The sequence below is a fragment of the Bacidia gigantensis genome (assembly GCF_019456465.1).
Source record: "Bacidia gigantensis strain McMullin 20006 chromosome Unknown contig_125, whole genome shotgun sequence".
Classification (NCBI taxonomy): Eukaryota; Fungi; Ascomycota; class Lecanoromycetes; order Lecanorales; family Ramalinaceae; genus Bacidia; species Bacidia gigantensis.
The window spans coordinates 436233-999111 of record NW_025408591.1 but is presented as its reverse complement, the minus strand read 5'-3'; the positions used below and the strand labels follow the sequence as shown (position 1 = coordinate 999111).

At 41.3% G+C, this 562879-nt stretch overlaps 145 protein-coding genes across 145 annotated transcripts; 74 read left to right on the top strand and 71 right to left on the bottom strand.

Annotated features, from left to right (window-relative positions):
- Window positions 1-91990: 91990 nt before the first annotated feature.
- RAC1 (Rho GTPase protein rac1) lies at window positions 91991-92850 on the bottom strand (the record flags this gene model as incomplete). Its single annotated transcript, XM_044809627.1, has 6 exons — window positions 91991-92057; window positions 92109-92469; window positions 92521-92573; window positions 92627-92685; window positions 92735-92767; window positions 92818-92850. 6 exons carry the CDS (start codon window positions 92848-92850, stop codon window positions 91991-91993), a joined length of 606 nt encoding a protein of 201 aa, XP_044673534.1.
- Window positions 92851-131053: 38203 nt separating this feature from the next.
- Window positions 131054-133398, bottom strand: KY384_001094 (uncharacterized protein; the record flags this gene model as incomplete). The annotated part of the gene is made up of 8 exons (XM_044809626.1): window positions 131054-131159; window positions 131210-131280; window positions 131329-131423; window positions 131470-131613; window positions 131661-132204; window positions 132256-132452; window positions 132503-133166; window positions 133216-133398. The coding sequence occupies 8 exons, from the start codon at window positions 133396-133398 to the stop codon at window positions 131054-131056; spliced, it is 2004 nt and encodes a 667-aa protein (XP_044673533.1).
- Window positions 133399-136154: 2756 nt separating this feature from the next.
- On the bottom strand, window positions 136155-140169 carry KY384_001093 (uncharacterized protein; the record flags this gene model as incomplete). The annotated part of the gene is made up of 3 exons (XM_044809625.1): window positions 136155-138255; window positions 139161-139496; window positions 139550-140169. 3 exons carry the CDS (start codon window positions 140167-140169, stop codon window positions 136155-136157), a joined length of 3057 nt encoding a protein of 1018 aa, XP_044673532.1.
- Window positions 140170-141069: 900 nt separating this feature from the next.
- Window positions 141070-145408, top strand: KY384_001092 (uncharacterized protein; the record flags this gene model as incomplete). Its single annotated transcript, XM_044809624.1, has 10 exons — window positions 141070-141252; window positions 141307-141327; window positions 141381-141392; window positions 141454-141459; window positions 142123-142240; window positions 142363-142437; window positions 142497-142589; window positions 142653-142786; window positions 144516-144715; window positions 144973-145408. 10 exons carry the CDS (start codon window positions 141070-141072, stop codon window positions 145406-145408), a joined length of 1278 nt encoding a protein of 425 aa, XP_044673531.1.
- A 608-nt stretch (window positions 145409-146016) lies between these two features.
- On the bottom strand, window positions 146017-146645 carry KY384_001091 (uncharacterized protein; the record flags this gene model as incomplete). The annotated part of the gene is made up of 2 exons (XM_044809623.1): window positions 146017-146055; window positions 146205-146645. 2 exons carry the CDS (start codon window positions 146643-146645, stop codon window positions 146017-146019), a joined length of 480 nt encoding a protein of 159 aa, XP_044673530.1.
- A 2291-nt stretch (window positions 146646-148936) lies between these two features.
- KY384_001090 (uncharacterized protein) lies at window positions 148937-151298 on the bottom strand (the record flags this gene model as incomplete). The annotated part of the gene is made up of 8 exons (XM_044809622.1): window positions 148937-149514; window positions 149570-149852; window positions 149899-150086; window positions 150150-150240; window positions 150287-150416; window positions 150462-150561; window positions 150614-150946; window positions 151217-151298. The coding sequence occupies 8 exons, from the start codon at window positions 151296-151298 to the stop codon at window positions 148937-148939; spliced, it is 1785 nt and encodes a 594-aa protein (XP_044673529.1).
- Window positions 151299-154075: 2777 nt separating this feature from the next.
- KY384_001089 (uncharacterized protein) lies at window positions 154076-156698 on the top strand (the record flags this gene model as incomplete). The annotated part of the gene is made up of 4 exons (XM_044809621.1): window positions 154076-154807; window positions 154961-155398; window positions 155525-155589; window positions 155984-156698. The coding sequence occupies 4 exons, from the start codon at window positions 154076-154078 to the stop codon at window positions 156696-156698; spliced, it is 1950 nt and encodes a 649-aa protein (XP_044673528.1).
- A 1571-nt stretch (window positions 156699-158269) lies between these two features.
- Window positions 158270-161896, top strand: KY384_001088 (uncharacterized protein; the record flags this gene model as incomplete). The annotated part of the gene is made up of 7 exons (XM_044809620.1): window positions 158270-158347; window positions 158485-159162; window positions 159210-160126; window positions 160617-160729; window positions 160867-161275; window positions 161673-161698; window positions 161751-161896. 7 exons carry the CDS (start codon window positions 158270-158272, stop codon window positions 161894-161896), a joined length of 2367 nt encoding a protein of 788 aa, XP_044673527.1.
- A 356-nt stretch (window positions 161897-162252) lies between these two features.
- Window positions 162253-163460, top strand: KY384_001087 (uncharacterized protein; the record flags this gene model as incomplete). The annotated part of the gene is made up of 2 exons (XM_044809619.1): window positions 162253-162423; window positions 162495-163460. The coding sequence occupies 2 exons, from the start codon at window positions 162253-162255 to the stop codon at window positions 163458-163460; spliced, it is 1137 nt and encodes a 378-aa protein (XP_044673526.1).
- Window positions 163461-164274: 814 nt separating this feature from the next.
- On the bottom strand, window positions 164275-168016 carry KY384_001086 (uncharacterized protein; the record flags this gene model as incomplete). Its single annotated transcript, XM_044809618.1, has 10 exons — window positions 164275-164361; window positions 164416-166847; window positions 166897-167081; window positions 167128-167185; window positions 167241-167321; window positions 167408-167565; window positions 167652-167727; window positions 167782-167799; window positions 167860-167906; window positions 167976-168016. The coding sequence occupies 10 exons, from the start codon at window positions 168014-168016 to the stop codon at window positions 164275-164277; spliced, it is 3183 nt and encodes a 1060-aa protein (XP_044673525.1).
- Window positions 168017-168467: 451 nt separating this feature from the next.
- KY384_001085 (uncharacterized protein) lies at window positions 168468-176782 on the bottom strand (the record flags this gene model as incomplete). Its single annotated transcript, XM_044809617.1, has 4 exons — window positions 168468-168573; window positions 168607-171306; window positions 171609-176490; window positions 176542-176782. 4 exons carry the CDS (start codon window positions 176780-176782, stop codon window positions 168468-168470), a joined length of 7929 nt encoding a protein of 2642 aa, XP_044673524.1.
- Window positions 176783-177261: 479 nt separating this feature from the next.
- On the top strand, window positions 177262-178692 carry SLU7 (mRNA splicing protein; the record flags this gene model as incomplete). Its single annotated transcript, XM_044809616.1, has 1 exon — window positions 177262-178692. One exon carries the CDS (start codon window positions 177262-177264, stop codon window positions 178690-178692), a length of 1431 nt encoding a protein of 476 aa, XP_044673523.1.
- Window positions 178693-178921: 229 nt separating this feature from the next.
- RPS9 (40S ribosomal protein S9) lies at window positions 178922-179734 on the bottom strand (the record flags this gene model as incomplete). The annotated part of the gene is made up of 4 exons (XM_044809615.1): window positions 178922-179102; window positions 179162-179395; window positions 179450-179532; window positions 179702-179734. 4 exons carry the CDS (start codon window positions 179732-179734, stop codon window positions 178922-178924), a joined length of 531 nt encoding a protein of 176 aa, XP_044673522.1.
- A 189-nt stretch (window positions 179735-179923) lies between these two features.
- On the top strand, window positions 179924-180574 carry KY384_001082 (uncharacterized protein; the record flags this gene model as incomplete). The annotated part of the gene is made up of 4 exons (XM_044809614.1): window positions 179924-179959; window positions 180028-180095; window positions 180148-180195; window positions 180247-180574. 4 exons carry the CDS (start codon window positions 179924-179926, stop codon window positions 180572-180574), a joined length of 480 nt encoding a protein of 159 aa, XP_044673521.1.
- A 1940-nt stretch (window positions 180575-182514) lies between these two features.
- On the top strand, window positions 182515-183524 carry KY384_001081 (uncharacterized protein; the record flags this gene model as incomplete). Its single annotated transcript, XM_044809613.1, has 2 exons — window positions 182515-183020; window positions 183080-183524. The coding sequence occupies 2 exons, from the start codon at window positions 182515-182517 to the stop codon at window positions 183522-183524; spliced, it is 951 nt and encodes a 316-aa protein (XP_044673520.1).
- A 783-nt stretch (window positions 183525-184307) lies between these two features.
- KY384_001080 (uncharacterized protein) lies at window positions 184308-185480 on the top strand (the record flags this gene model as incomplete). Its single annotated transcript, XM_044809612.1, has 2 exons — window positions 184308-184495; window positions 184550-185480. The coding sequence occupies 2 exons, from the start codon at window positions 184308-184310 to the stop codon at window positions 185478-185480; spliced, it is 1119 nt and encodes a 372-aa protein (XP_044673519.1).
- Window positions 185481-186321: 841 nt separating this feature from the next.
- KY384_001079 (uncharacterized protein) lies at window positions 186322-188803 on the top strand (the record flags this gene model as incomplete). Its single annotated transcript, XM_044809611.1, has 8 exons — window positions 186322-186529; window positions 186619-186771; window positions 186818-187053; window positions 187129-187238; window positions 187432-187535; window positions 187593-187663; window positions 187715-188486; window positions 188550-188803. 8 exons carry the CDS (start codon window positions 186322-186324, stop codon window positions 188801-188803), a joined length of 1908 nt encoding a protein of 635 aa, XP_044673518.1.
- Window positions 188804-189152: 349 nt separating this feature from the next.
- RPS4 (40S ribosomal protein S4) lies at window positions 189153-191219 on the top strand (the record flags this gene model as incomplete). Its single annotated transcript, XM_044809610.1, has 7 exons — window positions 189153-189230; window positions 189320-189641; window positions 189727-189751; window positions 190238-190375; window positions 190443-190727; window positions 190809-191103; window positions 191163-191219. The coding sequence occupies 7 exons, from the start codon at window positions 189153-189155 to the stop codon at window positions 191217-191219; spliced, it is 1200 nt and encodes a 399-aa protein (XP_044673517.1).
- A 922-nt stretch (window positions 191220-192141) lies between these two features.
- KY384_001077 (uncharacterized protein) lies at window positions 192142-193209 on the top strand (the record flags this gene model as incomplete). Its single annotated transcript, XM_044809609.1, has 1 exon — window positions 192142-193209. The coding sequence occupies one exon, from the start codon at window positions 192142-192144 to the stop codon at window positions 193207-193209; it is 1068 nt and encodes a 355-aa protein (XP_044673516.1).
- Window positions 193210-193289: 80 nt separating this feature from the next.
- Window positions 193290-195017, bottom strand: KY384_001076 (uncharacterized protein; the record flags this gene model as incomplete). The annotated part of the gene is made up of 1 exon (XM_044809608.1): window positions 193290-195017. The coding sequence occupies one exon, from the start codon at window positions 195015-195017 to the stop codon at window positions 193290-193292; it is 1728 nt and encodes a 575-aa protein (XP_044673515.1).
- Window positions 195018-195902: 885 nt separating this feature from the next.
- KY384_001075 (uncharacterized protein) lies at window positions 195903-203814 on the top strand (the record flags this gene model as incomplete). The annotated part of the gene is made up of 5 exons (XM_044809607.1): window positions 195903-198359; window positions 199998-200454; window positions 200508-201100; window positions 201151-202582; window positions 202631-203814. 5 exons carry the CDS (start codon window positions 195903-195905, stop codon window positions 203812-203814), a joined length of 6123 nt encoding a protein of 2040 aa, XP_044673514.1.
- A 455-nt stretch (window positions 203815-204269) lies between these two features.
- Window positions 204270-205016, bottom strand: KY384_001074 (uncharacterized protein; the record flags this gene model as incomplete). The annotated part of the gene is made up of 2 exons (XM_044809606.1): window positions 204270-204686; window positions 204753-205016. 2 exons carry the CDS (start codon window positions 205014-205016, stop codon window positions 204270-204272), a joined length of 681 nt encoding a protein of 226 aa, XP_044673513.1.
- A 1003-nt stretch (window positions 205017-206019) lies between these two features.
- KY384_001073 (uncharacterized protein) lies at window positions 206020-207341 on the bottom strand (the record flags this gene model as incomplete). The annotated part of the gene is made up of 2 exons (XM_044809605.1): window positions 206020-207078; window positions 207138-207341. The coding sequence occupies 2 exons, from the start codon at window positions 207339-207341 to the stop codon at window positions 206020-206022; spliced, it is 1263 nt and encodes a 420-aa protein (XP_044673512.1).
- A 570-nt stretch (window positions 207342-207911) lies between these two features.
- On the top strand, window positions 207912-209726 carry KY384_001072 (uncharacterized protein; the record flags this gene model as incomplete). The annotated part of the gene is made up of 2 exons (XM_044809604.1): window positions 207912-208232; window positions 208722-209726. 2 exons carry the CDS (start codon window positions 207912-207914, stop codon window positions 209724-209726), a joined length of 1326 nt encoding a protein of 441 aa, XP_044673511.1.
- A 1043-nt stretch (window positions 209727-210769) lies between these two features.
- Window positions 210770-211762, top strand: KY384_001071 (uncharacterized protein; the record flags this gene model as incomplete). The annotated part of the gene is made up of 3 exons (XM_044809603.1): window positions 210770-210832; window positions 210882-211639; window positions 211720-211762. The coding sequence occupies 3 exons, from the start codon at window positions 210770-210772 to the stop codon at window positions 211760-211762; spliced, it is 864 nt and encodes a 287-aa protein (XP_044673510.1).
- Window positions 211763-212105: 343 nt separating this feature from the next.
- Window positions 212106-214220, bottom strand: KY384_001070 (uncharacterized protein; the record flags this gene model as incomplete). The annotated part of the gene is made up of 3 exons (XM_044809602.1): window positions 212106-212378; window positions 212446-213565; window positions 213613-214220. 3 exons carry the CDS (start codon window positions 214218-214220, stop codon window positions 212106-212108), a joined length of 2001 nt encoding a protein of 666 aa, XP_044673509.1.
- A 1167-nt stretch (window positions 214221-215387) lies between these two features.
- On the top strand, window positions 215388-217690 carry KY384_001069 (uncharacterized protein; the record flags this gene model as incomplete). The annotated part of the gene is given in 6 exon segments (XM_044809601.1): window positions 215388-215520; window positions 215574-215761; window positions 215773-215954; window positions 216011-216171; window positions 216225-216532; window positions 216959-217690. The coding sequence occupies 6 exon segments, from the start codon at window positions 215388-215390 to the stop codon at window positions 217688-217690; spliced, it is 1704 nt and encodes a 567-aa protein (XP_044673508.1).
- Window positions 217691-217844: 154 nt separating this feature from the next.
- KY384_001068 (uncharacterized protein) lies at window positions 217845-218999 on the top strand (the record flags this gene model as incomplete). Its single annotated transcript, XM_044809600.1, has 1 exon — window positions 217845-218999. One exon carries the CDS (start codon window positions 217845-217847, stop codon window positions 218997-218999), a length of 1155 nt encoding a protein of 384 aa, XP_044673507.1.
- Window positions 219000-219497: 498 nt separating this feature from the next.
- Window positions 219498-222002, top strand: KY384_001067 (uncharacterized protein; the record flags this gene model as incomplete). The annotated part of the gene is made up of 4 exons (XM_044809599.1): window positions 219498-219613; window positions 220193-220387; window positions 220446-220917; window positions 220980-222002. 4 exons carry the CDS (start codon window positions 219498-219500, stop codon window positions 222000-222002), a joined length of 1806 nt encoding a protein of 601 aa, XP_044673506.1.
- Window positions 222003-222446: 444 nt separating this feature from the next.
- KY384_001066 (uncharacterized protein) lies at window positions 222447-224497 on the bottom strand (the record flags this gene model as incomplete). Its single annotated transcript, XM_044809598.1, has 4 exons — window positions 222447-222493; window positions 222545-223508; window positions 223760-224125; window positions 224264-224497. 4 exons carry the CDS (start codon window positions 224495-224497, stop codon window positions 222447-222449), a joined length of 1611 nt encoding a protein of 536 aa, XP_044673505.1.
- Window positions 224498-225501: 1004 nt separating this feature from the next.
- On the bottom strand, window positions 225502-227121 carry KY384_001065 (uncharacterized protein; the record flags this gene model as incomplete). Its single annotated transcript, XM_044809597.1, has 2 exons — window positions 225502-226954; window positions 227111-227121. 2 exons carry the CDS (start codon window positions 227119-227121, stop codon window positions 225502-225504), a joined length of 1464 nt encoding a protein of 487 aa, XP_044673504.1.
- Window positions 227122-228780: 1659 nt separating this feature from the next.
- On the bottom strand, window positions 228781-229996 carry KY384_001064 (uncharacterized protein; the record flags this gene model as incomplete). The annotated part of the gene is made up of 2 exons (XM_044809596.1): window positions 228781-228915; window positions 229313-229996. The coding sequence occupies 2 exons, from the start codon at window positions 229994-229996 to the stop codon at window positions 228781-228783; spliced, it is 819 nt and encodes a 272-aa protein (XP_044673503.1).
- A 155-nt stretch (window positions 229997-230151) lies between these two features.
- KY384_001063 (uncharacterized protein) lies at window positions 230152-231759 on the bottom strand (the record flags this gene model as incomplete). Its single annotated transcript, XM_044809595.1, has 1 exon — window positions 230152-231759. The coding sequence occupies one exon, from the start codon at window positions 231757-231759 to the stop codon at window positions 230152-230154; it is 1608 nt and encodes a 535-aa protein (XP_044673502.1).
- An 814-nt stretch (window positions 231760-232573) lies between these two features.
- Window positions 232574-235045, bottom strand: KY384_001062 (uncharacterized protein; the record flags this gene model as incomplete). Its single annotated transcript, XM_044809594.1, has 1 exon — window positions 232574-235045. The coding sequence occupies one exon, from the start codon at window positions 235043-235045 to the stop codon at window positions 232574-232576; it is 2472 nt and encodes an 823-aa protein (XP_044673501.1).
- A 2140-nt stretch (window positions 235046-237185) lies between these two features.
- Window positions 237186-239569, top strand: KY384_001061 (uncharacterized protein; the record flags this gene model as incomplete). The annotated part of the gene is made up of 2 exons (XM_044809593.1): window positions 237186-237923; window positions 237980-239569. 2 exons carry the CDS (start codon window positions 237186-237188, stop codon window positions 239567-239569), a joined length of 2328 nt encoding a protein of 775 aa, XP_044673500.1.
- A 316-nt stretch (window positions 239570-239885) lies between these two features.
- KY384_001060 (uncharacterized protein) lies at window positions 239886-243212 on the top strand (the record flags this gene model as incomplete). Its single annotated transcript, XM_044809592.1, has 2 exons — window positions 239886-240021; window positions 240079-243212. 2 exons carry the CDS (start codon window positions 239886-239888, stop codon window positions 243210-243212), a joined length of 3270 nt encoding a protein of 1089 aa, XP_044673499.1.
- Window positions 243213-247492: 4280 nt separating this feature from the next.
- On the bottom strand, window positions 247493-248300 carry KY384_001059 (uncharacterized protein; the record flags this gene model as incomplete). Its single annotated transcript, XM_044809591.1, has 2 exons — window positions 247493-248246; window positions 248296-248300. The coding sequence occupies 2 exons, from the start codon at window positions 248298-248300 to the stop codon at window positions 247493-247495; spliced, it is 759 nt and encodes a 252-aa protein (XP_044673498.1).
- Window positions 248301-248502: 202 nt separating this feature from the next.
- On the top strand, window positions 248503-249112 carry RPS12 (40S ribosomal protein S12; the record flags this gene model as incomplete). Its single annotated transcript, XM_044809590.1, has 3 exons — window positions 248503-248505; window positions 248591-248921; window positions 248988-249112. The coding sequence occupies 3 exons, from the start codon at window positions 248503-248505 to the stop codon at window positions 249110-249112; spliced, it is 459 nt and encodes a 152-aa protein (XP_044673497.1).
- A 1770-nt stretch (window positions 249113-250882) lies between these two features.
- KY384_001057 (uncharacterized protein) lies at window positions 250883-254760 on the top strand (the record flags this gene model as incomplete). The annotated part of the gene is made up of 2 exons (XM_044809589.1): window positions 250883-254351; window positions 254402-254760. The coding sequence occupies 2 exons, from the start codon at window positions 250883-250885 to the stop codon at window positions 254758-254760; spliced, it is 3828 nt and encodes a 1275-aa protein (XP_044673496.1).
- A 251-nt stretch (window positions 254761-255011) lies between these two features.
- Window positions 255012-255553, bottom strand: KY384_001056 (uncharacterized protein; the record flags this gene model as incomplete). The annotated part of the gene is given in 2 exon segments (XM_044809588.1): window positions 255012-255505; window positions 255523-255553. 2 exon segments carry the CDS (start codon window positions 255551-255553, stop codon window positions 255012-255014), a joined length of 525 nt encoding a protein of 174 aa, XP_044673495.1.
- A 769-nt stretch (window positions 255554-256322) lies between these two features.
- Window positions 256323-258365, bottom strand: KY384_001055 (uncharacterized protein; the record flags this gene model as incomplete). The annotated part of the gene is made up of 2 exons (XM_044809587.1): window positions 256323-257001; window positions 257044-258365. The coding sequence occupies 2 exons, from the start codon at window positions 258363-258365 to the stop codon at window positions 256323-256325; spliced, it is 2001 nt and encodes a 666-aa protein (XP_044673494.1).
- Window positions 258366-261504: 3139 nt separating this feature from the next.
- On the bottom strand, window positions 261505-262142 carry KY384_001054 (uncharacterized protein; the record flags this gene model as incomplete). The annotated part of the gene is made up of 2 exons (XM_044809586.1): window positions 261505-262013; window positions 262064-262142. 2 exons carry the CDS (start codon window positions 262140-262142, stop codon window positions 261505-261507), a joined length of 588 nt encoding a protein of 195 aa, XP_044673493.1.
- Window positions 262143-262383: 241 nt separating this feature from the next.
- KY384_001053 (uncharacterized protein) lies at window positions 262384-263484 on the top strand (the record flags this gene model as incomplete). The annotated part of the gene is made up of 1 exon (XM_044809585.1): window positions 262384-263484. The coding sequence occupies one exon, from the start codon at window positions 262384-262386 to the stop codon at window positions 263482-263484; it is 1101 nt and encodes a 366-aa protein (XP_044673492.1).
- A 3484-nt stretch (window positions 263485-266968) lies between these two features.
- Window positions 266969-268169, top strand: KY384_001052 (uncharacterized protein; the record flags this gene model as incomplete). The annotated part of the gene is made up of 3 exons (XM_044809584.1): window positions 266969-267377; window positions 267476-267951; window positions 267984-268169. 3 exons carry the CDS (start codon window positions 266969-266971, stop codon window positions 268167-268169), a joined length of 1071 nt encoding a protein of 356 aa, XP_044673491.1.
- Window positions 268170-269300: 1131 nt separating this feature from the next.
- KY384_001051 (uncharacterized protein) lies at window positions 269301-272905 on the top strand (the record flags this gene model as incomplete). The annotated part of the gene is made up of 2 exons (XM_044809583.1): window positions 269301-272514; window positions 272607-272905. The coding sequence occupies 2 exons, from the start codon at window positions 269301-269303 to the stop codon at window positions 272903-272905; spliced, it is 3513 nt and encodes a 1170-aa protein (XP_044673490.1).
- Window positions 272906-273479: 574 nt separating this feature from the next.
- Window positions 273480-276424, bottom strand: KY384_001050 (uncharacterized protein; the record flags this gene model as incomplete). The annotated part of the gene is made up of 5 exons (XM_044809582.1): window positions 273480-274296; window positions 274346-275306; window positions 275349-275582; window positions 275635-276039; window positions 276250-276424. 5 exons carry the CDS (start codon window positions 276422-276424, stop codon window positions 273480-273482), a joined length of 2592 nt encoding a protein of 863 aa, XP_044673489.1.
- A 448-nt stretch (window positions 276425-276872) lies between these two features.
- Window positions 276873-278079, top strand: KY384_001049 (uncharacterized protein; the record flags this gene model as incomplete). The annotated part of the gene is made up of 3 exons (XM_044809581.1): window positions 276873-277040; window positions 277150-277425; window positions 277471-278079. The coding sequence occupies 3 exons, from the start codon at window positions 276873-276875 to the stop codon at window positions 278077-278079; spliced, it is 1053 nt and encodes a 350-aa protein (XP_044673488.1).
- A 473-nt stretch (window positions 278080-278552) lies between these two features.
- On the top strand, window positions 278553-279632 carry KY384_001048 (uncharacterized protein; the record flags this gene model as incomplete). The annotated part of the gene is made up of 2 exons (XM_044809580.1): window positions 278553-278621; window positions 279168-279632. The coding sequence occupies 2 exons, from the start codon at window positions 278553-278555 to the stop codon at window positions 279630-279632; spliced, it is 534 nt and encodes a 177-aa protein (XP_044673487.1).
- A 95-nt stretch (window positions 279633-279727) lies between these two features.
- KY384_001047 (uncharacterized protein) lies at window positions 279728-280245 on the bottom strand (the record flags this gene model as incomplete). The annotated part of the gene is made up of 2 exons (XM_044809579.1): window positions 279728-280102; window positions 280159-280245. 2 exons carry the CDS (start codon window positions 280243-280245, stop codon window positions 279728-279730), a joined length of 462 nt encoding a protein of 153 aa, XP_044673486.1.
- A 435-nt stretch (window positions 280246-280680) lies between these two features.
- On the top strand, window positions 280681-282137 carry KY384_001046 (uncharacterized protein; the record flags this gene model as incomplete). Its single annotated transcript, XM_044809578.1, has 3 exons — window positions 280681-280721; window positions 280788-280796; window positions 280928-282137. The coding sequence occupies 3 exons, from the start codon at window positions 280681-280683 to the stop codon at window positions 282135-282137; spliced, it is 1260 nt and encodes a 419-aa protein (XP_044673485.1).
- Window positions 282138-283638: 1501 nt separating this feature from the next.
- KY384_001045 (uncharacterized protein) lies at window positions 283639-285110 on the top strand (the record flags this gene model as incomplete). The annotated part of the gene is made up of 3 exons (XM_044809577.1): window positions 283639-283650; window positions 283734-284155; window positions 284351-285110. The coding sequence occupies 3 exons, from the start codon at window positions 283639-283641 to the stop codon at window positions 285108-285110; spliced, it is 1194 nt and encodes a 397-aa protein (XP_044673484.1).
- An 876-nt stretch (window positions 285111-285986) lies between these two features.
- YTA12 (Mitochondrial inner membrane m-AAA protease component) lies at window positions 285987-288749 on the bottom strand (the record flags this gene model as incomplete). Its single annotated transcript, XM_044809576.1, has 2 exons — window positions 285987-286786; window positions 286850-288749. 2 exons carry the CDS (start codon window positions 288747-288749, stop codon window positions 285987-285989), a joined length of 2700 nt encoding a protein of 899 aa, XP_044673483.1.
- A 582-nt stretch (window positions 288750-289331) lies between these two features.
- KY384_001043 (uncharacterized protein) lies at window positions 289332-291337 on the top strand (the record flags this gene model as incomplete). Its single annotated transcript, XM_044809575.1, has 3 exons — window positions 289332-289334; window positions 289530-290184; window positions 290235-291337. 3 exons carry the CDS (start codon window positions 289332-289334, stop codon window positions 291335-291337), a joined length of 1761 nt encoding a protein of 586 aa, XP_044673482.1.
- A 1116-nt stretch (window positions 291338-292453) lies between these two features.
- On the top strand, window positions 292454-293665 carry KY384_001042 (uncharacterized protein; the record flags this gene model as incomplete). The annotated part of the gene is made up of 1 exon (XM_044809574.1): window positions 292454-293665. The coding sequence occupies one exon, from the start codon at window positions 292454-292456 to the stop codon at window positions 293663-293665; it is 1212 nt and encodes a 403-aa protein (XP_044673481.1).
- A 4999-nt stretch (window positions 293666-298664) lies between these two features.
- KY384_001041 (uncharacterized protein) lies at window positions 298665-299261 on the top strand (the record flags this gene model as incomplete). Its single annotated transcript, XM_044809573.1, has 1 exon — window positions 298665-299261. The coding sequence occupies one exon, from the start codon at window positions 298665-298667 to the stop codon at window positions 299259-299261; it is 597 nt and encodes a 198-aa protein (XP_044673480.1).
- A 410-nt stretch (window positions 299262-299671) lies between these two features.
- On the top strand, window positions 299672-302167 carry KY384_001040 (uncharacterized protein; the record flags this gene model as incomplete). Its single annotated transcript, XM_044809572.1, has 3 exons — window positions 299672-299717; window positions 299778-300329; window positions 300384-302167. The coding sequence occupies 3 exons, from the start codon at window positions 299672-299674 to the stop codon at window positions 302165-302167; spliced, it is 2382 nt and encodes a 793-aa protein (XP_044673479.1).
- A 1006-nt stretch (window positions 302168-303173) lies between these two features.
- Window positions 303174-303995, bottom strand: KY384_001039 (uncharacterized protein; the record flags this gene model as incomplete). Its single annotated transcript, XM_044809571.1, has 1 exon — window positions 303174-303995. The coding sequence occupies one exon, from the start codon at window positions 303993-303995 to the stop codon at window positions 303174-303176; it is 822 nt and encodes a 273-aa protein (XP_044673478.1).
- Window positions 303996-304281: 286 nt separating this feature from the next.
- RBG1 (GTP-binding protein rbg1) lies at window positions 304282-305689 on the top strand (the record flags this gene model as incomplete). Its single annotated transcript, XM_044809570.1, has 7 exons — window positions 304282-304302; window positions 304357-304495; window positions 304543-304650; window positions 304702-305039; window positions 305091-305447; window positions 305495-305615; window positions 305670-305689. The coding sequence occupies 7 exons, from the start codon at window positions 304282-304284 to the stop codon at window positions 305687-305689; spliced, it is 1104 nt and encodes a 367-aa protein (XP_044673477.1).
- Window positions 305690-307905: 2216 nt separating this feature from the next.
- KY384_001037 (uncharacterized protein) lies at window positions 307906-309755 on the top strand (the record flags this gene model as incomplete). The annotated part of the gene is made up of 3 exons (XM_044809569.1): window positions 307906-308422; window positions 308481-308502; window positions 308555-309755. The coding sequence occupies 3 exons, from the start codon at window positions 307906-307908 to the stop codon at window positions 309753-309755; spliced, it is 1740 nt and encodes a 579-aa protein (XP_044673476.1).
- A 2253-nt stretch (window positions 309756-312008) lies between these two features.
- Window positions 312009-313396, bottom strand: KY384_001036 (uncharacterized protein; the record flags this gene model as incomplete). Its single annotated transcript, XM_044809568.1, has 2 exons — window positions 312009-312841; window positions 312892-313396. The coding sequence occupies 2 exons, from the start codon at window positions 313394-313396 to the stop codon at window positions 312009-312011; spliced, it is 1338 nt and encodes a 445-aa protein (XP_044673475.1).
- A 350-nt stretch (window positions 313397-313746) lies between these two features.
- On the top strand, window positions 313747-316497 carry KY384_001035 (uncharacterized protein; the record flags this gene model as incomplete). Its single annotated transcript, XM_044809567.1, has 1 exon — window positions 313747-316497. The coding sequence occupies one exon, from the start codon at window positions 313747-313749 to the stop codon at window positions 316495-316497; it is 2751 nt and encodes a 916-aa protein (XP_044673474.1).
- Window positions 316498-317530: 1033 nt separating this feature from the next.
- On the top strand, window positions 317531-319303 carry KY384_001034 (uncharacterized protein; the record flags this gene model as incomplete). Its single annotated transcript, XM_044809566.1, has 1 exon — window positions 317531-319303. The coding sequence occupies one exon, from the start codon at window positions 317531-317533 to the stop codon at window positions 319301-319303; it is 1773 nt and encodes a 590-aa protein (XP_044673473.1).
- A 643-nt stretch (window positions 319304-319946) lies between these two features.
- On the bottom strand, window positions 319947-323906 carry KY384_001033 (uncharacterized protein; the record flags this gene model as incomplete). Its single annotated transcript, XM_044809565.1, has 1 exon — window positions 319947-323906. One exon carries the CDS (start codon window positions 323904-323906, stop codon window positions 319947-319949), a length of 3960 nt encoding a protein of 1319 aa, XP_044673472.1.
- A 603-nt stretch (window positions 323907-324509) lies between these two features.
- KY384_001032 (uncharacterized protein) lies at window positions 324510-325757 on the top strand (the record flags this gene model as incomplete). Its single annotated transcript, XM_044809564.1, has 2 exons — window positions 324510-324700; window positions 324752-325757. The coding sequence occupies 2 exons, from the start codon at window positions 324510-324512 to the stop codon at window positions 325755-325757; spliced, it is 1197 nt and encodes a 398-aa protein (XP_044673471.1).
- Window positions 325758-327068: 1311 nt separating this feature from the next.
- Window positions 327069-328316, bottom strand: KY384_001031 (uncharacterized protein; the record flags this gene model as incomplete). The annotated part of the gene is made up of 6 exons (XM_044809563.1): window positions 327069-327104; window positions 327149-327287; window positions 327337-327770; window positions 327821-327857; window positions 327918-327993; window positions 328058-328316. The coding sequence occupies 6 exons, from the start codon at window positions 328314-328316 to the stop codon at window positions 327069-327071; spliced, it is 981 nt and encodes a 326-aa protein (XP_044673470.1).
- A 699-nt stretch (window positions 328317-329015) lies between these two features.
- KY384_001030 (uncharacterized protein) lies at window positions 329016-333236 on the top strand (the record flags this gene model as incomplete). The annotated part of the gene is made up of 1 exon (XM_044809562.1): window positions 329016-333236. The coding sequence occupies one exon, from the start codon at window positions 329016-329018 to the stop codon at window positions 333234-333236; it is 4221 nt and encodes a 1406-aa protein (XP_044673469.1).
- Window positions 333237-333480: 244 nt separating this feature from the next.
- Window positions 333481-336651, top strand: KY384_001029 (uncharacterized protein; the record flags this gene model as incomplete). The annotated part of the gene is made up of 1 exon (XM_044809561.1): window positions 333481-336651. The coding sequence occupies one exon, from the start codon at window positions 333481-333483 to the stop codon at window positions 336649-336651; it is 3171 nt and encodes a 1056-aa protein (XP_044673468.1).
- Window positions 336652-337146: 495 nt separating this feature from the next.
- On the bottom strand, window positions 337147-337468 carry KY384_001028 (uncharacterized protein; the record flags this gene model as incomplete). Its single annotated transcript, XM_044809560.1, has 2 exons — window positions 337147-337218; window positions 337241-337468. The coding sequence occupies 2 exons, from the start codon at window positions 337466-337468 to the stop codon at window positions 337147-337149; spliced, it is 300 nt and encodes a 99-aa protein (XP_044673467.1).
- Window positions 337469-338186: 718 nt separating this feature from the next.
- On the top strand, window positions 338187-338740 carry KY384_001027 (uncharacterized protein; the record flags this gene model as incomplete). The annotated part of the gene is made up of 1 exon (XM_044809559.1): window positions 338187-338740. A coding segment is annotated over one exon (554 nt), but the record flags the coding sequence as incomplete, so codon positions are not given.
- Window positions 338741-344139: 5399 nt separating this feature from the next.
- Window positions 344140-345342, top strand: KY384_001026 (uncharacterized protein; the record flags this gene model as incomplete). The annotated part of the gene is made up of 1 exon (XM_044809558.1): window positions 344140-345342. The coding sequence occupies one exon, from the start codon at window positions 344140-344142 to the stop codon at window positions 345340-345342; it is 1203 nt and encodes a 400-aa protein (XP_044673465.1).
- Window positions 345343-347835: 2493 nt separating this feature from the next.
- KY384_001025 (uncharacterized protein) lies at window positions 347836-349540 on the bottom strand (the record flags this gene model as incomplete). The annotated part of the gene is made up of 2 exons (XM_044809557.1): window positions 347836-347965; window positions 348030-349540. The coding sequence occupies 2 exons, from the start codon at window positions 349538-349540 to the stop codon at window positions 347836-347838; spliced, it is 1641 nt and encodes a 546-aa protein (XP_044673464.1).
- A 738-nt stretch (window positions 349541-350278) lies between these two features.
- On the bottom strand, window positions 350279-350779 carry KY384_001024 (uncharacterized protein; the record flags this gene model as incomplete). Its single annotated transcript, XM_044809556.1, has 2 exons — window positions 350279-350655; window positions 350704-350779. 2 exons carry the CDS (start codon window positions 350777-350779, stop codon window positions 350279-350281), a joined length of 453 nt encoding a protein of 150 aa, XP_044673463.1.
- A 955-nt stretch (window positions 350780-351734) lies between these two features.
- KY384_001023 (uncharacterized protein) lies at window positions 351735-353927 on the top strand (the record flags this gene model as incomplete). Its single annotated transcript, XM_044809555.1, has 6 exons — window positions 351735-351821; window positions 351872-352251; window positions 352308-352495; window positions 352543-352865; window positions 352911-353831; window positions 353892-353927. The coding sequence occupies 6 exons, from the start codon at window positions 351735-351737 to the stop codon at window positions 353925-353927; spliced, it is 1935 nt and encodes a 644-aa protein (XP_044673462.1).
- A 1195-nt stretch (window positions 353928-355122) lies between these two features.
- Window positions 355123-356816, bottom strand: KY384_001022 (uncharacterized protein; the record flags this gene model as incomplete). The annotated part of the gene is made up of 2 exons (XM_044809554.1): window positions 355123-355472; window positions 355586-356816. The coding sequence occupies 2 exons, from the start codon at window positions 356814-356816 to the stop codon at window positions 355123-355125; spliced, it is 1581 nt and encodes a 526-aa protein (XP_044673461.1).
- Window positions 356817-357436: 620 nt separating this feature from the next.
- KY384_001021 (uncharacterized protein) lies at window positions 357437-358021 on the top strand (the record flags this gene model as incomplete). Its single annotated transcript, XM_044809553.1, has 1 exon — window positions 357437-358021. One exon carries the CDS (start codon window positions 357437-357439, stop codon window positions 358019-358021), a length of 585 nt encoding a protein of 194 aa, XP_044673460.1.
- A 157-nt stretch (window positions 358022-358178) lies between these two features.
- Window positions 358179-359272, bottom strand: KY384_001020 (uncharacterized protein; the record flags this gene model as incomplete). The annotated part of the gene is made up of 2 exons (XM_044809552.1): window positions 358179-358591; window positions 358957-359272. 2 exons carry the CDS (start codon window positions 359270-359272, stop codon window positions 358179-358181), a joined length of 729 nt encoding a protein of 242 aa, XP_044673459.1.
- A 415-nt stretch (window positions 359273-359687) lies between these two features.
- Window positions 359688-361367, top strand: KY384_001019 (uncharacterized protein; the record flags this gene model as incomplete). Its single annotated transcript, XM_044809551.1, has 1 exon — window positions 359688-361367. The coding sequence occupies one exon, from the start codon at window positions 359688-359690 to the stop codon at window positions 361365-361367; it is 1680 nt and encodes a 559-aa protein (XP_044673458.1).
- Window positions 361368-361681: 314 nt separating this feature from the next.
- Window positions 361682-363719, top strand: KY384_001018 (uncharacterized protein; the record flags this gene model as incomplete). Its single annotated transcript, XM_044809550.1, has 4 exons — window positions 361682-362371; window positions 362428-362877; window positions 362926-363337; window positions 363538-363719. 4 exons carry the CDS (start codon window positions 361682-361684, stop codon window positions 363717-363719), a joined length of 1734 nt encoding a protein of 577 aa, XP_044673457.1.
- A 720-nt stretch (window positions 363720-364439) lies between these two features.
- On the top strand, window positions 364440-366676 carry KY384_001017 (uncharacterized protein; the record flags this gene model as incomplete). Its single annotated transcript, XM_044809549.1, has 3 exons — window positions 364440-365316; window positions 365368-365796; window positions 365835-366676. The coding sequence occupies 3 exons, from the start codon at window positions 364440-364442 to the stop codon at window positions 366674-366676; spliced, it is 2148 nt and encodes a 715-aa protein (XP_044673456.1).
- A 399-nt stretch (window positions 366677-367075) lies between these two features.
- On the top strand, window positions 367076-368014 carry KY384_001016 (uncharacterized protein; the record flags this gene model as incomplete). Its single annotated transcript, XM_044809548.1, has 2 exons — window positions 367076-367089; window positions 367513-368014. The coding sequence occupies 2 exons, from the start codon at window positions 367076-367078 to the stop codon at window positions 368012-368014; spliced, it is 516 nt and encodes a 171-aa protein (XP_044673455.1).
- A 480-nt stretch (window positions 368015-368494) lies between these two features.
- Window positions 368495-369592, top strand: KY384_001015 (uncharacterized protein; the record flags this gene model as incomplete). The annotated part of the gene is made up of 1 exon (XM_044809547.1): window positions 368495-369592. The coding sequence occupies one exon, from the start codon at window positions 368495-368497 to the stop codon at window positions 369590-369592; it is 1098 nt and encodes a 365-aa protein (XP_044673454.1).
- Window positions 369593-369945: 353 nt separating this feature from the next.
- On the top strand, window positions 369946-370638 carry KY384_001014 (uncharacterized protein; the record flags this gene model as incomplete). The annotated part of the gene is made up of 2 exons (XM_044809546.1): window positions 369946-370127; window positions 370182-370638. The coding sequence occupies 2 exons, from the start codon at window positions 369946-369948 to the stop codon at window positions 370636-370638; spliced, it is 639 nt and encodes a 212-aa protein (XP_044673453.1).
- Window positions 370639-371542: 904 nt separating this feature from the next.
- Window positions 371543-372488, bottom strand: KY384_001013 (uncharacterized protein; the record flags this gene model as incomplete). The annotated part of the gene is made up of 2 exons (XM_044809545.1): window positions 371543-372172; window positions 372405-372488. 2 exons carry the CDS (start codon window positions 372486-372488, stop codon window positions 371543-371545), a joined length of 714 nt encoding a protein of 237 aa, XP_044673452.1.
- Window positions 372489-378840: 6352 nt separating this feature from the next.
- Window positions 378841-379972, bottom strand: KY384_001012 (uncharacterized protein; the record flags this gene model as incomplete). The annotated part of the gene is made up of 2 exons (XM_044809544.1): window positions 378841-379677; window positions 379946-379972. The coding sequence occupies 2 exons, from the start codon at window positions 379970-379972 to the stop codon at window positions 378841-378843; spliced, it is 864 nt and encodes a 287-aa protein (XP_044673451.1).
- Window positions 379973-380128: 156 nt separating this feature from the next.
- Window positions 380129-381872, top strand: KY384_001011 (uncharacterized protein; the record flags this gene model as incomplete). Its single annotated transcript, XM_044809543.1, has 2 exons — window positions 380129-380415; window positions 380519-381872. The coding sequence occupies 2 exons, from the start codon at window positions 380129-380131 to the stop codon at window positions 381870-381872; spliced, it is 1641 nt and encodes a 546-aa protein (XP_044673450.1).
- Window positions 381873-382107: 235 nt separating this feature from the next.
- Window positions 382108-382872, bottom strand: CRP15 (40S ribosomal protein S7; the record flags this gene model as incomplete). The annotated part of the gene is made up of 3 exons (XM_044809542.1): window positions 382108-382474; window positions 382545-382627; window positions 382708-382872. 3 exons carry the CDS (start codon window positions 382870-382872, stop codon window positions 382108-382110), a joined length of 615 nt encoding a protein of 204 aa, XP_044673449.1.
- Window positions 382873-383369: 497 nt separating this feature from the next.
- On the bottom strand, window positions 383370-384548 carry KY384_001009 (uncharacterized protein; the record flags this gene model as incomplete). The annotated part of the gene is made up of 1 exon (XM_044809541.1): window positions 383370-384548. One exon carries the CDS (start codon window positions 384546-384548, stop codon window positions 383370-383372), a length of 1179 nt encoding a protein of 392 aa, XP_044673448.1.
- Window positions 384549-385861: 1313 nt separating this feature from the next.
- KY384_001008 (uncharacterized protein) lies at window positions 385862-387229 on the top strand (the record flags this gene model as incomplete). Its single annotated transcript, XM_044809540.1, has 1 exon — window positions 385862-387229. The coding sequence occupies one exon, from the start codon at window positions 385862-385864 to the stop codon at window positions 387227-387229; it is 1368 nt and encodes a 455-aa protein (XP_044673447.1).
- Window positions 387230-389209: 1980 nt separating this feature from the next.
- Window positions 389210-390038, bottom strand: KY384_001007 (uncharacterized protein; the record flags this gene model as incomplete). The annotated part of the gene is made up of 3 exons (XM_044809539.1): window positions 389210-389535; window positions 389609-389905; window positions 389969-390038. 3 exons carry the CDS (start codon window positions 390036-390038, stop codon window positions 389210-389212), a joined length of 693 nt encoding a protein of 230 aa, XP_044673446.1.
- A 657-nt stretch (window positions 390039-390695) lies between these two features.
- On the bottom strand, window positions 390696-394466 carry KY384_001006 (uncharacterized protein; the record flags this gene model as incomplete). Its single annotated transcript, XM_044809538.1, has 1 exon — window positions 390696-394466. The coding sequence occupies one exon, from the start codon at window positions 394464-394466 to the stop codon at window positions 390696-390698; it is 3771 nt and encodes a 1256-aa protein (XP_044673445.1).
- A 364-nt stretch (window positions 394467-394830) lies between these two features.
- KY384_001005 (uncharacterized protein) lies at window positions 394831-395328 on the bottom strand (the record flags this gene model as incomplete). Its single annotated transcript, XM_044809537.1, has 2 exons — window positions 394831-395029; window positions 395288-395328. 2 exons carry the CDS (start codon window positions 395326-395328, stop codon window positions 394831-394833), a joined length of 240 nt encoding a protein of 79 aa, XP_044673444.1.
- Window positions 395329-397845: 2517 nt separating this feature from the next.
- On the bottom strand, window positions 397846-399576 carry KY384_001004 (uncharacterized protein; the record flags this gene model as incomplete). The annotated part of the gene is made up of 1 exon (XM_044809536.1): window positions 397846-399576. One exon carries the CDS (start codon window positions 399574-399576, stop codon window positions 397846-397848), a length of 1731 nt encoding a protein of 576 aa, XP_044673443.1.
- Window positions 399577-401012: 1436 nt separating this feature from the next.
- Window positions 401013-402114, bottom strand: KY384_001003 (uncharacterized protein; the record flags this gene model as incomplete). The annotated part of the gene is made up of 5 exons (XM_044809535.1): window positions 401013-401399; window positions 401454-401595; window positions 401650-401846; window positions 401901-401942; window positions 402004-402114. The coding sequence occupies 5 exons, from the start codon at window positions 402112-402114 to the stop codon at window positions 401013-401015; spliced, it is 879 nt and encodes a 292-aa protein (XP_044673442.1).
- Window positions 402115-403480: 1366 nt separating this feature from the next.
- PDH1_1 (ATP-binding cassette transporter CGR1) lies at window positions 403481-405253 on the bottom strand (the record flags this gene model as incomplete). Its single annotated transcript, XM_044809534.1, has 2 exons — window positions 403481-405144; window positions 405247-405253. The coding sequence occupies 2 exons, from the start codon at window positions 405251-405253 to the stop codon at window positions 403481-403483; spliced, it is 1671 nt and encodes a 556-aa protein (XP_044673441.1).
- A 358-nt stretch (window positions 405254-405611) lies between these two features.
- KY384_001001 (uncharacterized protein) lies at window positions 405612-407042 on the bottom strand (the record flags this gene model as incomplete). The annotated part of the gene is made up of 2 exons (XM_044809533.1): window positions 405612-406884; window positions 406939-407042. 2 exons carry the CDS (start codon window positions 407040-407042, stop codon window positions 405612-405614), a joined length of 1377 nt encoding a protein of 458 aa, XP_044673440.1.
- A 1114-nt stretch (window positions 407043-408156) lies between these two features.
- KY384_001000 (uncharacterized protein) lies at window positions 408157-410197 on the top strand (the record flags this gene model as incomplete). The annotated part of the gene is made up of 2 exons (XM_044809532.1): window positions 408157-408227; window positions 408274-410197. The coding sequence occupies 2 exons, from the start codon at window positions 408157-408159 to the stop codon at window positions 410195-410197; spliced, it is 1995 nt and encodes a 664-aa protein (XP_044673439.1).
- A 1372-nt stretch (window positions 410198-411569) lies between these two features.
- KY384_000999 (uncharacterized protein) lies at window positions 411570-413772 on the top strand (the record flags this gene model as incomplete). The annotated part of the gene is made up of 6 exons (XM_044809531.1): window positions 411570-411889; window positions 411940-411997; window positions 412046-412529; window positions 412821-412972; window positions 413022-413215; window positions 413265-413772. 6 exons carry the CDS (start codon window positions 411570-411572, stop codon window positions 413770-413772), a joined length of 1716 nt encoding a protein of 571 aa, XP_044673438.1.
- Window positions 413773-421686: 7914 nt separating this feature from the next.
- Window positions 421687-425543, top strand: KY384_000998 (uncharacterized protein; the record flags this gene model as incomplete). Its single annotated transcript, XM_044809530.1, has 2 exons — window positions 421687-421710; window positions 421770-425543. 2 exons carry the CDS (start codon window positions 421687-421689, stop codon window positions 425541-425543), a joined length of 3798 nt encoding a protein of 1265 aa, XP_044673437.1.
- A 461-nt stretch (window positions 425544-426004) lies between these two features.
- Window positions 426005-427673, bottom strand: KY384_000997 (uncharacterized protein; the record flags this gene model as incomplete). Its single annotated transcript, XM_044809529.1, has 2 exons — window positions 426005-426097; window positions 426183-427673. The coding sequence occupies 2 exons, from the start codon at window positions 427671-427673 to the stop codon at window positions 426005-426007; spliced, it is 1584 nt and encodes a 527-aa protein (XP_044673436.1).
- A 694-nt stretch (window positions 427674-428367) lies between these two features.
- KY384_000996 (uncharacterized protein) lies at window positions 428368-429837 on the bottom strand (the record flags this gene model as incomplete). Its single annotated transcript, XM_044809528.1, has 1 exon — window positions 428368-429837. The coding sequence occupies one exon, from the start codon at window positions 429835-429837 to the stop codon at window positions 428368-428370; it is 1470 nt and encodes a 489-aa protein (XP_044673435.1).
- Window positions 429838-431848: 2011 nt separating this feature from the next.
- KY384_000995 (uncharacterized protein) lies at window positions 431849-435199 on the bottom strand (the record flags this gene model as incomplete). The annotated part of the gene is made up of 8 exons (XM_044809527.1): window positions 431849-433210; window positions 433259-433630; window positions 433688-434034; window positions 434078-434138; window positions 434187-434367; window positions 434671-434887; window positions 434934-434985; window positions 435050-435199. 8 exons carry the CDS (start codon window positions 435197-435199, stop codon window positions 431849-431851), a joined length of 2742 nt encoding a protein of 913 aa, XP_044673434.1.
- Window positions 435200-436481: 1282 nt separating this feature from the next.
- Window positions 436482-438992, bottom strand: KY384_000994 (uncharacterized protein; the record flags this gene model as incomplete). Its single annotated transcript, XM_044809526.1, has 8 exons — window positions 436482-437573; window positions 437621-438163; window positions 438212-438272; window positions 438317-438485; window positions 438533-438600; window positions 438646-438712; window positions 438762-438816; window positions 438864-438992. The coding sequence occupies 8 exons, from the start codon at window positions 438990-438992 to the stop codon at window positions 436482-436484; spliced, it is 2184 nt and encodes a 727-aa protein (XP_044673433.1).
- Window positions 438993-439295: 303 nt separating this feature from the next.
- On the top strand, window positions 439296-439925 carry KY384_000993 (uncharacterized protein; the record flags this gene model as incomplete). Its single annotated transcript, XM_044809525.1, has 2 exons — window positions 439296-439345; window positions 439400-439925. The coding sequence occupies 2 exons, from the start codon at window positions 439296-439298 to the stop codon at window positions 439923-439925; spliced, it is 576 nt and encodes a 191-aa protein (XP_044673432.1).
- A 214-nt stretch (window positions 439926-440139) lies between these two features.
- Window positions 440140-441894, bottom strand: KY384_000992 (uncharacterized protein; the record flags this gene model as incomplete). The annotated part of the gene is made up of 1 exon (XM_044809524.1): window positions 440140-441894. The coding sequence occupies one exon, from the start codon at window positions 441892-441894 to the stop codon at window positions 440140-440142; it is 1755 nt and encodes a 584-aa protein (XP_044673431.1).
- A 1079-nt stretch (window positions 441895-442973) lies between these two features.
- Window positions 442974-445343, bottom strand: KY384_000991 (uncharacterized protein; the record flags this gene model as incomplete). The annotated part of the gene is made up of 1 exon (XM_044809523.1): window positions 442974-445343. One exon carries the CDS (start codon window positions 445341-445343, stop codon window positions 442974-442976), a length of 2370 nt encoding a protein of 789 aa, XP_044673430.1.
- Window positions 445344-447158: 1815 nt separating this feature from the next.
- Window positions 447159-449525, bottom strand: KY384_000990 (uncharacterized protein; the record flags this gene model as incomplete). The annotated part of the gene is made up of 1 exon (XM_044809522.1): window positions 447159-449525. The coding sequence occupies one exon, from the start codon at window positions 449523-449525 to the stop codon at window positions 447159-447161; it is 2367 nt and encodes a 788-aa protein (XP_044673429.1).
- A 588-nt stretch (window positions 449526-450113) lies between these two features.
- KY384_000989 (uncharacterized protein) lies at window positions 450114-452631 on the top strand (the record flags this gene model as incomplete). Its single annotated transcript, XM_044809521.1, has 3 exons — window positions 450114-450274; window positions 450508-451717; window positions 451768-452631. The coding sequence occupies 3 exons, from the start codon at window positions 450114-450116 to the stop codon at window positions 452629-452631; spliced, it is 2235 nt and encodes a 744-aa protein (XP_044673428.1).
- Window positions 452632-453827: 1196 nt separating this feature from the next.
- KY384_000988 (uncharacterized protein) lies at window positions 453828-455894 on the bottom strand (the record flags this gene model as incomplete). Its single annotated transcript, XM_044809520.1, has 1 exon — window positions 453828-455894. One exon carries the CDS (start codon window positions 455892-455894, stop codon window positions 453828-453830), a length of 2067 nt encoding a protein of 688 aa, XP_044673427.1.
- Window positions 455895-456718: 824 nt separating this feature from the next.
- DBP8 (putative RNA helicase) lies at window positions 456719-458311 on the bottom strand (the record flags this gene model as incomplete). Its single annotated transcript, XM_044809519.1, has 1 exon — window positions 456719-458311. The coding sequence occupies one exon, from the start codon at window positions 458309-458311 to the stop codon at window positions 456719-456721; it is 1593 nt and encodes a 530-aa protein (XP_044673426.1).
- A 458-nt stretch (window positions 458312-458769) lies between these two features.
- KY384_000986 (uncharacterized protein) lies at window positions 458770-460741 on the bottom strand (the record flags this gene model as incomplete). The annotated part of the gene is made up of 3 exons (XM_044809518.1): window positions 458770-460103; window positions 460178-460496; window positions 460556-460741. The coding sequence occupies 3 exons, from the start codon at window positions 460739-460741 to the stop codon at window positions 458770-458772; spliced, it is 1839 nt and encodes a 612-aa protein (XP_044673425.1).
- A 2315-nt stretch (window positions 460742-463056) lies between these two features.
- KY384_000985 (uncharacterized protein) lies at window positions 463057-464191 on the top strand (the record flags this gene model as incomplete). Its single annotated transcript, XM_044809517.1, has 2 exons — window positions 463057-463276; window positions 463404-464191. 2 exons carry the CDS (start codon window positions 463057-463059, stop codon window positions 464189-464191), a joined length of 1008 nt encoding a protein of 335 aa, XP_044673424.1.
- Window positions 464192-464486: 295 nt separating this feature from the next.
- KY384_000984 (uncharacterized protein) lies at window positions 464487-467794 on the top strand (the record flags this gene model as incomplete). Its single annotated transcript, XM_044809516.1, has 5 exons — window positions 464487-464845; window positions 464901-465282; window positions 465343-465842; window positions 466799-467683; window positions 467737-467794. The coding sequence occupies 5 exons, from the start codon at window positions 464487-464489 to the stop codon at window positions 467792-467794; spliced, it is 2184 nt and encodes a 727-aa protein (XP_044673423.1).
- A 150-nt stretch (window positions 467795-467944) lies between these two features.
- Window positions 467945-470008, bottom strand: KY384_000983 (uncharacterized protein; the record flags this gene model as incomplete). The annotated part of the gene is made up of 2 exons (XM_044809515.1): window positions 467945-469160; window positions 469215-470008. 2 exons carry the CDS (start codon window positions 470006-470008, stop codon window positions 467945-467947), a joined length of 2010 nt encoding a protein of 669 aa, XP_044673422.1.
- A 1002-nt stretch (window positions 470009-471010) lies between these two features.
- On the top strand, window positions 471011-473287 carry KY384_000982 (uncharacterized protein; the record flags this gene model as incomplete). The annotated part of the gene is made up of 1 exon (XM_044809514.1): window positions 471011-473287. The coding sequence occupies one exon, from the start codon at window positions 471011-471013 to the stop codon at window positions 473285-473287; it is 2277 nt and encodes a 758-aa protein (XP_044673421.1).
- Window positions 473288-473707: 420 nt separating this feature from the next.
- On the bottom strand, window positions 473708-475791 carry KY384_000981 (uncharacterized protein; the record flags this gene model as incomplete). Its single annotated transcript, XM_044809513.1, has 3 exons — window positions 473708-474029; window positions 474090-475040; window positions 475160-475791. 3 exons carry the CDS (start codon window positions 475789-475791, stop codon window positions 473708-473710), a joined length of 1905 nt encoding a protein of 634 aa, XP_044673420.1.
- Window positions 475792-476092: 301 nt separating this feature from the next.
- On the bottom strand, window positions 476093-479072 carry KY384_000980 (uncharacterized protein; the record flags this gene model as incomplete). Its single annotated transcript, XM_044809512.1, has 7 exons — window positions 476093-476862; window positions 476909-477001; window positions 477054-477253; window positions 477303-477312; window positions 477365-477443; window positions 478236-478730; window positions 478782-479072. The coding sequence occupies 7 exons, from the start codon at window positions 479070-479072 to the stop codon at window positions 476093-476095; spliced, it is 1938 nt and encodes a 645-aa protein (XP_044673419.1).
- Window positions 479073-481513: 2441 nt separating this feature from the next.
- KY384_000979 (uncharacterized protein) lies at window positions 481514-483109 on the top strand (the record flags this gene model as incomplete). Its single annotated transcript, XM_044809511.1, has 1 exon — window positions 481514-483109. One exon carries the CDS (start codon window positions 481514-481516, stop codon window positions 483107-483109), a length of 1596 nt encoding a protein of 531 aa, XP_044673418.1.
- A 909-nt stretch (window positions 483110-484018) lies between these two features.
- Window positions 484019-484865, top strand: KY384_000978 (uncharacterized protein; the record flags this gene model as incomplete). Its single annotated transcript, XM_044809510.1, has 2 exons — window positions 484019-484778; window positions 484825-484865. The coding sequence occupies 2 exons, from the start codon at window positions 484019-484021 to the stop codon at window positions 484863-484865; spliced, it is 801 nt and encodes a 266-aa protein (XP_044673417.1).
- A 1214-nt stretch (window positions 484866-486079) lies between these two features.
- KY384_000977 (uncharacterized protein) lies at window positions 486080-487496 on the top strand (the record flags this gene model as incomplete). Its single annotated transcript, XM_044809509.1, has 2 exons — window positions 486080-487157; window positions 487426-487496. 2 exons carry the CDS (start codon window positions 486080-486082, stop codon window positions 487494-487496), a joined length of 1149 nt encoding a protein of 382 aa, XP_044673416.1.
- Window positions 487497-487878: 382 nt separating this feature from the next.
- On the top strand, window positions 487879-489969 carry KY384_000976 (uncharacterized protein; the record flags this gene model as incomplete). The annotated part of the gene is made up of 3 exons (XM_044809508.1): window positions 487879-488395; window positions 488447-489225; window positions 489283-489969. 3 exons carry the CDS (start codon window positions 487879-487881, stop codon window positions 489967-489969), a joined length of 1983 nt encoding a protein of 660 aa, XP_044673415.1.
- A 3329-nt stretch (window positions 489970-493298) lies between these two features.
- KY384_000975 (uncharacterized protein) lies at window positions 493299-494026 on the top strand (the record flags this gene model as incomplete). The annotated part of the gene is made up of 2 exons (XM_044809507.1): window positions 493299-493929; window positions 493950-494026. The coding sequence occupies 2 exons, from the start codon at window positions 493299-493301 to the stop codon at window positions 494024-494026; spliced, it is 708 nt and encodes a 235-aa protein (XP_044673414.1).
- A 322-nt stretch (window positions 494027-494348) lies between these two features.
- KY384_000974 (uncharacterized protein) lies at window positions 494349-498634 on the bottom strand (the record flags this gene model as incomplete). The annotated part of the gene is made up of 4 exons (XM_044809506.1): window positions 494349-495511; window positions 495565-495651; window positions 495704-498543; window positions 498600-498634. The coding sequence occupies 4 exons, from the start codon at window positions 498632-498634 to the stop codon at window positions 494349-494351; spliced, it is 4125 nt and encodes a 1374-aa protein (XP_044673413.1).
- A 255-nt stretch (window positions 498635-498889) lies between these two features.
- On the top strand, window positions 498890-500898 carry KY384_000973 (uncharacterized protein; the record flags this gene model as incomplete). The annotated part of the gene is made up of 2 exons (XM_044809505.1): window positions 498890-499076; window positions 499124-500898. 2 exons carry the CDS (start codon window positions 498890-498892, stop codon window positions 500896-500898), a joined length of 1962 nt encoding a protein of 653 aa, XP_044673412.1.
- A 423-nt stretch (window positions 500899-501321) lies between these two features.
- On the top strand, window positions 501322-502682 carry KY384_000972 (uncharacterized protein; the record flags this gene model as incomplete). The annotated part of the gene is made up of 6 exons (XM_044809504.1): window positions 501322-501372; window positions 501435-501456; window positions 501546-501622; window positions 501767-502012; window positions 502064-502441; window positions 502497-502682. 6 exons carry the CDS (start codon window positions 501322-501324, stop codon window positions 502680-502682), a joined length of 960 nt encoding a protein of 319 aa, XP_044673411.1.
- Window positions 502683-503287: 605 nt separating this feature from the next.
- On the top strand, window positions 503288-503920 carry KY384_000971 (uncharacterized protein; the record flags this gene model as incomplete). The annotated part of the gene is made up of 1 exon (XM_044809503.1): window positions 503288-503920. One exon carries the CDS (start codon window positions 503288-503290, stop codon window positions 503918-503920), a length of 633 nt encoding a protein of 210 aa, XP_044673410.1.
- A 624-nt stretch (window positions 503921-504544) lies between these two features.
- Window positions 504545-507629, top strand: KY384_000970 (uncharacterized protein; the record flags this gene model as incomplete). Its single annotated transcript, XM_044809502.1, has 2 exons — window positions 504545-505650; window positions 505700-507629. The coding sequence occupies 2 exons, from the start codon at window positions 504545-504547 to the stop codon at window positions 507627-507629; spliced, it is 3036 nt and encodes a 1011-aa protein (XP_044673409.1).
- Window positions 507630-509905: 2276 nt separating this feature from the next.
- Window positions 509906-510667, bottom strand: KY384_000969 (uncharacterized protein; the record flags this gene model as incomplete). Its single annotated transcript, XM_044809501.1, has 2 exons — window positions 509906-510230; window positions 510288-510667. The coding sequence occupies 2 exons, from the start codon at window positions 510665-510667 to the stop codon at window positions 509906-509908; spliced, it is 705 nt and encodes a 234-aa protein (XP_044673408.1).
- A 355-nt stretch (window positions 510668-511022) lies between these two features.
- KY384_000968 (uncharacterized protein) lies at window positions 511023-512636 on the top strand (the record flags this gene model as incomplete). Its single annotated transcript, XM_044809500.1, has 4 exons — window positions 511023-511044; window positions 511220-511393; window positions 511443-512488; window positions 512598-512636. The coding sequence occupies 4 exons, from the start codon at window positions 511023-511025 to the stop codon at window positions 512634-512636; spliced, it is 1281 nt and encodes a 426-aa protein (XP_044673407.1).
- Window positions 512637-512644: 8 nt separating this feature from the next.
- Window positions 512645-514678, bottom strand: KY384_000967 (uncharacterized protein; the record flags this gene model as incomplete). Its single annotated transcript, XM_044809499.1, has 3 exons — window positions 512645-514093; window positions 514144-514414; window positions 514506-514678. 3 exons carry the CDS (start codon window positions 514676-514678, stop codon window positions 512645-512647), a joined length of 1893 nt encoding a protein of 630 aa, XP_044673406.1.
- Window positions 514679-515145: 467 nt separating this feature from the next.
- Window positions 515146-517353, bottom strand: KY384_000966 (uncharacterized protein; the record flags this gene model as incomplete). Its single annotated transcript, XM_044809498.1, has 1 exon — window positions 515146-517353. The coding sequence occupies one exon, from the start codon at window positions 517351-517353 to the stop codon at window positions 515146-515148; it is 2208 nt and encodes a 735-aa protein (XP_044673405.1).
- Window positions 517354-518046: 693 nt separating this feature from the next.
- KY384_000965 (uncharacterized protein) lies at window positions 518047-519678 on the bottom strand (the record flags this gene model as incomplete). Its single annotated transcript, XM_044809497.1, has 2 exons — window positions 518047-518230; window positions 518624-519678. 2 exons carry the CDS (start codon window positions 519676-519678, stop codon window positions 518047-518049), a joined length of 1239 nt encoding a protein of 412 aa, XP_044673404.1.
- A 3500-nt stretch (window positions 519679-523178) lies between these two features.
- On the top strand, window positions 523179-523781 carry KY384_000964 (uncharacterized protein; the record flags this gene model as incomplete). Its single annotated transcript, XM_044809496.1, has 1 exon — window positions 523179-523781. The coding sequence occupies one exon, from the start codon at window positions 523179-523181 to the stop codon at window positions 523779-523781; it is 603 nt and encodes a 200-aa protein (XP_044673403.1).
- Window positions 523782-523875: 94 nt separating this feature from the next.
- On the bottom strand, window positions 523876-524891 carry KY384_000963 (uncharacterized protein; the record flags this gene model as incomplete). Its single annotated transcript, XM_044809495.1, has 2 exons — window positions 523876-523920; window positions 524004-524891. The coding sequence occupies 2 exons, from the start codon at window positions 524889-524891 to the stop codon at window positions 523876-523878; spliced, it is 933 nt and encodes a 310-aa protein (XP_044673402.1).
- Window positions 524892-525855: 964 nt separating this feature from the next.
- Window positions 525856-526132, top strand: KY384_000962 (uncharacterized protein; the record flags this gene model as incomplete). Its single annotated transcript, XM_044809494.1, has 2 exons — window positions 525856-525862; window positions 525912-526132. 2 exons carry the CDS (start codon window positions 525856-525858, stop codon window positions 526130-526132), a joined length of 228 nt encoding a protein of 75 aa, XP_044673401.1.
- Window positions 526133-527065: 933 nt separating this feature from the next.
- On the bottom strand, window positions 527066-529993 carry KY384_000961 (uncharacterized protein; the record flags this gene model as incomplete). The annotated part of the gene is made up of 7 exons (XM_044809493.1): window positions 527066-528290; window positions 528341-528848; window positions 528910-529271; window positions 529330-529516; window positions 529568-529592; window positions 529647-529665; window positions 529719-529993. 7 exons carry the CDS (start codon window positions 529991-529993, stop codon window positions 527066-527068), a joined length of 2601 nt encoding a protein of 866 aa, XP_044673400.1.
- A 644-nt stretch (window positions 529994-530637) lies between these two features.
- On the bottom strand, window positions 530638-531840 carry KY384_000960 (uncharacterized protein; the record flags this gene model as incomplete). The annotated part of the gene is made up of 1 exon (XM_044809492.1): window positions 530638-531840. The coding sequence occupies one exon, from the start codon at window positions 531838-531840 to the stop codon at window positions 530638-530640; it is 1203 nt and encodes a 400-aa protein (XP_044673399.1).
- Window positions 531841-531989: 149 nt separating this feature from the next.
- On the top strand, window positions 531990-532886 carry KY384_000959 (uncharacterized protein; the record flags this gene model as incomplete). Its single annotated transcript, XM_044809491.1, has 1 exon — window positions 531990-532886. The coding sequence occupies one exon, from the start codon at window positions 531990-531992 to the stop codon at window positions 532884-532886; it is 897 nt and encodes a 298-aa protein (XP_044673398.1).
- Window positions 532887-533124: 238 nt separating this feature from the next.
- KY384_000958 (uncharacterized protein) lies at window positions 533125-534961 on the bottom strand (the record flags this gene model as incomplete). Its single annotated transcript, XM_044809490.1, has 4 exons — window positions 533125-533786; window positions 533848-534305; window positions 534393-534554; window positions 534609-534961. The coding sequence occupies 4 exons, from the start codon at window positions 534959-534961 to the stop codon at window positions 533125-533127; spliced, it is 1635 nt and encodes a 544-aa protein (XP_044673397.1).
- A 359-nt stretch (window positions 534962-535320) lies between these two features.
- Window positions 535321-538130, bottom strand: KY384_000957 (uncharacterized protein; the record flags this gene model as incomplete). Its single annotated transcript, XM_044809489.1, has 4 exons — window positions 535321-535468; window positions 535501-536496; window positions 536558-537797; window positions 537887-538130. 4 exons carry the CDS (start codon window positions 538128-538130, stop codon window positions 535321-535323), a joined length of 2628 nt encoding a protein of 875 aa, XP_044673396.1.
- A 403-nt stretch (window positions 538131-538533) lies between these two features.
- KY384_000956 (uncharacterized protein) lies at window positions 538534-540251 on the top strand (the record flags this gene model as incomplete). Its single annotated transcript, XM_044809488.1, has 3 exons — window positions 538534-539187; window positions 539237-540131; window positions 540181-540251. 3 exons carry the CDS (start codon window positions 538534-538536, stop codon window positions 540249-540251), a joined length of 1620 nt encoding a protein of 539 aa, XP_044673395.1.
- Window positions 540252-540338: 87 nt separating this feature from the next.
- On the bottom strand, window positions 540339-541388 carry KY384_000955 (uncharacterized protein; the record flags this gene model as incomplete). The annotated part of the gene is made up of 1 exon (XM_044809487.1): window positions 540339-541388. The coding sequence occupies one exon, from the start codon at window positions 541386-541388 to the stop codon at window positions 540339-540341; it is 1050 nt and encodes a 349-aa protein (XP_044673394.1).
- A 2070-nt stretch (window positions 541389-543458) lies between these two features.
- On the bottom strand, window positions 543459-546630 carry KY384_000954 (uncharacterized protein; the record flags this gene model as incomplete). Its single annotated transcript, XM_044809486.1, has 2 exons — window positions 543459-545143; window positions 545199-546630. The coding sequence occupies 2 exons, from the start codon at window positions 546628-546630 to the stop codon at window positions 543459-543461; spliced, it is 3117 nt and encodes a 1038-aa protein (XP_044673393.1).
- A 5692-nt stretch (window positions 546631-552322) lies between these two features.
- On the bottom strand, window positions 552323-554700 carry KY384_000953 (uncharacterized protein; the record flags this gene model as incomplete). The annotated part of the gene is made up of 3 exons (XM_044809485.1): window positions 552323-553592; window positions 553640-554375; window positions 554466-554700. The coding sequence occupies 3 exons, from the start codon at window positions 554698-554700 to the stop codon at window positions 552323-552325; spliced, it is 2241 nt and encodes a 746-aa protein (XP_044673392.1).
- A 2657-nt stretch (window positions 554701-557357) lies between these two features.
- On the top strand, window positions 557358-558905 carry KY384_000952 (uncharacterized protein; the record flags this gene model as incomplete). Its single annotated transcript, XM_044809484.1, has 3 exons — window positions 557358-557465; window positions 557622-557820; window positions 557869-558905. 3 exons carry the CDS (start codon window positions 557358-557360, stop codon window positions 558903-558905), a joined length of 1344 nt encoding a protein of 447 aa, XP_044673391.1.
- A 220-nt stretch (window positions 558906-559125) lies between these two features.
- KY384_000951 (uncharacterized protein) lies at window positions 559126-560370 on the bottom strand (the record flags this gene model as incomplete). Its single annotated transcript, XM_044809483.1, has 3 exons — window positions 559126-559452; window positions 559604-560031; window positions 560340-560370. The coding sequence occupies 3 exons, from the start codon at window positions 560368-560370 to the stop codon at window positions 559126-559128; spliced, it is 786 nt and encodes a 261-aa protein (XP_044673390.1).
- Window positions 560371-562879: the final 2509 nt, after the last annotated feature.

The window sequence follows — 562879 nt, the reverse complement described above, 5'->3', positions numbered from 1 at the left end:
GAAAAAATAGCTAAAGTATTTAAATATATTTAAGTATTAAAAGTATTAAATAACCTTTAGATTAAGTAAGCTTAAAATAATCAAAAATTAAGTATTATTAAATAAATTAAGCAAAGTTATATATATAAAACCTTTTATTCCTTTCTTTAGATAAATTTTTTTATATTTAATATAAGTTTTATTTTTTATTATAAAATCTAAGATAATTATAACTTAATTCTATTTTATTATCTTGCTTTTACTTACCTTTTAACTATTATTTATATTTTAAGAGAATTAATTTATTAATTTATAATTAAATTAATTAATATTTTTTATTAATTTAAATATTAAAATTATAATATATTAAATACTTTTAGGATAAATATAATTAAATTTATTATAAATAAGTAATATTCTTAGTAAAAGTATATAATATATTAATTAATTATTATTAAAAAAGATAAAATTAAACTTTTAAAACTTAATTTTTTTTATAAAAAAAGGAACAAATTTAATAACTAACTATTTTAATTAAATCTTTATTTTAAATTAATATTTAATATTAAAAATAAAATTAAAGTAACCTTTATAATAATATATATAAAAGGTAAAATATTATTATAAATTAATTTAAACTTTAAAAAATATATATATAGAACTATTAATATAAAAACCTATAAATAGATTAAAAACTATTTTAGATTTAAAAAATAAATTTAATAAATATTTAAACCTACTAATAAAGAATAATTAATTAAATTAATAATATAATAATTATAATAAATTAAAAAAGTAACTAATTATATAATTATCTTCTAGTATTATATAATAATAATAAAATAAAATAATAAAGCTTAAATATTTATATTTAAGTAAAGACTAAGAGATATAATAAAATATTAAAAATATTATAACTATAAAGTAAGATAATTAAAAAATACTAATTTATAAAATAATTTTATAAAGCTAAATATATTAATATTATAATATAATAATAAAAGCAATTATAAGAAGCTTAACTAAAGGAAGTATTATAGATATAGTAAGATAAAATATATTATATATAATTATTAATTAAAAAATTAAGTATAAAGATAATTAAATATTTTATAAAAACTTTTATTATTATACTTATTATTAATTAATAATAAAGAAGCTAAAAGCTTAATAAATAATATAAATATAATTATATTACCTTTTATAACAATAAATAATAATATTTAAAAATAAATACTAATTAAATATAAAGAATAAAAATAAATTAATATAATAAATAATATTTTATAAAATATAGAAAAAATATATAAACTATTTAATATAAACTTTAATAAAATAATAAAATAACTAAATAAAAATAATAAATATATAAATAATATAATTATAAATAATAATATTTTAAAAATAAGCTATAGAATTTTTTTAATAAACTAAGATAATATAAAAATATAAAACTAAAAATAATAATAAATAACTCCTTAAAAAAGTATATTATATAAAATATATTAAAACGAAAAACTATAATAAAAAATACTATTTAAAGTAATAATTAATAATCTTAGTAAAACGCGAGATATTAAAGAATATAACTTATATATTATAATAAAGATTAACCTAATTATAAAAAAAATTATATAAATAATAATAGTTATTTAATAATATAATAAGAGTATAATATTTAATATACTTAAAATAGCTATTTATAATATTATATTAAAATACTTTAGTTAAAAAATAAAACCTAATTATTAACTAGCTATTTAAAAAACTAAAGTTTAAAGATAAGCTTATTATTAAAGCCTAAAAACCTAAATAATCTATAGTTATAACTTTAAATAAAAAAGTTTAATAAAATATTATAAATATTTATATATTTTAAATTTTAAAAAATAAATAGCTAAGTAGTATATTAATTTTAGTAAATATAAAAGAAAAGTTAATTAATTATAAAGTTAAAAAAAAGAATATTAATAAAGCTTTTATATTATTAAAATATAAAAAATAAATATACTTTTTTAAAAAAATATAAAAAGAAAAAGTATTATTATTATATTAACTTTAAAATTATTAAATTAAATTAATTAATAATAAATAACTAATATTTAAATTTATATATTAATTATTAAAAATAAAACTTAAAAATTTTAAATAAATATTTAAAAAAAAACTTTATAAAAAGATTTATAAAGCTATTATTTTTTTTAGCTAAATATTTAATTCTTTTTATTTTATAAAAAATATTATAACTATATATAAATTATAAGAAATTTAATAAAATTATAATAAAAAATTAATATTTATTATTAAATATAAATAAACTTAAAAATTAACTATAAAAAATAGAATAATTTTTAAAACTTAATATATATAAAGTATATAATTTAATATAAATAGCTAAAAACTATAAATAAAAAATAGCTTTTAAAATAAGATATAAATTATATAAATATATAATTATACCTTTTAAATTAATTAATATATTAGTATTATATTAAGAATTAGTTAATAATATTCTAAGAAACTTATTAAACTAATATATTATTATATATTTAAATAATATACTAATATTTTTAAAAATAATATAATAATATATAAAAAATATTAAGAAAATATTTATATATTTAATAAAAATAAACCTTAAACTTAAACTAGAAAAATATAAGTTTTATAAAAAAGAAATATTTTTTTAAGATATATTATAAGTATTAAAAGCTTAATAAAAAGTTTAGAAAAAGTATAGGTAATACTAGATTAGCTAAAACTAATAATAGTTAAAAAATTATAATTATTTTTTAATATAATTAATTTTAATTAAAAATTTATATAAAAATTTTTATAAATTATACTACCTTTAATAAAGCTAATAAAAAAAGAAATAAAATATAATTAAATTAAAAAATAATAATAAATATTTAATTAATTTAAAAAAAAATATAAAAACTCTAATACTAAGGACTTTTTAATTAAGAAAAATAATTTAAATTAAAACTAATATATTAAATATAATAATAAGGGTATACTTATAAGAAAAAATAAATAATAAATAATAGTTTATAATATATTATTTATATAAAATAATAAATATAAAATAAAACTATAATATTTATAGTAAAAAATTAACAATAATAATTAATATATTTTAATAATAAAAAATATATATAGAAAAAATAAAAAATATTAAAGTATTTATAAATTATAAAAACTTAATATATTTTATAATAATAAAATAATTAAATTAATAATAAATAAAATAAATAAAGCTATTAATATAATATAAATTCTAAATTAATTATATACTAGGAAAAGATAATATTATTATTAATAAACTTAATAAATAATTAAATCTATATTAATAAAAATATAAATATTTAATAATATTATTTAAATAAAATAATAATAAAGTATTATATTTAATATAAATTAATATACTAATAAAAAACAACTTTATTAACTAAATATAAAAAATATATTAAAATAATAAAATAACTTAAAAATAGATTAATTTAAAATAGAAAAAGCTATTAAAATATTAATAATAATATTATATACTAAAGGAGCTTTTATAGAAGCTAATATAAAAATATTATAATATTTTAAAATATAAATATTTAAAAATAATTAAAATATATAAACTTATTAAATAAAATTAATTTTTATTAAATATAAAAATAGTAATTAATAAATATATTAAAGAATACTTTTTATATAAAAGAAATAAAACTAAAAATTATAAGAAGTATAATTATCTATAAAAAATATACCTATTAAAGTTTCTATAATAATATATTATAATAGATTTTATAATAAAACTATTATTATTATAAAATCTAAAAATTAAAGAAATATATAATACTATAATAGTTATAATTAATAAGTATATAAAATATATTATAATAATATTATTTAATAAAATATGTAATATAATATAGCTAATATATATATTCTTAAATAAAATAATTAAAATTAAAAGATTTCCTAAAGAGATAATTTTAAATAAAAATAAATTATTTATATCTTTATTTTAAAAAATAATTATAATAAAAATTAAAATAAAATTAAAGCTTTTTATAATATATTACTTAGAAATAGATAGTTAAATAGAAAAAATAAGTTAAATACTAAAAATATATTTATAATATTATATTAATTAGAATTAAAATAATTAAATAAAACTTTTATTTATAATAAAACTAATATTTAATAACTTAATATTAAATATTATAAAAATAATATTATTTTATATAAATTATAAAAGAAATTTAAATATAAATAATATATTAAGAAAATTACTAAGATTATAGAAGGCTATTAAATATATATTAAAATTTAAATAAATATATAAAAATATTATAAATTCTTTAAAAAAAGAATAAATTAAAATAAAAAAATAAGAAAATAGATATAAAATAAATAAACTTTAGCTAAAAAAAGGAGATAAAATATAAATTTATATAAAAAATCTTAAAATAAAATAACTAAATAAAAAATTAAATTATTTATAAATTAGCTTATTTAAAATTTAAAAATAAAAAAAACCTATTAACTATAAATTAAAACTATTAAATAATACTAAAATATATTTAATATTTTATATATTACTTCTTAAAAAAGTAAAAAATATTAAACTAATTTTAATATTATTTAAATATAAATTTAAAAAAAATAATACCTTTAAAATTAAAGAAATACTAAAAAAACAATATAGTTAATATTTTATTAAATAGAAAAATTACTTAGAAGAAAAAAATTTATAAAAATTAAAAAAATATTTATTATTTAATTATATAAAGAAGCTTTAACACTGCTATTAATAATAATAATAAAAGTAAATAAGACTTCTATTTATTTATTAAATTAATTAGGAAAAAAAAGTTAAAATTATTAAAGAAGAAAAGATTATTAATTATTAAATTTAATTTAAGAGTTAAAGTTAATAAGTATATATTATTAGATTATTAGTTTTACTCTTTTTTATAATACTTATCTTCTTTTATTTTTAAAATATTTTTTATATTAAAATTATTTAATTAATATAATAAATTAAATTAATTAGTTTTTATATATTTATAACTTTAAGAAATATAGTTTTTATAATAATATATAATAATATAATAACTATAATAATTTTTTTCTTAGAAATATAATAATAATATTAAGTATTATTATTAAAGGATTATATAATATAATTAAAAGAATTATATAATAAAGAAAATTAATAACTAAAAATAATTATATTAAAAAGGAAAATAATATTATAACTTTATATAATAAATATAGTTAAATAACTATTATAAAATAGAAATTATAGCTATACTAGGTTATAAAAAAATAATTAAAAAAAAGAAAAAATAGCTAAAATATTTAAATATACTTAAGTACTAAGAATATTAATTAACTTTTAAATTAAATAAGCTTAAAGTAATTAAAAATTAAATATTATTAAATAAATTAAATAAAGTTATATATATAAAATCTATTATTCTTTTCTTTAAATAGATTTTTTTATATTTAATATAAGTTTTATTTTTTATTATAAAATCTAAAATAGTTATAATTTAATTTAATTTTATTATCTTGCTTTTATTTGCCTTTTATATTATATATATAGTATATTACATAATACGCTAATAATATTAGCGCCTATATATATATTACTTTAATTAGTTTTTAAAGAAGAATAATATAATACCTTTTAACTAGATATAAGCTCTTAATAATTAATAGTAACTTTTATAAACTTATTAGTAGTTTTATAAGATTTAGAAGAAAATATATTAGTAGTTTTCTACCCTTTTTACTAAATATTTAATAGTAGTTTTATAGCTTACCTAATGCCTAATAGTGGTTTTATAGCTTAAGCTAAACTTCTAATATACTATGCCTATTTATAACTATTAGCTTTTATTTTATTATTTAGTAAAATAAACTTCCTACTAAATAAGTATTCCTGCTAACTATAAAATAAAAATTCTTACTAGCTAATAAAATAGGAATTCCTGCTAGCTATAACTTTTTTACTAGCAAGAACCCTTTTAAGTAGCCTCCTAGTCCCGCTTAATAAATATTTTTAAAAAGAGAACTATAAAGGAATACTATATTAATAGATATTTTAAAAGTATTTTTAATACTATTTCTATCTAATAATTTCTACTATATTAGAGGTAAATAGCTATATAGTACTTTCCTGCCTAGCTATATACTTTTTTATTCTAATTACTATAATATTAAATATAAGTAACTATGAATTTCTATTTTCTTTAAAAGCTTAAAATTATTATATCTTTATCTATTAATAAACCTATTACTTATTATATATATATTTATATCCTATTTTCTTAAGTCCCTTATATACTTTTATACCCTTAGTTTTTAAAGTTAAAATATAGCTAAGGAATCTAGTAAAGCAATAGATATAAAGTTTTTATTCTAGCTTCTTATAAACTTGCTATTAGATATTATTAAAAAATAAAGCTCTCTATAGGGAGAAAAGGAAGATACTATTAACTATATTTTAAAAAGGATTAATATAGTTGAAAAGAAGAGCACCTTAATAGCAAAATATATAAAAACTTTTTATTAAAGAAATATAGTTTATATTTTGCTTTTACTAGGAATAACTAGAAATAGTAATTTGCTAGCTAACTATTAGGTTTTATATTATATTACTAAGCTAAATATTTATAATATATAGTCTTTCTATAGGCTTATAGCTAAGACTAAGAGAGAAACTTACTATTAAGTTATTATAAATAATCTATTAACTTTAGAATATTCTAGCTATATTTTTTATATAAAAATTGATTTTGATAGCTAGCTAAACTTATTTTAAGTAAGCCTAAATATATTACTTAGAAATTTTAATATTAATAGTAATATAATATTATATATTTAGTTAAATAATAGTTAAACTTTACTTTTAATACTATAAAGTTAGTAAAAAGATAATATTTTACTTAGTTAAAAGCTTTTTTAAGTGATTCTATCCTAACAAATACTACTTTTACTTCTATAAAATATTAAAATTCTATTAGTATTTATTTAGAAAGGGAATTTTGCCCTATATTTTCCTAAGGCTTATATATCTATTATTAGCAAGAGATAATATTACCTTTATAATATATATAAAGTAAAGTAACTTATTATTTAAAATAAAAAATATAATATAGATAATAAAATATTATTTTTTAAACTATTTTATTAAAAACTAAAAGCAAAGATATATAGCTTAGTGCGGGCGCCTATATACTTTAAAATTATTAATTATTATTACTTTAATATAGTACCCCTAGTAGATAATATAATACTTCTATATTATTATTTTAAAGAAAAAAATACTAAGATTTATTAGCTTTAATAATTATAAAAACAATAATTGCTAAAGCTATAATTATAAAAGCTACTTTTTACTTAGCTTTATAAACCCTAGCAAGCTTATAAACTAGACTTCTATCTAAAAATTCCTAGAAAATATTAAAAACTTAAAATAGTTTTAAATTTAAATAATTGCTAGCCGTAATGTAAAAGACTAGAGAACTTATAACTCTACTAGCTTTATTAATACCTATTATTTAAGTAATTTCCCTAGGTAAATAATTAAAAACCTTTAAAAAAGCGCTTATTTTAGTAGGAAAAGTTGCTCTACCCTATTAATATTAATACTCTAGGATCCCTTAAATATAGAAGGCTATAGAATAAATTTTTTTATTTAATACTTTAAATATATAATAGAAATCAAGGGAAATATAATAGTTTTTTATATTCTTCTATTATATTTTTAAAGTTAAGCAATTAAGTAATATAATTATTTTTCTAATATAATTCGCTATAATTTAAATTCTAGCTTAGTATACTAGGAGGATAAACTATTAAAAGAATATTAGCTAAACTATTTTAAAAATATAAAAAAAATAGAATCCCTTTACTTTAGCTTTAAAAAAAGCAATATACCTTTATAGTAATATTTTTTATTAAAAACTAATCTCCTACTTAAAGTAGAAATTATAAATAAATATATAATAATAAAATATCTTTAATAAAAATTAAATATAAATTTAGCCCTAGCTACCCTAATAAATAATTTTAATATTATTAAAAGTTTTAGTTATTATATTAAAAAAAATAAAAAAGTAATAAAGAAAATTTTTATAAAATTAAAATATTAAAAGGCTCTAGCTCTAGCTAATTAAAAAAGCTATTTTTTTTAAAACTATATATAATATTTTTTCAACTTTATATTAATAGGTATAAATCTATTAAAAGAATAACTTAGTAATAATATAAAAGATTTTATTAAAAAAGAGACTTTATATTATTTATATAGTTTAAATTATAAACTAAAACTTAATTATTAATATAATTAAAGCCTAATACCTATTAATTTATAGATGCCTGCTAGCGCACTTTAGATAAAAAAGCTTTTAGCTTATCTTTATTATAAATATAAAAGAAATTATTAAAATATAGACTATATAAGTCTAGAAACTAAAAAGATACTTTAAGTTAAATTATAAAATAAAGAAAATATAATAGATATAAATATAATAGATTAATAACTAGATTCTTATAATATAGAAACCTTTAAAATACTTGAAAATATCTTTATTAATAAGGAAGAAACTTACTAATAAAAGGAAGTAGTATAGGGATCCTAGCTAATATAGCCTTTATAATTATTAGTATTAGTAATAATAATTTTATATTATTTATTTCTAACAAATTTACTCTAGTTTTTAATATTTTAAATTTTATTATAGAAATATTTATAGCTAAGCTACCTTCGTCTAAAAATTTAAGAATATACTTTAAAAACTTTTTTAATATTTATTATTAGTATTATACTACTAATAGATAAATTATAAATTTCTATTTAAATATTAATTCTTTAATATTATTAATATTAGAAACTTTCTATAATACTTTTTTTATAATTACTAAGCTATATATAATATTATAGGGCTAGCGACTCTAATATTAGGGTATAAGCTTAAGTAATATACTCTCTTAAATATATATTTAACTAAATATTAATTTAAAAATAAATAATAAAGAAAAAATTTATATTATAAAGGAACTATATATTATCCCTTATTTATTATATAGTTTTTTAGTTAGAATAGATATTATTAAGCTAAATAAGCTATATATACTATAGGGCGATAATAGCGACTTTATTCTTATAAGTAAAAATTTAAAAATTTTAATTTAAGTTTTATTATTAGTTTTACTTTTTTTAAAATTGTTTTCTTTAAATATTTTTTTATTTATTATTAAAAAAGTAACTAATACTTTATTAATTAAGTTAATTATTTATTGCTAATTTAAAAAGAAAAAAGTAAACTTCTATATTATATAAATATATATAATATTAATAGAATATAATATAAATATTTTACTTAAGTATAGACCTTTAGCGAAAAATAATATATACCTTCTCTCTTTTATATCTTTAATAGACTTATCTATTATTACTTTCTATTCTTTAATATAAAGTATAGTTTTAAATAATCTATAATTAGTTCTTTTAGCAAATTTTAGTAAATATAATATAAAAGTATATAAAAGTTAGTTCCTTAGTTAAATATTTCCTTTAAAAAACTTAAAAGAAATATTAGTTAACTTTAATTTTATTAAAATTTTTACTAAAAGATTTTAAAATAAAGCTAATATACTTTATATTGTTAATTACCTAGAATTACTAATAGTTTTAGCAGATATTTTACTATACTAAGGTAAAGAATATTCCTAGTATATTTAATTTATTTTAAATAAGTATTATAATTTCTTTTAACTTAAATTAAATAAATTTAATAATAGTATTAAAATACTAATCCCTTTCTAAGATAAGTTTAATTTAAAAGGTTTTAAATAAAACCTATATAATTTATTAATATACAATTATAAAGCTATTAATAGCGTTTTTAATCTTTTTATTAAATAAAGTTAAATAGAAAGAGTACTACTAAGTATACTTTTCCTAGTGTTTTCTCCTACTTTTATAGTATAGAAAAATAGTAAATTATATATAATAGTTAATTTAAAAAAAATTAATACTTAGCTTTATTTAAATACCTACTCGCTCCTTAAATAAAATATTATTTTTAAAACGTTAAGTCGTTTAATAATTTTTTTTGTTAGTTAACTTAATAAAAAGCTTTTTCTAATAACTAATTAAAAAATTAGACTAGTAGAAAACTATATTTATTATACTTTATAGAAGCTAAAAATAGCTTACTATCTCTATTATAAGCTTTGTAAATATACTAGGATTTTTTTAGTATTAGATAGAGGATTTACTTTCCTTTTATTTATAAGAATTTATATTAATATATATAGACAATATTTTTATTTAGTCTTTTTTAATAAAAAAATATCTCTATTATCTTAAAAATATCCTTAGTATTTTAAAAGAAAGTAGAATTATATTATCTTTTAATAAATATTATTTTATATACTTTAGTATTACTATATTAAGCTATTATATATTAAAGTTTAATTTTAATATAATAAAGGAAAAAGTTGAAGCTATAAGAAAAATAAAATTTCCTAGGATTTTTTATAAATTAAAGGTTAGTATAGGATTTTTTAAATATTATAGGAAATTTATATACTATTTTACTTCTATTACTAAACTGCTAGTACAGCTTAAAACTAAAGGTTTTAAATATATTATTATTAAAGAAAACCGCTAGAAGAAATATATATAATATACTAAAATTAAACTATTTACTTAAAGCTCTTACTCTAAATTACTTTCCCTATCGCTAAAGTAGAAAGTTTGCAAGCCTAAAAATCATAAAACCTAAGATAATCCCTAACTTAAAACTCTTTTAGATATTAGTTTTATATACTTTAAAGTATAGGATTTCCTTAAATAGAAATTATATAATACTTTAACCCTAGCCTTTCCTAATTTTAATAAGCTTTTTATTTTATATATAAATAGTAATAGAGAAAAAGGCTATAATATAATATTATATTAAAAAGGTTTTAATAATATTAAAAAACTAATTCTTTATTTCTCTAAGGACTTTAACTCTATTAAGACTAGATATTAAGCTATTAAGCTTAAAGTAGGAGCTTTTATTTAGGCTCTTTTTAAATTTCTATAATATTTTAATAGTAATAACTTTATAGTAGTTATAGACTATATTGCTTTAAAGTCTATATTATAAAATAAGACTATTAGGAGAAAAAATACTAGATTAAATAAATAGGCGTTTTACTTATTATTTTTCAACTTTTAGATAAAGATAATATACTACAAAGGAAAGTTATATAGAAATATAAATAGCTTTTTTTAAATTCTTTTAGATAATTACCTCTCTATTAACCCTTTAAAAGATATAGTTATATAAATTTTTCCTATAAGCCTTATTTTAGCTAATAGTAACTTCCTAATATAAATATTAAAAATACTTTTTATAGATTTTACTTTTTTAAAAATATATAAAAAATTAGAAGAAATTTTAAAAGTTTTTATTAATAATAAAGATAGGATTTAAACTATATATTAATCTTTTAAATTAAATATTAAGAAAAAGCTTCTATATTATATTAATAGAAATTTAGATTATCTCTATATACTAGCTAAACTAGTTAAGCTAGTTTTAAACTATAAATATAACTTCTATATTTATAAAAGTATTACTTATACCTATTAATAGTTTAAGTACTTGGTTTTCTTCTTTAAACTATATAAAGCTATTAAAGAATATATTAAAAGTTATCTTTTATATTAACTTTCTAAGATATTAAGAAAGCTTTTATATAAATAACTTTATTTTATTAGCGAAGCAATAATATTATTAGAAGAAATTTTAATTAACTTTATTATTAGATTACTTTTAACTTTTAAAAACTATAATATAATACTTAATACTATAGACAAAATATTTAAATTTATTAAATTAGTTCTTAGTAAAAAAATATAGATAGCAGAAGAATAGGTATATATATACTAGGAGTATATCTATAGATTATAAAGCTAGTTTACTAGAATTTTCTCTAATAAAGATTTAAAATTTATTAGCAAATTTTAGAAAGCTTTATTTAAAAAGTATAAAGTCGCTCTAAGTATAATAATAGTATACTATTTATTTATAGATAGTTAAGTAAAAAAAACTAATTAAACTATTGAAATAGTATTATACTATCTACTTGTAAAGCAATATAAAGAAAATTAAAATAAATATATTATAGAAGTTAAATATACTTTTAATATATTTATTAGTTTTATAATAAATATAACCCCCTTTAAGACATTTTATAGAGTTCCTCCCTATAAATTACTTAATCTTTTATTAGCTTTAATAATAAATAAATTAATAGAAGACTTTTTATATTATTATTAATAAATTTATAAAAATATTAATTTTATTATTTATTTAATATAGATTAGAATAGTAATTATATTTAATAAAAAATATAAGCCTTATAATTTAGAAGGCGTAATATATATTAAACTAGTAAAGACTAGAACCCCTAGATATTACCTTCTATATTTTTTTTTATTTTTAATAAAAAAAAATTTTTTTTAAAATTGCTAGTAAAGTAGAAAACTTACTTACTAACTTAAACTTCCCCTTCTATAGGATAAATATATTTTATTATTTTAGTTATTTACTTTAAATAAGCTTATAATAATGTTTATAAAAGGGAAATCCCTTTCTTTAAACCTATTATAATAGATAGGAATAATAATTATATTATTAAAAAAATACTTTATTATAAAAAATAAAAATATATCTATAGATATAGGGTAAAATAGAAGAATTATAAAAAAACAATTTTTAAACCTACTTAAAAACTAAAAAAAAATATCTTTTAAATTATTAAGTATTTTAAAAAAAGGCATTAAAGTTAAATATTACTTTTTAACTTTTATAAATAAATTTAATATAAATTTAATTAATTATTGCTTTTTATTTTTTTATTAGTTTTATCTCCTATTTCTATTAGTATTATTTTTATTTTTAAATAATAATTTTAATAAAAATTATTATTTTAATATATTTCTAATATTTTATATATTTATAAATTATAATAATAATAGTAGAGTCTAAGTAACTAATACTAGGAAAAGCCTAGTATATAATTTAAAGCGTTTGCTTAATAATAAGGCCTTTACTTATTATAATTATATAAGCTTTAGACTAAAAGACTTTATAAAAGTAAAAATCTAATTTAAGGTAAAGAAGCTTTTTAGAAATATTAGGGAAGTTTAGCTTTCTAGCTAGGGACTCTATATTAAAAATCTTTTAATAAAATTAAAAGCTATATAACTCCTTATATTATATTAAATATTTATTATTTAGAAATAGTTTAACTATTTTAGATATAAAGGTTATAAAATTAATATTAATTTTAATAGAAGTAATTTATTATAAAAACTATTTATAAAATAATTTTTTATTATTTTATTAAACTAAGTGTACTTAGCTAAATATCTTTAAAAATAATTAAATAGGAATAGATAGGTAAAGCTTTTATAAGACTATACTAATAATTTTAATTTTATTATAAAAACTAAGCTTTAATAGTAGCTTAACTTTAATCTTTTTAATAAAGATAATTTAAATAATATTTCTAACTTAAACTTAGTTTTAAACTTATACTTTATACTTATAAGTAAGTATTAATATAAAAAGATATTAATTGTTATTAAAGCTACTAATTATAATAATTAAGATTAGCTAAATATAAATATTTTTAGTTATACTAAAAAATAGGTTTTAGAAAAGGCTAAAGTAAAAGTTCTATAAAAGCTTTAATTAGAAAAAAGCTACTAATTAAATTAGTTTAATACTTTTAAAGATAATTATATATATTTTAAGCTTTAGTAAATTATTAGAAGCTTTAATTATTTTACCCTTTTAAGCTATTCTACTTTATCTAAGTATTTTAACTATTTTAATTAGTAGTTATATTATAATTAAATTGCAAATTTATTTAGCTAGAAAAGTATAAATAAACTTTTTTTTAATAAATAAAAAAATTAAAATTACTATTATTAGAAAAGATAAATAATAATACTAATAGTAGTTTTTTTTAAGCTTCTACTACTTAATATTAAATAATTAATACTACTTATAAATAACCTCTTAAAACGCTATAATAAAATACTATAATATTATTAGTAAGTAAAGCTTATTATAATTTTAGATTTCTATAGTATTAATTACTAGAAGATTGCCACGCTATATATATTGTAAAAGCTTTAGATTTAAAAAAAATATCTTAAAAGCTAGGCAGCAAAGGGGGAAAAGGCTTAAAAAATATTCTTAAGTAAAAATAGCTTAAAAACTATAGTAAAATAGTAGGGAAAAAGAATAATTAGCTATATAGTATTGTAAGCTATTTATAAGCCTATTTTTTAAGCTAGATTAGGCTTAAAAATAATAGGAAAAAAGCTATATAGCTAGCTAATAATATAAGCTATTTATAAGCTTATTTTTAAGCTAAATTAGGCTTAAAAACAATTAAGAAAAAGCTATATAAATATATATTACTATAAGCTATTTATAAGCCTATTTTTTAGACTAAATTAAACTTAAAAATAATAAAAAAGGAGCTATATAGCTAGCTAGCAATATAAGCTATTTATAAGCTTATTTTCTAAGCTAAATTAGGCTTAAAATTAGCTAAGAAAAAGTATATTTTATAAACTATTTATAAGCTATTTGTAAAGCTATTTTCTATATATTTAAACTCTTTTCTAATTAGCTAAAAAGCTATTTAAATTTGTTAGCAGCTATATATAATTAGTAAGCTTATTTAAAAAGGAATAAAAATAAAAGTAAAAATAAAAATTGAAGTAAAAATAAAAATAAGAATAAAAAAAGGAGGAGTTTAAATTAAAATAATAATAGTAGCTTTAATTCTATATTGCTTAACACTTACTATAAGCTATTAAAAAATAATCCTTTTATTAATTAGTAATAAATAGTTGGAATTATATATAAATCTATATATAAATTTAATAAAGCTATATAATAAAGTATTAAAAGTTTTAAACTAATATAAACTATATTAAAAGTATTATAAAACTATTAAAATTTAATAGTTAAATACTATTAAAAGCTAAAATTAAAAGCTAATTAACTTTATATAAATCTTTTTTAACTAATTAAGAGCAGTAGGGGCTAATAGGGATAGGGCGTAACATTAGTATATATTAGATAAAGGATATTGTCCCCTATTTGAAAATCTTAAAAATACTTTAAAAAAGTTAGTAATTAAGAAAAAAAAGTAAGTAGAAGCTATAAAAATAGTGAAAACGCTTTTACTTACTTTTTAACTATTCTTAAATATAAGCTTAGAAATTATTAATAAGTTTTATAATATTTTAATTAATAACTAAATTATATATTGCCTAATATATAATGTAACTAGTATTTAAAAAATTTACTATCTCTATTTTATTAGTAATAATAAATTAATACTTACTAAGCTTTTTATTAGTATTAGCTATATAGCTAAAGTACTAGGAGTAGATAGAATATAGTATTATCTCTATTATAATACTTATTAATACTTTAGAGATAAAGGTATTCAGGCTAAGAAATTACTACAAGTAGCTGCCCCCTTATAAAAGTATTAGTATAATAGCTAGTATCTAGGCAAAAGTTATATTATATAGTATAATACCCCCTATTTCTATATATATTAATTAGATAGCTATACTTAGATTATAAACTTAATATTATTTTAGCTATAAAAGTTATAATTACTATTAATACTTTAAAGAAAAAAAGTAAGAAAAAAATTAAAATTAAGTAAGTAATTATTACCCTAGTAAAGATACTATTAATATAAAAAAACCTTATTATAGTTGAAGATATTCTTATAGATTTCTTAAAAGATAATAAAAATATAATAGATAATATAATTAATAAAGGTATTTTTATAAATTTATTAAAAGCTAGCCTTAAAGATAAATACTACTAGGATAAGAAAAAAGCTACCCCTCTAGACTTATTAAAATTTTTCCTTTATAAGTATTTTAATAGCTAAGTCGTTAGAGTTAAAAATACTTTAATATATTTCCTAGAAAATAAAAAAAATATAATAAATAATATAATTAATAGAACTGCCCCTATAAACTTATTAAAGGCTAACCCTAAGTACAACCGCTATTTTATAAATAAGTTAAGGGTTTTACTTTTTATAAATTTTAATAATAAAGTATAACTAGTTTAAAAATATATACTATAAGATATAGAAACTTTATATTAATAGAATTCTTTACTTTAAAAGAGCTAAAGCTTGTTTTTTAAATATATAGAATATATAATACCCTAATAAGTAGCTATAAATTATCTAACTTTAAAATATCCTATTTCCTAATTTTTATTAGAAAATCTAAATTTTATTATATTCTAATTTCTGCCTAATAATCCTCCGCTTTTAGAAAAGCAAAATCTATATTTCTAATAAAGATTAGTATTCTAATAAGTAGCTATAAATATATAATATAATTCCTTAATTCTTTTAGCATAGAGTTTTTATATAATTCTAAAGTTTTTAATAAGTATATAATTTATAATTACTTTTATTTATAATATAAAAAAGTTTTAAAATATAAATAGAAAAAAGTTAGTTAGAATAATTTTATACTTTTTAAGTATAGTAAGATACTTAGCTAAAGCTATAGATAGAAATAAAATAAATAATTATATAGTAAAAATAAACTTAAAATAATTTATAAATACTAATTTTAAAGTGCTTTTTCAAAGCTATAAATATTTTTTTAAAAATTAGTTTAATAATTACTTAAATAAGTTATAAAAGGATGAAGCTAGTAGTTTATAGGCTAGGAAAATACTTATTTAAAAATTTCTATAGCTTAGATTTATATTAAAAAAGTATAATAAATAAGATCTTTAGCTAGAATCCTTAGCTATTTAAGAATAGCTACTATAATCTAACTATTATCTACTATTACTACCTCCGCTTCTATAAAAATTAAATAAATTTAAATATTAGTAAAAACTTAGGATAATAATTAAAACTAAACCTATAAAGGATATATTTAACTAATAAAAGATAAAAATTCTTACTATTTATTATAAATAATACCCTACTATTAATTTTTCTAGCAAGGTAAATACGCTATTAACCCCTTTTAAAAGGAATTTTTAATATTTACCTTAATATCTCTTATACTTGCAGATAAGCTCTTTTTAATAGGGGTAATTATTATATATATAGCGTATTATATAATACGCTAATAGTATTAGCGCTTATATATACATTACTTTAATCAGTTTCTAGAGAAGAATAATATAATACTCTTAAACTAGATATAAGCTCTTAATATTTTAATTACTATTTATATTCTAGGAGAACTAACCTACTAACCTATAGTTAAATTAGCTAATACTATTTACTAGTTTAAATACTAGTAAATAGCAATAATTAGCTATATAGTTCTTTTAGATTAATATTTACTTTTTTATATTATTTTATATTATTATACTTAATTTTATCCTTATATTACCTATTATAAATAAAGATTTTAAGTATATTATATTAGTTATTTATAAGCTAAGTAAATATATTATACTTATTACTAGCTTTATTAAGTGGAATACTACTTAATAAGCTATTATACTTCTTAAATAGCTTTAAATTATAAATTAAAATATTTTATAAATTATTATTTCTAACTATAATTAAAAGTTTTTTTTAAAAATATAGATATTACTTTTTAAATATCTTAATATTAAGCTATTTTACTTTACTATTTATTACTTATAAATAGATAACTAAAGTAAGTATATTAACTAATTTATTAAGATTACTTTTTAATTTTTTTTATTATAATAACTAATTTAATAGATTAGTTAAAAGTATTATTTAAGCTATAAATACTTTTTAATAATTTAATCTTAAAAGCTATAAATAAAATATTAAATAAGATTATTTAAAGATTTTAATTATTATAATTAATTAACTTTTTTATTTTAGCTTTTAGTAATATTAATTATATTTAGTCTTAAATTAAAGCTAAAAATATTATTAATTTTATTAATATAATTTATAAGTTTTATTATAATTATTAGTATTAATCTCTTTATATATAAAAGAGAGAATATACCTTTTTATATTTATATTATAGCTATAATATCCCTTTTACTATATTTAAGACATATAATTAATAATATATTAATTTTTTTAAGATTATTAAAAAAATTAAAATATTTATTTATTAACTTAATATACTTAGTTATTAGGGAGTATATAATATATTTACTATTATTTAGCTTAAACTAGTACTTAACCCTTAGACTAATTTATATAAATAACTATATTCTAATTATCTTAATTTTATCTTTATTAAAGGCAATACTAATATTTATTATTTACATTAGTAAAAATTTTTGGCCTGTATTCCGCGCAGAATACGCGGAATGCGGGAAAGTATATATCTGCTTTCATGCGCAGTTTGCCCGCAGATTGCGCGCAAACGGTAAGCAGTTTGTAAACTAAAAAAATAAAACCTTTTTAAAAACCCCTCCTTTAATATAGGGTATTATAGCTTAAGAAATTACTTACTATGGCTACTTTTAGCGTAGATTTCAAATCTTCTAAAATATCTTAAATACGTGTAATATTGAGCGAGATATAAGCGTTTTAAAATAAAGAAAAAGTTTGTTTTTACCGAAACTCTATAGTTTTTCGCCAAGCCTGCGCATGCAACCGGCTAATCGCGGCACCTTGCAAAATGCGTATTTTATAAGGCTGTTGCACCTCTTGGCACTAGAATTTTTGCTAATATATTTATTATTAAATAACTTATTAATAAGTATATTATTCTATATAATTATAAATAAATCTTTATTATTTAATACTTTATTTAATAATAAGGCTATAGGCTTAAAGATAATATATAGTACTTAATAAAGGACTTTATTAACTTTATAAAACTAATAAAAAACTATAAAATAAAAATAAAGAATAAGTTTATAACTAATAGATAATAAATTTATTTTTACTTTATTAATATATAGTAATTAAATAAAAAGTACTTTTAAACTAATAATATTAATATTTAGTAATAAGTATAAATATATATAAGTATATAATATAAATATTTATCTTTTTTATTTTATTAGTATAGACTATTATAATATAGCTACTAGCATTATATAGTTAGCTACTAATACTATATAATAAAGTATATATTACTTATAATAGGTCTTAGTTCTTAGGTATAATTAATATATATTATTATTTTAGTTTTTTACTTTTGTTTTTTACTTACTTTTATAATAATAATAATATATAATTATTTAAAATAATATTTTTATTAAAAAAGAGTAGTTATTATTTATAAATATTATATATAATAAGCTATAATTATAATAAAAACCTAGTTTATAAATGGTTTATTATATTAATATTATCTTAAAAAAATTAGAATTTAGTTATATTAAAAGGCTTAGTTAAGCTATTAGCTAGTATATTAATAGTTAAAATCTATTAAAAGTTTATAATATTAATAATAATCTTTTTTTATTACTATTTTAACTAAATTTAAATATATTTTATATACCTAAAGTATATTAAGTCTTTAAATAAGATAATAGTATTATTATTATTACTTTATATAATAATAAGTAAAAATATTTAAAAGCTTAAATTAAATTTTAATATAAGTACTTTAAGCTAAATAGCTTCTTTAGCTAATTATATTTAGTTAAGGTATTCTATTTTAGTTATAAATAAAGCTATAATTACTTATTATTTTAAAAACTAGTTAATAGCTATACTATTAATTTTAAATATATACTTAGATACTAAATAGTAAGGATTAATATCTTTAATATAATCTAAATTAATAAAGTCTTTAACAAGTATAAAGCTATTAAAGAAGTAGAAATAATAATAAAAAGTCCCTTTTAAGTAGTAGAAAATATACTTTACTACTTAAATATATATTAATAAAAAGTTAAATATAAATTAATTAATAATTAAAATAGAAAAAGCTAAATTATTATAAATTTTTTATATTATATATATTAATAATTTAATAGCTAATTAATATTATTTAAAATCTTAAATAAAAGTTTAATAACTTTTAAAAATTAGCTTTAATTTATATATCATTTTTATTAAAGTATTTTATAATTTATAGTCTTATATATTAAATTATTTTAAAATATATTTAATATAAGCTATTTAGCTAAATCTAAAAATATATTAAACTTAATTTTAAATAATTATTATATTTAAATAATAGCTATAAAAGCTTAAATCCTTTATTTTAAACTTATTATTTTAGTAGCTTTTTATATATTTAATATTTTTTAAAAAAAGTTTAATAACTAAGATATTATTAATATAGAAAATATATAAGTTTAATACTAGTAGTTTAAAGCTTAAAGTCTAGATATAACTAAAAAAAATATTATATTAAATATATAATAATTATTTTAAGCTATATAGGGCTTTATTAAGTTTATAAACTATATTTAAGTCTTTATTAATAAAGCCTTTAAGCTATTAAATATAGATTTCCTTATCTATATTACTATAAAAAAATAAATATTATATTTATTTATTCTAAGTTTTAATTATAAGCTATAGCTAAGGTAAAAACTATTTTATAGCTTATAAGCTTAACTATTAAAGTGAAAATATTAGTATAGTCTAACTTTTAATATTATTTAAAACTATATATAATAAAATATATTTTATATTAAAGGACTTTACTAGAAAGGCTATATTTTAATATAAAGGTTTATCTACTTTAAAGAACTAATTAGTTAAAAAAATATTAAATTAAAGTTTAAATTTTATTATCTTTTAAAAACTTAATTTTATTTTATAAATATTATTTTTTATAGTTTATATATATATCTTAGAGATAGTAGGCTTTATATTAATAGTAAAGGTACTTAAAGCTAAAAGATTAAATAAGAATACTTACTCTCTAAGTATTAAATATTATTAAAAGATTTTATTTTAATTTATAAAGAAAGGTTTAATATTTTTATTATAAGATAGCTTATTACTTTATAAAAAAAGTATAGTCCCTAATATAAGCCTAGGACTAAAGGTTACTAAATATAAAGTTAATAATATAATTAGCTTTAAGTAAAAAGAATATTATAAAAAAAGTTTAACTTCTATCTTAAAGCTAAATAAAGCTAGAGAACTACTAGTAGATATATCTTTTTAATAATACTTTTCCTTCTTTATTATAGTTTCTATAGGCTTTAAGTTAATGATATTACTATTTAATAATAAGCTACCCTTTTTCTATAGGAAAATTATTTAAAAATAGACTTAAATCTTATTATTAAATATAAATATAATATATTAATACTTATTATAATAGCTAATAAATATATTAAAATAAGCTCTCTTCTTTTATAAAAATAAAAAAGTATTTAATACTTTCTAATTTAAAGTATACTTTTTAGTTTTAACTTTTTAAAAATATAAAAGTTTAGGTTTAGCGCCTATAACTATTTTATATAGTATTTTCTTTTACCTTATAATAAGAATATAATTATAGATATAAACTATAGTTATAAATAAATTTTTTTAATATTTCTAATTAAAGTTAAAATTAAAGTATAATATCCTTAATATAGTTATTAATATTTAATTTATATATTTTATAATATTATTTATCTATAGTTTATAAAATACTATAGGTTTAATAGTAATTAATATAGTAGTAAGCAGCAAGAGTAGTAAAAGCATAATTATAGTATTAATTATCTTTAATATTTAAAGCTATAAAGGCGCTTAAGTAGGATATAAGTCCTACTTATATTAAGCGCTATTCTACTTCTACTAAGTATTTTTATCTCCCTTTATTAATACTTCTAAATAATAAAAAAGTAATGCCCTTATTATTTACTATATATATATATATTATTAGACCTATATTATATACTTACTAGGAGATCGCCACACTATATATAGCGTAAAAGCTTTAGATTTAAAAGAAATGTCTTAAAAGCTAGGCAGCGAAGGGGGAAGAGGCTTAAAAAATATTCTTAAGTAAAAATAGCTTAAAAACTATAGTAAAATAGTAGGGAAAAGGAGTAATTAACTATATAGTATTATAAGCTATTTATAAGCTTATTTTTTAAGCTAGATTAAACTTAAAAATAATAGGGAAGGAGTTATATAGCTAGCTAATAATATAAACTATTTATAAATTTATTTCTTAAGCTAGATTAAGCTTAAAAACAGTTAAAAAGGAGCTATATAAATATATATTATTATAAGCTATTTATAAACTTATTTCTTAAGCTAAATTAAGCTTAAAAATAGTAAGGAGAAAGCTATATAACTAGCTAATAATATAAACTATTTATAAAGTAGTTTTCTTAGCTAAATTAAGCTTAAATTAAACTTAAAATAGTAGGGAAAGAGCTATATAGCTAGCTAGCAATATAAGCTATTTATAAGCCTTATTTCTTAAGCTAAATTAGGCTTAAAATTAGCTAAGAAAAAATATATTTTATAGGCTATTTATAAGCTATTTATAAAGCTATTTTCTATATATTTAAGCTCTTTTCTAATTAGTTAAAAGGCTATTTAAACCTATTAATAGCTATATATAATTAATAAGCTTATTTATATAAAAAGAAAAGTAAAAGTAGGAATAAAAGTAAAAGTAAAAATAAGAGTAGAAATAAAAAGAAAAGGAACTTAAATTAAAATAATAATAGTAGCTTTAATTCTATATTGCTTAACACTTACTATAAGCTATTAAAAAATAATCCTTTTATTAATTAGTAATAAATAGTTGGAATTATATATAAATCTATATATAAATTTAATAAAGCTATATAATAAAGTATTAAAAGTTTTAAACTAATATAAGCTATATTAAAAATATTATAAAACTATTAAGATTTAATAGTTAAATACTACTAAAAACTAAAATTAAAAGCTAATTAACTTTATATAAATCTTTTTTAATTAATTAGGGGCGGTAGGGGCTAATAGGGATAGGGTGTAATATTAGTATATATTAAATAATTTATAAATAAAAATATTATAGGAAGCCTTTTACTAATAAGGCTATCTATAATAGTAAGGTTATTTAAGGTATATATTATTATAGGCTTTTACTAAGTTTTTAGCGTTATTAAAGTCTTTAATATTATATTAAATATTATATTTATAACTATATCCTTTTTATTTAATAAGATAGTAATAATAACCTTATCAATTTATATACCTATTAAATAAAGCTTTAATTTTATAGATTATATTGTTTTTATTATCTTCTTTAATATTTAAGATTTCTACTTATTATAGTTTATAATACAAGTCTTATTTTAATATAATTACTTTCTTAAGTTATATAATTAAAACTATAGGGTAAATATATATAGTAAGTAGGAGCTTAAGTTTATATATTAAATTACTTATATATCTTAGAATATAGAAAGGACTAATACGTTGTTACTCTAGCTTATAATTTATAAGACTAAGTACTTTATAGCTATAAAAAAGGGTAAAATAAATTATATTATCTTTCTTAAATATAACTTATAAATATTTCTAATTATATTATATTTTTATTATTAAATTAATATAAATAATAGTATTAATAATAGTTTCTTAATATATAGCTTAAAGTTTAATATAGTTTTTAGAAAAGAGGTTCTTTAGGAAGCTTAATAAATTATTTATTTTAAAGCTATATATTATCTTATTTAAAAATAAGCTTATAATAAAATTAATTAAATTATTATATAAAGAAGAGATAAATAAAAGTAGCTTAATCTAGTTTATATTTCCTTATATAAATAGGAAATAAAGCGCTATTTCGATTATTTAATTAGTTTTCTCTAATTAAACATTAGTTTATAAATAATATACTATAAAAGCTGATAAGTCTACTTTTAAAATAATAAACACTTAATATTAAAAAGATAATATAAAATAAAGGTTTTAATTATTAATAATTAAGTAAAGTATTCCTTAGTTATATTTAATAGCTTTAATATAAGAATATTAGCTTATTTTTTAATACCCTAGTTAACTTTCTCTTCCTAAAGAATAATATATTTATAAAACTTATTAATAATACTAAAGATTACGTTAAAGCTATTAATTATAAGTAAGTTAATAATAAAATTAATTATAATAGTATAGAATAAGATTGCAGGTACTTTAATTAGATATATCTTTCTATAAAATATATAATACTTAGTTTAGAATAATTAATAATTAAGATAATAATAATAATTATAATTATATAGAGTTTTATTAAACTAATAGATATAAAATAAGTTAGGTAATTAATTATATATTCTATAAAAGCTATTATAACTACTAAGATTATATACTATATAGAATATATTTTTATAAAGTATTTTTAAAATTATAAGATATTCTTTACTAATAATATTATTTATAAGATAAAGAAGCTTATCTCTTAAAATAAACTTAATATTATTTTTAATATAGTATAATAATAAATTCTTATTTTAAGAAAATTATAAGTTTAATGATTTTAGATTTTTAATTATTATTTACTAATTAGGGGTATTTATATAAGCCTTCTATAAACAATCTTTAAAACTAGGATTTAATTTTATTAAAGTTATATAAAAAACTATTATAGGCTCTATTTAGAGGGTATTAAGCTTTTTAAAACTAGTATTAATATTTACTTTATTAATTAGTTTAGAAAAAGCATTTAATATAGTATTAGCTTTTCTAGGCTTATAGTAAATATTAAATTTAAAACTTAATAGATACTAAGAAGCGTAGATAAAATAAAGATTAAATTTATTTATATTTAAAGTTTTAAAGGTAAACTAATATAATATTACTATTAATATTAAATAATTAATATAAATAATAACTAATAGTATTTTAGTAACTTTAATAAAGTATTATATCTTTTAAACTATTTATATAATAGTTATAGTTTTAAGCTTAATTAGCTAGTAGTTTTTCTTTATAGCGTTTAGACTTTTGTTATAGAATAAGATAGGCTTTATTAATATTCTTAAGAATAGCTTACTTATATCTAGCTTAAGGTCTCCCTTTATATAATAAACTATAGCTATAAAGCCTTATTCTTTAGATATATTAATATTAATATATAAATACTATAAAATATTATAATATATAAGAAATAAGGGGCTTAAAAGGTATCCTATAGAATATAAAAAGATTTATATTCTATAGTAAAAAGCTCCTATAATATAAGATATATTATATCCTTTTTATATTTTAGTCTATTAAAAGTAATATTATATATAAGTATTGTTTTTCTATCTTAGAGCAATTATATTATTTAACTATAATAATAAATTAATAATTAAAGCTATCTTATAAGACTAAGGTAAGTTTTTAGTTTATAAAGTATATATAAGAACTTTAAATTTTATATTACTTAAATTTTCTTAGCTATAGTAAATAATCTTAGTTTATTAATATATTGTCCTAGAATAATAATTAAAAAGTAAGTTAAATAAAACTTTATAGGGCTTAAAATAACTTTAATATATTTATAAAGCTAGAAAAACTAATATAAATATAAGAAATATTCTTTTAATAACTTAGAAAAGATAATAACATTATTAATATAGCTTCTAGCAAAATTTTTAATTAATTATAAAATAGTATTTATCTATTTTTAAATATATAAAAGCGATCTTTTATATTTTATTAGATAGATATTAAATTGTTTTTAACTTTGATATAATATAATTATAAATTTATATTTATCTTCTTCTTTAATAAAAAATTAATAAAACTAAGCTATAATATTAATTACTATAATATAGGGGTAACCTACTATAGCTTTAATAATTATTAATTAGAGTGGTAAAGGATATATATTAAGCTTTAATATCTTATTTAACCTTTTAATATTAATTACTATGTGGCCTTTTAGCTCTAATAATATTTCCTTTTAAATTATAAATATTAGATAAGTAAAATTAATTAGCTTTTTAGCCTAAAATATTTTACTTTATAAATAAAGCTTATTATATATTTTATCTATAGTAGTATAATCTTTTAAGCCTAGTGAATAAGGTTTATAAAGGACTAGTACTACTCTAAGTTTAAGAGGTAATAGTATATAATTAATAATATTAAAATTAATTATATCCTTTATATTAATCTAAATATTAAGAAATTCGTTTATAATATTTTTAATTATATTTACTATAAAGGGCGTTCTATAGATAGTAACTTTATTTGATAAAATATACTTAAATATAAAATGAATAATAGTAGTTATAAATAAGTCTAATAAAGACTTTAATAAAAAAGGGAGGTCTATAAAAGGCTTTCGTAGACTACTTTCTTTTAAGATTAAATTAATTTTTATATTAAGAATTAAAGATTTTATATTTATATAATTTGTTAGTATTAATAATAAAGCTAGCGTCGCTATTAACGCTACTATACCTACTACTATTTTAGTTTTTTATAATTAGTAAGGTTTTTATTAAAGTTATTTAAAAGTAGTAAGGGATTTTAATAAAGCTTCTATTAAATAATAGCTTATTTATTAATATTTAATAATAGAACTTAGCGTAATATAAGTAAGGATAAATATAGTATTAGTATTTAAATTCTTAATTATTATAGATAATATAGTAATATTAATAATATAGGCGTAAATACCTCTATTATAATTAAGATTACCTTAATATTATAACTTAAATAAGAAGTCCCTACTAGATAGCAATTCTTTCTTTATAATAATAAGGATTTCTATTATAGTTATAGTAGGGATTATAATTAATCCTTTTAATTAAATATAGTATTTTACTTAGCTACTTTTAATATTAGAAATAATAGTATTAAAAAACGCTATTATATCTTAATAAATACTAATTATAAAATATTATATAGCGGGGTTAAAGCGTATCTTCTATAGAATAATAATATTGTTTTTAATAAATAGGTTAGTATTTAGCTTTTTAATAACATATATTTTTATTAAAATCTTAGCTTTAATATTATATTTTCTAATATAATTATAAATGAAAATTATTATGTTTATATATTCTAATAATTAGTAAATATTATCTTTAATACTTTATATAAGAATAGCTAATAGGAAGGTAATAAACTTAATATTAAATAAAACCCTAAGAAGCTTTTTATAATTAATTAGAGAAATAGTATATCCTAAATTAAGATAAATATTAAAAGTACTTTTATTAATTATAATATTTAACTTTATATATAAGTAGCCCTTAAATATAAAGCTAGGTAGGGCTTAAAATAATAGAGTTAAAGATTTAATAATATTTAAATAGTAAATAAATAGTATATTAGTTAAGCTATTATTGTTTTAGAAAAGCTTTTTTAAATAATTTATAGATAGTAATATTATTATTAATAAAGCTTAGGTATAAAAAAGATTATGTTTTTAGCTTTTTTTTAAATATAAGAAAAGCTTATTTTTTGAAGAAAAGCTAGTTATATAGTAATAGTACTTATACTTAATAGAAGTAAGACTAATAAAGAATATATATAAATTTAAATTAATAGTACTATCTTAATCTAAAGCTTCTAATATATTTATATTAAAGTCAAATAATTTAAAGCTATTATATTTATTAAAAGCAGTATAATAAGTTTTTTAACTATTATTATATTCCTTATTAATTTATTCTTAAGATAGCTTATTATTATTCTTATTATTTATATCCCTATAATAAGTCTTTTACTTATAAGGTTGATATTAGTTTTAATTTTAGTTAAAACAAGGTCCTTAATTAAAATAGTTTAATATATTAGTATTAATATTATTTCTTAAAAGAGAATTTAATATATTTATATTTAAAAGTTTTATAAAAAGTTAATAAAAAAGCAGAGGTATTAGACGCTAGATAGGAGTATTTAAAGCTTAGTTTATATTTTATTAAAAAGGTAGTTAATAACTATATTAATTTCTATAAATATAGTTCTAGGAATTATAATAAAGAGTTTATTAATATAGCCGCTAGAAATTTAGCTATTTTATATTATAATACTAATTAAGCTAAAAGTTTTTTTTATTTAAATAATTATTTAATTAATAATCTAGTTAATAATAATTTAAAAAAGTAGGCTATTGCGGGGTACTTTATAGTATATATCTTATATATATTTATTAATTATATTTTAAGTTATTTATATTTATAAGAAAAGTTTTTATAAATATATCTTTTAGTTATTATAAATTCATTTATAGCTTTATATTAATACTATTATAAATAATATTTAATTAATTATTTATATTATTTAATTTAGTATCCTTAATAGTATAGAAAATATATTATATATATTCTTAAAGCTTTTAATAACTAGTAGCATCCCTATTAGTATACTATTCTTTAAATAGACTATTAATAATAATTTTAATAAAATATTAAAACCTATTTATAAGAATTTTTAATTATTTATTAATTTTTTATCTATAATATATAAGTTTTTTAGTGTTTTTATTAATTTTAGTTAACTACTACGCTAATATATTGCTTTTAAAATATATTTATAGATTAATATATATAAGATCCTCTCTTTTTATTAATATTATATCCCTAGCGTATTTGAGAAATAGATAAATATTATAAAAGTATATTTCTCTAAATATATATTTTATTATAAGCGTTCCTAATTTAATTATTTTATTATTATATTATAAGTTAAAGAAACCTATATCGCTAGAGTTCTATTAAAAGTTATAATTATTAATTACTAATAGAAATAGTAATTACTTTATAAGAGGGCTAAGCAATAGATTACACTATAGAAGTTAATTAAAGATTGCTCCTATAATATAGGCAAAATCTTTATTTAATAGTAATATATTATTTATTATTATAAATAAGTTTTAATAGTGTTTAGTTAGTAATAAAAAGCCTAGTAGGTATTAATAAATAGTTTCTTTAGTTAATATCTTAGTTAATAGCTATCTATCTAAGCTAAAAAGAATATTATTAGATTTGTTATAGGAATATAATATTAAAAGTAGGCGTTAGCTATTCTAGGATAATAATAATAATCGCTAAGTAAAAAAAGCTTTTTTTAAACTATTTATTTAAAGTATAAAATTCTTAATATTTATCGTTAAAGATAGCTTATTAATAGACTATTAAGGTGGAAAAGGTAGATTATTTAATAAAAGATCTAATAATAATCTTTTAGGCTATATTAAAATAGAATAAAAGGTGTATTTAATTAAATAATAGCTAAGCTTAGCTAGATATAGATTATTTAAGGTAATAATATAAATAAGGTCCTTAATTTTATTTAAAATATACTTTACTTAGTTATATTTATTATTAAAGAAAGATTATAGTTAGAAAGCTTTTTTTATAATATATTTTTTATAAAGATATTCTAGCTTATAGATTATCTATAAAAAGCTTCTATAGATAGGAAATATTAATAGAGTATAAATAAGTATTTTAGTAAATAGATAATATATTATAAGGAAGAAAGTAGGAAAAGGATAAATAGTCTATTATTAAAATAACTAATTATATAGAGTAGCGCCTACTAAAACTAGTAGTAATTAATAAATTAATAATAATTATATTTATTATAGTAATAGTAATAGTAGCAGTCTATAAATTAAGGCGTAAAACGTTATCTAGCTTTATAAATATATTTTTACTCTTAATTATAATAATTATAATTAAGGTTTTTAATCTAAACGTTTTTAATATTATAATATAGAAGCTTTTCTAAAGGCGCTAATAGAACATTAATATTTAGGTATAGAAGCTTTTATAGATAGTAACTTAAGATAAAATAATAAAAAATAAACTAAATATTAAGCTAGTAATAAAGCTATTAAGTATTACTTATTATTTATTATTAGTAGAAAATGTTAATTTAGTAGTTAATAGTTAATAACTAAGTCGATTAATTAATCAACTAGTTTATAAGCTAAAAAAGTAGTAATAATCCTCTACCTAGATTAGTAAAGTATTAAATAACGCTTTATACACTTAAAATAGGTATTATTATTATTAATATAGTAATAAGTAATAAGAGTAGTAAAAGCGTAATTATAGTATTAATTATCTTTAATATCTAAAGCTATAAAAACGCTTAAGTAGGATGTAAGTCCTACTTATATTAAGCGCTATCCTACTTCTACTAGGCATCTCTATCTCCCCTTATTAGTAATACTATTATTATAATATTAGTTTTTAATTTTATTTAATTTAAAAGTATTTTTTACTTAAATTTAATAAATATAGAATTTAGTATATTTAAACTTTTACTTAAAGTTATTAAAATAACTTAACTATATTTCTAACTTTTTATTTTTAATTAAATAGGTAATAATATACTTTAATTAATTATCTATAAATAAAACAATATATTTATTCTTTATATAGCCTTTTTAGAAAGGCTTTTTAATATTACTATAAATAAAGTTTATATAAAAATAGCTAAGCTAAAAGTAATTTTTATATAAATATATATATTTTTTAGAAAAGATATAATAATTATAAATATTTATAATTTTAGGCTTCTTCCTAAGTTTAATACTTTTAAAAGTATATATAAAGTACTTAATAGTATTTTTATTAATATAACTAAGTTAGCTATATTAAAACTTTAATACTTTTTTATTATAAATATAAAATAACTCTTTTTCTAAGCTATTATCCTTTTTAAAAGCTTTATATAAATTTAGTTAAATACTAATAGAAAGTATATTTATATTAGTTATTTTAATAATAAAAAAGGCTATTAGCTCCTCTTAGTAATTAAGTAGGAAAACATTATTTTTTATCTAAGTAGTAATACTTTTTAAACTAATTTAAATATTATGTTAGCTATTTTTTTAAATAAGTTTTAATAAGTAATTACTATTTAATAACTAGCTTTAAAAAATAAAGTTAATAAGTATTATAAAAATATATAGTATATTTAATAGTTTAAATATATATTTCTTTTTATTTATATTATAATAAAGCTTAATTATACTTATTTCTTAAAGTATAATAGTATTTTCAATACTATTTATTTAGCTAATATTATCCTAGGGTATAAAGTATTAATATTTAATAAAAACTAAATAATTAGTAATTAAATATTTTATTATTTAAAGCCTATTTTTAAAAAATAAGTTTTATAATAAAAGTTTTATTAATTATTATATAGGACTTTAAGTTCTTATACTTATTATCTAAGTTTATATTTATATTTTTATATAAGTATTTATAATCTAAATTATTATTTTTATTATTTTTAAAATAATTATAATTACTATAGCTATTTCTACTTTTTTAATTATATCCTTTATAATTAGATTTAGGGTTCTAATAAGTTTAAAAAGTATAGTAATCTTTTCTATAAGTTTTATAATACTAAATTAGTTTTTATACCTAGTAGATATTAAAGCTTTTATAAATAATTTCTTAACTTTAAATAATAAAAACTTATTATCTAATACTTAATTTAGGTAGGGTAATATAAGCTTTAATAATATAAAAAAGATAACATTAGCTTCTTTTTAGCTTAAAAATAGATTTATTAGAATTTAAATAAAGTAATTAATAGTATAGTCTAGGGTAAAAGTAGTCTTTATAAAGACTTAATTATTAAGTATAATTATTTCTTTAAAAAATTTATAAGTCTATATATATTAATTATAATAAAGGCTATACTTTAAGCCTAAGCCTATATAGAAATAATAAATTAAGTAGTTTAGTTCTATTTTTAGTATAGTATATATCTATATAATATTAATTATAATAGCTTTAAACTATATTTTATAATTAATTATATTTTTATAATCTTTAAGCTTAAAACGCTTTAATTACTGATATAAATTATTAAAAGTTTTTAATCTTTAAAGCTTATAGTTAGTTTCAATTTCTAGCTAAAAAGAATTAATATTAATAAAGTTTTTAAAGTCTATTATATAGTTTCCTTCTAATATAGTTTTAATAGTATTAATAGCTAGCTTTTAATTAAATATCTATTTAGTAAAGTATTTTAATTTCTTTACTAGTAGTATAAGCTTAAAAATAGCTTATAATAAAGTATTAGCATATTTTATATTATTAAACTTAATACCTTTTAAGGTTTTTTAGCTTTTTAATATATATAGGTTAGCTTATAACTTTAGTAGTAGCTATTACTTAGTTTCTAAATTTTTTAAAAGAAAATATTTTAAAAAACAACTTTATAAAGACTAAATAAATTAATAGTATATATATCTAAAAGAATATAAGTAAGTAGTTCCTAGTTAGAATAGCTTAAAGATAGGCTAACATTTATAAATCTAAAAGTTAAAACTCTAAATTAACTTTATTAAATAGTAGGTTAAAACTAATATCTAAATAGTCTTTAAATAGTAAATTATTTAGTAATAGTTTTTAAACTAAAGTATAGTACTTAGTATTTAAAAATTAATTATAATATAGGAAGTTTTTAATAAAAGTATATTAGTTCTTTTAAGTCTTAAAGTTAAAAAAAAGTTTACTTAATAGCTTTTTTACTAGATATAAATATAGCCTTTTATCTTAGCTATTTAAGGGGGCTAAGACCTTAAGCTTTTAAATAAAATAAAGTAATTAAATAACCTTAATCTTTAATTTTAAAATTACTTAAAAAGGCTAAATACTAGCCCTTTAGCTATATTATTTATAATATACTATAAGGTACTTAGATTATTTATAATACTTAAAACCTATAATAAGATAAATAAAAATAGTAGATAAAAATACTATAATAATTAAGTATTTTATATCTATAACTACTACTAACTCCTAGCTTAGTAATAGCTAAGGGAGTACTAAGTTTTATAATAGAAAAGTACTACTCTAAGCTTTCTACTAAGCTATAAAATTTTCTATAATTAAAAGCTAATATATAATATAATCCCTATAATATTAAAGGTTATAAAGTACTAGCTAGCTATAGAATTATATATAGAAGTTATAAAAAACTATTTAAATATAATTGTTAAATATAGGAGCTTAGCTCTATATTTAAAGATTATAAGTATAGTATATAATAGTATATAGCTTTAAAGTATAATAAGGCTTAAGTAGATTTAAATTAAATATTTTAAAGCTTAGAATAAATTTATAGTACTTTCTTTAGTTATTAAAATATTTAAATTACAATAATCTAGACTTATAACCTATTAAAATAATATATTAATTAGTTACTATAAGAGTAAACTACTAGCCTAGATATCTAAGCGCTAGGCACCTAGTATATAATACTTTAATATTATAAGCTATAAATTAAAAATATAATATAAAAAGTTTTTTAATATTTATTATTAATATTTTATTAAAAATAAATAAGTTATTAATTTCTATTTTAATATAGGCTTATTAATATTTTTAATCTTAGAAGATTATTATAATTTAATTTTTTTAAATTTTATTTATATTCTATAATATAAAGTTAATATTTTAACTATTAAAGGTTAAAGGGTAGAAATTCTATATTTTATATATATACCTTATTTAATTTATAATTAATTTAAGAATAGTTAAAGAATCTTATTATAGTATAGCTACTAGCGCTATATCTATACTACTAGCGCTATATAGTTAGCTACTAGTACTATACAGTAGAGTATATATTACTTATAATAGCTCCTAGTTCTTAGGTATAATTAATATATATTATTAATTCTATTTTTTATTTTTATTTTTTACTTACTTTTATAATAATTTAATAGTAATACAATTAGTATAGGCTTTAACTAGTTTATCTAGTATGTCTTTGCTTAGCCTCTTATTATTACTATTAATTAACTAACTAATAGGGCTATAAATAAAATATAACTAGCTTTCTAGTAACTAGCTTTATAGTAACTAGCCTCTTAGTAAACTAATACTCTTCTTTTAAAATATTTAAAAGAAATAAATATATTATAATAAAGTTTTTATTCCTTAATTATCTTCTATTATATAATTACTAGGAGATCGCCACGCTATATATAGTATAAAAGCTTTAGATTTAAAAGAAATGTCTTAAAAGCCGGGCAGCAAAAAGAGAAGAGGCTTAAAAAATATTCCTAAGCAAAAATAGCTTAAAAACTATAATAAAATAGTAGGAAAAGGGAGTAATTAGCTATATAGCATTATAAGCTATTTGTAAGCTTATTTTTTAAGCTAGATTAGGCTTAAAAATAATAAAAAGGAGCTATATAGCTAGCTAATAATATAAGCTATTTATAAATCTATTTCTTAGGCTAAATTAAGCCTAAAAACAGTAGGGAAAAAGCTATATAGCTAGCTAGTAATATAAGCTATTTGCAAAGCAGTTTCCCTAGCTAAATTAGGTTTAAATTAAGCTTAAAATAATAAAAAAGGAGCTATATAGCTAGCTAGCAATATAAGCTATTTATAAGCCTATTTCTTAAGCTAAATTAGGCTTAAAATTAGCTAGGAAAAAGTATATTTTATAGGCTATTTGCAAGCTATTTATAAAGCTATCTTCTATATATTTAAGCTCTTTTTTAATTAGCTAAAAAGCTATTTAAACCTATTAGTAGTTATATATAATTAGTAGGTCTACTTATATAGGAATAAGAATAGAAGTAGGAGTAGAAGTAGAAATAGGAATAAAAATAAGAGTAAGAAAAGGAAAAGCTTAAATTAAAATAATAATAGTAGCTTTAATTCCGCGCTAAGCTATTTAAAGATAATCCTTTTATTAATTAGTAATAAATAGCTAGAATTATATATAAATTTATATATAAATTTAATAGGGTTATATAATAAAATATTAAGAATTTTTAAATTAATATAAGCTATATTAAAAGTATTATAAAACTATTAAAATTTAATAGTTAAATACTACTAAAAGCTAAAATTAAAAGCTAATTAACTTTATACAAATCTTTTTTAACTAATTAAAAGCAGTAAAAGCTAATAAAAATAAAGCGCAATATTAATATATATTAGACTAGGAGATCGCTACACTATATATAATGTAAAAGCTTTAAATTTAAAAGAAATATCTTAAAAGCTAGGCAGCGAAAAAGGAAAAGGCTTAAAAAATATTCTTAAGTAAAAATAGCTTAAAAACTATAGTAAAATAGCGGGGAAAAAAGTAATTAGCCAAATAATATTATAAGCTATTTATAAACCTATTTTTTAAACTAGATTAAATTTAAAAATAATAAAAAAAAAGCTATATAGCTAGCTAATAATATAAACTATTTATAAGCCTATTTCTTAAGCTAGATTAAGCTTAAAAATAGTTAAAAAAAAGCTATATAAGTATATATTACTATAAGCTATTTATAAGCCTATTTCTTAGGCTAAATTAAGCTTAAAAATAGTAAAAAAGGAGCTATATAGCTAGTTAATAATATAAGCTATTTGTAAAGCAGTTTCCTTAGCTAAATTAAGCTTAAATTAAGTTTAAAATAGTAGGGAAAAAGCTATATAGCTAGTTAGCGATATAAACTATTTATAAGCCTATTTTTTAGGCTAAGTTAGGCTTAAAATTAGCTAGGAAAAAGTATATTTTATAAGCTATTTATAAACTATTTATAGGGCTATTTTCTATATATTTAAGCTTTTTTCTAATTAGCTAAAAAGCTATTTAGACTTGTTAGCAGCTATATATAGTTAGTAAACTTATTTATATAAAAGTAAAAATAGGAGTAGTAAAAGTAGAAATAAAAAAAAATAAAAAAAAAAAAGCTTAAATTAAAATAATAATAGCAATTTTAATTCTACGCTATTTAGTGCTTACTATAGGCTATTAAAAGATAATCTTTTTATTAATTAGCAATAAGTAGTTAGAATTATATATAAATTTATATATAAGCTTAATAAGGCTATATAATAAAGTATTAAAAGTTTTAAGCTAATATAAACTATATTAAAAGTATTATAAAACTATTAATATTTAATAGTTAAATATTATTAAAAGCTAAAATTAGGAGCTAATTAGCTTTATATAAATCTTTTTCAACTAATTAGGGGCAGTAGGGGCTAATAGGGATAGGGTGCAATATTAGTATATATTAGATATTATTATAGTTATTAAACTAATAATTAAATAGTTTTTTAGAAAACTAATTAATATATTTAGCTATAGTAGAGATAGTAATAATATTAATAATTAAGAGTAGACTCTTATAGTATAGGTTTTAATATAATAGATTAATTATATAGTAAGCTATCTAAGAATATAATATAGAAGCAGAGTTAGATACTAAGCTAGGTAGGGCTGAGCTAGGCCTAATTAGGCGATTAGACTTATCTAAGCTCCTAGAGGCTATGCTAACAATAATTAAAATAATACTAATTTTAGTTAATAGTAATAAATAGCTTTATAAAGGCTATTAGCTTAAAGGAATTAACCTCTTATAGAACTAAGACTAGGAATTAGCTTTCTTAATACTTTACTAAATAGTATCTTAAAGCTTAATAATATTAATTATTTTAATCTTAAGCTTAAAAATATAAAAAATATAAAAAATATAAAAAATATATTTTTAATAAATATTAGCAATTATGTTTTTTATTATAATATTTATATATTTATTAATTATATTAAAGACTTTATTACTATTTATAAAGAAGCTAAAGTTAAATTAATATTAATAACCTACTTCTATAGTAAATCTTTTATTTAGTATTTATTATAGTTAATAAAGCTTAAGAAAAATCTTTTAAAAAAAAAGTCCTTTAATATTTAGTATTATACTTTAATATATTAATTTAAAGAAAAAACTCTTATTACTAAGTAATATATTATAGTTAATACTTAAGCTTACTATTCTCTTTATACTTATATTTAATATATTTTTGATTTTATAAAGTTAATTAAAATAATATTTATATATAACTAGCTTTTAATTACTTAAAATAACTTAGCTATTAAGTTTTATTATAATATTAATAATATTAAACTAGTTTTTTAATAAGATTAATTTGAAAATAAATATCTAATTTAAGCTAGTACACTAGTATTAAATTCTGTGTTTAGATATTAAAAAACTAATATTTTTAAATTAAGGTAAGTATTAATAATTACTTTTTTTCTAGCTATAGTAGCTATATTATACGCTCCCTAATTAATATAAATAACTATATTGATTGGGTAACTAATACTAGTAATAGCTTTTTTATTTATTATATAATTAGAATTATAATATTAATATTTTTTATTAATAATAACCTCCTTAACTACCTTAGTAGTAAGTATTAATTACTCCTTAAAGGCCCTTATTACAAATTACTACTAGTAATATATTAGGAAATATATCTTATTTATTATTAAATTACTATCTTACTTTTCTTTAAAAAATAACTTTAGTTAATAGATTATTTATATCTAGTCTATAAACTAAAAATATTTAGTCTATAAATAATTAATATTTAATTAAAATAATATCTTTATATCTAAAAACTTAGCAAATCTAGGTTAAAAATATTTTAATAGCTTATAAATAGTTAATAAACAATTAATAAAAAATTAATAAAAAGTTTATAAAAAGTTTATTTATTAAATACTATTAGTTTATTAGCTAGATATATTATTATATATAAAATATAAACTCTTAAAGTTTACTAAGTTAAACTAATAGTATATAGTCTTTAAATAAAATTTATATATATAAAAATTTTTAAAATTTAAGAATTTTAAAAATAAAAAAGTTAGAAGTTAAGCTTTTTTTATCTAACGCTAAAAAACCTTAATAATTTTATTTAAAAAGTTTTATCTAATTTTATTATAAAATCTATAAAATCTATTAGCTAGTTAATAGCTAGCTAATAGCTAACTAATAGCTAGATAAAAACTAGCTAATATCTAGTTTAATAAACTAGATATTAATAATATATAACTTAAAACTAGTTAAATACTATATATATATATAGATTATAAATAGTTTTTATATTTATAAAAGGGCTTAAATAGTACTTACTTTAATTTAATTAAAAATATTTAAACTATAGTAGTTATTAAAACTAAAGTAATTATTTATAATATTTAAAGGCTACTAAGGCATATTAAGCTAATATTAAAGAAAGTAATTTTTAATAAAAAATTAATAAACTTAATAAATTAAATTAGGAACTAGATAATCTTTTACTATTAATAAATAATTCTTTTTATTATACAATTATTAAAAATAAGAACCTAGACTATTATAATTTATATAATTATTTAGATAAGTTTAAGAAAGTCTATAGTAGGTTTATTATTACTGCTCCTAAAAGCAGATATATATATTGCTATTATAAAAAGTATTCTCTAAGTAATAATAAGTTATACTAGTATATTTATATTAATTATATAAAAGGAGGCTCCTTAAAAGATACTATTAAAGTTTCTATAATAATAAATGTCTTTGCCTTCTAGACTATAGCTAAAGATATATAATATATTATCTATAATAGAATTTTATTAATAAAGAAAATAAGACCTTTATTAGTTTATTCTACTACTAAAGTATTTAATAAAAAGGGATATAGATTTTAATAATATTACTATATTTTTACATTCATTTAACTTATATTAAATATTAAATTAAAAGATATTTACTTCGACTTAGGCTATAGTATATTGCTTATTAATTATTTATTCTTATACTTATAAATCTTAAATCCTAAAATCTATTAAATAGTATTATTTATTATAGTAAAAAGATTTAAAAATAGTTACTATATTATTAATTAATATATTAACCTCTTAGTCTACGTTCTAGCTTAAAATAATAACAGAGAGGAAATATTTATAGTATTTATTAAAGAGTACTATATTATAGATAAGTTTAAAGTAAATATACTTATTAATACTAATATAATAGGACTAAAAAGGATTAATATCCTTATTTTTTAGTAAAAGGTTTATATTAGTAATTATAAAGTATATACTTTAATTACGTTATATATTAATAGTTAGAAAATTAAATAAATAATATTCTTATAAAAAGTTATTATAATCCCTATTAATATTTAGCTTATAATACTAATTATATATAATAGTAAGAAATCCTTATTAGTATAAAACCACTTTTTTAAGCTTATTAATTAAAGTAATATTACTTTATTTACTTATATTATAGATAAGAATATTAATATTATTTTTATTTAAAATAATATTAATTTTTTTATTATAGTCCTATAGAAAGTATATTTAGGAAATATTTATAATATAAAATATAACTTATATTATATAATATTAGGATTTAAAGATCTTACTTTTAAGTTTCTAAAATAGGTATATTATATTAATTAGGCTAAATAAGCTATTATAACTATAGTAGCTATTACTACTATACTTTCCTTAGCTTATTATTATTGAAAACTTTAATAAATAATTTAAAAATACTTTCTAGCTTAGCCCCCTTTATAAATATATTATTTATTATCTTAGAACTTATTACTATTCCTAAGATAAAAACTACTAATAGTATTATAACTTATAGAAGCAATATTACTATATTTAAGTAAATAGTAAATAAGTTTCTTATTATTTAAACTAATTAAGGTTTTGTAAATATTTTTAAAAATAAATAGATAAAAATATTATTAAAATTAAATTAAGAATTAAAGATATTATTAAAAGCTAAAGTTTATTTTATTAGCTTAAAAGACTATATTATTATTAATATAATATTTAATAAACTATATAAATAAAGAAGGCTTAAATAAATAAAAGATACTACTTTATTTAATTATCCTATTTTTATAATATAGAAAACTAATATAAATAATACTTAAAAAAGCTATATTATTATAGATATTAAAGGCTTTAATAAGCTAGTTTAAACTAATATTTATTTTATATTATTATAAAAGGATATTATAGCTTTAATATATAGTTACTTTTTTATTATTATTATAAATATTATATTGTTTTTTTATTAATAGTATATATATCTTAATAATTAAAATAAGCTTATAATTATATTATATTAAAAGTAAAAAAGTTTTTAAATTTTAGTAATAAGATATAAGAATTTATTTATATATATATAATATTAAATTAATTATATCCTATTTTTATATTATAACTTTATAAAAGCTTATATTAATAATATTGTTAGTACGCTTTGGATTAGTGTAGGTTAACCTAGTAGTTTAACCCAAACTAGTAGGATTAGGTTAGGTTAATAAATTAGGTTATAGGGGCTTTAATTTAACCTAACTAGGATTAAGTTAGGTTTAGAAACCTAATAGTTTAACTTAGTAGCAAATCTATATATAGAAAAATCTAGTAAAATCTAGTAGAAATATATATAACTTAAGATAATTACCTATTTATTTATATTTATTTTCTAAAAAAACTAAGCTTTTACGTAATCTATACTTAAAGTTTTAAAGAATTTAAAAAATAAGAAGCTTAAAGCTTTATAGGTATTTATAGTAAAGATAGCTCTTTAAATAGATTTTAAGTCCGATTATTATTATAGTTATTATTATCTAATTCGTTAGAATTATATTCGTTTTTTTAAGTTTAATTAGATAAAGATATTATTCTAGTTTTCTTTTGTTTTAAAGTTAAAGACTATAATATAGATATTTGTTAAATATAAGTCTTTTTACCTAACCTAGAAGTATACTATAAAAAAGATTAATAGAAATTAGATAATATATTTTATATAATTAATAGAATTAAGCTTTAAAACTTATTAGGATTAATAGAAAAGAAAAATTTATTTACTTTACATTTAATAATTTAATAATGTTAGTTAGCTATTATTAATACGTTAAGCTATATACTTTTACTAATCTTAGATTTTATATAAAGTAGCTAATATCTTCCTTATTTTTAATATTACTTACTTGTCCTTATTTTTTTTTATACTATTGTTTTTCTTTAAGATTAGTTTAATAAGCTTTTTCTTCCTATTCTTTATCTACTTTAGCTATATTCTCTATAAGAAGATTATTTATATATATTACTTTATAAGAATTTTATTGCTTTCGTTTCTAGTTATATTTGTAGAGCAATATATAAGCCTAAAAAGTAGCTAGGGCTTAATACTTATTACTATATAGCCTAAAGCTATATAAAAAGAGTTTTTTAACTTTAACTTTATTAATTATTATAGCTAAAATATCATAAGCGACTTTACTTAAGATTAGATAATTAGGTATTAATAATTTCTATTATAATAAAATATTATTATTTAGAAATAACTTCTAAAGTACTAGATTATAGTTAATATTATAGTTTATATCTTTATACTCCTTTAGAATAATATCCTACTACTTTTATAATAATATATAAACTTGCTCTTATTTATACTTTTCTTTTTATTATTATTATTGTTTAATATAAAAATTAAAGCTAAGTAATTATCTACTCTATACTATATTCGTTTAACTAGGCCCCTTTGCAAATACTTAATATAAAGTAAAGACTGCTTTTTATTTTTAAATTTTTTTTCAAATAATTACTAATATCGAAAGGCCTATAATTTATATCTATTATAAATATCCTAACCTACGCTTTTAAATATTTTATTGTTATAAGTTAGATTTAAAAGCATAGCCTTACTATAAAAAAACCTAAAGCTTTCTTTAATTTTTATATAATAAAAACATAATTTCGTTTTAGCTACTTATAATGCTTTTTTTATTTCGGGTTTTTAGGGTATATATTTATACTTAAAATATCTTTATATATCTTTAAAATAATCGAAAAGCTTATTATAGATTAAGAATACTTAATATACAGTTATTATCTTTATATAGCTAATAATACAAGTTAATTTTACAAACTAGTTTATAATATTTATTAGATAAGTAATAATTGTTTATTTATTTATAGAAAGTTATAGATAGTTATAGCTTTAGTTTTTAAAAAAAAGCTTAAAATTATAGTAGAGATAAAATATATACACTATTATATAAAACGTTAAATCCTATTAGGTAGCAATATCTTAAATAAGCTTTAAAAGTTTTAGTCTTATTTTTAATCTAGTTTTATTTTTAATTAGAAAATCAGGAGTTTTATTAATTTATTCCTATTATATTGCGCGGAATTTAGACTTGCGTTAACTGCTTGCAATTATATATATAAATGACTTCCTTAACTAAATAATATTTAATATTAGCTAATAAGGCTAAAGCTTAAAATTAATAGAATTATTATAAAGATTAATAGAAATTTTAAAAAAAAGAAAAACGTTTTTTTATTTTAGCTAAAAGCTATAGTAAAGTTTAAAAGTCTATTAAATATATTAATTCTATTTCTTGCGTATTTTATTTATTATCCTAGTTTTTTTATAACTTATTATTTAAAAGTTTAATCTTTATAGTGCCTAATATCTCCTTTAATACTAGTTAAATAATATAAGTAAAATACGAAATATACTTAGTATTTTAAGTAATAGATATCTACTTAAATTCTTTATTTATTTTATAATATTTAGAAACTATTTTATAAAATAAAGTACCTATATTTCCTATATTATTAATAATAATAATATAAATATAATCCTTAATATAATAGCGTTATATAACTTTAGCAAAGTATAAATAGAAATTAATACTAGAATAAGGCTTTTTAATATATTTAAATCTAATTACTACTTTATAATATATTTAATTAAAATTAATAAAATACGCAATAATCCCTATATAGGCCGATTAATTATAAGGTAACTAGCTATTTAAAGCTAATAAAACTTTTGTCCCTTTTATTAGTAACGCACTTAATAAAGCAGGTTTAAAGCTTTTTTATTTAATAAGTATCTTATTTCTAACTATAAATACACTTAGCAGCCATATACTAGGATTTAAGTATAGAAATAAATATTAAATAAAAATACTATTAGCAGAGTTATAGGACATTTTAATAGTAATAACTATTCATAAGAATATATTTTTAAAATTAAATTAAATTAATTTATAATTATTAATTATAGCTTTTTTAGCTTTAGCTTATAATTTCTAAGATTATTATAATATTAGTCTTTTTTTATTAAATTGTTTTAGACTTTTTATTATTTTTTTTCAACTTTTTTATTAGGCTTAATAAAAGAAAGTAAAATATAATTAATTTGCTCTAGAATATTAATGTAGATCTTAAACTGCTTAATCCCCTAATATTTATAGATTTCTTATATTTATTTATTTTAAAGTAGTTTAACATTATTATATTACTAGCCGACTTATATTAAAAATGCGTTAAAGATTTATTATATTATATATAAATTATATAAGATTTACTATTATATACCTTTACACTTTTAATATATAATTTCTAAATATTAGACTCCTAATTTTAAAAGCCTTAATAGATTTTTACTCTCTATTTAGGCTTTTTTCGAAACTAAAATATAGTTTACTACTAAGTCTAGAAAGCAGTATTGTTTTCTTTGCTTTATTAATAGACTTTAATACTATTGCCTTTATATAAAAGATTAATAAAAGTAGTTAATTAACTAGTAGTTAATTAACTAATAGAGGAAGTATTTTTTATATTATTGTTAGAATCTATATTTAAACTTTAGCTAAGTATTAAAAAAAATTAGAAAGTAATAAACGTATCTAGTAACTAACAATAGAATATTCTAATAATTAAGTAATAAAATATATAATTATAAATTTAAAGCTATATTATATTAAATAATAATATATATAAGCGCTATTATATCTTATATTTAGACTTCTAAAAAAAAAACTTTAAATTTTTTTAAGCTTAGCTTATTTATTTAAAAGTAGAAACTACTTTTAGAGGCTAACTATCTTTAATAGATTTTGCGAAAATTTTAATTCTACTTTCTTTAATACCTAGTTTTATCTTTTAAATTAATTTTATTTTTAATTTTATTTTAAATATATTTAGATAATAATTAAGTATAGATCTGTAGAATAAAAAAACCTTAGGTAGCTTAAGGCATAGTCTAAAACGTCTACTAATAACCTAATATTAAGCTTTAAAAGCTTTATATATATTATTATTAAAAAATATATATATAAAAAAAAGTAATAAAGAAATAAACTAGGTAGTAAATAGGTATAAACAAAGGAATTTTATAGAATAAATTTTAAAATAATAGTATACGCTTTACGAAAGATCCGACGCTTCTAAAAATCTATTAAACTTTTAATTTATAAAGCTTTTTTTAGCTATCTAGTAAAAGAAATCTTTATATAGTTAGGATTTTATAGGCGAATTTAATCTATAGTTTTATTTGCTCTTTAAAAAGCTATAGAAGCTATACTTGTTTAATATTTTAAATATAAGTATCTAATAGAGATTAATTAAAATATTATATTAAATTAATAGGAAAATATAGTTAGCTAGCTTATTGTAATATATACGAAAAGGATTATAATTATAAAGAAAATTTTAAATTATTAGATACTTTATCTATAAAATTATTTAATAATTAGATTAAATAGCTATAGATTTATAATCTTATATAAAATAAAGATATTTCTATTAATTTATATTTTTATTAACTATTGCTTTCTATTAAACTAATTTGAATAAAATAGGTAGCAATTGCTACATCTATTAAATATAATTATATATATTTCTATTTTAATTGCTTCTAATTTTCTAAAAGCTTTTTACTAAACTTTATAGTTATTAATTTATATATTTATTTAGCTATTTCTAGATTTATATTATTTAGGATCTACTTATATAATTAATAATTATATTTTTACTACTATTTTATAAGTTTAAGTAAGTAAGGGTAAAGCTTATTAAGCTAGTAATATAGTATTATATTTTGCTAAACAATAATTTTTATTTTAATAAAATATTTATAAAGTATTTATTTCTTTTTAAACTTAATCTATAGATAGTTAAAAATAATAATTAATAAAAAGAATTAAGTATATCAATTAAAATTAATAGAATACTTATATATTTTTTATAATTATATATAATAATATTGTTATATTTTTCTAAATACTTAAGTTTAGCTAGAAAAGTTATAATTAGTTTGCGCCAAATACTCCTAATTGCAATAAAAGTCTAAGTATTATAATATATACTATATTTATAGCTATAGCTTTTAGCCTTTTTATATTTTTTGCTTTAATTAATAATTATTGTTTTAATATCTTATTTAGCAGAATCTAGATTAAAAGCTTCTATATATTTATTATTACTAAAATTACTAGAATTATACTTAATAAAGTTATTATTAGATTTTTTAACTTAGTCTACCTACTATATTTGTAATATAATGTTTAGATAGTTATTATAGATTTTTTATAGAATATTAAGTATATTATATGTTAATAGGATATTCTTAGCTCTAAACTTGAAACTAGTTCTTTTAGCTTGCCTAAAGGAATTAAATTAATATATATTATAAAAAATAATAAATTAAAAGTTTTATAAAAAGCTTTTAGGTTATACTTTTTCGCAAATAGAATTAGTTTTACTTTAGTTTCTAGACTAGATCTTATTTCTATATCTAAATTAAGCTACCTTTTAGAATTATATAATTTCTTTAAATATATAAATATTGCTAAATACTTAGTATTCTATGCTTTTTTAACTTTATATTTTTATAAATTTATATTCTTTAGTCGCATTTAAGCTTTAACTATGCTAAGCTATATATTAAATAATAATATATCTTTCTAAAGACTTTATACCCTAATTAGGTAGCCTAGATTAATAATATTAGATATAGCTTTTATTACTTCTACTTTTTCTTAAATATATAAATTATAGAGAGCTATAATTTCTTTTTTAGAATAATATAATATATAAAAAGTAAAGTCTTTATTTTATAGAAATAGAAATTAACTAAATAAAGCTATTAAAATAAATTAATAGAAGGCAAATAATTAGATTTAGAGCTTTAATCAACTTATAAAAGCTTTATTACTTACTAAACTATACTATTTACTTTGTGATTAGTTTAGTTCTTTTTATATTTATTAAGAAAATACTTTTAAGCTTAAAAGACTAAAATAAAAGCTAGATATAGAATATAAACTAGTTTAAGAGTAGTTTATAATAAATTATAAAATAGAAAGATAAAAAGATAATTGTAATAGTATATTATATAAATAAAGGTTTTATTTACTAGATAAATAGATAGGGGATATAGTATAAATATAAAAGTAAATAAAGAAAAAGAAATAAAATAAAAAGTAGGGTAAGCGGGGTAAAAAAAAAGGGAGGGGCTAGGGGCTATATATATACTAGCTTAAATAAGTACTATTTACTTTAGCATTACTTTAAGCTGCGAAATTAATAGAATTCTAAGTATAAGTAGCAATAAATTAATAAAACTCTATACTTTTTTTAATTAAAGGAGAATTTTATATATATACGTACTTTTTAGATATAAATCTTATATTTTAAAACCTACTTTTAAAGGAATACTTAGTTTTTATTATTTATTTAATTTAATATTTTGTTTAATATTTTATTTTTACTTATTTTAGTTTTTTTCTTTTTCTATTTCTATTATTATATTTATACTTTTCTATTTTTTTTAAATTTAGAATTTCCTTAAGTAATAGCGTAAAAATAGCTTCTATTAAACTTATTATTATTACGCTATTATTTCTTTATTGTTTCTATTAATCCTTATTATTATATATAAAAAGCATTAATTTTCTATTTCTAATTTTTTAAAATAGGTATTATAATACGAAATTTAAAGTCTTAGCAAGCTGCTTATTAGAAGCAAGCAAATAAAGATTAATAAAAGAAAAAAGTAATAATAAAAAAAGGAAGCAAAGTATAAACTAGTATTAAATTAAAAACCTTTATTAAGCTTACTAATATAAAATGTATTAGGAAGACAACTAACCTGCTAGCGGCTTATAAATAGAAAGCAAAAGCAAGAAGTAAATCTACTATATACGTATTCTATTAATCTTATAGTTTTTATTATATTTTTTCTATTAATCCTATTATTATAAAATTATTTAAAACTTTGCTAATATATTAAAATAGCTAAAGCTTTGTAGGATATTAGGTGCTATTAGAAGGAAATAGGCTTATTGCTTAGTAAAGTATTATTTATTTACTTTATTAAAAAAATGTTAAAGATTTTAATAATAACTTTAAATAGTAACTAGAAACTATAAGCGCTTTATAAAAAGCTTATAAAACAACTATAATGAATTTTTTTAAAAGTAAATTAGCTATATTTCTATTAATTTAAATAGCTTAACTAACTAGGTTTTATTAATTTATAGCAGCTAACTTATATACTATTTATATAAAATATATTATTATATAATTAAAAAATATTTAGCTTATTCTTTTTTTATCTAATATATTAGCTTATTATAATTTTAGAAGTAATATATTAATATTATATATAGACTATAATATTAACTTGCTTAAGCTTACCTATAATCTATTAGAAAGTTAATTTAGATATAGTATTACTTTATTGCTAAAAAGTTACATTTTATTATATTAGTAAAAAAGGAAAGAAACTAAGGCTATAAGTATAGACAAAAACAAAGGGAAAAGTAAAAATAAAAGCAAGACTATTAGCCCTAAAACAGTAAGAAAAACTATACTCAAACTTGCTTTGCTTCTTTCTTTTAATAATAATAGTAAAGATTCTGCTACTAGGGGTCCTCCTCTTAGTAAAAAAGGTAGTCTTATTAGGGGTCCTCCTCCTAGTAAAGAAGGTAGTTTTACTAGGGGTTCTCTTTTTAGTAAAGAACGTAATCCTGCTAAGGAATATAGTCCTAGTAAAGAACATAGTCCTAGTAAAGAACATAGTCCTAGTAAAGAAAGTAGTCCTAATAGGGAAGGTGATTCTAGTAGAAAAGGTAGTCTAAGTAGAGAAGGTAGTCCTAGTAATAGGGGTCCTCCTGCTAATAATAATAATAAGCCTAGTATTAGGGGTTTTTTTGTTAGTAGTAAAAATAAGCTTAGTATTAGGGGTCTTCCTATTAGTAATAAAAATAAGCTTAGTACTAGGGGTCCTCTTACTAGTAAAGAAGGTAGTTTTAGCGCTAAAAGTCTTAGCGCTACTAATAATAGTAACCCTATTTAGAAAGATAGCATTATTAGTAATAGTAACTTTATTTAAGAAAATAGCTTTATAGATAATACTGCTTTTAAAGGTCCTATTACTATTAAGGATTTTTATGTTAACTTTTTTTGTCCTTAGTATACCAATTCTGTTATTAAGCTAACAATTCTAAAGAAGACTTAATTAATTAATAGTTATAAGTTAAAAAACAGTTAAGATAACAAGGATAAGCATTATTATTAAAAGAATTATAATAAAAAGAAAAAGGAGAAAAGCAATATAAATTATAGGAAAAAGAGATAATATTGCGTATAGTAATAATATAAATATGCTAGCGGATTCTAAATAATTAGGATATTATATTATAAGCTTATATTTTTATTTAAAATAATAGCAATAAAGCTTTTGCTTTAAATATATTATAAAAATAAGTCTAGTAATAAGTAGAAATAAAATTTAATTTTTAAAAATTTTTAAAGTATTAAATATAATTAAAATACTTTATATTATATAGATTAATAGAATTAAACTATAAGTACTATTTCTAATTAATAGAAATATTAGCTTTTAATATAACTAATCTTTGTTACTAGGTTAATTTAGCTTATAACTTAACCTAACTTAGCTAAGTTAGGTTATATACTAAGTTAGGTTGGTTTAAGTCACTAGGTTAGGTTATAGCCCTTATAACCCAACCCAACCTACACTAATCCTAAGCGTAGTTGTCAGAGGACAGATTACGTTCAAGCGGAAGGAGTTAAGGTTTTTTGACAAAATTGAGTTTTGGAAAAATGTTGGAGCTAGCCTGATTGAGATATATAGTCTGGGACTTATATTGTAGGAGGGGTTATTGGTATAGGGTGTATATTTGAAATCTTGGACGATTGTATTGAAAGACAATTAAGTATTATTGGATTAATTGGTGTTTGAGGAGGGGGAACCTCCTTATTTATAAACAAAAAACTATCTAAGGATTTGTAATCTTTGTATTTCCAATCATAGATTACAAATATAATTACTAATATTACCATAAGCTTATGTTACAAATCTGAGGGATTTATAATAAAAGCTCGTAATCTTATATTAGATTTAAGGCTTATGCTCGTATTTGAAATCAGTTTTGCTACTAGTTTACTATAGTGGCAATTTAATTCCAAATACATTTATTAATAGTTTTGATTACTAAGCTTACATAATATATATTTTATTATATATATTTATGTTTTTTAGCTTGATTACGTAATCAACTTATTTTAAGTTAATAAGTAATTACTTTTTTAACAAGTTTATTTACTTTTAAAGAGAAATTAAAAGCGATTAGTAAATTAATATATTTAAAAATATTATAAGACTTTGAAACTTATTTAAGTATAACTAGCTAATTAAGAGGCTATATTCCCTTTTATACTTAAATTAAAGCTTTTTTATAAGTAATTAAAACCTTACTTTTAAAAAAGGCTTTAAAAGCAAAGAACCTTTATAAATATTATTCCTTATTAACTTATATTAGATTCTTAAGCTTATAAAGAATTATTTTATAGTTTATAGTTATTATTATTATATTTTAGCTACCTAATTTATGAAAATTTTATAAAACATTTTTATATTATATTTAATACTTTTAAGGAGTTTAAGTTTAGCGCTATAGTTTTCTATATTAAAGATAACCTTAACCTATTTAACTTTAAAAAAATTAATAAGATAAAATATTCTTTATTAATAAAAACTTTAATTAAGTTTATTTTATTTTTATTATATTTACTTAAGTTACTAAAAACCTATTATTAGCTAACTAAATTAGAAGTAGTTAGCCTTATTTAAGTTTTTAAGAAAATATATTATATAGTTAAGATTACCCTTTAAATGATAATTTATACTAATTATATTACGATTTTAGGAATCGCTAAATAGATTATTTTTTCTAGCTTTTTTATAAATAAGATAAATTTTTATCTAATATAAGCTTCTAAATACTTCTTTTATTTTAAGCTTAAAGTAAAATATACTTTTAGTAAAGAGTATATTGTTTTTAATATACTATTATAATTAGCTAGTATAAATTAGAAAAATACTTTTAATAAAACTACTAATAATAATTCTCTTAGCGCTTTTCTTAAAAATATTAAAGGAGAACTTAATATTTAGTATATTTATATTACTATAATAGTTTATATAAATAAGGACTTTATTTCTTAAAAGCTATTAAAAAGATAAAGTTTAATAAAATATATTAGCTATATTAAATACTATCTACTAAAAGTTAAAGTAGAAAAGCTAATTAGTAATCTTATTTACTATATAAATAAGGAAATAGAATATTAATACTTTTATATATTAAAAGTACTTTTTAAACTTATTTTTAATATAGTTTATAATAAGTTTTACCCTAGTTTTAAATAACCTTTTAAGAAGGCAGCTATTAGCTTTTATATATATTGCCTATTAAAATACTTTAAAGTTTATTTTAAGTATTATTTAAAGTATTCTATTAGCTATATAGTTTTTTTAGATTAATATCTCTACTTTTTATATCTTTTTATATAATTATAATTAATTTTATCTTTATATTACCTATAGTAAATAAAGACTTTAATTATATTATATTAATTACTTATAAGCTAAGTAAATATATTATATTTATTATTAGCTCTATTAAACAGAGTACTACTTAATAGGCTATTATACTTCTTAAATAGCTTTAAACTATAGATTAAGGTATTTTATAAATTATTATCTCTAACTATAATTAAAAGTTTTTTTTAAAAATATAAATATTGCTTTTTAAATATTTTAATATTAAGCTATTCTATTTTATTACTTACTACCTATAAATAGATAGCTAAAATAAGTATATTAACTAGTTTATTAAAATTACTTTTTAATTCTTTTTTATTATAATAACTAATTTAATAGACTAGCTAAAAGTATTATTTAAACTATAAATACTTTTTAATAATTTAATTTTTAAGGCTATAAGTAAAATATTAAATAAGATTATTTATAGATTTTAATTACTATAATTAATTAACTTTTTTATTTTAGCTTTTAGTAATAATTATATTTAGTTTTAAATTAAAGCTAAAGATATTATTAATTTCGCTAATATAGCTTATAAGTTTTATTATAATTATTAATATTAACTTTCCTATATATAAAAGAGGGAGTATACCTTTTTATACTTATATTATAACTATAATATCCCTTCTACTACATTTAAAAAATATAACTAATAGTATATTAGTTTTTTTAAAATTATTAAAAAAATTAAAATACTTACTTATTAGCTTAATATACTTAGTTATTAAAGAGTATATAATATATTTATTATTACTTAGTTTAAACTAGTACTTAACTTTTAAACTAATCTATATAAATAACTATATTTTAATTATCTTAATTTTATTTTTATTAAAAATAATATTAATATTTATTATTTATTTATTATTAATTAATTTATTAATAAGTATTTTATTCTATATAGTTATAAATAAACCCTTATTATTTAATACCTTATTTAATAGCAAGGCTATAGGCTTAAAGATAATATATAGTATTTAATAAAGGACTTTATTAACTCTATAGAACTAATAGAAAACTATAAAATAAAAATAAAAAATAAGCTTATAGCTAGCAAATAATAAGTTTATCTTGACTTTATTAATATATAATAATTAAGTGAAAAATACTTTTAAACTAATAATATTAGTATTAAATAATAGATATAAATATATATAAATATATAATATAAATATTAATCTTCTTTACTTTATTAATATAAACTATTATAATATAGCTACAAGCGCTATATAGTAGAGTATATATTACTTATAATAGTTTTTAGTTCTTAGGTATAATTAATATATATTACTATTTTAGTTTTTTACTTTCGTTTCTTACTTACTTTTATAATAAATATACTAGATTTTTATAATTTATAAATACTTTAATATTTTTTATTTTTTCTATATATACTTTTTATTATTAAAATATATTAATTATTATTCTTAATTCTTTATTATAAATATTATAGTTTTAAATTACTTTTTTTAATTAAAAAGTTCTTAATATTAAAGTTCTAATATATTTTTTTTAGTTAACTAAATATTTACTATTATTCTTTAATTTAATTATATTCTATATTTTCTTTTATTAATTTTATTAAAAATAATATAATTTATAAAAATTTTAATATAAAATTTTAATTAAAATTAATTATTTTAAAAAATAATTATAATTTTTTAATTATTATTAGCTTTAGCTAATCTAGTATTATTTATAATTTTTTTAAATTTATTACTAATTTTTTAATATTTATAATATATTTTAAAAAAAGTAATTTTTTATATATAAAATTTATACTTTTTTAGTTTAAGCTTAAAGTTTATTTTTATTAAATATATATATTTTTTTTAATATTTTTTACATATTATTATATTATTTTTAAGAATATTAATATATTATTTATATATATAATAATATATTAACTTAATAAGTTTTTTAAAATATTATTAACTAGTTTTTAATATAATACTAATATATTAATTAACTTAGAAAATATAACTATATATTTATATAATTTATATCTTATTTTAAAAGCTATTTTCTATTTATAGTCTTTAGCTATTTATATTAAGTTATATATTTTATATATATTAAGTTTTAAAAACTATTTTATTCTTTATAATTAATTTTTAAATTTATTTATATTTAATAATATTATTAAGTTTTTTATAGTTTATATATAACTATAATTTATTATTCTTTTTAAAATAAAAAGAATTAAATATTTAGTTAAAAAAGATAATAGTTTTATAAATTCTTTTATAAAGTTATTTTTTAAATATTTATTAAAAACTTTAATTTCTATTTTTAACATTTAGTATATAGGTTTAGATATTAGTTAATATAGTATAATATTTATTTCCCCTCTATAGGGTATAGCAAATCTATCTCTTAATCCAACTTAAATATATATACTTTTAATTACTAGTAGCTAAGAGGACTTTTAAATCTTATTTAAGGCTAAAGGGTATTTTAATATATAGGTTAGATTATATTTAAAGTATAAACTAAAAAGTAATTTTATTTATATATAGTATTACCTAGTAATATAGCTATAGCTATTATAATAATTATTAATAGCTACTACTACTATTACTATTAATACTAGTAGACTTCTATATATTATTTTTCCCTTCTTTACTTTAAGTTCTAAATAGATTAATTATTATTTAAATTTAAATATATATATATTATTATTCTTCTTTTATTAAATCCTTTTATTATATTTTAACTTTTTATTTAATTATCTTATATATCCTCTTAATATTTTATTAAATATATTTTTCTTAATAAAACTAATATTATTTAATTACTTAGATTTCTATCTTTTATTATTCTACTTATATCTTTAAGTTCTTATCTTCTTCCCTTCTTTTAAGTAAAAAAGAGATATTATTTACCTTATATATTTTTCTATAATTACTTCTATAGAGTTTAAATAAATATATAACTAGGCTATTAAGTTTATTACTATTATATTCTATAATAACTATAAAGATAAATATTATATAATTATATACTGTTAGAAGGATATTAACTCTATAAATAGTATATTTAAGATTAGAGGTATTTATTAGCTCTATAGCTATATATTATATAAAGATCTTAGGTATTTTTAAATATTTTATTAACTTTTTTTAATATTTAATTCTTAATAATATCTTTTTAGTTATATTTTATTATTACTTTACTACTTTCAACTATAAATATTAATAAGTTACTTAATAAAGTAATATTAATATATATAATAATAATAGTAAAAGTATAGCTTTAAGAAACTGCTTTTAAATCCTTTAATAGCTACTCTTTTTAAGTATTAAAATCCTTACTTAAGTAGTTATTTAGAATCTAAGTTTTAAAAAAATTAAAGAAAAAAGGGAAGAAATTATTAGTACTCTATAATGCCTTTACTTTTTTAATATAATTAATTATAATTATTTATTTAATACTATATTATATTAATATATAAAATAAATATTAGCTTTTTTTAAAAAAGATTCTATATTATAATTATATAGCTTAAGGCTAATATAGTTATAAATACTATATTTACCTTAGCTTTATAAAAAGAGAGTTTTAATATAATTAATAAAGTATTTAATTAAGCAAAGTAACTTTTAAAATTATAAGCTATTAATATATATATTAATTTATAAAATATTATCTTAGCTTATATTTTTAAAGCTAAATATTTAATAAAGCTTTATCTTTAATTAAATAGGTTTTATATCTATATAGATACTTTCTTTATTAATATAATATTAGCTAGTAATTAGCTTTATAGCTTTATCTATATTTTTAACTATTTTATTAATATTTATTCTTTTTAATAACTTATTTAATTAGCGAGTTTTATTAAGCTTATCTTTTTTAATACTACTTACTTAATTAATATTTTTTTAATAGCTTATTTAATTAGTAGGTTTTATTAAGCTTATCCTCTTTAACACTATAATTAGTTTTAATATTAATATATAATATATCTAGTATTAGGTTAATATTATTACCTTTAATAATTATATATATATCCTTAGAAAATAATAGCCCTTTAACACTAAAAAAAGGATTAATATTCTTAAAGAATACTTTATTTATTAATAAAAATAATAGCTTTTTTAACTTTAATAATAATATAGATATTTTATAAAATTAAAGAAAGTTATTAATAAATATATTAATACTTAAGATATTTAAGTTAAAGTTTAACTAGTGAAATAAAAGGAAATAACTATTATATATATAAAAAAAGTTATTAATATAGTCTATATTAATTTTATTAATTAATACTTATAATTTATATTAACTTTATTATTTATACTTTAGCATTTTATATAATATTTATTAATATATTTATAATATCTTTTTATAATTTATAATTTATTTCTTTTATTTATATTAATTAGTTATATAATTATTAAGATTCTTTTTTACTAAAGACTACCTTTAAGGAGTAACTTATATATTAGTATTATATATATATTATAATTATCTATATAATTATTATTTAAGACTTAGCTTTTTAAATATAAATTTGTTTTTTAATATTAGCTTTACTTTGCTTATTAAGTTTAAACTTATAGTTATAAAATTATAAATAATATAAGTAATATTTTTAGCCTATTTTGAATTAGATTTAATATTATTAATAATAAGTATATTAAAGTAATTTTTTAATAGTAAGTTTACTATAATAACTATATAATTAGCTATATAGCTTTTTATTTATAAAATATATAGTTAATATTTTATAAATATTATAAGCCTAACCTATTATAAGCGCTATATTTATAAGAATTAAGCTTTTTATTTTTACTTTTATTATAATTAAATATTCTTTTATTAAGATTATTTATTTTAATACTTTTAAAATTATAAATAAAAGAATATAAATATTAATACTATTAATCTTATCTTTATTATAAAGGTAAATAGTATTACCGCCTTTTAAGATTTTATATTAAATTTTATTTTAGAATTTATAAAATATAATTTTTAATTTTTTAAATAATAATAAAAATTTTATAATAAGTATAACTATATTATCCCTAGGATACTTTATTTATTTTATATTATATTATTATTTCCTTATTTTATAATTTAAATAGAAAATATAATACTATAACTATATTTAATAAAGTTAAAACTTAAGATATTTATAACTAGGCAGGTTTCTTTTAATAAAAGAAATAATATTATTTTTTATAAAAAATACTTTAATAATTAAAAGTAATTATTACTTTCTATAAGTATATTACTAATAAAATTAAATAATATTTTATAATATTCTAAAGTATTTCTTTCCTTATTAATATTATAAATTAGCTTAAGAAGGATATAAAAAAATTAAAAGTTATAGTAACTATATAATATTTATAAAATAATAATAAATATATTAAAAATTATTATTTTAAAAAAATTAAGTTACTATAAGTATTACTTTATAGTATTTAATAATAGTTAATTATAATAGTTAATTATAATAGTTTTTTTAAATTAATATCTTTTAAAAACTATAAATATAATAAAAAACCTTTATATATAAGCTATATATATTAATATACTAAGAGTATATTTAGCTTTATTTAAAAAAGTATTTAATATAAATTATAATAAAGTATTATTTTTTTATATAAATTAATAGCTAAATAAGTATAATTTATTTATATATTAATATACTTAAAAGCTTAAAAAATATAATATTAATAATAGTTTTCTAGTTATATTTTAATTTAATTTTACTTATAATATCTCTAATAGTTATTATAATATTATTATTAATTTAAGTTTTATATATTTAAAGATATATAATAAAAACTTCGCCTTTAGCTAAGTCTTAGAAATAAATATTATAATAAAGCTTTATAACTAGTTAATAAAGAATTATTTAAATTTAAAAATCTTTTTTTTTCTATAGCTTTATTTATATAGTAATAAATATATAATTAAAGCTTAGCTTAATAATATTATAGTTTTAAAATAATTATTATTAGCTATAATAAATATATTTTTAAATTAAAGCTTATTAGATTTTTTAAAATATAAATTAAATAATATTTAATTAAAAGCTTTATACTTTTTATAAATAGTTAATAATTAATAAAGATATTATAATATTAGTTTTAGTATAAATTAAAATTAATTAAATATATTTTATTTAAGCTAAGTTAAGAATTAATACTATAATAAATACTATTAGCCTCTTATAGTTATTTATTATTATTATATTTTCTAAAAGCTAAAAATTATATATAAAAATTATATATTAAATTAGAAAATATATAAATATTTTAAGTAATTACTCTTAGGAAGTAATATAATATTATTATAAGTAATAATACTTTATTAAAGTATATTTCTTATATAAACCTAAAGTAAGTAAGTTTAAAAGACTTATAAATATAATAAAATAATATAAATTCTAGAACTAAAGTACTATTTATATATATTTACTACTTTAGGTTAAAAAATTAATTAATAAAATAATTAAAAAAAACTTTATATATACTAATATTTCTAATTTTATATATAAGCTAAAGCTTTATACCTTAATACTTTAATTTTAAATATATACTTGCTAAGGAGATTTATATTATAAAGGACTATTATAATATAAAAATCTTTACTAGAAAGGCTTTCTAATTATAATATTTAATTATATATTTAAAGACAAAGATAATAAATATTATATATACTACTATATAAAAGCTAAAAACGCTTAAGTTATATTATATTCTCTATAATTATTATTTATTTAATAAGCATATATTAATTTTTAATATATTATATCTATTAGTTTAGTATTATATATTAATAAATATATTATTAAAGCTAAGTTAAAAAGCCTTTTTTAATATTAATTTCTAGATACTTTATAAAAATATTTTATTAAATAGTAGATAGGATTTATAAAAGTTATAATACTTTTTTTTAGCTACTATATATTCTAATATAGCTATAAATACCATTATTTTAATATTAATATTCTTAATAAATATATTATATAAATTAAGCTATTATATTTACTTAAAAAAATATAATATTATATAATATTTTAAGTATCTTTAAAATTTTATTTTTAACTATTTAATATATTTTTAATACTTCACTAATTTTAACTTTAAGTATTAGAGTTAAAAGGCTATAATAAGAGATATAAATAGAAAAAGTATTATTAAATATTAAATAATATATAATAGCTTTAACTTTTTAGAAATAATAATCTTAATACTTTATATTTTACTTTATTATTATTAATTATAACTTGTTTAAGCTTATTTTAATTAAGTTACTATACTAGTATTTTATTAATAAAAAAGTTCTTTTCTATATTAAACTTTTATAGGAATTTACTTAGTAATTAGAAAATAAATTAAAAATTATTAAAAAGAAAAGTAATAATTATTTTTATTAAAAGCAATATTTATAGCTTACTTTGGAGAAGTTTATAAAGCTAATAAGCTAAAATATATAATAATAATATATTTATATATATAATATTTATATAATTTATTTAGAAGCTATAAAATAATTAACTAATAAAACTTAAATAAATATTACTAAAGTTATTTAAAAATAATTAAAAATTATATAATAAGCTTTTAAGCTAAATATTATAATTATAATAGTCTTATAGCTAGAAAATAACTAATATAACTATTTTTATATTATAATATAAATAATTAATCCCTTATATATATAAAGGTAATTTAAAGTTTAATTTTTTATTATTAGTTTTAAAAGTATTAACTAAGATTACTATAAATATTATTAATAAGAAAATAATTTATTTTGCCTTAGGGATAACTTATATTAATAGCTTATAATTATTAAATATAACAATAAGTATTTTTAATATAAAGGAAATAATAGTATATTTTTATAAAATCTAAATATTAATTATAAATAAAATTTCTATAGTAAGTATAAAACTTCTTATAATAATTTCTATAATTTTTAGCTATTTTTATAGTAGTATATTATTATTTAATAAAGTATATATAATAGCCTTTAGCAATCTAATATAATTATTTTTTATTTATAATTTATAAATATTTAAAATAATAATATAAAGAGTATTTTATTTAATTTTCTTAATTATATTAAGATAATATAAAAGTAATAATAAATTTATATAACTTTATAAAGCTTTTTAAATAAGATAATTTTAAAATAAGTATTATAATATATTATTAATATAATTATATTAATTTTAGCTAAAGAGTATTACCTTTTAATAAATAGTTTTAATATTATTATATATAAAAATAAAGAAGTTAAATTAATTAATTTTATAAAAGTATTATAATTTTAATAGTATTAAATTTATAGTAGTTAATAAAGAATAAAAGTAAATTCTTTATTATTATTAAAAGTATAAAGACTTTAAGTATAAAATAAACCTTTTTAATATTATAATATATGTCCCTAGGGTATATATTATATGTTTTAATAATTACTTTTTTATTAAAGGATATTTAAATAATTTATATAAGTTAATTATTAAAGTTAATATTTAAAGTTTATTAGAAATTACCTTTTTAATAGAAAAAAGTATTAAAATAAGTCTTTATTTAAGATTTTAAATTAAATTATTTAAATATATATTAATAATTATTAAAAGTATATTTATATTTAAATAATTACTAACTATTTTATAATTAATAAGATACTTTATTTAAAAATTTAATTCCTATTATAAAATATATTTATTTTAATAGTTTATAAAACTTAAAAGCTAACTTTAGATTATATTATAATTAATTTTAATTTATTTATATTTATTCCTAACTATACTTATATAATAATTAGCTATACTTATTAGTAGAAAAATATTAATATTATTATATTAAATATATAAGCTTTTTACATAAATATAAAAGTAATTATAGAGTACTTTATCTATAAAAGGTTTTAACCTATAAAACCTACTAAATATATGCAAATACATGCGAATATATATAAAACCCTATTTTTATAGCTACGTAATAAATATATAAGATATTTTAACTCTTAATAGTAATTTTTTTTAAAAATAAGCTTTTTTATTAAAGTTTTTAAGCTTTAAGCCTAAATTTAGCTTATTTATATTAAGGTCTATTATATAAAAGCTTTAAAACTTTAAATATTTTAAGTTTAAATACTTAAAATACTTAACTAATTAAGAAACTTAAGTAAAAAATAAGTTTTTTAAATAATAAATTTCTTAAATTACTTAATAAGCTTTAAATATAGGTCTATTTAAAGTTTTAAAGTTTAAATCTATTAATCCTTATTATAAATAGGCTTAATATAGTTTAAAGTTTTAAAACTTATTTAAATTAGCTTAGTTATTAAGTAATTAATCTTTATTTTTCACTAAGAAAAAATCTACTACTAATCTATATATTTCGCGGCTTTCGCGCCTAAAATCTTTTGCAGATATTATAGCTATAAAAATATATAAAGCTAATATTATAAATTATTTTATAGTCTTAGAATTATTAAAAATATATTTTATTAAATATTAAAATAGTTTTTATATTTAGGACTATTAACTCTAAGCTTATTATTATTTAAGCTAATACTTATAAATATAGTTATCTCTACTTATATTATATAAATTATATAAAATATTTATAAATTAATTTTTTATAAGAAAGCTATTAGCTTTTTTTTTATATTTATATTAATAATTATATTTATATTATAATTAGCTTAGCCTAAAGATAATATAATTTTAAAATAATATTATTATAAATTTACATTTCTAAAAGGAGCTATAAAATAATAGTAAGATAAATTTACCTTATAAATTAAGTAATAATATTATTAAAATTAAAAACACTTAATTATAAAGCTAAAATATTTACTTTAGTAGATTTATAAGTATTATTTAGCTTTTATATTACTAATATTTTAACTTTATAAAAAGTAAACTATAAGTAATTTCTTTTATCTATATTATACTTTTTATAAAGAAAGCTTTAATAAAGTATTTTTAGTAATTATAAATATAGAATTATTTTACCTCTATTTCTAGTATTAAAATATAAAACTATAGCTTTATATTATAAATAATATAAAATTTAATTAAGCTTTTAAATTTTAGTCCTATAGTAGCTTTTTCAATACTAAGTAAAGTTACAAGTTATTATTACTTTTATACTTATTATTAATATATTTTTTAATTCCTTTTATAGTCTTTTTTTTATTATATATATTTTTCATTAATTTCTTTAACTTAATAATTAATTTATATAACTTATAATAATACTATTAATACCTAACTTAAATAATTCTTATAAAGAATTTATAACTAACTATAATTTTAGCTCTAGAACTAAATCTTAAGTTTAAAGCCTTACTATAGAAAATCTTTTTATATTTATAATATAAATATTTCTAATCTCTATAGTAGTCTTTTTTATAGCTTATTAAAAATATTAATAATATTAGAAACTATATAGCTATATTATATAGACTTTAATATAGTTAAGTACCTTTATAATACTAGACTTAATTATTATAGTTATTACTATTTAATATCTTTCCTAAGGAAATCTCTTAGTTATATAATAAGGTAGTTATATTTTTATATATAATTATAAATTCTTAAAGTTAAATTCTTAACTAATTATATTAATTACTCTATCTTACTTTATATTTAATATAATCTATTATATACTTAAAAGTAAATATCTTTATATTTTTTTAATATAATATTAATATTATATAGATCTAGTAATTATAAATAAGAACTAAGATATAATATCTATTATATATATAATACTTAATTTAATATTTTTAATAGAAGAATATTATTTAATTTATATAAGCTAAGATAGAATTATAGATAATTAAATATATTTAAAATTACTATTAATAATACTATTTATTTTATATATATATATATATTAAAGGAAAAGTTATTTAGTATCTTATTAGCGGCTTGGCGGAGATTGTCTTTGCGATCATAGCTAGTTATATTGTAATTAACTAAGTTACTTACCTACTTTTAAAAAATTATGAGCCTAGCTACGCTAGCGCTATATTTATAATTGCTAAATAATTATATTTAATTATTACTAACTATATATATAGACTTATTATATTATAGACGCTTAAGTACCCTGTAGTTACCCTTTATTATATATATTACATTGGAAAATTAGTAGCTAAAGGCGTTAAAGCTTACTAAAATCTAGTAGTTAAAAGCTAGAAATCTTTCTACTATAGATTTAGTTCTAAAGGGACCGCGCTTTTAGTATATTATAATTATTTAAAGCTTTATCCCTTAAATTTATTTAAAAATAAATACTTTAAATCTATTATAAACCGACTTTCGCTTAGCTTATTAAAAGCTATAAATAATATTAATTCGAGGTATAATATTTAAGTATATTTATCTTAAAACTTTATAATTTAAGCTTTTAACTAGTTTTTAAGTTAGAGCTTATAACCTTCAGCTAGCTTAATAGCTAACTAGTCCTAAAGATTTATACTAGGCTAGCTTTTTGGCATTTAAACTAAAAAGATTAATATTTAAACTAACTATAGCTAATAAGTTAATTATAGTATTTAAACTATTAATAAAATAGAAATATTTATTTATAAAGCTAGCTAGCTACTAGAAACTAATAGTAGGCTAGCTACTAATATAAAAACAAATAAATTTCTAAGGGATAAATACTTTTAAAAGATTATATTATAGATTTTATTCTTTTTATAATTAAAAAATACTTTTTTTTATTATTTTAATAGGAGATATTTAATTTAATTATTACCTTTACTTATATAAGCTTTTTAAATTATTAGATTTGCTTGCTAGCGCTATATTTGCTACAATTGCTTATAAAAAAGCTAAGCCCCTATATAAGCGTTTTTTTATTTAAGCAATAGTATACCTTGCAGTATCTAATCGCCTAGAATTAAAGGATTTTAAAATATATAATAAAGTTATAGCTAATATTTACTAAAAAATAAACTAATAGTTTACTATAAAAAAAGAGCTTAATTCCTTTATAAAAAATAAGATTTAAAATCTAATTAACCTTTTAAAAGGGATTAATATCTTAGGTAAATACTAAATATATACTTCTAAAAGAAGGCTTACTAGTAAGGTTATTTAGTATAAAGCTTACTAGGTTTTAAAAGGCTTTTAATAATATAAGGGTATTAATTTCTATAATACTTTTACTATAGTTATTAAACTAATAAGCTATAAAGCGCTCTTCGCTATTACTGCGGCTTATAATCTTAAATTTAAATAAATAAATATTAAAACTGCTTTCTTTTATAGTGATATTACTAAAAATATCTATATTAAATAGCTTAAAAGCTTTAAAAATAGGATAGAAAAGGTTTATAAGCTTTATAAAGCTTTATATAGCTTAAAGTAATTACTGCGGATCTAGTATTAATATTTATTTAACTTCTTTATAAATGTTAAAATAGTAATTACTTATTAACTTAAAATAAGTTGATTACGTAATCAAGCTAAAAAACATAAATATATATAATAAAATATATATTATGTAAGCTTAGTAATCAAAACTATTAATAAATGTATTTGGAATTAAATTGCCACTATAGTAAACTAGTAGCAAAACTGATTTCAAATACGAGCATAAGCCTTAAATCTAATATAAGATTACGAGCTTTTATTATAAATCCCTCAGATTTGTAACATAAGCTTATGGTAATATTAGTAATTATATTTGTAATCTATGATTGGAAATACAAAGATTACAAATCCTTAGATAGTTTTTTGTTTATAAATAAGGAGGTTCCCCCTCCTCAAACACCAATTAATCCAATAATACTTAATTGTCTTTCAATACAATCGTCCAAGATTTCAAATATACACCCTATACCAATAACCCCTCCTACAATATAAGTCCCAGACTATATATCTCAATCAGGCTAGCTCCAACATTTTTCCAAAACTCAATTTTGTCAAAAAACCTTAACTCCTTCCGTTTGAACGTAATCTGTCCCCTAACAGGTTATGAGCCCGGCCTAGCTCGTTAAATACCGGCCTAAAATTCTGAAATAAACAGAATAAGTCAATCACGTGACGCCCGTTTAGTAATAAAAATCTTATTATTAAACCTTAAAAAATCACGCTAAAAACGTATTTTTAAGACGTTTTTTGACAAAAAACAACAACCAGCTCCTAAAAAAATCTAAAAACTAAAAAATCAAAAAACAATTAATAAAATGGATTCTTAGTCAAATAAGATTACCGTTTTTATTGAGCCACTAAAAGGGGAGAAAAATTACGAAATATGGTCTATAAGGGTGGACCAGCTACTAGCTAAAGAAGGCTTAGCGGAATATATTAATACTGAAAACCTTAGTATTAATTTCCAAAAAAAAGGTCACGGAGCCTATACTATGACTAAAGAAGCAATAAAAACTACTTTACTTATAAAGCTTAATTTAAGTGATAGGCCTCTATTGCAAATCAAATATCTTAAAAAACCTTATAATATTTGGAATGCTTTAAGCGATCTTTACAGCCTAAAGGAGTTTAGCTCGGAATTTCTTTTAATAAAAGAGCTTTTTAATACAATTCTCCAATCTACAAATAAGATGGAATTGTATTTAAATCAAGTTAAACGTCTTTATAACCAATTAACGGCTAAGGACATAATAATACCTAAAAAAGTTATATACGCCTGGGTATTAAACAACTTAAGGCCTAAATATAAAACCCTAATTATGACAATTACCCAAAGTATTAGGGTAAATGGTTCTAAATTAATTAAACTAAACGATTTATTTAGTAATTTAATTGACGAATTAAAACGCATTAAAAGTAATAATACATATGAAAATACATTATATTTTAATGCTAAAAAACCAAAGATTAGCCAATACCGTGTTAAAAAACCGGAAAAACAAAACACCTATAGCAAAAGCTATAAAAAAACATTTAATAAAAAATTAGACAAAAAATGCTTATACTGCAATAAAAAAGGATACAATGAAGCTAAATACTAGATTAAAAATCTAGATTTAAAGCCTAATTTTGGGACTAGTAAGGAAACTAGTAAGAGTAATTTAGAAAAATATACAATAATTTTAACCCCTTAAGCTAGTAATAGTGATTTTGATATATTAAATATAGCTAGTAATAATGAAGATTTCTTTTTTTACTCCTACTTACCTAATTTAAACCTTAAAATGTTTATTTTAGATTCTAGCGCTACTGCATATATATACTTAAATAAAGCTTATTTTAGCGATTTATTACCTATTAATAAAATTGTTAATTAGGGTAAAATAAGCAAAATTAGAGCTAATAGAATAGGAAACGTTTTTATTTTATTTAAAGACTTTAATATAAAAGTAATATTAAGAAATTGCTTCTTTATCCTAGAATTAGAAATAAATTTAATTTCTATTGGTTAATTAATAGTTAAAAGCTATAAAGTATTATTTAATAATAATACTTATAAAATTTTAAAAAAAAAACAAAAGTATTTTAAAAGCTTATAATAAAAATAGTCTTTATATTTTTAATATTATAAGTATTAATAAGGAAACTACTTTGAATATTACTATAGAAAATAGTAATATTAAACTATAGTATAAAAGATTAAGCTATATTAGTCCTAAAATTTTATATAAGCTAGGATTAATTAAATTAGATAAATATAATTTAAAATGTCAAAATTGCTTATTAGCTAAAGCTAAAAATAAGATAAATTATAATATTAGCTCTAATAAAGCAACTCAGTATTTAGAACTAGTTAGTTTAAACCTATTTAGGCCTATTCAAATTCTTAGTTTAGGAGGTAATAAATACTTTATTACTTTTTTAGACAAATATTTTAAATATTTAGTAGTTTGCCTATTAAAAACTAAGGACTAAGCTTTAGAAGCTTTTAAGCAACATGTTAGAACAAAAGAACAATCTAATAATAAAGTATTAAAATATTTAAAAATAGATAATAGTCTTGAATATAATAATATTACCAAATATTATTTAGAAAAAGGAATAGTATATGAAAAAACAGCTTTATATACTTATAAGTAAGCTGGACTAGCTAAATATATTAATTTAACTTTATTAGGTAAAATACGAGCTATATTGTTTATAGTTAAGCTAAATATTAATTTATAGGCTGAAGCGTTAGAGGCCGCCGTATATATATATAATAGAATTCTTTATAGTTCTTTAAATTTTAAAACTTTTTATAAAATAAAGTTTAATAAAATTTCAAACTTAGACAATATATATATTTAGGGTAGCCTAGCCTATACTAAAAATTATAAAGCTAAAAAGCTAGATTTAAAGTCTAGACCAAGCATTTTAATTAGTTATAATTAAAATTAATTCAAATTACTGAATTTGAAAAATAAGTGTATATAATTTTCAAAAGATGTTAAAATATTTGAAGGCGTATTTATCAATTAGCTTGAAAATTTTAATATTATAGGAGCTAGTAATACCCTAGCTAATATCCAAATCTCAGACTATATAAATTAAAATTATGGTTTTAATAAATTAATTTTAATTAAAAATAACAAAAAATCTTTATTTAACGATTTGGATTAAAATAACTAAAATTAACCTGAAGCTAGTAATAATACTAGTAATTTAAACGCTAATTACTTAGAAAATTTAACTATAAATAATAGTTATATTATAGATGATTATTTTGGTAATGAGCTGGCGCTAGCTGTTTTTAGCAATACTAGCGAACTAAATAGCTATAAGTAAGCAATTAAAAGCTTAAAAAATAAGTTTTAGTAAAAAGCTATAGAAATTGAGTTAAATAGTTTAAAAAATTGTAATACCTAGACGCTAGTAGACCCTCCTAATAATATTAATATATTAAAAGGAAAATAAATATTTAAAGAAAAGCTAAACTAAAATAGGAATATTTAAAAATATAAAGCTAAATAGGTAGCTAAAGGTTTTTAATAACAATATAGAATAGATTTCTAAGAAACCTTTAGTAATACTATAAAACCTATAGTTTATAGAACCCTATTTGCACTAGTAGCAAATTTAAACTTAAATATAAAACAATAGGATATAATATTAGCGTTTCTAAACGCTCCTTTGTCTAAAAAAATCTATATAATATAGCTAAAGGGCTTTAGCGATAGTACTAACAAAGTTCATTCATTAAATAAAACTTTATATAGTTTAAAATAAGCTGCTAGAGAATTTTACAATTTCCTATCAAAAATATTAGCTAATTTAGGATTTAATCCTATAAAAGCAGATAAGTCTGTTTTTATAAATAATAAAACTAATATAATAGCAGCTTATATTGACGATCTACCAATTTTTTCTAATAATAAACATGAAATTGATTTATTAAGAAATAATATAAAATCAAAAGTAGATATTATCGATTTAGGGGTATTAAATACTACCTTAGTATAGAAATAAAAAGAAATAAAGCTAAAAGTAAGCTATTTTTAAGTTAAACTAAATATATTAAGAAATTACTTAATAAATTTAATATAAAAGGAGATAAACAAGTTTTAAATCCTTCTTTATAAAGAATTAAATTTAAAAAATCTACAGAACAGGTTAGCTTAGATAAAATAAAATATTACTAATAGATAATTGGTTTATTAATTTATTTATCTATATATACTAGGCCTGATTTGACTTTTTTAGTTAATAACTACACTCGTTTTATAAGCAATCCTAATAGCGATTATTTTAAAGCTTTAAATTATATTTAGCTTTATTTAAAAAGTATAATAAATTATAGAATACTATATTATTAAAGCTAAGACGCTAGACCGCAAGCGGCCTAGCGGCTTAGCAGAAATTATCTTTATAATTTTAGCTAGTTATATTATAATTAACTAAGTTATTTATCTACTTTTAAAAAGTTATAAGCCTAGCTATACTAGCGCTATATTTACGATTACTAAATAATTATATTTAATTATTATTAATTATATATATAAACTCACTATATTATAAACGCTTAAGCACTTTATAGTCGCTTTTTATTATATATATTGCGCTAGAAAATTAGTAGCTAAAAGTATTAAAGTCTACTAAAATCTAGCACTAGAAATTTTTCTACTACAAACTTAGTTCTAGGGGGACTATACTCTTAATATATTATAACTATTTAAAGCTTTATTTTTTAAACTTATTTAAGAGTAAATATTTTAAATTTATTATAAACTAACTCTAGTTTAGCTTATTAAAAGCTTTAAATAATATTAATTTAAGATATAATATTTAAGTATATTTACTTTAAATCTTTATAATTAAGTTTTTAGCTAGTTTCTAAGCTAGAGTTTACGACTTTTAGCTAGCTTAATAGCTAACTAGTTTTAAAGATTTATACTAAGCTAGCTTTTTAGTACTTAAACTAAAGAAATTAGTATTTAAATTAACTATAACTAATAAACTAATTATAATATTTAAACTATTAATAAAATAGAAATATTTATTTATAAAGCTAGCTAGCTATTAGAAACTAGTAGTAAGCTAGCTACTAATATAAAAATAAATAAATTTCTAAAAGATAAATATATTTATAAGTAATATTCTACCCGCTTTACCTTGTAAAATTATTAGAAGTATACTACCTCTAAGCTTATTCTAAAACAAGAATAAGTATATTATTATTAGTTAGAAAATATTTTCTAGTATTTTTAAGCTTTTTTTCAATATAATTATACCTTAAAAAGTACTATTAATTACAAGTATATTTTATTATTAAGTATACTTTCTACTTTAAAGTTTTAATTTTTAGATTATATTTCTATTTTTTTACTAATTAGTAATACTAATCTATTTAGTTTAAAAGTATAAACGCCGCTTAAATAAAGATTATTTTTAAGCTTTTTTTAGGAGCTTTTATATCTTTTAAAGTCTTTTTAAAGCTTTAATTATAGCGGACTTTAAAAATTTTAATTTAACTTTAAAAAAGATTAAAAAGCTTTTTTTAAATAGCGAAAACTATATTTTTTAAGCTAAATTAGTTAAGAATAAGCTTTTTATATTAAAGTTTTAATAATATATTAATAACTTTAAAACTATATAGCTTATTAATAAAAATCTGCTATTCCTTAATAATTTGCTAATTAAATAAAAAAAATAAAACTTTTATAATAATATAATTTATACTAAGGTTTAAGAAATTATTAACTCCTACTTAGCTAATTAAATTAAAAACAAGCCTATAGCTAGAAATATTTAGTTTATAATTAAATTTTTAACTATCTAAAAAAAGAAAGTTTTTTTAGAAAAAACTTTTATTAAATAGGATAATTTAAATAATAAAAAAATATAGCTCTTTAAAAAAGTATTATAAATAGTTTTATAATTTCTATAAAGTTCTTTTTAAGAATTATAAAATATTAATTCTATTAGATAATAATTATTTTATTTATAAGCTTTATAGTAGTTTTAAGCCTAAATATAAATACTACCTTAACTTATTTAATAAAGACTATATTCTTTTTACTAAAGTAATACCTATAAAAACTAAATATAATTTACTTTATATAATTATCTATTTCTTAGCTTATAAGGCTTTAGATTCAACTTATATATAAACTTTTATATTTACTATAAAAGTAGAAGCTTTTATAGTTTAACTATTTAATCTTAGTAAACTAATTTAAGTTAAACTTTAATTTAATTTAAAAAATAAATAAGTAATAGATATTTTTAAACTTATAAAGTTTTATAAAAAAGTAAAATACCTAAATCTTTACTTCTATAATATAATAGCTTATACTTAAGGGGTTAAACAACCTTTCTAAGGCAAAAGCTAAAGCAATAGCTAAAGGGATAAGAAACCCTAGCTAAATAATAATAAAAAAAAGAATAAAAAGGATAACTATTAAAATAAGTTAAAAAATATTATTAAACTTTCTACTAATATTGCTTTTACTAATACTAATAAAAATATATTAATTTAAATATTCGTGGCTAGCTTTATTTTTAGAATAAAGCCTATATAGCTTTTTAACTATAGTGTTTCTTATTATATTATTAGTAATTTCTTAGTTTTATTAAAATTAAATACTTTATTTAGCTTATTTTAATTATGAGCTAAGCTAGTAATAAATATATAATTGTTTATAAAATTTTTTAGCTTTTATTAACAGGTTAAAATAATATATTCCCGCTTATTATTAATAATATTTTCTATATACTAAATAATTTTTTGAATTTAATTTCCTCTTCATAGCTCTAATAGCTAAACTATCTATTAGAATTTATACTTAAAGGCAATGAAATTAGCTATAATAATATACTAATATATCTTATAAACTATAATTTTTATTACTTTGAGTTGAACTATCTAGAAGTTAATTTATATTTAAAAGTATTTTTTACTTAACTAAGAAATATTAATAAAAAGAGTATAGCCTTTTAGTATAAGCTTATAAGCTATATAAAAAAGTAGAATATTGCCCGCCTATTAAGTATAATAAATAGTATTAATTTAATTAAGTTTTTTACATTTTAAGACTATTATTATATTATTTATATTAAAATATAAATAAAGAATTTACTTTATAAAAACTATATCTTATTTAGCTAGTACTAAAATAAACTTATTTATATAGATATTTTTAGACTAATTATAGGGGCACCTCTTAAATAAAAATACTTTTATATATTTATTAAAGATATTATTAAAAATATAAAGATCTATATTATAAAGGATAAGTCTAGGCTAACTTTCTAATAGATTTTCGCTAGCTATAAAAAAAAATTAAAATTAACTTAAATATATTTATTAAATATTTATATAGCGATTTTAATATTTATAATAATAATTTATTTAATAATTACTATATTAAATATAATATTATTTAAAAACCTATTATTTTAAATAACCTTTAAAAAAATAGAATAGCTAAAAAAAACAGCTAAACTATTATAATGCGCGCCTACACTTTACTTAAAAGTAATAGGCTTCTTAAAACTATAATTATAAAAGCTATTTACGCCACAGTTTATATCCAAAACTATTGCCTAGTTAATAAGCTAAATATAATATTTTATAAAGCTATTAAAGGAGGTTAACTAGATTTTAGTTTGCTTAGGAAATTTAGTATTTATAGTATATATTAAAATCGAAATCTAGTTAATAAAAACTAAACTAAGTTTAAAGTTAAAGTTATTTAAAGGAAGCTTATTAGCTTTAAAAGTAATAATTTTTACTATATATTAATATTTAATAGTTTTATTTAGTATTATTATTATATAAAGTAACTTTTTAATAAGAAAAAACTAGCCTAAAAAAAATATTTTTCCTCTTTTTTATATTTCTACTATAAATAAAAAAACTTTCTATAGTATTATTAGTATTAAAATAGCGTTGTTTAAAAAACCTTAATATAGAATATATTAATTAAAAAGATTTCTCTTCTTTATTTACTAGAAATAATATACTACTAGCTAGGTTTAACTAATTAACTTTATATTATTTAATTTTAAATATAAATACTTTAAGATTAAAATATTTAATTTTTAATTTATTTATATTTATAAAATTAAACTATATACTTGCGGAATTAGATTATATTAAAATATTTTTTTTTACTACTTTAATAGAAAATATTTAATTTAATTATTATTTTTACCTATATAGGCCTTCTAAATTCTTAAATCCGCTTACTAGTATTATATTTGCTATAATTATTTATAAAAAAGCTAAACCCTTATATAAGTATTTCTTTATTTAAGTAATAATATACTTTATAATATTTAATTACTTAAAATTAAAAAATTTTAAAATATATAATAAAGTTATAACTAATATTCACTAAAAAATAAACTAGTAGTTTATTATAAAAAAAAGCTTAATTCTTTTATAAAGAATAATACTTAAAACTTAATTAACCCCTAAAAAAAGTTAATATTTTAAGTAAATATTAAATATATATTTTTAAAAAAGGCTTATTAATAAAATTATTTAGTATAAAGCTTACTAAGTTATTAAAAGCTTTTAATAATATAAGGGTATTAATTTCTATAATACCTTTATTATAGTTATTAAACTAATAAGCTATAAAGTACTTTTCGCTATTACTATAACTTATAATTATAAATTTAAATAAATAAATATTAAAATTATTTTTTTATAGTAATATTACTAAAGATATTTATATTAAATAGCTTAAAAGCTTTAAAAATAAAATAGAAAAAGTCTATAAGCTTTATAAGGCTTTATATAACTTAAAATAATTGCTATAGATTTAGTATTAGTATTTATTTAATTTTTTTATAGAATTAAGGTATTATTTATTTATTAAAAATTATAGTATATTTTTATACTTAAAGCTAAATATTATTATTATTATATATATAAATAATCTTATTATTATTAGCTTAAATATAAAAACTATTTTATAGCTAAAAGCTTAACTAAGTAAAAAGTTTAATATAAAAGACTTAAGCTTTTTTAACTATTACCTAAATATAAGTTTAGTCTATAATCACTTAAATTATATTATTTATTTAAGCTAAGAAAGTTATTTCTATAATATTTTTAAATAGTTTAATATACTTAACCCTAATATAAAAAAAAAGTATAAGTATTTTAATAAAAACTACTTAGCTTTAGCTAGCTATAAATAATTATATAGCTATTATAATATTTATATAAATATACTAATCTATTATTAGCTTTTTTATATACTTAATACTAGGTATTTACTTTAATATTATATATATAGTTTCTATTATTAGTTACTATTTATTAAATCTAGATAAATTTTATTAAAAGGCTATAAAGTATATCCTCAAGTATTTATATAATATTATAATTTTTAAATTTATTTTTAAAAAGCTATTAAACTTTTTATTTAGTTTTTTTAATATAAATTACATTAGAGATTTTTTTACTTATTATTTAATATTAGGTTTTATTTTCAACTTAGGGAGTATTACTATTAGCTAGTCCTTTAAATAATAGCTTATAATAGCTTTGTCTACCTATAAAGCTAAATATATTAGCTAGGTTAATATAATTAAAAAGGTTATTTAACTAGAATACTTACTTAGCTAGCTAACTAAGATTATACTTAATTTTATTATCCTATTTAATATTAATTTAAAAAATATTATTTTTAATTATATACTCCTAATAAAATAAAAGCCTATTAAAAATACTTTCATTTTTATAATAATTATTTTTTATAATAATTAGGGTATTATTATTCTTATAAAAAACTTTATAAACTATAGTAAGATTAAGTATATATATATTAAATATATTTTTTTTAAAAAATTTATTAATAATAAATAAGTTAAGCTAAAATACTACTTAACTATAAATATAGTTACTAATAACTTTATAAAGCCGCTACCCTAGGACGCTTTTAAGATTTTTTACTATAATTTAAATTTAAAATAATATTTTTAATACTTTATTATTTAATTTTAATAAGTAATAACAAATTAATATTATATATTTTTAAGCATTTTCTAAAAACATTTACTAATAGAACTTATTTTAGTATTATAAAAATTATAGTTTTATAATTTAATATTTAATTACTTTAATATTAAAACTACTTTAAAAATAGTTTTATTATTACTAGTAAAAAATTTACTTTACTTTTATATTATAGCTATTATATAAAATATAGTTTTTTAATTTATTATTTAAGTATTTAAATAGTCTATTCCATAAAGTTTAGCTTTTTTATTATTTATAAGAAATTTACTTTCTTTATTATTTTATTATTAATAGGGAGTACTTAAGTATAATCTTACTTAGAATTTTTAAATTAGATTAAAATTTAGTTTTATAACCCCCTTACTGCTATATTTATTATAATATAATTTATTTAAATAATATTTATATATAGCTTTAATAGGAGCTTTCGGTTTAAATAGTTTTAAATATATTTAGTTTTAATAGTTACTAGATTTACTTTTATTTTTTTACCCTTATTAACTCCTACCTACTTTAAAAGAAATTAAGCTTATAAGCTATTTATAGTTACTTTATCTATAATAAAAGTTTATCCTTCTAATATTTAGCTATTTAGATTGCATATTTTAGCTCTAAAACTAGCTTATATTTTAAAATAGGATAAACTTACTTTAAGTTAAATTATTTTGCCTTTAAAGGCTATAGGGGCTATAAAGGGTTTAGCTTTAAACTAAACCCCCTAAAGCCACTTATATCTTATATAAAGTACTTAGATATATTTTAATATAAAAAATATATATATATATTAAGCTATAAAAAAAATTTTAAAAAACTATATTTTAATAAAAAATAATATTTACCCTTATAAAATATAGAACTAATTCTATATATATAAAGGGATATAGTAATAATTTAAATTATATTTCTAATTACTTTAAGTATAAATAATATAATAAATTATAATATATATAGTAATTAAATAAGAATATTAAAGCTAAGACGCTAGGCCGCTTATAGCCTAGTAGCTTAGCAGAGATTATCTTTGCAATTATAGCTAGTTATATTATAATTAACTAAGTTACTTACCTACTTTTAAAATATATAAAGAAAAATTTTCTATAATTATTATTAATATATTATATACTAGTATATATATTATTATAAGGGAAGAAATTTAGTTTAAGGTTATTAAAAATAATACTATACTTTATTTTTTCTTTTTTTATTATATTAATAATTAAATTAATCTTTAACTAATATTATTAAATAACCTCTACTATTATAAAAAGTTCTTAAAAAAATATAATTTATAAGATACTTAGAAAAGAATATTATATATTCTAGCCCTATATAAATAAAAAGCTATTAAATAAATAAGTTTAATTTAATATAAATAAATAAAAAATAGTTAACTTTATAAGTTTATAATATAGTTATTCTTTAATATTTATTAACTATAAAGCTAACTTTTATATATAGGAATATAAAATAAATAAAAAGGAAAAAAAAAGAAGATATTAGTTTATTAAGGAAATATTTTTTTAAAATATAATTATTATTAATATTAATTATATAGCTATAATATAATAGTTAAAGAAGTTTCTATAAGCTTAGTAATAATAATAAAAGTATTATTATTTATAAAATATATAAAAATAAATAGTAATTTTATAAAAGTATATATATATTTTTTAAATAAATAGTATTATATTTTATCTATTTTTATTACTTTTTTATAGTAATAATTAGTCTAAATATTATACTATAGTTTGCTATGTACATAGAAGCGTAGATTAGTAATCTAGCTTGCTAAGGAGCGGGGAAACGTTTTAGAAACTTGCTACTAGAAGTAGAGGAGCTTATATTAAATAATAGAGATCCCTACTTTCTTATAATAAAAGTTAGTTCTTCCTTTATAGTTTTCCTAAAAAATCTATAAAATTAAGTACTTATTAAAAACTTGTTAGAATCTAATAAGAGCCTTTATATATATATTTTTAATACTATTTTATATTACATTATCTAAATCTTAATAGTTTTAACTTTTTCCTATTTTATATAATCTAAAATAGATTGAAGTATAACTTTAGATATATAAAATTAAATAATAGCTATAATATATATATTAACTACTAATATAATTCTTATATAAAAATATATATAGGACGTAGGTAATATACTATAATAGTGACTATTATACTATTTTAAAGCTAGTAATTTATTTTAAAGTATTATAATAAAGATATAAAATATTTATATATAAGGTAATAGTCTTCTAATAAACTCTTAAAAAAATTCTAATAAAAGAGTATTAACTCCCTTAAATAATCTAAGTATTAGTAATACTTAGTAAAATATTAAAAATAAGATTAAATAACTTAATTAAAATATTATATAGTATAAGTAATAAGCTAGACTAGAGTAAATATATAGATAAAATATACTAGCTTATAGTTATATTAATAAAAATAAAAACCCTTTTAAGTTATTAAATTATAATAATTTAATAAATAAGCTAAGTTCTTATCTTAATTATTATAGCTTAGCTAGTAATAAATTATAGGATAAATCTTTATACTATAGTTAATTATTATTATTTATAAGTATAAAATAAATAAGTATAGAGATTTTAGTAGTAATATTTATAATATTTAAAAAGTAAGCTTTAAATTAAAAGTTTATTTTAAGTTAATAGCTTACTTAAGTAAAACCTCTTTATTATAATAAGCTAAAATTAAGTAATTACCTATTATATAAAAATAATTTTATAGTAAAGTAGTATTAATAATAAGTATATTAAATTAATAATTAGCTTATAATAGCTAATATTAATTTAAATAATATTAAGAAGGTTTGTTAAGCGAATTAAGCTTTTTAAGGCAAGGTTTTAATAGCTTATATAGGGTATAAAAAATATATAAAAATAATATAATATAGGAAAAGTTTTAGAACTATTTTTTAAATCTATAATTTATTAACTTTATTTAGGTAGATAATACTTTAGATACTTATTTAATTATTTATTAAAAGTTTAATTAGTTTATACTTAATTATAATTTTTATATAAAGAAATTAGAAACTTTTATAAAGGACTTTTTAATAGAAAAGTTTAAAACTTAGAAGTTTATTAAAAGGATTAAAGAACCCCTATATATATTTTCTTATTAAACTTAAAAGAAATTTCTAAAAATAATACAAAAAAATAATTAGAAATAATATTAAATTTAGAAAATATTAATCCTTTTATTAAAAGTTAATTAGGTTTTTTTGACTTAAATTTATAAAAATTAAATTAGAAACCTTAGGTTAATTCTAATCTATTAAATTTAAAGAAGTATAAATTTAATATCTTAGCTTCTTTAAGACTTTAATAAATACTGAGTAGAAAGCCTATAGAAAAAGGTAATAAATTATAATATATATATTAAAATTATAGAAAATTTAAGTATTAATTTATAAAATATAAAAAGCTTAAAAATATAGCTAAAATTAAGGCTATATAGGCTATATAAACTATAACTAAAGGCGAAGCTAATAATACTTCTAAAAAGTTAGGAAAAGATAAAAAAATAAAAAAGTAGTCTTATTATTAGACTTTTATTTCTATATTAAAACTATTAAAAAAGTTAAATTAATTATTAAAATAGCAATAGAAATAAAATATAGAAATAGTAATATATATTTAGACTTTAAATTAAAATTAAACCTTATTTTAAGTGTATTTATACTTAAACTTAGTTTTATAAAAGCTAAGAACCTTTAACTACTATTAATAATAGGCTTTAATAAAAAATATATATATTATAATATTATATATAATATCTACTAAGCTGCTATTAATATATAAAATTATTAAAAGTATTATAAAAATTGCTTCTATACTATAGATAAGCTTAAATAAAACTTATTTATTAAATTATTAGTTAAATATTTATTAACTATTATTTTTAATATAAAATATTTAAAATAATACTTTAACTAAAATATAGATATATAAAAAAGCTATATTTAGAAATCTAAAGCTTTTATTAGAAGTTTAAAAGTAGAGCTATATATTTATATTTTAATATTAATTAGGATAAATAAAAAAAAAGGGCCTTATTTAACTACCTTATTATTATAAATCTAAGAATATAAGGATATCTTTTTTAAAAAAAAAATAGATAGACTCCTTAAGCTTAAGGTAAATAATTATACTATTAACCTAGATAGATAAAATCTTTTATATAAACTTATCTATAACTTATTAAGTAATATATTAATTGAATTACACTAGTATATTAATAATATTTTTAATAAAAAATAAATTAAATATTTAATCTCTTTTACTAAAGCTTTTATTCTTTTTATATCTAAGAAGGATAAAAGGTTATATTTTTATATAAATTATTATAAATTAAATAAAATTATTATTAAAAATTAATATCTTTTATTATTAATAATAAAAACTTTTAATTAGCTAAGTAATATAAAATTTTTCTTAAAATAGATTTAAAAAATACTTATTATTATATTAAAATTAAAGAAAATAATAAATAAAAAATAGTATTTAAAACTAAATATAGTTATTTTAAATATATAGTTATACTATTTAATTTAACTAATGCTTTAACTATATTTTAAGCCTATATTAACTAAGCTTTAACTAGTTTAATAAATATTTTTTTATATAATATATTTTAATAATATTTTAATATATTCTAAGTTTAAAAGATAGTATTAAAACTATATTAAAAAAGTATTAAAATATTTTTATAAGTATTTCTTATTTATAAACTTAAATAAATATAAGTTTATAACTAATTGCTTAGAATTCCTAGAATTTATTATTTCTATTAAAAAAATATTAATAAATTTTAAAAAAGTTAAAGCTATTATAAAATAGCTTATCCCTAAGAGCTATTATAATATTTAAATATTCCTAAACTTTATAAACTTTTATTATCGCTTTATTAAAGTTTATTCTTAAAAGTTAATCTTATTAATAAATTTATTAAAAAATAATAAAAATAATAAAAAGCCTAAGCTATTATAATAGTTAGATAAAGCTAATACTGCTTTTAAGAATCTTTATAATACTTTTATAAAAGTATTATTTATATAATATTTTTATATATAGAAAAAAATTAAAATAGAAATTAATACTTTTAATTATAAAATAATTATAATTATATTTTAATAAAATAATAAGGATTATTAGAAGCCTATAGCTTTCTAGTTTTAGAAAATAATTAATATTAAGTAAAACTATAAGATATATAATTAAAAGCTACTTATAATTATTAAATATTTTAAGTAATAGCGCTATTACCTTAAAAGTACTCTTTACCTAATAGAGATATACTTTAATTATAATAATTTTAAAAGCTTTATAAAAATTAAAAAACTTAATAGATAATAATATTATTAAGTTATAAAGCTAGCTATTATAAACTTTAAATTTTTTTATAAACTAGGGAAGATAAATCTAGTAAATATACTATCTTAGTATTTTAATTATAAAGAATTAAGCTAAAATATATTACTAATTTTATAGAATAAATTAAGTTTTTTAAAAGGGCTAAATAATATATTTATTATAGTATATTCTTTTAAAGTTAAGTATAAAATTAAAAGTAAACCTTAAAAAAGACTTAAGAAATCTTCTATAGTAAAGTTAAAAAATATTAATAATTTAGTATTTATTTAATAATTAAATAATATACTTTTAATAGAGTTTTATAAAATTAATCCTATTATTAAAAGTAATTGTTATAAATATTACTTTCTATATTCTACTATATAAGAAATTATAATAAATAAAATAGTTTATAATAATGTATTAATTTTTATTAGTTATATAATTTAATAGCTTTAAAGAAGGGATACTTTTTTATTAATAAAGCTAGAAAAGCTTAAGTAAGCTAATAAACTAGGCAATTAAAGTGCAAATACTAGTAAGAATTTATTATTCTTTAGTTCTTTATATATACTAGAAGAACCTATTTTTAAAAAGAAGTTTATTATAAAATATTATAATAATCCTATAGTTAAATATTTTATTTATAAAAAAATATTAAAGCTTTTTCGCTAGAGTTTTAATTAGTTTAGTATTTTAAAAAATATAAAAATATATATTAAAACTTATAATATTTATTAAAAAGTAAAAATATATAAGTATAAACTATATAATAAAATATAGTTATTCCTTAATTTAGATAAGCTTTAGAGAGAAGTTATATTAGACTTTATTATTAGTTTTCTATTAAATACTTATAGTAGTATTATATATAATATAATATTTATAATTATAAATAGATTTATAAAGATAGCTTATTACTTCCTATATAAGAAAACTATTATAGCTTCTAAGTTTATAAACTTTTTTATAAATTAAATATTCTTTAAGTATAAAAACTTAGGTAGAATAATAAATAATTATAGCTTTTTATTTATTAGTACTTTCTAGTTAGAAATGTACTATAATCTTAAAATTAAGAGATAGTTAAGTATAGTTTTTTATCTATAAATAAATAATTAAATAAAAAAGTAAAATTAATCTTTGAAATAATATTTATATATATATATTAATAAAGAGTAGAACAACTAGGTAAAGATTTTACTATTAGTTAAATTTATATATAATAACTTAATTTATAATATAATTAATAAAACCTTTTTTTCCCTTCTTTATAAATATTGCCTAAAAATAGAAATATAAGCTAAAAATAGCCCTTTAAAAAGGAAGATATTTATAGTAAAGTAATATATATAAAACTTATAAAGAATTTATAAAGATTTTAAAATTAAATAGTATAATATTTAAAAAAGATTAATAAAGTATTATAACTAGAAACATAAGCTTATAGAATATTATATTAGCAATATAATTCTTTTATTAATAAAAAATTTAAAGTTATAAAAGCTTAATAAGAAGCTATTTAAATACTTTATAAGATTATTGTAACAGTCGTTTGCCTATGCAAGGGCCGTGCAACGACTAGCTTGGGTTGTGTACAAGCTAGGTTAGCTTAGCAGGTAGTAACGAGCCACAGACGCAAGAGAAAGTAAACTCTGAACGGCGAGCCTGAACACTGCAACAGTAATGCGATTTATACGTAGAGCTTTATTAGGGTATTTAGTAATAAATATATTAACAACTAAGGAGTAAACTATCTATTATAAAAGGAATATTATTATATATTTAAAAGTGCTCGCACTATGCGGGCTATTCGCAGTTAGCAGAACTGCAAATACTGCGTTCGCTGCAAGCGCTACAAGCAATATATAGTTAGTTACTTAACTGAGCTAGTAATAAGTATCTATACGCTATAAATCCTATAGGGCGTAATATTACCCCCTTATAGCACTGCCTAACCTTATAACTTAGGCTGCTCCTATTTTTCTATGTTGCAAAATGCTTTCCTTTTTTTACTAACGTTGTCTTCGCTTATATTAAGTAATATAATATAAAAGCTAAATTATACTTTTCCCTTGCTTATCTTATTTTTGTAATAACTCGAAGACCTATAAAGTGTTAGAGGGGCAAGATTTTTGTAGTAAATATATTTGCGCTAGTTATCCCAGGAAGTGCGATATTTTTATCTCAGAGTTTATCTATAAGTAAAAGCCTTGTTCTAGAACTTCCTATACTAACTAAACCCTTCTAAGGGAAAAACTTTAAAATAAAAAGAAAGAAATTCGTTCTCAGATTGACTTTACTTTTAAGGAGTATAATTTTAAATATAAAGAGGCCGCCCGCTGTTATTATAAAATGCTTGCTTTTTTGTCTAAGCAGAAATAGCTTTTTAAAATATACTGTTCTCTCGATAAAAGAGAAAATAATTATATTAAGCAAGAGGTTAATATTATAAAGAAGCTTAAAAAGCTAGATCGTTCTAATATTATGATAACTAATACCTCTGTTGTCGGTAATTCGTTTAGTGTTTAATTCCTAGTAATGTCTTTTAAGGAGATTAATTAAGTAATCGCCGATTTTAATTTTAATAACCCTCTCCTCCTGTCTAAGGCTGTATAAATTAAGGCTTAATACCTTTTAGAGGGCTTATTTAAAGGTTCTAATCAGGATAATTACTGACTGCGTCGGGTTGATTATTTATTTCTTTAATATTTAATTATAAGTATTCCCAATTAATAAAACCTCCTGTAATATCAAGGTAGTTTTTCTTAAGTGTTTGCTTCTTATTCTCTGTTTTTTTAAACTGCTTAAAGTTGCTTTAAACCAACTTATCTAGTTTTATTTCCAGTGTTTCTTTTATTGTTTTTTTAACTAGCTTTTAAGGTCTATTAACGTTTTTCCCTTTTAGTGTTTTTTCGTTAGTAAAAGATTTCTCCTTTTTTACTATTTTGTCCCAAGACAAAGAGCTAGGCGTCGAGTCCTATAAATTATCCTCTTTGTCTATTAAGTACAGCGATGGTTGCTATTAGGCACTTTTTACTGGGTTAAGGATTAATTTTTTGTCTATATTATTAATTAGGTCTTCTTTGGAATATATCGAATAATTGCTTTCTTTTAAACGCAGTATATAGTATTTTTAGACTTTTTTCGTCCTAGAAATATCCCTTTTATAGGATTTTGTTATTAATTCCTGTATTATTTTAAATTGTTTCTATATTATAGTTGCTGTTATATTTGTGTTTTTTTTAAATACTGTATCGACTTCTAGGATATCGTTCTATATATAATTGGCGTTTTTTAGCTTTTGCTAGTTTGTTATTATAAAGTTTTTATATACTAAGAAATATATTGTCTGGTTTTCTAACAGTATTTTTCTTTTAAGTTTTGCTTCTTTTGTCTTGAGCAAAGCTCCTGTATCCTAGTTCTATTTTTCCCCTAGAACAATATAACTTTAGTTACTATTGATAACTTAAAATAATGTTGTTCTTATTAGTCTATATTTACTTTCGACATTGATATCTTATATTAAACTATCCTTGCAGATGCTTTTTATGGCTTTAAGGTATCCTCTAATTCTGTTAAATATTTTTTTTAATATCTTATTTCTTTGTTCCCTATTGATTAAGGCTATCGTCTATTTTTCTCTAATTTTCATTTTTATAGCTGCTATTATAGGCTTCTTAATAAAGAACAGTAAATACTGAATCCTTAGCTATTTAATTATTCTTTTTCCTAGTTTAGGTATCCTTAGGTACTAACCTAATTTATCCTTTTCTAATTAATATATTCTGCAGCTATTCTCTATGCAAGCTATCTATAAAAGTCTATTATAATTGTTCCCTGTAGCTAGTATAATTTCCTTAGTTACTTCAATCTATTATTCTGTTACTTTAGCGGCCTTTTTTAGGCAGTTTTATTTAATGTATCTGGCTTTGCTATAAGTATAATAAGTCTTAATTCTTAATCCTTTTTCTAAAATATCTATTTCTATTAGATCTCCTATAGACTGTTGTCCTTTTATTATAGGCCTTTTTCGCTATACTTATTTATTGAAGTACTTTTCTTGTTGTTTATTATTAATCTAAACTGTAATTTCAATTATTAATTCTAGTAAATTTAGTCTATCCGCTATTACTATAGTATCTTTAACTTTGTTGTATAAACTTTAATAGAAATAGGCTATTAAAGCTGAGTTATCTTATTCTATTTTATAGGCTAGCGTTCTGAATACTGCTGCGTAAACTAACGCTAATGCTCTTTGCTTTAGGTTTTGCAGCTTTTTCTTAGTTGCCCTATCTTTATTTACTTCCCCGAAAGCCGTCTTAATATATATTATAAAGTTACCTAGGTTATAGAATATTTATTTTGTTTCGCTTTCTTAGTTATTGTCTATGTTTGTAAAATAGTCCTTTAGATAGGGTATTATTTAGTTAAGGGCTGCATCCGCAAGGTATAATATAGTAAATATTACCTTAGCGGTTTCGTTAGGAAACTTAAATATATATATCTTTATATAAAGTTGCACTATAACTATCTATCGTTTTAAGGTACCTTGGTCCCTTTTAAAGTATTCTGGGGTAGCATACTTAATAGAGTCCCCTAGTTTTAAGTTCGATACTAGGGACGGCATAAAGGTCCTAGGCGTTGAAATAGATCCTATATTATTTATAAGTTATTAAAGTATAATAGTTATTTGCCTATACAAAAGCTATGCAACAACTAGCTTAAATTATATATAAGCTAGGTTGGCTTAGCAGGTAGTAACGAGCTATAGACGCAAAAGAAGGTAAGCTCTAAACGGCGAGCTTAAACACTGCGATAATAATGCAATTTATATATAAAGCTCTATTAAAGTATTTAGTAATAAATATATTAATAACTAAAAAGCAAACTATCTATTATAAAAAGAGTATTATTATATATCTAAAGGTGCTTGTACTGTACAGGCCACTCGCAGTTGGTAGAACTGCGAGTACTGCATTTACTACGAGCGCTGCGAGCGATGTGTGGTTGGTTGCTTAACCGAGCCAGTAATAAGTGTCCGTGCGCTGTAAGTCCTGCGGGGCGTAACAATTATATAAAATATTTAAAAGAATAAATAAATAGGTTTATAAGTTTATATTACTATAAGAAATATAAATATATAATATATTTTATATATTATTATTAGAGTTATATTATGCTTGCAAGAATTAAATTAATTTTAAATACTTTTTATTTAAACTTTTATATAAAGAAAAAGAATAAGAAATAAAATTAATTAAAAACTAAAAAAGTAGATAAAACTCTTTAAATATTAATAATAAATAATATTTAATTAAATAAAAGGAATAGCTATTTAAGTATAATTAATAAATATATAAAAATAATTTATAATATTTTTTATACTTAAAAAAGTATATAATAAAAAAAATCTTAAACTAGCTAAAAAGTATAAAATATACTATCCTACTTAAAAAGTAAAAAAATAACTTAAGACTTTAATAAAAACTTATTAAAAAGCTATTAATCTTTAAGAAGTATCTTTAAATAATAAAGTTTTAGATTTTAATTATATATATTATTTATAAATATAAAATCGCAAAAAAATAATAATTTAATAAAATTTTATTAGAAGTTATATAGACTTATAAAAAAGGCTTTAAGATATTTATAAATAATATATAATAAAAAGAAGTTTTAAATCTAAGGAGCTTTATAAAAAAAATAATAATAAAAAATAAGACTTTTAAAAAAAGTTTTAAAGATAGTTAAATACTAAGGAATATATTAAAAAAGTAATAATATAATTTAAAGAAGATTTAAGTTATAAAAAAATATTAAAAACCCTTATTACTATTAGCGTAGTAACTCTAAAAGCTATAGCTATAAGAAGGTATTTTATAGCTAAGCTTCTAAAATATAGTATATAAATATTATAATATATAAAGGGATTATTAATAGAGTTTATATATAAATATACTTTATTTTATACTTTTAATAATAATATTCTAAGATATATACTTTTTATTTAATATTAATACTTCTCTACTCCTTTAAGTATTATTATAAGGTATAAACTATTTAACGCCTAAGAATTAAACCCTAGTAGCTTTATATAATTAATACTTTTTTTAAAGCTATAAATAAATTATAAAAGCTTATCCTTTTTTTTCTTTAATAGCTTTAAAAGCTAGAATAACTAGCTATTAGTAATTAATTTAAAAAAACTTATAATAAAATTAATAATAAAGGCGCTTAATTACTATTAAATCTTAGAAGGAGGTTTTTAAAGTAGAAGTAACTTATAGACTAGAGTAAAGGCAATATAAGATATTTATATTAATAGTATTATTATATAAAGATTATATTATAGGGGATTAGCCTTAAAGAGTTTAAGCGGAAGCAATTCTAGCTTAAGCTCTAGCTTAGGTTCTAGCTTTAGCTAAGGGTCTAATTATTATATACTATAGTTAGGTTTAATTATATTCTTAGATTCTTTATTATAAGAAGAGGCAAAAGAACTACTTTAACTAATAAGAGTAGGACTATTTTAACTAAAAGGAGTAAGACAACTAATATAAAAAGCAAAGTTACTTTAAGTAATAGGAGTAGAACTAAAATTATCCCTACTATTAAAGCTAGTATTAAAGCCTAATCCTTTTAAGGAAATAAAAGGAGGAAAGTTTTAATAAGCTAGGGCTAGCCTTATATTAACTTATTATAATATAAATATAATATATCCTAAATTAAAGCCTAAAATATTATATTAAAAAACTAAATAATTGCTACTAAGTTAATAGATATAGCAATACTTTATAGCTTCTTTTTTATCTTCTTTATCTAAGACTTTATTAAATAACTAGAAATAAATAATAGTATAATTATTAATAAGTAGTAAACATTTTTTATAATATAATTCTAATAAAGATTTAATATTAATAGATTCTAGTACTTTTTAAGGCTATTTTAAATAAAAATTTATATTTAATAAAAGGGAATAAACTTTTATAATAATAAACTAAATTAGTATAGGTAAGTATTCTCCTTTTCTAACTATTAAAAATAGTTAAAAGTACTAGTTTTTCTAATAAAAAGCTTATTAATATAATAAAACTTATTATAACTTTTAAATTAAATATAATAAAAACTAAAAAATAAAATAATCTTTATCTTAGTTTTATATTTATATTATATTTTTATAATACTAATTTAAGTTTTAGCTTTAATAGTAATATTAATTATAATAGTTCTTATAAAAAACTAAAAAATTTAAATAATATAGCTAAGAAAAATAAAATAATTTATTAAGTTTATTAATAACTATTATATAATTAGAATTAAATATAAATAAAATTTTTTAATATTTATAATTTTATATTACTTAAAACTTTTATAGTTCTTATTATTATAAAGCTTATATATAATATTTATATTTAAATTTTTATAGTAATAATATTATAAACTTAAGTCTAGCTTTAATTATTAAATTTTATAAAAATATTAATTATATAGAAAGAATAATAATTTTATGTAAATTAATATTTAATTATTTTTTTAAATTAATATAATTACCTAAAAAAGGTATTAATATATTATTAAAAGATAGTTATAATACACTATTTAAAAGTATAGATTATATTAAAATAAATATAATAATTAAAAATAAAAAGTAGGTATAATACTAACTTTAAATTCTTATAATAAATAGTTATAAAAAAGAAAAAGACTTAAAACTAAAAAATTCTATTTATTTTAAGAAAAGTAGTAAATTTTAAAACTTAGAATAATTAAAAGCTAAATAAAAGCTAAAAATAAAGTAATTAACTTTTATTTCTATAAAGTAATATTATAATCTTAGAGTGCGCTAGCGTAAACAATATAATATATATATTTACTTTTAATATATTATATATTTATTATTTTAATAATAATAAAAACTTAGTTTTGCTATATTATAATATAAAATATATTATTAAAATATAAGGTTTAGTAGTATAGCTATTATATTAGTAACTAAGCTATAGATAATTATTAGTAATATTATATTTAAAGTATTTAAAAATAAAGTAATATATAACTTTTTCCCTTTTTTTTTCTTATAGGGTTTTAAAATTTTTTAATAAAATATAATTAAAAAATATAAATAGTTTAAATCTAGATATAGAAGCTATATATCTAAGTTTAAAGGTTATATTACATTTATTTATATAATAATATATATTATTATATAAAATATAAAAATACTTTTATAGTATATTTTATTATATTTATCTATATAAGTTAATATATAAATATAAAACTTTAAATAATAGTTTACTATTAGAAAAGTAATAAAGCTTTAGCGGAACACTAGGGATAACGCTCCTTAGAAGAGAAGTAATTATTATATTATAGTTTACTATATATATAGAAGCGTAAATTAATAATCTAGCTTATTAAAAAATAGGGAAATATTTTAGAAATTTATTATTAGAAGTAAAGAAGCTTATATTAAATAATAGGGATTTTTATTTTCTTATAATAGAAATTAGTTCTTCCTTTATAGTTTTCCGAAAAAATCTATAAAATTAAGTATCTATTAGAAACCTATTAGAATTTAATAGGAGCCTTTTTATATATATTTCTAATACTATTCTATATTACGCTATCTAAGTCTTAATACTAAAAGTACTTTTAATACTTAGATTTATTAATATTTAAGAGTATATAATTATTTTCTTTATTTAATTTTAAGAAGTTATAAAGTAGCTCTAGTAGTAATTTTAGTATAGACTTTAGTTACTTATTATTAATTAATTTAATCTAATAATTTTAAAGTTAATATAATAATAATAATTCTTTTTTAAATTTTTTTAAAAAAGTATTTTTATTTTCTATATTTTAATAATATAAAAGTTTTATTAATATTTTTCCTTTTAGCTTTATAATTAATTAACTTTTTTTCTATATTTATTAAAGTTAGTATAGGTACTATTTAGTTATTTATTTTTTAAGATTTAAGATATATAAGTACTTTTAATATTCTATTAAACTCTTTTATTTAAACTTATAATTATAAACTATTTAAGTTTTTAGACTTTAATAATAAGTCTATTTTTAAACTTTAGTTCTCTAGATAGCTAGTTAATAACTAGATTCTATTTCTCTAACTAAAATATCCTTAGTATAATATTATAAATAGCTATTTTAAGTATATTTAATATTATCTTTTTATTATACTATTAAATAGCTATTATTATTTATATAATTTCTTTTGTAATTAAGTTAGTTCCTCTTATATTCTTTAAAGCTATTATAATTTTTTCTAGTTCTTTTATTATTAATATTTTAATTTATATTTTTTATACTTTTTATTTTAAAATATAGTTTTTTTTATTTCTATATTTATAAATATAATTATTAATATATTATTAAGCTATATAGTTATTATAATATATAGGTTATATCCTATAGTATTTTATATTTTATTAAAATTATTAATAATTCTTTTAAGTAATATTCCTTATTATAGTTTTTTATTTTAATATATTTTATATAATATATTTTTATAATATTATTATATAAAGTTCTATTATTATATTAGAAGCTAGTTTTTTTTTATAAAATATATAATAAATATATTCTATTTTTTTAGTTTTTTTTATTAAAGATTAATAATATAATTTATATTACTTATTTCTATATTTTAGAAAAAACTTATTTTTATATTTATTAATTAAATAAAATATATATTAATTAATTATATAATTAGTTTATATAGTTTTTTTATAAAGTTCTTAATAAATAATTTATTATATTATTATTTTAAAAATTTTATTTTTTAATATATATATAATATTACTTTTTTAGTATTTAAGCTAAAAATTAATATAAAAGTATAATATCTTTTTAAAAAGTTATTTATTATTATTTTTTAATTTTATATTTTTATATTATTTTAATTTATTAAAAAGATTTTATAACTTATTTTTAAAATATTTTTATTTATAAATATATTATTTATATATTTATTATTTTTATTTAAGTTATTTTATTATATTATTAAAATTTATATTAAATAATTTAAATATTTTTTTATATTTTATAAAATATTATCTAATATATTAATTTATTTTTCTTTTTTATATTTAATTAATATTTATTCTTAAGTATTATTATTTATTATTATAAAAAATAATATATTTAAGTTTATATTACTTTCTAAGCTTTTAGCTTTTTTATTATTAATTAATAATAAATATAGTAATAAAAGTTTTTATAAAATATTTAATTATTTTTATATTTAGTTCTTTAACTAATAGTTATATATAATATATCTTATTTTATTATATTTATAATACTTCTTTTAATTAGCTTTTTTATAACTATTTTTATTATTATATTATAATATTAATATATTTAACTTTATAAGGTTATTTTATAAATTAGTATTTCTTAACTATTTTACTTTATAGTTATAGCGTTTTTAGTATTTTATTATATTATTATTATATTCTATAGTATTTTATTTTATATACTATCTTTATTATTTATTTTATTTTATATATTATTAATATAGCTTATTATTAATTTTAATTATTATTTTTATAAAATTATTAATATTTTCAATTTCTTTATTATAGTATATAAGCTTATTTTAAATATTATTTTTTAATTTTTATTTTTTAATTTTTATTTAAATATAGATATTTAAGCTTTATTATTCTATTTTATTATTATTATATAATACTAGAAAATAGTTATATGATTAGCTGTTTTTTTAATTTATTATAGTTATTATATTATTAATTTAATATATTGTTTTTTATTAATAAATTTAAATATTTATTAGATTTATTTTTTAAATTTAGAATAGTTTTTAATCTATTTATAGGTTTTTATATTAATAATTTTATTTATATATTTTTTAAAGTGTAAATTAATTTATAATAATATTTTACCTTTTATATATATTACTATAAAAGCTATTTTAATTTTACTTTTAATATTAAATATTAATTTAAAGTAGAAATTTAACTAGAATAACTAGTTATTAAACTTATTTTTTTCTTTATAAAAGAAGCTACCTTAAGTTTTAAAAGTTTAGTTTTATCCTTTTTAATAGCAATTAATTAATATATTATATACTTTTATTAAAAGTATTATTTATTTATAATATATTTAATTATATTTATCTTAAAAATATTTATTATATTATACCTTAGTATTTAAACTAATAAATAATATTAATTAATTTTATTATAAACTAGTAAGTTAGTTCTTTTAGAATATAATAATAATTAAAAAATAAATAAAAGTAAAATAGTAAAATAAAATTAAGTTATAATTATTTTAAATTTTATAATAAAAAATAAAACTTGTATTAAATATAAGGAAATTTATTTAAAAAGAGGAATAAAGGGTTTTATATATATAACTTTATTAAACCTACTTAATAGTATTTAACCTTTAATTATTTTAAACTTATTTAATTTAAAGGTTATTTAATATTTTTAACACTTAAGTATACTTAAATACTTTAGCTATCTTTTCTTTTTTTTAGTTATTTTTTTATAACCTAGTATAGCTATAGTCTCTATCCTATAGTAGTTATCTAGTCACGCCTATTATATAAGATTATAATAGTATACTTAAATACTTTAGCTATTTTTTTCTTTTTTTAGTTATTTTTTTTTATAACTTAATATAACTATAGTTTCTATTCTATAATAGTTACCTAGTTATACTTATTATATAAGATTATAATAATATATTACTTTTAAATAAAAGAGGGATTATATATATTTTAAGCTATTAATAGTCTTTAAATCTAGAATAACTCTAGTATATTTCTAGTAGAACTTAACTACTTATTAAGGAATAGTAAAGTATTTTTAAGTATAAAAGTTTATTATTTAAATATAATTTTTATTTTATTTTTTTTAGTTATTTTAATTAATTAATACAATTTAATAATATTATATTATAATATACTTTATTTATTATTTTTAATTAAAAATCTTTAAATTAAATATATTTATATATTTTATTTAAGCTTTTTATTTATAAGATAAATTAATATTAAATAAAAATTCTTTTAATAAGTTTTTATAAATAAAAATATTATAGTTTATTTACTTTTATTAATATATAATATAATTATTATAATAATTTATATTATTTTTAAATATAATTATTAAAATTTAATAAATCTATTAACTAATTTAAGAATATAACTTATTATATTTAATTTATATAAATTAAAATAATTTATATTTAATAAAATTTATAAATTATTATATTTAACTTAATATATTAAATAATTATATATATAATTAATCTTTAATTATTATTATTAAAGCAAAGATTAGCTTAATAGTATTTTACTTTAAAGGTAAGTTAATCACTAAATACGCTAGCTACTTTTTCCAAGGCCTAGATCGAAGGATCGTAACACGGATTTAACGATTTTCTGCGGGACATTCTGATAGCTGCGCATGAAGGATGATAGCTTCGAAAAGCCCTCCCTATGGCGTGTCCCTAAAGCTGAGAAATCCGCCAAGATAGAAATTACGTGAAAATATTTACGTGGAGACTTTGGCCCACATTGGTATTTCCGACTTCTCATATAAAGCTCTTCTCACGCATTGTTCAACTCGTGACCCAGCGCTTAAAAAACGAATGGGCAGACATGGATGTCGTGGTATGAATTGAGTCTGATCATGGGGGCCGATCGTGCGCGAAAAGAAGCCAGAAGGCGAAGATTTGGAGCCATGGAGGCTCATGTTGATCCACATAGAGTTGGGTCTGAAAAGCCAACAGCGCCAGCAGAGCCCATCCACCATTCAAGTTTCGAGTATTCACAACCTGCCAAAATCAAAAGGCAAAGATTTATAGTCTTCGTGGGTCTGGACTATCCACCATAGGTATTGTGGCGCGGCACAAGACTGAGAAGCGATAGGTAACCTCCCATATATAGCTACCGACGCTTCAATTCGCGACCACTTTGCTAAAGTACGACCTGATCAAGTTCGCCATCGTGTTGACAAAATGACTGGCAAATCCAAGGGATTCGCTTTTCTAGAGTTCGAACGCTACGACCGTATGAAGACCTGCCTGCGGCTATATCACCACTCGATTTTCAACGATGGCGAGAGTGCGGAACGCAAGTTAAATGTAGAGCTCACGTGCGGACCCACACTTGGACATCATGCACTCTTTGCTAACGAGAAGCTTTAGTGTTGGAGGAGGCGGGTCGAAAAGCAAAGACCGAAAGCTGAAGTTGAAAACGAAGAATGAGAAGCTCCAGCTCGAACGCGAGAGACAGGCCGCAGACACCAACGAGAGTCAGAATGTCCCATCAGGACAAATGGACGAACAGCATAGGCGTGTCGCAAATAATTCACAAATACACCCAAGCCGAGCAGGTCGGGTTCCCACGTCATAGGACTCGATTCTTCATACAGGAAGGATGCTTCTGGCCGAAGAGTGGTGCTCAAAGTTCCATTCTGTTCCTATCTGCAAGCGTGCATCACTCTATTACGCGTGCAGGTTCTAGGCCCATAGAGCCCCTTAAAGAGTTCAAGACATAGATTCCTGTCAAGCTTTACGCCCAATTGCGTATCATTCCTAATAGCCCATATCTATGCAGGTTGTCCTTAATATACCTTCCAATTGGCTTTTGCTGAGAAGGGTCATGTGACCGACTTTGGCAGTCTGCTTGCAAGATTGCCAAATGTGAAGGCCAGCTTGCACCATCACAATTCAAAGAATCATGTCCACGGGAGGGGCTTAAATTCCACTGTATCAACCGTATAAGCTCCGTCATATTATAGCGCATTTGCTCTTCTTTTCCTTGGTTTTGCCTAAAGGGCGAGGATTCAAGACAGCTCTGCAATAATTAGAATGACTAAGGCGAAATGAATGGTAGAGCCAATCTAACCTGATAGCTTCATCAAAGACGCTTTTCAAATTGCGTTGTGTCAACGCGGAGCATTCCAGATACTTGTGTGCCCTGATCTCCTTGGCTGCGTTGAGGGCTTGCTCATACGGTACCGGTTCCATTCGTTTTGACCGCAAGCCATTGATGGTCTTAGCATCATCTCTTAAATCCAATTTTGTTCCAACTAAGATGATAGGTACATTGGGTGCGTGGTGCTCGATTTCCGGAAACCATTTCGACCTCACGTTGTCGAACGACGGAGGACTAACTATTGAAAAACAAATCAAGAAGACATCTGTTTGCGGGTATGAAAGCGGGCGAAGTCGATCGTAATCTTCCTGTCCTGCTGTATCCCATAGACCTAGACAAATCAATCATTGTGGTTTTGTTCTCTCGTGACACCACCACCGACCTAGACTTATCGGTTTCCCGTCTACCATGACGCTCGCGGAATAATTGTCAAATCTTGTAGCCCGTATCAACGAACGTGAGTCACGACACTTGGTTGGAGTTCTTACACCGTAGGTATATATTCTCCGGGGAAGGCGTTGGTTGTGTAAGATATGAGAAGACAAGTCTGGGCACCGTTAAGGTCATTTTCTTGCAGGTTCCAGCAACATACGAACCTTTCCGACAGCTCCGTCACCCGTCACCACGCACTGACGAGAATATGAGCCCTAACTCCATGTTGCGAAAACCAGCGACGTACTTTCAGCGACTGCGTCCCAGGCGCTACCGCCATCTTTGGGCGCGCCCCCGTATCGGAGCTCTCAGCGTGTGCCTACAGCACCCGCTTCTTCGCCAACTCGCTTTCTGGTATGCGGCCTTTGGGCGATGATGCGTGAGGTACAGGGGCTAACGATCGAGCGGACGAAAAACAGGGGCAAGCAGGGCGAAGTGCAACATCAGAATGTTGAACTACGGCCAAACGCTTGGGGATCAGGGAAAGATGGTAGCGTACAGCGAAGGGGCGTGAGTTGAGGTCTCGCAATAGTAACTTGCTTCTGTGCAAGTGCTTGTGCAGCCAAAGATGCTATCAGTAACGTTGTTCAAGACTCTTGGGACGTTCTCAAAGTGGTTCGAGATATGAAACGAGACGCGGCTACGCTAGAGCACTGATAACACTTGAAACCAGGTAGGTAGAATAAGTTGGCCCACTAATTAGCAATGGAGTCTTTTTGTTTTTAGTAACTTTTCTAGACTAGTGAATCTTTACTATTATTAATAGCTTATTTAAAAATCTCTTAATTATTAAAGCTTCTTTTATTAAGAGTTAATCTATATAATTACTTATTAAACTAAGTATTATTATTTATCTATAATATATAATAATAATTTATTAATCTAGAAGATATATACCCTAAAGTATAACGTACTAAGAAAACGCTAGCCTAATAGAGCTAGCCCTTAGCCTAGCTAATAGGCGAGCTAAAAGGTAATTAACTAATATATATATATATATATAAAAATACTTTAATAATTTATTACTTTTAAAAAATACTTATACTTATAGAGGTTTACTTTATTTAAAAGTAAAAAAAAGTTAATATTAAGTATTATATATATAAAAACTCTATTTACTAAAGAGGTATAGCTTAAATTAAAGTTTAAATCTATATTTTAAATTATTTTTAAATTATAATATTAAGATTTTTATTTTATTTTTATATATAATATATTTAAATTATATTATAATATAATTTATAATTATATTACTTTTATAAAAAAAGGGAAAAAAAAGTATAATTATAAATAAAAATTAAAAAAAAGAAAAGTTATATTTTAAAAAAATTTAAAAATTTTTAAAATTTATTTAATATAATTTAATATAATTTAATATAATTTAATATAATTTAATATAATTTAATATAATTTAATATAATTTAATATAATTTAATATAATTTTAAAAAAATAAATAAATTTTTTTAAAAGCTAAAATAAAAATAAAAAAAAAATTTTTATATTAAATTTTCTTATATTTTAATAATTTTATCTTTATTATAAATTAAATTAAGTTATAATTTTAATAATTTTAATATATTTTTTGAATAAAACTATTAATTATAATTAATTTTTAATTTTTTAAATTCTATAAAATATTAAATTAAAAAACTTATTATTATAATAATATTATATATATTTTTATAAAATAGTTAATAGCTAATATATAAGATTTTTTTCTATTATTAAAATAAGTATTATAGAATTCTAATAATATAAATTAAATATTAAAAGTAAAGTAAGCTTTAAATATATAATAAAGATTATTTAATAAATTTAACTTAAAGAAAATAAGAATTATAAATAATAATAAACTAAATTAATTTTCTTAACTATTTTATAAAAATTAGTAAACTATTATTTAATTTTTATATTTTAATTCTTTAAACTAAATAATTTATAACTATAATAAAAATATAATAATACTTAGTTATTTACTTTAAAAATTTTTTAAATATAATAATTATTATATTATTTTTTTATTATTATTATAATAAGAATAATAATATTTTATATATTTATATATATATAATAATAAAAAAAATTCTTCTTTAATAAATAATAAAAAAACTAGAACTATAGAATTTAATTCTATAATCCTATAGCTAGTAGAGTACTAGTGTTCTAAGAAATATAAAGTAATATTTAAATTATTTAAAGAACTAATTACTAAAGATTCTTCTCTAAGGGTAAAGACTCCTTATAACTAAATTTGCTAGTAGGTCTTACTAACCCTTAAGGCTCTAGACTTACTAAGGTAGGCTTAATAATAAAGTATAAGGGGAGTAACCTACTAAGCTATAAAAGCCTTAGCTCCTTAGCCCTCTTAGTACTACTATAGCGCTAGCCCCTAATAAATTCTTTAATTTTAATTATTTAAAATAAAAGTAAAACTTATATTAAATCTAATACTTTATAAATATAATAATTAAATAAGACTTAAATTAATATAATTTTTATTATTTAAAAAGTAAAGTTATAAACTAAAATAGAAAGCTAGCTAAAAATAAAAAACTATAATTTAATATTTTTTGAAAAATAATTATATATTAAAAAGTAATTTCTATTATTTAATTAAATTATTTTAATTAATTATTAGTCTAAGAGAACTAAGTAGTAATAAATATAAGTTTAATTTTTAATTAAAATATAATAACTTTTTAAAAACTTATAATAAATTTTTTATTTTAATTTAAAATAATTATAAATAAAATACTTTATAAAATAAAGTATAACCTTTTAATAAATATAATAGTCTATTACTTACTTATTAATATAATTTTCTTAACTATTATTATAATTATTTTTAAAAATTTATTTATAATTAATATTATATAATTAAAATTATTTAATTTTAATATAAATAAAATAAAAATAAAATTAATAGTTAAAGTATTAAAAAAATAAAAAGGTAAAAAAATAGGTTATAAAGCTTTAAAAAGAATATAATATAATATTTTATTATTTAAATATAAAATATAATAAAATAATTTTTTTTAAATACTTAGCTATATTAAAGAAATAAAAAAATTTTATAAAAATTTTATATATATTATTAAACCTTAAATACTTTTAATTATTATATACTACTTTAAAGATTTTTTATTCTAGACTTAAAAGTAAAATAAAATAAAGTTTTCTAATTTTATTATTATTATAAATAAAGTTATTTAAAAGTTTATATAAAAAATATATTATATTTTAATTTTTAATATTATTTATTTTTAAAAGATTTAAAATATAAATATATTTTATATTATCTTAATAATTAGCTTTAATTTAAGTTTTAAATTTTAAAGATATTTTAATAATTTACTTAGATTTAGTTTCTAAATAATTATATATATTATTAATAATAAATAATCTTAATAATATATTAAATATAATATTTATTTTTCTTATTTTATATTAAAATATTAAAATAAAAGTATATAAAATACTTTAATAACTAAATATTATATAGATTTAATTTTATAATAAAAATTATATTTAAAAAACTTTATTTTACTATATTTACTATTATATAATAATTTATAAAAATAATAATAAAAAAAATTATATTTTAATAAAATATTATAACTTTTTAATTATTTATATTAAATATATAACTTTTAATTCTATTAGCTAATATTTTATTTTAACTTAAGTTAATAATTTAAAAAAAATATAATAAGTTTTAATAATTTTTATTTAATAATAATTATTTTTTTATAAAGATTAAAGTTTTTAATATAATAAATATTAATATTAAAATTAACTTTTAATAATATATTAATATTAATAAATAAAATTTTATAAAGATTAAAATATATAAAGATTTCTAAATATATAAATAGCTTTTATAGAATTTTAAATAAGTTAAACTTTAATTTTATTAATTTAAGTATTTAAGTTCTTATTATGTCTTTTTTCTTAATATTACCTTATATATATCTTTTATATAAGGTTAATAAAGTTTTATTTTCTGTTTTTAAAAAGATATTATAATATTAATATAAAATAAAATATATTAATATAAATATTTAATTAGTTTTAAATAATAATTTAAATAGTAAAAAGTTTTTAAAAATATAATTTTTATAAATATAGCTAGCTTATTTTTATTAAAAGTAAAGCTAAAAATATTTATATATTAATTTAATAATTATATAAATAAATATTTAAAAAATAACTTTTTAATTAATAATAAAATATTAAAATTTAATAATTCTTTAAAGATATTTTAAAGATAATTTTTATATTCCTCTAGGGAATTAAAAAATATTATAATATTATTTATATAAACTTTAATATATATATAATAAGTATATAATATATAGTTAATTATATATTAAATATAAATTAATAAATTTCTATATTTTATTAAAGTATATTTAAAAGTTTTTTATATATAATAAAATAAAATTATAAATTATAAATTAATAATTAAAATTAATAAAAAACTAGTAAAAGAAATTAATATAATTTATTATTAAGATATATTTATATTTAAAAACTATTATAAGAATATCTAATTATATAAATATAAAATAAATATTAAAAACTATAATCTAATTTAAAATTTTAATATTAATTACTATTTAATCTTTATAGCTATTTAATATATTTTTCTATATAACAAAGTATAGAAATAAGAATAAAATATAAATTTTTATTTATTCTAGATAATTTTATTTATAAAATTTATTAAAAATAAAATTAATAACTTTTCTAAGCTAATAGATTTAAGCTTAACCTAGCTTATAAATTTTTTATTAATTATTAATAAATTTTTTTTATTATTTTTTAAAAACTTATAACTTTTAATAATACTTTATATTTATAATATAATATTATAAATTATAAATTATAATGTTATTTTAAATAAGTTTTTAAATTTAGTTTTTTAAAATTTTCTTTAAATAATATAAAATGAATTTCAATATTATTAAAATATAATAATAAAATAAACTAAACTATAAAATTTAATATAGTAATAAGTATTTTAATTATATATAATATTAATACTATACTTAAAGCTTTTTTTAATATTAATTTTTTTTAAAAATTATATTTTTCTTTAAATATAAATAGCTTAAAATTTATTATAATAGTAAATATATTATTTATTTCTATATTATTAATAAAATTAAGTTTTAGATTTTTAGAAATTATAATTAATATTAATATAGAATTTTAAATAAAAATATTTATAGCTAAAATATTTATTAAATATATAAATAATATAATAGCTATATTAGTAGGCTTAAATAATATATTTTTCTTTTTAATTAAAATCCTTATTAAAATTAGATATTAATATTAATTTCTAATTATAGGGAAGGGTAATTATTTTATTTTTTAAAAAAATTATATATTATAATTATAGTTCTTATTTAATAACTTTTAGTTTAATTTTTATATTAAAATTATAAATTAAAATAGCTATTTCATTAAATAAGTTAAGAATCTAGCTTTTTAGAAAAAGAATATTTAAACTTAATAATATATTTATATTAAAATTATTAATAATATATATTTTTCTTTTAAAATAAGCTATTAGCTTATTAGTTATTAAAAGTTAGAAATTAGATTCTATTTATTAATTAATATTATAAAGTTAATTTCCTATTCTTTTAACTTTTCTAAATATAAGTATAGTTTTAATTTCTAAAGTAAAAAAATAATATTTAAGAAACTTTTTATTAATAAATAATATTATATATTTACTATTAATATATATAATAATTTATAAGTTTTATATATTATAAATTAATATAATAGCTATAGTATAAATATAACTTTTAAAGTTATATTTAGGAGTATAGCTACTTATAAAAGCTAATAATAAAACAATTAAAAATAAAGAAATATTAGTTTTATTAATAAATAAATTTTTTATTAAATTTTTCTTTTTAAAATTTTTAAAATTTTAAAGTAGCGAAATAGCTTAGTATTTTTAATTTCTTTATTTTAATAAAATTATAAAACTATTTATTATAATAATAAACTATAAATTTAATAATTTCTTATACTTAGTAAGGTTATCTTATTTAGTTTATTTATTTAAAATTTTTTAAAAAACTTAAATTTATAAATTTTAAAAGAATTAAAAAAGATAAAATCTTAGTTAAATTTCTTTAAGCTTTTATATAAAATAGAAAATATTTTTTTTAAATAATAATAAAAGAAGGTACTTTCTCTTTTACTTAATAATTTTTAAAATAAGTAAAAGAAGATTTATTTTAATAAAAATAAAATTAAAGATATTTATATAACTTATTATTAAATAAGAATCTAATATTATATTTTTAATATAACTTTATTAGAATATTACTAAGTTTTTTAAGCTATAAAAAATTAATATTTTTTATATTATTAATAATTATAAAAAAATAATTTAGAATTTTATTTTCTTTAGAAAATAAAATATTTAAATTATTAATAAAATTCTTATTCTTATAAAATATATTATAATAATAATCTAAATTATAAGTATTATTATTATTTTTAATAAAATTATTATTATTTTTAAAATTATTATTTTCTTTTTTATTAATATAAAATAAATATTTTATTTATCTTTTATTAATATTATATTTTCTTTTATTAAATTTGCTTTAATCTTTTAATATAGATATAACTTAATCTTAATATAATATATATTAATAGCTTTCTTTTAGCTTTATTTTTCCTTATATAATTAGTTTATTAAAGTTATTATATAAATATATAAAAATAAATTTATAATCTTTTATAGTTTATTTATTATTAAATATTAATTATCTAAATAAATTAAAATAGGACTTTAATAAATTAAATTACTTATTTCTATTTTATTTATTATAAGAATTTAATAAAATATAGCTACTATAAAAGTTTAACTTAAAGAATAGTTTATAAAGATTAAATTAGTTAGCTTTTATTAATTAAATTTATTAAAATAGATTAGAAATTATAGAAATAAGTATTAGCTACTATAATAGTAGGATCTATAGCTATATATCTATATAGTTATATATTATTATAACTTAAATATACTTTAAAGTTATTATTTTAGATTTTCTATTATTAAAAATAATTTATTTAATATAATCTTTTAAATCTTTATAATTTTAAATATTAATAACTATATATTTTATTAGTTTTAAATAAATAAATATAATATTAAAAAGATTATAAAATTATTTTTTTAATTTAAAGTATTAAAGTTTTATAGAAGTCTATAAATTAGTATAAACTATATTTAATAATTCCTTAGTATATTATTTCTTAGCTTTTCTTTAAAAATATTAATTTAAGTTTTAAGTAATTGTTATTATATTATTATTTATAGCTTTAACTTTTATCTTTAAAGTAAAAAAGAAGATATTATAATATATAGTTTTTTTATTTAATAATTTTATTAAGGAGATATTATTTATAGGCTTAAATAAACTAACATTATAAATATAAAATTAATTAAATCTTTAGAAACTTAGAAAAGGAATAAAATACTTAGAAAGTATAAATTAAAATAATACTAAAAGTTATTAAAATTAATTATTAATAAAAACTATTTAATTTAAAAGTTTTTAATCTTTTATAATAAAAGATATAATTATAGAAAGAATTTATATTATAGTTATTTTTAAAGCTTATTATTTAAGAATTAAAGGCTAATATAAAGAGAAGATATAGGCTTCTTTTTTTATATTCTAGATATTAATTCTTTTAAAATTAATTTAAATTTAGCTAATTTTAAAGGCAAGGTTCTTATTAGTTAGAATAAAAGCTTATTACTTAAAATTTAATAATAATTTAGGTAAAATTTAAGGTAAAGATTTATTATTAAGCTTAAATATTTTAATAATAAGATTAAAATTAAATTTATTTATATTTTAAGCTTTTAAATAAAAAGATTAAAAAAAGAAATTCTTATTTAGAATTTATAAAAATAAAATAATCTAAAGCTTTATTTCTTAATAACTTATATAATTAAATCTTTAATATTATTATTAACTTTTCTTTTAAATAAATATTTTAAAGATATAAAATCTTAAAGATTAAAAGCTAAAAGAATAATATATTTAACTTTTAAAAATACTAATATTTTAATCTTCCTCTTTAGATAAAAGAAGTTAAAATCCTAATATATTTTATAGTTATAAAAAAAGGTTATAATAAAAAGCTAATAGCTAAGAAAAATAAAAGTAAAAAAAGTAATAGATTCTAAAAAGTAAAAAACTTTCTTAAAAATAAGAAATAAAAATAAAGTTTAAGTATATATATAATATAGAGCGTTTTTACTATATATTATAATTATGTAGGGTAACTATTGTTTTTACTTAACTGTTATTTTATTAGTTTATTTTAATTTTAAAAAGGTAAGTATATTACTCTAAAATTAAGAAATTTTAAAATCTTAAAATTTAAAAACTTAAAAAGAGATAATTAAATAGAAAGAAATAAATTATAATAGATTATAATATATATTATAATAAGTTCCTCCTTTTTTAGAGGAATTATAGTAGAAGTCTAAAGGGAGGTATTAAAATATAATTAAATTTTTCTAAATTATAATAGGATTATAATAAAATAAACTAAAGTTAAAATATTATTTCTTAAGCTTAAAAAATATAGATATATACTAGTCTTACCCTTTAAATAAATAAACGCTATAATAAAAATATATATAAGTATTATAATAGTATAGTATTTTAATATAGAAGCTAGGGAGCTTCTCTAGTCTAATAATAAAAAAGTAAGTTCCTCTTTAGTTAAAGCTTTAATAACTAGTATATTATTTAAAGAATAAGATATAAATATAATAATAGTCTTTAAAATTATATAATAATATTTTTACTAATTAATAAGTATTTATTTATAGTATATAATAATTATTTATTAATCTAGAAACTATATACTCTAAGATATAATACGCTAAGATAGCGCTAGCTTAATAGGGCTAGCCCTTAGCCTAGCTAACAGACGAGCTAAAAGGCGGGTAGCTAATATATATATATATATAGAAGAATACTTTAATACTAAGTTATTTAAAGCCTTAGTAAATAGAAAATTAAAGATAATAAGAGAATTTTAAGAATATATATATTTCTTATATAAATATATAATAAAGGCGCTATATATTAAGTTACTTATATATATATATAAAATATATTAAGTTAATTAAAATTATAATAATAACTTTTCTTTAAACTTATCTATATTTTTAAGAATAGTTTTTAAGTTTATATTAATAATATAATTCTTTAATACAATTATAACTAGCTTTAAGAATATAATTTTTACTAGTATATTCTCTTTTTATATTATAATTAACTTTAATAAAAGGTAATTATAGTTAGTAAATAATTATACTTAAAACTAGAAAGTAATATAAATTAAATAACTAATATTTTAATTAAGTTTTTATTTTAAAAGTATTAATATAATAAAAATATTTAAATTAAATACTTTAAAGCTTAGTTTAATAGTATTATAAATACTAATAACTTATAATATATTATAAAACTATTAATATTCTAGTAATAATAAAGTAGTTATTATTTTTTATTATAATATATTTATTAATAGTTCTTAACTAACTTAATTATAGTTAAATTTTAAATAAATATATTTTAATAAAATAAAGAGTTTAATAATAGTTTCTTAAATAAAATAGTAATATTAAAGAATTTATTCAAATAAATTATAATTAATATTAAAAAAATTTATTATTTATATTAATATTTATTTCTTTATAAAAGTAGAAAAGATTAATATTAATTTTATTATAATTATTTTTTAATTTAGTTTTATATTTTAATTTCTATTAAAATACTTAAATACTCTTTTTATTAATTATAAATACTATATTTTTAAAGAATTAAAGCTATAGTAAGAGCTATATATATATATTCTATAGAATTCTATTAATTAGATTACTATTAATATTAATTTAAAAGTAATTACTATTATTATTTATAGTATTATCTTTTGTATATAGCTTTTAACTTAACTACTTATAATTAAATCTAAATAAGTATTTAATTATTATATTTAAAGATAATAATATATTAAATTTTAAAATTAATTCTTAACTTATAAACTAATATTCTTAACTATTATACTATTAATAGATGTTTTTACTTTTATTCTTAGCTTTAATATATCTTTAAATTAATTAAGTAAATTTTTTTACTTATTATATTAAAAGTAATCTTAATTAGTAACTAAATAATAATAAAAAAACAAGTATATTAATTTAAAACTAATATTAAAGATAGCTATATCTTAGAAGAATATTTAACATCTTAGAAAAGTAATTAAGATTTAAATTAATCTAAATATATTTATATTTCTTATTGTTCTTAATTTAAGTTAAAAGATTATTATTGTATTAATATTAAGATTTTAAAATAAGCTAATAATATATTTTCTTTATAAGTTTTAAATTTAAATGAGTATTATTTATTATAAAGAATTAACTATATTATTATAATATAAGTATAGATTCTAATAATATAATTATTCTAATAACTTCTCTTAATAGCTTTCTAAAGTATTTTTATAAAATAATTTAAGAACTACTTCTAAAAATTATTATTTAGTATTTAGCTTTACATAACTAAAGCTTTATTTAAATATAAATAATAATTATAATTAGTCTATAAAAAAGCTAGTAGAGACTCTACTACTATTAATAAGTATTAAACCTTAGAGAAAGAATTATATATTATAATATAATTTATTTTAAAGACATAAAAAAGAGTTAATTATTTTTATATCTAGACTTATATATATTATTTCTTTATTAAAGTCTAAAGAAATTTACTATAATAAAATATATAATATAATTATAATAAATTATAAGAATATATAGTTTTAGTTTTTAATATTTTTAATATAAGTAAAATAAGTATATAATATTATCTTAGAGGGAGACTAAAGTTTCTTAAATTTAACTTTAAGAAAGCTTAAAAAGAACTTAAATATAACTTAACTTAAAGATTAACTTAAGATTACTTTAAAAAATCCTTTAATTAATACTTAAGTATTACTTCTTAAAGAGAGTTTAGCTTAAGCTTTATTTAAAGTTTATTTAAGATCTAATTAAGGAAAACTTATTTTAAAAGAGTTTTTATATAAAAAGTAATTTTATAAAAAAGATTACTTTTATAAAAATTTCTATAAAAAGTATCTTTAAGGTAAGCTTAAGGTCTCTTAATATTAATATATATCTTAAGTTAATAATTAAAACAAAATAATATTAAGTTTATATCTATACTTACCTTTTAGGGCTAGGGTTTTCCTATTTATAGTTAAAACTTTGAAAAAAATATTAAAAAATTAAAGTTTAAAAGCTATATAGCTACGCTTACATAATATAAACTTTATTTTCATATAATTTAGATAACTATATTTATATTTCTAAGTGCTTATATTTGTATAGCTTTATTAAACCTTATTTATTAAGAAAAGTAAAAAAAAAAATCTTTTTTTTATTAATTATTTTATTAATAATAAATTTTTTAGAATTTATCTTTAGCCCTAATTAAATATAGATTAAGCCTATCTTAAGTATATGTTAAGTGTACCTTAAGTATATCTCTAGTATATTTTTTAAAGTAAGTATACTTTAAGTAATCTTTTTTAAAATCTTAACTTAGTATTAAAAATAGCTTTTAAAACTAATTAAGGATTAAGCTTTTAATAATATATCTAAGATATTTTATTTAAAGTTAATTTTAGTACTACTAGAGTTTAGCTTAAGACTTTATAACTTTCTTATAAAGTAATATTTAAAGTTTTTATAAATTAAGAATAAAATATTAAAAAATATTTTTCTTATTATATAATTACAATTAATTTAATATAAAACCTAAAAAAATTTAATAATCTACTAATGTTTATTTAACTTTTTATAAAAGAAAAAGTTATATAATATTTATATAAAAGCTATAATAAAAATTAACAAAAAAAAAGTTTATAAGTAATTAACTTATTAAATAATTTTAAACTTATTTATTATTATTTAATTAAAGTACTTATAAGTAGTATAAAAAGTTATAAAATTTTAATATTTTAAACTTTAAAGAAGACTATATTTATTTTAAAATAATAGCCTTTTTAATAAAGTTTATCTTATTATTAAGCTATAGTATTTTAATAATTAAGAATATTTAATAATAAAAATTACTTTTTAAAGAATCTACTTACTTTTTAATAATACTTAAAGGAAAAAAGTAATTAATATGTATGAAAGTACTTAAAAAATAAATTATAAAATTTTAAAGTAAATCTAAAGGCTTATAAACTTAAAGAAAATAATTAAAATAATATAATTAATAAGTAAAAATTTTAGAAATTTTTTTACTTTACTAGTTTTATAAGTTATTAAACTACTAGTTTAATAACTACTTAGTAAAATAAAAAAAATAAAAAAAAAAAATAAAAAAATATAACTACTTAATAATATTACTTTTTTAATAAACTTCTTTTTAAATAAATATATAATATAAATATTTAAAATTTAAAATCTTTAAAGTAACTTTAAAGTATTATAAGCTTTTCCCTCTAAGCTATTTTCTTAACTAAGTTAAAATAATATTAATATTTATAAGCAATTTAATTACTTAATATAAGTAAAGTCTACTATTAAAAAGAAAGTAATATAAATAAAAAAAAGTAGAAAAAGTAGAAGATATTAAGTTTAATACTAAGGTTATTAACTTTTATTTTATAAATAAGAAATAAATATAATATAATTTTATAACCCTAATAAAAAATATTAAAATAAAAATAACTTTTTAAAAGTTATATATATATTTTTATTTATAAAATTAATTATGTTTATATTAAAAAATTTTTAAGATTTTATAACCCTTCTATACTTAATAATAAAAAAAGAAATAAAAATATAATAATAAAAATTATTATTCTTAATTTTTAAAGCTTTTTTAATTATATAAAAAGTTATATAAAATAACTAAACTACTTTATATCTTAATAATATTTAAAAACTTACTAAGTTAATATAATTTTAAAATCCTTATAAGTAAAGCTAGCTTTAATTATAAAAGTCTATATATAATAATATTTAAAGTAGTTAGTATAACTAAAATATATATAATTTAATAAAGTAATTATTTCTTTAAAAAGTATAGTTATTAAAAATAAATATATATATATATAAACTTTAAATATTTTATACTTAAAATAAAACTTTTAAAAAAGAATTTATAAAATATATATAATAATATTAAAATTATATTATTATATATTTACCTTATCTTAAGCTTTACTTAGTTTAAAGTAATATATATTATACTTAATATAAATATTAAATATTAATATCTTATTACTTTAAAAGACTAGTTTATTAAAAACTCTTACTTTATACTATAAAAACTAGTATTCCTTTATTATAATTTTAGCTAACTACCTTAAAAAAGACACTTAATAAAACTAAAAAAGTAATTAATTATAATTAATTTTTATATCTCTTTAAAGGTAGTTAAAAAAATAAATATATTATATATAAAAATACTAAGAAAATAATTATATATTAAATTTAAATAAAGAATAAGAAAATAATAATTAAATTTATTTATATTTTAATTTTAGTTAATGTTAGGTTATAATAGCTTATATAAATAAAACTAATACTTAAAGTTAACTTAATAACTATACTTTATAATATTATTAAAAGAAATTAAAACTAAGTTCTTATAGCTATAAATAAAAAATTTTAAATTTTTTTAATAAATATATATTAATAAGTTTTTTATAAACTATTATAAATATTTAGTAAATTTAATAATATATTAGTTAATAACTAAAAAGCTATTAACTTTACTGTATTTAATATAAGTTATAATAATTTTATTATAAATATAATACTTATCTTAAGAATAAATATAATATTTATAAGAAACAACTAAATAAGAATAATAAGAAAGTAAGTTATTAACTTAATTAATTTAAAAATTAAATATAAAGCTATATTAATATACTTATTTTATTAATCTAAACTTAGTATAGTCTTAAAAAGTAAAAGTTAAACTTTATAATTTTAAAAAAAAACTAATTAAGAAAATTTATATAGAATTTTTAAAATAGCTTCTTTATAGAAACAAAGTTTAAGAATAGCTAGCTTATAAGTTTTATATTAAAGTAATATCTTATAAAAAAAACTTAAAATCTTTTATAAAATCTTTTATAAAATTTAAGTAATAATTATATAAATACTAAGTAATAGTTTTAAAAAAAAGTTTTAAATTTTTAATTAAATATTAGAAGAGATAATTATAAATATTAAAATAAAAAAAAAACTTTATAGAAGCTAAAAACCTAATATATACTTATAATATTTTAATGAAATATTTATTAATTAATAAGAAATTAATCAAAAGTAATATAGTAATAAGTAATAAAAGTAGTAAAAGTATAATTATAATATTAATTCTTACTTATTTAGAGCTATAAAGACACTTAAATAGGATATAAGTCTTATTTATATTAAGTATTATCCTACTTTTATTAAGTATCTTTATTTCTCTTTATTAATATCTTTAAATAATAAAAAGGCAACACCTTTATTATTAGTTATATATATATATTATTAGACTTATATATTATAATATTAAACTATTAAGACCTATATTATATATTTATAATTTATAAATAAAAATATTATAAGAAGCTTTTTATTAATAAGGTTATATATAATAAAAAAGTTATTTAGAATATATATTATTATAAGCTTTTACTAAATCCTTAGTATTATTAAGGCCCTTAATATTATGTTAAATATTATATTTATAACTATATTCTTTCTATTTAATAAAATAATAATAATAATTTTATTAATTTATATATTTATTAAAGAAAATTTAATTTTATAAATTATATTATCTTTATTATCTTCTTTAATATTTAGGATTTCTACTTATTATAGCCTATAATATAAGTCTTACTTTATTATAGTTATTTTCTTAAGTTATATAATTAAAATTATAAAATAAATATATATAATAAATAGGAGCTTAAGTTTATATACTAGATTATTTATATATCTTAAAATATAAAAAAAACTAATATATTATTATTTTAACTTATAATTTATAAAACTATGTACTTTATAGTTATAAAAGAAAGTACTTTATAATTATAAAAGAAAGTAAAGTAAACTGTATTATCCTTCTTAAATATAATTTATAAATATTTTTAATTATTTTATATTTTTATTATAAAGTTAATATAAATAATAATATTAATAGTAGCTTTTTAATATATAGCTTAAAGCCTAATATAGTCTTTAAAAAAGATCTTTTAATAAATTTAATAAATTAACTATTTTAAAGCTAAATACTATCTTATTTAAAGATAAGTTTATAATAGAATTAATTAAATTATTATATAAAAAAAAGATAAATAAAAGTAACTTTATTTAGTTTATATCTCCTTATATAAATAAAAAATAAAGTATTATCTTAATTATATAATTAGTTTTTTCTAATTAACTATTAAAAAAACTAATATATTTACTTTTAAGATAGTAAATATTTAATACTAGAAAAATAATATAAATAAGGGTTTTAATTACTAATAATTAAGTAAAATATTCCTTAGTTATATTTAAATAGCTATAATATAAGAATATTACTTTACTTCTTAGTATCTTAGTTAACCTTCCTCTCCTAAAGAATAATATACTTATAAAACTTATTAATAATACTAAGAAATATATTAAAGCTATTAATTATAAGTAAGCTAATAATAAAGTTAATTAAAATAATATAAAATATATATTATTTAGTTTAATATAATTAATAATTAAAATAATAATATATATAATTATATAAAGCCTTATTAAACTAATAAATATAAAGTAAATTAGCTAACTAATTATATATTCTATAAAAGTTATTATAACTACTAAGATTATATACTATATAAAATATATTTTATAAAATATCCTTAGGATTATAAAATACTCCTTATTAATAATACTATTTATAAAATAAAAAAGCTTATCTCTTAAAATAAATTTAATATTATTTTTAATATAATATAATAATAATTTATTATTTTAAGAAGGTTATATATAAGTTTAATAATTTTCAATTTTTAATTATTATTTATTAATTAAGGGTATTTATATAAACTTTCTATAAATATTTTTTAAAACTAGGATCTAATTTTATTAAAACTATATAGAAAACTATTATAAGCTCTACTTAGAGGGTATTAAATTCTCTAAGACTATTACTAATATTTAACTTACTAACTAGCTTAGAAAAAGTATTTAATACTAAAAGGTATAGATAAATTAAAGGTTAAATTTATTTATATTTAAAGCCTTAAAGCTAAATTAATATAATACTATTATTAATATTAAATAATTAATATAAATAATAATTAATAATATTTTAATAGCTTTAATAAAGTATTATACCTTTTAAACTATTTATATAATAGTTATAGTTTTAAGCTTAGTTAGCTAATAATTTTTCTTATAATATTTAAACTTCTATTCTAAAATAAGATAAGCTTTATTAATATTCTTAGAAATAGCTTACTTATATCTAGCTTAAAATATCTTTTTATATAATAAATTATAGTTATAAAGTTCTATTCTTAGATAATAAATATATTAATATTAATATATAAATATTATAGAATATTATAATATATAAGAAATAAAGAGTTTAAAAAGGTATTCTATAGAATATAAAAAAATTTATATTTTATAATAAAAGGCTTTTATAATATAAGATATATTATATTCTTCTTATATTTTTATCTATTAAAAATAATATTATATATAAATATTATTTTTTTATTTTAAAGTAATTATACTATTTAACTATAATAATAAATTAATAATTAAAGCTATTCTATAAAATTAAAATAAGTTTATAGTTTATAAAATATATATAAAAACCTTAGATTTTATATTACTTAATTTTTCTTAGCTATAATATATAATCTTAGCTTATATTATTTTAGAATAAAAATTAAAAAGTAAGTTAAATATAATTTTATAAAGTTTAAAGTAATTTTAATATATTTATAAAGCTAGAAAAACTAGTATAAATATAAGAAATATTCTTTTAATAAATTATAAAAGATAATAATATTATTAATATAGCTTTTAATAATATAAAAGCTAAGGCGCTAGGCTATAAGCGGCCTAGCGCCTTAGTAGAGATTATTTTATAGTTATAGTTAATTATATTATAATTAACTAAGTTACTTATTTACTTTTAAAAAATTATAAGCTTAGCTATACTAATATTATATTTATAAATACTAAGTAATTATATTTAATTATTACTAACTATATATATAAATTCACTATATTATAAATAACTTAGTACTTTTTAGTTACTTTTTATTATATATATATTATACTAAAAAATTAGTAGTTTAAAGCACTAAAGCCTATTAAAATTTAATAGCTAAAAGCTAGAAATTTTTCTACTATAGACTTAGTTCTAAGGGGATTATATTTTTAATATATTATAACTATTTTAAAGCTTTATCTCTTAAACCTATTTAAGAATAAATACTTTAAATTTATTATAAACTAATTTTAGTTTAGTTTATTAAGAGCTTTAAATAATATTAATTTAAAGTATAATATCTAAGTATATTTATTTTAAACTTTTATAATTAAGCTCCTAGCTAGTTTCTAAGCTAGAGCTTATATTTTATAGCTAGCTTAATAGTTAATTAGTTTTAAAGATTTATATTAAGTTAATTCTTTAGTATTTAACCTAAAGAAATTAATATTTAAACTAACTATAGCTAATAAACTAATTATAATATTTAAACTATTAATAAAATAGAAATATTTATTTATAAGATTAGTTAGTTACTAAAAACTAGTAGTAAACTAGTTATTAATATAAAAAAAAAATTCTAAGAGATAAATATTTTTAGAAAATTATATTATAAACTTTACTCTTTTTATAATTAAAAAATACTTTTTTTATTTATATTTATAAGTAATATTCTATTTATTTTATTTTATAAAAATATTAAAAGTATATTACTTTTAAGTTTTTTTAATATAAACTTACTTTAAAGTAAAAATAAATATATTATTATTAATTAGAAAATATTTTTTAATACTTTTAAACTTTTTTTAATATAATTATATTTTAAAAAATATTATTAATTATAAGTATACTTTATTATTAAATATATTTTCTATTCTAAAGTTTAAACTTTTAAATTATATTTCTATTTTCTTATTAATTAATAATATTATTTTATTTAGTTTAAAAACATAGATTTTACTTAAATAAAAGCTATTTCTAAGCTTCTTTTTAAAAGCTTTTATATATTCTAAAGTTTTTTTAAAGCTTTGATTATAATAGACTTTAAGAATCTTAGTTTAACTTAAAAAAAGTTAAAAAACTTTCTTTAAATAGTAAGAACTATATTCCTTAAATTAAATTAATTAAAAATAAACTTTTTATATTAAAGCTTTAATAATATATTAATAGTTTTAAAACTATATAGTTTATTAAAGATTTATTATTTATTAATAATTTATTAACTAAATAAAAGTAATAAAATATTTATAATAATATAATCTATACTAAGCTTTAAAAAATTATTAACTTTTATTTAGCTAATTAAATTAAAAATAGACTTATAGTTAAAAAGGCCTAAGGTATAATTAAATTATTAAAAAAAACCTTTACTAAATAGAATAATTTAATAATAAAAAAGTATAGCTTTTTAAAAAAGTATTATAAATAGTTCTATAATTTCTATAGAGTTTTTTTTAAGAATTATAAAATATTAATTTTATTAAATAATAATTATTTTATTTCTAAGCTTTATAATAGTTTTAAGCTTAAATAAAAATATTACTTTAATTTATTTAATAAAAATTATAATCTTTTTATTAAAGTAATATTTATAAAAGCTAAGTATAATTTATTTTATATAACTACTTATTTCCTATCTTATAAAGTTTTAAATTTAATTTATATATAAGTTTTTATATTTATTATAAAAATAAAAGCTTTTATAATTTAATTTTTTAATCCTAGAAAATTAATTTAAGTTAAACTTTAATATTATAACCCTAGTATTTAAACTAGTAAATAGTATTAGCTAATTTAACTATAGGTTAGTAGGTTAGTTCTCTTAGAATATAAGTAATAGTTAAAAAATAAGTAAAGGTAAAATAGTAAAATAGAATTAAGTTATAATTATTTTAAATCTTATAATAAAGAATAAAACTTATATTAAATATAAGGAAATTTATTTAGAAAAGGGAATAAGAAGTTCTATATATATAACTTTATTTAATTTATTTAATAATATTTAACTTTTAATTATTTTAAGTTTATTTAATTTAAAGGTTATTTAGTATTTTTAACACTTAAGTATATTTAAGTATTTTAGCTATTTTTTCCTCTTTTTAATTATTTTTCTTTATAACTTAATATAGCTATAGTTTTTATTTTATAATAGTTATTTAGTTATACCTATTATATAAAGTTATAATATTATTTTCTTTTTTAATATAATTATTTTTAGTTACTAATTTCCTTTATTATATAATTTTCTTAGTTATATTATATAATCCTTTAATAATAATATTTAATACTATTATTATATTATTATATATTATTATAAGAACTATATTTCTTAAGGTTTTAAATATATAAAAACTAATTAGTTAATTTATTATATTAAATATAATAAATGTAATTAAAAGTATAATTTAGCTCCTTTTAAAAAAGAAATAAATAAGTAGTATAATATTTTTAATATTTTAGATAAGTAAGAGCTAGCTATAAAAGCTAAATTAATTAAGTAATTTTAATATAAAAAATACTTTAAAAATAAAATAAAAATATTATAAAGAAAAATAAAAATAGTAATTTAATAATATATACCTATTAATTTTAGCTCTTAGATTAAATCTAATAATTAATAATTTTTTCTTTTTTTAATAATTTTAATTTTTCTTTTTCTAATTAGTTTAATAAATAAATAAAAGTTTTATTTATTTTTACTATTATTACTAGTAGAAGTACTAAAGCTTCTTTATATAATTAAATAATAAGTATTTTTTTAGTTTTTATATATTTTCTTCTTCTAAATAGTTCTTTTATTTAATAAAGTATTAACTACATTATTTTTTTAGTATTTTCTTAACTTTAAAAGTATTATCTTTTTTAAGTTTATATTTAAATAATATTAATATTAATTTAATGTTTTTTACTTTTTTAAAAATAATATATAAAATATTAAATATATTTTAGTATTGTTTAATAGTTCTAGTTTATAGTTAATAAGTCTTTTTTATTTTTATATTTTAAATAAACTAACTTATAAGTAGTCTAGTTTTTTATTTAGTTATTTTATTTTTAAAATTTTTTATATAAAGCTATATTTTATTTCCCTTTTTTAGCTAAAGTCTATTTATCTTATATTTGTTTTCCTATTTTTCTATTTTAATTTATACTTTTTTTAAAGAATTTATAATATTTTTATATACTTTTTTAAGTTTTAATATATATTTAATAGCTTTTTATAATTTTAATAATTCTTTTAGTATATTATTTATATTTAAGTTTTTTTATAGTTTATATAAAATAATATTATCTTTATAATACTTAATATTAAATTTTTAAGTACTAGCTTTATTATAAGTAAAAACTTTACTTAATTATTTTAATTTTAATTAATATAATATTATAAATATATTTTTAATATTTAATTTATTTTTTCTATTTAATTATTTATCTTTAGATAATATATTATAAAAAGCTTTAGCTTTATTTTAATCTTTATTATAATTATTTTTTAAAATAAAAATATAAATAATTTATTTTTATTTAAAATTATTTTTTAAAAAATCTTTTAATTCTAATTATTTTATTTAAAAATATATATATTAGTTATATTATATTATATATTTTATTAAATAGTATTATTATAGTATATTTTATATATTTCTTAACTATAATTATTATAATATTATATATCTTTTTAGTTCCTAGGTCCTATAATAATAATAGCTTTATTATAAAATCTATTATAATATATTATTATAGAAACTTTAGTAAATATATTTTCTATAGATAACTACCTATATTTCTTATAGTTTTTAACTTAATTTTTTTTATATAAAAAGTATTCTTTAATATATTTATTAATAACTATTCTTATTAATAAGTTTATATATTTTAATTATTTTTAAATATCTATATTTTAAATTATTATAATACTTTTATACTAGCTTTTATAGGAGTTCCTTTAGTATATAATATTATTATTAATATTTTAATAACTTTTTTTATTTTAATTTAATCTATTTTTAAGCTATTTTATTATTTTAATATAACTTTTATATTTAGTTAATAAAATTATCTTTTATTAGTATATTAATTTATATTAAATATAATATCCTATTATTACTTTACTTAAATATTACTATTAAATATTTATATTTCTATTAATATAAATCTAGTTATTTACTAAGTTTATTAGTAATAATTTTATCTTTTCTTAATATATAATTAATTTAGAAAATATATTATATTAATAGTTTTATTTATTTAATTTATTATTAGTTTAATTATTTTATTATTATAAAATATATTAAGTTTTTATAGTTTATAAATACTTTAATATCTTTTACTCTTTTTATATATATTTTTTATTATTAGAATATATTAACTATTATTATTAGTTTTTTATTATAAATATTATAGTTTTATTTTATATCTATTATTTTATATAAATAATATATTATAAAGTACTATTTATTATCTATTTTCTATTATAAATATATTTTTATTACTATATTTAATATATTAATTTTAATTTTAATTGTTTTTTTTAATTAAAAAGTTTTTAGTACTAGAGTTTTTATATATATTTTTTTAATTAATTAAATACTTATTATTATTTCTTAGTATAATTATGTTTTATATCTTTTTTTATTAATTTTATTAAAAGTAATATAATTTATAAAAACTTTTCTATAAATTTTTAATTAAAGTTAATTATTTTAAAGAATAATTAGAATTTTTTAACTATTATTAATTCTAGTTAATTTAATATTACTTATATTTTTTCTAAATTTGTTATTAAGCTTTTAATATTTATAATATATTTTAAAAAAAGTACTTCTTTTTTATAAAACTTATATTTCTTTAGTTTAAATTTAAGGTTTATTTCTATTAAATATATAAATATTTTTTTAATATTTTATATATATTATTATATTATTTTTAAAAATATTAATATATTATTTAAATATATAATAATATATTAATTTAATAGGTTTCTTAGAATATTATTAATTAGTTCTTAATATAATACTAATATATTAATTAATTTAAAAAATATAACTATATATTTATATAATTTATATCTTATTTTAAACATTATTTTCTATTTATAGCTTTTAGCTATTTATATTAAGTTATATATTTTATATATATTAAGTTTTAAAAATTATTCTACTTTTTATAATTAATTTCTAAGTTTATTTATATTTAATAATAAATATTAATTTTTTATTATAATTTTATTAAGTTTTTTATAATATATATATAATTATAGTTTACTATTCTTTTTTAAAATAAAAAAAATTAAATATTTAGCTAAAAAGGATAATAGCTTTATAAATCTTTTTATAAAGTTTTTTTTTAAATATTTATTTAAAGCTTTAAGTTCTATTTCTAATAATTAATATATAAATTTAAATATTAGTTACTTACTATTAATTAATTTAATTTAATAATTTTAAAATTAATATAATAATAATACTTTTTTTTTTATTTTTTTTAAAAAAGTATATTTATTTTTTATAATTTAATAATATAAAAGCTTTATTAATATTCTTTTTTTAGCTTTATAATTAGTTAACTTTTTTTTTATATTTATTAAAATTAATATACTACTTAGCTATTTATTTTTTAAAATTTAAAAGATATAAATATTTATAATATTTTATTAGATTCTTTTATTTAAAGTTATAGTTATAAACTACTTAGGTTTCTAGGCTTTAATAATAAGCTTATCTTTAAATTTTAGTTTTTTAAATAGCTAATTAATAACTAAGTTTTATTTCTTTAATTAAAATATTTTTAATATAATATTATAAATAGTTATATAAAATATATTAAATATTATACTTTTATTATATTATTAAATAGCTATTATTATTTATATAGTTTCTTTTATAATTAAGTTAGTTTTTATTATATTTCCTATAGTTATTATAATTATATATAGTTTATTTATTACTTATATTTCAATTTATATTTTTTATATTTTTTATTTTAAAATATAATTTCTTTTGATTTTTATATCTATAAATATAGTTATTAATATATTATTAAACTATATATTTATTATAATATATAGGTTATATCCTTTAATATTTTATATTTTACTAAGATTATTAATTATTACTTTAAGTAATAATCCCTATTATAATTTCTTATTTTAATATATTTTATATAATATATTTTTATAGTATTACTATATAAGGTTTTATTATTATATTAAAAGCTAATCTTCTTTTTATAAGATATATAATTAGTATATTCTATTTTTTAGTTTTTTTATTAGAGATTAGTAATATAATTTATATTACTTATTTTTATACTTTAAAAAAAATTAATTTTTATATTTATTAATTAAATAAAATATATATTAGTTAATTATATAATTAGTTTATATAATTTTTTTATAAAGTTTTTAACAAATAATTTATTATATTATTATTTTAAAAATTTTATCTTTTAATATATATATAGTATTACTTACTTAGTATTTAAGCTAGAAATTAATATAAAAGTATAGTATCTTTTTAAAAAATTATTTATTACTATTTCTTAGTTTTATATTCTTATACTATTTTAGTTTATTAAAAAGATTTTATAGCTTATTTTTAAAGTATTTTTATTTATAATTATATTATTTATATATTTATTATTTTTATTTAAGTTATTCTATTATATTATTAAATTTTATATTAAATAGTTTAAATACTTTTTCTATATTTTATAAAGTATTATTTAATATATTAATTTAGTTTTATTCTTTATATTTAATTAGTATTTATTTATTATAATCTAGATTATATCCCTCCTAGTTATATAGAAATAGTAGTGTTAAGGGCTTAGTAAGTATTATAAACTACTTTTATATAAGGGTAAATATATATAAACTAGAAAATTAATATATAATAATATTTATTAAGTATATAAATAAGGTTTCTACTTAAGATAAAACTAATTCTTTATTTTAGTTTTCCTTATATTTCCTAGGCTTTAAAAGCTAGTTTTTACCCTTAAGTAGATTTTTAATATTAAAACTAAAATTATTATTATTATTATAATATCTAGGTAATAATATTATAAAACTAAACTTTACTAAAAGTTAAATAATAGTTAGTTTTTATTTTTAATCTTAGTTATTACTATATAGCTAAATAAAAAAATAATTATAAATAATTTTATATATTTTAAAAAAAATAATAAAAAAAATAATAGTTATATTTAAAAGAAATAGTAGTTAAATAATAAACTTAAATAAAATTAAATAAAGTTCCTAAGCTTAATAAATACTTAATATATTAATTAAAAAAAATAATTAAATAAATAAAATAATTAAATAAAAAAGTAATTTATAAAAAGTAAAAAGCTAATATTATTTATAAATAAGTATATAAAATATTAAAACTAAATAAAAAGAAGTTAAAAATATTCTTTATTAAAATATAATCTAAAAAAATTAAAAAACTTAATATTTAAAGTATTAATACTTTTAAAAAATAAAATAATTTTATTAAAAATATAAGATATAATATTAGACTTTATATTAAGTATAAATCTTTTTAAAAAGTATTTATATAAGTTAATCTTTTTTTTAAAAAATATAAAAAAATAATATTTAATATTATAGAAATTAATAAATAGTTAAAAAAAAACTTAGAAAAAACTCAAAAAAATAAAATAAAAAATTAATAATTTATAAACTTTTACTTAGAATAAAATTTTTTTTTAAAGTTTAAGTTAAATCCTTAGTATAGAACTATATTTAAATAAAAAATAAAATATAAAATAATAATAGCTAAAATTATATTAAGCTATTATAGAAAAATTATTAATTTTAAATATTTTATAGTAATATTAAATAGTAAAATTATTTATTAATTATAAAAAAGCTTATTACTAAATAAACTTAATTATAATATAAATAAATATTTTAATATAAATAATTAGATTAAATATATTAAAAGTTAGTTAAATAATAATATATTTAACTATATTATTACTCTTTTAAATAATAAATATAATAATTCTATTTTTCTTATTAAATTAATAAAACTATTTAAATATTTTAATAACTTATATTATAATTATAATTATATTAATATTATAAAATAAAAATATATTATTTTTAAATAAAGTACTTATTCTTTTTAAACTTTTTATATAAAATTTAAATAAATAATATATAAATTAAAAAAAATAATTTAAAAAAGTATTTATTATTATAACTTATAAACTATATTAATTACTAATTATTTAAACTTACTTAAAAAAATAGTAATTTTCTTTAAAAAAATAGATAATAAAATATATAAATATAATAAATACTTCCTAATTAAGATTTATATTTTATTATTATAAAAATTTATATCTTATAATTACTTTTAAAATTAATAATTAATTTTAAAGCTATTTATTAAAATAGAATTATATATAATTCTTATAAAATAAAATCTTTTTTAAATAATTTAAGTTAAAAAAATAAAAATATTAAAAAATATTTTTTATAATAAACTTAGTTATATTACTAAAAAATATAAATAAGGAAAATCCCTTTATAATCTTATTATTAAAATTTAAAAAATTAATTTAAAAAATAAAAAATATTAAAAAATATCTAAAGAAAAAAAGGATAATAAGCTTAAATAAATAGAAAATTAAAAGCCTTTTCTAAAAATATAAATAAAGGTAAAAAAAAATTATAATTTTATTATTAATTAGTTTTTTATATTAAAATTTTAACCCTTTTATATTTAAGCTATTTATAAAAGTTTATATACTAAGTATTATATAAAATAAAGTTAAATATAATAAGTTAAAAAATATTAATATATTAAGCTATACTTTTATTAATTTATATTTTATATAAAAACTAATAAATTAGTTTTTAATTATTATTATTTTATTATTTAAATTAAAATTAATAAAAGCTTTTAATAAAATAAATAAAAACTTATTATATATAAATTATATTTATTATTTATAATTTAAAAAAAAAAATTTTAATATTATTTTTAATTATAAAGCTTAATAATTAAAAATAAATTAAATATTTATTAATAATTTTAAAAATAAAATATAATTTCTATTAAAAAGAATAAAATAGCTAATTATTAGTAAAGTACTAATATAATAACAATTCCTTATTATTAGAAAACTATTAAAATTATAAAAAACTTTTTTATAATACTTTAATTAAAATTAAAAAAGTATTTAAAAAATTTATAAAAAAGAAATAATTAAAAATTAATAATTATAAAAGCTTTTATATTATTAAAAATAATATTATAATTAAAGTTAATCTTAAAATAATTAATAGTAAAAGAAAATATAATACTTAAAAATAACTTTAATATTATAGTAATTAAGGTAGTATTAAATTTTTTTTTTAATTAAAATAAAAAATTAAAAATAATTAATAAATACTATAAAATATCTATATTAAATATCAATTATTTAATTAAAATAATAAAACTATACTTAAAAATTTTAATAAAATTAAATAAAATAGTTTTAGCTTTAATAAAAAAAACTTAAAGCTAAAATATTAAAATAATTATATAATATATTAAAGGCTTTTAATAAGAAAAAAGCTAGTTAGCTACTATTTTATTAAAATTATAATTATAAAATTAAGTTAACTAGCCTTATTAAAAAACTTTTTAAAAATAAGCTTTATAATCTAAGTTATTTTAAATTATAAAAATTAAAAGAATATATTTAAAAATAAAAAATTTTTTTTTTTAAATATTTTATATATTAATAATTTTATTTATACTTAAAAAAAACAAATTATTAAAAATATATATTAATTATTAGAAATTAAATAAAATTATTAAAAAAAATAATTATCTATTCTTTTTAATTAATAAAATAATAGCTAAAATAGTTAATTATAAATATTTTATAAAGATTAATATTATTTTAATTTTTAATAAAATATATATAGATTTAAATAATAAAAATTATACTTTTTTTATAATTTATCTTAAAATATATAAATATAAAATACTTTTTTTAAACTATTTAATAAATTAGCTATCTAGTAAAGCTATATTAATAATATTTTATTAAAATATTTAATAAACTTTTATTAAATATATATAAATAATATTTTAGAAAAATATAAAAAGTATATTTAGAGTATTTTTATAAAATTAAATATTATTAGGTTATAAATAAATATTAGTAAATATAAATTTAATATAAAAAAAATTAAATTCCTTAATATTATTATTAATAATAATAATATTTATATAGATTTTAATAAAATTATTATTATTTAAAAATAGATAACTCTTATAATTATTAAATAAGTATAAAGCTTCTTAAACTTTTATAATTTCTATTAATATTTTATATATAATTTTAATAAAATAGTTTAAACTTTAAATATATTAATAAAAAAAAATTTAAAATTTAAAATTTAAATAAATAAAGCTTAAAGATATAGCTTTTAATAAACTTAAAAAATAAGTTATAAAAGTTTTAATATTATAATATTTTAATTTAAGTTTAAAATTAATTATTAAAACTAATTTTTTAAATTATATTAATAAAAAGATTTTAATAAGTATATCTACCCTATAATATTCTATAATAAAAATTTCAATCTAGTTAAATATAATTATAATATTTATAATAAAAAATTAATAGCTATTATTAAAGTATTTAAGTTTTAAAGACTTAAACTAAAAAAAAATAAAGATTTTAATTAAAATCTTTAAAATTCTAAAAATTTAAAATACTTTATAGTTAATAAGAAGTTATCTTAAAAATAAACTAAATAAGTTAAAATATTTATAAATTATAATTTTAAAATTAAATATTAGATTAAAAAAAGTAATATTAAAATTAATATATTAACTTAATAAAGCTATAAAAATTAGGCTAAAAAAGATAATATTTAAGTTTTATTATTAAAAAAATATTTAATTTATTTTTTTTATAGCTTAAAAAAGAACTTAAAAATAAGTCCTTTTATTAAATTATAAAGAAAGTAAATTATAAAGATACTAATTTTAAATAGTATTATATTACTATTTATAATAATATTATTAAAAATAAAAATATAAATTTTAAAAAAGCTAATACTAAAAAGAAAGTTTTCTATTAAAAAAATAAATTATAAGTTCTATTAATATAAATATTTACTTTAATTAAAAAAGTTTATAATTAAATTTTTACTAATTACTTAAAAGTTTAAACCATTTTAATAATATTATTATTAGTTAAAAATAATAAAAATAATAAAAATATATATTATTAATTATTATATTTATAAAAAAAGTAAGTATTTTTAAAATAAATAATATAATTTATTATATTTCTTATTTATTTTTTTATAATAATAGAAAATAATTAATATTAATTTTATTATTAGCCTTCTAGAATATAATAAAATAAATAGTATTTATATTATTATTAATTTCTTAATTAAAAACTAAAAATATATATTAATTATTTATAGTAGAAATAAAATCTTTATAAAAGAAATAACTATTATTTTTATTAAATATAATAATTTTAGATTAAAGGGGATAATTTATTTCTAATCTATAGAAATTAATATATAAAAAACTAAAAATTAATAATAAATTTTTAATAGTTTATTATTTTAAAATTAATAAATAAATAGAATAAATAAATTAGGAAATTAAAACTTATTTTTAAATATTTATTAATATTTATTAAAATAATTAAATTAATTTCCTATTTATAATAAAATTTATTTATATTAATATAGATTCTATAGCTATAAGTATATTATTATTTTTTACTTCTAATAGTTTTTATTTATAAATAAACTTCTCTCTAAATAATATTAAATATATTAATTTTTATAGCCGCTTATAAATAGCTTATATAAAGAATATTTTAATAAAAATAAAAGCTATTATTTAAAAAATATTAAGATTATATTATTAAAGCCTAAAAATAAATAATAATTTAAACTAATTATTATAAATAAGATATAGAATATAAAATAAATAACTATATTTAATTAAAAATAAATAATTTTAAAACTACTTAAGTTAATAAAAAACTGGATTATAAATAAATTAGTTTTTTTAAAATACTTTATAAAATTAAATATTTATATAAATTAAATTTACTTTTTTTAATAAAGTATAATAAAATATTTTATATAAAACTTTTAAAAAAAGATCCTAATAATCTACTCTTTAAATAGATTAATTTAAAGCCTAAACCTATTATTATTAATAATAAAAAAGAATATAATATAAAGTATATATTATAATCTTATTATAGTTATAATATATTATAATACTATATTAAATAAAAAATATTAAATATAATAATTAATAATATAATATATATAGCTTTAATTATTTATTTAAACTAGTAATAAAATTTTATTATTATTATTTTATAACTATAAATAATTTTAATAAACTACTTTACTATTATATAAAATACTTTTAAAAATTATAATATTTTAATTTATATTATTTTAATTATATATATATATTATTTGCTTTATTAATATTTTTTATTAATAATATTATAATATAATAAAATAAAGTAAAAAAGAAAATAATTTTATTAAATTTAAATTTAAAGTTTTTTTAAAAAGTAGGTAGCTAAAATAATAGCTACTTATTATTAATATAAATTGGTTTTTAACTTAGTTTAAACTGCTTTTTTCTAAGAAATATATTATTATTATATTATAGGACTTAGTAAAAAAGACTAGTAAAAAAAACTTATAAATAGTAAAAAAATAGCTTTATTAAAATTTAAACTTAGAATCTATAGGTTCTATAGACTAGAATAATAACTACTTATTATTAATATAAATTAGCTTTTTATTAAGTTTAAGTCCTAAAACTATATATATATTACTAATTATATTATAAAGCCTATTATTATAAAAAACTATAAAAAAAGAATATATAAAATAACTTTTAAACCTAAAATATAAAAGTACTTAATATATATACTAATAAAAATTTAATTTAATAATAGTTATAGCAAAGTTTATATTATAGTCCTACTTTTTTAAACTATAAAAAAGTAAAATTTTAATTATAAAAATATATAAGCTAAAAAACTTAATAGTAATATAGTAATAATAATAAAATCTTAATATTCCCTACTTATTATAATTATAAGCTTATTACTTAATAACTTTTTAATATAATTTCTAACTATTTTTAACTAATTTAAATATTATTTTTCTTACTAAAATAAGAATATAAAATAAATATTAAAATAAAAGGAAACTATAATTAACTTAATTTTAAATTAATTTTTTTTAGTAAAAAATTAAATAAGAAATTAAGCTATAATTATTTTTAATACTAATTTTGAATTAAACTATTTATTTTTTACTATTAATAAAAAAAAATATTATAAAATAAAACTTATTAACCCTATTAAAATTTAAACTTAGTCCCTTAGTCTTAATTATATAAAATATTAATTAATAAATATTTTACTTATAAGACTAGGATATATTTAATTATAATATAAAATTGCTTAATAAAATTAAAAACTATTAAAAAGATATTTAAGTTAAATAAAAAAGTATAATAAAACTAAAAAGATTATTAATTAAATTATTTAAATATAATTTCTATTGTAGTTTAAATATAATTTCTATTGTAGTTTAAATACTTTAAAAATATAGTCTTTATAATTAATAATAAAGCTATTTAGTTATTTTATTAAAAAACTAGGATATAAAAATAAAATATATAATTATTAAATTTTTAATAACTATTAAAAAATTTAACTCCTTAATTAATATAAAGCTATACTTATATTTTAAACTATTTATAATTAATATAAAAATATATTTTAATAGAAGGGGGGTACTATTATAATCTAAATTATATCCTTTCTAGTTATATAGAAATAGTAGTATTAAAAGCTTAGTAAATATTATAAACTACTTTTATATAAAAGTAAATATATATAAACTAGAAAGTTAATATATAGCGATATTTATTAGGTATATAAGTAAGGTTTCTGCCTAAGATAAAGTTAGTTCTCTATCTTAGTTCTCTTTATCTTTCCTAGGCCTTAGGAGCTAGTTTTTACCCCTAAGTAAACTCTTAATATTATTCTTAAATATTATTATTTATTATTATAAAAAATAATATATTTAAGTTTATATTACTTATTAAGCCTTTAGCTTCTTTATTATTAATTAATAATAAATATAATTATAAAAGTTCTTATAAAATATTTAATTATCTTTATATTTAGTTCTTTAACTAATAGTAATATATAATATATTTTATTTTACTATATTTATAATATTTCTTTTAGTTAGGCTTTCTATAATTATTTCTATTATTATATTATAATATTAATATATTTAGCTTTATAAAATTATTTTATAAATTAATATTTCTTAGCTATTTTACTTTATAGTTATAGCGTTTTTAGTATTTTATTATATTATTATTATATTTTATAATAACTTATCCTATATATTATTTTTATAATTTATTTTACTTTATATATTATTAATATAACTTATTATTAAATTTAATTACTATTTTTATAAGATTATTAATATTTTTAATTTCTTTATTATAGTATATAAGTTTATTTTAAATATTATTTTTTAGTTTTTATTTAAATATAAATATTTAAGCCTTATTATTCTATTTTATTATTATTATATAATACTAAAAAATAATTATATAATTAGCTATTCCTTTAATTTATTATAGTTATTATATTATTAATTTAATATATTATTTTTTATTAATAAGTTTAAATATTTATTAAATTTGTTTTTTAAATTTAAAATAATTTTTAATTTATTTATAAATTTTTATATTAATAGTTCTATTTATATATTTTCTAAAGTTTAAATTAATTTATAATAGTACTTTACCTTTTATATATATTATTATAAAAGCTACTTTAATTTTACTTTTAATATTAAATATTAATTTAAAATATTAATTTAATTAAAATAATTAGTTATTAAATTTATTTCTTTCCTTATAAAAGAAAATAAGTTTTAAAAGTTTAATTTTATCCTTTTTAATAATAGTTAATTAATATATTATATACTTTTATTAAAAATATTATTTATTTATTATAGATTTAATTATATTTATTTTAAAAGTATATAATATATTATAACTTTAGTATTTAAACTAATAAATAATATTAATTATTTTAATTATAAATATATAAGTTAATTCTTCTAGAATATATATAATAATTAAAAAATAAATAAAAGTAAAATAGTAAAATAGAATTAAGTTATAACTATTTTAAATTTTATAATAAAAAATAAAACTTATATTAAATATAAAGAAATTTATTTAAAAAAGGGAATAAAAGGTTTTATATATATAACTTTATTTAACTTACTTAATATTATTTTACTTTTAATTACTTTAAGCTTACCTAATTTAAAGGTTATTTAATACTTTTAATATTTAAGTATATTTAAGTACTCTAGCTACCTTTTTCTCCTTTTAGTTATTTTTCTTTATAATCTAATATAGCTATAGTTTCTTTCCTATAATAGTTATCTAGTTATACTTATTATATAAGGTTATAATACTAAAGTTCTTTTTAATTTAAGAAATATATTTAATTATTTTAATAATAATATTAAAGATAGTACTCCTAGATAAAAACTTATTTAAATAAACTTAAAAAGAGCTTTTATATTTTTAATATAATTTAAAGATAATAATAAAAAGAATAAAATTAAAATTCTTTTTAATTAAAAAGTTATAGGATTTTAATAATAAAAAGGTAAAAATAAAAAGTATATATAATATTTTATAAAATAGAAAGGGTTTAATTTTATATATAATATATAATATAATAAAAGTAACCTAAGAAGTATAAAAAACTTTATTAATAACTATATTAAGAAATTTAATAAGTAATTGTAATTAGAATTTAAAGCTAACTATAGGTTAATTATTAAAAACTAGCTTCTATAATTAAGCTTAGAACTATAAATAAATATTTACTTATTTTAATATTATTATCTAAACTAATATTTATTAATATCTTATACATTAATATAAGTTACTTAGAACTTTATTTATTATTAATTAATAATAATAATATTTACTTATATAAAATTAATAGTATTCCTACTTTATAATATTTTATAAATTATAATTAAAATATTACTTTATTTTATAATTTATTAGCTTTTAATATTAGTAAATAATATATTATAAATAGTAAGTATTTCTTAAACTAAAGTTTTTATAATTAAGAATATTAATATTATTTTTTTATTTTTTATAAACTTAAATAATAAAAACTTTTAAAATATTTAATTTAAAGAAAAAAACTTAAAGTAGCTTATTAATAAAATTTTAGCTAGTAATTAAAATATAAAAGAAAAATTATATTAATATTTAAATATAATTTAAAATACTATTAAGTAATATTTATATTATTTAAATAATTTATTTATAAAATATTATTTAAAAGATAATAAAATAGAAATAAATTTAAATAATTTAGTATTTAATAAAGATTTATTAAAGTAAGTTTTATAATATTAAAATTATAATATCTTTAGCTTTAATTTAAAGAATAAAAATATATAACTTTTTAAAGATTTTTACTTCCTTTTATAATAAATAATAGTTTTTTAATTTAGTAATATTAATAAGAAAAAGCTTTTTAATTAGTATTTAATAGTTTTTAAGACTAAAAAAGAGCTAAAAATATATTATTACTTTTATAGTTAGGATTTTACTTAATTAATAGGAAATAAGCTAATAAAATTTATAATAGTAAATAATATATATATAATATATAAATATAAGTTTACTTTAAATATTATTTATTTAAAGAAAATTAAAACCTTAAATATTAAATATATTCTAAGTTAAAAACCTAATATCTTTAGAAAATATAATTTATTTATTTTTATTAAAGCTAAAGTAAATAAGATTCAATATTATAAAAATAATATAAATTATATAGCTAAAGTATTAATAAATATTCTTATTAATTTAAATATTAAAATAATTTAATATATTCTATTTATAATACTACTTTATAAATAAATATATATAAATAAAAAGTAAATAAAAGAAGGAAAATAAAAATATTAATAAATATTAAAACTATTAATAATTAATTAAATAAGGTAAAAGAATTTATATTTAAAAATATTATTATAAAAGTAATAATAAAAATAAATTTATTTATAAGGAATATATTTATAATAAATTCTATTTTTAAAAAAAAGCTATTACTACTTATAATAATAATTAATAAAAATAGTAAAGATATAGCTTTTATAGTTTTTAAAAGAAAGCTATTATTATTTTTATAAAAGATTAATTAAAATATAATAAAGAAAATATTATTTTTAAAACTATATTAATTAGAATCTACTATTAAAATTAAAGATTAGTTCCTTTAAATAAATTTACTTAAAGCTAATTATATTATTATTTATTTACTTTTATAAGTAAATAAAAAATAATAAAAAAATATTTATTAATAATATTTATTATAATAGCTAAAGGCTAGTTTATATATTTAATAAAATTATTTAATATTAATTATATAAATTTTAATATAATATAAAGTTTAATAAAAGTTTAAATATAATATAGAGACTTTATTAGCCTTTAATTTAATTATAAAGTTTTAAATAATAAAAGAGAAATAATTAACTTAAATTAAAATAAAAACTTAAGAAATATATATATTTAATTAATAATATAAAAGCTAAGAAATCTATTATAGGAAAATAATATTTTTAGTCTTTTAACCTTAATTAATAAAAAGTTTACAAGTATATAAAAATATTAAAATTAATTAAAAACTAAAATAAGATTTATAATTAAAATAAAATTTTTTAAAAAGATTTTTTTTATAGAAAATATAGAATAAATTAATAAAAGCTATTTTATAAATAATTTTAAATTATTAATATTTAATTACTAAGTAATTAAATATAAAATAAAAGTATTTTATAATATAATTAAAAAATAAAAAATAATAGTTTATAATTATATTTAATACTTAAAAAAGTTATTTATAATTAAAAATAAAAAAAAAAGTAGCTTAAAAGAAAATTAAATATAAAAATAAGTTAGTTTTATAATATTTTAAAAAGCTAAAAAATCTAATCTATAATAAAGAAATAAGTAATAAAACTTAGAAAGTAATATCTAGTTTTAGAATTAAAAAAAAGTAGAAAAATATTTTATTTAAAATAAATTTAACTTTATTAGTATTTAACTTAATAAAGAATTCTTAATAAATAAATAATTAGATATTAATTATTAGTTAAATTAAAGAAAAAAGAATTTTTAAATATATAATAAATAAAGATATAAGTATTAAAAGTAATTTTAAGTAAAAAGTATTAATATTATAATTAGGTTAAAATATACTATACTTTAAATCTTAATATTTTTTATTAAAAGTTATAATATTAAAACTAAGTTTAAATCTTAGTATTTAAATACTTATTTTAAAGTTTTTAATATTAAAGTAATAATTCTTATTAAAAGGTAAAAGTAAATTAATAAAGAAAATAATTTAACTAGAAAATAAATTAAGTAAAAATAAAGAATATTAGTTAATAATATAGAATTTAAAATAAATATAAAAATAAAGCTTATAATAAAAAATTTAAAATATAAAAAAAGAATATTAAAAGTAGCTACATATACTATTTATTTAACTATTAAATATTATAAAAATTAAAATATTATAAAAAAACTATTAAATATAAATAAATAAATAATAATAAAAAAATATAAGTTAAACTTTAAGTTTTAAATAAAATTAAATAATATATAAAAATAGTTAAAAAGTTATTTAAAAAAAGAGATAATACTATTAAATAAATTAATAAATATATTTTAAAGCCTAAATTTATTTAAAAATATAAATTAAGTTAATATTTATAAAATACTGTTTCTAACTATAAAAAAGATTATAATAATAGAAAATTAACTTAATTTAAATATAAAACTAATTACTAAGTATAAAATTTAAGTTATAAATATTTTAAATAACTTTAATAAAGATAATCTAAAGTATTTAATATATAGAAGCTTTATTAAAAAAAAAGAATTTAAAGAAAAAGCTATTTAATAATAAATAATTATAAAGATATATATTATTATAATTAATAGTAAATATTATTTAAAATAAATAATTATAATAATATAATAATCTTATTTAATAAAGATAAACTATTATATAATAAGGGTAAAGATAACTTAAAATAGATTTTAAGAAACTTTTTTTAAAATAATAAATATAATAATACTTACTATAACTAATATAATAGAAAATTATAATAAATTAAAGCTTTTTAAAAAGTTTTAATTAGAATATAAAAGATTAATAAAAATATTTAAATTAAGTTAATTTAATAAGCTAAACTTTAATTCTTATATTATATTTTTAAGAGATATTTTAATATATATAAATATTATAAATAAGTATTTCTAATGCTAAGTAAGTATTATTATTAGTTATTAAGCTATTAAAGTAATAAGATTAATATATAATTATATTAATTAAAGATATAAATTATTTTATATATATTAAGTGAAGTCTTACTTTTATTAAATATTTCTAATAAAATTTAAGTTTATAATTAAAGTTAAAATTTATTTATATTTAAAATTATTTCTAATTAATAAAAAAATATACTTTAATAGAAAAGAAGAATATAATTATATTTTAATTATATTTTCTTTAATAATATAAATTTATTAATATTAAAAACTTAATTAATTTTAAAAAACTTAATAAATATTAAAAACTTAATAAATATTAAAAACTTAATAAATATTAAAAATTTAATAAATATTATAAAATCTTTATATATAAATAAAAATATATTTAAAAAAAGAAAATTATATATAATAGTTTTTATTAAGTATTTAAATAAGCTTTTTATTTTTAAAAAATTTATTTCTTAGTAAAAAACTAAGATATTCTAGAAAAAGTTTTTAAAAAAACTTATTATAAAATTATTTAATAATTTAAAATATAAGTAATTTCTATTTAAAATAATATAAAATAAATTTAAAATTAAACTTAAGATAATTCTAAGATAAACTTAAGATTTTTTTTTATAAATCTTTAATAAAACTTAAAACTCTTTTTTTAAAAGATTTTTTATTATTTAAAATAAATTAATAAGAAAATAATATTTATATATATATTTAATTAAATTATATATTAAATTAAAAGTTTATATTATATTAATATAATTATATTATTTTAAAACTTTAATTTTTAATATATTTTTTTAAAGTTTTAATTATATACTTTTAAATTAAATCTAGGCTCTAGACTTAATTAAGTTAAAATTTTTATAATTTATAAACTTAAGATAAGTTAAAAATAAATTTTTTTTAATAGTTTTTAATTTAAATTTTTTTTAAAAAATAAATTTTAAAATATTTTAAACTTAAATATATTTTATATTAAAATATATTTTAAAAATAGTTTAAATAAATTTTAAGTTTAACTTTTTAATATAATATATTTAAGAAAGTCTTTTTCTTATATATAAATTTTTTAAAATATTTTTTATTAAGTAAATTTTTAATAAAAGTTATATTTTTATATTTTATTTATTAAAAATAAATACTTTTATATTATTTTTATAATATTATATTTTTTTTATAAGTAAAGTATTTATATATAATAGTTTTAATAAACTTTATAAATAAATATAATATTAATATAATTAAACTTATTAATTAATTATAATTATAAAGATAATTTTAATAAAATTATTTAAGTTTTATTAAGCTTAGTAACTAAGCTTTAATAATTAATTAGTTTAAAAGAATATTATAGTATATTTTATAATTTAATTTAATTTAAATTATATATATTAAATAGGGTAGTTTAATTATCTAGAAGTGATATAGCTTTAGTAACACAACTAAATCACGAAATAGACACCTAATAGGAAAGCATACTGGAATCGAAAATACGAGATCGCATCACTCACAGTGACATCCTCGTAGAGTCTTTGCTTAATCGTTAGATGGTCTTATGTCCTATCCACCTATCTACTTTCAGCTGTCTTTGCTTACGTCGTGCGCAATACTGTCTGGATTATTTGTAAAGTCATGAGAGGTATCACAAGATGTAGATTCAGGTTTGTCGAGCGGATGAAGATTTAATTAATCGTCATCGAAAATTTGATAAGTGTTTTGCAGGATAGTATCGATGGCTCTTACTTGCCAGCCAGCATCCGCAACGTCAGGGCCACTACCCATCAACGTAGGTCTATTCGCATAGTCAGCTCACGCGATCTCTGGGACGACAGGTTGTCTGACCCAAATATTATCGCTAAATTGCTCGCATTCATTCTATTTGCTGCAGAATGTTCCTGCACTCGATTCAAGTGCTACGAAGCTTTAGCGGGGTATCATAATCTCGAAACATCGGCACTCACAAGTGTAAGTGCACGCAGGGTTGCATAATTTGGATCCGGTAATGCGTTGATGATTGCATGTATGGAATCACGCCGCATGATACTATCATCGATGCCTTAGATGAATCAGTTTTGCAATAGAACTGCTCTTGGAGAACTCACGAGCCGCATCAACAAAACCTTGATAGTGCTCACGAGTTAAAAGGGGGTCTGGCAAGTCCCTGAAGAATTGCTTCAGAAGCCCCGCGACGCTATTGACATCATGGTAGAAAGCCTCTGGATTACGGAAATCCACTTGGGTAGAATCTCAAACTTATCAGCAAAGCCTGCCTTGGAGATCACAGTCATCTCACCATTGTCAAAGATCCCTTTAAGCTTGTTGACGTGGGTTGATGAGCCTGAAAGACGATAGATACCCTCCACCTCGAGGCCAAATAGGTCAATTGCTTGGATGCATTGGTAGATAACCAATGGTACTGCAGATCCGTCACGCTTCAAAAGATCGTCGAGTGAGAGGCCGAAAACAGGGCGCAAAGCGGGCAGACTGGTATTTGAGATATTATTTTGGAAAGTTCCGAGTGAGGCAGGTGGCTGTGGATACAATGGGCTTTTGATCTGAGCTGGGGGTAATTGAGGTGGTGCGTTAGAAATGCTTGTCGGATAATTCGAGGTTTGCGGAGAGCTAGTCAGCCCGCTTTGTTGTCCGGAAAGAGCTCCAAATGGCACCACTGGCATAGGGGCTTGAGTAGGAACCGTACCTCCAGGTGCTGAAGGGGTTGGCGTGGATAGAGAGGGCCTATGTGGACCACCACCCATCACTGCAGGACCTGGGCCTTGCATGGGTGGGGTCGTCCGATTGGCCAATGAAGGAGGGTTAGCCTGCTCGGGCTTGAGAGTCTGCACTTAGATAAGTAGAAACTCCGGACCATGTGCCGAATAGAGGCTTACAGGATGGCGTTCGTATTTGATGTCACCCCCATCGCTAACCTTGGAAGCGTGGCTAACGATGAACGTCCTGAGATCTTGCGGGTTATCAATCTGTGATATAACCTCTCGTAAACTCCTCGATGCAAGGCTGTCTGGCTGGCTTGGAAGAGGGCACACACAAAGTCCATTACCTAGCAAGAGCCGCTCGTTGAAGGAAGCTAGCGAGCCATCAGTAATATTTTGATTGTTTTGGGGTCCACACTCTTACCGAATTTTTGTAATTGCAGGGTCAAACCATTGTCGCACTCATTGATGAGTTCTTGAAGAGCTTTTGTTGCCTGTGGTCTGAGTGTGCTTACTAAATCCTGACGTTGGGCCTTCGCAGTCTGAACTTTGGAAGAATAGTCCGCGTCGGCTTGTTGGACTTTCCTCGAGAGGTCCTCCTCATGCTGAGCGGCAGACTTTGGTCCTTTCAAGCCGAAGACACGCCCCGATCCTTTATCGCCCGTGCGGGCACGATCGTAGTCCTCTGCGAGAGAATGATATTTCGCTTTTGCTTTCTCCATCAGAGCTTCCGAATCTTGAACTCTCTTCTCAGCGGCTAGACCGTTCTGCTTCCACATCTTCCGACCTCGCTCTATGTTTACGGCTAGCTCATTGAGGTCTTCATGCATGTGATGTAGGGATAACGCAAATTGTATCCCGTTGTCCGCCATCCGATCGTGTACTCGAACCGTCTCCTCGTAACTCCGCGCATAAGATCCTTGGCGGTTGTCTGGCCTTCTGACTGCATCATGACTACCTCGACAAAGCTTTTTGAGACCTTGTGCTTGATCCTCCTCAAGCGTCGATCTCTTTTTCAGAAACGTTGCAAATTCCCGTGCAGACGCAACGCTTTGTTTCAGCCGTGTGAGCAGTGTGTTCACCCCTATCTAGCAACGACATCAGTGCCCGCGAGACAGATCAGGGTGCACGACTTACATCAGATCGGAGGACACTGTCAACAACAGAATTGTTTTCATTTGGACTGCCCGTGGCCGTCTCATCGTGACCGTTGTACATGCCTGAAGCGGCTGGATTATCCGGCAGGCCATTTGTGGGAAAGGTATTGGGAAGATTCGAGATGTCAGCCGATGAATTCCCAGGATGGTTCTCATCTTCCATTGTATGATTCAGAGCTAGATTAGGAAGAAGAATATCATGTATATAGTGCTCATGGCCTACAAGATCCAAGGTCCCATTAAGCTAACCCGACTAGCCGCCGAGGCTTGGCGTTCTTTGGCTACCCTTAGCTAGTACTATAATTAATGTACATTGCTTGGCGGTCTATTTAGAAAACGATAATAATAACTATTATTACTTTATTAATATATTATATAAAAATTCTATATAATATATATAGCTTTTTTAAACTTTAAAAAAATAAACTATTTTATAATATTAATTAAAATTTAAATTTAAATTTTTTTTTAAAGTTTTTTAAAAACAATTAATATTATTAAAAGTCTTTAATTATTATTTTTTTTAAAAAAACTTAAAATAATAAATAGAAATTTATTTAAAAAAAGAAAAAGAAAAAGAAAATATAAATTATAATTAATAATAAGCTTAATATTAAAATAATATTTTAAAAGTTTTTAATAAAAAAATAAAATTTTCTAAAAAAAGTTTTTAAAAAAACTTATTATTTAACTAATTAATAACTTAAAATATATATAATCTCTTTTTAAATAAACTTTAAATAAAGTTTAAACTTATCTTAGTATAATTCTAAGCTAAACTTAAGTTTTACTTTAGTAAATCTTTAAAAAAACTTTAAAAAATTACTTTTTTATATAAATTTCTTATTATATAAATTTTAATACTTAAAGTAGACTAGTAGAAGAATTATATATATATATATTTAATTAAATTATATAATTTTAAGGTTTATATTATATAAGTATAATTAAATTATTTTAAAACTTTAATTTTTAATTTAATTTTTTAAAGTTTTTATTTTAAAAAAGTCTTAAATATATATTTTTAAATTAAATTTTTACTTTAAATTTATATTAATTAGATTTCTATAGAATCTAAGCTTAAGTTAAGCTTAAGATAGTTTCTAGATATTTTTAAATTAAGATTTTAAATAAAAAAATTTTAAAATTACTTTTTAAAATTTTTTTTTTAAAAAATAAGCTTTTTATTAAGTTTATATTATAAAGGTATAGGATATATAGTATAGTAGTAAGGCTAGTATAGGGAAAGTAGGAGGGTATATATAGTAGTTTATTTAATTAATAATAATATAAGTATAATAAAGGAATTATAATATACTTAAATATATACTTTTAAAGAAACTAATTTTTAAAAAGGTAATAAATAATTAATTCTTTACTCCTTATACTAAGTTTATTTATATTCTATAAATTAATTAAATTATATACTTAGGGAGCTATATTATAATAATATAAAATAAACTTTCTATATTTTATAAACTTAATTTAATTTAAAATAAATTTAATATATACTTTTTAATTAAACTTTCTTAAGCTAGTTTTTACTTTTTATATATATTTTTTAAAATATTATAATTTTTAATTATTATATTAATAAAAATTAATTTAATAAATAAATATTATTTATAAATAAAAATATATATAAATAAATTATAATTATTATAATAAAGTTAATTTTAAGATAATAAAATTAAATATTATAAAATATTATAAAATATTTATCTTATATTTTAAAGTAATTTAAAAAATTAAAAAATTATTTTTTATTAATAAAAGTTATTTTTTTTAAAATTATAAAAAAACACTTATATATTTAATAAATATATATATAAAATTATAATTTTAATATAAAAAAAAGAAAATATTTTTATATATAAATAATAGTTAAATATAATTTTATTTATTTATTTATTTTTTATAAAATTAATAAAAATAAAAATAAAAAAATAAATTATAATATATATATAAAATAAATTAATAATAATTATATTTTTATTATAAAAAAATAATAATTTTAAATATTATAATATAATAAAAATAAAAATATAAATTATAATAAATATAATAATAATTATTATTAAAATATATTAATTAATATTATAATAATAATATATTTAATAACTTAATTTTAAAAAAATAAAATAAAAATAATTAAAAAAATATTAATAAAATAATATATTTTATATTATAAAAACTTTAATAATTCTATTTAATTTAAGTTATTATATATTGTTTAATAATAGTTATAGTTCTTACTATAGTATTCTTAGTAATAGAGCTAATATTTAGTACTATAGTATATATTAATTTAAATACCTAAGGGCTACTATATAAGGGGTACCTCGTGGGTGTAATAACTTTCTAGACACAAATTCAAAGTAACTAATTAAACCCTAACTGAACTCTTAACTAAGGGAGGTCGTTGCTAATAAGCTATAAAAGACCCTTTCATGCTCAAAGTTTCTGGGAAATATTCAAGAGGTGTCTAGGGAGGTATTGGCCCTGAAGAGTACTTATAGGCGGGAACATGGGGATAGACCCGCCTAAATCATGCACGCACACATCGAAGACTGGCCCATAGGAGCCTGCTAAGCTTTCCATGACTCGATGCACGGCATTGCCTAAAGCTAGCTGCCTAGGGATGTGGGAACGATATTTGAATCTAGGCAGATGGATGCTGTCAAAAAGGTTTTACGTCACCAGCAGAATGCTCAATCCTGGATTGGGAAAATGCCTCTTCACTGAGAAACACGCACCACTGTTGTAAAGACTTCTAGATTTGTGAATATATCCAATCGCGGCGCTGAACAACCCTGCCCTGTACTAAGAATACATTTCCCGTATCTTCCAAAGGGTATCATGTCGTAAACTCATCAACCATCAGTCCATGCTATCATATGGGTTGCGTTGCCGACAATGTTAAAGTACAGATCTTTTAGTGCCGAAAAGAATGAGGCTTAGGCTGCTATCGTTCTCTGCAATAGCAGGGGTAGCCTCGGACATTAGCTCCCACCTGCGGAATGTAAAAGGCTTTTTGACAGATTGCCTGGTCGCCGGTAGGCCCTTGTTGTCCCCATGCTCTACAGAAATCGCAATGTGTATGTTGTGGAATCGCTTGCGGCTGTCGATCTCCAAAGACTGAATGAATACGTCAGAGAACGCATGGCGCGTTTGATTAGTACCTATGACTCGGACACGGGTGATATCAGGTAGGGAGTCAAGAACCTTGCAAAGCACACTTCGAAGCTTGCCTGACATACGTAAGAGGTTGCAAGAGTCAAGCCGCTGTGCCACCAAGCCAAGTGATGCAATGATCTTGCACAGGTTTTCTTGCGCCGTAGGTAGGTCCTGAAGGAATGGCCAGTACAGAAGGATCAAGGCCAGCAACGAGTCAATTTGATACAAGATAGGTTCCGGTAACTGACAGTCCTTTTGGGCGTCGATTTTCTTTTGGACCAATTCCAGAGATACCAAAATCCTTTGACCCATAGCTAGGTGGTCGGATGCTGAAACACTGAATGCTGAAGCGTCCAAAATAACCAAGAGACCGTACGTTATGTTCCCAGTTGCTCTGGAAAAAGTCAAAGGACTGCCGTATATGTGGTTGATCAGAGCAGACTCGATATCTTCCCGAACCAACTTTGCGTTCTCAACAGAGAATCTGGACACAAGCAATGCCCAGGAGTTAAAATGATCTAGTGGGGTGTCGTCCGGAAGTCTGATCACGGTTTTTGCAAAATTGTAGACAAGCTCGGCCGTGTCTTCAGCTCTTGAATTAAGAGGTGCAATCAGTTCAAATTGGCGAGTAGGTGGGTCGAAACCATCGAGAACATGCCTAAGCTCACTAGCGTCCCGATTGCGATCCTCATCAGTATTATCAAGCTGAAGAAGCAGATTTCCTATCTGATTCTGGACGTCAGCATCGGTCGGTAGAGATGCTGGGTGCTCATTCGCTGTCGTATGCAAAATGCTGCCTATGAAAACACGCAACCGTTCTTTATCTAGACTAAAGTGTTTGAGTACGCTATTGGAGCCTGCCACAGGTTCATAGCTTTTAGCTAGAAATTTGAGTATCCTAAGGATTGATTGGCTAGAAAGCGAACGTATGGACATCTGTTGTTGACGCATTCGATAGGAGCGAAATTCAGGACCTAATGATGGACATTTATCGTCTTTCGACACGAGGTCCAAAAGGTCAATTGCTATCATGAACTGCCGTGTTGATGATTCCGTTCTTTGTAGAGTTGCAAGTCCGGAGGAAATCACCGCATCCATCGAAACCATTCGAAGACAGATAAAGGGCGATAGAATAGTAAAGAGGCTCGGTCTTCCCTCTGTTACTAGTAAAGTATCCAACCAGCGGGAGATGAGCTTTCCAAAAACCGCATCGTCAAATTTCTGCAGGCGAGAAAGTAGATGCGCAACTCGCAAGAAGCCTTTAGAATCGCTACGTTTTAGCTCCTGGCGGGTTGTGAGCATGCCAAATATTCGTGTCAATGTCTGTCCATCCATGCTTGTGCCGCCAGTAGCTAGCATTTGGTCAAGCTCATCAAGGAAAGAGTTCTCTCCTGCGTAAGATGGCTCAACAGTTGTGTCTGATATTGGCGAGTAAGCGAAAGACACTGCTGAGCCGGCAGACAACTTCAAGAGCTGTTTTCGAAGCACTTTGATTTCTTCATCAGTATTGGAAACACGGGCTGCCAGGTCGATTGATGACTCAAGTAAGTGCTGGTCTAGCTCAGAATCCTTTGTGCCCAATACACGTCGATAGGCAAGTTCGAAGAGATGGCGTGCGGCATCAATGGCTAAGAAGACCTCGACGTAGCAATTGACCGTGTCAACGATAGCCAGTAGCGTGTCATATGTCGCACACTCCAGAAGCCTTCCCATGACTTTAGCGAAAATCGGAAATTCATCTAATGCTAGCATGATTGTTGAGATGGTGGCAAATTCAGAAAGCGTCATTCGATTCAATGGTGGGCTTGGTGCTCTTTGCAAGGTAGCTTCAGCCTCGCCATGGCTTTCATTGCGAATTAGGCATGAACATAACCATCGAGCGCTTTCGTATTTGATAGGTAGACTCAATGTACTAAAGTCGAGTCCATCTGAGGTTCTGATTTCTCCTTGCCCGTAGCCAAGGAGCCCAGGTAGAGAATTTGAAATGAACGACTTCGCGGCTTCTAAATCAGTGGCGTCATTTCGATGATTCAAACCAGCTCTAGATATCAGATAACCGCGAAGATCAAGGCTATGAGCCGGGAAAAGCGATGGTGGTAGCTCTAATAGTAAGCTGACGTTTCGATGCTATTATCGATTGCTTCAGCATACGCGCTATCCTGTAGATGTCTGGAAGACTTACTGAAGTGCGCGTGGATTGACGATGTAGAAGTCCTTTAGCCATGAGCCACTGGAGATACTTTCCTATTAGAGAAAATCCCCAGAAGAATAAGCTCTAAGATTACCCTGTAGACAATGGTTTCGGAACAGTCGTGAAAAGATATGTCGTAACCGATGCAGTCGAGAATGTGCGTTTGGATGTTAGCACCGTCTTTGCTTAATTCGGCTATAAGCCTTGCAGCTGCGTAGACTCGATAGCGCTCATGCGAATCCTGGTCGGAGCACCAATGAAGACAGCACCGAATTATGCTTTCTCTATCGGTAGTTAATTGGAGACATCGATCTGCAACGAGTGCGTATGCTGGGTTTGAGAAAAGTACATCGAGGATGGTAAGCATCTGCCTTCTTAGCTCCAAGCGTTCTTGGAACGAAGGCTGACACAAGTGGTGTTGTAGCATCGTGTTTTGTTGGTGTAGACTGGCGTAAGTAGGCTGTAAAGTGGGCCGGTTGTTAATCAAACCGGTTCGAATTAGCGTTTCAAAAGTCACCCAACGTTCAGGAATTAGAAAGCGCTCGGTAGAGAAGAACATGACAAATTCAAGGATTTGGGTGACAGCGTTCGTGATCGTATGTAGTCCGTCATATATGACTGCCCTTGATATCTGCAGATCTCTGGTATTAGCGCGGAATGAGGTGTATTGGGCGCCCAAAGAATTTACGTTGTCAAGGTGGGAGAGCAAAAATTCGACGAGTCTTTTCCCCCGCCAGCTTTGGAATACGAGATCATGCCGATGTGCTCCAATAATTACTAGCCACAGTAGCAGTCGGTCAAGGTCGCTTTCACCGGTTTTCTGAACCAAAAAATCGAGATATTGCCCACGATCCATCAGCTGCTCGGAGTACAGCTGTTGCGTCACTTCAAGTCTTTAAATGTAACGTTAGTGATACCTTCGACGAATGTTCGAATAGCCACATACACGTAATCTGTTTGTGCCTGCTGCTTATTTCCATCGTTTGCAGCGGAAGTGAAGACCGATATCACAAATTGTTCAATGGCTGTTGTCCATTCCTTGATCCATTTCACTTCCCCACCCACAGTGAACACCACCCCGGCGCCTTTCCTCTTGAAAGCCCTGATTTCGTTCGCGCCAACACACTTGACAAGCCACACTGCCCTAGGCACGGGAACATATTTGGCAAGGCAATGATCGAGTAGCATTTTGCCGCGTATTCCATGGGGTATAGTTCGACTTAAACGCCGTAGAGAGATGGAGGGATTCGAGAGGTCGTTAAGCCAGGCCTCTCGCTTCGTGTCTGTCAATGTTACCCTTGGTGGCAATTTAAAGGTGCTGTCGCCTAGAACTCTTCCGCAGAGTTGACGCTGGCGAAGTGTAGAGGCCAAAAGTGAGGACAATATTCGAGCACCTGCCTTGTGCTTCACACTTTTCCACAAAGAAGGCTTTGCCGTACCCAACTCGTTGTGGTTCGTCGGGAGTTTGTCGTAATACCCATTCCGCGTTGTCACCTCGTCCAGGGCATCCTCTGGATGATCTCCACTCCATGGGAAGAAATCCGAGGGCACTACTTCAATTACCATACATATTTCGCAGAGCAGTCAAGACGCCACTTACAATGGCTTGCGTAAAAAGGGATTGAAGGGGGGGCTTGGATATATAAGCTTTTACAGACACCTCTGACTGCTTTGAGAATCCCTTGCGACCGTCAGGAAAAGGTGCGGACAGGCCACGATGATTCGAATTATGAGTGGGGCGGGATGGATGGAATGTGTTGGTTGAAGTTCTACCGTATTTGGTAGAGATGGCAGGTTTGGGATTGTGTGGGTCCACCAATTGAGTCCTGGAAATCAAGCTGGGCAGGGCTGTTGTTACTGTTGGGTAACGCCTCTTCTCTCCGCCAATCTTTCTCCTCTTGGTAGGAGGCTCGGGAGCAGAATTGGAAGTCCACGAAGAGATAGGGATTGAGTGAGATGATGATGCTGGCGAATGCTGCTGGGATGTGGCGCAGTGGGCAAGTAGAAAGCCCTTCAAGGCGCTGTCCCGATCTTTGCATCTTCTTTCCTGCACAGCGATTCCCATGATGTTGCCATCCTCACGTTCGATTTGGTGGTATGAGGTGACAGGCCATCTGCGGGGAACGAGGTCCTTTGTGGACCACTAGGACTCTGCTGAGAGGATATGGGAGCTTACAGACCCGGATGGGAGTGGTGCAACTCGGTCACGTTGTAAGCAACGACAGCCAGCACTCAGGCTTGTCCAGGGAAGCGGAAATCAACCGGGCTGCTCGGGCTTATATTTGCCACATCTCATTGGTCGGCTTGACGGACTTGAGTTTAGAAACTTCGGGTCTGCGCACTCGCAGACGAACGGCCCGATGCGCAGGACATTGGGCTGGCGCTATTGAGAACTAGCCAATCAGCAAACCTCCGTACTATCACTCAACTGCGGAGTGCTTTCGCCATCCACAATAGTATTCCACGATGTCTATAAAGAAGGATATGCGAAGACCAGAGCTCGGTACATCCCTCTTGAGCTTTTGTAACTGGTATGGATCGTTCCTGACGAATCTTGTTACAGTTATCCCATACAAAGATACCGCAAAAGACAAGACAGAAGGCGGCGACGTCGCGTCTACAATGTCGACCACTCTACCAATGGTTGCAGTGAGTCTATCTTCGCCTCACTAATGGTGCCACAACTAATAGCGTTCTCCTTAGATGTTCACTAGAAACAAGCATGTTCGGAACGCCCTGGATAGGAAAGCTTCGCTAACACTCAGGGTGACCTTTAGGATGATTGCCTGGTATTCTACGCCAAACCGGGCGTTCTTCCCCACTTTTGGCTTCCCTGATTGACTTTTTAAGGGCATCGTTTGTCTTTGCGGTCCAGACAATGTTGGCGCAAAGCCCTGATCAAGCTGAGAAAAGCGGCGCTCCTGGTTGGATGAGCGTCGGCATGTCTTGTACGTAACCAAGTCATGAGGTGTTGAAAACCATTGATTGGCTGACCGCTCCCGTACCAGTACTCGCGGTAGGAACAGTACGTCCAGACATCAACCCCGGTGAATGCTTCGTATCTGACGGCGATGGTGATTTTTGCAGGCCTACCTACCTCTGTTCATGCCCCCCGGCCCACAGAATCGAGCTACAGGCACAGAAGCTCCCTCAGCGGTACCTCCGTCATAGTTGTCCGCGACAGTTCTCTCAAAACACCGCTACATCGTCTTAGTAATACGCACATTTACTTCCCGACGGCTACTTGCCAGACTGTCACATGGACGAGGGTTGATTAGTCTGAACATGGAAATTCTAGTGCCTTAGCTTTAGGGGCTGTTATGGGGATGGGCGCCCGGGAGTCCCTTATAAGCTGGTCTTCCCCAGTGCATAGTTTTTAGCGGCCAATCTCAGCCTTATCAGCCTTGGCGTAGTCTTAAAGCCCCGCCCACTCGATCGTCGTACTTACCAAATCCTACACTCCAACGTTCTCCATCACACAAATATCATTTCCAAGCCACTCCATATTGCCTTTCGCAGAACCTTGCTGCTCGTGCACAAGTCTCGTTGCTAGAGCTGCCTACTCGACCATATCTCCTTGCAAACATCTCCGCAGAGACAACGGGTTTTATGTCCATCGAAAATCTCAAAACCTTCGGTCTGTCATTCTAGCTCCTTATCCTTGCTACTGTACAAAATGTAATCGCTGTGTTATCGCTCATTGGGCGCGAAACATACCACCAGCAGACTGCGGTTGGCTAACTTGCATCTTTCATTCAGACCCCTTCGCCGAAGCCGACGAAGACACAGGCGAAACCAAGCAGAGCCAGAATTATATCCATATCCGAATTCAGCGTACGTAGAAACGTACGGCCCTTTCTCAACCGATTTTGACGAACTAAATACGTTTGCAGAACGTAATGGTCGTAAGACCTTAACGACCGTGCAGGGCCTGCCAAAGAAGTTCGACCAGAAAAAGATTCTCAAGGTGATCAAGAAGAAGTTCGGTAAATTAATATTCCGTTGGGAATGATCTGCAAAAACGTTGCGAATGCTCACATTTGATTCAGCTTGCAATGGAACCATTGTTAACGACACCGAAATGGGGGAAGTGATTCAGCTTCAAGGCGATCAACGCAAGGATGTCCAGGAATTCCTGGTCGATAAAAAGGATGGACTAGAGCTTGACGCCAAAACCATTAAGGTATGTTGCAAACATGGTCATTTCAACACAAGCTAGATACTGAAACGAACTCGATAGGTCCATGGGTTCTGAGGCATAACCTCCGATGCCCCCTATCTTTCCCTTCAACTCTTCCGTGACCGCTGGCAATAACTCAAACGGAAGGTTGCGCTTTCATTCCCTCGGTCTCGAAAGTACGGAAGGCCGGCGTCGGGGCACATTCTCAGGATCTCTTAGATACCCTTTTCTGAGCGCAAAGAGACACTGAGGCGTAGAAGCACGCTCGTTTATGTCATTGATCATGCAAACGATGTGTGAAGACCGTGGGAAGAATGATCTATCTATTTTAAATGATAATATGAATTGATGGTAGCAGTCAGATCCCCTGAGATTACTGGAATTATAACTGATCAAACACAATGCGAAGTCCTCAGCTTCATGAATTCTCTCTTTACTTGATATGAAGTGCTTTCCAGGCGTCTCCCAGTAGCATGAGCAGGGGGACCTCTGGATCATTCTCACGAGTGAGATGGAGTTGAAGAAGCAAGGAGCTTAAGCTGATGAAGCTTGCAACGGAGAAGACGCCAATCGACGCCGTTGTCTCCTTCCGAATGTTAATCTTCCTGTGCGTCAGGTGATACAAGACTGTCAATGTCTGCTCATTTGTCACTTGGGGTGTCTCGAATCCGACAGACGATGAAGCTCTGAAAAATTGGAGCACATACTGTAGAGATAGAGACCCACGCTGGAAGAAGCATACGAGGATCCTTGGAAGCGCCAGACAGATGCAAAACCCAAGAAGTAATGTATGTAAGGAGAATGTTGGTGGTCAGAAGCCGGACAAGCGTCGCAGAAGGAGTATAATTTAGCAGCCTGAAATATATCAGAGTAGTCAAAGGAGTCAATTGCCGTCATGAAGGCGCACCATCGGGACATCAAACAGTCAGTGAAGAAGTAGGAAAGGTAGGCGGCCGCCGAACACTATGGCCAGTGGTGAGCAGGATATTGCCCGCGCGCACAAATCCACAACCTTTAATAATCATACCCATAATATAGCAAGGAAGACCTCCGTAACCCTGAAGCGCTTCTCCACGGTCCACTGCCCGTCATGCATGACACTCGTCTCCTGATTCAAAAGTAGTTCCGCCAAAAAGGTCAGGGCGCAGCGCAGACCCCACCATACCGCTGGAGCAGTACTGAGTGCTCGGCTTATAAGTAATGGAATATGCCAGCGGTTGCTGACTCCAAGGACGACGGCAACTCGCGGATGAAGTAGGCCTTTGCATGGCGGAACCTGAGGTGTAGTCGGCAAGGCACTCTCAGAGTAGCTTGGGGGATTTGAGGACGCCAGATGGGCAGCGACACGGCATATGCTGCCGCATCAGCAAGGCTTGAAGATTTGAAGGCTCTCCTGCGCGCAAGGGCAAAGAATAAATCCGGGTGAATCGATTTCGGCTCTGATTTAACGCGTGTGACGGAGATAGCACCGGAGATATACTGGTGGGAAATCTCCAGATACCTTTCAAAAGACATGAAAGAGACCGCACACTCACTGCGTAAGACTGAATACGTTCTAGCCAAACGCGTCTTGCTTGGAGCTTATAGTGATATGGCTTGGTGCCACCTTCGTACACCTTTCTGCTCCTTGCCACACGGTCCCTCCTACCGTTGTCTTGCACGAGCACCCATTGTCGTCCAAGTACGCCATGCCGCCCAAATGCGAACGCCCCGACAAAGACAAGCTATCCAGAGGGAGGCTCGACAGGACCCTAATGCCATTCCAGAGGAGAAGTTCCCTCACGATATGGGGCTCTTCCAAGGTAAAATCTTGGCCAACTCCAAAGCTGTACCAAACGTCTCATCAAACCTTGCAGGCACACTGATAATGCCTACTGGCTCGCGAAAACCCTCGCTGTTCTTTTCGCCTTCCAAACGAGCAAAGCTTGAATGGTACCGGCTGAAACAGCGAATGAATGATTTTAGATCGTGAGAAGAGTCAGTCGAGCAATGCGCCTACCATTGACTGAACTAGACGCTCAGGCTTGCATCATACAAATATGGCACGAACATGAAGCCGAGACCAAAGATTGAATTCAGAAAGATCAAGTCCACAGCGCTCGCTCTACACCAGAGGTTGTTTGGTGCTGTTGCGGAGTATGATACAATGCTCACTCTTTCCGTTCTGTACTCATACTTACGCTTAGTAGGGGCGATGTGGCAGCCATTGAAGAGATGTGCTGCGAGGGCCTCAAGGGCCAGCTGGAGAAACAATTTGTTGCCCGCTCACGCAAGGAGAGAGTTCAATGGGACGTGAAATATGTTGGACTCTCTCAGGTTCGCGTCGTAAGCAACCGAGGTAGTATGCTACCTCGCAAGAACTCGGCGCTACGCCAAGCAGTGGTGAGGATTCGCTCTCAGCAAAATTTGCTACGATCGAGAGTCGCTGAAAATGACGGATCGCAAGTCCTCAATAATCGCGAAGGTGGGAGGACAATGCAAGAGTACTTCGTCTTGCAACGGAGAATCTTCGATGGTGTGGAAGGACCTTGGAAGGTCTGGGGTACTACAAAAGAAACCGACATTAAACATGTCGTGCCGCAGAAGCAGAAGGCGGAGATTCTCACGGCGCCACAGCCACTATGATGGAGAGTATAATGGGAAGTATTTTGCAATATATATGTGCTGTTATTGTACATACCATCCTTTCAAATCATTAAAGAAGTTTGTCAATCTTATAAAAGCCGAGGAGCTTGTCCAGCGCAGTGAATCGTATTAAACTCACGTCTGTCCTACTTCTCAGTAGAATTTTCCCTTTTGAGCATTGGTGTACGTTACTGGCTCCTGTTCGACAGAGGAGTCGCCTTCAGTCTGATCATGGCTGACGTACGTGATGGGGCTCGGTAGGGCAGGCCGATCGAAAGCATCGAATCTGTGGCCCCTTATTCTCGAGAATATCCACTGACAGCCGACTCGCAGCGTAAAAGCGCCCAAGGCCCACAGTAAGCCTCCTAGTGAGGTCGCGACGAATGCCCCTGCCAATTGATTAGCTCTGATTGGCTCAATAAGTTGACACATGCAGAATTTGCTGACCGAAAACACTCCAGTCATTCGCATACAAACCTCCTTCTAGAAGTAGTAGGTTTGCGCCACTTTGGGTATCGCCATAATACACCGTGCCAAAGATGAAAACAGTCAAGAGCCCGCCAAGGCCACCAACGACTACCTCAAAACCTCGCCACCAATAACATCGATCACTCAAGCCGATCACTAGTGGCGGAATAGAGCTCGCGCTGACCAAGTCTGAGATGAGATAAACCTGCAAGATGTCCGGACTCTTTAAGGCAACAACTACGACAGGGAATATGATCAAGACAACAGCAGCTCTTATCCACCAGAGGCTCAATCTATTACGAAAGATATCATTGCTACCGGTGCTCACCATGGCCGATTGAAAGCTGTCGAAAGCAGCAGTGGAGAGAGCAACAACCATGACAAGTACAACGCCAACGGCCCATGCAGGCAGCTGCTCGAGCAGGAGAAATAAAGCAATGCTGCCGTCCTGGGGTGGATCCCCAGGCCAAGCTCCTGACCACGCGGCCAAGAGCCCAGTGACGCCGACCAAAAGTAGGATACAAGTGACAGCCACAGTAGCAATGGAGACACCCATTCGAAGATCTCTGTCTGTCTTGCTGGCAAAGGTTCGCATCCAGAAGCCCGAGATAAAGAAGTCATTGGTCAGGATAGCCACCGGAAGAATGAAGATGAGCTGCCAGCCTAGTAGACTGGCATTCAGTAGTCCGGAAGAATCAATCAAACTTCGGTCAATATGTGTCTCGACGCCAATAGCAATGACGCCGAGGACGATCAGTCCCAGGACCATAGCACCTTGAACCGTGTCTGTTACAAACGAGATGCGAAATCCACCAAGTGCTATATCACGTTAGGCTATGATGCGATCAAAGGAGGCCGAGCACTTGCACGTATAGATTGTAGTAACCGCGCACTCAGCAATGATAACTGGCAAGCCATTTAAACCAGTCAGTGCGCTCACAATTTGCTGCAACGCCGAGAGCTCTGCGACCATGTACAGAAAAATAGTCGTTAGTCTGCACCTACTCATCAGATCCCTAGTAACCACTTGTTAAGTGTCGCCACATACGTCAGAAGGCTTAAGTAGAGCGCCGCGATCACGCCGTACCTGAGGTACATGAGCAAATTTTTTTGGAGATTCTGTGCGAAACCAATACCGTTGCCGAGTCCTTTACGACAACTGAATTTAGTTTGACTCTTTCAGAGGACAAGAGCTGACTTCTGCTCACCATTCAGTCAGCACAAATCCATGGGGGCATTTCTCGCGAATGATGGGGCCAAGAAAGCCAAACACCAGTAGAGGTAAAGATGATGATAAGACGTAAATGACTAGTCCTTGTAGTCCTGCAATGGTCGAGATCTCCGGATAGGAGAAAAGTATGCCAGACCCCAATGCTATTTGCCGTCAGCTTAGCGAGACAGTCTCCCTTTATGAGAGTGAGGTGAGGGAAGACAGCGGCAACACGTTCCCCACGCAAGCATTATCTTGATCGAGTATTTACGGTGTACTCTCAGCTTCATGCATAATGGCAAGCAGTGACGTCCAGCAATACATGATGCCCGGACGGATCAAAGCAACCAGAAGCAATCTGCACCCGTAGTGTAGCCGCACAGATATACCGTAGGAAAGCCCTCAAAACCACTGCTTATGTGCCGAAGCAACGAGCAGATAGTATCGAAGGACCTCCACAGCCATCTGCGTTGAGTCTATACATACGAACCTGTTTATGAGACTTTCTCAAATCCACGTATTCTTACACTTTTCCCGTCGATCATCCAGTTGTCAAGAACTATGCCTTGCTTGCGTCGGGACTCAACTGCTGCAGGTGTACGAAGGCCGCGTAGAAACAATAGCCGCAGCACTCACCCGAAGCGATAAAGTTCAATGCAAGAGGGATTGCTATCTCACTGTCAGCCTCTGACCCCAATATATGGACCTTAGTAACAAGCAGAGGCGATGCTCTTCGCCTTCTAGCTCCGCTTTGATGCTGTGCTAACCCTTCTGTGTGCGATTGGCGGCCAGGAACTCCGACTTTGACTGATGTCGCCAACACCATGCTATGTACAGTCCAAGCATTCTGTGGGCGTAGCAGACCTCTCAGTATTTCCATGGACTCAAAGGAGGGAATGGCGAAAGCGGCTACCTACAAGAAAATGCCGTAAGTGACATACAATATGGCATTGCTCGCTGCGAAAGATGGTTGGCCCATGACGAATCCTTTTTGCCAGTGCCGGTTCGTAAACTTGATGGCGAGTGCGTTGCTGCGAGGTGATGTGGAAGTGAGATGCAAGGATGCGCAATTAGTGGGGAACTTGACGGGAAAAGAGACGAGCTAAATTCAAAGCGAGAGAGCTACTTTGAGTGTATACGTAAATGAATTCAAATTTCACCTAAAGTTGAGCCGTACCCAATTGTTACACCTCAATCTTAAAATGTCATGGCAGGTTCGATGGCGCTACTTGGACAATGACATGCTCGTCAGACGTAAGTCTATTATTCGGGTTTATTGTGATCAATTGGATATTATGTCTAGCTCATGCTATCTGGCCACTACTATCTGCAATATCTTATACATAGCTCTTTTGCCCGTATCTAAGGTGCTTTCATCCTGTTTGAAGGTCGCTAAATGCAATTGATTGAGACAGAGGATCGGAACATCCTTGGAAGTCTAGTACGAAAGCCCATCAGCAAGTATGAGCGACACAACTGTCAATCGGCCCAGTTTATTCCAGACACTGGGGGTCACTTAATGTCACATCACCCTGTGGACCGGTCGCTGAGGCTGAAATGGTATACAAGCTGGGGCTCTAATGTCGAGCCTTATCTTTTGTGGTTGATGGGCTAGTAGCAATGCTTTTCTGTTGGTAATATTCTGTTAAGCTCAGATGGCAAGATGTCGTAGCAAGAATGTTCCCCCAGGGAATGGAAATCGCAATGCTGTATGAGCGTAATCTGGTTGAAGTTCTCTAGTGCGCAAGCATTTTTTTGCTCCAATTCATTCTCCAGCGATGGTGCATAAGGTCGATACTACGCCATAGTGAGGTCCTGATGTCAACAGTACAGCCATCAAAGACGAGAGATCAATGGTTCTCATGCAGTGACGCTGGATTGGCGATGGCAACATCCTCATAGCCCGCCGCCGATGGATATTGAAGTTGTGAGATGGGAACGTTTGGAGCATAGTACTGTTGATGTTGATGGTGCTGCTGATACTGTTCATATGGTGCTGGTGCGCCGGTGTACGAGTACTGGCCAGAGACTGGGCCCATGTATCCGGCAGTGAAGACTTGAGTACCTGCGGTTGCGGCGTCGTTGGTGGAGGGAGGCATGGTTGAATGCGAAGAGGAATTACTATACGGAGCACAGTATTGATACTGCGGATAGAAAGGGGGTGGCATTAATTGGGCCTGGGTCGCCTGACTCATACCCATGGATACCCCACGTTGGAAGGCTATTATCATGTCTTGAGAGTCAAGTAGGCCTGGTCGTCGTGGGCTTCCGCTGAAGCTAGGGGATGAGCGTAAAGGAGAGTTATAAGGCTCCTTATGCTCTACTCTCAACTGTAGCCCTTGGTATGCGAGCGAACCGGCCTGCACTGCTAGCGCCGCCGACTGGGCGTTGTCGTATTCAATGAAGGCAAACGCGTTGACACCAGATGCTTTGGGAAGATCGGTTAGACTCCGAGTCGAATACAGAAGATGGACATAGCTTACCGTTGACCATTGACGGTTTTCGAATAATTTCAACATGCGAAACGCGACCGTATATTTGGAACATTCCCAGAAGCTGATCCTCTGATAGATGTGGAGCCAAATTGCCAATGAAAATCGAACGCGCATCTGCGTGGCGTCGGGTGAAAGCGGGAGACATTCTGGGAACGAGCTCACGCCTATAAGGTGATGCTATGGATCGATGAGCGCCATCGGCGGGGCTAGAGCGAGACTCTTCGAGACCCTTGACTTGTTCGAGCCGATAGATTGAGGAATCCCTGAAGCTCTGAGTCTTGTCAGCAATCTCTTGGTGCTTAGGTCAGAATACCAACCACCAGAGCGTCGCGGCAGTCGTCAAAGAACGCAAAGCGAATGAATATTCCTTCTGGCAAACCAAACACTTCACGTTCGGTCTGAGTAGCTAACCAGACCAGCTCGACGGGCCCATATCCTTCCATGATATTCTTTGCTTCTATTTCTGACACTGTAGCGCCATTTATTTTGGATAAGTAGAGTGAGCCTATCATACAACATGGTCAAAAATGTTTGATGGCAAGGGATCAAAAGGAGGGAGTAGACGCACGATTGACACGAGCGACCTCCGTGCGGCAAGGGCGACCATTAATGAGCATACCACGACCCAGAGTGATTGCTTGCTGAGCATCCTCAACGGTCTTCTGAAGTCAGTATGCAGCATAGTAGCCATTGGGATTGACAAACGGTGTATTGAGCGAATGCGAAAGGCATCTGGCGAGCATCACGTCTAATCTTGACATAAACATTACCAAAGCGTTGAAATGCTTCCGTGACTGCATATTCGAGTTGCTCATCAGATTCTGACTGTGTGAGACTGCTTGAGATTAGGGAAGCTACGCAGTAATGTAAAGAGACTCACTTGGCTACGAATACGCAAGCTTGTGGCGAGAAGATAGCCTGGGCGGTGTTGTTGGTTGGCGTTACACCAAGCTTGTCAGGATGGCATGCTAAACGTGCTGCTAGTGCTGCTTCAGTTAGCTAGGACATACATTAGTAATAGCAATCACTCACTAGACTCGGAAGGTTGCTGACTACTGCTGCCTGCGACAAAGGGGTCGTCAGGATGATCATGGGCAAGCTTCATGTAATCACTTTGCTGGTCCCCACGCCAAGTAGGGGCAGAGCGAATGGCTTCTGCACGCTTAGTAGGTGAGGAATTGCTTGACAACGTTTGGTTCACAACAGTGTCGGATTTCTTCGAAGGTGTCGTGTGCGGAAACCCAAAGGGAACATGTACACCTTGGTGTTTCGATTCACGCGGTGAGATTGGGGACGCAGAGATTGACTTGATGGCTGGATCGAGCTGCACGGCGCGCATAGACTGTGTGATCCCAGCTGAGAGATCTGTATAATCAATGTCGGAGTCAGTGATACCAGCTCTGTCGTGTAGAGCAAGTCCAATGCAAATTCGAAGCGCTCAGCACACTTTCCCATATTTAAAAGACATCAAACGGCTCCGTCCTGTCATAGAGTGATGTACAAGATTTGTAGGTGTAAGCAATACGCGCTGAAAGTTTGAGGAGGCGCAAAGGAGAGACCAAATAGATCACGACTAGTGTTGAGATTGGAGATCCAGAGGCACAAGGCAGGAGAGTGGGGGAAAGGAGAGCTTACCATGACTATTAGTATCCAGCGGAGTCGCAGGCACGCTGCTTCCTACAGTGTCGCCATACGTGCTAGCCGGGGATGGCTCCATGAGGTTCGATTTAGTGGAAGACTCGATCTTTTCAGAGGCTATTTTTACAGCCTGGTGCGAAGTCGTTGAGCCTGCCTTGCAAGGAGTAAGAGGCGAGGTGGACATCGTAAAGTCCCGGAGCTGGAACAGATGTATCCGTCTGGCTGCGGCTTTGAAAGAGCTGAAATGATCAAAGATTGTAAAGAATGTAATCTTGGAGCTCAAAGCTTCAAAGCTTTGTTTTACTTGCCTTCGAGGTGCAAAGAACGACTGAATGTCCAATGGCTGCAATTAAGGATCGTGATTTAGCAGCTTGCAGCCTGATTGTTGACCCGAAAAATAGTATCTTGGGAGCGAAAGAAGAGGAGAAGAATCTTGCAGAGGTAAAAATTGACCAAGGCGCTAAGAATGAAGTGACATAACGAATCTTGATCCTGGAAGGGCTGCGACCGTGTCCGTAGTGTCGAGCGAACAGCACTTAGTCGACGCTACGGTGGCACTTAAATAGGTGGAAACCCCTTGACAGCAGTCTTGTCGCTCCTTTAGTGAGGTGACTTCTCTCCGGACGGACGAGCTAACACCTCCATCACCGTGGTGATGCACAGCATAGCGCCTTTAGTGTGAAGAGTAGTAATGCATTTCTTCAAGTCTTCGAAAGCGCATTCAAGACGCAGTGCAGTGACCATATCACAATTGAAGAGATTTGAATGGACGCATAATAAGCTCATTTGCAGGCCATCGATGCCGTTCTCTCAGGAACGCACACGATCTACTTGGCGAAATGGCACTTGCTCGCACGAAAATGACGCCGATTAGAGTAGAACAGGTCCTATGTTAACGAGGAGCAACACATTTCCTGGGTGCGTGAGCCATATTGAAAGTGTCACACCGTGTAATCAGGCTAGAATAGCATTTGCCGTTATGGTCTTCGCGCAAGGTCACTACTAAGCTCGCACAATTTGATGAGCTAGTGAGTCAGACCACATCGGTAAGAGTTTCATCAAGGGCGCAACATGTGTTTCTCCACCGTATGGGTTAGCCAGAGGTAGATGGCATTACTTTCGCTTTAACGCTTTCGAAACCACGAGCACTTAAGAGATACAAGTTAATGCACCGCACTGATGAACATGATAACCAATGCTTGGGGTGCAAATGACATAGTGTGCTCACACTGAAAGAATAAATGAGCTTGAGTTCCCGGAACGGAGGGTTGATGGGTAAGGCAGATAGAGAGGTTGTTAGAAGTCTTATTTTTTGGCCTCTACGTGGATATTTAGCAAACGCGCTAACCGCCCTGGTTTAAGCGGTGTCTGCTGTAGACTGATTGATCACCACGATTTTCCAAAAGGCGCGCTTGCTGGGGGAGTGGACTTTTTGATGCCTTATTTTAATGGCGCAAGAAATGGAGAAGATCTCGGCAGCTAAATGCGACAAGTGAGATTGAATCATTATCAAAAATGCGTCCATGTTGTCGCCTGCTGGCTCCTGGCTTAGCAAAGCGAAGCTTAAATGAAGTGAAAAAGTTTACACGATTAGGTACGAATAGTGGTGCACGCTGCCTTTCATTCCATCCTGCTGACTGATGCGGGGAAGCTATCTCACTGGAGGCTGTACAGGGACGAACAAGGCCTGAGCTTCTCATTGATTTCAGTGACCCCGACACTGTCCCGTCATGCAAGACTATGTCTGACGCTGATAATGGTGGCTTTTCGTCTTCCTCTCTCACTCAAATCAATGAGGCTGGGGGAAATTTGACCTATGCCCGTTTTCATGGGTCTATTTCAACAGACCTGCCACGAAATAACCCTCAGGTGCAACGGACGGGCTATGCTGGATGGCGAAATATCGACAGACCAAGAACAATATTCGGGAAGAGTCTTTGGGATCTGGACGGGTACGGATATCTGGGCTTGAGGATAAAATCGGATGGGAGAAAGTATTTCGTGAACATACAAACGGAGTCTATTGTGTATGAAGATCTACATCAACATCGTTTACATACAAAGGCGCCAGGTAGATGGGAGACGGTGTTCATAGATTTGGGCGCTTTTGTCAGGACCAATCATGGTCAGGTCGTAGAGCCCCAAAGCGAGATGATGATGCAAAAGATCCGCACGATTGGCATGAGCTTGACAGACAGAGTTCCAGGCAACTTTGATCTGTCCATTAGCAAGATCTGGGCTGCGGTAGATACTGTGAATGAGAACCCCACTACAAAGGACGGATTTGGGTGAAACGACGGCCATTTGTAAACATACAAGGGTTAGCGGCAAAGCAACAAATCTTAATGGTGTTCACTAAGTTGTCCATTGAGCTAGGCAGGAGTGCTCATTATTCTACGTCTCATGCCATCTGATCACGAAGTACATGTGTTGCAACCTCCTAGAGGTTAGACTAACGAAATTCCCGGCGAAGTTCTCGCCATCGACTTTGGTGCTAATAGATGAAGTACCTTATCAAAGGTTTTTTGCACATGAAAGCATATTCAAAGGCATTTGGCTAACCCATGTATGCTTCCAGAGGTAATTAGGTGCTTTTCAGCTGCTCCTTGGTCTTGGCTGTCATGAACCCAAGGTTAGGTTGCTGCCGAGTGTTAGCGTAGCCTGCAGGACTAAGGTACGTTAGTAAGGGAAGCTTATTACCTTACCCTATTTGTTGCTAAGGGTATCACGCAGTAGTGCTCACGTATCAACAGCTTTTCGACCACGGTTTTTTGCCGCTCGGAGAACTAGGCTTTCATTAGTCAATCATTATGAAATATCGGCCTTCACGCATCTATACGATCGAGCTTCGCTGTAATGGCTCGAATGTATCTAACGTCAGCTAAAATCAGTCTCCTCGCCTTGATTTGTGTTTACACCGAGGCTGTTGTCCCTGCTGAAGCTACAATACCGATTTTGTCGTTCCTTTTATCTCAGGTATTATTAAGAACCACCACAGAGGTAGAGTCTGCCGATGATGGCGACAGCAATACCTGCATTCCCGGCATCATTGTGCTTCAGCGAGAGACAATTGCTCAAGCTTCGGGTATCCCAGGGCGTACGATCTGGGACTTGTTGCTGAATCGCCTTTGGGAGATAGACTCATTGGACGCTCTGCACGTCTATTTTGAAAATCTATCGTTTCTGCTGAAGGACGAATCCGAGAAAGTGGAGTATGGTCACGGACTTGATCCTGTGGCACATCGGATGCGGCTCGCCAAGACCTCTCCGTTAGGGATGTATGTACGCAAAAATCGCCTTGAGTTTTCAAGGTTACATTTTCACGACAGTCTCAAATTGTGGCAAGCTTTTGTTGCGTACAGATTACCCAGTTTTTCGCAGTGGAAGAAGAGAAACCCCAATTCTCGCTACTCGGGCTTTGACATAAACCTAGATAACGCACAAGCCGCCAGTGACACTCGCTTAACGCCACACACCTTTGTCTACTTGAACGGTGTGGATGGGTCCATCTGTGAATACAGCACTGAGGACATGGCAAAGCTCGTGGAGTTTCAAATCAATAAGATCCAGAGTTCGCTCCCGAACATCGTTTGTTCATCTGTTCACAAAGGCTGACCTGTTTAGAATCTGGCAGCAGATTACCAGCAGTGATGGTATCACAGCTTCAGTTCTTCTTGAAGATGCCCCAGCCTTTACCAAAGCTGTTGTATTACGTACAGTATGCATGACTGAGTTCCGTAGTTGACTTGGCCTGCTAAATGGGACAGGTTTCTAGAAGCTTGGAAGACTGGAGATTACTCCTCCTCTTTCGACCATCTCCACCGCTACTTTGATTACACAATGCACAACCGAGATCAAGTTTTCTACCAATATGCTCTACTCAATCTAGCAGCGTTACACGCGGACTTTGGAGCTCTCGAGGAAGCGATAGTAGCCATGCATGAAACAGTCTCGACTGCTAGAGCGCACCACGATCTTGTGTGTCTTAATTATAGCTTGAGCTGGCTATACCATTTCGGTAAAGCTCATACTAAAGCGATTGAAAAAGTAGAGCCAAGGGGCGGAACGGGCATGGACAGGGAAGCACTTACGTTTCTAAAAGCCAAAGCAAAGGAATCGAATATGTGGTGCGTATTCACCACCGCAGTACTCGCAGAAGCCAAGCTGGCACTCAGCAATGTAAGACTTGTTCATCTCATTAGGTGGTACAGTGCTATCTGGGGACTGCTGTTGACATGCGAACAAGGGGGACGGTCCATCGCAAGCTCTTGAATGTGTGCTAAAAGCTTCCCAAGTCAATCTAAGCCAGGGACTACCGAGTACAGTTGGTCCTCAGATATTAATGCATTCTGCTATCTTCGGCCGACTCAGTGAGTACCCAGCCCTGCAACTGATATTTCTAACAATGATATTTTAGGTGTTCAGTGCCAAGCGCGCCTTTCACAACAAATATTTCTGTGCTGTTACGGCGACGCCAGCCCCGCCGAGGACAAATTGCAATGCCTCAGTCGGAGTGCCTTTTTGGTCTGAATTCTGTCTGACTTCGAAGGAGGTGACTGACGGTGTCTTCGCTCATAGCTTGCACAAAGAGGTCGCTATCCCGATGCTATGGCCCAAATGGATCGTGTGGACCAGCAGACACTAACAACATTGAAATATCAAAAGATTTGGGCTGCACACTCCGGGATGCTTACATTGCGCAGGGCTTTACAGAGGTGATGGGGCCTCTTTCAAAAAGTAGTGCTCGCTAACATCATCGCACAGCCACGATCTCGATGCCGCAGATCAGATACTGAATCAGCTCTTCGCGTTGAAGGCTCTCGGGCATGAAGTATTCTTTGGCATTGCATTGCTAGAAATTGAGTTGCAAGTTCAGCGACAAGATTTTTCCAGTGCCCTAGGCCTCTTAGAGCAATTGGCAAAACATCTTGAAGATAGCACTTTCGACATGAGCCAGCGAATTTCCTTGATGTGTGTTAAAGCACGCATCCTCGAACACGCAGGGACACCGCAAAAGGGATTGTCTGTTGCTCTGCGAGCTGCCACTTTTGCACAACAGGCCATGATCCTGCCCGTCTTATGGGAGGCCGTTGGCGCCATCTGCGCTATTTTGCACAGCGTAGGGGTTTTCGAAGAATCTGTTGGATTATTGGAGAGCATCATGCCGCAAGTACTAGAGAGCGAAAATTGCGATTTAAGTGGTCGATCTTTCTCATTGCTTGCAGACGCACATGTTGGTCTCGCTGGAAGGGTCACAGATTCCACAAAAATCCGCAAGGAGCAGCTTTCGAGAGGACTGGAAAATTTAGACAGAGCATTTGACGAGTATTCGAAAGTCAATGACGTGAAAATGCAGTGTAGACTGCTAGCGAAGAAGGCTACTATCATGAACTTCAACGAGGACCCCATGTTGGCGAATGATTGCGCGTCGCAGTATCTTGCTATCAAAAAGGGAGCCAAGAATCAAAGCTACGTATAGCAGCTTGTATGTAATGTCAACTAGTGAAAGGACTTCCATAGAAATGAGACACAAATATTGTGGACAATTGATTAAGGCTCAATGAAAATTAGCCACTAGTACTGCCCGCGTCAGACAAAATATTCGGTCGAGCACGTGAACGTCTCTCTTATTGCCTTCAGCGCCGTCCTTCGCTCTCAGGCATCCTTGTTATGATAATTCACTTTGTCATTCCAACTGTAGCGTAGGTTAATTTCTGTCCACAATGTATACAGCAGAACACGGCCATATCAAGCTCGATTGTGCAGATAGTGAGGTGGAGTGTGCGCAATATTGCGATAATAGAATTCTTACAACTTACAATAGTGTCTGAGACCCGTTAGTCAATCATAAAGTCTATTTAAAATAACGGAATTCCGAATCCAAAATTACTGACCTTGTCCCCATTGCCCCACGGATAGGCCTTGGTTCGAATATTCATGTATGGATACTGCACACGATCTTCCAGTGGAGGTTCGTGTTCCCAATGCTCCCAATGCTCATCCCACAGGTTCTTCGCATTTATACTAGCAAGGATAATGGCGGGTACAACAACACTGTGAAGCTTTAGCATTTCACGTATGCCATCTTTCAGGTCTGAAGTACTAGATGCAGAGCTTCCGCCAAAGATCTAGAAGTGTACTATTCAGCGCGATGATATCGTCTCCAGAGATCACAGAGCCTTACCCGCAGATTGTCCCGCGTGTTGCTTCACTGCTATACGCTCCCTATTGAAAGCGTTGTCCTGGGGTCCTACGAGCTTCGGTGGCTCGGTACTGGCAGAACGTCGTGGGGAAGTCTTACAAAGGGTAAGAGGAGGTCTGTGAGGAGTAATAGCAGGACGCATACGCATAGCGAACGGTCTGGACGCCATATCGACAACAAAATCTGAGGAGCACAGAGAGATGAAGTAGTGAAGTCCGAGACCAAGTTAGGTTAGCCGGGATGCATCAGCTAGTCTAGGTACCTACTAGCGCACCCCAAACCTCTTGGACAGCAAAGCTACAAAAATAATTGCTCTTTTAAGAAAGACTCAAACACAAAAACCCTCCAATCGCAAGTTTGGGTGCTATTTAAGACCCCATGTTTCTCTTGTGCTCTTATAGAGCAAGAACTATGCCATGGTAACGAAATCTGTGATTCTGGGCGGGTTGTAGCCTTAGTACCATGTATGCTGTGCAGCGGAGCGGCCCGTAGCATTAGTGGCGTACCTTACCGTATGAATTCTTTTCTTTTCGATATGCACATACATTGTTGAGGGCTGCATCTGCTGGAAGACTATCGTTGGATGGCAGTAGACCCTTACTATTCTGTGGTTTATCTATATGGACTATGCAGCTGACTACCTCAAGTCGTCATGGGTTTGCGAATCACAACTTGGAATGGTAGGAAGAGGACATTGACACTGGCTGTGGTACACTATTAATCTGGACTCAGTCAATGGCATCAGGAATCCATTTGGCTACCAACCATGGCGAAACCAGCGCTCCTTTGTGGTTCGTTGTTCGAACCGATCTACTGCGTGCTTTTATTAGGCTTAACGAACGCAGGCGATGTTCGACATACTCGAAGCCGACATTGTCGTATTACAAGAGACCAAGATCCAGCAGAAAGATCTGACGGATGACATGGTACTTGTATCTGGGTGGGATTGCTTTTTCAGCCTACCGCGATATAAGAAAGGCTCGTGACAATAAATTGACTCATTGGCTTGGCGACGCTGACATTTTTGTAAGGATACTCGGGTGTTGTCATTTACACCCGCCAGTCCGCTTGTGCGCCTGTCAAGGCTGAAGAGGGAATCACTGGTAGTCTCTGTCCTCCGAACTCGTCGACGCCCTTCTCGCAGCTGCAAGCAAACGAGCAGATCGGCGGCTACCCTTCTATGGCTCAGCTCTCAAGGTCTGCCGTAGATCTGGCTGCTCTTGACGCGGAAGGTCGGGCAGTAATACTTGAGTTTAAAGCCTTTGTTCTCATTGGTGTGTACTGTCCTGCGAACAGTGATGGGACAAGGGACGACTTTCGACTAGGTTTTCTGGAGGCTCTCGATGCACGGGTGCGGAATTTAAACGCGATGGGGAGACGTATCTTTCTGACAGGAGACTTGAACATTTCGAGAGAAGAGCTTGACACCGCAAATGCTGAAGCATCCATGCGCAAACAAGGATTATCGAATGTTGAGTATATCTCTACCCCTTCGCGGCGTCTGCTCAGCCAGCTGCTAGAAGGGGGAAGGGTCTATGGCGATCGGGATGAAGGACGAGACTCTCCGATTCTTCATGACATTTGTCGCGTATTTCATCCTAATCGCAAGGGCATGTTTACTTGCTGGGAGCAAAAGGTCAACGCTAGACCAGCCAATTGTGGAGCTAGGATCGACTACGTCTTGTGTAGTTTAGTGATGAAGACTTGGTTCCGTGAATCGAATATTCAGGAGGGTCTCATGGTATGTCACCCACGAGCGTTGCAAGCTACGATGCTGAGCGTGAACAGGGATCAGACCACTGCCCGGTCTATGCAATCATGAACGATACTATTGACATAGACGGTCACTCGATAGTCACCAAAGACGTCATGAATCCGCCTGGCATGTTTCTGGATGGGAAACGACAGCGAGAATATGCGAGTAACAAGGATCTGTTACCCACATCCGGCCGACTTATCCCTGAGTTCTCAGGCCGTCGGAATATACGGGATATGTTCTCTCGTAAAACGCCAGCCCCGCTAACCAAAGAGGACAGTAACTCTGACATCGGTAGGATTCCAGGGATAGAGACGTCAAAAATTTCAAGCACACATGATATAAATCTTAGTAGCTCACGGCGAGTGCCTATGCCCGTCCAGACCAGAAGAAAACGGGAATCAGAGTCTGGCGCATTGAACAAACGATTCAAAACATCAAATAATGCAATAGCTAAAGCCCAAGGTAGCACGGGTCAGCAAAGCCTGAAAGGATTTTTGAAAAATGAAAATAGCCCACAAGCTTCTCGAACACAATCAAGCCATGACACTCCAGAGCCTTTGGACAAAGGTATGTCTCCCACTAGGAGTAATCTGAAGCCTCAAAACACCATTAACGCACCGCTGGTGTCTTCTGAGGCCGCCCAGACCCAAATTCGGTCTCGTAAGGGGGGCAATTCAGATCCAATTATTGCACCTCCACGAACACTTTCACCTACTAATAGTTGCCATCCTATACATGATCCAATCGAGAACAAAGAATCTTGGTCAAAATTATTCACCAAACCGGTAGCACCTCGATGCGAAGGTCACAGCGAGCCGTGCATTACCCTTCTAACGAAAAAGCCAGGCAGGAACCTTGGCCGTTCGTTCTGGATCTGTCCTCGACCCTTAGGCCCGTCAGGTGCAAAGGAAAAGAACACACAATGGCGATGTCAAACGTTCATCTGGTGCAGTGACTGGAACATTCAGGCTAGCGGCGCCGGCTAGTTCTAAGAGAAAGTGCGGAAATACACCATTGAACACGCTTAGGAGGGATTTCTCGAGCAGATAGCTCGGAGTACACAAATTAAGATCATTGTTTATGTCAGGACTAGATCTGAAGATAATGTCCGTGGCATGCGATGAGCTACTACTTCACTGCGTCATTTAATTTGAGTGACACATTGACAAGCCAAAGCCTTATGGTCCTAACTTCAAGTACATTTACGCGTGGTTTCAGTTTCGTCTCCTGATTCACAATCTGAGTTGGTCACCTGACAAATTCAAGTGTTGTTGCCGACACTGAGCGATTCGACACGACTTGTCAACTCCGAAATCTTCTTCCTGAAATGAACTCTACCCAATCACCGACATGAGCGCAATGGATCCAAGCAGGCTCCTGAGCCTTTTCGATAATTTTGTGCTATCATGGGATGGCCATACCGACTGGCTTAACAGGAAACTCAACCAGAACGAGAAGGACTTCTTTGAAGCTCTCGGATACTTCACCCTTGAAGATGTACTTTACATGGAATATGTTGATAGCTGGGATGTCATAGGAAAGGCAAAGGGTATGTTTTAACGACGCTGTTCAGGTCAAAAAGAAACTCACGATCGTTAGTTGCACAATCTGAGTGTACAATCTTCTGCAGTATAAGACATCTCCTCACTATCAAGAATCGTCTTAATAGCGTGAAATCCACACTAGTGCTTAGAAAAGACCATGATATCGAAAATCTATGCTTAGCTGATCTAATCGAGACATTTAAGCAGCTTGAGAGACTGAGTAACCACCCAGATCTCTTTCCAGATATCCAAATCAAGGATGAATTCTGGCGCCATATACATAACTTCACCCTTCCCTTGGGAGAGACAGATATCAGCAGCCTAATTTACGACGAAGATGATCGTCACGATATACTTGATGCTGCTAAGGCATTTCACGAGCGCCTTGAGCAACCTAAGGAAAGTGATCCTTCCCGTCAAGACTGGGAACAATATTTGCACAACAAGGCGCCTGGATTTGGGGCTACGTTTTCTCGAGAGCCTTTGGCAAGCCTACAATTAATGCCTATGGCTGGCCTCCGATTGATGAATACAATCAATGCGGAAAATAAGTCAATTGTCCAAGGGATAATAAATGTTGTCTTCCTGATATGCTCACCCCTTTGAGATGCTAATTGTGACTTCAGGAGCGCATCAAGCGGGGAGAAGCATCGCACGCTCTGGCGAGTATTCTTCAATTCGAAATGTAATCAATTCTAAGTCTTCGTAGAAATTTCCAGAAAGGATGAAGCCTAGACCGCTGGGTCCTGGGGGAAATCTTCGGTCCTTTGAACCTGTAAGATTGGTCCTTTGCCTCAACCTACATCTACTGACAGTGCACAGACGTACACATTGACAGATGAATTAGATTTCGTAAGAGATGAAAATTGAAGAGAAAGATTTCAACATTACGCTAATGGATCATCAGGGCATACACCATATTACAGCTCGAACGCTTCCACCCGCTAGGCTTGAGGATCTCAATGAAGACATCAGTGAGTCTACAGGATGTTCTATTGAATGCTATCTTGCTCATCAGATCTCTAGCGACTATCTATGCAGAAAGCGCCGAAGCGGAGGATCCTCCGCCAGGTGCAAGATGGAGAAATCCAATGTTCTTTGTAATTCGTGAGAAATATGATAAATACAAGCTAAGAAAAGGGATAAAGGAGACAGAGCCTAGGTACATTTAGGAGTTTAAATGAAGTGATGCATGGTTCTTTGTGATTTGTCTCAGCCCCACTGGTTTTTCATTGTTCCAGCAGTGAACGACACTCGAGCAACACCAGCCTCCTCATTTTCGTTTGTGTTTTGGAGTGTTAACCCAAAATTTGAAGTAAACACCAACCACCCCATTTTGCTGCCTTTCCTTTTTCGTTCCTAGGTTCTGAGACATCGACTTCACACTTCCACTCATTCCAAATATTCACAGATTTCACTTTGCTTCATCAATTTATCCATCCATATCATCCGTCAAACACGATCCGACACGTACATAAAGAGTCTTGGATACAATCTCAATTTCCCTGCTGTTCTTGATCACCACAAGATGGTTCTCTCACCTACCACAATGTCTTTCATCAGCAATCTATCGCCCCAGCAGGCGCAAACGCTTTTGCAACAAGTGCAAACGCAGGATCTTTCTATGCCTCGTGAAGCTTCGTCTCTTACTGTGACAAAGAAAAAGGACAAAGCGAAGCAGTCCGATGTCACAGTCCATGTAAAACCGAAACGACCACTAAACGCTTTCATAGCCTTCAGAGGTAAATCTAAAGGGCTAAGCGGTAGCAGATAGCTGACAAAAAATTAGTCTTCGTGTCTGAAGCATTCCCAGAACATACCCAGAAAGCCCGGTCAGGCTGGTTGACCCGACTTTGGGCAGTCGATGATCAGAAGATGTGGTATGCTATCGCAAAATCGTATTCTATGATCCGCGACGCCCAAGGCAAAGACCTCTCGCCACTGCGCAATTTTCTCAAAATTATCACCACTTTGGTTCGCCTTCCAGAACCGAGTGCATACGTCACTGGTCTAGGATATGAATTCGACCACGACGATCAGGAACTCAAACAGGTGGCGTCTAACACACTTCGTCATTGTGGACTTCGGACTCGAGTGACGATTCAAGAACTCCTTGATGAAGCTTTTCATCAAGGGTATACTGCAATAGAACTGCCCTGTATCGTCGACTCAACCAACAATCTGTGTGCGGGCATAATGCTGGGGTTGAGCCATCCTGGAGCTCGCCCATCCTCTTCAGATGCTACCGGAAGCCAAACGATTGAGGCTCAAGCCGCACCCGAGATCCCAAGAATTGCTTCCGTGGACAACGCATCTCAGTCTCCTGTCAACAAATCAAATACGAGTGATTTGTCAAAGCAAGCGACAAAGAAGTCAATGAAGAAGCGTCCCAAGTATGAATTCTCCCTACTACCAAATTCTGGCGTTCGTGGAACAAGTCATGGCCGCATCAATCAAGCTATGAACAGCACGAACTTATCACCCTACTCTGTCAGTCAGCGACAACATCGGCCCCGAGTTCAGCCCGCTGCGTGTACCTCGCCAACAGACGCGAATCGCATGTTCGATCCTGCGTTTTGGTTGAACAACGAGCAATGCAACGGCACCGACATTGGAGGCATTTACAACCCGTTTGAAAACGATCCGTTCAATGCCCATCAAATGAGTGATTTCATATACGACGGGCCGGATGCCACCTTTGGCTCGATCTCGGGCGAGTGGACCTTCAAACTTTGAGACCTGGCGTTCTCGATGCGAATACTTCAAAACTTTGCTCAGTCTATGATCGTGAATAAATGGCAACTTAAGAAATTGACCACGATCAATCACTGAACACAGATGACGGAAATCTTCGACGACATCTTTCTCAACATTAACGGCGGCTTGATACTCGCGCATCCTGTCGCATCCATTGCAGAGTTCAAGGAGCTCGATGCCTAAGTTCACCACACACCATTGACAAAACGATTCAACAAGCAGTTTTCACATTTCCACAAAGTTATCAATCTCTTCTTATGCTTTTCAAAGTTCGACCAAAGCCAAACAATCGGGACGTCGCAAACTCGCTCGAACAACGACGGAGGCTGACTTGACAGACGGACGTCGTTCATATGCGGCACTAGCAATCGATTTTCAGCTTAATGAATTTCTTGTCACCAACTTGTCTCTCTATCTTGTTTGCGGTACATGCGATACGTGCGGTGGAACCGGAAAGCAACCGGAAAGAGGAGGAAGTTGGAACTTGGTACTAGTCATAAAAGTCACATAATCACTGACTTTCAGCGAGATGAACTTACATAGCACACAACACATGAAACAGAAGTAGACAGAAACCCCGAAAAAAATAAAAATTTAATAACCCCATTCTTGTGCACGTTCAACTTACAGCGGGTCTTACATGCAAATTGACTTAGACGTACCGACGCTCGAGTCTTTTGTCCACCCCGATGTATTAGTACAATTTTTTGCTTTTGTTGACGGATTCGTCATGAAAGAAATAAGCAGGTTTAGGATAATTGAAATGACTTAACCTATGCATGGACATAGCTCTTCACTCCTCCTGATACGATATTTTCCTCATTTCGCCCAATCTCTGCCGCGCCTGTGCTAGATTATTCTCAAGTTGCAGTATCTCAACCTATTGAATACTGTGTGAGTGTTCAGCTAAACCGTATTAGACAAGGGTACATACCTGCTGTTCCATCTCCCTGACTTTGAATTCATGCCCACTGAGCGAAGCATAATCGACCTCTTCACCCTCATCCTTGTTCCTTTGTGAAATGATATTCTGCACCTGTTTGACCAAGCTCCGGCAAGCTCTGCCCACAGCCTTACTCGCCTCCTCTAGTCGATCCTGGGTCTGACTTCCAAAATGAGCTTTGACTCTGCTGGCAGCGACAAGCTGTGCGGTCGAAGCAGCTACATCGTTGCTGGCGACAATCAGCTGTTCGGGACTGTTGCGTTGAGAGATGACACCATCCGCTGTTTCGATTAGCGTATTAGTTGAGGAGGCAACAGCCTTTGCAGCTGAAATGAGACCCTCAGTCCATCGGTTGTTCTTCTTATAGAATGCGGCGCGGGATGATGAGCCTCGTCCCTCTTTCACAATTTCTTGTTGTGAGGCCGTTGCTGCTTTGATGAGTTGGGCAATAGCGTTAGTGACAGCAACGGCAGCTTCAAGGATGCTGTCGTGGATGCGAAGCTCATAGGTGCTGTAACCATCCCGAGGTTTCTTCATAAGCTTGGTTAAACGTTCTGTAGCAGCATCTATAGCCTTAGCCGCATTGGTCATCTCCCGATCTACAAGGTCTCCCAGGTCGCCTTTGATATTCGATAATTTGTCAGATTTCGGTGCGAAGGCGTCCGCAAGTTTGGAAAGCTTCTGAAGATTCATGAGAACCTCATGATTGTTGTTGATGACCACATCAGTGCGCTGGATAGGCTCTAATCCCTCGAGACGAAATGATTGCAGTCCACGGAAAAACTTTACGGTCGATTGCGCAGATTGTCGAGCACCGTTCATAAGCTGGTCTGCTTTCTTTTCTTCTGTAGCAAATCGTGTGAGGCCTTTGGTGTTACTCAGGACGTCCGCTATCGACCCCGAGAAGGTATTGATGGTACGGATGATGTTAGCATGAGGGCTGTTTGGGCCGTCAGCGATGAAATTGTTGAAGGCAGTGGAGAATTCGGTGGCGCTGGCGGAGGCTTTCTCAATTTGTGACAAGACGTATGGCGCAGAGGCATTCTGATTCCCAGCCTGCATTGTTGAATCCAGCTCGTAGAGCGAATCGTCCACCCTCTGAACGCCACTTAGTAATACTGAATCGATGATATCATTCAGCTTCTGTATGTTACCCAAGAGCGCTTGGTCTATCTGATCATCAAGCGCTCTGTCGTTGTCGCCGTTATTCATTTTGAGTTCATTCAATTCTAGCAGAGTTTGATCCATTCCCGATTTATAGATCTCGAGTTCTTCTTCCTTGTCACGCAGACTACGCTCTAAGTCGCCATCCCGCTCACCAATTCTTGATTGCATATCTTCGAGTGCCCGACTCTTTTTGCGAAGAGCCTCTTCAAGATCAGCCATTTCTCTATTGTACTTCGAGAGCATCGAAGAGAGTTCGGATCCTTTGGCACGGTCGGCATTCTCAGCCTTTTCCAGCGCGTAGCGAAGCTCTCGATTCAGCTTCTCGACTTCCTCCCTATTCCCGCCTGTGACTCGATCCTTTTCATGTAGGGCTCTATCTCTCTCGCGGATCATGTCCGCAAGCTCCAAATTTTTGGTCTTGACCTCTCGTTCGAGCTTTTCGCGTTTGTCGATGGCTTCTTGCGCTGAAGCCGCCTTCAGTTGCACGCCCTTGAACTTTTGTAGAAGGTCTAAATGCTCCTGCCGTAGCTGTGAATAAAGCTTAGCCAAAGCTTCATACTTTGATCGCCATGTGTTGACTTGTTCCTGTAATGCCTGTATCTGATCGTCTTTAGATGCCGTTTGTTGAGAGAAGTTGGTGTTCAACTGGTTCAATTGACTCTCAAGGTCTTTCATCCGACGATCGTACTGCTCCAGCATCAGTTGGTCACGTTCGTATTGGGCCCTGGCATTAAGATTTTCACGTTCTAGCTCTGCCATACGGCCCTGCGTGTGGGCTTGATACTGTTCTCGCATCAGCTGCTCCTGGGCAAGACGTTGTTGCTCTTCCTGCAACCGCCGCTGTTCCGCAAAATCCCGCTCCGCTTGCTGTTGGGCAATCTGTTGTTGGTACTGCTGCTGGTTCCACTGATCTTGCAGCCTCCGTTGTTCTGTGTCAAACTCCTCTTGTTGTCGCCGCTGTTCGGTCTTCCAAAACTCATTGATAGGCTCCGGGTCCGGTGCTGAGACGGGAGGCGGAGGTGTTGGTGCCAGCTCCTCTTTCCTTTCAAGGTCTCTTGTTGGTCGTCGCGGTAACGCTGGTTTATTCTCATCATCTTCGGAAAGGAGGTTAGGAGGCTCTTGAGGAAGCTTGGGTACAGTGATGAGGCTCGTTAAGTAGCGTAGGTTGGAACACTCGTAGTAAAACTTGAGTAAACGGTAATGTTGCGTGTCGTATCTGCCTCGAAGAGGCTCCAGAGCCTCTTCATCACCTGTGGCTTCAAGATGTTAGCTTCTAGAGAGTTCACCAGGTAACAATGCATATACTTGTGTGCATAGCTCGCAGCATGCTGGTGATGAATTTGTAAATCCCATAGCTTTCCTGAACAAGCGGAACCAATGCCGATATTCTGCATTCGTTATTGGCACCGCCTCTGAAATGTGCAAAAATGAGTTTTTGGAATGTATCTATTTGGTCCTGCAAGGTCATCAAGTCCGTAATGGTTTCGTACCTATACCGTGTGAGCTCGTTCCACTCAAGATGAGGGCGATGCACACCCTTCGTTAGGATCATTGATAGATTTGAGGCTAATGTACTCTTCATATTCGAAGAGTCCTTTACTCAAATCAACATACTTCCCATGAGGCATTTGGTCGGAGAGGGACGGTACCGTTGAACTCAGGATGTTGGCGGTGAAAGGCCAACTTAGCGAGCAGGAAGTATACATAGTCTCGGATGAGGGGTCCATAGCCTAGTAGATTGTCAGGCGCAGGAAGTTCGTAGGGATAGCCAGACTGCACGTCTCCAATGACGATCCACAACGCGCAGTGTTCATACCTCTGAGCCCATCTCCTGCTACATTCCTCATCAGGCTTTCAAGCCAGTGTATATTCGTCTGCGCTTCTTTCACGGCAATAGCGTGACCCTCTTGCAGGACTTTGTGGACGGTAATCAGGGCTTTGAACGTCTGCACTTCGTCTGCGAGGATAGGCTGACTGGCAACACCAACATCAATTAGTAATGCGGACTATTCCATGGCCACGGAACCTCAATCAGAGCTGCGAGACTTGAGGTCACGTACACCTTCATGCCAGCCCAGAAAGACTGAGAAGATTTGTGGTCCCACGTATAAACAATGCAGGCGCGAACATGTTTGCCTATTCGTTCCGTAAGCTCCGCTCGACTGTTATTGTATATCTGGACCAATTCACGTTTTGGCGCAGTCTCCTCTGAACACCACGTTAGTCAGTATATTTTCCGTGAAAGCCATTAAGTAGCGTGCGACTGACCAATGCTTGTGGCCTTGCGAATATTGATGGCGAGGTCATTCTCGGATCTAGCGAGGAGCGTCAGTCAATTTTCGAGAGGGTGACTGAGTTAAAGTATCGGAAGGGAGGTTGCATACTTGCCCAGGTCCACATTTCGCGTGTTAGAGCCTCCGTACATACTGCACAGCTAAGACTTTGACAAGATTCTAGGGTGCCGAGACGATACGTCTGCACGGAGAGGTAGGGGTCCAACGGAAAGAATGATGGTATCGTGAGGGGCTGTAGGTTGATGTCAGATCGGCAGAGCAGCAGAGCAAAGCTGAAGCTGCAGAGCGTAAGAGGGGCCTCTTTGGTACACGTTGGCGTTCGTCATCAGGTCTGGAAGGCAGCTGCAGGCGGTTGACCTGGTAAGAATATAGGGACCTCAAGGTCGAGCAAGGCTTGTGAACGTACGTACTCGTCTTGGCGCGCCTTCTATTCCCGCCTTGCTCCGCCTTGCTCTCTCATCCCCCGCCTGGGATGGAGCCTTCTGGCGAAGTCCAATAATGGAGGGCAATGTCAGGAAAGGGCGAAGTTTTCCGTGTGCAGGGGTAGGTACTATTTGAAAACGCAAGCATGCTAACGACATATCATTGTTCTACATTTCTACTTTCATTTGGCTCCGTCGGCCTGTTATGTCTCGCAAACATATTGAACACATCAGCGCCTTTGCTGAATGCAAAGTCTTTTGACGCGCTGAGACTCTCGGAAGAAGCTTGCACTAATTACTCTATGGCACTTGCCGGTTGACCGGCCGCCATCGTGCTTCGTTTTCTTACCCCATCCTTGTCATTTCGGCCTTGCGCACTTTTGCCGCCCCCAACTTCAGAGGAAGACTCAGCCCTCTCATGTTCTTCAACCGGACTGGCAGGTTCCGATGACGGAGCTTGCACAATGAGTAGCCCTTCCGCCTGTGCCTCTTCCGCCGGTAAGGGAGCCTGCTTCCGACGAGCCGGCAGTGGCGGTTTGGAATCAGCACGAGACCTAAACTCGTTGTTAGGCGCTGGTTGAATGGACGACAGAGGCTTTCGTTTCGGCCTTGCAGGTGGCAAAGTTTTGGAACGCTGACTAGAAGGAGACGGCAGAGGTTGACCTGGAGGAGGCAGAGGCTGCCCGCGCCCAATTGGATTAGATGGAGTTCCCGCTTGCGGTATATGCAATCTCTGATCTCCGTTCTTCTGATCCCCACCTCGAGCAAGCACTCCCCAGCCCCATTTCTTCGCAGCTGCTGTCGCGGCTCCAAGTGCAGCGACCGGCTGATTTCTATTAGCAGATGTGTTCATAGTCACTGTGGCTTGCTTCACTTCCGGTTTAGAAGCCCCTGGTTCGACCTCAGAGCCGTTAGACGTTGACCCTGAACTCCTGGGAGTGGAAGAACCCGGGGTTTTAACGACACGTTCTGGCGAAAGCACACCGTCATAAGATAGACACTCCTCTACGGTCGGCACGTCGTTAATGTCTACCTTCCCTTCCAATGAAGGTTGCATAATTGGGGAAGCATGGCCCGAGGCTTCACCTGGAGAAGTGGGGCGTGATCGGTTGGAGATCGCAACCATAGCACTCGCTGCATCTTCCTTCCATTTCTTGTTATTGCCCTTCCTATGCCTTACGGAATCAGCAATGGCATTGCTCAATAAAGGATCTGCAGCCGAGGCGAAAGAATTGGACCTAAGAGCTTTTGGAGGTCTGTCTCCTTTTGGTAAATCCGGCGTAGATACTTCCGCGAAATCTGGGGGTAGATCATGAGAAGAGGTGATTTCTCTCGATGCCTGTGTGTGTCCTGGACGATTGGAGACGACCGGCATGCTCATGACTCGCTCGTCGTTCAGGTGCTGTAGTGGAGGAACCTCAGATCCGTCATTGTCTATACCAGCCTCATAATCTGGAGACTCATCTGGAATTGTGGTGGAATCCCTTTGCAAGTCAGAATTCGATGTCTGATCTGCCCAAATACCACCTCGGAAAGCCTGGAGAGTCGAATCCATAAAAGGACTGTCGTCCCAGTGGGGTAAAACCAAGGTCTCTGCGACGACCTCCCGAATTCTGCTTTCAATGGCTCGGTGGATCAAGCCGTACGTGATTTGTCTGGAGCTCACGATAGGCTCGATAGCTAACTCCATGTCTGGCATGCGTTCAAAAGAGATCCAAATGCGATTGCTCGGCGGTGGTTTGAATTTCAGCAATGCGTGGCCACTGAATCTTTTAATGACGACAGCTAAGACGAGGTTGACTTCACGAGCTTTGAACCTCGCACCCAGGTCTAAACGAGCTGTTGCTGCGATCTCAAGACGGAAATTACCATTGTAGTTCAAATCACCCTCAACACAGCAATCACCATGGATGGTGAGATCTTTCAGTCGAGGATGCGTTATCTGAGGAGCGCTGTCTCCCATTTCGATCTTTTGTAGAATGATATTTGACAAGTAGGCAGGTTTCTTGGCCCGTGCAATTTTCTTCGTGATCTTCTTGTAGATGAATTCCTCTACGACTGCTGTTTTGTACAGAGCGAGGTATAATCTACCAACTAAGGCATTAACCCACCGGGTTTCTAATTGCTCCTCGGAGGAGTGCAGCTTTTGTACAAGACCGATGATATGCCTTGGATCGTACTGTAACGGGCGAGGTGGATTGTCTCTTGCATTTGATTTTACCTCCTGGTTCTTTAGTAGAGCAAAATAAAAATCCTCCTTTTCCGAACAATTCTCCGAGAAGAAGAAAAAGGGCTTAGAGGCATCTTCCCCTATACTGACTTTCCGCAGCAATCGAATAGCATTCCTCTTGATCCACAGTTCCCCTTCCGCTATCTCTGCGTCTCCACCATAGACACTAACATTGTGATATTCAAGCGATATCACATGCTTGACTTCCAATTGTTCCGAGTCTTCGTACAACATTAGATGCCCATGCCGTAAGACAACGAAGAAGACGTTCCTAGCTCTCTTGACGGCCTTTCCATTAAGCCTTCCTGAGTCAAGTGTAGGTGGTTGCCTCCGGTCGAAAATGCTTCTGTACATGCTCTGATAGACACTGGGACTCTCTGTAGCGACAACTGCGCCGGCAGGCGTCGTTCGCTCAGGTGGCTTGCCATTGACGCCACCGGGAACATACTCTCGACACACAGCAAAGTATCCAGCCGCAACGTCAGGTTCATGAGTTCCCTGAAATTTGGCGGCTAGGTTCTCAGTGTTCTGACTTGAAAGGAGATTGCGCGCGTCATCATCTGGTAGCTGGAGTTCATTCAGAGCTGAAGCTGATAGTGCATCGACGTTTTCATGTGTCGGGAACGTGAGGTAGGCATGGAGTAGAATGACGACCAGGCAGGCGGGAAGAAATGTGACGCCCCCGAGGAGGTAGGCAAAGAGCAGGTCGAGCGGTGACCCCATCATCGTGGCCACTGAGGCTTGGGATAGAACCCCTGGGAACTCATTGCTTCTGGATAAGAAGCTCTGAGTTTTCGACCCGCGGTGCTAATTAGTTCTCAAGGTCATAGGAGCTCAGCACTCGGTAGAGAAAAGATGGATGATGACAGGGAGACAGGACTTGGCGGGCGCGGAGTCGTCAGCCTTAAGCACCTGCAGCTTCGGATCCCACAAGGCTATTGGAGTAGGTAAGAAGACGGGACATGGGGGACATAATTTTGATCTTCATTGTTTGTGATATATACAACACGCTGAATCTAAAATCTCGGCCGAATGCATGCGCCTTGCCCAAGTTGCTTTGAGACTCATTACCAATTCAATGCGTTCGCCTTCGAGCCTCGCAAGCCTTCAGTGACTGACAACGTCAATGCTTTTGAATTTCTAAGCCGAGATATCTGTTTCGTACGAGAATAGAAGACAGGACAGTCCCTACTGTCACATTTGACGTCTTCACCCCAGGCTAAGCCAGCACACGACCGACAGATCTTCTCGAAGTTGCTTGCTTTCGTCTCAATCTTGTTTAATCGAGCTTGCACGACGAATAGGGACCCTTCTCCACCTTCAAAGCAGGAACTGCATATTCCCACCTCTTGTTCAAGCCTTGTACCACAGACAAGGCAAGACGATGATCTGAGGTAAGACTCGAGTGTCTTTTTCAGCATGCCTTGTTCGCCACCTCTCACCAGAGGCGTCACGTCAACTCGACGTATGCGTTGGTACTTCGGCATCTCATCATACCACTGGCGCACATTGGCCCCAACAAGGTTGAAAATGCGTTCGAGAGGCGGGATGAGATTTTTGCTTATGTAGTATTCAGCGTCTAGCTCGTGGCTGTCGTCATGTAAGACCACTTCTGGCGTAACGCATCGATCGATCAGTCTCGCGCCAGGTGCACCTGTGATAACAACGAAGGGCACCCTTTCGCCATATTGTGGTTCCGCCCGAGGATCTTCCAGCATTCTTCGCGTGCTTATTAACGCTCCTGGTGGGGGTGGGCCTTTATCGCTGTAGGTACCAAGCTTGACCTCTTTGGCAAAACAGAAATCCTGGATGGAGACCTTACCACGCATGACCTTCTCGCACTGGCTCTGGAAATACTGCTTAACTTGGCTGAGATCTGCCGTGCGAAAAAGGATCTTGAGTGCCTTTTCCTCGATCTTCTGCTCTGCAGGAGTGCCATCCCTCCGCACAGTCTCAATGCCTTTAGCATCGAAATCCGGCTGCTTCTGATCTTTGCTCTCATACTTGAAGCCAACATATCTTTTCTTGGCAAGTAAAATGCAAGGATGATACACTTTCTCGAATTTGAGTTTTATTGGGCGCGGATTCATGTTGGTCACAGCTTTGGCAATTTCCTGCCCCACGTCGAAAGCCTCGTCCTTGGTGCGCCCTTTGAGGTAGACAAAGAGACTGTCAGTATCCCCGTATACGACTTCAGCGCCCCAGCGCCCTACAGAGTGTATCAAAGCAATGGCTTTCTCGAGGGTTTCCCGGCCTGTCTGCACAATGCTGTCCGCTACTTCTGAACATGGCATTCGTCCAGAAAATGAAGCAGATGTATAGCCATAGGTGACGTTAGCAATGAGTTTGAGGGCTAGCTGTCTGTTGTTGAGGAGCCTTTGTAGTGTTCGATCGTCCTTGTCTACCTTCATACCACTCTTCACCATGACTCGAGTCTCCAGGATTTCACTTAACATTTTCGCTAGCAGAGATTTACGGATCCTAGGCTTCACGTATAGTATACCATTTGGCGCTACGTTGATCTGATCTCCAAGAAGCTCCAATAACCTTGGCTGTCGGTGGTAGTCTGTGAAACCCATTTTGTTCTGCCCACGCCAGTCCACCACTCGGCCTAGGCATGTTGAATAGCAATAGTTATAAGCAATCATGACACTTGGATAAAGCGACTGGAAATCCAGAACCAACAGCGGACTATTGAAAAAAGCGCTCTGAGGCTCCATGACCAGAGGCAAACACTCTAGTGCATTTTGCTGGCCGACCTGCTGACGACTGGGAGATGGAAGAAGCAAGTTTTCTGGTTTAGCTATTCGAAACATGAGAGACTCTACTTTGAATTGTGAGCCTCTCGAGAAGACGGAGAAGAAATCGACTCCAAGAAGCCGAGCTTGCTCACTGGTTCTCGGGACCAGCTCATTCTGTTCAAGTATTTCAAGATCCAGTTGAACGCGTGAGACAAAATACTCGAGTACTTTCGCCATATCTCGTGGCTTCCCACTAGTGTACCACGACGTCAGTTCTGCGAAGCTATAGTGGGGTATCCGTCGATGACAGAGCTCAAATACTATGTTCTCCATTGTATATTGTAACAAGTTTAATTCACCCCGCATGGCACGCCAGATGTTGATCATGTGACGCCCAGTAACACGGATGGTAGACGTGTGGTTGAAGCCCCAACGGTCTTCATCCTTACCAAAACGACCATGACCGTCAGACAATACGCGCGAGAACTCGTCACAGAGGTTGTAATCGTATTTGCGTCTTGCTCGCTCTATCAAGTAACCCCAGGAGCTTCCGTGAACTTCAAAGCCAGTCAAAATATCAGGATCAAATCGGCGAACGATATCGACGGTACGAGTTATCAGATCGATTTCACAAGACTCGTCCTCAACCTCGATTGGCGTCTGCTGGGCGACTTGTCGTGCAATATCGTCTTTGTGTGAGAAGATTATGACTCCTGTCGGAGTATTCTCACCATCTGTGATCAAGCTCTCATCATTCGTCTGGAGACTCCAGAATACACAACAGATTTCATCCTGCTCGGGATTTGGTACAAGATTACTCCGTGTGTTTACATGCACTTCGAGACTCATCGTACTCATGTACTGTGTTTCGTGCTGAACGCTGGTAGCATGGTTTTGCAAATATTTGAAGCCATGCTTGTTTTTCTGAGTCGGATTGCCAAATTGGGACATATGCTTGTCACCAACATTGGCTTTCAACGAGGCTTCTGATAGTCCCTCCTGATTGTCGTTGAGCCATCGCTGGACCTCTCCACGGCTCGGCGCAGGCTCTTTAAACTCCCACACTCGCAGATTACACCCATTTCGAATTCTTTTCTGGATTGTTCCCTCCAGGCTGTTATCAACTGTCAGGGGCAATCTCAGTCCGTGAGTAGCTAGTGAACTCCCGGTAGGATCAAAATGAGGTAAATAAGCAGTAGTGTCACCTACGAGCTTGAATTCTTTCCCCGCATACTCCCTGGGACGCTCAGGAACGTCTCTTTCGCGACCATAATATGCATCAGAGTATAGAATTGTAGCGGTATTGGACGTCATCATATCTACCTGAAGCTCTGAAGCGGTCATTGGAAGACGATGAAAGCATAGTACTCGCTCTGATTTTTTAATAGGCAAGCTCTGGTGCATTTGCTTACAAAGCTGAAGAACCTGTGGCGCCTTGTTTGGTTGTGCGGCAGACACGGCTGTCGATTCATCTCTCAGCTGATTGCTTACCGGCGCCGGTGCATCAGCCTGCAAATCAAAGGTGGATTGTGCTGGTGATTGCTTCGAGGATTTGGACGAAGAATTGACTCGCTGAGAACATTTTCGGACAGTTGAGGCTCCGTGAAGGTTCTTGATGATAGGAAATGCGAGCTTTCCATTCGCCGAAAGCCCTGGTGCTTGGCTGTTTTCACGTTGATTACATCTTGCTATTAGGTCATTTTGGAATGATCCAGCAGAGAGGCTACTATTCGACAGATTTTTGGCTCTTACATTGGCAATCGGGCGTGGACCTGTGGTTTCTACAAACCCGGATACTGGGTGTTTCGAGTGTGTGTTCGAGGCGTTGAAGCAATTATCATGCTCTTCGACATTTATCTTCTGTTTTTTTGGTAGTGGCTCTCCGTTTACAGCCATGTCTTCGACCTGCCCTCCGGAGACGTCACTTGTGAAGTCCTGATCTATATCAAAAGTGTCACTTTGATAAGGATTGCGGCCAGCTCTATATACACCAAGTCCCTCCAGCTCTGCAGAGCTAGCAGCCGCTTTTGTGCTTGTATCAGAACAAGAGGCATTCTTTGTTGAAGAGCCAACCGCAGCAGGGTCGATGGTTCGCGGTGCTCCATGATGCACATCTGCCACCCTGATGTCATCCTTTGACTGCAGGCTTTCAGCACCCGTTGCTACGTGATCCGCAGACGTGTCTCCATCAGACCCATTCGGATTATTGTTGCCGGTATAAGATGACAGCCGACTTTCATCTACTTGCGGAACATCGTAGAAGTCCTTTTCCATCCCAGTCTTTCTCCTTCTCTGGGTTGCTTGTGCGAGATCTCGTGAGCGTTTCAAGTTCTCGAAGAACAGATCTTCGACACTTTCTAGCGCCGTTCTTACGTGAGTCTCAAAGGGCACTCTCTTCACAAATCCGCGGAAGCCAAGCTTGCTTCCATCACCTTTAGCTTTCTCTTTAGCGACAATGCCTCTAGCATTTTCCCAATAGTCGTCTTCGTGTATCCACCCACCTGCTTGGGAATTTCTGGGATCTGCGGAGACCGAGACAAGAACCTCTGCTGGAAACGGACTGCTTCCAGGATCGACTATACCAATCCTAGCTTTACGCCTTCGAGTCTCGTCACGCCAAAGGCCCGCCATGCTCTGGACTAGTTTTTTGTCATTTGCAAGAGGTTCAAATCTTTCTATAAAATCGTGATGAATAGGTCTTTGCTTTACATCGCCTCTGTTCATAATGTCTGCGACATGAACGTCAACTTCGATAGAACAATGGCTTTGCCTTAGAAACAAACCATCATCCAGGATGAGGGTAGGCTTGATTGCCTCGTCATGCCACTTGTGCGCTGTCCCATTCATTTCCAGGTAGCTGGGTACCGGACTCCGGAAATGAACTCGCCGGCAGTCAATATACGCACAGCCATAGAGATTGTAATCGCACATCCATTGCGCAAGATATTGCATGTGACTTTCATAGGGTTGGATAGCTCTTTTCATGATAGCACCCTGACGTAACAGGTCTGCTAGACGAGTCATATTAAGCGGATTGAGCATGTAGATCTTGAGGAAGAATTCATAGCCCACGTGGTAGCCGTAGAATGGCACGCCTTTGACCAGACTAACGTGCGCAACGAATTTCGTGGTACCATTGTCCGTCTTACGCCGATAGCTGATTGCAAGCGCAAGGTCGATAGATAGCCGGAGCTGATGGATATATGGTTCAACTGACCCACATCAATTTTCGGTTCGAACAGGAGCTTGAAGGTAATAGATACCATCATCTGCTGATAAGCTACCGCTGTACTTGATGTATAGGTAAGGCAATGCGCCATGGATATGGGCGCACACCTTTTGGCCAGTCTCGGTGGCACCAAACACTCTGATGACTGGGAGTTTCGGTCTATCAGTCGATTTATGTTCTTCTTTCTCATGTGCAGTGGGAACTTCTGGATCGATTGTGGTAGGGACGGCTTGATAATGGTCAACGCAGTTGAGCCGGACTCGAAAAGTGTCCATGGCGAATCACCGGCAGGACTTGGAGACAGCATGCTGGCGCGAATCTGCTCGAATGATATCAAGCCAAATGTACACCATGAGGGCACCAGCGGTGTTGGGAAGAGGTCGCGTCATGCAAGAGCAAGGCGCGCGTCTCGGCAACTTTGGCAATTGTGGCTTACCTAGAACTAGTCTTTCCGGCTCGCTCCCTGGGAGTGTCCGCTGGGAGAAAAGACACGCTCCGGGGACCATATTCCGCTCTAATTACTTCTCTATGCAAGCTCATGGGGCATGTTACCTACCTGAGTGTTGATTCAGGGTCCTAACATTCACAGAAGCGATCAGCGAACTCCACAACATGAATGTCTGGCCACCGAAGTAAGAGGCGCTCAAGGCAGAACCATTGCAGCGGCGCCCTTGACACGTAGAAGAGCTTCTGAAAGCCAGATTCAGTATTTCACACGCGATCGCTCTTTGGACTCAGATACCATTCCATCATCATGTCACGCAAAGCCGTAGAACCCGCGAAAAAGGAACAGAATGAATATATTCCGGCCTTTATCTCGAAGAAGCCATTTTACTTAGAGTCAGCAGACAGCGAGAATGACTATCTAGAGCATCAGCGCCTCCAGAGCTCGGCGCCTGACCAGTCTAAATGGTATGACCGTGGCAAGCGGCCTGGACCGGCGGCCACCAAGTTCCGCAAGGGCGCATGTGAGAATTGTGGAGCAATGACACACAAAACTAAGGAATGTCTAAGCAGACCACGTGCCAAGGGTGCGAAATGGACTGGTAAAGACATTCAAGCCGATGAATCTGTGCAAGACGTTCAGCTGAACTGGGATGCGAAACGAGATCGGTGGAACGGCTATGATGCAGGAGAGTACCGGCATGTCGTGGAAGAATTTGAGGTGCTCGAGAGCTTGAAGAGTAAATTGAAGGGAGAAAAAAGGAGGGATGGTGTCGCATTGATGGCGAACAACGAAGACGGGGATCAGCAGTCTGAAGAGGAAGAAGCGAAATATGCTGAAGAATCTGACATGGGCAGGCAACAAAGTAATGCTACGAGAAACCTGCGACTTCGAGAAGATACAGCAAAATATCTGCTAAACCTCGATCTCGACTCTGCTAAGTACGATCCTAAAACAAGATCGATGGTGGATATGGGAGCTCAAGCCGACCAGGCTGCTGCTCTAGTTGCCGAAGACAACTTCATGCGTGCATCAGGGGACGCAGCAGAATTTGAGCGAGCACAGAAGTATGCGTGGGAAACTCAAGAAAGGGGAGACAAGAATAAACTGCACCTACAAGCCAATCCCACATCTGGCGAATACCTCAGGAAGAAAGACCAGGAAGAGAAAACGGTGAAACGCGAAGCACAAAGAAAGTTATTGTTGGATAGGTATGGCGGCGAACAATATTTGCAGCCGTCTCAATTACGCAATATGGCTGTCATTGAAAACGATAGGTATGCTGAGTATGACGAGACTGGAATGATCAAGGATGCCGCGAAGCTGGAGACCAAATCGAAATACCCAGAGGACATCTATCCGAACAACCATGCATCTGTGTGGGGAAGCTGGTGGTCGGAATATCAATGGGGTTATGCTTGTTGTCATTCAACCGTCAAAAATAGCTACTGCACTGGTGAGGAGGGCAAGCAAGCTTTGGAGATGAATTGCAATGCGCGAGCTGAGAAAAGCAATGGCGATTTCTCCCTCGAGCAAAAGGATCGAGATAAGCTTGGACACCAACCACAAGTAGTTGCCAAGCAGGAGGAAGTATTGAATGCACTTGCTAAAAAGCGGACTTTACTAGAAATGAAAGGCGGAATCACCGAGGAAGAAATGGAAGCGTACAAGAGATCAAAAGCGATTGAGAACGACCCGATGGCAAATTTGCTGGGGAATGATGGGCTTTTGCGATCTTGAGAGGGCTACTTGCATGGTAGTGCCGCTGACACTGAAAGATTGAAGACAGTGCATCGGCGCCCGGTGCGATTCAGCGTGAATGAGCCATGATCATAAATGATACCCACTTATGTATGTTCAGCCTGATACAATGGCTTCTTATCTTCACTTTGGGGAGGCTTAATACTTTCCTTTACTCAGGATGATGTAGATTTGCCTGTGCTCACGAAATCGCTCGTATGGTAAAACTCTACTCCTCTTCCTCATCACCACCGTCCGCACCCTCCTTCTTCTCCGCAGCCTTAGCCTTCTTTCTCCTCACTCTTCCGGGACGGCCTCCTCCGAATGGTGAGGTAAGGGCAAAATCGATGTGTTTCTGTGAGTCGAGACGCACAACGAAAGACGGCACATTAACAATCTGCTTCCCAACCCTGACACCCACATCTCGTTAGCACAGTCGATTTCCATGTTCAAGGGTCCCATGACTGACCGTATATGTCGTTGCCTGATCAAGACTCTTGCGTGGTGAATGCTTTTGGCAAGCCCTAGCTTATACACACATGTTTGAAGCCTTCGTTCCAAGAAATCTTCGACCTTGAGGGCTAGCACATAATCAAGCTTCATGCGAGATTCATCCAATACACCAACACGGACCAGCCGACGAATCAAAGCATTCCCCTCAAAAAGGCGTTTTGGATCCTTTTCCTCCATGGTAAGAAGTTGTCTATAGCCATCTCAGCGCAATCGAACTTTTTAAGAAGCGCTTTCAAAAGCCTACCGAGCCGCACGACGAATTTTGGACAGGGTAAGCATGACTCGCCACACTTCGCGCTTGTTACGTAGGCCATATTCGCCAACAATCTTGAGTTCTGAATCACTGTATTGAGAAGGTCAGACAGTCTTGAGCCTTGGTCTGAGAGCGGCCAGTCGCAGCCGCCGATTTCACCTACAGACGTGCGGCCTCGAATGCTTTGAAAGCGTTAGTGAGCGAGTCACAGGTAGGAAGACTTGACTCACGGCGGCGAGGAACCTTATAGGTCTTGCTGTAAGACCGAGGTGCCATGGTTTAACTTGCTCTTGCTTACCTTCACAGAGTTGTTCTGGCTGTAGAGGTTTGTGGGAGACAAAGCGGCGCTTTTCGGAAGAACTCAAGTCCCGAGCCGCTAAGCGAGCGTACACTTTTGCACTTGCAGAACGTTCGGATATAGAAAAGGCCATCGAATCTTGCTTCAACAAGGGGAGAATTGTCAAGATGGGTCATTCTCACGGCATCCGTGCTGGTACGAGAGTATGTCATCCTACTTCTGCCTCGACGCTCCTTTAATAGCTACTGGGATGGGTTAACAAGCGGAGTAGTATGCCTTTTCTAGGCCGTTCAAGCAGAAGGGCATGATCAAATTGTCGACCTACCTCAGACAGTATAAGTGAGACCTCTATTGCCAAATGTTCTTGGAATCCCCACTGACCGCGTTGCAGAGTTGGAGACATCGTTGACATTAAGGCCAATGGCGCCGTACAAAAAGGGTTTGCTAGAGGACTCCCGCTTCTTGACTAGACCTTTTAATTCTCGACTAGAATGCCTCACAAGGTCTACCACGGTAAGACTGGCATTGTTTACAATGTTACTAAATCGGCTGTTGGTGTCATCATCTACAAAAGAGTTGGCAATCGTTATATTGAAAAACGCGTCAACGTCCGGATAGAGCATGTTCGACTATCGCGTTCTCGGGAAGAATTTATTCATCGAGTGAAGGGCAACGCTGAGAAGAAAAAGAAGGCAAAGGAGGAGGGAACACATGTGCATTTGAAGCGGCAGCCTTTGGGCCCACGGGAGGCGAGAACGATTGACGCGAAGGCAGGAGTGGAGACAGTGGTTCCGATTGCTTACGAGACGACCATTTAAGTTGTATTCGCCGGTAGATGTACCCAAGAGCTAGGCGACCCGTGCGATATGGTTCAGTGCGGAGTGTCACTAAGGATCACAAAGTAGATCAAGATGAATGTCAGAAGCCAAAGCACGCTGTGAACGCCTGATCAAATTTGACGAGCTGTAGACTCAAGTAAGCGATCATAAAGTGCTAACAGAGGGCCTATGACTTGAGAATAATGGCGCTGATATGCAAGATAATATTCTTGTTCAATTTCACTCTGCGTCAGCCCCACAACAATCCCCTTAGTTCATGGCATCTTATTTCGAAGCCCAGCATGATCAGAATGTACACAATTGATGGTTTCTGCCCGGACAGAAAGTCTGTTCTCTACCCCGAGAGCGTTCCGACAGCTTTTGAGGGCTTGAAAATAACGCCTGATCAATTGCCGTGGCATTCTCGATGCTGGGTGAAGATAAGTGAGGAATACGGTGCTGTCTTTCCGCTTCACACAGGGACGCTGACTACCAATCGGATCGATGAAGCCAAAATGATGGTGAGAGTGTCCTTCCGGAGACCGTAGCCTTCATGATTTATTCGTCTTTTGACAGATATATCACGCTACCAAAATGTTGTTGACTGGTATATGTACTATGCGTGGGTCAGACACCAGCAGCGGAATACTTCGAAATAATGACCCACCAAGCTTGACGATATAACCGATGGCCCCCATGACCACAAAACCAACGCCGACAGCCTGAGATATCTGAGATGACAGAAAAGATGGTCAACAAAAGTGCTTGCGAGCGAACGTGGTAAAATGTCCATGGGCTTGATTGGTACCTTGATAAACTCGCTCTTATCAGCTGTGGAGAGAATGTATCAGTCATTGTTCCAGAAACACACCCACATGTGGACGATCGCTAGGTTCATTGTCTTTCACAAGCCCGTCGATTCAAGCACAAGGACCAGAACAGGGCGTTGCTTACGCTTGGTGCACCTAGATGAATTAGTCCCGATGTGAAATAATAGGATTAAAAGTAGGCACCGACCTATTCATGAATTGGGTACCGTCGCGTATAAAATCTCGAGGAATCTCAAGCAGCTCTGAAAATTGGTCGGACATCCTCCTGAATAGGTAAGATAGACGGTCTATTAGCGTTGGAGGGCGAAAGAAAGCTTGAGTTAGGCCTTCAGTGATTGAAGGATGAGCCTGAGCGTGTGTATGTGGTTGCGCAGGTATGAGTCTCTGCTTTTCTGGTAATGTAGGTTGAATAATTGTAACGACGATTGCAGATGCTGAAGAATTTGGGGGACAACGTGACGGTATGAAATCTGCGCAAGAGCGCAGATATTTGTTCCCGAGAATACTAGACGCAGCACCCTTTTCTGCCTTTCCAAGCCCAAGTTTTTGCGCATTCATTACCATCCTCGCCACGATTGCAAGAACTTGCATTGGCGAAGTGCACTGCCGAGAAAGTTCTACCTTTGTTGGCCTACAACCGTACCTTTCCCGAGCAGCACGCCAAACACTCAATTAATTGAGCCTAAAGGTTGCTCGGCATGTCGCCTCAGTCAATCACTATGACCTAGGAAGTGAACTCCAACTGTGGAACATTGTCTACTAAGAGGGTCTAGTTTTTTTCATTCACTCTCATTCATCAAGGGGAATAGGTCGTGGAGCTTCTGTTCGGTGTTTTGGACGGCATTAGCTTTATCATCCCTGTATTGGGCGTCTTTTCCATGTACGTGTGTCTGTCGATGCATCCTGCTGTATGGTGCTTGGAGCCTTTAAGTATTCATGGTGATGAGCTGGGTCCGCAATGAACAATATAATTTTACCTATAGCTGATATTCTTCATGGCGCCGAACAGACCTGTATTTCAAGAACACAACTCACCCAAAGAATTGTATGTAAGACAATTTACGGTTCAAAAATCCTCTCTTCAGATCTGAAGTTCTATTCCTTGCAAGCATGGCCTCTGAAGAAGATAACTTCGACATTGATATTTATGGCGACGGTGGGGAAGAGTACCCACAAGATACTATTCTGGACGAAAAGCAAGATGCGAAGACTTCTGACCTAGATGCTATCGCGGAAGCAGCTTTGGGTGGAACAGAGTCACATAAAAGTCATGACGACAAGGCGAATCAAAGTGACGAACCACCAACCACGGCAGTCATAGCAAGTCAGCCTCCCAATGGTGAGGTTGCACAAAGGATCGCCAGCACAGACCAATCATCTACAGACCTGGTACAGCTGCCTCGACAAGCGCCCCAAATGCAGGGTGTGAAGCGAAAAGAAGGCGAAGAGGATGATCGCCCAGTGGGTCAGGGCGCCACGACCGCACTATTCGTCTCAGACTTGCATTGGTGGATAACGGACGATGATGTTCGAGGGTGGGCAAACCAAAGTCAATGCGAAGATGAGCTTGAAGATATCACCTTCAATGAGCACAAGGTCAATGGAAAGAGCAAAGGGTCAGCCATTTTTAATGACGAAAAGTATTACATTCTTCAATTTGCTAACAAGCCCATAGTCAGGTCTATGCCACGTTCCGGACTACTCAAGCAGCCACTGCTGTCAAGCAGAAGATCGAGAGCTTTGGGGAAGGTCAACAGTACTCGAAGAAATTTGCGGTGAGCTACTCTAATCCCTACAACAACCCGTTCCGGACGCTGCCTAAAGACGGCCCACTGAGGAATGCTGCTTCGGCGAACAATCCTCGCTCGAATTCTGGCGCTGTATCAACCTACGCATCAAATGGTTATCGTGGCGGTAGGGGCGGTAGCTATAATAATCGAGGCGGCGGCGGCGGCTCTAACTATAGTCGGGCAGGATTTCCAACCCAATTTCAAAATTCTGCCATGGGTAATTTCCCACAAATGGGAAGTATGCCAAGCTATGGTGGGTTTCAGGGGCGTGGAGGTATGATGAATGGAATCAGAGGAGGGGTGGGCATGCGGGGGGAGAGGGAGGTATGATGGGCATGCCCATGAACATGAATCTAGGTGGAATGGGAATGAACATGGGTATGCCCCAAATGGGAGCCATGGGTATGGGAGGTAGGTTCCAAACTTTCTTCGCCGTCTTCCTCCTTATTATGCCCTGTGATTATATCAGGCGGCCCCAAGAGAGGCATGGGACATTAGCTTTGTCAAATTTAATTACCGACAGGCTGCAAACAATTCCTTGATGATATGTTAGGCAACGAAAAGAACACTAACGCATGTTCAGGTACCAATGCCTTTCAAGGCAATGCGGGAAGTTTCAACGCCATGTTTAGTCAAACCCAGCAAGGGCAATTTGGCTATGGGAACGACAATCCTCACCCTGCGAAACGCACGCGCCAAGACTAGCTAGTTTTTCCCAGGAGAGTCTGAGCATCGAGAGTCACGAAGAGGATTGTTCGTTGGAAATCTAGATAGCTATCTATTTTTATTATCTGCAGCTGTTTACAGCTTCGACTCGAATTGGTTACACATCGTATGGGCGCTGTGGACAAAAGTCTCGATCTTTATTAGTCGCCAAATCAAGGCCTTCTGAGACACATCAAGGTTGTCTCCGGAGATCAAACCCTAATTCCAGATAAGATAGCGCTAGCGCAGGCTCATGATTTTTGGGTTTTCTTATGGGCCAAGCTTTTCACTGTCCGACGGGGTGCCTGCCTGCTTTGCGCCATTACTTCACCTACACACACGGATTGCAATGGTTCGCAAAAGTGTTCCCTACCGTCATCGAAATCAAACGTGTCTTGGCCGCTGTTCATGACCCTCTCATCTCCCACTGCAAGATTGGGCAAGCTGGAGATTCAAGGCACGATTTCCGATGACGAATCACGTTCCCCCACACCGACTGCATCTGCGGCCAAGGTCCCATCCAAGAACTGGGCCCAAGATGATAAGAAGCTTGAAAAGCCGACGGTGAGGCCTTGGGCTCATCTAGTCGCGGGAGGGTAGAGTCCCACCGGCTTTCCCTCAATGCATCCAATCGTACTAAAGCTCCTCAGTATCGGTGGAATGACCTCCACTTTCTTGACATCACCCCTTGACGTCCTCAAAACTCGTCTCCAGTCAGACTTCTACCAAAGCCAGATTGCTGCTACGCGTGAGGCTCGAGGCATCCCATCGCCCTCCACGTTGTCTCTCCCCCGAGGCGCGTCTCTTCATTTCCGTGAAACTTTCCAGATTCTATTCTCCGTCCATCGCCTCGAAGGCTGGCGAGCTTTGTTTAAGGGACTGGGGCCAAACTTGATTGGCGTAGTGCCTGCACGCGCGATCAATTTCTATACATACGGCAACGGAAAGCGAATAATAAGTCAGCAATTCAATGACGGCAAAGAAAGTCCCTTAGTGCATCTTTGTGCGGCAGTAACAGCCGGCATTGTGACAGGGACGACGACAAATCCGATTTGGCTTGTCAAAACAAGACTGCAACTGGACAAAAACAATGCCGAGAGAGCTGGCGCCAAGTCCAATAGACAGTACAAGAACTCGGTAGATTGTATCAAGCAAACAATACGAGCCGAAGGAATCAGAGGTCTTTACCGGGGTCTTAGCGCCAGCTATCTTGGGGTGACGGAAAGCACCTTGCAGTGGGTCCTCTACGAGCAAATGAAGTCCTACGTCAACACCCGAGATGAAAAGATTAATACGTCAGGGCGAGCGCGTACGGCTTGGGACAATTCCGTGAGCTGGATTGGCAGAATTGGGGCAGCAGGAACAGCTAAATTTTTCGCTGCCCTCAGCACATATCCACACGAGGTCATTCGGACTAGGCTGAGGCTGGCTCCTCAAGCGAGTGGTAAGATGAAGTACACCGGCATTGTGCAATGCTTTCGAACAATCTATAGAGAAGAAGGTATGGTATCGCTATACGGTGGCTTGATTCCGCACATGCTACGAGTTGTGCCTAGCGCTGCGATCATGTTTGGCATGTGAGTATTGCCAATTATGATTTGTGCCAGAGCATACTAGCTAACTCTTTAGGTACGAGCTTGTTTTGCGGCTTTTAGCGGTCGATTCTAATATGCAAAATTAATGTATATATACCTCACCACTCCTGCTACGACAGCCAAAGCGGAAAAGATGTCCACTCAATCTCGTAGTGGTTTATTGTATTATAATTTTATACAGGTCGAGGAGAAGGTAAAGCTTCTTTGACAGATGAAGATAGACGTCGAGCAATCATTCCATTTTGTAAAATCGAACGCATCACTTTCAGTGCTTCTGAGCAAGGAAAATTGTCCGATCAACTGCAGAAGACAAATTAACTACGGTCCATGGCATGTAAGGCTGCAGTGGATCTGGTGGATGAGGAATGGCCCCGACTGACATAAGGCCACCCTTGCTGACATAGATGAGACTTCTTTCTGAGGTCTGCTAGTTCGCTAGGGAAGGTATCAATCTCCGAGGATTGGGAGGTGGCCACGCCAAAAACGATCTCCCATGGACATTACGAGATTAGTTCTAAGTAGAAAACCCTATCAAAACCTCAGTTAAGGTCCTTCAATTCTCTTTGAATTCACTTTTTCAATTTCAAGTGACTTGGCGCAGTTTTGAATGCATGTTGAAGTTGTAAAGCTGTTTGCGACATTTACAGCCTTTGCGGGGCTACCTACCTTACCTTACCTAATCCCCCCTATTCAGGTGCCGGAGATACTGAAAAGGCATTGACAAATCTCCACTAGCGTACTTGTAATCGATAAGACAATTCGATGTGATGCCGAAACCGAAGGGGGCCAAAATGATATAATCCCTCTTGTCCACGTTTTTGGAAATTATGGCCACTCAAGCTTCCACTGAGGATAAACGTAGTCGCTCTCCCGATCCGGATAGCCATGCGCTGAACTCGTATGATCAATCGACAGCCGAAAGCGAATGGGTCGATGAGGATGAAAATGACGACATTGACTTTGAGTTGGGCTCCGATGAAAGCGAGGAGAACAATTTCTTCGAACCGAATGAAGAAGCCGAGTTAGATTTCTATGGTAATGAAAGTCCTTCCACCTTGTCTTTTCATGCTTTTCTATGGTCGCCCACGTCACAGTAGCATAACGAAAGGCTGATCTTGAGCTAGACGCCGATAACGGCGAGGATGCTGTTGAAATTGAACCTTCAAACACAAATAGTACAGATCAGTCAATAGAGGACATGCAAGTCACAGAGGCAGAAGAAGAGTCAACAACAGACGCACCAACAACTGAAGGTAGACGGCGCATATCAAGTAGGGGTGACTTCAAGAATAGCCTGTCTCTTCTAATTTGTTTCTGAACTAGTTCCCACGCAGATATTCCAATTGTTGGGACGCCGTGGACTACAACAATTGCTAGCGTCGCGTCAGACTGGCGACTCTGGCCCGTTGTTCCTTACTGACAGCGACGAGACTGTTAGAGATCAGCGCATGGAGAGGGAGAGTCGGCGAAAAATCCAGGATAAGCGAGTAAGGAGGGCCAAGCGTCCTCAAGTTCCGAATGAAGATGGAAGGAAGCTTATGGATCATGGGGTTTTTGGGGTCAGCCCTGTTCACAGATTCTCGGTTCGACAAGGATCCACACAAACCTGAGTTTACAGCGCTAATATGGAACAGGGAAAACAAAGGTTAGCGCATAAGCTCATGCATCGCGAGCTTGGCTTGAACGCTCCGAAAATCAACGTTTCAGCAAGCGATGTCGCTCAGGTCTGTCACATGTTTACTGCGTTTCAAGGATCTCAGTGGCGGCATAGGAAGTCTCTAACGAAGATAGGACCTTTTGCCCTCATCCAAGGCAGATAAAATCATTCACTATGGCTCTAGATGCTACTCTGGCCAATTCTCTGATGACGGGAATTTTTTCTTCTCATGCGCTCAAGATTTCAAAGTTCGCATGTATGACACGTCTAATCCATATAGGTGGAAATACTACAAGACAGTCATCTATCCTTACGGGCAATGGACCATCACCGATGCGACTCTGAGTCCAGACAATCGTTATCTAGCATACAGTTCTATTCGAAGTACGGTCTGCCTTTCCCCTACTGATCCAGGGTCGCACAGCGAACCTTGGCTTCTAGATTTTTCTGATACTGGGGAGGCATCAAGGCGAGGTTGGAGACAGGGTTGGCACGGTTATAGTCATTTTGGCGTAAGTTCAATCACTTAAACCTTAGCGAAACATAATTTGATAATGTCCCAGATTTGGTCCATCCGCTTCTCTGGTGATGGAAGGGAAATCGTAGCTGGAACATCTGGGCCTTCAGTGTGTGTTTACGACATAGAGCGGCGGCAATCAATAATCAATATAGAGAATGGGCACTCCGAGGATGTCAATGCCGTGTGTTTTGGAGACAAAAACTCCCCGCACATCCTCTATTCTGGCTCTGACGACACGCTGATAAAGGTCTGGGATCGAAGGAGTCTCGGCGATGGCCGGGAAGCTGGTGTCTTTATGGGCCATACCGAAGGTCTCACATATGTTGACAGTAGGGGGGATGGAAGGTATGTGCTCAGCAACGGCAAGGACCAATCGATGAAATTGTGGGACCTCCGAAAAATGATGTCGACGCATGAGGCTCGTGACATAAATCCAGCGCGTTATACGACAGGATTCGACTACCGCTTTATGACCTACTCCCTGGATCAGTATACCCCGCACCCGCATGATCGTTCGCTTGTCACTTTCAGAGGGCATAGCGTCTTGAAAACGCTTATAAGATGTCACTTCTCACCACCCGGTAGCACTAATTCAAGATACGTCTATTCTGGCAGCGAAGATGGAAGCGTCTACGTGTATAATATAGACGCCACACTTGCAGGCAAAATAGACGTCAATAGAGCGACGAGGGATTCGAGACCGAGGGACCCCGATGCGACGAACAATTATTATATAGACGACAGACGGGACAGAAACTCGTGGAAGACGTGTGTCAGGGATGCTAGCTGGCATCCTAATGCCCCGATAGTTGCAGGTAAGTCCCACTCACATTCTCGGACCCATCTGTACCCAAGATGATAGGTTGATCTTGCGCTAGCTACCTCGTGGAACGGCTGGGGCATGTCGACTGGAACCTGCTCGATACATAGCTGGAACGATGGTGCTGAGGAAGACGAAGGAAGCCCAAGAATGGGACAAAGTGTAGATCAAAGACTCGTGCCTGATGAAGAGGAAGAGGAAAACAAGACGGTAGCTAGGCCAAGAGGGACCTTGAGCGAATGGGGACACAGATTAAGAAGTCGAAGAGTGACCGCGGCGAATGACAACGATAATGATGAGGTCGGGTGGTAAACGGAACACGAACAACTGGATTGGTCGCATGGCAAAGAAGTCATGTAGGGACATGCTATTTCTTTCAAGCTCTCCGTCGTTCTACCCTGGCCCCAGAAATGCGCATTTTACATCACGTACTTGTAATATTGAGACCGATTTTCGGGGGCAAGGCGATCGAAACGAAGCTCTTGTAATTTTTACGCAATTGCGCCACCCCTCGGCAGGTTCGTTTGAAGTCATCCTTGAGGAAATATTTCAAGTGCTTTACTGACTTGTTCGTCATCAGCTTTTTGTGAAGACCTCTCATCGATTTTCTAGCGCCCATCACTCTACAGCCTGTCCCTTCGTCTCCTAAGCCTTCGCGATCATGCAGGCTATGCCTGATGCTCGTCAACAGACATTTGAGGAGATTTACGGCCCACCAGAGAACTTCCTTGAGATCGAAGTGAGTTGTGATTACAGACGTGCCCCTCTTTCTCTGTAGTTTGCGTCACCGTTCCCAATGATCCATAGCTAAGATTTCAATCTCGACAGGTCAAAAATCCCCAAACACATGGTACATCGCGAAGCATGTACACCGATTACGAGATTGTCTGCCGGACCAATATCCCCGCTTTCAAGCTCAAGCACTCAACAGTCCGTCGTCGGTATTCAGACTTTGAATACTTCCGCGATGTCCTCGAGCGAGAGTCGGCAAGGGTCACGATACCACCTTTACCTGGCAAAGTCTTCACCAATAGGTTCAGTGATGACGTGATTGAGCATCGAAGGGAGGGGCTGCAAAGATTCCTGCAGATTGTGGTAGGGCATCCATTACTGCAAACTGGTAGTAAGGTGCTTGCGAGCTTTGTGCAAGGTAAAGGCCTCTTCCACAGGGCAACTCATGCCTCAGCAAGGTTTCATATTTCAAGGAGAAATCACATCGCTGATGCCTAATTTAGATCCAAATTGGGACAGAAATAATTGGTAAAGGCGTCCAGAAAAGAAAAAAAGGGTTTCGGCAGCGATGAGTATGATTTACGATATGGTGCTTGTTCATTCATTTCCAGCGACTTTAGCGATAGGCGCAAATAGGCGTGCTACAATGATGGGCGCCTTCACGGCTGATTGTATTTGCTTTGTTCCTGAGAATTGACCGTTGAATAGTCAGACATTGACACCCACTAGTGGAAGGCCTTGTTAGAGACTATGATCGAAATGCCAAAGCCTTGTCTCGAGTTGTTTCAGCTGTAGACCCTGGTTTTGGTGATTCAATGCCAAGTCTTCTCGCTTAGCTCAGCTTTAGCGGTGGTTACATCCGCACCTTGTGCCAGTCAATACCACCGCTTTTCTACTGTAATTCAATTTGGACACACAAGCTCGTCACCATGGGTCGAGGACCGTAAGTCTCTTTCTTCAAATACAGGAATGCCTCTTCGCTTCTACAGACCTGCTAACGTGATTTTGCAAAAGGAAAAAACATCAAAAGCGCCTTAGTGCGCCCTCGCACTGGCTGTTGGACAAGCTGTCTGGTGCCTACGCTCCTCGACCGTCTCCAGGCCCTCATAAACTCAGAGACTGTATGCCATTGATTGTGTTCATACGAAACCGGTATGTTCATGCGCAGAAAACACTCAGCAAGCATTAAGCAAGGTCGACTAATTGTCATTCCCCTTAGCCTAAAATATGCCTTGAATGGCCGCGAAACAAAGGCGATTGTCATGCAGCGCCTCATAAAGGTCGACGGCAAAGTTCGTACCGATATTACTTACCCAGCCGGCTTCATGGACGTTATCTCGATAGAAAAGACCGGCGAGAATTTCCGGCTTGTCTATGACACGAAAGGTCGCTTCACCGTCCACCGCATTACTACGGAAGAGGCAGAATACAAGCTGGGGAAAGTCAAGAGAGTCCAGTTAGGCAAGGGCGGAATCCCATTCTTGGTTACGCATGATGCACGAACGTGAGTTTGCTGCCATCTTTCAGTCGTTGGACCAAGGTTTTGGCCGACCTTTCCTGGAAGGAAACTGACAGGAGGTGTCAGGATACGATATCCAGACCCTACCATCAAAGTCAATGACACTGTCAAAATCGACCTATCGACAGGCAAAATATCGGAATTCATTCGCTTCGATACTGGTGTAATTTCCATGGTCACTGGAGGTCGCAACATGGGTCGTGTCGGTGTCATCACACACCGCGAACGTCATGATGGCGGCTTCAATATTGTTCATATTAAGGATGCGGTCGACAACTCATTCGCAACGCGAGAGGCAAATGTTTTCGTGATTGGGAGTGAGAAACCGTGGATCAGTCTGCCCAAGGGCAAAGGCGTCAAGGTTCGGGACCGCATATCCTTGATGCTAGCTCTACCATACCAAACTAATCTTTGCCATAGCTTACGATCGCTGAAGAGAGAGACCGCCGTCGTGCTCACGCGCTTGCAGGGCACTAGTTGCAACTTGAAGTATTACCTAATCAGAAATACGATTCTAAGCACCTTGCGATACCAGTCGCGCCTCAACCGATGGTTGCAATCAGGCACCATTGTGCGACCGTCATTGACGTCTGAACACGTAAACGCCCTTGCTTGTTTGCCTGGTAAATCTGTTCCAACGATGTCCTCTGCTCTTTCATTTGCTCTTTCATTTGCGCCTTCTATCTACTTGTCCTCTGCTCCCAGGCCCTCGATCTTGCCCCAACCATCCCAAGAGGTAAATGACCCGACTGATGAGCAGGAAAAGCGTAAATCCGATGTTTCCATAAGCAAGCGCATTCCATGCCTTCCAATCCACAAAATTCGTATAGCCCATTCCCACATACGTGAAGAATAAGTGGCCGACATCTCCAACCGCGCATGCTATCAAATAATTTCGAACTACTTTCGGCTCGTTGGTAGCGTAAAGAACACCGATCCCGACCATTCCAACGAGACCAAACATATTTCCCAACTGCAAGGCGAGCATGCGAGCTTCTGGGGTGAGACTGTGGGGGCCGTCGAACTCATTCGGGACTGACGAAGAGACGAAATCAAGGGTGTTAAAGACAGCGCCACAGAAGCCAGCCAGAAGAGAGATGGGTTCTATGATCGTGAACAAAGCGCGAGGTATGGGAGAGAGGCTTGCGGCCATGATTGATGGCGCTTCGGAAGAAATCGCGCTGGTCACAATTTGGATGGATCTGTATCAAGGATTTGCGAATCGGGGAGCTAAAGCGTGAATCCCCACCACTGCCACGCGGTGCGGGCCGTCAGCGACCGACATTAGGTAAGCCCGGCAGTACCTACCGTAGCCTACCTTAACCATTGGCTCTCTGGGCGAACGTGTACACGCGTCAAGCATGCCGGTATTCAAACTGGTAAAGCTACGTTCTACAGGATGACTGGCCTAAGTAGCACCGACGCCCTGCATACAAGCAGAAAAGAAGCCCTAGCACACGCAGAAATTATCGACAGTCGTCCTACAGACCGTGACGACACCGTCCCACTTAATGTGATCAAGCCCGCAACATCGCGCGTATACGCGAAGAGCGGACATCAGAGGAAACGATCAAAGCTTGCAGACCACGAGCAGATAGCGGATATTGTGCTTGCACAAACGCCAAGTCAGGCAGCAGGACATGTGGAACAGTACCACTCACGGCCGATTAGGGTATCATCTTCCTTAGGAACAAAAGATGGTGCCATTTCGGGCTATCCCCCAATTAGGTCGAAACCTTCGATCCAGAATGAGAGGCTAGTAATCAAGACTCGGAAAACAAAACGTGAGTATAACAGAGGGCCCAAGAAAAGGTGGACAGACCAAGAGACGAATGACCTGAAAGCGGGTGTGGCATTATGTGGCGTTGGAAATTGGAAAAAGATTCTTGATCATCCAAGATTTCACTTTGGCGAAGGGAGAACCTATGTCGACCTGAAGGACAAGTTTCGCACTCTATTTCCTCCTGATAAACCCGAGAGGTGGGCTCAAGCTGCGAAAGAGACACTCACAGAGCGACCGGATGACAACAGTACACACGACCGGCTAATATATAGACTCTGGACCGACGAGGAAGACGCTAGGCTAGATCTTGGTTTCGAAGTGTACGGTTTCCAGTGGCAGCTCATTGTACAGGATGAGTCATTACGACTCAGCCAATATAGACCAGATCAAGTAAGAGATAGGTTTCGTCGGAGGCACCCTGATGAATATGACAAGCCAAGTCGTGTTTCAAAGCTGATGATGCCCAAAAAAAGGCAGGGCCGACCGCGCAAGGACCAAAGGCAAGGTGGAGAAGGTGACACTGACACCGTCATGCTCGAAAAGGATCAATCGCATCCCCGGCATTTTAGTGAAGGAAAGGGGCTCCCGTCGATATCAATTCAGGAAGACGATGCTCAGGGTACTGCCGGATTACCCCCATTAGATTGGGACAATATGGCAGTTCGACCTATTTTTGACCTGTGAAAGCCAAGTTATAATCTCAGATTGCGAGATACAACTGCCTCGGTCATGACCAATCCTTCTAAATTTTCTAAACCGAGAATTCAGCTACCCTGAAAGGTTTTATTTTCGGCCTTGGAGGTGTGACTTTCTTGTTTGGGCTCCTTCGTATCTATGGTGTGTTGGTCGAATACTTTACCAGGATTCATCAACCACTGAGGATCTAGCGCCATCTTGATTCGCTTCATGATGTTGATTGTCTCAACATCGAGTTCCTGCTTCAGGTACGCTTTTTTCTTCAGGCCAACACCATGCTCACCACTACAGGTGCCCTCCATACCCAGTGCTCGATCTATCATATCTTGCATACTTTTCTCGAGCTTAGCTCTATCCTCCTGACTGCAATCGTCATAGATTATATTCGCATGGAAATTACCGTCACCCACATGACCTAAAATAGATGCAAAAAGACCTAATCGGTCCATATCTTGCTTAGAGACCTCGATGATATCTGGCAGCCTTGACAGTGGGACTGCGACGTCTGTGCCCCAGAATCTTTGGTTGTCCTTAAGCAACCTAAGCATACTCCACAACGCTTCCTTTCGCGCTGACCAGAGTGCTACCGCCTCTTCAGGCGTTCTGGCGAATTCAAAGTCCCTACCTTTGCTTGCTCTAGATAAGGACTCGACAATGTTAGCATCGTCTTTCACCCCGGCATGAGTACCAGTAAACTTGAAGAAAATTGTTGGCGCTTCTTTCCACTGATGCCCCTTTTTGCATGCCCGATTGATGATTGACATTTGGACTTCATCCATGATCTCCATTGCGCCGACAGGTACACCAGCCCGCATAATTCTGATTGCCGCTTTCGCTGCATCATGAATTGTTGGGAACGTTGTGACTGCGACGGATGTTACTTGTGGTATGACTGCCAATTTCAGTGTGGCTTCTGTCACCATGCCTAGGGTGCCTTCGGAGCCTACGAACAACGTAGTGAGATTGTATCCAGCGCTGGATTTCCGTGGACGACGCCTTGTTTTGATGACTGTGCCGTCCGCGAGCACCACAGTCAAATTAATCACCCAGTCCTTCATGGTTCCGTACCGAACCGCATGTGTTCCAGAGCAGTTTGTTGCAACCATGCCGCCTATCATGGCGGTCGGACCTGGGTCTATAGGAAAGAAAAGGCCGCTGTCTTTGATCTTATTGTTAAGATCCATCCAGTTCACACCTGGCTGGACGACCACGTCCATATCGTCTCCATGGAGATCCAGTATCCGATCCATACGGGTGAAGTTGATGGTGATGCCTCCGTACGGTAGCGAGCAATGGCCTTCTGTTGAAGAACCACCGGAGTACGCAACCATGGGAACTTTATTTTTCTGGCATATTCTAGCAATAGTACACACATCCTCGGTAGTTTTAGGATACACTACAGCAGTTGGTAATTGAGAAGTTTCGTGGGATGACCTTGCGGTATTCCCATGTGCTTTACGCGTTTCTTCAGCTGTGCTGACAGCTTCTTCATTGAGAGCTTTTCGTATCTCAGATGTTGCATTTTCATAGTCATGAACGGTCCCATAACCAGAGCCGATGAATTCACGAGAATGAGCTTTAAGTTGGGAATCCCTAGGTTTGTAGCCCAACCACAGGGTTGTTGTAGTAACGAAAGCACCGATCAATACCGAACACTGCTTCCCAGACCATTTGTGTTGCAAAACAGGGCGTTGAGATAGGCTTTTAGATCTCGATTGACCATTCCGCCGCTCATACATAGCAAGTGGGGCTTGAATGTCTCTCCAGAAACGTAGCCGATGAAGGCGACCGATCATTTCTTGGATCAAAGAGTCATGCCCCCTGCAACAATGCCACGACAATACATTTGTATCATTGTCAATATCTATATACTTATACCCGCCAGCTCTGAGATGCTCGGCTCTTGCGTCATTTTGCTCCCTACTTTGCTTCGCCGATCAGCTGCCGCTTGATCCGCCGTTTAGCACCCACGATCATCCCTGATACCTGTTGAGCATGGCTTTCTGTGTAGACACTACTACTGTAGTAGCAGGCGGGCTGGTTCGGCTGCATTCCACATTAATGATGATGCTGAACCGAGTGCGTTGCAAACTCAATGGTTGCCATTCCAACCGTAGCGGGGATCCGTATATTTACAGTCGCGAGATGGGTTCTTCTGCCGGACACAAATTTTGCGACGATCAAGGATCTCAATGGCCAGATCAGACATCGAGGTGCTCTCTATTGAGATCAGTCGCCTGATCAAGAGTCCTTATGTCCCTTGCTTACAGGTATGCGGCTGTGTACCTCTGTCAAGGCAGATCTGGCGAATGATCGATATCAACTTATTGAAATCACAGGGACTGCACGATGCTCTCGGGGGTGTTCATGTTCGGACACTAAAACGCTATGCACGTGCGAACGAATGCAAGGTCAGGTGTTTGGTGCCGATCGTAATTGAAGGCTTGGAAAGATGGCCCAATGGTTTGGGTATACTGACCAAGCTATGTAAGTAATGCAGAGGACTAGGCATATTCTCCCTTTTCTTACCAATCCTACAGGTGCTGTCACGATGTTCAGGGATTGCGTGATGCAGCAAAAGCCGTTACTGCTTAGCTCCTTACTTGAAAAGGCCGTCAATTCGGACTCTGGATATGATGAGGTAACCTATTCCCTGAGCCGTAGAAAGCAAACGTTTATACATGTTGCAGTACAGTACTGCATGCATTGCTATACTAGCGGATCCACTCAAGGATATCCCTCTTCCGTCCTCCTTCCCAGCTCTGGTGGAGAAAGCCGTAGGCCAGGCAGTACGGAGTGTATCAGTACAGAAGACTATGCCGGTGTACAGCTTACTTTCTGGTCTTGGGTCAGATTACCTTGACTCTTTGCCTGTAAACCTACTTGTCCAACTACAGGACGGGGCGTTAAGCGTATTGAAATCAATTGACCTTGAGGACCATTTGGCCAACTTACTATGTCTTGGTATCTTAGGGAAATTAGCAAATTCAGCCTCGCAAGCTAATGCTAGGCCAACGACTCGGGAACGTTTTCAGGCAGCTCGGCGCTTCTTCGCGCCTGAGAGAGCTCCAAAAATCTTGGACATGCTTGTATTGCAGGTACTTTCCATCTGCAGCAAAAGCTCGCCATCTACAAGTGAATCTGACCTTGAGAGTCTGGAACTCGCCATAGTAATCACGAAGACGGTCGAGGAACGAGAAAGGGAAACGTGGTGTAATGGAGATGCGAACAAGACAGGCACTGCAAGTAAGGCACAAAGAGTCTACAGGAAGATAACAAAACCCGACCTTGACGTTGGGGTCCGGAGTAAAGCGTTAGATTTTGTCTGTATCCTGATCGGTGATCAACCACTGCCGAAAGAGCTTATCACCAGATTCGAAGAACATCTTCATCCAAGACAACTTGTCTCCCTGACCCCACTGAGCATGTCCAAAGCCTTTGGTCAAGTAAAGGAATGCAAAGTCACAGATGGAATAAAAGCTGTATTAAATCTAATCTTAAAAGCTCCGTGCAACACGCTTGACTCGCTGGTCGAAATGGACTGTGCAATAAACCTTGCCAAAGCGTTGGCGATCAACATAGACAGTAACTCATTACTCCTGAACGCAGTGATACCTCAAAAGCCGACGGACGATTTTCTGCATCTGCTGACGGGATTCATAACATCGGCAGGAGACGTGGGAAACGAGATGGCAAGAGATGGGAACGGTATTGCTTGTCCAGTGATCGTGACCGAAACTTTGACCCAGCTGTCGGAATCTCTAAGGGCACTCTTCCTCAGATCTTCCTTACTGGCAGGACGAGCTCACCGTGCTATCTACTTGCCTTTCTTGGGCTCGCTGGTCGAACTGCATCGAGGGCAAGCCATTCCTAGAGGTCGATGCGAATTCTGTGAAGGAGGTCTTTCTGTCTCTAAGTCAGTGCCTCCTCTTTATGAAGTCGGAAGTACACCGGAAGCTCGATCAGTCAGCCATGACTGGAAGAAAACACTGGTGAAGCAGCTCGATGCGGACTCAGATCTTCAGTACAAACATATTGTTCGCATTGTCGGTGACATTTGTTGCGACCTAGAATTGCGCTGCAACCAAGTGGAAGGGCCGCTGCGCGCTGAGCAATTGAGATGCAACAATCTGCAGAAAACGATCCAGGACTCTAGCGCAAAAGTTCAAGTGCTGGAAAAGGAAGTCAGAAATCTTTCCTCGGCGCAAGAAGACAGTCATGCTAAAGCTGAAGACCTTGCAGATCAGCTTGAGTCTAGTCGAACGAAAGTTCAAGACGTCTTGAGCAAGCTTCAGAAGCAGCAAGAAGACTTCCAGAGATCGGAAAGCGAGGCTCGATTAGTCCTGGAAGCCGCCATGGAAAGCAGCAGGGAACGTGATTTAGTATATTTCGCGACGCTGAAAGGCAAGGACGAGAAGTTCGAAAATCAACTTTCCGAGCTTCAGTCCACACAGTCCATGTTAGCTGAAGCCAGAAGAGAGATTGACAATCTAGAACATCGAAAGCATGATGACATGGAAATGCTTAGAGGTAGAGATCAGGCTATTAAAAGCCTTGAGGAAGCCTGTGTGGACGCCGAAACGACAGCTGAGACCCAGAAGGTGGCGATTCACGGATTACAAGACACAAAGACCGAACTTTTGAGAGAGAAGGAACAGGAAGTCTTTGCGGCCAAAGCAGCCGCAGAGCATAGTGCCAATACTATCGCCGATCTTGAAGATCGTCTTCAATCGACTGAAAATGATATATGTCAACTGAAGGAAGGCTTTAACACCCGAAACGCAGCCAAAGATGCTGATCATGCTAAAGCCAAAGCGTCCTTTGATGCAGCAATCTGCAAACTTCAAGATGAAGTTGCGCAGGGGGTATTGAGAATTATCGCAGCTGAGACAGCAAAAGACGCAGCAACCTCTAAGCTGGAGAAACGAATATGTATTTTCCGACAAGATCGAGACAGAAGGGCCAGAGAATTTGCAGAGGCTCAAGATCTCAGCCGCCGATTGATGAGCGTCGTCGGCTGTGGCAATCCCACAGCTCCAAAGAGGGCTCCCCAGTCCCCAACATTGTCGTTCGAGTCCGAAAGTTCGAGCTGGAGTGGAGCTCCCACGCCCAAACGTAGCAAAACACAGTTGTTATCAGTGCGGAGAAGTCTAGCCATGTCTAACGACTGTCGAACACCCACACGAAAGAAGCGCATCTCATCCGACTCAAGCAGACCCCCCTGGTAGAGAATGCATCTGCAGCGAATCGAAGGCCAACTCTACTTCTACGATCCCATGAAAAGAGGAGTGTTGCGATGCCCGGCGCTTCTTTGGGTGCCTCAGAACTTTGCTACAAGAGACCGATGCAGGGCACGGACCACGCTTCTTTCAAGTCTGACGAACTGTTTGTGGGAAGTCTTCAACGGCAAACGTCGACTCCGAGGCGTCGAGCACAAGATTTGCCTGAGGATGAGACGACGCAGTTTGGATGATTGAATGCGCGCCATAGCAAGCGGTCAGTGTTCAAGCATTTGAGAGTGCCTTCGGCAGAGTATTCGATATTTTTCTGCCTGGAAGCCTGCTTATCTGCCGTTTTATCGGGGCGAATGAATAAATTCATTGAGCGTGTTTGCTGTATGCATGTTGCCGCTGTCATTGGCTGCACCGTAGGACTGTGTTCTGAAAGTTTTGCATAAGAAGTGAATGTTCGTTTTGGGTAAACACTTCACAAGTCAGAGCCTTTTCTCACTCCTTAATGATCAGGCATGCACAGCCACCCCATGATCATGAAGATGGCAGCCCGAAAACTAAGGATAATCCCAAGAACTTTGCGACGTGAAATCTGGGTGGCAAGGTGTCGAGTTTAATGTGATAATAAGCAGTGACTGCGAAGTGTCGATTGCCTTACACAACATTAGTGTTTACTCCGAAAATCCGCGATATCACCTTCCCTCTACTTCTTGAATCACCAATGACTCTTTCCTTCCGAATATTCATTGTCTACTGAAGCTCAGCCAGGTCATAACATGACTTTCTCTTCACTACCCTGGTGCTATTCTGAAATAAGCAGATAGTTCCTACGTGACAGAGTCAGGTCTCTTTCTTCAACCCTTCGACTTTGAGGCTAACAGAACCTTACATCCTCACAGCCTTCTCACATCTACTATTCGGTCTGACCAAAAGACAGCGCAAGATCGTCGATCGTCCAATGTGAGCATCAAATGCCATCTTCACCAACATCCGGACGCATGGATAGCAAGCGTCCACAACGACCTCCCTCTCACCAGCAGTTAAGGCCTGCCAGATATCACCCGAAGTCTTGGTCTAACCCTTCTTCTCGAACACAAAGCCAAACACACGCAGCTCGTGAGGATTGGCGACACTGGCTCGAAGTAGCCGTAAAATATTCTGACGTGCCTGGAAACATCTCCGTCAAGGAACTTGGAGACTGCTTTAGCAAAGAAGGAAACTTGACCTTCATAGAAATATTTGCGGAATTTCAGGGCCAGAAGTCTATCTCTGGAAAAGTCGTGTTTGCGTAAGCATTGAGTCCCAGGATCTAGAATGTGTATATACTCATAGCTACAGGCCTGCTCCCGCTACAGCATTCTGGGAGTCGCCAAGGTATGCCCTAGAGGTTCCTGGTAAAGGCAAATTCGATATAAAAACCCATCTAGCCGGACCCGGCCGAGTATCCTTCGTCCCTAGTCCAATGGATCCTTGTAAGACGTATCCAGAATACATTGTATCGAAATTGTGTCACTGTGGACCTGGCGAGTGCTTACGTACGTACAGGCTATACCAGGATTCTTCATAGAGTTTGGCATCATGTATTCGCCTACAGTGATGCTGCGTAAGAAACGATACATGCAACCGGCCGATTCGCCACTAAAATTTGGTCTGAACATGCGTTTCGAAGAGCTCAAAATCGATTTCGAATTGCACGAAGGGCGGAAGTCTCAAGAAAAGCCTACAAGCCACAAGCTGAGATTCACCATTCCATTCCGACAAATGCAAAGTATTCAGACATTACCCGCACCTGATAAGCAACTCAAGCTACTCGTGTCCTTAGACACTCCACCGAAGGTTTTTAAGAAACTTGATGGCATAGTCGTCTTTGATGAAAAGACTCGTCTCTGGACTGAGCGAGACATGTGGTTTCGTCAAACAGACATGGTCTCGGACAGGGGAAGACAGAAGCTCAGACGTATGCCTGTTTCATTGACCAAAAGCAGCCCAATGCTTGATTTAGGTATGTTCTCAGCCTTCGCAGGAACCTGACCTGAATATACTGATCTTTGGTAGGTCGCTGGACTACGTACTGCCTGAGCTTTAAAATGACAGCTGCGAGTGAGGTTCAATTCGGTAAAATGCAAGAAATCTTACAGGACTTCAACATTGATTTGGTAAACTCGCCTGACCTCACGATAATCGATAAGCTGGATCGAGTCCCCTGGAATTACACAGATCCACTAGAGTCACAAATTGATAGTGACCCCAGTCTTGGACAGGATCAGAAAACTCTTCCGTTCAAGGTGCTCTATCAACTTGAAGTCTGCCTCTCGCAAGGTATACTTGATGAACATACTTTGAAACCAGCTTTTGGACGGAAACTCATGAGTATGAAGCAACTTGCAGCGATAGAATTGCTAGAACTCGCTGCAGCACAGAGAAAGCGCATCTTTGACCCCATGTCCATTTTCGATCTCGAGATCTCTGCACCAGGGTCCAGCGGACATGTGCCATCATATTGTGTTCCCGTCCACTCCGTTGTGGTCACACCGACAAGCCTCAAATTCAACACGCCCACTATCGAGACTTCCAATCGCATCTTGAGACAGTATCCTGCGTATAACCACCACTTCATTCGCGTGCGATTTACTGAGGAGAGCCCTGGAGTAAGTGACGTGGGTGGAGAGATAGAACTAATTATACTAATCAAGTATAGGAGAAAATATACTCAACTCACAAAGAGACCCAGAACGAGATCTTCACAAGAATCAAACGAACCATGTCGAACGGCATCAAGGTAGGTCACCGACACTACCAATTCCTCGCCTTCGGTAATTCTCAATTTCGTGAACATGGGGCGTACTTCTTCGCGCCTACCGCTGATCTAAGGCTGGAGAGCATTCGGGGCTGGATGGGACACTTTGATACTATTAAATCAGTAGCACTCCGTGCTTCTCGATGGGGCCAGTGTTTCTCTACCACGAGGGCGGTTACCACCGTTGCCGAGCCCGTCGAAATCTTCGACATCCGTCGGAATGGCTTCCTATTCACGGATGGAGTCGGCAAAATCTCACCCTTCCTGGCAGATGAGGCTGCTGATGAGCTAGGCATTAGCCGCAAGACTGAAGACACACCTTCAGTCTTCCAGATTCGGTTTGGAGGCTGCAAAGGTGTGCTCGTGGTCTGGCCTGAATTGTCTGGTAGACAAATACACATTCGCGAGTCTCAATACAAATTTGCTGCCTCGTCGGAACAGCTGGAAATAATTCGTTGGTCTCAATTCGCATCGGCGAACCTTAATCGTCAAATTGTTCTAGTACTCTCGGCTCTTGGTGTCCCTGACCATGTTTTCGTCAACAGATTGCAAGAGCAGTTGCGAGGAATCGATGACGCGATGGAGGACCCTGACAAGGCAGTCGCAATTCTCCAAAGAGATGTGGATCACAATCAGATGACACTGAGACTAGCAGGCATGATTATTGATGGCTTTCAGCACCGCCGTGAACCATTCACCATGTCGCTTCTCCGCCTGTGGCGAGCCTGGTCGATCAAGTACCTCAAGGAGAAAGCACGAATCACAATCTCCGCAGGTGCTCATCTATTTGGTTGTGTAGACGAAACGGCGATACTGAGGGGACATTTTGATGATGGCCTCCGAGTACCTCCAGATGCCCCATTTCATGAGAATGGTCAACACACTCCAGAAGTATTTATCCAATTGTCAAAGGGTCCCGAAGGCAAGCCAAAAGTGATCGTTGGTCCTATGGTTCTTGCTCGGAACCCGTCACTCCACCCTGGAGATATTCGTGTCGTTCGCGGGGTTGATATTCCACAGCTGCGACATTTGAAAGACTGCATCGTACTACCTCAAACAGGGCATAGAGATGTTGCAAGTATGTGTTCGGGAGGAGATCTAGATGGCGATGACTTTATCGCAATATGGGATTCGGATCTTTTGCCAAAAGAGTGGAATTATGAACCGATGGATTATACTGCACCTCCAAGGTCTGAAAAAGTGGGCGAGATCACTACTGACGATCTTACCACGTTTTTCATTCAGTACATCAAGAATGACAGTCTGCCCAGAATTGCGCATGCACATTTAGCACAAGCAGACTATTGTGAAGATGGCGTGAAAAATCAGAAATGTGAGTCCCCATTTTGTGTGCAGAATAAGCAAAGACTGATGTGAATAGGCCTAGAGCTTGCATCGCTTCACTCGATGGCAGTCGATTATCCGAAGACTGGCCAACCAGCTATTATGACGGATGATCTTATTCCTAGAAAATGGCCTCATTTCATGGAGAAGAAAAAACCACCGGAAAAAATCTACCATTCTGACAAAGTTCTGGGTCAGCTATACGACCAAGTCGAGAGAGCCGGCTTTGAGCCTGCATATTCAGCTCCTTTTGATCAAAGAATCATTCAAGCTTTCAAATTGAGCCAGCAAACGCTGCAGGATGCAGCAAGTCTTAAACGACAGTATGATGCTCAAGTTCAGCGTATTATGGCACAGCATGCCGTCAAAAGCGAATTCGAAGTTTGGTCAACCTTCGTGATGGAACACAATAACGCCAACGATTACAAATTCCATGAAGAGATCGGTCGCGTTTCTTCCAACCTCAAGGAGGGCTTTAAAGACTTGTGCATTCAAAAGGCAGAAGGGAAGCAATTCGAGAAGCTTGCTCCTTTCGTAGCTGCCATGTACAAGGTGACTGCTGACGAAGTGACGTCGGCCGTCAATCAAAATATGCGTAACAAACGTATCAATGGAGACGATCAGCCATTAAAAAACTTTCCTGTCGAGACCATGCCATTAATGAGCTTTCCATGGATTTTTCATGATATTTTGGGTAAGATTGGGAAGTCACACCCGCCGGATCACTTACAGGTAGAGAAGGGCACTCAACTCGGCGAGCCCTGTAGCTTGGGAGCTTCAGCTCGAGTGAAGGTCATGGAAGAGAAGGATGCTCGTTCCGATATAGACGTCTCTCAGAGCGCGCAGACTCTACCACAGACGATGCCTCGGCGCGCACATTCATCAGAAATCGAGTCGGGGCGTCAAAATTTCAGTAAGCCTTCGCTACTGTCAGTCGAGGCGTTAAGCAGCGAAGCAAATCAACATAGCTTCATGCCTGCTATGCAACCTCAAGATCACCAGCCTACCGGGTTAGGCTCACTGGTAGGACAATCCAATCTTATCAATACTATTGCTAGTCACCACGCAGGAAGCGCAGTCAGAGGGAAACAGAGGGACGATCTTCAAACAGACAAGGATGACAAGGATGACAAGAGTGAAGAGGAAGTGGATCTCGGACTTGGACAGCGCATGACTCTGGCTGAGCAGATTACCAGATTTCATGAGAGAACGATGTCATAGAGATTGACTTCAAAAAGAGCACCAGTGCTGAGGTTGGTATCGATGCTGGCAAGCTTGCGAAGATATTCCTATAGTTTTCAAGGGCAGTCAGTCCAAAAGAACCTGCACATCTTGCGAGTCATGTTTATTTCCTTCAATGAAGCACTAGAGAGAGCATGGGTCATTCTGAGGCGTATGTTCGAGGTGTATTGACATCTAGAGAGCTTGAGTTTCAGGAGGCAAGGGTTGGTATTAGGAGGTGATTGAATGACTGGGCGTACTTGACTGAGCTCAAATATCTGCGCGCGTTGCCAATGCATTGTCCTGATCAGATGAAGCTAAGAAGGTAAGGTCTTCAAGCTCCCTTCTCGAAAACCCTTACTCCACCATCAGAGTACACCTGATATAGATATTCTTTTTCATGCACGCCCTTTCCGCTGCCCGTATGCTCCTCCCTCGCCCCCCTCGCGTGATCCTCAACGCACCACTAATGTCCTTCGCCCCCCTGTCTCCAGTTCCCGCACACTCATCACCATCCTCGCCTGATGCGCCAAACTCAATGTGAAAGCCGCGTGGGAGATCTCTAGTGGCGATGTCTGGGCGTGCAAGAGCGCGGAGTCGGCGTTCGACGTAATGATAGTGGCATCGACTTGCTCGCGCAGTCTGGTGACGATGGCGAGAAGATCGGTGACAGAGCAGGCGGTGGCTGCTGGGAGGAAGTCGAGCCCGTCGAGTATGAGGATGATCGGATTTTGGTTCGAGCAGGACGCTTTAAATTCAGCGATAGAGGTGGAGAGGGTGTGCTCGAGATCTGCTAAGCCATGAGGGCCTGGGCCTGGGCTGAGGCCAGCGTCCGAGGCCGCAATGACGGAGATCGCACTTGTTTTGATACGCTATATGCTCCTAATAATCAGTTGTTGTATGTCCCAAGAGTGCAGCATCAGAGAATCAAGGCGCACAAGTTTTCGGCCCCCATCTTGCCAGACAGTGGGGTTTCGAAGCCAGCTCATAAGTATAACTTTTGGACTAAGACCTCGGTCAGGCTGCTCGGTGGTATCTTCAATATCGGACAGGCCCGCATTGCTTGCAATCGCCGCAAGGAAGCGTAACACGAGCCAATTGACTGTCGCGCCCAGAGTGCCCGTTAGTAGGGTTAAGGAGTGACTGGGTTGGGAGGAGAGGTAGGGCGATAGAAGAGGAGGTATAGGTGGCTGAGAAGCCATTGAGCTTTAGTCAAGGGAGGTGGGAGTAATGAATTGCCATGTCGACGCTGTGCAATAGTCGCACTCACCGCTAAAAGTCGCTCTATCACCACAGGTGGAGCACATGCCTCAGAAGAGGCACGCGGTAAAGAATTCGCCCTCTCAAGTAGAGTGAAGATCGTACTTAAGGCGGCCAAAAAAGCCAAGCTCCCAGGAAAAGTTTAGCGCTAGGGTCAAGGCAAGCGAGTCCCAATATCAAACATCCGCACTACGGACGAGTGTTTCGATCCGTCGCAGCAACGACGAGATATTGAGAACGTGAGTATACCTCTTTATTCATAATCTCTTGCAGAAGCTGACATCTTATCACAGAGTCATATTCCAAGATGAGTATGGCCTCCAAGCACCAATCTAACCGAGATACGACTGACGGTGGAATCTGCAGCAAAGGGTACCTCGTCCTTTGGCAAGCGTCACAATAAGACACACACGCTGTGCAGACGATGCGGTAAGGCTGAACCATTTGTGGCTGTGGCCACATATCGATGCAGTGTAAACATTGGCGCCCGAAAGATTTTTCACTAACGCTCTGCGCGTTAGGTCGTCGGTCCCTCCACGTCCAGAAGCACACCTGTTCATCATGTGGATATCCTGCAGCTAAGATTAGGCAATGTACGTCTCTAAGTCATCCTGCCAGACCGACATGACCACCATCATCCATTTCATGTCAGCTTCTAACATTGTCTTTCACTTGCAGATAACTGGAGCGTCAAAGCGAAGAGGAGAAAGACCACCGGCACCGGGAGAATGAGGCATATGAAGGATGTTCCGCGCAAATTCAAGAACGGATTTCAGACTGGCGCTCCAAAGGGAGCGAGGGGGACTTCGCAAAACTCTACTTGAAGGATGCGATGATGGAGGTTTAGCAACGGCGAAGAGGTCGAGCATGGGAAGATATGAGGCAGCTATGCAGCTATCAATGTATTCCTACGAATAGCTGGGTATTCATCCGAAAATTCAGTGACTAAGAGCCGAATCTCTCCTCGAAGCTATTTCTCCGACCCCAGTTCTTAGGTTGTCTTTTCAGAAAAGCGCCTACGGATCCAAGATATCCCTCGTGGCGGAGGAAAAAAGCCTTTTTCTTTCCTCCGGACCAAAATTTCACGGCAAATGTGAGCGAGTTGATGGTTTGGCGATGCCCACGAATGAAGGAGCCTCCAAAATATATGTTCTCGAGCTGATGTTTTTCGGAGAAGAGGTATGCGATCTGACCTATATTATTGCTTACCGTGTAGAGCAAGCTTAGGCTGATATCCTCGGGAGCGAATGCCAAATCCAGCTTATCATTACCTTCAACGTCAGCCCTGTCGCCGTTAGACATACCATTTCCATCTTCGGCTGCTTTCTCTCCCTCCCTCTTCTTCCTAAAGACTTTCCCAAAACTACTCGCGATGACATTGGTCGCTAGGCCGATTTTACTATAGTCTGAGCCGTAAATGTCTCCTACCAGCATGTCGACCTTGGTATTATCGCCCTTATCCGCTAGAGCTAGCATATCATCGAACGTCCTTGCGCCTGTCATCAATGAGAGCAAGCCCCAGAGCGTACCGCCTCCAAGAGAGGTTCCACCGATACGTTCGTATTGCCTAGGACCAGAGACTTTAATCATAGATACACCTGATCCAATGTTGACCAGCAGATATGGATAGATGTCAGTTCGGGGCTGCTGAAATGGCATGGGATCTGCCTCGCTATAGGTGAAGACTTCCTGCGGTATTTCTGTAATGAAGAAATCGAGACCCATGATCAAACACTCCATTTCGTCTTCTCGTAACACTTCCAGACCGAGAATCGCTTTCATCTCGTCATAGTACTTGAAAGCTCCGCCTCCAGTGGCAATGATGACCAATTCGTTGGGCTTCGAGCCATTGAGCGCGGTTTGCTTGGATTTGAGCTGCTTGATGAATTCGAAGCATTGATTAATTCGATCGGTCTCAAACTTGACAAAGCTGAGCCTGCCACCCAATTCTTTGGAATTTGGCTCCCTCGAGAAATAAACCAGTTTCGCCAGCGAACCGCCAATCTTTCCACTGTTAGTGGGGAGCCACCGCTGGTCTCAGTGATGGGACCCGGCCTACTTACGTCCAAGGCCACGTGGCTGACCACAGAAGTGTGACGAGGCAATCTGATATCACTGATATCATGTCGGGTTCCATCTAGCCAGCTGATTTCGTCCGCAATAAACGCGCCTTGGACATTAACTCTGAGGTGGCCAGGAGACTGTATGAGCTCTTCAAGGGCGGATAATTTCCTCTCCAGTGGTTCGCCTGCCACAGCTTCTTCCATGATTCGAGGGTCAAATTGCTTTGCTTGATTGGGAGACTCCGGTGAGATTATTAGATTACCGTAAGCATGATAGATGCAAGGTCAATAGTGATAGAATACTTAAGCCCTCACGTCCAATGGCGTGATGGATGGGGGTAGCTTGAACATGCAAGTTGCCTCTGCAGCGGTCAGAGCTATCTGTATGCTGCGAATCACTATCATCCGTGCATTCTCGGACGTGGATCGCACGGATGCTGATTGAACGGGAACGGTATGCAGGGTAAGCTCCATTGCTTTCCAGTGCTGCAAGTCATCCCACCGTCCGTCCGACGGTCCGAGAGATCTTACCTTAATTCCGAGGCTAATTCTACACCTCATTCAACATCTATTGCCGATTGACCCGACTTTGATAGGTAAAGTCCCCAATTTTGCAACGTCCAAGAATCGTCATCATGAAGCCGGTGCAAGCTATATATAGACGGGTCTCTTCCACAACGTGGCGCGCTGAAAGTTGTTTGCCGTTGCTATTCTTCAATCGTGCCTACTGGAAGTCTTCACACATTGGTCCCGCGACTTTGCTCTTGCTCATTGATGGCAGAAAAGCGTGACATCAGCGGAGCTAGGTCTTACAGCTCGTCTCACTCACGTCTTGCGCCAATAGCATCGCACGCTCGTTCACGGTCTAACAAAAGTCTAAGCCGTGTCTTCTCCGGCTATCACATCGATGATCAGTCCCTCTATCATAAGGAAACACGTTCGAGATCTCTAGACAGCGATGATGATGACGCTTCTTCGGATGGTGATGTAGATATTACGGTGGACTCCAACGGCATCCCTCCTGCCGAGAAGGATGTCGAAGCGGGTAATTTACAGAAGAGATCCACTTCTAGGTCAAAAGAGGATCCTAATATAGTAAGCCGCTTCCTGTAAGAACAACAACAGATGTTTACTATACCCCAGGTCTCATGGGACGGCCCGGATGACCCCCAAAACCCCATGAACTGGACCAAGCATCGCAAATGGGCCGCTACTCTCGTCGTGTCTTCTTTTACGTTCATATCGCCAGTATCATCCTCTATGGTTGCCCCATCACTAAGTGACATGGCAAAGGACTTCAACATTAAGAATGAGGTCGAGTCGCAGTTGATCCTCTCAATTTTCGTCCTGGCGTACGCTATAGGACCTCTCCTGTACGGACCCCTAAGCGAGATATACGGCCGTGTCATTGTACTTCAGCTTGCAAATCTCTTCTACCTCGTCTTCAATCTTGCCTGTGGTTTTGCCTCGAACAAGGTGGAAATGATTGTATTCCGTTTCCTATCCGGTCTTGGTGGCAGCGCTCCTCTATCGGCACGTCCGACCTAGAGTTTTGGAGTGATCCAGAGCTGACATTTGCTTTAGATAGGAGGAGGTGTGCTTAGTGACTGCTGGCGAGCCGATGAGCGGGGCCGTTCGATTGCCATTTATAGCCTTGCACCACTGCTTGGTCCTGCAATAGGCCCTTTATGTGGAAGCTTCATTACCGAAAACGCAAGCTGGCGCTGGTCTTTCTATGCCACTTCAATTGCTGACGCTTTCGTGCAACTTTTTGGACTATTCTTTTTGCGGGAAACCTATGCCCCAACGCTACTGCATAGGAAGGCCGAAACGCTCCGAAAAGAAACTGACAACGTAGCTCTCAAGACGGAGTTCGAGCATCCTGAACATACCTTTGCTAGTAAGCTGAGACAAAATCTCGTCCGCCCATTTAAAATGTTGGCAACACAGCCTATCATTCAGGTCTTGACGGTCTATATGAGTTTTTTGTATGGACTAATGTATCTCGTTCTCTCTACCTTTCCACTTCTTTGGACTGGCCGCTATCACGAGGAGCTTGGAGTTGCTGGTCTCAACTATATCTCTATTGGCGTGGGATTTACGCTCGGGACTCAAGTTGCTTCTCCACTGAATGATCGCGTCTATCGACTATATCGGAGGCGTAACAATGGCGAGGGCCAGCCTGAATTCCGCATTCCGTTGATGAATGTTGGCAGCTGTCTGGTTCCTATTGGACTTTTCATATATGCTTGGACGTCTCAGAGTCACACTCATTGGATAGGGCCCAATATCGGTGCGGCGATTTTCTCATTGGGTATGATTATCTGCTATCAATGCATTCAGACCTACCTCGTAGACGCTTACACTCGCTATGCTGCTTCGGCACTAGCTGCTACCACCGTCTTGCGGTCACTGGCTGGCTTTGGCTTTCCCTTATTCGCGCCTTACATGTATAACGCATTGAATTTTGGGTGGGGTAATAGTCTGTTGGGATTCGTTGGAGTTGGACTGGGGATACCAGCACCAATACTACTCTGGATATATGGGAGAAAGCTGAGGGAGAAGAGTAGATACGCAGCTGGTGGCTGAGTCGGGTTCTTCAGTGCCTACGCCGTCGGGCTTTGCATTCACTATCAGCACAAATCATCCAACGGCACTACGTGAAATATCCGGTTCGAGTGTAGCCAATTTGATAGCGCTTACTGAACGACTTAATACAAAATATTCAGCTCAGACGGAAAAAGAACAGCCATCAAGAACCCGATCTTCCATTGAAGAAAAATGTAGATTCTGGATCTGCTGTGTATGTGATGATGTTCACAGACTAGATGTACGATCTCTTTTGTTGTCCATGAGTCTGCGCTCCAGTACATTGATGAGCCAGCCTTGAGGAGCTGGCTGAAGACTGTACGAACTCGGATGAATCCTGCCCTAGAGCGGCCCGTTCACCCGCAGATGATGCCTTATATTAGCGTGCGACCTAAAGCCAATGGATAGCAAAGGTAAGGTACGCTGGGGCCAGCTACAAGCACGGAGGGGACAGCACTCCTCAGCCGCTGGAGCGTAGAATGTAGCCAGTTAGGGCTTGAAGGCCCTGACTTGTAGCAGTTCAACCTCATGCTTGGGAGGGTGAGGAACTGTAGGACTTTTGACTGGGTGGAACTAGATAGCTTCATAAGTTTCATAACTGGCCTAGTTCTAGCGGCCGGTTCGGTAATTCTAGGAACCAATCAATCAAATCAAGTAACAATTCTTGGAGTGCGACCCATTTTGACAGCGTAACAACTGCTCCTAAGTTGAGAGTATGGCCGTCGATGCAAGGCGTTTCTAATGACGGCAACACAGTCGATATCACAATCCCCAATAATACATAATTACAGTCCTGAGAACAAACCTCCAGTGCCGCATCGGCCTTATTCAAATCCCCACCTCCTCGCGCCTGAAGACGCCTTTCACACCCATTCGCCCCCAAGAAAACACCAGCATTCGATTCAACACTTCTCTGACTTTGATGGACATGCTCTCACAACCAGTCTACCGAATTTACGGGGTGCAGGGCCGCGTTCGAGGCGTAGATTGAAGCGGCCTAGGAATAGGAACAAGGAAGGAAAGAAAGCCTGGCAGAAGCTCCTATGGGTCAAACAAACGGGTTGTGCGTACATCTCGCGCGCTTCTGCAATCCCCCGTTGACTTCTGTGAGCAGATCCTGACAATTATACTGATCCTACGGGCTTCCTGGAACAGTTACAACGCAACCCTCGCCTTCGCCCATACGAGTTCTGGCCGTTAGTAATAGAGTCTACCGTTATAGCTCAGCATGTGTCATCCGTTGCCATTTTTGTCTGCTCCTTCGTCGGCATCTTCCAGGGCCGACTCCATCCTGTCTCAGTCCTAGGTTGGGGCACTATCAGTACCATTTTAGGCTGGGTTTTGTGGGACTCTTGGGTTGGTCAAGCAGAGAAAAGCAAGATTCTCATGGAATCATCCGGTGGCATCAGCAAAGCAAATGGCGACGCGACCAATGGTTCAGCTCTCAGCTCTGATAACTCAACCACGGCACCGACTCCTTCAAGCCACAGCAACGATTCCACTACTGTCGGCCTAGGCTTAACCCTCACAACGTCGAATTTGTCCACCCGGAGGACTCCCCATCACTCTCGATCCCAGACCTCCCTCTCTTCCATAGGCATTTCTCCCGCACTATCTGACCATGTGCTCGCGAACGCTCTCACCACCGTCCCCGCCATAAAACCACCCAACACCACCCGAAAGGAACAACGCCTCACCACAATGAAATCCGCTTTCCTCATATTTTGTGCTCTCCTTGGCCTCTCACCTATTCTGAAATCCCTTACCGAGTCTACGACTTACGACTCTATCTGGGCTATGGCAACCTGGCTGATGTGCATTAACATATTCTTCTTCGATTACAGTGGAGATGTACATGGTGTGAAGTTCCCCGCTTCACTCTCAACGAATGCTGCGTTGATGGCAAGTACTGTGTTAGCGTCACGACTGCCAAGTACAACGCATGTGTTTAGCCTGACCATGTTTAGTATTGAAGTTTTTGGACTATTTCCAGTGTTCAGACGGCATTTGAGGCACATGTCTTGGCAGGGGCATAGGTTGTTGACATTAGCTTTGATATTCGGAGCCGGGGCTGGATTAGGTCTCGCGATCAGTGAAAGACCGATCTGGTCGGAAGGGGGTTGGAAGTGGGCGCTGCTCGGTTCAGTGACATGGACGACGTTGAATGGGCTGATCATGGGATCGTGTAGTTGGTACTTGATCCATTTGCAACGGTATAAGAACGTGGTCGAAGGACCGTGGGATCTAGCAAGGCCGGTTTTGAGGGGAGGAGGGTGGTAGACATATTTTTTGGAATTCGAAAAGAAATTCGTTTACATAAGTTCTTTTCTCACGGGAGCGACCATTGTTACAATTCCCACCTCCCCGTCACATGAGTCCTCATTCCTCGGCTCGACAAAGCTCCTGTAAGAATTCCGAGAAATCTCCTTTGGTCTCATTGGAAACATCCTTCTCCAATCTAGAGCCATATTTCTGCTTGTAAGCAACCTTGACCCGTGCAAGATGTTTTGGTTCCCAATGGTAGCGTACAAGACGACTGACCAGCAGATCTGCTCGGTCTTTGGAGGTCTCAGCCAGGGCTTGGTGAAGCAGAAGCGCGTCGCGAACAGGGCGGTTCAAGACGCCATTGAGTATGTGGGCGAGGGTTTCACCCTGGAGATATCTTAATACGGTGTCCCAAAGATATGAAAGTGTTCGAGGGAGGGTGTAGGACACTTACCACAAGATTTTGACTCCGCTTGATCATCTCCCTTGCAAAATTCTTCTTGTACATTGCCTCGAAGACACGCATCACCTCCGCGAGATGCTTGTCACTCCGCAGTACGATTATATTGATCATCGCTGTCTCCCCACCTTCCTTCGCCGCCAAGCACTTGTAGAGAGTATCTGTATCTTTCCGCACGTGGCTCATTTCCACCTTTTCAGACTCGCTCATCCGCTTCTCTTCTAGCACCAGCAGAACAGCGGTACGGAATTTATCTTTCTTCAATTCAGTCTGCATACACTTCTCCAGACTATTGTGGTACCGTTGATCACTGAAAGCTTCTTTGATCTTGACAATCTCGCTGTTGGTCCTTCCCATCAAGCTCTCGATCAACAGTTCTCGGCGCGAACTATTCGATTGATACCAAAAGTTCGCCCAATGCGCCTCGCTTTCCCAACGACCAAGGGCAACTGCGTAGGCCGCCTTGCCAAGGTTTCCAGTCACTTTCATCTTGATGTGCTTGGCTATATTGACGCCTTTTCCTTGCGCTTTCATGTGCTTCTTGTACTCCGTGCGGAGCATCAGGACATGATCGTCTGAAAGGTGAGGGAGGATCTTGATCAAGGGTTTAGCATCGATGGTGGAGTGTTTGAGCGCGGAGGCTAGGGCTATTGCATCGGGCTCGGGGTCGTAGAAAGAGACCTTCTTTTTCTTGGGTTTCAGACGGGGAGCTAAAGAATCATCGGAGTCAGAGTCGTCGCCGTCCAGAGGCGACAGGTCCGAGAGATCAGAATCGTCCTTGGAAGCAAGCATCAGGGGCGATGGCATGGGGGAAATTGATTGGTATGTGCCGCGATAGGCTTCGAGAAGCGGACTTCCGGGCGGCAGGCCGCCAGACATGCTGCCTCGGTGCGAACCCGGTGCTGCGAGACCAGAGTGACCGTGTGAGCCGCTTGAGATTGAAAGATGGCGCATTGACGGCGGAGACGACGTTCTTCTGTGAGGCTTCGCTTCTACAACCTGTGGCTGAGCAGAGTATGAGAGTTTTCGCTCGGCATTGGCGTATTGATATGGTTCTACTTGTGCATATTGCGGTCCCCTCCCTTGGTGGCTAGCTGGCTGAGCGACGACATATCTGAAATGGGGTAAGCAAGTCACGAAGTCGTCGCGAGTGAAGCTTACTGTTGCGCTGGGGCAAATGCACCAGGCATGACTAGAACTTTCTCTCCTTTTGTGTCTCTGGTGTATTGCTTCTCATGCGAGTGCGAGGGACGTCGATCATGTTCATGGTGAGACTTGCTCGACTTGCCGGACTTGTGGTGTTCCTTCTTCGAAGAGCTGTGTTTGTGCTTTCTATCCTCCTCACTGGAGCTCGAGCTTGACTCTGAATCACTACTGCTGCTTTCATCATAGTACTTTTTCGAAGTCTTTCGCCGGCTCTTGTGGTCGGACTCAGACTCGCTTCGCCGGCGTCGACTTGAATGCTTCTTCGATCTTGAGTCTGACTCGCTGCTACTACTGCTGCTGCTGTCCTCGTAACGCTTCTTCGATGACTTCTTATGTTTCGACTTGGTATCTGACTCGCTGTCTGAGCTTTTATGCTTCTTGCTATGCTTCTTCTTCCGTTTATCATCCGAATCACTGTCATCTTTCTTTTTGTGGCTATCTGACTTGATTACGACTTGAACTGCTGGGCTAGGCGCTCTTGCGTCGCGGCTTCTCGAGCGTTCATCTTTCCGTCCTGGCGAGCGGGATCTGCCCCTCGAATGACCATCTACTCGCAATGACATCTCGAAACGGCCTCGGTACCTTCCAATGACGCGTCAGATATAGGAACGTGCAAATTGCAAGATCAAAAAGCCATAAGGCTGTGCTCCCAGACTCGTGGTGCCTCTGTCAGCAACGACGAGAGAGGGGCTGGTGGGGGGCCTAATTCTAACGTTTTAAGCGCCAAGACATATTTTCGCATCTCCGACTACGACTCATCTTCAACTCTCCATCTTGACAGACAAGAAGGACACGAAAGTCCTGGTGTCCCCAGAAGCATCTCGACAAAGGCACAGCCAAGATGCCAAGATTTCAGGAGCTCAAATGGAGAGCTCAGCAAAGCTAGAGATCGTGAAGTCTTTCTAAATGTCCTGGGTCTCGCCTTGATTAGTGTTTCGAGATTCTGCAACGGATCCAACGAACGTCTGGTGTACTCACGGAGCTTTCATAGCAGTGCACTAGTAATTGAGCAGCCCCTCGTGTCATATGAGCCTGCTCTGTACGCTCGCTGCGGCATGTGATTGCAAATACTTTTACTAAACCAGCCAGCCCTCCATGAGTTACAAGCCGATCTCAGACATCCGCCGGGACCTCTATGTTGCATTAAACGGGATCATGAGCACATAGGGACATGGGTTCTTGCCAACCGCTAACACGACCCTACAAGACGATGATCATCATCATCATCATACTTTGCATAAGATACCTTATTCTATGGCCCCTCAGCCAGATGTTCATGCGGCAGACCGCTAGTTCTGCCGATGTCTTCACGCACGAATCAGGGAGCCCATATGAGGCACGATTCGCTTCTGTACACTACCACATCATTTTGGGTTCCTCCGCATCTCCCACCAGTCGGATGTATGACTTCGTTCGGCTTCTGATATGTAAAAGCGAGATGATGGCTTGCATGTTGACAGCCGTCCCGAGTGAATAAGTCCGCTGATCCTCGTCACACAAGTTGTCGCTTGTTGCTATTGGTATGCTACATTATGAAGGCTACCTTCCAATTTTGTACCCATTCCTAGCCAATTGGCCTTGCGTCTTGCCCAGCGTGTTTCTGTCATGGGGAGCTTCATTATATGGCTGCCAAATTATATAAGAAGGGTTTCCAGAAGCCTCCTCAGAATACTATTGTCGTTCTTCCTGTACAATAAGCACTCTAGCCCTCCTTCTACCCCACTCTCAGAATGGAAAGTCTTCACTGCGTTGCCCTCCTGTTATTCGCTTTTCAATTGCTCTTTCCACGTCTAGTCTTGACTCTGCCTGCGACTCTCTCTAGCCGGCAATCGACCACTATCCCCAAATTCGTTAGCGATTACGGTAGGGGCTTGTGTACATCTCAATATCACCTGGCATCTGCTGAGTCTCTTTAGCTCCACTTGTGTGGCTAGAATCCAATGACAAATACAATCCCAGCGATATTGGCAACCAGCTTGTCCACACTCAGCCAGAGAAAGACTTTAAGGTTGTTGCTGGAGCGCCGAACCCATTGACGCTTGACAACCTTGACCAGTTGAATGGCCTAGACGGAGCCAATGTTTATCTCACATCATCAACAGATGTGACTTCAAGCCCCCCTGGCTCTTTGGAGTCCGGCCTGAAGGTAGCGGCAAGACTGTTGGAGCAACTAGTTGTGCCGTCATTGTCAACGACCATGGAAGTGGTTTAGTCGATGCCTTCTACATGTACTTTTACGCCTTCGACTTCGGTGGGGTGTACTTTGGCCAGCAAGTGGGAAATCACGTTGGGGATTGGTATATGACCTAGAGTGCCTTTTCGACAGAGAAAATCGACCGCTGATGTCATTTAGGGAGCATACCATGGTCCGATTTCAGGATGCAAAGCCTCAAGCGATCTGGTTCAGCCAGCATTCTTTTGGAGAAGCTTTTACGTATGACACAGTAGAGAAACAAGGAATTCGACCAGTTGCATACTCAGCAAACGGAACCCATGCGAATTATGCCACATCAGGTGAGTACTCCAGTCCTTCGGAAGAGGTGGTGCTGATTCTGACATCGGTTCAGGCACTCACGATCATACACTACCGGGCGTCAGTGGGAGCCAGGGATTGCTAGAGGATCATTGCGACAAAGGGACGCTGTGGGATCCGCTGCTCGGCGCCTATTTCTACCAGTTTGATGCTTCAACTCAAGCTTTTGCTGCATACGATGGGTCTAGCCCTGTCAAGTGGTTGAGCTTTGCGGGAAAGTTCGGAGATAAACAGTATCCGGACTCGGACCCCAGACAGCATAAGATCTTTGGCATCGATGCAACTGCAAAATTCACAGATGGACCTACAGGGCCTATCAGTAAAGATCTCAATAGAACAGACGTTTGTATTCAGAGCACCATTGCGGTCTGTAGAGTTCAAACCAAATTGGGACCGTAAAAGGCCGAATCAAGAAGGATCAAATCATCCTCACATTTGGTTTCCGTTCCCGCGCCTAGTACATTAGCTGCTTCTTAATTAAAACCTCTGCGATTGGTTGAAAGTGAAACCCCTGGTCCATGTCGAATTGGCACACCAAAGCAATGCTTGCTTGTCCATACTTGTGCGGTGCAGCTACTCTCATCGTCATTGACGGCTCCGTAAGCAAACCACGGCAACTAGGAATCTCATCACCAATTGCGCTTCAAAGGCCTCGCTAAACAGACATGCTGCGACCGACCCGGCGTCTTCAACAGCACATTGAACACTTAGCGATTGCCTGTAACCAGTGGGACTCCTGAGTTGAAAGCAGGCGTGTTCAAGAAGTAGCAACTCACCATCGTGACAGCCCGCTATCCACAACGTATCAAGGCTTCCAAACACCCGCCTATTCGTCCATTTGTTCTTTACAGGCACAAATCTTCCTACATCATTATGAATGGGTCTTCGGTATCACCGCAAACATCGGCTGTACCTCGGTCTTTCGTGTCAACCCACGAGCAGTCTCATGCGACATCCTCCACAAATGCAACCCTGGACTCCAATGGATCGCTACGCCGAAAAAGTTCTTTTAATTTCCTTCGCCGCACGAAGTCGCGCGATCGGTCGGCGTCGACAGGCAGCGCTCCGCAGAGGAAGCTGAGCAAGAAGGAGTCGAAAAGGATGCGCGAAGAGGAGATCAAACGTATGCAGAATCAAATACCTGCCGGCCCACCTCGTATACCAGTCGTCCCGTCACAACCTCAAATTCAAAGCTTTGGCGGAGAAGGCGCGAAACAGGTTTCAGCGTCCATCATGTCGAACAGAGCAGCAGGTACTTTCCCTCAGAGATTAGCTCAAAAGACCTCGCAGGAAAATATTGGGGCAAATTACTATCGAGGAATGCCCGTCCCCCCCGTCCCACCAGTACCTCCAATTCCAGGTCACACCGCCGGGGGGTTCGGTGATGCCGGTGAAAGCATGGCAAATCGTGGGAGATATAGTTATGCTAGCAGTGCTATCAGTACCATCAATAGTCCCAGGAAGATCCGGAGAAGAAAAGATCCGATCCCCTTCAAGTAAGCTTTCTCAAGGTCCAAGATCTTGAAGATGTAATTTGACCCCTTGCAGCATTCTTGTCCTTGGCTCCCGCGGCTGCGGCAAAAGCTCCTTTATCAACTATCTCCAGTCTTCCCTCACTTTGCCGGCATGGAAGCGACGTCAATCAACTCGTGATATGTTTGAGGACCCACCGCCGGCGTCCGAGGCTGCATTCCCAAACTTCACCCCAACTTCTGTTGAAACAGAAGCTGATGGAGAAAGACTGGGTGTGACATTGTGGGACTCCGAAGGCCTCGAAAAGAATGTGGTTGACCTGCAACTTAAAGAATTGACCGCCTTTATCGAGAGTAAATTCGAAGACACCTTTACGGAAGAAAGTAAGGTTGCTCGTGCGCCAGGCTTCCGAGATACCCACATTCACTGTGTGTTTATGCTTCTTGACCCATCACGCCTTGATGCTACAATGGCAGCCGATCAGAAAGCCAAGCGGGCGAATGGTGCTAGAGCAAATGCAAACTCTTTTGTCAAGTCACGCCCAGAGCCAAATCCTGTTGGCTTGGACGCCGCGCTCGATCTGAATATCCTCCGTGCGTTAAAAGACAAAACGACGGTCGTGCCGGTCATCTCTAAAGCTGACACAATCACTGCTGCGCATATGGCACACCTAAAACGTGCCGTATGGGCATCATTGAAACAAGCAGGTCTCGATAGTCTAGAGGCGCTTGATAAAGACGGTGGGGACGACCAATCGGAGACCTCAACGGAGCAAGGCGACCAGAGACGCGATCTTGACGAAAGGGACGAAGACAATCACCTTAACAAGAACAGAGCAAACGGGGGCATCGATGGCAAGGACGCTGATAAATTCTCAATGACTTCAGTACTGGACTCTCCATCAAGTTCTGAATCATTTACCAGCGCCGACCTTAACGTTGCAAAGCCCGGTAAGCCGAGGAACGGGAGCATTGGCTCTTCATCCTCATCTGAGGCATCACCAGCGTCGGAAGAGCACTTACTGCCATTCTCAATCATTTCACCGGATCCATACGAACCCACTTTAGGCGGTAGAAAGTTCCCATGGGGCTTTGCCGACCCACTTAACCCAGAGCATTGCGATTTTACAAAGCTCAAGCAAGCTGTCTTTAGAGAATGGCAACCAGATCTTCGAGAGGCCAGCAAGGAACTATGGTACGAGGGTTGGAGGACGAGCAGACTCAACAAAAAATCCAAGAGGAACGCAATGAGCTTAGAAGGAAAAGTAGTACAGCAGCGAGCTTGGACGGGGCAGACTCCGACAAGGTCGTTCAGCAGCCAACCGTGGAGGGAGTAATTTGCGGACTCAAGGAAAGAAGACGAACATTTTGCAAGAGAAAATGATACAGCAATGCAGCAATGCAGCAAGGAACTAAGCGGAGGAGTTTCGGTGTCTCAGTCTCAATCTGTACTATCATTCACGTCACTACGATGTCTCTTATTGAACCCCTTTCGGAGGACTCGAGAGGGGAGATGGAGAGGGAGAAGGGAAGGGAGGAATGTATGATAGGAATCTGCCAGGTTTACATATAGTCAAATTAGATGCCTTTTCCTGCTCCGATCGCATTGGAACATGGCTCCAAATGCGGGAGAGTGGTTGGTCCACGTGCCATTTCCCGGAAAGTGCGTCCCGTCTTCCAACTTCGACCTTCATATTCGATGTCACATGCCAAACCCAGCTCCAGACAATAATGGCTGGGGTTGACTGCGCGTCTGATTATGGGATTCCCACCGAGACTTCGATGTTTTATCCTCGCAGTTGTCGACCTCCTAGTTGTGCCCGTCTCCCCATACCATGAACGATCCGGGGCTTGATGAGCCCATTGGCGAGACCTCTGACAGGCTTGAGAAAGAGCAGAGAGACGAGGAGGATGCGCAGAATGAAGATGAACAGGCATTTCTTAAACCAAGGTCTGTAAAGCCCCGACCATACACAACCTCGCTCATTTTTAGTCGCTGGTGGTTCGCGTCCACTGCCTTTCCGCTTTTGGCTGTAAGATTATAACTTGAAGATTGAGCTGAATAGTATTGGCTTATACATATGTCGGAAAGGGTACCTTCGGCCCCATGGCCAGCGCTTTCAATATATGCGCTTTGGTAGTCCATTGGCGTATAGAGATACCGCCAGGATTCGGTGCAAACGAGGCCCATGGAGATGATGTTAGAGACCCAAAATGGTCTGCTGCTCCCCTCTCATTTTTGTCGTTGCATGCCTTGGAGAAAATTCAATCCTGATGTTTCCTGTTTCGATACCTGTGAAGATGGACAGCAACAATATTATAGCCTTTCTCGACTCTCGACCAAGACCGTATTGCTTCGTACCATCAGACTGCAGCTGACTCCTCTACTTCATTGTTTTGTTTGTCAGTCGAAACGCAGTGAACGCGCTCATGTACATTCACCATATCGTCATCATTTCTTTTCGAGGTCCTTCGTCTACAATTCAGATACATAGTTCATGAAGAGTCCAAAACTGAATTTTCCTCATAGGCTTCTAGCTATCAACGGTCTCTCCCTTGGCTTCGCCCTCATCTCAAATTTCTCCCTCCTTCTGAACATGGCGCGCCGCCTCTCTTTTTCCGTAGCCCAGCCCATCACCATCGTCGGCTGGTACCTCGCTTCAATTCTACTTATTGGTGACATATCTGCCATCATACATTATGTACAAAGGCCCCATCAGCGACGGTATATTCCTTTAAATTGAAAAAAGTCACTGCTACAGACGATTATTTATATTTTTTAGGGCGCTTTCCCAAGCATTCTATTACGCAATTTTTGCTGCAGCCTTATATTTTATCATCGCAACACTCATGGTATTCACTGTCTACGGCGCTTGGAAGAAGCATTACCGCAAGGAGTTCAAGCTTACGACGAGTCAGCGTACACTTATGCTGCAGACGATAAGCTTGCTGGTCTATATGGTGGGAGGCGCGGGTATGTATGCAAAGATTGAAGGATGGGGCTTTTTGGATGCGCTGTTCTTCACCAATTTCACATTATTGACGGTCGGTATTGGAGACTATGCACCCCTAACCCATTTGGGTAGAGGTATACTCTTCCCTTACGCCGTAGGCGGAATCGTAACTCTAGGCCTTGTGGTCGGCTCCATTCGCTCACTCGTTCTTGAACGTGGAAAAAACAAATTAGGACGACGCATGACTGAGAAGAAGAGACAGGCGCTTATCAAGAAGTTGCTCAAGAGCAAAGAATCGTCGGTACTTAAACCGATCGAGGAGGGGGGCAAGGCCAAGGACGACATGATATCACAGAAACACAGCGCCGTGAGCGGGAGTTTCAACTGATGAGGAGCGTGCAGAGTGCAACAGAAAGTCGACAAAAGTGGATCGCCTTGCTCTTCTCAGGCTCCGCTTGGCTCGTCCTCTGGTTCATTGGAGCCTTGGTATTCTATTTTGCGGAGCACGAGCAGAGATGGACATACTTCCAATCCCTCTACTTTTCCTACACAACTCTTCTCACTATCGGCTACGGCGATTTCAAGCCCTTCTCTAACTCGGGAAAAGCTTTCTTCGTTCTCTGGTCCCTCTTAGCAGTGCCCACCCTCACAATTGTAATTAGCAACATGGGCGACACCATCGTCAAAATTATTAAAGATCTTACGCTCTATCTCGGCGAATTCACGGTCCTCCCCGGAGAAGCTAGCGGGAGAGATCGTCTGAAGCAGGCAGCCAACAAATTCTCCCAGGAGAAGTTCGGCTTCGGCCGCGACTCCCGCAGAGTCCACGAGCAAGGCGGGTTCTTGCCCGAAGGGGGCGGCGGCAGCAATAAGAAGGGCGATCACCTGAACAAAGGTACAGATACTACGACCGGCCACGTTGAGCAGTCAGAAATCGAAGGCGAGCGCTCAGACCGCCGCAAGGGAAATATACTTGGCTCTTCGATCTATGAGTACCATTTCATCCTAGCCCGTGAATTTAGGCTCGTGATCGAGCATCTGAGCGAGAGTCCGCCGCGGCAGTACGCCTATAGTGAGTGGGCGTACTATTTGAAACTATTAGGTGAGGAAGAGGGGTCGACGGAGCTGCATAGAAGCCCAAACGTCCAGTCTGGATTGACGGAGGAGAAGGGGACGATGCAGCAAGGGATGGATCAAGGAGATGGTGGGGACGGGGAGAGACATCCGAAGGCGTGGAGTTGGCTAGGGGAACGGAGTCCATTGATGGGGGAAATGGAGGAGGCGGAGTGGGTGTTGGAAAAATTGGCAAGGAGGCTGGAACAATGTTTGAGGGAGATGCATGAGCGTGAATCGAGGGAGGGCGATTGGGCAAATACGGGCAACTAGAAGAGGCGAGTATTGGTGTTCCTCAAAGGTGATTGCATGCAATCTCTGTCAGGTTTCTAGACATAATGGTGCAAGAATGCATGTGCTCTTGTCGTTCTCATATGAGCCCCAGTTCCCTTGCAATTCAGATTTTTAGCAGAAGAGCATGTTCAGGGCACGTAGATAGCAAATTAGTCATTCATTTGATGCTATGGACTAGACTAGTCATACTGATACTAAAGGAGTGTGTGCGAATCGTGAATGATTGCCGTAATCATGCAAAAGATAAGAATAGCACGATCGTGTAAATCTACGAAATCCTTGGTGCATCGCAGCCTAGGTCGACGATTGTCGTGGATCGAAATAAGTGATACTGAGTCGTAATAAGTGATAATGAATCGAAATGAGTGATACTGAATCGTAGAGCTTCTAGGCCGATGATGGAAACCTTCGCGTTCTCTTTGACTACCATTCGCCTGAAGTTGCAGCGCTTCTGCCTGCACGGATTATAGCTGCTTAGGGGTCAGCTCAGTAGGACAAATATAACAGTGCTGGTGACATACCATCTATGGAATTTTCGGGTTGCGATAAGCCCTGAGCTGTGGAGGTACTTGCTTCAGGAGCTCCTGCCGGTGGCCAGGGTTCTTGGGACTCGCCTTCATCCTCGCCCGGCTTGTCTTTAGTGAAGAACGGTTTGCCATAATGTCCAGGTTTAATTTCCTGGTCAGAAGTCGCTTCGTGCTGATAGACTCGTCCTTCGGTGCCCAAGTAGGAGAGATTAGCCAATAGATGCGGAGCGGGATTCGGCTCCTTGATCCCTCGCTCGGTGATGGCTTTTTGCTCTCGCCATTTTGTTAGAAGTTCACCGGTCATGATTTTTGAGTTGAACAGAATCATGGCGCAAGATCGGGCGCGGGTGGCCACTACGTTCATCAGCTCCTCCCCTTGTGCGAGACCGAGTTGCCCCATTGTATCCGCCGAGTCGATCACTGTATCGAACAGGACGACATCGGCCTCTTTGCCTTGGATTACTGGGGCAAGCTTCACCGTTGGCAGATCGCTCCTTGGAATTTCATAATTTTTTGCTAGCCTGAACATGGCCTCATTAATGAGGCGCTCTTGTTCAGCGTAACAAGTAATGACGATGAAAGAATGAAATTTGAGAGCCTTTGCCTTGATTAGCTTCTTAGTCAGGTCCGAAATGATCTTCACGTTTGCTGGATTAGAGCGTGAGAGAGAGGATGGATTCGTATAAGCCTTTGTGTTTGGTGCATCCAATGCTGTGAGTGTGACATCAATGTCGGATTTCACGCCAATGAACTCTCTTAAAACCTTCGCAAATTGTGGGATCAATACAAGCTGAAGAGTGCTGGCAGCGCTGACCATTTCATCTTTGTAAGTGTGCGAATTCGGAAACGCAGCAATTGTTGGGTTCGACCGGTATATGGTTCGGAGTTTATTGTCCTGGAAGCCGAGCTTCAGGATACGATCCATCAGTGATAGGTTTATTTGTGGTGCAAACTCATTCTTCCGAGGTGTAAGATGTAGACTGAACACCGACGGACGAGATTCCATTGCTGTTATATATATTTATAAGTAGGATAGTTTTTTTAGGTTTTTAAGCTGCTCGTCAATGTTTTAGGCAAGTATATCTGTTGTATCGTTAGTTGCTGCGCTAGTAGCTACAGCAATCCTGATTGCAACGAGCCAAAGAACAATCAAAGCTAGTCTCTTTGTTTTCCCGCTACCAGGAAAGCCAGTTATCACAATACAGTTACCCCGGAGTTACTGAATGAACGCGCCGCTTCTGTCTGATTAGCGTTTAGATGCCAGCGAGAGACAATATTATCAAAGTATTTGTCAATCATCTCAGACGATAGAGGACTTGCGTCGTAGATATCAGCCACGCTTAGTTCTGAGGGATCTTGGATGAGGGCTAATGGGTGGAACTTCTTAGCATGTTCGTTTTCAAGGAATTCGTGCATGACAGAGATGCTTCGCTTCAAGCCCGCATTGCTACCCACAACTTTCAAAGTCGAAGCGATGAAATTTGGCTTTGCGTTCTCTGATAGCAAATTTGCCTCCTTGAACCAGTTTGCTGAAGTCCATACGACACGTAGCAGAATTTGTCCGTGGGCGGGGCCCTACGCAGGAGGAATGATAAATCCGAGAATCGATTTTTGGCATTCTGCATCTTTGGTTGCGACGGAGAGCGTTGCCCAGGTCCCAGAAGGGAGGCGAAGACGAAATTCGGCCGCAGAGTCAGCATGATCCAAATTTACATGGGCCTTCGCAATCTTGTCTTTGATATAGGTGAATGCTGTGTAGGCGCTGGCATTCTCGAGTTCGTTAATTGCCATTTCACCTATCTCAAACTCGACTATGTTCCCGTACACCTGTTTGACAACATACTCCTCTGCATTGCAGAAACTGAGGACAAATTTGACCTCTGGGATACCCAAGATATCATCGAACATCGGCTCTTCTGGCTTGTCATCTGTTGACGCTTGAATCATAGTAAGATTGCATTGGTGTCTCCTGCTTTGCCTCGATACACCTGTATCTGCCGCTCGGATCCGAGTAAGATTGCATTGGTGTCTCCTGCTTTGTATCGATATACCTGTATCTGCCGCTCGGATCCGAGTAAGATTGCATTGGTGTCTCCTGCTTTGTATCGATATACCTGTATCTGCCGCTTGAATTCGAATAAGATTGCATTAATGTCTCCTGCTTTGTATCGATATACCTGTATCTGCCGCTTGAATCCTAGTAAAATTGCATTGATGTCTCCTGCTGTAGTCCTCAATGATTGCGGGCCTTAGAACCAGGCAGTCGTTTATTGGCAAGTAGAATGAGATCTCGATAATCATTCATCTGCTGCCACTTGGTGATAAGATGTTTATACTTAGCAGTTGAGTTCTGAGCATCACAGCGGCCTGTAATGCGCCTGACCAAAGTCTTCAGATCAAACGTTGCGAAAGCTTTTGAAGACAACTCTAGGCGTTTCAAACCAATTTGGTATGGATCTTCAATATCTATCTTGGTAAGCTCACAACGAAGACAGTTCAAGGCGCAATCCCATGGATCCAAGATATGAAGTATAACTTGTGGCCAGAGCGAGACAGGCACTAGTTTTTTGCATTGGCGACAATGATATATAAAATCCAAGTTGGGCCCTACATGACTGGTCTGGATCGTCACGAACGGCATCCAAACCGCGGGCTGGATCCTAACGGAGCGCCACAGGCGTGCTGCGACATCTGCAGGGAGGTCTTGCCTGCACTCTGCGCAAGCAATCTGGGATGAGCTCGGGCTGCATGATGACTTGGAGGAAAGCACTTTTGACAGTGGTCACAAAAAGACAGAGGTTGCGCACATTTGTCTGTTATCGTGACTTTATCTCGAATTCGGTTCCTGGGGTATGCCACGAATTTGCGAAGAGCATCTTGATTCTGCGCATAGTCGTTCCTCAACTGGTCATTGTCTGAAGCACTGGTGCTTTGCTCGGCCGATGGACGGATCAACATGCACCAACGCCGTGATCCTCAATGTTACCGTTACGGTTGCTGGTTGGCTCGATCCCCTCTACAGGGTATTCGTGGGACCAGGAATCATCTGGTGCAAAGACACTAGCATCCACGGGACTGTTATTGGAGGTTAACTTGACGCCGTGAATTTCTGTGCTATCATGGACGGTGGCGGTCTCTACGTCCGTATCTTTGACAAGTCTTCCGGCTATGAGATTGGCAACCAACTCGGCGTGGCGTGCTCTAATCGCTATCGGGTTCCCTTGGTCAGCACTGACATCTTGGTGTAGAATCCTTTCGACCTCGCGAACCACGTAAGGTCCGCAACTGGTGGTACCTTTCTGCTTGATCGAGCAGCTGACGTGTATGGAGGGCTTGGTAGTGGGGGCCTCAATGCCATGGTGTGCTAAGTGAAGTAGGGAGTGTTCCTTTACATTTTCGACCACCTTGCTTGGTGGATGCGAGGGCTTATAACTGTCCATATACGTGATGACATATGGATGAGTTTGGCACACAATAGTCACCCAGTGCATGTTGTTGATATTGTACACGTAAACAATACGCTCTGTTTGGGGAGTTATTTCGTCAAAAAGCCCTCTGCAAAACATTTGGACGACCGTCGGCGATACGTGCGGCACTTTCAAGGATATCAGGGTAGCCTGAATTGCGTGATAAGTATACCATTGAAGAATGTTTTGTTTGTAGCTGAAGCTTTGTGCATCTTCCAGTCCAAAAGTGGTCAATTTTCCTTCGTAGTGGATATTGATGTAGTCTTTACCAGTCTCTATTCGAAAGACTTTCATCCGTTCTATTGCGGATCTCAAGACCTGTTCTGCTAAATTCAAGACAGTGAGCCGCGCAGATATTTCTGGTGTCTCTGATTTGGGTCGTATGGGCAACGTGGCCGAAAGAGATGAGTGACGGTCCGAATCATTGTTGAACAGAGATTCCTGTGGATGCTCAATGGCTATTTTACTAGCAGATTCCAATTCTGGTCTGGCCCTTTTATTTGGGATGAATGTTGTAGTGTCTTGAAGCGATGGTCGTTTCGAAGGTACTGGTTCTGTAGATATAGGGCGGTCATTCAATACAAATACCGTGTCGTGTAGACTTGGGGGTTGGTCGTGCGATTGCTCGATATCAGATGATGTGTCCTTTGTCTGCGTGAACGATGTCGTCGAGAACACGGAGTTTTGTTGTGTGCTGGCAACGGATGCGCTGGACTGTGTTTCGTATACAGCGTGATCATAGATGATGCCTGGGACTTTTGGAATGCTTTGGACTTGCATGACATGACGCTGATGTTGTCTTGTCAATATTTGGTCGACTGATTGCTGATAACTCTCAATAAGACCTTTCATGTCATGGAGAACAGAATATTCGTTATCATTTTGTGTACGTTGCCAGTGTGCTGGGTAGGACGGAGCTTCGCCTATATGTGACGTCCTGTTGGAACTGGAACGAGCGCTAGGTAAAACAGGAGTACGATGGGGTAAATCTGTCGACAGAGAGACATTCGATCGAAATCATGCTTTTTTAACTTTCCTGCGATTGCTTCGTCTCTTGCTTGGGCCAGGTTTCTTTCCTGGTCCTACTTCTGACATCGTCAACATCCTGACAGAAGATTCAGTCAGCTATCACGATAAACTAAGGCTGCATCGCATTAACAAAGAGGGAGACCTAAAGCATCTACCGAAGCCCTCACCCTGAGGAATATGTTCGTAGGCAGGGCCAAGGGTGCTCGCAACCAAGAAGGAATCAAAAGCCTTTGCGTAGGCGAAGGGGGCCCGGACTCCAGATGGCTAAGCTCATAGACTAGAAAGACGCAAAGATATAAGGGAAGGCCGATGAATTACTCACTTGATCTTGTGGACGCTTTGTTCGATGCCAGCTTGCGCTTCTCAAATCATATCGTCATCGGTACAGGGTAGGAAAGACTCGACGACAGTATCAAAGAGTTGAAATTGTTCAAATGGGTTTCTGGTGAAAAAAAGTTGGCACCAAAGGGGTTATCAATTCAAAGGACGCGAGGAAGGAGTGATGTCGAGCGCGACCGCCGACGTCGTGCGTGCCCAAATCGACCGCGACATTGCTTGGCTGTCACGTTCGCACCTTCCCTTCCTCATGATAGCATCTGTCAAGTTCTTAGCCATGCCTAGCTTCTATGATTGAATTAAGCAGGTGCAGTGCAATCGTATTGCTTTCGAACTTTTGTTAAGCTGTGCGAATCCACTGTGGAAGGAACGTTGACCTCCCAGAGGTTCGCCTTTCAAATAAACCATTGTGATATCCAGCAATATACCTCTCATGGACAATGCGAAGTCAACATCGTCGTAAGAAAAGACAAGGAAGAAAATTAGGGCGCTAAAAGAGCCACCCACAGCGAAGCTTCAAAGTTGGGTGACCGAGGGACGAGGGTTGGTGTGTTTGAACGTGGCCACGCTAAATTACAGGCGCGAATTAGGGGGAAAGCAGCCTTATGTGGCCCCCCTATAGGCATCTCTCCCAGGTACCCCTCCCTAAGATACCCCCTAAAATTGAATTTGGCGTGGCCACGTTCAGCCTTCTCGGCACATTTATCGGGCCGAGCGAAATTCTATTTTTTAGAGCTGGGTTTGGCTAAGGGGCATAGCGGTGAGCATTCTTGTAGATGCGCAGTCAAGATAGAAAGTACGCGCAAAAAATTAAGTCTTGGGATGATCTCCTTTATACTGAACTTTAAGATCCTTCCCCACCAACAGGATCCACTCAGACAGGCACATCGTAAGTCACCACTCCTATGCAAGCAGGCTCTTCGCGTAAATCTTCTCAAGGTATGTCGCTATCGCAATAATGACGGCAGGGAAAGACGGATTGTGGAGGCTTGTTCTTCTGTACCCAATCTTGACTTTCAATGGCGATCTTCTTTAGCCTAAGGAACAAAATCACACCAGGTTGATGTTGCTCATCTCGGTCTGTAAGAGTATTCTATCGCGCCACTCGTCCTCAACCAGCGCCTTGAGTATGTGGCAATCGCTGTATGCTTCAGTATAATTACGGAATCCTGGCAGGTTCGCATACACTCATTTGTACTTCAATGTTAAATTATTTACATAGACATGATCTGGAAGTCGCTCTTTTAGGAACATGAATTCCTAGAATGCATAAGATCAATAAATCCTTATTAAAACCCGTAGGTGATTATTCGTATATTTTAGTCACTTGTCTTCGGCCCTTTATTGATTGGAAATACAGGACGAAGGGGGATTTCACGTAGTAAGACGATCCAAAAGCTACACAACCGTTTGAGACATCGTCACCTCGATACTAGCTGAGAATATGGGCTTCTCAACTGCTAACGCGACAAACGCAATCACAGCCCACGACAGGACAAATCCTTTGCCGGTCCCACCAGCGTTCTGCACATCCTACATGATTTAGGTGCGTGCATTTTCGACAAACACACATCATCCCCTCAAATATTTGCTTCTTCGTCTTCCCTGCTCCCCGCCATTCCTGAGTGCCGAGCCATTGCATACAAATTGCACAGCGCGGCATATGTGAGCCATATTTGGGGCATGTAGTACCATTTGTGAAAATGGAATTTTTATGCGTTGTGTTCTCTAGGTTTGAAGGCGGATCGGGAGTGCCGCTACGTTCACAGTGAAGGCACAACAAAGCAAATTGCGGGCGTAAGAGCGGTATCAGGGGCTTTCCTCCTTGCGGTGTGGAGAGCTTCGTTAGCTGAATATCGAAGGTGGCGCGTTGTTTGTAGAGACGCCATGTGTTCATCCATGATCTGTACGTTTCACGCCAGATATCTACGACATGAGATGTAAAGTAACGAGGCACAACGTGTGCGAAAGCCAGGACTGTGGTTTGCAGATCGGGGTGCTTTGTGATGTACGTTTCAAAGAGGGAGATGGATTGCTCAGTCAGGCCAGTCAGGAAGATGCCTGAGATGTCGCCGCTAGCCTCAGCGCTTGTGGTGGCATCATTAATATGTTTCGTCACTTCGGTGTCGGAGAGGTGAAGAAGGGCGATGGCAGTGCTATAAGTGAGGGGCAGGGAAGGTTCTTTCAGAACATCACGCCAATTACCACGGCGAACGAGAGCGAAAATAGCCCGAGAGTATGGGTCCTCAGCGTTTTGACGCATATCATCAACTGCTTCACTCCACAAGCCGTCGTTATTGCCTCGATCATAGCCGGCAACTGCGATTGCTAATACTCTATGACGGGGCAAATTCTTGCCAGTCTTGAGTGCAGTTAGGGCCAGATTATGGTTGTGCAGTAAAAGGGCAAGAAAGGCAGCTTCTATCTGCTGACCGCTTTCCGCGAGTCTGGAGACTTCTGTAGAAAGTTTTTCTTCGGTCAGATTCAGGCCTATCGTATGTAAGCAAACCTTGCGATGTTCCAGAAATCTTGTTCGGGTTGGGTGCAGGCTTATCGAATCAAGGGATAACTGCTTGATTATGGTAAGGAAGTCCGGCGGGTTGTTGGTCGTCATTGTTGTGACTGGGAAGCCTTCCTTTTATTTCAGCACAGTCCCCTCGCCCAAAGGCTGCAAGATTCACATACTGGTTTCTTGATTCCAAAGACGGTGAATGCCAACGTAACTGGCAGCACTTTCCTTTGCTCCTGGTCAGAGTCAGTATTGGCAATTCACGAGCTTCGTTGCCTACTTTGGATCCAGGTCCACATGCTCCGAAGCTCTGCATTTCCCTGCATCAGGTTGATATTTCTTGCAATATTCAAGGAGTAGCCTTTCTCGCAAAGTCTTCTAGCTTCAGCAATGTTTGCTGTAACAGGCACATTTTTTTCTTCTTCAGAATGGACATTTTGACTTGCAAAGCACGTGTGGATACGTTGTTTTAAGGAGATGGTCTCAGCGCTCGCGTCGGACACAGATACTATCTGACTTAAAGGCTTTCTGCTGATGGCTGCTTCCCCGCAGCTCGATACGGTCAAGGCAGCAGATGGCCCCTTGACCTCATAAATCTCAACACTCCGATCGCCACGAAGGAACATAGCTGTAGGTGTGCCGCGAGAACCAGCAAGATTTGTGAAATCGAAAGATACGATACGTTCTTGCTCCGTACGATAGTGCGCTTGATCATGAAACGCTCGTTCAACTCGATGGACTTTTTTTGTAAATAAATTTGAAAGAATGTCTTTTGTTCCGTCCCCAAAGGCTTCAAAACGGGCATCTGAAGCCCCTTTTTCGTCTTCTTTGACAGCGAAGTGTGTCTTCAATTCAAAAATCTTGAAATTTCCGTTGCTCCAGAGGGCGCCAAGAAGGCCTGTATCTTTGCAAAACCGTAGACTCCATATACCTGCCTTCTCACCTTCTTTCCTCCCGAGGTTGAAGGTATCTTCATATACAATGACCGGGCCCTGCTGCTTGCCACTGCCGTCATTTCCCTCACCTGCTAACCCCAGGCCTGGTTGTCTACGGCTAGTGACCCTCGTATCCCAGATCTGCACCCTTGTGTCTTTTAGGGGTGCCGCACATGCAAAATTCACTTCTCTTAATGAATCAAGCGCGATGTTGTGGACGCAGTCTGTGTGAAACTGTGCAACAGGACTAGAGTCCTTCTCTCTCAGATCATAGATCCTGACACCACTTCCTTTCACGCCCATGATAAGGCAACTCGGTTGTGTAGAGAAAAACTTGATACTACTGACCGCCTCGGAGCTCGCAAGCTTCCTCAGAGGCTCCACATAAGATTTTGCTCCGCCAAAGGAGGAAGAAATGGACAGGGTCTCTACCCCACCTTCTTGACTCGACAGCGCAGTAGGCGCTACGGCATTTACATCCCAAACGTTCAGACACGAATCATTCTTTTGCCTTTCTAGTCCACTCGCCAACAAACCTTGAGTGCTAAAGGCAACAGCGTTACAGGGACGCTGGCACTTTGGGGTGAATGATAGCACTATCTCCTCCTCGGCACCTCTGCCGCCGTTGCTAATCCCCAGTTGACCGGCACCGCTGCTGTCTACATGACGATCGCCAATCCTCAGCACGCAAGTCTCCCCGTGAGGCGTGCCCACAGCGACTAACGCCTCATCAAAACTCGCCCAGTCAAGGGCGCGGAAGGCGGGAACTTTGTTTCGAAAGGCTGGACCTTGATCATACTTGAGCTGAGGCTTGCTGGTGGCGGAATAATGCGTGATACGGCATCTGTTGAACCCGCGTCCTCTAACGTCGGCGAAAAGAAATGTTTGATGTGAGGGGGTTGAGTTAGGGGAGAAGCGAATTGCAGTCTCCATGGCGTCTCGATGGTGGGGTCGTTAGAGTCAGATGCAAGAAGGGGGTGGATTTGCACGAACTAGGTCCGTGCTTCGGTGTTAGGGAGGGGACATAATCAAGACAACATGACCGAAGAAGTTGGTGACGAACTAGGTTTCCAGCAAGCTGTCGATGATTTTCAAACTCTGCTTCTCGCGACTGAATGGAAACTGGGATTCCTATGCCAAAAAGCAAGATTTTGAAGACAGCATGGTTGTGGTCAATCGGCGACCGTGAAGGTGTAAGCCGTAAGGACGATCACGTTCGAAGGTATAGAAATTATGATTTGATTTTGAAGATCGATGGCTTGAATTACACTATACTATTCATGTAGCGACGCTAATCATCACATTTGTTATATGGGTATATTTACCCAACATCATCTCCCATCCTTGCACTTCCGTGGATCATTCTACGCATGGATCGCCGCCATGAGAATGCCTGAAGCCCGTAAGGACAGACAGGCAACAGTGCTCTTTCCTGAGCGATCTGCTCTGAAACGGCTGGTACAGAGCTTCTGACCCGTCTATCAGTGCGTCCTCTTACAAAGTCTGTGTCCGTACATCTACCCAGGCGACATCCCACATTTTAAGACATCGAGGCACAAGTCACTGCTAACTTTGTCATTCTGGCCAAAGCACCTCCTATCATCGCACCCTCGGTCCATAACAGGCCTCCAGGCCATTTTCGGGGTCATCGTCACAGACCAATTACAGAGGGCGATGAGCTTGCCCAAAATTACCATTCTGGTGACCCCGTAGGTCTAATTCCCCTAGTCTTCAAACAATGTGGCAATCATAAGACATCGAATATGTTCCTCGTAATTGGTGCTTCACCCTTCAGAGGTGGGCTTCTCGGATCTTCATCAACAGACCTCGGGCTCATTAGACCCTGCTCGAATACCGAGGAGCCGGCAAGGTCCCCAGCAACGGTCCTGTGGAAAGGGCTGGCCGTAAATTCAGCTGCTCGTGGTGAGAGCAGAGACGGTGTAGGTGGCACATCGTCACGAAGTACCGATTTGAAAGATTGTGGAGCTATTGGTGGATGGGATGGCCTTGAAAGTTGTGGTCCCAGGGATAAAGCTTGTGGTCCTTGCCTTCTACCGAAGAGACTGCTGAAGCCTAAGGCAAGGTCAGAGATCGATGGTTTGGCAGCTATCTTTGGCGTTTCAGCATCGTTTGGCCAACTACCTGGAGGTGCAACAGTCTCATCGACTTGACCCTTGACAATGTGTCCCGCGAAACCAGTCATGGGTGATTGGAGGGTAGGTTGTAAACCTTTCGCAACTTCTCGAAGATCGCTAGCAACTGCCCCGACTGGTGCATTATCGGTCGTTTGAACAGTGGGACTCAGAATAGTCCCCAAAGGAAGTGTGTTTGTTTCTAGTGGCGAAAGGATTGGTTTTATGTCTAGGCCAGTCTTGATCTGAGGTGGAGAGGGAGCCTTCGACGATGCAAGTCCATAATTAAGAGGAGCCGACGACGGCCCAGGACTAACGCTTCTTAGTTGGGGCTTGCTCGCCCGCGAATTTGAGTCTGGAGAATCGTGAGATGCAGTAGGAGCGAATCTGGATAGTCTGCTGCCACCTGTGATCGGATTTGAGGGCGGATGAGGCTCTATGGCAGACATTGCCATGCGAGAGTCTTCGGGTCGGGGTTGCTGCAATCCGGAACCTCCTGAAGTTGGTGCCCCCCAGCTTTGCCAATTACCCACTTGCGCTTTTGTAAGCTTGCCTTTGAATTCTGATAATTGATAAATTAAATTCATATTTGGGCCAATCCACCTGCTTCGATTTTTTACCGCATCGTAAGCTTCCTGAACCGTGAGCTGGGGATTCTTGTATATCCCGTATGCTACTACAAGACTAGCTGACCGGCTGACCCCACACTGGCAGTGAACAAGAATTTTCTTCTTTTGCCTGATCCGGTCCTCGACAAGATCACATAACCTCAGCAGATCATCTACTACATTAGCGTTGTGGTCCCATGGAATGTGGATATATTCAGGCTCTGGTCGACTCGCTTTCGGCGTGCTTGGTGCTGTTTTACAAACATCATCTTGTTGCAATTCAACCGCAGAGCGGAAGGAGAACTCAGTGGTAGCCGTGAGCGGCTCTGGTACGTCATCTTGACCTGCAAGATCCCCGCCAGCAGCATCAAATGATGCTTGAACTCCCTTGTCGACTCTGTCGAAATTGGTTTGAACCCCTTTATCTGCTGTTCTTCTCTCTGGCACCGCTTCTCTCTCTTTCTCAAACGGATTTCTTACCTCTCTTGCAACATTTAGGATTACATCAAACTCTCGGGCTTCGACTCCGGTAGGCTCGAGATATAGATAGAGATACGGATCGTAAATGCATACTGGGCCTTGAGGATATGCAGGGGACTTGGCTTCCTGCGACAAGGGAACCTCGTAATCTGGTTCTTCTTTGACGTGCTCTAGAGTTTGCTTCTTGATTGGTGAGGATAGTGGATTCGGAGAGCTGCTTAGCGGTAGACCGACCTTAGTAAACTGGCTACTGGACGTTTGAGTGAATGGAGGCAACCTCATACCACCCTCAGGTGCGACGGTCGGAGAGAGGAGGGAGCCGTCTGTCGACGCTTGCAATCGCCTTAGGGTTTGTATTTGGCTATCTGAAGGGGTCTGTGGGACAATAGCGGGACGGTCTTGGGCATGAGAACTCCCTGGATCAGGCGTTTCAAGAGTAAGACCTAGCTTGCTTGGTTTTCGCCGAGGAGCTTTTGGAGGAACTATGAAGGCAGGAGTTGGAGGGGCGGAAAAGGCGTGACTGGGCTGAGAGGTGGAGGCACCTACCATCCCAAGCTTAGGTAGATTGGATGTAGCAGGTCGATTTGATGCCAAGGTATTGACGGACAAGTTCTTCATGTTACGGACTTTCTTGTGAGGGGATTCTGACTGATCTATTCCAGGTAGTGATGGAAACGAATTTGAGAAGCGGCCTTTCCCTTCCATCGTCCGTGGGCTGAGATGTAGACTAGTCTTCGGACTCTGAAATGACGACCTCGTATGGACTGAGCCTGGTGACTCAGGGGATGAGCCTGGAGAAGGCTCTGTGAGTGATGATTCCACCGTCGAGATGGTTGTTGTGGGCGAGGTCTCCGTTGACTCAAAAGTAGAAGTAGAATCGCGACGGATAGAGGATTGAAAGCCCAAAGAATTGGCTTTGAGGTCGGTATTTGGTATTCTGCTTGGTGATTGAGGTAGGTCACTTGATTGCGTGGCGGGACAATGTCCAAATACAGACATGAACGAAGGAAAGGTCGCTTGTATCGGAGAGCTCGTCATAGTTGCAGCCTCTACGTTGCTCTTCTCATAGACTCTCTCGATGGAAATGTATCCTGGCAGAGGGGATGTTGCTACCCTAAATGGAGTGTATTCTTTAGGCGGACGGCCATGACGGTTCTGAGGTAGTGAGAGGGAAGGGCGAGCGATCTGTGCTGTCATGGTCTCAGTCATCTCGCGATCACTTCATACCGCACAACAAGCTCCGACAAGCTGTAGAATTAAGGGAAAGGTAGACTTCAGGGCTGTGTTCTCATGATGAATAGGGAACGTTGACGCTGCGCTCAAGGAATGGTCCTTTGACGTAAAGCGGAGACCAATGGAGGATAGGACAAGGTAGCTTACCTGAGGCTTCCACCGAAGCGCGGATGAGCCCAAAGGGGTTTTAATTGCGTGATTGGTGACGACTGGTGGTAGGCGAGTCTGGTATAGACCTTGCGCCGGTGCCCTTTGCCCGATGCTCTCGCTGGTGCTTTCGAGGTGAAGATTGGCCGGAGAGAAGTGGAGGGATCGACGAAAGCAGAGGCTGTTGTGGAAAAGGTGAGAAGGGAAGGGTTCGCGGGCTTGAGGTCAGGCGAAGGTCGGAGTGTGATGACAGGAAGACCAGGATAACAGCAGGCGGTTGGCTTTCTCTTCCAAAATGCAAAATGCAGCAGTAGGAGGTTTCAGGCGAAAGAACGACTCGCGAATGGGGGGAGTCGGGGGACGAATGGGGAGGGGCCGTCGACAGACCAAGTTGTTAGTTCGGCGCTTTGGCATCCAATCAGCGTCGGTTTCTATCCTTAGCCGCCAATGAGACAGACCAGATAGAAGCTGCATATAGATGGGCTATTGATCCTATCATTGTGCTGGACGCCCTTGGAAAAGTGGATTACCTAAAACCCTTTGTACTATTGTAGGCTTGTCGCCCTTGGACTCTTGGAGATTGCCTGCTGCTGGCTGCAGCAGAGCCTCGGGCTCAGCAGGCCTTCTCCCAGCAGATGCCTTCACTTTCCTTGTCGCCAGCACCAGCCAGCGCTCTCCCAAATCATGAGAGAGACCTCTCGCCCCCGCCTCTGCCCCCGCTGACGCAGCCTCCAGAGATGGAATTCGAAACAACGGCGAACAGGTGGTTGGGGGTACTTGATCTCCAGAAAATACGATAGACCTGAGTCCTAAAATTACGTGCAGGCTGTATCAAAAATAGGCCTTATGTCTGAAAGCAACGGTGTTTTTAGCATCAGTTGCTGCAGTGGTTTGACATTTGATCACGGCCCATTCGAGCTCCTAATAAGCAGGCTTGTAAGACCCCTCTCGGTGCACACGCTCCGGCGTAGACAATCTTGAGTGCTCGCGACTTGCTGCCCTCCTTCTACTGCTTCTTCCTCGTACTGGGCCTGTGTGATTTCGGGCAAGCTGAGAGGGCAAGGAGGGTTACCTCTAAGACTAGTGTTTCAACTTCAAAACGACCTTCTTGCTTGGTTCGAGCTAAACCCCGCTGGGTGGGTGCTCTGAGCAATCAAGGTGAAATCGGTTCTTTCGTTGATTACATCGGCGCGTTTTCGCCAGCGTACAAGAGCCGACGATCTCACCATGAGCCTTGAAAGGAGCTTGGATAAGTAGAAGACAATCGTCTCCCTATTGACCAGGCCATCTGCGAGCGTGATACAGAAGGTAATTTGGGGGGAACGTTTAGGCTTGACCGGTCAGCGGAAGCCGAGAGTCAATTCCATCGGTTGCTGTTCAACATTATCAGATGCTTGTCACGTAGAATTTAGCTCAACGGCCTAAATCCACCAGAACTCCAGAAGAGGAAGTCTCCATACTACTCCATAGCGTTCCAAAGTCTCCACTGCTTTGCGAAGTGCAAATCTCCCGTCCTGGTAAGGTTTCGACGGTCCGCATGTCCCAGTGAGAGAAACGTACCGTATGATAGCGATCGCGACGCGCATTCAATTGCCGTACCAACAACGTCGCTCCTGCGTCTGCTGCTGATTGTACACCTGCAAACAACCAGCAGTGTGGGAAGAGCCCGGGAGATCCAGAAAGGAAAGTCCGCGTTTTGCGCGAACCTTACACCCTATGATGTGGACGTACAGTAGAAAGCCAGCACACAGTCAACAGAATGTCCTCACGCTTTGCGCAGAATAATGCGCGGTGGAGGAGCAATCCCATGAAGTCTGACACGTCCCTTTCCGAAAGTGAACGATCATTTGTGTCGGCAGAGTCAGAAAACGCGTCCCAAGAAGATGCGCGACCATCGTCATCAACACATCACCATGCGGTCCCGAGTGATGCCAGCTCCACCTCATCGAGTCTCCAACCCACGCCTGTAGCGAGACATTACATCACAACCTCCCCGACTGCAAGTCGCAAAGCTGCGTCAACATCGACCCCCGCGACTGGGTCTTATTTCCCCCTCCAAACCCCTCCCACTGGGTCGGAAGCAAGATCTCCACATAGTAAAAGAGCCCCCGCCTCCCGCAGTAGCCACGGCATAGAAACAAGATCAGGTCCCCCACCCGCGCTGATCACACAAAAATCTTATAATGCTGATCTGCCCTGGGGGAGGACAAATGGCAACGTTGACTCTGCCTTGAGCCAGAAAGAATTGGCTAACACATCAAGACCGACGCGACGTGAAGAGGTGGCCAGACCTAGGAGCATGGATGAGACCGCATCGATGGCACGAAGGTCGGCTTTGGGGGAAGACGATGAGGACTCAACTATTAGGATTAATGAGCGTAACGTACAAATCAATCGCAACCGAAGCAAAAGCGCACAAGATCAACAACAGGAGGACCTGTTTTTAAACCTGGCAGATGACGACTGGGAAGCAATGTCTCGAGCTGAGAGGCGTCGTGTGAGTATGCTCCTGCAATTCCAATAAGATTACAATTGTTGATTGCTGCACCACAGTCTCGCGGGATAGTTACGACCAAATCGTCTCGTGTGTCAACCTCAGGCCGCCCAAGCACAAGCGGTGGACACTTCCCGAGTCAGCAAGCCTCGACTCGGGAAATGTATCCACCATTATCGCCTCCCTCCGAGAGAGCTCCTACATTCAGCTCCTTGGCTTCGCTACGTGCTGATGTGTCTCGCGACCGTCCTTATGCTGCATCTGCACATCCATTGGATCAAAGGTATCGTCCTCGCTATTCGGGCTTTAACGCTAGCCCATCCGTGCCCATCTCACAACAAGAGCATGGCAGCCTTGAAAACCATCACGGTCGGAGACGCTCGATCAACACTTCGCTAGGGAAGTATCACTCATCGCCTCTTTCACAGCGGCCGGATTCATCTAGGGGTGAGGAGGATATATCGAGGGCAGGACCTGACGGCAGTGATTCAACAGTCTCTACGACCGCGCCATCTACTGTATGGGATGAGCTGGATGATCTCAAAGCGAGGATTCGCAAGATTGAACTTACGGGTAACCTGCCTGCGACTGCCAATTCAGCTATCTCGAATAGTTATGGAGAGCGTCCCGTCACCGCATTAACAAACATGACGACCATATCGGGCACTCCCAAAACGCATCACACCAGTGCTTCGCCAGACTCATCTAAAATCTTTGAATCTGCGGCTACGGACCTTCATCCGCTCCTGCGCTCAGCTTTGGCGAAAGCGAAGGCTAGTGTTGACGCAGCACTCTACAAAATTTTGGAAGCCACTGCGAGTGAGGCACTTATGCTGGCTGCAATGACAGGCGGAAAAACTCCAAGACCATCGAGTGCTTCTCAAGCTAGTGCCAGCGCAGTAGACCGCCGATTACGATGGAAGGCCGATAGCATGTGCCGAAGCCTGACTGAGCTTTGTATTGCATTGATTGAGGTGGTGAATGGGCCAGAGAAGCGTGAAGGAAATCCGCTCAATGGCCGGAACACGATTATGTCGAAGGTAGAACAAGTACCGCTTTCGCCCCACACCAATGATGATCCTGAATTGAGAGCAAGCTCGAGAGTCATGAGCCGGCTTGAAGCTCGCCGCTCAAGCCTTAGGGGCATAACAGCACCACGAAGTCCAAGCTCTCCACAAAGTGAAACGTCTTCATTTGTTCGAGATCGACAGCTTACTGTGACTAAACCGCACACGACGGCGTCCAATCTAGGCCGCCGGGATGAAGACAACGAGAGTAACGTTAGCTGGAGACCCCTTTCTCGAGCAGCAACGGACGCTGGCTCCCATCGACCGTCTCCACATACCCGAGCATCGAGGGAATACACCTCCCAGCACCCTTTGCCGAGCCTGCCGCATCCATCTAAATCCGCACAGGTTTCTGGCTCTAGTCGAAAGCCGTATTTCTCATCGCCATCTACCAAGCTCACAAACTCCCCAGCGTCAAAAGTGGGAAACGGTCGCAACTCTGAAAGGTCAACTCCTCTGATTGATAGTACTCGTCTGGCAGAAGCCCGGCAACGAAGACTCGTATCTCTTGGCTACTCGTCTCCAAGTATTGCTCCAAGTCCAGGTCGAAGGGTGCAGGAAGTCGGAAATGGTCCGGCGTGACTGTTGGAAGCATGGGACAATTGTTTGGCGAACAAAATGCCGGGTGGCTCAATTACTGTACATAATGTCTGTATGATACCCAATGACATGATGTATGATTAAATTGGTGGCTTTTGCGACGCGTTGAGCTCGAGTTTGAGTTAAATGGTCTTATTCATCGAAGGCAGCCTGGAGAGCCCCTTTATCTCAGCGCTAGCTCGATCGAAAGGCTTACATAAGCTATTTCTTGGCATGGAGCTGCAGCTCCAAATACTTCGAGTCATTTAACCGGTTTACCTTAAGTTGAGGCAACACATAATCACAAATAACAGTTCCGATGTCTATTGATCTACCACGCATCGATCGGGAGATTCTTAAGCGGTGGACGGAAATAGATGCTTTCCAGAGGCAGCTAGAGCTCTCAAAGGGTCGACCACCGTACACATTCTGCGATGGTCCACCTTTCGCTACAGGTAAGTCTTATTCATTGCTTCAGTCATGATGTACATTGACTGAGGATTCAATGTCAGGGTTGCCACATTATGGCCATCTGCTTGCCTCGACTATCAAGGATATCATTCCAAGGTACTGGTCTATGAAAGGTCATTACGTCGAGCGCCGATTCGGATGGGACACCCATGGGGTTCCCATCGAGCATGAGATTGACAAGAAGCATGGTAAATCGGGCAGAGATCTGGTACAGGAATTGGGGATTGAAGCATACAACAAGGAGTGCAGATCTATTGTGTTGAAGTATGCCGAAGAATGGAGACATACAATAGGGCGATTAGGGCGATGGATAGACTTTGACAAAGACTATAAGACCATGGACCCTACTTTCATGGAGACTATATGGTGGGTTTTCAAACGATTATATGACAAGGGCCAGGTGTACCGAGACTACAAAGTCATGCCTTACTCGACTGCTCTTGCTACGCCGATGAGTAATTTTGAAGAGAACCAAAATCCCAAGGAGGTTCAAGATCCAGCCATCGTCGTTGCATTTCCATTGCGAGCGGACCCAGGAACAAACCTTTTGATCTGGACCACGACGCCTTGGACAGTACCGTCTAACATTGCCATTGCAGTCCATCCCGATTTTGAGTACATCAAGATCAGAGATGAAGGCACAAATAGAAATTATATCATCATGGAAACATTACTTAGCACCCTTTATAAAGATCCGAAGAAAGCGAAGTTCACTAAATTGGAGACTCTCAAGGGCACGGACTTCGCAGGCTTAGAATATGAACCGCCATATAAATATTTTTACGAACAGAACAAGGACTGGTGGTTTCGGGTATACACAGCAGATTACGTCAAGTCGGACAGTGGCACAGGACTTGTGCATCAATCACCGTCATATGGTAGTGAGGATTACACTTACGCGACCCAAGCTGGATTGATCAACCGCAATCGACTACCCCCTAACCCGGTAGACGAGAAAGGGTGCTTCACAAGTGAGGTCAGCGACTATGCTGGTGAATATGTGAGAGGACCCGTTGAAAAGGTCATCACCAAGCATTTGACTAGCATTGGCCGGCTTGTCGTCAACAGCCAGACAACTCATACTGTCAAATACTGCTGGCGTTCTGACACGCCACTGATACAGAAGGCAGTCTCTGCTTGGTTTGTTGGCGTCGAACAAATCGTTCCGGAAATGCTGGAAAACATAGCAAAATCACATTGGGTGCCGACCTTTGTGAAAGAAAAGCGCTTTGCTAACTGGATCGAAAATGCCCATGATTGGAATATCTCTAGGAATCGGTTCTGGGGTACGCCGCTCCCTATTTGGACCAATGAAGCTTACGACGAAATCGTCGTCATTGGAAGCGTAGCTGAGCTCAAAGAGAGGAGCGGCTACAAAGGCGAGATTACGGATCTGCACCGAGACTCCATCGACAAAATCACTATCCCTGGAAAGAATGGTGGTATCTTGAAAAGAGTCGAGGAAGTCTTTGACTGTTGGTTTGAATCTGGGAGCATGCCGTACGCCCAAGTTCACTATCCCTTCTCATTCAAAGATCCCTCCACCTTTGCAGATCAATTTCCTTGTAATTTTATCTCAGAGGGACTTGACCAAACGAGGGGATGGTTCTACACTTTGGTTGTGCTTGGCACTCACCTCTTTGGTGTATCTCCCTTTAACAACTGTGTCGTGAGCGGCATAGTTTTAGCTGAGAACGGCAAAAAAATGTCAAAGAGGTTGAAGAACTACCCAGACCCTATGGGTGTTATTGACGCGTACGGAGCTGATGCGTTGCGACTTTATATGATCAGCTCTCCTGTTGTCCGTGGGGAGACACTAAGATTCTCTGAAGCAGGCGTCAAAGACGTCATTTCAAAGGTAATGCTACCTTTGTGGAATAGTTACCAATTCCTGAGAGGACAAATTTCGCTACTGAAGAAGACTGAAAATGTCGATTTCAGATTCGATCCTAAGCTGGATGTCACAAAGCACGGTAGTGTTATGGATGAATGGGTCCAAGCGCGGTGTCACAGCTTACTCAAATTTGTCGACCAAGAAATGGCCGCCTATCGCCTGTACACTGTGGTTCCGGAGCTTCTCGACCTGATAGAAAGTCTCACCAATTGGTACATACGGCTGAATAGAAGACGCTTGAAAGGCGAGTCCGGGTTGGAAAGTACAGTGACTGGGCTGAACACATTATTTGAAGTACTTTTCATCCTTGTGCGAGCGCTCGCCCCTTTCACACCTTTCATAGCCGATCACCTCTACCTCCTTCTGGCTCCATGTCTTCCCGAAGCTATGCTCCAAGGTTATCAGGACACTCAAAGCGTTCATTTCCTGCCCTACCCTTCATTCATTCCTGAGCGGTTAGACCCCGTGGTCGAGCGCAAGGTTGGAAGAATGCAAAACATTGTCAATCTCGCTAGAACATCTCGCGAACGAAGGACTATTAGTCTCAAGACGCCATTGAAACGTCTGGTTGTCATACATGCAGATGCTGAATATCTTGCGGATCTTCGTGAACTGGACTATTACATTCGAGATGAAGTTAACGTACATAATCTGGAGCTGACGTCTGACGAGAGCACATTTCAAGTTCAATACACTTGTTCTGCCGACTGGCCCACACTAGGAAAGAAACTGAAGAAGGACGCACAGAAGGTGCGCAAATTGTTGCCAGATCTTACGACTGAACAAGTCAAGCATTTTGCCGAGCAAGGCACGATAGTCGTAGGAGGGATCAAACTGACTGCAGAAGACTTGATTGTAAAGCGCGAGGTCTCCAACAGCGAGGGCAGAGACATCACGACCAATACTGATGACGATGTTCTTACCATCTTGGACCTGGAACGTGACTCGGATCTGATGCAAGATGGGCTGGCCCGCGAAATTATCAACCGTATCCAGAGGTTACGGAAGAAGGCCGGTCTTGTCGTCACCGACGATGTCGAGATGTGCTACAGGGTAATGAATGAGCCTGCTGATGTTGAATTAAGTAGAACCTTTAAGTCTCGGACGGACATGATCAAAGGCGTCGTCCGTGGACCCCTGATCGAATTGGACAATTCGACGAGCGAGGACGACCGCTCACGACTTATCGTCGAGGAGGACCAGGAGATACAAAAGGCTACTTTTTTGCTGAAGCTCATGAGACTTAAGAACGACGTAACTGGATTACATACTGAACAATGATCTGAAGTACAGCCCAGACGGAATAGATTGACCACACAAATACGGAGGAGGTCAGCTTTGACGAAGGTACTTAAGTCCCCTGGACCCCAGAGTGACCGCCGGCTTGCACAAAATCTTTGCTGCCCAGAATAGCTACAACGCTGAGCTTGCGCGCCTTGCTTGCGACCGAACGATCAACTGACGAGGCCTTGAAGCCGTCTAGATCTAGATGCCATATCCAATGACTCAATGGTGATACAGGATGTTCAAAAGTACTAGCGTACCGCATAGATACTTGTTTTGATGATGAGGAGGTAATAATATGGCACTTCCACGTCGGATCTCTCGGCCTCTCATTCTCGGCAAGAAGCGCGACTTTATGGACTCCTTACTGTCTTCTACAGTATCAGTCCCTCAGCTAGACTGCATGAGGTGACAGGCATGCTTGATGTCTTGATGTCTTGATATCCGGCGTACCGCCACCACCACCACTACCACCACCACCCACCGTTGTACAACCTTAATGGTGGCCTTCTTCAAGGCCCGAATGCCTGGTAATGCACGGCCCACTTGCCCACTTGCCCACTTGCCCATTTGCCCACTTGCCCACTCGCTCAATCCCCCACGCTTTGGATGCACCATGATCTTCCCACCCACACTGCATGATCTTGACTTCCTTGTCTTTTTCAATTCCCATCACCCCATTGTATTGATGACGTCAACCAATGAAAATATATCGCTCAAGACGCCATGAGCCTATACGCTGTACGCTACACGCTATACGAGAAGGTCACAGCAGTCTGCACTCGACTGCAGACTGCAGGTGCCTTAGACCCTTAACCGCACTAGAGCCGCCATCCCTCGCCCGCTTGTACCACCCAAGCTACTACCTCACCCACCGACCCTGCTGACCGACTCAAGTGCCAAGTGGCCATTGCCTTGCTCACATAAAAGCCCCACGAGAGGTCCATTTACATGACTCACGTCTCGATCATTGGACCTGCCTCTCTACTCCTTAACCAACCTCACTATTCCTTCACCCGTCTGACCACTGCTCTGCTACCTGTTGCCAGACCTAGGCTGACCATCAATCGTCGCTCTGCACATCACTTGGGCGGTCCGTCCCTCTGTCATCAACCTTGCATCACGCCCACACGGCCACCAACACTTAGGCTGCAATTCTCGTCCCCGCCATACACTAAGTTCCGACCAAACGGCTCCACTAGAAATCTCACTTCGGACATCATGCCAGGCGGTCGGGGCCGTGGTCGACGGGGAGGAGGCGGGCAAGGAGGAGCCCAGCCTCGAGAAGTCACGATTTCAAAGGCGTTGAGCTTTGTCTTGAGACATGGCGCTCAAGCCGAAGGAATTGAGCTTGACGAGAGTGGATATGCTAATGTAAGGGACATCGTAAGTACCCGACTGTTCTCATTCGGGTTTTTGCATGCGTGTTCCTGGTGTTACGCTCTTGCTTTGTTCTCGCGTGGCTAATTGCATATGATATCTCCTTCATGTGAAAGAATGCATTGTTCGTTTTCGACCATTCCAAAAATCTCTAGAATGATGATTTAAAATTGTGTACATTGTACAACGGACAAGCTAGAACCCTGCATGAACGCTTTCATATGTTCAAAGATCATGATGCCTTAGGCAATGCAGACTCCTGGACTCTTGCCTAAAGCGGAAACGCTCTATCTATATCCTCCCTCATTGCTCCTTGCCTTTGCGCCCATTACTATATATCTCATCCGTCTGGCAACCGATCTAATTTCGATCCGACAGCTCTCCTGGCGCAAGATCTCCTCCCAACACGTAACCTTCCACGAACTCCAATCCATCGTCGAGAACAACGACAAAAAGCGCTTCACGCTCATCCCGAACCCAGCTCCGTCTCTCCCTCGCCCTACCTCCCCCACTAGCCCCCTCCAGAGCGGCACCACCTCCCCGGACGACCCATCTCGCTTTCTAATCCGAGCCGCTCAAGGCCACAGCCTCGCGACCATCTCCTCGGAGAAATTGCTCCAACCGATCTTATCAACCGATGTGGACTGCCCGACGCTCGTCGTTCATGGGACTTATAATAAAGAATGGACGGCCATTTTAGCGTCAGGGGGCTGAAACCGATGAGTCGAAATCATATTCATTTTGCGAGGGATGTACCGCCTCCGTTGCCACCGCTCGATAGTGACAGGCAAGGGGAAGCGAGGGTGAACCGAGGGGAGGGTCAGGTGATTAGTGGGATGAGGAGGGATAGTACTGTTTGTGTGTGGGTGGACGTCAGGGGAAGTATGGAGCGGGGTGTCAGGTGGTGGAGAGGGGATAACGGTGTTATTCTGACGGAGGGCTTTGTGGAGATCAACGGGGAAGGGGGGAGATTGATGGTATCGAAGGAAGTAAGGTGGGAAGAGTGAAGGGCAAGGGCAAGGGGATGTTGCGTATGGAGTGGATAGTGTATGCGGAGAGGAGGGGGGGACGGGAGGTGCTGTATGGGGATAGGGAAAGGGGAAGGCGGATGAAGGAGGAAGATTTGAGAGGGGCTGATGGAGCAGGGACCAAGGCTAGCGAGTATGTGAATGGGCTCAGCTTGCTGAATGCACAGGATAATGATGAGGCTGGGGCGGACAAGGACAGGCGTATAGTGGAATTTAGGAGAGCGCAGGTGAGAGAGAATTGGGATGACTCGAGAGAGGGGACACCAGACGCTTCGTGACACGAACGTAGACCCGAAGTCGCATTCGATTCGACCGTGTTTTAGATAGCTTGCATTGAAAAACTTTGCTCTGAAAGAGAATGTTCGGGCATTTCCTAGAGCGCTACGAGAAGGACGACAAAGAGCATTTCATGATCAGGGAATAGATGCCAGGAAAGGAAAGGAGAGGAAAGAAGAATGCCGACGCCCAGTATGCTAACTCGCGTTCAATCGCTGGAGACAGAATCTTCATTATTTAGGTTCGTTTTCAAGAGACTGTATGAATTGAAATGCGTCGGAGAGTCGAGTGACCATTGAAATCACTTACTCGAATTGATGTTAGAAGTTTGACAAGGACAACATCTACAGTAATGGTGGTCTGCATGGCTCAGGTTGAGATCCCATAAGCTCCGCATGCGATTGAGATCGTCGCCCTCGTTCAGTGTCCATGGGCGAGATGAATCAAGCGCTTGTCGCTGTGTGATGTTTGTCTTCAAAGCCGGGGTGGTGTCTCAACTTGGTGTAAGTCGGGTTCTCGTCATGCGATTACGCGCGAAGACGCTGAAAACAGCTCACGGGATGGATATTGGGTCTCCCATAAGTTAACGATATGGAATCCCACTGATGGCGGAGCATTTCAATTAGAATAAAGCTCAAGCCGCGCTTGAATGTGGGGCATTAGTGACCAGCTTCGTCCAAAAGTCGAGTAGATCGTAGCTGCATCCAATCCGAAGCATGTGGACCTTACTGTCCCAACTTGCAGCTTTCTTTGCCCTGTCTGCGGGGGCATCCTTCACTACAGCTGCTTTCCTACCCAGTATCATCAGCGATCTGAACGATACGGCTACGAATTTATCTCTACCCCTTGTTCCAGCGTTCGGAGAAGCTCCAACGTACATACCATCTTCGATACTGCAGAACACCACAACTTCCGCAGTGAACGTCGGCGAGCTCAAAGCGACCTGTTTTAAGTCTGACCAAACACTTCCACTGCCTCTCGCACGCGCCAAGTACAAAGACTGCAAGCAAGCGAGCGACAGCATTCTACCTCAACACCCCTCCTTCCCTATGAGTTGGGGAACGGGAGGACCTAAATTCATTGGTTTCCAGATACCATATATCTGGCCAAGGATCAGAACATGTCATGTACAGATCGGTCCTGAGTATGGGCTTGACGAGGTGGAAGATGACTTTCCACCCAACGATGTCCGGAATATGGTTTTGTTTATTGCTCAACAATGCATAAAACTTCAGGAGAGGCGGAAAGACCAATTGGGAGGAAGTGGTTTGGTGGGACCTAAGCAGAAAATTCGTGTCTCGGTGTTAGGGGACCCGCTCACGGGGACTATTGAGACGGATTGAAAGGTTGTGACAAAGATTGACATCAGATTCTGAATTGGACTCGATCTTTCGATGTCACTGCCTCCCAATGATTCCCTACCGAGTCACGTTTTCCCTTTGGATTGCTTTCTAACGTCCTGCTATTTTCAGGGCACAAAGCTGGAGTGTGCGTTTTCTAGGCATCACTCGTGTAGTATTGATGGTCCTGTTATCGTCATATAGTTAGGCCAGAAAGATCGCGCATGGCACAATTCGCTAAATGCCATAGCAGTTAGCGTTCGAAGAACGCTCCGTCACTTTCAGAACCGTCATTGGCATCGACGTGTTTAGTGGAATTGTTCGTGATCGACTCTGTCCTTGGGTCGCAATGATGGCGAGCCTTAATGAAAGGCTTCCTGGCATGCTTGGTAGCATACATTGAACTCCGCTTTCCGTCGCGAAGCGCTTCAAGGTTACCCTCTTGCATGGCTCTCTCAACGACAGTCCACATTGGCGGTCTATCCAGCTTTGCAGCGAAAGTTTCATTGTCTCCCTCAGAAGATTGAGACCTAGCGTTTGAGCATTCGCGGCCTCCATTACGTGGAAACAAGCTCAAGTATTTCTCATTCAATGGATAGTAGATGGTGTAATTTAAATCAATCTCCCCTTGACGAACGGCTTGTTGTAGGTTTGCTTCAATGCTAGTGCCCGGTGTAGCAGTCTTGAGGCGTATTCGAAATTTCTTGAGGTTCCTGCTGGCCTTTTGCCGCTCAAAGAATCGTACCATATGGTATCTAGAGATCATTTTTTGTTTTTGCTTGCCTTCAAGAGCATTTTCAAGATCTTGCTTATAAGCAGCTAAGGCTCTCTCCTTTTCTACACGAACGTCCGCTGGTAGATGCTCTGATCGCTCAAGGACTCTCGACAAATCTCGAATCTTCGATTTTAACGGATTGATTGACGTGGTGCGAGCTGAGAGGAGGTTATTCGAAGTCTTACTTCTCGGATTCGAGCGCTCAGCGGTCTTTTCTTCTTCGCAAAATCCCCTTGCCCATAGCTACGGAGGCGCTGAAGCGCTCGCAAATTGCTTGTCACAGCATTGTGCGGAAGATGTGGAGGAATGGCGTTTCTTAGTGTTTCAAGTGGTTGTAATATGATACGCTAGCGGTAATGAAATTTCGCTTCTCTCCCACAACCACGAAGAGGCAGACCGTTCCTAGCTGCTTTACGCACGACACATCGGAGACTCTTTGAGGATAGCCAACATCATAGAAGACTGACGAAAGAAGTCAAGAATCCACGATGGTACGTTCTATCTCGCTTTGAACGGAATACGAGGCCTCCGAGAATGCTGCCTACTCCTTTTCAGACTAACACAACAATTGTATAGTCGGACGGAGAAGAGCCTACCTCTCCTGTGGCTGCTGAGGAAGGGGAACAGAATGTGGCAGATGACACAAAAACGGGTGGCTCATCACAGATGACTGTACTCGAAGCCCTTAAAGGTGTCCTCAAGCTCGCTTTGATCCATGACGGCCTGGCACGTGGACTACGAGAAGCATCAAAAGCATTGGATAGACGTCAAGCTCATATGTGTGTTCTCAATGAAGGGTGCGAAGAAGAAGCGTACAAGAAGCTGGTCGTTGCGCTTTGCGGTGAGCATGGAATCCCACTCATCAAAGTCCCGGATGGAAAGATGTTGGGGGAGTGGGCCGGACTCTGTGAGTATTGGCGAATCTCTTCATATTACCGCTCAAATTCAATCACTGCTCTAATCTCCATAACAGGCACCCTTGATAGGGAAGGCAACGCACGGAAAGTCGTCAATTGCTCTTGCGTTGTGGTGAGAGATTGGGGAGAAGAGTCTCAGGAACGCTCGATTCTTCTTAATTACTTCCAGTCCGAGCAATAGGAGCGCATACCGAACAACGGAGCATATAGAAGTAGCTTGCCAGGATTTGTTTCATGTTCAGAAAGCGAGATGCCAGGTATGGACGCTTGAGATAGAAGAAGTAAGAGGATTGTTTGAAAAGCAGATATAAACATCAGGTGTGGTTAGCTTCATTTGCATCGAAGCTCCACACGGTAGGCGTTCGCTTTACCATGTACTCTACTTCTCTTTGACTTCCAAATTTATATTTAGAAGGTATGCAATTGCTCTGCCACGATGCCTCTGCCTTACCCAAGTCAGTGCAAAAAGACTTGACCCCCATCACCATACCCCAGGAACCATCTTCCACCTCGAATCCACCGATTCCTCCCCAAACCTCTTCTTGTACATCTCCTTGGTGTTTGAAGCTGTGACTGACAGGTTCACAAGAACAAAAATCAGCGCAGAGAAGATCGTCTCGTTATACCAGGCGTCCTCCGGCGCGGCAACTATTGCTAATGAGACATAGATGAGGCATTCCATAGAGTAATGTGGGCAGACAAGCGAGTTGAAGATTGGATAGGTTGGCAGCGTGTACTTTGGCAGAGAAGCAAGATAGTTATGGCAGTCATGCTGAATGCCGGAAGCCATCACAAAGAGAGGGAGACCTAACATCGTTTTCAGTGAAGGGCCAGCCACGCGAACACGAGAGGCAAAGCTTTCTTCGCTTGAGATCTCTCTTGCCCCTTCTATCCAGACTGCTATGCCCATGCAAAGATAGAAGGCTATCCCTAGCAGCCAATGGACGAACCACATGGTGGAACCTGAAGGCTTCGCAAGCACGATTGATTCACCCAAACGTCTTATCCCTTGAATTCCCATCAATGTAGAAGTCAAAGCGATCTGATCCACGGACATGCTTGACGTTTGAAAGACGCTCTGGGTTGCGCATATTCCTTTCATAGTAACACCTTGTGTGATAATTTGATACAGCCAGAAACATGACGATAAGACAGACGCAACATAAAAATGCAGGAAGTACGCGTGCGGGACTCGAATCTCGCCAATGCCATCAAATAGATGTTGAAAACGGCCACTCTCATCAGTCCTCCCCTGAGAGGGGGCTTTTTACTTCTGAGCTCATTGGACTTCTCTGGCATAGCATCTGCCCTCGGTCCATAAGCCACCAGCCGCGCATTCAACGTGGTGCTTAAGCTCACGGTGAAGATCTGAACGACATGGAAGGTCAGTATTACTTCAATGTAAAAAGTCTCATGTCCAATACCATTACTGCTGAGAGCAGGAAAAAGGCTTGCAAGACGACAGATGGTGCAATGGAGTCGAAGGCCATCTTGCATGAGCTCGATGATACTAAGGCCTCAACCACAGCTGTTTGATACACGCCATTGTTCTACACAGAGCCAGGTTCGATGAATGAAATCTTGGAGGAGGGAAGCTCAGCCTTGTAGTGATGGTGTGAATTGCGAAAAGGGACTCTTCCGGCAAAGCGCGAATTGCGGCAAGCCCCTCAAAAAGAACCCTGCTGCGCTCGACCAGACTTGACTTGAAATCCCTCTCTCAACCCATCTACATCACCAACAATCCTTTTTTCCCTTCTCAATCGATCTCAATCACCTTTGTTCATTATCTTGAAGCCATTGGGATCTCCACTGTCTTCCACCTGGCCGAGGATTGCCTCTCTCGCTTGGTTGCGCAAATGGCGGTCGCACACTGAGAGGCCTGACTGGAGCGTAACAGGGTGGTTTTGAACATGAGATTCTCACCAATTATCAATACGCGCGAGAAGACGATATGGGCGATGAGCTACTAAACGGATACGGCGACTCCGTGCTAGGGCAGTACGACGGAAAGGCTCCAGAGGCTTCCCAAGGCCAGGCTGCAATCACCAGTGTTGCCACAACTGAGAAGCCACATCTAGCAAATGGTAAAGTCAATGGCGCCGACGGTACTGAAACCCATCTGCGCAATTCAGAACGCGACAAGAGCGATTCCGAGGCCGAGACCGTCGTTTTGTCAGGCAAAGTTGACGACCAGAAAAATAAAGCGACTAAGGCGATAAAACTGGAGGATGCTGAGTCTAGCTCAGAAGCGGAGTTGAATGATGCGTCGACGAGGCAAGGTCGCACCGCGCTTCGTAAAGGCATAGATGGAAGTCGCAGGACACCACTCAAAAGGAAACGTGGAGAAGAACTCCCAAACAACGAAGCAAACCAGCACGAGCGAAGCGCTAGCCATGCCAGCTCTTCTAACTCCTCTCCTGCTCCTCGCAGGCATTCTTCCAAGTCCAGCGAGTCGCATTCGGATCGTTCGAGGTCGTCACCGCCTGCTGATGATGATCAAAAAGGGAAATCGCGGAAGCGCACAGCCGCTGGAGATAAGAAGCCGGCACACAAACATCGAAGATCAAGAGAAATCACCTCAGACTTCATTGATGCCATAGACGGCCGGGTCAGAAGAGGCAAAACCAATCATGACCAACGTTCGCAAAGGTCCGAATCTCCTCAGCAACAGACAAAATCGCGGGTCAGACCCACACAGGTCAACGCCCCACCAACACATTTTGTAAAGAAAAGACGCAAGCCCGCTCCATTGAACGTTGACCGCCGGACAAGAGCTTCTGAGGATGTTCAAATTGAGTCCGATGACAGTAGTTCGGTCCACAGCCATCGTCGCTTGAAAAGATTACCGTCTGGCGCAATGTCACCCGCCAAGATATCGCACAAAAAGAACCGTGATCGAAATGGGCGAACATTGCTTGCCCGCGCATGTATGCAAGGAGTTGAAGAAGCAAGACGATGGGTCAATGAACGGCCTCAAGATATCAACGAACCCGACAATGCAGGTAACACGCCATTGCAGATTGCAAGCTTAGCAGGCATGGACGAGGTAGTTAAGCTGCTGCTGGATACCGGGTGCGACATATCTTGCAGGAACATAGACCGAGACACACCTTTGATTGACGCTGTCGAGAACAGTCATCTTGACGTTGTTCAAATACTTCTCAAAGCCGGTGCAGACCCAAGACAGAGGAACGCAAAGGGACAAGAGCCAGTTGAGCTTGTCGATTTAGACGATGAAGTTGGTGGAAAAATCCAAGCCGCCCTTCTCCAAGCAAGAAGAGAAAGTGACGGGATGAGGAAACCATCTGAGGACCACAGACAAAGCTCGGGTCGCGATATTGACACTCCATCCGCCCTTGGACCTGGTGCAAGCCCCACTGGCAACAATCGCTCACCGCCACCGTTCGACTTGGGAGGCAGAAAACGGGGGGTAAGAAGTCAGCACACGGATGATGCCCTTCTTTGGGTCAATGCAACTCCACAGCGCCTTCTCGTTGAGGCGGGTAACGGCAACCTAAAATTCGTTGATCATATCCTGAAAATGAGACCAGAAGCCGAAACTGACGCTGTACTTGCTGCTGTCAAAGGTGGACATTTTGATATCCTTAATCTGATGGTTGCGATGGCATCTCCAGATCCAGATCCTGAACCTCTTTATTCCCCCGACCATCGCCAAGGATTCAACACCCCTATGCTGGCAGCGATAGGCCGTGGTAGTCCTGATATTGTTCAGTTGCTTTCCAACCAATCAGGTTTCAACCCAACTCGCCGCATGTTCAAGGGCCTTAGTTATTCGGAACTCGCAAAAGAGAGGAAAGGCGAAGCATGGGAGGACGAAGTAGTGATATTGGAAAACGCGATCCAAGACTACGAACATCATGGTGGGCGACGGAGCCATACTTCTTCTCCCAAAAGGGTCAGAACAAAGCGGACTGTGCCAAAGGAGGAGTCGTCTGAGCCTTCAAGCTCTCCTCAAGAGCATCGGAGGGTTCGAAATTCAGATCCTCAGATCAAAGAGGATCCGGATAATGAATTAAAAAGGCGGCCTTCATGGCATGGTACAGCTGCAAGGCAACGAGGCATCGAACACGATCCGACACCTTCGGATCGTTTGCCTAACCGAATAAACACTCACAAATCAAGGATGGGAGACCAGCGGACTGTGGATGTTGACTCTGCCATGGCCCATCAGCGGACCGACAGCCTCAAGCCGAAGCGTAAACTCATGTCAGGGAATGAATTAAAGTCGGACCAGGAAGGTAGAAGAAGATCTAAAGCTCCTGAAGACGAACAAATGGAAGCTTCTCAAAGCGTTCGAAAGCCCAAGCATCGCCAGTCGTTCTCCAATCATACAGGCCAGCGGGATACATTAGAGGAGAACAAAAGAGTTACTAATAAAGTGAAGAAAGCATCGTCAGAGGAGCCTGCGCGGATCGCAGAAGACCCAAGCAAAAAACGTATGCGCGTGAGCGTTAGTCCCCAGGCAAGCAAGTCAGATTTGACCGAAGCAAGTAAGAAGAAAAAGCGCCAAAGGGTGAACTCACACGACAACGCCACTGAGCAAGAGCATCCCATCCAAGCACCTTCAATACCTATGATTGGCGACATAGTTTCCAGTCCAACCTCTCTACAGTCGCCTGCACATGGGACTGCACCTGTTGCTTTTATGGGCGCCTCTACTTCGTCTGGATCAGGCCAGTCTTCAGCAAAACAAGAATCGCCCACTGCGTTTACTTCACCCGTAAGCCACGCGGTCTCACAAAAGTCACTTCCGCCACCACCCGCTGCGCCTGAAAACTCACACAATGTAGGGGGTAGACATGTTGCCGGGATTGAAAGAATGGAAGTAGTTGCTACCGATCAGCGGCGAAGTGAAGCAGAACGACTACAGGAAGAAGCGGTCAAGCGAAAAGAGGCATTGCTGGAACGGCAAGAAAAGGAACTTCAGAAGCGTTTGAAGCGCGAGCATGAAGAGGCCCAATTCGAAGCCGAACGCCAGGCTCTTGAAGCAGAGAGACGGGCTCAAGCTGATCGCGAAGCAGAAGAAGCACGTGTAGCCAAAGCAAAAAGAGACGAAGAGCTCCAACGTCGTCGGCTGGAAGAGGAACGAGCACGGAAGGAGGAGCAGGAACGGCGGCGGAGAGAGCGAGAAGATCGAGAGCGGTTACGACGTGCACAGCAACAAGAGGAGGAAGCCAGGGCACGGCTGGAGGCTTTGCCCAATGGATTGCGTAGAGCGACAGAAATAGGCCCGGAGAAGGCTCGGGACCGCAAGGAGATCAAGAGATGGTTACCGCTACGCACTGCCACTACCTACGATTTGGATCCCAGCTGTTCCGCAGAAGTTGCGCATGAAGAATGGATTGTGAATGTTCAAGCTGCACCGCTATTGGCAAACCAAGATCTTGATCTCTCCCAGTGTAAGTATACCCCCTTTGGTCAGCCAGTATCATACACTCATGACCCGCAGACACAGCTTGGACGCGACTCATGGCAACCTCACATCACCTCGAATACCTCTGGCGCCAATTTCGGCGCCTGATGGCCGTTGCTGTATCCACCTCTTTCCTCAGCGCAAAAGAGGCCATAGCCCTCGAATACGAAACAAAGCCTAAGTTTTTCAATCTCACAGTATTCTGGATCAAGCTGGCAGACTTCAAGGATATCGTTCCTCGGCATCCACATCTGAACGGAATGAATCTTGGCAACCAGCCCATGGCATTGAACTTCATCTACAAGGGGCAACCCTCGACGCCAAAATTGACTTCCGGTGAAAATGGACACGCAGGAAGTCCGCTTGTCAATGGGCATCTGACCAACGGGGACTAGATGGCAGTATTCTTGTGCCATAGCTCAAGCACAGTAACCCACACAGCATTAAGCCATCTCCAACTATTCTGCAAACAGCTATGCGTTTGCTTGTAACGATTACTAGATAGACATAGTCCTCGCTCTTACAAGAGCTATACATAATTATCGAAGCTTCACGATCAACGACCATAAAAGCTTAGCATCTCAAAATTGGCCCCATACGCCACGCTATATTGCAGTCTCTGCCTCCCTGCTTCTTCCCTGTCCATCTATCCCTTCTTGCGTCCCCCATCCCAATCACTCATATGCTCTAAGATGATCTGCGCCGCCCTCTCTGGACTATGCTGCCGGCCAATCGCCTCCACAAAAGCCCCCTCCGGATCCATTACGTAGAAGTAAATGCTATGATCAACCAGATAATCTTCCCCCGGCTTGACCCCTTCCGGCGTTGAGAAATACACCCTGTATTTCTTACAGACATCCCGTATCTGCTCCCACGTCCCCGTCAATCCCACAATGCCAGGATGAAACTCGGCCAAGTATGCCTTCAAGACTGCAGGGGTATCGCGCGCTGGGTCGCATGTGACGAAGAGAGGGAGCAGTGGTGCTCTTTCTCCCCCTCCTCCACCACCTCGCTGCCCTTGGCCCCCAGACGAGCTTGACAGCAGCGGCAAAAAAGCACTCGTCCCCACCTTCGACTTTCCCGCTCCATCCACCAGCTCCAAAACCTTACTCAGCTTGTCCAGCTCCTCAGGGCAGATATCTGGACAATGCGTGAACCCGAAATAGACGATACTGAACCCCCCTTCATCTCCGCTTCCGTAAATGCCTCCCCATTATGGTCTTTCAGATCAAATGGACCACCAACTTTAGGGCGCCCTACTCCCTTTGAGGCTTCAGCGATCCGTTGGCGTTCTAGTCGCTTTTTCTCTTCGCGGAAGTAAACCCAGAGGCCGGCGCCGGAGATGAGGAAGAGAAGGAAAGCGGAGGCGGAGAAGGGGCCGCGTCTCCGAGAGAGGGGGTGGCACGTTTCTGTGAGGAATTATTCAGTGGAGAACGTCTATAGGAAGTGGCTGTGAGATGTCTTTCGTGAGGGAGGCGGAAGCACTGGGGTTGCAATCGCAGACAACGAGAGGTTGATGAGGGGCGGGTGCCGTGGTGCAAACTAAGGCGAGTGGCGGCTCTGGGGATTTGTAGAGCGCGAGGGCAGAGGAATGACATTGTGATGATTTGGTAGCATGAAATCAACAAAGACGGAATCTCTTTTCGATATTGAAATGACAAAAGAGGTTTAGTGTTTTGTTCTGCCGGGTCGGGTGGCGGAGAAGCCTTGGCTGAAGGATGAATCAAGGTGGAATAAAACAACCAAACAGTCTGAGGCATTGGAGTGGATGTTGGAGAAATTCTATTCAGTCGCTCGACTGGCACTATGTACCGTGTGGTATATGCATTCACACTTTTTGTCCCTTTATAAAACCCTTGGATGCCGCTACGTGGTAATCCTCCGATACGCCTTGCTGTGAACGCTCATAGCTCACAACACCGCAAGTCATCCAAGCATGCTCAGTGCTCTTGAGCCACTATCTCAAACCTCGGCTATGCTGACTAGCCCGACTCAAACTCGTTCTGCTTCTCTCGTCTTCCTCAGGAACATCGCTCAGGCGGGTAGGATGATGATGCGGGGTGGACTCAAACCCTGTTCCGTAGCCTCTACCTTCATAGTCTGCTGGAGCAGTCGTCGTGGGTCCAGAGCCATACTCCACGCCGGACATGGGTGAGCCATACGTTTGACCATACTGACGTTCTCGTTCAACCTGGGATTCGACATTATACTCGTCACTGTCCTCAGATCCGAGGCCACGTCTGGACACTATAGGATTGCCAGTTGCATCACGCCGAACCTCACCATTCTCGTCCAGATCGTAATCCACCTCGCTCACGGATGGGGACACCGAAGGGACGTAGGAGCGCTCGTCGCCTTCCACGATACTGGCGGCTCGTCCTTCCGGATGAATGGTTGTGCCCTCATGCTGATAAAAGGTAGCAGGCGGCTGCCTTGCATACGTGTCGCCATTGGAGTAAGATAGATACGTTCCCCCACTCGGCATTGTTGTCGTGGTAGTTGTCGTACGGATACCCTGTGATTGGCCTTGAGATGTTGGGGCTGAAGCCGCTTGTGCTGCTTGCAACGCGGCGGACGATGTATTCGAGGTCTGCTGGTATCCCTGAGCTGCCGGTATCGGTGGAATGGGATCATTTCTGCGGCCGGCCTCAGTGAAGGGATCAGTGTCAGTGTCGGACCTTGCTGCATCGTATCCATAGACTGGCTCATTCGATCGGCTGTCATAGCCAGACAGGGCCCTGGCTTGACTATCTCTTGTCGAAGGCTGTGTGCCTGGCCTACTTGTGTTCTGGAGCATTGGCACTACCTCAACACCGCCAACATAAGTGGTCCGCCCGGCTTTTAGAGACATCATTCGATCGCGCTCCTCTTGCTCTCGTCGACCAAGCTCCTCCCACGCTCGGCGTGCCTCGTCTTTGGAGATGGTAAGCTCTCGCCTGACCTCTCGGACTTGTGTGTCTGCCAAATGCCTTGCCGCCAGAGCTTGCCTAATGTCGTTCTCATAACGTGCCGAGCTAGTCACATTTTCTGTGCGGGCCTGCCTCTCGGTTCTCAATTGTTCTTCAAGCTTGGCTTGAGTTTCGCGGGCTCGCTCTTGTTCTGCTCTTGTCTCAAAGAACCAACGTTGGAACTTCCTCTCCGATGAAGCACGGAGTCGTTGCAGCTCGACGACAGCATGAAACAGATTTGCTCCAGCTGCAGACAAGTCAGTAACCTGGCGAGCCATTTGCTGGTTTAGTGGTTCGCGATTCAGGTCATCTTTATTTTGCTCGATGCGGTGTATCCAGTAAGATGTCAAACCCTCCCAGTGGGAAGAAAGCTGCTCCCACCTCTCGAATGCATGCGGAAAGGATGATGCGTTACTCCTCGGAGTCTGGTCGGCGGCACCCTGGGGTTGAGCAGATGCTCCACTTGCTGGTCGATCGCCACGGGTTTGTGACGCTCTGGTGGGTCTTGATGTCTGCCTCGTTTGTGATGCTGGATTGTCAGAGGTAAGAGGTTGTACCCCTACTGGGATTTGGGTTCTAATTGGCTCTGCTGGTCTTGTCTGACCTGAAGGCGGACGGATTCTTTGTTGTGTGGGGTCCTCGCTCATCACTCTCGAGGTACGTGCTCCTGCTGGATCACCACCTCTTTCACTACCGGCACTTGTTCTGTCTCCCAGTCTTCGTTCTGGCTGCACGGACTGTCCCGTTGGATCCACAATGGATGTCCTGCCAGATCTTCTGTTGCTCGGTCCGCCAGCAGCGCCAGGTCCATCATCTTGTACCACAGTAGTTCGCTCCAAAGCTCGTTCTCGAGCCTCGGCATCCTCTCGTCTTCGGCGCTCGTTCTCTTCCCGTCTCTTCGCCTCGCGAGCTCGTCGCCTCGCCATAATCTCTGTCGGCGGTGTAGCTCTGCCGCCTTCGCCGCCTATAGGTGGAGGAGCCGGTACGGGACCGAGTCCGCTTCCATTTTGACTCCGCCCGCTCATTCCTGCCCCACCTACAAGATCTGACATAGAAGCGTTCTCCTCGGCGTAATTCGGTGTGAACAGCCTTGGTTTCCACTGTTGGTGTCGATTTCCTGAAGGGGATGCTTCCGGACTACCTAGCCTACCCTCGGGATCTCCGCGGATAGCTTCAAGAGCATAGAGAATAGCTTCAGCAGTGTGCTTAGTGATACGAGTAGATCTTTTCGGCCAATACGAAGAACTTCGGAGTATCTGTACTGCGGCTTGAGGCGATGCTGAACTGCGTGGACTTTCCGAAAGAATTGGAGCAACAGATCGCGCGGGTCTGGGGCTTTGACTGCCACCTGATCGTTGAGCTGGTGGGCGGTTGCTTGTGATACTTCGGGCTTGAAGTCTCGGCGTACGTCTCAGAGTTCTGCTGCTACCGGTCGAACTTGATAGGCGAGACGATGGGGGCGGTGGTGATAACAATGGCTGGCGCTGCTGGCGCTGAACGGATGTGGAAGTAGGGTCGTGAGATTCGTGAAGGTCGTCAACAGGTCGTGAAGGTCTTTGAGACACGTTATATCGCAGCGAAAATGAAGACGGAGGCTTGTGGTACTTGGACAACGTGAGGTCTTAGGGGTGGTATCGAGAGAGAGCCAGGAGGCGACACAAATCCTGGGGGCACCGACGCCGTGGTCGAGGTCTTGGATAGCGTGGGCTCTGCCGGAATGTTTAGCACATGGTGCTGCAGATTGAATATTATGGGTCGTGGGAAGAGGTGGCTGGTAAAAATATGGGAGAGGCTGGGAAGGCCGCTTCTCTTGGTAATTGATGAGGTGTCACTGACCAGTCCTTGAACTAGGCTTCCGATGTCTAGTGCGCCTTACTGATTTTTATGTATGCTTCCTTCTTGAGCTGTCCGTTGAGGCAATGGCTCCCTTGGCGCTGTCGTTCAACTCGATCCGAGGCCACTCGCTCGACTTCTCCCACTCCGGCCCCCCTCCACCAGAGCTTCTTTTCTCTATCTGATGACTCTCCCTTATACTTCGGCTGCTGCTGATTGTGTTTCGGGAGGTAGATTGAATATTGCGGGATGTGCGCGATTGCAATGGCTTGGACAGCTTCAAGCCGACCTGGTTTGTCCTAGCTTTCTCCGAGGCACCTCGATGCAGTCAAATCATAAGCAAAAGTGGTCACATGATTGGCAGCAAATTATTGTCTGTCGCAGGTCATACTCAAGAGCTGTAGCAATGCGAAACAGCACTCTCACCTCGAGAGCGACGGCGGGCCCCCATTGTTCATCGTGCGTTGGCTTTTCCAGCCTCTTTCTTCCAATCCCTGCCCGACTCCACCGCTAAGGGAAGACCCTTTCCCTAGTTTTGTAGACAAGCTGTTAAATCCGCTTAAGTCCTGGTCACTTTGTCCTGCACCCACGCGAAACATTTTACAAATCATAATAGACCTCGATTATCTTTCTCGTCCGCTCAATGTTGCAGAGCGAAGTCATCGCTGGGACAGGCTTGGAGCATTGAATGTCTTGTGACGGTGTGCCTTACATGCAGTCAGAGTCCACCTCCTGTGTCAAGAATAAGCAGAGACGCCCGCAGTACAGTCTGCTCTCGGCAACGTTCTTGTATTATCAGTCACTATGTGATTGTCACATCCATCTGCCGCGCTTTTGCTGCATGAGACCATGGCCTGGCCTCTGTCTTATGAGTGACTGATTTCCTGACCGGACCTGTCATCATCCGGAGCATTACGTGTTGGGGCTCGGTAACATCCCTTGCCTTCCCAGAAAACTCCTGTGCTTGACATTCGAGACATTTCCATAATAACAATGGCCTTCTTCCTGACTGCAAGGATGCAAGCATCAGAGCCCATGGCAAAAAACCTTTGCCCCTTACAATCACCAATGTTTTGTGCTTTGAAGGAGCTTCTTGACTCTTGCCATCTTTCTCAAGCAATTTGATTGCAGTAACCTCAAAACGGCTGACAGTGCCATCATGAACGTCAGATACCTGGGAACTGACTTTCTTTTCCCGCATACACAATCTTCCACAGCGTCAGATTCTCCCATTGAGACTGACCCAGAGAGGTGGCATCGTGAAGGGGACGACTGCCTTGCACTCACTCTGCAGAACGAAACTCAAGTATGGCAGCAGCTACTCACATATGGAAACCAGTCCCAGCACGAGCAGATTGAAGGTATCTCTAATGTCGATCAATCTCGCGGAGAGCATCAATCAAACAAACATGAAGACACAAGCCTCCCGTTCATTGGTCATGCTGTCCCCCAAACGAAATTGGTAAAGCGATTGCCCGACCATAGACGGCGCCCTCCACCTTCGTCACGACTGCAGCCAGCCGTTTGTCCCAGCGGTGCATCGTCCGGCAGCAATCTTTCGATATACAGCGGAGCAAGCAAACACAATTTAGGTTTCTCTTCCAACACCTCACCCTCAGCCTCGGAGCGGTCGTTTGATCTCCAAGGTGGTTTGCGACGTGGCAATAGTCCCTCCGGGAATGACACCAAAGGTATCTTGATGACAGAGAGCTATTCAACCCCACCAACACCATCCTCGCTGAAGTTCAAGATGCGCGCCAGCCTCTACAGCCTGCGCAAGAGGTCCAACCGCCAACTGACCATCCAAGAGAGCCTCGCGACGGCTTTCGACGAGCTCCCAAAGCACCGGACCATATCAGAGCCAGCAACGCCATCCTCGACTATAGACCCTCCGAGCCGGAGCAGGTTCGCAACATATCCCGGCAGCTACGGTCCGGTCCGACCGAGTCCTCTGCCACTAGGATCTCATCGCCGAGTGATTGGAGAAGACTTCTACGAGCCCCTCCCTTCGCAAAGTGCCAGCCACCAGTGTGCGCACTCAAAAGCGGTCGAAGAAGATCCAAAGTCACATTGGTCGGACACCAGCGACGAAGACGACGACATGATAGACTGGAGTAAATGGAGCTTACCACGAAGGCTCAGGGCTGTCATATGAAGAGGTCTCAGTGGACCAGCCCGCGTAAAGGCCGCTTTATGTCGGTAATTTTTCGCTTTTAGCATGAAGCTCAACAGCCTCAATTAGTAGCAAGAGCAAAGAGTCCAGCTTGCACTGAGACCCAGGCGAACCATATCCCAAAAGGTAGACAAGTGTTTTGGTGCACATTAACCCGGACCGTGATGCAAACCTTTCAAACTCGCTCAGCCTTCAACTCTCCCCTCTTCCCACTCTTCCCCGTGAAACACTCGCCAGCTTAGTCCAGCCAGCTCTAACTCCTTCTCGATGACCTCACTCCATTTCCTCACAAGAGGATGACAGTCTACTACGTCTCGGAAAACTATCTCATTGCCTTTGGCATCCATTTGTCCTTCCGTTTCTGCTTTAGTGTTTACTTCATACTGCCACAAGCCTTCCCCATCCCACCACTTCTTCCCGAATATCGATTCTAATGTCAATTCCACCCTCATTTCTTCCATAGACTGTCCCAATATATCCGCCTCTTCACCCGCTCCTGCCTTCTCAGGTTTCCTAGAGTGGAGAGCGACCCTTAACTTCTCAAGTGCACCCAAAAGCCAACCCACCTTCAGACCAAAAGCGGCGCCCAATGAGTACCCCTCATCGAAACCTTGCTGTAGATGTTTCTGTTTTGAGCTGGAGATGCCAGCGCGATAGCCAGCCGTCGCATGCCTTGAGCGTAAGCGGGGAATATCTGAAGGTTCCGTGGACTGAGGGGCATCGGAAGGGGAAATGGAGCTGGACGCAGGGGGGAGTCAGAGAAGACGTCAGCGAGAGGATTAGGATGGGGTGTTGGGGGCGTAGAAGGAGGTGTCAGATCCATGATACATCGAGAACGGGGTCCGAGAAGAGTTGAATTTGGATGCTGAGCTGCCCCTCGTGCTGCGATGAAGAGCCATTGAGTACGAGGGGTCGGGAGAAAGTTTCGCCGAGGGAAGGGGCCTCATGGCTGAACAATAAGAGAAGTCTTGCGGAGCCAATGACAATTCCTTGTTCAGTCATTTGCTCCGCTAATCTATTGCCAACAAGTTATGAATGACAGGAGAAGAAGATGAGTCGCGGTAATGTCCGCCGACCTCTGGAAGGAATTCGGACAGCCAGAGGAGAACCGATGGAAAGACGTCTCGGCACAGGTGAGATACCCGAGTGGGGAGGCGGAAGAAGATTTTGGAGACTTCGAAGAAGCAGAGCAAGAGAAGATCCAAATTGAAAGTACAGAACAAAGAGTTCACAGTCACGCTTCTAGGCTTGGGGAGGGCGCCGAGGAGCATTCCCTTGGAGAGCAATGGGGGAACTTCGAAGACGGCACTGTCCTATTCGATGTGGATGAAGCAGCTACTCACGAGGAGTCTCAGATACAGCGAAGACCTAGCCAAAGCATCCTAACGGCCCCAGTCCTCGAGGAAGACGATGATTTTGACCCTTGGGAGCCTGTTAGCACGTCTAGTCATACTATGACTGAGGCTCTATCGCCTCATCAATCTGAAGCACTTCCGTCCAAAAAGGTCAATGAGACTTCTTCGCAACATCGTCCAGCACCGATACCGAACGAACCACCGCCCGCAAATGTTCCACCACCCTCGATCCTGCTGCTTCTAAGCGCCACAGTACTACACGTCCCTTTACCGACGGATTCTGTCCAGGGCGGAAAAATGAGTGAGGCTGTTGGGCAGAGGCTTACAGATATGCGAGCTATCAGCCGCGTCGTCGCTGGCCGCAAGCAGCGTTGGAAGCGCGACAACATCCTTTCGCAAAGCATGAAGATTGGTCAGGCGGGCAAACAAGGCGGAATGAAGTTGACAAGCGTAGACAAGACAGAAAGCCGTCGAGAGGATCAAGAGGTCTCTGAGGTACTAAGGGTATGGAAAGAACAAGTCGGCGTCTTGCGGTCCATTGTTTTGGCAGTTCAAGCAGCTCATCAAGGGATCAAGTTGGCGGTACCAGAAGTCACAGAGAGCGCACCTGTACTACTCGCCAAGGCCGGTGAAGGAGCATTGACCGCAACAAAGGCTTGTTTCCTCTGCGGATTAGGAAGAAATGAGAGAGTCTCGAAGATTGACGTCAATGTGGAAGACAGCTTCGGCGAGTGGTGGGTGGAACATTGGGGGCATCTCGACTGTACCAGCTTCTGGACCAGGCACAAATCTCAACTACCGCAGAAATAGCAGAAAGTAAGATGTTACTGTCTTTAAAGACCGAAATCATACCATATTTTACTTCTTTATGATGTGATGATGATGCCAAGCGCGTGATGCATGCGTCTAGTGAGGCCTTCTCCCAGGCATTGACACATGCACCGATAGTTCCGATTGCTCCTGATCACGCATGGAGAACAGTGTCAGAATTGCTCATTCTCACCCTCAGCCATTTGCTTCTGCCAATTAGTCTCCGCACTGTAGAGCACTAATCCTCCGCCCCGCTTCACGACACCGCTTTTCTGACTGTTCCACGACACCTCGAAGCTTTCTTTCGACATATCTCAAAAGGGTTCTCCCAGGGAAAGAGTTCTAGAAGCACTAGACACGGCTGGAGGTTAAAAGTCTACAATATCAGGCAACAATCACTACAAACTCCAATCTCTCCAGATCTACGTTGAGGTCCCTACGTCAGCTACCAAAATACGTCTGAAACCCAAACTTCGAAGGCGCTGGTATCTGTTACGCCATCGTCGTCATTTGCGGCGGCCCAACATGGGCCTCCAATACAACGTCTACCTAAACTCGGACAAGATCGTGGGATGCAAGAGCTGCAAAACACATCTCGCCGGGCATGAACATATAATTTCACGCGTACGACCTTGTTCCGTTGGCATTAATTCCCTTCTTCCTCTCATACTGAATTCCTGCAACAATTCTGCTCTCCATCTCTCGCTGTCTCCTGTGAAGTCCTAGTCCCCACTGACGAGCCCAACAGAACTTCCGAGGCCAACACGGGAAAGCCTTCCTATTTTCCGAAGTCGTGAACATTGATGAAGGCCCCGCCAACGAGCGCAACATGACAACCGGAAAACATCTAGTAAGGGATATCAGCTGCAAGCATTGCAAGGAGACGGTTGGGTGGAAGTATGACAAGGCGTATGAGCAGAATGAGAAGTATAAGGAGGGGAAGTTCATATTGGAGGCAGAATTATTGTGTACGGTGTACTAGATCAGAGCAGGGGGACAGCACATGGGCAAGGCAATCAATACAAGGGGCAGCTGTGAGGTATTGGTCGATGCGGCCCTGTGATGGTAGGGGAGGGAACAAGACCGAAGTTCGAATGGCAGAATGATGCATGCAACTTTTTCAGCGAGGCGTTCTGGCGAGTAGAGCCGGAACAAACGGCAGGATCTTACCTGTGCACATTTCGAGCAGGCATCCAAAGGGAGGAGTGACTTTTCACTAGACTGCCTTTGCATTCCAAGTCAGAGCATGACCGATTGAGAAATAAATAAACTTGAAGTCCCGGTATCAGCAAACCAAAACTTCTCCTGAGTAAGCAATTTGCTAAATCTGCAACGTTGTGAAGCCTTTGGGCCCGAGCAGGCTGTCCACGGCTTGGAAGCGGATAAACATATGAATCGAAAATAGTGCATAATTTGTCTTGCGCGGATAGATGAATGTGGGAATATATTGCATGTCTTCGTAGTAGCTAGAAACCGAAGGATTCTCAAAAGATACCGAAGTGAATTGGCAACGACATTGTGAGTAGAGCGCACCATTCTTGATCATAGACTCAGGTAGGAAGTCTTGACGCTTTGATTGGAATGAAGGTGTTTACCCAGCTCAAGATAAGGGATCTCCCGCAAGAGTAAGAGCGAGCGGGGAGGATTTGAAAAGCTTTCACAGCGAGACAATGTCGTCGAAATGTTAATCAGATGGTGGGGAACTGCGTTTCCCGGTCGTAATGTTGGTTGAACTGGTGACAAGTCTGTGGCCCATTGACCCCTGTTGCAAGTAAGATTGCTATTCCCTTTCGCCAGTGAGCCTGTTCCGAGGTAAATCAATTGATAATGCTCAAGCTGGTTCCTTAGGATGGCGAGCTCTGGATCACGAAGCTTCTGATGTTGACAGCATATAGATTTGAATTGCATCGGCAATCTCAATGCCCTTGAAAGACACTAAAGGATTCGCACAGAAATTGCTTGTGTTGGTGCTTCCATGAAGCAAAGATTGCATTCAGTGGAAAGAGTCAAGAGCAGGTCGAGAATGCAGGAGTGTTCCTCACTGGGCGCGGGTAAGTCGCTCCAGTAATGATGGACATGCTGACGATGATGATTCAAATCAGACCGTCTGGACTCTATGCTGTTATCAATTCGAAAATATTGAGCTAACACATCTACATACAGCAGACTCAATACTATCACGACTCGGCTTTCCTAGGTCAGCAAGTGCAAAATCGTGGAGCCTTCGAACCGAGCAAGAACATGTTGGAGGAAATGACTCGAGGCGTAGAGGTGGTCACTCTTGAAGTAAGCGTTTCCTTCCTCTTTCTTGAAAACCACGCGAATGTATTGCCACTGACGTCCACTTCTCACTCCGAGATCGTCAAATTAAGCCCGGCATTCTCGATTGAGGTTTACTTTGCTGAAACTTTGATATCTTCTCTCCAATGATCGTGTACGCAAAGGCTGGGGCGTGGAAAGATGGATCTTTGCATGTGCTGACGAAGGCTTTACTCCCCGAGGCGAGTGTCATTGTATGAGAAACCGTGTCATTGAAGACTGTCAGTCAAAGGCAAGCACTTTGGACATGAGACTAAGCTGTCCTTGTCGTATCAAATTAAAGGCTCATAGCAGATACAATCATGCCACCGATTAAAGCTGTGGGAGGGTTAGGCTATCTTGAAAGGATGAAGGTTCGGATTCACTAGAAAATCGCTCATAGGTAGGATTCACCTTTGACGCCTGAAGAGCAACTGAGTCTGTGCGCAGTGAAGCCTGGAAGGAGTAAATCTTTGGCTGTGATGGGGTCAAGTATCACGCATGAACCTGATTCTACTGCATCACCCTCGACCATCCCAAGCATCGGCGGCAGCTAAGGAGCAATAAACCTCGCAGTAGCTTGTGGGCCATGCTAGAAGCTCTGTCAATGGGTGTCAATGGGTGTCAATGGGTGTCAATGGGTGTCACGCAGGTGACAAGCTAAAGTAGATGCATAACTAGCCACCAGTAGCTGCAAGCAAGCTGCCCCTCCGTTGCTCTTGCAGAAGTGAGAATACCGTGGGAGCTTTGGGTGCCAAGGGACAAAGATCCAGCGAATGAAGAAAGCGGAAAATTAGCGTGGGTCCTAGTCAATAGCTCCCAAATTTCTCATATAAATGAAAACTTTTGTGGGACATCTGTTTCCGCACGTCTTTCTTTATATGTGACTCCATACAGCCTAATTTCTATCCTCTACTGCTTGTCTTCCTTCCGACCCTCCGCAACCTTGTCATCCTCTTGCTCGCCACCCTCCATCTCGTTACTACCAACACTTTGGTATGTTACTTCAGACCCTTCACCGCCCAGCCTTCATCCATATACCGGCTAGGGCAGTCCGCCAGCTAATGAACCTCAAGAACTTATCCAGGAGACAAGCTTGACCAAAGTATCGCGTCCTCGTTCGACAAATCTAGCCTCTGATCGACTCTGTTCCGAGGACACAACTATATCGTTCCAAGTTCCAACGATGGCTGCAGATAACCGTGCGGATGCCGACATTGCAGGCTTGACTGAGTCTATGGGCCGTGCTGGTATCAATGGTATGGACGACTCCCGTCTTGGACCTGACGGCGAAGCTGCACCCAGGACCGAGGAGGAGTACGCCCAATCACAAATGACTCTTCGTGCTATAGTCTCCTCGAAGGAGGCAGGTGTGATCATAGGCAAGGCAGGCAAAAACGTCGCGGACTTGAGGGAAGAGACGGGGGTCAAGGCTGGAGTGAGCAAGGTCGTACAAGGCGTTCATGACCGTGTCTTGACGGTCACCGGAGGATTAGAGCAGATCGCAAAAGCGTATTCAATTGTTTGCAAAGCTCTTTTGGAAGGTGCCCCGCAAATGGGTATGGGAGGTGTTATATCCACAAATGGAACACATCGTGAGTCTATCAAGCCCAATGATCAACGCATTGTTCTTCCTGTGTTTGTCCTTTGGTTGCCTAATATCTACGCATTGACTAATTTGATACCACGATAGCCATCCGTCTGCTGATCTCGCACAATCAAATGGGCACAATCATCGGCCGCCAAGGTCTCAAGATCAAGCATATTCAGGACGTCTCGGGCGTCCGCATGGTCGCTCAAAAGGAGATGCTACCACAATCGACTGAACGCATTGTGGAAGTACAGGGAACTCCTGAAGGTATTCAGAAGGCAGTGTGGGAAATAGGTAAATGTTTGGTGGACGATTGGCAACGTGGCACTGGCACGGTGCTCTACAACCCCGCGGTACGGGCTGAGGCTGGCCGAGGCGGTCCACTTGCAGGACCTCTGGCTGGCGCACCACCTCCATATTCTGGACCTCGCTCGTATAACAGGACTGGAAATGGTGCTGATTTCAGTGACAATTCATATCGTCGTTCGAACTCCGATGCTGGACCCCGTGGGCCCCCAACTACGACAGAAGAAGGCGAAGAAATTCAGACCCAAAATATCAGTATCCCATCAGATATGGTAGGGTGCATCATCGGACGGGGGGAAGTAAGATTAGCGAGATCCGAAAAACCTCAGGTGCAAGAATTTCGATTGCGAAAGCCCCACATGACGAGAGCGGTGAGCGAATGTTCACCATCATGGGAAGCGCCGGTGCGAACGAAAAGGCTCTCTACCTCCTCTACGAGAATCTCGAAGCTGAAAAAATGCGGCGAAGCACACAACCCCAGCAAGACTGATTGCATCACATTCGACAACAGATCTCAAAGCCTGCATCTTCAACTACCTTCTACATTGCCATACTACGAATGTGACAACCAAGCGTCAGTCCTTTCCGCTCCACGACGCGTCGATATCCCAATTCTCGCTTCACTCCCCAGAACGCCTGGACACCATCTCTTTTTATCCACTTCAGCCTCTTCAAATGATGAATCACGATCATCCACAACCTTACGACTCACGAACTTTGCTTCATACCTATTGATGCTTCCACCATCCGCCTTTGTCTGTGCAAAGGACCTTCGACCACAGCTATCCGCTTTCCCGACTTCGTAGCTTGCTGACCACCCGCTCCCTCCAAACCTCCACTTTGCTTGCTGTGAAGCAGGCTCCTCAAAAATTCCTCAGTAAGATCACTGCTTTGTGCACAGGATCTTGGTTCCTACAATGGTATACCCAAAAGTCTGGGAGGATCCGTATGATTAGAAGTTAGTCATGGTAGATCAATCTACACACTACAAACCATCTATTGTGTCTCTTCAATGCGTAGATATCACGTGCTGGCCGCGTGGAAGGCATGCTATAATAGTGTGGGTTTACCGTGGGGTGAGGGCAAAGTGAGAAGGCCATCTAGTCCTACCCCACGTTTCATGCACCTACAACACCCAGTGGGCGTTTATGCTTAGTCGATTTCAGACTTCAGCTTGTTGCTCTTCCGCCCACGCGACGTTTGTATAAGAATATCGACCTCCCAGACATGCAGGAAATCTACGAGTACACGTGCCATCGTCGGTTAACGGTCCGCGATTTTTTTCCAGATAGAAAGTAGCGTGCACCAGGGCTGCATAGAATGACGAAAGGGCGAAGGATCATCAGAGACAGTCGATATTAGGTAGTTCGACGCGCCCTCATGCAGTTTGAGATTCCAAAAGTTTCAGGCAACGCAAAAAGACGTTGGGGCGGCGTGTGCTCATATATCAACACCTTGAACGCAATCAGGCATCCTCTTCAATAGAGACATGTCATCGCGTGACTCGTCAGATTATGGTAAGTCAGCATTCTGTTCACATTTGAAGGCATCAACCTGGTCCGCCATCGAATCCTGCCTACCATGCCTACAAAGCTGAGGAAACAACAACCACTAACAAATCATGGCAGCAGTAACCCCAGCGTTGCGACAGGTAAATTCAAACGAAGAAAAAGAGCAAAGTGCCGCCTTTCAGATCAGCCCGCTTCACATACCAAAAAATAAGAGTACCAGTGACTTGCTGTCAAGTGCAACTAAAGCCCTTCAAGATGGCAGGGTGCGGGTGTCTTTCACCGCCGAGTCGGCAGGCGCGACTAGATCACCCATCGTTGCAGAGCATGAGCATGGCTTGGGTATGGGGCTCGGCTTACGACGAATACGGCAACAACCGGCCTCTCGAGTGCCTTCGCGAGCGCCTACTGTGCCCTCTTCACCTAAAAGCCCATATGCCTTGCCCACCCGGTCATCCTCCTTGAATCTGGGCGTTTTACCAGCTCGGGGATTTATGACCGGAGAGAAGCCATCACCCACACTACAATTTACAGAAGACTTAACAAGATTTCCCTCGGAGTCTTTACACTCGTTCTCCTTCGCGAATCAGTCAGAAGATGCGTTGCATAATCGCCAAAGCATATTGAAGAGGGCTATAGATTTCATGAAGGATCGTCTAGGATGGGGAGCCAACCATCCTGGTGTCATAAAGGCACAGGCAAAGGTCAGTGGAGATGCAGAGGTGCAAAGCATGGTAGAGCTCTTGATTCGAGCCAATGTGGTAGCCCAAAATAGCCAAAATAATGTGACCTCGCAAGCTCGAAATGGGCCCTTGACTGGGCCGGCAGATGTTGATGGACGCAATGTCTTTGACAGAGCTTTCATGCCCATTGGCCAAAGTCCTGAAGAATCAATCAAGGGCCTGGACCTGGATGAGACTCCAAAGATACAAAATGATGCTGAGCTTTCGAGGCCATCTTCTAGTCAGCCTGCGCCGTCTTTAGGAAGTGAAGCATCCGCGCCCGAAGTTCCGGAGCCGCAGTCACCTTCGTCACAGCAAATTCCATCAGGGAGGCCGGCTCTCAAGCGCACATACACGGACATTTCCCTGCTTGACTTGCAGAATCAACTCTCTGAAGCATTGGCGAAACCATACAAATCCACGCATGACGCGACAGACCACCGCGTGTTGTCTGCAATCGCAGTTCCTTCAATACATGTCAAGGCACAATTACCGAGCGTCAACGCTCCCGCTCATGTTCATGGCCATAACAATCGGTGGGTGCCAGCGGCGCAAGCTATATTCACGACCGAAGCTGCTTCTCCATGGACGCTGCTTGCAGCGAATGACCTAGCCTGTCTCGTGTTTGGAGTGACAAAGGCGGAAGTAAAGAAAATGAGCATGCTCGAGGTCGTGCGACAGGATCGTAGGGCGTGGTTAGAGGACAAACTTCGCTCGCCAGGGTCAGAAGCAAATCCGAAGTTACGGCATGTCCATAGTCAAAGTGCGAGAACAAGTCCGAAACCAACTTCTCCATTAGGCGGTGGTATCACTGCCTCACTTCTGAGCAAACCATCTTGGCGGGAGCAGAGATCCCAAACTGGAGGTTATAAAAAGCAGCCCAAAGCGACACCAGACAACAAAAAATCCAACTCTCGCGGTGTTCTTCTTTGCGGTGATATTGTTCCAATTCAGAAGAGAAACGGAGCGGTAGGTGCGGCAAGCTTATGGGTGAAAGAAAAGCGCGGCGGCCTCATTTGGGTGCTCGAAGAGATTGCGGAGGACGTTGCGTCTCTCAAGCTAGATGAAGATGCTGATATCCTTTCAGCCACTGGCGCCGCTATGGCAATATGGGGTCAGACCGAAAAGCTTGTCGGCAAAGGCGTCGAGGAACTCATTCCTGGACTTCCCCTCATCGATGGCTTTGCAGTAGACAAGAAGGCCCTCGAAAAGAGCGAAGACTCGAAATACTACGCTGTTCGCAACAGAAGTGGTGTCAGCGTACCTGTATCCGTGTCAATGGATGCAGCCACGCGGAGTTTGCGCGTGTCAAGCTTCCCTCACATTGCTGGGATAATCGTTCTATCAGCATCTGATTTGCGGATCATTAATTCCAACTCGGTCTTCTCAGCCGCACTTTTTGGTAGAGAAGACCCTTCAGGATACAAAGTCACCGACCTCATTCCGCAATTTGGTGACATCCTTGACTTTCTGACGGACGAAGAGGATGTTGCTCTCGTCGATGGTATCGTGGTACCAGAATACAGCTTTCAGAGAGCTCGTGCCTTATTGACATTGCGTGAAGGTAAAGCCGACGCCGCTATCATCTTCTCGAGGCCAGCAGGGGTAGTCGCACGGCATCGTGACGGTTCAGAAATAAACATTGATGTCCAGATGCGCGTTGTACGCAGTGAAAGAAGTGCAAGCGAAAATTCCGTCATCGAAGAGAAAACTGAGGACAGTGACGCCGATGAAGTTGTAGAAGACTCAGAGCTAGTGTATGCCTTGTGGATTACTTATTCGCGTCACCTTCATTCAGCGGCACCACCAGGAAGTACTACGTCCCCTGCCTTCTCCCGACCACTCACACCTCCTCATCAGCCATCGCCTGGTCAAACAAACCGCACCGCCTCCCCAATAGTCATTGACCAAGACGACATTCAACCCACGAACTCGCCCACCACGGAGATATCTCAAAAGATCAAAGAAGCAGCCTCTCAACCCATTTCAGACAGCCCACCTAAGCGGCTAATGAGTGAATCGCTGGCCACCACCACATCCAATTCGAAATCTCCAAAGAAAAAGAAGAAAATTGGTGATTATACTATCATCGAAGACATGGGCCAAGGTGCTTACGGTCAAGTCAAGTTGGCTCTCTACGCAAAAGGTACCGGCAAGAAAGTCGTCCTCAAATACGTCACAAAAAAACGTATTCTCGTTGACACATGGACGCGTGATCGTCGACTTGGAACTGTTCCCCTAGAAATCCATGTCTTGGACTACCTTCGAAAGGATGGTCTACGGCACCCAAACATTGTAGAAATGATCGACTTTTTCGAGGACGACGTCAATTACTACATCGAGATGGTGCCCCATGGTTTGCCTGGAATGGACCTTTTCGACTACATCGAAATGCGATCGACCATGTACGAGAGCGAGTGCAGAAATATCTTCCTCCAGGTTGTAGCGGCGCTGCACCATTTGCATACAAGAGCTCTTGTCGTACATCGTGATATCAAGGACGAAAATATCATTCTCGATGGGGAGGGTAACGTCAAGTTGATCGATTTTGGAAGTGCAGCGTATATCAATAATGGGCCCTTTGATGTCTTTGTGGGCACTATTGGTAAGTTTTCTCGTCTCTTTCTACCATTATCTGCCCAATTTCCCGCCTTCCCGCTTCAAACGCGAACGTTCGTCCTAACACGGTCGATGCAGATTACGCAGCCCCCGAGGTCTTACAAGGCAAATCATACCGTGGACGCGAACAAGACATCTGGGCCCTTGGTATTCTCCTCTACACGCTTGTCTACAAGGAAAATCCCTTCTACAGCATCGACGAGATTCTCGATCATGAACTGAGAGTTCCATGGATTATGAGCGAGACTAATATCGATCTAATCAGGTGTATGCTTGATAGGGACGTAGAGAAAAGGCTAGATATTGAGGAGGTCATGGCGCATGAGTGGTGTATGGAGGGTGGAGAGGGGGTCAGGGATGAGAATGATGGTTCATGACGATGATGACAGCGGCAATAGAAAGCGATTGAGTATGAGTGGGGTGGTTGGGGAAGAGGAGGCGGCGAGCCTGGGTTACCAAGACCTTTCTGCGCAATCACATGAAGCATTTGGTAGGCATTTAAATCCTGGTTTGGTTATGGAAGCAAGCGTCATTGATACCCACGATTTTGAGATCTGTATATCGGGAGGAGTATTGTCACCGGATGGTCTCTCAGGATTAAGACATAGCATGCACATTATCGGGTTTCAGCATTAGAATATCTTGAAGAATGAGAGCGAGAATTCCCTGATGGCTGAGCTTCGGAGCTCTCATCGTAGTCTTAACAGTCAATTATGTGTATTGCACTAGCTTATGTTATTTGGCTTTACATGAATCTGCACTTCGTTTCTTCGGCGTCCCGGCCGTCCTTTTCAACGCTCATGTCCTCATTTCCTATTACATCGTCTTTCCCTACCCGGAACGCCATGCTCGCTTGCAAGATTCTTCGTAAGGAAAGGAAGGTTGCTAAATGAATAATACAAGGTCAAGATGCTGCACATGCCTCAGAGCCTTCAATAATTATATCTCCTCTTACATGCTCCCATCCACTCCCGGCGGCAAACGATTCTGATCACTCTCCTGCTGGGGTGGGCCTACCCCAAACCCCTCAATATTCATGTCGGCCCAATCCCACTCGAGTGTCATGGGCATATTCCACAAATCTTGAGGCACAAATGGCTGCTGGAAGGCACCCATATTTAGCGGACTCATAGGATCGTCGGTCGGGAATTGGTTCATGTCTGGCATTGGCATACTGCCAGCGCCACCAGCCATAGGGTTAGAGGAGGGTTCATTCATGAGATCTGCGAAGGACATAGTGTTTGCACCATTGATGGAGGGTGAAGTGCTGTGATCTTTTGTCGCAGAATTGTTTGTGAAGTTGAGGGGAAGGTTTATGTTCGCGACTGTGGGTGAAAAACTATTCAAAGAGGGATTGAAAGATTGATCGGTCAAAGTACCTGTCAAGCTAGGAGGCGCAAGATTCTGAGAATTGGGCGAATCGTTTGTTGACGGCGTAGATGACGCTAATCTTTTCTGCGGTATTTGCTGAGGTGTTGACGAGACACTGTTATTCTCAGTGCCATTGGATAGCTTGCTAGGTCTTCGTCTGTGGCCTTTGGACTTGTCGCTCTGCTCGAGGACGACACGAGCAATCCGCTCAAACTCCGTGCAGACGCCCAACATGCGCTTGACGCCGCCTTGCTCCTCAGTGACGGAAAGCAGAGATAGGAAATTAACGACTTGATTCATCAGCTTGATGTCTGAGCGAGCTCTAGGATCCTGTGGATTCTGAAGCACATTGGCAAAGAGAGTCACTAAAGCAGATACGGGAAAGTATAGGATAAGCCTACAAATGTCAGTGGCCAGTCTCGAGCAGAGGACAAGACGGATCATACCAGACGCAAGAGTAATCGCCCTGAGGGATGTACCGAATCAGCTGTATCGACGCCCGAGCCGCCTGTACGCACAAAGTAGCGGAGGAGAAGACCCTTGGATTCAAGGGTCGAGCGTTGAGCCCTTGCAGAGCATAGTTCGACAATCTGCTTGTCCAGTACCCGTGATGCACCGACATGCGATGTATCGTAGTGAGACAATTGTAATAGGCAAAGTGAAGTACCACAACATGGAGCACCAAAGGTGTGTGGGACGCCTTGATTTCATGTTCGGGGCGAAAATCGATAGGGATACTATCTTTCCATTCTTCGAGTTCCTTGTCTAGCTCACCGATGGTGTTGAGAAGGTCACCATCTGATTGTTTCGCTGCCTTGGTCGAATACAAGTGCTTGTACACTTTGTTTTCGATAACTGCGAACTCAACCATAAACCTGAAAAGGTTAGCTTTTCCTTTACCATCCGCCAGCGGAATGTTGCCAATGTTATCGCTCGGATCACTTGTGGGCAGTTCAACGTTCATGTCGTCATCGTCTTGTGCTGGTGGCCGGCCCGAGCGAAGACAGATGTCTTTGTCAATGATATATGCGATCCAGAAGACTCGTTTACGCTGTTCAATTTCAACGGCGTTGAGGTTGAATCCAGAGCCTTTCTTATGCAGGCCCATGCTGTGTGCCAGCCTAATGGCAGCAGCGACAAGGAAGAACGATGGCTGTGGATTTGGCGTTCCAAGCAGAAACAGTGCCATGCCGAGCAGAGCCTGCACACTCAGCAAGTCGGTGTTTCTCATAGTCAATTCTGTCAGAACACCCATTGCGTTCTTCAGGTAGCCCCAAGCCTTCTTGTCTTCATCTTGTGAGACCAGATGGCTCATTACACGCAGACGATGTGCAATTGCTAATGCAACGTTGAAGCTTGCCCACCATCCTGATGCGTCATAAGGCTGTAAAGAATAGTACCGATCGACTAAATGCATGAAAGTAGGCTCGTGAAATAAAGGGAACATACAGTTGAAATTTTCAAAATAGTCTCGTAGAAGGGAATTGGCTTCGTCCTTAGGCGGCAAAGGTTGAAAGGTTTGTCGAGTAAACAAGTCTGAGAATACCTCTGGCTTCCAGTATGTCCATTTGATATCGTGCACTGATGCTGAGGTGATCATATCTTGGAAGGAAGTGTCACCTGTCTTCTCGTTGACCCATTGAATGCCTTTGGGAGAGAAGATGGAGAATCCCGAGGAGGAGCCTGGTGGGTATCAGTTCTTTGGCCATTGAACACATGTCTACAAAGCGCCTACCAATGTACCTCGTCTCTCCACAGTTGTTTGTGACAAGCGAACACATCATATCTGATAACTCCTCGACCTCGGCTTCCTTTTCTTTGCATGCGGCTTCTGGAGATTTGGCACCGACATTCGTCGTCTCTTCGTTCTCTGTTTGAGGCGGGCTTTGTGGAGATGTCAGTGTCCGCGAATGACTTCCAGCCTTTGACGAGCGATCCATTGCTTCGCCTTCATGATTTCCTTGGCGGTTGGCGAGCTGCTTCTCCAGCGTTCCGAGATCCGTCTTCTCCCCGTCTTCAGTCAATAACCCAGACATCCGTAGCAGATTCTCCATTCTGCCGAGCCTGTTCTCAAGTCCCTCGATGTACTTGGCACTTGGAATATCATTAGCAGTGTCAAGGAGGTAGGCCAATCGAGGTCCTACCCTTTGGGTGGGTTTCGCTTTTTCTCAACATGCGTGAACACGCATTCCGTTTTATAGTTGATACAATTTTTACATGCTGGCATGCCACCATCACATTTTATCTTCTTCTTACGGCACATATCACAGGCCTAGCAAGCAATCAGTATGCCGTAAGCTCTGCATCGTCTGTCTGCCCACTCTAGCGATCCTTCTTCTCTTGCCCTCACCCCCACCTTGCTGCATCCCATCATCATTCTGGCCATCTTCGAATTCATCTCCAAAACCAAAATCCGGAAGTAACGGTGAGGTATCTTGACTGTCCGCACCAAAGAATTGTGTTGGAGGATTGGGAATAGGCGGGATGTTAAAGCTGGTGTCAAAAACCTGCTGTTGAGGATCCATCTTCAGCGCAACAGCAATCGCAGGGACAACTAGATGGCAAAGACTGAGATCGAGGCTGGAGAGCAGGGGGACCCTCTATTAATAATTCATGATAAGTGGTGCATGGAATCGCGTCCACAGGCACTGTGCCGTTATTATGTATGTGCGTCTTCTATTTCACCACTTCTCATTGTCGATCTTGCATTGGAAACGTAGGATATGTTTCTCTGACTCCGCTCATAGGCCTTCGAGGTTCGAAGGCTACAGCACATTTGCGCGGTTGGGACGTAGCAAGCTTGCATAATGTAAGCAGGGCCAAGACCTGCACCCATTTTTCCTTCTCATTGGACTCGGCCAATTATATCATCCATTTGAACCCATATACTTAGGAAGTCATCTTTAACATCAGAAGACTGAGTTTTCACGCGCCGTTCAACATCGCGCTTTCTTGATCCGGGACGGCATATCAATGTCACCGCTTAGCGCGGCGGATATCTACGAACACCCAGAGTTCGATGGGGTCATTTGGAAGGTCAAACCCGCGCTGGAAGGAAAAGCTACTGTAGCAGCAGGTAGACGAGGTGGACCTTTGCAGTTGGCATACGAAATACATGGAGAAGGTCCGACAAGACTCGTGGTAAGTATAGAATTCTACTACTTCGCGTCCAAGCCAAGTAGCCAGGCAATTTGCAGTCATCATTCAAACTCTACCTTCCATGAATCTTGAGCCTGACGAAATCTGTCAGTGGATCATTGGATTAGGAGGCTGGATGTCAGCATGGCAACGCCAAATCAAAGACTTTGGTCACAGTCAAAACACAAACCGTGGCCAGAGCTCCAAATACACCAATCTGATATTCGATCCTCGTGGCATGGGCAAGTCGGATAAACCGCTGACAAGATACTCGACATCAGAAATGGCCAAAGACACCCTTGAGCTGATCGACCACGTGGGTTGGACAAGGACGAGACAGCTCCATGTGATAGGCAGTTCCATGGGTGGAATGATTGCTCAAGAACTAGTAAGCTCCGCAACGATAACGGAAGTAAATCCCTAACTTCAAGAGGCGTGTATAGTGCCTGAGAGAATAGCTTCTCTAACCCTATTGGCGTCGGCACCTCGGATCTTCAACACAATTGGCTGGGTTCAGAATCTAAGGGACAGAATCAACCTTCTGTATGTACAATGTCGGAGATTGAATTTTGGTACTGATGGTGTGACAAGAATTCCAAAGGAGATCGACACCCAAGTAGAAGATACTAAGCAGCGCTTGTTCAGTTCGGAATGGCTGAATGAGCCAGACTCGGAGGGACATTTCCCAACCAATGGTGATAGGTTTAAGGCATATGAGCTGAAGAAGCGCCAGGACCCCGAAGGCTATACACGTAAAGGCTTCTTAATGCAAGCTCTGGCAGCAGGCTGGCATAATGTGTCGCCGAGACAGCTGCGAAATTTGAGCGAGCAGGTTGGGGGTGAAAGAATCCAGGTGATTCATGGAACGGCGGATAGAATGCTGCCTTTTCCGCTCGGAGAGACCTTGGCGAAGGAGCTGGGCCAAGTGACTTTCATAGTTGTAGATGGAAGGTCGCATGCGCTGCAGTGGGAGTGGCGAAGGGGATTGACCAAGGCTGTTGCGGCTCTGGTTGAAAAGGCAGAGATCATGACCACGGGCTGATAACGGTCCTTGGGATCTCCGCAACCTGTGTGGAACTTGTTTGATGAGTAGAGATGTTCGCTCTAGTGGCTGTATTTTATACTCCTTCAACGCGATATTTTGGGGATCCCAGATACCATCAAATCCTCAGTACAGCAGATGTTGCATTGTGATACCGAATCCTGCGCCATACTGAAAACAAAATCATTGAATTAAATTCGTGGGCGGTCATGAGTGCTTTTCCAGAAACTCTTTAGCCTCATTCACCTTGGAAGCTAGATATGGACTGCCGCCTCGGTCCGGGTGGTTTAAGAGCATGAGTTGTCGATGGTTTTTCCGTATCTTGTCCTTTGACAACGATCTCTCGCTACACACAATCAGTCAGGTTGCAAGGATGAAGGAGTTACGATAGCTGACCTTAATTGTAGAATCAATGATGCCTCTCTGCGATTCATGGTGGGCTCGAAACCACCTTTGTAGTATTGCTTCGTGAGATGGCCTATTGCACCGGCGCCGGCTCGATATTTTCGGAAGGCAACAAGACCTGCGCGACCCTGGACGATGTATGAGACGGGCCCGTTGACCAGGTCTGGTATGGGGAGCTTACAAAGAACGCTGCTGTTGCCACTCCAACCCCCAAAGCAATGGCACCAACCATGCTGTGCTGCTTGCAGAGCAAGTATTGTTGCAGTCAATCGTGTTGCACTGCAACAAGAGTGAGGAGAAAGAAATGGAGTCGGTTTAACTAGCGGTGGATCCTTAAAGTAGACTAGTCTGATCTTGAGTAAATCCACAACGACTTTCCAACTTCTTGCTAGACGACAAGCAAAAGCAAATATGAGGTCAGGTGTCCGAGCGCAGATGCAGTACCTCTCAGCTAACTCTTACGAAGGATAGAAAGTTGTCATTACTGTAGTCGACCAACTTACCCATCGAAAGGCATCACTTTCGTCCGCAATGATGCTAAGGTCTTCAGATTCTGTCGCAGGTAAGTGGATTTGAAAGTCTCGCTTTGACTGATAAAGCTTATTCGAAAAATCTAGCAAATGTCATAAGAATGTAATAGATTCTCTCTATAGACGTTGAGATCTACTGATTGTCCCCTCTAGTTCAAAATGAAGCGCAATCCCCGTAAATTGGGCTGGACGAAAGCCTTCCGGCATGCTCACGGAAAAGAAATGACCGTAGATACTACCCTCCAGCTCGCTGCGCGACGTAATGTGCCTATCCGATACAACCGCGACCTAGTAGACACCACCGTCAAAGCTATGGAGCGTATCGAAGAGATCCGCCTGCGAAGGGAGAGAGTCTTCTACAAGAAACGCATGGAAGGAAACAAGGAGAGGCAAATTTTGGCGGATGCGAAGTTGGTGGCTGAGAACGAGCATCTACTCCCTAGAATGCGTGGGAGTGAGAGGAAAGCCCTAGAAATGGAAATCGACAAGGAGAATGCACATGAGGTATTGGAAGAGATTGCGGTGCCGATATCGCAACGATCTGCTAAGACGAAGCAAAAGATGAAAAGGAAATTGTTGGTTGGGGGTGGGACGGAGGATTCGATGGAGACGGAATGAATAGAATGGTGCAGGATTGGCAACGATTGTGATATGTCGCTTAGCAAGGCGTTATTAAGGATGTATGCTTTTTGTGCGTTGAAAAAGAACATGATTCACGAACCTCTCTTGAGCTTTTCGCCTCCCAAGTGCGCTTGTTGCGGGGCTTGTAAGCCAGCTTCAACGTCTTGAAAGCTGTCTGTCCGTTTCATCTCTTGAAGTTCTCTGTCCTGCGGTTGTCTTCCTTCGATGACAGTGCTATCCCTAAAGTTGCCCGCCCCACCTCTCCCAGAGTAGCCCCTTGTTGGAGTGCTTCTCTCGTCCAGGACTGGATCTTCACCCAGGATCTGGGTTGCCGCTGATGCGCGGTCACTTGTTTCAACCCAGTTGCCAGCTCCTCCCCGCCCATATGTGGCGTATTTGGATTGTGGGTTGCTGCTTTGGTTTAAGCTATCAATTTGAGACGGCCTTTGAGCTTCGATATCATCATTCTCAAAAGTGTGAGCATGTGTATGCGAACACTGCACTATTGAAGGTCATTACTCACTTGCGCCTCTGTTTTTGAGGCTTTCTCGACTTCTTGCTTGGAGTAGTAGTTGCCAGCACCACCCCTTCCGACTCTGCGGTACTCCATCGTCTTGTACAATTAAGAAGTGTCACCTTGTGGACAAATTTATATTATAATTTGAGGCAAGCTATGAGCGAAGCCTGGTAAGCCTGGATGATAGCACAGGAGGGGCAGGGCCGGGTAGCGCTTGATGGACAGGCCGTCAGGGTCTTGCTAGAACTAGTCGAAGGCAATTACGACAGTCTTGGCAACGGTTCTCCGCCACGTCCGCGATGTTGGTCTGGTGTGCTGCGTCTGTTACGCAGTATGTTCGCATCCTCGACGTCATTATCGGGCTCAACAGATTCAGCACACTTGCAGACTCAGTCACAGAATGACCGCTCATAGACATATTGTTACCGGGACATATAGTCCCACAGTTTGATAAGAGATCCTTCTGCATGACGTTTTCACAATGGTATCTCGAAAGAGCCATCCAAAGAGCCGCAATGGCTGCCCCCAATGCAAAAAGCGACGGATAAAGGTGATTATGTCTTACAAAAGTTTTCCTGCGCGATAGCATTCATACAATGCTAAGTCTACCATGCGTGCTGACATCTCGGTATTAGTGCGACGAGGTCAGGCCCCGCTGCTCCAATTGCGTAAAACATGATATCGATTGTTCATTTGCGGCAAACCCCGCAAAAAGTGGTGCATCTCCAGCAGCTAAACGTCGGCGGTCAAATGATAGGACTTCCGTTCGACGTAGTTCCACCGGTCAATCTGGACAGACTGCGCCTATCAAAGACCCCCAGGCCAGTGGCAAGTTGACAGGCTCAGGAGAACATCTTCCACCGTTGCACCTTGATGAGCTCGAATTATTGCATCATTTCGTCACGGAAACTTGCATGACTCTCTCGGACCGTGAAGAAAGTCACAATATATGGAGACTGGTGGTGCCTCAGATCGCTTTTCAGCATGATTTCCTAATGCGAGGCATCCTGGCCATATCAGCCCTTCACTTGGGCACGCTACGACCGATGAAGCAGATGTATTTTACAAACATAGCTATTCAGCATCAGGATGCTGCTTTGCGCTCCTTCCGGGATGTAATGACAAGAATGGATGCCTCCAACGGCGATGCATTCTTCGCGATGTCAACCTTGATCGTAGTCTACGGGTTTGAATCGCCAAAGGCTTCTGACGGACTTGGAATGTTCAGGTTCAACGAGCATTCTGATGAGTGGCTACCACTCATTCGCGGTGTCAACTCCATAATCCAGAACGTTTGGGGCGACATCAAGCGAGGCAGGCTTAGCGGACTGCTTCATGACCATGACCAATCGCCAGTGACAAAAAACGTTCCCCAAAGCGTTGATGGACAGCTTTCGCTGCTTGAGCAACTTTGCAATGATATGTCGAGCACTGGAGAGGACAAAGCGGCGTGCCTAGAAGCCGCGTATCAACTACGATATGTTTACACAAGAATCATCAATAAGGAAACCTACGAGTGTGATGTGTCTTTGTCTTTCTTGTGGCCTGTTATCGTTCCGCAGCATTACCTGAAGATGCTCAACGAGGGGAGATCTGAAGCCTTGATTATCCTGGCTCACTACTGTACTGTTCTGGACCGCTTAGACCGCTACTGGTGGTTGAAGGGCTGGGCGAGCCACATTGTACATCATATACAGAAAGAGCTTGACGCTGCGATGCAGCATTGGATTCAATGGCCGATCAGCATCGTCACCCTTCATCCTGTCAATCTCATCACCCACTCAGGTGCGCAAAGTTCGTCTGACAACAGAACTCAAGACAGTGGCAGCTACGGCACTGCAATTGGTGATCAACTTGCCAGGACCCCAGGAGAAATCAAAGAGCTACAGCGCGACAGTAGTGGCGAGTGGACTAGCGTTGGTCGGGATGAAAATTCATTGCCCGAGGAACAGAACGGTCACACTAACGATACCTTTATATGCTGACAACGGAAGAGATATACAGCGCAAGATTTGCAATGATGATACAGTTAGAAGCCAGCAGTCTTCACTCTGCGGAATGTTATCTCCCGGGAACGTGGCCACGCCAAATTTATATGGCGGAAAATGCAGGAGACTTGCGCTGCATTAGTTGGCCCTGGAGCTAAGGCACTTCAATTTGGCGTGGTCAGTTGCGGCTTATTGACCCTCGAACGTGGATCTTTGTCCTACTCCTCCTGCTGTATCTCAACCTTGAAAGGCTTTGGTGCAAGAAGTCCAGAGAGTTCGCTGCCGTAAGATAATGCGGCAAATGATTGGCGGACGGAGACCGAAGCATTACCTGCATGAAGCCAAAGTGGGAGCTGGGGTGATCCTCACCACATACAGCGAAGCGTGGTGGGCTGTGGCCGAGACTAAGCCGATTCTGGGAGTCTAAATCCAGGAACCACCGAGCGGAGGCTTCAGAGTTCCTGTTCCTGCGGAAGATGGGGTTTGTGCTTTCTCCTAGGCTGGACGGGAGGGGAGACAGAGGATAAAGGTGATATCTAATCTCCTTGAGTCCTTGGTCGGAAGGCTGTACACGGGGAAGGCGTCAACTGACGGCTGTAAAATCCAATCATGTGAATCATCTGCAATAACGAGTGATTCAGTACGTAGTAAGTAGAGTCAACACGGCCGAAGAATGTAACATCTGATTTTGCACGCACAAGCACATACAACTGAGGACACAACAGTTCCAAGTGCATTACTATTAGCAAGAGCAAACGCAATCCAACCTGCGCGTGATCTGCGGCGGCCGAGCCAGCACGCCCAGGTTCTGCTGGTTCTGCTGGTTCTGCTGGCTGGACTACTGCGGAACAACCGAGCAAAAGCAGCAGCAGCTGACCTCTCATCAGGATCCCGTCGATCATCAGCGAGCGGGGCAGCGTTGGACGCCGCCTATCTACCTCCGACTACTATTCTTACCTATTAATGCTTCTGTTTTGGCTCAGATTGGACTTATGCAGACTCTGGACAAGCTAATAAAAGTACTCATCCGTCCATCCTTTTTTCTTCTTTTTTTGGGTGGCTTCTTGTCCTCGAAGGCCCCTACTCTGTTCCACACCATTTCCCTTCTTCTTCTTTTTTTTCACCCTCCATTGCTTTGTTCGGCTTTCGTTAACAATCCTTCATGATCTTCCTCGCCAAACCCATATTTTTGGACTTCAGTCATATCAGCGGTGCCCCGAGCTAAGCCGTTGCATCCTCCTACCGCTGTGATTCAGCCCCAGACTCTTTTCACTTCTCGGCGGCTGCCCCTTACCTACCACTGCGGCCATCGGCCCGATCTGGTCCCAGATTCTACAAGAGCAATTCACCTGCTCGGTCCGAAATTGAGCCTTCTCGCGGGGAAATAAAGAGCTGCAAATACATGCTTGCGTTATCTGACGCCATATCATCACAGATTTGGCCCTCTTGATTCAGACCTCGCCAGAGCTCTGGGTCCTGAGGGTCAATTGGCCCCGAGATGTCTTCTAGGGTAAGCTTCTCGTACATGAATCGCCAGAATCAGGGCCAGAGCTGACGATAGCCTCGAAGGATGCCCAAGTGACGCGTCCGCAGAGCCAACAGCGCCTTTCGATGATTTCCAATTCTTCTGGTGCTCCAAACCGCAACTCGGGCTCCAGGCACCACGCCCACTCGGTCTCGCTCGGGAGTATCAATACGTCGAACCGAGTTACGAGGAGAAGAAGCAACGCATCAAACGTGAACAGCGTGGCAGCACTCAGGGCTGCTTTGGACGAGTCCACAAAGGTCCTTGATATACCGAAGCACGGCCAGTCCAGGCCGACGCTTGACCTGGGGAGAAACAACAGCAATGATGGGGATCAAGGATACCGAGCAAAACCCGAAGACTCGGCCATTGCCGACGGCTTCTTGCCTGCTAGGCACAACAATGGCGCGCCGAAAGCACGTGCAAGGCGTGCCAGTGAAGGCTCTCACCTTATTAAAGGGGAAGGCAAGAGGTCCAGTGGGGAGCTGAGGTGTGACACGTGTGGCAAAAACTACAAGCACAGCAGTTGTCTCGCAAAGCACCTGTCAGTACCCCTACAGTCTCTTCGCTACCGATATTTCATCGTTCCCTGTTGCGTGTTCCCTTCTACCGTGCATGTAGTGAGCTTATACGTGTGAACGGGGACAAAATGAGAAGGCGAAGCAGCTGGCTAACGAATCAATAGGTGGGAGCACGATCCTGCCTGGGCCTACACCTCTAAGCTCCTCATCTCTAAGCATCAGCAGGTGCAACTGCTCGAAGCCGCCTCAGTGCTTGTCAATATGAATGTGGATGCCGACCTTGAGCCCTTAAAGCGTGGCGAAAGTGACAGCTCGTCCTTGTCGCCAGGTGCTTCGGGATCCTCTGAGACGAACGATGACTATTATGACGCATATAGCTCGGCTGAGACCACACCTCCCCCAACGGCAGAATCTTACAGCTATCCAGAGGGAATCAGTACAGGCAGGACCAAGCGATCGAGCGGACTAAGCTCATTGTATTCAAGATCTTACCAATCCGCTCCTTCTAGCTCTCTCCCCGGTATCAGCGGCTTCCCTCATTATACTTCCGGCATGAGTGGAGAGGAAGAGAGTGGGCTTGCCGCTGCAGTGGAGACACTCTGCAGTTTCGGCACACCAAGGAGTGGCCCAGTCCTTCTACCCTCCGACGTGCCACCTGTACCACCTTTACCTGCGCGTTATGCTGAGGAGCACCAGGCGACTAAATCCGGGAGTATCTTTGCGCAGTCCGACTTGGGCTTACCAAGTCCGTCATACCAACCCCTGTCCAGCGAGCGAGAAGTTCTTATGATACCATCTCGTGGGGGTGATTATCCCGATTACGATGATCGAAACATGGCTCATGAAGAAGACGAAGGCGTCTTCGGCAGCATGGAAGGCATAGCTCATGATGCTCATGAAGAACTATTTTCGCACCGCGCCTAATGCGAGAAGTCACGAACAGCATTTTCGCCAGGAATTTCGCTGTCCTTGGATGCTTGCCAGTGTGACTTCACGGTATGTTTCAGTATTATGGTGCTTCCTGTCTCCGCGGCCAGATTTTCAACACCAAGGAGTGGCTCATCACTCGTTCAATCCGAAAAGCGAGCAAAATCCCACGAGGTTAAAGATGAAGATCGATTGATGGTTCTAGCGTCGAGCGGACACCCGAAGGAAAACGTGGATTATTTGAATGTCGTTTAACGTGCACATTGGAGATGATCATTATTTACATACCAAGAATGCCCACCATATTACGGATGATCCTATGTAATTAGATGAATGTCAATGAGCAGGAATTTTCGAGGAAACATTAGCCTTCCCACCTGGTCGATGCATTTTGCGCCCTTCTTGAATTACACAACCGACTACCACCGTCTCGTTTTCCCTATTTACTTCTCCAGTGGAATCATTTTTCATCCTACTCAGTTTCTAAAACTGGTTTCTTCAAATTTCACCCTCTACCAGATTACTACCGTTCTTAAAACCTGACTGAAGAATTACATGAGATCTTGAAAAGCTGACACTTTTATTGGCTTCTCTCTCTACGCTCCGTGGTGCATTCTCTACTGACCCCAATCTATTCCCTCCGTCTCTTCTTCAGCTGTCCGCCCCTCCTGGCCAAAGTAGCTAGCTCCCTTGTCACGTTCAAGACTTCTCCTCATCACCGCTGACAAATGAACTCTCGTTCCATCCGTAGGTGGCAGGGAAAACGGGTCTCAGGATCAAGGCTTGGACACCAATGATGTCAAATTTGCCGATACAACCCATTCACGCTATATACAGTAGATTAACTCTATATTGACGCCTCACGCTCCCTCCTCATTCATCCACCCTCTTATTAGCAGCAACACCACTTTCCGGCGGCGGAGGCGGGGGCGCTGCCTCTCCAGCACCTAGACCAGGTATCGATGGCTCTGCAATCGGCTCACCAAAATACTTTGTGAACTCCTTGCTATCTCCCCATGGTCTCTTACCCAGAATCCTCACCATATCATCCCTCCCCAGAACCTCTTTACTCAACAGCTCCTCCGCCACCAACCCCACCTCCTTTTTCTTCTCCGTCAGCAAATCTCTACACTGCGTCAGAGCTTCGCCCACAATCCTCCTGACTTCCCCATCGATTTCTTGCGCGGTGTGCTCGCTAAATGGTTTCTGAAATTGCGATTGTTCGCCGCTGTCATCAAAGTATACGTAGCCCATTTTGGACGACATACCCCATTTCGTCACCATGGCGGTCGCCATGCGGGTGACCTTGTTGAAATCATCAGACGCTCCGCTCGTCACAGTCTCAAAGTTCAGTTCCTCGGACACGCGACCGCCAAGCGCCATGGCCATGCGATCCATGAGCTGATTGACAGTCATGAGATAGGTCTCCCCAGGCGGCAGGTATTGGGCGTATCCTAGGGCACCCTGACCGCGAGGGATGATGGACACTTTCAGAAGGGGATCAGCGTAGCGGAAGAACCAGCCGCAGATGGCGTGCCCGGCTTCGTGATAGGCGACCACTTTTTTCTCTTCGGGATTGAGAACAAGGGATTTCTTTTCAAGGCCACCAATCACGCGCTCGATGGCTTGCTCAAAATGCGAAAGTCTTACGGACTCGGACTGAGTGCGAGCGGCTTGGAGGAGTTAGTTGGGGAGGTCATCGACGATAGACATTGAATGAGAAAGAGGGAGCTTACCGATTAGTGCGGCCTCGTTAACACAGTTGGCGATGTCGGCGCCGGAAAAGCCGGGCGTGAGAGCCGCAAGACGGCCGGTCAGGTGTTCACCGTCTTCGCTTGTTGTAATCTTGCTCATGTGGACATTGAAGATTTGCTTGCGACCCTCCATCGTAGGTCGGTCGATGGCGATGTGCCTATCAAATCGGCCGGGACGGAGAAGCGCTTTGTCAAGGACATCGGGTCGATTCGTTCCTGCAAGCACCACGACCTGCTCTGAAGTCTCGAAGCCGTCCATCTCAGTGAGGATCTGGTTGAGAGTGCCCTCTCTTTCATCATTGCCACCGAATCCGGTACTCTTAGCCCTGGTCTTGCCGACAGCATCAATCTCATCAATGAAGATGATACATGGCGTGTTCTTCCGCGCCGTTTGGAAAAGGTCTCGTACGCGAGAAGCACCTACACCAACAAATATCTCAACGAATTCTGAACCGCTTATACTGAAGAATGGTACTCCTGATTCACCAGCGGTCGCTTTCGCCAGCATAGTCTTACCCGTCCCTGGAGGACCTGATAGCAAAGCGCCTCTCGGGATCTTAGCACCCAGCCGTTGATATTGCCCTGGCTCTTTCAAGAAGCTGACGAACTCCATGATTTCCTGCTTCGCTTCGTCCATGCCAGCAACATCCTTGAACTTTACTTTGACTTCACTGTCTTGATTGAATTTCTTCGCCTTACTCCTCCCCATCCCAAAGATACCGCTCGATCCGCCGGATGAGCCTCCAGCGCGCCGGGTTAGGTAGAATAGCAAGCCAATGAATAGCACCGTAGGTCCAAAAGAGAGGAAGAATTGGAAGGCTCGAGATTCACTCCTGTAAGATACCGGTATCCGTTGAGAGCTCGGGATGCCCAACTCGTCTTGAGCCCCTTCTATCTTCACCTCGAAGGCCTCGACAGACCCGATCGTAAAGTAATAACGGAAATTCTCATGCTGAGCAGGACTTTCCGGATACATCCGCCCGACAGCTTCGCGGTGTAGCTCAACCCTCACTCTATGTTCGTCGAGCACAGTGAGTCCTGTAACCAGTCCTCTATCAAGGAAGGTGGTTTTAAATTCCTGGAAGGTAATCTGTTTGGAATAATCACCAGGGCTGAATAGTTTGTAGAGCATGTAGCCAGCAAACAATCCTCCAGCAAAGGTGACGGGATCTAACTGCATTCCAAATATCCTATTGCCCGAAGACTGAGAGTCTTGTCTCGACCGAGATTTCTTCGAGGAGCCTTTTGGCCCGGATGATTCCTCGCGGGATGATTTGGACTTATCCTTGAGGTTCTCCTCATCTTGGTTCATCTGAGTTTCTCGGACATCTTTCAGGGTTTTCTGAGTTATTCGGACAAGCCTTGCAGCAGTGGCAATATCTAGCGGCGCGCCGTTCTCCAGCTTGGCCATAATCTCACGGAATTCCTTCGGCAGGCCGATCCTCTTGAATGTTTGAAAGACCTCCTCCACTTTTTGGAATTCTTTCGTTGGGAGACCCTTTTTGAGTGTCTGCAATAGATTGTCTAAGCTTTCAACCTCCTTGTTGCTGAGCGGTGACCGATTTGGGGGAAGCTGTTTCCCAGCGCCATGCGATTGCGTACTTTGAAGCCATAACGGGCTACCACTCCCATAAAGTTGTTCGAAGCCGGGAGCAGGCTTGCCTTTTTGGCGGGAATTGATGACTTTCTTCTTTTCTTTAGCCTTTGGTACTTCCTCACTGGCTTTCGGTTCCTTTGGATTTGTAGCATATGATCTTGCAGGGACATTTGTAACTTGAAATTGAGATTTCTCGAGGTGTGATATACAAGAGCCGCAAAGGCTGTGTCGCGATCTCGTGGTCAGGCGCTGCAGATTCCTTGAGCTCCGAAGAATCGTAGCCATAATAGGCTTTGGTTATCTCAGCTTGACGCAGCTATCAAGGAGCACTTCCCTACCGCTAGAATCCTATTAAAAATCAACCTCTCACCTTTGCGTAGGTCAAGGTGATGGTCTGGGGAAGATTGACCGGAGAGTGGTGACGACTGGCTAGTACATTTTTGCGCCTAGTGAGCCTTTACGCCAAGAAACCTCAGTATGCACGGAAACCCCCGTCGGCGGCAAGGGCTTAGGGCTACCTAGGGTACATCATACAATATCCCCGCAGCAGCTTTAGGGCTCATATCACAAAACAATGTGAGCTGGCAATGCGGCATGCGCTCACTTGGACAGACAAAGTGAGTATCACAATCTACTGGTACGTCAGTCATTGACACACTCAAGGCAACGTTGGAAAGCAACTTTCGCTGGTCAAGATAATCTTACAACTCTTCAGGAGGCCATTAGAAGTGCGCAACTTTATGGTCCATGCATTACTGGGCTTCGCTCAGTATGCTGGAAGGTATAATAGCTTTTTGTCTCCATGGCAGAGACATGCTAATCTCAGCTGAAGGCGTTCTTGCTCTTCCAATCTCTTGATACGTCGAAATGGTCAAAAACTTTAGAAGACTCTCGAAGCGCATACACTTCCTTGAAAGAGCACTTCACTAAGAACTTGAGCTGTCCTGATGACATATCAGCTGATGACCCGCTTTCTGATAACGAGTCAGTATGTATCTCCCTACACTTTATGGTTATCTGTCTTTACAAAAGTCTATCTCTGACCACTCACTAAGACCTTGAAAGTCTCCCTGGAATACATTACGTCAAGATGAGGATTTGAGAACCGAGATTCTTCAAGATGTTGAGCGTTGCATGCCAGAAAACGCGTATTTTCGAGAACCATCGGCGCAAAGTGCATTGCTCGATATTCTTTTCGTCTATTGCAAGCTCAATCGAGACATTGGCTACCGGCAGGGCATGCATGAGGTTCTTGCACCGGTTGTTTGGGTTGTTTTCTGCGATGCTATAGACTCTAAGGATGTTCGGCAGCCTGAGAAGGGTGACCTCGTTTATGTCTTACTGGATCCAGGCTACATCGAGCACGATGCCTTCACGCTCTTTACGAAAGTAATGCAAACGGTCAGGTCTTTCTATGAGATAGGCAACAGCAGTGAACCAGTGACTGCAGGGCTGCTCAACAGCTCTCCTATCGTCGAGCGCAGTAAGCGCATTCACGAAAATTATCTACACCACGCCGATCCAGAGCTCGCGGAGCACCTAACCGCCATTGAAATTCTTCCTCAAATCTTTTTGATCCGATGGATACGGCTGCTATTTGGTCGCGAGTTCCCTTTCGACGATGTACTTGCATTGTGGGACATACTCTTCGCAGAAGACCCTGAATTGGAATTGGTTGATTTTATATCTGTGAGCATGCTTTTGCGGATACGGTGGCAACGTATGTTTCTTTGGTGTACCGGCAAGATGATGTTGCTTATCGTTTGACAGTGCTTGAAGCCGACTACACGGCTGCATTGACACTCCTTTTGCGATATCCTGTTCCACAGCCGCCTCATGGGCCTTCCACCTTCGTGAGCGATGCGCTTTACTTACGCGACAATCTCTTCTTGGATGGCGGCCACCACATAATTTCAAAGTACTCGAATAAGTCCCCTGAGACGACAGTGACACGAAAATTGCCGAAGAAGATTAGGAGAGCGCGTACCGCGGAGCAAGAAGCAACACAAAACGCTGTGACCCCAACACTTGCCTTCCCACAGCAGAATAATGAGCACCGACGGATCGAAAGCATTCTCCAGGATGCGGCGAAAGGCTTGTACATCACAGGCGAAAAATGGGGGGTTGCCAAAGCTTTACGGGGGGCTGTCCAGGGGCTCCAGTCAACGAACGCGTCTCCGAGTCGGCTTGGGGAGCAACAGCCAAGACTCCAAAGGCAAGTGGCCGACAGCTCGGCTAATGAGCTTCTAAAGAGGATTGAGGCCCTGGAGAGACGCAACGCAGCTTTAGGCAAAATGCTTGAAAAGGTTGTGGAAGAGCTGTGGTCACAACAAAAGGACAAGGCCAAAGCACAGACCGAAGGGGAGCAAGGCTCAGATGCGCTCGGCCTGGCTATTGCAAAAGTCCAATTCGTCCAAGTCTATTTGGAGAATTCAAGCATGGGATTACCTGATGATGAATCCAGTGCTTCCGAAGACAAGAAGATTGCCATGATTGGAGATGTAACAAACGAAGCAGATCCAGCGAGGCAACCGCCTAACACATCGGAAGAGGAAAAGCTTTCACCCGTAAAATCGCCACAAAAGCCTCTTCGTTCGGCAGGGGAGCAAGAAAGAAGTACGCCCGCGCTGCCGAAAGAGCCTAGCACACCAACTCATGCCTCCCCTATGTTGCGGCCTTCGCTCTCTCAGTCACCCTACTCCTGGATGCTAGGCGAAGAGCAGCCAAAAAGTCAATTCGTGCCGTCTTCGCCTTTCCAGCCAGATGGGCATGATTTCAAAAAGCAAGCAGCAGGCTTGTTTGGTGACGACAATCGAAGGAAGGATGGCGAGGAAGACGACGATGTGTTTACAGCCCCAAGAAGAAAGCGATAAAGCGATATCTCGTCAAAGGAAATCAGAGAACGCGGTTGATAGCATGTGCAGAATAGTCTACATCTATTACACCCTCATTTTCCTTGCAGGTGGGCGACTTCGTCGAACTCGCTTAACTCGATGCAAGTACGCATCCGTCTAGACTTGGAGCCTCGTGGGGGGCGCTACAAGTAATGCTTTTTAGGAGCAGGAGAGAGTGAATGTTGTGCAGATAAGCGGGGTCACTCGTAGTCAATTCCTTAGCCCGAACCATTCATCGACTGAGCAGGGAGCGACAGATCTCGTTCAGGTCGATAGACAACTCACAACAGCTTTGTAGTGAGTTATTGAATTTGGAATGGTGAGGAGACCTTCGGGTGGTTGATCTACAGGGCCCAACTACTCTGGATCGGTAAGCGACCAAAGCAGGACAGGTCAGCAGGCTCTCGAGTACTCTAGAATAATATCTAGTGGTGCTAGCCAGGACGAGAGAGAGGAGCCGTCGGACAAAGAAACTCCCCACTCAAGAAAACAACTCTAGGTCTGCAGCTCGGGAGTTACATAAAGCGTAAGCATAGAAATCAGGCACGGTGCCTTGCGTGATGATAAGCTGGACGGATACATTAATCTTTGATAATGTACGAGTCGATGTGCGAGATTTGTGTCCAATTTTAATCGTAGGGAAAACCAGTGCCAAGCCGCTAAGTCGTCCTCAGTCAGTGCCAATAGGAGCCTTGATTTCGGCACGTCTCACCCCATTGCATCGCCAAAACCCCGGAACACACTCACAACATTGCATACGGAGTAGAGACGACCGGCTCTCATCAAGCACCATCTGTCCTTCTGCCTCTTTATCAGAGCATAAATCACAGACACGTTCGAACTTGCTCCAGGCCTTATCGCCACCCACTAGCTGCCTTTGCTGATTGCTGTCATCCGCAAAGCTATCAGCTGCCTCAATAAGCACCACCATCGCACTTCTTTTCTTGTAAGTAGACAAGATACCTCCAACAACATCCACCACCCTGCGCGACTCGACTTTCGTCTGCCACATCGCCACCCACCCTTGCAAAGCCATCCAGCTGATTCACACGCGCGTTCAGTCAGAAGAAACAATCCATCCGATCAATAGACTAGATGGCTCCTACCAGCACCAACAAGCCTACCGCTCTCGTTTCTGCTGCTGGAATGACGGAGTCGGTCAAAATTCCGAAGCCGCGTGTGGACAACTCCTGGGCCGGCAAAGAGAGCTTTGCCTCTGTTGCAGCCAAATCGGCCCCTGCAAAACACAAGACTGGCGGTCTCCCCACCCCTCCTAATTCCATCTCTCCCTCTCTTCCTCCTCAGACCTACCATTGCTCTGTCTCTCATGATCCGCCTACTCCTCCCGCTGTCGACCCGGTCGACTCCGATATCGATCTTGAAGATGCGGTTGCGCATGCTCAGGCCCAAGACTCGCCTCATAAAGGTCTAACAGCCCGTAGGCTGCGGAGTCTTGAGACTTCTGACGCCGTTGGAGAGATTACTCCCGTCATGCTTGCTAAACACCACCTGCCGGGTATATTGCTTCGCCATGGACCATTAGCCATACGCCATATCATGGGTTATCTGACAACTTCCGTTCCAGGCTTCTCTACAATCCCACCAGCGAAGGCAAGAAGGCTAGTAGGGAGTGCTCTCGAGAGCCGAGCTATTGACGGTGAGGAAGGTGGCTTGAACCCAGATGTGACCTTTGAGAAGGTGGGCTGGGGGCGGTGGGATGCGAAGAAGTGTGACCAGCCAACAAGATCTCACAACCCTGCTCCTCGTGGCCTGCAGATTCCCAGCAGCCATAGAAAGCATGCTCCAATCGTCTGTAGCCAGCGTCAGTCGAACTCGTCCTATGGTAGAGGACTAGAAGGTACCAATGTACTTGACACCGAGGCAGATCAAATGTCCCTAGACGAGGGCACTCGTACTTCTCCACCTGTTCATGAGCTCGTAGATCCTGATGACGACCTCTCAATGACGGACGAGGAAGACTGGGCGAGTATAGGAGCTGCAGCTTTACGAGAGGGCTCTTGTCCGTTGACAGGAGGACTACTCCGGCCGAGTCAGCGCCGACAATACCAAGCGTATGTGGAGCCAAAGAGTCGGGGGAGAGGCATAGTTAAAAGACCGTCATCCAATTTTTCGAAATCGATGCCAACGGCTACGAATCATTCTGTATATTATGGGAAGCAGCAAAGCTTGAAGCAGCAAGCTGCGAAAGAGTCCATGGATTTTTCTAGGTTTATGAGCAGCAACTCGGGCTTCGGGAGCCAAGACCGGGCTGCTGTTGAGGCGTTATTGAGAATGAGCTCTGTGTAAGCCGCAGAACTCTCAGTCATGGCGTTGAATGGGACGGACCGGGTCGAGCGACCGATTGAATGGGTGGGTATGCTCAACACACGTTCACCGGAGACTCTTTCGATTTTTCCATCGGAGTTTATCGTTCTCTTTATCAGGGTTGGGGAAGTCGAGGGCGCAGGACCTCGAGCACGCAGCCAAGAACTAATTCATCTTGAGCAGGCGTTTCAGCTCGGTTGGCGGGCCTCAGTGGGAGGGTGGACGGCGGGTCTTGTTGGCGCGCTCTGGAGTCTTTCATACAGCTTTTACCGATACCACGTTAATCACACTCAGCAGCATCCTCAATTCAACTCTTGGAACCGAATATCTGTTTATCCTTTTGACTATTGAGTTTTATTCTGGGCCTATGAATAGGGCGACGGACAAGCAGAGGACCTGGGTCATATTGTGTATATATATTTGACATATCTCCGTTTTTAGTAGGTAGTGGACTTCTTAATTGAATGCTCTTCTCCCTCCAAACCCTTTTCAATCGCCTTGCATCGCCACGTTGGGCGGGACAGCGAGCGGGGACAAGGCTGAGGACGCAACACTATCTCAAGAAGCACTGACATCCTTCTACAACATCAAAACGGAAAATGACAGGTCGTCTAAAATCTAGAGAGAAGTGAATACAGGACCATAAGGATCTACCAGTACTTGTGACTGATAAGCTTTCTATCAGTCAACCCAGATCCCTTTTTCCTGCTTCACGGAGGGATTGAGGATACAGACTTCATCCGTACAGCCACAGTCCTTGATTGTTTGGGTCTTGAAGTCTAATGAAGATGAAAGCTCTTCATTCATCCTAGAAGCCTTCCAAATTTGCATGCCTCACCCAAAATCCATGTCTTTCTATACCAAGGAACCAATGAGATGCTTCCTAGATTCTAGCTTCATCTCCTTTCATGCTGACTGAAGCACCATTTCAGGCCTATCATTCTGACTTACTCGCAGTACGAAGATCTAATTGGTCAAAGAAACGTGTTCCAGTCAACCTTTCTTATTGGCCTCTCGTTCTCTCGAAGTCTGTTATGTTGATGAATTCCAGACAAGAAAAACCATTTTTGCCTATATCGGTATATAATGGGATGATCAGCGTTGTCATATGCCCTCCTCCTGTGACACTTCTGCCCAAATTTGCACCTTTTTCCAGATGTCAGTCCAGCAGTCTACCGACCAATTTAGTATTTGTGCCTCCGTCTCAACTGATCCTCCCACGGCTCTCTAATCTGTCTGTTCCCACCGTCATGATCCCTGATCTATAATCTCTCATAGGCTTTGTTTGACTCCTTTTCTCTAGCCGAATGTTTGCACAACCGAAAACGGTGTGTCATCGTGCACTTTTAACCGCGCTTTTCAGTCAATATTGAACACGTCGCTGGGTCAGGACGTTTTTGGTAGCCCCCTTCTATGTTCTGGGACATGAGCTTGCGGGCTGTCGTGAGAGATCGATTTCGGAATGAAATTTGTGAGTAGGCGAGACGGCGCAGTCAACTAAGAAAGAGCAATGGCTAAGGGACTGGTTGAATGCTGTCGTTCCAGGACGGTGAACAATTGTGAAGGAGGTAGGGAACGGTGATTTGAGTCAGGGCAGAAAGGGTGATAACGCCAGATGGAAGAGGCCTGAGTAATACGGTCATTCTAGGTTCCATGCTATCCGGGTTTTGGGCCCATAGGGTTTTTGAAGTAAGGCTCTCGTTGGTGCTGTGGGAAGCTTTGCCTTGGAATTGTGTCCTCGAGGTTCAAGCTGAGGAGCAACATGTGGGTCGAAAGCGTGGCTGCTGTGTGAAGAGGGAATCTGCTTAGGCGGTCTCGGGACTAAATGAATGAGTGGCAAGCAGATGTCTCTGACAGAGTCAAACTGATCGAAGTAGCGAGGGTAAGCAAAACATCTGATCTAATTTTGCTCAACAACCCCATGGTGAGATAAAAAATGCGATATAATCAACAAGAAGTTGGCTTTACCATGCTAGTCTATCAAATAATTCCTATGGCCATTTTGGAAACATAATGGCAGCTTTTTCCTTTCCCCGCCACGGACCATCTTGTCGCACCTCCATGCGTAACAAAATCCTGAGAGAGGCAATTGCTAGAATCGATGCTCTACGCTTATGTGGGAAGAAGTTGAAGGTGAAGCTGGAATTCCAGACATATCGGGCTCAGATAAGGAAAGCGAAGATTGTTACTGTGCCAAAGTCCTTCGGTTCGGTAAAGGCAGGCCATGGCGCAAAATATGTGTGGGATGCTGCCTCGTAACCACTACCAAAGTAGGAGCTGCATTCCACACGCTTCCCCAATGCCGGCATTTGATAACAGGAACACGGCCTGATGATCACAATCTGATAATTGTGGTGTTGACATCATCGAATGCAGTTCACATAGGAGTTTACTGGCGTGATGCACAAGAGTCGCTATCTCCCTCACTTGTGAAGGTCTTCATTTGCAGATATAGAATGGCGGTGCACGGACCTCTAAGGATGCTAAGGAATCCAGCGGGTGAACAAAAGCAGCCTGGAATAATTGCGGTAGAGATCGGAGAGTCCGGCGCCACGGCCCGGTCGACATATGACAGTGAGGATGACGCAAAGAACGATAAAGCACCAGACTCCAACCGACAACCTTGGCGAAGCCGTTCTACTTGCTCGAACGGAAAGGCCAGAAGGGGAAAGGCGATAGCAACGCCCAGCGGATAACTCACCCGACCTATGATCTATAGCCAATTATGGAGATTGACAAGGCCCCGATTTTGGCTCAAGTTTGCCACATCGACCAGGATCAAGGCCCGAGCAGTCAGTCATGTCTGGTTTTGGCACTTCCTGGGTAAGGCACAGTGGTAGAGACATTGGGGAAAGGTTCGATCCCAGCACTTGCGGCTGCTGAACAAATAACCTACCAATAATCCAAGTGAATGTACGAGAATCGAATGATAAGGTCCTTTTCCCAATTGGGAGACGGCAAGCAACCCGCTTCAGCTGTCTGCTTGAACGCCTTGCGAAGCCCCAGGTCTTTGAGGAAGGCTTTGCAGCGATAAGCGGTCAAGGGACACCAAGCGAATCTCTCTATGGGCTGCACTAGGCTGCAGAGCCGATACTTCAGCCAGGTATTCCTTGTCGGGGACCCAGATGAGATGATCAACATGGTGGACCTTGCAAGCAATCAGTATTATCGCAAGACACATGTTCCTCCAAGCCCTTTCAATGGCCATTTAACCTTATTATGACAATTAAGCCTGATTGCTCGGTCAGCCTCTCAGTGTCTGTGACATAATCGCAGGATCAGGAGCCTTGCATCACTGATGTCTTCTCCCAGCCGCTTGATGATCCCAATTGCTGTAGCACCAGAGAGGGTGTAGCGACTATTGGGACCGGGTTCTACGAACAAGGCGCAAGAGAACAGAATCTGATACACGTTTCGACCAACAACCATCTCGCTATTCAGGCACGAGTTTCCACTTTGTCCACGGAGTTGCCCAGGGGACTTGCGGAGGGCCGATCCGGTTCCTTGCAAGCAGAGCCTCTAGTGATATAAGAACAAGAGTGTGTGGTAGATCCATAATTAATATTGATTATTGAAGAGAGAATTGAGGGTAGGCAACAAGAATAGCCTACCTACCTTAGATTTGACGCTACGAGTCCGGGGAGGCGGGGAAGGACTTTCGGCGACGGCCTAGCCGTGGGAGTTGGTGTGGGAGTGTGTGGATGCTGAAGCCGTCCCAGCTGCTGAAAGGGAAGCTGAGTGCCTGACCCATTTGTTTTATTATGCCGATTGACGCAGGCGATGACTGTCCGGCCCTCGAGAATTTGCCGATGCGACCTGCATAATCCGATATGGGCTATGCCGTAGCTTCTAAAAGCTAACGTCCTTGCTGGTCCCCTATCTTCCGACCCGTCAAAGACTGCGGTCGATGCTCTTCTCTGCCTCGTGGGCCTGTGATCTTGAATACTGCTTGATCTTTTGCCCGCCAAAAGCAGTCAATAATGTTGCTGTTTCAGCTGCTTTCAATAATCAATGAACTTTAATGCAAAGATATCTGTCTGACGCCGGCATCCCACGCTTCACATGTCATGTGAAATTGCCGGATATTTAGGTTGCCTCAAACAAATCAGAGGGCGTGGGCCGAATTTTGCCTTTCCGATGTCCATGTGCTTGCCTTGAGTTCTTACAGATCGCAGACGCGAATCACGACGGCTTTTTCTGTGACTGGTTTCATAGATAAGAACTTTACACATATCTCAATCTCAATTTCAGCTCTTGCATCCAAATCTCGAACGCTCTGCAGTGTGGCTCACTTGGCGAGGAAAGTCTATCACTCATGCATACATATACACAACGCAACCAAGCAAGATGTCGATTCCGCATGCGGTGAACGGGGTCTGCGAGAGACCCACGGTCCTCCATATCGGAGATATTGTATTAGCACACGATGAATGGAATAACTTGCGATCGGTGGTGAATGTCAAAGTGCGCCCGTGAGGATATACGCGGAGGTCGTCGCAGTCGCTGATTGTGATGCTAGCAAGTGAAAAAGGGTACTCGGGAGCAATTCCTCCGAGACTGCCAGAACTGCGCATTCGACGGTGTCGTCGCCATCTCCAGGACTTGGGATTCTACGGAAGTAAGCCCGCCAAGCATGCCTTCGCTCACGTCCGCAAGCAGGGTGTTGATGGGAACTTCCAGATTACAGGTCGTTTCGATCACGAGCTTGTACGGGCCCTTCCATCTTCCGTGAAGTTCATTTGTCATACTGGGGCTGGCTATGACTCGATCGACGCCGAAGCATGTGCGGCCAAAGGTCTGATTGAGGGCGCACAGCGACATTGTCACTTCACTGACCCATGTTTTAGGCATTGCTGTCTCCAACACGGCAGGTGCTGTCAACGCGTCAACAGCATCGACTACGGTTTTCCTTTTGCTCGGTGCACTGCGACGCTCACACATTCCATGCAGTGCCATCCGTGCAGGTCAATGGCGTGGCAATATGCAGCTGACCCACGATCCAGAAGGCAAATTGCTCGGCATCTTAGGAATGGGTGGCATTGGTTCAGCATTCGCCAAACGCGCAGCTCCATTCGGTATGCGGATTCAGTATCACAACCGCAAGCCTGTTTCGAAGGAGCGTAACGTGGTGGGTGCAGAGTACGTGGGGTTTGAAGAACTGATACGTACAAGCGACATCATCAGCATTCACCTTCCCCTAAACTCGTCCACCCGCGGCATGATTAGCGCGAGAGAGTTGGAGATGATGAAACCTGGGGTGGTAATCATCAACACCGCGCGGGGGCCTATCGTGGACGAAGCGGCTCTGGTGGAGGCACTCGAAAGCGGCAAGGTGTTCGCTGCAGGTCTAGACGTGTATGAGAACGAGCCAATTGTGCATGAAGGCTTATTAAGGAATGACAAGTGTATTCTGATGCCTCATGTGGGTACAGCCACGTTAGAGACTCAAAGAAAGATGGAAATCCTGGTTCTGGATAATTTGAATCTAGCCGTTACCGAAGGAAGACTGACAACACCAGTTGCTGAGAGTCAACAGGCTGGGCTTGGGTTGCAGAAGCCAAATTATGATAGATTGTAAGATAATAGCTGGTGATAGAGAGGACAATATCCTCAATAGACAACAACCTAAGCTTGACTTTCTACCTCGGAGCTGGCATCATAGGCACCTTCACAGCACAGTGCGCAATGTGGGATCTCCAGTCCCTTGGGCCATACTGCGCTCATTTTAGACTCATGAAGTAAGTTTGAACGACTCGTGTCAGACAAATGGATGACAGTTGGCTCCAGCTGTCAACTGTCAAATCGTTGATGCGCCGGGAAAGAGGGGCCTGCCGTAGTTCTAAGGCTTGGCATTCGGTTCCCCAGCCCCGCCAAAAGTGATTGTACCGGCCACCAAAGCTGGCGAAGAATGGCTGGGACGACCGACAATGCTACTTCTATTATCCTTCGCTAGCATCATGCATTCATCCTACTGCATTCCTCAATCTCATGACCGCCATGAATCTAGGTGACTCGAACCTCAGATACGTGAACAGTAAGTAGCGCTCTCGTCGCATTGCCCCACCATCGGAGACTGACTTTCACCGCGCTTCAGCCAGCAGACCCCAGCTTATTCATTCCAATTCTAAACAGTCTGTAACCGCCTCAGATGACTATTATTCGACCCCTTCGGAAGGCTCGAGCCATGAGGAGAAGGAGCACGGCGTTAGATACGATACACCTCCCACACATATGCGTCCCGACACCAAGGACTCCCAGCAATCAGAGAAGACGCTCCCAACAATCAGACCGGTGAAAGAGAAGGTTGTTGGCTTCGATGAGAGGTCTACTGGAGCTGCAACCGAAGGCCTTACAATCAAACGAAAGCCGGTTTCTTCCTCATCTTCCGACGGGACTGTGATACGAAGATCCATGAACGACCTCAGCCCTCCGACCCCAGGCGTTGATGACACTCCCTACATACATTTCGCAATAGACCAGTTAACACGCGATGAGGAGGTTGTCGGATCTCGAAGTCACAGCATCAGTCACAGCATCAGCGGTGATGAAGCCTATCCCACAGAGGGCGACGTGGAGAAACAGCGACATCAAAGGAGAATACCGCACCCCCCTCCGATTCCCCCATCTAGTGAACCCCGGTCATCTCGTGAGTCACCATCGAGCTCTTCTTAAGCGTTCTGATACTGATTCCGTGATCCAGCTATCGAAAATGTTCTTGTCCCTACGCAACCAGCTAAAGAGACATTCAGGTACCCAAAGCTCCACTTTGTGCCCGGCCCTCTACATACGATATCTCTGAGTGTTCTCATCGTTTGCTGCCTTTTGATGATGATTGGGCTCGCATTCTGTGGGGCGTACCCATTACACCATGACGGTCTTTTCGATTACGATGGAACGGGTACCAGCCGCTACTTCGTCTTTCAGTATTTACCCCAAATTCTTGGCAGCGTCATCATCATATGGCTTGTAATCATTCAGTATACATTGCAGCGAGTCTACCCATTCGTCGCATTAGCTTCTGGGCCTGCCGCCGGAAGCTCAGAGATTCTCTACGATTTCAAACTTTTTCCGACAAATCTACTGATACCTAATTTATCCTATGTCGGACGTGGAGGACCTTGGTTAGCCTTGTGGGCGATCACATTGTGGCTGGCAATGTTCACGATCCCGTTACAGAGCTGCCTATTTCAGGCGCGATATTTTGTGAAAGGACAGATATGGAGATGGACAACCGTGCAACCCATCGCCTGGATATTGTTCGGTATTTATTTTTTGCTTATACTTGGCCTTGCAGCACTAATGCTTCGCTTCACCATCGGCGAAACCGGCTTGAAATGGGACCCGACTTCTCTCGCCGATTTCCTGGCGATCTTCCATCGTGCCAACTTTCTCAACGATTTTGACAGATCAGAAATCGAAGCGTCAGTAGCCAGGCCACCCAAGGACATCAGGCTTGGATACTGGAGGAATTCAAAGCAAGGAGCTGAGACTTTCTATTGTATAGGGGATGAGAATGCCCCCGTGCGAAGATACTCTCTTGAACGAGGCAAAATGAGATTGAACGAAAAATCAATCGACCTGGAGTCTCAGCATCCGTCAAGTTATCGGAACGACATCTTCCGCGGAGAGATTCACAATCCAACGCTTCGATACAGATGGGTACCGTGGTTCTTGCGAGACACGTTCGTGGTAGCCTGGATCGTAATCGCCTTCGTACTTTTGGTCGCCTTCCTAGTCGTCAGCTTCGTCAACAACGCTGCTGAGATGGGCTTTTTGCCCCAACTACCGTCACCAACAACCCCCTTTGGATTTTCGCCCGCAGACTTTCTATACAGCTTCATCCCATCACTCCTAGGGATGATACTCTTCCTGGTCTGGCAACCTTTCGATGCCTACTTTCGGGCCCTCCAGCCATTCGCCAGCTTATCTGGCAGGGGAGGAAGCTCGGCAGAAAAATCGTTGCTTCTTGACTACGGCTCCTGTTTGCCGCTTCAAGTGACCTTTCGCGCATTGGTAGCCGGGCATTTTCGCGTAGCTTGGATCTCGTTCGTTAGCCTCATATCAATCACAATCCCAATCCTAGCGGGAGGGGTGTTCACTGCGCAATACATACCAAAGACGGGACAGGTTGTGACGGCAGCGAGCAAACCCGGATTTGAGGCTCTAGTGGTCTTTGTGATCATTTACGTGCTTTCTTTCCTAGTACTGTTCCCCACGAAGCGGCGACACCTACCTCATGGAATCAGTACCCTTGGCGAGCTTGTCAGCTTCTTTTACCAAAGCCCCTTGCTTGCGGAGGAAACATTCGAGGAACCTAGAAGCAAGATCGACCTAATCACCAAGTTATTAGGTACGCCTCTAGATGAAAAAATGAGCTCACGCTATGCATTTGGTATTTACATGGGCCAAGACGGGAAGGAGCATCTCGGTATTGATCGCTTGGAGAGACCAGGTTACGGAGAGATGCTTGTCGACTTTCGATGAATTTACGTTATGTTTTTATGCATCTAGCGCAGGTGTTTTTGATGCATTTGCATGGGCCCAGAATTTAGAGGGAGTAGGCTTCACAGGCATGGATATGGCAGGAGGAAGTGATTGTACAATTATGAGGTTTACGTGTAACGTATAATAACATGGATGGACAGCTGAGATCTAACCATCATCCAGGTATCTAGTATCAGGTATCTAGCTTTAGCAAGTAATCAAACTTACAGCACAACTCGCGTACTCAGTGTCGTATCTGATTAGCAGCGGCATCGTTCACTTTTCTCTTTCAATTATTGTTATCCTGAGCAAGCGCAGTCTGGCAGGATTGTTTCTTTGGAAGCAGATAAGCATAGTGAGCCCTTACTCAATTGCTGATCTTGGCTAGAATAGCTATCTTAGGTATACTAGTCCTCTGCCATTGATGTAATTTAGTAGAGAGGGCACTCATATGCACTTGCGCATGCCGAGCCACTCCTAGAACATTGTTCGAGGAGCTTCCCTAGCAAAAGGTATATATACTGTGGTACAAGGAATATAGCTTTGTAGGGCCGCATCGCCATAACCACCCCCAGGGACGCCTGGCGGAGTGGTTATGGTGGATGCGGCACCGGCTCCGATATTCTAGCCCTTTCCTTTGGGAGGCTTGGATGTCGGATCCTCTGGCGAGGGGCCCCCGCCAGAGGGTTCGAGTCCAAGTATCTCCCAGAGGACAAGGTCTAGGATACCGGAGACCGCGGGTTTCGAGTCCCTAAAGGCGCGCCGCGACGGCGGCGTAGCCTTTTGCCTCTTTTTGCCATTTCTTTGGAGAGGTTCTGATAGCTATACATCATTCTGCAGCTTTTGGGATTTTTAGTCTTCTTCGCCAGCTCAGAAAGTGTGGCTTTTTTTCTCGGCGAAAGAAACTTAATAAAACGCGTGAAGGGCATCATCAGCACATAGTGATAGCAACGCGAAAAAGGCAGTACACAAGGTTTGCCCGGACAACGATCAACATGACCTTTGATCAAACCTCTTCCATCTGCTTCCTTCTCTCAATTGCCTCCCAGCCCTTCCTCACTACGTCACCACTGATACTCTGCGGCCCCAGCTTCTGAATGGCTTCCTCAATATCGATCAATGCACTCACGTACAGCTTTTCATCCTCATCAACACCTGTACCCTCGTGCCTAACAGGCTCATACCCCTTCACCTCCATATTGACCCTCTGCTTCAAGGTCAAACCCTTCTCCCACTTATCTGGCGGCTGATATGCTCCACCGCTCTCCATTCCCCTCTTATTCAACTCCCGCTCCATCTCCGGCGGCACAGTCTCGGCAATATACCAGAACAATACATACTGCGTCCTCCTACTCACCGGCAACAACTGCATCCACACAGACTCCGTAGCGAAGACTGCCTCGTTTGGCACCTTCATCTCTTCCACTGGGTGATGGGCCTTCGGCTGCCTATGGGGTATGGGCACCGGTAAGACACGATTTCTGTATCCAGACTCCTCATAACCTTCACGTTCGGCACCCTTTGTAGCCTCCTCTCCCTCATCCTTACGGCCTTTGGGGAGGAAATAATATCCTTCACGGCTGTGGTAGCAGAGGACTACACGGGCTGTGGCAAGGTGAAAGATGGCAACCCCAGCACCTAGGGTGAGGTTGTTAGAGGCATAGTTGGCTACAAAGGGGCCGTTGGAAGTAGGGAGCCTGGAAGCGGGAATACGAATCTCCTTTGTGTGTTCACCGTCATGAGGGGGAGGTTGTTCACGTTCTGAGGCCTGGGCGGAGTCGGCGGTCTTGAAGCGGTGAGCGAGGAGGCTGGACATGATCTTGCGCATTGGAAAAGATGCCTACAAAGGAAAAAGGTGTTTGCTCGAGGATATTGGTCATTTCGCCGTCCATTGCTACGTTAGGCAGACGATTAAAGTCCGTCGTCGCTTCTTTCTCGTGACCAGTCAGCCCTACGACGTCACGGCGAGAAGTCCGCACACATCCCACTTCGGTACTAGTCTTTTATTTGCTGGGAGAAATTAGCACTTCGGATCTGAAATTATCTGGCATCAACCATTGGAAATAAAGAATCTCTATCGACGTCAGAGGTCTCATTTGCCATTACAGACAAAAATGGCTACTACAGTAGACAAGGTACGGATCCTCAAGGCCAACTCACGCAAACCGCTCGGCTGAAGACCGCGGTAGATCAAGGACATCGAGGCGGAGATGGCAAAGACGCAGAAGAATAAAGCCACGAGCTATCATCTTGGGCAACTAAAAGCAAAGCTTGCAAAACTGAAACGTGAATTATTGACACCGCAGTCAAGTGGAGGCGGGGGTGGATGTAAGTAATCAGCTTTTATGGAATTCGCGACTTTAACCTGGGGTTAGCTGGCTTTGACGTAGCAAGAACTGGTGTAGCAAGTGTGGGGTTCATTGGGTTTCCGTCTGTTGGCAAGAGCACTCTTATGAGCAAATTAACAGGCCAGCATTCAGAGGGTAAGACTAGGAACGATCCAGCTGTTTCAGGTGATTGATCAGTCTGTACAGCGGCTGCATATGAGTTTACCACTCTCACAACTGTGCCTGGTCAGGTTTTGTACAATGGTGCCGCTATTCAAATGCTCGACCTGCCCGGAATTATCCAAGGTGCCAAAGACGGTAAAGGGCGAGGTCGGCAAGTCATTGCTGTGGCGAAGACTTGCCATCTCATCTTCATCGTTTTAGACGTCAACAAACCGCTGACCGACAAGAAGGTCATAGAGACCGAGTTAGAAGGCTTTGGTATCCGGATCAACAAGGAGCCACCAAATATCGTATTCAAAAAGAAAGATAAAGGGGGCCTTGCCGTCACCAATACTGTCCCTCTGAGTCACATAACCCACGATGTAATGCAGCGTCCTCTTTCAATGCAAATTCATGCTAACAAGGCCCCTCAGGAGATCAAGGCTGTCATGAGCGAATACAAGATATCTTCAGCGGACATCGCTATTCGCTGCGATGCCACTATCGACGATTTGATTGACGTCCTGGAAGCGAAAAGTCGGAGTTACATTCCTGTCATTTATTCATTAAATAAGATCGACTCGATCACCATTGAGGAGCTTGATCTGATTTATCGAATTCCCAATGCGTGTCCCATCAGTGCAGAACACGGCTGGAACATTGATGAACTTCTCGAACAGATGTGGGAGAAGCTGCAGCTTCGTCGTATATATACAAAGCCGAAAGGAAAAGCGCCCGACTACACTGCACCAGTTGTCCTCAGGAAGAACGCGTGCACGGTCGAGGATTTTGTGAGTCTGTCGTCTGGTGCTACCACAACCCCTAATTTTTCAATCAGTGTAACAGCATTCATAAATCGATTTTAGAACAATTCAAGCACGCAATCGTGTATGGGCGCTCGGTGAAGCATCAGCCTCAGCGAGTTGGGCTCTCGCACGAGATGGCCGACGAAGACATCAGTATGCACCTCCCCTTTGCTCATCCTTGCTTAGGGGCAATCTAATCACCGGTAGTCACCATTATCAAGCGATGAAGATGCCTCGGAGTTGTCCCTCAAAGATGAGAAGGCTTTGAATTTAGCATTTTGAGGACTCGCCTAGACCAGTTGACGCGTCAAGCACCATTTTGTCAACAACCTGTGTCAGGACTCAGAAGGACATTGAGACAGTCACATGCGATCCACTGGGCAGGCAGATCTGGTTGATAGATTGCCGTGATATTGAAAAGTTCAAGATCTCCATGAGGCAATCGCAGTCTGTTTCGGTCCGAAGAGTCTGATGCAAATGGAAATTGTGCTCGCGGCAAGCTCAATGCGTAACAAACTAGCGATCAATTTCTGGTAATGGATAGGAACAAATTGCGTCAAGAGTGCCGCCTTCCCGTCATTCAGCAGGTGATGCTTTTCGTGCAGATAACGAGTAATGTTCGAGAGGACTACTATCAAGCACACGATTCGATGGTAGATACACGAGGAGCAATACGACGTGACCGGATGGGGGGTCTGTTCGCAAGCAGAGGAGAGCCAAAAGATGGCACAATCTATTAAGGTCCAACAACGCGGACATGCTGTGCCAAAAGCCATCTTGTACAAAGTTGAGCGCTAGTATGCTGAGTGGCTTTCATGAAGCAGAGCGATATCGGCAACGGTTAGCGTTGACGCCTAGGCGAGATCTTAGACTCAAAGTAAGGATTTATGCCCCCGACCGGTGGACTGCTAAGACGGGGGGATCAGCAGGAATCATCTGCCCCCGTAACGGCCAGTAAGCGGGCACTCCTTCGGTCACGCTTCGATATGCCGAATGTCACCTGCCAGCGGGAAAGCAAGATTTCTAGATATCCAGAGGTGCCAACGTCGGAGAAAATATTCAAGTGCACAGTCAAGGAGACCTGTAACGGGATGATGCGATTATAATCCGAACAATCAACGAATTTTGCGAGAATACACAGGGCAGCCTCATCCCACGCCTCATCCACGCGAAGGCAACTATCGCAAGTTCGCAACTAAGATGATTAGTGCGATTGGAATTGATTGATTTTCGAAAGAAAGAATTTCACCCTGGCGGCACTAAAGTGTGGCAAGGATCCCATTCGTTCAACGATGAATTGACTGCCGCGAAATCAGGCCCAACAAACCGTCTCTGGGCAGTATTTACGAGGCACTGGAAGAATTGGGGGGGGCCAGATCTTTGACTTTCAGATCTTGCAAGTGGGAGAGGCTATCTTGATCGAAGGCGGAGGAGAGGGCAAGATGGGGGTAGATTGGGTGAGAGCAGGTGAGAGGAGAAGTCCCAGTATTTCCTTTGAGTTTTTTGCTTGGACAGATGCCGCTATGAACCCTCGCATTTTGATCGAATAGGAAAAAAGCACAAAAAGCAAGGACAGAGAAGACGGGCGGGGGTCACAGGGGCATTCGCTGCCTTCCCCCCCCACTAAGGACGGAGTAATCGAGTAATAATCAACAGTTTAATGCGTCCGAAAGGATTTGCAACCCTGGCGTGTCTGGCCTGGCTTAATAAGGGAGGACTAAAGGGAAAGATGGGAAGGGATTAGGGAAATGGCAGTAGGCACTGGCCCTGCCTGATCTAACGAGATCCCGTACCGCTACCTCGACTCTTCCAAAACGTCTCCGCTGCCAGAAAAGCCCAAAGCCAAAGCCAAACGATGTACCCGCCTCCGAAGCAGCCATACCCCTTCCATCAGACATCCATACCCATGACCCTGCTCTCTGGGCCCAACTATCGCGCGCAGCTACCTACTACTTAGCTCAAGTAGCTCCCCCTCCTTCTAGGCATATCGAGACCACCAGCATCACCACCGACCACTACTACCACGGCTGTCGGGACCTCGTCGACCTATCTCGACTGCATTCCTTCACTCCTCACGACAATCACGATTCCTAATTCTCACGACATCGGCTCGTGCAGGATCGCCGTCCTTCTCGTGCGGCCGTCCGGTTCTCGGCTCGCGTTGGTCAGACCCGTGGCATTGGGTGTCCCCACTATTTAGCGCACTCACCTGGAAGAAGCGCATATTGAGCCGGAACAATCCAATTGTTCGCATGGTGGGAGCTCTCCAGCTTCATGCGAACTTCTTCATCAACCCACTGGATGCACCGACTGAGGCAGGACTGCCTACGGGGCACGACGTAGGCATCTGGTATCCAACAGCTGCACCGCAGCCATCTGAAGAACGCGAAGCTGGATCCTTGTCGCCAGAGGCCTGAGGCCTTCACTCGTTTCTCAGCAAAGCATGCACGATCTTTATATGGATCCCATGGTATTGAAAATCCAACCGCAGTATGAAACCCAGCACACTCATGGTCTTGGATCTACCCAGAACGTGGACATGACGGACGGCACTCATTCTCCGCGTGACTCTCCGCAGCAACACTATTCGAGTCAATTTGACTGGTCACCCTCGACTCACACCAGCTTTGAGCCACATTATACCAGCAATGCACCCTATCAAACGTCTTATTCATCACCTCAGCCGCTACATCCGCTGAACACCACTACCTTATGGCCGAGTCAGCTTACGAATCCGTCCACCAGCAGCCCTTCATCTCTGTTGCCTCTACCACCTCGACCGCTTGCTCCAGCTACGCAAGACAGCCCCCGAGAAACAGCGTCTATCCCGTCGCCTCCATCGCCACCAAAAGTAACACCAAATCTGTCAAATTCCAGGAAAACCTTGACGGACAGCGACAGGCGACGAATGTGCAAATACCACGAAGAAAACCCGACTGTCAAGCAGACAGAGATTGGTGGTAAGAACAAAGCCATTGCCATTTTCATTCTCATTGACTTTGCTGACGAAAGTCGCAGCTTTGTTTGGTGTTGAGCGCAGGTTAGTCCGTCTGGTGTCGACATGACTTACCCTTTTTAATTGTCCGCTTCAGCACCGTTTCTAAAGTTCTGCGGAACAAGGAGAAGTATCTTGTTGCCGAGGATGGTCGAAGATCGCCCGTCAAAAAGTCCAAAAGCAAATTTCCTGACATCGAGCGAACATTATCTAATTGGGCGAGGAATCGGATGAGCGAAGGTCTTCCTATTGGCGACGATTTAATCAGAGATGAAGCACGAAAATTTGCGTCAACCTTAGGAAGCGCAGAATGCCACAGTCAGGTCAACGACGCAGTATGGTTGGAGAAATTTAAGCAGAAAAACCAGCTGCCAGGGGCAAGGCCGAAAGGCGAGAAGATCACGGCAGACAACGTAAGCCCAAAGACTAATTTTCAGACACCGAATGCGACTGCTCCTGTAGTCAGCTGGGATGGCATGCCCATCAAAGATGAGGTCGAGACAAAGAGCCCCAGGGGTCTCTTCGACAATCCTAATCCTTGGGGACACACCCATACGCAGAGCACTACGTCCATGGGCAGCGGCTTTTCTGATGCTACCTTCGCGACTGATTTTCGGAGCCCAACCTCGCCAATGTTCTTCACACCCATGTCCAGTTGCGGTCCTAGTCCATCAGTACCAGCGGGGAAGGCGCCCAAATTACCCATGCTAGCTCCAGCAAAGCTGCATCGACGACAAACCGTACCTCGAGTTGGCAGTGGGGAGGCCTCACCGACATCAGCTTCGTCCAAAACCGCTGCCGTTGGCCTCCCTGTCTCGGACTCGGGTCATGACGACATGGATATCTCGCCAATTGGTATCGACACAAGCGTAGCTCATCAGTCTCGCCCCGCCACGACTATTCCCATGCATGGCTCAGCACACAGTGCTAGCACAAGCACCACATCGCCCTTCTCCATGGGACCACCCTCCACTACAGCAACGACAATATCAACCAACATATCGCCTCTGATTGGCAGCGCAATCTCGCCGTCTAGTAATGCTTCGCCATCTTGCCCGCCTTCTCAGGATGAAGCCCGGGTTGCCCTTGAAACACTCAAAAAATTTATTGAACACCAACCTCCTGGCTCTATTGACCCACACGACTACCTAGTGATGGGCAAATGGATGCAGATGCTCAGGCTAGAGGGGCGCGGTCTGCCTGGCGGTATGACTAGTATGAACAGCGTACCTATGGCCGAAAGGGCTGACGGCACAGCGCCGATGGGCCGTAAAAGAAGCGAACATTCATTATCCTGACCGTCCGCTATTTTCAGACTTTGAATTTTTCCTATTGTTTACAGGTTAGCACATACAGCGACCCGCATTTTCGTTGCAGATTTGATCATTCGGCAAGATACACAGCAGGTCTGGACACTTCTTCGGCGTTACTCCATCGTATTCTCAGCGTACGGTTTTCTATTTCTATCACGGGGGAAATGGACAGGACGGATGGATAAGAGAGGAGAAAGGGCTTAGATATACCCCAGCCTCACGGCTTCAACATTCCTGGTGACTAATCACGGCAGCAATTGCCCACAGAAAAGCCAGACGGAAAAGACGGACAAGAATGGGAAAATGAGAAAGAGGAAAAAAGAGGGAGACGCGCAAGCGACCATTAGGACCAGACTTTGGGAACAGCGAACATTGCATTTGGTTTGTCTATTTCATTATTTTTTTGGGGATACGAGGTCGGTTGGGTGGTTGGAAGATCCATTGGGCTCGGTGACGCTTTTGATGATGATCACAAAACGGTTTGTGGGTGGGTGGGTGATCAATGTCCATTCTGCATGTTTTCCTTCTGCGAAAACAGTGATGTACTTGGCCCACTTCTGGATAAGTAGGTATGATTTCCAGCACAAACATCAAACAGTACTGGTTGTGTATTGCTCCATCGCTCAAATGTTTTCCTGTCATTTCGATTTCTATGTGGCTACGTTGTATCTGCTATGTCTAAGGAGGGGCCCAGCCTCGCCTCCATCAAGCCCTTCACTCCCCTTTCCCCGAGCTCTGGCAACACCCTCACAACGAGCAAATCCAATACCCTATAAGCCAAATGTTTGTTCATCCAACAGTCACCCCACACATTCAGTTCTGCTTCCACCTCTTTTCCCAAGTCTTCTTCGCTTCCGTTGAACAATCGCCTGCAAAGGACGGGCGGAATGAGCTCAACGATGCTTTTGCGACATTGTCGCTTTATTTCTTCGAACTCCTCCGGTGTCGGGGATGGTGGAGACGATAGAGGAAGGGTATTTCCAGGAAATATAATTTGACGCACTTGCGCTAAGAATTTAGGAAGCAGCTGAGAAGGCGGAAGCTGGTTCACCAGAAGGAAGTGGAGATACCTGGATGCACAGAGTAGTGGTCAGTTTCTTTGCCTCGAATGCATTTGCAATGCACAACGGCAGTGAAGCAACGCTCTGCTAAAGTGTGCAAGAAGGAAGTCAAACGGTGGAGGCCCGACGCTGAGGTGAGAAGTATCACGCAGGGACGGATCGCCAGGGCCGAAAGAGTGGCCTAATGCTGCAAGGGGAGCAACAGTAGTGAGGGCATGACTGCATATGGGCGGGGGAGAGATGGCCCAAGCCAAGGTACAAGTACAGGTACATGGCCTCGAAGCTAACATTTTACCATAGTCCAGGCACTTGGCGAGTGGGGCTGCCTAACCCAGACAGGGATGAAATCATATCTGATAATCGAGATGTTGGATGGGGGCTGCATTTTCCTGTTTGGGCGAAAATCATTGCACTCGATGGACCTTTCCGGTCCAGGGTGCTCGTATTTTGGGCGGTATTGGGCCAATCCGGTGTTGGTGGAGATGGCGCCAAGGCGAGGCAGGGGACTCGAAGTGCCGAAGCGTGGTCCAGAATCCAGATTGAGTGCAAGCGATGGCAGCTGTCACTTAGCAAGTTGTAGGGTTCTGTCAGGGAGATGAGAGAATGCCGAAGGAGGGTGACGCCTGAGCCGAGGAGATTATCATTGAGGAGCAAGATGGTAACCTTGAGCCTGGAGGCTAGAAGGAAGCTCAGATTCAGAGCAGGGTTGATGGCGCCATTTCTCGTCTGATCAGATTGGACCTTTGGGAAGCTCGTGGAGGATGATCTGCCACTGTTCTTTGCCCATAAGAGAAACGAGACGAACATCAACAAAGTCAAGAAGCGAGACTGGTGTCAGGACATTCACATTCACGAATGGTGAATGGTGAATGGTGCTTGACCCAGTGCAAGAGAGGTTTGGAAGAGAAGGGGTATTGAAGTCGCAATGCCCAAGGCGTTAGGCGGCATGTTGGTGGGATGGGTTGCATGGCACTTGCGCATCCTGCACGATAATAAACGGGGAAGCACTGGTACAGGAGTGGTACTGCAGCCTGTCCGGTGGGCCTCCAGGTATTGGCTGCAGTCCAAGTCAAGTGACCGCCATCGAATGCGGGTTTCATGCACCACTGCAGGGATGCCTTCGCACTATGCGAGACAGCTGGAACCAACGAAAGCCGCAGCATTGCGAAACAGTGACTTACTGGTCAAATATCGCGTCCGTACCTCCAATAACGCGGAGCGATCCCAGGCTCAGATGATGTCGTAATAAAGCCAGACCTCCAGCCAGCCAAGGCATTCGATGCGGTAGGTCGACGATTGTGGAGAGCAGCGGGAAGATCGCGAGTCGCAAGATAGGCCGTGGCTCGACGTGGGTTTGGAAGGACATCCCATGCGGCGACCTGCTCGCCGACCTTGGGCTCTTCGGCAAGGTAGAAGACCGTGGAGGCTCTGAGCTTGCGGCCCAGAGGCCGGCGACGATGGATCGTGTGACAAAGACGGCCAGATAGATATACTGCAGAATGCGCCAGAAGAGAACACGCCAGAAGTGGCACGAAAACCACGATCGTCCATCCTCGCTGCTTCGTGCCGTCTTCTCCTCTTTCTCGGACAGAAGTCCAAACTTTTGCAGCCGGCTTCGGGTGTCGACGTCAATCCCTCCATCGGTAGCTGCTGCTTTCGCCTTCCCTTTGACCGTATCCACGAGCTTGGTGACGCTGCTCCAAATGAGCCAGCTTTCGCATACCTTACCGCCGATCGAAATGCCAAGAATAGGCTCTGCAATCACGTCTGCGACCAGAGTCCGGAGACAGGCATTTTCTAGATCCTCCGTCGGAAGCAAAATGGCCAGTGCACCCTGCGCCAGTAGCTGTCGATAGTTTGACTCGTTTCTCGCTTGCTCCTCAAAGGAGCCTGGTACGGCAGGGTTGGGAATGGGGGTAAGCGCTGGGTGCGGTATAAGGTTGTGATAGATGGTTCTGGAAATCGTTGATGGGCCTTGCGATTGGGCATCATCGTAGCTCACGCGAAATGCTAAGATCTTCAGCACAAGCTTCAGTCCCGTCCTTTGACCCATGACTTACCTTGTATGTGCCTATCCACTAAAGTTGGTATCTCGTCCAAGATCAGATTCTCGATATCGACAAGACGTATCCTGCTCTCTAGAGCTCTTGTGCAATGTGCAATGATCTTGACGACTTCCTCAACAAAAGTCTGATCGGGTGTAATCTTGCCATACCAGCTCTGCACCAGATCTTTCACTATGATAGCAATAATAGCGTACAATTGAAGATCGACCTCATTGCTGCTAGTCAAAGGTGGTAAGAATTCGTCAATTGGTCGCTCTTTCTCCGTGCCGCTAAGAGCTTGTGGGCAAAGTACCCTGCGTATCAGAGTGGTCGTTGCGCGGTCTGATACATCTGTGGTTGTAGTATACCGTACTGGAGACACATGCCGACTTTGGGAAGATGGGCGAGAGAGTTGAGGTGTTGTGGAACGGGAGATTGCTCCTATTGAGGTGCTGCTGAAGGTAGGGACTGCCTTCGGGCGGGGTTGGAGGTTCGGTGGCCGGAGCGACGCTTGTGTCATTGCTGACGGCTCTGAAACTTGCTATACATGGTGCGCAGTCGCCACCGATGAGCTTCTGCTGACGATTGATTCATGTTTTGACGCCTTGGCTCAATCCAAGGATGGAAAAACGACGTGAGCCAATGGCCCCGACCGAGAGGACGATTTCGGGAAATCGTTCTGCCGCTACCGAATGTTTACCGACCATCCCACCTCTACTATTAGTTGGGCTTCATAGGAAACATAGCTTTTGCTGCTGCTTTTTTCAATTGCATTTCTTGCTCTTGCTCTTACATACTTTCTGGCTTTTAACATTATTGCAATTGACCCTCCTGAGCATGTCCATTAGCATGTCCTAGATTTTCAAACAAATGAGTACCTCCGATGTCAACATACGAACTTGTACAGCCTCACCCTCTAAACGCATACGAGATCGAGCGTTCGTGGAGTCGCCAGCGAGCTCGAACAAAACACCATGGACTGCTACGCGATGTCAGCGCCTCTTGCGGCCATTGCTGTCTAAGATATCAATCCTAAGAAAAGTAAAAAAGGGGGAACATAATGATGGAAGCATTGAAAATAACGTTGATGAGGGTAACGCATGGTCTCCAGTCATACCGAGTGTAGATGTGGACAGGAAATCCCTATTATTGCTAAGATCCGAGGCATGGGATTGCGACCAGAGACCAAGAAAACGGATTCGTTGCACTTATTCGGGACGAGGCAGGAACTCCAAGGAGGATGCGTCCCAGTCAAATGAGTCCGACAAGGGAACAACAGTCTGGCATCGTAAATTAGGGTTGAAGGAAAATTTGCACAAAGAGAAGTTTCGCGCAGTATCGAGCTTAGCCCGAAGAGCAAACCTACCTTCGTCGTTCAACGCATTATGCCAATTGCCACAAGCGGGAAATGAACGCGCACACAATGTGCAGTTCAAGGGCACTGAGCTTCCCGTGCCATCCATAAGAGGCGATGATACGATGTCCTCTAGTGGCAAGGAGCGATGGAAGCTCTCTCAAGGCATAAGCCGTAGCCTCTCGGCTTTGCTGAAAGCGACCAAAAACCCATCCATGCAACAGAACTCTGGATGTAGATCCTTGTTCTCAATGTGTCTTAAATGCGTGCCGGAATACATTGAAGAGGAGGAATGCATGGCTGTCGAAGATGACTTAGACAATGACAAGGACGTCTCGTTTGAAATCTACGGAGAGCTCGAAGGTATCGCAGTGAGTGAAAGTTGGAGGCCACTTCGAGACATCGTCAGAAGCCACGGTGTCAGCCTTATTGGGAAAGCAATATCAGACCATGTTGTGAGTCTTAATATGGCTTTCAGTCTCGTTGATTTGTGTCTCACTGAGGACGCACATGATGAAGCGCAGACGCTTCTTGAAACGATTATCAGCACTATTCTGCACTGTGACGTTCTCGCTCGGTGGAAACCTACTACCCAAGGAGCCCTTATCATGCAGGGGGTACGCCCTTTTCTACTCAAAACCGGACGACAACGAATTGTTTATCAACAGGTGAGAGCTGCCATAGAAGCTGGACTCCCTTGGACTGCTTTTGAGTGTTTGCTCCAACCCAATCATATTCAATATGTGAGCAGCGTTGTTTTCCGAGATAGCTTTGGGGAGCTCGGTGAGTTGATTCGAACGATTTTTCGCCAAGTATGTGGCAGCACATCGTGCCCTATGGAATCTGTGATCGAGGATTTGCGACGAGCGAGAAAAGACAGGTATAGTCATCACATGTCTCGTCGATGTCTCCTGGTTGAAGACACTGCTCTCACAGCAAAGTACGTGAGACGAGCTGCAAAGAATCCTTCTGATACCCCAATGGATCACGCATCAGATTCCTACCACATTCCTATACAATTCATGGACGCGATTTTCAATGCCATGCACACGAATGATGCACTTCCAGATGCCATGCAAACCAAGATGCACTTAGCGATGTCTGAACTAATAGAACAGCTTGCCGTCGAATGTATGCAATTACTTGATCTCGAAACCGCGGCCAGCGAAAGTCACTACATATCACCACGCCGACAAACAATTGCTGCGGCAATATTAGCTTACGACCTGTACAAGACAGTACTGGACAAGGGGGAGGAAGAGCAGAACGATCTTTGTTTTTACACGGACCAGCTCTCCAGTCTCGAAATCAACGAGAGCGTAACGAGTCATCTTGGAAATCTACTCCTACAGCTTCCACACAAGGACGGTAAGAGACTTTCGAGTGATTTCGAGCTCATCAAGCCAACTGTTGAGTCATTTTGGAAATCAGTAAAGCGGTCCTGCTGCCGTGGAGCAACCCGAAGGATTCTGGGTGATATTCTAGTTGCTGCATCATTCGGTTTCGCTGAAACGACCGACCAGCCAGCACACATGGAATGGGCACTTGGGATAGAAGCGGACGTTTGCGGAAAGCCTCAAGACTCGCCTGCTAGGACCTTGGTCAAAACCCCTGCAAAAGCTGAAAATCGTAGAAAAGGTGCGTATCGTTGGGAAGAAGGGATTTGCGAGTGGATAGCAAAGACACCAATCGTCTCTGTCGAGACGCGCCAACCAAAAAACCCCAGATCTGCTGGAGACGTCGGTTCATGGGACAGTCCCGTCAGTCTGAAAGTACAGACGACGGATCAAGCAATGAGCCCAGATTATACACGCGACTGCTCGCCTTACAAGACCACTGACTCTAGATCGAGCGTGTCAGAATGTGTCCTCGAACGTGGATCGTCGTTTCTGAAATATGTTAAGGTCCCAATGTTGAGGCCGAATTGCAACAAAGTGCAAGCTTATTCCACAACGGATAGGCTGCCCGTAGTGAAAATGCGGCCGGAACCAGAGCCGGACCAGAGCTCTAGATTCTGTGATGAAGTCGATGAGCTGTGTTCGAGTCGGGGTTCGGAGCTGGTACCCAGGATAACGGCTTTGTCGACCTCAACAACATGCTCGTGGAGAGATTCTCTGCATGCAAAGCAAAGGCTTGGAGCGGCAAGTGTTGAGAGATTAGCGACAGCTAAGTTGAGAGAAGGTCATCGTGTGCGGTCAAGCCTCATCGAGCTGGTTGATCTTGGTAGCGATAACGATGATGAGGAAGACGAGTTGAGCTTCTCATGAAGGGGATACTCAGGCTCTCCGGCCTGATGGAGGCCACACACAGGATCCAGATTGTCAGACAAGGCTTGCATATTATTTCGATTGACTTTGGTTGGACAGATGCCCATAGGCGCTCTCTGCAGGTGGAGTTGTCGCAGCCTCATCGGTGCCTCGCACAAGGTGAAGACGCAAGCACCTCCCTCACCAAAGCCAATCCACCAGTTCTGTTACACATGGCGATGGGATCCAGGCTGTGCCTCGAACAAGGGAGTAGACTATCTTCAGAGCTCGCAAGTATGTCTGAGTTGAGAGTTGAGGGCGCTGTGCCTCCAAGAGGCCAAGTGCCAGGGCATCCCCTGACGAGTCGGCGGTGGGCGGTGCGGCGGGAATGCCGCCAAGACGGCCTCCAGCTCACTAGGTATCAAGTATCAAATTGCGTGCAGCTTTGGGAAGTCCGAGTGAAACAGCATCAGTACATCATCTCCATCAGATGCAAGCAAATGTAACCAATGACTGATGTTTGCTTTATGGACGAAGTCATCATGATGAAGATAACTTGCTCACAGGTGCCGTTTCGCTCTACTTTGCCCCAATACTACAGATTTCGGTGGGAGAAGGCTCTTGACTGCATTCTTTTCGCAAGAGTAATGAATCAAGGAGGCGAACTATCCTTCGCTAACTCACACTAAAACTGCGTTTTGCATTGGATTGTCTCGGGTTCGGTCTAGGCTTCTTGTATATCTTTCCTACGGATATTTATAATGGCACTCCCACGAATCGACTCATTTGACCTATCTTCAGGACGGCAATGTGACAGAGAGAACCTCTTCCCCCCTACAATTGCATTCTGCTTCTCGAACTCTGAAAGGAAGTGACACTTCACATAGGATTGGTGACGCTGTTTGATGTCATGTTGATTACCTGTTGAAATCTCCGCTTTGTACCTGCTTGAAGCAAGTGCGTCCTAATTTATCCTCTACGTCAATCTTCGTAGAGTTTCCTTTCTGACATTGACACCATCGTCTCCGTCAAAGCCTCGCTCCTACGAGCAAAGATGAGCCTCGAGAAACGCCTGGACATTCCTCTAGCCGTCATAAAGGCATCGCTGGTCGACAACGAACGCTTTTCTAAATACACAATCTTTATACTACTCGGCATCACGGGCGGGCTCGTTCTACACAACATCTTGTTCATCTTCACACAGCAGGCACGTACACTGACATGTCTCAGCAATGAGACGCAGAATTACTTTCGGTCACCACAATCCTTCTACGCGAAATTCAAAGAACACGTGCTGTATGCACCTTTGTTTGGTAAACGCCATAGCGAACCCATACGGATAGGCCGTTTGGAGCTGGTTGTCATTCCTACCCGCTGGCAGGGTGGGATCTTCTTTGGGATCGTCATCATGAACATTACGTTTGCAACATATGGCATGGAATGGAGCGGCGACTATCAAATATTGCTTATGCACTTCCGCAACCGATTAGGCACTCTCGCACTGACGAACATGCTCCCGCTTTTTTTTCTTTCTGGCCGAAACAGCCCTTTGATCGCCCTCACGAGGATACCGTTCGACACATTCAACCTGATCCATCGTTGGTTTGGCCACCTCGTAATTGTATTCGTCATCGCCCACGCCAGCGTCGAGTTCAGGAAATTCCACATTATGGCAGGGCAAATGCACAAATCGGATCTGGCTGTCTTGAATAATTTCCTGCAGACCGAGCGGTTCCTGCTTTTCGGCTTCATAGCATTCCTCTCGGTGCTAGTCATCTTCTTCACCACCTTTACAGCCTTCCGACGCGCTTTCTACGAGACCTTTCTTAACATTCACATTGTGTTGGCCGCTCTCATCCTTGCTGCTCTCTGGAACCATTTGGATGGATACCCTCCTCAAATTCTTGTCAAGATCCTCATCGCCATATGGGTAATCGAGCGATGCCTAAGACTCGCAACGCTAGTTTATCGGAACATAGGCCACACAATTACTCAGGCCACCATCGAGACTCTTCCTGGAGATACGATGCGCATCAATCTCAAGGTCGCTCGTCCATGGAGGTTTCGACCTGGACAGCACGTGTTCCTAACAATACCTTCTCTGTTCTGGATGAACCACCCGTTCACTGTTGCCTGGTCTGATACTATTGGTCGTCCCAGCGACCCTGAGAAGGATATAAAAGTCACAGACATCGACTCCACCTTTGACGCGCTCGCCATGCGCCCAAACACTGTCTCGCTCGTTGTCCGTCGCCGCAGTGGCTTCACCGAGCACTTGTACCGAAAATTGCTCGCGCAGCCTAGAGGTGGTCCACTCACTCTTCCCGCCCTAGTCGAAGGGCCCTATGGCGGCGACAAATGCCTTGACTCGTACGGTACCATCATGCTGGTAGCCGGCGGCATAGGCATAACGCACCAAATTCCCTACATCCGCCATCTCGTCTCCGGCTACTCTTCCAACACGGTCGCAGCCCGCAAGATCCTTCTCGTCTGGGTGATCCGCTCCGCTGAACATCTGGAATGGATACGGCCGTGGATGACAAGTATCCTAGCCATGTCGAAACGCAGAGAGGTGCTTAGGATACAGCTATTTGTGACACAACCGAAGAGTTGTAGGGAGGTTCATAGCCCGAGTACTACTGTGCAGATGTTTCCAGGGAGGCCGGACTTGGAGACACTTGTAGAGATGGAGCGCAGAGGACAATTGGGGGCTATGGCGGTGGGAGTCTGTGGGCCTGGAAGTTTGGGGGATGACGTTAGGGCAGCAGTCCGGAGGAGGCAGGAGAGAAGGAACATTGACCTCGTTGAGGCGAGTTTTGGGTGGTAAGCGTGTTTTGACTGGTTTTGTTGAGGCGTGAGAGATATTCTAGTAAATAGCAAACTTGACAAGACAGGTGCATGTAGATTACATGAAAGCAGATGTGAGCTCTGTCCAAAAATGACCCTTTTCTCACGTTCTCGAGATTCACCTAACATGAATTTCCGCCTTCAATTTAAGTACCACGTTGGGTTTCGGTAGTCTGCCAAATGCGTCCAATGTGTCATTGCCCTCGAGTCTTTCGAGGACAGCAAGCAAACATGAAAGTCAAAGCAGTAGAGTCTTCAAAGGCGCTTTACGCAACGGTGAAGCCACCACAATATCACCAACAAAGTACTTAGAAACAATGCCAGAATCTGTTGCGGGTCGACGACTGATTAGAGTGGATTGTCTTGTGTTCAAGATCGGGTGAAAATGACCCATGCTACCTGCTATTGTACACCCTTCTACCAAGTATCCTCCTGTAGTACACCTTGCTGAGTAGCTATCTACAAACACCAAAATTTCTGAAGGGAGATTGCTGGTGCTATACATGTATGTACCTTTCGCTTCCCCAATGCAAATACCCGCAAAATCAAAAATACGCCTGATATTGCAAACAATGCTCTGTTGAAAAGTTTGGCTCGCTGAACCGCTCTCGTCGAAGAATTTCCTATGCACCAGGACCAACACGCGCTCCACCTGTCTGTCGTGGCTTCAGTCGTCCTACGCGCTTTCTGGCGGGTGTCTTCGAGACCTCTCCGCCCCCCTCTATATATTTCATCAATTCTTCAATGCTTCGCGGATCTAGCCGCGAAGTATTCCCGATCTCGTTGCTATTCGTGAGGGCGTTTTGAGCTTGCCCTATCTGTGGCTGTGGGTCGCCGTTTAGATGAGGTGCTCTGGGACTGAAAAGTATTCTTCGAATTCGTTTAGACTGCACGTCTTTAGCGTGCTTAGCCATCGAAACTGCATTCTGCGTGAGCTGTTCAAGCCATTTCTCAGACTCCTTTGTGTTGGAGTCTTCAGCACCCAACGTTGATAGAAAGATACTGTAGGCCTCCCGCATTCTTTGGACGGCACCTTTATGGTCACCATCAAGGACCAGCGCTTGTGCGAGCTGGAAGAGTAGTGTGGCTGTGTTAACGGAGGATTTGCCGGCAATTTCTTCGCTGAGATTGAGCGATTTCTCAAACCACGTCCGTGACTGGTTGTACTTCTGGAGTTGTTGAAGCATGACTGCTGCGTTGTTGAATGTAGTCATAAGGTCTGGGTGATTGTTGCCATATATTGTCCTCCACAGTTCAAGTGCGTGTCTTACACACGCTATAGCAACAGCAGTGTTGCGATTTCCATGCTCAAACAAGGCAAGATTGAGATAGCTGAGCACGGTCTCACTCGAATCTATGCCTAAGGTGCGTTCAGAGATGATGACTGCTTTGTGCGCAAGCTCGATAGCAGCTGCCTTCTCATCTAATTGGAAGTAGAGCATAGCTAGCTGATGATAAACGCGAGCTACTTCCGGATGTAATACGCCATAGATCTGCTCGTGGAGTGTTAGTGACTCCAGCAAGAGTTCCTGTCCCACGTCCTTCTGATTCTGCATGATGGAAAGCTTTCCGGCTTCCAGAGCCTCTTCTGCCAAAGTACTCTTTGGACACGAGTCTTTGATGATTGGTACGATATTTGCAATGTCATCAGGATGGAAAGTACGGGATTGCTCTAAAGAAGGGGCGGTTGTGCCAGATTGACTCAACCTCCGAGCAGCACCCTTCTTCTTCTTCTTAGAGACACCATTCAGCTGCGTAGGGCCATTTGTAGTAGGCATTGTCTCATTACCATTGCTTGTAGCGGTGTTCTTACCCATGGAAGGCGTATTTCCGCGTTCGAATCTATATTTTTTCGCTATGAGTTGCAGGCCTATTTTGAGTGCGATAGATCGTGTCAACTGAATATGCTCCAAGTGCTCTATCCAAGTCTCTTGGAGATCATAGCGGAAACGAGAATGAACCTGCCCTCTGACCCCAACAGCCAGAATCTCGGGTGTCACTTCGAGAAAGCTGAAATTGCTCTTTGGGTACATCGACCTCAAGCTTTCATCGATGACTGCGGTGGGCGAGCTGTTAAGCTGTGTGCCAACTAAGCAGTTTAAAAGGTGCGCTACACAACTTGTAGTGAAAATGGCAGGAACATCACTGAGATATTGGCGGATTTCATGCTTGAACGCTCTTGCAATCATTTCCTGCTCCGCAAGTGCCCGAAGAGCATGGCCACGAACATTGTCGTCAGCGATGTTGGCAAGCTTTCCAAGATAGCGAATATTGATCCCGCGTTTGTGCAATAATCGACTGAGAGACAATCCATCCATAGGAAATCCAACTTCTCCTTCTCGAAGGTCGCTAAGTAAGTCTGTGAACACTGTCTGATGCAGGTAGTCACAGACAGCACGCACACCTGCCTCATCCTCCGCCCATAAAGCCTTTTCTTTCTCACTTTGCGGTATTTGTCCACAAAAGACATCAGGATTCAACGCAAGCGTAAACGATGATATATCTATATGCTCGGGTGCCGCTCCATTGAGTGCTCCTTGTGTGAGCTCCGCAATTTGTCCCTTGACAAAATCAGGGGGATTTTCGCGAAGTCCATTCGTGAGCTGCGGCGGTGTTTGCAGCCCATCGTCATTTGCAATTGCTGTCTCAGGGTTTGCAGCGTCTGAGCTCTGGGTTTGAGAGCCTGTCGCACCCTTCTTCTTACTGACCTGCTCTCTTACATATTCACCCATTTTGAGCCGCCAGTATGACTCAATAAGCTCCGGCCTCAAGATGGCCATACGATGAGGGTAAGAATCCTTTTCAGAGATAGATTTCTTGTCGAAGGTCTGCACATGATGTGTTTCCAGCCACGAGATATCTAATGGTGTAAGGCGATATAAGTCTAAAATATATTTCCGGCCATCCGTTCCCAGTAGGCCTTTCGTTTCGACACTGCCTTCCAAATCATGCCGTTTACCATCACGATCCCATACGGCATGTGACTTGATTCTCAAGGCTTTTGAAACTTGTGAGAAAGCAGGAACAAATGCCTGGTTGTCGGCTACGACATCTCGACCTTCAACACCGCCATAGTCGACCTGATGCTCATCTGGTTCTCTCTGTCTGAAAATTCCGGGCACTATACTCTGAGCCACAATCCGTTTCCCAATATAATCAACGACTATTGTACCCGCAGTCGACAAGCTCTTGATGTCTAGTTGATTCACGGCTTTAACACCCATAACATCTTTTCCAACTGCTACGCGTGCTGCTTCGTCTCCACCTTCAGAAGTGAACGTGCCAACCCCATCGGCTCCGAAGGAATAAAAAACATTGTTGTAAACAAAGATCTGGGCGTCCGTTGACTCAGTCGGATTCAAAGACGCGACTTCACCACGAGCTACAAGGAGAGCACCCTTTACCGCTGCATCCGTAAATTCGGCATATGTCTTTGAGATCAGTCGCTCTCGAATCACACGCTCTTGTACAGTCTCTCGTGGCAGCTCCCTTGTGGATTGCAACTCCTCATTCCAATCTCTTAAGGTTTCATTGCCGTCTGGGCCGCTCAAGAGGAAGGCTTCCTGTGTTCTTATTAGGTCAGGATGACGATCTCCAAAGGCCATCGACGAAGATACGACCCATGGGCTAGCGGGGACAGCATTTGTGAGCTGGAAGCTGACCAGCGGGTCTCTCTTGCTGTTTGCCTCTAAGAGGCCGGCAAAGGACAATTCAAATGAAGTTGATAGGCTTGACAATAGGGTCAAAAGAGAGTGTGCGAACGCGCTTTTCGGCGCTGATCGTGGGAATGGGTCAAATTTCCCGTTCGAACATTTATTCACGTAGAACCCTGTGACGTGTGACGTGATTTGGTGCTGTTCACCTTCGGTGGTCGTAAGCTGCAAATAAATCAAATGGCCCTTTTGGCGTAAGTATAGTGGGGGTGGATTCCATGATGAAAGGTTGAGTGTTTTTATAGTGGTAGGCGAAGGTTGACATGGGCTTTGGCTCATCTGCTGGATATCGGGCAGTCCATCAAAGCTATAATCCGCGAGAGCATTCTCAGCTACGCCTAAGCTCGAGTGGTTGGCACCATTTTGCGTGGGTAGGCTACCTTCCGACGGCTTCCAAGGGCAGATGGAGTCATGAAGTGATAAACCGGCAGCAATGCCATACGGGCCCTCAACCCTCTCCGGTTGAACACCAATTATCTCTCTCACCCTCAGTAAGTGCATGCGCGCCTCTTTCTCGGTGTAGGGATCTTCTACCAAAAGCAATTCGGCGTTCGCTGTAAGCCCGTCGACTTCCGAAAGTTCAATGAAGTCATTGATCCTCTTCTTTTTGAACTCAAGATGGAAGCATGAGTACTGAATAGCGCCCGGTGTCTCCATGATTGTTTGTCGTAGATCTTGAACTTGTTCCTGTGTCGATACCATGATCTCGATTCGTCGAGGGTTGTGAGGAATTTTGATCGCGATTTGAAAGACATCTGGGAACCAATTTAGTCGATATTCGAGGAAAGAGGATTGACTTACTGTCAGAGACTGCGTCTTCTTTTGAGGTAGCCTCCGGGGCTGCCATCGGCCCTCCATCTTCATTGCCATTTTGAAGCTGCGGTATGTGCTCTTTCTGGTTAGAATCTGACTGGGTAGATTTTTCTTGTGAGTCGTGTCAGACAAAGCCTAGCTGTGGATGGAGTGGCTGAGGGAGCAGCGCAGTAGAACAGACCTATTTCTATGTGATCATGGTGTCGATTTGACATATTAATCAGTTTCCGGTATAACGAGCGTGCTGAGAGGACGACGAGTGCAGATTACAAGGAAGGAACGACCGCCAATATTATGAATTGGAAAGCAGTTGCCTCGTAGGCGAAGACTCTGTACAAGAGAAGTAAGGGATACGACAGAAGGAACGTGCTAACAAAAAGATTAAGGAAGGGAAGCTTGAGACTTTTTTTGCTTTTTTGTACAATTCATGACGCTATGCTCCAATTGAAGGCCTCGAAGATCTGCCAATTCCCGCCTGAGATGCCGGCTTTTTCCGCTCGGGAATACGCCGGCCGCCTAGAACTAGCGTCAAAGCTCGAAGTCAATGAGACAGAACTCAAGAAGACACCTTTTCCTTCTTTCAACAATGTTCACAATGCTTTGCTACCGTTGACACTCCAGTCTTTACTGTTGCCTCGTCTGGAGGCCGTCTCGCATTGAATGGCTCGACAGAAACAGGCGGCTCCGCTCCGAAGGGAGCCTTCCGATTTCGAGAGGTTGAACTCGCAGGAGCTCAATGGCAGCGCAAAAGTGAGCAGTGGAGCTCTCAGAGCTCCTGCTCTGTCTACAGCTCTATCCCAGCCAGGTCTCACACAGTTATTGATTTGTGTGGCTGGCATCTACGCCTCCTTGTACCTTTACCCGCGGCATTAGACCAGTATCTCATGCTAACGTGTCTGAAGCCTCACTTGGGCCCTCCTACAAGAGCGCATCACCACGACGTCGTACGGCTCCGTTGCTTCACCCGAGCGATTCACATATGCCGTCTTCTTGAACACCATCCAATCATCCTTTGCCGTGGTAGCAGGCTACGCCTACCTCCTGACGACTACCGCTAAAGACAACGCGACTACCTCCATATTTCCCTCGAAATCTATCTTCGTTCCTCTGGTACTAGTCGCAGTTACTTCCTCACTAGCATCTCCGTTTGGCTACGCCTCACTCTCACATGTCGACTATATAACGTTCATACTTGCCAAGTCATGCAAGCTGTTGCCCGTTATGTTCCTCCATCTCACAGTATTTCGCAAATCTTATCCGTTGTATAAATATCTGGTCGTAGCGCTTGTCACCGCGGGAGTTGCAGTTTTCACCCTCTATCATCCGTCTTCAGCTAAGAAAGCATCATCCACAAGATCCGGCAACTCAGTGTGGGGCTTGCTCCTGTTGGGCATCAATCTCCTTTTCGATGGCTTGACAAACTCAACACAAGATCACATCTTTAGCACAAACCGACATTACACTGGCCCGCAAATGATGGTAGCGCAAAATCTTTTGTCCACAGCCTTGACCACCTTTTATCTGTTGGTATCTCCCCTTCTCCCAGCCACGCTCTTTTTTGAACCTGCGGCCACTACAAACACCAATGAGTTGGCTGCAGCTTTGGATTTCATCGCACGGCATCCCTCTGTGTTTATCGACATCCTCTCATTCGCAGCTTGTGGCGCTGTCGGCCAAATCTTTATCTACTACACTCTGAGTAAATTCAGCTCGCTCCTACTCGTGACGGTGACAGTCACGAGGAAGATGTTGACTATGATTCTCAGCGTACTGTGGTTTGGTCACAGATTGACCGAGATGCAATGGGTAGGAGTTGCCTTAGTCTTTGGTGGAGTTGGCGCCGAAGGCTGGATTCAAAGGAGAGAAAAAATCGCGAAAGAGAAAAGAAAAGCGAACAAAGCATCATAGAATGTACAGAGATCATTGCAAAAATCAGGATACTGACATTTTGACTCAAATCGGATCACGTGTGCAATGGAACACTCGTCCTTGTCGTCTTGCTTTTGCTTGTGGGACTAAAAAGGGGCTCGCTTCTAGGCAAAAGGGGAAACGCGCGGCGCGTTCAGTGCGGCTGAACTTCCCTCCATGGAACCTTTCGTGCGAATACACACCAACAATCGGCCAAAAGACAGCGTACTGTCGCCGTCGCTACATCTCATAGACCGTAATTGTACCGTGCGAGCGTGAGGAATCAGAGTGATGTCGAGCATGATACTTGTGGATTCATTCCAGGATGCGAGTCTATATATTGCAGTCCAATACCCCTCCTTATGCGGTTCATCATCAGCTTCAAGTTCTCATTTAGCCAAGCAATCAGGCAGAAACATATCTTAGAAGCTTTCAATATCTCAAGCATATTTTTCTCTATCTGAATAAAGAAGATCAACCTAGCTCCCTCATCACAATCCGCAACCAACCTACATGTACCATGTGCCACCACAATCGCCCCGCCTGCTACTCCTGCGGTCGCCGCGGAAGATGCCACAAACGCAGCTGCGCAACTCGTAGCAACCACATCCTGCCTATCGCCGCTGCGCTGTTGACTAAACACTCGCACCACGCCGCCCCTGCTCTTCAAGGTCCTCCTAACCAGGCCTACCCCAACCAACCTTTCCACGAAAATGTTTATGGCACCCGCGACATCAGAGGTGACGCGCCAGCTTACCATGAAGGCAAGCCGCCTGCTTATGAGATTGTTGCTGGGTCTGGAGTGCAAATGGCAGGGAGTGGCCGAACCGGCTTGCTAGGCATGATCTGGAGGAGGCACAATGATGCTAATGCGCCTACTGATGCTGGGCATAAGACTGCCATGGAGGAGGCTTATGAAGCTGGAAGGAGGGATGCTAGGGGTGAAAAGGCTTAGTGATTCTCAAGGAGCATGGGGTTAGTGTTTGGTCAGAGCAGGAGGGTCATTTCATGTTTCTTATTGCGTTAAACATCCGTTGACTCTCGGTTGGTCCGTGTCACTGTTCCAGCAATGTATATCGAGGCGCATGCCAATTATGAGAAATTTGAAGGTCGTTTCCACAACACGACGCAAGTACCTATTTTTGGGTCGTATGTAATGCATATTGATGTTCGTCGGCGAGGCTAGAAGTATTCATCTCCATCCCGACACAAACGCTCTAATTATTTACAGCTCTAGAATGCAATAAGTCGTACAAGTACAGTCGGTCTATATTTGATACTTCACGTCCGAACGCCACGCTCAAAATACTACTACCCTGCGATTAAGACCCATAGCAGGAAGAAAATCTAGCAATATTAGCCTCAGGTCTCCTACATGGCGGGTGACCTACCATCAAAACCCCAAACATCTTCGCAACAAGCCAGCGATTACCCTGAACTCTCGACCAATACTTCATAAGTTCTCGTTGAGCGCCCTGCACGTTGTCGACCACGTCCTCGGTGTTGGCATCTATACGTTGTATTTGCTCCCTTGCCAAAAGGATTAGCTAAAACAGCTTGTTAGTAGCAGCAAGCTTACCCTTGTTCAGATACCATTGCCGCTAGTTGACCGAAAACACCTCCAAGCTCATTGATCGTTCGTTCTATCATATCTATCGCTTCTCCTCTCATGTTGATGTAGGTATTTGCCGGCTGCGCCTCTTCCATCATCATTATCTGTTGATTTGATTGTGACCCACCCGCCATCATCGTTGATGGGGCGGCTGGATCGAGGTTCAAGATATCCTGATTTGTGTTTTGGTATCCCGGTTGGGGTGTTCGAGATTTGGTCGGGGTGTTGTAAAGTGGTGAAGCAGATTGTTGGGAGTTTAACTGCTGAGAATGTGCAGATACCGAGGATACAAAATTTTCCGTTCTTGACCGTGAAGCTTGAAGATTTTTCGTTCGGACTTCAAGGACCTCCTTGAAATTGACTCCCACATCGGCCAATTTGCCTTGCAAAAGAACGACAACCTAGTGGCACTTAGTTTCTTTCAGTCCGAGATTACGATGAATAAATATACATTCTTGTTATGCTCTCCTTCCTGCTCAGCACTGTTACTAGAGTTTTGTGATTTTGTGAATGTCTGTAGGGAGGATATCTGGGCATTCAAGGATGACAAGTCTTGCTTTATAACATATGTAAGTTCATTGATCTCGACAGGTCGGTCATCAAAAAGGGACTTTCGCTTGGCCACTGGTAAGAACATAGACGTAAGCCAAGTCATTCTCGTTTTGCGAGGACATTCTTCGAGACTTACACTCAGCAAGTCTGCCTAGCTTCTCCATCGTCGCCGTGATGCCTTTTCCGATTTCTGCGGCTCTTCGTGCGAATTCAGAACGTCTCGCCCTCTTTCTTCCCTTGATATCTCCGACTGGAGATCCATTGGCAGCATGCCTTTGTGATTCGGTGAGGAGCGATTGCCTTTGAGCCCCAACCCTCGTCGAACTCTGCTTTTTCTGCGCCTGCGCTAGAACAGCCTTGAATTCAGCTGTCCGGTCTTGGATGTTTGTGACCATTTTCAGCCTCTTGATCTCCCCCCAATCTGCACGACATATACGCCCTCTCGGAAAGGAAACACCAAAAAGCCCTCTCCTTTGAAAGTATGCACTTTTTTCTTTTCTTTTGACGAAATTTGAAATTTCGCGCTATGGTGATGCCTGAGTCTTGAGGTATTTAATGTTGGAATTCGATGATTATCTTTGCACACAAGTGATACCGCTGGCTGGCCTGGGTATTCACTTGAGAAACAGATGTTTCCGTTGTTCATTAAATAGATCGCGGAAGCAATTCCGTAACCTGTTCACATGTCCCGGAGCCAGTAGCCATTCTTGTTACGACTGCATTTATTTATGCTGTCTGCTGGAGTGCTCGCACTGAGCTTTTCAAATACTCTACTCAGACTAGGACTCCGTGTTCACTGTTTTCAAGATCAATTCACACAACTGCGCATGACGCTCATGCGAGAGTCATTCGCGGAGAGACCAACTTCGCCGAACTCTTGCATCCTCAACACAATGAAGCAAGGAGCCACTGATTTGAACAGCTAGTGACTGCCTAATAGGCGAATACTTGTTACCGATGTGGACTCCGCGACGCTTTCTGTGAACACATTGTTGACATCTTCGCATTACCGCAATGTCTGCCCGGTCGTGAACGTGCTGGGATGATAGATGTTAAACGAATACCAAAGCCAACAATTGATCTCAGTATAGGTCATGAGTACGCCCACAACGCCGGCTGGGCAGGCGACTTCTTATAAGACAAACGTCAATCGAGCGAAGACCAAGCGATGGGTCGAGGCAAAATCCTACTCTTACGATGGAGACGACTGGGGCGACGTTGACGATTACGATGAATACGGCGGGTATGATGAGCCGGAACCTTCACCCAAGCCCACAGGATTACGGCAGCGTGGGCAGTCAGCCTCCCAAGGTTCTCAAAGTGCCTATGGACATAATGCTCCTCAAGGCATCGCAAGCCATGGCACACCTTCAAATTCTCAATATGCTTCTGCTCCTCCTCTTCAACAATCCAGTGCGCGTAACATGACTACGCCTGCAATGGAGCATCAGATTAGGTCGCAGAACGTGGACTCATTTGACCAGGAAGGAGGTCGACGGACATTCTCCGCCGGTCCACATCCACCTACCCAATCTAGTCAAAACATTTCAGCGCAAGATTTTCAACCTGGGATGAACCAGGGCTATCCTAATCAACCAAGTCAGCCGCCACCGACCCATCATGTCAGCAGTTTCTCAATCCAACCGGGCTTTGACAGCCAAGCTAGGCATGGACCACAGCCATCTACAACAAGCGACAACTATCGCAGCCATCAGCTTGGAGATCAAATGCATGTGCTAAGCCATGATAGTAGAATCCAGTCCGCTAGCAACTATAGTTCTGCCCCAGGACTTATGGACAGAAGAGATTTCTCCCCGTCCGCAATGCCTCCACCATTGCAAACAAGGAACTCACCTTCCCCACACAGCAATCCACAGGGTCGACCGCCAAGGAAGAGTAGCTTAAGTCAACAGTCTCAACCAGCTCTGCCATTTGACCCGCGTGCGCCACCCTCAGCGCCTTTCAGTAATGCCCTCGATGGGCAAGCGCGCTCACGCGCAGGGAGCTCTGCATCAGGAGGCAAAAGTTCGGTGCTCATTCGTCCTGCTGACATCTATAAAAGGATGGAAGAAGAAAGGGAGCGAGAGAGACAATCTCAAGAATCTTCCAGACCGAGCATGGATGCAATAACAGGGAAACCTGCGGAAAGATCAAGCTTGGACACGAAGCTAGAAAGTGATTCTGCTCAACGTCTAAAGCCAAAGCTAGATGCCGTCACGGAGCGAAAAAGCGAGTATGGCTTTGAAGGCCTGAAGAGCGACATGCAACCGAAAGGTAATGATAGGAAGACTCCTGAAGACCTTGCGAAGCACAACGACAAGAAACGAACGACATCTAAGACGTTCAATCTTCCGAAGTCTTCACAGCCTTCAGCTGCTCAGGAGTCCACTCTTTCCCCTGGACTGACCCTTCCAGATCCGACCCGGATATCTGGATGGGGTCAAGGTTTTGGAGAGTCTTTCTTAGGTCCGCGGGACACCCACGGGCAACTCTCGAAAGACATGACATTGAGTCCGGTTCTTAGTGACCCGTCAGAGAAGCCAACGGGGAGAGATCAGCATATAAGCGAACCAGATCTTCGACATCAGCAATCGAAAGGCTTCAGATCAGCTGTTCATCAGGCCTTTGATACGGCTCAGGAGCAAGTGCCACCGACACCAAGTTCCAATGCTGACTCTTCCATTGGGCGAAGTACTAGTGGTGGGACCAGCACTGTCAGTCCCATCATGAGCCGAGGGCCAAGTGCAGTGGACAGAGATCGGACTCATGAGCTTCCCAGTATTGAAGATGTTACAACTCCCACACAAGAAGAGGACAACCTGAGATTGAAGACTAGACAAAGAGCTAGTGGGTCAGTCGGTACTCTAACACAAGCTTCGCAAAATCTCGAATCACAAAATGAGGACGATATCGAACCGCCACCTCCAGGTTTCATAATGGGTCATCGGAGAGAGTCAGGAACCCCAAGTCCCGACAATAGCCCTGCAAGACTTCCGATTCTCGCATCCATGAGTCATCTAAGACATCCTCATGAAGCTGACCTTGCCCAAGCGACCCCAACTCCAACCGATTCTGTGCCAAGTGCGAGCAACAGTCTTCGAGTGTCAGAGACATCTGAAGTGTCAGAAGCATCAGCCGCGAAGGGATTTCGTTCGGCAGATGTCCAGTCCACTTCAAGTTCTGACCAAGTTGCTTCCGATCCCACCACAGAAATGGCAGTTCCTCACAACTTGCCATATTCTCTAAATCGTACCAATTCATCTGGCAGCGGTCGTGTAAAAAATCTCGTAGAGAATTTCGAGAGTAGCACTAGGCCCGACTCTCCTCAATCTATCACAACCCCACGAGCCAGCCTTTTAGGTCAGAATCCAGTGGCTCCCAACGTACGTGGAAATGGAAGGCCAGCCAATGAACGTATGGAAAGCTTCAGACCACAATTACCCGGAGGATGGGAGTCTTCAGCATCTATAATGCCTTCACAGGGATATAGCTATCAAGACTCGGTCTTGAGCCATGATGCGAACAAGGAAGCGCCGGCAGAGCTCCCAGCTACCAGAAAGATGTCACTGTCTCGAAACGATGAGCAATCCGAGTTAGCTCAGACCGGAGACATGTCAAGTAGGGTTCATAGGGCGGCCGCTGGAGCTGAGAAGACTTCGGCTGCTGCAATGCTACCTCCGCCTTTGAGAAGTGAGCTGTCTGGGGCAGATCAGAGCGCTAGTAAAAGTTCCAAAGCTCCAACTTCTCTGCCCAAAGATACAGCCCGCCAAGAGCCATTCACTTCAGACTCGGTCGAACCTACATCGCAAAGAGACGCGTCCTCTGCATCTACGATGTCACCTTCGCCTGCAAAGCAACCACCTTCTCTACCATCCTTGAGCACGGATGTAGGCACTGAACAATATGAGTCCGACCGACTACGGCGCGAAATCGTTAGAGAGTTACGCAGTGAACCGTCAACAGCCGAATCAGCCTCGTCTTATCAAGCTTCCTCGCGATATCCCACAAACGAAAGCGTAGCGAGATATCCTACAAATGATAGCATGATGTCAAATGACCACGGGAGTGGCCATGTACCAAGTGAGTACGACAAATACTGGAATGATGACGAGGAAGACACGACAAGCGTCGCCAGTCGAGATCCTAGTTTGGCCCATCGGGCTGCCGTTGCTCAAAAGGAGGGAACATCCCCCCTGGCTGAGACTTCTCCGAAGCCTGACGAACAGCATCACGGAGCACCTCAAGAGTTCCTGGTTGCACCGCAAACTGGAGAGGATTCGCGTCCCCTTAAGCGGCGATTCTCTTGGGAAGCGGAATTGGCAGATCTGTCCCCATCGCAGGCAAAGCAGAAGGTGATGCCGCAGGAGGCAACATTGCGTGATACCGCACCTGCATCCAATTCATCAAAGCCTCAAATCACTACAGAGCGTAACCCAATGCAATCTCAAAGCGTAGCCCCACCCTCGCCCGATGGCTTTGTCGCGAATCAAATGCAGCATACCATCAGGGACGATGAGAGCTTACCAGATAGTCCGGAGCTGGAGATACCGACTGCTGGCGCTTCTCAAAGTCTTGCTGATGACATGCCACCACCGCTGAAGGATCGCACAAGCTCTTTAGAGGGACCAGAGGCCATAGTGTCCCAACCAGTTGACCATACGATATGGACTGAATCCGCTGTTCATGACTCTTCTGAATTAAGAAACCGGAACTCAAGTGATCGCGTGTTGGGAGAAATAAGGCCTTCTGCGCCACATATATCTACAACAGAGCGTATGCAGGCGCTTCCTACGCCGCCTCCGCCGTCTAGTGAGGTGCCGAAGCTCCCCGCTTTTCGCGAGATCATGGCATTGAAAACACCACAGGAACGCATACTTGCTTTTGACGAGACGCAGCGCAAGTTTGCAAATTTAAACACAGGACTTGCCCATTGGATAGCGACCACAAGCAATGCCTTGCCGGAACATAGCGATCTCGTCCAAACCGGGGGTCAAATGGGCGTTGCTGCTCCTGATCATAAGGCATCGCCGTCTCGTAGCAAGACAGGCCAGCCATACTATCAGCAATACTTAGATGCCAGCCCACAATCGCAAGCAGGTGTAAATGCACCGGCAGGTAGTGCACCAGGACCCAATCAATCTCAAGGTTTCTCTCCGTCCGGGAATAAGATCACGAGCCAGCAAGTACAGGCCAAGAGCAAAGAGTTCCTGCACACTGCAGGAGTTTTCGGTGGAAAGGCGAATATTGCAGCCAAAGGCTTGTTTTCAAAAGGAAAGAACAAACTTCGAGATGCCAGTGGCAGTAAGAAGGTATAACCTCCCTAACAACCTATCTCTCAAACTTTCTTTCATGCTCGTAATGGAGGTTCGCAGTAGTGAGCATTGGATGTCTGTATGTATTTTAGCATCGATTCTGATGGAGTCATGGAGACGAAGCACGCTGTAGCATTTTTATCTCCCTTACTGATCCTTGCGTCTGGAGTTGCAGTGATTGATGCTTGTTTTGTGTCAGGCTTCCCCGTCCAATCTTCCTACCACGCCCACCTCTGCTCCCCGAGGAATGCAGCCACAGCACGCGACATCTCAAGCACGTGGCGATGTTACTGCCTCTTCCGTCGATACTAGTGGGGCTTCTGTGCAAGCTAATGAAGCAGCATCGGAGCATGATGCGCCTTCGGTGCAGAGTATCACACAAAGTCAGCTTGCCGATGATGAACGAAGTGAAGAGGAAAAGGCTGATCGACTCCCACGCTCTTCAAAGATATACAGAAAAAGAGACTCGTCCAGTCACAAGGAGAGCCGGCGTAAGAGCAACTCTCACGAGCTACCGGCAGCGGGGCACATGGCTTCAGCCGACAACGACTCTCAAAATCTTGCTCATGAAGCATCTTCTCCATCAGAAATGCAAAGAAATACCCCAACTCAGGCTACGTTTGGTCATCGACGAAGCGCTGGCTCGCCAAAAGGGATGGCAATATCTCCAGTAATTCCCACTGAGAATAGTGAAGCAGCCGTAGGCCCAAATGAGGCGCAGAGTAAGCATGAGTCTCGTCTATCTAGCTCCAGTGCTTACATGGCATTACAATCCCGCTACTTCACGCGTTCTCCTAATAGAGCAGCCTCCCAAGATAGCGTTACTTCAAGAAACCCACCAAACGGCGAATCCAATGGCGCGAGTAGCTTTCAGCGGCAAGTGCCTGACCCCGTAGGCCATTCGAAAATTGTCAATGAGGTCGACGCTCAACTGTCTATCCAGCCAACACAGAGCGGCAGCGCGAACGAAAGCGTGACTCCAGGAGCTAGGAGGCCGAACAGCATCCACCAGGCAGTGGAACAGCCGACGTCTGCGGAGAGTCGTCTTAATCTTCCTAAATCTTCTAATACGCTTGACGTGCCCAGGCATCCTAATGCGGCAACTGGAGACCGAGATGCACCTCGCAGCCCATCACGCGATGTGTCTGGTGGAAGGCCAAGCATGGAGAGTTTACCAAGTCAGATAGATCCTGACAGACCGCCATCACCTATGTCACCACAGCTTCCTATACAGATGACTGGATCGCCGAGAGGGCGGCCTGTTGTCCCGGCTCACCACGGCATAGAGCACAATTTTGGACCACAGCCGAGCCACGAGGAAACTGAGAGGCGTTCCCGCTCATTCTCTAGACCATTCAATTCATCTCTAGAACGCAAACGTTCTGGAGCTTCAGATCTACAGCAATATCCTCCTTCTATGCAGCGTCAACTATCAACAGAGGACATGGTCATGCCCGACGGCTTCTATCCAAGACCCATTTCTCGCGAGCAGGCTATGGTTCCTCGCAGCCAAACTTCGGAGTACGCGATAGAGGGTGTTGGTCCGCCTGACGTACCACCAAAGGACTCAAAGCCTCGATCAAGAAGGGGCTCGAGGAGCTCGACGTTTCTGAAATCGCTCGCTAAATCTTTCACAGACTCGGATAGCCCGTCATTTCAAAATTCGACTGCTGATCAAGGACACCACTCTCCCGCAACATCCGGTGCTGATGCTACGCCAAAGAGCAAGAGGTCAAGCATATGGGGCCTTCGTAAGAGCCAGCTTGATTTATCTAACGAAAGCACCAAGAAAAGTCCTCCAACCACGGTGCCAAGATCCGAGCTATCAAGGACATCGACCAATATCACCCAATTGCCGGCTCCTACACCGCCCCCAAAGAAAAGCCTCGAGGCATTGGATGACGAGTTTCCTATGAGACCGAAGCAGAGGGTAACAACAAGCTTTAGTAAAAGGCTCCAGCGAATACCTACCTCTGAAACCAAAGAAATCAACAAAGAGGCCGAAGTCGGTAAGAAAAACAGATTGTCGACGCTTGGAAGCATTTTCAGCAGATCTGGACATAAGCGGAACAACTCCTCCAAGCACGCTCGACACCCATCTGAAGGCGAGTCAAGCAAACCCTCGCAGCCGATGTTGCCCTCAATGCAGGAAAATGTACGCTACACTTCAGCACAAGCTGCTGCCTCCCCAAGTTTTGAGCCAGATCCTTCGTCATATCAATCGCAACAGGGCCTTGTCCAACCGCCAATAGGAGGATACTATGCACCAAGGACCCGAAAGGCTAGTTCTCAGCAATCTAGACCTCCTGCACACTCAAACACGCACCAACAACACACCCAACTACAGCAACAACCGACGTCCCCTGGTAGAGATCTACCTGCATATTTTGAGGCTGCCAGTCTTCGACAGCAAAGTTCCCCTCGTGTGTCTCCGCCTGCCAGCAGAAGCTCAAGAGTCTCGACCACCTTACTGCGAAAAGCTTCACAGGCAGACCAGAAAGAAGCTTCGCCGTCTGGTCAGCGGCGTGAGAGCAGATCTAAGGGCAGTATTTGGGGCCGTGTATCTGCACAGGCGCCCTCCAAGGGTCGAAGCTCACAATCTATCCCGTCGATAGGTGGACCTTTTAAATATAACAGCTATGCTGCCACCCCACACGAGTCACAAACAGGGCACACACTAGGTCACAACATCCGCCATCCTACCTCACCTCCTCCCCCACCACCTCCGCCTAAGGATGAATGGCACCGTGCAGCCCCTCGGAGATCGAGTCTCGCGGCAAACAACCCCACGTCCTCTAATGCCGCAGCGACGCCGTCGAACGTCCTAGGTCCATCACCTCCTGATGATAGACAGCGCTTTATTCTACCCCCACTCCAGACTAATGTCCCAAATGTGCTCACTCATCAACACATCCCACACGAACAACAAGGCTATACTCTCCCGCCCCTTCAAACGGAGATTCCTACTCCTCACCTAGGTACTATAAGATCCGGACTCAGTAGTGGGACACCAACGACAGTCACCAATACGCCTGGTATGACATTCGAAGAGAAACGTCGAAGCCGGCAGTACGAAATCGAGGTCGGTCACATGAGCCCCAGTGGAGGCCCACAATCACCGCAGCATAAACGACGAAGCAGACAACTGGAACTCGAGACAGGCCATATGAGCCCAGCAAAGAATCCCGGCTCCATGTCACCAGCAGAGAAACGGCGGAGCAGACAGATGGAGATCGAGACAGGTCATCTGAGCCCAGGAGGCGGCAATACGAGTCCTCAGGCTACGGCCGGTCTTGCATTAAAACAAGTCAGGGAAGACAAGGACTCGGAAGCGGAAGAGCCGATTCGAATGAATGCGACGAGTTTTCCAGGACAGGAGTGGCGGCCTGACACGAAGTATGCTTGGCTAGGAGATTGAGCATCGAAGTCACACGAGCGATATGCCCCATGTAAAAGTATCGGATTGCGAAGCGTTCAGAGCGTTGGGTTTGACATGCTGAATCTCGTTGGACCTAGCTTCTGTCTATATTATCTGCATCATGAAAATACTGTCTAATCAAAAGCAATTTGGTAGGCTTCGACTTATCTTGTTTGAGGTATCTAAAAATTATATAAGGCTCCCGCAGCACCTCCATCTCGTTCAATGACTCAATTACTTCGGTCTCTTGACCGACCACAGACTGTAACCTCATCAGCTCCGCGGAGGCCTGACCGATGCTTCACGCCCAAACGCGATGCTGAACTCGTTCCCAATATACGATTCTTGCTGAGACCTGAACTCGACTAATCGATGTCACGGCGTTATCCCTTTCTAGGCCTCTTTCCTATCTCGTTTCACTTGGCCTTCTACTTCTTGGGGGTGATAAACTTCTTCTCCCCTCAATTCAGCAAGACGCCGCAAATACATCGCTCTCTATTCGACAAAACGCACGAGATCAGCATCACTACCCTCTATCCTACCAGAGATCTCTCCCATTGCACGAGACTGGTAGAAAGTAAGCACTCACGATCCCTTCGACCCTCGTCCATTCCTCCCCGCCCATCTCCAGCCGCCCCATCACTTGCCCCAACAGCTCACAGCTCGCCGTGTACGCATTCGCCGCATAATCCCACTCGCCATCTCCATCTGCATGTACAGCATCATTGGCCTTTTGCAACGCTCCGCTTAGGATGGCGCGAGTGATCGCTTCGGGGGGCGCTTGTTGGCCGTTGGTGTAGGAAGGGGTGACGCTCATTGTTTGAGTTTGCCGCTGTTGGAAGGCTTTGGGATGCCGAGACTCATGATGTGTGAAGGAGAGATCCGTCGTTTTGCTACTGAAAGGCAGAATTGGGGGTTGCGCTTCAGTAAGGGGGATCAAGGGGACGACGCATGTCTGCGCCGAGGTGAGGTGACATTGGACGCCGCACGTGTGGGAGGGCAGAGAAGAAAGGCAGGCTGTGAGGTGGCTTTACCCCTTACATTAGAGTAGGGAGGCCTTATATTAGGGGATCAATACGGTGCTGACACACGATGTCTCTTCTCAGAATGAGTTGAGTTCAACGGACATTGGTGGCTGAGGATGTCATGCATAGGGCCGCAAGCAGCATTGACATCCACTTTAGGCAAGGGGAGAAGTCTTTGGTATTTCCGAAAGCAGGACCATCTCATTTCATGTGAAGGAACCTTCCGTGCACGAACCCTATTGTGATCGGACAAATTGCCTTGGAGCGTAGGAGGGGGATGAAAGAGGACAGAAGATTTTGGATGCTAATTGGGGATCCCTGATTAGCCACTGGCATGGTGCCTGTCTGTTGTCTGTACATCAAACAGAGAATGATCGACTCAGAGATACACCCACAGGTAGTAGATGTCATTCCCAATCAATGTAACAACCGCGATCACACATCCCGCACCCATGTTCGACAAACATTCAGTCCCAATCTAGCATGAGGAACCCTCACGCCTAACCCACGATGACCACCTCCCCATTCCCTCGTACATCCTCTCCCCCCGCCAGCCTGGCCGACTCAGAAGACCAACCCACCCACACCATCACAGCCCCCTCCGCCTCCGTCTCCCTAACCCACTCCCCCCTCTCCATCCCGACCGCCACAACCTTCGTGCGCTCCCCCTCCGCGGGCGCAAGCGTCCTCTTCGCCGGCTCCACTCGTGACAACTTCGAATCCAAACCCGTCCTACGTCTGACCTATAGCGCCTACATTCCCCTCGCTTTGCGAACACTCCTCACCATTGCGATTGCGGTGAAAGAGAAACACGCTCTTGCGGCGATATATATCGTGCATAGACTGGGCGAGTGTCCGGTCGGCGAGGAAAGTGTGCTGGTGGCGGTCAGTGCACCGCATAGGGGTGCGGCGTGGAGGGGTGGGGAGGAAGCGCTTGAGAGGGTGAAGGGGGAGGTGGAGATTTGGAAGAGGGAGATTTTTGAGGGGGAGGATGGGGCCGAGGGCGAGGGGGTTTGGAGGGCCAATGCTGAGGACGGGCAGGGGCAGAGGGCGCAGGCAAATGGGTGAGATGCTGTTGGGTAGATTTGTGACAGCATTGGGTTGATCAGCTGCTGAATGATGCGAGGACATTGGGATGAAACGAATAACGGAACACTGCTCAGGGTTACGGCAGCGTGAAAAGCAGTTGGTGAAGAAGCAGATTTTGAGGGTCACCTGGAGTTGATCCAACTGAAGGCTGCATTACCAAGGCAGAATTATATACAAGTGCAGCAGTAATGGTAGAAGTGAAAAACTGGACAAGCTCATCAGTTACACACCCTTGGATTAAGTGTTATTATTACAGCTGTCTCTCGTATTCCTTGTGGAAGCACAAGAGCTGGGCTTTCGTGCATGTGACGACTAGCGCCCAGCTTCCCCATCGTGAACGTAAGGCCCTCAAAAATATGATCATGAATACGCGCTATGCACAGCTTTTTCCAAGCAAAAATTCTATCCTTTCCTCCATCATCGTAGGTACATCGAAGAAGGCGAATCTATTATTGACGGTAGATGATTTATGCGAAGAAAATGGCAGCGAGAGCAGCGACGGCCGAGATGACCATGCTGCCGCCGACAGTGCTGGCGGCACCTGTGAAGGGGGTGATCGATGGGCTGATCGTGTTGGCGCCGGTGCTAGTGTGATTTAGCAATCATTTACAATCAATTTGAGTTCGGCGAGGCTTACCTTCCACTTGATGGCGCGGCAGTGCCAGTTGGGCCAGCAGTTCCGGATGGGGCTGGGCCGACTGGTGAGCCAGCTGGGGGAGGAACTGAGGCGGGTGTCCCTGGGGGCACTGGGGCACCGGTGCCAACTGGGGGAACAGCGGAGCCACCAGCAGGGGGGCGGCGCTTCCTGCGGGAGGAGCAGCTGAGCCAGCTGGTGGGGCGACGGAGGGAGCGGCCGAGACGGTGACAGTCTGGACGATGGTGACCGGTGGTGGGCAAGTGTAGGAAGCAGGCGGAGCGGCCACTGGTGAAGAGGCAACTGGTGCTGGTGGCGCTGGCGAGGCTGCGATGGGAGACTAAAGGATCAAAGTTTTAGTGCTCGGGAACGTGGTTTGCGGGATTCTCCTATACTTACGTTTGGTACAGACGCGGCGGCCGGTGGGGAGCTGACTGCTGCTGGGGGAGTGCTGACTGCTGCTGGGGCGGTATAGACTGATGCTGGGCAGCTGCTGACTTCTGGAGGGCAGCTGGTGATGGTGGCAACGTTGGTGCTGGTTGCAGTCAAGGTCTCCTCCTTCACTGGGGCAGGCGCTGAAGCGCCAGCCTGGATCTGGGGTTGACCGTCTCCGAGCTCATTGGCAGCTGGTGACACGGCAGCGAGGACAGCACCTGCCGAGAGGGCAGCGAGGACGAATTGATAACGCATTTTCGTAGTGGTGGACTGAAAAAAGTTGAACGGTTTTGAGGTTGGAGAAAGGGGTGAGGTGAAGTTAATTAAGAGAGCGTGAGTTGGCAATAACAATTATTAGAGAGTGGACGACCGAAGTCAGAAAAAGAATGTAAAGCTGTAGTGGAGCGTTTACGATGAAGTTGGATGAAGGAGGAAACGAGGCTGTATGCGGGTGCTGAGTTCCTTATAGTGAGAGTAAGATTGAGGTGGGAAATTAAGCAACGATCAACACTTGGGGGGAAAGGAGAGATTGGGCGAACCAGGATTTAAGAGCCACTTTCGCATGGGCCAGGAACACTACCACTACTAGCAGCCAGCGCCGGTGCCGTCATTAGGAAGTGGAAACGTATCACCAGGGGATAGCAGCAGCCTCTAGTCCTGGTAGTGGGCCACTTTTTGGGGGCCCCTGGCATGAGCAGCGCAGACGACAGAGCTCCACAGGAGACACGAGTAGCCACTTTCTGATGAGCAGGGCCATCTGCCCCTGTCTATGGCCGGGTACAGCAGCATGCTTATTGGCTCTTCTGCGCGTGTGTCTGGGCCAAAATAGAAACCTCTCATTTGCGACTGATGGTATGGGGCAAAGCTACTACCTTTAGACTGCCACTCTTGCGCGGGAAATAGAAGGCAGAACTCTCTTTGTACGAGCCTGCTGGTGGACCGCGCAACAAGATGCAACCCTGATCAGAATCATCGATTCGTTATTTTATGCTGCTCTTGTTGTATTGTTGTTGTTGTTGCTGTTGTTTTTCCGCTCCCATCTGACCTTCACAGTGTTGGGGGGCACCCACCCTCCTCGTCAGTGGTAGAAGTGGCACAGAAGGCTGTAACGAGCTCTCCTGCGCTGTGCCGAGAGGCAATTGGGCATTGAAACGAAAGCAAAAAGGCCCAGGATTGGCGAATGTCTAGCGGCGTCTTTGCATGGGACGATGGGAGGCATCGCAAAATTCGCATGCGATGTTAGAAATCTACCCCTGACTAGACCCGTTGCGACAAGCGTCCGTCAAGCGCCGCCGCTAATGCTCATTTGAAACGGACCAATGAACTGCCAATCTCCGCTGCCAACATTCCCCCCCTCAATCATCTGCTGCATCACCAGGACATATATGAGATGCCCTGCTCTTTTCCCCAGCTTTCCTGGCGCCCGGCCTTGCTCCTGCGCAATTTGCCAGTCCTGTCTCGCCATAGGTCGCGCCCGATATCGAGATGAGGTCACGCCTTTGCTTCAAGGTGGAATCTTTGACTGCAAAGACCTTGAACGCCTGTCTGCTGACCCCAGTAACGCATACATCAGCTGCACATGCGAGGCTGCGACAGTACCATGTGCGAGGTTCCGCCTTCTTGCAATCTTCGTGCACCTTGCACCTAGCACACCGCCTCCGAATTGATAGTCTAGTCCCACCTGGGCAACAGACACGCCTGACCACATCCGAATGCGAAAGGAACATCTGAGGTTCCGACATGGCTTCTGCAGCTCAGAAGGTGCTTAGAGGTTAGCTTTCGATCCGGCTTGGGGGGGGAACCCAAGCGGGTCAAGATGCGTGTATGTTCAACGCGGCATGACCGGTTTTCATGCGACGGGCAGCTTGTTGTGTATCCTGCATTGTGAGGCGGGTGTTCTAAGTACAGCCACTTGCATACATTATATCCCCAAATGGCTTGACAGCAATGTGAGTCGGAGACAATGGACGCCGAATCTAAGTCTCCTAGATTGCAGCCGTACTGAAATGAAGTGATGAGCATTGGAGGGCGATCAGATTCAACCCTGAAATCGTTAGTGACCAAAAAGTGAAATTTATCGAAGATCCTATGGTCATCAGATTGCAACGTGCTTCAAAATGTGGTCATTCGCAAGCCTTCGTCCTGGAGCAAAGTTTCCTACCACTGCAGCGCTATCATTTCTCCCACATCATTTCGTGGAAGTACTGCCTGCCACGTACGGATCTGGACAAGAGTACTAATATCAAATCTGCTCAGTGACTAACGAAGCATTTACATCGGTCAAATCCGAGCATAAATTGCCTGAGACAAAATCGCAACGGAGCGAGGTCTCCTTGATGTCCCAAGTATTGGGATGTCTTGAAGCAGATGGTGGCTTATTGACCTCCGAAAGAGTTTTCATGTGGCGGTTGAAATCATTACGAGGACATCAGGCATTTAGTTCTTTGACTAAATGGCTCCCATTTCCAAAGAGGACTATGCGTGGGATCCTCCCTCAGCGTCTGCGTTGCAGCTATGATTGTTGAGTCTCTATTGCCTACCCGGGTGAAGCCCTGTTATTCATGCCCTTGAATTCGCTTTTTTCTCGGCGGCGTTGAGAATTCACGGCAGCATAGAAGACACAGGAGATTATGCTGCCCGCCAAGCTGCTCGCGATAGGACAAAGCAAAGGAGTGGAAAGTGCAACCCCTTGGTAACCTTGCTGGAGAACATTCGAAAAGTTGTGGACCGAGCGTGCCTCATCCTCGCCGAAGAAACTTGGATGTGACTTTTTGGAACGTCGGTCTACCGATCCTTGGAGATAGCGGAGTACAAGATCAAAGTTGCTCTCCTTGATGTGTAAAGATGTCGGTATCCACATTTCGCCTCTGGATCATGTTCCAATGCTGTTGAAGGATTGAAACAGCAATATTCTCCCCAAAGTTGTCTCGGAATTAAATGCACTGATTGGTTCCCAGAACACAATACCAGATGAGGATCGTGCTACGGTGGAAGGTAGTCCCAGAGACATGCACCGCCCATGAGAATCTAATCACGAGACTCCGATGCCCCTGGCGTCCTACTTTAGGTTATGTGGAGAGTGATTCATGCAAAGAAGAGTGCAGCACTTGGCTTCAACGGAGTTAAGGCACGGCTAGAGGTGCCTCTCGTCGAGGTTGTGTAGCGAAGCTGAGCATTCTGTACCAAAGTACACTGGCCAGACTCAGCATTGCCGGGAAGTCACTGACAGCTCTGAAGAAAATGAAGCAAAAGGATTCCCTTACCTTCCATTAGATGATCGTCTGCTAAGAGAGTACCGGCGCCAATTGGCCGTATTAAGGGAGGACCCGTTTCCTGACGCTTAGTTGCACCAACAGGCCAAACTCCAACATCGCACAGCCTTCGACCAGACCCGCTCAGGAAATGTATTGTCCGCAAACACTCGCTGCACTGCCCGCCCCAATCAGTCCCACTTTGTGAGTCAAATCCTATGCACAAGGATCCGACGGTGCGAAATGAGGCTCGTGGGGCTTCATGGGGCGTTGCAAGTCTCCCCACCAGTATGTCGAGGACTCGCCGACCTGTGGTATCGAGAGCCTACGACATCCATGTTTCATGTATTCCTAGCAAGAAGGGCCATATGTCCCATCGCCTGTCTATCGCCTCTGTTCTGCTATGTCTCGCTTTAAGATTATTGTCCGTGTGTGACTTACTCCAAGCCAGCCGTCAGCCGGGCCATGTGGCTTCGCTCCGAAGAGGGACACACAACTACACATCATAAAGGGAAAGGAGGCCAACTAGCCGGTCGTTCTGTCATTCATCGTTGCTTCTCCAACGTAACTCAGAAATAAATATCGACTCATCTGTTATACTTGAAAATAGGCCGCTCAGATATCCAACCACCCTACTGACTTATACGCTACCTACTTTGGTCATTGCAATCTTATGCCCAACAGTTCTACATATTGTTGACATTAGCATGTTCAAATGTTCGAAATAATGTATAGATTTCCCGTACACATGCTCACCTTCAGACAAATCTAAACGGAGTTCTTCCTACCTTAAGGCGTATCGAAGTAATCCTTGTGACTGCGCCCCGTGTTGGGCGGGCCAAGTTGGCGCCCATAGAACACTGGTCTTGTGCCGGTCGCCGACTGGGGGGCTATCTCACTGTAACAAAAGAGTAAGATCCTCGCCTCCTTCTTCTTTGGGATGCTGCATGCGCCTTCGATCCTTCTTCGTGCGGACTACACATATTCCCACTCGCTGCTCTCTGGGTGAGCTCCATTTCTCACCATGCGAATTTAGACATTCAAGCGGACAGCTATGTCGACAGGAGAGGCCTTGGTCGATCTCTCGCTATTCTCAGCCTCCCCAACAGACGACCGGCAATTTGCCGTTCACGGACGTTCTGATGATTATGATTTACTAGGGCTCATTCAGGAGCCCTTTCAACCTACCAGAGAATTCTACGCTCCCAGAGCTCCACTGCAAGCACTGAGTGAGCAATCAACTTCGAAGCCGCTACCCCGACTTCCACCCAGAACAATATGTGGGGCTATTCAGATCCCCAGAGAGCGTGAAGGTGGCTGCGTCTTGCATCGAATGAAGCGGAAGAGGACGAATGAGTCTCCAGGCACTCCTGATTTGAGCTTGCCACAACGGCGTAATATTCAGTCTCCACCGCAGCTAACACTGTCTATTGCTGGGCGTTCGGTCACTGAACGAGGCCCCGCATCAGAGCTAGTCTGGATGCCTGAGGAACAGATGTGGCTCTTGTTGGGGGAGGAAGGGGGAGTGGGGAATCGAGAGCCTGAAAGGGGCCCAGTCCCACATCAGGAGAGTACTCAACATATTCCACAACCGCAAAGGTCACGATCAGAGCCGGCTACCAGTGCTCAATCCCAATGGCGAATTACTCCACCTCTGTCTCCCGTGCAGACACAATTGCAACGACTTATGCAGCAACCAAGAGATGAGGAGCGACTATCCCCACTATTTCAGGAAGCAATGAATTCCGTTCCTATGGAAGACTTGTTCGACTCCCCACCGGCTTATGAGACTGTTCATAACAATAGATCCGCTCTATCTACGCCAGGCATCTCTACATTTGGGCGAGCAGATGGAACATCCACGGCCACAGCAGCGCCACGACCACCACATGCTACATCATCAGATTCACGAAGAGCGCCCTTGACAAGAGCTATAAGCTTTGGCAGCACGTACACCACTGCAGCATCCCATCTTTCATCGTCGGACAGTGCTAGTCTCTTCTCACGATCCCAATACGATGGGGATGTTCGTACTCCACTAAAGCCTGTCACCTCCAAGTTTGGTACTTGGACGCCAAATATGACGTCTAATTATACAACACATATTTGGAGCCCAAATGCACCAAACAGCAGAAAGAACATGTCAGATGGCCAGGGAAATGTGATGGATTTCCTAAATTCCGATCCGGCGGAAGGGAAATCAAAATCCTGGCATGGCTTTGCGAGGAAATTCACAAGACCTAAGTCTGCTGCTTGATCATTTCGCAAAATACGCTATTTACCAACCAACAACCTCCTTCCTTTCCCTGAATGAATTTTTTCACACCTCGAAATTTCTCTCGCTTGCCGTATGGTAGTCTACTAAAAAAGACGTAACATCTTTATCATTTCGTCTAGGACTGGGAGCGGCTGAACATATGTCAATCTTTCACACCTGAAAGAAACAACCTAAGTCTCTAAAGATTTGTCTTGTCTTTTTGGTGGCACTGGAGTATCGATTCTGTATTATTATCAAATATACCCTGTATAAGTATTTCTGTTCCTTTGAAAATGTATACTACGATTTGAGGACGGCATAGCATAGCATAGCGTAGCATAGCGTGGCACGATCTGGCGGACGTCATCTCCATAGCATATACCAGTGACCAATCATACAGCAAGGGTCTTATCTTTTTTTTTCAAGTATGGGGCATCCAATCTGTACCCATGCATGCATCACTTACCGCCCAACACAGCCTCCACGCCAGAGTGTTAATCTCAATCAAACCGATGATGATCGAAACACCCAAATAAGATTCACGCATCATGGACTTACATCAGCAATGTGAAGAAGCAGCCGCTACAAGCCATCCCAGATCATATGATTCCCTGCATATCTGACGACGTCCAGGCCTGCATGCTCAGCCTCCTTTTGTCAACCGATGTCCCTTGTCCTCCAGAGACTCCTGAAGGTACTGGGAACACAAAAAAATACGTAGACCTATTCACAGCCCACGACTAGAATCTAGAATCATCAATCAACCTATCCTTGTCCAGCAAACGCAGATCTAGACTCAGATCCCTCGTCCATACTGTCCATACTCTACCCTCAGACCGTCACCAGCCGTGGTAGAATATGTTTAAGCCCTCCATTAAGAAGACGGAAGGTTCAAAGAGAGAGAGAAAAAGCCACACATTCGCTGGATACCTAGATGCATCGGATTGCTCTACAAGGAACTTACGCAACCGAGACAATTTCGCTCAAGTGTGATCGTTGCATCTATGTTTTCACTTGATCCAAGATGATAGGGCAATCATTTCGCCAATGTCTTAATGTGTTCCTTTATGGATCAGACTATGATTATGGATTTGCTCTGAAAAATCAACCTAGATCATGGTACAGTTTACAGACATGTTAGAAAACCGAGCGTAATTTAAGCACGTTTACGCCATTCTGGTAAAGGAGAAGACGCAAATCTAGACCTTGACCTGGACATTGATTGGTGTAACAGTCTTAGTACCTTGGCTTCGGTGTTGGATTCGAGACCTTAAGTTGGCAAAGGACCCAAATTTTAGTCATTTCTCGAAGTCCTAGCTAATCGACCGCCGGAGAGATATCATAGAAAAGCAGTGAGCATTTCTTAGCATCTCAGTCGAGCCACGGGGTAAGATGAATATGCTACAATACAAGACTTTCGTTCGCGGTACTGTCTGAAAAGCTTTATGAATACTCAGACGCCATCGCGGTGAACATCGAACGAGTGGAAATTTGTTTCTGTAGGCTAGAAAAGTGTTCCCAAAAGGATCATTAAATGTAGAATATGTAGCTCGATACCCTTCCTTACTGCTCGAGGTGAGATGAAGCGACAACGATGGCTCGATTAAGCTCAGTGTGGGATGATGTCGATCCTAATACCGGAGCTCGATGTTCAAGAGGGGACAAGACGGTCGAATTAGTTGGATCACAGACATCAGACGTGCGTTGTAACAAATGGTTTAGCGGAGGGTAAAGGGAGGCTGTGTGAACTAAGAGGCTAGGAATTTCAAAGCACTAGATGCAGACAGCAAGCAGGCAATGTTTTTGCGAGCCAGATATTGCCCTTCGACCTGGATCCTCAGGATCTGGCGCTGCGCTCTTGCCGCTCGAGTGCAAAGAGACCAAGCAGATGAGCTCCTCGGAGTGCTGATGAGAAAAGGTAAGGATGACTAGAAAGAGGCAGTGCTACCGTTGTAGACTAACAGGTTCATGTAAGGATGAAGCAAGGAAGTCATCTGACAATCACCAGATGAGGCGTATAGTCAGTCACCACTAAGTAGAATGTCCATCTCATTGCGTGCTATTTCGAAAGATAAGCGATAAATTGAGTCTGCATCCACTGTCTGTGCAGGAGATGGAGCATCGAATCCAAGGTGGCTGTCATACTCTAGCCTCCCTTACCCAACCAAACGGAGATCATCAGTGTGCACAGCCTCGCATCCCCACACTCCAGCATACGATAAGCTACTTCTAGCTTAGTCATTCGAGTCATTACTTAACTTGTACATCAGACCGCTTTTCGGGCCTCATCCAAGATACTCCACTTCGAAGGATTGTCGGCATCGCGTCGCGTCGTGCCGCTATTGAAACATCAGTGCTTTGTTGGTCATAAGACATCGCCGACTTTCATCACTTTGGGAGGCGCTAAGGTCTTCCTGAGGGATCATCATAGTTGGGGGAAATTTCGTTGCGTGCGTTTGTGATTCACTAAGCCCCGATCTATTTCGGTCGAAATCAGTCTTTCCAGTCCCATACTTGAGCCAGGAAGTGCGCCATGTTGACTTTCTTGCTCTGCATCTCCACCATCCAGGGATGCTCCATCATGCGCCATGGCGTAGCCCGCCGTGTCGCCTCCTTTTCGAGACTGTCATCACGCTCAGAATTAGTCGACGATTGACCTTTCAGGGAGAGGGTTTGGAAGGACATACCAGCATTCAATAAAGTACTTGAAATTTGAGCTCCACGCGATACCTCCTTCACCTTTGGTATCTGGAGTCTCATCCTTTAGCTTCGGGATCGGCTGCCTCACGATATATGTCAATAGATCGATCAGTCCAGCTTTGGGAGCCATCTCCGTTCCGTCAGCTGGGAACGGAAATCGATGCTGTGCAACCTCGAGTAAGGTAACACCTAACGACCAGACATCTGAGGTGATGGTGTATGACTGTCCAGTGATGCGCTCTGGTGCCATATAATATGAAGTTCCAATGAAAGTATTTGCTTCTCCTTTCGTACCTGTATCCCCGCTGACGCCAAAATCGCAGAGCCTTACCTGTCCTTCTCGCGTGAGTAAAATGTTGCTTGGTTTGACATCCCGGTGAATGATTCGTCGTCCGTGAAGATACGTTAGCCCGCTCAATACCCCTTCCGCGACTTTTCCTAGGACCTTTTCTCCTGTCCTGCCACCTAATTTCTTGACTTCCTGGTAGACGCCGTGAAGGGAGCCACCGGCGCAATACTCCATTGCTATACTAATGGTCCCGGAAGAATCATCAAACGCTCCGTAGTACTTGCATATATTTGCGGAATCGCAGTCTTTATTGAAGGCTAGCTCGCGAAATATCTGCTTTTTAACATCTGGATTAGGATCTGTGGTAATGATCTGTTGTGCTTTAGCAATCACAAGATTTGAATACAAAAGGTCGTATATCGCTGAGCATACCTTCAAAGCGAACTCTGTCTTGCCATTCTTCAGTTTGCATCTTGTTACGGCACCTCCACTACCTTCACCCAAACTGCCCAATTCAACAATTTGTTTTTGTTCGCTTGCTGCTCTCCATCCATCGTCGTTCAGATCATCCACATCTAAGTCCCTTCCTCTTTCCAAGCTGAGTTGGGCTAAATCAGGCAGAGTATGATGACTTCCTTCCTTCTCCGTTGTAGCCCCTGCTTCAGAATATACCGAGCTGATTGCCGAAGCTGGATCTGGTGTACCTGCAGGATGCCTGTGGGTAGAGAAACCCGAGGATGAGGCTGACGTAGGATTGCTGTTCTTCCCATCCAACATTGTAAAGCTATCAGATCTCGATCGTTCGCTCCCGTCACTTCCGACACTCATAGATGTGCTCAGTTGCTGGGGCTGTGGTCGATTGCTTGAAGGCAAGGCCTGATCTGTGGGAGTCTTACTGCTGCCCATTGGGGTAGCGAGACGTAGTTGAGGTGGAGCAGGCCTGTTGGAGGGTCGTGATATTTGCGAGACTGGGGGAAGGGATGATTGCGATGGGAGATCTGGAATAGATCCACCACTGCTGAGGGGCTTCTGACTCGGAGAGGGAGGGATCGCGAGGCCCAGGCGTGGTGTTCGTGCTCCACTGTTGATCCTAGGGTTGCTGCCATGGATTGCTGGTCTTAGGAGAGGAGCTGGAGAAGGTATTGCGGGTACTTGGCTGGCGCTTTCCTCCGGGCGCTTTTCGATCTTGCTCTCAACCTGACTGTCCATTGTTGATTGTTCACTTCTGTGTAAAGGCTTGAGATGGTGACTTGGCGTAGAAGCTCTGCCTTGGCCCAATCAAGGAGTTGATGTATTTGGGAAAGGCGAAGTCTAAGGAATTGGTGGGTTTTGTGAAGGGGACTGATCAAGATGGCCAGCCTGAAGTCTGAAAGCTGAAAGCTGGCTGTGCTTGCACGGAAGAGGATCAAGGAGTGAATAAGTGCGTGTGCTTTGGTTGGATGGTCAGCCAGGCATAGTCATGCCACTAGTGGGGAACAATGCCCAAAGCTACGCAAGTGCCTTCACAGGAAAGAATAGAGCAACTGAAATTGGCGATTGTGCCCAGTAGGTCTCGTTGAAGATGTAGATAAGGACGTGTGAAATCAACAACGAGTGTGAGGAAGATATCCTTTCCATTCACATCAACCTTCTGCCGGCTTACGCAGAGCTACCTTCAATAAGCGTGGACGGTTTTAGCACTAGCCGCCTTATGACATATCAAGTGTTTGGGTACGCGCCGTCCTTGTTTCATCCTTTCCCACTCTCCTGCATGCTCTGAATGCTAGAATCTGCAAGATATACATGAGGGCAAGGCCGGGGATCTTTCGGATGGAAAGAATGGCTCGTGCCGCTACTGCAGCGCTGAGAACCGTTGTTTCCAGCACTTCATGGGGGCTAAAGCTTATTTTCGATGCTATATATATCCCTTGCACAGATCAATGTCATATCCACGTCACACAAGTCCCTCTACTTGTCCTTCCGTAGATCGCTGAAATCTCCAGGACGCCCACCTGGTAGATTCGGTACAAACTTGCCCACTCTCGTCTGATACTCCTCGTACTCGGGGTACTTTCGGCGTGAGAGCAGCTCTGTAAGCCAAGTCGAGGCTTGAAAGAGGACCATATAACATAGGGGTCCTGCAATCGTCCAATTCACAATACCCTTGGTAATATATGCAGCCCACACGTAGACCGTGACCCAGACAGCTTGCTCGAAGGCAAAGTTCGGATGCCTGCTCCAGGCGAACATACCGGTAACATTGAATCCTCGGTCTAAGTCTTCCTGATGATAGCCAGGAGGAACTTTGGCCGTTTTCCGGTAATGCTCTCTGGCTTCAAAGAATCCTTATCCTTGTTTAGTTCGGAAGAATAGGTGATATGGTGTCCACTTACGCCATTGTTGGGTGTCCGCAATGTAGGCTAAGAAAACTAGCAGACCGATGGCTCTGGAGAAGACGACATCGGCCATCGCTGCCGAATCTCCGAGTCCCTTTGCTGAGACAAGCATTATATATGCAGGAGTCGTGATGAGGAACAGTAAAGTCTGGTTCGCGGGTGTGGGTCAGCTAATAGTGGACTGAAAGGACATGAAGAATATCCTACGCTTTGGAGGAAAGATATAAAGACGACATTTAACACGAAGAACAACGGCATGCCAATGTAATCCTTGACTTCATTCCAGCGATAATCCTCAGAGCCGATAGAATAACCCCCTTTGCGCCAGTAATTGTAGGTCAAGCGAGCCTGCTGGTGTCAGCCAGATGTATACCATGGAGGCTTTGTAAGAGCCTCACACTCCAGAGGAGGCTAAAAAATGCAAGTGTATCCATTCTCTTTGTGGGCAAGCCCGCCACGTGTGCGTAAAGTGCGTAGTGAACATTGTACACTGTGGGTAGGATGCTCCAGAATCGATCTACTTGTGACCAATTCCTGTTTAGTTCCGAGGCGACAAAGAAAGGAAGAAAGAGCACGCAAGAAAATGCAAATGCTGAAATCAGAGGATTTGTGGAAATGTAGAGTATTTTCAGTGCTTGAGGGTTGGTGATGCTGGAACTTATTTGACCGGGGAGATCATAGAGCTGCGGGACGTAAGGTGTAACCACATTGCTCCAAGCCACAGCATCTGCAAAGGTTTGAGCTGCTGGCAGCGCCATCGACATATCCAATAGTGGGTCAAAGGCTATGTGAAAATGGAGGAAGAACGTTGCGCGAATGTAGGAAATAATGAAAGGCCGATTGGGATATGATGTAGTCCATGATTCGGCCCTCCTCGGCACGGACCGACGACAGGTGCAAGGCAGGAGTCTCAGGTGCGCCTTTGAACTCACAACATGTCAAGCGCATAAGCTTCCAGCTTATTGTACGCAAGATGGGACATACCTACACAGTACGGAGTCAAAGGCGTCGACGGGCTTTGAGATGGTATGGCGAGGAAAATATTGTGCGTGGCTGAAAAGCCCTCGATTGCAAAGGCTGTTGCGCAACATTTAGGTGGAGGAACGGTTGGGACAGTACGTCGGTGCCTTTGACACAGGAAGCATACGAGCTGATCAAGATGTAGCATTCAATCAGGGGCAATCAATACGTAAAGAATTATCGCTTCAATTTCGCCTTCAGTCCACCATGGGGCAATTGCGAGGTCACAATGACGAGCGTCCTAGGACATCTGCACGAGAATGAATTTGCCCCGGAGTTTAAGAATTGGAATGCTCATTCACCTGCTGTGCTGTTCGAGGCTCCCATCAATGGCAGAGTCGCCACCGACAAGAAGGCAATAGCTGAGAATATTAGACAACAAGCTCGCTATGTGCATTCGCTCTTTATATGGACTGATTGCGATCGTGAAGGAGAGCATATTGGCTCCGAAATCAGGATGGCCGCGTGGGAAGGGAAGCCTGGTCTTGAGATCAAGAGAGCCAAATTCAGCAACACCGAGAGAATGTAAGGATTGCCAAAAGGTTGAACCTAATATAAGTAAAGACTGATGGCTAGCTTAGGCACGTCATTTACGCCGCTCAGCATCCGGTTCAACTTGACGACCGGCAGGTCAATGCTGTTGCCGCAAGGATAGAGCTTGACCTTCGACTTGGTGCAGCCTTCACGAGATTCACTACCCTCACACTGCAGACCCTGGGACCGCCTTTATCTAGTGGGACTGGAGAAAAGAGTAAGGTGATCAGTTATGGTTAGTCATGATCGCAAGGACAAAACGACGTTTGCTCATATTGCAAGGTTCCTGTCAATTTCCTACGCTGGGATTTGTGGTTGATCGCTACTTCAAAGTACGAAACTTCCTTCCAGAAAGATTCTGGAGTATCCAAGTGACTCATCATCGAGACGGGATTGATGTGAGCTTCTCTTGGAGGCGCCGTAGATTGTTTGATCGGCCTGCTGCTATTGTCTTGTTCGAGCGGTGTATAGATGCAAAGCTGGCAAAGGTCACCAAAATTCAACAAAAGCCCACAAGCAAATGGAGACCACTACCATTGACTACTGTAGAGTTACAGAAGCTTGGATCTATGTTCCTCCGCATGAACAGCTCTCGGGTCATGCACGTAAGCGTTTCAACCTAGTGAGATTTCCGAGTTAACAAACTATAGATCGCCGAGGAACTATATAACAAAGGCTGGATAAGTTATCCACGAACCGAGACAGATCAATTTGATCGTGGCATTGATCTCAAGAAGCTCGTGGAAAAGCAGACCCAAGACCGTACTTGGGGGCCGTACGCTCAGGGCTTGCTTGGAGGGCGCTTCAAGCAGCCCCGTAGCGGTCGCAACAATGACCAAGCTCATCCTCCAATTCATCCAGTCAACTATGTGGTGCCATCCTCATTACAAGATGACGAGCGTCGAGTGTATGAATTTGTGGTCCGTCGATTTTTGGCCTGCTGCTCAGAAGATGCAAAAGGTCATACTACAACCATTGAGATTGCTTACGGCCCAGAAACCTTCTTCACAAACGGTCTCGTTGTACTGGAACGAAATTATCTTGATGTTTACCCGTACGAGAAGTGGAACAGCAGCCAGCCGTTACCCCAATTCCGGCTTTATGAGACCTTTGAGCCTACAGAGGCCAACATCACAGATGGTAAAACCACAGCACCAGGCTACTTGACCGAGCCAGAGCTTATCAGCTTGATGGACGCGAACGGTATTGGCACTGATGCTACCATGGCGGAGCACATCAAGAAGATTCAAGACCGGGAGTATGTGCAGGCGAACACTGGCTCACGAAGCACTACTGAGAACATCGGTAATAATGACAGGGGTGGTCGACGTGGTTCTGGCACTGTTCAACAGTTCATTCCTACAACGCTTGGGGTGGCGCTAATTGAGGGCTACGATAGCATAGGTCTGGAGACCAGTCTCGGCAAGCCCTTCTTGCGAAAGGAGATGGAGATAAAAATGCGGCAGATTTGTGATGGGACAAAAACACGCAGTGACTTTGTGCAAGAGACTTTAGAGCAGTATCGAGAGGTCTATGCGAAGGCAAATCAACAGCAAGATGCGCTGAAGAAAGTGAGTGCCTTCTTTAATCTGCAGCCCCATTTTTTCTGCTAATGCTGATTAATTCCTAAGGCTGCTAGAAAGTATGTACTGAACGAGCAGGTGTGATCGTACATTGGTAGGAGCAACTTGCGTCGAGAGAAAACGTTGAAGTCTCTGGGCATCATCTGCCACAGTCGTCACAAATCAATGACTCAACACCCGATAAACCATTCTGTTCTACCGAGTGAAAGACCTTGTGTCACCAACGGCTTCAGACAATACAGACATTTCCTGCTGCTTGCCTTTATCCATGTTTTCACGCTGTCTATGAGCTGCTAACCACGTCAAATGCGTCAAACGTTGCCTCATGATTATGCTTTCACGCGCTGATCGATTACACGATCAAGCTTTGTGCGTCGAAATGATTGGATGAGGATTCGAGCTCCAAGGGAGACTTCTCTTGAGCGCAAGTCATCTTTACGTTGGGCCTGTCGCCGTTGCCGGGAATATTTCAAGTCCTACTACGGGGTAGCTATATGACACTTGTCCCAAAAGGCCTGTTTCGGTCAGATATCATCGCATCCAAGGGCAAGCCATGTCTGGTAACTGATGTTTGTTGTCAATGACTTCCCCCACACGTTCTCTCAACGAAAATGAAATGCATTCGGATGTACAAGCGAAGCAAAGGTTGAATCCACCACAGAGGTGCTTTTAAAATTAAAGGATCTATGTCTATGGTCTTATTTGCAATCCGTCAAAAGAGCGAAAATTTGCACTAAGGAAAGAGCTTGATATAACAAAAAAGCAAGCCTCGTTGACTTGAATAAGCAGGAAAAAACGACGAGGATTTTTGATAGCGAAGAAAAGGGACTCGATAAGCAAGGCAGGAATATGAGTGAGAAATTGAAGCTGAGACGGGAGATTTCAACAACATGGGAAGAATATCTAGACCGCTCAAAAAGCCACCGCTACTCAAGCAGCCGCCCCAACCCTTTTTTGCTCGCCCCTAATTTAAAGTACACTTATTCGCCTGAAGATTCTTAACGAAATTTGTAACGAACCCAATGTTCTGTTGCATTGACAATCTTTGTGGAGAGAGGGGAGTAATGGACAAATACTTAGCAGAACATGTGGTGAGGCCGAGTTGGCATCTTTCAAGTAAAGAGGAAGGCTCGCGGACATGACCGTGCCAATGCTCTTAATTTTCCCATACACATTCAAGGGGCAAGATTTAGGCAACAAAATCTCTTGCAAAAACTCAGAAGACCTGGTAATGATCAATACTGTATAATAATGGTCAAAGGAGCGAATCTCTCCCTTTTTAACCGCTCAGCCATTTCATGTTGAATCGCTTCTTTGTGTCCTGGTTCTTCGCCTTCTTCACCTCCACCTTCTTTCCGTGAACAACTTGCTTCTCTATATCCTTTAGAACCTCTTCTTCACTGAGTGGTATACCTTCAACGGCTTTGACTTTCTTGCCTTCTTGAAATGACATCAAGCCTCCCAGCGCAGCAACGATACAAGCCAGCGCCACAAAAGTCCCAGTACTCCAGCTTGGTCGATCATAGCGATTCAAGCCCCACATGAAACCAGATAGTACAGCTTGAAGGAAGGTATTCAAAACATACGCCCAGATGACATAGTCCAACCTCCAGAGCTTGGTAGCCGGAGCTCGGAAACCCGTCAAAGGCGGGTCAGGAATTTTTGGGCGGGAAGTGGCACAGCTGAGTTGTTATCGATGTCTGTAATCTCTACTCCAGGCTCAGCCGGTAATTCGTGGCTACCTGGTAATCTGAACCAAGCCCTGTGTATCCCTCCTAGCTTTCGCAGGGCTGACTGCTTCCCACGTATCCTGTATTGTAGTAGGTAGTATAAATCTCGGAATCGCCAAGGTATCAGTCCAAACCCTGTAACACAGAACAGAGCATTGAGTATCTGACTGTCTATTTCAATCCATACTCGTCGAGGTGCGTTGATGTTGTTGCAGGCTTTGTAGCCCGGAGGCTTATTGGGAGGGAAGCACATGTATTTTTCACCTCCACCTATCAGAAGTAAGAAGAGCATGCCACCCCATGCCACGACATTGAGGCCATAAAGGACGACGAGGAAACCAAAGGGTGTAATGGTGAATTTCCAGAACGCTTTGAGGCCTATAAGCGTAGCCTCTCCCCAAGAGTGCTTAGGGGGAAATTTGTAGCCATTTGGGTAGAGCCCGTCTGCGTCAGGCCCTTCTTGAGGGCCGAGTGTTGGTGAGGAAGCTGCACTTGCATCAACAATGCCAGCCTTCTCATCAGGCTGGGGAATAGCGTCGCCAGTAGGATCGACAAATTTATTAGGGAGCTTTGATAGCCGCTTCTTTGGGCGAGGATCAAGCTCGTCGAGGGAATCTAGATCGTCGTCCTGTTCTGGTGGAGGTTCGGTGGTACCGTCGAGCTCCTTAGCCACGATCTTCGTCTTAGGGTCGAAAACTTGACTATCTATCCTTCCGCGTCCAATGAATTTTGAGAATGGATCGTCGTCATCATCCGCAACCGAGCGCTTCTGCATTGTAGCTTGTGAGGCCGACGTAGATTGCGCTTCAAAGGTCCCTGCAGCCTCTGGACGCGGCTGGTGCCCTTCCTCTTCTGTTTCTGGGTGCGCTTGTAGTGGAATAGTTCTTGTCCTTGTGATGCCTCCAAGTGTCTGGGCTGTGGTTTGTCTCGTAAGCCTTTGCGTGCTCTCTTCGCTAACGCTACCATTTCTTCGCTGTATCGCTCCATCCCATCCATCATGTCCGTAGTCACCTCGTCTTATTTCCATAGGCGTCGGCGCCTGCGCAAGTGTAGTACCTGCGGCATGGAGAAAGCCCAGGGGTGGACTAGACTCAAGAAATTTTAGAGAGGCACTTCGTAAGCGGCCTGAGCTCTGTGTTGATGATCGAGTTCGCGGTTGCGACTCATTATCGTTTGCTGCAGTCTCTGAAAGCTCTTCAGCTGTTGGCGCCGGCTGTTCCGGTCTACCGTTCTTGTCGGCCATGGTACGATTGTTGAGGAAAGAGCGACGGAGGTGCTTGGCTAGAGTCCTAGAGACAATCTAAATGCTAGATCTCGAGCATCCTCCCTGTGTATAATAATCAGAGATGGTAGCAAATGACAGTACGATCAAGCCGTAGTCTGGATAGTGCGGCTTGAATACAATACGACTAGAGTGTCCAAACGAATGCTGCAGAATGTAGGCCAATTGGGGAAGAAATAGGTAGGAAGATTGCAATAATAATCTCTCTCCCGTGGACCACAATTTCGTTTTGCCTAATTCACCTCGTGAAACGCAAGCCCCCGATACGCTGATAAGGATGATCGAAGGCGAAGCAAACATGTACCACCGAGTTTGAGATGTACTATTTCTGTGGATGAGAAATACAGATGTAGAAGAAGCAAATCACCATCGCACCAAAATCTGTACGAGATCCGCCATGCGCCGAGCTGCAGTCAGCACCCTAGCAGCACCAAACGGCTCAACTCAGGCTGCCAATGTGGCCAATCCATCCAATCGCAAGGGCACACTCTAAGCTTCTGACAAGCTTTCGAATAAACCTTCAATAGCCTCTTCATCCCACGGAAAGGGTCTCCTCCTTGCAATTGCCGAGCATCATCCTCATGTCTGTAGCAAAGACATCGGCCCAAGCCAATCTACTCGCGACTCTCGATCCTCATTCTACGCAATCCCGTCATCTCCATGCAGTTGCCGTAGAAGTCCTACACAATTTGCGTCACGAGCACCACTGGACAGTTCTTTGCTTGCACAATATTTCTCCAATCACCTTCAGCCCTCTTCCGAGACCCCTCGTCTCTGGATTGCCTCCACAGCGAGTCTATGTACACCCAGATGATCAGGTACACGAGTTGAAAAACGGTATAGAGGCGAAGGATATAGGGGTTGAAAGAGAATGGGTATTGCCCGTGCGCTTGAAGGAGAAGTGGACTTTACGTAAATTTGGAAATGTGTTTGATGCGATTCAAGAAGAGCCTAGGGACAAGGGCGACGGCGTCGTGAGGATATGGGACGAGGACAAATCCCCCACACTGCCAGGAGAGGGGTCGAATGAAACGAATAATGGGCATAAAACCAAAACAGGCGAACGAAGAGGCGGGAAGAGGGTCCTACTAGCTACAGCGAGCGATGACAGCACGGTTGTGTACTATGTCGTCCATGAGGGGATTGTCAAGCCGAGACAAAATTGAGCACGATAAAAATCAAGAGCGAACTCCATTGGCTTCGGAACGCACGCCATGTTACTATGTATGAGTAAAAGTTTTGTTTTCGAAGGAGAATCAACCAAATAGGTATCCTGCTATAACAACGCCCTCTTCGGCTACAAATCACTGTCGCTCTTCCAAATCAACCATCAATGTTGCCAACCCAGGCAAAGCCGAGTCCAGTCAGCGTCGCAGCAAGCACCCAGATGCTCGCCCATCCAGCTGCGCCAAAACCCTCAGCACCCTCCACCACAATGTAAGTATGCAACCAGGTGTGCAGCCCAGCCAGGGCTACCAACACGGCCGTCCGTTGTGCTAGAACCCTGACGCGCTTCGAATGTCCCCAGATATTGTAAAGAGCGGTATCGCTGAGGGAAGCTGTCTCTGGGTTGAAAGCCTCGATCTCGTCGTCGCGAGCATCTGCTTTTGCTGCAAACGATGGAGTGAACAGAAACGTTTTTGCAGCAATGCCGATAGGGACAAACGGCGCAAGAAGCCACATGACGTCGGATCGATAAATCTTGGACAAATCTTTAATACCATCGAAGTGTATAACTAAGTATGTCGGCATCCATGTCTGGAAGCTCAGGAAGAGAACCAGAATATAGATAGAAAAGGCAAAGAAGCTTGGAAATGCCTGAACTCCGTAGTCATTTAGAAGCGAGCGATTTGCGATTGATCCTCTTGGAGGGTGTAGCCGGTGTAAGGCGAGTTCTCTGCGCAATAGAAAGAAAGGGCCACCGATGGAGATCACGTCAATTAGCGCACATATAATGGCCGTTGAGTAATGAATTCGGTAAAATGTCGTAAGGAAGAAGTGGTATGGTGTATGAGTCAAAACTGTCAAAGAGACCTGGTCGAAGACTGTATCTGCAGTCAGTAACTATTTTGACAGCCAGAGGTTTTTCTTTGGTCTTTACCATCGTATCCTAACCACCATCCTGCTCCAAGCTCTATCGCCTTCCACAGCAGAATACCACCGATTTCCCACCATTCGTCTAATTGCGCGCTTACAGATGCTAGATCCCCACTTGTGAAGGGCGCGGCAACTGTATACAAGACAGAGGAGGTCGCCATACTCAGCGCGACAAGTATTGGAAATTGTAGATATGCCGGGATCCTGAGTGAGGACGGCGTTGGTACTTCAGGTATTTTGGAAGCTAGCCGTGTAGTCGTCGACAGCTCCGGCTCGACGGAGGCTCCACGTTTGGAGCCAGCTCTTTTTCTTCCTGCCATGCTGAAGGATATGTTCGCGTACAATGGTCAAATGAGCACAAAGATGTGAAGATTTAAGACGGCAAGACGTGAAGTCGCGTTGGCGCCGTTGGAGCTAGCACTGATTAGGGAGGATATCTTGGCGCTGCCTTGCAGGAGTTTGGGGTTTTGCGCCTCCGCGACAGCCAAACAAAAATTGACTTGGATCAGAGTGGAGATTCAGAGAGGTAAATCTAAGAGTGCTAATCACTCATTCAATTTCAAAGGTCATTACGATCACACTTCTTGCGCTCCTTGTATATCTCTAAAAGTTGAGCAAATTCATTATTTGCCCTACATTATTTTCTTTGAAGGATTTCTATTGAGCAAGTAATATGAGAAGAGCGAGACGGTGTCATTTGGAGCATCTGACGATTGTTCATACAAAGATTACGTTATGTTAGCAGTAAACATAAGACCCAACTTCCACTTTTTCGCGCGGTCTCAGCCACTGTGCCAGCAGCAATGTCTGCGTCGGAGTAGTCTATTGAACTTAAGGCGCTCTAGACGGTATCTCAACGGCAGCGCCGGACCGCAGGTCTCAAGTTCACTCCTTGCAGCTGATGATGATCCTGTCCCTAGTGGGGAAGGCGGCCAAAAAACAGCATCTGCACAATGGAAAGGTACTTTATTCAAAATGTTCGAAAGTGCTGCAACAACCTTTGCTACTTTGTTAATACTGGGGCTTGCCGGCTATAGCTATCATAAGTATTACAAGTTCCTTGTCTTACAAAAGATCGAAAAGGCATTTGAACCAGGAGATCCGGTGCTCGACCTGGCTGCTCTTGATTCAGGCGTTTCAGATACCACATTAGATGACAATGCAAGTACTCGCTGGTTACGACAAGCCGAGCAAGATAGGATAGATAAAGTCATTAGAGGTGGGGACAGAGGCCATTACCATCTGCTCATTGGGGAAAAGGGAACTGGCAAATCTTCGATGTTATTGAAGGCGATCCAGAAAGTCAAAGGAGAAGGCATAGCAATGCTGGAAGCTCACGCAGATCTCGAGATATTCCGCATACGATTGGGCAAAGCGTTGGACTACGAATTTCACGAAGATTACATTGGTAGCCTCTTCTCCATAAGAGGCCCGAGAGAAGGCGCTACCGCGCTCTTGGATATCGAACGTGCTTTCAACAAGCTTGAGAAGGTTGCCGCAAAGAGACGCAAAACATTGGGAAAGCCACTCGTGCTCGTCATCAATAGCACGCATCTGCTTCGCGATGACCATGATGGGCAAGACTTACTTGAGCTCATACAACAACGCGCTGAACAGTGGGCAGCAAGCGGTCTAGCCACTATTGTCCTAAACAGTGATGATTATTGGGTTTATGAACGCCTCAAACAATACTCTACAAGGATGGAGGTGCTCCCTGTCCTTGATCTCGATAAGAAGCAGGCGATAGGCGCACTAAAACAGTACCGCAGCCGCTTCTATGAACAAGAACCCCCACCTGACATCTTGGAGCAAGTTTATGATATGGTCGGCGGTCGTTTGACTTTTCTTGCTCGTGTTGCTAAATCTGTGAACATGCTCCAAGAATGCAAAGACATTTATGATATGGAGAAGACATGGTTTTTGAACAACAATTGGATTCTAGGGTCTGGCATGGACGACGATGTGATGGATCAGCAGAAATATGCATCAGCGGCCATGGTCCTGGCCAAAGCCCTTGTTAACGAAGAGAAAGAATTAGAAAGGACCTACGATCCAGAAAAGGGACACATTCTACCCCAGCTTCCGCTTCATAAAGCAAGGGAGATTATGACTCGTTCTGACTTTATCAAAGATTACGATCATAACAACATCTTCACTATAGACGCACAAGCAATGGTTCGTGCTGATTCTGTGCCTATGCAAAATGCTTTCAGGGAGATATGCGGCCATCCAGGCTTCGAGAAGCATCTAGACGCAACCTTGAATCGTATTGCTGCTATCGAAAGTTTGGGACGCACGCGAGAACTTGTTGCCAAAGATCTTGTATCAGGCCACTATCAGATCAAAGGCAAGTCTGACAAAGGAAACGGTATATCTGTGGGCATGCAGCAAACCGAGCCCTTTGAGGATCATTGAACCTTCCTAATCAGATTTATCGAAGCTGCATCACGATCGTCCAGGCCTATATTTTATATGTAGCAAAGCGTTGTGAGACCTTGTTCGATACGGCCTTCTGCATCCCCTGATTGTTAGCATTCTACCGTTCGCGCAACAGCAATCACGCAGACATGTTTGCGATCCGTTGCCTTCATCGTAGACTCTATAAGAATCACATGCCCTACTTACGAAAAGATCTATGTATAAGCTGCCACACTCTCTACTGCGTTGGGATCTCATTAAATCAACACGAACGCGGTTCAAGACATCTCTTTGCAGAACCTGCTTCAAATATGACTCTGGACGAGAAGGAGTGGGACAGAACCCTTAGATTGCATAACGAGCATTTCGGTGTTGACGATGAGCAACCGACTTCGACGAATCATGTGACCTCAAGAAGACTGGCATACCTGAACGAAGTCAAGACTAACCCATTATTTGGGGCAGAAGTGCTGAGGCAGACGATCGACGACAATGGCGATCAAGATTCAGGCTCCAAAGTAAACTCCTCCGAAGTTTTGAAACAGTATGCCCTGCTTGCCCGGGTTCTGGAACCTGGCATCGAGGACCAGAGGCTATTTTTGAACGTCAATACTCCATGGTCGGCTTTCCTTTGTGGCTCCCAGGGGAGCGGGAAAAGCTACACTTTGTCCTGTATGCTGGAATCGAGCCTTAAAGCTTCCCCACTTGGTCGTTTGGAGAAACCACTTGCAGGCTTAGTCTTCCATTACGATACTCAAGGATCAGTTGGAAGCAAACAAATCTGTGAAGCCGCGTTTCTGGCATCAAAAGGCATTCCGGTCAAAGTTCTTGTTGCACCATGGAATTTCGAATCTATGCGAAAGGCTTACACTAACTTGAAGAACGTGCCCACACAACCAGAAGTAACGGCCTTTTGCCTTCGCGAAGAGCACCTAAATGTTGGACGAATGATGAGACTTATGGCATGTGAGGGAGAATCGAAGAATACTCTGTATATGCAGGTAAGCCTTCAGGCCCGAATATCTCTATCTCAACTATGCTGACGACCCTTGCACAGACGGTGAACATGATTCTTCGGTCACTCGCGTTGCAAAATCCTCACATGGCTGGACTCAAGTACCAAGAGTTCAAAGAGCGGATTCACAATGAGAACTTCAGTGCTCAACAACAAGGCCTGGTCGATCAACGACTGAGCCTGCTTGAAAGCTTTTTGTATCTCCCTGGTAAGTCGACGGTAGAGACTTTGACGTTTAGCAAAGGGAGTGGTGACGAGAGGAAGAGACAAGCCGCTAGGGATAAAGAGAAGCGGACAAATCGATCAATACTCAATACTATGTTTTCTCCCCATGCCTGGTCATTCGAACCAGGAAGCCTCACGATTGTGGACCTGAGCTGTCCCTTCGTTGATCAAGATCTAGCGTGTGACCTGTATAACATTGCTATGGACCTCTTCCTGGCCAGGCGCGGAACAAGTAACCTGATAATTGCTTTAGATGAAGCGCACAAGGTATCTCGGTTTTCTTGGTGTAAAGTATAGCCTTACTGACTTTCTCAGTTCCTTACTGGTAGCGAGGCTGGCAACGCCTTTACTGAGAGCATGCTCTCTGTTATCCGCCAACAACGTCATTTGGGAACGAGTGTGATCATCGCAACTCAAGAACCCACCATTGCGCCTTCATTGCTAGATCTATGCTCTATGACCATTGTTCATAGGTTCACGTCCCCAAATTGGCTCAAAGCGCTAGAAAGCCATCTGGCTGGAATGACAGGGGCGACCGAAGGGGAAAAAGGCGCGCTTGGCAATATCTTCAATCGTATTGTGGAGCTGGATGTTGGACATGCGCTCTTGTTCTCACCCACGTTGATGCTCACGGTGATAAAGTCGAAAGGTGGAAACAAGAAGGCTTCGAGACTTGGAACTCGTCACTTGAAAATCCAAGTACGCAAAAGGTTGACAGCAGATGGTGGTAAGAGCATCTTAGCAAACTAAGATTGGATACGGGCAAGGTGCTGTTGTCGGCTTACTTTGGTTGGGTTTGAACCTTGCTTGGAGAATCGATAAAAACCTCCTTCCCATGTCGAATAGCTAGATAGTATTTCTGTATTCGGTTCAATATCGCAGACTAATTTGCATCTCAACTGGCTTTCGTCTAGACCTTCAGCTTAGGTGTCGGTTTCGACCTCCTCGTGCTTCGTCTGGTAGTTGTCGGCTTGCTCCTCCGCCAAATCCTGAGCCATGACGGCAGGCCGGACGGTGAAAGCAAGAAGGAAATGCGTATAGAAGCTCCGATGTATACAAAACCCAAGTTTCCCCAATCAATGCCGTTCCAATTGCTCACATCCCAGTAGATTGATGAGCCCAATGGATGCACGGAATAAATATGGCCCAAATCGGCAATCAGGAGGCCAACGATAACAGGACGCCAGACCTTGATATCAGCGGTCGCTCGAAGTACGAGTGCCTCGTTGACTGCAAAGAGAAGATAGAGATTGGCAAGCTGATTGAGGACAATACTCGTTGAAATTGGTACGTCATTTTGGGGGGCTGTTGGAGCATGAGACAGCTGCAAATACTGTCGCTGATGGAAGAAAGCAGTATATGCGCCCAGGAAAGCAAAGAATGGCTCGATATAGAGGAAGAAGATTCTGTAGATGAGAGCCGGTCCGGCATTGGAGCGAGCCATATCTGCAGGAAATGACAACTGCGCCTTCTATCACTGTATGAGAGATAAATCATCCTGCCGGTGCTGCCAAATGGAGAATTGCCGAATAAACTGGTCGAAAGCCAATTCACGTTTAGCCCCCAAATGTGACAACGAGGCGCATCTCAAGCTCCGTTTCACTTCACGTCTTCACGCCTCTGTGATACAACCTCCTTCCGTTGCGGTCGCCACCCTTCAAATGGACCTCTCTCCTTCAATGAGCATTTAGTGAGCTTTGCTTTGGCGGGCTATGAAATAATGTCTATCTTTAATAGTATCTAATCCATAATATTACACAGTCTTTACCTTCAATGGGCAGCCTGTGGCTCCAGCATGCCGCGTAAACATAGACCAAGCATCGCTCAGCATGCCTCACTCTCGCTCAGCTAGCATACTGTCTCGTATCTGGAAGACGCCCTCCAGTGACCAAGAGAAAAGGGACAATTCTCGACATGCCTCTGGAGCTCATGAGCGGTTCCTTGAAAATGAAGGCCTCCTGCCGCCCGCTCAAACGTTGATCAACTGCGAATCTTCGCAGTCCTTGCAGGCAAAGCCTGCGAGAAAAATACCGAGGGGCGATTCTTATATCCCGCATCATTCCAAGAAAGGAGCTATAGGCAACCCCACGCAGTCACACCAGACTACACCCGATCAGCTGCCGAGGACCTCCTCTGCTCTCAGTCGCGCAACAACCATTAGTGAGGATTTCGTAAGCGATATTCTTGCACAGCACAATGAAAGTAGCCTTTCGATCAATCAACATATAGCAAGCCCAGACGACCGGAAGCCAGAATGGTTATCTGTTAGCGCCCACCCTGACCAGGCGCGAGAGGAAAACCTTGAAGAAGCTATACGACCCTCAACTTCGAGTCGCCTGATCCAGCGCCTGAAAAGCAACAGTCTGAAAAATCGGTCTGCTCGCGCTAGACCGCAAATGTCTCTGCCTAGCTTGAAGCCCCAGCAGACAGCTGGAAGTGGTTGGTCCTATCCCGCTGGTCACCTTCCAGCGCCCGTGCCAACTTTTGGAGAGATTCCCGGGGCGGGATATGAACAACCAAGACCACATGTCGATCTTTCGAGCGGAGCAGCTGCTCGTGCAGCAGCAGCCGCTCAAAACGAAATTCTGAAAAAGATGCAAAGAATGGAATTACATGGGAGCAACAGCTCGCTCGGAAAAAGGATCGGTGAAAGTTCTCAGTCGAGACAGGAATCATTAGATCTTACCATCTACTTTAACCGTCGAGGTAAGTCCCACGGCACCCTTCGGCGCCACCTGTCCTAATACCATGTCTCAGATCCTCTTCAGATCCTTCCCCAGGAAATCGTGACCCAGACATTTGGATACCTGGATGCTACGTCTGTCATGAGTGCGGAGCTGGTTTCTCAAGCTTGGAATACCGTAGCCTCCTCCCCTCATACGTGGAAGCTAGTCTTTCAAACAGAGTTTCATCATGACCCAAGTAGAGCTACATCCGTTTCGAGCAAACCTGATGCTCGGAATGTACCATCTCAACGTGACTGGAAAGCTATGTGGCGGGTTAGAAGAGAACTTTCAAGGAGATGGGAAGACGGACAAGCTGCAGCTATATATCTTGAGGGTCACACAGACAGTGTCTACTGTGTCCAGTTCGACAGAGACAAGATTATCACTGGCTCGCGAGATAGGACGATTCGAATTTGGAGTACACGTACATACAAATGCGTGAAGGTCTTGGGCTGGCCAAGTAGGCTCAACAATGAGCTTTCACCTCTACCAGATGAGGCTGCGTCAAGTGGGAAGAGACCTTTCGCTCGAATCTATCCGCCTCGGGGGCCGCCCCCAACCTCTTGGAAGCACCGTCTCTCTTTCACACCGGCTCCGTTTTGTGCCTGCACTTTGATGAAGATCTAATGATAACAGGCTCTTCAGATACAACATTGATAGTGTGGGAATTAAGACCCAATTACGAATACACTCCGATCAGGCGTCTGGTACAGCATTCGAGTGGAGTCTTGGACGTGGCTTTTGACAAGACTCACGTCGTGTCATGTTCTAAGGACCAAAGCATATGTGTTTGGGACCGGCAAACCGGCAGTTGTATCCGAAGATTGACTGGTCATAGGGGACCTGTGAATGCTGTCCAATTGAGAGGCAATGTGGCGGTGTCAGTGGGAGGCGATGGCCTTGCTAAGCTTTGGAATCTTCAGTCCGGAATCTGCGTCAAAGAGTTCTCCAATAGCAAACGAGGTCTTGCTTGCGTCGAGCTCAGCCTTAATGCTCAGACCATTATTTCGGGTGGCAACGACAAAATGGTCTATGTCTTTGACACAGATACCGATACGACCAACAACCCAATCAAGGAACTCACTGGACACGGCAATCTGGTCAGGTCTGTGCATCTCGATCCTGGCAGCGGTCATATTGTTACTGGAAGCTATGATAATAGCGTCAAAGTTTGGGAGTTGGAGACTGGTAAGGAGGTCGTCAGCTTCATTAAATGGACTTCGTCTTGGATTCTAAGTACAAAAGCGGACTACAGGCGCATAGTGGCCGCCAGTCAGGATAGTAGGGCGGTCATTATGGACTTTGGATACGACTTGCCTAATATCGATTTGCTGGAGTGATGAGACGAATCGCACTGGTGTTTTACCAGTCATCTTTTCTGAAGGCTATATTTGATTAGAAAGCGAGCCGAATGCGAGGCGTTGGAGGGATCAATGATACCAACATTCACACTACCGTAGCCAATCTTGTAGTTGCCCTTACGAAGCTAAGCTGTTTATTTCTTTATTTTCCACTTGCTCTGTGACGTAGCGCGTTGATTGGCCAGACCTCAGCGACCGCTAGCGTCCACTTTCTCCGACCGTTTACACCGTTGCAACTCAAAGCCTTGCCTGACAGCGTTCGTCTGAAGTGGACTTTTTGACATCAGGACATGACGCCCCTCTCGTGAACATATCTCGACACCTTTCCTTCACTGTGCGCACTCAAGAACTTGGTGGCGAAGCTGCCCCTCTGCGAGCATGGGGGAGTCAAGGTAATTCCTTTGCGCTCAAGTCGCGAAGCTCATCCGCTGACCGAGATCGTCTCAAGACAAGAACTCTTGGGTTGGATGAATAATCTGCTTCAGCTAAACGTTACAAAAGTAGAGCAATGTGGAACGGGGTATGCAGAGTTGGCAAGAGCGAGAAACCTACCACTGACACTGGGGTCAAGCGCAGCGTTATGTCAGGTTTACGATAGCATCTTTCGTGTGTGGTGAGCTCCTCCATAATGCAAGACAAATACTGAGACTTGCCGATGCAGAGGACCTGCCTATGGCCAGGGTGAAGTTTAACGTCAACACTGAATATGCGTACATTCAAAACCTCAAGATACTCCAAAGTACGAAGGCAAGCTACACATGGGGGAAAACGTAAATCTGACCGATGTATCTCTCAGATGCCTTCACTAGGCACAGTATAGAACGACAAGTGCCTATCGAATCTCTCGTGAAATGCAAGATGCAAGACAACCTCGAGTTTCTCCAATGGTCAAAACGGTATTGGGATCAGTACTTTCCTGGGGGCGAGTATGATGCGATAGCGCGACGTAAAGGGGCCGGAGCACCCACCGCAGCTCCGCCTGCTCCCGCTGCATCAGCTGCCAGAACCTCCGGGGTTGGAGCCGCCAGGCGGGGCACGACACCAACGACAGCTGCACGACCAGGCGGGGCAAAGACAGGCGGGGCAGCAAGTGCAGCGGTTGTGAGCGAAAACAATCAGCTCAAGGAGACGGTTGGTGGGTTAGAGAGAGAGCGCGATTTTTACTTCGCGAAGCTACGAGACATTGAATTATTGCTGCAGAATGCCGTCGAAGCGGACCCGAAACTAGAGGAAGATGAGGACGGCTTTGTCAAACAAATCCAACAGATATTATATTCGACTGAGGTGAGACTTCGGAACTACGACCTCCTCTTATAGTAATGTTGTTGTCTAATTACTCGTGCTCTAGGAGGGATTTGAGATACCCGCAGAGACAGAGGGTGCAGCAGACGATGGAGAGACTTTTTGAGCTTTGACGAAAGAATGGCAAGCCATGATGAAGTATAGTTAGGAGGAAAATAGGGACAGGCGACGTGATCACTCTTGCTCGAAAACGCGAGCCTTAGACCCAATATAGAAGAGCTCACCCCCATATCGGATCAACCCCCAGATCGGATTTCTCAGCCTATAGGGGCGTAGAGGGAAGCGTTCCTTCAGATGCGTAATCAAGATGGAAATTACGCCAGAAAATCCGATCTGGGGGTAGATCCGAGCTGGGGGTGAGCTCTTCTATGCGGGAGAGCATTTGTTGCCCCCCGGATTTCTCCGCTGATGCCCCGACCTTAATAACCGTAAGAAGTACAAATGCACGAGCACATTCTTCCACATCTATGGTTATCCTCAAAACTTCTGTACACGATGACCTCGCAAGTTGAGATATCCATACCTTCTGCGTCAATCTCCGCAACTCCCAAACCCTACACCGTCTATAACATATCCCTCCGCCTTCCACTGCGTTCGTTCACACTTCAAAAGCGCTATTCAGATTTCACTGCCCTACACAACTCTCTAGCCGCTCAAACAGGTCAAGTACTGCCCTTCGTATTACCCAAGAAGTCCTACTTTACCAACACAACCTCCTCTCCCGCTCTGACAGAAGAACGACGGAAAGGACTAGAGGCATATCTTCAAGGTATAAACAGTACAGACGATCAAAAGTGGCGTGATACAAGTGCATGGAGGACATTCTTGAATTTACCCAGTACTGCGACTTCCCGTTCTAGTACTGCTACAAATTTGCATGGCGTTGTGACTGGCGCTGGTGTGCCTGTCACTGATCCTGTTGTGTGGTTGGATCAACACCGAGATCTTAAGTCACGGCTTCATGACGCCAGATTGTATCTTACAAAAAGAGACCAGGCTAGTACGGCCCAAGCTCAGCATGAAGCTTCTGCGCAAGCCAAGAAAAGCCTTGTGCAAGCTGGTACAATGATTATCGCACTAGATAAGGGATTGAAAAGCACAGGCACTGGTTCTGCATGGCATCACGGCAAGCTTCCAGAGGGCGAACTGAGAAGACGAAGGGATTTGCTCAGCAACGCTAGCAGAGAGAAGGAAGGGCTAGAGAATCTACTCTCAGCGATGGCCGCAAAATCTGCCTTAGATCGTACAGTTGCTGCTGCTCAAGAAAAGGGCGAGCTGACTGGAGAGCCGCCCTCGAAAGATCATGCGCGTTCCTCAAGGCCGACATCCGGGCGTGTTCTAGGCAAGGAAACATCGAGGACTAAGGAGCTAGACAATAACGGAGTGCTGCAGCTGCAACAGCAATTGATGAAAGAGCAAGATGAAGACGTCACAATCCTTGCGCAGGCAGTGGCGAGACAGAAGGAGCTCGGAGTCCAAATTCAAGAAGAGCTTGAGGTCCAAGGCTCTTTGCTGAACATGCTCGATGAAGATGTCGACAGGGTAAAAGGAAAGGTTGATGTTGCCAGAAAGCGTGTGAACGACATTTCGTGAAATAGTGAGCTCTACCATTCCAGCCTCAGTGCATGTCACAACTTGCTGAAATAAGCCGTCGCTGAGGTAAGATACCTGCAAGCATCCCTCAAACAGCCGCATCTAGGACTGTCTCGTCTACAATACATCCATAGGAGAACAAGTCTCCTATCAGGACTGGTTTGAGAGTGGGTCAGATTTCTGTCTTTAGGTCATTTTCTGCGCAAGACATCCCGTGGAATTATGCACGTGGGAGATAACGTAACAACATCCGCAACGATCTATGTGGTGTAAAAAGAGCGGCTTTAAACAGCTATGAGCTCTCTATCTATCCCAATGCAGTATCTTCATGTTCCTTCTTGCAGGCACAAAAAATGATTCTCTTATGGCTGCTTAGCTGGATAGTCTACACAGTCTACGCAGCGAATGCGGTGCCAGGCCAACATGAACTACACGCGCGTCAAAATGAGGTAGACTTGAAGACTATAATGGATCAAGTCGATATCATAATTGGACCTTCTGACACCCAATCTTCTAATGGAACCTTTTATCAAGAGTACGTCTCACTCCTGTCTTCCTTCCCAGCCAACATCAGTTGAGCCATTCACAGCGATCGACCCGTTGTAGTCAATCTGACTCCAGTCTACCGGATGGGCTTTTTCGAATTCTACAAACCGACGTTCCTCGAAGAGCGCCACTTCTACGGCAACCTCGTACTCTGCGGCCAGGCATTCGCACAAGAAATGATTTCGCGGCAGACCTGTCACCATCGTTCCAAAATCCCTGCCAGATTCGTTGATTGCCGCAATCTCAACACTCGTTTCTACGTCGTCAACCAGGCTGATTCGCTTACGTACGGCGTTGTTACAGCCATGATCGGAGCGACAGGAGGTTTCTTGGCGTCGAGCGACACGGCGGCCACGAAATTCTTTGTCGATAGAATTGATACGCCGGGGAAGGTGGTGTGGGCGGGAGGGCTGACGTGGCAATTCAGTGAGGCTGTAAATGCGACGGTGGAGGGTGGTAATGGGACTGTTTTTTCCGCGGGAAATTTGAATCCGGAGTGAGTGGGAGGTTCAGTACCAGTCTCGACAAAACATCATAAAAGAGCTGTGGTAACGCGTATGAATTGTGGCTTGCACTGAACTGATTTATCACATTCGAATACGAAGTACTTTATAAGTTGCCATTCTTTACTTGGTTACATTTTCGTCAATAATCTCCCCGTCAGTCCACGACGTGGAATACGATCCTCTTTCCATTGCTGGATTCCATTATGAAAATTATCACCGTCTTTGTTGCCAGATTCTAGGTACGGATTCTCATGGTTCACTCACCGATGGACCTTGTGCGTTGATCTCTTAGCAAACCCGCCTCTTATCCCTCTAAATTCTTTCAGCCATCTATGTATGCAAGAGGAGTATATATGCCGTAAGTTATTTGCATAGCCCATGGCTCATATTACTTGGCAGGTGATGAAAGACCAACGTTGAAGTGGAACAAAAATAATCTGTTCTTGCATAGAAAGTCTCTAATATCTCTGGCTTATTCCATTCTTGACTTTAACTTGATTTCGGGGATTAAGGAGAGTCGTTTTGGCGAGAGTCCGGTGTCTTGCTATCGGGAAGTCAGAGAAAGAGGCTATGTATTGATGAACTGCCAAGCAGTAGAATATGGCCAGAAGAGGCTGTTCGGGTGGTATATGCTTCATTTTCTTGCCTTGAGAGTGGGAGGACCGCGACGGGGATATAGAGCAATTCATGAGCGCGATGGAAGTTCATCTTTTCTGAACCAAAGTGCAAAAATAATAAGCTCGCTTGTGGAATGATATCACAGGAAGGTTTCCTGCAGATTAGTAAAGAGTAGAAGGAGAATCATTATTTCCGTTTGAATGGTATCAGACCCCACAAGCGCTTGAACGAACGCCGCGGCATACTCTCTCTGCTCAACCCCATTTGATACAGCTACAGATTAACAAGCACAGCCTTCTTTTGGTCCATCCCTGGCATTGTTCAGATTCACCCGATCAGCCCCTAAAGCCGCTTGAGTAGCCCCCTGTCCAGTCCCTGCACCGGGACCCCCTCTCGTCTTCATCTGCGTCTCAGGGATTGCGTTCGCAATAGCGGCGAAGACCTGCTGTACATTATCGCCGCTTTTGGCGCTCGTCTCAAAGAACAGCAAGCTCTCCTCTTCGGCATAATCCCTGCCTTCCTTCGTGCTGATCTTCCTCGCGTCGACTTCTTCACCCTCAATGGGCTCGCCCTCTGCTGCTGCTGCTCCGGACTCTGCTTCGCCACTACCACCTTCAGCTCCTGTGTTCTGATTCGTGAGATCGATTTTGTTGCCGACTAGTGCTATGACGATCCCTGGGCTCGCTTGCCGTTGGAGCTCGGCTACCCAGTGCTTGGCTTTTACAAGGGAGGTGGGTTTCGTAAGGTCGTAGACGACTAGGGCAGCTTGAGCATTACGGTAGTACATTGGAGCTAGGGAAGCGAATCGTTCTTGGCCTGCTGTGTCCCATATTTCGAATTTGATTGTGCGGTTTGGAAGTGTGGTCTTCTGGGTGAGGAAGGCGGCTATTACGAGGTAGCATATGTCAGTCTTAGAATTTATCGTTGACAGGTATGACTTGGGGGATCATGCCATGGCTTGCTAGGCACAAGCTCGGAGGAGACTCTGTCTGTGGCGAAGTGGATTGGATAGATCGTACCTCCTATTGTGGGCTCCTTGTTTTCTTGGAAGTCATTGTTTACGAACCTCAGCACCAGGGACGACTATCGTCTTTGTCAGCTCTCTTTTGTTGAGCCCTCTGAGGTAGTATCGTGGATCTAACCTTGCCCACTGCTGCTTCTCCAAGTAGTACCAGCTTCACGCTACTGCTTGGCTTGGGCGCCGAGTTATTCACCGAGTCTGCCATGTTCTGGATCCGTATTCGCGGAGTCTAATATTACGTTGCAATCTAGCGAGGCTTAGGCAACAGAGGTGCAGGTGTCGCTTCGGACGTAGAGCCCCAGGCAGGATTACGTATTCCCGCTCGCAGAGCAAATCTGAGGTGACGAGTCAGGCACCGGTTGACATAGGGCTGGACCCAAGGAAGTGGATCAGGCGTGTATAGTGAGACGGAGACGTCCGACTGGCTTGCAGCCGCGAGTGATTTATTGCGCAAGCCCCACGATGGAGTGAGCACTAACGGGGAAGTCGGTACTTCAAGGCTGCTGGCTGGCGGGTTTAAGCTCGCTATTCTAGGGATGGGATTCCGGGAGGCTTGAGGGAAGGTGTCAGGTTAGATGCTTATGAGGAGATCTTAAGTATCTGATAGGTGGTGTGAAGAAAACGTGGGAGCCTGGGATGATACTGCTGATGGGAAGATGCCAATGTGACTAATCGGGTTAGCGTCGATATTCGGTCAGATCCAATCAGTCTCAATTGAGGCCTGTCAAAAATTGATTATAACGTCTATCGATATCAATGACAATATCCCTGAATGCGGCAACAAGTCGCGACAATTCGATTGCAGTCGCATTGACGGTCCGTCATAGCCTTTGCTGTGCGACTCGTGTTCAAATTGCATGATCTAAGCCCGAAGAGGGGCCCTACAAATGTCATAGTGGCAACAGTCAGAGGTGTGAAGAATGAGCACAAGAAAGGATCTCGACTTCTCTCAAAGGGGACCATGTGCACAGAAAGATGAGTCAGGGATTGAAGTCTATTGGTCTTTCTGAGTGTACATTGCAATTGAGTAGTCATCAGCTGCGGGTGATCTCGCTATGCCCGCAAAGCCAGTCGGCCTCCATGCTGAATTAAGTCCTGAGTCCCGGAACCATGCCATGCCATGCCATGCCATGCAAAATACAATCATTGTTCCCTAACACCTGGTCCGATAGTATGCAACTGCAATCCAGGGCTGCCCTTTAGCCCAAACGAGTGAAGATGACTGTGAAGTCGGTTCGATCTATTGTGGTATCTTTTCCCAAATCCCCGCTCTCTTGAAAGTATGAACTCCGAATGACAAATCGCTTTTTTACCGATTTGCCTAACAATGCAAGGAGGTGGTTGTGAGTGTCGCTTGAACGCTTGATGGAGAATTGATTGGTATTAGTACAGCGTGAAGGCGAAGTGTTGGTGATAATTGGTGATGGTACAGTCTATTGCGATGCGAACGCCGTTGCGAAATCCGTGGCCGAGGAACCGACAAATAACAAATGAGAGATGCTGAAAATAGCGTCGACAAGCGGTGGAAGGATGACGAGTGGCGCGGTTGAACTTTAGAAGGTCTTGAGTCTGCCTCACGTACCGTGAGCAAGGATCGTGCATGAATTAGGGCAGTAAGGGCGACGGTGGTCTCCAGTCGGTACGTACCTTGCCGGTCGGAGTCATTCCACCCAAACTCCAAATCACCAGGGAAATCTGCCATCCTACCATTTGGTGTGGTTGTTCGTGTTCGGGCAGGCAGCGGTCTTGTTTCCTGGCGCTCTGGAGTCGCTTGCGACTCTATTTTGACGGCTTGGTTGGTGGTTTGGGCTTGACAACGCCTGTCGTATCATATGCACCGCGACCCATGTTCATGTTCTCGTTCTCAGTTCCTCGAATGATCATTGAGGGATGGAAGTATCGGCTGGATGATTGAGCACTGAATTAGCTTTGGAATGTTCGAAATGTGAGTGTGTGTTGGAGGATGGGAAGGACATGAAGAGCAGAGGGTAGGCTTATATATCTAATGGACGCCTTGGGTGCTGACACTGACTCACCAGATATTAAGGCTGTGTAGGGAAGTCAATCTTCGTAATTGAAGCTGAAGGCCCTTGGCCTGCGATGTAACGTGGATGCAAGTCAGACTGTCCGTGATTTCAGACTCTTGCGGCGAAGGTTGTGCGAGTGTTGTAATGCGGTGCGGTGCTTTCGATCCGGATTAGTTGTCGCTCCTTCGACCGTTGAAGCCAGCGTGGGGAGTAATCACGAGTCACAAGTGTGAGCTGCTTTGTAAAAGTCTCCGCTGCAAGTGAGAAGTGGATGCGTTTCTGGAAGATGGAAAAGCACAGCTGGATGGTATTTCACTGCCTGGCTTGGGTGAGGAAAGGCGAGGCAGGGAGGGTTGAGACTTAAGGAGTGAAGTACAGAATATGATAGGTCTGTAAAGGGTAAGATCGAAAAGGAGTGTGGGTAGAGAACTGTGTGTGCGTGTGTGGGTGACTGAAAAATGATGGCAGGATCGTGAAATCTAATAAAGACGACCCCTTGATACCCGAATTTTGTTGACCAATTAGCCCACTACGCACACGGACTTCCTTGTGATTTGTGACAGTGCTTGCGGGTAGACCGTTTAGGAAACGAGGAGGATATTTGATATGACGCAGCGAATCACGGGGGAGCTCTACTACTGTGATCAGAGCACCTTCGAACCCATACGCGAAGCTATGAACTTTTTTTTATTTTTTGATTGTTCCCTCTTGGAGGACCCAAGCTACGAAGGTTAGGCAGGGCGTTTGAAACGGAAACGGCTCCAGTAGTAGACTGAGCAGAGGCGGCCCTCAGGTAAGTAACAAGTCAGGGTTCGAAAGGGCTGATGACTAGACCAGGTTCTGTCACTTTTACCTCATTTTTGGTCTGTCGCAAATCGTTCTGGTGCATGGAAAATCGTTCGGCTAAGCTGCAGGAGGCTGTCGTACCTTGCAGTAGGCGCAGCTCTAAAATGCCCCTAATGCACCACCGGCAATCGTGTTCCGGCCCATTCGTTAAACTCTCTTATAAATTTTGTTCCAGAAAAATAGAAACCGCCTAAATTAACTGCCTTTTTTCTCGTTTCTCTTCCTGCGCCCATAGTAGCTGTGCGGCCTTGTTCTGTGATCACCAGACATTCGTCTGTCATCCTGACTTCGGTCCCCCAAGGTCACGACTTTGCATTTCTCATCAATATGCAAGTAGCCTAAGGCCAGGTGACTCAACGAGTTTGCCCTCACCGAGGATCTCGCTCCTTAGCCTCTCGACTAGGGGCTCAATCGGAGTCGGAAGCGATGTGAATCAGAATCACAGAGCGATCGAAATAATCGCTATCACGCTCTTGATTTCGAGAGGGTTGGCATGTTGTAGGGGTTCGGCTAGTTGACGGGCCAGCACAAGCCGCGAGATTGCCCAAATCTGTTACCGGCGCGCTGGAAACAACTTTGATACTTCTCTCATGTACCTAGAACCAGACTAGAAGAGCCGGGGAGACTTCCCGCACAGCTCCCCCCTGCCCTCCACATGGGCATCCGAAGCCTCCCCAGGCAATTGGGCACACCACCAAATTGGGCGCGATCCCGCGCTGTTCCTGCCTTCCTGCCCGTGTCCAGCGTCCACACAATTGTCGAGAGCTCGTGCTTGACGCATGCAGGGTCATCATCCTCAGATCTGTAACACTCGCTTGACACCGGTAGGCATAAGGGAGCCTCATCATGGTTTGCGTGAGCCTGCAGGGCTATGCTGACTGTGCCAGATGGGCTGGTGATAGGGGAGTTGCGCTATCTGGATGATGTAGATGGGCATATCTCCGAGTCATCACTCTTAAGTAATTATTTTTATCGCGTCGCATGATTCCGCGCTCTTCTGGCTTGGGAGACTTTTCTTCGCACGGTCAGCGTGTACGATGCGATGCTTCGCTTCCGCTTTCGCTTGTCGCCTGTAGAGCGCGCATGCGATGCAGCGCAATCGTCCTATGCATGCATGCATTGATGACTCGCCGCAATCGATACTCACGTGGCATCTGACGTCGTCCGTAACGGGGTTCCGGTATCTTTCTGTCTGCTACGACCGGCCGGAGCAATAAGGAAGATACCGTAGTACACAGCCTAAGCATCAGAGCCAGACGTCCTATAGCTTCTCAGGCCTTCCATCCAACTCGGCGATCAAGTCAGCGTGAAACGCAGCAACCAAGGCACAGAGCCCCTGAGACAGCCAATTTGCAGATTTTTCAGTCGCTGCCAAAAGCAGAAGTGGGCAGCCAAGCAGTGACGATCGCTGTTTCCCATGTGGCATCCCGGAGCCTTCCCCTTGCCGGCGCCCACCTGGTTCACCTTAATCCGTTCGGTGGCTTGCAGGCATAGGGTACTCTAGTTCTAGCTGGAACCGCCGGCTTGGCGAGCAGATCCCGTTCTAGACTGACCCCCCTGCTGATCATGATGGACGGTATCTTGCATCGTGCATCGTGCAGCTTGCATTGCGAAGGAGCATGACATATCATCAGGCAGCTAAGAATAGCAGCTACTGCACTGGAGCCGCGCGGTCGGCGATCGGGCTGTCTATTTGCAGTACCCCAAGGATTACCTATACTCTATACTGTTTTGCGGCGCCGACTAACCCGCCACATGGCGGTGTCGAAACACATGCAGCAGCATGCCAGCATGAAGCCAAGCTTACCGTGCCCCAACATAAGGCTGGCGCCATTCCTTCAGTCTATTATTCGCAGGTTGGTTTCATTCCCCACGATGTTTCAAGATCGGAGTGTGGTCGGTGTACAACATCTGTCATTCTACTGCGCCCTATGTCCCACAGTCCCAGAGATTTGTGCTTCCCGCCCAGCCCCCAACTCCTAACCGTATGGAAAAAGCTTGACTTGTGGCGGTCAGCATCTTTTACCAACGTCAACCAACGCTTGCTCATCGCCACCGACAGAACGTCCTCGATGTTGTTGACATGCAATGGCCGTAGATAGTTAACAGGCGACAGATGTGGCCGATATCGGAGAGTTACGGTCTTAGGCAGATTAAAGGCTTGTCGTATACCTCAGGACCACTTGCACAGCCCTTACTGTGCAACTTGCGGTGTGAGAATGAGAAGTAGATCGCTACTCTGTCAAGGGTTCCAAGACTCCCGCCATCAGAGCCTTGTACTTGATGCGTATTCTGGATCTCTCGCCAGGACGGTTTGATGCCCGGATTCAGTACCAAACACAGCCTCCGAGCTCGTCCTTTTTGCTCGTTTTAGGCCAAAAGGATAGTGCTATACCTCGCTCCAAGCCACAAGTAAATGCGTCGGACATTTGAGTGATTTGAGTAATTTGGCAATGCCCGACGCTCAAATGGACAAGATGATGCATAATCCACTCGGCCGAGATGGCGATTCGACGTCGAGAATTTGGAGGCGCCATTCGAGAGTTGGGGATTACCTAGTTCCATTGGGCTGACGGCAGAAATGCTTGGCACCCGACCCAAGGCAGCTTTGACAGGCACCTCAGACACAATTGGAAGGCCCACAGAATGCTTTCCTCAGTGATGTAGACGAGCTTTCCCAGTGCTTGTACATCTATCTCTCCCTTGGACTCACTATCACAATGTCGACCACGAACTGGCGAACCATCAACATCGATCTTTTAGACCCTGAGTCCTCTGCTAATTTCGATATCAAATCCCTCTCCCCCCGGTCGCTCCTATATCAGCCTCAGAGGTTCAGACAACTGCCTCACAAATACGGCAACTGCTAAGAGGAGGCGACACGGAGGGAGCCCTGCGGGGCGCGCTGGAAAATGTACCTTATGGGGGGGATGTGGCAGCGAAGGTAGGTGCTGCGCTATGAAACGTCCATATACGCACAAAATACTGGACTTTACAACCGGAAAGATTTACATGGATGCCCTATGGTTGCATGGATGGCTGATGTAGTGGAATAGGAAGTCCACTTAGCCGCAGTGGTGGAGATACTACAGTCGATCAAACAATCAGAAATGTCACCTATGCTCAACAGAATATACAAGTCGCCAGGTGGGGTGGAGACATTGGATGTGTTGATGAAATACTTGTAAGCCCGTGTCATCCAGTCGCCCTATCTTGCCTGTGGCGCTACCTCGCCGCCTTCTTACATTCGCATGGATTGAGCCTCCGTCTGACTCTGGCTCCTTCCACTCAGGTACAAAGGAATGTCACATACATCGCAGCCGTCCTCAGCCTCGTCCCGTGGACTTTCCCCACAACCTACAGGATTCTCCCAGATTCAATCCCGAAGCGCCGGCGAAGGAGGCGGGCAGTCCATGAGCGTCCTCCTGAGTTGGCACGAGAAGCTCGTAGAGATTGTGGGAGCCGGTAGCATTGTTCGGGTCATGTCAGACCGACGGACTGTATGATGACCCGTTTCAGACGTCGCGAAATTATCACGAAGTCCATTTCCTGCGCATTCACGTGTGAGAATGACGCCCAAAAACCATACAATTGCCTACTTCTCCGCTCAAAATCTTCTCCAACCCTGGCTTTATTTCAGCCGTCATTCCACGATGATAACGCACAATCTTTACCCTTCGCAAATCATATTTTGCCCTCCTCTCCAGGAGACCCTCCTTTTCCAAGCACATCCGCCAAATTGATCTGCCCACTCCCTCTCTTTTCCGGCTCTGGCTGACCCTCTCCAGGCGTCCATCCAATGATGTATATGATTCTGAAGGTAGCCGGCAATTCCTCCTTACCCTCAGCGTGCAACTCCCTATAGATCGCGTCATTGGCCAAGAGCACCTCTTTCCTCAAACCCGCCATCTCCCTCGTCAGTGCCGCATTCGACTCGCCCATTGCCTGTAGATCCATCATCAACGCAAATGTAGACGGATATTCGATAATGATGTCGTCGACGTCCACTGTCAGCATTTTGAATCCCGCTCGCGTGAGCAACCCGCCCATGTCTCGCACGTCTGCTAGGGGAGAAACGTGCGTACTGACGCCGCCACGGCGCTCGAGATCGGAGAGTTGGAGGGATGTGCGGAGCTCGAAGAGCGAATCTCCACCTAGCATAGCAGCCATAAAGGGCGAATCAGGTTTCAGGATCCGAGCGATTTGATTCAGATAGCCTGGTAGGTCATTGATCCAGTGCATGCTGAGGGAGGAAAGGGCGGCGTCGAAAGATTGCGAGGCGAAAGGGATGGTTTGGTCTTGGAGTGGTAAAGCGACGCGCTCATGAGACGGAAGGCGAGAGTTGAATTCATGATACTGGTCTCGGTGGAGGAGAGTTGTCGAGACATCAGCGGAGGTGAGGTGGGAAATGCGGGTGTGTAAGGGTTCAGCGGAGGCATCAGTCGAGCTTGTGAGGGCTTGAGCAATATTGCAGGCGTTTGCACCGATGTCAAGCACACGGGGAAACTTTCGTTTAATGTCCTGACACCGCTTTGAGTAAACCAATTAGGGATTCTTGGTGGGAGCATTACAAGTAGACGTTCGCAGAGTCGAGAAGCGACTTCATTGCGCAGATATTCAACTTTTCTACTGCTTTCTGAGTCGGAGGCAGCCCGATCTCGCTGGAGTTGCTTTACTTTATCGTTGAAGACTTGAAGGCTTGAAGCATTGGGAGCGGTTGAGGCGTGGCGTATGAAGAGCAATGGCGATCGATGCAGGACTGCACGAAGGAGCGGTCGGAGAAGCATACTGCAAAACCGCACCGCCGGGCCTTCATCTGAGAAGTATCATCACGAATGCCATCTTAGTGAATTCCTACTTTGAGGTGCATTGCATCATGAAAGACGACTAATCCCTGGCGTAGATCCCGCACGCGTCTCCGCCGACAATTCCAAGCCGCTTCATAGGCCTGCGGCTCTGGAGGAAGTATCCCATGGATTTCCCTAGGACTCACATCAAATGCGACTGTACTGATCTTATTGTACCCAGTGATGACTCACAGCGACCAGAAGACGAATGTGAAACGGAGGATGTGAAGACGTTCGACCCTCGCACACCACGCGCCAACTTCTCATTGTACCCACTCGAGCATCTCCTTTACTGCGAAGATTGTTCGGATATTAAGTGTCCAAAATGCGTTATTGAGGAAATAATCTGCTGGTATTGTCCAGGCTGCCTTTTTGAGGTCCCTATCAGTACAGTCAAGAGCGAGGGTGGCAGGTGGGTAAGCGCATACGCTATTCGAGCTTCTACACAAAACTTCCAGTACTCACAATGGCAGCAGGTGCCCTAGACATTGTTTTGACTGTCCTGTATGCACTAGCCAGCTGCAAGTTTCGTCTATAAATCAGGAATCCGCCTTACGTGGCGTTCAAGGCCCATGGATTCTGGGTTGTCCCTATTGTCATTGGGGTTCGCTGGATATCGGATGGCAATTTGAGAAAAATGCGAACCTTCATCACCAAATAGCTAAGCTTCGTCTCGAAGACGATCAGCAAGACAAATCATCCAGTAAAGAGTACTTCAGCTCAAGCACGCCTTCTACGAATGAAGCGGATGCGGAGTCAAGGTCCACTTTCGCCAACCTACGGTCATTCTATAGATCGCAACTCTCGGTCAGCGGCAATGCAGATCCATTACTAACGCCATCTGGTGGCTACAATTACAATTCTCCAAGCAGCATTGCGCGTATCGTGAATATTTATACCGGAAAAGGCACCTATGGCAAAAAGGATCCGTCTAAAGGGGGTCAAATGCGAGAGGCTTTGGATAACTCCGAAGGTCTACGAGTGCTTGATCATGAAAACGATCAAGATATAATTAATCGATTACGAGCTGGGGGATGGAAGGGCTCTACAGGTCTGAGCCAGCGAACAGACCAACAGCACTCCCCTCAAGTTGTGGTTGGGTTACGTCCACAACAGCCCTTCCTACGTACGAAAAGAAGTAAAAGGTGTCGGACCTGCCGACACATTCTTGTCAAACCTGAGCCTAAGATCTCAAGTACACGCTTCAAGATTAAGCTGGTAGCCTTGAATTATATCCCAACAATATCTCTCAAACCGCTACTCCCAGCAGCTGCAATTGAGCAGACTCACATTGATCTCAGACTTCTACCTCCATTACGTGCAATTCAATGCCTTCTTACCCTCAAAAATCCACTTTTCGAATCGGTTAGAATCACTCTGGCGACGCCTGCTGTGACGCCTGGGCGACACCAGCACAAGGTAACAATACTGTGTCCGGACTTTGAGATCGGATCGAATGTGGATCAATGGGATGAAGCTCTGAACACCAGCAGTGAGCGTCGGCGCTCAAAGCACCCGAATCTGTCAAAGCCGGAGTATTCTGGGGGATCTGGAGGTAAAATAGCTGAAGCGGGGAAAGTCTGGGACAAGGGAAGGAGTTGGACCACTGTGGTGTTGGAGGTTGTATGTGCGGACGTTCACGGAAATGGGAGACGCGATGAGGATTTGGAAGAGGACGAAGATCTGCTTGAGATACCCATTTATGTGAGGATGGAGTGGGAAGGAGAGGCTCAGGGCGACGGTGCTGCCGGAACCAAAGGAGAAGTGAGGAAGGAGAAGAAAGAGTTGGCTTACTGGGTTGCGCTTGGTGTTGGGAAGATAGCCAGGCTCAGGAGTGGGGAAATAGATACTCAAGCAAAGACGCCTTGAATCTCCCAGGATTGACATCAATGCAGGAACTTGTTTTCTTCACGCCGCAGGCCCATACTCTCTAATGCTCACAGCACTCAAGCGTACTTTCTCTCGGTCTCCTCATCCGCTGCAAGGCTCTTGTTTGCATGTGGAACCAGATGGAGATTGCCAAGCACAAGAGCGTGATCCCCAGCACGTCGAGCCGTATACTGTCAAGAGATGTGATGCTCACTTCCTAGTCACATATTCCCACTTAATACTCCGCACCACCCCCGACCGGGAACTCAAACCCAACCCCCTTCCCCGTCAGCTTCCTGTAAACCTCTGCAAACGTATCAAGCCTATGATCTACGCTCCCCCTCTCCTTCTCATCCAACACCACCTTCAACACCTTGCTCCCATCCTCCCGTGTTCTCGTCCTCTTTCCCACAATTTCTACTGGGTAGACCACATCGTGCAGAATGGCGTCATGTACAGCAGTGAGTGTGCGCGAGAAAGGCCGTTTCTGTTTTTGGGAGGTACGGGAGCGTGTGGAGCGTTTTGGACGTGGGAGAATGCGGCGAGAAGCAAGGAAGAGCACTTGGCGGTCGGAGAACTTTTTCTCAAGTTCGCGGGTCAGACTAGTTAAATATGAAATGAGTAAAGCTCGTCTTCCTGGCTCGGTATTGAGGCAGAGAGGGGCTGAAGTACCGCTGCTGTACTTTATGGAATCCGGGGAGGAGAGGGACTGGGACGAAGATGACGATTGCTTTCTTGCCATGGCCGACCTCGATCTAGAGGAGCAATTAGTGAGCGACCAATTCTATTCGAAAAGGCATTGTAGGCGTTGATATCAAATCTATAGGGGTTTTACCTCACGAGCAGATACGAATTGCAGCGGCCGGAGTGCACTCTTCATGTCTGGGATGTTGGATTCTAGATCGTACAGCGCGCCTGCGATACTTGTCTCCAGCTCGCTCGGACGCTGTCGAGAAGGGCTGGTGGGCGCGATCTTATTCACCGCTGCTGAAGAGGCCATGATGGCGGTGATGCAAGGAAGAATTGGCTGCTGAGCTACTCACGTATATGAAGGTCGAGCTCCACTGGGGTGTCTTTGTGCGTTTGGGCTTGGCGTATTATGTCAGCGAAGGCAAGCGAGGCGCGCAGTCATTGGCTACGTGACTTTCCCTTGAACTATGTCTGGAGAATTCATGAACGTTTGATCTGATCCGAAATCATGCATGTTCTATGTACAGGTCAGACAATAGTTCTGTTACTCCATCTTCTGGCAAATTGAGCCGTCCTAGTCCGCGAATTCTAACCAAGCATTCCTACCTCAAGGAATCAAGCACCAATTTAGGTGCATCTATTCTTTCATGGCCTCCAAAAGCGGTTCTATGCTGTTGACACTTGGCTTGATATGTTGTCATTCCATGTTCAAGTGTTCTTCGAGCTTTCGGATGGATGTTCCTTCGTGATTGAAAAATCATATACCTGAACTAGTGATGGCAGCACCCCAGAATGGGGGGTGAAATCCTAATCAGAGCCTGTCTCGGCCCAAGCGAGGGCGTTGGCAAGCATTGTCTGCTCATCTTCTTCATGATTTTGCTGAGAGAGCTGAATGAAGCGCCTGTGCATGGCAGCAACTTCGGGCACAATCAATGATTCTATTTCGATGGGCCCATCTCCCATTGCGGTGGCGGTTTCTTCCTGAGCTTCATCCAAGAAAGTCTTCCGCAGGAATGACGGACTTACAACACTTCGAGTACGGCGATGCTGAGGAATTTTGATCCAATGTTCTCCTTGCGACGTTATGAAAACAACCTCGTGTCTTCGAGTAGAAAGCAGATTCCCTATGACTAGATGATGCGAGTATTTTTTGAGGGCTTGCTGTGACTTCTCAATCAGCAGAGATGGGTCTGTTTCTAGCTTAAAACTAATCATCATTCCTTCCGGAGCCCATCCTTGAACTAGGTCCTTGAGAAACTTGGGGACAGGATCCAGATTGATCATCAGCCTGTTCTGCTGACCCGTTCCAGACAAACCATTACTCAACATTGGATAGCCTTCGCCATTGACTATGTTAGCGTTCGAGGACTGTATTTTGTGCTCGGAAAGTCTGTCTTTGGGTAAAAAGAAATCCGAAACCGCCGCAGCTAAATAGAACAACGCTCTTGGACCCAATGGTCTCATCATGACGGCCAACTCTTTCAGAGACCACAGATACTCATTGATCGTTATGAAACTCAAGGGTAGCAATTTCTGTTCCTTCTTCGCAGTATTGTATTTTCTGAGCACTTCAAGCATTTTGTCTTCGTAATCTGAATCCACCGTGACGGTGCCATCGTCGCCTTCAGTCATGAAATCGAGAAAGCAATTTGTGGAGTGGCTGTAGTGCCGGGAGTATGGCAGTAGAGAAAACTGTCTATGGAGGAAGATGACGGCATATCCAGCTTGAAGGAAGTATTCGGCAGAGGTGGCTCCACGGCTACCATTAGAAAAGTTGTCGATGAAGCGTACGGTCTGGTTTTCCAGCGGAACTGTTGTCCCGCCCGATGTCACTAGGACTACATTGCGATTCGCGCGGACCTGCTCGTTTATGAAGGACCTCGCAAGTCTTTTGTGAGAGTCAATGGAATTAGGAGAGGGATTGGAGGAGAAGTATTTGTCCCCGTCGGTTGCACCATGGTGTAGCGACTCAGTGTCGTGGTCCATTCTGTGGGCACGAGAGAATGGTCTGAAGAAGCCATCTGCCAGTATGTACGGTCTTTGGCGCTCGGGCACTCCACTCGTATGATTATTGTTTTGCGATGAGCTCCCCGAGCTCCGGCCACAAGGAAAGAGAGCAGACAATGTCCGGGGTGGAGAAGCGCCTAGACCGCCCCAATGAGAGCTTACGGTACCTTAGGTTTCCCCCATCCACAGCATCAACGTCGTTACACAAGCATGTTCTCAGATGACGGAGCAAGGCTATACGTGCAATATGACACTATGAATTCTAGCTAAAGGTCCAAATACTGTCGTCTTGCTCGTCCTGACTCCTTTTCCAAAGACAACGTATTGATTGGCAGAGGATCATCTTTCCAAATCTGCTTGCCATCACAACCGCGCCCTTCATCTTTGTCTACCGCTTGTAAACAGGAATGATTGCCTCCAGCTTCCACGTTCCTGCCTGCTACGTCTTTTCTTTGGGCAAAGATAATCTCCTTTTTCATCTTCCGATCGACGGATACCTTGTTCTCGTTCGAAGGTATGACATCCGTTAGGGCAATTCTGTCTACCATTTCCGGGCTTGTCCACACTTTTGTGTCATTTGCCACCCGAAAATCTTGCAAGGGGCTTCACGACCTGGCTTTTTGGAGGGGTTCCTGGCGAGCCGGGCAGCCCCCTTGATGACGGTGTCATTGTACTGAATTCTAGGAGTCGAAAGTGAAGGATGGCGTTCACTAAAGCGAGCCACCCGGTCAATTCCACGATATCGTACATCCGTGATTAGGTTGGCTGAGACAAACTGACGCCTTTCCCACCACCACTGTTGACATTTTCGCCACAACCGCAGAGAGCCATGCAACCATTCCTCGAGGGGCTTTGGCTTATTATTACGTACTATTGATCCACTGATTCCTGATCAACAAAGGAAGTCTAGACTTGTCGAATGCACCAGGGCATTCCATTGAATGTGCTCCAGCTTTTCGGGACCTCCCATCGATTCGAGATCTGAAGTCACGAGCATCTTGATAGTTGCCAATCAAGTTGTTCAGCCCAAACATGAGTATTGTACCTCAGATTTTGGGCCAAGTCAACAAACATTACCGTCCCTACGGGCGGAACGGAGAATGCAGCAGAGATATGCAAGAGAATGCGGATAGCGTGCAGGAAAGCTTGCGAGGCTCTGTTCCTGTTAAGCAAGGAGTGTTGGTCTACCTTTCCATGATCGAAGAATGTGTCTGATCAGTCCAGAACCGCTTTAATATCCACATGTTTCCCACATTCTCAAGCCATCAAAGGCCTCGATCGAACACTTTACCATGGCTTTATTCATCGGACTTGTGGTTTTCCAAGCCTGGATTTCGATGGCTGCACCATATGCTGCAGATCAGAATCGAGCTCTTGATTTCGACGAGGATGTATCATCTATAATCACACCTTCACCAATACTGACAGGGCAGCCCTCACCACCATTTGTTCCAACACCATTGGCTTTGAAGATCGGAGGTATTCATACGCTACCCCAGGGAGAGAATCCCTTTGGACGGCCCATTAACGCAGAAGGGCGAGGTGCTGAGCGACGGGACGTTCTAATTACTGCAATCACAAACACACCTACAGAAAAATCTCATTTTCAAGGCCCAAAACCAACTCCATTTCTTCGACACATTGAATTGAGAGCTACGCCACCTCCACCTCCACATCCACTGTCTATACCTGTTGCAGACGCGCATCCATTAGTGCCAATAGGTCAACCCGTTCAGCCCAGAGACGCTCCTTTCACGCCTCCGCCTCCAGCAATCACCAATGCTGGCGTACACTTTCTTGAACCTCCTGGTATCCCCATAGCTGATCAGGATCAGCTTCAAGAACGAAACACTCCTGCCGTAGCCCCGGGTGCTAAACCGAAGATGCCCGCCACAAAGCCCGCCAAAGCTCCGGCTGTACCAGTGGCACCAGGGCAGCCTCCTGATGGCTTCGTTCCTCCCCCACCTCACATTGTAAATGCTGGTGTACACACACTCGGGCCCATAGCGAAGCGACAGCCCAACTCAACCGGATCACTCATACCACAGGGTCGTCCAACATTCACAACACTCTGGGCTCAAGGTACAGCTATTGCCATCACCGAGCAGCGTCAGTCTGTCACAACTTTTGCTGCAAATGTGTCTTGCGAGCCGACAGCATCTGCCTCCACGGGTCCATTCAACAGCGTCAATGGCTCTCAACCTTCATGTACAACGTCATTTATTCCTGTTGTGACGTCCATCTGTGCTACAGCTGTGACACCTTTGGCTGCTCCTCCCATTGCGATCACGGATTGCGATCAATACGTTACCTATAGTTCGCAATATGGGTATGCACAATTGGACGTGAATGCAACCGCCGCTCCGACAGGAGTGCCGCGCTGGAGACAAGCGATTCAGACAGTCACCACCTACTACGCAGCCGTCTGGACAGATGTAAACCCTGGCGTGAAACCGACACAAGGTATTGTTGTCAAATGTGACGAGCAGCGTGGGTGCTCAACATCGACATACCATCCAGCTACATCATTTCCGTCATGGTCACCTATCGAGACGTGGAGCAGTAGCGCTACCGTAGAGACAACGACTGAACCAACAGTATCGTCGACGTTTACCGAAACCTTGACGACGGCACCTACTCCGGCGACGTCAGCAGCATGACGTGAAGAGTGGAAGTAGTAGGAATACTTATTAATAGCTGCTGTGTGTACAGATGGCAACTGGATTTGTTGCAATTTCCTTTTTTGAAATGAGTGTCTTGGGATAGCGTGGGAGTTGGAGGAGAAGCGGGCACACTCTTACCTGCCATGGATGGGCAATTATAAATGCGTGAATATAAACAAATATAAAATACGATCCATTGATGTAAACATCCTTCCCTCCATGTTACAGTGAAGCCTGACCTTCAGATTGGCGGACAATGTGAAAATGGCTAAGGAGAGACACCTCTGGCAAAGTCCAAGGAAACTTCTACAGCTTAACAGAAGTGTCCATCTTACGACCAAGAAAGCATCGTTGCAGGTGAAAGAAAATGGTACAAACTTTTACAACCAGCTGTGGCTAGAAAGCATCTTGGTTTCCTAATAAATCTCGACGCATTTAGCAGGAACACCAAGTCTGAGATCTCGTGCTGAAATCTTCTACTAGTCTCGAGGGCTGTTGTATTATCATCCTACAATATTGCAATTGAGACATCTGATAATGCACAAATGTAGTCTGGTATCCCTGTTCGTAGGGTCTGACGTGTGAGCATTCACTGCGTCGTACACGCTGCGGACTGCAAAATCCAGGAGCAGCATATCGCCACTATAGATGGCGTAGCATGCATTTTCGAACCACATCCATATCCGTCCTATGCCATTCATCTGAGGCATGGACCAGCAAAACGCGCATCCGTCTCAGAAATCATGCCCAGTCTACACAAAGCTGCTGCTTGCTCACGCTGACTATACCTCGTCCGCCCATCCATCACCGAGGCTTCCCCCTCTCATTCCTAGCTCTACCTCCCCACTCCTCTTCCCCATCATCCGCCCCTTCACCTCTCTTCCGCCTCTTCTCCTCCTTCCTACTCAACACCCCCGCAATCCACTCCTCAAACTCCTCCTCGACCTCCTGCTCACTCCGCCCCGACCCATCAATTCCCATCCCACCCCTCACCTTCCTCCTCAGCTCCTCCAAGGTACTGATATCAAACGCCCACAGCATGCCCCCTCCAAACATCATGGCAAAACTCATCACATTGACTGTAGCCAGGGAAAGCGCTTCGAATGCTTCGAAAGGCGCATTGAGGGATTGCAGGTGTGCTGGGGGGATATTCGAGGGGTGGAAATAGCGCGGTATTACGGATTTTCGACGGCTGCTTAAGGCGCGCGAGGTGCGGAAGGTGGAGAGTAGGAGGAAGGTGGAACCTGCTGCGAAGAGGAGGAATTGTTTGCGTGAGCGGGGGGAGAGGAGGGAGTTCGAGGCTGTGGTGGTCGCGGGAGGTGCTTGTTGTTCTAGTTGGGAGGGCTTTGGGGGAGGAACGGAGGTGGAGGGAGAGGCTAGTGTGCGGAAAAGGTTATTTGGAAGGAATGACATGGTGGCAGAGCTGTTGATGTTGGTGGTGATGTTTGTGAGTCTGAAGATCAACAGACGGACACGAACGGAGAGACATGCCAAGACACGGGGATTTTCAGCACTCTAAAAAAAAAAGATTATACTTTACAGTAAAGTCGACTTCGATCGAAAGAAAGCTCTTGTGGCGCAAGTCCGTCTCCATTTCGTTTTCTTCTGGCCTTTGACTCACAGTTTTATAGTGGTAGCGCGTTGGACTTCTATATTGTACATCCAAAGGTTGTGGGTTCGAGCGTACGTATGGACCACCAATTTTACATGTTCTTCTCTAACTCTTCGTCAGCCCACCAAGAGTGCAATCCCTTTTTACCCTTTGTAATAGTGTAGCCCCAGTCCTAGCTTGTGAACCACCCACGTTGCTCAGGCATTACGCTAGGAGCCTCCAACAACGCAGACAAAGGTTACCATTTTCAAGATTTTTTTTTTGGTTTCTTGGACCATGCCCTGTACAATGCGATTGATTTAGAGTACACGCCCTGTCTGCTATAGCTGCAATTTTGCCCATGATGTGAGTATTGAAGCTACCCTCTATCCGCGATACCTTTTACTCGCCATGAAAGCCTTGATATTCTCCCTACCCTCCACTGCATCGACCTGCTGCTTCAAGCGTGAATAGTCCTGCAGTCCATTCCCTCCGTCCTGGATCAAATCCTCATCATGCAAAATCTGATAGAGCACAAAATCCGCATAGGTGATATCCTTTCCCGTGATGTACGGGCCAGAGCGAGATAGATCGTGACTTTTCAAGTGCGTCTCCAACGCTGTTAGAAAACGGTTGCGGTCGCCTTGTTGATGCTTGGGGTAGGTCTCGGCCTGCCTTTCATTGAAGAAGGCTTGGATGAAAAGAGTGCGCCCTAGCAATGGTTACTTCAGGAGTTTCATTATCATACTAGACGTCATGTCTGCTATGATTGAGGTGAGGCGTACAATCAGCTACAATATCACATATAGCATCAGCCCAATACTTCGCCTCTTCGGTCTGACCGTCATATTTCCCCAGCTGGCGGGCAAAGTGCCTAATGATAGCGTAAGATTGTGTCAAGATCTGGCCGTCGATTTCAATGACAGGAATTGTCGTAGCAGGATTGAGCTTCGTAATGGTGCTTTCTTTGTATTTGGGGTACTCCTCGAAGGTGTAGCGAGTGTCGTCGTACGCGATTTGGGCGTCCTCCCAAAGGAGACGGATGACGTTGCCACGGCCACGAGACTTGAAATCGAAGTAGTCTGGTCCATTGATAGAGACAGATCAGTGGAGAAATTGCGTGTCAGGTTGAAGTGGGATCTAACGCATATTGGGGATACCACCAATGGCTTTGTTGCCTTCGGAAGGCGAGAGGCAGCGTTCGGTGGCAGGCATGCTGCAGAGTCACGATGATTGCTATGATGAATGGAGTCGAGAGATCGTATATTGCTGCAGGAAGAGGTGCTATCAGTTGACAGGCACTTGCAAGAGTTCAAGTTGGGATACAGAGTGCAGCCACCTCATGATCGAAAGGCTAAAGCTTACCCCACTTGATTTCAAATATCTGGTACGACACTTCCACGGTCCAACGGGTACCTGCACCTTAGGTCAATAACTGGCGGAAGGGGAAAGGGCCGCTTGCTGGACCCTTTTTTATCCTTCATCTTGCGGTGAATAAGGTAGTCGCGTTCTCAAATTGTAGAGTTCGTGTGCATCAGAAGGATGATGATGGCCGCTGCCGTTGCAAGCACGAGACTGAGGACGAGGACGAGAGTTAGAGTAAGACTATGAAGTCTGATATTGCCTGGTGATTTACTGATGAATGAGAACAGGAAGGGAGAAGATTCAGGCTTTTGAATGTGCCTTTGCAAGCTTGAAAAAGTATCTTACACTTTTCTATTTGGAAAGCCCTTCACATCATCTGGGGTCTTTATTACATAACGAATGGTTCTTACCTCCGCTGAAATGCATTGACATGGATCCTCCAGCGCCGACGCTAAACAACATCACGTAAAGTACACCTCCGTGTATATCAAAAAATCAGAATCAAGCTCAAGCAGCGGTCAAAGTAATTGGCGGCGGCGATAGAGTCAAATTAGGTGGCGTCATGGGCTTCTCCGTGGTCGGCGTTTTGGGCACAGACGTAGTTGAATCAAGCTTTTCCATCTTCATGCCTGCCTCCTCGTCATCGGAAGAATTAGTGTCGTCGGTTTTCCGGCGCATCATTTTTGCAGTCGTGCGCTTCGAGAATCGCTTAGTCGGCGCGAAGACCATCGAACAGGCTTTGTCTATGGGTCTGTAGATGAATATCAAAACCCTCTCGACGGGTCTGTACACGGCAAACCAGATTTTGCCTGCTATGCCAAAAACAAAAGCTGCGTATTTGTCTGGTATGCATCTAAGCAAGATGGCCCATAGAAGACAAGGCAGCGCGCAGAGGATGCACACGGCCCATTGCCTGCCACCAATTGCCTTGATTTGGAACGCAGCACCTCCCACAAAGATGATCATGATCTGACCGCCCACCATCATTAAGCTAATAGCCAAGAAGTAGAAGTTTTTGTGAACGCCTTCGAAGATATTGAATTTGTTATCCAAACGGCGGTTGTTGAATTGATTAAAAATTTGCATCCAAACAAATGTGTTGAATACTATCGTAGCAAGTTCCTTGTCGTGGTCTTTGTTTTGAGGTAGAAGCGAAGAAAGAAGGGTAGAGCCTGCAAAGTAGAGAACAAATGTCACAATAAGCTGGTAGATTGCTTGACCAATAATCATTTTCCACATGTTCGTCGTAATCAATGGTGCACTTTTAGGTGTCGGCTTTCGCTGAAGAATCTTCTCCGTAGGTGCGTCGGTAGCAAGGGCAAGAGCTGCGAAGGTGTCCATAATGAGATTCACCCATAGAAGCTGTACAGCAGACAGGACGGAGTGCATGTCTGGTGAAGAGACAGCTGAGACGAAGGCAAGCAAGACGGCGGTAATGTTGACTGTAAGCTGAAATTGGAGAAATTTGGCCACCGCGTCATTGACCGAGCGACCCCACATTATAGCCTTGACGATGCTGGAGAAATTGTCGTCCATGAGGATGATGGCACTGGCCTCCTTGGCGACCTCAGTACCAGCAATGCCCATTGAAAAGCCTACATCCGAGAGCTTCAAAGCGGGCCCATCATTGGTGCCGTCACCGGTCACTGCGACTTGCTCTCCGAGATGCTTCAAGCGTGAGACTAACATGCGTTTGTCGTCAGGAGAAGAACGGGCGAGTACTTGTAGTCGGGGAAGGACTTCGTCCTTTTCCTCGTCTGAAAGCTGTCTGAACTTGGGCCCCTCTAAAACGATGCCATCGTCGGTTTTGATACCGCACTCGGTCGCAATAGCAGTTGCCGTCACAACATTGTCTCCGGTAACCATGCGAACTACAACACCAGCATCTTGACACTTCTTGACAGCGTCCGTGACGCCATCTCGCAGGGGGTCTTGAATTCCGACGACGCCGAGCAGTGTCATGTCCTCGAAGACATCTTCGAATTGGGCCATTGACCGATCCTCCTCCGAGGTCCTAGCCCCAACGGGTGGCCATTGAGGATAATCTCGGTAAAGGAATGCGATTGTCCTGAGAGATTGAGCAGCAAACCCATTTATGTTTGCGGTGACCTTTGCTCTAGCTTCGTTAGATAGGTCGCAGCGGTCTAGCGATTCTGCTAAAGGATCGGTGAGTTCGTTAGTTGCTCGCTCAAGCAATATCTCTGCAGCTCCTTTCACTAGCAATCTATAACTCCCAGATGCGAGTCGAATCACGGCTCCCATGCATTTGCGCTCCGAATCGAAAGGAATTAGCTGCACAACATTGACGCCTGCACGTTCTTCGGCCACCGGCCCCATGCCTAGCTGTTCCTTAGCCATGGTAAGGATAGCTGTTTCGGTTTTCGAGCCGATAAAGGTGAACGCGCCATCCTCCTCACCTTCAAAGGCTGTTGAATTGATGGCGCATGACTGAAGCCAGATACTTTTCGCACTGGGCCAGAGACGATCGAAGGCTGAAGAGAGGCGGATGACAGAACTCTCACCCTCTTCACTCTCGGTATGCCGGGCGAATTGAATATGAGAGCCAAGAGCTCCCGCGACGACGGTCATCCTGTTCTGAGTCAATGTTCCTGTCTTGTCAGAGCAGATCGTAGTCGCATTTCCCATGGTCTCGCAAGCTCGAAGATGTCTCACAAGGTTGTGTTCTTTGAAGAGCTTTTTAGTGGCGAATGACAATGCCAAAGTAACTGCCACAGGGAGACCTTCTGGAACAGCAACTACTATGATCGTTATGGCAACGATCAGGATATCCAGAAATTGTGAGCCTTTCTTTGCAGGGCTGTGAGTGTTACCAGAAAGACCTCCAATGAAGCGGAAGGTAAGAATGAAGAAGAGTAGCCCCGCGGCCGCAGTTCCGAGATATCCAATCCAGGTTGCCATATGACCAAGTTTCTTCTGTAATGGAGTCTCTTCAGTCTCTGTCTGCAAGCTGATCATGATTTTTCCAAAGCTGCTATTGACACCCACAGAGGTTACAAGGTAAGTTCCGACACCTTCGAGTACTTTGCTGCCAGAGATCATGAAAGGGTCAAGCTTGTCTGTTGCGGTTCCTTCAGCCATTCTAGTCCAGACTTCATACCCATTAGTCTTCTTCATAGCGTCGGATTCTCCAGTAGCTGAGGATTCATCGCACCGAACGCCATAGCCGCTGAGCAGTAGCCCATCTGCAGGTAAAGAATCCCCAGATTCCAAGTGAAGAATATCTCCAACCATGACGTCAAAGACAGAGAGCATCATTGACTTGCCAGAACGTACTACTTTGACCTGCCGGTCTTCTTTCTTTGCATTCAATTTAGCGAATTGCTTTTCCCGTCGGAAGTCGTTCAGTCCGGTCACCAGAATCACAATGACGACAGCCACTTCGATCGCGAGACCTTCGATCCAATCAACCGATGGGCCCTCGCCTGGATCCGGCGTTTGGCCGACCGCTTCGTAAATCCCAAGAGCGAGTGATATGACGGCCGCAATTGTAAGTATAATAAGGACCTTGTCCTGCGCTGCGTTCCAGAATAGTCTCCATATGCTCAGAGAATGCCGGTCTGGTAACCGATTGTCTTTGAATATTCTCTGCCGATCGTGATATCGCCCTTTCACTTCCTGGTCCGTGACCATGACATTTTGATCAACCATCGGTCCATCGCCTTGTCCCTTCTTGACTCGGGCGGCATTTCTAGCCTGATCGAAGGAGATACGATCTGATATTGAGGTCTCATCAACGCTGAGACCTGCGACCAAATCTGTCTGTAATCCAATTTCCAGCCCTTGAACCCCACCAAGCGCTCGAAATGCCGCGAGCGACTTCGGGTTGAGCAGCTTATTCAAGTGCCCTGGCGAGAATGCGAAGGGATTGTCTGTAACGTCGAAGTCATTCTGGGTTGTTTTGTCCGGCGCAAGAGCCTCCTCAATGGTTAGATCATCCCCCTCAAATCTTGATCGTATTGTCTTAACATCAGAATTTGCTCTCGATCGCGCAGTATCTGCCTCTGAATATGCGGTCGAGTTGAACGAGTCTGATCTTGACCGTAAAGTGTCACCACCGAGAGAGACGGTAGTGGGAGATGAGGGGATCTGAAGGGAGGAAGATTGCTGGTAGCTTTCGGTATGGGTGTCTGGGTCGGACGAAGCATTCTCATCCTGCTGAAACTGCGACATATGAGTATCAACCTCCGGAGCCTTGTTCAAGTGACTGACATTCGTGTGTATTGATATAGGAGGCGCCAATAGTCTATGCGAAGTCATACTAAGGAAATCCGAGCGGTTTGAGCTCTGTGAACGCCTTGACGCCTACGATGACTTTCACCGCCCACGCCCAGGATGCAAGGTAATCGAGGTCAAGGAAGGCTGAGAAATGGGACATGCAAACATCGGGAATGATATAGGGAGTGCAATGGAAAGGAAGGTTCAAATGTCTGGGGCAGACAGCAAAGGGGCGTTGATGTCGGCGCTAGCTGCGGGCAGTGCACGCTCTCGCCTTCTCGTTGATTTCCAGGAGTGACCGAGGAATCGTTCATAGGCTTCTGCACAACAAGACTCCACAAATGCTTAAATCCCTCAGGAATGACTATGCCAATCCCTTCGCTGCTGGAATCCTCTCACGCTATGCCTACGAGACCTCTTGTTTGACGCTGCGCATACATAACCGGCCAGCCACTGACTCGTGCCAGCCTTGGAAGACACCAAGCGCCTTGGGGTCAGGCAGATCTGTCCAATCGATAGCGGGCGGATCTTCTAGTTGCATGGCATCCGTCACTAATCCCATCATCTTCTCCCTCTGTCCAAGCGCTGTACATATCTGCTCTCCACTAGCTACAGCAAAGCGCTACACCTGCGACGAGACGTGTTTCTGCAGCGACAGGAAGCACTCTCAGATCCAGCCCCTACTTCTAATCCCTTCTTGATCCTGTTCGCTCGGCCTGCTCGTTGACGGCCTCTAGGTCTCATCCCTGGTCCAACATCAGCTCCTTTGGCTGCCTGGTTGTCTAATCGCTGCACAGCAAATTTGATGACCGAGATGTCTTGGGTACCCTTCCCGAGCAATGACAAACACGATGTGGGATGACCTCTGAGCCTCATTAGGGTCGCAGTGTCCACCTTGAACCATATCTGCGGGAAAGCACTGGCATTAGTTATGCATATTGGGCTTTCAGTCTACCGGACGATCATCAGTGTCACAAAGGCCCGGAAGGCTGCGGCACAGACCATGAGATCCGTCGCTGGTGCGAAGTGCATGCAGACGGGAAACAGGGAGCAAGGAGAAGCAACTGGAATATTGTGGCTGGTGAGTGGCTGCAGTTTGACTCCGCCTCTTTCGTCCACAAGACCCTTTTATATGTTGATCTGCCCTTGCTCTCTTGTACTCCCGAGGTTGACACTGCGTACTCGTACACCGTGTTTGAAGACAGCTGTGACTCGAACGGTGGCGTAATTTCTATAGCCAAGCTCTTCATCGCCGCGCAATATCTCGGACCTTGAGTCCTCCGTTGCCTTCGTTAGATATGTGTTCCTCGCATAAGATTTGAAGACCCTCAATGACTGAGCAGACTCGTAGAAAGTCGAGGTCGATACATAAGGTACGGGGGGCCTGCATTCAGCAAGACGACGATCAAATGATGAACAACCTGTTTGTCTTCTTCTAAAATCGAAACAATTCGAAAAATTGTTGACCGCAACATTCTCGCTGCTTTGCGTCTTCAATATCACCGTTGATACGATTCCGCAGGGCCTCCTTCTCACAAGACTAAATCATGACGGTGCTCTAATCTATCATATTTAAAGGGCGGGTTCTTGCTAGGTCATTCAAATTGTCCACAGCACGTTCCTTCGGCACTATTCGCAAGAGGCATACCATTCTAATGCTGGAAGTTCCTCACGATTTCTGTTCCAATATGTCTCAGGTGACGATTATGTGATTACGTTCATTACTCGCCAATGTGGGTGCAATAGATGCCTTCGATACTCAATACGGCTCTGTTGGTCAAGGAATCTTCTACTCGTGGTTGCTCTTGACAACACATCTTAGCCACAATAGTTTTTCCAAAGGATCTGCAACCTCCCTTCATGCTGACCCGTTATGCGGCCAATACTTTGATAGGCGTTGAGATGATGGATGGGTGCATAGTAGCCCGAAAGAGGCTGTGAGAAGCTAGATCCTGACGGTCACCAATAGACAGAGGAAGTTTTGGCTACCTCCATGGCAGACCGCGCAATAATGTCAGCTTATTCATGACTCGGCGTCATATTCTGAGCAAACCCAGAAGGGAAATTTCCTGCGGCTACTTTTCACTGCACAGCCCAGCGCCAAAGAAGAGTCAGGCAGCCACATCTTGATCTTTGCCTATTCATATGTGCAATTGACCGCTCCCAACTGTAAGAACAAGCCATCACCTTGCTAAGACGCTAATTTCGAGGACCATTGTTTCTCATGCTCATCATGCTTGGCTGTGAGGCGGTTTGAGGCCAAGAACGAAATAAGAGATCCGCTAAATTCACCGTAATACTCGAGATAAATTGCAACTTCTAATAGGTAACTACTTCGCAGGGACTACTGCGTATGCGAAGCTTCTAATGTAAAGAAGAGCCGTGAGTTTCCCGAGCGGCGTGGAGCCATAAACGAAAAGGCCGATAATTGAGGATGATTTTATTTTTAATGATTTTATCAGTATCTTCTTCGCAAGGCCAATTGAAACCCAAACAAATCACCCAATTCTAACGGGTGGAGCGTCACAGCCCTAAGTAGCTTCACAGGATCTGTTTGCCCGATCAAGTCGAGCAGGAAGGAGTGAAGCGAATCCTCCCGTCAAGATTTAGCAGTACATGTTAGAATTCAAGACAGTACTATTTAAGACTTTGACTGCGCCATTGCCTGGAAAATATCCGCCATGAAGCTGCTCCTGGTCTCCGACCTCGTCCCAAGAAACGTTACCTCGAAGGCTGGGTGATTTGCTCAGGGTATCAGATCTAAAAAGCTTTGGGAGGCCATTGAGACGGTCTCGTCTTCCAGGGCAATCGACTGTTGGTTGGGGCCGTCCTCTCCAATGCTCCTTGAGACATGAGGATGCCTTCATGCCAGTTTTCGAGGTAAGGAGCCCACCGCTCTTGAGGCGTGGAATAGTATCTAGATATAGAACTACTCGCAGATATTATGAAGCCATCAATTCATTCAGCCTTTGCACCTTGCAGGTCAATATTGCTCGTGAAAGGACTCCCAGACTTCGCCATTAAGGATTTTCGCCCACGGCTTCTTCCACTCGCTGCAATTGAAGTACATGACTGAGCAGACTTTATGCTCTTGTAGGATAGACGTTTTTCCTACTGTTCAACAGTACAATCCCTGTCGAGAGCGGCCTCTTGATGACGACAAGCAAGGAGAGATGTAATGTGGAAAAAGCCGTTTTAATGATCATATCTTTCCTCGATGTCTTATCCAATGCTGTCCTACCGAAGAATCTCACTTGTATCACTGCTATTGTTGATATACGCGCCCGCTATGCCAAAGCGAAGTCCCTTATGCCACCCAAAATTCTGCCACCAGCGCCATTGGTATATCCACCCATATAGATTGCCCGTAAATATCTTTTCAAGATTTCTGACAAAACCTATCCCTCTGGACACGCAAATCTTATATCACATTTGCTTCATCGAATTCCCACCTAGCTCCACTTGTAGCATCCTCCCCCTTGGTATCAAGAGGGGGCACCTCCAGATCCTCCTCCATCAGAACCCCGCTCTCCGGATCGACACTCATCCTTTTCTCCCTCATCAGCCTCCGAATCTCTCCCTCCGCCTCCTCCCCATCTCTCGTATCATCTCCCCACCCAATCTCCGGTAATGGGGCAAACAGCTGTCCATTCTCCAGCTCCAGCGTCCTTCGTTCAATCGCCTCAGTCATCCTCCAACGCCCAACCAATCGCTGCCTTCTCTCCACAAATTCCTGCTCCAAGCGTCTCTCCTCTTCCGCACAATCCTTATCCACCTCTTCATTCTCACTCTCAAATTCCTCCCCTAGTTTACCCACCTCTTTCTCCTGCTTATCCACCACCCGATCGACTTGCTTGGCTTGCTTTTCTCTTAGCACGTTGATTCTTCCTGCGTGCAGATTCTCCATTCCGCTGCGGACATGGTATTGCTGCTCCAACATCCTATAGTCATCTTTCGTCACTTGCCGGACCGGTAGTCCGCGTTCAATGTTCTCCTGCGGATTGCAATACGCCTGCATGTGCTTCAGCCTAGTATCACATGCTTGTCTTTCATTCTCCAAAGTCTTCTCAAGATCTGCTTCAGCAGACAATTGACGGTGCTCTAGATCGGCAAGGGCTTCGGCATGTCGACTTTCGAGGGACGTTTGGGCAAGTTTGTAGGTGGAGAGGCGATCGCGTTTTTGGGAGAGATGCCGCGTGCGCATTAGGCGGGTTTGGGAGGCCCGAAAAGAAATGAAACGGAGTTGTTCTTGAAGCTGGGTTGTACGCAGCTTCTTGAGAGTCGGGTGCACGAGTGACCGCGCGAAGGCGGAGGGAGAGGGTGCTCGTTCGCGAGGAGGGGTGAGCGGTCTTTCAGGCCGGCGGGGAGATTTTGGAGGTGGCGGGGCTGGAGATGATGCCGGTGGCGGAGGCGGACTGTGTGTTGGGAGGAGCATGGGGGGCGGAGGAGCTGCTTCGAGAGGCATTGAGATGACTTTCCTGCGGCCGGTTGGTCGGCCGGTGGGTGATAGTGGTGGAGAAGCAACGGTGTGGGATTGGATTCGGGATAGGGTTGGCACATAATCGGCGGTGTTGGAGCGAGGAGATATTTCAGGGCGGAGAGACCGCGTTGCTGGTGGGGGTCGCAGCGGCAGTTCTGGTGCGGAAGGTTGCGACTGGGTTGCAAGAGATTTCCGCTTGCTACGGATGGTGGAAAAGCGCTTGATGCCTCTCTTGAATTTTACGTAATTCGATTTATTTGAGACGGCAGAGGCACTTGACGGCGCAGATGTAGAAGTGATTGAGGAAGTCGCAGCAAGGGATGGAGTCTTTCGGTGTCCTTTCGAATCAACAGAGCTGTCCGACGGTGCATTGATAGATCGAGACTTCCGTGCATCAATTGGAGTCGGAATGACCGGTACAGGTGCAGCTGATGCTATATCAAGAGCAGCGACATCTTTCCCAACTAGTTCGAGCGATGTCTTGGATTCTTCTGGAAGATTGATGCCCAGCTCAAGCGCTCTCTGTATGTAATGCCGGTCGACATCCTCCTCCGGCTCTTCAAAGCGAAGCACCATCATGCGGTAGGTATCATTATTATCACCGGCTTTGGCGACTGGCGCAGGAACAGATGCTAAATGGTTGTGGATGGAACCCTTCGGGGTGCCCGCCATCAGCAGCCGGTGAAGCGGTGAGGAATGTCGTTGCTGCCGCACGAGCGGACACAATGCATCAGTCCATGTGGGCTTCTTATGTTAGAGGTGCAATCAACATGGACAAGTCACACACCAGATGATGGTATCGAGTGCCCAAAATAAGGGCCTGGATGATCGACTGCGTTGGCGCTGGATGTTGGCCATCTCTACATCAGTAGCTCTCATCGGGCGATTTGCTGGCGACCATGATTCGTGCGGCACAGTCGACTACCTATCAAGACCCATGTTGACACGTGCTACCCCTGTGCCTTGAGCCTTGTCAGACTTTGCTTAGAACTATGAGTTATGGTTCTTATGGTTAACCTCGACAAGTAAGTACGGGGGTTGGCTGTTCACTGGCCCGTCTGGTGCCGTGCCAATCTTAAAAGGTCAAGGAAGTTGGAACTGCCCATTTTACATTATTCTAATGATGTCGTGTGTATGATATGTGACTTGTCAGCTCTCTGTAATATGATTGAAATTGTGACATTTGCTATCTAATGCTGAAACATGGCTTTGATGCCCAACATCCCCTTTGAATCCCCGAAAATACCGCCATTACGAGAACACATGAATCCCGTATTCCGCAACTCCCGTTCTGCTTCGTCTCGTGCCGTTTCTAGTAGTAACACTGTCGCCCAGGTCTCGGATTACTGAGACCAAGCACTGTAGCTTAGAATCGATACCGGGCCGGTAGCGCTACTCCCGAAGACATTTGCTCGCTGAATGATAACTTCTAGCATATTCTCGACCTCTAAGTTGATCAAGGTATGTCCTGCGCTAACTGGCGTTCCCTTAAGAGGCACAATCGGGAAGCCGGAAACGAAGAGATGGCTTTCTCTGTTTTGAATAACGTCCATGTTTTGTTGAAGCACATCCTGAATTATATTGGGTCTTGAGACTCATAATTGCAAAAGTTCAGACATAGCTTCCACCCCATTCGATCATCGTCATGCGATTTCTGTATCTTGATGAGATCCCAATGTAATGTCGTGAGGTCACTGTGTTGTATAACTGCGTCTTCTGATGAAGATGCTTTGCCTCTCTGTTCGACGACCAGTCATAAACATGCAATTGCTTGCACAGCGAGAAATCATTTCATGCAGACTTACTACCATTAGGGGGGGGTAATCGAGTTTGGGGATATGCTTCACGCATGGTCAAACAATACAAGGGTAAATTCGAACCTGAGGTGAATATAGAGTGATTCAATGATCTGCAAAATTTCATTATTTCAACAAGACTATTACGCTATATGTGGTATCGTCGAATCATACGCTATCAAAGAATGCGGTTTGTCCTTTATACCCAGACTAGGCTGAGAAAATGCGCTCAAGTAGCTGACGACAATATTGAGTGGCGCATATAACTCATTCAAGACTTACGATTTGTTGGATTAGGTCTCCCAACGCTGCTTAGGCATCGACCGCTCCTGTTGCACCGACTTTGTCACCATTGGTGGCGGAAGTAGGATCTTCAAGATAATCTTTGATATTCAAACCCAAGCGAGCTGGATCGATATCTTTGTGGCCCCAGAGGAGAAGGGCGCCAAAGACTGGCTTCGCCAAAATATCAAGGATGCCGTAGAAGACGGCTTCAGAGTCTGGAGCAATAACGTTGCCTCCCTCGGACAAGCCCCAGGCGATCGGATAGAGGAACCACAGGAAAATGGTCCAGACACCACAGATCAAATACGTGCGACCAATGTCGGCGCCGAGAGCGTTTGCGTGCTTACGTGCGGTCCAGGTGACGGTCCAGGCGACCCAAAGGAAGGCAAAGCAACCGAAAACGAAGTAACCCCACTACGAACGTTTGTGAGTACAAGCCAGACAAGGGGAATGGTGGAGAGCAGATACCTTGTAGCTAGAAGTGACGAGGGCGCCAATCAATCCTGTGATCACCATAATCTCATTGATAAGAATGGTATACATGACAGTAGGCCACGGCAAGGCGGCAGTCAAAAGCAGATCCATTAAAAGCAAAGGTGTCGTGATCACCCTAAAACATACTGGTCAGCATCCTCAAAAGACTTATGCTACACTCAACACGAACCAGTCAATGTATCGAACATAGAAGATCTCACGAGTTGTGCCATGGACTTTTGGGTTGTTCCTCATGAATTCGACTTTGATGCCGGTTTCGCCAAGATCTGCGCCCATGGTAAAGTATGCGATGGCGGCGACCATGGTAATCGCTGCGGTGATGTAGTGGAAAATTCGATGATTGCGTGGCTTCGTGAAGGAAAGGCCCTAGTGCTATGGCTCAATATGAGGTACATTTTATGCGAACGACCGAGTACTCACGACTATGACCATTGTGCTCACAAACATCACAGCACATACAGTCTATCAGTGTTCGTCAACGAGGGTTCACTTAAACTGACGAGCGAGCTGCTACACAACATACCCAATACCAATCAGAACCGCGGGCCGTGATGGCAATGTCGGAAGTGCCGCCATTGACCATGTGGTCGCCATTGGCGTGGATAGCATCGTTCTTACGAGGAAAGAGTGCCATTTTTCCGGTAGAAAGTGAAGTCAGAAAGGGTAGCCACAGACAAGATTGCAGAGAAAAAAAGGCATGGAAGGGCAAGTGGGTTATGTTAAATCAGTCCCTAGCGTGTGATGACGATGAAGCTACAGATTGCTACGGCAATTGACAATTGAGCAGATGACATAATTCCTTCCTCCCCAGGCATGACTCTGGGCTTTGCATCACTTTTGGCTGCCGTTTGTCAGCCTCTACAGACTGCAAACAATAACGGCATAGTGATCCGTTGCCACCACTTGCAAGACCAGTTGGATCATGATGAAACTGTCCCGCTGTTTTCCGGACAAGAATTCCATGAAAGTCAAGCAGTGCAGGATCTGCTGCCGCTTTTGCCTTACAATTTGACACGGCGGTTGCGTGCCAACGTCTGGGGTCGCTTCATCAAATTTTCTGCTCGCCTTGAATGTATGATGAAATCACCAAAAAGAATGTCCAGACTAAGACCACTAGACACTGCCGAGCTCGAACTAGTGACTAAGCTTTTCTCAATGGGAATCTGGACGAGAGTATCCCTGTACATGTGCTGGAGCTATGACCTTTTGATGCATAGTCTCTGCATAGTGCTGGAGCCGGCCTGCCGCCAGTAGGCTAGCACTGGGCTCAATCTTGACCCTGAGATTGGACAGATGCTCCCCACACTTCGATCTGGCGCTGCTTTGTGCTTGATAAGGCTTTGCTGACGCCTCCGTGGCTTTTGGAGGCAGTCTCCGGACTGATTGGAGGGACCAGATTGGCCATTTGCTCTCTCCAGCCACTCCAAGTTCGTTTGAGAACGTTGGGATTTTTGCGGAGCCGGGCAGGCAAGTCCTAGGATGATTCCATCCTTCTCTTGGCTCACTAGTATGTGCAGTTGTTGTTGTTCTTTTGGAATATCACATGCATTTCCCCGCTCCCAAGTGTCTGGTTCTGCCTAGAAAGATAGCAAGAGTCTGCACATGATCATCCTCATGACAAGCTGCTAGTGCAAATCTGATGCCCAGAGACTTGACAGCACCAGCCGGTCCGTACCAGCCCCAATCGCGTTGGCGTGGGACGAGACACATTTTGATGCTCGATCTGTCCCTTGTGAGCATGATCGAATTCTACAACTTGCTGCTTTGTGGTCGGGGGGAACTTCAGGCTTGGGCGGGGCCCCCGTTTACTACTTCTGTATGGGTTCAAAATCTTTATGTACAAACAACCCGAGAACTTTCCCCAAGAGTATCGTCTGAAATACGTTCAAAAATTCTAGAACCCTGACATCTGCATCATGTTTGGAGTACATCTCAGGGCATTCCTATAGTTCATAACACAAGCGTCGTGCTCCATACATTGCTGCTTCATTATATTAGACTTATATGGCTAAGTCAGACTGCTGCCGCATCGCGTTGTAGAGCTGGACAAGGACAACCAGCAATAAAATTAGTATACCAATATGAACATTTGAGAATAAAGGCAGAACATGTAACTTGTCAATGGCCTTTGCACTCTGCACAGTGGCCTGTTTCTTCCAGGGCTTTACCGTACCGAAGTATTCTAGAACTTGTTCAGTCACCAATTTGCTGCCAGCGAGGCATATTGGTACACCAGTACCAGGATGAGTGCTCGCCCCGACGAAGTGCAGTCGTGAGATGCTTGGATGCTGTGTACGGGGCCTGAAGCTGAGCACGTTGAAGAAGCTGTGACTGAGTCCCAAAATTGCCCCTTTGTCAAGATTCAAGCTGTCTTGCCAGCTTTGCGGGGTGTTGACAATCTCCTTGACTAGCGATGACTGTAGATTTGACGCACCTGTTCGGGTTTCAATCGTGGCAAAAACTGTCTTTCGGGCAATGTTTATCATGTGCTCCCAGTCCTGCTTGCTTCGCACATCTAGTCCCCTACCCTCCTCCTCATCAAGCAAGTGGCCAACAGGGACTAAGACAACGATGGAATCTTTTCCCTCCGGTGCAGCGATTGGATCGATTCTAGAAGGCACGTTGACGTAGAAACTTGGCTCTTCCGGAATCAGATGCTTCTTGAAGATGTCGTCGAAGCTCTCACGATAATGCTCGGCGAGGAATATGTTATGAGCCGTAAGCTCGGGGATCTGGCGATTCATGGCCCAGTAAAAGGAGATGGAGCTACAGCTTGCTGGTCGGGCTTTGAGAGATTTCGCAGTCGGGGATGGTGGAAGGAGACTGTTGTACGCGTATACAAGGTCAGCATTGATGATCACGACGTCTGCTGTAACAGTTTGACCTGACGGAAGTACGACCCCACGTGCTGTCTTTCGATCCTCTGAGAGAAGTATGGAAGACACTGGTGTCGATAGACGGTATTTGACACCGAATCGCACGCCGATCATCTCTAGTGCCTCTACGACTTTATGAAAGCCTCCTCTCGGATACCATATTCCTTCGGACAATTCTGTATACTGCAGTAATGAGTACGTTCCAGGTGCGTCGAAGGGCGACATGCCCATGTACATGCTGCCGAACGTGAATACTCTTCTCAGCCTCTCCGTCCAGAAGTATTTTGACGCTCTGGAGTAAATACTCTCAAACGGATGTAATGCGCGCAGGTGCCGCAGAAACGTTGGCCTTATCATGGACATTAGTGATGTAAAGTTCTTCTTCAGTACATGAGTGACGCTGAGTTCGTAGTGCTCGTGTGCCTCACGAAGAAAGTCGAGGTATCGAGAGAAGCCATCTTTCCCTTCCCATCTCTCGATCTCCTGCTTCATGCGGGCCACATCTGTCGATAGCTCAAATTTTTCTCCATCATGGAACCAGACGTTGTAGTTGGGCTCGCATTTGAGCAGCTCTACTCCTTCGCCTTCTAAGGATGTACCTAGATCTTCGAAGATAGAGTGGAAGATATGGGGCAGAAGGAGGAGGGAAGGTCCCTGGTCGAACCGATAGCCATCATGATGAAGTAAAGAGCAGCGACCACCCGTATAGCTGTTCTTCTCGAAGACTGTCACGTCAAAGCCAGCCTTTGCAAGTAGAGCTGCAGACGAGACCCCTCCAATGCCAGCACCTGCGTGAGTGAACGATCAGATGCTATTCGCAACAAGAGACTTTGCAATGCAAAGAAAAGGCTCACCCACTATGATTGCAGTCTTTCGACTCGGTTTCTCACTTGTCATTGTAGAATCGCGTAGTATAAGGTCGCTGGTGGGGAAAAGGAAAGTTCATGACGATAGTGCATGTGTTCTGTAGGTAGGGCTCAAAACTACGGCACCATCGATTACGCTAACATGTCCCCAGAGGTACACAAATGCTCTAGTACTAGCCAGCCATCAATCTAGAAACCCATCTAGAGAGCGCAAGTGGTAGAACTTCATGAAATTGTTCCGAGTTGTCCTCAGTGCAGACTCTGCTATGTTGTGATATATTGGATGTACATTCGTTAGCTATTGGGGTATTTACAAAACTCAACTCAGATTGAACAGAGTGGTATCTTAACGCAATGCAAAAATCAGCATATACAGCCATGTCAAACCATTACTGCCCTAACGCCTTCCACGCGACTCGAAGCCTTCTCAGTTTGGGTACTGTAGCTCGTCCAGCCTTGACTCTGTAATTCGGCGTTCTGAGCACTCGCCCAATTTCAACGTAGCTTTCAACTGCAACTCGCATTGGGGCTCGAGCTTCTGCTGGCAGCTCCTCGATTGCGGACTTGGCTGGCTCGTAGATAGCCATCGCTCTGTCTAACAAGCGCTGCCTCACTCGTTCGACTGTAGGTTGGTAGGGATCACTAAGTATACTCTCTGGCAGAAGGTCCTCTTCCTTGAGCCAAGAGGTTGGGAGATATACCCGTTTGTTGACTGCGTCCACAGCTATATCTCGAGCTATATTGACGTATTGAAGCGCAACCCCCATCTGACGACCAGCTTCGAGGATTCGAGATTTCTGCGAGCTTTGCGTCTGGAGTTGAGTATGATGATACACAAGCTCCAAACACGATTCTGCGACTGTACCTGCAACTTGAGCTCCATATTCATTGAGACTGTCCTCGTCTCGAATCGGAAAAGGAGCCGAAGAAGAGGCGAAGTTTAGGTCCGTCTCGAATCCTCTGAGTAGATCATAAAGTGGCGCCGGAGACAGATATTCCGTTGGCAAATATCGCAGAGCTGCTTGCGCCTCTGCAGGAAACGCAATGCCAATGGGGTCATGCAGAGGATTACTCTTCCGTCTGGTGCCATTATCGTACCTGGAGTCCAGATAGCTACGAAGTTTGCTGATCCATTCTCTTGCTTCCTCTACTGATCTAGCTTCGTCGATCAAGTCGTCCGCCACCCGACAAAAGGAATACAGTAGGATCAAATCTACCCGCAGCCGTCCCTGAAAGACACTGCTTGCAAGGTAGAAGCTTCTGCTCTTGGCCTTAAGCCGTGCGAGCGCTTGTTGCAGAGCTTCTATTCTCCGTTCGTCGTACGCCTGAGTCGAAGTGATCAAAGCTTCCACGAGGAGAAATGGCGAAGGAATAGATGGTAGTGATGGGAATATATGTGGGAAAGTTTGTAGGACGGCGAAGGCATTGTCAAAGGCTACCAGCCCAAGTATGATGAGTACATTTGTGAGCAAGAAAAAGATTGCTTCTTCAATCTCAAGCCCCTCCCAAAGGCAAAGTCCCAGCTTGGTGCCGGATTCAATTGTCCATGTGCCTCGTCTCAGGGCCAAAGTATCGACGGCCCAAAGGTAAATCGTGGGGATAGCAATTGGTATGAAAGTATTAGATATTGGTAGGCCAATAACAAATTGATACGCAAGATTCCTACCAGGTCACGTTAGTCACACAGGGGTCTTCCGAGATTGTAAACAGACTGACCACAGCAATAGAATGAAGGGACCAGCCCAGATGATTATCAGGCCCAAATAAAGGCCATGGCCGCCTTTTGCAACCAGAATGGAACCTGCCACAATGGTACCCATGATGCCCAAAGATCCTATCCATCGCCATTGCCGTATTCTTTTGCTGTCATGCAGAAGCTTCTTCCCCCGAATATATACAGGATGAAAGGTTGGTTTGCTCAGCAGTAGGTAGAGTAGTGAGGTATTGTAGGTCTGTATGACGAAAAAGAGGACCTCTTCCATGGGAATCCTGAAGAGCGTGGGTCCAAGAACTGCGTTTGGTGGATAGCTCCATATATGAGAGTGAATTAAGTAGGAATCCCATGGTGTGGTAGAGACGACGGCGACGATTATGAGGAACAAGACTTTGTACAAGCCGAGGGGGGTCGAGAGCGGTGCATAGAGGAAAGACAGCACCAAGGCGGGCGGCACATTGTATTTGAGGTGGACGAAGGCATAGTCAAATCCCATGTCTCTACTCATATATGGTATATGGAAGTCAGAGTCATGGCTGTACTTTGTGGTGAGAGCTCCTAGCCTCCAAACGTAGAAGTTGGCAGAGGCGGGGAAAGCTTCGCTCGGCCTAGGAAGCTATATATTGGCGCTGCGGGGCTTCACGATGGGGGCCAGCCGAGATTATTGTAAAGCTCGACAGTCGAGAGTATGGTATACTTCGGAGGGTGTATTCATCCACTGCAACTGCATTGAAGCTCAACAATCAATCGTAGCGGCTAAGGGGGGCGACTGTTGTGTGAACGAGTACTCTAGGGGTATCGTCATGGTAGACGGAAATCAACAATTACGACAGTCATGCACGGATCCCGCAGGGGAAAGTCTGGGGGCGGCACCTGCGTCGTTAAAGCGGCAGGGGGACCAAATCGACAGGGCTTTAGTTCTAGGGCTATTTTCATCTCCTGCCGAGGATGCCTGCACTTGACATCACGCTTCTTGCTCGGAGTAGTTGCTGTTGCTGCATCGTATTGGAACGCAGCAGAGCGTACGATCAGGCGAAAGCTGGAGGGTGAAAAATAGAAGTGTCTCCACTGCAATCTCGCGCTTGCCCTGGTGCACTCGTCATAAGAAACTGTCTATGTAAGATGATGGCGACTAGTGTCTGCTAAAGTCATTCAATTTGCCCCAAGGGACGGCGGTATCGCTAAAGGTTGCACGAAATGGCTTGTCGACGAGTAGATCTATGGCGGCGAGGGACACCAACATGATCTTGAAGGAAGTGCCTAAACGGCGACAACATCAGCGCTTGCACCCGTAAGAGATACCCTGGCCGAACAAGTCCGTAGGCTGACTGACGCAGCTATCTGTCTGGAAACTTTGCGCCAATTCACAAAACCCTACCCCTTACGCCGTGCAGCAGCTCTGGCACACTTCCAGAGGAGCTCGCCGGCGGTGAGTATGTTCGTAATGGGGGTAATCCGGTGACCAACGAAGCGCTTGGGCGAGATGCCCACTGGTTCGATGGCGACGGTATGCTCAGTGGTGTGTCATTTCGAAGGTCTGAGAAAGGGGATATCGAACCTGAATTCGTCAACCAGTATATTCTGACTGATGTCTATCTTGCGTCAAAGACCAATGCGTCTTTGCGAACGCCAATCTTGCCTAGTATTGCAACTCTCGTGAACCCCCTGACTTCTCTTCTGACCATCATACTTCGTATTCTGCGGACCATTCTGCTAGTGATTCTCACACATCTTCCTTGCTCTGAGCAAGCAATTACGAAGATCAGTGTTGCGAACACTGCCGTGCTCTTTCACGATGGCAGAGCTTTAGCTACTTGTGAAAGCGGGCCGCCTATGCGAGTAGCATTACCCAGCTTGGATACCATTGGCTGGTTCAACGGGCATTACAGTGAAGGAGAGGGATTCAAAGACAAATTGTCAGGCTTCGGTGGAAGCGGACTGACTAGTTTTATGAGGGAATGGACGACCGCCCATCCGAGAGTAGATCCTAACAACCAAGACTTGCTTTTGTATCACTCTACATTCATTCCACCATACATCAATTACTCGATTGTTCGCTCTTTATCAAAAGATGTTGCAAGCCAAGAGACCGGGGCTACAAGACGAGCTTCACTGCTAAATCAGCCTGTACCAGGGATAGCTTCCCCAAAGCTGATGCACGATTTCGGCGTCAGCAGAAGGCATACAATAATTTTGGACCTCCCTCTCTCACTCGACCCCGTCAACCTCGCAAAAAACAAGCCAGTCGTTGCTTACGATCCAAGCAGTCGCGCACGTTTCGGAGTTTTCCCACGTTACAAGCCAGAAGAAATCCGCTGGTTCGAGACCAATTCCTGTTGTATTTTTCACACCGCCAACTCATGGGATTCACATGCTAATGACATCGACACCGTTCCACTGAACACAACAATTGTCAACATGCTAGCCTGCCGCCTAACGTCCGCCTCTCTCGTGTTCTCAGCGGGCGACCTTGCAGCTCCAATACCCACCCAAAAAGCTCCCCCCGACCAGCACGAAGAGGAGCAATGCCGCCTTTACTACTACCAATTTACCCTCCCCCAAAAATACAAAAAATCTGATGAGAACCATATCGTCCACCAATGGGCGCTCTCCGCCATCCCATTTGAGTTTCCGTCCCTCAGAGATTCTCACTCCATGTCCCCGGCAAAGTACATTTACGGCTGCTCCGTCTCCGATCAGTCCTTCGGCTCAGCGCTCGGGCGCGCAGTCAAGATAAATTCGCTCGTCAAAGTCGATGTAGAAACGCTGATCGAATGCGGGAAGCGCAACCCACCCCAGCAAATCAAAGGTTGCGTTGATACAAGGAGCCTATCGGAGATAATCAGAAGTAAAGACCCACACGACCCCATCCAAGTGTTTGAAATGCCACAAGGCTGGTATGCACAAGAATCGCGTTTTGTGCCTCGAGGAAATGGGATCAGCGAGGATGACGGATGGATCTTGAGTTATGTATTTGACGAAAGTCAGCTCGGGGAGGACGGAGAGTGTTTGCTTGATGCGAAGAGCGAGTTGTGGATCATTGATGCAAAGGACTTGCAAACAGTAATTGCGAAGGTGCATTTACCGCAGAGAGTGCCATATGGCTTGCATGGGAATTGGTTTCCGGAGGAGCAGGTGCTGGGACAGAGGTCGTATGAAAGAGTCAGGGAGATGCCTAGGAAGGCGGGGCAAAAGAGGAGAGAGCAAAGCCAGGGTGGAAGCTTTGGATGGCTCTTAGAAGGGGAATGGAGATTTGGCTGAAATAATGTTCAGTCTAATGGATGTTGGATAAACTCTTGGGCTTTGCAACGGTAGCGTCTATCAGCTCCCGCATGGCTATCACGTTGATAGCTTCACAGCCCGTGTATAGTGTATTCTTGCTCAGCGATCAGTTGCCATATGCGAAAAAATTCCGGCGAAAGGCGAATATTAGACTAGTAAGTATTTTGACTGACTGATACCCTTCCTCTACGTTTGGCCTACATACCCAGCCACTTTCTCTCTTGCAATAATCCTCGTGATTGAACTAATCCACTTCTCCTGACTTACCTTCGAGGGGTGCTTCTGCAGGTTTTTCGGTTGAGTACAGTACTTCAGGTAATGTCAAGGTGTCGAGGGTATGTTCGAGAACTAATCTCACCGTGAGCAGCTTCACACACTCTGCTCCTCATGTTATTGTTACAGGAAAGAGATTGAGCTTCTGAGGAGAAGATATTGATTGAGTCTAGTCTTACTCGTACAATCTTGAAGTACGTGACCTAGTAAGGCTCTGGCAGCCTAAATATCTTGACTCCCAAACCTGGACGAGAAATATGGAGCTTCTGAGGGCCTTTGGAACAGCAAAGAGGTAGATGGCGGCTCTAGATGATCATCAACACATGACAAGTCAGAGACGCAGGTTCATATTGATTGACAGTCTGGGCGTTGAAAGCGCTTCGCGAGCCTTCTTGCCGTCGCGAGCGAGCTCCCTAAACATGAGAAGAGTGACGGCAAGTAACAATCAGAACGAGACAGAGGTTATGTTTGGAGGATGCAAAAGCGACAATTCACCCTGAAAGCGGTACAAAAAGGACGAGCACATGGATCAAAAGGCTTTCATTTTGCTAATGTCTTTTACCTCATGTTCGAAAGGTAGAAATTATGTGATTCAAATTGGGATTTGCTCCTAAACCTGGGAGCCCAAGGTATCCTGGAATCAACTAAACACTTGTTTCCATGCACTTATGTTGGCAATACATGATTGGTGTGGTGAACACGACACGCCGAAAACAGTGAATTGACATCTCGACGCTAGCGTCCAAACTCGGATTCCCTGTGTTGTGAGGTCTTTCCTTCCTTAACTTTCTCTCCTTCTCAACCACCAAGTCCATCTCCAATTCTTCGTTCCTGCGTCCCTCATCATCCACTTCTGGTGATCAACACTAGACTATCGTGATCGTGAGTCTGCGAAGGACTCCAACAAGTAAGTGACCTCTCAAGTCTGCGGCCGAAATTCCAACACTTCACCTCAGTCTGACTTCTCACCCCAACACCCCGCATTTTGCAACAGACTTCCCTTTGCAAGCTGCTGTCATCACTCGCCTCTTGCACGTTATTCCCTACTTACAGCTGTCATCCCAATAGCACCTTCAAGATGGCTGAAACCTGGGGCGGCGAGGACGCCACCGTGAAGGAAGTGACCGATTCTCTCGGCAAAACTCAAATCAACGCTGAAGCGGCTCAAAAGGCCCGCGAGCAAGGATGGGCCGAGCCTACAGCTTTCGATTATGAGCATTTCAATGCTGCTCAGCAGAAACAGGAGCCAGGATCTGGCCCTAACCCGATTTGGGCTGCGAATGCTCAGAAATATGAGTGGAATGATGAATATGGTGACGTAGGACCTGTTCATGAGAAGCTGGAGCAGATTCTCTTCAAGAATGACTTGACCATGAGGAAGGGCCAGGATTACGAGAAGTAAGTTCCCCATCCGTCGAAGTCGTCTAGACTGCGTGTTAACAATGGAGTCTTGCCAATATTCCAGTCACCTGCGAGAGTAAGGAGAAGATTGCACCAGTCAAGAAGGTGAATCATTCTTTTCCTCGACATGGATGTCAACTGACGGATTGATAGTTCGAGGATGCCGGCCTGCATCCTGTGATGCTCCGTAACGTCGAGCTCTGTGGGTATGAATTTCCGACACCCATTCAAGCATATGTCATCCCAGCAGTCATTCAAAACTATGACGTTATAGGCATTGCACAAACAGGTAAGGCTGTTCAATGTAAAGTAAGAAGCACGCTTACCCTATCAGGGAGTGGGAAGACAGCGGCGTACCTCATTCCGGTACTATCCAAGCTCATGGGCAAGGTAAAAAAGCTCGCAGCACCTCGTCCAAATACGGCTCAAGGCTGGACACGGGACCAATCAGTCCGTGCAGAGCCCTTGGTTTTGATTATTGTGCCGACCCGTGAGCTCGCAGCTCAAATTTTCGACGAGGCGCGTAAGCTCTGCTATAGAACCATGCTTCGACCTTGTGTGTGTTATGGAGGCGCACCCACGGTCGATCAGATGGATGACCTGCGTAAGGGGTGCGATGTTCTGATTGGAACTCCAGGTAAGACCTCTAGGCTCTTTCTTCTAGCCTCAAAATCATTGTTGACTTCAATCCTAAGGGAGAATGATGGATTTTCTCCAGCGTGGAAATCTGCTTTCCTTGAGTCGTGTCAAGTGGGTCTAATATTTCCTGACACACATGCAGCCTATTGATGCCAGATGCAGGTACCACATCATCGATGAAGCCGATGAGTTAATCAGCCCGGACTGGCAGACTGAGATGGATATGCTTCTCGGAGCCGGTGAGATACATCTTCACTTTTCATGCATCTCGGAACTTACATTGGATTAGACAGCAATACAGATGACGACCATATCTATTGTATGTTCTCGGCTACCTTCCCTAAAGAGGCGCGCGCCTTAGCCAAAGACTACATGGCGAAAGACCACGTCCGTGTTCGAGTCGGGCGTGCCGGCTCAAGTCACAAGAATATAAATCAGACTGTACGATATCTCTATCAATGTCTTACTTCTGCTTACACTCATCTTCCAGGTAATCATGGTTGAAGAGAGTGCAAAACGTCAGGCTGTGTACGATCTTCTGCTCTCTCTGGAGCCTGCCCGCACAATCATCTTTGTGAACAACAAGAAAGCAGCCGATTTTCTGGACGATTTTTTGTACAATCTCGCTATGCCAACAACTTCTATTCACTCGGATCGTACGCAAATTGAGCGCGAGGATGCTATGTAAGTCGTGCCTTTGGCAAACTGGTCTCAATCATTGACAACGTTCGAGTCGTGCATTCAAGACCGGAAAAGCCCCTATTCTGATTGCGACGGGCGTATCAGCTAGAGGCCTCGACATCAAAAATGTGATGCATGTGATCAATTACGACCTTCCGGGCTCTGAGTATGGGGGGATCGATGAATACGTGCACCGGATTGGGCGGACTGCCCGAATCGGCAATCAAGGTCAAGCAACCTCGTTCTTTAATGAACGTAACGAGGATCTTGCGGAATCTCTAGCGAAGACATTGATGGAGACCGGTAGCGAAATTCCAGACTTCTTGCAGGCCTATCTCCCGGAAGGCGACCTCACCTTTGATGACAAGAGCGACGAAGAAGGAGAGACTGAAGGGGCTGGAGGAGTCAAGGTTGCTGGCGAGACTGGTGGTAGCTGGGGGGTGGATGCTACTTCTGGTAGCAATGCCGGAGCGCAGGGCAAAGCTCCTGCGAAAGAGGAGCCTGCCGCGTGGGGACCTGATGGGGGAGATGCTTCCGCAGCCGTCGGAGATGCATGGTAGAGGCTTTAGAGCCGATGGACGTACAAAGTTAACAGACAAAAGCTCACTATAGCCACGCCTTAACAGAGGGCTAATAAGCAAAGTAGTGGAAAAACAATGCACATATATCAGCAACGGCATAGATAGCAGTAATAGCACAGAATACAGACTCACCTCTTGCCACTTACTTCTCCTCTTCATGCAGCCCTGATATTAGTCATCTCTTCTTTCGTATCGCTCCAGTCACCTACGCTTTTCGACAAGATATTTACCGCAACATCCGCTCACGTAGCACAAACTATACCTTGCCTTTGATACGAATTTTCCAGCAATTGCAATTGGTAGAATCGCCAGCTATCTAAAAATCCATGTTCAATCGGTGAGTATCCAATTCATTATAGTTTTAACTCCTCACCAATTTGCTACTCTTCCACATTTGATCGTTCGCATCTCTTGAAGAGACACTGTTCCCACGAAGCTATCCTTCTAGTCTGTGCAACACCGCACCCGAGGCTCTAGCACAGTGATACGTTGACATGTTCAGACTAAGCCTTCTGATATGGTCGGGCTTCAAGAAGTTGAACTATTAGATCTTGTTATCCCAGATATGAGCTTGCATTATCTCCTTGCTAGCTTATGACAATACCACCAACTCCTAGCGTTGGGGCCATTACAACGATAATCAATCATCTGCTTGTTTGAAGCAGACCAGCGTTGCCAGCGGTTTAGTAGACTGCTAGCGGTTTTAATAGACGGACATGAACTCGTCCGTCATATCGATAGTACGTCTAATTTGGTGTTGTACGGAATATTAGTCGTCTAGGTTGAGCTTCATACCGATCTATTGGTGAATAGTTTGATATATTGCTAGCAGTTTGGTGGACTGCGAGCGGTCCAATTCAGGGCTCAACCTCATTATGAGAGGTTTAATTTGACCCTTGGCCCGAGAATCGGAGTGTGAGTTTTACTACCAATGCTGCAGTGTGCCCTTGAGATTGGATGGACTGAACAGTCGGTAACGCTGAAGCAGACCTTAGCAACCATTGGACATGCTGCAAAAGGTCTGTCTCTGTCTCTGTCTCTCTCTTTGTCTCGTATTTAAGAGGGAAAAAATCTTATTTGAGGAAAGTCAGATAATCTCTAGACGTTTGCTTGATTAAATCAATCGTTCTGGCAAGTCCTGAAAATTCAGTCTCTCCGAACCCCAAATTGACAGAGCTAAAGCGAGCAGGCAGAGACGTGAACACGAAAGAAGATCGCCTCAAATTCGAGCAGTAGTTCTTTAAGAGATGACTTTGATCACGCAATTTAAGAGATGATGAATAGGCTCAACATGGTTTTCTTCAGCATCAGAAGTCTTCACCTCAGTAGACTACAAAGAATCCAGTTCTGACTGAGCGTCGAACATCAGAAGCTTAAATGGCTGTTCGTGTGGGCCTGTGATATTTGCCAAGCCATGGCTAGGTTTTAGCGAGCTGGTCTCCATGATTGCTCAATCTGATGCACCTAGCTATGCTGCGGTTGGCTAGGAAGAGTCTTGATCCAAAGGAAAAGTAAAAGAGGTAAGAACCAGAGCAGGAGGAGTAGGGACCGTGCATATGTTGGGGGCAAAAAAGCAGGCTTTTTAGCTGATGCGCTTGGCCGCACGTACTCGGCCGCATTTTGGGGGAAAGCTCGGGAAGGTGCAACGTGCATGATGACGATCGTGATCCCGATTGGACTGTTGGCTCTGTAGGAGGGCTCTTCCACTTTTTGCATGTATATCTGAAAGGAGGGTATATTGCCGAATAAAAAGTGCCAGTTCGATAAGAGCTTTAGGATCCTAATACTAGGACGGACGTCTCTCGGTAGCCTCCTCTTGTATATCTGCAGGTTCAATTGAGTCGGCCAACCACGTGGAAGTCACTGTAAAAGGTCAGTCATTCGATAGATGTCATGATTGGGATTGCGTACGAAAAAGTTCTTCTCGTGTGTCAAATACCGCCGGGCGGCCATTTCTTGTACTTGCCTCCAATATAACAACAGAAGGAATTAGTGGGCTCTCTAGCTAGATGGCAGTGGCGCTCTTGATGTTCGGAAATCTTATCGTTTAAAGAGGCGTTGTCTCCAGACAAGTCCATGCTTAACTATCTTCCTCCTGCAGGCGAAGACGATATTCCTCCAACGTTTCTTCAACTTTGGTCCCTCAGCAACGGATTGCGATAGATTCACAGAAAGGTCCGAGTCCTGCTCGTCTTGTTGTGCATGCAGAGAGACGGGCTCTACATAAACAGCTTTTGGCATCGCAGCGCCTGCTTTCCTTGACAACGAAGCTACTATCGCCGATTGTTGGAAGTAGTTCTGATTATTAGAGTAATATCTGGCGAGTGATGGCGGACATTGTAGGCAAGTGCGGTAATGCGCATTGGTTTGGCCGAGAGGAAAGAGTCTGAGCTCGTCTTGAGTGAAGGCCCTAGCTGGCTGAATTTGTCGGCAGGTGTGGCATGGTAGGTGTCCGTCTGGCAGGAGACTTAGGAGATGGGGATGATCACGTTCCATTATCTCCAGTTCGACGCCCCGGAGCTTGCGGATCTTCTGCCAATAGATTGGATAAATGGTCGGTACAATGTGCCGGAAGTAAGTGCAAGTCCTACTCATCATGGCCAGTTCAGGAGCAAACCTTCCCGTGAAGTAGCCAAGAATTTGCATGTACATCTCAAGAGGAAGTCCAACAAAGGGACTGCTTTCGTTGGTGTTCATGTTGATATTATCGCGGAGCGAGTTCTGTGAGCAGGCACTCTGAGTGTTGTGTACTGAAAAGCCTGGAGATATCCTCCTCGTGTGCAATTTTGGGCTCTCGCTTGCGGTATTATCATGTGGGAGGCTTGAACGCCCTTGAGGGAAACAGTATTGCTTAGGTTTGAGTATTGATACCTTGCCTGACTCAAAGATGTGAAAAGGAAACGATGCAGGAGAGGCGATGGCAAATGAGCGGTGATTGTGGGACACAAACAAATGCCCTAGTCTCCGCAGCAGTCTGAAATACGGATGATGATAGGTAGATGCCCTTCCACTAGCACTCTACAATTCGGCAATGTTGTCTGTCAGTGTGAGAGTGCAAGTCGATGCTGGCACCCAGAGAGAACGCTATCATTATTCTGATCTTTCCCACCCTGAATTTCACTGCGTAGTCACCCTTCTCTATGATGCCTGCGCCCGTGCAATCAACGCGATCTACTTCAAGGCTTACGTCCGTCAGCTTTGTGTTTGTATGATTGTGCCTCCAACCCTTACTTCGGTTGCTCGGTACGAAATGAATCTCTGGCTGTTTGTTGTCCAATTCAAGCAGACCATAGCCTGCACCCTGTCTCTAGCCTTTTCACCTAGACAGAAAGCTTATTTTGCTAGATATTGATGTGACTTTCCGGTATGTCGTTCTAATATCGTAAGATTTTCTTGGGATCAGAGCTTTGGCTTCTCATGGCTGAATTTGGGAGAAGGTCGGACTTCGTTACATGATGATGGGACTCTTCCGCAACCCCTTCTACCTGTCTTGAGCGAACAGCGTCAAGGTACCTTTGACGCTGTCTACGAATGAATCGAGAAGGCCCGCCTCTCGCCCAGGGTAACACCTAGCAGCATTACTGAGAGCTCAACCACACAGTGCACTATCAATGTGACGAAGTCAGCAATCCTACTAGTATCGTGAATTTATACTCAGTCACTCATCAAATATCATTATATTAGAGTCCTTCATCACCTACAAGGGTAGGAGTGTGGTTGATGCCACAACCGACCAATCTCATATCCATTTTGGCCAACAGATCAGAAGTCATTTGACTCAGTTTTCCTTCCAAATGCCCTATGTTTCTCCATTGACACCTTTTGCATTGCCTACGTGGCGTTTGTGAGACTCGAGGAGCTGAAGATTCGATATACTAGGACTGCTGAGAATGACTGATCAATCATGGTCCTATGATACGTAGAAGATGCTTGCAAATGTACGTGACCATACTACTTGTAAAATCTTCTGCTAACAGCCTAGATGAACTTTGAGATCATCAAGTTCGAGGCCTGCCTCTTGGTTTCGGGCGAATTACGAGGCTTTGCAAGTTGCTCAGTCCACGACGAGCTCGCATTGAATATCGACGGGCTTTCGATATCCTTGTTCTTCTATCTGATGTCCGTTGCCTAAAGGAACATCTCAGAAATGCGACGTGAAGTCCGGATCTACCACCAAATCCTATGACTCTGATGAATCACACCGTTTACGTACCTACGATTGCAGAGGAAAAAATTTCACTACATAGGAAGCATATTTTGAGATTGGGCTGTGGCTAAGAGCAAGGAAACACTGGTGTTTACAATTTCTACATTTTCAAGCCATCCAGTCGTGCTACGAGGTCGGCTATGAGTCGCCAATGGAAAGACTGGTTCATGAAAACAGAACTCAACACTGAAGCAAAGAAATTTTGGAAGTTTTCTAAAGCTTCTCAATTCTCTCACAAGCAATGTCTTACACCTATTACAACGGCTGTGGCCTCTTGTCAAGCAAGACCGCTGAATGTCTTTGACATTCAAAATCCGACCTAGTAGCCGCTATAAATGTCTGGCTCATTCGCATTTCAGGTTGCTACCAGTGACTGTATGCTGCATAAAGAATTCAGGTTGAACTATACACTCCGTTCATCAGATGCTAGCTAAGAAGTAGCGCCAAAGTTGCGTCTGGACTGAGGGTAGATTCGAAAGGGAAATGGCAGGCCAAGTCGCCCAGGCACAGTAAAATGGGGCTGCTATTCAAGAACAATGCAATATTCGATTGCATAAACATAGACAGAACGCTGACGTCCTCAAAGCGCTCTCGTTTGTATGCTCATTCCAAAGACGTTCAAAATTGTATGTGCTGAATATCGAGACAATGAACGCTATAATAATGTAGAATATGAGATACGGCTGCCAAATACAAGGCCTCAATCGTTTGTATGGTAAGAAAGAAGCTTTGATAGAACAACGTCCAGAAATGACCAAATGATTTGTAGCTAATTTGGATGGTTTCCATCCTAGCGATCCTAAGTCCTTCTCACATTGTTTAAGCTCCTCATGATATTACGCAGAGACCTGAATAATCGAGAACTGGCTGAAAAGAAAATCTAAAGTGTCTCTAGAACGTGGAAGCTTCCTATGGTGACATGAGTGAGATCATGATTCTGTCTTCGACGTACGTCGAACTATTTCTACTAGTATGGAAAAATCATACTTCCTTGCACGGCGTCCAATAATGGCTACCTTCTCTGCGAGAGCTTCATCGCTCGTGAATTACCATATCGTCATTTACCATCCTACTTCTACTTGAATAACATTCTGACCCTCCATGAGTATTCAAATGTGACGCTTACTTAGGGGTTTTGGAGAGCAAACTATCCATCAAAGGGCACCCAATATCATGGCCTGCAATTGATACCAGCAAAACTCTGATAGGTCAGTCGTTACATTTCAATAGGTACGAGGTTAATCAATTGATCAAATTCTGATTGATTAAATATCACAATTTTTAATGCAAATCTCTTGCTGTCAGTCGCTCAGGATATGTGCCAGCTAGATGCTCATACACGGCTCTACAACCATAGTGCAATGTTCAACAGGAGCTACCTACGGACGCTCTCATCAAGCAATTTTTTACGAAGACTCGCCATAATGTATGAAAGTCCTGATGTCTTTGTGAAAGACGTAGTCAGCCATACTGCTTGCGTGCCTTCATCGCCGAATCTGTTATCTTGCAATCAGGGGAAAATGATGCGCTGACGAAGGTGAGAGCCAAAATATCACGAAACCTCTGCTAGTTTGGCCAGGACGTTCGTGGGCCGCTAGCCGTATAAGCTGACGAATCAGTCGTTTTCGCAGATAGTTGGTCCAGTCGGGGCATCAGACCAATTGTTGGGCAAACGGTTTGGTGTATCAGCCTAAATTGTCTAGAAATAAAAAGTAAATTGGCAATTCAAATGGCTTTTATGATTAATAGTTGATTTGGTCTCCGAGTCAAACCAACGGCCAGCGATCTAATTTGAGATGCAAACCAGCTGTTCAACTAGAAGTCTAGCCACTAATAGTCCAAATTGGGCTTCAAAATGGACCGTTTTCACAGTCGGCCACCTTAACCTCTGCCAACATTGTCTGCGGTAAGTCGTCTTTCGTGAAAGACGAGAAATAATCAGAAAAGTCATCCATGCTTTAGAGAGAATGCAGAGAGCTTTGCTGCCTCTTCGACGGTCATGATGTTGCTGTCTCTCATGAGTAGCTGCGCGTCTTGTTTTGTAGGAAAGAGGGAAAAGCGTGAGTTTGGCCGGTCACACACGTCCGCGATGATCTAGAAACGAAGGGAACTATCAGTTGCAATTGACGCTCCAAGGTACAGAGATTCTTGTCCGCGGCTTCATAAGCACCGGATAATCAATATTACTCAGCCCTTACGGAACAAGCGAGGCGCAGCACAGCTTCCCAACCAGAATACGTTGCCTTTTGGAGCAAAAGTGTGCGAGACAAGAATACCATGGCCTCGGATCCACATGCACTGAACGTGCAGAGGCTGCAATTTCTCTCATAGTCTAGCGCAAGGAATCCTGTTGCTGCGCGAAAGCAGTGCCACACGGGTTGACCATAGCGTAAGGTCGTTGAGCGTTGTGAGAGACACTGCCCTGAGCTGTGAAAGACGCAGTGTTTCAACAGCAGGAGATAATTAGAAAGGCTGCCGCGTGGTCTTCTAATCATTATTCCATCATTCCAATTCCGAGTTCTTCAAGGGGCATTTTAGGGCAGAATCAGTCTTGGCATCCGGACGCATTGGGAGTAGCACGGAAATAACGGTTATCGCGATAATGAGATTGTGGAAATGATGGGGGGGGAGTGGGAAGGAGGTGTTCGCACAGGAAGTCAAATCACTATCATAATAATGTGACCATCCAATGAATAAAAGTGGGGTGGTGCATGCATTGCATTTCCATTGCCTTGCGGCCAATCAAACGCCCTGCATAAGAGCAAGGGATCAAATGACATTGCGCCGATTCCCAAGGAGGCGTCGTCTCAGCTTGCGACGCGTGACAAGTCCCTCCCCAGGCATCCATCAGAGCGCGCATGACAACGATATATCATCGCGATGGCGTGCAGTTGGACCCAATGCGAAATTCGAAGGGTTTCAGGTGCACGCACGGCGATGCGAGTGATTCCAGGAAGGAGGAGACTGGCGGAGGATGGATGAAAATAGCGCCCCGAGAGAGGCCCAAGTCAGCAGGATCATGATGGATGATAATCAGCCAGGGCGTCGCACCAGTCAGAGCAGCCGATTGCACCGAAGGGGACGTGCCATCTCTCGCCTTTTCTCCATCGACAGTAGGGTCAGCAGCTAGCCAAGTTTTCGACCTCATCGATTGGTTGTATATCCGCCACATCCTTGCCTAAGGGAAGCCGATTCGGATAGCCCGTAAATCCCTGACGACGCGGTCCCTGATTGGACGAGTCCGAGTCCGCCGTGTTTGCCTGGGTCATTGGGTGGGGTTGGCACCTTTTAGTCAACAAATCTCGAGCTCTCGTTTTCTGTCCCTTTCACTACTAATCTCCACTGCCATGCCCGCCCAGAACCACGCGGATCGCCTTGGAACACCGTGCGCTCCGACTTCGATCGTATTCATCGCCCCCTCCGATGATTCATCGTAGTCGTCGTCATCAATCTCCGTCTCTTCTCCAGTCAATCTTGTTGCGCAAACACATTGTAGCACCTTTTCTAAGACAAGAACAATACTGTGGCCAACCGTGACTCAAACCGCCTATACACGAACCTTTTGCGCTTCTCCGTCTCGCCATATCTGACAGTTTGCTTTTCTGGGAAAGTCGTTCTATCAAATTTCAAGTCACATCCGAAAGCCTGGAATTGATGGTATGGGGGTTTCTTGATGAATAAGAATCATGACGAACTGGGAGAAGGTTAAGGTAGGGACATTGGCATTCTGCAAGGAACTCTAGATTATGGACTTACCGGGATCATACAGGGCATATGCCAGCCGTGTCGCGATTTGCTTAGTGCCGATAAGCCATTCGACTGCGAAGCTGGTCATGTCAGTCCGCACTGGATCTGCAAGACTTGTCGTCAGAACGGAGACAATAGCATCGTAGGAGATCGGGTCATTAAATTGCCCGACTGTAGTTTCCCGCTTAAACCGAGCAAGCAAGAGAAAGTAGCCTGGGTTGCGTTCATATCTATCTACGGAAAAGATGGACGACGCTCAGAAGGTGGCCATTTGGCTGGATCTAACAAACGCTTGGAAATATCGGAAACGCCGAAGCCAGTGCCAGTTGACAAAAAAGCAGTGGAGAAACCAAGTCTGATCGTTCATCTCAAGATAGGAAAGCCAAGGGAAGCCGAATCTGATAACAAAGTTGAGCCACCAGCAGTATCTAGCCCGCCACAGATGGGAGATCAGTGGTCAACGACTGTAAATCGCCCACCAACTCCTCCTGATTCAATCGCAGAAGCACAGTCTATTGTAGGAGCATCTAACAAGACATCACCAGTTGATCTAGATTTTCAGAGTTCATCAGTGGATCAACCCAAATCTAGAGCACCGGATCATCAGAATTCAACAGAGAAGGAGCGACACGAAACAACCAGAAAAAGTCCCGCAGTTGTCGAGATTGAGGACGATGACATCACCATCCTCACAGCCGCGCCTCGAAAGCGTAGGCGTCTCCATCAGGGGTTGAGAGAGGGAGAGGAAACGGATCTCTCTGCTGAAGACCAAACTGGACTGACCATTGAGCAATCTGCGGAACCAGCTAGCGAAAAGAGCGACGACAAAAAGATCCTTGAATCCACCCTACTCGTTGATAAAACGCCGAAAATTAGGCCTGCTTCCCACAGTAATGATGCTCTGCTTGAAAAATGGATCAGCACGGCTGAACGGCGGAAATCTCAGGATCAGACGCTGGAAAAAAGCAGTTTGAAATTGGGTATCTCGAAGACGGATGAAATCAGCCATCGCCAGAAGGAGGCCAAAGTAGAGGATTTTATCATCTCAGAACGTCCTCTTGCCCTACCCATAGAATCGTCAGGCCCCATACTGGTGGAACCTTCTAAAGCAAGTCCACCGCCTGAAGTAGATTCACTCGATCACAAAGTTTCATTTCTTGAGCAAGAGATGCCTTCTTCGCCGAAGATTCTGGCCATTCATTCAGAGTCTCCAAAACCTGTCTCACAGGTGAATTATGGGCCAACGAGTCCAAAAGTACAAGTAGTTGTACCACAACGCAGCACCATGCCTCCTCCGGCAGCAATTGTGGCATCTAGACCGGTTGTAGATATTTCCCCACAAGTAGATGAAAATCCCCCAGTACCTCGAGACCTGTTGAGTAAGCACCGAAACAAGGACTCTTCAAAATTACAATCACCCACCCAGATCTACGAATGGTCGGCTAGCCAATTTCAATTCATGCCAATAATGTTTCAACAGGAATATAAAGATCTTGCAAATGATCCGAAAATTCAATATTCTCTCCGGCAAAGCTCACTAGACACGATTACATGGGCAGAACCAACGACATTAGCAAGACCTCCAACCCAGGAGTTTGTAACACGTCTTCAAGCAGAGCTTCCAGGCCCAGTATTTGCAACCAGGATTCCCTACCCCCAGCAGAGCGATGTGGCCTTACAGCCACATCCTTCATGGCCAATCTCTCCACAAGCATCAGCCCAATACTCTCAAGCTCAGCTTGGTCCAGCCTATAGGCCTGCTTTTGGCGACAGTAGAGAAATGATCGATTCGGGTCCTAGGGGATCATCACACGGACCTGTTCAGCAAAATGACTTACAAAACAAGACACAGGCTTTGCCGCCAGAAGCGAAATATCATGGTCTCCCAAACCAGAACACGATGGCCCCAGGTCTCGTGATAAGCCCGAAAACCGAGCCCCAGATCAGTGCTATCAATCAGCTGGAAGGGAAATCAACATCATATCAGAACGCAACTAAACCTCAACCACCGTCATTTCCGGAGCAAAACATTAGGTTCAGAGAACCCAGCGTCGAGGTCATGGAGGCTATCGTTCCGCCACGAAGTGTGTCAGACGCTGCTTCACCGAGCAGTATGTTGGAACGTAGCTCACGAGACATCGCCAATAAACCTTCCCGGAAGTCAAGCTTCTTTGCTGATGATTATCTCTTCAACATGACAAACCATTCTAAGGCCAAGGAGGCGACATCATCCTCGACGGAGTTTGGTTTGAACGCTAAGAAGTCAAACCAAGATATGAACGTAGCATCAAATACAACAGGGTATCCAAAGACGGCGACAGAAAAGTCAAAGCTTCAACTTGATTCACGAGTGGGCACATCACTGGTAGACAAAACCAGGGCCCTGTCTCCTGTGCCAACAAGCGAAGCAAATTTGAACAAGCCAGCGCCACTCGGATCATCCGAAGTTGCATCTGCCTCTTCAGAGCCTATTGTGCCCTCACTTGCTTTCGTTGCAGTCAACAGTAATCCTACCCGCGTAGGATCAGGATTTGCCCTCAAGACTTCTCCAAGGCAAACATCTGCGACTCAACAACTTGCTAAGACCCCACGACGGCGGGCCACCAAGAAGGTGGACTACCAGCTACCTAACATAGCCCCCAAACTGCCACCGTACGCGAAATCTGATTCCAAGCAGTCTCAATTAGCACCTAGTGCACATATCCGAAGTTCTTCGCAATCACAGAAAGAAGCGTCTCCTCCAGTGGCAAACCCTAGTACCTCGAAATATGTTTTCCTTCATCGAACAAAGAGTCAACCTCCCAAGGCTTCCTCACCTGGGCCGCCTGGTCCAGGTCTTCCTGACAGCCAAAGTATTGCAAATGGCGGCAGACCGGCTCAGCATTTCCCACATCAGCCACCAAGTGAAGCGGGCGCGCAACCGAGTCTAGATCATTCTGATATATTCGATAGATATCCCTATGGAGGCGCACCCCAGGGTCAGAGATCACAGCAAAGCATCAGCCCAACCCAAGCCGAGGTGACTGAACCCCAGACTATGCCGAGACGATCAAGCTTGGGAAGTCAGACGCCGGTAAACAAAGCTGCTACTCCAGTTCTCAAACGACCTCTACCCTCCGAGCTCGCTGCCGCCCAGTCACAACACGCTCAGAAAGCCCAGCGACTTTCCGGTCCACCACCCTTTGCCTACCCGCCTCACCTCCGTCCTTTGGAAATGCTCGGCAACACAAACAGCCCCAAGCCTCCGTCTCTTCCAAACTCACCGAATTCAACCCAATTCCCCGCTTCATACTCCCAGTTCCCTGGCCACCCAGCTGCCTTTCCCCCCGGCTTCCCCGCCCATCAAAGCCAGGGCCGCTCCTACTCCTTCGCGCACCCGTCACCTTACGCCCCCACAGCTCCTCCAAGCGCCCACTCACAGCCTCAATCGCCCTTTCCCGCGGACGCCTCATCAAGCCAAGCGATCGAAGCAGCCAAAATTAATATCTTCGTCAGCGTAGGCGCGTCTCGAGTTGCGATTCGCCTCGGCGCATGTGGCAGTGCTTACGACTTCATCAAGCGGATCCTGTCGAAAGTAGGAGATAAGGCAGCCGCAGTGGACAGCTTGCAGGTCGATTTTACTTGGATGGAGGCAGGCGATAGGGATAAGAGCCTTATGATGAGGCTGGCGGATCAGGAGGACGATAAGGAAGAGAGCTTCAATATCATCAAGGAGGAGATAGAGAAGAGGCACAAAGCCTCGGGTGAGCCGGCGAGATTGAACGTTGATGTGCTGACGGAGGGGGAGGGGAGGTAGGTGGAGGAGAGGAGGTGGTTGGAATTCGTCTGCTTTAATTTTAAGAATAGCTGTTTGTAGCTAATCTGCTTTGTTTGTATAGCTAAAGGAGGATTTTCTAGTTGTTGTAATGGCTGCAAAAGCCTTATTTAGCACCTTACTGCATAGGTAGCCGGTGGCTATATAGCGAAGCTTATATCTATAATACCAACATCTAGCTTTGCCTCTATCTGAATTGTCTTCGAGCACCCTCCTATTCACTTTTAAATCAGATAGAAGTGACTTTTCCTAACATAAGTAATAATAAGCAGCAAAGCAGTTATTAGAGATGCCTCTTTCAAGATTGTAATACACTCAAAGTGGAAGAGTTAGCATGCAGCAAGTAATGAAAGTGGCAAGAGAAAGACCTACTGTTTTACGCAAATGATGACAGCAGAACTTAGCATCAGCCAAATGCGTCTGATCGATATATACCAAGCCAGCTAAACAAGCGGTCCAGCCACTTTGAACGGATGAGCTTCAGTGTTAAACACAAATTCCTGCTTGCCCTTATACCCAACCTGCCACGGTCCATCCTAACAATCGTCACAAATCAGCACCCATCGCTCATACAGAGGTCAAGCAGAAAAATAACGAAGGAGGAGGAGAAGGCACACTCACATCCGAATGTATCAAATACGTATACTTCAGCACCTCAGCAAAAACAAAACTCTCCTGACTATCCATGAACCCTCCACCCCCTTCAGCATCAACATCATTGATACTACTAAATCCCTTCCCAACCCTACAGGTCTCATTGATCGCCACAAACGCATCCCACGCCCAATCCTGGTATTTCTTATTCCCCGTGACGCGGTAAGCGTAGTAGTAACTCTCAATCACCTCAGGCCTGAGCACATATGCGGCATTAGTAATATAAAAGCCATGCTTCTCGTAAAAAGCAGTTTGATTAGCTCGATTGGCGTGAAGGTCGGCATCGTCCCAGGAGAAGGTCTCAGGACCAATGTGCGTTGCAGTGGCCGCGTAAGTTTCGTGACAGCCGTCGACGAGCTGGAGGCCGAAGGAGATATAATCAGCTCGAGATAGGACTTGACCACCGAGGAGGAAGTTTCCACCGTCGAAGCAGGTGAGGTGCGAGCTGGAGTTCACTAGCGTCTGGTTTTCATAGCCGGCTAGGAAGGTGAGGTCGGGGCGTGATGAAGGATGGCTGGCTAGATACTTCATGGTGGAGTCGGCAGCGACTATCCAGCTGTCTCTGTAATGTGGATAGCGAAAGGAGTCGTAAGCGTACATTTTGATCAGGTATTCGTAATAGGAGTCATCGCCCCCGCCCCAGCCGCCGTTGGCGTCTTCGAAGGTGCCGTCGGTGGTCAAGATGCGGGTTCCTAGGAGGCCAGGGAATGGGACATTGTAGGTGGGTTTCGGCTTGAGAAGGTAGGACTCAGCTTTCTGGGCGAGATGGCCATATTCGGGATCACCGGTGAGATCAGAGAGGCGCTGCCATTCGAGGACGAGGGTACCCGTGGTAGCGAGGCCGTTGGTTTCTATGTTGTGAGAATCTGAGTGCGTGAAGTTGAGATCGTTCCACGGGACTCCTGAAGGGGAATCGAAGGCAAATTTCAAACGGTCTGCTAGCACTTTTGCCTGACTGAGGAGAGCCTCGACTTTGTAGGAGTGCTTTGGTGAGATGGGGAACGGGCCTTTCAGTAAGTCGTAGGCAGAAAGCAGACCTGCAAGATATCGTATTGTTGTTTCGAACAGACTGACAAGACGGTCCTTCTGTGATTCAGAGGAAGTGAAATCTATTGTAGGAATATAGTCGAGGACTTCCTCTACGATAGGTTCAAGCTCCATGATCACGGCAGTAGAGAGAGCGTCGACCGCACTAGCACCCCACCCTGAGAATGGATCAGCACATTCGCCAGATACGGGCTTCAACTCGTCCCGTCCTTTGCAAGTACTGAAGTATCCGGAAAAGGCATAGGAAAAGGCATCTTTGATAGCGCTCGTTCGCTCATTATGCAAGTCACCGATTGGCGCTTGGTTTGGAGTAGATCTAAAGCTGCCGAGTCCAAATTTTGGAATAGCTAGAGCAAGATGGGGTGTGAGTAGTAAGTAGACTATCGCAAGTCCCAAACAAGAGAGCCCCATAATGTATTCACTGGCTTGTGCTAGCCAGAAATGAGAGGAATTCTTGGACGACCTTCTAGCATGGAGGGCTCGTGCGCAGGTCACAAAAATACGAAAGATCAAGTTCCGTTATCTCCCAGACAATGTGATCTGTCAGTGTCTTAGAGAATCCTTTTGTGTATGCTTGTTGCACTTGGCGGTCGCTAGCTGCAGATATGGAGGTGCTGTAGTGAGACAGAGTGGGTGACTAGGAATCGTGGAAGCAACATGAATGACGATTTCGATCTCAACTTGGGCACTCAGTCTAATGTTCAATTCGATCGGTGTGAGAGCAGATGAGCAGAATGAATGGCAGTATGATCGTGGGTAGAGTTGGAGTTTTAGGGCGAGTTCGGTCGAGCCAATGATGCAGCTAACGGCTTCTTGCATCATCGCCATTCCAGAATAGAGACGGGGGGAAACAGCATCAGTCGCTGTGTCTGCTGTACACTACGTATCTAGCCATGGTTCGACATCCGGCGAGCTATTTGATTGCGAGATTTCCGACTTCAAGGTACACCATGCATCAGATTTAGGGAGAGGAAGGAACTATCATGTGCGGTAACAAGCAAGCGGTGGGAGACAGACTGATGTCTAATGTGATTGTGTAAGTACAGATTTCTAAATCTTTACATGACCTGTACTTTTCCCACCCAAGCTATAGAATGAATGCTATCTACAGCATCATCATGGTTGCAACGAATGCAGCCACAATGCCAAAGGCACCCCCACCAATCTTGCTGGCAGCGCCTTTGAAAGCCTCAGGCGAGTTGAATGGTGAGGAGCTAGAGCTTGCCCTGCCAGTGCCAGTGCCAGTCCCTGCTATCCCTGATGGCCCTGCACTGACGCTTGCGCTGACCCCGGTTCCAGTGGGAGAAGCAGAGTTCTCGCCAGGTCGCGTGAGTGTCTGGGTAGCGTATACGGGTATAGGGACGAGCGTCTCCTCAATGGTAAGGATCTTGGGTGCCTTGCTTGCCTCGGCAGCTTCTGGACTTGGAGCAGGTGTGTTGCTTGCGCCTTGTGGTCCTGCAGCTGGTGCGCTCTCGCCACCTTTTTGAGCTGGAGATGATCCTCCAGTAGATTGCTGGCCTTGAGCACCTGGCTTCTCACTGCCCGATTGAGGAGCAGACTGGCTGCCAGGTGCAGAGTTGCCTTGAGCGGGACTTGCGCCCTGGTTGGATCCTGCGTTCTTGGAACCTGGTTGTGGAGAAGCTCCGTTGTTGGGGCTAGCATTGGAGCCTGGCTGAGACGAGCCACCCTTGACTGGGCTGGCGTTTGAAGTCTGCTCCGGCCCATGAGGACCAGGCGCTCCACCAGCACCAGCTGCAGGGCCGGAGGTTTGGAATGGAACGCATTTTGTACAAATTGTAGATGTTTCTGTAATTGTGATTGTAGATGTTGTGAGGCCCGTTTGCTCAATCGCAACACCGCTTGAGGTAGCCGTGTGGGTGACTGGGCAGATCGTGGTCGTAGTGTAGACAATGACGGTTGTGTACACGTCAACGGTAGACGCAGTAGGGGCCGGTGTAGGAGGAGCAATGCATTTTGTGCAGATTGTCTTAGTGATAGTCTCGTAGACTGTCGATGTTTGGACTATCGGGCTTCCGCCGTTTATGTTTGATTGAGTTACTTGCGTGACGTATGACGTGACAATGTGGGTGGTCACCACCTCTTGCGTGCTTGCAGTTGAGGTGATAGATGGGCTGGAAGCTGGAATCTCTGGACTAGTTGAGGAAGTCTGCTGGGTGGTCGCTGGAGCAGAACTGTTGCTATATGGGAAAGGACCTCGAGTGGTGGAGCTACTGAATGATGGCACCCCTGAGTTGCTCGATGGCACGCCAGTCGAGACAGACGGGCTTCCAGACGTTCCGCTACTTGGGCTGATCGGTGCTGTGCCTGATGATGATGGAGAAGCTGGCTGGGTACCACCAGTGGGCACGACAGGCTTCGTACCGCTTGACGTCCCGTATGATCGAACTGAACCTGAGGGCTTAATAGTAGGCCGCGTGCCTGTTCCAATGGCTGTGCCTGTGCCTGTACCTGTACCCGTGGGGTAAGACCTGATAGATCCTGAAGGGAACCGATGGCCTTCCGCGAGCACGGCCGCAGCCAAGGCCACCGAGATCAGAGACTTGATGTTGAACATGTTGTATTAGGTGTGATTAGGGGGTATTAAAAATGGTGTATATCAAAGCAGAGAATGTTATACCGCTGGAAAAAGATTGGACGCAAACAATAGTTTGCAGTAAAACAAAGAGGCACGCTGCGTGGAAAGAGAGGGACGACGAGGTAAAGAATGTATGTGAAGGAGGAAGAAAGGGCAGTGAGCGAGGAAATCAGACATCAACAACGTGGGTGGCCTAGGCGTAGAACTAGGAGCTAGCGAGCATGTTTCCGTGAGCAACAGGCATTCCATTGGTGTACCTGGCTTTAGTGGGAAGCAATCTCGCGGCGAGCAGGGGAGATTGTTTGCCGGATGACGCCTTGTCTAGCTTAGCTCGACGCCGTCGATCCTTCAGCTGGTGGTGGTCAAAAGAAAGGTCCCATTAATCCTCGGTCTGCGATTCTGCTTCTCTGGTTCTGGGCCCAGAGCGAGCTTTCCAGCTGGCAACGAGCAGACACAGAAACATGTGGATCCTCTGGATGTCTGACCCACGTGAAAACCGCAAGGTGGAGAGGTGATCAACGTCTGCAAGAAAGAGCACGCCATTATCTCGTGGGCGTTGAGGGACCAGGGGTTCAGGGAGATGACAGCGGCAGTGATTAGGGGCTTCTGGTCCCAAAACGAACATGATTTGGGTTCGAATTGGGGCAGGACTGAGGAACTTGGAAAGTCAGGAGGAAGTTAGGAGGAAAAAGTCTGAGGCCAGATCTACTAGCGCTGCTTGTTTGGGCCAAGTGCTCATCTGTACCGCTCAGGGGCACAAAGTCAACTTGTACCCTAATCTCGCATGCAGGTTTTTTTCTTCCGACCTTGGGTAGCTCTGGTCCATCGGTGATTTACTTGGAGTCCACGGAAAATAATAGTAACAATAGGAGCCTTCTAGACCAGATGATTATTCCGAATGCAGAAAATCGGCGTGCATTTCACCCTTGTGGACTCAAGCTCCATCGAACGCATCACTACAGGAATACATCCCGTGACATTATTACTGCCACCGATTGCTTTATCCCTGGAAGTCTTCTTTTGCAGCAGATCATGGTCATATCGGAACATATAATGGAGAGGAACAGATAGAGCCCAATTTTCTTCTGAAACAAGAGTTGTACAATTCAGTTACCTACAGGCCACGACAGGGTGCTACACCGTTCTGCACCGGTTGAGCTCAGCCAGTCGATCATATTGATGTTTGTGACTCCATTAACATAACGGGACAGCGAATGCGAAGGCATAATACATGCGTCCTTGTCAAAGAATTAACAAGGCTTCTCACCCAGCTGAAGACTTAGACCTAGATACACCCATTCACCAAAGAAATTCCTAGCTTTTTGGCTACTTAGCCCGTCTTTCCCACTGCTCTACTTGTGTTCTATCAGGCGCCGTACTGGGGTGTATTGCTAGCTGTCGTTCTAGGAATCCACCGCAAGTAGTTTCCATTACAACGCTAGCTAAACAGGTCAGAACGCCATACACGTAAACATTGAGCAACAAGTGAATATCTCAAGCCCAACGATCTTCTGCATTTACTCTCGATACCATCCTGATCACCATATGGATCGACTGAATTCTTCTAAAATCACAAGCGTTGGGTCGAAGGCTTATACCTTGGAAATTCTCTTGCAGTCAAAATAGATCACGTTTCTCTCAACTCTTCTTTTACAATTCGACAGCAACAAGAAGAGGCATTTGTCAGCAGGAGTCCCAGCCAAATCTCGTTCAAATACGATTAGGGGAACAAGAATGTCAAAATAGAATCAAAAATCAAGAATGAGTCTATATATAGACTATTGTACAATTTGCAGACACCTCGCTTGCTCATGTTCTCAAGACTGGTTCATCAGTACTCACTGTAATGTCATCGTGTGACGTGAGTGGATATGGTCAACAACGATCGGTTGACGTCGTTCCTTCTTGTCCCATCAATATCTTACGTTCATCCTTCACAATGTGAGCGAGGAGGCATTCGGCGATCTAACAGAAGGTTACATTCGAGAGATCAAGCCATCTTTTCATATCGCTCCTTCGCCTTATCTTTCGTTCGCTCTAGGAAAGCGCGATAATCGCTCTTGGTGTTTCTTTCTGCCTCCTCTGTTGCCCCACCAACATTACCACCTTCCGCTCCGAGACCGACCCCCGCAGCGTACAGGTTGGTCTCAATCGGAACTGTCATACCCGTTCCCTGTGCGCCTAATCCTTCTCCAGCTTTCCATCCCATTTTGTTAAGTAGTGAAGCACCCTTTGAGCCGGGAGCTTTGCCTTCGTCTCTATCTTCCTCGGGTTCTCTGTCCACCTTCTTTGGAGTGAAGGATATCTTTTTGGTTTTCCCAAACGCCTGTCGACGTTCTTTAGCGCGGTCACGATACTCCGCGTCTGGTACTGCTTTAATGATTTTTTTGATAGGAATGCCATTATCTTTGAGCTTGGCCTTAGCAATCTTTACTATGCCTGCATTCAAAAGTGATTGATTGTGATCAGCGTCCATGATTTCGTGTCGTATCAGCTCTGGCTCTGTCTCGAAATCTCGCTTGCAGAGGTAGCAGTATTTGCCAATTGCATCAGCGTACGATTGCTTTGCAACCTGGGCCTTAGCTTTTGCACATGCCTCCAAGTCCTTCGATTTCGCTTTGTGATTTTCGCTCATCACTTCGTGGAGGCTCAGACAAGCTACATTCTCAAACTTTTGAAGACAAAGATAGCAAACCTGCCTTTGGCGGTCTGCAAAGGAATTTGGGTTTGCTAAGTTAGCTTTGGCTAATTCGACGCATCCTTCACGTTTCAGCATCTCTTGATGTTTCGCGTCAGCAATTTCATGTCCAATTAGACTGAGCTCATCGTAGTACTGTTCCAGGCAGAGCAAGCACAACAGTCTGTCCCAGTCGATGCATTTTGGTTTCGACATCTCTTTCTTTGCTCGCTCAATGGTGGTTTCGTCCTTGAGATTCTCCTGGTGACTGTCTTGCAATAGTTCATGTTGCACAACTCTGACCTCGCTGGGATAATGAGTGTGACATAAGTAACAGAATTTTCTCGCGATATCAATATAGGAAGTTTTCGGGCTTCGCGCTTGCAAAACCTCGGCTTTTTGGACCAAAGCTTTGTCCATGAGATTCTTCTGATGCTTCTCTGTCATTGGATGCTCTCTGTAATTCTTTTCATTGCGCGGGCGTTCCCAGCAAAGGAAACAGACATGTGTCCTTGGATCCAGAAAAGAATTGGCTGGCAACGTACCAGATGAGGAATCAACTTGACTCATGCTCAGATCTAAGGCATTAGAATCTTGCCGTCCAGCGGAGGGCTGTTTCGAGCCGTGAAGCTCCGCGTGGCGGTCGCTCCAAAATTGAAGTTGCGAAGAGCCAGCCTAAAAGCATTACATTTGAAGACATAGGTAAAAGTTGGAAAAACTTACGGCTTTCTGCTTGGTGCTGTCTTTCGTGTCAAATTTTCGTCTCTTAGCTCTGTTTTCAGCATCTTTACCTCCTTTCGAAGATCCCATAGTAGCTGAACTCTCATCCTGTACTGATCGAACCCGAGAACCAGAAGTCTTGTCGACAGCCGAGGTCGTTGAGACTACCAACTCACTAACATAGACCTGCTCATCCCAATATCTAAATCTAGTAGCGGAATTACCAGTAGGACTGAACGTGAATCTAGATGTTGCTTCGGTAGCATTTAAATCTGGCACAAAAACTCCAGCATGGATATAATCTGCAGTCACAGGTTTTGAGGAAATTGTGAACCTATTGAATGAGCTGTAGCGGATCAAAGCGGCCTGAGCGTCCTGTAGAAAAAATGAGCCGATGAGCCGACTAGGTAGTATTTCTATACCCTGACATACCTCGATGGTGGCGAACTCAGCAAATCCATAACGCCAGCTTTCGTTGGTGCGGCGGTCTCGGATCAGGAGAACTCTCCGCAGAGTATCCTCCTTAGCTCCAAGATTTGAATCACCAGTAGTCGACAGTACTTTCGAATGATCTTTCTTGGCGCTAGACGTAGGTACCGAATGTGCTGAAGTAGGCTTGTATAGTTTAGAGACGCCTTTGGCAAGCAAATCTTCCGTGACGCTAGCTTCAAGGCCTCGAATGATCAAGAATTGTGATGGACTACCATCAGGGGCCACGTCGCTGTCACCACTATTTACATATGGATTCCTAGCTAGGATCGACGCATACATCGAAGGATCTGATAGTTAGAATAATTTCAAAGACTTCAGTCACACACTCACCAAAGGGGCTCTGACCGCAACTTCTGCACTTTGTGCGCCCTGAGAAGTTGTGAAATCCACACTATCGAAGTATTAGTAGGAAAAGTAGCGGAGGACCAGTAGTACATACAGTACGGCAAGCCCACTCTCCGGCGTCCATCTCCTTTTCTCCTTTGTCACTTCTCTCACGGCTGTATGCTAGTCGAACTTTGGTAGGCTCATCATTGCGGCTTGACGGATCATTTGCTTTTATATAAATCGCGGGAAAGTTCCGTTCTACGAAGGCTGTCGAAAGCTCCAAAGACGGGAATCTAATGAAACCAAAACATCGAGATACTTCTGAATATTTATGAGCATACTACATAACAAATCGATCCTTTTACCATACTTGTCTGCCTGTTACGAATCACCCTCACATCGTCTAGATGCTCCACGTTGTGGTTTTGGAGCAATTCCTTCGATATCTAGGCACGTGGAAGAAGGAATACTTAGCTTTTGACAATAGAAAAGGGTTGTATGATGTCAAGAGTTCAGAAGCAGGTAGGTCAAAGAGAATGGACGGAGAGGCAAACATCTTCTTCACCCATGTCAGGTAGGAGACCCTCCAAGATTACCTCCCTGCTCGGAGGTCCTCCGTAATAAGGAGATCGTTCTCTATGCCGGCCGTAGCTACGGCTACGGCTACGGCTAGCATATCGGCCTCGGCCGCGACTTCTTTCCCTGCTGTCGTAGCTTGGTGACCTATAACCCTCACGATCACGGTCCCGATATGGGCGTCTAAAGTCTCCTCTGGGCGAGCGAGAGCGGTCTCTTCGGTAATCATCATAATCTCTATCACTGTTTCTTCTCTCTCTCGCATCCCTTGGTTCTCTCTCACGCTGGGTGGAAGCGCCCTTGATCTTCAGCTCCCCACTGTCCTGGTCTTTATACTGATCTTGACGATGTTAGCAGATATTCCAGCATAGCTTTCCATTCATCTCTGCGTCTTTTTACCCTGAGGAGGAGTGTAGGGTCGGCGTGGCGAAGGAGATCTTGCATGGCGATCTTTTGGGTAAGGTCCACGTTGGTTTTCTTGGTGAGCCCAGTCGTCGTAGGGTCGCCTATGTTGCCCACGATAATTTTCGTAGGGCGGCTCACGGTCATACCGTCGGCCAGACATGTTATAGAACCATCAGCTGATTACGCATGAAAGATAGAGGCTGAATATTTTGAAGACGGCTCCTAAGGTAGGTAGATTCAGGCATGTCTTGGCATTGCTTGGCACGGGAATCAAATCTCATATCGGTCTGTCTGATGTTGCATACACCTAATGATGGGCTTGAAGAGAGCTAGTTGAGCTTCTTGACTACCTCTTGTCGAACGTCAAGCTCAAAGCTTGCGAGTGTTGCAAATAATTAGACACGTCTGCGTGACTATTCTTCTCTGACTCATTGCTTAAAGATGACTCAAATACGAGATCATGGCTGCCCTTAACCAGTTGACATTCTCCACAATATAAATCACTGTCCCCTGATGTGTATTCTTGATCTTTCACCAATACATACTCTGATTTTGCAATTGCCCATCCCCATTGGTCTTTGTCTTCCATTCTCCCACGGACCACTATCCATTCCACCCAAGAAAAACTAACCGACTCTTCCAAAAGAGAACATGGCTCAAGATTTTGAGACTCAAGGTATCAAAATCCCATTATTCGAGGCGGGAGAAACCTCATTACGATCTTTCAGCCCACTAGCTGAAAACACTATCGATCAAAATCAATCAGCTAGATACTCCACATCACCACAGCCAACAACAAAACAAGAAAAAGAACTAGCAGAATCAAACAGCAACAAAACACGAAAACACGCCACCCAAAACAGCCAAGCAAAACACCCTTTGCGACCAGCTAAGGACATACTTTCACGGATACGCCACGACCCTTCTCTCAACGAAGAAGACTTTGTAGTCGGTTATCACGACCGACATGAACTCGAGATACAAGAGGTCGAAGTCTCAGCGTGGAAAGGGGGTAGAGATTCAACTGACGAGGAATAGATACCGCAGCATCGGATCGCTTATTTCCGAAGGAAAGGGGAGAGTGCCGAGGCGAGGGTGTGGGATCGTGAGCGGAGGCTCGATAGGATTTTTGGTAGTGGGATACCTCAGTCTACTGAGCAACGGCAAGTTTTGACAGAAGAGAGTCCAATTTCAGCTGGAGATGGAGAGGTTGAGGCAAAAGCGTTAGAGTACGACGGACCTTCATTAGGTCTAGTGCAGTTGTAGAGTCTTCCTGTTCAGACCGATGAAAATCTTATCCATCCGAAGTTCGACACAAGCCTGAAGCTTTGAGGCTTCAACCTATCTACGCACCTGCTTCCACAATGGCCTACCTATCCGGCTGATTCCACAACAGTATCCTGTCATCACACTCATACCAGCATATTTACCGTGAAGTATAGAAATCTTTTGCCTCGTCCTCGGTCACGTTGGAGGGCTGCGAGACATTTTTTGGTATAAGGCCGAGCTTCTGCCTCTTGATGAGCCACCACATCTCTCGCCGATCACCGTTCAGTTTTTCCTTCAAGATTCTGTCCTTCAACTTCCTGATAAAGTCGTTGAAAGCATCGGGTTCATCAACTTCTATCATCTCCTGCCTCATTACGCCGAGCTTTTCGAGCGCACTGTCGTATTCTTGGTCTGCAAAACTATCCTTGATCTGAATTTCGATAATCTTTCCAAACTGTGCGGCTGCTTCTTTAAGGCTAACATCAGAATCCGTCTGGTCTAATGCTTGTCGGAAGTCTGGGATTGCGTTTGCTCTCGATATTTTGACTGTCTTCGGCTTAGAGCCAAGGAGAGCGCCAACGTCCAGGCCAGAAAGGGGTTTCACAGCTTCACGAGTCCGTTGGCGGGCTTGTGTCTTGGGTGGTACCTTCTTCACGTCTGCAGCGGCCACCAGCTTCTTCAATCTTGAAGCCGACCTTTCAATTTTTTCCGTCGGTGGATTGGAGTATCGTATTAAGATCTCATAGGGAGGAGGGATTGGCTTGTCAGGATTAATGGCACGCCACCGGACAGCTTGATCAATCCGGTGTAGCACCGGTGAGTAGGTATCGGCCATTGCCATGTACTCACATGGATTACCTTCATCATCTCTAGCGAGTTGTGAGATATTCATTCTATCAACGTACGCACTCATGGCATCTTTCAATGTATCGTTAGGTAAATTTCGATTTTCTGTAATGTGTTTTCCGGATACCGTGATCACCCTGTCCAGAGGAGGAAATTTGTATGATCGTACATCTTCCGTGAATGGGAGCGATACGTCAAGCAGACATTCATAGTCGTGTTCAACTGAAGGAATTAAAAGCTTGATCTCTGGTTCTTTATCACTCTTCGTGACTAGTCGGGCGACTGCGTAGGATTCTAGCTCGACTAGTGCACGGATCAAAGAGGATAAGGCTAGGATCGCCTTAGAATTTGTCTTCTGGGCTATGATCATGCTCGAAGCTGACATATTCATGTAGCGTTCGTACTACAGGTCATTGGTAAATTATACGAAATATCTTGAAAAAGGCTGACCTTATCCCATTGAACAAATCCTATGATTTCTAGTCCAGCCTGGGTTTCCAGCTTCGTGACGTTGAGATCGGACTCACTTATATGGACAGCTGTTCGTCCATACTCATAGCCTTTGGCGAGGTCTTCTCTATTGACTTCTTTTTTGCCGCCAGCTATTTCGTCCCCTGAAACAAAGTAGGCACGGTTGTTGTGAATAGTTGCTAAAGGATTAGCCGCAGCATCAGACATCATTGTAGGTGATGGCTGAGCAAGTGTCGCCGAAGAATGTGGAGTCGCGGTTCCATTCACGTCTGGTTTTCTCTGAACGAAACTGCTGGCATTCAGGGGCTTCCTAATCGAAATTCGAGGATATCTCTCAACGTCAATACTCAGCGTGTTTTCGTAGTCTTCTGGATTACCGAGGGTCAGCTGGCCCTTGTATGAAGGCACTGGTCTAGTTGGCTTAAGACGTGGTATTTGTAGCTCTTCGACGGCTTGCTGCATGGTACCAAACACACCGTCACAGCCTTCGACAAGCCTTTCTAATATCTTTTCATTCGAAGCCTGGAGGCTGTTAATGATTCTGAACGATCTCTGCACCCAAAAGCATACTTTAAGTTCTGATTTGCCTTCTTCTTTAAATCCATATTCAGCATCATCAAAGTCCACCCCACTGGCAGCGGTTAGCTGGAATTGCAATCCATTACAGTAACTTACACAACTACCAGCTCAATAGCGTCGTTAGTCAGCTTCTCAGCAATTTGTGGTATATCGTCACCATCGACGCTACCACGAGCACTGGTCACTAGAACGATTCTTTTCTTATACTTCAGCTTTTTACAATGATTCGTAATCAACATGATTGCGACTACAATGGCCGAGATAGCTAAAAGGTGAGCCAATACAATTAGTAAAGCAAGTCTAGTGACTCACCATCGCCTTCGTCGGTACGACTGAGTTCTACCCTCGAGCGAAGCTCCTTGAGTCCCGGCAGGAGTAACCTAGTCTCATTCAGTACAAACTACAGACCAGACACAAAGATATACTGGTCGATTTCCTGAAGGACAGAGATGTTGTTGAAACCATCTCGCGTGTCGGATGCATTTTCCGTCCCTCATAAGCGTCAGACTCACACAACGTACTGGACCACTCGGCTACTCACGATCTGTCCGAAGTCCGATTACACCAAGCTTGGCGGTCTTCCTCTCGGTAGCGACCTAGACCATTCAATTCGATCCAGTAGGCATGTAGTCAAACAGCTTACAGTACTAGTGATCTTCTCCCACACATATTTCAAAGCATAGTCGAGATCTGATTCCGTCCTACCTTGGTGTTTCTGGGACATAGAATTCCCGAGATCTATGATATAGACAGTAGCTTCTTTATCTGCCATCTTTGCCAAGAGCAGAAGCGTTTCAGCTGTCCACTTTCCATATGAACAAGTGAAATCAATGAATAAAGCACCCGGAGCAGGCAGAATCGCGGATCAAACACGACGCAGGCACATATCACGTGGCGCTAGCCCTAATCTCCTTAGTCAGAGTGATAATCCAGCCCTAATCTCCTGGATTTGTAAATTCTTCGATGACGCCGTGAGACCGGAAGTAACTCTCGCCATTACTCTGTCTCTACATGCCTGTCCTTGCCAGCAAAAAGCTCCTGATCATCAAGACCTGGATGAGCATACACGTCAAACATGGCATCCCTCTCTAGCCTCCTCAATCCAGCACCCTGGCACATTATCAGGTACTTCTTTCCCAGTCCCTCCCCACGCTCACCAATTAACTGAATCCCTCCTAGCTACAGCACGCTCCTAGGCACAACGCTCTACCAATCCTTCCTCGTCGGGCCCATCTCCTACACCGCACTCCCACGGCCCCAATTCTCCACCCTCCAGACTAAAATCTTCCCACCCTTCTTCGCCGTGCAAACCGTCCTCCCGATCCTCATCGCTCTGACCTACCCCGCCTCCTCCGCCGGCGCACATCTTTCTCCCCTCGGCGCCTCACCTCCCCAGAGTAGCTTCTCCGGTGTCTTTCAAAGTGGCAATAGGATGACCGTGCTGGTGCCGATAGCAGCCATGTTTCTGACGGGATTGGCGAATTTAGTGGTGCTCGGTCCGGCGACGACGAAGGTAATGAAGGAGAGGAAACATCAGGAGACGAGGGATGGGAAGAAATATTACGAGAGTGGGGAGCATAGTAAGGATATGCGAGGGCTGAATAAGCGGTTTGGAATACTGCACGGCGCGAGTTCCCTCGTGAATCTAGTGGGATGCGGGGGAATGCTCTGGTATGGAATCCTGCTGGCGGAGAGGCTGGCGTGAGAGGGATAAGTTTTCTGTGCGAAGAAAGAGCGCATGCGTTTGTAAATAAAGAAAGGGGCCATGGGGAACGAAATCTACGAAGTCTAATTCATCGAGAAATCAGAAATGATGTTATATACTTATCCATCTGTGATGGTATTAGCATTAGCATACCTGACACAAACGTAGGGTATTATCAAGCATGATTGATTCGTAAGTATTGATCATAGCTCGATTATTCAGGGTTATCACGTGCATTTTCCTCCTCCAGCCAGTCCACAATCCTCAAGCTCACGTCCCAGACGAAGGTCTCGTACCTCTCCGGGTTGTCACCTACTTGGAATAAGCCGCAATGTGCGCCTACTTCATCTACATCGGGCATGAAGACTTTCACCCAGCATGGGTCAGGCTTGCTGTCAATCTTCGAAGGCAAGACGCAGAATCTTCGCTCCCTTGGTGAGCCTCTCTTCTCTGCTTTCCCTTCTTTGCTCCCTTCTTTGCTATTGGCCATGAGTGTCGTATCTACTTGGGGATCCACATCATCTTCGCCCGTTTTTTGTTCATCCAGGCTGTCTGCTTCTTCAAGAATAGCATGTGTCTGGACCTCTTGGCGCCTTTGCCGTACTTTAGCCTGCAGCTTCTCAACCTTCTTTCTCTCTTTTGGCGTTCCACTACTAGATGCTGTCGCGGCTTTTTCGTAGGCGCTGATAGCCTCATCCAACTTCTTCAAGGCCTTGGAACGGGCCTTCGATCGACGCTCAAAATCCTTTGAGATTGGCTGCTCTGCTTCTGCATGTGAGTTCTGAGGAGCTAAGTCAGAGGGTTCCAGTAAAGAGGAAGGATGAGAGTCTTGCTTGTGCTGAGTGCTCTCGGTGTCGAGAAGCTGGTCATTGTCTGCATCATCGTTTGCAGAGGACTTCACAATGTCATTCCCATTCATAACCTGGTCATTGATCTCGGCCTGAGCTTGATGGATTCCGATGTTGTTTTCATCGCCATGGGCAGGATCACTTGAGGGCGGGCTGCTACTATGCTCTTGCGTGTTGTGGTTTTTTTCGGTCAATGCACTTGGTCGCGGAGACGCTGATCGGCCTCCGGTGTTGGTCAAAGTTAGGTTCTCCAAGTCAGACTGCGGGCCATCATTGAAGCTTTCATCACGATCCTTTCGTGACTGTCTTTCATCCTTGTCGTGCTTGGGTCTTCCAGTGCAAGCTGTATAATAGTTAACAAATCTGACTCGTCGTCCATCAAGCCCCCTCTCTAGAGCTTTGATCCTTTTATATCGATCTCTCAGAGCCCGAAAATCAGCCATTGCGCCACCGAATTCGAAGTGAGAAGTAACGTAAGTTTCTGTTGCGTGTACCAATCCACTTGAATGCTTCTCCAAGAAATGCAATGCATTGGACCATCCTGTGCGCTTTGGTATACGGACATCATTGAAAAAGGGAGGATTGTAGTTCGGGTCGTCGAGGGGTACCGAGAGCGACGAAGAAGTCGTCGATAGTGGGACGCGACTTTCAGACTCGGTCGGGATCAAGGTGACAGGAGCCTGCCCCATTCTCGGGGGTAATGGTGGTGGTAAAGCTGACTCAATGGTCTCAAGCGAAGATCGTGGGCTTCTATGATTATTTTGTAATTGGGCTGCTGGTGATGAGGACGGTGACGGTGACGGAGAACGTCGAAACAGGCTGCTAATACCGCTTCCCACAATCCCAGGATGCATTCCAAGAAAAGGTGTATCGAAATTCACAGTGCCTAGGATCCTATGCTTGTAGACTTGCTCATTCCCCGCTGTATACCAAGGAAGCATGATCACTTCTGCATCCAGTAAACCGCCCATGCTGTGTCCCAGGAGTATGATGTCCTTGTCTGGAGACTCATGTGGAGCTAGCCTAGCAATGTCAGAGAATCCTGTCAACGCATGCTCCAGCGCATTGTCCCCGAGGCTCAATTGCTGTGCAGCCAGGAAAGAGTCGGGCCTATGGTTCATGCTTACCATTCACTAAAGATCTGTTTTACTTCCCCGATCTTGCATCTTGTCTTATACCTCGGATAAATCTTCGTGTGCACGACATGGCTGTCTTGTAGTGTCTCAGAGAGCACGTTATGTACGTGCGCTGGGAAATGTTGGAAAGAGGTTTCATTGCCCATGAAGCCATGCACGTAGATCAAGAGTAGTGTACGTCTATCGGAGGTAGATGTTTGAGGGACGAGTGACTGCGTAGATGAAGACCGGGGGTCTTGACTTGACCATGGCAATTCAAGACACTGCGACTGAGTGTTTAAGGGGTGCGATTCAGCTGCCATTTTCTCTCACAGAATTGTGAGCTTTTGAGGAGCTACATGAATCAATGGTTGGAGCCACAGTCTCCCGTAGCGACAGCTCCTGTGAATTGAGCATGCTACAGATTTCGCAAAGTTGTACTTTCAGAACCCAAGGTTTTCTGAGTGGTGGTGGGATAAGGTGTAATTTGGGGTGGGACTAGACCAACCGAGTAGTGCACAGGTCCAACCCCGTGAAGCAAACGATATACATTATGCAGTGGGTAGATTTAAGAGAAGCATCAAGATTGATTCATCTGGTCAGATTCTTGATTTTCTACCAATATCGGAGACACGCTCGTGACTCCATGATAACGATTATACACTTCTAAATCAAGAAGCTCCCTCGATTTCTCCTCTAGTATCCTAATAGCTAATGCCGTATTCCTGCTCGAGAAATCTCTAATGCAGTCGTCGGCATCCAAAAAGACCCAGGAAGACAGGGATGCCAAAGGACTCCCATCTTCCTACATCTGCTTGCTGCAACCTGCAAAGTTGCCCCTCTTCGTTACACACATCATAACATTAAGTAATATTAGCGGATTATTTGTACAAGCGGCCTGCCTGCCGCAAGAACGTATGGTAGAAGTGATCAAAGTTAATCCGCTGAAGTAAAGGATTAAACATTTACTAGAAGCTTTTGTGTTATACACATGGCAAGTCCAACGCCGTTAGCTCACATGCACCCCAGATTATGGCCTTGGTATGAACATCGAAAATCGAAATGATGTCGTCACTGTGGTTATGTTATGGGGGCGTAGTCGATTCCCTAAACCGAGATTGGCGCGAGCCATCTTGATCAGGATGACTTCGTCCTATAGCGTCTCTCGGGTGCTCTGCAATCGGGGATGGGGCCGGTCGCTGACCAGAAGGTTGAGGACGAGAGGGCGTTCGCATTGGAACGATGCCTCCCTGCTGAATGACTGGCTGACGTGCAGGTCCAGGTCGGATGTTGAGCACACCTGGGCTGGAGGTACCAGGTGGGTGTCCTGCACCGGCAAATGGAACGCCTGATGAAGGCGGAACTGGGAAGGTAGGTGAGGATGAAGTCGGTGAAGAAGACGGATCGGTGCGGTCCTCGGACGCAGACTCAGCAGGGACAACTCCGCCATAGAAGCCACGCGAATCCCGATAAAATGAGGAACCAGACAACGAGCGCTGAGGAGAAGGAGGGCGCAAAGCCGGAGCTAAGCCAGCGAACGGGCTTTGGCCTGGTGCAATAGACCTGGCAGGGGGCGCAGAAGACCCGGCTTGACCAGCGGAAGCTTCGCCATAGCCATCACCGCCAGAGTGTAGGACGGAAGGCAGTTTCCTACCCGAAATCTTCTGAAAGCCTTTCTCACTTGGGCCCGTACTGGTGGTTGTTGCTGTTTGGGAAGACGCAGGTCGTAGACGATTCAGGATGGCGGCAGCAGCTATCGGGACGTTACTTCTGGTGCTTGACCGTTGTGTCATTCCTCCGCCCAGAGCTGCACTGCCTGCGCCTGCAAGTTGAGGTACGGGAGGCGAAATGCTTCTCCGCCTACCAACCTGACCTTTCCGCCATCTTAGAAGGAAAAGTATAGCTACCAGGATCAAGATCAAGCCAGCACAGCCACCGACTATTCCTCCGACGAGGACCTTTGTAGGAGGTGTCCCACTGCCGCTACCTGCACCTGATCCTGCACTAGTTGTTGCTCCGGGTGCAGCACCTTGTGTTGGCGAGCCTCCAGCAACCAATCCACCTACATCAGTGCTTGATGCCCCCGAAGATGCCGATGGCGTTTGCGAGTCTTGTCCTGAGCTCTGGAATGCGGATGTGCTTGTTGCGAATGTGGTAGGTGTGGGTGATGTGACAAATGATGAGAGGAGAGTCCCACTGCTTAGCGTGGTGCTTGATATGCTCGACAAAGAGTTGAAGGTACTTGTAGCATTCATGCTGGCAATGGAAGCCGAGGACGCCGACATCGCTGATAGCAGTGAAGCTGATGCAGAAGAGGAGGTGGTGGCGCTTGGAGAAGTAGAAGCTGACATGGTCGAATTGCTATTGGCCAAGGGAGAAAGGTTGTTCGACGAGGAACTTGGGCTTCCTGTGGCAGCAGGTGAAGTAGAGGGCGCGTTCATAGTTTGCTGGGATGAGGGAAAATAGGATGCAAGAGATGATGTCGATGAAGGAGACTGAGGCAGTGGGGTGGAAGGTTCCGACAGCGGAGTTTGAGAGCTCAGGCCGGGACCTGGTACGGGGGGTCGATTTCCGGTGAGCGGCGACGCTGTATTGGTACCTTTCTGTGCCGAGATAGAAGCCTCTGGTGGAGGAGCGGGTCCCCCAGACCCTGGTACATTTGGATTCTCTTCTTTTGCCTTCGCTTCTTGCTCTGCTAAGGCCTGTTTCCTTGCCGCTTCAGCTGCGTTAGCGGGCAGAGGGGATACTTGCCCCGGCACATCGTCTACAGGTTTCGATACCTCCGGCACAACCTGACTAGCTGGAGGTACGTTTGGTTGCTGGGCTGTGGCCGAAGTGACTGGAAGCTGAGCAGGCGGAGAAGCGTCATTGCTTGTACCCACTGGCGGGACCTGAGCGTTTGCGCCAACGGGCTGGGTTTGTACACTAGCACCGGCTGCGGGAGTCTGGACATTGCCATTAGTAGGCGGAAGTGTATTGGCAGCTTGTTGAGCAACGTCGCCGGCTACATTGGTAGCCGGTGTAACGACGCTGCCCGCGGCTGGTTGCACAACTTGATTTTGGATAGGTTGAGCAACATTGTTGACAGTAGGTTGCCCGTCTTGACCTTGTACCGGTTGAGCGACATTATTGAGGGTCTGCTTTCCGGAGTCGGCATTATTGTCGATGGCGTTTGTGACGGGGGGTGTCACGAGCTGGCGAAGCTCTAATCTTGTGGGCTTGGGCTTGACCACGGCCAATGGCTTGTGGGGAACTTCTCCATCTCCATCTCCATCTTCCGCTTTGGCGGAATCAACATTACTTGGAGGGAGAATCAAGTCTGGGGCGTGGAATCGCGGGCGATGAGATATCGTGTGCGGTCCACGAATGTGTTTGTTACTATCGGTCGATAGTAAATGTTCCGATGGTCGAGCAGCCCGTCGCTCTATTCTCCGTCTCTTGGACGGATGTTCCATATGATGTAATGAGGCGGAAACCTCAAATATTAGGCTAAGGGAATGACAAGTAGTTGGTGTATCAAAGGAGTGATTAAAGATGTATATCAAGTGTTCTTATTGGGATGTAAGTCATAGGTGTTTCAAGGAATAATTGGTAGGTAGTGACGCTCATGTACGGCTTTGTTGCGATGAGAATTCTGTGGGTATGGTGGGTGAAAAAGACGTCTTTGTGCGGACGTGAGTCGCTACGTGCGATGGAAGATCAGCTTCGACCGCGTCTGTATTATTTTCGAAGGAGTGGAAGCCGGTCGTGGACCAGGCGTTGTGAGGTTCAAAAAAGCTGCAGGAAAGTCAGTTCTGCGCCATCGGCTTAAATTGTGCCAGTGACCCACCTCTTGTACTATGACTGCATTACTGAGAGAGTGTCGCTCATGACTGTTTGGGGCGGAGCTGTCGCCTTCTGGTTCTTTGCAAGGAGTGAATCGTGCTTTTCGGCGTTGATGGTTGTATTTTGCTCGAATAGGAGGGGCATTCGCCCCCGGTGGGTGCAACGAGGTCCCTGTGCCTGGCTGGTTGCACTTTCGACCCTTTACACCTCCTCAGGCTTTCTCCTCCACACGAACCTCGTCGACAATGCTGCCGGCGACAGCTTTGACGAGTCGTCTCGCTGCAGTGGATGCAGAACGAGAAAAGGGCCGGCGAGGAAATGAGCAGGAGGTCGTCTTGGCCGTTCAAACAGGGACGAGGCAGATTCGGGCTTAGTCTGCAGCTTAGTGGGGTTTTTAGCTACGAACCAATCGCTCGTGCAATTTCGGCTAGAACTCTCCTATTTTGGATCGTCCTCTTTGTTTGTTGCTCAATGCTCACTGATGGTGCGCTTTTCCTTTATTGTCCGATATCGCTGGCAGTGAATCGTGCCTGAATCTTCATCTCTATCTCTCTGGATCTTGGAGGAGAACACTGCCAACTACATCGATGAAGCCAGCTCGCATTTTGGTGGAGTTGTGCCTCGATTCTACGTGTGCGTCGGAAGCTCTGAAACGATTGCTAAGATCCCCTGCTGCTGCGAGGGGCAAACTGACAAGACTGGGCCTCTCCGGCACGACCAAGGAATCCTAGCACCATAGAGTAACAAGGGACCTTAATTTCCTGTCGCTGGTGTCGCGCATGAAGATGCCACTACACTAGGGTCCACCAAACCCACGAGACCAATCAGCGTCGCCTATGCTCTTCCTATCGCCAATGGCGTGTTCATGTACGCTTGAACCAATTAACGAAGTCAGAGCGCATTGGCACAAGGACGGAAAGTGATTCGTTCTGTTCACTTCTACGCAGTGCGTCCAGTCGTCATGCTACATCTTTGTCAGAAGGATCGAGGAACACCGTCCACCTCCAGATTGTAGTCAGCCTCGTGTTTGTGAGATAGTACGATGCTGTTGAGAGCGGCTCAGTGCTTGTTCAACCCGCGGCGTTTCAAGGGCCTGCTCAATACAATGCCGATTAGCCTGACGTGCTGGGCAGAATTGGCACGTTGGCTGGCTCCTATCGTCATGTATTTTGCCCTTATTGATAGTCAACAAAGCTCACTCCGGTTTCACGGCAGGGCCTCAAGTGAAGTGAACTGAAGAAAACAGGAGCGAATTATCTGATCTTGCTAAGCACACAGAAGCTCCCAATAATCGTACAATTGCCCCTTTCATACCCCGAGTCAGCCCGTCTGTTGTGCTGTGCTACTTACTCCACCGTGTCCCCAGTGTAGTTCCTCGCCTCATTTCTTCAATTTGATCTTGCATTCAGGGCAATACCACTTCATCCGTCGGGGTAGCTTTTCCGTCAAGCCCACACAGCTGAAGTGAAACCATTCCCGTTCGCACTGCATGAATGATGATTAGCAATACTATTCGAGAGCACCATTCGAGGGATTTCCCATACGTTATCATTGTCACAGCAAATCATTTCTCCCCAGCTGACATCTCCACAGATGCAATAACGAGGCTCGTCAGGATCGATGAGCTCCCCGCCCATTGCCTGATCTCGCTGCGCCTCCTTTTCCTTTTCCTTTTCCTTTGCGTCCTTTTGCTTCCCCGTAACGTTGCCCGCCCACTTATCCATAGCTGTCTTGTCGTCTCTAGGTGGCCTAGTACGTTTGCCTACCGTGACTGCGGCGCCGCCTTCGTGGTCTTGCAACACTGCACCAGGCGCAGGTCGTTTACTGCGTCTCGAAGCAGCAGTAAGGACTGGAGCGGGGGTTGTCGGGGTCGCCGGTGTTGCCGGTGTTGCCGGTGTTGCCGGTGTTGCCGGTGTTGCCGATGCTCGACGAGGACGTTCTCGAGGTAACGTTGCTGATGACGGTGCTGAGGATCCTTGCTTAGGTACTGAGCGTGTTGAAGCAGCTACAACCTTTTCCTTGTTACTTGGTGAAGCTGGGCCCCGTAGTGTTAGAGATACACGGCGGGGGCGGGATGACGTGGCGGTGGCGATTGTCAGCGCTCGGGTTGGCGCAGTAGATGGTGTTGGTCTCTGAGGTGCTGGCATAGAAGGGGTTTTTGGAATTGGTGACTTAGTCCTCTGCCTGACAGGCTCCGGCGCAGAAGGGGCAGCTGGAGCTGGGGAAGCTAAGGGAACCGTAGTTATAACGGTTTCAATCGTAGTAGGAGTCGTTGGCTGGACCTTCCGTTTCTTGAACAATGGCTTGTCCGGTGATGGGCCAGGGTTGTCGTCCGAGGGGGACTTTGTAGAAGGTGGGGCTGATGACGCTCCATTCACAACAGTGTCTGAGTGCTTCCTCTTCTTCGAAGATTGTCCTTCAACTGCCTTCTCTTCTTCCTTCGCCTTCTTTTTCTTCTTCTTGGCAGATTGATCTTTCTTTGGAGTGGTGCCATTAGGCAGGCCTTTTGGTAGCAAGGGACTTTCAAGAGAAAGAGGGAGCGGTTTTGTGAAGAGATCCTTGAAATCGCTGCCAATGCTCTCGAGTCGTTTATTTGCTTGCTGTGCTTCCTGAAGTGATGCTTGCAGCAAAGCTTCTCGCTTCTGTTTCTTGGCCTCGTTCAATTTCATTCCCCGATTTTGGAGGTTTGACGTGCCCATAGCCAATGCATCCGCACTTATCTCACCAGGCGCCAGAGGTTTCCCGGGAGTGGAGGATGCAATATTGTCAACATCCAGAAATTCCTCCTCAGCTTCCTCACATTCAGCCTTCTGTTTACGATAGTTGTCAGGACCACGATTTGCTTGCGCAAGCTCACGTCTAATCATGGTCTCGCTAGGAGTCCAGATAGCATTCTTCTTCATCCTTTTCCTTAGCAAAGCCATTTCATATTCGGTAAGTCTCATCCATGGCGCATATTCACTTCCTCGCATGGCATCTGGAGGTGGTTTCTGCAGCATTGATAAGGCATTGCTAGTCGATATTCCTGCAACTGAGCTGTGTACGTTCGTTCCCATACCAGGAAGCCGCGGTGGTCTAGGACCACGATCTTTGGGTATTTTAGGCAGCCTCGGTGGTTTCAAGCGTGCAGGCTTATGAGATCGCGATCGAGAGCCACCAACACGAGATGTTGGCATGGGAAGCGGAGATGGAGGTATCGATTCCCAATCTGAGTCCGAATATGTTTGAGGCGAATCTGGGTTTGGTGGGGGAAGCACCTCTCCAGGCACAGTGATTCTTCGGCTTCGATGTACCCTCTTCCTCTCTTTATCTGCAACTCTTCCCCCTGTGGCCGCGAACCTTGCGCTGTCCAGGCGAAGTGTGATGCGCGCAGGTGGGGTCTTGCGAGTTACTTGAGGCGACCGGGCAACTGGTGTAGGATCCCTTGATGGTGGTTTGGGCAGGGCGAGTAGCTTTGTTTTGATCCCGACAAGTCGATTATAGTGTCTGTTCACCATTTCATTGAGTCTTTCAGCTTCCCCGTATGCTGATTCGCGAGCCTTAATCGCGCTGTTGAGGTTGTAGGACAAGTCCGCCCGAAGGGCTTGCGAATCGGAATTTTTGGAGTTAGAAGACGCGGGCAAAGCTCCATACTGCTTCGAAAGCTCGTGAACATTGTTTGCTCTGGCCAAATATGTTTCGTCAAGCTTGCCGATGAGCGTGAGAGCTCGGTTGAGGTCCGAAGGTAAATACTCAGTGTAGTCGAGGTAGTCCGTCAGAGTAGCTTGCGCGTCAGGATCATCTGACTTGTCTGCATCCCTTGCCATGATCATTTGGGCTGCCATGATAGGCAATGCACCGCTGCGCGTCTGGCAGTTGGACTTGTCGAATGAATCGTGCTCTATCGCACTCGGCAGCCAAGCTTGCTAGTTCTAAGGTAGCCTCGACTAACTCAATGTAGTTCTATGTAGGGCTGAGTCTTAGCGTATTTAATTGAGGTGATTTAATTAATTCATTTATCAACACTCTCACTAAAAACAAACAACTGAGAGTGCCTAGTATTGACTGCGCACATGATGCAGCCTACGATAGTATATGAGGCCCACACTGTGTCGCAGTGATCGATGCTCACAACTCATCACATCAGTTCGTGTGACGGAAGTTACTGACACGCTTCGCCTTGTGACTTTTGCTGCTCCTACGCCTTTCAAGCTTTCCTACACTCACACTTTGACCAGACATTACTTTATTTTCATATTGTGGCTCTCGTGATTCTTCTTTTCCTTGTCCGTAGTATTTTTTGCCCCCTTCAACGAACGCCAAAGCCATACAATAAGAAGGTTTTCGTCATCTCGAACCTCTACTGACGACCAGCGCTCCCAATGACTTGACTCACGACCGTACTTGTTAGCTCAAGAAACATGGATCTTTGTACGGGTCAACTGGCTCAGCGCAAAGATCAATTTTGCCCGTACGCCGCCGTCACCAAGTGGCCGTATCAACATCTGAGAGCGGAGGAAATGAAGATGGTCTCCGAGAAATACTTCGCGTGGGGAGCATTTCGTGAGCGTGGCTGGAACCTGTGAGTAATCATGCGCAACCCATAGTGCACAAGGCTAGATGGCATTCGTACCCTTTTTATGTATCAGTACTTGCATCGGCGGCGCTAGTGTCCCTCGTCCGAGTGTGATGTACCTTATGCCACAAGGCTTGTGAATTTTTGCAGTCATCAAAGTCCTTTGTTTCAGTGAACAACACCAGCCACGCCTTTACTTCACGAGCAGTTGTTGCGTAGTGTCACTCACAAATCTTCAGATACTACATTCGTACCCTTCTAGGAGATTCGGAGAAACCATTGTTACTAATCCCACAAAACGAGGTCGAGCAACTATTCAACGAGATTGAAAAATCTCTCGGCATTTATGCTTCTTTTCCCGACGTTTCGGAGGTGCCTGGATTCCAGCTTTCATTTGTCGAAGAAGGCACCCCTCGTCCTCGGTATCTCGGACGTTTCACGGAGGATTGCGGTATGCTTGAACTAGAAGGCATGATTCCTGTGGAAGGTTCTCCATTGGAGGCGCCAGAAGTGCTTGATGAACGATCCTTTCCATTCTTCAGGCAAAAGATGCTCGATGCTATGGCTGCTAGTAAAAAGAAAAGCAAAGCGGTCAGGCAGAAGAAACGTAAGGATCGTGTTGAGAATAAGAGGAGATGGTGTAGCGAATTGAAACGAGGGCAATGCTACCTGGGGTTGCGTCCTCGAGGGACTGACGGCAAATTCGAAGACTTTCATAAAGACTCAAATATGTCCCACGAGGAGTCGCAAAAGGCGCAGGAGGACTTCGAGCTAGCTGCAGGTATTAAGCTGCCGTCTCTGGACATGACATCTGCGGCTCCTTACGATTTCGACAAGAACGTGATCTTTGTCTGCGTCGACATCGAAGTCTTTGAGAAGGATCATCGTAAGATAACAGAGATCGGGTTTTGCACGCTCGATACTTTGGATATCGTGCGAGCACCACCTGGTGAAGGTGGTAAAAGGTGGATGAACCATTTGCGCTGCCGTCATTTCCGCATCGTAGAAACAGCTCACTTGAACAACTCTGAATTCGTCGCAGGATGTGCTGATCGCTTCCAGCCGGAGTTTGGTACAAGCGAATGGATCTCTACGCAGGAGATACCGCAAGTCGTCGCTTCGTGCTTCAAGCCTCCATACTCCGAGCCCGGGAAATACACTCCTTATCCATTCAGTGCTAAAGAAGTGCCAAGGGGAGGATCCCAATACAAGCCACACGTTGAGGCTGATCCATCACACCGGCGTAATGTTGTCCTACTGGGTCATGGCGTCAGATCAGACCTTGACTTCCTCCGTAATGTTGGGTACGACGTTGGCAATCTCTCAAATATGATCGAAGTCCTCGATACCGGAAACATGTACCGAGCCTATAAGCACGAATTGAACCCCATCAGCTTGGGGGCTCTTCTTATGGAGCTTGAACTCGTGGGCTGGAATCTTCATAACGCTGTAAGTGTAGAAAGTTTTGCTTCCTTTTTAACAGTATTCACAATTTGCAGGGAAATGACGCCGTCTACACCACTCAAGCATTACTCGGTCTCTCCATCGCTGCACTCTCCCCGGACAATAAACCAGCCACAAAATTAAGCCATGAGCAGCTTCACGAAGTAGCTGCCGAAGCCAGAGATAGGTTGCAAGACGAGCTGGAGGATTGGGAGGCAATAGAGGAGGAAGGCGGCGATGGCGGTGAACCAGTGAAGATACTTCCCATGGCCGAATTGGTTGATGAAGAATCATTCCAGCGTGCCAAGGTGAAAGGTCGAAAGGCTGACGAGCAGAGAGCCAGAAGGGATGCTCGCCGCGACAATGGTATCGGAAAGGCCAATCGGATGGTGAAAGCAACGCGGACACCCACGGACGGAGAGAGTAAACCAAGAAATTTACATCAACCTAAGCCAACGTCCATGCCCTTTGACGAAGATGCGATGGACGAAGCGTTCGAAGCTGCTACCACCGCTGCTCGAGAACGTGGCCAAACGAACTTGGTATCGACAGAAACTCCTAGCGAGCTACATGATGGCCTTTCAAGCACCCTCTCTTCGCCTGTGGTAGGTACTACAGACAGTAGCTCGTGGAATTCTGAGACAGCCCCAACTCCAAAGAGCGAATACATTCCACCACACCTACGCTCGCCAATGAAGAAAAAGGCACCGTCTCCTGCCTCGACAGAGAAAGCGCAGGTAGAGACGAAGAAGCTTGAAGATGCCCAATGGAAATCAACAGATAACAAGGTAGAGCCTCCCTTGAGCATAGCGGAGCGTATGAAAATCCTGGACGCGATGGAGGAGAAGCATGGGATGTCCACAATAGAATCAGACGCAGCGGATCAGGAGAATGTCGATGGAGGAGTTGTTATGCTGTGATAGCACCTTGATCAGGCGGGGCTACTACGATAACGAGTGGTCGATTGCTCTATTTGATTTAGTAGAAGCAACTTCTACTATTGCTGCTTGAGATGCTGAACTTCAGACTCACAATATGAGAGAGGGAAAAAGCTTTCACTGAGCGGAAGCAATATTTACATTGCAGACTAGTGCTCTGAAACTACGGCTTGTGCTAAGGTGTAGCTGGGAGGGATGTTATGATGTGAATGGCTTGAGCAGATGTCAAGGCAAGCCAACTTTATGGTGAGCCTTAGCTAGGGATGTAAGATAGTAAATTCAGAAGACTTCATGGCACTCATTCCAGCAGATTCCGTCTCAAAGTCTTGGAATAGGCTGTAGTTTCCTACTAAGCTGGAGGATCAAGAAAAGGTGCCTCTAATGCGGTCTGTCGGGGTCATCGTTCGACATGCGCGCTGCCGGTCAGCTCCCTTGCCACAGCGTTAAGAACAATATCTCCATTGAAACCTTTTTCAATCTGCTTCTAGACTTGCAGATGTCGGTCTTCAGTAAAAAGGTAAAGTCATCACGCTAGTCAAAGCAGTGCGTTAGATCACAAATTTCCAGCAGTAAATGATACTAGCGGCAAGGCAGCGATATTGATAAAAGCACGTTCTTCATTCAATTTAGCGTCGTAGATAGTATCTAGTAGACGTTGCCAATTTCTCAATTCTCGCGCTATGATCTTCGCACGAAAAAGCTGCGTCTCGAAAGGCCTGACAACGAACGGCCACAAAATTCCACGTCGCATCGAATAGGAAAAGAAAACACCGCCAGCGCCCGGCCACTATTCCACCGTTCAAAATCATTATCGTCGCGCGTGTAGCGAAGGGACAGGAAACATAGGTGCCTCAAGCAGCGTGTTTCCGTGTCTAGAGGTCAACGTAGAGCATAAGGATTTAGCCTTCATAATAGGCTGATTGCTGGCCATTAGCGAGCTTGGCCCAATGCATGTAGTGTTAGATTGAGAAGCCGGAGATAATTTCGGTTGCATGATGTTGAGTGCTCATAGTCAAAGTTGAATGGAACACCTTAATGTGCCTGGGTTCGTGCTTGCGTCTGAGTTGACTGCATCGAGGTCCTTTGTGGTTGGTGATATGCGCTGATTTTTGTGAAGCCTCTATCATTTAATGATCAGTGACTACGATCCCGAATAACTACGACCTTTTGCTTCAAACTCACTTGAAAAGATCAATCCCACCATCAGAGTCCTCTCGATGGCTAGTATTTGAATGATCACCCAGCCCAGCCCCATGATTACCAAGCGTAATGTGCCCGTCTTGTGCCGAAGGCCCGAAGCTAGCGTGAGCGGTGTTCTGCTGTTGCGACGAGCCAGCCTTCCTGGTGGGACTTTCAAAGCCATTCACAGGGGGAGGACTGCTGCTTAGTGGCACATTTCCTTCCATCTTGACTGGACTGCTATCGGGCCATCTCGCTGGTGTACTATCTAGGCCGCTTCCTCCATACTTCCAGAATGGTGCTGGGGTCACAGGAGTCATATGGCTAGTAGGCAATTTGGCAGTGTTGGGTTGCGGAGCGGGAAGGTTGAATGCTCGAGGAGCAGGGGTATGCATCGGCAAGCCAGAGTTTCCGTAGCCAGTGGATAGAATAGGTGAAGAGCCAGCAATAGTAAGATTATTGTTGGTAAAGCGACGCGGCGCTGGAGAAGTCTCGTCTGACAGCATTGGTAGCTGTCCCTGCGTCGGCGCGTAAATTGGCAGTGGGACCTCTTCGTAAGCCTCGTGGGAGGGAGTGGATGTGTTTTGTGCCTCAAGCCGATACGAAGAGGACAACGGTGGAGTGCGTTGCGTGGGTGAATTTGTAGCACTTTGGCCAGGCTCAGGAATAATCAACAAGGCTTGGGTTGGAGGATCGGCCGGAGACCCAGGCGCCGACGAAATACGTCCACCACCTTTGTTCAAGTTCTTATGTGCAGCAGCAATAGTAGCTTCCCGAGCTTCCTGGACAAATGTCCATTTCATACCTTTCCCGGGCTCATCGGGCCTGCGTGGTATCTTGTAGAAACTCTGGTTAAGAGACAAATTGTGGCGGATCGAATTTTGCCAACCCGAAGTTGTTAGCCTGTAATACGCGTAATGCTTCTTGATCCATTCGTAAATGCCATTCAATGTCAAGGCCTCATCTGGAGTGGCTAGGATTGCCCAAGTGATCATTGACGCATAGCTATAAGCGGGCTTGAAATCTTTTGAGCTGTCCAACGAGTAGTCAATTTGCTCTGTCGACTCCATCATAATACCGCGCTTAATCGGTGAACGCTTCTTTGCAGACGTTATTGGTTCTCTCTTCTGAGCAGGCTCTGGGGTTTGGGGCCGGTCGTCTAGCATTGCGTTTGATGAGATGGCCGGAAGGTTGCCATCTTGTAGCGTATGCTGGCTTTCTGATGAAGAACGACTGTTGAGAGTACCTCGACGTAAAGCAGGGCTTGTTGAGACTTCGCCCTGATCCTCTGGTATACCCGTCTTCGCACTTAGCCAGGGTGAGATGCGTATTGGCTGTCCTGCGAGATGAAACAGCATCTGGGTACCACTAATACCAATGATGTCCCCGTTTCCGACCTTATGAGAATCTCCTTTCTTGAGCTGATGGTCATTAATCCGTACACCATTACGACCATTAACAGTTATATGCCAATCGTTCTTTCCGTCAAATGTTATATCTGCATGTATTCTTGATATCATTTTGGCTGGGCCAAGGTCAATATTGGCTTGACCCTTATCATAATCTTCTTGTTTCGTCTCTTCCGCCTGCCGTCCGATGATGATTTTGATCTCATCGACATAAAATGTCCAATTTCTACCATATATTGTGGCATATGCTTCTACATTTCCCATGTTGGACACTGTGGAATTATGATGAGCCGCAGCGGCATTTACCTCGTAAGATGCAACATCAAGGCACCGCACAATGGAGTCCCGCCGCTCCTCAGCTTCTTCTTCTGGGCTAATGTCGTGGTCGTCGTCATCCTCTTCCTCCTCTGTCTCATTGTCTCCTAATTCATCTGAGATTCTTGGGCGTCGTGACGGTCGATTACGAGCTGGCGGATGATTTGGCTTCAACGTATCAGCTTTGGGACCTGCAGCTAGTAATGCTTGAGAGGAGCCGACCTTTCTTCGCTTTGTGGTTGTCCTGGGTCTTTGTGAAGGCGAGGTTTCTGGTAGGTCGGCGATGCGGGTGTTAGCAGCCCGCTTGCGGCCGCTGCGCCTTTGTGCAGATAATGTAGACATCACCAAAAATCTGTATGAGCAGCAAATCAAGTCATCGACTGATCATAAATCTTTAGAAACGCGTATTGTTCTGATTCGAGCGGTGTGCGCATGTGCTTATTCATGCAGCCTGTGTTGACCCCGACTCGGACCGTCTACGTCAGAGACTTGCAGGATCACACGCACCTGTAAATAGTACGACTCTCTTCACGCCCGTTAGCACCATAAATATAGCTCGATTTCGTTATAATGCTGTGGTGATATGCGATACCAGATAGAATGTTGTTGATGTGATAACGAACGCCATAGAGTGGCTGGTGGTAAATTAATCGCTATCCGAGGGGAAAGTAAAGAACGCGTGACGCGAGCGAATATGTGTTCAACAATATGCGGGCAATCTTTCGTGCTATTGCAGCATTGGTTTCGACGTCATCTCGTAGCAAGGATTCTCATAACATCGACACTTTAACGATATCAAGAAAATGGCAGTGGGTGAGTGTACTCAAAAGCAGTGAGGGATCGAGGTAATTCGCCGAAAATTCTAAACAAAGTGCCAAGACACGATTTATACGTTGGCTCTCAAGCTTTTGAGGCGTCCGCATTTTTGCGCATTTTGCCATCCTGATATTTACTTGAGGTGTCCGTCATAACGACTTACGACCTAATAAGTGTAAAGATAGGGGCATGATCTTGTCAATAAAGAATTTGTGAAGCTGTGAAGCTGTGGCGCCTGCCCTGTCAGTCGTTTATCTACTTCGTACTCATCGGTTATGCAAGACTCGAGTTGGAGCTCATCCTGAGCCATAGAATCCATTCGGAAGATGTCACCTTTCATAGGTAGCCCCTCATTCCAACCTCTTGATTTTACCTCTTTTCCTCCGTCCTAAGATATCTCTACCTTCTTCGATGTCTAGTTCCACCCGTCGTTTGACTTCGCCTATGTCCTTCAACCCATCTCTGACAACTCTGGTCTCGAGGTTCACTCCTTCTTCCTGCCATTCTTTCATTTTGATACCTACTCGTTTCTCAATGGCAAGGAAGAGCTCGATGTCCCTTTGTCCGACCAAGATAATTGCCTCACCTGATTTTCCTGCGCGAGCGGTACGCCCAACACGATGAATATAATCATCTGGATTGCGAGGAACGTCATAATTGATGACAAGATCAACACTAGGGATGTCGAGACCACGAGATGCCACATCAGAAGCAACTAGTATCCGAGCTGCCTTCGCACGAAAGCGCGCAAGGTTGTCAGTCCTTTCACGTTGCGACAACTTGGAATGAAGCGCAGTAATTTTGTGCTCGAGCTGTCTGAGCAATCTTTCAAGTAGATCAGCTGTCGCAGTGCGATTGCAAAAAATGATGATTGATTCCTTTGCCAAATTTCCTGCAGTCAGCAGCAATATGTGCAAGTATGTCTCTCTGTATGTTAGTGGGACTTGGAGGTACGATTGTTGGAGGCTCGGAGGCACAGTATGATCATCAGGATCAACCTCACACACGAATATCGGCGGTCTGTCCTCAGGCTCAGGCATCGACTTCAAAGCCATAATTTCAGGCGTGACAGTTGCTGTAAAGAGACAGGTCTGCCTCTCCTGACTCGGCGGCAGTGCTCCTAGACATGTACCAACGTCTTCGAGCATACTCCCTGGTCCGCTTGCCAGCAATCTATCCGCTTCATCTAACACTACCAATTTTGTCCTGCGCAAACCAACTATTGTGTCTGCCCCTGATGTCTGAATATGATCTACGAGTCTGCCAGGCGTAGCAATCACGATATGTGGACGGCTTGCGAGTGCCAAAGCTTGTGCTCTCATATCTGTTCCCCCAACGATTAAGACCGCCTTCAAGCTTTGAGACGAAGCTATAGCTTTGAACTGTTCGAGTATTTGTAGAGCCAATTCCCTTGTTGGTGTCAAAACCACTGCGTATATGCCGATCGGATCTTCTGCCCATTTCTGTAGTATTGGAACTGCAAACGCTATGGTTTTACCGCTGCCGGTGCGGCTGCCACCGATCACATTTTGCCCTCGCAGAATCGCGGGTATACACGCTCTTTGTATGGAGGTAGGGCGGAGGACTGACAAGGCAGATAAAGAAGCAAGAAGCCAGGGCGCAACATCTAAGGAGCCAAATGAAGACTCCGAGTCCACAATTTTGCCATTTGATACTGTGGGTCTGAGGATTACATTAGACTGATGTACCAATGACTTCGCAGACCTAGGTCTTATGCGTGAAGCTGGTTCCCACAACAGCGTATGGTCTTGTCCTGGCGAAAAGAGTGGTGGGGTCAGCCTCCGCCTTTTGCGTGGCTGTAGACTTTCTGCATCGTACGAGACTTGATCTGATGTTGATCGCGACTCTGGTTCATACTTGAATTCTGCCTTTACGACCGAGCCCGCATTGTCTGCTCTAAGATCATGAATGGCCGCTGACATGTTATTATCATTAAGAACACTGTGTCACGCAGGACGTTAGATGGCACAACTGGTGCAACTTGACAACTTTGCTGTACAGAGGAGAGGGTGGTTTGGCGGGCTGTATTGTCCAGGGTTTCTCTAGGGACCTTTCTAGGGCACAAGTCCCTAGGAAGCCGCTCTAAACCTTGGAAATTGTACTCTTGCATCTGCCGCTGGTCAACCAAATATTAAATTGGCAAAAGATCCATATATGAGGGAAGAGACTGCCTTATCACAACATGAGCTACATATTTCTGTGTATGTTGGCTATAATGCTAGAACATAGCATATTACAATTCTACCCATGGACAAGCAGGCAACGGGTCCAAGAGCAAACGCAGCAATTTAGACTAGAAAGTCGATTCATCGACCAAGCCAACGCCTCGACTCCTCGTGTATCTGCTCTTCGACATCTCAACAATGATTTAATGCTCAAATCATTCGCTGCTTCGCCGATCTAGCACCGGATAGAGGTTCTCCTTTTCTGACTTTGTCTCCTCTTTACGCTGATCGTGATCCATCTCGTTGCTGTCATCATCATAATCGTGCTGCTCTAGTCTGTTGTGTATCCACGTTCGCAAAGCTTCGATGGTACGAGCATTGCTGACCCACGCTTCGTTTGCCTTGATAGTCTCCTCGGACATTTCGCCAGCGTTTGGAGACGTGGGGCCACCTAGAGCGGGATCGAGGTTTGAGTTAGAGAAGTCGTTTGGGCGGCGGGCAGCGTGTGACTTTGCAGCCTGGCCAGCTTCTGATGAAGAGCTGGATGTGACAGCATTCTTTGGTGTTCTAGCGCCGTCAGATGAGGTGTCCATGGGATCATCTTGTTTTTTAGTGCTCAAAGAAGAAGGAGCAGCCTTTTGCAAGCGACCACCACTGTATCGTCGTCGTTGTTCATGCTCGAACTGGCTTCCTAAGGTTGAAGTCGGCGCCATGCTAGACGGCGTGTATCCTTGCGATGTTGAGGGCCCTGGCAGAGTCGGATACATCCCGCCGGATGCATTTGTTTGCATGGTGTTCAGATGCATCATCGGCGGCGAGTTGCCAGAGTTGTTTGAGGCTGCACTGGACGGTGGGGTCAACGTTGGAGTGGCACTGTGATGAGACGAAGGTGTTGCAGCTGGTGCGTTATGTGCAGGTGGTAGTTGAAGGCCATTACCATTGTTTGGCTGGTAGTTCATAGTAGCAGGGACGTAATGACCACCAGGCTGAGCGAAGCCTGCTGCGGCGAGCTCGTTTGGATTTTCATAGATAGTGCTTTGCATCGTAGCGACTAATTGATCCAGGTTAAGAAGATCGTTCTTGGTACGCAGATTATCCATCGGAGGTAGGGCATACTGTCCTGGGCCGTAAGGGTCGTCGCCGCCACTACCGCCGCCAGCGGTAACAGCCTGAGCTGGTGCCATCATTGGCTGAGAAAGGAAAGGAAGCTGGAGATTCTGCAGCGCTGCAATTCGCTGTTCGACCTGTGAATAAGATCTAGGGTCAAAATCTCCACGTTGGTGTTCTGGGAAAAGCTTGCGGAGAATGTCGAGGCCGTGCTTCACCGATTCTAGATTGGCTTGATTTGCACCCTCTGCATTGTGATTGGCGTACGAGACGTTGCCATACGTGTAAGCTTGCTGTGGAGGGGCAGGGCCAAAGAAACCCTGAGCTCCATTGCCGCCGTGGCCTTGTGGACCATAATTCATGGGCATGCCACCATGCATCTGTTGATCTGGGAAATAGTTCGCAGCTGTTGAAGCAACGGCTTGCAAGTCAGCCATCAACTCTACATCACGTCAGGATGGAATAGAGCGTATTTGGGAGAGAAGGAGAGGGACACTGCAGTGTCGTGAGACTTACGTGGTTTGTTTTGGACACCATTGCCGTAGCCATTCTGGCCTACATTCGGCTGATTTCCTCCTACGTTGGGGCGGTTACCCTGATTTCCCACAATCACAGAATCATCTGCATGGGTCTTGACGTGTTTCTTGAGATCCTGTGGTCGTTTGAATGCTTTCCCGCAGAATTCGCACCGATGTGGTTTCAAGGGAACATGCACTCGGATGTGAGAGGTAATGTGGTCGCGTTTGACAACGGCCACATGACAATTACCCCATGCGCATTGTAGGTTGAGGTTGTTGGTGCTTTTGCGTCCAATATGACGATCGCAGACATGCTCCTATCATTCTCGTTAGTCGTCGCACTTGGAGCACTCCGCTTTCAGCGTCGAGGCCTTACGTAGAGGGTCTCAGCGTTGGCCGAGCGTTCGCCGCACCCAACCCACTGACACACGAATGTGTCGCTGGAGTTGCCCTGTAGAGGAGGAGCTTGTGGCTGCGGTGGAGGAGGAGGATGCTGGTGTGGTTGAGGAGGGGAAGCTTCGTGAGCTTGGCTGTCTTGGCCAAACGATTCTTTGGAGTCCATAATCGCCAAGAGCGGGATTTCTTGGTGATAATTTCGATAACTTCAAACAAATACACGAAACAGCACGGACTGCAACCAGAAGTTCTGATGACACGTGGTGGAGAAATGAGAATCTTTTTGGTGTACCGTGATAAATGGATTCCGGATTGTGTGAGAATTAAAAAGGGAACACTTCTGGGGCGAGGAGGGAGGAAAGTCTTGGGACCAGCGGAATGCCAAGCCAGCTGGGAGTATGAAATGGCTCGGACTGGCCCAAGAATCGGTCAATAATGCACAGCCCCCTTCAGAAGGGGGGTTTTGGTTCAAAGAAAAGCGGTCGCATCCCAAATAGACTTTGGCCAAGACACTAGTCCAGCTCGGAGGGCTTGGCATGCTGGCGGCAGAGCGGGCGAGGGGGGGCAGAATGACGGACTGCCGCGACGCTCACCTGTAACGGCCATTGCTGCGGTCAGCGGAAAGATAACTTGTCTTGGCTGCTACCTTCATGCTTGGTTCTTGGTGGCTGTGAAACCTCGATCAAGCCGTACGATAAGATGTTTTATGTCGCTGGATCTACACATGTTCGTACCAGAGACCCCGTCACGCTCACAGCAGACACTTGAATAGATCGTCGAGTGCTATATAAAACGTGACTGCCATCAGCAGTTTTAGTCGACGCCGACGGGAGCAATGGCAATGTTGCAATCATGAAAATAAGTCAGATTCTTGCGTATGTATAGTATGATCGGTATCATGCATCGTATCTTTTCCTTTCTTCGCATTGCCTTACATGACTTATCATCTAAGAATGGTCCGTGACTATGAAAGTATCTGTTCGTTGAATGAGAACGAGTCGGTTGTATTCCGTGGTACGACGCTTTGTCAGTGTCATCGTCGTTTTCCCCTCCTAGAAAACATTGCACAGTCCACGTCTAAGGCTAGATGTTGGGATTGTCCTTTCAAGTTAGACTCTGTGAAGCATCACATCCCTGGAAGTCTTCAAGTGTAGTCGCGCAAGATATAATGCAAGGCAAGAGAACCGAAAGAACACCTGACCGCACTATGGCATGTACAGATGTCAGAAGAGCCTACGTGTGTGGGAACAGAAAATGTAAGCCTATTCTTGTGCACCTAAGTCCTCTGGGCAAGTTGGAAAGTGTCAAAGCCTGAAGAGCCCGAAGGTCCAAGAGCTGATGAGTACGGCATCTGCAACGATGTTTCTATGGTTATATTCGCATTCCGACCGAAACCACTTACCGGCCGAGGGACATCTCCTCTATCAAATTCTCGAAGGCCGAACATACTTATAATTTCAACACAAGTAGGCAATGATGTTATGTGGACTTTGATGAAGGCAGCGATTGCAGCAAAGGCAAGGGCTACAGTGTTTGTGGTGGAAATAGTGAGAGCTGCTGGGTTGAATGAGGATAGCTGCTGTTTTGCGTTTAGCAACGCCAATAGGGTTCAAGATGAAGGACGCGTATCTAGCGTATCTAGATGTATAGTAGGAAGCGTGAGCAAGCAGCTTTGCATGCGACCGGTTTGCCATCTGCAAATTGTATGATATTGCTCTTCCCGTGGGCCTTCGCGGGCTTGTGGGGGATGAGCGGTCTTGGAGGGTCTTGCAAGGGTCCAACAGGAACGACGCACCAGTCGGTCTTGGGCGTTCTTTGGCTGCCGGCACAGCGGAAGAGATGACTCTAGCGGCAGAACGTGGCGTTCTCTAACCTTGTCAATTCAATGATCAGCACCCCCAAGGTCAATGTCTTGACCCAAAGATTGCAAAAAGGTCGCGACCCCAGCTATTTCAAATCTGCAAGCACGAAGTAGTGAGTGCCTGAGAGTGACGGTGACATGTTGGTGTTGGATCGATTCGCTCAAACATTGTTGTTGACCATGCTGCCCAACCTGATTGCCTCGCTGCTTCCAACCTCCTGCTCCTCTCAAGAGCGGCTGACTACTGCATGACCAAGACTTGCGGTGTATCAGTGATAGGCCTAGGTCCAGTGACACGCGTTCCTTGCTTGAGACAGGTCTATTACGTCGTTCTAGCAAGATATGCTTGGAAATAAAGAAGGAGCTTATATCCTTCCTACAATTCCCCTTTGCCGGCCTCCTTGCCAGCCTGCCTGCCTGTCTTGCAGTGCATTTTAAGCTTTGACCACACGGACGACGCGACTCGCCAGTTACAGTAATTAGTTCACTCTCGTGCTTTCTGATCAGAACAAGACTCTTCTAAACTCCGAGTCCGAAGCCCGCAAACCGCGTGTAATGATTCAGTCGAGTTCTCAGAGCTGAATGCAAACATCAACCCTGCATATTTCTGTCACCATGTGATGTCGTTGCAAACCGATCTGAACTTCAGCGGCACCATTGAGGAGGATTCCGAAGACAACACGATAATTAAAGACGCTTCGGATGACCAATCACAGGACCAAGAGGATGCAGAGCAATTCGACCAATGTATGGAGTCAGGCCAAGGGCCTGCAGACTCATCTTCGCAAACGGCGCCTATACAGAAGCGCCGTCGGGTGACGAGGGCGTGCGACGAATGTCGTAGGAAGAAAATTAAATGTGACGGGAAACACCCTTGTACCCACTGTACCATTTACACTTACGGTAAGCCTGTGGGAGGGAAAATGCACGCCGGTGTCGGCCTCGAGGCTGACTTTCCTATGTTGAGAGTGTACTTATGACCAACCTTCGCATCGACGGCGCAATCCTGCTCCACAATATGTGGAGGCACTGGAGACTAAATTGCGCCGAGCAGAAATGCTGCTCCAGAATTACGTACCAGAAGTAGATCTAAATGATCCTTCGCTGGACTCCGCATTACTCTCTCAAGAGGCACTCCCACAGAAGCAAGAAAAGGGGCTCGGCTTGCTGGGTCGAGGAGGGAACTGGAGCAGTAGGACTGCAAAGCAACAAAGCGTAGACGCGAAAACAGATTCTCAATTGGAGTCAATGGTCGAAATTACCGGATCGCTAGATCTAGATGATGATGGCAACTGGGATTTTTATGGTCATTCTTCTGGGCGCGTGTTCTTGCGCAAAATGCGAGAGCAATTTGGAACTTTGATGGGCAAGACGTCAGACCCAAAAGCATTTGCTATGCCGCCTCATAAAAAGAAGTCAAGCTCGCAACCGATCAGCTCCCCCTCTTCATCTGTCCAGTCACCCCTCGAGCCAAGGACGCCCTCAACTCATGATCTACCATCAAAAGACTATGCACGGCTATTATGCCAGAACGTGTTGGATGATGCCTGTGCGGTATTGAGATTCGTTCACCAGCCGACCTTCTATGCCATGTTCGATCGCGTGTACGACTTGCCTCCTGATAATCAAGGCACTGAAGAGATGAAATTCCTTCCTTTATTGTATTCTGTGATTGCTGTAGGCGCCCTTTTCGCAACTGCTGAACAGAGTCAGCTGATGACCAACGGCGTACAAAACGCCATTCAACAAGGGTAAGACTCAGGGATCCCATCGTCAATTTGTCACGGCTGAATACTCTGCTAGATCACATTGGTACAATACCGCACGCTCAATGACGGATGTCACTGACTGCCGTGACCTTACATCTCTACAGACTGTCTTATTCATGATCATGTTCCTCCAATCTTCAGCGGAACTCAGCAGCTGCTACACGTATATCGGAATCTGTCTTCGGTCTGCTTTACGAATTGGCCTACATCGGGCAGTTAAAAACAACTTCGACCCAGTGGAAAGAGAAGTACGGAAGCGGATATTCTGGAGTATCAGGAAAATGGATGTTTATGTGAGTATATTGCTGGGACTACCTCAAACGCTGCACGACATCGACATAGATCAAGATCAACCTTTAGAGGTAGACGATGATTACATTACGACAGAAAGGCTGTTGTTTATGCCGCCTGGGAGAGCGCCATTGATGGCAGGTTTCAATGCGCATAATAGAATGGTGACTATTTTATCGAAAGTCGTTGAATATGTCTACCCCATTAAAGCCGACAAAAACAGCCAGAAAGACTCGTATATCGTCAGCCACGCCAAGATTAGGGAGATTGAGAACGACTTAAAACAATGGACGGAAACTCTGCCAGAACCTTTCAGGCCTGGTTCCGATGGTCCAAAGGAATATGTGAGGTACATCTACCTCTAAGTGCACGGTTATTTCACCAAAAGAAGCTGACGCTGTTAGGATACAACATATCCTGCGCATGGCCTACGCTCACATACAAATGTTTCTTTACCGTCCGTTTCTCCACTATGCATCGTTGGATACAACGGCCAAGGCCCTTGACAAAACCTCATTCGCCTGTGCCGCAGCATGCGTCAGCGTTTCGCGGAATATCGTTCACTTAACGGGTGAGATGAACAGACGGGGGCTGCTTGTTGGGTCCTTTTGGTTCTACAATTACACGACATTCTTCGCTATCATTGGACTCGTCTTTTATGTTCTAGAGAATCCTCACAGTGCCACTAGTGTCGAGGTCTTGAAAGATGCTCGTGAGGGAAAGGATACCTTGTTAACCCTGGCGTCTAAGAGCCTAGCGGCAGATCGATGTTCGAAATATCTATCTGTAAGCATGATGTGAGGTGGCGTATCATGGCATAATACTGACAAGACACCCACATCGAAGGATCTTTTCGATCAACTGTCCCCAAAATTGAACGATTTGCACGTCAAACCTGCTTCGCAAAAGAAGAGACAAAATCCCTCACAATCCCATAGGCTATCTCACGGTTACAACAACGCTGCGCAGCTAGTGGCAGATGCGAACACAAATCATTTGCCGCAGATGAATACATCTGCCGGTCAACCTAAACGATGGGATCAACCTTCCTATCCATTCAACCTAGGAATCAATGCGAGCTACCCAAATGGCACACAGGGTCATTATCTACCAACCCCAGCTCCAATTCAGACACCTCAGAGCCCTGGGACGAGCATGTATACCAACACGACTACAGGGCCAGGCGGTCGTGGTTTCTCAGCCATGATGTTTCCTTCTGCCGACCCATTCGCATATCCAAATCAGCCCCTTACAACACTCGACAATCAACAACAGATCAAACAGGAGGAGCCGATCCATCCGTCAATGTTCAATACCGAATCCTCAGCTGGCATAGACCAATCTATGTATGGCATGATGCCTCCTTACGGACTGACATCCCCTGGTCGAGAGGATGGATTTACGAATGCTTCGCATAGTGTCGGCGGACAACATCAGGTACCGAATCCTCCTCCGTTTTCTCATAGCGCTCACCCGTGGCCGCCACAACAGCAACTTGACAATGAAGCGCAAGGGATGCAATTTGGGCATTCGTACGGAGAGGATTGGGGAGGATGGATGCAGCCGGGAGCGAGGCGGTAGCAAAAGGCCCCCTGAATATCTAAATCTAATTCTTGTATCCATCATTTGCTTGATAAAGACGCTTGTCGATACACCTACTGTATATGAAAACCGTAGTGCATAATGCCAAACCGTAGAAGAGCCTGTCAAAGTCCCTTAAGGCTGTATACATCTCGTCCAACAAAAAGGGGCGAATCACATTCCCAAGGCTGAAAACCAGCCTCATCATGACGTCTGCCAATCAAATTCTCGCCATCTTTACTTTACAACCGACTCACCTGAATGTTCCTCCCATCACCTCACCTCTCCCTCAAATGAGCCTCCTCCACCCTCCCCCAACTCTCCCCTACCTCCACCCTCTCCCTCACACCACCCCTCTCACGCCCCTCGCAGCCTTCCTCCCACCTTTCACCTACTACCTCGCCCTAACCCTCCTCCCGCCAATACCCTCAAACCCGCTCCCCACACTAACCAACATCCTCCGCAACACCCTCGCCCTCACCTCCTTCCTCCTCTTCCTCCGCCTCCCACTCGCCCACCACATCCCCTTCTCCGTCGGCCTGACCTACCAGCTCTGCCTCGTCGGCACCTACGGCGCCGCCCGCATCCTCGACACCTTCTTCATCTCCTACTACCTCTGGGGCTACATCCCCCGGCGCGTCACCTACCACCACTCCCCCCGCCCAGTCACCCCTCTCCCCTCGTCGGACCCAAACAAACATGTCGGGCCGGACGCGGAGAGTTATTTCTCGCTACACTTCCTGCAGCCCGCGCAAGGCGAGGCGGTAACGGAGCGCGTGCAGAGCGACAGCGGTTTGCCCACTGGATTGAGAGATAGGCTGTCCTGGGCGCTGGAGCTCGAGTTGAGTATGCGTGGTGCGGGCTTCGTTTGGAGCTCGGCGGACGTGAGACATACGAAGCGCACGTGGCGGCCGAGCGTGAGGGATCGGGTGCATAGTATTGTGGTTCATATGGGGCCGGTATTGTTGGTGAGCTGGGCGGTGATAAGGGGCATACATGATGGGTATCTTGCCCCAATGGCTGGAAAGGATGGGGGAAATGGGATTCTAGGGGAAGAAGGCGGCGGGAATGGGGATTTCGATGGCTTGCCGTATGTGGTGCAAGGCGTACTTACGGCTACACTGGGAGCGTTCCTCCTCGCAGCATTCAGTCTGGGACACTCGGTGTGTGCGATCTTGTTGAAGCCGTTGGCGCCGCATCCGTTGAGTTATTTTCCGAGTTTGTACACGAAGAGGGTTTGGGAGATCACATCTGTCAGGGACTTTTGGAGTTATGGGTGGCATAGGCTCTTTTCGAGATTGTTTCTTGTTTATGGGGTGTGGCCCGGGGAGTGGGTGGAACGGAAATTGTTGGGGAAAGGGGAGGAGCAGGCGGCTGATGTGGGGAAGGTGTTGGGTGCGTTTGTGAGCTCGGGTTTCGTACATTCGTTCGCGGGATATACGGTGGTTCCTGGCGGATGGAGGAATGCGAGCGGGGAGGCTTGGTTCTTTACTGAGAATGGAGTTGCAGTCATTGTGGAGGAAGCTGTTAGAAGAGCCGTTTTGCATTGGAGGAAGCGGAGAGGCAATGAGAGTGGGGAGGCGAAAGGCAAAGAGCTTGACAGATGGTATGACGAGATTATAGGAAGAGTCTGGTGGGCGAGTGTTCTTCTCTATACAGGCAGGAACTTTGCAAGAGGATGGGTACTGGCTGGGCTGATAAGAGAGATGTCATTTAGCCCTTGAGTTGGGATAGATTCGACGCTCAAAAAAATGTCAAAATACTCAACAGATGATGAATGCGAAGAGAGTTGTGATATTTCTATTCGCTTGGCGATGCTTGATGCTCTAAGGTAAGCGCTTCGATCTATGCTAGACACTTCCCGCTCTCATCCTTCGAAGACCGAGTGATTCAGCTCGACTCCAAAATCTTTCGCCATATGCTTCATCTGGGCTTCCATGTCGTCTTCCATGCCACCTCCAAACCCAAGAAATTGTTTAATTTTGGCGGCGTAAAACCATACATCGCTCCCAAATAGTACAAACCTGAAAATGAGATGCCTACCGAAGTTGTTGGCCCTTTCCTTGAAGCTGAGATCGGCACTGTCCACCAGCGATCGAGAGGCCCAATAGCCAGTGATTTTGATTCTGTTCACAGGAGTGCCCAGAAATTGATTGTTCCCTTGTACGATTCGGAAGTTACGTCCGATGAAGATGAGCTCCTTTGGCCACTTCTTCTCGTCTGACAGGATCTCTCTAATGCCTTTTCGCATCTTTTGTTGAGCCTCGTAGGCACGATCAGATTGTTCCTTACCGGTGAGGCCCTTCCGGATCTCGTCCCCTGTACTATTGTCACCACCAGTGTACGGCCGCATGAGAGTAGCAGAAGCGAACAGATCCGGATTGTTTATGCCCCAATCCTGAACTATCTCTTTGATGGTGGCATTATCGAAGGTCATCAAGCTTTTCCAGAACAGGCTATATTGATGTCGGAATTTTGGCTCCATATGAATGTAGAGGCCATGATCGATCAAGACTAGCTCTGGTTTCCCTGAAGGTAAGCGGCGGATGAATATGTTTCCAGGATGAGGGTCGCAATGAACCCAACCCCAGAGAAACATCTGAGCAGAGAATAGATCAATCATTGTTGTCATGACTTCTTTCAGTGACAGTCCAAGGCCTCCTTTGCCGTCGTTACCCCTCCACCAGTTTCGTTCAGGCTTCAATTTCTCGTTGAGAGAATTGGTCTTGAGCTGACGCTTTGTTTCTTCTTGTCTTGGTGCCAGAAGTGGTGTACCGCCAGCACCTGGACTGGGTTGCCGCCAACCCCCTTCCCAAGATGATGTCAAGCTCTCTTTATCCCAGAGCCTTATGCCTTCAATCCACTCTGCAGTCATGACTCGGTGGGAGGAGAGATCATGATAGACTCTTGGAATGTATACTCGACCACGTAAACGAGGTTCTTTGGCTACGAGTTCAGCCATCCTTTCGGCATTTTGTGCCTCAACGACAAAATCGGTCTCAAGCTGAAGGCGCTCGGTGATGTATGGTACCAGATTGTACAAAGGCAGGTCAAAATACCAAGTGTAGATTCGAGAAACGACCCTACAAAGAGAGTCAAGATGGCGCCTTTAGATCTGGATTCCGGGAGCTGCTTACTTGAAGGCCCATAAATCCCAACCTACCTGTCGGTCTATCTCCCGTTTTTGTATCTTGATCGCAACCTCACTCCCATCCTTCAGCCGCGCCCAGTGTACCTGCGCTACACTCGCACTTGCTCGGGCAGTCCTTTCCATCAGTCCCTTGTCAGGGTCACCATCAAAGGAGACCCCAAAGACCTCTTCCGGCGATTTGCCAAAGTCCTCTCTGATAACTTGTTCTACATCTTTCCAATCGTTCTGTGGAGCATCATCGAACATCTTGGAGAACATCTTCTGAAACTCGGGAGGTAGAATGGCTGACTGCATGGCAATCGCTTGACCGATCTTGAGGTAGAGTCCTCCATTGACTCTGAGAATGTCGAAAAGGCGCTCTGCGTTGCGTGCATGGAGGGCGCCAATGGAAGGAGCAAGAGGAGGGTTGGGGCGAAAGTTGATCTTGTAGTCTGCAGCAACTATGATTGCTAGGGCAAATGTGCGAGAACTGCGGAGCAGCACAGAAGCATAGTACTGGTGGTCGAGTGCGTAGACAACGGCTGCGGTGAGGGTAAGATATGAGAGACGGCGTGTCCATCTTCTCGCTCTAGGGAAGCGCTTCGGCGGGGCTGCCTTTCCCAGAGAGCTGGGAGACGGAGGTGTGAATGGCTGGAACTGTTGGGACTGTAGGACTCGTCTTTGCTGTGAGAAAGCTTTACTCAGGAAAGGTCTTTGAAAAGGAATGGGCGGTAATGAGCGGATGACAGGAACAGCTTGACGTGAACAGCGTGCACAGAGACTGCAGTATGGAGCTAGCATCTCCAAGCTGAAGGGGTGTTCTGAGACCTCTGGGGTTCGTCGGCGTGGTGAAGCACACAGCGCAGAAAGTGTAGAATGATGACGCTGACTTGCATAATATATTTTTGTGCAAAGTGAATAAATATTCAATATCTTCAGCAATTGCATAAATTCGACGCGCTAATCCCGATTCCCAAACCGCCCTTCCCCCCCCGTTTCATGCGTGGCATTAAAGAAATACTCGTGACATATCATTCATTCCCATCCCCATTGAGTTGCGCAGCCAGGCTCAGACCCAATAATTCAAGCATCGTATTGCATCGCTTACTTGTGAGATTTGCGACAGACTGCGCGACGACGCCACATCGAAATCCTTGTACTGAAACAAGGTCCAATTAAAGCCGCATGGGCACTAACTTTCCGAACCGGAGAAGAGCAAGTAAAACGAAACTTGACCACCAACTCCCCAACTCCCACCACACAACACCCACCTTGCCTATCTTCGCTGTCTTGCTAGTCGCCAGTCGCAAATCAAGTAACCGGACTCCCTCCAGACATACCGCACAATGGCTCTCGTCTCGTAAAGATCCAGATCTTCAACCTGATCGTCGCCAATGCGCTTCTCAACTCCTTTGCCCGGCTCCCTTGGGCTTGAGCCAACGATAAGGCTTCCGACCTCGACAGCGATATCGACTAGCCCAGTGAGGTGACAGTCCTCCTTGCCGTCCACATCGACCAACTTTTACGCTATGCTCCGGCCGGCAACACCCCTCAGCATCCTCTACTTAATTGCCTTTGTACTCCTACTTCTCGCCACCATCTCCACACCAATAATCAGAGCAATACCGATAGCAACGGTTCAGGGTGTTAATTTTGGTGTCTTGGGATATTGTGAACCCGATCCAAAAGGATGCACTGGTATTAATGTGGGATATACCGTCGGTATGTTCCTTGAGAACTCCTTCCCCCGAAGTTTCCCTGCCTTCCAGGTTTGTGCCAGCTGCAAAAGCAGTTGCTGAACAAATGAGTGCAAATCGCAAGGGCAGAAACACTAGTGGGAAGCTGCAAGGTTCTGACCATAGCCTAGATGCCAAAGAACTCTTCGGAAACGATGGCGACAACTCCCAATTTTCCTTACCCCTTGGCACTCGCTCGTCACTATCTTCTATACTCATCGTCCATCCAGTCGCCGCGCTCTTCACGTTGGTATGCTTCATACTATCCGTAGGAGCTCACTTTCATGGACCCTCTCACTCGTCGCGATACCTCATTTTCGTCCTAATCGCAAGTATACCAACCTTACTAATTACGCTGCTCGCTTTCCTTGTCGACATACTTCTGTTTGTACCACATTTGGCCTGGGGGGGATGGCTCGTCCTGGCCGCAACCATTTTGATCCTTGCGAGCGGCATTGTGACGTGCGCCATGCGGAGAACGTTGGTGAGCCGGAAAGAGAGCAAGAAGAGGATAGCCGAAAATGCAGACATGAATGGTGAAACTTTCTATGCCAATCAGAATCCGATACCGCAAGGCGTTCGAGCAGACTCTCCTCCGCCGTTATCTACTGCTCCGACTGCCCCATCTGACAAGCTGCCGAGCTACGCTGCTTTTGAGAAGAAAGTGTCGGAAGAGGACCGTATACCTTTGAACACACGAACGCCGTCGAATAAGACCTTGAACAGTGCACCGAGCACTCGAGGCACTGGGCAAGTCGACAATCGGCCAGAACGGTATGGTGTGCCGCCAAGAGGTGGACCAATGGGAATGCGTGGAGGGCGAGGGGGTCTCGGAGGGCCAAAAGACGAATATGGTAACCCGCTGCCTCCATCAAATGCTTTTGGTCCAGCGCCACCGATGGGAATGCGGCGAGATCGGTCGGAGCCGCCAATGCCCATGAGGCGGCAGTATTCCGACGAATCCATGAACTCTTACGGATCTCGTGGAGGTCGAGGGCGAGGAGGCTATCCACCAAGAGGCTACGGCCGTGGAAGACCCTATGGACCAGGACCAGGACCTGGTAGAGGTGGATTTGGAAGAGGGCAGATGGGGCCTCCACCCGGCAGGGGACCTCCACCTCCTGGTTACGGCAACAGCTTTGCCCCACAAAATCGACCTGATCAATATGAAGGTGCTGGATTTGCCGGATATGGTCGAAGTCCATCAGCTCCTGGATATGGGAGGCGGAACTACTCTCCTGGCCCGCCTTCTGCTCCCGGTGGTCATGACAGGCAGTCTCCAGGTCCACCGTCGGCACCAGGTGGATATAATGACGGCTACAACAGGGCACCTTCTAGAGGCCAAGCTTCGGACCCTGGTGGGTATAACTATGATAGACAAAACATGTACAATGATCCTCCTCCTCAACCCTACAGACGACAATCCCCACCGCAACCACCGCTAGCGCCTCCGAGTGACCTTGGTATGATAGGGCAAGCTGTGGAGATGGATGCCAGGCATGGTAGTCCGGGTGCCAATCCAAATCAACTTCGAGATAGCGACAGCGACGTGAGAGGATTTGTAGGGCTTCAACAGCAGCAGAAGCAGCGTGACTCTCCTATGAGTATGACTAGTGTTTACAGCTCAAATGAGTATGTCATCTATGTTAAGTTTCCATCTTCTTTACTAATCGACTTTAGTGGAACCTACGTCCCACCACGTGCTGCTTGGAAAGGCAATCCCCAAAGCAGCAGCCCCGAACCGCCAACCAACTTCATACAAATGGACTCTGCAACTTCGTCAACAACACAAGACCCCATAGAGCTCCCCGAACAGAACACCCTCCGCAAAACCCGCTCTCCCACCGGCCCCTCCAAACTCAATGCGGTAGCCCACGGCCGCAAGCAGTCCTCCGACGACTACTACGAAGACGTAGACCCACGCTTCGCCGCACCCCCACCCTCACGTGTAACACCTCAACAGACTCAACCTTCAGGACCAATGCCCACAGCACTAGTCCCTGGCCAACTCCACGCCCAAGAACAGACTGCCGAACTCGTCGACCCTACCTCCTCATACGAAGATTTAGATGACGGCCAAAGAAGTCCCGCTAGTGATCATAGCAACATGACGTCTATCTCCCAGCGCGGTGTGAATCCCAACTGGCACCCTGGCGAGCCTCATCAGCAGGGAGGTAGACTCGGCGTGCCAGGAGGGAGAAAGCCGGTCCCACCACAGCCGCAGAGAGACGCTTATTTTCAATCGGTGCCGCCGTATGGAGAGCCTCCCATTAGCAATCAAGCGCGGGGAGCTAGTCCGCCTGTTGTGGTGCCGCCGATAACACAGCATGGACAGGCTTTTTGAGCGTCGGTGAAAGCGTACTTCTTGGCGACTGTAAAGATAGGAGTCGAAAGGAAGAGCTTGGCTTACTTGGTGTTGCGATCTTCTTCAATCACCATTGGCCAGTTGCCTGTGAATTGGGCGCTGTGAGTATGACATTTTCATGAAACAAATGTATTCTGTTCGCTTCTACATGCTGTATTTAGCATTTCTCGCAGGCGTGGCATAGCCTTTGGGTTCTTCTAGATGCTACCGCGCAGTGATGAGCGAAAGCAAGAGCAGAGGTGCTGCTTCGATGGGTGTAGTAGATACCAATACCGTTCTATCATGCTACAAATTTCTGTGAAACATGATCAGATTCAATACCAGACATTTCTAATGGCATCCATTTTCCTATGTACAAGGAAAGTTCTTGATCGTCGTCTATATCTACGTCTATATCATTCAATTCCTTTCACCGGCAGCCAGTCTCCACGCCCTCAGCGGAAGCGCCTGTAATCTCATGGCGGCTGGTCGTATATAGAAGAGAAATGTCACGATGCCAACGGCAACACACACTATATTCGTGATGTAATAACCATCACGATCAATGACACAAGTACCGCCTCCGTCTTTGCATTGTTTCTGGTCTGATTCTGTTACGCATGAGGCGGGTAAGGAAAGGGGTTTCTTTACGTCAGCAGGCGGAGTGCATGTCGCTTGCGTGAAGTAGTCTACTAGTTTGAGGATGAAAAAGCGGGGGAAGGTGCCACCGAGATTTGAGACACTGTGGAGGAAGTATGTCAGCGATCTCAACCGGTCACATACGGGAAGAGAGAGAACTTACGTAGCAAGCAAGGTCATGTATGTTCCTCCAATGACTGGATCCGCAATTTTCGCGTGGAAAGCGGAGATGGCAACGAACATGACCGTGCTGGAGAAGGTGGAGAAGATATGTGAGGCGATCACAGTAAGTAGGTACCACGGCTGCACCCCGTTGGCGGGAAAGATCATCACGACGCCTTGAGCAACGCAAGCTGCGATCAGACGCCCGATGAAGGCCCAGCACCATACGTGAATTGGAGGATTAGTAGTCGACCACCTGCCAGCATAGTAGCCTAGACTGATCTCGAACGGAAAGTCGATGAGAACTGTCAGGGCTAAGTCCTCCTGGCTAAATCCCTTATCTAGCAGCTTTAGATTTGTCACCGCATCGTTGGCTTGGAACCCGAGTTTTGCGATCAGGTGGATTATAATAATGCTCTGGATGTTTTTCAGCTTGAGCACACCAAGCATGCTCTTATAGACTTCGAGGATCCCGTCACGATCCTTGGTCTTTTCTTCCCGTTTGAGGACAGCAAGACCGAGCGTTACTGCGAGGTAGGCCCAGCCCCAGAACGTGAGGTAGCCGCCTAATGTCATGACGCCCTCAGCAGATGGCGTCTTGCGAAACCAGCGATTTGCGAAGTCGGGGGCGTTCAAGGCGAGGAAGACGGTATAGGAGAGAAAGTGTCCGGCTGTCAAGCCTACAGTCTGTGCCGTCGATGCATAGGAAAGATGCGGAGGAGAGAGGAGCGTAAGTGCCCATCCGTCCACGGCAATATCTTGAGTGGCGCATAGGAAGACGAGGAAGAACCACCAAGAAGTGAAAGACCAAACGCCAGAGCCATCGCTTGCGCCCGCCGCAACCAACATCTCTTTGGCCCTCCCCCCAGGTAGATCATTCCTATTCCTGAGCATATCTGTATAGGCATGATCCAGCTTTTTCGTCGCCCTAGTTTCGGGTTCCAGACTGCGTCTACAATCGGACTCCACAAGAGTTTCAAGGAATAGGGGTATGAAGCGAGTGAGAAGACACCTATTTGGCTGTAGGAAAGGTGTGGTTTCAGAAGGAATGGCACAGAACCTGATGCCAACCCCATTGGTATGCCCTGTAGGAAGTAGAGCAATACTAAGAGCATGAAATTCCTCCTGTCTTGCCGCGGTAGGTCGAAGAAGCTTGTATTTGAGGAGTTTGGTGTCGATGGTGTATCAGGTATCTCATTGTCAAGGGAGAAGCTCTCTCTGCCCATTAAATGAGCACGGCTTGATTCAGAGGTCGGCGAATCCAAGACAGGATGTTTGCGACGCATTTCCAGGTGTGACTCCATGCTCTCGCTGCTCGAAGGTCCGTTGGCGAAGCCGTTTACTTTCCCTCCACTGGCTATTGATTCTGGCTGGTCAGAGCCAGTTTTGGGTGACGATTTGTTGCGCCGTGACATTTGAGAGTCTTCTGGATCATAAAAAGCGTTCAAGGGGCTGTTGAGAGTACTGTGGCTGCCCGCAGAAGTATCAATGGGACGAGGTCGCCCTGTCGTTCGTGGGGGTGCAGAGTCAAGCACTGATCGGCCTGCGCTCTCTAGATCCGACTGATCTCTTTCGCCGAAATCTCGTCTCGTCAAGTCTAGTTCTACTCCTGTATGCTCAAGGTCCACGGGCAACTGCGCCGAGTCATGCAATGTTTGAGGAATGATGGTTGGAGGAAAGAAGTCGCTAGCAATGGTAGGCATGGAAAACCCAAGCGAACGGGGAACACATTACATCTATCATGCCAGAGTTGAATGGGGTGGCTTGATATCGCGACCTTGACAAGCTAGACGTGGGACCAAATGCTGGGTTGGTGGAGCAGCAGAATGACAATGTATCCTTTCCAATAACAACCTAAACTTTAAAGATGGCCAGCCTTGGCAGGGCAGAAACACGTGCGGGCGCGCCGCAACCGACGCGATCCGTTGCTCTGCCCGGGATTTAGTCTACGTACGCCGGTCTAACAAGTTCAGGCAGGTATTCAAATGGTGAGTCTTATTCAGATCACAGGTATTTAGACCTTAAAGCCTGACTGATGCTGCTCATGCGACTTGCCATCCCCCCAGCCTGCATTTCTCCCGCCATTGCCTCCTCTAACGCGCTCTGCGTAACACTAGCATCCTCAAGGTCACTGAAAGAGCTGCCCATACTAGGTGTACCGTCACTTTGGGCTTCCCTTGCTATGCGTCTTTGCTGCGGTGATAGTGTGGCGGCACCTTTTGCCGTACGTGTTTGGTTATGAGGTTGGGATTGCGCCGAGGACGATGAGGAATAGACTGTTTGCAAAGCCGTTCTTTTAGTCTTAGTAGGGGGCGAGGTGACGGGACGCTTCGATGCCTGATGTGCAGGCACTCTCATGGTTGCTGCGAGATCCTTTGCCTGATCCGGAGTAGCTGGTCCAGCTTCAGAAAAGGGAAGGAAAGGAGGTGTCTCGTCAGCTTCTTCGTCTGCATCTGAAAGTGGTCTCAAATTTGATTTTGCGGAAGAATACCGCGGCCTGCGAGCGAACACACGGCTTCGCGACATTAGAGGCGGCTCTTCACCGTCAGAAGAAGATGAGCTGCTATCGATAGCTGAAGAGCTAGGCACCCTTTCCATCACAGGTTTTTCAATCTTTGGGGACGTCTCTACTGATCGCCGCGCCGTTTCGTGACTATATCGTCTATGTTTGTGAGAATAATGAACGTCGACTGGGGATCTGGGCCTTGTTGTAGGAGAAGCTGCAGCCACTTGGGACACTGTGTTCTGAGAAGACTTTCGCGAGAGTATAGAGCCTGATCAAATTAGATGTCGCAACGGCCGCGAGTAAGACGATCATACCTCTAGCTGGACGAAGCTCAGGACCGCTAGACTCACCATGAGAGGGAGCGCGGGATTTGGGTCGGTATGACAACGAGGACGGAGCTCGAGAGCCTTGCGATATAGTTAGTCCGGAAATATTCTAGGCTCTATTTCGAATGCTTACCAGCACTGCCACCTCTTGACATTGGGTGTCCACCTGTTACTGTGCCGCTGCCAGAGGTCGATCCTGGCGTTGGGGAAGTGCCCGTCGAAGATGGCTTGTTGACCTTCCTCAGTTGAGCTCTGACCTGTGCTAATTGCCTCTCGTATAGCCAGGCTGCTTGCTGTGATAGGAAGGAAAGAGTCACATCAAACTTTTCAGCCCTACGACCCTTTGTCAACACCATGATCGAAGAGGCTACACCGAACGTACAATGCATTCCCTAAGGATTTCTTTCAGCACAGCTTGTAGTCTTGTAACATCGCAATGCATACAGTCTAGATCCTGCGCCTTTGCAGATGAGCGCGCTAGAACATCCCATAGTTTCTGATCCTTTTCTGCATCCCAAGTGACCTTTCATAGATTCAGCTTCAGCGGTCTCGAGAATATGTGAGGTGGTATACAGAGGGAGGATCTTCAAATTCCCCACGAGCGAAAGGCAATCGTATGATGACCGTATAATTAGGACTTCGATCATTTGAAGTACCAGAAGAATCCATCTTGTGCTCTGAAGTCATGAGAGGTTGTCCTGTATTAGAAGGGCATAGACCTTTCGCACCAAAATCGCTTCTGGACTGGCGGTCCAGCGCCGGGTAAGGTAAGCTGGGTGCCAAGCGCTTTCCTCACAACGTGCTCGGCAGAAGCATGTGACCAACAGCTAAGCAAAACTCGCTACGTTAAGGTTGCGGCTCATGGCTCAGGATAGAGCGAAGGTCAGGGTGGGGAGAGGGATCGATAATTCTGAAGTCAATCTGTATCCTGCCATTTTCCCGGTGAGGGATGAGACAAATCTTGAAGGGCCATATTTTCTCTACGTGGTCCGTATTTCCATTTCAGATATCGACAATTCAGGCCTTCATTTATATACAAAAACTTTCGTGCAGAGACTCTTCTCAACCTGCATCTTCACCAATTTTCTAGCCGTACGCTGGTCCTCTTGCCATTTTCCACGTCTTCAATATCAGTCAAAACCCCCAGTTGAGCGAGATCTGGGAGCTTCTCTGGGCTTGAGCTGCTCTGTTGTAATCTTAGATTGAGTTTCGACTGTTGATCAAGAGTTTCTTGCATTGGATGGGTTGGGCTTGAACCGCTTCTCCCGTGTCGCCAGGTGAACAAAGGTCTGAAAGTCGGCAAACATGCTGCAACGATAGCAACTCCCAGCTCGGCCATCGTCCAGAGGACTGTAGGAACATCTGACCAAGTTGGATCACTAGGTGAGAGTGTATGAATGACAACGCAACGATAAACGCTTGCGACACACACGAAGCCACCGAGCAAGAAGATGCCCATGATCTGCAACTTTCTTCGTGAGGGGATCTGCATCTGCCAAAGGATAGGCATAGGCAATATCAAGATCGCAAAATCTGTCGCGACATTGAAGGCAGCCATGACCGTGGCCGCAAGACTCGTGTCGATGCAGTGACCGTGCGTATATGGGTCCCACAGTGCCGGAACAGGTGTGCATTGGAAGATAGCCGCGAACGTTTGAGCAATGCTATAGCCCATTACGAAAGCTCCGATTACCCATACTGCAATAGTGAAGCCACGGCTAACGAAGAAGATGCGGTAATACAGACAAAGAATAGAGTACTTGATGCACAGCATGGCGAAATTGTAGACGACTTCCGCAGACATGAGAGTCTCCTTGTCGTCAGTAACTCGTTTAATCGGACTGATTTAAACATGACTCACCTTGGCAAATCCAGGTGGATTTGCAAGTACAGCATGTCTCCCAAGCCCGAAATGCAGACCGACAACATTGCTGATCATCACCGCCGCCGTAAAACAAAGTCCAGCGAGCATGAACCAGCCATCAGCTCCATATCTGACTTTGGCGATCCTCCGTGATAAGATTCGGAGTAAGACTGCGACGCAGGCAAGCGGAAAACATATCGCATGGACAGCAATCAGCTCTGTTATTCTGCTGTCCTTGATGTGCGCTTCTTGGGCAGATATTTCATCGGGACTAGGTAGATTCGGCATTCTCGAGCTGGCCTCGGGTGATCGTTCTGTCGTTTACGTCGATATATTATCGAACTGGGTACCAGGAGCAGCAGCCTTTTTGGCAATCATCTCCTTCGAGCTATGGTTTCTTCAACGGGCACGATTTGGTGGGGACTGGTAAATGAATCCCCATGCTCGTCGAACTTGCCATATTAATAATGAGATTTGGATCGAGAATCTCCGCGCGATCAGCAACGGGACTTGACTTTCAGATGTGGCTGGCAGGTTAATCGTGAGTGCCATGCGGGAACCATTCACGATTTTGATTGGCTAGACGGGCCAGTCGTCAGCCAAGAAGCGGGAGGAGACAAGCCAAGTGGTCTAGCATTATATTGATTATCATTGGCACCAGCTGAGGGGAAGTCAGGCAGGAACCTTCTTCCCACAACAACAAGATGAAACGTGTGGGTCAAATTCTCCGCTCACGTGGCGTTCTGCAGAGCCAAGTCTCGATATGATGATGAGGTGGCTGCCAGGCAGATCCGAGCGTTGACCCGTCTACTGCAGGTTCCCGAGTGGAAAAACCGTGAGACTGCTGGTCCAATGATGACGAGAACAACTCACCATGTCGGATGTTACATACAAAGCTATACATAATGGTACGAAAGCTTTCGCCATAGCCGGTGACGCAAGGATGAGCCTTTTCGAGCTCAAGCTGCTGTGCCGCGGGGAGAGATTGAAAGCTCCGGAGGAGAAGTTAGACCTGCGCCTTGCGCTCAGGCCGTGATTGGTGCGCATATCTGTCGCAGGACTCAAGGGATTATCAACAGAAGTGTTTTTGATGATTGTATCATACGCAGAGCAAACGACATAGGGTCATAGGACTCAGTACTGTCAAGCAAGGAGCCACTTTTGAGACCAAGTATCGATACCATGAGTGCAATGCTCCATAGGTGCGATTGCCTTTCGAATTTCTTGAAGGTTTAAAGAAAAAACCCGAGTAGCAAGATGCACAAGAGGCAAAAGTAGCAACAACAAAATGAGTGACAGGCTTTCAGACTTCAAATCTCAAGACCTAGTTGGCCCAATGCACCCTTGGTGGCCACTCCTGGCTTCAGTCACTATTAAAGCACAGCATCCTCAAGCCCTCTTTCTCTGGCAAAAAAGACATACCTCTAATACTTCGAGACTTAGAGCGCACCCTTGGTGGCATCGTGCCTTCCCAATTTGAAGTCATTCCAAAGCAAGTCAGTCTCTTGCATGACTTTTCCTTCAATGCAGGTAACGACTTGGCAATGCTCCAAGCCCCTGTACATAGCGGACTACGCCCCAAGTTCAGAGGTAGAAGAGGCACCCAAGACACTTGTAGATTTAGGACGGTGAACACGTGACACATATCGGAGGATTTGATACTCCTTTCGGCGTGGGGAGATCCTAGCTTGACGTTGGCAGGCATCGTGAAGTGTCCAAGCTAGCAGGCCGCTACTGATGATGGCAGAATCTTCATAAGCTACGCTAATATGGAGTAGTACCATGGATGTGCCATTAGTAAACAAACATCACGGTTGAGATAGCAACAATGTCAGATCGGATCAATGACTTTAGACATGGAATGCAGGTCATGACAGGGCATTTGGACTTCCTGCACTGCCAGCTCACAGTCATCTGCAGCTAATTGCACAATCTTGAGTCATACGTCCTGAGGGTTTGTTTGAATATGCCAGCTTAGTTTGTGAATGCAGGTTGGGTTGGCCGGAAGCTCTAGATTGGCGCCGTCTTGTGCTGTCAAGGCCAAAGGCTGCAGCCTCTTAAAATCGTCACAGCACCACCGTCTGTCATTGGTTCCGAGAGTCCCCGCGGGGATGATTCCTTGTCGAGCGGAACGAATGATATCGCTTCCGTCTCTAGTGAAGGTTGCATTGGGCAGCAGGGGCGAGTCCAGCCAAAATGAGACGGACGCGAGTCGTAGGGACTCGATAAACAAAAATCCGATTGACCAACCTTCGCAACGCTGCAGAAACACCAGTTCAGATGCACGCTTCCGTGGATCCCCACCGACGAAAATGATGTAAAGAGACGAAAAAAGAACACAGCCGACACCCTATAACGTCCTCGGTCCGGTGGGCGCCTTAGTGCCCGGAAGCGCGCCGAAAGCTACCGCCGCTGGAAAATTTTGACGGCTCTTTTCCCCAAGTAAACAAGAGATCAGTGTGACCCTGCAAACTACCAACACCTCGTTCTTGCAAGCACAGATACCCAACATATACCACTGTCAGACCTAAGAAGGTACTGCAAGTCCGTCTTCTAGATCCTGCCATCGTGGATGACCTCAACGGACGCCTGCAGCAGGAGCCCGCAGTAACATGAAGAAGCGACCAACGCGGTCCACTTTTCGCCAGCAGCGACTGCAGCCCATGCGGCACCTGCAAAAACTCCAGTAGCTTCCATCGAGAGCCTCATTACTTGCCGCATGACAAGATATGAGCGGTCCTCCTCCTCCTCCACCACCACCGCCCCCTCATGGAACCAATCCCAACAATCGAAATGGTCTACCCGAAGGTTCCTACGATATCTTTGTCATTCCTCCCCACTCCTCCGGCGGTGGCTTCCTCTATTTACCATCGCTTCAGACGAACAGAAATAGCTTCCTTGCAGGCGTGCTCTGTACGCTGGTTGCCGTGGTCTTTTGGACAATTGTGCTGCCGGTCTTTCGGGAATGGATGTCAACAGTGGCGTCTGGTGGAGGTATCTCCGTATTTGTTCTCTTACTTGCAGCAGGTATAGCAGGCTGGGCTTGGGGGAAGACTCAGATGGAATCGAGCGGGCCTTCAGGAAACAGCGCTGGAGGTGGTCCTCAGCCACAAGCTGGTGGTCAGACTGGCAGTCAATCAGGCCCAGGGCCGCAGCCTGGGTTTACACCAGGCTTTACGCCTGGCTTTACACCAGGCTTTACACCAGGTTTCACTCCACAGCCTGAACCTAGGCCCCCGCCCACCTGGCAGAGATCGAAAGCGGGAACCACAGGTGGAGCGGCCAACGCAGGGACTGCAAGAAGCGGATGGGAAAAAGCGCGAGAGGAGACTCGCAAGAAAGAAGAAGAGCGGAAGAAGGCCGAAGACTTAAGAAAAAAGCGAGAAGAGGATGAAAAGGAAAGGATAAGAAACCGTGAAAAAGAAGCCCGTGAACGCGAGGCTCGTGAGAGAAGGGAGAAGGAGGCTGCTGCACGAAATAGTCGACCTGCTTCACCGAACAAACACCATCGTCATCCGACCGCAAAGACAGCCACTGACGACGCCTCTTCATACTCTTACCGACCCTACGATCGACAGGGGCACAAACCTGCATCCGCTTCATCGATATACTCTGAATCTTCATATGCTCCTTCGCAATCAACTGGTAAAACAACGCCGCCGCCCTCACAACGAGGGCCCTATCAGAGTAAAGACCCGGATAAGATAGTGATCAAAGGTGTCTACTCCTTCAACAATGCTTTCATGAAGACCCCGGTATCCAAATTAGTCTCCGGCATGGGTATGGTGACAGATGGTCTGGTTTTGCGCATTACCACAGAAGGCTTGTTCATAGACGATGACGTTCGAGGTGTGCCTCAAAGAGAGTGGGACGTCAAAGCGTGGACTTTGAAACTGGTCGAGGTATGGTGTCCCCATCTGTTCACCTTGGGAGCATGTTCTGGCTCCGATGATTTGTCCCGCAAGAACGAGTGGACGGAGCAGGGTAAGAAATGGGTGTGCAAAGCGCCCAATAGCTCCCACTCGGAAGCCTTGCTCAACGCACTCGAGTCTACTTGCAAATCTCGTTTGTCCAAATTGAGCACTAGGTCTAACGGTAGTCTGGCGTCACAGAGCGGTGAATTCAAGGGCCTACATGTCCTCAGAGCGAGCATACGAGATGTCGAGGGCAAGCGCTACGTCTTCATCCTTGGCGAAGAAGAGGGTTGGAAGGTTGCGGTCGGATTACAGAGACTTCGCCGGGGAACTCAAGTGCGAGCTTTGGGAGTCAGTGGAATGCCAATGAACGAGACCAAGGCAATTTTGGAGAACATGGGGTTTATATGAGCAGGGTTGCCTTTTCAAGGAGACCTTCACGAGATGATTGGAATGCAATACCCAAGGCGGCCCGCACTGGCATCATTGGAACCTCCAGCTCTTCGAGCAACCTATCCCAGACACGTCTCGGCAAAGACGGATATACATGGCCATAAAGGTGGCATCTCTTCGATTCTTATACATACTGGACTACGGATCACGAATTTTGCATGGCATGAGCGTAGCATGAGCGATGGAGTCGGAACATTCATTATTGGATCACGGAACCGTATCCGCCATACCCCACAGGAATCCCCACAGGGATTGTCAATAGAAGGTGATTGGAACGCACCATTGTTTTTGAATGAGTGCGTTATTGACGCAATAACGCACTGCACTTTTGAAAAGCAAAGTATCTAACTCAATGACAAGCGTACATACTCTCGACTAATCATGCGTCCCAGTGGTGCTTGTTCGTGGGGCGTTGAAGCTGCGCTGATTACATCATCATACATCTAGCCAACCCCACCATTTGGGATGTGAACGGCGTGTGAACGCCAATGCGCTCAACTACGACGCTGCTGGCTGCCTGGAAGGCCTTACTGGTTGGTAAGGGCTGAATAAGACAAACCAGCCTGGCTAGAGGCGCTGCGCCTGTGGATTGCACACACACAAAGTGGGACAGGATGAGAGTTTGAGGCTTTCTATTTGGAGGGGTAGCCGGCTGCCATCGGAATAAATACGGCCTATATCTTTGCCTTTTTTCTCTCTTCAAAATTTACCCACTCAACAGCACGTCTACCACTTGCTCTCTTGGCCCCAATCTCTGCTATCTTCAACACCGACCTGTCCCCTTCCATCCCTTCTCTGCCAATTGCAAGAAGGCTCAAGCTCCTTTTCGTCCTCTGACCACCTCGATACCCCACCAATACCACAAAGATGCCTATCACAGTTCCAAAAGCCGATCATCTCCTTGACCTCTTCAGCCTGAAAGGCAAGGTCGTTGTTGTGACTGGAGCGTCTGGTCCTACTGGCATTGGCACGGAGGCAGCCCGTGGCTGTGCGGAGATGGGTGCTGATCTCGCTATCACATATTCTTCTCGGCCAGAGGGAGGAGAGAAGAACGCTAAGGACATCATCGACAAGTATGGGGTGAAATGCAAGGCCTACAAATGCAACATTGGTGACTACGCCAGCGTCGAGAAGCTCGTGGCAGACGTCATCAAGGACTACGGCAAAATTGATGTCTTCATTGCCAACGCTGGCAGGACCTCTGATGCCGGGATTCTGGAAGAGCCAGTAGAAAAGTGGCAGGAGGTTGTCAACACCGATCTCAATGGCACATACTACTGCGCTAGGGCTGTTGGACTCCACTTCCGCGAACGCAAAACCGGGTCTCTCGTTATCACTGCTTCAATGTCCGGCCACATTGCCAACTTCCCTCAAGAGCAGACCAGCTACAATGTCGCGAAGGCTGGATGTATTCACTTGACCAAATCCCTCGCCAATGAGTGGAGAGACTTCGCTCGTGTCAATTGCATTTCTCCCGGATACATTGACACGGGTCTTTCGGACTTCGTAGACCAGAAAGTCCAAGATCTCTGGAAGAGCATGATCCCAATGGGCCGCAATGGCCAGGCTAAGGAATTGAAGGGCGGTTATGTCTACCTTGCCAGTGATGCCTCCACATACACTACCGGTATGCCCAATCTCGTCCATCTTATGATTGTCGCTAACGAATGCAGGAACCGATTTGCTCATTGATGGTGGTTATTGCACCCGCTAGGCAATTGTGCCTATCTGCGTGCAAGCTCTCCTCAAAGGAGTCTGTAGGGGCTAGGAAGGTCATCATTCGACATTCGCGATTTTTCATCGCGAGCGAACAGACAAAATATAAATCAGTCTTCAAGAGTTTAGCTCTGTTCGTCACCACCGTCCATGCACACGTGATCTTCAATATCTGTGTACGTGGAGCCACAGACCCACTTGATGACATGCGTTACACTCGGGCCATCTTCTCTTTCCTTTCCCATTATTCATGCACCTTTTCTATCAGTTCTGTCCTCCCTCGCCCTTTCTCATACTTGTTTGACCATACAGTCAGCGTTGAGAAAGTACATGATTATTCAATGTGGCTCAACATTCAACTCGATCTACCTCTAGCATCGTGTGATGCCGGGAAGGTTGATTCCTCCACTCAAGCCTCTGACAAGAACCAGGTCCAATTGTTTACATACAAGTACCACACCCATGATTTGCTGCACGTTGATGACCCCCCGAGGCCCAAGCGGGATAAGCGTGGTTGTGGAGACTATCGCGCTCATAATTCAAGTTTCTCGATCTCCTTATGACGGTCTGGGAAAACAGTATCTACCCAGAATAAGCTCATTAGGACTGAGGTGGCAAGCCACATCCTACACTAAGGCCTCGGTATGCCCACGCATTTTACAGTGCAGGGAAAATAACGCAAGGCCAATCAGCGCCCTCCTTCGTTAGCTGCCTATGTCCAAATCTGGACGACGATCGTTTTACGGTCGCTCGCTCTTCACCCTTCGGATTCAAGGCAGCAATATTTTCTGCTTCAAGTGGAAATTCGTCTACCATTGTTGCTCAAGTCTCATATTCCATTGTACGAAGTGCCATCCATCAATTGGTCCACGGGCTAGAGCTGCGTACAAAATCTTTCAGGTTGACTTTCTTTGCATACATTCCCATTTGTCCCGTTGCGATTCAAGATGAATCATCCTCTTTCCAGTGAAGGAATCAAATATGAATGTCATCATGTTCAATCAAACCTTGAACAATCTCCCGTTGATCGGAAGCTTGATACGAGCAAAATAAAGGTCCTACGCCGGCCCAATGCAGGATTCATACAGCTTATTACCCAATCGCCTTTGTCTTTGTAATCTTTGTGTTTCTGAAGCCTCATGTCCCGGTGAGAATCGAGTCTGACAAGACACAGCTCCGAATAAGACTGAAGACTTGTAGTTCCTAGGATGGATGACATTTTCGTACCGTTCAGCCACGTCGAGCAGTCTTTTGTTGACAACTCTCGAATTCAATGGCAATACCTTCTCACTTGTCGAACGAGTCAACATTCTCGAGGCTGCTGAGAGTTTCAATGCGAATCTATTAGGCCAGGTCCGCGTGCAGCAGGCTAAGGAATGTTTGCCTTCGAAGATCGTGGTAGAGGTCTTTACAGACGACAGAGCAGTGGGGCACGGGTCTGCAATTGGCCCTTCTATTGTAGATTTCGAGGAGGATGTAATGACGCTCGACCTGCAAAGAACATTGATCCAGCCCTTCGCTGGGCGTGTCGATGTAGTCATATGGATTGAACCTGGAACAAAGCTCGACCTTCTCTACATCGATGTAACCCACCTTGGCGTCCTCTCTGGTGCTCGTTCAAAAAAATCATCTTGCAAGGCTGCTGTGACGACAGGTGCGGATTTGACGTACCCCTATTGTCCACATGAGAATAAAGCCTTCTTCGAGTCTAAAAATATTACCATCGTCGCCGGCTCCAATTCTGTTAAAGGCATCTTCCCTCTGTATGATACTCTAGATGTCCGCACGACATCAGGCAACATAGACATACAGGTGTCACCAAAAGGCGTCTCAGATCCCATTCAGCCCGCAAATCTGATGCTGCACACGCGAAGTGGAAAGATCAACTCGGGTCTCCTCTCATTAAACGTTCCTGACCGCAACTATACCAATACCATATCGAGTTATAGCGGTAGTATCAACGCAGTCATTTTGCATGGAAACGCCACAACGATGCGAACAATTAGTAGTTCTATAAGAGGGAACATATATCCATATGGATTCAATGGTACGCGCACGTTCATTGACACCCGGACTGCAAGCGGACACCTCAATCTCACCGTGAACCCATCCCTCTCACATCCAGAGGATGCTATCGACCGCCTTTCGACAAACCACCGGACCACGTCAGGATCGCAGGCAGTGTCCTACCCAGATACTTACCAGGGTACTGTCGAGGCGTCTTCAGCTAGTGGATCCGTAGATATTCAATGGGATGGCTTCAAAGTCATAGAGGACCAAAACGGAGGTGGTAAGCACAGGAGAGTTAAAGGCATTAGGATAGCAGAAGGAGGGTATTTAGGCCTTGTTAGCAACAGCGGAGACGTATCTGTCAGAGGACAGACTCTTCTCAGCTCAGAATGACCGATTTGATGATAGTTTCAGAAGTGCGCCACTGGACAACATAATGCAATGACTATGGCAGTACAGAAATATGTCTATGTTCGGATTAGGTCAGGTAGTTTTCTAAGGGAACATCTCATGAAAAACGTTCATTTGTAAGACGTTGAAATTTAAAGATCTGCGAAATGATGGCCAGCAAGAGGTACATGTGAGAGTCGCACCCCTTTTGCGAACGCAGACCGCGTGACATCTGCGTCTCCCAGGGCTGAAGTAAGGTAGTACATGGAAGCCTTGACCCTGGCACGCACGCCTTGTGCCTGACCGAGACTGCCTGGAGATTCGAAGCTTCCAGAAGAAAAACTCTCTTGGCTGTACGAGCTGAAGGCGGTCACCGCCCAAAACAGAAGGAGGGCGGATGTTGATCGATGAATGATCTCACGTCTAGATTTGCGACCTCGACTACGCTTATTTAGTCTCGATTTTGTGCATTGTGCGCACTGTGTCTCGGTCACTTGGATGATCGAAGGTAGACGCGGAGAATTGTTTGCTTTGAATGGGGAGTTTTAGGATTTCGGACAGGAAACGCCGCCAAATTTACGCAGCTACCCGATCACTAACCCATTTGTATTATGGTCTTCAAGAACATATTCACCTCTCCAAAGAAGAAGGACAACTCCAAATCACGTAGGACAGGGGATACAGAATCATCACCCCGGCATTCGGAAAGTCCATCTCACTCCTCCAAGCCCCCCTCGAAGCACTCCAGGCATCGCACAATATCTCCACTTTCACGCTATCCAGACCTGTCAAAAAGATCAAGATCACGAAGACCGTCATACGAATCTACCAGTAGTGATATTCACCCTCTCAATCTCCCTCCTGCAGAGCGGGAGCGCCGACGCTCGGCTATGTCCACCACAGACGAGTCCGCCGACATGTCGTCGCCTAACGAGAATGCAACAAGTGAAGCAAACAGATCGCCAGAATACTCGCATGCAAATGGAGAAAAAAGTCCAACTCCTCCACCCCACAAGATGTCGTTTTCCAAACCCAAGCCAGATCTAGATCCAGAAGCCTGCAAGGCCTCGGGCAACAAATACTTCAAAGCCAGGGACTTTACAAGAGCTGTTCAAGAATACTCAAAAGGTGCAGATAAGAACACACTTTCACATAGAATTTTTTTACTGATGCACTGAGAAACAGCCCTCTCGGTAGAGCCTAATTCAGTGACTTATTTGTCCAACCGCGCTGCAGCTCAGATGTCGGCAAACCGGTTCTCCGAAGCACTTGAAGACATACAGAGGGCTTCTTCAATAGAATCAGACAATCCGAAAGTATTACAGAGGCAAGCACGGGTTCTGACGAGTTTAGGACGTCCTTCTGAAGCATTGGATGTCCTTGACCGACTTTCGAGTCTCACAGAAGTGTCATCCTCAGACATGAATTTAGCCTCGAACATGCAAGCACACATACGGCAAGCTGAGCAAGCCGTCAAAGAAGGTACGACTGGCTCCATGGCCATCCATGCATTAGATCAAGCGGACAGACTCCTCGGACCACAGGTGGAAAGACCGAGAAAATGGCAACTCCTGCGTGGAGAAGCATACTTGAAGATGGGAAACATCAATGCCATCGGACAGGCACAGGATGTTGCAATGACACTGTTACGAAAGAACCAAAATGACCCGGAGGCTCTCGTGCTACGTGGTCGAGCGTTGTACGCACAAGGGGATAATGCGAAGGCCTTGAATCATTTCAAGACGGCTTTGAGCTGTGACCCAGACTACAAGGAAGGTCGGAAGTATTTGAGAATGGTGAAAGAACTCGACACCTTAAGAGAAGACGGAAACAGATTTTACAAACTTGGCAAGTTGAAGGACGCTGTGGAAACCTACACAAAGGCTTTGGATGTTGATTCCGGCAATAAGCTAGCGAACGCGAAGATCATACATAACCGTGCTTTGGCATATATGAAGGTATGTCTGTTTACTGGGATGACACTTAGGTCGAGCTAACCTCGCCAATCAATACAGCTCAAAGACTATAAAGCTGCTTTGTCAGATTGTGACCGAGCCTTGACGCTCGATCCTTCCTTCCTCAAAGCGCGCAAAACTCGTGCAAATGCTCTCGGTGAGTCTGGCTCATGGGACGATTCCGTTCGAGAATGGAAGTCTATAGCGGAGCAACACCCTGAGGAGACTGGCATTAACAGCAACATCCGTCATGCCGAGCTCGAATTGAAGAAGTCAAAACGCAAAGATTTGTACAAGATCCTCGGCGTTGCGAATGACGCCAGTGACAACGATATTAAGAAGGCCTACCGAAAGCTTGCCATCGTGCATCACCCGGACAAGAATCCTGGAGACGAAGGAGCTGCTGAGCGCTTCAAGGATATTGGCGAGGCATACGAAACTCTCAGTGACTCGCAGAAGAGAGCCAAGTACGACAGTGGCGAGGATTTAATTGATCCAAGCGAGATGTTCGCCCAACAAGGTGGCATGGGAGGCTTCCCAATGGGAGGAGGCATGGGCGGAATGCAGATCGATCCAGAGATGCTTTTCAACATGATGGGCAGTGGTGGAGGCATGGGCGGTGGCCGCGGTGGAGGTCCTCAATTCTCATTTTCGACAGGCGGATCGCCATTTGGAGGTGGAGGTGGCGGAGGCGGCGGACGAAGTCGTGGAGGGCAATCCGGGTTCTCTGGTTTCAATGGATTCTAGAGGGAGGAATGCTCCGAGGTATTGCGGCATGCTTGATATGCACCGAGTCCAACGCTTGCGGAAAGCAATTTAGAGAGATGAAGGCACGAATTACATCGTTCAAGGCGCATCTCGGATAATAAATTGGAAGCATAGCACTGGAGGGTATAGAAAATCAATCGTGCCAATTTTAATACTCTCAATCTTTGAATACGTGCGACTTCTGGTTCATTCATACTGGTAGCCGAGAAGAACAGAACCCTGACTGACGTGGACAGGATGCTTTGACATAGTCTCTGGTACAGTTTTAGCCACGACACGGTCTCATTACTGGGGTCCAATCACTCCAACTGCAAGAGAATGGTTAGCAGAGGTCTCAAGGCCACTCTGGACTGTGGGGTTATAACGCATGGTAAAGTCACCGACACACGTAACCTGTAAGTAGAGCTGTGTCCACTCAACAAAATATCATTAGGGTCAACAGTATTCTCCCTTCTCCTGTAGTTGCTACTCTAGAGAATAAGAAGTGACTTTCAGTAGTGGTGTCACTGGTGTGCAGGGCAGGCCCTAAGCTGCTGTAGCTCGAAGTTTAATTTGACCCCTGAGTCAACTTTCCTTGGCGCATATGCTTAGTAAGCTCTTCAACTGGTGCGTAATGTCTTGAGACCGCTATCTTCTGATCGACTTCATCAAGTAGAAATTCAACAGAGTCTCACACCCTTCTATGGAAGACCAGTTCGCCCTCAAGGCTGATGAGGAATTGAGTAAGAGGAGTATCGCCTCTGCCTAAACTCTCAGCCAAATGTATGGCTCTCTTGCGGTCTTCTCTTTCCTGGTGGACATCTGGCATCCATTGCCATATAGCGTTCGTCTGAATGTCTACGCGAAAGTCCTCGCAATGACAACGTGTTCAATTCTCTTTGTTGAAAAGAAAAAAGCTGTATTGAAAGAGACCCTCAGGACAAGTATGCATCTTCTGACAGGCCGGTAGAGTCCGATGATATGACCAGCCAATCCGGATTGAGGTTTGATCGGCTTTCGAACAGTGCAGTAGTTCTTGGAAACTGCATCGGTACTTGGGAGCCCTTCAGCCTTTTGATTGTTTGATCGAACTGCATGCCGAAGTCAGATGCGGAGATTGGCATATGACGCGCCTGTGGTGCACTGTCGTATCAGGAACCATACCCTGCCAATATGCGGATGATTGTCCTCATCTGCCACGTGGAAAGCAGTCCAGACCTTTTGACTACTGTCGACTAATGGATTAGCACCAGCAACGGCTATTTCTGCTTCTGTCAGACTAAGACGCCACGCAGGAATTGCTAATTTAGAGGGGTTGAGAAGCGAGCAACCATCTTAAGGCCGTATGGACCCTTCTTCGAATGAATTCTGCGCACCCAATGGCAAGCATCCTGACTGCCCTTTGGGATCAATGGTGGCCAAATGGCTGAGAAGATCTTCAGTCGCGTCCTTCGTGGCTGCAACACGTCCCCTTTCGGCAAATGCATGCTTGGCAAAAGTGATACCAAGATGGCACTTTGATTGGTGAGAAAGCGTCCGAACAGGTTTGCTGACCCAGCCCTGGATGTTGCAGCTCGTCAAATGACGTTCTTCATATCGCTTGTAGCGAGCTTTAGGTTCGTAGCCGCCCCGTTGCGGCCGTTGTATATGCCATACCAGGAATTTCATCGGGCTTACTAGGACCTCAGCCCGACATCAACGGGGTTCGCCACATCAATCTGCTTGCGGTCGACGGTCTACACACACTTGTTCGTTGAGCCACACCCGATCTTGTCCGTCGACAGAGAATATGTTCTCCAGTGGCGTTTGCATCAGCAGACTCCACAAGCAAAGAACAACATGCTTCTCCACGGACATGCCACCTATCTTTTGGAACATAATCAGAAAAATTGGACGAATGACGCTTGCGAGACGACAACATACCTGGAAACAAACCTTGGAACCATTCCAAGCTACTTTTCAGCTGACATGCAGTAGACGTCTGTCTTGCGGGCTTTGACGTATGCAAGCCCTACCGAACCGGTGTCTAGCCGGAGCCTTGCTGTTCTCGTATAGAGCGGGCCGTCCTTTGATGAGGTATTTGGAATGTGGATCCAGGAGTCCGGGACGACGGGAGGGCAACGTGCTCGTATTGACGACAGTATCATGGGCGTCGGATCGCACGTGCAGGAGAGAATGTAACAGGGAACGGACCAACCCCCTTTGTCGGTACCGAGTCCTTTGCCTCCCTCGAAGCCTTATCAGACAATGACACTACAGTGGCACGAGTCGTCAGGCTAACAAAATAATTCTCCTCACTAATGACATGCATGAAACCATACGGCAAAGCCACATTCCAAAGCGTGGGGTTGACAGGGAAATGCCTTGATGACGGGTACATTGCATGCTCTTTGTTTACGTTCTTATCACGCGTACGATCCTGCAGCTGTTAACATACTGCAAGGGGCTCGGGAAACTACTCGACTCTTCCCCAAACGGGACCAATGACCCGTAATTGGTTTCTCCAGACACGTGGTGTCTAAACCGTTCCTGGACGTGTCTCTCAGCTATTCTCTTTGTGGAGCACAAGATCCCTGCTTTTGATTATTGAGTTTGACCGTTTGGGATGGAGAAAGGCCACAGAAACGAAGCTTGAGGGTCTCGCGAAAATAAGGGTCCGATTCCTCTGCCCTGTCGAGGGCAGTCCGATTATGCATTGGTTTCCTGAGGCTTTCCGGCATTCTAGAACCCATGTCAATAGGATTGTCAAAACGACTTCCTGCATTATGTCGGCATCAGCCGGCAACACCGCCATGTTGAACCAGTGACGGGCGCCATGAGCTCGGACATCATGCTCGATTGGAGCATATGCGGCAGAGGGTGCTTTCAGAAATCAACGTTGAAGATAGCAGTTCGTACGTTAGCCCCTTTCCATTAGCTAAAAATGCTTACATGTGAAAAGGCAGTATGGCGATATCCCGATTGACATCGACCAGTAAGAGGCAACATGCCCTTCTCGTACGTTGGTGAAGTAGAGTATCGAAAGTATTTAGTCGAGTTCCCGGTCCACTGTCTTACAATTACATTTCATCTGTCAGTGTCAAAGCCGAAGTATTCCGGGTGGCTTGTACAATGTCGTCAACCAACGTCTATCCAGCTCCTGAAGGCCAAGAGGACTCCAATGCTTTTTATATTGGTGATGGTGACGATGATTGAAACGTTCTGCATAAATGCTTTGCTGACTATTTTCTAGATTTCCAGCCTGGGGATTGGGCCAATGCTGCTCTATTCATAGATCCACAAACAGTATGTGTCCACCTGAGCCTTGTGCACATAGCAAGTACCCAATGATGGTCAACGCTGAACAACAGTCACAGCAAGTCTATGGATCATCACAAGCCGACAATTCATGGTACTACAGCACTGGTCATGAACAGATCAATCATACCTCAAGTAGCCAGAGTACCCAGCACTCTCAAAATTTCAACAGATCATCTCAACTATCGACTCTCCTTTTCGCTCCACTATATCCGCGGACTGTACCTTCTACATCGTCTCCTAACAACGAAAACACTCGTCAGGTCACCACACCCCTGGAAGACATGTACCAGCCTCGCTGGATCCGCAAAGAAGGCAAAGACCGCGAAGGCTGGTGCAGCTACTGTGTAGAGGGCAAGTGGCTGAACCTCAAACACTCCAACTACGCCTATCACATGTTGACTCGGCATGGCCTCTGCAAAGCCGTAGGCTGGCAATTCGAACCGCCCCAGACCCTGCACATCAGCCAACTCAACCATACGGGGAACGGGGGAAGTGGGAGTGGTAATACAGGTAATAGCAACAACGGTGAACAAGATGTCCTCCACGCGTATTGCCAAAATTGTCAGAGATGGATCCAGCTTGTTGGCAACCCGACCGTTGCGGTCGAACATCCAAGACTCACTGCGAGCTGGTATAGCCATGCTAAGGAATGTGGTGTTGGTCGGAATACGAGTTGAGAGGTGTGAAGATCATGGATGAATTGATACGTTGGGGAATTGATGATTCAGGAAATCAATTGGTCATAACGTTTTTGTAGCATTTTGGTCTCATGGTTTGCTCTTATATGTACTTTTAGACCCATGCAAAATTTATTGAGCGAGCAACCGAGTCTTATCGTTTGTCCCTAACATTGCTCGATAAAGATTTTTTGTTCAGCTGGGGTTGCGAAGTTACTCGTGCTTCTTGTATTCTTCTCTGATAATATTTAAGCTATCGAATCTCTACTACGTCAAATTCTGAGCAATCTAGTCAATCATAGGAGATGCAATGTGAAAATATTGTCTCCTTCATTTTGGGTACAAATGCTCATTCTAAGGGGTATCATCGAATCCAGGACCCGCAAACAATGCTATATGAATTCACAGACGCACCGCCATGGCACCTTCCTCTTCACAGCTGGGGCAATAACTTTCATACCAATGGGTCAATGCTTCCTTGTTCGCTTGTAATCTGCCCAGGCCAGTGTCTGGCCCGTCCGTTGTGTTGGCTTTCAGCAGCGTTCCTAATTGTCTACACCGCGTGGTCTCCTCAACGAGCCAGCGCTCCCACTCCCCTCTGATTAATTCCCGCTCTATGCTGTTGACGACCCGCATAGCTACCATGAGGTCGTGGCGACGAGTGCCAAGGTGTTGACGGGTGTTCTGGTAATGTAGAGATTGAGGAGTGCGGGTCTGCTGGGCAGATCCGGGTGATGGAATGCTGGTAAGAGGGTCTCCGATATTCATAATGCTGTCGAAAGCATCTCTACACTGCGAGCCTGATGTCTCATCGGGCGTTTCGAGAGACGTGGCATCTTCTATGTGATTTACGTAGATTGCTTTGCTCATAGTGCCGTCAGAGCTCACACCTAAGCTCGCCATGTACTTAACGGCTTTACGCTCTCGCCACCATTCTGCACTTCCTCTTGAAGAGAAATAGAAGTTGAAGAGTACACTGGAGCCGAGAAGCAGAAGTACCACAGAATTTGCAGTGAATGTGTTCCATAGCCACTCGATGAAGTTGCCGACGATCTGAAGGATTGATGTAGCTACAGTCTCTGCAAAGGATCCAAGACCTTGCAAGTATATGCTTGTCAATGAGCGGCGTACTCGAGAACGACGTAGCCGTGCATTTAAAGGAGAATCACTGCCGGCGAACTCAGATACTTGCGTCTGCTGTCCAACCTTGCCGAAAATGGAAATAGCCTTCTTCGTCCGGCTGTGAACTCCAACAAGTTTTCTGACTTGATCTGATAGTACGTCTGAGAGATCGAGGGCATCAGTCTTCATGTCTTGCAAAGCAGCACGTGTAATCAAGCTGCTTGCGAGCGGCAATGTCTTCCGCGTCCAGTCAATTTTTACGTAAATGGTCAACTTGCATCGGGACTTTGCGACATGAGCAATGACGATTTTGCTGAGTAAGACAAATTCTTTGCGGAGAGGAAGATGCCAAGGTGTTTTGCGGTCAGATACACAGTAGAGCAGATGTTCAGTGGCAGAGTCAAGGACTTGATGATCTTGAACGGGAGCAACGCGGACTCGTCCTGGAACAGGTCAGATAGATGTACTTCAGCAGTAGAGGTTGACAAAGACTTACGGAGCATATCTAGATATTCAATCTCGTATTCAAAATCACGTCTGAGATGGCCTTTTGCTGGCTGCGTCCATGGGCCTTGTCGTATATCTGGAGAATGTAAGCCCGAATCGGGACCGAAGAAATAGAAGAAAATTCATACGCTGTGCTTGACGTTCGTGATATAGAAGCTGCCACACCGCACTCCTATCTCCGAACATAACATGGAAGAGCGCCTTGGGACTGACATCGAACTCTTTCTCCACGACCAACTGATCCATGTTCGAAGGCACAAAAATAACAGGCTGCTTAGGTAGTTTGAAAGGCTTCGCTTGCCTACCGTTGTCGGGCTCCGATGCTTCACCAAACAGGCCACGATCAATCAGCACATTCGTTCTGAGATCCCTATGGTCCCTTTGTGTAGCAAGTCGATTTGCTTGAGGTGTCCCATCGACAGGAGTATTAATGGACACATTTTCCCAGCTGTTCTCACTGGGACTTCCACCGGAATCATCTTGTTCCATTTTGATCAATGTTTTCATGATCTCTTCAATACTAGTCGATATTTCTGCAGAATTCCTAACAAGAAAGCTCAACCTCCGCTGCACCAATTTTACGGGCTCTAAGAAAGTTTTTATGGTAATCCGTGTGAATCCAGAACTCCCAGTTGGCTCCTTTAGATGGAGGAATATGACATCCCAGTCCCTTCCATTAGCAGCAGTAACTTCATCTATAGATTTCAATTGGAGGGATGTCGTCATTGTCATGCCGCAATGATTACTGTAGAAAAATATCTCCTTCGGCGTGACATAAACTCGACCAGGGAATTCTTGCTGGTCATTAGGATTCCACGTCGCTTTGAATACGTAAACTACTCTCTCGTCACGTCCAATGTCTGGAAAGAGTAACCGAAATTGAGCATCTTGCGCTTTGAGTTGAAGTGGATAGTAGTTAGGATACTCTAGAACCGTATTCTTTTGGGATTCAAGCCCCGCTGAATCGTCCCCATCAAGGCTGATTGTCTTACGATGCGTAGGTGTAACTGCAGGACTTATGCTGGGAGATTTCTGAGGATCTTGTGGAGTCGGAGCATTTGAGTGATCAGTACCGCTTGCGGTAGGTACTTGTTGTGATGCAACTACAAATGTTCGCTTGCCGTCATCTACTTCACCTCGTTCCAATCTGTTCAGAAAGCCCCAATTGGAACTGCCCCACACGTTTGCGAGAAATCCACTTGGCAGACCTCCAGAAGAATCGGGACGTGAAAGGCCGATGCCTCGTTCACCATTCACGACAACAGCTGTCGCGCTGAGGTTAGTCGGCGCAGGCGGGTTCGCAAGCGTGCTTGGCGCGAGACTGCTGGTAGGCATCTCACGAATTGTCGACAAGGGAGTCGATACTTTTCGCATTGTTGGCGTGTCAGGAGTCGTTGGAGGTGGTGCTCCAGGTCCAACTGGCATTGAGCCATGACTTGCTGCAATAAGACTTGCTATGCCCCCTCCTGAAGAGCTGCCACTAAGACCTCCTGTCGACCGTTTGTGCAGGTCTAATTTGGACATCAGTCTCTCTCGAGTGCCCTCATTGTTGCCATCTATTCCCGAGGAGCGACGACTATTATTGACGTCAAAGCTATTTCTTGTGCTTAGATCGGCCCCTGGGACTGGCAAGGTGGAGCTGCGATCAACTCCACCTAAATTCTGGCCGTCATCGATAGCCTGTAATGCGCCTGAATCTGCTAGACTCGCGGCAAACTCTGGAGCGCTCGGAGGAGAAATTGAGAAAGCAGGATCGGTATTCTTTTGCCCGAAGGCTGAAGAGTCGAATTTTGCCGGTGTTTCTAAAGCCTTCTGCTTTGCGATCTCAAATGCTGAAAGCCAATCGTCTAGCTCAGTCTGTGTTTCGGCTTGAATTACCAGGGTAGTATCTTTGGTTTTGACCTCGAATATAAATCTTCGATCATCAGAGCTGGCGGATCTTACATTGCAGAGCAACACTCCAATTCTGTCACTTTCTTCGACAGCACCGGAACGTGACCCTTGAATGAGCCAGCCAAAGATACCATTCTTGACATAGAACCACCGCCTCAACCAAGTGGTCCTCGATGGCTTTCCTGTCACCGTCCGGAGCATCAGCCAGCCTTGCTTCTCTCCTTTACTGTTGCGAGGTCTATTACTTGGAATTTGGGTACTTGACAGCGACGCTGATTTCTGAGCATAATCCTCCAGTTCCCGGGAAGGGCGAACCAATGTCTCTGAATTTTCCTCTATTTGCTTACGAGCTTTTTCTAATTCTTGTCGAAATGTCTTTTCGCCCTTCTCCAGCTCTTGGCTCCACCCCCGTACTCTTTCGATATCACCACCCCATTTGGCAATAGTCGCACTGAAGTTCATGCGAGGATCACGCATGTCACGCCATTGGTCTGAAAACACTTTCACCAGCAATTTGTCAAGTTTCATGCGTAATTGTGGTGCACCGACGCTAAAATCCATGGAAGCCTTCAGATAGGCTCTACGGGTCTCATGTAATTGGAAAGCTTCCTCCCTGAGGGACGAGGGCTCTTTCGTCTTCGCTTGCGACGCATATCGAGACTGTAAGCTATCTAATTGCTTTTGAGTGGATTCGACTCCTCGCTTTAGGTCCTTGAAGGATTGCAAGTCGCCCTGCAGGAAGGCCTTGATCGGATCCACCATGTTGGCTTCCATCTTTCTCAATCCTGAAAGCGTCGCGGTCCAGAAATCTTTCGCGCATTCTCCATACCTCTTCAATGCAAGAAGCGTATAATCATGGTCGAGCACTGCTTCCGATACGTGCAGAGGCGGCACAGTTTGCGAAAGAAAAACATTTATTGCACTTTCAAAGGGCGCAACTTCGTGACTGACTTTGGCGATGCAACGGTAATAGCTGGACAGCCATTTCTCGACGAGGTCAAGCTGCTCAACGAAATGGGTGAACTCAGATCGGAAAGTGGGCGAGTCTAATGCAGCTTCTTTCAGACCGACGGGACTATAATTTGATCAATATGATTTTCAGAGCCGTAAGTTTATGATATTCAATCGTACATCAAAGTGATTGGCTTTGCCGGTTCGCTGGGCATTCCCGGTGAGAATATGGCCGCCATATTTACTTTCTCTCACAGCCAGCAGAGGTAGAAATGGTTAGTCCGTGCAGTGGCTTCCTCACCCCATTGTGAATGTGTCCTTCAATCGGCGTTTGTGGTTCTCATGTATAATAATCCAAGCTGAACGGACTTGCGTCACGTCTACAGTTCGGAGTTAGCAGCGCGCTATCTCCAAGCTTTTAACTGTTAGCTATAGAATTTTTGGTTAAATCTCTCGGACTTCAACCCAAGATGGCCAATGATCCTGATGGCTCACGACCTTCTAAGCGAGTCAAAGTACTATGGGATGATAGCGACAACGAGAGCTGTGCCCATGACGCTCCGTTAGAATCGCACACGGGATCTCTCAGCTTGTCTGTCAATGAGCAGTATGCTAAAAGATTCGAATACAACAAGCGAAGAGAAGAACTTCATAGATGTGAGCACTCTCGTGAGCTCCCAAATACGGCATGCTGAAGCGCACAGTGCAAGAGAAGTATGGACATTCAAGTAACCTCGAAGAAGACGTGAACGCCCACAACGATGGGGATGACAATCAAGGAAGCTCTACACACTCAGAGGAAGAAGATGAAGAGGAAGACGACGAGGGAATCCTGGCCTCGAATGCATTGGATATGAGAATCAAGGAGACACTGGAGGCAATCCGGAAAAAAGACCCCCGAGTATACGATAAGACTGCTAGGTTCTTCCCGCCTGCGAATGAGGAAGATGCAGAAGTTCCTCGTGCTCAGACGCCAAATCCAAAGCCTTTGTACCTTCGTGACTACCAGCGAGGACATTTGCTTGCTGGAAATGATGAAACCGGTGAAGAAGGTCTGAATAATGGGTCATACTTCCAGCAACAAAATGACCTCAAGGATAATCTCGTAAGGGAAATACACGGAGTTGCTCAAGATCAAGATGATGCGGACAGTGAAGAAGAAGGTAGTGGAGAAGGTGATTTTCTTGTCACTAAACCAAAATCGTACAACCAAACCGCCAATCTCCAGGGCATTGACGATACCGATATTAAAAATGCAGACCAAAACCCGGAGACATATTTGTCCAAATTCATGTTCACCAGGGCTTGGATACCAACAAAAAGCTCCCGGTTTCAGCCCTTCGAGTCTGACGATGAGGATGAAGAGCGGCGGGCTGAGGAATATGAAGAAGCATACAACCTTCGTTTTGAGGACCCAGACAAGGCCAATGAAAAGCTTGTATCGCACGCACGTGATGTGGTAGCAAAGCATTCTGTGCGCAAAGAGGATCTGAAACCACGTAAGAAAGCGCGGGATGTAGAGCGAATGAGACGGGAAGCAGTCAACGAGGTCCAAGAGCAAGAGAGGGCCAGGTTGCGAAAGCTCAAAGTCAATGAGTTGGAAGAGAAGCTACAGAAAATCAAAGAGGCAGCAGGGGTTTCTGGAAAGTTGCCCAACGATCAAGAGTGGTCGAGCTTCCTCGAAGAAACGTATGATAATGAACGATGGGAATTAGAAATGCGGAAGCGTTTTGGAGATCCTTACTATTCTCAGCAAGAACATAATAATGAGCCAAGTGCCATTGAGGAAGAAGGCGATAAGAGAGCAAAAAAGGGACCGAAGAAGCCCAGATGGGATGAAGATATTGAGATAGATGATCTGATCCCCAATTTCAATGCAGCTGATGAAGATACGCAATTAATGCTGAAGTCAGCTGTTGATTCTAATGATTCAGATGAAACGGGTGGTGTGAAGCTGTCTAACAGCGCTGAGCACTCGAACAATACGCGGGCGACAACAAACAACGAGCAAGGGAAGAGGGAACAGCGCCGCGAACGACGGAAGATTGAGCATTTGGTTGACGAACAACTGCAGACGAAGCATACCCTGTCGAAATTCGGCGAGAAACATGCCGGTCGTTTTCGCTATAGAGACACATCCCCTTTAGCTTTTGGTCTGACCCCTCAAGACATTCTAATGGCGTCTGACAGCCAATTGAATCAGTACGTTGGGCTGAAGAAGATGGCTGCGTTCAGAGATCCAGGCAAAAAATCTAAAGACAAGAAGCGCCTTGGTAAGAAAGCTCGACTGCGGCAATGGAGAAGAGACACCTTTGGAGACGACGAAGGCCCCAAGCAATCGTTCACGGATATTCTCAATGATCAACAGAAACATATGAGTATACGGTTGGAAAGGGAGAGCAAGACAGGCACTCTTGATATTAGGGAGGGCAAGAGCCGGAGACACCGGAAAGGGACCAAAAGAAAAGGATTGAACTGACTTTGCGAGCACTCTTACAGCATGGGGTAGTTTTAGATTGGTCTTTATGATTCTCCAAACGATGCTGCAGCTTGCAGAGCCTACCCGTAGGATTTGCGATGGTAAATCGCGCTTGTTGACCTTTTCATATTGAGGATGTATGCTTTGGTGGCTGTTACTCAGTCAATCCCCGCTATTTCCGGTTTAGCGCCACTAACGGGTTACAAGAAAAATTCCCTCGCTTTTGCACCTCTCCTCCCATCGACCTCTCAACATCGGGATTCTGTACCGTCTACCTCTCCGCTCAATCATATCAATCTTCTTGCGATTGATTTCTGCATTCTTTTCGACATTTCGCTCCATTATCGAAGGCCCCTTTATCTCGTAGACTCTCTTATCGACCCTTCATTTCGCAACCATCGAGCTTCTTGAACTATCGCCAAAATGGTTGAAGGAGAGGTTGTCCAGTCGAAAAAGTCCTTTATGGGCATGCCCGTACGCTCAATTGCTATCTGATGGAGCTTTCACTCGTTCTTAGCTAACACCACGGTGCACAGGGGTTTGTGGTTGACTTCTTGAGTATGTCAACTCCGCAGCATCTCTATTTGATCCTCTGGGCACGGCGAACGATTTTTTAAATAATAATCTTGGCTGAAATATTTCAATAGTGGGCGGTGTGTCCGCTGCCGTCTCGAAAACTGCTGCTGCACCCATCGAGCGGGTGAAGCTGCTTATCCAGAACCAGGTAAATCCTCCTGCATCATTGCCACGCGCATAATTCTCAATTGAATGCGCCTTCCCAAGTGAAATATCGGGAACGATTGCAGATTTCTATGTGATGATGTTACATTTTTTAACCGGAGAATTTGCTAAACTTGGCTTGACATAGGATGAGATGTTGAAGACTGGTCGGCTCGACCGAAAGTACGACGGTATCATCGAGTGCTTCACAAGAACGGCCAAAAATGAAGGCGTGATGTCACTATGGCGAGGAAACACGGCAAATGTCATTCGATATTTTCCAACCCAAGCTCTCAATTTCGCATTCCGCGACACATACAAGTCAATGTTTGCGTATAAGAAGGACCGCGATGGCTATGCGAAGTGGATGATGGGTAATTTGGCATCCGGAGGTGTAAGTCAAGATATCAACATTGAAGATCACGTGGGTTGAAATTTTCAACAGGCAGCTGGAGCTACATCCCTTCTCTTCGTCTACTCCTTGGATTTTGCTCGTACGCGTTTGGCAAATGATGCAAAGAACGCTAAAACTGGAGGTGCACGCCAATTCAATGGTCTCGTAGATGTCTACAAGAAGACTCTAGCTTCAGATGGTGTCTTGGGTCTCTATCGTGGTTTCGGTCCTTCGGTCGCTGGTATCATTGTCTACCGTGGTCTCTATTTCGGAATGTATGACTCCATTAAACCCGTCTTGTTGGTTGGTAGTCTCGAAGGGAGCTTCCTGGCTTCCTTCTTGCTTGGTTGGACTGTCACCACTGGCGCCGGTATCGCTTCGTATCCTCTTGACACAATCCGTCGTCGTATGATGATGACGTCCGGTGAAGTATGTTGAATTGTTTCCGTTACTGTAAATCACTTCCGCTAACAACTTACACAAGGCCGTCAAATACAAATCTTCCCTCGATGCAGGTCGCCAAATCATTGCCGCTGAAGGTGTTAGGTCGCTATTCAAGGGCGCAGGTGCCAATATCCTGCGTGGTGTCGCCGGTGCTGGTGTACTCTCGATCTATGATCAAGCCCAGCTGCTCATGTTCGGCAAGGCCTTCAAGGGGGGATCTGGCTAGATGTTTGGCGAACACTCGATGAATGTGAGGCAGAAAATAATCAAGTATTAGGGCTTCTGCTGGAGGGTAAGAAGGGCGACATGGTACAAGGTCATGCATAATAAGGGGTGTTTTGATCATGGCGGTGCAGCTGGCGCTGCTGATGCTGTACTCTGGAAGCTGGTGGCCGTTCCTACATGTACTTCTGTATCTGGCAGTGCCTCACTCCGCTTTTTCTTTTCCAAACCTGATAAAGTTGTTTGCAGCTACTGAGAGATTGCACGCTAGATATAAAGAGAGATCGAATGGAATACTGTAGTCACTCATAAATTGCATTGCAAGATATCGATGCGGGAACTTGTCAATTACTGATGACGCTGTTCCGAGAGATCTTACGAGGGGCACACAACCGCTGAGAATCCAATACGGTGAGAGGAAGTGACGACGGACACGTAAAGCTACTTTAGGTATTGTGAAGTATTTACGCGAGTACCCGAAGATGTTTGACAAAGAAATCTCGAGAGGCGATCCTGATTCAAGCCCACAAAGGAGCCGATCCCTTCATAGCGTTCCCATTACTTGTAGATTACCTTGAGACCTACTGTAGCTTCCATCCATTTGTCAAAATGTCAGGCATTCAGACTCATTTAGAGGACTCAGTCCGTCCAACAGAAAGCCAAAATGCTCGGCCTCGAGCTGTGTCTCGCGAAAAACAATTCTACTCTGCTGCTCCTCAACCTGTCGCAGTAGCCCCAACACCTACAACATCAGTAGCGGTACCTAGCGATCAGCCACCGCCTCCTCAGCCTGGAGCGGCTCCTCAAGCTACAAACATTTCTTCGAAAGCTTCCGTCCCTCCACCCCCAAAAGTCGGCGAGACGCCCATGTCTCCAGTATCTTATATTCCCCCGGGGTCTTCCACGACTGGCACGACTTCATCTCTACAAGCGCCAGTGGTGACTCCACCAACTGTTCAAGATAGCAAGCAAATAGATCTGGCGCATCCGCCTGGATACCAACAGAATCCATACGCAACGGACATGACGGCGCAACAACGGTCGGCGACGCAGCCAGACAGTTCCCCAAGCTCATTGGGGAATCTTGATGGCAGATATTCTGACGAGGCAAACACATTGCATGAAGTCGGTGAGGCAGTTGACAAGGCCAAGCATTGGGCGGCAGAGAAAGGGACTCAACTCGCAGAGAATGCTGGCACTCTGCACGGAAAGGTTTGGGATACGCTGCAAGGGAAGAAGTAGGAGTGAAGTATTGAATCTATGTTAATGTACTTGTCCCATGTCTTTGACAGACGCTCGCAGGAGATCATTGGTGAATGGATGAGACACGAGACTTGAGATGTATTATTGATTATGAAGAATTAAACGAACAGCTTCAGCTGCTGCAATAAATTCTTTATCTTTATCTTTCGACGTTCAAGCGCGCATATAATTAACTTAAAGTCGCTAACCCAATTTTATCACGCTTGAAGATCCCCTCGACCTGAGTCTGGCGTGAACAAGTCCCGAAAGAGCCTCGGCGGATCCCCCTCTCCCCCATATTATTATTATTATTATTGTCAGTAGCGGCTTTGCAACGGTCGTGCCTGATTGCGTTTTAGGGCGTTGGCAGAATTGGGCAAGACGGCGAGGGCCTAGTAGCTAATAGACGAGGCGTTCCAACCCCATCAGCAATCCCTTCGTGACGGACCCTCGATTCTTCCAATTGAATTTCAAAACAAATCATTGAATTGAGACCCTGTTCTTCATTGCCAGCACTGACGCTGCACGTGCGCGACGTCATTTGCAGGCTAGCCGTGGGCTTCTCCCAATTTTCAATACCTCTGCAAAACAAGCTGCATCCATGGTCTCCTCTCGCCAGCCACAATGGGCTCAGCAGCTCCCTCAATGTTCCACCCAAGGCGCAAGGATGTCGATATCGAAGCAGCTGAAGACTTACTGCATGTAGCCCGCAGTAACGGATCCCAACCCATCAAGGGACCTCCCACCACCTCTATTCCTACATATGGCCCTCCACCAGCGCAAGTACCGCACCCTCCACTGCCAATCCAGACCGCGGCCTATCCACACTTCACGCAGCCTTTCTCGCCTCCTGGTGGCCCTAACCAACATCGAGTATATGATCCAATAAGCGAGCAGAGATTACCTTTACAGCACGATGCGCGGGCCCCTGATCCCTCCGCCACCCTTCCGTACTCCCAGCTTCATGAGCCAACCAGCTTCAATGGCAGTCATCAGTCAAGCCATAGCAATGCCATGCAACATGAAGCGCCTCAGAGGAATACCAGCTTCGATGCAACGAGCCCCCGCGGCTCTGGTGAGCGCGCCCGATCAGATGGATGGAATCACCGATCCAGCAACGATGCCGGGAGTCAAATTAACGTGAAGGATGAGCCGGACTTTAAACCATCTTGGGCTTTTGAAAAGACAAAGGCAGGAAAAGAGAGGAAAAGGCTACCCCTGGCATGCATAGCATGTCGAAGAAAGAAGATTCGATGTTCCGGCGAAAAGCCCAACTGTAAGCATTGTACAAGAGCTCGAATGCCGTGCGTCTACAAGGTGACAACGAGGAAGGCTGCTCCAAGGACAGATTACATGGCCATGCTTGATCGTCGATTAAAGAGGATGGAAGAACGGGTGATCAAGATCATTCCTAAAGAAGACTCCTATAAGGCATCGGACGTACCCAGAGCTACAGTCAAACCTCCCATCTCCAAGCATGTCTCAGGCTCCAAGAAGAGAGGATTGGAGGAAGCATTTGGGGGACAAGGCGACGAATGGACAAAAGCGAAGTTCAAGCCCCCCAAGTCAAAATCCGACAGTCTTGAAGAAGACGGCAAAAACATCATGGAAGGCGCAGTGCATCTGCCATCTGTAGAGCTTCAAGAACATTTGTCTGAAGTTTTCTTCGATCAGGTGTACGGACAGGCTTACTTTCTAATGCATAAACCGAGCTACTTCAGGAAACTACGGTCCGTTGGCCCCAGATTGATAGGCGTGCTTGTAAGCTGACATAAACAGTGCTGGCACCCTTCCTCCTGTGATAGTCCTTACAGTTTGCGCCGTCTCAGCGCGTTTCTCAACCCATCCCCAAGTCAACTCGGAGCCTGCGTATCTCCGAGGAGACGAGTGGGCTGCTCCTGCACGAGAGTTGGTACTGAAACGATATGATGAACCGAATATCTCTACGCTGACCGCTACTGTGATCCTTGGCCTGCATGAATTTGGAACTTGCCAAGGCGGCAGGAGCTGGATGTTCGCTGGTATGGCAACACGCATGGCACATGCGTTGCAACTGCACCGAGATTTGGATCGCTATCCTCTAGGCAGGAAAAGCAACGACAAAAACGAGTTCAGCTCTACAGATCGTGAGATCCGACGAAGGACAATGTGGGCCTGCTTTTCAATGGATCGCTTCACATCCTCAGGCACCGAGAGACCAGCGTTATGTAATGAAGATGCCATCAAGGTTCAACTACCAATCAGAGAAGACAAATTCCAGATGGAGATTCCTGCAATCACCGAGAATCTCGCGGGTGAGGTCTACAATGACAAAATGACTAATTCAAGCCAACCTTCAGATCCCAGGGAAAACATGGGAGTTGCGGCCTACATGATACTTTCCATCGCCCTTTACGGTAGAGTCATCAAATACCTGAACATGGGAGGCAAAAGCAAGGATCCTTGTCCGGCATGGGAGTTGACCTCTCACTGGGCGGATTTGAAACGTCAAGCATTGGAATTCAAAGCGTCCTTCCCTCCAGAGCTCCACAACACGAAAGAGAACCTTCAAAATCATGCGGCACAACAGCTCGCAAGCCAATTCATCTTCCTGCATGTAACTTCGAATCAGATCATCTTGTTCTTGCACCGATTTGCCGTCCCCACTTCTCCTGGCGGTCGTGCTCCAAGCGAAATGCCAAAGGCTTTTTTTAATGACTCTTATCAGACTGCGATGGACTCCGCAAACAAAATATCAACACTACTTGCTTGTGCAGAAGAATATTCCGTCAATGCGCCTTTCATGGGATACTGTGCCTTCTCTTCTAGCACAGTTCATATTTGGGCTGTGTTTTCTGGTACTGCTGCGACTAAAGCGACGTCAAGCAAACACCTTGCAGACAATGTGAAATATCTTCGAAAAATGCGGAAATACTGGGGTCTCTTCCATTTCATGGCGGACAATTTGAAAGAAATCTACCTTCGGCATTCGGATAGAAATCAAGATCGCACCAAAGAAGAAGCGGCCATCTTCCAATTTGGAGACTGGTTTGACCGATATCCACATGGCGTCACTCACGCCAGCATAGACCAAGCAGGCACAAAAGTCAAGAAGGAGCCCAACGAGGATGAGACTCTCAGTCAAAAATCTGATTTGCAAAAAGTCGCGGATTTCTTCGAGACTTTGTCGCCGCCTACCAAGTCCGCGCAGGTCAGGAAGCAGAAGAGGGCCCCAAAAATGGCATCTTCGGGTAACAAACGCAGCTCTCAACCACAGATCACCAATCCTCAGCTCGAAAATACTGAACAAGTACACCCAGTTCCTATCTCAATTCCAGATGCTCAAGCCTCCATGACGCCTTCTCAATTCACTCCATCAAATCCAATGTTTCAGACGGCAGGCACCCCTTACTCTACGCCGACCGATTTGATGCAATTTCCCAATCAAGCACTTCTCCCTCAACTTGATCGCCAGATCGTATGGAACGCGTACAATGGGCAGCACCCAGCATCGTCTACCAGTGCATCAGCACTCAACGCAAACAGCCCATCAATGTTCAACTCGGTGAACCCTGGAGAGATGTGGGATGCAAGTCCACCGATGGACATGAGCCAAGAGCCGATGATGATGGGTGTTAATGGGGACGACTATATGAACGACCCTAACACAGGAGCATGGTTCATGCCGTTCAACGTACCTCCACCTGGAGGATATAATGCTCCCGGATGATGCACCTGGAGGACTTTGGTTCAAAGGTCAATTTCCATTAACATATATATCTAACAGGCAAGCCATATGCGTGGTGAGGAGACTATATAAAGCGAAAAGCGTATATTCACATGGGTCGCTAGCCCTTCTATGGGGATGGTTCGCTCTGCTAAAACATTGTGATTTCTTGTTTATCTAAGATTCATTCTCCGAAGTTGTGGCACCAACGCACAAGTTTCGTCAAGAACTTCTGGCCTTCAAATCCTCGAAGTGAATTACTCCGTACTCAGAAAGACATTAGAGCCATCAGCCTGTCCGAGAATCACACAAACGCTAGCTCCGATCCCCGCGAAAGGCCAGAAAAGCCAAGTTCCGGGAGAACCACCAGAACTGTGGATCTTTCCATAAGGCACAGTTCCACACCACCCTCACTACCGTGGTACGATCACTCGACGAGAAATTCCCCGACCTGCATGCCCGGCCTTAACCTAGATCATGGTCATAGCCAGAGATCCTGCTCGGAGGTCTGAGCAGACTTGAACCCTGACACACACGCTCGAGACAGACTACCACGAGACTTAAACGTCCACCTACCTATTTGGATCATTGGAAGGGTGTGCTGATCACTGTTCATATCAGCCTGCTCCACCCCCATCATGCCACACTTACATCCTCCATAATGACCATCAGTGTCATGTCGAAACTTCCATCTTTCTTCCATAATTTCAATTCTCCGAATACGATGCTAACAGTCTGGCACCGAGGAAAATGTTGATATCTCACAAATTTTGTCGCTCTATTCTATACCAATGAAGTACCGCAATTCCCCTTGTCCAGACAAGCTGTGGATAGCCAAACATGTGCTTCATCCGCATCCGCCCCGAACACGGTCCTCTTAACCCTCCCGGCGCCGCACCGACCCTTATGACCATAGACCAAGAACACCAATACTTCGCCCCACCGTCCCAACCCGGTTTCAATCCCTCTCCGTCGTTCTCCCCTTCATCCCTTCCCGGCTCTCAAAGCCTCACTAAACCTGGCACTCTCGCCCCGCCCTCCACCACCGCCAAAAGCGCCAGCTCTTCTTCAACTGCCAACAGTCTCTCCAAACCCTCAACCACGGGTCCACAATCCCCATTCTCTAGCTCCCCTCTTCTCTCCGCGTCCCCTTCCCAACCTGCAGCCAAGCCTCCCAAGAAAACAAAAAGTACCTTCTTTGAGAGGAAAAGGCAAAAGGAAAGCCGTATGTCGGAGGAAGTCGGAGCTCGCAAAGGTAGCACGAAGATTGAGCAGAAGGTGCAGGTGGGCATTAATGAGAGTCTGGGCATGGGAGCTGTAGTGATGGGGAAGGACACGCTGGGGGAGCCGGTGGGAGAGGAGGGGGCTGTGGATCTAGGGATCGGAGTTTGTGATGATCATATCAGGGGAAAGGGGGCGCCTACGTTTGTGGGGGTGGAAGAGGAGGAGGCTGTGAAGAGTGAGGCGGGTGGGGGCGTGGGTGCTGCGAAGGGGTCTATTGGTGTAGCTTTCTGAAGGGCGAGGCGGCAATTGTGACCTCGTTGGGCTTGGGGCTGGCCAGGAGGGCCCGATGGTATCTTGGTTCGGTATGATAAGCAAATTGCTAGAAACAGTCTGGCGGAAAGCAGGGCGTGTAAATATAGGAACACTAGCGGATTCTAGCTGATAGCCTGTCGGAGTATACGAAAATTGAAAAGGAGACCTCGTGTTATCGTGAGCAGTATCAAAACGATTGAGGTACGCTGTTGTACATTATTGCAGCCGAGCTCTGCTCGTGTATGACATTTCTAATGCTTCCCATGTGCCAACGCCGAATCATCCGCTAGATGTGCAACCAATCCATGCGTACATATGCTAAGTGAACTCCTGTGTAACCATCAAACCAGCTTTTCCCTACCATGCAGTCAGTATTCCTCCTCATAACTATCAATCAATCCATTCGCTTCATCGTCTCTCCTCCCCCTGCCAGAAGATAATTGATTATACCCTCTCCTTCTCGGCATAAACCTCGCGCACGAGCTCGTCAAAATTGTAAAAACATCCTGTAGCGACAATCAGTCAATCATCCCTCAATCTCCTCTGCCCAACGACCCCCAAATCTCAACTCACCTGAACAAATCCCCCAATCCCCGCCCAAAGCGCATAATTCGGCAACTGCCTCCACCCCCGCTGATGCATCACAGTCCTCTGATACGCAATGCCACCCCCCAGATACACCGCCGCCGCAATCAGCGCGATCCACGCAAACACCCCCCAAGGCCCCAAACTCTGGGGCGCTGCTATCGCCCCCCGCACGCGGCCATCGAGCGCGCTTCGAAGAAGTAGGTGCATTCATCGGGCGAGGCGCCGATAAAGGAGAGGTGGGCTTTTGGAGCCAGAGAGTCCCGCTCGCAGAGGAAGGAGATGAGGGTGGATTTGCGCCGCGGGTCGGGTTTGCTGTGCTTGCTGTCTTTTTCGTCGTCGTCGGCGTCGTCATCTTCGTCGTCGTGGTGCTTTTTCCGGGATTCGAGCGAGCGGGACCGGGAGGGGGTGTCGCAGGGGGAGCCGTTGGTGTAGTTGAGGGTTAGTTTGCGGCCGCGGAAGATGGGAGCTGTGGATGTTTGTCTGAATCTTGGTTAGTTTCTGGTAGTTGGAGATCATATATGTCGAGGGGGGACTGACCCGATGGAGAATGTGCGGTCTTTGGTTTTGTAGAAGGCACTGATGTTCTTGACAGCGTCGCCGGAGATGCCTTCGACATCCTTTAGGTCTTCTATGACCGGGGCGCAGAAGTTTATGGTGAAATTGGTCCCATAATCCCAGCCTCGCGCGTGCCAGCTCTCTATCTTGTCATCCTTGTGCTTTTTATGATGTTTTTCGATGGGGGGAACTGTGATTGTGTTGAGGTCGTAGAATTTGTTGTTATTGGGATTGTTGATCGTACAAGGTTTGAGGTCTTTGGATGAGCTTTCATCATTGTCGGTGGATGATTCTGAGAGGACGGGGTTGAAGCATTGGAGGAGCAGTAAGGCTAAAGCTGTCGAAGAGGAGAGATAGAGCATAGTCGCCAAAAGGGGAGGCCTGACTTGTCAAGATTTGAAATACGCTATTCCCTCATTGGAGTATGATGTAGACAGACTCCCAAAGTCACATGTCTACAGAAAAGGTTGGCGTGGAATGTCACAGGAGTAGGTGTTTGTGGATGCGGAACTCCCAATAGCATACAGTGGCCTGACGCGGATTCGTTCGGATTTTTGCATAATTTTATGCAACTGTGCACAAATTATCATGAGCGTCATTAGGCGTCTCGCGACTTTTTCTTTACAGCTCATAAATTCCTAATTGACGAGCTTCTCTATTCTGGTGTCGCTATGTCGAAGCACGAACGCAAATCGACTTTGCCAGCAACGCCATCCCATGGATATGAGTTCTTTGGGCCGTACGTTATGTCCTTTGTTTACTCCAGTCGAGTTGATTGACAATTGCCAGGCCTGGGGTATCATTCCTCTCTTTTGGCTTGCCCATCGTCGTATACCTCGCCGCATTCTTGTGCAATGATGTTTCGGGCTGCCCTGCGCCATCCGCCCTCCACCCATCAACTCTCACCCTCACAGGCTTGAAAGAAGAGGTCGGATGGCATGGTATTTCCGGCCTGTTCAGCACCGAGGCAACGCTATGGATGCTAGGATATTACCTTTTCAGTCTTGTGCTCCAGACTATCTTACCGGGGCAAGAGGTTCAGGGCGTGGAGTTGGCATCGGGAGGAAGGCTAGACTACAAGTTCAATGGTAATCACAGCTTCTACCTGTCCGACTTCATTTGCTGAGTGACCTGCAGCTTTTCCTTCCGCTCTCATTGTACTTGGAGCAGCAGGCATTGGGACCATGCTGCAAGGGGCTGACTTTGCTCTGTGGACTTTTATATGGGACAATTACGTACGACTCATTACCGCCAATCTAGGCGTTGCCTTCGCCGTCGCTACCTTCGTCTATGTGCGAAGCTACCAGGTCCAAAAAGGCAACCAGGATAAGCGCGAATTGTCGCTTGGTGGACACACTGGCAACATAATCTATGATTGGTTTATGGGACGAGAGCTTAACCCCCGTGTGAACCTACCGCTGTTCGGGTCCATTGATGTCAAGATCTTTTGCGAACTTCGACCTGGCTTGCTCGGATGGCTTCTCCTCGACTTGGCTTTCATAGCACATCAATACAAAGCTTATGGTAAAATTACAGACAGCATCGTTTTCATTACCCTGTTTCAAGGATTGTATGTGATCGATGCGCTGTATTACGAGACCTCCATCCTAAGCACCATCGACGTGATCACAGACGGATTTGGCTTTATGTTGGCCTTTGGTGATGTGGTATGGCTACCATTCACATACTCTTTGCAGACACGATACCTTGCTGTCTACCCCCTCGACATGGGGATCCCAGGTACAGCCGGATGTATAGCCGTGGTCGGATTTGGCTACTGGATCTTCCGTAGTGCGAATAATGAAAAGGCTCGCTTCCGAGAGAATCCAAAAGACCCAAGGATAGCACACCTCAAATACATCCAGACCAAGACTGGTAGCAAACTGCTCACGTCTGGATGGTGGGGAACTGCTCGACACATCAATTATCTGGGCGACTGGATCATGGGATGGTCGTACTGTCTACCCACTGGGATTGCAGGATACTATATTGAGCGCTCACAACTCGCTGCTGCCACTAATTTCGATCCGGACGTCGTGCAAGGGAAGGCGAAAGGCTGGGGTATGATCTTCACGTATTTCTACATCCTGTACTTTGCAATCTTGCTCATTCATCGCGAGAGGAGGGATGATGAGAAGTGTGCAAGGAAGTACGGCAAGGATTGGGAGGAGTACAAGAAGCAAGTTCCTTATAGAATTCTACCTTACGTATATTAATGTAGAAGGCTTGATCGCCACCGAATACTTTTTAACCCATATTCGATCGCATGTCATATCTAACCTCAATGGAAAGAGAATTGCCCAAGAAATTGAAGTGGTTGAAGATGAATGATGTTTGAACTACGTTTTCCTCTTCTTGCCCTTCCCACCATTGACATGCCCATCTAAAGTCCCCTGCCCCTTTCTCTTCTGCGCCGTCTGCTTACTCGGGCTTTGCTGCCCACCTTTCTTCTTCTTCTCCTCTCCCTCGCCGTCATCTGCATGTTCCCCTATATCACTATCCGCACCATTCATCCCCTCTTCCTTCTTTCCCTCGGTTGGTCCCTCCGCACTATCACTAAAAAGCTCCTTCCACGTCCCATCAAGCACCTTCTTATTATCCCCATAGAGACCCACATGATACGCATTCTTCATCGCCTCAATACATATCTCCCTCCTCTCGTTAAAATCAAACATCGGCTTCGGATACACTCTACTGCCCCCCTCCTCCCCAACATCCTCCCCCTTAACCAAACACCCCGCCTTCTTCTGATCCTGAATCGGCGCCTTCCACGGCTCATAAATATACTTCGCCGGCAACTTCTGCAGCTCCGGCACATAATGCCGCACATAATCCCCATTCGGATCCGTCTTCTTCGGAAAAGCAATAGGGGAATAGCAACGGTAGTACTGCGCGTAAAACGCCGTGCAGCTCAACCACTGCCAATTCCCCGAATTGCAACTGACTTCGTGGTCGACGAGCCACTCCTCGAACACTTCCGCCCCGCGCTCCCAGCTGATGTAGCACCCGCCTCGCGTGAGGAAACACGCGACGGCGTGACGAGCGAGGTGGTGGATCCATCCCTCAGTGCGCAGCTGGCGCATCACGGCGTCGATCCATGGGAAGCCTGTCTTCCCCCATTTCCAGCGCTGAAACCAGATCTCGGCTTCTTCACTGTCGATGTGGTAGGAGGCCGTGATGAGATTGTTTGCGGGATCGATTTTGGAGGGGAGATGCCAGGGGACGAAGCGGCAGTGGGAGTTTCCCACCGTTTGAGCGAAGGAGTAGCCCAGGGTGGCTTGGGCGGCGAAGTACATGTCGCGGAAGAGGAGCTGGCCGATCAGGTTCGTGGGGATCGTGGATTGTTTGTTCTTGGGATACTTTTCGAGGACCTCCATGATGCGCCAGTAGAAGAGCCGGACGCTGAGGCTGCCGAAGTGGTGGTGCGGGGAGAGGAGTGTCGTGGATTGCGGGTTGAATGCTGTAGGCGCGGTCTGCGGTTTGGAGAATGTGGCCGTGTAGTCAGCGTCGAAGATGATTTTCTCGAGGTTCTTGAGGGCGACGGACTCGCCGCCACGGTGCTGGGAGGTCGCTTCTTTGAGGCCGAGCTCGCTCATCGTTGGAGGGGCGAAGTCGCCATTCGGGCCTGATAGCTTGTGATAAGACTTGTCCGGCGCATGTCGCTGGATGTCGTTGAAGTCTGGGTCCGGGGATGGTTGCGTTGGTTCGAAGTCGATGTTTGTGTCCCCTGGATCCGGAAGAGATTCAGGAGTCGGAACTGGCTTGGCCACTTCCAGTTTTTCTGCGGCCTAGAAGGTTGTCAGTAGATAATGCAGGAGATGACAGATGTGAGACGTACCTTCTCTACTTGGCTGATGCTCATGGTAGGCTTCCCATGATTGCGCTTTACCAGTTCATCTGGGTCATATAACGTTCTGCCCATCTTCATGATGACCTCTACACCTGCGGCCTTCGCTTCCTTGTTAATGCTCTCATCCCTATCCCGCGCATACGCATCTGTATCTTTCTCGAATACAAGATGAGATATCTTCCATGCCTTAAATAACTTAGGAAGCACCGTCTGGGGCGCCTCTCTTACAACGAACAACTTGGACTTTTTGTTTATTTTACTAATAGAAGAAGAAACATCATTTTGGCAATCAATGCTACAAGGTCGATTTTGTCAGTGTAGGATGCAGACAAATGGCTGTGAAAGCATACAGAAACTGCCATCGGTTCGGTCCAACTCTGGCGCGATAGACATAGTGTGGGTCCCAACACCATACGGGATACAAGCACTCTGGTTTGAGATCTAAAGCCGCTTTCAGGGCAGGTGAATCGTGGAGGCGCAAATCCGTTCGAAACCAATATATGACTCTAGGTTTGGAAGGCATTTTGAAGGGACGTCAGGGAAATGTTGCCAAGACAAAGTGTATGTACCATGAAGCGCAATGAAAGCTGTAAAGCCGCGCAGCGTAATCGTATTCGTTCTTTCTTTCTTCACAGTGTTGAGATTCGATTAAATGAAAATGCTGCAAAGGGCTGAACTGAATCAAAATATAATGCGAGCAAGGAGAAGGTCATGATGTAAAGTTCCAGCCACAAGCAAGGCCGACCCCTGCAAGGCCCAGACGGGAGATCCCTTGGTGCAGGCTCGCCAATCTGCCAATCTGCCATCTCCCCGTCACGACAGGCCATTCCCTGCAAACGCTCAGGGGTACATTTTCATTCATGCGCTCGCTGTTGGCGATACCTGATGTATCAGTTGCGCCGAATTGGGCGAGGTCTGTAGGTCACAGTGATATGAAGAGCACGGCAATCAATGGATCATAAACGCTTACATAAGCCTTCCACACTCATATCACGGCTCGACGCCCCCCTTCAAGGGCGAATCTTTGGCCAGCACAGTAGCATCTCTGGCCGCGAGAGCCTTATCTGATGCTCCTGCCAGCCTTCTTAGACTGCTACTCCTTGATCGATTGCCTTCCATTGCCTCCGCCCTGAGTTCTTGCAGCACTTCTTTACCATCCTCCATCTTGCCCAGTCGGACCACAAGCGCAGTGTTCTCTTTTTGAAGCGCTCCCACTTGCTCTTTCAGAATGTCACGCTCCTTAGTCACGTCGTCAAGCTGCTGTATCAGACCCTCCTTTTCTCGATTCAACCGCACCCTTTCGTCTTTTTCTTCAACTTTGCGCTTCTTGGCATCTAGTTTAGCCACAGTGCTCTTGTATTTCTGCTCCTGCTTTGCGACTTCTTTGGCGTGCTTCTCCTCGGCTTTCTTTATCCGCTCTTCTTCCCTGGACGTTAATTCTTCCTTGTCTTTCGCCTCCTTCCCTTTTGTCTTGGCAAGTCTTTCGTTCAAGAGCCGTTTCCTCTCGTTAAATTTCGCAAGCTCCTTTTCGTGGGGAGACATCGTCGCTTTGGGATTCAGGCCTGTACTCTGAGACGGAGTCGATGCCGTTGATGCTACGTCATCCCAACGTTCTTCGGCGCTTGCGAACGACAGCCCACTCGAAACAGAACTAATGGATGGCGTTCGAGGAGCACTTTTGGTAGTACATGGCTCTTCATGAGGTGTCGAAACGTTAGCAGTTTCTTGACTCGATTGATGGCCAGGCAAGCGATCTACGATACTCTGTGGAGCATAGGTCTCCAGGCTTGCAAGTGCAACATTCGAGACGCCTGCTATGAGGCCTCCTGACGCAGTTTCTTGCACGACCTCTGGCTCTTTTTCTATCTTGCTAGGCTTTAGTTGGTTTGTATCAGCCTCCTCTGTGGTTTCTTCAATGTCATTTAGACCGGCTAAATGGCCATTAGTCTGAGGAGCTTCTAGCCCGTCGTCTTTTTCGCCACCTGGCCTTTTTATGTCACCCTCGTCTATTGCATTAAGCACCTCCTCGGGGTGCTCTTTCTGTGCAGCCCAATCGACGAATTTGCCAGCATCTGCGACAATGCCGCCTGGAGTGCCACGTTCGACTAAGAAGCGTGGAACGCTCCCTCCAGGATCACTTCTTGTGATCATGATCCACTCAACAGGAGCCAGCTCATCTTCAGCGTCTCCAGATGCTTTACCCAAGCTGCGGTCTTTCATGTTTGTCGCAAAAGATATCGTTTTCCCTCTCTGTCGACCCTCTTTCGCGTCTTGTGCAATATCACCTGTATTATGGTTTTGGATCCCGCCGCTTGTGTCGTCTTTTAACTCGTTTTTCTCAGGAGAAACGGAAAGATCCAAAGCTGAGGCTGACCTCTGTGGTTTCCTTGGAAGCTGCCTAATGAATTCAACTGATTCATATTGACCCCGCACAAACCCATTTCGTGGTGGACAGTCGGGGTGAACGCACGGTCGCGATATCATCATGAAATGGTTAGACATGTCATTAGAACGTGTGCTGCCAGAGACTCCTGAGGTAGATGCGGGAGGTTTCGAATCGCCATTTTGGCTGACAGCGTTAGTCGAAGTGAGGAGCAAGGTGACGAAGTCTCTTGGTGCAGATGGCCCAGGGAATTGCGCGCTCAAATGGTAGACTTCTGCGGTACCTACGCGATCCACCTTTTTACTTTCTACACGCCTTTCACCTCCAATACCTCTGATGTTTCCTTCCCCTGGCCCTCCTTGCACCTCTAATGTTTCAGGAAACTCTCGTTGTAGCCCCAATTTCCACTTTCTGAAGCTCAAGCCCTCGTGGACGCTTCGTCGTGCAAACCAAGCTCCTCTTCCATCTTTGCCCCCCACTTTGTAAACGGACATACCCATCGGATTTTCTTTGGCACTGAGTTTGAGAGGTTTGCCCCATTCCTTCTGTAGTGGTACATTCTTCGGATCTAGAGGATCAGAACGAGCGGATGATGGAGAAAGCTCGGAGGAGTTGGAGGCTTCGGAAGTGGTTGTCGATGAGCGTGGACGGCCAATTGGGGTTTCTGAAGGGGCAGGGAGTGGGACAGAATCGAGAATAATCTGGGCAGATTGGAAAGCAGACTGAAAATACGCTGTCAACGCATCAGTGTCTTGCGGGACGGAAGAGAAGTCTGTTGGACCGAGGGTCGAGAGGGCGGAATGCAGCTCTGCCATTTTTGTTCATGACACGCACGAGATGTTGAAAGCAGAAGGTGAGAGATTATATGTGTCAGTCATATCACGTAGCGGCAACAATGTAGAAATATAGGGGAAGCTGTGCATCACTATTATCTGGGTATCGTAATACTTGGAAGTTGATGACCCTTCGGACGAACTAGTAATCCGGTTTATGCGCCTCTGATCCTCAATGTGACGTTGCTGAGGTCGAGCTACTAATCCCATGGCGGGACATCGCATCTTGAATTACAAAGACGTAGCAGCCCTTAATTTGAGCTCTATAGTCGTCGAAAAAGTTGGCGTGGTACGCCTAGACTCTACGTTCAAGGACCGAGGGGACGACGTCTAAGGAAAAGGATCTGGGGTCACTCTGCGCAAATGCAAAAAGAAAACTTCTTAAAAGACATGAAGGCTTGAGTACGAAGTTATCTGTATTCGCTTCGGTGTTTATTATGCTATGGTGAAAGCAGCGCAGCCACTATGATTCACCTGTACCACTCCATACAATAGATTGGCATCCAAAGAACCTGTCCCTGGTGTAGGATATTACCCTGCCAGCTCTCAGTGCCCACATTCCATCTTTCCGGCTTCCAGTAGACCAAGCGCTTCGACAATCACAGAAAATCTTCTCCAGAATCCGCCCCGGACGTCCTCTGGAGTGCCTGGTCTACCTCATCCCCTTTCTGATGTTCAGTAATAGTCCTGAGAGCCGATGTGATTAAGCATGCCGGATGCTGTGTATTTATGAGCTATGTTGCCGTCGTCCCTCGTGTAAATCCAGCCGAAATCCAGTTCCGGATCGATGGGATCGACAGGTGTGCGTGGCATACTGAGAGCGGGCAAAGCCACAAGACCTCTCGCAGCGCTGCGCTCCCTGTAAGACGACAAGTAAATTAGATGTGCAAGCGTGAAATGAATCCAAAATTGTATCCCGCCCATATGCCGTGAGGCTCCGATCTTATGTAATGCTGAAATATCCTCCCAGTAGATGCTGCTGACTGAAACGAATGATGATGAAAGGTCCTGCCGTTCGTAACGCATGATCGAAAAGCAACGCTCGCTAACTGTACATGGCAAAATCGAAAAACAAAAAAGCACGTAATGGGTATCCGCCGATCGTTCGTTCGTCCGTCTCGATGTGTCAATTTGCCTGGCCTATGGCATCGTGGTCTCATGTGAGCCTCCAAAAGTGTCGTAGAATAGGAGCCCCCAGGCTGAGTAGCTCAGGATAGGTGCAAATCTCATGTCCTTTTTTCACATCGCATACTGAAGAGGAGCAAAATTCGAGTATTGCTCCCAATCAAATCCACCAAAGCCATCAAAGCCGGTGTTTGGCCCACATGTCTGCTGCATCAAAGTACTGGGCATCGGCATTGATGACATGGCTGTTGTGGTGACCGGCAGGCTGTAGAATTGTGTAGGACTTGGTGATTCGGACGAGAAAGGATCACTGAGCGTCGATGTTGGTGACATTTCAGCGATCATATCAGGTTGCATTTGGAAATCACTCATGTCCATACATGCCCACATGCCGGCTCCAGAGTCCGCAGAGGTGTATACGGGCTCTGAAGGAGCATATTTCCATGTGTCTTGTGCATTTGAGTAGTTGGAGGGGAGAGTGGGTTGCCACCAATTCTCGGAGCCAGTAGAGCTTGGTAGTACAGGCGTTGGTCGGACAACATCGACGGGTCGTGGCGGAGGTGGGAGGAGGGGCAGGAACAGCCCCATGATGGCGGTCTTGACCTCATCTGCTCTTCCACAAAGAAGCTCACCGGCACCATCTTCTTCTAACCCATCCAAGACCATAGAGTTGGTGCGATAAACGAATTTGTTGATGGCTTGTACGAAGTCTTCATGCAACTTCTTCACCTGGGTATCCTTTTCTGACCAGTTGATGGTGTCGTTCTTGGCGTCGACTGTATGAATGTCCTTGTGGTACTCGATTAGAGACTCTATCGTCTCCGATGTGAGTTTGAATGCAACCTCGTTCTGTGAGACCATGTCGACATGTACGACGTAGGCTTCGATCGAGACCATTTGGAAGTTGAAAACGGCTTCGACTAACGGGTTGTCGTCCTTGACAAGCTCATCTGAGGGAGCGCGCTGTAGGAAGAGGGTGCATAGTGTCCATATTGCGGAGGGAGAAGAGAGAAGCTCTGTCAGGCATCGGAAATGTTGAGCGACGCTGTTCAACGGGCGCTTTCGTGCAACTCTTTTCAGCGTACTCGTGAGAAAAGGATCAACCTTTGTATTCAAGACGATATTGGGGGCAGCGCGAGCTGAGAATGCGGCGGCGGATGATGGTAGTAGTTGTGGAGGCATGTCGAAAGTTTGGTGGTTGTGTCGCTCGTAATGGTTTTTCCGGTCCGGAGGTGAGGGGTTTTCTTCGATGTGGGAAAGAAATTATCTGGAAAAGAATAATAGAGAAAAGAGTCGTCTCAGGAATAATAAATAAACAAAAGGAAATAGAAAAGGTTGTACAAAGAGTCGGTGGGGAAACACCGAAGAAGATGGCGAAGAGAAAGAGGTAAGATCAAGCGGAGGGAGTTTCACTTATAAGAATCATGATTCTGAGTGAGCACGGCCACCCACCGAGCACCCGCAGACGTGGGTCAGCGAAACAGAAAAATGAGAAAATCTGCTGTTAGTCTCATGCAGCCTAGGAAGTATACTGCTAGGCATGCGGGCTTTTTCCTGCCTGGTCTAGCCTCTACTCTCGCTGTAACCTTTCTTCTTCTCTAGAGTCTCGGTACAATGTCAACTTGAGTCTAGGGCCGACTGCCGCCGCGAATCTTCCCTTGACTCAGCCCCTCCACTTCTGCAACTAAGATTCATGCTCGACACGCCTCCACCACGTCCCACATCGCGCGAAAGGTACATCGAGGTGGTACCTGCTGCTTTGTGAGTCTCGAAATTACGTAGGCGATCGCATCTCCCATCAGATAGCCTAGACTTGCTGCTTTATCAGGGGGACTCAAGATTAGGGTGTAAAAGATGTGCGATATCTTGGTACTGAAGTTGGCGAGGTTCAAAATAGAAGCATGGATCACTCAACGTCTCATCTCCTCATCAAAGCATGAGAGACTTGTGTCCAAGCAAGCCGGTCTTCATTTCGGTATCTGAAGTTGGCCGCGCAACGAAAGTCCCCGCCATCTTGTGGCAACATGGCTCCTTCTGTCACCTGCATGTACTGCTTCTCCTGCATCTGCACCCTGCACAATCACGAGACTGCCATATGAGGCCATTAACGCTCGTTTGGCCGTCTGTCCTGATGCGATACAGGCACCGTCGTCTCGCATGTTAACTTGTTAAGGTCACGGGGAAGCTTACGGCAACGTGACCCGGGGAGCGGCAACAACGTGAATTTCTCTGGCTTGGATCTTCATCTCCCCTTCAGCTCTGCGCAGAATGCAGGGGCGCACGGCATCGATACTCCTTCAAGACCAGCGTTGATCTCGAAAGAAGGCGGATACGAGAGGCCATTCGCTGCGGCTGACGGAGGTGATGTTGAGCTTAAAGCTGATACCCCCGCCACGATGCGCCATTGGTTGAAGACATTCTGGACTAGACTCTTCTCAGGCCTGTCATCGAGACGTCTGTTTTCTAGAACAGCTCCACTCGGCAAATACAGATACTGAGCACCTGTGTACAACACATAAAGTTCAATATCTTCCATCTTTTGCTTGACTTGCACCGAGTTAGTCGACAGACGTTGATATTGGGGGCCATGACATCGTACAACGTGGCAGTGTGGCTGTGGTGGCCAGGCTAGTGGGCCTGTTCTAAATCTGGGTACTGGAGATGGCCGATCCTCGGCCCTTTGGGACCAGCCTCTCTTGCCCTCTTTTGGCCTTATTCCGTATGCAGGGCAAGCGTCATTTTCAACACATACAAAGCGACTCTTGAATAGCCTTGTTCATCAAGCGCTCCTGTTACTTTTGCCAGAATACTGACAGAGACTTGCACAGAACCGGATTTTCGTCAAGCTTACTCGCGGCTATCAACGGCCGTTGTACGGTGCTAGAAACTTGGCAAGAAGCAACACCTATTTGCTCGACGCTGGCCATAGACCAAAAGCACCATGATCGTATGACTCACTGGTCTTGAAACGACGATGTCTCTTCTGCGACATGGTTTCAGTGAATGCTAGTGTATATGCAAGTCGGAGTCACCTAGAGTGATGCTACAACACGTGAGCGCGTTCGCTCGACGCGGTGACGACGCGCTGGCAAAATATACGTTCGCGGTGCTCGAGGCGTGCGACGATCGAAGGGGATGCCATGAAGCTGCCCAAGGCTTTGTGTGGAAGGAGATCTCCCTCACTGTTTATGACCGAGGGTCTGCTACCTGGCTCTGAAATGATTTCGTAAGATGCTCCATTCTGGGGTTTTAATGGTGCGTGGAAGACTCGGACGCGCCTTTCGGGTAGAGCATTCGCAGGACGCGAATTGTTCGACAGCTATTCCCGAACGCCTATCTGAACATTATTCCCATTTCTTATAGGTCTGGGTGATGTCTACGGGCCCTTGATTATTGTTGTTGATCGTGCCAGAAGTTGGGTCTTTGTTTCTCTATTTGTACATCCTTAATGCCCACCGCACATATTCCACAACCTGCCAAAGTTTTGCCTGCGCACGATCTCATGGTTTCGGGAGTCCCTGTTTGCCGTTCGATAGCTTCTCAATTATTTCCTTGAAAAGACCTGACCGGCAGCAGAAAGATTGGAACATAAGACAGACCCTGGTCAAAATTTGATAGCTAGTCCTGGCAGCTGCATCACCGTTACCTCCTGACCTTGGGACGCTTTGTTCGGACTCTTTCTCAAAGTTAAGGCTTGCTTCTAAGGACGCTCGATTTTTGGTGACTGCCAAAATGGGGAGCCACCCTCTACGACCACCTCGGGCAATAATGCTTTAAGGTCTGTCCATGAAAACGTTGAAATAAGGGCTTCTTGGGCGGCGATGGGACTTAGTACCTAAAGCCAGCTTTCAATGCACTTTCGAGACTTTGACGCTTGTGGCTTGTCCACGAGACTGTATGATGAGTCTCTGCCTTACACAATTGACGAGCCAAGCGAGCCTGCATTCGACGACGAACTTACTTAAAAGCTTTACAAGCTTAGTTCTGCTCTTCTGCATGAAGCAGACGCAAGTGTTGCTACATATGACTGGCTAGAGAGATGCGAAGAACTACGGTAGTTTGTCGAACGTAGCCAATTGGAAAGCCAAAATCTGCCGTAGCTGCCGCATACAGATTCTTTCTTCTATCAGTGGCATGCCCAAGCGTACATCTATCTCCCTGTGGTTTCTCACGAACCACATAACCGGCTTTCGGCCTTGTGGAATGCTTATGGTTTACAGAATCTCTTCGGAAAGCTTTCTGTAGACGGCAAAGCTGACCCTTTGGCTATTTTCTACAGGCCTCTAACCCCTAATGCTATTTTTAGATTGCCGCAAGTTCTTTCAAAGTTTCAACAGCGCTGAGCATGGACGATTTATTCCTTTGGAAGACAGAACTGAAAATGTATCTTCAAAGGGGGATGCAGTCAAAACAAGCATGTGAAAAGAAGTTCCCCGTGATCTCAGCCCCTGATTCCTACAAGGAAATTCCCATCCATTCGTAAAATCATAGCACATACATATATGGAAATATCTCTTTGACTTGTAAGAAAAGTCTTGACCTCGGCCTCATCCGAGAACTAAGCGTCTCTTATCGCAGATCTTCGTCATTGGCCTTGCCGCGCTCTTCCTTTTTACTATCCTTAAGCAGCCTGTTTCCTTGAACAACTTGAGGAAATTGAATCTCGTCTTAATTCCATCACCATGGCCAATTTCTCGATTCAAGAGTGCTTGCCAGAGCATTTACCCCAGGTTCTTAATATCTACAACCATTACGTCCGTCACACAATCATAACATTCGACATTGAAGAACAGCCACTCTCGTATGTCCAAGGCACTTATGAATCGGTACAAGAAGCAAAACTGCCATATTTGGTCGCTCTCCTCCCTACTTCTTCACCCATGGAAAAGGGCACAGTGATGGGCTACACGTACGCGACCCAATTCCGTCCTCGCCGCGCATACGCCGCGTCAGTAGAGATCTCCCTTTTCTGCCATCCTGACTACAAAGGAAGAGGTTGCGGCAGCCGGCTCCTGGAAGCCCTCATTCAAGCCTTGAGAGAGGTGCCGGTTTCAGAGGCGAGAGAAAATGGGGTGAAGGAAATGCTCGCGGTATGCTCATTGGATCCAGCGAATGATGTGAGGGACTTCTATAGGAAATTGGGTTTCAAGGACAGGGGACATTTGCGGAATGTGGGGTGTAAATTTGGGAAGTGGTGGGATACTGCTTATTCGCAGCTGAGTTTGCGGAGTGAGGAGGAGAATAGAGACATTGAAGACGGAAGGGAGACGGCCGGAAGGGTGTAGCTTTTCTTAAGCGAGGCTTTAGTTTTAATTCTCTATTAATCGCTGCTCGGACGCAGCTTGGAGTTCTATGAACCGGGTAGTCCTATGATATCTCTCATTGCCGGAATGGCTCGAGGTAGAAAGAAGATGGTAAAGAGTGCTGCGAAGGCCGTCAACAAGCCAGTAAGCTACTTAATGTTAGCTTCGATGAACACCTCAATATGAGTGAAGGGTATGGCATACCTTCTCAAACCACGTATGAAAATAAATCGCCGTCATCAACAGCATATACCAACTCAACCCCACCACACCCATCATCAACCAGGCTCCTACTCTTTCCACCGCGGTCTCCTGCTCCCCTTCCTCCCCCACATCCCCCCCACTACTACCGCGATCCACCCTCCCCACCTCCCCCCTCTGTCCCCTCGCAACTCTCTCATCCCTCAACCCCTTCCACCCCAGCACAACCGGCAGCATCTCCATGGCCAAGAAAGCACTCCCCATCGTCAAAATGAAAACATGCCCAGAAATATCATGCCCACCCCTCCACACGCCCCCCACCGCGCGACAAGCCTCTTTACTAAACACCTCCCCCACGCCCCCTTTCCCCTCCAATCGTCTCGCAATCTCGCACGCGCCCCCACTAACCCTGAACCCACGATCCACCAGCGCCGGTCCAAAAAACCACTGTGTCACACCCAGCCACCACGCAGTCACCAGCGCATATCTTACCGCGCCCCTCAATCGTTTTGGCGTCACCACCAAGCCTCCTGGGGGCCCACTGGCTCTGCTCGTGAACAAGAACACGATGTAAGCTAGAGACACCCAGAACCAGTGAATCTTGACGAAGTAAGAGTTCAGGAAGTTGCGTTTTAGAGCGAAGTAGGAGGGTGCAAGGTCAGGCGGGTGGGATTGCGTGAGGTTGTTGTAGGGCGCTGTGCGCGCGGACGGGTCGAAGAGGGAGAAGGCGGCGCCGAGAAGGAGGAGGGCGGGGTAGATTGCTAGGAGCAGAGTTTCGAGGGGCGTGGGGCGGAGGGGATTCGTGATGCTAGCGGAGGTGGGAGTATTGACTGAGGAGGAGGGCGTGTCTTTGTTGATGGCTGCGGTGCCGTTGCGGCGCTTGGGGGCCATGGGTGTAACGATGAGAATGGGTTTCTGTCAGGTACTACGATTGCTGGTTCGCGAAGGTTGTTATAGTAGCGACATGGTGGTGGTGGCAAGTAATGCAGCGTGGCCTCGACGACAAATCCAGTGAAATGACGTCCTCGGCCAACGGCTGGTGACACTAGTCCATTTCGGGCCTGCAGGTTGCAGGAAACGCTCGAGGGGGGTGGAACAAAAGGCAATAGAAGTTCTTGATCGTATTCGGTCTGTACTCTATAGTCGTATACCCGACTTCTCGAACCCTCTCGAAAGCCTCTACCTCAGGCACCAGATGCCAACCTACCGATACCGGTAAATCAGATCCTCCAGGCAGAAAGCCCTACCTCTAGGGCTTATCTGCCACCCCAGATTCTACCCTACCTACCACTAGCCTCCCGTGTCTCAGGGGCATAGCAGAGTAGTATTATAAGGCGTCCAATCACCCACCCAACCATGGTCTCCACGCGACGGCACCCATCTCCATCCAAAGCCTCCACTCCCACACCCTCGCGTCCGGGCAGCTGGACTCACACCCCGGACCGCCTAACACTGACATGGCTCCTCCTCTCTCTCCCCCTCGTAATCTGGGACACCGGCTACGTTCTCGGACGACCCCACACCATGCCCGGCGGACGCTTCTCTTTACCGCTCTATAAACCGTACATCCTCTACGGCCAGATCGATTACGTGTATGGCTGGAAGTCGTATAATGAGCACAACGGGTTCACTGCCGCTCAGAGCTCTGCGAATGTAGTGGAGACGGTGGGGTATCTAGCTTATTTGTGGATTCTGTGGAGGTATGGAGAGGGGGAGGGGAAGGGGGGTTTTGGGAGGAAGGCTGTCAGAGGGGGGTGGGGTGGGTTGGCGTGTCTAGTTGGGTTTGCCTTGGCGGTTATGACGTTTAGTAAGACGATGCTTTATGGTGAGTTAGTCCGCATGCATCGTCAGCATCATGATCAGTCAGTGAGACTGAGAGAAAGGGATTGACAGCTGACGTTACTACTCAAGGCCTCAACGAGTTCCATTCCGGCTTCGAGAACGTCAAGCACAACACACCGAGTGATCTCGTGCTGTTATATATCCTACCAAATGGAGCTTGGTTAGTTGGCCCATCATATCTGATTTATGTGTTCGGCAGAGATATCCTCCTTGGCCTTGCCATTGCTAGTGGCGATACGAAGAGTGCGCCCGCCAAAGCTGCTTCGACGTTGAGATCGAAAGCTGAATAATTTACTGTTTGCATGGTAATGTTTAAACAATTGAGCGCGGAGAAACGAGTGTTTTCGTGGCCATGGTTTTAATCCTAATGGGACACTTTCTGATGATCAACAATCCAAGGCTGTCATTCTTACTATTTTTGTACATTCAATTCGCCTATTTCACCAGAACCAAGATTAAAAAGAGTTCCCCCAGGTTCTCTAGAATTTCAAATCAGTAGGCGAAAGAGATAACATTTCTGATCCTGTTAAGTCAGTCAGAGAAACGCTTGTGCAAAGCCTTTGTCTCTAAAAAAATAATATTTGCAAAAGACCGCTTGAAATAATATTTAATTTTGAAAAATTAAATAAAGTGAATCCTTTCACTAGAGAACTTATTTCCAACAAAATTATAATTTGCCCAAGTCACTCGCAAAATCTGCAAATCTTCTAGCAGCTACTATGCCCCCAATCACTATGCATCTGCATTAAATAATACATCAATTGATGTCAAGAAACGATCTCCCCTGCTGAAAGCCATCAAGTTCTCGAGTTGGGTTAGTAGACTGTACTATTTGATCTCATGAGAAATGGAGACAATAAGACAGTTTTGAGGCTCAGATCTCAATTTGAGGGAATCCACAGCAAGTTGACAAGAATGGGAAGTCTACGACATAGATTGGCTCATAATATTGGCCAGGCTTACCAGTATCGCGTTCAGTGCTCTGACTTGGAGTCAAGCATCAAATTAGGAATAAGACGGCAGCGTTGTTAAAATCTATCGTTTCATGGTTCGCTAATCTCGGGTACAATTATTTACATAGAAGCATAAGTCAAAGAGTGAGAAGCAAAGCCTGCGGAAGCAAACTTTACGGGCTAGCCCTTTGTTCAAGACCATTAAGACATTAAGTCATTACTCTGCAAAGCAGTCGCTTTTCTTATATCACCCCTATTCTTTCGAGCTTACTACTGCAGTGTTGCAGTCAACGGCAGGTTTCTCGAGCTAGGTCCCACATAAACAGTCTTCGGTGAGCTGCTGATGACCCAATTCTGGCTGACCGTATCCCAATTACTGATGTCTCGCCTAGTGATATCGACTTCAAACGTTGTGCTGCCACCAGGCTGGATGCTAAGTCTTTGGAAACCGCGCAGCACCTTTGGCGGATCATAAGGTCCACCAAGCGACAGGTAAAGCTGGGCTACCTCCTCGCCAGCTCTTTGGCCTGTATTTGATATAGTGGCACGGACTTGATAGAGCACGTCGTAGAGCTGCGGATTCCCGCCGGATGGTCCTGAGGCAGGGAGTAAAGGCTGAGCAGAGCCATTCTGGGAATTTGGTGGCACGAAACTGATGTCGCCATAGCCTGTCGTGTTTGCCGCCGTAGCAAGATCCGTGCCATTGAGGTATGGATAGATGTATCCTTTGATGGCCGTCATATTGGGCGGGAATTGATAGTCACCTGGATTGGTGCTGCCATTCCCAAATGTAGGGGCCGGAGCGGTGTAGCCAACAGTCGGTGTGTAAGTGCTTCCATTGTTGGGACTGACACTAGATATTTGAAGGCTCGAGTAGGAGAATTGGGTGTACGAGAGACCATAGCCAAATTCATAGACTGGGTCGATCTTTCGCTGATCGAGCGATCTATAGTCAATAAATACACCCTCAGAAAACGCGATTTGTGGGGCTCCTTGGTCGTTGTTTGGATTGTATAGGAGGTCTGTCCCAAAATCCGAACGCGTACGAGCCAAGGTGAAGGGTAATTTGCCGCCTGGATTCACCCGACCGTATAGAACGTCAGCAATTGAATTACCCGATTCTTGGCCAGGTAGACCAGCCCAAAGGATAGCAGTGATGTTTGGATTATCAGAATAATTGCCTATCAGCACGGGGCCGACAGAATGAATTACAAGGATTGTGTTGTTACAGCCTGCTGTTACGTTCTGGACGACCGTATCAGCACCTTTCCAGAAAGTGAGATTTTGACGGTCGCCTTCATTGCCGTCGACGTTGATATAGCCTTCTCCAGAATCAGCATTGACAAACACAATCGCGGCGCTAGCTTGAGCTGCAAGGGCTGGGATTTGAATTCCGGCGTAATTGTCGGTAATTGACTGGTAGATGCCGCCATTCTGCAAGACTTCGCTCTGGATCGCAGTGTCTGGCGTGACTAGGTAGGGGAAGTTCGCAGTGCTGGTTGGTCAAGGTCAGCTATATCACAAAATGATTCTGGGGATTTTTACCCTGAGCCCCATCCCATCGCAAGAGTACCATTATCGCAACCCCGATCATCACATCCATTCGGGCCGAAGGGATTCTCTCCTGCGTCACTGCCAAATACGGCCGTAAATTTCTCCTTTCCGGTGAGTGGTAGGGCGTTATTTGTGTTCTTTAATAGAACTGTGCTTGCTGATCCAATCTGGCGAATTAAGTTGGCATGTTCATCACGAACATCGACCAGCTCGTTGACCAAACCATATCCTTCCTTAGCAAAGTAATACTCATTATCGAAAGGTGCTCTTGTCCACGAGTCAAAATTGACATCAACGGCTTCGTGGTCGCGTCCGACATAATACCAAGCCGCAATGATTCTCGTAGCCATATCGTCCAGTCTCCAGGTGGGGACTGTGCCATTCAACACGGCAATCGTAAGATTAGCACCCCAGTAGGCTTTTCCACTATTGAATGCGGTATCACCTGGCATCGCCATGTCTAAACCAGCAAGGGCTGTGCTGACACCAGCATGCTGGGCTGAATAGGTCAGAAAATTAGCCCCGTAATCCATATAGTAGTTCTTCTGAGTCTCGCTTACCTTGCCAATCACTCATGATGAAGCCTTGGAAGCCCAACTCCCCTTTCAAGATATAATTCTGTAGGTGACTATTCTGACAAGAGTAGCTATTATTCACCTGATTGTAAGAGCACATAATGCTGGCAACTCCGGCTCTGACAGCGTCAGCGAAGGGCCAGAGATAAAGCTCGTGTAGGGTAGCATCATCGATATTCGAACTAGAAGCCTCCTTGATGTTGTAGCCATAGCCTTGGGCTTCGGGTTGTTGCCGAAAGTGCTCTTGCTCGTTCAGTATATAGTGTTTTGCTGTGGCCATAACGCCCGACTTTTGGATCCCTTGAATCGTCTCCGCCATCATGATGCCAGTCAATACCGGATCAGGACTTATTGCAGGCATTAGTTTGGGCTTTGAAAGCATATCGATCCTGTAAGACGACGTACCTGAAACCTTCCCAGTTCCTTCCACCTTCAGGCGAGCGCCCTAGCGGTCCAGCAACGGGCCCCAATTGTGCATCAACACCTTTGTCCCTGTGTTCAGCACCCATTGCTACCCCTCGAGCGTTGGCAAGTCCTCGATCCCATGTTGCAGCCACATTTACACCAGCTGGGAACGCAGAGTTGTAGTCGGCTGTTCTTCTGGTCAGCAAGTGATTTCCAATGCTGGTGTTACTTGACGTACTACTTCTGACACCAAGAGGGGAGTCCTGCAAGCACAATCGCCTAAAGCCCAGTCTTGGAACACCGCCAACTTCACCCACACATCGCTCGCTTTGCCAGCTGCGTATCGTCAGAAACTGCACTAAACGCGTCTTGTGCGGTGTGTCTCATACCCAACACCGGTAGTTAAATTGACCTTCTCAGTCAACGTCAATTGGCCCACAAATGCCCTCGCTTTCGCGTACGCGTCCGCCCAAGCTCCCGATCCAGTGCCCCATGGCGATGGATAGTATGGGGGTGAGAAATCTGCCGCGACTTTCGCAGCTGGATTGGGCGATTCCGCGCCAGGATATGTCGACGAAGGATAGGGAGCGGAATCATTGTTCTGCGACTGTTGGTGTGTGGCGATAGCGAATAAGAGGATGAGATAGAGCCGCTGGAGGAGCATCTGGTCGGAATGCGCAGGCGGGAGCTAAGACACGGGATGGCGAAATAGAGGCGCAAACACTAGCAATCCAGTGTGTACTCACAGTTATGTATTATAGATACGTGAAGGTCCTTCAACGTCAAAGGAATGAGAAAGAATGAAAGAAGGTGTTGGGAGAGAGTGGTCCTCGTATTGAATTGGGAAATTGGTGCCATCAGTCAGAGTTCCCCCAAAACATTGCCGTCATTACGTTGACGGGGCAGCTTAGTCATAAATCTGCAGGGGTTCCAGCCAAGCTTTTCAGGCTTGTTCAGGAACCCCCGGCCGCTGGCCCCGGGCCTGTTCCACGAGCTCATACGGAGGTAAATAGCTGTGCCTGATTGTAAATTCTTCATGGCTCTTCTAGGCCATCTTATTGCACTCTGCATTTGTTCGCACTTCCTTCTTCTGATCCACGCAGGAGCTCGTTCTTACATGACCTTCGGACCTTGGCCGGAAATACCTACATCGCGAATGAGATTCCCCGCAAAATTCAAAATGCACCCCGCATTCTTCATCTGCCAGGTACTACGTTACCGTCTGTGCGCACCCAGAAAAAGGCTTGTACTCAACATGCAGTCAGGTAGTAACCACTTCAAATGTCCAGGTAGTATTGTCGTCAATCGCTATGTCAGCCTCCCCCATTCAGCCTCGGTAGCGATCGCACCCTCCGAGGTCACAATCTTTCCCCTGTCCCACTCTCGTCTCTCTCCCTTGCCCCTCCAACGAACGTCCGCCTCATCCCCTTCTGTGCTCGTGCCCTTTGCTTTACTAGCCCACTTGGATACTTCAGTCTCTGAGAACCCTGCAGCTCTCAGCCTGTCGGCTCCTTGCTGCTGCCATTTCTGCCGGTCCCGCAAAGCTTCCAGCGCCTGATCCCAGTCATCCGTCTCAACCTCTGGATCAAGGTGTGTGTCAATTGCGGGGTCGTAATTGTTCGAGAAGTGACTGTCTATGCCAGAGCTGGACGCCACTCCCCGGCCTCGAGTTGTGATCCTTGGTTCCGGAGGCGGCGGTGGGGGGCCAATGATAGATTCGAGAGGATCTGACTCCGAACCCGGCGCATGCGACTGGGTTGGAGGATCAAGAGTAGCGCTGTTTACTTCTTTCCTGTCTCTTGCAGATGTAGGGGACCTGCCGCGCTCTCGTCGTTTGCTTTTGTGACTTGCATATCTGTGGGAATCTGAGCTCGCTGATCGGTCTCTTCGACGAGCACGGTGATGGTTTCTGCGACTCTCGTATCCCTTGGGGTGTGGTGATCTCGAGCGTGATCTGTTCAAGCACCTATTTGGATTCCTTCTAGGACTCCGGCTCTGTCTCCGACGAGGATGGTGATGTCGTACCCGACTCTGGGACTCGTCATGGCTTTTACGCTCGTACTTTCCTTCTCTATGCCTTCGACGGGCGTTGAGTTCATGCCTATCGGGACGCGAAGGATCTTCTGAATCACTTCGTCTATGATTGCGTTGGCGCCTTCTTTCTAGTTCGGCATGCTCATCGAATCGCCTACGCTTCGAGCGATGAGAATCTCTGTCCGGACTCTGAATCTCGGGTGCATCAATTGCTTTTCTTTCTTTCTTTTCTACTTTCAAGAGACCGAATCGTATTTGAGAGTCCCTAACCTCTTTCGCTCGCAAAGCGGCATTATGACTATCAGTCTCCTTTATGATATTTTTAAGGAATCTGGTGTTTGGCTTTGGTGCATTGTTCGTAGGCCTTTTTGGTAATGATTCACCAAATCCATGTAGTACATACTTTGAGGAGCTCGCTTTCGCATCTCGGGTAAGAGCTTGCGCTACATAGTCGTCAGAAAGCTCCAGGGCGGGCATCGTAGAGGAAAGGCATGGATGTTGGTCGCTTCCTGTCGCTAAGCTAGAATAGATCGATGCCAAGACTGCGATAAGATAACGCAATCGCGACATTCAATGAAAAGTAAACAGTTGAGTTGTCGCAAAGCAATTGTCGACAATTCGCAAACATGGAAGACCGTCAGCGAGTCGAGAATGTGCTACAAGGATTGCGCTCGTTTCAAAATACCCCACTCTCCATAATTCGACTGGGCGAACCTCTGAGTGCTGCGCAGACTTCTAACCGTTCTTCGGATGCATCTTCGTCTACCCTTGATAACCCCTCGCCAGCATCGCTTGAGGCGGATTTGAGCCACTACAAGGTGATGCTGGCCGATTTATGCGAGAATTTAAATGGAGCTAATTTCTGGAAGGAATTGTTTTCCAAACTTCGCTTCTCTTACGTCGAACAGGTTACCAAGGAAAAGTTTCTTCGCGCCATCGTCGGCGATCCACCGCAAATAGTCGAACATGCCGAGAACGTCGAGCTTGAAGCAGAATTAGCATCTATCAAAGATGTTCTGAAACAGCAGAAGCAGCAGGTCACGGACATGATTACCACTCTAGAGCAACAAGGCAGAGAACTGGCATCGAGATGGGAGACTGTCCAGCTGCAAACAACGCTTTTGGAGAGCCTGCCAAGCCAGATTGATGGGTTGAAGGAGACTCTGGAGCATTTGAGGCAGCAGAGTCAGGCTGGCGAGGAAGGCAGGTCTGACGATCCGAATTTGAATCTGCCATTGCCAGCTACACAGGCTCTGTTGGAGGAGAGGAAAGAGGAGCTCGATGAGGTGAACAAGCAATTGAAGACTTTGCAGCAAGCGCTACCAAGGCAGAATAGAGCGTTGGAGCGGGAAGAGAGGGAACTAAAAGTGCTGGAGCAGGAAAGAGAGATCGCAGTTCGGATAGCAAGGGAGGCGGTCGAGAGGAAAAAGAGAGGTGGGGGAGCTGATGAGCTGGAGTTGAGAGGGAGATGGTTGAAGGGCGTGGATACTGGATTAAGGCAATTGCTGGACATACAGGTTTAATGCACACAGGAACGAGTTTGTTTTAATGAACGATTCATCATTTTGCCTTAGCAGTAGTCGCTGTACATCAGAATTGAGATTGCTTACATCGCAGATATCCTTACCGGATGCATCATGTCATCAATGCCATCGCCCTTCCTTCAACTATCGATATGTCAGTACTTACGTCACATGAGATAGTTCGAACATCGCAACATCTGAACAATCTGTTTGCAGAAACATTATTATCCCCCGCTACTTATGTCTTCAAGATGCAGCCGACTTTAACGTTGACAGTCGTATCACTGACCCAGCTGATCTCATTGAGCTTAGTTTTCATAGTCTCAAATTCTGGTTTGTGTCTCCAAGGTATGATAAGGGGCCAGTCAATACCGTCGATCAGCGCATTGATGGCCATCAGGTCAGCTTCCTTGGATCTTGGTGCCGACATAACGAAGGCTTGGAGTGCACGATCGAAGAACCCCTTGAGCGTACTGCATTGGCGGAAAGACGCGGGCACCGCTCCAAGTTCTTCTCGAGCGGTGAAGAAGAAAATTTCAATGTCTGCTTGCTTCTTGGCCGGAGAGATTGGCGGACTCAGCAATCCATGAGGGAATTCTGATGGTGAGGGGGTCGAATCTGTGGCAAAACGAAGCTTCTTCGCCTGTGATGAGTATTTGTGCTCATCCTCGCCCTTGCGTTTAGTTCTCTGCTCTACTAACCCCACTCGATAATTGAAACGTTTTGAAGCTAGACGTGCGCATCTCCTTGTTGGGACCGTAGGCTGTAGTGAGCTGTCTTGACCTTCAGTCGACCGAAGACTTGCTTTTGAATTTGCTTCATAAAGCTCTTCGTCAATCTCCTGAAAATGATTCCGGCCGTGGGAAAACCCATTCAAAGCGTCTGTCTCAGTCTTGATATCTGCATTTGGAGAACAAGCTTCAAAATTAGTGCAATAGATTACTTGTGGGGAACAACACACTCTTTGAGGCGTCTTGCTTGGCCGTTAGGCTACGATCCTGCATCGCTTCGTTATTTTTCTGAGTGTCGGCAATAGCTTTGTTGGTGAAACCTTTGTGGCCACCCTTCCAGCCTACGAAACGACGCCTAGAGTCATTGTTGCCGGGCATGCTTCGTAGATACATATAATGTCCGCTTTCGTCCCGCAATACCCAGCCTTTATAGTGACCCGAGATCTTGAATCGCAGTACCTCAACGTACGCATTCGTCGTTGCGAAGTAAAGGAGCTCCAAGGATGGCGTTTTGGATAGTAGCGAATCTTTTGAGGTAAACGATCCGGGGAAGGATGATGATTGATTCATTTTCATCCATTTATCAATACACTCCGCCATGTAGTCCTTCGAAGGAAAGACCAGTGGTAAGTCACTAATGCCGTAGGTAGCAAGATTTGCTAATAGCTGCGCATCTTTGCGAGCCAATCTACAGCAAGCAGAAAGAATCGTCAGCCTATGTGCCACTGGCCAAGAAAGACATGCCGACACAGGGGCTATGGGAAAGGCCATTTACCTAAGCAATGGAGCATCAGTGACCTGGCTATTAGATTCAGAAAGCGGCGATGCTGTAGGGCCCTGCTCAATAGTGGATGCAGAAGCCTGGTCGGCCTCTTCCTTTATTTTGTTGCCATGTTGATCCATCAGGTCGAGAAACAGGATCATTATCGATTTGACCCTGTAGTATACACTCATTTAATTTGGCTATCAATGTCAACACCAAGTGACTCACTCATGATAGTCATTAGGCAAACTCAAGTGCTCCTCTGACGGTCGGCTTTTGAACGAGAAAGGGCTTTTCTTCAAGCCTCCAATGATCTTATTGAGGTACCTATTAACAATACCTTCAGAGGTTTGACTCGGTTGGAAGGTCACTGCCGCGGAGAGGAGCTCCTCATGAAGTACAACAACTGTCTGCGTTGTGATTTGCGCAAGGGCACCACCAAAGCCCAGTCGGTGGCATATCCTAATTGCCGCAACAACCGGATCGTATAAGGCCACCTGTGTGGTCATGCTTGCGATTTCATAAGCCTCCAGTGACTTACTGGATCCACTGTTGGAGGTATTATCACAAAGATGAAGCATGTGAAAGTAGGGTTGAGGTGTTGTTCATCAAAAGTCAAGTAACTGGCAAGCCCAAGCTTTTAATTCACTTTCAAAATCAGATGCTTGCTAGTGGGGCAGAGAAAGCTTGCCCCCCTCCTGCCTTTGCTTGGGGAGAAAACCACTGCAGCCATTGAAGTCCTTTCTTGGACCTTATGAACCTTGAGATAAGAAGCAAGACGAAATGCCTCATTAATTTCCGAAAAAATTTATCCACCTTGAAGTACGATGTCTCAAGACCACTATAAAAAAAGACATGGAACAATAATGGGTATAGATGTGACAAAACCGAGCTCCTGTTAATTCCACCGCGCTCATCATTAGACGTAAGGTTGCAATGCTCAATCGTCATCGTCAACTTGTTGAAATATACCGTCTTGCCGGTGACCCGTAGTGGGATCGTAAATAATTCCTAAACCCGCTAGTTTCTCAACCTGGAGTTTGCTAATGGGAACAAGTTGGAAATTTGGAGGTAAGACTGTGCCCGCTCTACACCAGAGAGGTTAGCAGATGCTGCATACGAGAGAAGACTGAACGTGATGTACTTAAGAAGGTCCGTCTTCATATTTCTTGCCTTGTCTTTCAAAGCTACCTGGTCTCGTTTCTTGAGGATATTATCCTCCTGTTTATCGATCCGCAGCAATTGAGCGTATGAGTTCCCAAATCGTCCGATCAAATCCATGAGTGTTCCCTCTTCTATATCTGACCAAGGGACTCGGGTTTGTGGTCGTTTCTGATTGGTCAGAGCAACACGGGCCTTAGCTGCGTTGTTTACTTCACGGTAGACTTCTGCCTGTGTCAGGGTTTGTCGCTCCTGAAGTGGTCGTGGCGATTGAGCAGGTCGTTCTTCGCTCTGTCTAGAACTCTCGGACTCTGCTCTTGGATCTCGAAATCTTGGTCGTTTAGATGGACTTGAGTTTGCTAGGGGAGCTTCTGGAGCTGGTCGCTTGTCAACTTGTGCCCTTGACCGTGAGCTGGTACTAGGCGGATGGTGTGAGGTTTGAGGTCTCTCCTCATTGGCTCCAATATCATCCTCGTCTTGGCTGTTCCAGTTCACCGACCTTGCATTTGCTTGTGGATCCAGCAGACTAGGACCTTGCCTATTACGACCGTGCGAGCGGCGTACTTCAGGCTCGTTCTCTTTATTACTCTCTGCTTGTTGCTGTGAACTAATGACTCGGACGCGTTGAAGGATTTTCTTTGGGAATTTTTGGGTCTGGAAGGCCTCCGCTTCCTCGTCTTCGTCATTCGAATCGTTGTTCGGCGACATCCAGTGGCCGTTCACATCATCATTTGGAGTTTCACTTATGGTCTTTCGAGGTGCAATTGATGCTCTTGGTGGTTTGGGGGCTCTTGTTTTAGGGGAGGCCTCAATTGGCGCAGCCGAAGTCGAGGCTACTTGAATCTCGGATTCGTCCTCTTGCGGCTGCTGGTCTACGGCGGCACGAGTTGAGTCCCTGCGTGATTTACGCTGCTTCAATACATCTACAATTTGCTTGCCTCGAAAAGAGTTCGAGCTATGTTGAAATCAGTATCTAAGACTAGGGTGCACATAGGGTTGCAATGAACAAGACACACCTGAAAGCTCCAGACTGCAAACCAGCGTTTTTCGTTGACGTAGGAGGTGGGGGAGCGGCATCCTCAGTGGACGTAGGTGGTAACCCAAGCGATTTGTTTTGTTCCGACGGCGATAAGGGCTTAGCCTCTGAAGGTGGTGTGGAATGTATTCTCCTTCTAGTCTGAACCTGATCAATCAAACTCTCGATGATGGTTTCGGGACCCCCTAGTGGGCTGATGATGTTCTCAAGACGATTCAATTGGTGAACTTCCCAGTTCAATGTAGTTGTCAGAAAATCGATTCTCGGATAAGCAGCTGCGAGTGCCATTGATATGCTGTCGTTGCCCACATCTCTAGTCGCAGCCTGCTGGTACGCTTGTCGGATGCCCGATAGGCGTTCTACCAACGCCTTTCTGGTGTCCCGCGAAAGCTGACGGGTCCGCATGGAGTTGAAGTTCCAACCCTTTAAGACCTGCGTCCTCTCATTGAACACCTCATTCAACGTGTCGTCTAAGTCAAAGCCTGGCTGGCCATAACGCTGCGTTAGAAGCGTGATCACGTACTGTGTCCGTATTTCTAGAGCAAGTTGCAATGTTAATTGAAGGCTTTCTTGGTCGACATCGTCTTGCTCGTCTACGAACTGGTGGGGGAAATCGCTATCCAATTCGTCCCACGCGAAATCTCCATCAGGTAATGTTTCTGGGGAGAACACGGCGGCCGTCAAAGCTGCAATGTTGATCTTTTGCAGCAAGGATTCTGGTCGCCAGGGTCCTTGGGCATTTTCTAGCTCTCTTGAGTTCAGTATTGTACGCACCGATCTTTTGATATCAATGAAACACTTCGTCGAGAATACCTCACGTTGAATGTTGAAGGCCGCTATACGCCTGTTGAGATTGTTCCTAGTTCTGGAGCGCTTGTTCTCTAATTCATCACTCAAAGCACTAACAACAGCATCTTTGGGACCGTCCTCCATCAATTTTGGAGAAATCAAGAAATCAAGCAGCCTCTCCGAGGCGGTACAGAGATCCGGTAACGCGTCTTGAAGAGACTCCGACGTAAGATCATCTATTTCTTGGGCCGTCCGCGAAGTTCGTGCAGTCGTCCCTGAAAACGCGGATGCACCTCCTGGGGATTTCGAGAATGAGTTCGTATTGGCCTGTCCGGTCTGAGCTCCCCCACCGGGGCCAGGGCTTTCGCTTTCCTCGGCCTCTTGTAGCTGAGGATATTGAACATCGTCCTCTTCGACGACCATTGATAAATCTAAGCAGATAAATGTGAGCCAAATTAGGTCATATTTGAAAGATGACTGCAGCACCACCAAGATGACATTCACGCTTGTTTGAGCATACCTGGATCCGCTCTTGAAGCTTTAGTAGGCTTGCTTTTTCTAGTTGTAGGAACCCCTTGCTGGGAGCGAGACTCTGACTTCCCGCCCTTCTTAATCCTTGTCGCATCGCGACCACTCTCGTTGTCACTCAGTTCGCGACTTTGACTTCTTGTTGTGCGCGCAGTCCTTCTAGGTTCCACAGAGCTCCCACGGGCCGAGAGAGGAGCGTTTCGTCTGCCAGCAGCTTTTGTAGATTTTTCGGCCATTGTATAAGAGCTCCCGATTGATGAATTATGCGATGCATGTATCAAAGCTTCCAGTTGCTGTACAGAAGCTTTCCCATCGCATTGTACAGAGGTACTTTGCTTGTTTACCGAAGATCGGCCGCATTGATGGGATCTGACGAGTCACGCTAGTCTTCTTTGAGTATATGCGCCACGACCAATCACTAGGTAGACCTCTCCTCCTCCTGGGCTCCTGCAGATATGTAGCAGTCGACAAGAGCACCCACATCACTTCCACTCGACATATGAATCCACACACCTACGACGACTCGATGAAGCAGCATACCTGAACCCATTGATCCCCTGATCTTCAACTTCAAATATTTTCTCCTTGACGGCTCGGGTGCCTTTCGGGCCCCTTTGATGGTATTGAAAACCCCGAAAGATGAAGCCACGGCTCTGGACAATCTATCAGCTTCTTCTCCTATACACACTTGATTTCACAAATGGTCACCTTGGTTCAAGGGATGTTGCGTCTTCGGCAGAAGGTATAGAATTGGCAAAGGAGGTCTCTGAGCCTTCCTCCAGCCAAGCACCGAACAAACCTGTGGTCGATGGCGTTGGGACAAAGGATGCACCATTCGACGGCAAAGATGGTAGACCTCACCTTGGTCCTTTCGTAGAAACAAGTGCCGAGCGAGATCGAAAGAAAGCAAAGGAAAGCGGCGACGAGGTTTCAACTAAGACACCTGCGAAGGATGCCACAAAAGGGAGTACGGGCGATGCGGTACCGGCGTCTAACGATGGAGTGATGGATGATCCAAATAGGAGGGGGCCGAAAGAGGGTACGAGGGGCACTGAGGGTGGAATCACCGAGAAGACTAAGGACGGCAAGGAGGACAAGAAAGACACTCCTGAGAAGAAGCCAGACCCGCCCAAGGAAGCACCACCTTTACCTCAAAGCGAACAAAAGACTCTAGAAAAGCAGACTGGCAAGGAAGACGACAAGAAGCCGAAAGAGGGCACCACACCAGATCCTGACAAGAAAAAGGATGAAGGCAAGAAAGACGACAAAGGCAAAGGCATAGGAGGTCTTGAAGTAAGCTTTCGATCGAGACAGCAACGAAATGATGCTAATGTCTTCTTAGAAACCAGCCGACCTTCCCAAAAAGCCTCACGACATCCCACCCCCAACTCCTCCCACATCGAAGAAGAACGACCCCCTTGCAATACTTAAGCCTTACACAGATGCCTTACCTTCATTCAGCGTTCCAACAAGCGCCTCCATCATACAGCCTCTTCATTCCTTCGTCCTCTCCCTGACCATGATCCTGTTCTCCGAGATTGGTGACAAAACCTTCCTCATCGCGGCCCTCATGGCTATGAAGCATCCTCGATTTGTCGTCTATAGTGCCGCCTTGACGGCTTTGATAGCCATGACTATCCTCTCTGCAGTTCTTGGCCACGCTGTTCCTCAATTGATACCGAAGCGATTAGTCAATTATGCAGCAGCAGCGCTCTTCCTCATCTTCGGAGCAAAGATGTTGCGAGAGGGATTTGCAATGCGACCAGATCAGGGCGTCAGCGAAGAGATGAGGGAGGTAGAGATGGAGCTCGCAGAGAAAGAGGAGCTTGCTCGAAAGATGGGCCGGCGGCGATCTTCTATATCCCCCTACATGATCGAAGCCGGCCGGATCGATTCGCGAAAAACTCGATCAAGCACTCGTCTCCCTGCGCCCCCCGACTCTCCTCCCTCTCCTGATTCACGAAGCCCATCTCCAAGCTCACAGTCCTCCGTGTCGGGCTTTCTTGTGGGCATCAACAATTTGCTATCTCTGCTTCTGAGCCCAGCGTGGGTCCAGACTTTCATCATGACTTTCTTAGGCGAATGGGGTGATCGGAGCCAGATATCAACCATTGCAATGGCTGCTGGCCAAGAGTATTGGTGGGTGACAGGCGGGGCAATCGTAGGCCATGGTATCTGTACCGCGGTCGCTGTAGTTGGAGGCAGGGCCATTGCTGGCAAAGTCAGCTTACGAATGGGTAAGTCACACTTTCCGGTGAAAATACATTCTAGGCTAACAGTCCACAGTCACCCTTGGAGGCGGTGGTGCATTTGTGGTATTTGGGATCATCTACTTATTCGAAGCGATGTATACTTAGGATCACTTTCTTACGAACTTGGCAGCCTGCATGGGATTGGCGTAAAAGATTAACAAATTAATGGCATGCTGTTCTCCGATACCTGATCTACACAAGTTTCGTGACCAGTTTCCCAGTGTTCCCACCCTCAAACAGCTTCATCCACGTTCCGGGCACATCCTCAAACTTCGTATCAACAATGGTCTCATTCTCATCTCCCAATCGAATCTTTCCCTCCTTAAAAGCCTTTACCAGCGTCCCCACCGCCTGCTGCGCCTTGTCCATGTAATCGAACACAATGAATCCCCGAATCTCAAGCCTCATCGAGATGACCTGAAACCAATTCTTGATCCCATCCTGCTTACTCTTATTATACTGCGTAATGGCCCCACACGCGGCGACCCGTCCATGCCTCTTCATCCTCGTCAGCATCAAGTCCAGAATCTCCCCACCCACGTTATCAAAATACACCTCCACGAAATCCTCCGTCTCCTTCTTCAAGCGTTCTTTGAACGCCTCGTCTTTATAATTCAAACACACGTCCGCCCCTAGACTCTCCACCCATCTGCACTTCCCCTCCTCCCCGGCCATCCCAATCACCCGCTTACACCCCAGGATATGCTTCGCAATCTGCACGACCATACTCCCCGTGGCGCCCGCCGCACCACTGACAACGACCGCGTCCTCCGGCCCCGCCTTCGCAATCTCCGTCAAGCCATAGTACGCCGTGATGCCTGTCAAGCCCAGGGCACCAAGGAATTGCGTCTCGCTCAATCCCGGCACCTTCTCGGCTTTCTGCAGCGTGCTCGCGTCCACGACGGCATATTCTGTCCACCCGGGATTGCCGAGCACAATGTCTCCCTTGGAAAAGCGAGGGGTCTTGGAATCAAGGACTTCGCAGACGTTGCGAGATCGCATTACGGCGCCCTGCGGGACAGGGGGCACATAGAGGCGTTTGGGGTCGGCATATTTGGAGATCCAGCCGCGTTGGGCGGGGTCGTTGGATATGTAGTGGGTTTGCACGAGGACTTGGTCGTCGTTGAGAGGGGGGAGGGGGGTTGTTTCTAGGGAGAAGGTTGGGGAGGGGCCCGAGAGGGAGGGGAGGTCGGTGGGCTTGTTGGCGAGGATGTATTGCTTTGTTTCGGTGGGGAGGGACATTGTGGATGGATTGCTTGGGGTGGAGGTGGGAGTGAGGGTTCTGGTCAATTGGGACAGACGATGTTGAGCTGAGGAGGTCAGGTTGGAGGGCGTTGGGGATGAGGAAGTAGGCATTGTTGCTTCTCTGCTTGTGACATTATATAGGGAAACCCTGGCAAGTCTTTATACTATACGTAATGGAACCGTACGCAGGCGAAAATTCAGAATGTTAGGCCTCGGAGCTGTCGCCTTGAACGGTACAAGCGACGGAGGAATGAGACGCATGACGCAATGATGGGCACGAGTAGAGACAAGGGAGGGCCGAGGTAGACATCTATAGTCAATCGCTGCTTTTCCCTCCTCCGAAGTCCTCGAAGATGATGCTGGAGAAGGGGGTCCCTCCTCGGTCTAGGAATTTGGAGAGAAGGGAGCGGTTGTCATCCTGCTGACTGACTACCACCCTTTTTTTTTTAAGTCATTAGTTCTAAGCTACACCTTTTTAGGAAAGACTTAATAGTTGTGGTGGTTGCACCAGTTGTACTTGAAAACTCCAACCCCAAAACGACACTCAATTAATATTATGTTGTCTATATGCTTAATGTTCTTAACACGAATCGTAATTATTGAAGTTTTGAAATCATTCTACGCAAAGTTTGATCGTTGTATATGAAAAGATTTTTACCTTTACCTGTGCGGATTTATCGGTGTCATCGGAGGCTTTATTGAGCTGGTGGTACTACTCTTTGTGATCCACAAGAGCTACAGTTGATTGGTGAGACTTTGCCTGGATAAGAAAGTAATTTCTTTCTTGACGGCACAAGTATGACAAGTATGAACGAAGGTCCTGCAGGCGAGAAAAATTCTGTCGATAAGCTACTAGATGGCGCGAGGATCACGCTGGGTGGCGACTGCAAGCATGGCACTAGTCGCTCTGCTCTCAGACAATTTGTACCTACGTTTCAAACATCCGAGTCAGGGATTGCTTCGTGAGCCATGATCGTGAGGGTAGGTGACCTTGAGACTATAACCATTGGATACTTCGATTGTATATCTTTCTCTTAGGTGGCGGTTTTGTTCCTTGACCCGTCCCAGCTTTATCTCTTGCGTAGCGTGCACATTTATGGATGAAGAAGCTTTCTTTACCCCTTCAATGCCTGACGCCTGGAAGCGTTTGTCTAGTCTAGTCTAACCTAGATCTCACGGGCTTGTAGCCTTAAATCAAAATACAAGCTAGCTTGTAAGAACGAAGAGTTTAATACGTGATATGGTTTGTTCATGATAATTCATGCGTGTGGCAGGGTTTTTACTAATCTTTCACTGGTTTCTTTGTCAATTCAATAATCATGAGAAACAAGCCATAGCACAAAAATCCTGGGGGTTGCTGCACAGCATGGACACGAATAGAAACATCAGAGGGCTGAGGTAGAGAATCCCAGTCATTCCCCTACCCTCAAGATCATTCGTCTGTCGAAATTGATGATGGAAAGGGTGGTTTCTTCCTCGGCGAAAGCCTTTGAGAGAACGGGAATTTACTCCTTCAATCGAATGAGAAACCATATGTATTTCAGCTGGGATTTGATTTGATCGTTTTCCCCGTATGTCAAGAATCTTAATCATTAAGAAGAATGCTTTACATTTATCCACTTTGACTTCTTTAGATAAGATACCAAAAGAAAACGTCACTTGGACTTTGTCGTTGGGCTTGGTCCGGGTTGCAGACCCAGCGATTCGTTCCCATCCGTGTTCTTCATTTCTTGGGCACTTAGATACCCGCCTGCAAACGCCCCCAAGACTCCTAGTAAGTCTTTCCCTAGAAATACGGTCTCGGTCGAGAAGGCGCTTTTAGGCCCCTACAAGAAAATAGACACCACTATCGCCAGTGAAAGGGAGGAGCTAATTGTGATGTAATGGAGCAAGTGAGGTTGCGAATAATGAGAAGATTTGACCAACCGAATTGCTCATTATCATTGTATAATCACGGCAACGAGATTTGTAAATGAAATTGAATCTGTGTGTCGATGAGACTACGCAACTTAAAAAAGGCCTGTTCATCAACAATGGCGGACTTGTCGATTGGGCTAGCATTGGCGATCAGATGATCGTGACAGTATCCGTCTTGAAATCCATGAACTTGTCCTCACATGCCTGCGCGAGCCCTTTCGATTCATGCCAATTCACAGCAGAGCAGCAGAAGAAGAAGCCGACGCGCTTGTACCGGCCCCCAGCGATGCGTTGAAGTACCATACCGCACCGTTGCGGAAGTATGCTGCCAATACGGGCAATACCCAGCAATCGCAACTGGGGACCCTCTTCTTCATTGTGGTCGGCGTCGACTATGTTTTCCGTCGTGTCAGGGTAGGCGAGGAACTGATGCCCACTATGGCTGACAACTTCACATTTTCCGGACTCATCTTCCATCCAATACACGGCCGTCATGTCACCCTTGATGACCATGCTTGCGCTTTTCACCGGCCCGAATGGCAGGTCCGGAGACACCGGCTGGACAGAAGCCTTGACGCTCTTCGTCCACCAACGTATACCTAATGGATAGCGAGCCCCTATCTCGTCCCCATTGAAATCGATTGATGTCCAGCCAACAACATTTCTGTATTTAATTCTCACCCGAGTCCAGAAAGCTACCTTGCCCTCGACCGAGGCCCATGACCAGGTTGGCGCCCTGTAGGTCCGAGGACGGGGATGCAAATTCATACCTGCCGCAGCTGGTTCAACGTACCAGTCTAGACCTTCAGGCAAATCGAAATTCCACAATCCGGCCATGTATTTGCCCCACGAACCCCATGAATCGTGAACGGCGGCGATGGCAGCAATAGCAGTCAGTTTGTCTCCCTCCATGCCTAACTTACGCCCACTGTAGTCTTGCACGATGCTGCACCAATCCTTGGCTGTTTTTTCAGTAAAATGCCGCTCAAATGTAGGTTGGTCAACTAGCCGTGCTTCTCTTTCCATGAAGGATGTTACGTGATGATGAAAAAGATTTCTGTCTCGAACCTGGGCTGTTGGACAGAAGAAGGTGAGGCCACGAGGACCATAATATAGAGTACGATGGGAGATCCTTCTCTCTTGAAACGTCCATCCTCGCCGCTCAATAGGAGTTCCGTAGTCAACGGCAGCTTGTGGACCCTTGAGTTCTTCGAATGCAAGAATACTTGTCTCTTTTCCCCATTGGTCTAGGCAATGAAGTTTAGTTGGAGGAGGTGACCCGTCAGGATAAAAGTATCCTCTATAATGAAGGAAGCCATCTCCGACCCCAGTAGCAGAAGCGGCAATTATGGTGACAAGCGCAAGTCGATATATATCTGGCATAAGACGTAACTCTTTAAGAACGTCATCAGGTTTGTCTTGAATGATACATAGGCTATCAATCCAGATATATCGGATTTTGAGCCAGCGCGCTACAATGATAGCATCTCGGATTGTTGGTGGCAGAAAGGCTATTGGTATATAGTCCATGTGGGCCGCCAGAGTCTCTTTGGTAGTTTTCACTTGTCTGTGGCCCTCGCCCCAGACGTAGCTGAGACAACACCACTGAGGATTGACACCTCGAGAGTCCACGACCCTGACCACGTCTCTGTGGAACCTTACATCTACGAGTCGTGTCGGCGCAAACTGGGAGTTGAGGCGACGGACCTTGTTACATCTCTTGTGTTCCTGCTCACAATTATCAAGAAGCTCTTTCGCCCATGCAAGTGATCCCCAGCTATACACATCTGGCGCATGTAATGGCCCGTCAAGCATGCTTGTAAGACTAGTACCACCTATATTACCACAATAAATCAGCAGAATCAGATTCAGTCTGGACGGGACACTTACGTGAATTCGGATCCCCACACAAACGTAGCGCAGGTTTCTGCGATGAGACTCGTCCGTATTTCTCACCTTTAATCCCGTTCGGCTGGGTGATATAATAATGTCGTTTTTTTGGTTCAATTTCTCCTATTTTCTCGCGCTCGTCATGGTCATCGAACATTTTCATCTTACCAAAAAGGGTTTGGCCTTCAGTGTACCGTTCAATAGACAAGTAAACACCGCTATTCCGCATAATGATATCTTCAGGCGCGACGGAGTCGTTGAAGAGATGGACGAAGAACGGGCAGCCGCCCCTCTTGGCTTCGAAAACGTCTCTCATGCTTTTGGCACACCATACTTCAGTTTGTCTGGAAGGATGATTTCGAAAGTCGAACATGATGTTAGAGCAATGTAGACATGTGTGGGGGGACCTGGCATGTCTCATCTCAAGACTTTGCATAGCCTGCTCAGCGAGGGAAATATTGAACATAGGGTCACTAAAAACTAACTCTTCAGCAGGATTTCTTTCCGGGAATACCTCAGGATCTCTTGTAGTCCTTCTGAGCTTCCAGTGATCTTGGGACTGGCTTGGAATAAGAGCAGATCGAGGATCTATGAATGAACAAGTCTGGGACTTGTGGTCCACGAAAAATGGTCTTCCATCGTAAACGTTTGCCATAACTTCACAGCCAATCGGAAGATTCTCAATCATATCTCGAGGATTCACAAGGTCCAAGTTGCTGAGACGTGCTGATGGTGTTAACAAATTTTCCATAAATTTCAAAGGCCAATCCTGAGATAGATAGGGTTTCATATTCGGGGTCGTAGTCCAAGTGTTGCGAGCGAAAAGGTACACCCGGCCTGTAGAAGGCACTTTTCTAGGAACCCATTCCAAAGGAACAGCTTCCCCAGTACTGGGGCACAATCCATCACGAGGGTCCTTCCAGGACGAAATTTGATCGAGATGGTTGAAATAGTAGATACTCCCATCGGTGTCACGTTGTCTCATCGTCCACCCGTGTGGAAGAGGATTCGGTCGGGGATCAGTCTCACTCATGACCTTAGTTTCCTTGTCGAAGAATCGAATGTCTCCATCTTTCTCTACTATCTTCCAACGAGCTGGGAGCTTCTGGCTACGAGGATCTGTCCAAGTTCTCGTTGAGCAATTGTGATTTACATAGTATTCTTCGTCATCACTAATTACCCACTCCCACCCAGGTGGGAGCTCGTCAGGAAGGTCCGCTGCAGCAAAGGAGACCGTCGAGCTTTGAGATCTCGTGGTGAGCGTGAGACTGCCAGATGTCGCCCTTTCTGGCTTTGCAGGGTTGTCACGCACTGTGTGATTCCAGTCACGAGCAACCAAATGATACGGAGGGAGCCTGAAAGCTACGTGGCATTGTCTTGCTGGCACAGGTATGTAGTCTCTGTCAGGAGCTACTGCTGGTATTTCGGACATACTGGTTTCTACGGTCGGTTGTCGTTGAGGTTCTTCAGCCGATGCTCCGACATCATTAGCTAGGGCGCGAAATGCCCCGGTCTCATTATTCTGCATTAGTGGATCATGCTTTCTGGTTGGGAGGATTATCAAGAACGTGAAAGCTGACGCGTTCACTCTTTGCAAAAATTGAAATTCTTGGTGTTTAATTCAGGACATAGCTAGAAGATTAAAAAAGGAAATACCTCCGCTTGTCATACTGAACCAAGCTGAAATTTAGAGATGATCGTCTGTCTTATGAGGAGGCTATAAGCTGTAAGCCTGAAGCTGTACCGCCTGTGGTTATTTTCAAGGGTTTTATCAATAAAAGTTCATAGGTCTTGGAGACAAGGCTGATACTGACAAAAACACTGCTAGTCTTGGGGCCTCTGCCTCGGCCCCTTTTCAATGCAATCTGCACGTCTTCATCACAATCACATGCGGCGCCTTACCGGAATTGGCATAATGAATTCGCATCTGATGGCATCTTATCGGCGATGAGAGGTTTCCGTTTGTCAGGGCTCATACCGCCTTATGAAATACAAAAAAGGGTCTCAAGATTCCCTACCTCGACTCGGAAGAAGGCTGACCTTTGATATTCAACGGACTAGCAACAGGTTCGCAGGCCCTAACTTCTCAATGAAGGTTAAGCCTTTCTGCAGAAGGATTGGCGATGAATTTATCAAGACAAAAGCTTGGCATTCTTGGCATGGCAAGATAGCAGAAATCGAATGTGCCCTCTCAAGCCATCCTCCCAAACCCTCGCTTGCATCTCAATTGAATGCTTATGATGTTCTCGAGCCTCAATTGCCAATGTTCAAGCAGAGTGGTGCCCCTTCATCTCGCAGCTCGCACCAGAACAGTCTAGCATCGGTAAGCCGCCAAGCATCAGATTGGTGCCTCTCATGCAGGTACACCCACAACGGAGCCTCGGCCTCTATGCACATAAGCCTCGCAAGCTTTTCTTGGTGGTGAGATTGAAACCCTGGACTAAAACAGGGACGTGCGTGTCACGGCTAAAACAGCTAGCAATTGGAGTTTCATATAAATCATGCCAAACCCTCAAATAGAAACATTACCGTCTGCATCTACGAGACGAATGACCGTACCACAATGAAGTAAGTAAATTTGGACCAACAACCATGGCGTTGATAGAGTCGGCATTTTGCAACGCACCGAAGTGGCTCAGGAGAGCCATTCGCATCAATTGGCTTCACACCCTCAACCTTGTCAACCCATTGCCAACCGTAGACGCAGTGTGATCGAGGGATATGTTTGGCGACATTACTCGAGGCACAGTACGAGTCTCCTGTAAGAGGGAAAGTAATCGTCATGGGTGTCAATGATGAGGAATGGCGTAGAGTCATTGAGAACACGGCTCCAGGTATAAAGAGGAGCGAAGTCGCTCCTCAGTGGGACTCATCATCTCGACTTCCCCCAGAACTTCCAATCTCAAGGAAACACAAGTTCTCTACCAGCCTTCCAGTACAGCTCAGCACGTTTCAATATGCAATTGACAATGAACAAGATTCAAGTCTTATCTCTCCTCTTCAGCTGCGCCATTGCAGCTCCTGCCCCTCAGACCGGCGTCGGCGTCTTCCCTACGCCAGACTGTTCCGACACTTATACTCAGACCTCCCATCGCTTTCTCGAGGCTCCTTTCAAGACTGGTGATTACACTGTCGGTACTGGTAAGAAGTCTAGCATCAAATTCATTCCTGAGAACGACCTAACATAGAGCTTAGGCGGCAGCTTGAATACCGGGTCGAGCTTTTCCGTGGGTATAACAATCACAGCCGGTGCTGATCTCAGTATCTCGAAGATCGTCGGTCTCGGCCTTGCCGCGTCTGTTTCGCAGACCACCACCAAATCTACCAGTCAGGGTGCGGGTGCCAATTGTCCCGCGGGGCCATGGAAATGTGCGCTTGCCATCTATCCGCAGCTCCTGGAAGTCTCGGGCCAGAAGATACCGTCAGGCGAAAGTGAATGTTACACGGATGGCAAAATTCCCCCGCCCGAGCCATATACAGTACAGATGCCTGTCGAAGGGGATTCTGGTGGAGTTCGGTCCAGAGTCGAGATATGCGCTTGCAAGAACTTTCTGCACTGGGCTGACAACGGCGCACCAAGCATTGTATGCAACGATGCCTGTGCATGAGGAAGAAGTGCAGTTTCTACAGCACCTGTCAGACTTTTGCGAGAAGATTGGTGTATCAATTTGCTGGGAGGAAGAAGGGAAGAAAGTGTATTATTAGCTCGAGAAGTCTTTCGTTTAGTAGGACCGAAGTAAATTTTGTTGATAGAGCGAAATTAGATTGTATATCAAAGGCAGTATAGAGATCCCTTAAGGTTCACGAACCTACCTTTTTGACACGTAAGCAAAATCAAAGATTCTCCAAGAAAATGAAAGCTCGATCTCTCTCCTGCTATCCAGCTCCAAGAAGCTAGCTGTAGGAGATATTGTATAAGCGGACAACTTCTGTATGGGACTATTTATGGGACCATTGTATTAATAGACAAAACCAAGTACAGCAAAGAAGTGGGAAAAGAAGCTATGGATATCAGAGATCATCGTATAATTTTGCTTACCTCGAAGATAATGAAAGCGAGCTTGATTTATCATTACAGTCATCTCCAGCCTTGACGTCCTGTGAGCCAAACCTTCCATTAAATCTCATGATCATAGAGTCAGCGTCTCACTGTCACTCCTATCATTCAACCCACATTGATCATAACCACTACCAACCCTTATTATACCCCTTCTCCTCCCCCAAAGGCCTGCGATCACTCCCCGAACTCCCCTCACTACCCCCCTTTCCACATCCCACTCCCTATGCACCGTAATCGCCGTCTTCTCCTCCTCCCACCTCCCACCCTCCGGTTTATAATGCGGACTCTTCGGAGGCGGTCTGGGCGGACTATCCACGCTCGGCTTGTGCGCAAACATCATATTCGCAGCCTTCGTATTGATAAATCTAGGTGCAAGAGGATCTGTTCTGCTGGAGGGAGATCCTGGCCATGATCGTTGGTCGTTGACGCCGCTGCTACCGCTGGACGACTGATGCCATCCGCGAGCAAAGCGTCGTCTGCTGTGATCGTGCGTGCGGGATCTGTTTGTGCTGCTGTGGGGGCGGGAGAAGAGGGAGCGTCGACTTGAGCTGAATTGGGAGGTGAAGGACGACCAGGCTTTGGAGGTGCCGAGTTTGGTGAAGACGGGTTTCATGACGGGGAGACAGGTGTTGATGACTCCTAGGAGTGCTTCGAGACAGGTCAGGAGAGCGATCAGCGAGTATTGCTTTTGAGCGTTCTCGCCGTGAATCAGGGAGGTGATCCAGATGCGAGCTAGTGTTACGATGCAGATGCTAAGAGGTGCTCCATTAGCCGGACGTCGTGTTGTAGACTAGCATTCGGAAACTGCACTCACATGACACCCATTCCGAAGATCCCAGTGAGCACTAATTTCTTGCCTGTGCTCATTTGAAGGCGCCATAATAAGGGCATTGGTAGAATGACGGTGCAGACATCCATCAGTAAGTTGAAAATACCCATATACAGATCAAGTGCCTTCTGGTCACCGCACTTTGTCGCCGCTTGCTCAAAGTTCCATGCAGCGCTGAGGGGCCTGCAGATTAAAAGCGCTGCGAAGAGGACAGTGAAGAAGTACGCAAAGTTAAATCCATGAACAGTGTAGCAGGTCAATCTGAAAGATTTGACGCGGAATATTCGCGTGTAGAGGCAGAGTATTGATGCTCGAACGAAGCAGATTGCCACAGTCCAGAGTATCTGACCTACAATCAATGCAATGACTTGAAGCCTCACGAGCCGCATGAGGGCTTCAGGATTGCCGAGCTGCGTGGAGTCATCTCCGAGATGCCAATATATGTTTGCTACAACACGTCAGTCTTGCATCGATGAGGTCAGAGAATCGCAACAAACAGTGAATTGTGAATAAAGATAGTGCTAGTGCCCATATCTACATCTCAGAATTAGGACTTTCTGTTATAGAAGAGCTGAAGAAGACGGATGTACCAAGCCAGCAATTGCAAGATAGTCATTCAATTCAAATCTCGATCTTTGTATTCTTCGTGCCCACAATCGGAAGGAGATGGCAGATATAGCCAGAAAGGAGAAAACCACCAACACCGCAACGTGCATGACTCTGGTGGAGTCATTGCCCCAAAAATCACCTCCCATGGCTTAGAGAGATTAGTAGTGTATCTTTGTAAATTAGCTGCTTAAGTTCAAGCCTCGTTTCGCGATGTTGGTTTGAAATCAAAAACGAATAATGTTCTTCGAGATGTAAAAGAAAGTTGTGTTATGAGAGGGACGAGCTTTATGAAGGCGACATTGCACAAGGAACGACATATGATGGCCTTTGGGGTCAGCCAAAGCTTCGAGAAGTGGCAAGACATGGCGCGTCAGGGACACCCGCAGATTTGTGGCACGCACTGAGATCGCCGGAGACCAGGAGCTTGATGGTGTGATTCTACGAACTCAGCATGCTGAAGGCCTTTGAGGAGTTCACTCAACCTATGAGCATGGCTATGGTCTCTCGCAACGCTAGCCAGGAAAGGAAAATCTTCTTGTTCGCCAAGGCCTGCACTAAATCCGAAGTGGTAGTTTGCAACGGCAGAGATGGTGAAGGATATGCAATGGACATGCAGCCTTCACAAATAGGACCGACTGCACGTTCTTTGGAGTTTTCGGGTGTAAGAACGTAATGCAGGTCAAGTGGGGGGTGCATTGCGGCGTAAGATGGCGCGCATGAGGCGGCGTAGTCGAGAAAAGAGCTCGCTTCGTGCTGGGCCGCCCCTCCGCTCCGCACCTCGATAAGAATGCTGATGCTTCTTTTGCGAGCTTTCGATTTCTATAGCGATAATGGAAAGTTAATGAACGGCTCGACCCCAAGTCAGATGTGATTGGCCAATTGTCGACAACATTGACAATGGTTCTGACAATCAGTGGCGTAAGGTCTTGCTAGACACACTGGCTTGATCTTGCCATTTGGGGTGCCACACTGATGGAAGTCGGAATGAGGATTGAGGTTTATGGTGCGGCCCGTGATATTTGTCGACGATGTGAAAGACTCCTTGTCCTGAGACCTTAGACCGATGGAGAAGGGGCATAGACAAAGTAGACATTGTTTCAGCTGTGCTGCTGCACCACGAACTTGCAGCTTGACGTTAGCACCGAGAGACTGAAGCCGTGTTGCAAATGAGTAGAAGCCGGTAGATGGAGCGTCGCGTACAAATTCCTCAGGTGATACGCACAATAATCGCAATTCTGTTCGAGGACACGCGTTGCGTGGGTTGGATGATGTTTAGTAAGATGATGGAGAATGATAAGGTGATATAGAATAGGCTTCTGTTGAAATTTGTCCAGTAGGAGAAAGAAAAGAAAAATCCCACGTCTCTTTGCTTTTTCATCCACAGATACAGCACAAATGATCTAAAAGTGCTCCCGCTTTGATTCTGGATTGTAGGATATCAAAAGCTCTCCATTAAATTCTTCCTTACGGTCCACATTCGTGCCCTCTTCCCATACAGGTACATTGGAATTGTGGTCAAAAGACAAGCAAGCTGGATGCATCCAATGACAATAAATGTTTTCTTAGATCCAGATGATTCGAGCCAGCGATTGAAGAAGAGAGAGAAGACGAGCCCATGCAAGATGTCTAGTGTATCAAATTAGTTTTCTGCTTGGCAATGTTGTATTGGCGCTTACTCTTGGAGAAGTTCAAAGTTACAAGTGCCTCCCCTGCAAACTGTCGATAGCTGTCCACGGCGAACGTGATGGCTGTTGTGCTGCCGAGCGAACAGCCAAAACTTATGACACCAAAGAAGATGGTGGGTACGATCCATTTGTCTTTCTCTTCTGCACTCCAACCAAAACCCATTAATCCGATACATGTAGAAATTGTGATCGGTATTGCCATGACCAAGCGAAATTCCGGCTCGTAGAAACCAGAATTGCGTCGGCTCATATAGCGAACAATGATGTCGCTAACCTTGCCAGCCACTGCAGTACCAAGAATACCACCCACGAAAGGGGAAATATAGACGAGGCCAGCCTGTAGTGAAGTAAAATTATAAGTATCACGGCCTTTGTAGATCTCCGAGACAGCTTCTGAAAGCACTATGAGCCAGCCAACACTCAAAGAGTAGATCAACGCGCTCCATAATATCGAAGGATAAGCAAAGAGGATGAACGGACGCAGCCCTACATAAAACCAGTTTTCATCGCGAAGCTTGCCGTTCCAGGGTCTGAGAGTCTGCAAGTAAGTCTTAGGGGGCTGACTCCGCAAAGCACTTGTATATCTCTGTCCACTGGTGAGAGGAGGTGCTGCTGGGACCTTCTCACTGATAGAATCTCCACTAGAATCATTTGTTGGTAAACGGAAAGTCAATGACAACTTAGAATTATTGTCATCCCGCCTCTCGACGGTGCTCGTATCTAATCTATCAGGACCAGGCCCTTTTGGTGGGGAAATACTGCGCGGCATAGCGTCGCGAACTGCGTCGTCATTGTTTATATCTTGACCCTGCCTTTGATTATTACCCACCGCAGGTGAGACTGAGCTCGACTTTAATTCGTTTAGATCTGTCGTCCTGCTATTCGAAAGGCTCAAATTATCAGGGGCACCCAGTCTTTCTGTATTACTGTTGACAGCTTCTGAATTTGATTGATCTAGGAAACCAACATGATGACCTTTGTGTTTGCTTTGATCAGCAAGCCCACTGGAGGTTTGCACTGCATCATGTGGAGTCTTGCCCAATCCAGTTGGAGCTGCATTCTTCCTGTCTTGCGGATGGTGAAAGAATGTTGACAACGAAGCTAGACCCTGTCTCCGCTTAGCGTGCGGACGCGGTGTTCGGTCCCAAAACGTTTCTGGCACGAACAAGAACATTAGGAACCAGCAGAGGCCAACTACTATTGCCACAATCCTGTCTTACGTTAAGTCACATTTGGTCACCCAGAGACGTAGGCTTACCAAAACACCCATCTCCATCCAAGACTTTCTATAATCGCAGCGCTGACCAGAGGAATTAAGTTCTTTCCTCCTAGTAATAACAGAGTATATACGCCAAGTCGGTACGCTCGCTCATGCAAGTAGAAAATCTCTGCGATATTTGCTGATGGCAAACACTCGCACGGACTGACGGCCAATCCCATGAATATTCGCGCAACGACTAGCGACGCGTAGTTGGGCGAAAGGGCGCACCAGATGCTGCTAATGATGAAAAGAATGATACCAACGAGGTACACTGGACGTTTGCCCCATATGATGGCTGTGGGGGAGGCAATCACCGAGCCCAAACCAAGTCCCATCATATATAAACCTGTGGTGAGCGCAACCTGCGGGACTGAGACCCGGTACGTCTTTGCTACGTTCGGAAAACCTGCAGCGAGTACCGGCGTCATGCCTCCTCCGAGCATGCAATAAAATCCTATGGACAAAAGCGCAACATCTCTTCTCAGAGAGGGCCAGTTGAGGGGATCATTGGGAGTATCTTCTGGCTGTGGCTCCAGAATAATCTTTCCATCTGATGTGTATTTCTTTTCCTCAACGGGCCTTTCGGAGATTCTTCTGCCAAGCGACGGTCTCTCGCTGGGTGATCGAGAGCGCGGGAAAGGCGACGGTAGGGAGGAAGCCGAAGTCCTAGCTGGCGCATTCTGTAGACCAAGGGGCTCATTTCGATCAGTGTTCGACATTAGTAGGACAGTCCCTAGAACGAGTCAGCCTTCATGACACGTAGAGTCAAAATCATTGCAGTCTATAGCGCGTTTGTCTCTCTATCACTGCTCGCTTCGCGTACCTGGAACTTCCTCGGTTGTTTTGTCGTTGAGCACGCCCATGCTCCATCTTTCTGGCCTCTCTTTTTCTACATTGTTCTCATCATCAGAAGGAGTGGAGCCCCCTGAGGCATTGGTCGAAGGCTTCCGAGCGAACCATGTCCGCCATCCCTCAGTCCGCGAGCGACTTTTTCCGTTGGCCTGCGAGTCTTCTGATGCTGCCTCATTGCTCACGCTTTGGGGCACGTCGTTTGTCATTTTCTCAGAAGCCGGATTCCATGTATTACCCGTTCGGTATACGTGCTAGGATCTCAGGACCATGATTTGGATTGTTAAGACATTCACGATTCCTGGGCCAGGATTTCACGTATTGACAAAGGCTGACAGCGGAATTAAAGTACCAGCATTGGCGCTGGGGGGAGGGAGACGGCGGAAGGAAAGGGAGGGAAGGGCTCGAGAGTTTTGTGGAGGATCCATGGGTGGACGCAGTGGGTCCCATGTGTGATGTGTGTGGAGTACTTTTCTGTGCGACTTCACACCAAGCATCATCGCGCAGTGGTCATCAAGCTTACTCGTCAGAAGACAGCCCTTGTGACGTTCTATCGCAGGCTGACACACGCTACCGAAGTGCCGGACTCCGAAATCAGCTGATAAGATTAAGATTAAATTAATGCTTGGCATACGTCGATTTTCCCCACCTTTTATGGTAAACAAGAAGGAAAGCCTAGGCATTAACATCAACGCACGATCCTCGACTGAATAGTCTCAATGGGCTCTTGCTGCTAAATCATAGCCAACTTACAATCTTGAACATGGACTCAGTAAATGAATCTTTGAGCACGGGAGACGCCAACTTACTACGGCTCTCCTCTTCTGTTTTCACAAGCCATTGAGCTGGCCAGATCTAAAGAGATTGCTGTGCATAGCCCGAATCTCTATATTGGCTGTCTACCCTGGTCTTGGTTCGAAACAAGGGCAGATTGGCCCGCATAGATTCACATACAGTGAATCCGCGTCTCAATGAGTGCTTTCCTTGAGGCAAAGCAGGAAAGACAGCACCCGCTCTCTGTGTGCTGAACGCTAGAACGCAGTAAGGTAAAAGGGTATCAGAGGTAGCCTCCTACAAATATCATGACTCGGTCTGCTGATGGTATCTATCCTAGCATATCCCGTCCGTTTCTTTTGTCTCTTCTCAGACTAATATCGGCTTGAACCAGATCATACTAACACTGACACCGCTACAATAACGAGAATCTAGACGTGAAACAAGGCATGTTCACGATCTGAAGCAGCTCTAACGGTCCGCTTCCTATTTTGAATCTCAAACACCCCGTCGCTCCTAGCCTGGAGCCGCACTCACGGACCTCTTGTAGACGTGCACGTCTGAGACAAACAGTCGATTCTCCAGCATTTTTGCACTTTGATGAGGATTTCGCTGTGTCTGTATTGCGTAGCAGCTCCGATTGTCTCGTTGGCTGAAAAGCTACGGGGGAGTAAGTGGTATTGCTTGTCTTCTTCCATCCTCAGAAAGGGACGTGTGAGTCGAATTCCTGCCTTTCCAATGACCGTGCTGTACAGTGTCACTGTCTCTTGTATGAGATGGGCCTTATATGCAAACCTGCCGCAGTAGCCTCCTGCTACTGCGATTGGTAGTGTCAGAGAACCTCTGTCCACGTTTCTGGACGAACTTCACCAATCCATACGAAGTTGATATTCTCATACACGTTCTCTTAAAATATGCACCGTTGCATCATTACGCGCGCCATTCTCGACTTAATTCTTAGCAAATTTGAATCGGATTGTCTCAAGATGCTACTCCTCAGTCTTATGACACATCACTTGGAGCACAAGCGTTTCACGCAACTTGCAAAGTGGGGATAAGCATGACGTGACTGCATTACGCTGGGTATAAATATGACCAGTATCTCGCAGCTACAGACGTCTCCGCAATATTTCTGCACAGGCCTTACTTCTCATATCAGCCTTGATCCTACAGAGGAGCATCTACCGATATCAACAGCCAGCAACCAGTACCCATAAGCGTCCCAAAAGCCCGATACTTACTCAAAGCACCTCTTCAAGTTCTCCAGTCTCTCTAAAGGCTATCAAATCGAAACAAGACAACCCAACGAGCAGCAACTCACTAACAATGACTCTCCGCTTCCTCTCCAGTCTCACTTTCCTCATCTCTTTGACGACCATGGCTCTCTCCGCTCCCGCCCAGGATACCAAAAGCCCCACCGAACAGGCAACGGAACAGACCTATCAGGGTTGCGTGGCTACTTTTGGAGCGAAGAAGTGCGATCTCCTTTTTGGGGGCGAGTTGGTGCCTTGACTCTGGCCCTATTACTTGATGAGGGAGAGTGTACGGGCAGCCTCGGCATCATTGTTCAGGTATATAGCTGAAATGTGTAGATATCTTGCAGTAGGTACTGGACATAACGAGCTATGTGATTGATGCTGGTTGAATTTGAACTCTCCATCTTTTCGAATGAACGGTGCTTTTCTCTTCTCACAAATTTCAATACCTTTTGAAACATCGGTGAATAGCAGAGCGAACGGTTTTGGTAGCTCTTGGATCCCCAGACATGTCAATAGCTATGACTTTCAACAATATGCTAGTCAGAAAGGTCAGGCTGCGCTATCGGTCTAGCCATCAATTGACTTTCACCCGACCTTCAGTCTTACATCCCCCTAACCACATCTAATTGGCTCACTATCCACGCTATCGATATCTTTTGATACGGCGCCGCGTACACAGATCTGGTCACCTGCCTATTCCAGCCTAGTCAAGGCGCTCCACATGTAAGATCAGCGTGAACGATGATATGCATATCTTCATTTGGTATCGGATACCTGCACCATGATTCCTCCTTGCTGTACTCCTTCTGTTGTCGTCAGAGCGTGCCGAAGACATGGCCGAGAAGTCCATTTCGTTGGAGGAGGATCGAGCCCATTATGAGATACCGTCCGAGAGCCAGTATCATGATACTGATGTCTTTGGGAGGGAGGAAGGGCATGATGTAAGTGCTCTAGCTCTCTTATTTGCCTATGGAGCTCTAGATTCGCCGCGTTACGCTCGTGTGCCTTATGCGATTCAATGTTCATGCATTGTTCTCCTATTTCAGTCTTTATAAGCATCCGAATAGAAAACTTGGCTGAGCAGTTTATGCTTTTAGATTCACTACAAAACGCTGTCATGGCAGCTCGTTGCCGTGTTGATGATAGCAGAAATCGTCAGCAATGGCATGCTGTCTCTCCCCTCGTCTCTAGCTGTAGTAGGACTGGTTCCAGGCATCATACTCATCGTCTTTCTCGGGACCTTTGCTCTCTTCACCAGCTGGATATTGATTCAATTCAAGTTACGGCATCCAGAAGGTCTGTCCCCTCAACACCCTCCATTACCAAGGCTGACGGATATCGTAGTCCACAACATGGGTGACGCAGGCATGATCGTATTTGGGCCGATCGGTCGAGAAGTCCTCTCTTTCGGCACAATCGTCTTCGCGGTATTCGCAACCGGCGGCCAGATCCTAGCTGGACAAATCTCTCTCGCCGCACTTTCGGACAACAAGCTCTGCCTGATGCTATACACAGGCATTTTCACCATCCCGACACTCTTCTGCGCCTTACCGCGCACTCTAGATCAGCTCAGCTTGCTCAGCATATTCAGCGTCATATCGATCATAGTCGCAGGAATCGTTGGAATGGTGGGAGCTGGCACGCAGTTCAACGTCTCCAATTACGACATCACCAAGTCGTCAGACTTTACGACGGCGTTCTTCTCAATTACAAACCCTGTCTTTGCGTATGCAGGACATTTCATGTTCTTCATCTTGATCTCAGAAATGAAGCATCCAACGCATGCGATGCGAGCAGCTTGGGTATTGCAGACATTTGCTACGGGTTTCTACGTCATCTTTGCTGCGGTCTTGTATGTGTATGTGGGGCCAGAAGTGAAGTCTCCAGCTTTCTCTTCATTGCCGATAAAGTGGCAGAAGGCGGCTTATGGGATCGCTATACCGAATTTCTTGATCGCGGGGAGCCTCTACTCGCATACAGCAGCTAAATTGCTGTTTGTGAGGTTCTTTCGAAATAGCAGGCATTTGCACAGCCATACGTTCATTGGCTGGGGAGTGTGGGTAGTATTGATTCTGATAATGACTGCAGCAGCTTTTGTACTAGCGGTCGGCGTGCCGATCTTCAACTATCTGATTGGTATCGCAGCGAGTTTGTTCGCTAGTTGGTATACCTACGGCATCGCTGGCTTCTTTTGGCTGTATGATACTTGGGTCTACAAAGGTAAGATGCCAGCTTGGAAAGAACGATGGCCAATGACAAGTCTGAGCGTGGCTACTATCATTATTGGCGCCTTCATCTGTGTTGCAGGACTGTATACTACCATCAAGGAGATTGTGGCTGCTTATGATAGTGGAGAGGTAAGCGAACCGTTTAGTTGCTAGGCATATTTCACCTGGTCATACTCCGAGCTAAATTGTATTGCATTTACAACAATGCTTGCCATATTTTTCTCGCTCACGTATGTTCGGCCCAATTTGGACTTTTGAATACGATCTGAATGTCTTTTATATCTATCCTTTGTAAATCGGATTTGCGTCAAAATAGCACGCACTTACGCCATATGTAATGATCTACCCCAACCCCTGCTGTACAGGGTCTTCCTTATGAATGGCCCAATATACTTCTCGGTATGTACTCTTCCTCAAGGAATTTCATATCTTCTTCTGACAGATCCTTGTCCTTGATGGCGATCGCCTCATCGATTCTCTCTACTTTACTGAAACCAATGATGGGACTGCTGATGCCCTTTTTCATCAGCCAAAGGAGAGCAACATGACTCATTGGCCACTTTTTCTTCTTTGCCAGCTCTTCTACCCTGTTGATGATCTTGATAAGCGATTCAGGCAGTGGTGGCTTGTCTGATGACCTTGTCGTCTTGCCAATGTCCTCATGCGGTCTAGCTAGATGTCCAGTGGCAAGGGGACCCCACTAGAAGAGTAGTGTGTGAGCTTCTTTGAGGGTTTATAGAAGACAGACGACAACATACAGGGATCAGACCAACCCCGGTCTCTTGACAGAACTTGTTCATTTCCCTTTCTTCCTCTCGGTAAAGCAAGCTGTGACAATTTTGCATACTCACAAATTTCGTCCAACCATGCTTTTCGGCTGTAAATTGCATGGTGGCGAATTGATAGGCCCACATGCTACTTGCACCGATGTACCTTACCTTGCCACTCTCAACAAGATCATGCAGCGCTTTCATCGTTTCAGCAACTGGCACAGTCTTGTCGAATCTATGTATTTGCAATAGATCGATATAGTCGGTCTCTAATCGTTTCAGAGATGCATTGACTGCGTTGAAGATACCCTGACGAGAGAGACCTCGCTGATTTACATAGTCGACGGTCTTGTCTGGCTCCTTGATTGCAAGAACTTCAGGTTCATTGCTTTCCCGAGTCGTGCCGCAGCATTTGGTGCAGATGACCAGCTTGTGACGTGGGATCTGGTATTCTTTGATGGCTTTGGCGATCACACGCTCCGACTCGCCGTTGCTGTAGACGTTCGCCGCTGAAACATGTGTGTAAGCATGCAAGAAAGTCTGTATAAAAACGGCAACGCAACCGAAAATGCTTATGCACATGTAGAAAAAATGACAGTTCGTAACCCAAAATGCTCTTGCTAAAACCGGGAACTGTGTGGAGTGCAAGAATTGAGTAATGGAAGGAAAGAAGTACTGGCTGTTGAGGAGAAGAGGGGGATTCGCCTGAAACTTACTGTCCCAAGTGTTCAAGCCACGATCATACGCTGCCTTAAGCAACGGCAGAGACTTCATATAAGCTCAGCATCTGCAGTAAGACATGAGGACAAATACTGACCTCTTTCTCTCCTACCACCCAAGGCATCCATCTCGGATCCCCAATACTCATGCAGCCAAAGATCGGAACAGATACCCGAAGACCACTTGAGCCGAGCTGGCGATATTCAGCCCGAGGCAGACTCTCTGTTGCCATATTTCTGATGAAGTGAAATGCAGGGTTTGAATTATCGGATTTCAGGGGTCGAGCGTGCAATTGCAACGAAATACGGAATGGACTAGTAGGCAAAGGACGAAAGTAACGAGTTGAAAGTGAATTGAATATAGCTCTCATAATACTCTATGACCTGAGACTAAGAACAAGACTGCCATCTATTACGACTCTAATCCGTCGAGCAGCGCGATGACGTCCGTTGGAGGAGCCTTCGGCAGCTAGCGCCTAGCCAACGATTTAGGGGGTCGGGTAATCGGAACATGGCCACGCCAAATTCTATGGGGGCGAAACGGGGGGAGGCAGAGCCTTAGCGGTGAGTCTAATAGGGCCCCCCCCAGGGTCAGCATCCCTATAAGGGGTATTTGTACTGGATTTGGCACATTGTAACGTCCTGTTTGGAGACTGAGCTTACTCATGCACTCGTCCGAGGGGTCTCTAGGAGATCTATCATTTCTTGCAGCATTTCACGAATGTCGAAAGTAGCCTGAACGCCATAAATGTCGAACCCTAATCTGCAGTGATTGTAAACGTTCGCTTCCGCAAGTAATGAGACTTTGATACTGGCTATCTACATCAGGTCAGTACTCGGGATGGATCTGGTCTCGAAGATCTCGGAGGCAGGAACTTTCGGCGTACGTTGGAGTTTCTGAAATGGTACTTCGTGCTGGTATCAATATTGCGTGCTGCTCTAGATTGAGAAAGCTAGAGCCAGCTTTCCAGGGTGAAGAGCAATTTGTCTGTCAACCTGTAATACGGATTTTATGCATGAGTTTCGTGCCAGTCACTGATCGGATTGATATAGAGTGGGCATTTCTACTTTGATTAATGTGTCCTATGTCCAGCTGTGGGGCGCTGAGAGGCTTGGTCTCATATGTTCTTGTGAAGATGACCGTGTGATGTGAATATCGAGCTAGATTTGATTCACTCTTAAGCTAGACCTCTCGCAATCACATCTTTCCATTCATAGTATGGAGATCTTCATTACTTCCTTCCTTCTCCTCACTGTATGCATATTTGATAGACATCCTAGGTCACACCCGCTGACGTTTAATCCTTATGTTTGTCAAGCAAACATCTCACATTGACGGTGAGGTCAGAACATGAACAACAAGATAACGCGCTCTGCCAAGGAATTACCGAAAGAGATGTGAGTAGTAGCCTTCTTCCTCATGAAATCCCATCAGAAGCATCACTGATGTGTCGACAGTACTCAACAACAGGCCGCCTTCCCACTTTTACGACTGCCGTTGGAGATCAGGATCAAGATATATGGTCTTGTCATTGGGAGAAGCATTATACACATGCGTGGAAATGCACGTGCTTTGTGCATTCCGACTCGTGTGATTGCACATTTCAGTATACTCGATGCAAAAGCCGAGAGAGAGAGGAAGGACGGAAGCCTAACAACACGTGAAGAAAGGGTCGCTGCCACCTTTAGAAATGACGGGCTCAACAGAAAGACGCAGAAACTGTCTGAAGTAGACCTTGGCACAAACTTGCTATTGACGTCCAAAGAAGTCTTTAACGAGGCACATGTCATCTTCTACTCACCACACATCTGGTCATTTGAACGCTCAACATATCTTACTCTCTTCTTGGAGCAACTTCAACAAATCAAGACTCAGGAGGGCACGTCTATGTGTCTCGCCATCCGCAGCGTTCGTCTTGCATTTTATCATCCGACGTTGTGCTTGCCACGTGGAGCGTTCGACTGGGAGCATGCTTTCAATGCTTTCGTCACAAGGTGCCCCTTAATCAATTGATGATATTGGACCTGGGATCAGTCGATAAAGACGAAATAGATGAGGACGACCCCGATCGCGCAGACAAAATCCGTGAAATGAAGCGCGTACTACCATATCTGGGAGAAGCGCTTTCCACGCTGAACAAACCGTCTTCCCTGGTGATGAAAATAGCTTCAAATCTACACATATTTCTTGACGACCAGGTGCGGCCCTAACAGAACGAAAATTAATCATCGAAGGCTTTAAAGACCGGCCTGCACTCGTCACTGGCCCGCATGTTGCACCTTTCAGTGATAGTTCAACGCTTGACAGTGATACAGTCGATAGTGTAACGACCGAGAGTGAAGACTGAACAAAGGAACTGAACGACCAACGCGCTATTTTGGAGCAGGCACGAGTGACAGTGCTTCTCGCTAGTATATAGCAAGCATGAACAATAGGAAAATCATGAAACGTGCTCTTCCCATCTCTTTTCAACGTGTCCGTGCAATCAGTGTCTACTCCTTGTATCTTGTCTCCTTTGCGGGAGCTGAAAGATCATCGTGTGTCAAAGACCCTGACACTTTTTGAATTTGACCCCTCATCACGATCGCTCTTTCCATCTCGTATGTTCACAAGTACTCTCAACATCAACATCCACAA